This window comes from Phyllobates terribilis, unplaced genomic scaffold (assembly GCF_046119375.1).
Source record: "Phyllobates terribilis strain yellow unplaced genomic scaffold, ASM4611937v1 Scaffold_1__5_contigs__length_1240528914, whole genome shotgun sequence".
Lineage (NCBI taxonomy): Eukaryota > Metazoa > Chordata > Amphibia > Anura > Dendrobatidae > Phyllobates > Phyllobates terribilis.
The window spans coordinates 1060462967-1061039682 of record NW_027362761.1 but is presented as its reverse complement, the minus strand read 5'-3'; the positions used below and the strand labels follow the sequence as shown (position 1 = coordinate 1061039682).

Sequence of the window (576716 nt, the reverse complement as noted above, 5' to 3'; positions counted from 1 at the left end):
AAGAAGACGCGTGCACACCCCAGCACGCGTGCACCCCTTACAGAGAGTCTAAATATATAGGCCACATTAAACTCTATCAGGTGTAGGGTATTGTGGGAACGGCTTGTGGATAAATTAACAGCTGGTCATTTTAGCAGGAGATGGCTGGGTGATCAAAGACAGAGCCAGGACGCAAGTCTCTGCAGTTTAGCACCTCTAAAAATCAGATAAGGTATATAGTGGGTAAAGAACAAACATATGTGAATATTGATTGGAGTGGGACAGATGAAGCAGGGGAATTATGCAGAGCATGTACCAGAGAGACGGGTCAGCAGAGCATTAGAAGACAGCATACATAGGAGCAGGGGAATTATGCAGAGCATGTACCAGAGAGACGGGTCAGCAGAGCATTAGAAGACAGCATACATAGGAGCAGGGGAATTATGCAGAGCATGTACCAGAGAGACGGGTCAGCAGAGCATTAGAAGACAGCATACATAGGAGCAGGGGAATTATGCAGAGCATGTACCAGAGAGACGGGTCAGCAGAGCATTAGAAGACAGCATACATAGGAGCAGGGGAATTATGCAGAGCATGTACCAGAGAGACGGGTCAGCAGAGCATTAGAAGACAGCATACATAGGAGCAGGGGAATTATGCAGAGCATGTACCAGAGAGACGGGTCAGCAGAGCATTAGAAGACAGCATACATAGGAGCAGGGGAATTATGCAGAGCATGTACCAGAGAGACGGGTCAGCAGAGCATTAGAAGACAGCATACATAGGAGCAGGGGAATTATGCAGAGCATGTACCAGAGAGACGGGTCAGCAGAGCATTAGAAGACAGCATACATAGGAGCAGGGGAATTATGCAGAGCATGTACCAGAGAGATGGGTCAGCAGAGCATTAGAAGACAGCATACATAGGAGCAGGGGAATTATGCAGAGCATGTACCAGAGAGACGGGTCAGCAGAGCATTAGAAGACAGCATACATAGGAGCAGGGGAATTATGCAGAGCATGTACCTGTGGAAAGAGAAGAAGAAGACGAATGTTAGTCCATGGCCTCTGAAATAACTGCCACTTCTCTCCAAAGCCACTTTGCACAAGAAGACGCGTGCACACCCCAGCACGCGTGCACCCCTTACAGAGAGTCTAAATATATAGGCCACATTAAACTATATCAGGTGTAGGGTATTGTGGGAACGGCTTGTGGATAAATTAACAGCTGGTCATTTTAGCAGGAGATGGCTGGGTGATCAAAGACAGAGCCAGGACGCAAGTCTCTGCAGTTTAGCACCTCTAAAAATCAGATAAGGTATATAGTGGGTAAAGAACAAACATATGTGAATATTGATTGGAGTGGGACAGATGAAGCAGGGGAATTATGCAGAGCATTTACCAGAGAGACGGGTCAGCAGAGCATTAGAAGACAGCATACATAGGAGCAGGGGAATTATGCAGAGCATGTACCAGAGAGACGGGTCAGCAGAGCATTAGAAGACAGCATACATAGGAGCAGGGGAATTATGCAGAGCATGTACCAGAGAGACGGGTCAGCAGAGCATTAGAAGACAGCATACATAGGAGCAGGGGAATTATGCAGAGCATGTACCAGAGAGACGGGTCAGCAGAGCATTAGAAGACAGCATACATAGGAGCAGGGGAATTATGCAGAGCATGTACCAGAGAGACGGGTCAGCAGAGCATTAGAAGACAGCATACATAGGAGCAGGGGAATTATGCAGAGCATGTACCAGAGAGACGGGTCAGCAGAGCATTAGAAGACAGCATACATAGGAGCAGGGGAATTATGCAGAGCATGTACCAGAGAGATGGGTCAGCAGAGCATTAGAAGACAGCATACATAGGAGCAGGGGAATTATGCAGAGCATGTACCAGAGAGACGGGTCAGCAGAGCATTAGAAGACAGCATACATAGGAGCAGGGGAATTATGCAGAGCATGTACCTGTGGAAAGAGAAGAAGAAGACGAATGTTAGTCCATGGCCTCTGAAATAACTGCCACTTCTCTCCAAAGCCACTTTGCACAAGAAGACGCGTGCACACCCCAGCACGCGTGCACCCCTTACAGAGAGTCTAAATATATAGGCCACATTAAACTATATCAGGTGTAGGGTATTGTGGGAACGGCTTGTGGATAAATTAACAGCTGGTCATTTTAGCAGGAGATGGCTGGGTGATCAAAGACAGAGCCAGGACGCAAGTCTCTGCAGTTTAGCACCTCTAAAAATCAGATAAGGTATATAGTGGGTAAAGAACAAACATATGTGAATATTGATTGGAGTGGGACAGATGAAGCAGGGGAATTATGCAGAGCATTTACCAGAGAGACGGGTCAGCAGAGCATTAGAAGACAGCATACATAGGAGCAGGGGAATTATGCAGAGCATGTACCAGAGAGACGGGTCAGCAGAGCATTAGAAGACAGCATACATAGGAGCAGGGGAATTATGCAGAGCATGTACCAGAGAGACGGGTCAGCAGAGCATTAGAAGACAGCATACATAGGAGCAGGGGAATTATGCAGAGCATGTACCAGAGAGACGGGTCAGCAGAGCATTAGAAGACAGCATACATAGGAGCAGGGGAATTATGCAGAGCATGTACCAGAGAGACGGGTCAGCAGAGCATTAGAAGACAGCATACATAGGAGCAGGGGAATTTTGCAGAGCATGTACCTGTGGAAAGAGAAGAAGAAGACGAATGTTAGTCCATGGCCTCTGAAATAACTGCCACTTCTCTCCGAAGCCACTTTGCACAAGAAGACGCGTGCACACCCCAGCACGCGTGCACCCCTTACAGAGAGTTTAAATATATAGGCCACATTAAACTCTATCAGGTGTAGGGTATTGTGGGAACGGCTTGTGGATAAATTAACAGCTGGTCATTTTAGCAGGAGATGGCTGGGTGATCAAAGACAGAGCCAGGACGCAAGTCTCTGCAGTTTAGCACCTCTAAAAATCAGATAAGGTATATAGTGGGTAAAGAACAAACATATGTGAATATTGATTGGAGTGGGACAGATGAAGCAGGGGAATTATGCAGAGCATGTACCAGAGAGACGGGTCAGCAGAGCATTAGAAGACAGCATACATAGGAGCAGGGGAATTATGCAGAGCATGTACCAGAGAGACGGGTCAGCAGAGCATTAGAAGACAGCATACATAGGAGCAGGGGAATTATGCAGAGCATGTACCAGAGAGACGGGTCAGCAGAGCATTAGAAGACAGCATACATAGGAGCAGGGGAATTATGCAGAGCATGTACCAGAGAGACGGGTCAGCAGAGCATTAGAAGACAGCATACATAGGAGCAGGGGAATTATGCAGAGCATGTACCAGAGAGACGGGTCAGCAGAGCATTAGAAGACAGCATACATAGGAGCAGGGGAATTATGCAGAGCATGTACCTGTGGAAAGAGAAGAAGAAGACGAATGTTAGTCCATGGCCTCTGAAATAACTGCCACTTCTCTCCGAAGCCACTTTGCACAAGAAGACGCGTGCACACCCCAGCACGCGTGCACCCCTTACAGAGAGTCTAAATATGTAGGCCACATTAAACTATATCAGGTGTAGGGTATTGTGGGAACGGCTTGTGGATAAATTAACAGCTGGTCATTTCAGCAGGAGATGGCTGGGTGATCAAAGACAGAGCCAGGACGCAAGTCTCTGCAGTTTAGCACCTCTAAAAATCAGAAAAGGTATATAGTGGGTAAAGAACAAACATATGTGAATATTGATTGGAGTGGGACAGATGAAGCAGGGGAATTATGCAGAGCATGTACCAGAGAGACGGGTCAGCAGAGCATTAGAAGACAGCATACTTAGGAGCAGGGGAATTATGCAGAGCATGTACCAGAGAGACGGGTCAGCAGAGCATTAGAAGACAGCATACATAGGAGCAGGGGAATTATGCAGAGCATGTACCAGAGAGACGGGTCAGCAGAGCATTAGAAGACAGCATACATAGGAGCAGGGGAATTATGCAGAGCATGTACCAGAGAGACGGGTCAGCAGAGCATTAGAAGACAGCATACATAGGAGCAGGGGAATTATGCAGTGCATGTACCAGAGAGATGGGTCAGCAGAGCATTAGGAGAAAGCATACATAGGAGCAGGGGAATTATGCAGAGCATGTACCTGTGGAAAGAGAAGAAGAAGACGAATGTTAGTCCATGGCCTCTGAAATAACTGCCACTTCTCTCCGAAGCCACTTTGCACAAGAAGACGCGTGCACACCCCAGCACGCGTGCACCCCTTACAGAGAGTCTAAATATTTAGGCCACATTAAACTATATCAGGTGTAGGGTATTGTGGGAACGGCTTGTGGATAAATTAACAGCTGGTCATTTTAGCAGGAGATGGCTGGGTGATCAAAGACAGAGCCAGGACGCAAGTCTCTGCAGTTTAGCACCTCTAAAAATCAGATAAGGTATATAGTGGGTAAAGAACTAACATATGTGAATATTGATTGGAGTGGGACAGATGAAGCAGGGAAATTATGCAGAGCATGTACCAGAGAGACGGGTCAGCAGAGCATTAGAAGACAGCATACATAGGAGCAGGGGAATTATGCAGAGCATGTACCAGAGAGACGGGTCAGCAGAGCATTAGAAGACAGCATACATAGGAGCAGGGGAATTATGCAGAGCATGTACCAGAGAGACGGGTCAGCAGAGCATTAGAAGACAGCATACATAGGAGCAGGGGAATTATGCAGAGCATGTACCAGAGAGACGGGTCAGCAGAGCATTAGAAGACAGCATACATAGGAGCAGGGGAATTATGCAGAGCATGTACCAGAGAGATGGGTCAGCAGAGCATTAGAAGACAGCATACATAGGAGCAGGGGAATTATGCAGAGCATGTACCTGTGGAAAGAGAAGAAGAAGACGAATGTTAGTCCATGGCCTCTGAAATAACTGCCACTTCTCTCCGAAGCCACTTTGCACAAGAAGACGCGTGCACACCCCAGCACGCGTGCACCCCTTACAGAGAGTCTAAATATATAGGCCACATTAAACTATATCAGGTGTAGGGTATTGTGGGAACGGCTTGTGGATAAATTAACAGCTGGTCATTTCAGCAGGAGATGGCTGGGTGATCAAAGACAGAGCCAGGATGCAAGTCTCTGCAGTTTAGCACCTCTAAAAATCAGATAAGGTATATAGTGGGTAAAGAACAAACATATGTGAATATTGATTGGAGTGGGACAGATGAAGCAGGGGAATTATGCAGAGCATGTACCAGAGAGACGGGTCAGCAGAGCATTAGAAGACAGCATACATAGGAGCAGGGGAATTATGCAGAGCATGTACCAGAGAGACGGGTCAGCAGAGCATTAGAAGACAGCATACATAGGAGCAGGGGAATTATGCAGAGCATGTACCAGAGAGACGGGTCAGCAGAGCATTAGAAGACAGCATACATAGGAGCAGGGGAATTATGCAGAGCATGTACCAGAGAGACGGGTCAGCAGAGCATTAGAAGACAGCATACATAGGAGCAGGGGAATTATGCAGAGCATGTACCAGAGAGATGGGTCAGCAGAGCATTAGAAGACAGCATACATAGGAGCAGGGGAATTATGCAGAGCATGTACCTGTGGAAAGAGAAGAAGAAGACGAATGTTAGTCCATGGCCTCTGAAATAACTGCCACTTCTCTCCGAAGCCACTTTGCACAAGAAGACGCGTGCACACCCCAGCACGCGTGCACCCCTTACAGAGAGTCTAAATATATAGGCCACATTAAACTATATCAGGTGTAGGGTATTGTGGGAACGGCTTGTGGATAAATTAACAGCTGGTCATTTCAGCAGGAGATGGCTGGGTGATCAAAGACAGAGCCAGGACGCAAGTCTCTGCAGTTTAGCACCTCTAAAAATCAGATAAGGTATATAGTGGGTAAAGAACAAACATATGTGAATATTGATTGGAGTGGGACAGATGAAGCAGGGGAATTATGCAGAGCATGTACCAGAGAGACGGGTCAGCAGAGCATTAGAAGACAGCATACATAGGAGCAGGGGAATTATGCAGAGCATGTACCAGAGAGACGGGTCAGCAGAGCATTAGAAGACAGCATACATAGGAGCAGGGGAATTATGCAGAGCATGTACCAGAGAGACGGGTCAGCAGAGCATTAGAAGACAGCATACATAGGAGCAGGGGAATTATGCAGAGCATGTACCAGAGAGACGGGTCAGCAGAGCATTAGAAGACAGCATACATAGGAGCAGGGGAATTATGCAGAGCATGTACCAGAGAGATGGGTCAGCAGAGCATTAGAAGACAGCATACATAGGAGCAGGGGAATTATGCAGAGCATGTACCTGTGGAAAGAGAAGAAGAAGACGAATGTTAGTCCATGGCCTCTGAAATAACTGCCACTTCTCTCCGAAGCCACTTTGCACAAGAAGACGCGTGCACACCCCAGCACGCGTGCACCCCTTACAGAGAGTCTAAATATATAGGCCACATTAAACTATATCAGGTGTAGGGTATTGTGGGAACGGCTTGTGGATAAATTAACAGCTGGTCATTTCAGCAGGAGATGGCTGGGTGATCAAAGACAGAGCCAGGATGCAAGTCTCTGCAGTTTAGCACCTCTAAAAATCAGATAAGGTATATAGTGGGTAAAGAACAAACATATGTGAATATTGATTGGAGTGGGACAGATGAAGCAGAGGAATTATGCAGAGCATGTACCAGAGAGACGGGTCAGCAGAGCATTAGAAGACAGCATACATAGGAGCAGGGGAATTATGCAGAGCATGTACCAGAGAGACGGGTCAGCAGAGCATTAGAAGACAGCATACATAGGAGCAGGGGAATTATGCAGAGCATGTACCAGAGAGACGGGTCAGCAGAGCATTAGAAGACAGCATACATAGGAGCAGGGGAATTATGCAGAGCATGTACCAGAGAGACGGGTCAGCAGAGCATTAGAAGACAGCATACATAGGAGCAGGGGAATTATGCAGAGCATGTACCAGAGAGATGGGTCAGCAGAGCATTAGAAGACAGCATACATAGGAGCAGGGGAATTATGCAGAGCATGTACCTGTGGAAAGAGAAGAAGAAGACGAATGTTAGTCCATGGCCTCTGAAATAACTGCCACTTCTCTCCGAAGCCACTTTGCACAAGAAGACGCGTGCACACCCCAGCACGCGTGCACCCCTTACAGAGAGTCTAAATATATAGGCCACATTAAACTATATCAGGTGTAGGGTATTGTGGGAACGGCTTGTGGATAAATTAACAGCTGGTCATTTCAGCAGGAGATGGCTGGGTGATCAAAGACAGAGCCAGGACGCAAGTCTCTGCAGTTTAGCACCTCTAAAAATCAGATAAGGTATATAGTGGGTAAAGAACAAACATATGTGAATATTGATTGGAGTGGGACAGATGAAGCAGGGGAATTATGCAGAGCATGTACCAGAGAGACGGGTCAGCAGAGCATTAGAAGACAGCATACATAGGAGCAGGGGAATTATGCAGAGCATGTACCAGAGAGACGGGTCAGCAGAGCATTAGAAGACAGCATACATAGGAGCAGGGGAATTATGCAGAGCATGTACCAGAGAGACGGGTCAGCAGAGCATTAGAAGACAGCATACATAGGAGCAGGGGAATTATGCAGAGCATGTACCAGAGAGACGGGTCAGCAGAGCATTAGAAGACAGCATACATAGGAGCAGGGGAATTATGCAGAGCATGTACCAGAGAGACGGGTCAGCAGAGCATTAGAAGACAGCATACATAGGAGCAGGGGAATTATGCAGAGCATGTACCTGTGGAAAGAGAAGAAGAAGACGAATGTTAGTCCATGGCCTCTGAAATAACTGCCACTTCTCTCCAAAGCCACTTTGCACAAGAAGACGCGTGCACACCCCAGCACGCGTGCACCCCTTACAGAGAGTCTAAATATATAGGCCACATTAAACTATATCAGGTGTAGGGTATTGTGGGAACGGCTTGTGGATAAATTAACAGCTGGTCATTTTAGCAGGAGATGGCTGGGTGATCAAAGACAGAGCCAGGACGCAAGTCTCTGCAGTTTAGCACCTCTAAAAATCAGATAAGGTATATAGTGGGTAAAGAACAAACATATGTGAATATTGATTGGAGTGGGACAGATGAAGCAGGGGAATTATGCAGAGCATTTACCAGAGAGACGGGTCAGCAGAGCATTAGAAGACAGCATACATAGGAGCAGGGGAATTATGCAGAGCATGTACCAGAGAGACGGGTCAGCAGAGCATTAGAAGACAGCATACATAGGAGCAGGGGAATTATGCAGAGCATGTACCAGAGAGACGGGTCAGCAGAGCATTAGAAGACAGCATACATAGGAGCAGGGGAATTATGCAGAGCATGTACCAGAGAGACGGGTCAGCAGAGCATTAGAAGACAGCATACATAGGAGCAGGGGAATTATGCAGAGCATGTACCAGAGAGACGGGTCAGCAGAGCATTAGAAGACAGCATACATAGGAGCAGGGGAATTATGCAGAGCATGTACCTGTGGAAAGAGAAGAAGAAGACGAATGTTAGTCCATGGCCTCTGAAATAACTGCCACTTCTCTCCGAAGCCACTTTGCACAAGAAGACGCGTGCACACCCCAGCACGCGTGCACCCCTTACAGAGAGTCTAAATATATAGGCCACATTAAACTCTATCAGGTGTAGGGTATTGTGGGAACGGCTTGTGGATAAATTAACAGCTGGTCATTTTAGCAGGAGATGGCTGGGTGATCAAAGACAGAGCCAGGACGCAAGTCTCTGCAGTTTAGCACCTCTAAAAATCAGATAAGGTATATAGTGGGTAAAGAACAAACATATGTGAATATTGATTGGAGTGGGACAGATGAAGCAGGGGAATTATGCAGAGCATGTACCAGAGAGACGGGTCAGCAGAGCATTAGAAGACAGCATACATAGGAGCAGGGGAATTATGCAGAGCATGTACCAGAGAGACGGGTCAGCAGAGCATTAGAAGACAGCATACATAGGAGCAGGGGAATTATGCAGAGCATGTACCAGAGAGACGGGTCAGCAGAGCATTAGAAGACAGCATACATAGGAGCAGGGGAATTATGCAGAGCATGTACCAGAGAGACGGGTCAGCAGAGCATTAGAAGACAGCATACATAGGAGCAGGGGAATTATGCAGAGCATGTACCAGAGAGACGGGTCAGCAGAGCATTAGAAGACAGCATACATAGGAGCAGGGGAATTATGCAGAGCATGTACCAGAGAGACGGGTCAGCAGAGCATTAGAAGACAGCATACATAGGAGCAGGGGAATTATGCAGAGCATGTACCAGAGAGACGGGTCAGCAGAGCATTAGAAGACAGCATACATAGGAGCAGGGGAATTATGCAGAGCATGTACCAGAGAGACGGGTCAGCAGAGCATTAGAAGACAGCATACATAGGAGCAGGGGAATTATGCAGAGCATGTACCAGAGAGATGGGTCAGCAGAGCATTAGAAGACAGCATACATAGGAGCAGGGGAATTATGCAGAGCATGTACCAGAGAGACGGGTCAGCAGAGCATTAGAAGACAGCATACATAGGAGCAGGGGAATTATGCAGAGCATGTACCTGTGGAAAGAGAAGAAGAAGACGAATGTTAGTCCATGGCCTCTGAAATAACTGCCACTTCTCTCCAAAGCCACTTTGCACAAGAAGACGCGTGCACACCCCAGCACGCGTGCACCCCTTACAGAGAGTCTAAATATATAGGCCACATTAAACTATATCAGGTGTAGGGTATTGTGGGAACGGCTTGTGGATAAATTAACAGCTGGTCATTTTAGCAGGAGATGGCTGGGTGATCAAAGACAGAGCCAGGACGCAAGTCTCTGCAGTTTAGCACCTCTAAAAATCAGATAAGGTATATAGTGGGTAAAGAACAAACATATGTGAATATTGATTGGAGTGGGACAGATGAAGCAGGGGAATTATGCAGAGCATTTACCAGAGAGACGGGTCAGCAGAGCATTAGAAGACAGCATACATAGGAGCAGGGGAATTATGCAGAGCATGTACCAGAGAGACGGGTCAGCAGAGCATTAGAAGAGAGCATACATAGGAGCAGGGGAATTATGCAGAGCATGTACCAGAGAGACGGGTCAGCAGAGCATTAGAAGACAGCATACATAGGAGCAGGGGAATTATGCAGAGCATGTACCAGAGAGACGGGTCAGCAGAGCATTAGAAGACAGCATACATAGGAGCAGGGGAATTATGCAGAGCATGTACCTGTGGAAAGAGAAGAAGAAGACGAATGTTAGTCCATGGCCTCTGAAATAACTGCCACTTCTCTCCGAAGCCACTTTGCACAAGAAGACGCGTGCACACCCCAGCACGCGTGCACCCCTTACAGAGAGTTTAAATATATAGGCCACATTAAACTCTATCAGGTGTAGGGTATTGTGGGAACGGCTTGTGGATAAATTAACAGCTGGTCATTTTAGCAGGAGATGGCTGGGTGATCAAAGACAGAGCCAGGACGCAAGTCTCTGCAGTTTAGCACCTCTAAAAATCAGATAAGGTATATAGTGGGTAAAGAACAAACATATGTGAATATTGATTGGAGTGGGACAGATGAAGCAGGGGAATTATGCAGAGCATGTACCAGAGAGACGGGTCAGCAGAGCATTAGAAGACAGCATACATAGGAGCAGGGGAATTATGCAGAGCATGTACCAGAGAGACGGGTCAGCAGAGCATTAGAAGACAGCATACATAGGAGCAGGGGAATTATGCAGAGCATGTACCAGAGAGACGGGTCAGCAGAGCATTAGAAGACAGCATACATAGGAGCAGGGGAATTATGCAGAGCATGTACCAGAGAGACGGGTCAGCAGAGCATTAGAAGACAGCATACATAGGAGCAGGGGAATTATGCAGAGCATGTACCAGAGAGACGGGTCAGCAGAGCATTAGAAGACAGCATACATAGGAGCAGGGGAATTATGCAGAGCATGTACCTGTGGAAAGAGAAGAAGAAGACGAATGTTAGTCCATGGCCTCTGAAATAACTGCCACTTCTCTCCGAAGCCACTTTGCACAAGAAGACGCGTGCACACCCCAGCACGCGTGCACCCCTTACAGAGAGTCTAAATATGTAGGCCACATTAAACTATATCAGGTGTAGGGTATTGTGGGAACGGCTTGTGGATAAATTAACAGCTGGTCATTTCAGCAGGAGATGGCTGGGTGATCAAAGACAGAGCCAGGACGCAAGTCTCTGCAGTTTAGCACCTCTAAAAATCAGAAAAGGTATATAGTGGGTAAAGAACAAACATATGTGAATATTGATTGGAGTGGGACAGATGAAGCAGGGGAATTATGCAGAGCATGTACCAGAGAGACGGGTCAGCAGAGCATTAGAAGACAGCATACTTAGGAGCAGGGGAATTATGCAGAGCATGTACCAGAGAGACGGGTCAGCAGAGCATTAGAAGACAGCATACATAGGAGCAGGGGAATTATGCAGAGCATGTACCAGAGAGACGGGTCAGCAGAGCATTAGAAGACAGCATACATAGGAGCAGGGGAATTATGCAGAGCATGTACCAGAGAGACGGGTCAGCAGAGCATTAGAAGACAGCATACATAGGAGCAGGGGAATTATGCAGTGCATGTACCAGAGAGATGGGTCAGCAGAGCATTAGGAGAAAGCATACATAGGAGCAGGGGAATTATGCAGAGCATGTACCTGTGGAAAGAGAAGAAGAAGACGAATGTTAGTCCATGGCCTCTGAAATAACTGCCACTTCTCTCCGAAGCCACTTTGCACAAGAAGACGCGTGCACACCCCAGCACGCGTGCACCCCTTACAGAGAGTCTAAATATTTAGGCCACATTAAACTATATCAGGTGTAGGGTATTGTGGGAACGGCTTGTGGATAAATTAACAGCTGGTCATTTTAGCAGGAGATGGCTGGGTGATCAAAGACAGAGCCAGGACGCAAGTCTCTGCAGTTTAGCACCTCTAAAAATCAGATAAGGTATATAGTGGGTAAAGAACTAACATATGTGAATATTGATTGGAGTGGGACAGATGAAGCAGGGAAATTATGCAGAGCATGTACCAGAGAGACGGGTCAGCAGAGCATTAGAAGACAGCATACATAGGAGCAGGGGAATTATGCAGAGCATGTACCAGAGAGACGGGTCAGCAGAGCATTAGAAGACAGCATACATAGGAGCAGGGGAATTATGCAGAGCATGTACCAGAGAGACGGGTCAGCAGAGCATTAGAAGACAGCATACATAGGAGCAGGGGAATTATGCAGAGCATGTACCAGAGAGACGGGTCAGCAGAGCATTAGAAGACAGCATACATAGGAGCAGGGGAATTATGCAGAGCATGTACCAGAGAGATGGGTCAGCAGAGCATTAGAAGACAGCATACATAGGAGCAGGGGAATTATGCAGAGCATGTACCTGTGGAAAGAGAAGAAGAAGACGAATGTTAGTCCATGGCCTCTGAAATAACTGCCACTTCTCTCCGAAGCCACTTTGCACAAGAAGACGCGTGCACACCCCAGCACGCGTGCACCCCTTACAGAGAGTCTAAATATATAGGCCACATTAAACTATATCAGGTGTAGGGTATTGTGGGAACGGCTTGTGGATAAATTAACAGCTGGTCATTTCAGCAGGAGATGGCTGGGTGATCAAAGACAGAGCCAGGATGCAAGTCTCTGCAGTTTAGCACCTCTAAAAATCAGATAAGGTATATAGTGGGTAAAGAACAAACATATGTGAATATTGATTGGAGTGGGACAGATGAAGCAGGGGAATTATGCAGAGCATGTACCAGAGAGACGGGTCAGCAGAGCATTAGAAGACAGCATACATAGGAGCAGGGGAATTATGCAGAGCATGTACCAGAGAGACGGGTCAGCAGAGCATTAGAAGACAGCATACATAGGAGCAGGGGAATTATGCAGAGCATGTACCAGAGAGACGGGTCAGCAGAGCATTAGAAGACAGCATACATAGGAGCAGGGGAATTATGCAGAGCATGTACCAGAGAGACGGGTCAGCAGAGCATTAGAAGACAGCATACATAGGAGCAGGGGAATTATGCAGAGCATGTACCAGAGAGATGGGTCAGCAGAGCATTAGAAGACAGCATACATAGGAGCAGGGGAATTATGCAGAGCATGTACCTGTGGAAAGAGAAGAAGAAGACGAATGTTAGTCCATGGCCTCTGAAATAACTGCCACTTCTCTCCGAAGCCACTTTGCACAAGAAGACGCGTGCACACCCCAGCACGCGTGCACCCCTTACAGAGAGTCTAAATATATAGGCCACATTAAACTATATCAGGTGTAGGGTATTGTGGGAACGGCTTGTGGATAAATTAACAGCTGGTCATTTCAGCAGGAGATGGCTGGGTGATCAAAGACAGAGCCAGGACGCAAGTCTCTGCAGTTTAGCACCTCTAAAAATCAGATAAGGTATATAGTGGGTAAAGAACAAACATATGTGAATATTGATTGGAGTGGGACAGATGAAGCAGGGGAATTATGCAGAGCATGTACCAGAGAGACGGGTCAGCAGAGCATTAGAAGACAGCATACATAGGAGCAGGGGAATTATGCAGAGCATGTACCAGAGAGACGGGTCAGCAGAGCATTAGAAGACAGCATACATAGGAGCAGGGGAATTATGCAGAGCATGTACCAGAGAGACGGGTCAGCAGAGCATTAGAAGACAGCATACATAGGAGCAGGGGAATTATGCAGAGCATGTACCAGAGAGACGGGTCAGCAGAGCATTAGAAGACAGCATACATAGGAGCAGGGGAATTATGCAGAGCATGTACCAGAGAGATGGGTCAGCAGAGCATTAGAAGACAGCATACATAGGAGCAGGGGAATTATGCAGAGCATGTACCTGTGGAAAGAGAAGAAGAAGACGAATGTTAGTCCATGGCCTCTGAAATAACTGCCACTTCTCTCCGAAGCCACTTTGCACAAGAAGACGCGTGCACACCCCAGCACGCGTGCACCCCTTACAGAGAGTCTAAATATATAGGCCACATTAAACTATATCAGGTGTAGGGTATTGTGGGAACGGCTTGTGGATAAATTAACAGGTGGTCATTTCAGCAGGAGATGGCTGGGTGATCAAAGACAGAGCCAGGACGCAAGTCTCTGCAGTTTAGCACCTCTAAAAATCAGATAAGGTATATAGTGGGTAAAGAACAAACATATGTGAATATTGATTGGAGTGGGACAGATGAAGCAGAGGAATTATGCAGAGCATGTACCAGAGAGACGGGTCAGCAGAGCATTAGAAGACAGCATACATAGGAGCAGGGGAATTATGCAGAGCATGTACCAGAGAGACGGGTCAGCAGAGCATTAGAAGACAGCATACATAGGAGCAGGGGAATTATGCAGAGCATGTACCAGAGAGACGGGTCAGCAGAGCATTAGAAGACAGCATACATAGGAGCAGGGGAATTATGCAGAGCATGTACCAGAGAGACGGGTCAGCAGAGCATTAGAAGACAGCATACATAGGAGCAGGGGAATTATGCAGAGCATGTACCAGAGAGACGGGTCAGCAGAGCATTAGAAGACAGCATACATAGGAGCAGGGGAATTATGCAGAGCATGTACCTGTGGAAAGAGAAGAAGAAGACGAATGTTAGTCCATGGCCTCTGAAATAACTGCCACTTCTCTCCGAAGCCACTTTGCACAAGAAGACGCGTGCACACCCCAGCACGCGTGCACCCCTTACAGAGAGTCTAAATATATAGGCCACATTAAACTATATCAGGTGTAGGGTATTGTGGGAACGGCTTGTGGATAAATTAACAGCTGGTCATTTTAGCAGGAGATGGCTGGGTGATCAAAGACAGAGCCAGGACGCAAGTCTCTGCAGTTTAGCACCTCTAAAAATCAGATAAGGTATATAGTGGGTAAAGAACAAACATATGTGAATATTGATTGGAGTGGGACAGATGAAGCAGGGGAATTATGCAGAGCATGTACCAGAGAGACGGGTCAGCAGAGCATTAGAAGACAGCATACATAGGAGCAGGGGAATTATGCAGAGCATGTACCAGAGAGACGGGTCAGCAGAGCATTAGAAGACAGCATACATAGGAGCAGGGGAATTATGCAGAGCATGTACCAGAGAGACGGGTCAGCAGAGCATTAGAAGACAGCATACATAGGAGCAGGGGAATTATGCAGAGCATGTACCAGAGAGACGGGTCAGCAGAGCATTAGAAGACAGCATACATAGGAGCAGGGGAATTATGCAGAGCATGTACCAGAGAGACGGGTCAGCAGAGCATTAGAAGACAGCATACATAGGAGCAGGGGAATTATGCAGAGCATGTACCTGTGGAAAGAGAAGAAGAAGACGAATGTTAGTCCATGGCCTCTGAAATAACTGCCACTTCTCTCCGAAGCCACTTTGCACAAGAAGACGCGTGCACACCCCAGCACGCGTGCACCCCTTACAGAGAGTCTAAATATATAGGCCACATTAAACTATATCATGTGTAGGGTATTGTGGGAACGGCTTGTGGATAAATTAACAGCTGGTCATTTCAGCAGGAGATGGCTGGGTGATCAAAGACAGAGCCAGGACGCAAGTCTCTGCAGTTTAGCACCTCTAAAAATCAGATAAGGTATATAGTGGGTAAAGAACAAACATATGTGAATATTGATTGGAGTGGGACAGATGAAGCAGGGGAATTATGCAGAGCATGTACCAGAGAGACGGGTCAGCAGAGCATTAGAAGACAGCATACATAGGAGCAGGGGAATTATGCAGAGCATGTACCAGAGAGACGGGTCAGCAGAGCATTAGAAGACAGCATACATAGGAGCAGGGGAATTATGCAGAGCATGTACCAGAGAGACGGGTCAGCAGAGCATTAGAAGACAGCATACATAGGAGCAGGGGAATTATGCAGAGCATGTACCAGAGAGACGGGTCAGCAGAGCATTAGAAGACAGCATACATAGGAGCAGGGGAATTATGCAGAGCATGTACCAGAGAGACGGGTCAGCAGAGCATTAGAAGACAGCATACATAGGAGCAGGGGAATTATGCAGAGCATGTACCTGTGGAAAGAGAAGAAGAAGACGAATGTTAGTCCATGGCCTCTGAAATAACTGCCACTTCTCTCCGAAGCCACTTTGCACAAGAAGACGCGTGCACACCCCAGCACGCGTGCACCCCTTACAGAGAGTCTAAATATATAGGCCACATTAAACTATATCAGGTGTAGGGTATTGTGGGAACGGCTTGTGGATAAATTAACAGCTGGTCATTTTAGCAGGAGATGGCTGGGTGATCAAAGACAGAGCCAGGACGCAAGTCTCTGCAGTTTAGCACCTCTAAAAATCAGATAAGGTATATAGTGGGTAAAGAACAAACATATGTGAATATTGATTGGAGTGGGACAGATGAAGCAGGGGAATTATGCAGAGCATGTACCAGAGAGACGGGTCAGCAGAGCATTAGAAGACAGCATACATAGGAGCAGGGGAATTATGCAGAGCATGTACCAGAGAGACGGGTCAGCAGAGCATTAGAAGACAGCATACATAGGAGCAGGGGAATTATGCAGAGCATGTACCAGAGAGACGGGTCAGCAGAGCATTAGAAGACAGCATACATAGGAGCAGGGGAATTATGCAGAGCATGTACCAGAGAGACGGGTCAGCAGAGCATTAGAAGACAGCATACATAGGAGCAGGGGAATTATGCAGAGCATGTACCAGAGAGACGGGTCAGCAGAGCATTAGAAGACAGCATACATAGGAGCAGGGGAATTATGCAGAGCATGTACCTGTGGAAAGAGAAGAAGAAGATGAATGTTAGTCCATGGCCTCTGAAATAACTGCCACTTCTCTCCGAAGCCACTTTGCACAAGAAGACGCGTGCACACCCCAGCACGCGTGCACCCCTTACAGAGAGTCTAAATATATAGGCCACATTAAACTATATCAGGTGTAGGGTATTGTGGGAACGGCTTGTGGATAAATTAACAGCTGGTCATTTCAGCAGGAGATGGCTGGGTGATCAAAGACAGAGCCAGGACGCAAGTCTCTGCAGTTTAGCACCTCTAAAAATCAGATAAGGTATATAGTGGGTAAAGAACAAACATATGTGAATATTGATTGGAGTGGGACAGATGAAGCAGGGGAATTATGCAGAGCATTTACCAGAGAGACGGGTCAGCAGAGCATTAGAAGACAGCATACATAGGAGCAGGGGAATTATGCAGAGCATGTACCAGAGAGACGGGTCAGCAGAGCATTAGAAGACAGCATACATAGGAGCAGGGGAATTATGCAGAGCATGTACCAGAGAGACGGGTCAGCAGAGCATTAGAAGACAGCATACATAGGAGCAGGGGAATTATGCAGAGCATGTACCAGAGAGACGGGTCAGCAGAGCATTAGAAGACAGCATACATAGGAGCAGGGGAATTATGCAGAGCATGTACCAGAGAGACGGGTCAGCAGAGCATTAGAAGACAGCATACATAGGAGCAGGGGAATTATGCAGAGCATGTACCAGAGAGACGGGTCAGCAGAGCATTAGAAGACAGCATACATAGGAGCAGGGGAATTATGCAGAGCATGTACCTGTGGAAAGAGAAGAAGAAGACGAATGTTAGTCCATGGCCTCTGAAATAACTGCCACTTCTCTCCGAAGCCACTTTGCACAAGAAGACGCGTGCACACCCCAGCACGCGTGCACCCCTTACAGAGAGTTTAAATATATAGGCCACATTAAACTCTATCAGGTGTAGGGTATTGTGGGAACGGCTTGTGGATAAATTAACAGCTGGTCATTTTAGCAGGAGATGGCTGGGTGATCAAAGACAGAGCCAGGACGCAAGTCTCTGCAGTTTAGCACCTCTAAAAATCAGATAAGGTATATAGTGGGTAAAGAACAAACATATGTGAATATTGATTGGAGTGGGACAGATGAAGCAGGGGAATTATGCAGAGCATGTACCAGAGAGACGGGTCAGCAGAGCATTAGAAGACAGCATACATAGGAGCAGGGGAATTATGCAGAGCATGTACCAGAGAGACGGGTCAGCAGAGCATTAGAAGACAGCATACATAGGAGCAGGGGAATTATGCAGAGCATGTACCAGAGAGACGGGTCAGCAGAGCATTAGAAGACAGCATACATAGGAGCAGGGGAATTATGCAGAGCATGTACCAGAGAGACGGGTCAGCAGAGCATTAGAAGACAGCATACATAGGAGCAGGGGAATTATGCAGAGCATGTACCAGAGAGACGGGTCAGCAGAGCATTAGAAGACAGCATACATAGGAGCAGGGGAATTATGCAGAGCATGTACCTGTGGAAAGAGAAGAAGAAGACGAATGTTAGTCCATGGCCTCTGAAATAACTGCCACTTCTCTCCGAAGCCACTTTGCACAAGAAGACGCGTGCACACCCCAGCACGCGTGCACCCCTTACAGAGAGTCTAAATATGTAGGCCACATTAAACTATATCAGGTGTAGGGTATTGTGGGAACGGCTTGTGGATAAATTAACAGCTGGTCATTTCAGCAGGAGATGGCTGGGTGATCAAAGACAGAGCCAGGACGCAAGTCTCTGCAGTTTAGCACCTCTAAAAATCAGAAAAGGTATATAGTGGGTAAAGAACAAACATATGTGAATATTGATTGGAGTGGGACAGATGAAGCAGGGGAATTATGCAGAGCATGTACCAGAGAGACGGGTCAGCAGAGCATTAGAAGACAGCATACTTAGGAGCAGGGGAATTATGCAGAGCATGTACCAGAGAGACGGGTCAGCAGAGCATTAGAAGACAGCATACATAGGAGCAGGGGAATTATGCAGAGCATGTACCAGAGAGACGGGTCAGCAGAGCATTAGAAGACAGCATACATAGGAGCAGGGGAATTATGCAGAGCATGTACCAGAGAGACGGGTCAGCAGAGCATTAGAAGACAGCATACATAGGAGCAGGGGAATTATGCAGTGCATGTACCAGAGAGATGGGTCAGCAGAGCATTAGGAGAAAGCATACATAGGAGCAGGGGAATTATGCAGAGCATGTACCTGTGGAAAGAGAAGAAGAAGACGAATGTTAGTCCATGGCCTCTGAAATAACTGCCACTTCTCTCCGAAGCCACTTTGCACAAGAAGACGCGTGCACACCCCAGCACGCGTGCACCCCTTACAGAGAGTCTAAATATTTAGGCCACATTAAACTATATCAGGTGTAGGGTATTGTGGGAACGGCTTGTGGATAAATTAACAGCTGGTCATTTTAGCAGGAGATGGCTGGGTGATCAAAGACAGAGCCAGGACGCAAGTCTCTGCAGTTTAGCACCTCTAAAAATCAGATAAGGTATATAGTGGGTAAAGAACTAACATATGTGAATATTGATTGGAGTGGGACAGATGAAGCAGGGAAATTATGCAGAGCATGTACCAGAGAGACGGGTCAGCAGAGCATTAGAAGACAGCATACATAGGAGCAGGGGAATTATGCAGAGCATGTACCAGAGAGACGGGTCAGCAGAGCATTAGAAGACAGCATACATAGGAGCAGGGGAATTATGCAGAGCATGTACCAGAGAGACGGGTCAGCAGAGCATTAGAAGACAGCATACATAGGAGCAGGGGAATTATGCAGAGCATGTACCAGAGAGACGGGTCAGCAGAGCATTAGAAGACAGCATACATAGGAGCAGGGGAATTATGCAGAGCATGTACCAGAGAGATGGGTCAGCAGAGCATTAGAAGACAGCATACATAGGAGCAGGGGAATTATGCAGAGCATGTACCTGTGGAAAGAGAAGAAGAAGACGAATGTTAGTCCATGGCCTCTGAAATAACTGCCACTTCTCTCCGAAGCCACTTTGCACAAGAAGACGCGTGCACACCCCAGCACGCGTGCACCCCTTACAGAGAGTCTAAATATATAGGCCACATTAAACTATATCAGGTGTAGGGTATTGTGGGAACGGCTTGTGGATAAATTAACAGCTGGTCATTTCAGCAGGAGATGGCTGGGTGATCAAAGACAGAGCCAGGATGCAAGTCTCTGCAGTTTAGCACCTCTAAAAATCAGATAAGGTATATAGTGGGTAAAGAACAAACATATGTGAATATTGATTGGAGTGGGACAGATGAAGCAGGGGAATTATGCAGAGCATGTACCAGAGAGACGGGTCAGCAGAGCATTAGAAGACAGCATACATAGGAGCAGGGGAATTATGCAGAGCATGTACCAGAGAGACGGGTCAGCAGAGCATTAGAAGACAGCATACATAGGAGCAGGGGAATTATGCAGAGCATGTACCAGAGAGACGGGTCAGCAGAGCATTAGAAGACAGCATACATAGGAGCAGGGGAATTATGCAGAGCATGTACCAGAGAGACGGGTCAGCAGAGCATTAGAAGACAGCATACATAGGAGCAGGGGAATTATGCAGAGCATGTACCAGAGAGATGGGTCAGCAGAGCATTAGAAGACAGCATACATAGGAGCAGGGGAATTATGCAGAGCATGTACCTGTGGAAAGAGAAGAAGAAGACGAATGTTAGTCCATGGCCTCTGAAATAACTGCCACTTCTCTCCGAAGCCACTTTGCACAAGAAGACGCGTGCACACCCCAGCACGCGTGCACCCCTTACAGAGAGTCTAAATATATAGGCCACATTAAACTATATCAGGTGTAGGGTATTGTGGGAACGGCTTGTGGATAAATTAACAGCTGGTCATTTCAGCAGGAGATGGCTGGGTGATCAAAGACAGAGCCAGGACGCAAGTCTCTGCAGTTTAGCACCTCTAAAAATCAGATAAGGTATATAGTGGGTAAAGAACAAACATATGTGAATATTGATTGGAGTGGGACAGATGAAGCAGGGGAATTATGCAGAGCATGTACCAGAGAGACGGGTCAGCAGAGCATTAGAAGACAGCATACATAGGAGCAGGGGAATTATGCAGAGCATGTACCAGAGAGACGGGTCAGCAGAGCATTAGAAGACAGCATACATAGGAGCAGGGGAATTATGCAGAGCATGTACCAGAGAGACGGGTCAGCAGAGCATTAGAAGACAGCATACATAGGAGCAGGGGAATTATGCAGAGCATGTACCAGAGAGACGGGTCAGCAGAGCATTAGAAGACAGCATACATAGGAGCAGGGGAATTATGCAGAGCATGTACCAGAGAGATGGGTCAGCAGAGCATTAGAAGACAGCATACATAGGAGCAGGGGAATTATGCAGAGCATGTACCTGTGGAAAGAGAAGAAGAAGACGAATGTTAGTCCATGGCCTCTGAAATAACTGCCACTTCTCTCCGAAGCCACTTTGCACAAGAAGACGCGTGCACACCCCAGCACGCGTGCACCCCTTACAGAGAGTCTAAATATATAGGCCACATTAAACTATATCAGGTGTAGGGTATTGTGGGAACGGCTTGTGGATAAATTAACAGGTGGTCATTTCAGCAGGAGATGGCTGGGTGATCAAAGACAGAGCCAGGACGCAAGTCTCTGCAGTTTAGCACCTCTAAAAATCAGATAAGGTATATAGTGGGTAAAGAACAAACATATGTGAATATTGATTGGAGTGGGACAGATGAAGCAGGGGAATTATGCAGAGCATGTACCAGAGAGACGGGTCAGCAGAGCATTAGAAGACAGCATACATAGGAGCAGGGGAATTATGCAGAGCATGTACCAGAGAGACGGGTCAGCAGAGCATTAGAAGACAGCATACATAGGAGCAGGGGAATTATGCAGAGCATGTACCAGAGAGACGGGTCAGCAGAGCATTAGAAGACAGCATACATAGGAGCAGGGGAATTATGCAGAGCATGTACCAGAGAGACGGGTCAGCAGAGCATTAGAAGACAGCATACATAGGAGCAGGGGAATTATGCAGAGCATGTACCAGAGAGACGGGTCAGCAGAGCATTAGAAGACAGCATACATAGGAGCAGGGGAATTATGCAGAGCATGTACCTGTGGAAAGAGAAGAAGAAGACGAATGTTAGTCCATGGCCTCTGAAATAACTGCCACTTCTCTCCGAAGCCACTTTGCACAAGAAGACGCGTGCACACCCCAGCACGCGTGCACCCCTTACAGAGAGTCTAAATATATAGGCCACATTAAACTATATCAGGTGTAGGGTATTGTGGGAACGGCTTGTGGATAAATTAACAGCTGGTCATTTTAGCAGGAGATGGCTGGGTGATCAAAGACAGAGCCAGGACGCAAGTCTCTGCAGTTTAGCACCTCTAAAAATCAGATAAGGTATATAGTGGGTAAAGAACAAACATATGTGAATATTGATTGGAGTGGGACAGATGAAGCAGGGGAATTATGCAGAGCATGTACCAGAGAGACGGGTCAGCAGAGCATTAGAAGACAGCATACATAGGAGCAGGGGAATTATGCAGAGCATGTACCAGAGAGACGGGTCAGCAGAGCATTAGAAGACAGCATACATAGGAGCAGGGGAATTATGCAGAGCATGTACCAGAGAGACGGGTCAGCAGAGCATTAGAAGACAGCATACATAGGAGCAGGGGAATTATGCAGAGCATGTACCAGAGAGACGGGTCAGCAGAGCATTAGAAGACAGCATACATAGGAGCAGGGGAATTATGCAGAGCATGTACCAGAGAGACGGGTCAGCAGAGCATTAGAAGACAGCATACATAGGAGCAGGGGAATTATGCAGAGCATGTACCTGTGGAAAGAGAAGAAGAAGACGAATGTTAGTCCATGGCCTCTGAAATAACTGCCACTTCTCTCCGAAGCCACTTTGCACAAGAAGACGCGTGCACACCCCAGCACGCGTGCACCCCTTACAGAGAGTCTAAATATATAGGCCACATTAAACTATATCATGTGTAGGGTATTGTGGGAACGGCTTGTGGATAAATTAACAGCTGGTCATTTCAGCAGGAGATGGCTGGGTGATCAAAGACAGAGCCAGGACGCAAGTCTCTGCAGTTTAGCACCTCTAAAAATCAGATAAGGTATATAGTGGGTAAAGAACAAACATATGTGAATATTGATTGGAGTGGGACAGATGAAGCAGGGGAATTATGCAGAGCATGTACCAGAGAGACGGGTCAGCAGAGCATTAGAAGACAGCATACATAGGAGCAGGGGAATTATGCAGAGCATGTACCAGAGAGACGGGTCAGCAGAGCATTAGAAGACAGCATACATAGGAGCAGGGGAATTATGCAGAGCATGTACCAGAGAGACGGGTCAGCAGAGCATTAGAAGACAGCATACATAGGAGCAGGGGAATTATGCAGAGCATGTACCAGAGAGACGGGTCAGCAGAGCATTAGAAGACAGCATACATAGGAGCAGGGGAATTATGCAGAGCATGTACCAGAGAGACGGGTCAGCAGAGCATTAGAAGACAGCATACATAGGAGCAGGGGAATTATGCAGAGCATGTACCTGTGGAAAGAGAAGAAGAAGACGAATGTTAGTCCATGGCCTCTGAAATAACTGCCACTTCTCTCCGAAGCCACTTTGCACAAGAAGACGCGTGCACACCCCAGCACGCGTGCACCCCTTACAGAGAGTCTAAATATATAGGCCACATTAAACTATATCAGGTGTAGGGTATTGTGGGAACGGCTTGTGGATAAATTAACAGCTGGTCATTTTAGCAGGAGATGGCTGGGTGATCAAAGACAGAGCCAGGACGCAAGTCTCTGCAGTTTAGCACCTCTAAAAATCAGATAAGGTATATAGTGGGTAAAGAACAAACATATGTGAATATTGATTGGAGTGGGACAGATGAAGCAGGGGAATTATGCAGAGCATGTACCAGAGAGACGGGTCAGCAGAGCATTAGAAGACAGCATACATAGGAGCAGGGGAATTATGCAGAGCATGTACCAGAGAGACGGGTCAGCAGAGCATTAGAAGACAGCATACATAGGAGCAGGGGAATTATGCAGAGCATGTACCAGAGAGACGGGTCAGCAGAGCATTAGAAGACAGCATACATAGGAGCAGGGGAATTATGCAGAGCATGTACCAGAGAGACGGGTCAGCAGAGCATTAGAAGACAGCATACATAGGAGCAGGGGAATTATGCAGAGCATGTACCAGAGAGACGGGTCAGCAGAGCATTAGAAGACAGCATACATAGGAGCAGGGGAATTATGCAGAGCATGTACCTGTGGAAAGAGAAGAAGAAGATGAATGTTAGTCCATGGCCCCTGAAATAACTGCCACTTCTCTCCGAAGCCACTTTGCACAAGAAGACGCGTGCACACCCCAGCACGCGTGCACCCCTTACAGAGAGTCTAAATATATAGGCCACATTAAACTATATCAGGTGTAGGGTATTGTGGGAACGGCTTGTGGATAAATTAACAGCTGGTCATTTCAGCAGGAGATGGCTGGGTGATCAAAGACAGAGCCAGGACGCAAGTCTCTGCAGTTTAGCACCTCTAAAAATCAGATAAGGTATATAGTGGGTAAAGAACAAACATATGTGAATATTGATTGGAGTGGGACAGATGAAGCAGGGGAATTATGCAGAGCATGTACCAGAGAGACGGGTCAGCAGAGCATTAGAAGACAGCATACATAGGAGCAGGGGAATTATGCAGAGCATGTACCAGAGAGACGGGTCAGCAGAGCATTAGAAGACAGCATACATAGGAGCAGGGGAATTATGCAGAGCATGTACCAGAGAGACGGGTCAGCAGAGCATTAGAAGACAGCATACATAGGAGCAGGGGAATTATGCAGAGCATGTACCAGAGAGACGGGTCAGCAGAGCATTAGAAGACAGCATACATAGGAGCAGGGGAATTATGCAGAGCATGTACCAGAGAGACGGGTCAGCAGAGCATTAGAAGACAGCATACATAGGAGCAGGGGAATTATGCAGAGCATGTACCTGTGGAAAGAGAAGAAGAAGACGAATGTTAGTCCATGGCCTCTGAAATAACTGCCACTTCTCTCCGAAGCCACTTTGCACAAGAAGACGCGTGCACACCCCAGCACGCGTGCACCCCTTACAGAGAGTCTAAATATATAGGCCACATTAAACTATATCAGGTGTAGGGTATTGTGGGAACGGCTTGTGGATAAATTAACAGCTGGTCATTATAGTAGGAGATGGCTGGGTGATCAAAGACAGAGCCAGGACGCAAGTCTCTGCAGTTTAGCACCTCTAAAAATCAGATAAGGTATATAGTGGGTAAAGAACAAACATATGTGAATATTGATTGGAGTGGGACAGATGAAGCAGGGGAATTATGCAGAGCATGTACCAGAGAGACGGGTCAGCAGAGCATTAGAAGACAGAATACATAGGAGCAGGGGAATTATGCAGAGCATGTACCAGAGAGACGGGTCAGCAGAGCATTAGAAGACAGCATACATAGGAGCAGGGGAATTATGCAGAGCATGTACCAGAGAGACGGGTCAGCAGAGCATTAGAAGACAGCATACATAGGAGCAGGGGAATTATGCAGAGCATGTACCAGAGAGACGGGTCAGCAGAGCATTAGAAGACAGCATACATAGGAGCAGGGGAATTATGCAGAGCATGTACCAGAGAGACGGGTCAGCAGAGCATTAGAAGACAGCATACATAGGAGCAGGGGAATTATGCAGAGCATGTACCTGTGGAAAGAGAAGAAGAAGACGAATGTTAGTCCATGGCCTCTGAAATAACTGCCACTTCTCTCCGAAGCCACTTTGCACAAGAAGACGCGTGCACACCCCAGCACGCGTGCACCCCTTACAGAGAGTCTAAATATATAGGCCACATTAAACTATATCAGGTGTAGGGTATTGTGGGAACGGCTTGTGGATAAATTAACAGCTGGTCATTTTAGCAGGAGATGGCTGGGTGATCAAAGACAGAGCCAGGACGCAAGTCTCTGCAGTTTAGCACCTCTAAAAATCAGATAAGGTATATAGTGGGTAAAGAACAAACATATGTGAATATTGATTGGAGTGGGACAGATGAAGCAGGGGAATTATGCAGAGCATGTACCAGAGAGACGGGTCAGCAGAGCATTAGAAGACAGCATACATAGGAGCAGGGGAATTATGCAGAGCATGTACCAGAGAGACGGGTCAGCAGAGCATTAGAAGACAGCATACATAGGAGCAGGGGAATTATGCAGAGCATGTACCAGAGAGACGGGTCAGCAGAGCATTAGAAGACAGCATACATAGGAGCAGGGGAATTATGCAGAGCATGTACCAGAGAGACGGGTCAGCAGAGCATTAGAAGACAGCATACATAGGAGCAGGGGAATTATGCAGAGCATGTACCAGAGAGACGGGTCAGCAGAGCATTAGAAGACAGCATACATAGGAGCAGGGGAATTATGCAGAGCATGTACCAGAGAGACGGGTCAGCAGAGCATTAGAAGACAGCATACATAGGAGCAGGGGAATTATGCAGAGCATGTACCAGAGAGACGGGTCAGCAGAGCATTAGAAGACAGCATACATAGGAGCAGGGGAATTATGCAGAGCATGTACCAGAGAGACGGGTCAGCAGAGCATTAGAAGACAGCATACATAGGAGCAGGGGAATTATGCAGAGCATGTACCTGTGGAAAGAGAAGAAGAAGACGAATGTTAGTCCATGGCCTCTGAAATAACTGCCACTTCTCTCCGAAGCCACTTTGCACAAGAAGACGCGTGCACACCCCAGCACGCGTGCACCCCTTACAGAGAGTCTAAATATTTAGGCCACATTAAACTATATCAGGTGTAGGGTATTGTGGGAACGGCTTGTGGATAAATTAACAGCTGGTCATTTTAGCAGGAGATGGCTGGGTGATCAAAGACAGAGCCAGGACGCAAGTCTCTGCAGTTTAGCACCTCTAAAAATCAGATAAGGTATATAGTGGGTAAAGAACAAACATATGTGAATATTGATTGGAGTGGGACAGATGAAGCAGGGGAATTATGCAGAGCATGTACCAGAGAGACGGGTCAGCAGAGCATTAGAAGACAGCATACATAGGAGCAGGGGAATTATGCAGAGCATGTACCAGAGAGACGGGTCAGCAGAGCATTAGAAGACAGCATACATAGGAGCAGGGGAATTATGCAGAGCATGTACCAGAGAGACGGGTCAGCAGAGCATTAGAAGACAGCATACATAGGAGCAGGGGAATTATGCAGAGCATGTACCAGAGAGACGGGTCAGCAGAGCATTAGAAGACAGCATACATAGGAGCAGGGGAATTATGCAGAGCATGTACCAGAGAGACGGGTCAGCAGAGCATTAGAAGACAGCATACATAGGAGCAGGGGAATTATGCAGAGCATGTACCTGTGGAAAGAGAAGAAGAAGACGAATGTTAGTCCATGGCCTCTGAAATAACTGCCACTTCTCTCCGAAGCCACTTTGCACAAGAAGACACGTGCACACCCCAGCACGCGTGCACCCCTTACAGAGAGTCTAAATATATAGGCCACATTAAACTATATCAGGTGTAGGGTATTGTGGGAACGGCTTGTGGATAAATTAACAGCTGGTCATTTCAGCAGGAGATGGCTGGGTGATCAAAGAGAGAGCCAGGACGCAAGTCTCTGCAGTTTAGCACCTCTAAAAATCAGATAAGGTATATAGTGGGTAAAGAACAAACATATGTGAATATTGATTGGAGTGGGACAGATGAAGCAGGGGAATTATGCAGAGCATGTACCAGAGAGACGGGTCAGCAGAGCATTAGAAGACAGCATACATAGGAGCAGGGGAATTATGCAGAGCATGTACCAGAGAGACGGGTCAGCAGAGCATTAGAAGACAGCATACATAGGAGCAGGGGAATTATGCAGAGAATGTACCAGAGAGACGGGTCAGCAGAGCATTAGAAGACAGCATACATAGGAGCAGGGGAATTATGCAGAGCATGTACCAGAGAGACGGGTCAGCAGAGCATTAGAAGACAGCATACATAGGAGCAGGGGAATTATGCAGAGCATGTACCAAAGAGACGGGTCAGCAGAGCATTAGAAGACAGCATACATAGGAGCAGGGGAATTATGCAGAGCATGTACCTGTGGAAAGAGAAGAAGAAGACGAATGTTAGTCCATGGCCTCTGAAATAACTGCCACGTCTCTCCGAAGCCACTTTGCACAAGAAGACGCGTGCACACCCCAGCACGCGTGCACCCCTTACAGAGAGTCTAAATATATAGGCCACATTAAACTATATCAGGTGTAGGGTATTGTGGGAACGGCTTGTGGATAAATTAACAGCTGGTCATTTTAGCAGGAGATGGCTGGGTGATCAAAGACAGAGCCAGGACGCAAGTCTCTGCAGTTTAGCACCTCTAAAAATCAGATAAGGTATATAGTGGGTAAAGAACAAACATATGTGAATATTGATTGGAGTGGGACAGATGAAGCAGGGGAATTATGCAGAGCATGTACCAGAGAGACGGGTCAGCAGAGCATTAGAAGACAGCATACATAGGAGCAGGGGAATTATGCAGAGCATGTACCAGAGAGACGGGTCAGCAGAGCATTAGAAGACAGCATACATAGGAGCAGGGGAATTATGCAGAGCATGTACCAGAGAGACGGGTCAGCAGAGCATTAGAAGACAGCATACATAGGAGCAGGGGAATTATGCAGAGCATGTACCAGAGAGACGGGTCAGCAGAGCATTAGAAGACAGCATACATAGGAGCAGGGGAATTATGCAAAGCATGTACCAGAGAGACGGGTCAGCAGAGCATTAGAAGACAGCATACATAGGAGCAGGGGAATTATGCAGAGCATGTACCTGTGGAAAGAGAAGAAGAAGACGAATGTTAGTCCATGGCCTCTGAAATAACTGCCACTTCTCTCCGAAGCCACTTTGCACAAGAAGACGCGTGCACACCCCAGCACGCGTGCACCCCTTACAGAGAGTCTAAATATATAGGCCACATTAAACTATATCAGGTGTAGGGTATTGTGGGAACGGCTTGTGGATAAATTAACAGCTGGTCATTTCAGCAGGAGATGGCTGGGTGATCAAAGACAGAGCCAGGACGCAAGTCTCTGCAGTTTAGCACCTCTAAAAATCAGATAAGGTATATAGTGGGTAAAGAACAAACATATGTGAATATTGATTGGAGTGGGACAGATGAAGCAGGGGAATTATGCAGAGCATGTACCAGAGAGACGGGTCAGCAGAGCATTAGAAGACAGCATACATAGGAGCAGGGGAATTATGCAGAGCATGTACCAGAGAGACGGGTCAGCAGAGCATTAGAAGACAGCATACATAGGAGCAGGGGAATTATGCAGAGCATGTACCAGAGAGACGGGTCAGCAGAGCATTAGAAGACAGCATACATAGGAGCAGGGGAATTATGCAGAGCATGTACCAGAGAGACGGGTCAGCAGAGCATTAGAAGACAGCATACATAGGAGCAGGGGAATTATGCAGAGCATGTACCAGAGAGACGGGTCAGCAGAGCATTAGAAGACAGCATACATAGGAGCAGGGGAATTATGCAGAGCATGTACCTGTGGAAAGAGAAGAAGAAGACGAATGTTAGTCCATGGCCTCTGAAATAACTGCCACTTCTCTCCGAAGCCACTTTGCACAAGAAGACGCGTGCACACCCCAGCACGCGTGCACCCCTTACAGAGAGTCTAAATATATGGGCCACATTAAACTATATCAGGTGTAGGGTATTGTGGGAACGGCTTGTGGATAAATTAACAGCTGGTCATTTCAGCAGGAGATGGCTGGGTGATCAAAGACAGAGCCAGGACGCAAGTCTCTGCAGTTTAGCACCTCTAAAAATCAGATAAGGTATATAGTGGGTAAAGAACAAACATATGTGAATATTGATTGGAGTGGGACAGATGAAGCAGGGGAATTATGCAGAGCATGTACCAGAGAGACGGGTCAGCAGAGCATTAGAAGACAGCATACATAGGAGCAGGGGAATTATGCAGAGCATGTACCAGAGAGACGGGTCAGCAGAGCATTAGAAGACAGCATACATAGGAGCAGGGGAATTATGCAGAGCATGTACCAGAGAGACAGGTCAGCAGAGCATTAGAAGACAGCATACATAGGAGCAGGGGAATTATGCAGAGCATGTACCAGAGAGACGGGTCAGCAGAGCATTAGAAGACAGCATACATAGGAGCAGGGGAATTATGCAGAGCATGTACCAGAGAGACGGGTCAGCAGAGCATTAGAAGACAGCATACATAGGAGCAGGGGAATTATGCAGAGCATGTACCTGTGGAAAGAGAAGAAGAAGGCGAATGTTAGTCCATGGCCTCTGAAATAACTGCCACTTCTCTCCGAAGCCACTTTGCACAAGAAGACGCGTGCACACCCCAGCACGCGTGCACCCCTTACAGAGAGTCTAAATATATAGGCCACATTAAACTATATCAGGTGTAGGGTATTGTGGGAACGGCTTGTGGATAAATTAACAGCTGGTCATTTTAGCAGGAGATGGCTGGGTGATCAAAGACAGAGCCAGGACGCAAGTCTCTGCAGTTTAGCACCTCTAAAAATCAGATAAGGTATATAGTGGGTAAAGAACAAACATATGTGAATATTGATTGGAGTGGGACAGATGAAGCAGGGGAATTATGCAGAGCATGTACCAGAGAGACGGGTCAGCAGAGCATTAGAAGACAGCATACATAGGAGCAGGGGAATTATGCAGAGCATGTACCAGAGAGACGGGTCAGCAGAGCATTAGAAGACAGCATACATAGGAGCAGGGGAATTATGCAGAGCATGTACCTGTGGAAAGAGAAGAAGAAGACGAATGTTAGTCCATGGCCTCTGAAATAACTGCCACTTCTCTCCGAAGCCACTTTGCACAAGAAGACGTGTGCACACCCCAGCACATTCAAGAAGTTTATTAACCCTTTGGGAGCTTCACTAGAATCAAAGGAATGAGGAAGGAAAAAATGAAAATTGTACTTTTTCCCTCCAAAATTATTGATTTAGTCCCAAATTTTGCATGTTCAAAAAGGTAACAGGAGAAAATGCACCATACAATTTGTTGTGCGATTTCTCCTGAGTAAAATAACCCATACAGTTTTAGCAAAGAGCAGGACTTGGAAAAGAAATGAGTGCCCTTCAACTTTTAGATCGCAAAATTGGCTGAAATAGAAGAGGACGCCATGGTAAGCCCAAGTGACCCCATTTTGGAAATTACACCCCTAAAAAACTTACCTAGAGGTCTAGTGAGCATCTTGAACCAAGAAGTGCTTCACAGAATTTTATAATGTTGAGCCATGAAAAAAAAATTACATTATTCCCACAAAAATGTTGCTTTAGCCCCAAATTATTCATTTTCACAAGAGTAACAAGAGAAAATAGACCATATAATTTGTTGTGCAATTTCTTATAGATTAAAGGTGCTCAAGGAACTACATATTGGGTGAGACCTTTCCTTTTATCCATTTAGCTCCATCATTTGTATGGATATCCAGTCATATATAGCTGGTTCTATCTAAAAGTTGGATTTTGGGTGTTTGCTGACACCATTGCCATTATTTCCTGACTACTGTCGGCTTATGATCCCATACAGGGACACGGGCAACACTTTCAGACGCTTTTATGTTATTGTTATGTATAATGTCAATAGTCTATTTGCACGTCAGTTTTACCTTTTGATAGTAAAAGTTAAGTTTTAAATCCACTTTATGCTTGGGATTTCTATTAGTGGATCTGTTGGGCCAGGGATTACATAGATAATCTCCCCCTCTATCTCCCTTTATTTGCTGGATTTGTTCTTATATATTGAGATATGGCTGGGTTTCTATCCACGGATCTAGATACAGATCAGTGGTTTGTTGAGGCCAAGGAGGTATTTTCAGAGAAAACATATACGCAGAAAAAATATACACCTACATATACCGTAGCTTTTAAGGAGCTTACAAAAGTTTACAAAGATAGAATCTCATCCTGGTGTGAAACCCAGAGTTTGGAAAATTACATCAAAGCAGGTATAGTTCTCAGGGGTCTCAGGATCACACTAAACCCAGGGAATAGACACCGGAATCAAGGTTTTATTTCCAAGTGGGAAAAGGAAGCAACTAATAGTTCTTTACGGCTAATGACAGTTTTATTGGAAGAGGAGAAACATACATTGCCTACTCTAAATGATAAACTTAAAGAGTAAATAGATATAACTAAGAAATTTTCACAAGAGGCAGATTTTGGGATAAGAGAGAGTAAATTACAGAGGACAATAGAACAGTTTCAATACCACATAAGAGAGAGAAAACATAACCAGTATTTACATGATCTTCAAGATTTCAAAGAAAATAAAGCGTACCTTTTTTTCAACAATAAATCACTATATATAGAACCAGATACTGACATTTCATCTACTGATACTGATCTCTCCGACACAGATAGTAGAATTAAGTCAGATAGAGGCAGGAAACAAGATCCCCGTTTTTTAGATACAGTCTACCCGCTGAGAAATCGTATGAATGTGGGAAGGGCTCAGTATCTGAATTGAATTCTAAAGTCATTAATTTATCTTCTAGATCACTGAATACATCGGAGATGTCGGTACTAAGCAAGGGCCTCTCGTTTATTCCTTCCTCTGATCTCAATATTTTTGAAAATATAAAGGACTTGCACCTCTTTGCCAGGAAACTCAGGTGGCGCAAGTTCTTTGCCAAAATGGATAAATGGGCTTGTGATGTACTTAATATACCCTTGGACGTACTGCCTAGGACACGTTTACTCAATAGTATCGATAATCCAGCTCCTACTGGTATTGGTCTTTTTTCTGACCTTAAAAACAAAAGCACTAAAATGCCACGAGCACAAGGCGATGTCTCATCAATAGATGTATTTGTTAATATGGTGTCCAGAGAAATGGAAAGTCTTAATCAAAAAAAATGTTGGTCGAGATTTAATTGCAGCAGAGAGGAAATGCAAGCCATCAGAGATCTTGAGCAGGACCACCACATTGTCATTAAACCTTCAGATAAGGGTGGTAATGTGGTGGTCCTAGACTCTGAACAATATATGCTTATGTGTTATAAATTATTACAGGATGGGGAATGTTATGAGGTTCTACAGAGTAATCCTATGCCAGAATTTCATAAGGTGCTAACAAGTCCTCTTGAAGAGGGTCTAAAAATGAAAGTGATCGACAAGAATGAATATGAATTCATGTTACCACAAAATCCTGTCCTGGCCACATTTTTGCATAAAGGCACCAATCAGTTGAAAGGCAGACCTATCATATCGGGAGTGGACAGTCTATGTCAGAATCTGGGCATTTATGTCGATCAAATTCTAAGTCCGTTCGTCATATCACTCGAATCATACACGAGGGACACTACGGACCTACTCTTGAAACTTGAGGGCATAACAGTAGGCCCAGACACTATTTTGGCTAGCATAGATGTCGAGGCCCTTTATTCCTCAATTCCCCATATTATGGGCCTTACTGCTGTGAAACATTATCTCTCTACTAGGAGTATACAATGCCAGTCACATAGTGACTTTGTTTTAAAAACCCTTCGGTTTTGTCTTATAAAAATTTTTTTCACCTTTGACCACAAGTACTTCAACCAGCTCAGGGGCACGGCAATGGGGAGCCCATGTGCCCCCTCATATGCTAATCTGCTCCTGGGCTGGTGGGAGGAAGTCATGGTCTTTGGTGAGGAAGGCCCACGAAATGTTGAGATGGTAGACATGTGGGCACGTTAAATTGACGACATATTCGTTATATGGAGAGGATCCCTAGAAGAATTTATCACATTTGTGGAGGATCTTAATATCAATCCTATTGGATTAAAATTCACCAGTGAATCCAGCCCCACATGTCTGCCATTTCTGGACATTCTGATTAAAAAAACAGAGGGTTGCCACCTTGAAACCTGCACTTACAGAAAACCTACTGCAACAAATGCGCTTTTGCGCTGGAAGAGTAACCACCTAACCGCTGTTAAAAAAGGCATCCCTAGAGGGCAGTATCTGCGAATACACAGAAACTGCTCCAATGATAAAGTGTTCAAAAAACAGGTGGATGATCTGGGGAGAAGATTACTAGACAGAGGGTACCCCGAAAGGGTCCTCCATGATGCATTTAATACCAGCAAGTCTAATAATAGAACGGACCTTCTAACCCCCAAAACGCAAATTGAACCTGAGAATGTGGTGAGATTTATCACCACATTCTGTAATGGAGCAGGGGAGGTCAAACGAATCCTCCAAAAATACTGACCCACCCTGGAGATGGATGAAGATATTGCTTGTTTCTTGGGTGGCTACCCCCACATTACATATAGAAGGGATCGCTCATTACGTGATAGACTGGTACAGAGTCATTTTTTGGCACCCCAGAGCGAGTCATGGCTCAAATCAGATGTCAAAGTGTGTTTTAAGTGCGACAATTGTGTAATCTGTCCCTCAATTGAGACTGTAAAGACTTTCAGAGGCACCAATATTGACAAAGAATTCGCCATCATGGACTTCATTAACTGCCGTACGCAAGGTGTCATCTACAGGGGCGTTTGTCGTTGTGGCCTAGAGTATATTTAGGCAAAACAAACCGCAAATTAAGGATCAGGATCGGCGAGCACCTTGGTGACATAGAACATAATAGAGACACCCCCATATCTAGGCATGTCAATAGACTCCATGGTGGCGATAAAAAAGCCATTAAATTTACGGCCATTGAAAAAGTAGCCAAACCTCGCCGTGGGGTAACTGGGATCGTAAATTACTCCAAAAAGTGACCAAGTGGATCTTCATGATGAAGACTATCTCCACGGGGTCTAAATGAGCAACTGACGTATAGTTGCTTTATATGATGATTTTTCTGGCCTATCTAATTCCTAATCCAACCTTAATATCTTCTTTTTTTGTTTTTTTGAATTTCCAAGATTTAGTGAACTATCATCACTGGGCGATTAATCCTTGATGTATTCTCACTTTTCTTCCAATGATATCTATGAATGGTCAACTTCGTGGAGCATACTTAACATTGTATTATATTTTATGTGGCATCAATTTATCTAGTGACGTTTGGACATAATAATGAGGATTTGCGTGATTTGTCCCGCTATGAATGCACACATTATGTCTCAGTAAGTTCCATGTCATACTGATATAATCTGCTTGTGGGACGCATAGTGGGTTCCAATATACCAGAATTGACGCGCATGATCCTTTGGTGGCTTGTACACACTGGAGCGCATGTTGCGTTCCAGCGTGCCAGAAGTGATGTACATGCACCGGAAGTGAGGCGCTCTATCGCGCGGACTGTGGAACGCGGTCTGCGTTCCAGCACTCTATGACCAGTATGAATGCACCGGAAATGAATCGCGGAGAAACTGGCCGCATGCAGGTAATGGCCGGTCTTGCTACATGGTGTTCCCCATGTGGACAAGTGGACGTCGCCCCTAAACATGCATGTTTGGGTGCATATGTATGGATTATGACCTCAGTCTGATGACAATCATTTGACTATGTAAGGTGAGAACCTCTTTGATTTGTTCACTTGCTGTGTTTACAATTAAACAAACCAATCATGACATTTTTACATAACAAGGGGGTGGTGCACCTTGTAACAGGTGCTTCTTACCACGCCCCATGCAGCTGGACTACAAATGTTTGGAAGTCCATACTGTCTCTGCCATTGCTTATATTATACCCCAGATAGGAAGTACCAAGCACTATGTCTCTGATTATATAGCTTCATGTGCCAATCCCCTGATGACTCAAGGTTTTTAAGAAACACGTCGAGAGGCGCATAGGATTAGTCCAGGGCTGTCTAGTACCAACAGGATCAGCTGTGAACTGCCCTTGTAAGGGCAGGAGTCTTTGGGGTTTGAGGGTCAGTTCCAGCTATAGGAACTGACAGGGACAGCCGACCACCAAGACTCGACAGGATGGAGTATATTGGAGAAGGATATTAAAGGTGCTCAAGGAACTACATATTGGGTGAGACCTTTCCTTTTATCCGTTTAGCTCCATCATTTGTATGGATATCCAGTTATATATAGCTGGTTCTATCTAAAAGTTGGATTTCGGGTGTTTGCTGACACCGTTGCCATTATTTCCTGACTACTGTCGGCTTATGATCCCATACAGGGACACGGGCAACACTTTCAGTCGCTTTTATGTTAATGTTATGTATAATGTCAATAGTCCATTTGCACGTCAGTTTTGAAAGTAAAAGTTAAGTTTTAAATCCACTATATGCTTGCAATTTCTTCTGAGCACACCAATACCCCATATGTGATGGAAAACTTCCGTTTGAGCGCACAACAGTACTCAGAGGGGAATGAGAACCATTTTATTTTTACATAGTTTATAAGGCCGAAAAAAGACAAGCGTCCATCCAGTTCAGCCTATTTCTTGTGCACTGCAGCTATTCCGCAGCGTTGATCCAGGGGAAGGCAAAAAAAAAAAAAACATGCGGTATAGGCCAATTTACATCATTGAGGAAAAATTCACTTCCCAAACCAATCTGGCAGTCAGATTAAATCCCTACATCTAATTAACTATCACTAAGCATAAGATGTAATTTTATTGTTCTCAAGAAAGGCGTCCAGGCCTCTCTTGAACTCATTAAGTGAGTTGGACATCACCACTTCCTCTCCCAGAGAGTTCCAGAGTCTCACGGCTCTGACCGTAAAGAATCCCCTTCTATGCTGGTGCAGGAACCTCCTTTCCTCCAGACGCATAGTGTGCCCCCTCGTCTTTGTCACCATCCTTGGTATAAACAGGTCATGGGAGAGATCTCTGTACTGCCCCCTGATGTATTTATACATGTTTATGAGGTTTCCCCTAAGCCTTCTCTTTTCCAACGTAAATAGGCCTAATTTTGACAACCTCTCTGGGTATTCTAGTCCCTCCATTCCCTTTATTACCTTTGTCGCCCTCCTTTGTACCCTCTCTAGCTCCAATATGTCTTTCCTGAGCACCGGAGCCCAGAACTGTGCACAATATTCTAAGTGCGGCCTTACCAGCGCTTTATACAGAGGAAGTACAATGTTCTCATCATATGCCCCTATTCCTCTTCTGATGCATGCCATGACTCTATTTGCCTTCGCAGCTGCTTTCTGACACTGGGCACTCCAATTTAATTTGCTGTTAACCAAGAAGCCCAGGTCCTTCTCCATGTCAGATTTCCCCAACGGTTTCCCATTTAATATGTATGGGTGACTGCTGTTTTTCTTTCCCATGTGCATGACCTTACATTTATCGGCATTGAACCCCATTTGCCATTTTTTGGCCCAACTCCCCAATTTATCTAAATCCTCCTGTAGCTGTGCCCTATCCTCATCTGTATTAACTACTTTACAAAGTTTAGTATCATCTGCAAATATTGCTATTTTACTATGCAACCCTTCCACTAGATCATTAATAAATATATTAAATAATATAGGGCCCAAGACAGACCCTTGAGGCACCCCACTAGTAACCCTGACACACCCTGAGCTTACTCCATTGATAACCACCCTCTGCTTTCTATCACTCAGCCAGCTATTTACCCACTTGCACACATTATCCCCCAGACCAAGCATTCTCATTTTATATACCAACCTTTTGTGTGGCACGGTATCAAACGCTTTGGAGAAGTCAAGGTATACAACATCCACTGACTCTCCCTGGTCCAGCTGTGAGCTCACCTCCTCGTAGAAGGCCATCAGGTTTGTTTGGCAGGAGCGATCCCTTATAAATCCATGTTGATATGGAGTTAGACAGTTATTATCATTAAGATATTCTACAATAGCATCTCTAAGAAATCCTTCAAACAATTTACCCACAACAGACGTTAAGCTGGAGGGCAAAATTGGCTGGAATCTTTAGCGGATACCATATTGCATTTGCAGAGCCCCTGATGTGCCTAAAGAGTGGAAACCCCCCACAGATGTTTCACAGAATGTTCTAAGGGGTAACGTTTCTCCTTGTGGAGAATGACAAGTCAGGCATGGCATCTCAGAGTGAGAATGCTTAAAAGTCATGCATGCTCCCTGGGAAATTAATTATACAAATTGCATCTTCAGAGAGTAAGAGGACTGGAACTCTAGTGCCCTCTAATGGAAGTAGAAATCCTAAAAGTCAATATCAACCCTTTAATCAGCCTTGCCATATGACTTTGGATAAAAGCCAAACCCAAATCTCAATTTGCAGACACAGTGTTTTTGGGTATTGCCCCTTGACAGTGCAAAGTATGAGATCTGATTTGGCAAGGTAAGAGGCATAAGACTTGGGGCCTTGCTTGTCACTCTCCACAAGGAGAACGATACCCCGTAGATCCCCTTAAAATCTTTGACATATACCATAAATTTGTCTTCGATTTTATCTGTGTAAATTACGTCCCTTTTCAACTTAAAATTTTGATTAGGTCACATCGCTTGGAGGGAAGATAACCACGCTTACAGTATTTTTTAAAGTTGAGTCTCGTTTTTTCTTGGCATTTTTTCCTGTTTTTCTGGTTCTGCTGTTGTCAATAAATATTTAAGTTTTCTTTTGCCAAATTTGCACTCTGTTATTCCAATCCTTTTCCCTTTTTTTCTTTATTGTGTGCTGGAGTGGTGACGATATCGAAAAAATGTAGACAAAACGGTTTGAAACTTAACTGAGCCTTTGATGGTGCTACTATCTTTAAAGGTATGTTCACTGGGTTTTTAAGTGTATTTTGAGCAGATCTTCTTGAAAATCTTTATCAAACACCACTTTAAATAATCTTTGAATACTCTTCTTATTGTATGTTCATGCAAAGTTGTTTGGGGAGGTTTTGGAGCAGAAACTCTCCTAAACTGAAAGTTGTTAAAAAAGTTGAAGGTTCTGCTCTGTCTCTGCTTCAAAACGTCTACAAAGAGACTCTGTGTTTACATGCCCCTATTGATTTAAATGAAAAACCCACTTTGCTCTTTATTAGTGTTGAGCGAGCACTAAAATGCTCGGGTGCTCGAAGCTCGGGAAGTGCTCGCTGTGATACTCGGGTGCTCGACCCGAGCAACGAGCCCAATGTTAGTCTATGGGAGACCCAAGCATTTTTGCGGCGGCACCTCCGGCAGTCTGTAGAAAGCCTAAAAAATGTCCAAAACGATAGTGACAGTGCTCAAATGACATGGGGACAGCATGGGGATCGTCCCAGGAAGCATTTCTGACCCCCAGGTCACTGCTGTCCACAACGTGGTCAGAGGTATTAAGCCACTTTTACGGGCTCACAATAAAACGTTCAAAAACGAAACTGAAACGGTTTTCCTGTGAAATATGTTAAGGAATTTCCTTTCCAGGGTAAAGACTTGTGTATAAGGTAAAATAAATAACCAAAAACAAAAATACTCCTCCACACCTTGGGCTATGTTCACAAGTAGCATTTTTTATGCGTTTTTGCACTTTTGTATTGCTTTCAACTGGGAAATGTCATTTTAACATTTTACAATCTTATCTGGCCATGTGCTGTGTGACACATGCATACAGTGCTGAAAAGACATGGGAACAGCATGGGGAAGACCCCTGGAAGCATCTCTGACACCCAGGTCACAGCCTAAAAGTGTGTCCATCAGAAGTGATCCTTTCCGCATCAGAAGATGCAGACTTGCAACTATCCCCATGCAAGTCCTTGTCCCAGGGCAGTGTTCAATTGTACCTCCCCATTCCTTGCAATGCAAGTGTAAGTGTGTAACCTGCCACCCACCCACCCCCAGGCTGCAATACCATACTGCTAGCTTGCGTGCACTTGAAATGGGGCCTTTTAGCTTGGAGGAGGCCGAAGCTGGCCACTACCTCATGGCTGCTTCAGCAGCAAGGTATCCATACTCAGTTCCCAGCTGCCCGGCGGCCGGGTGTCCACACACGGTCCCCAGCCACCCCTATTTCTCCTTGGAACATCCTCACACACACTTTTCTTAGCCCGGCCTGCTTTAGGGCAGCATTGAACGAGCCCACCAGAGAACCAGACTCCTCCGGTGGGCCCTGGCTTCTCCATCAGGGGAATTGAGAGTGCCAAGGTGAGGAGCATGATGATGATGATAGAAATTAGCATCTGCTTTGTTTTCTTGGAATGCAAGCGTAAGTGTGCAACCTGCCACCCACCCACCCACAGGCTGCAATACCATACTGCTAGCCTGCTTGCACTTGAAATTGGGCTTTTTAGGCATGTGGAGGCAGACGCCGGCCATCATGTCATTGCTGCATCGGCGGCCTGGTATCCATACTCAGTCCCCAGCCGCCCGGCGGCCGGGTGTCCACACACGGTCCCCAGCCGCCTGGGAGCGGCCGGGTGTCCATAAACGGTCCCCAGCCGCCCCTATTTCTCCTTGGAGCATCCCCCCACACACTTTTCTTAGCCGGGCCTGCTTTAGGGCAGCATTGGACGAGCCCACCAGAGAACCAGACTCTTCCAGTGGGCCCTGGCTTCTCCATCAGGGGAGTTGAGAGTGCCAAGGTGAGGACCATGATGATGGTGATACAAGTTAGCATCTGCTTTGTTTTCTTGGAATGCAAGCGCATTTATGTAGTAGCGGCTAGGCCTGAGGTGGTCAGCGTTTTGGCGCATATCCTACCTCCTCCGAGGATTGCTGGATGTTTTCCTGCTATTATCCCAGTTCTATGACTCCCATTAAAACAAAGCTTCAGGTAATGAATGATGGATGAGGTGGTGGCAAAGGAGAAAGAGCAGGAGGAACAGGGACCATTCACATCAATATCAGGCCAGTCAACCACACATGTCTAGTAGGATATGTTTCTGTACCAAAAGGAGAGGTTCGGCTACACAGTTATAGGGCATGCAGTGAGTGCAATGCCTACCAAAAATTTTGAGGCACTCCAATGCCCCTTGGAAGTGACATGGAGGTCAGAGGGCCTTAACTAAACTGTTTTTTCCATTTATAGCAACTGGGTCTCCTGTGAACTGTTGGCCTAAGCAGTGAATGGAAGGCTTTCCAAAAATTATGAGGAACTGCAATGCCCCTTGAAACAGACGTGGATTACAGCATACTAAAAACCTTCTACCCATTAATGGGGAGTGGGTCTCCCTTAGTGTTCGCCTATGCATTGAAAAGCAAAAGCTGACTAAAGTTAGGAGGAAATGCAATGCTCGTTGGAAGAATGGTGGAGTTCGCAGTGATATAAAAAGACAATATCAATGCCCCTTGAAAAAGTGGTGGAGGTTACAGTAGCTTAACAAGACGGTTTTAATGCCCCTTGGAAAAGTGGTGGAGGTCTCAGTAGCTTAACAAGATGGTTTTAATGCCCCTTGGAAGAGACATGGAGGTTGCAGTAGCTTAACAAGATGGTTTTAATGCCCCTTGGAAGAGACGTGGAGGTCGCAGTAGCTTAACAAGACGGTATTAATGCTCCTTGGAAGAGACGTGGAGGTTGCAGTAGCTTAACAAGACGGTTTTATTGCCCCTTGGAAGAGACGTGGAGGTCGCAGTAGCTTAACAAGACGGTTTTAATGCGCCTTGGAAGAGAAGTGGAGGTTGCAGTAGCTTAACAAGACGGTTTTAATGCCCCTTGGAAGAGAAGTGGAGGTTGCAGTAGCTTAACACGATGGTTTAAATGCCCCTTGGAAGAATGGTGGAGGTCGCAGTAGCTTAACAAGACGATTTTAATGCCCCTTGCAAGAGCCATGCAGTACAGCATATTAAAAACATTATTGCCATTATTGGGGAGTGGGTCTCCCATAGTCTTTGCCTATGCCTTCCAAGCAAAAGCTGCCAAAAATTAGGACGGAGGAACTTGCAATGCTGGCAACATGGACCACGGTCACCCTGGTGGTATAGTGGTGGTGGAGGCTGAGGATTAGAATAGCCGAAATGAGGAAGCGTATACCCATGTGTGGGTGTGAAGCGGTGCATAGGAATACACATCCGGAAATAACACAGTGGATTTGACTTTATGTTACTCTGCTGTCATTTGGTGGTGATGAGAAGTCTGGCCCAATCCAGCCCTTTTTCATTTTGATAAGGGTCAGCATTGTCAGTTGACAGGCGAGTGCGCTTATCAGTTATAATTCCCCCAGCGGCATTAAAAACCCGCTCCGGTAACACGCTAGCGGCAGGGCACGCCAGGACCTCCAAAGCATACAGAGCGAGTTCATTCCAAGTGTCCAGCTTAGATACCAAATAATTAAAAGGCACAGAGGAATCACGGAGGATGCTGGTACTCCCTCACCATCTTTTGAAACTTTCCACTCCTTGTAAGAGTACCCTGCGCCTCAGGGCCTGTAAGCTGGACGGGTCTCAGAAAACTGTCCCAGAATGTTGACAGTGTTCCCCTGCCTCTGCTGGATTGGAGTTGCGTCTCTTTCACCTGTACGCCTTGGTTGGTCAACGAACTGTGACCTCTGCCGCTAGTGTGTTCAGATGGGAATTTTTTAAACAGTTCTGCAGCAAGGGCCTTCTGGTACAGCCACATTTTTGTAGACCTCTTCACCTCAGGAATAAGAGAGTGAAAGTTGTCCTTGTAGCAGGGGTCTAAAAGTGTCACCAACCAGTAATGACTGTCACCCAACATTTTGACAACGTGAGGGTCACGGTTAAGGCAGCGTAACATAAAGTCAGCCATATGTGCCAGACTGGTAACGGGCAAGACTTCCGTGTCCTCACCAAGATTACGACTGACCATGCTCTCCTCCTCCTCCTCCTCCCCCCTGTCCTCAGGCCACCCACGCTGAACCGACTGTATGACAGTTGTACAGGTACTACCGTCTACAGCGCATAAAACCAGCTCCGGTTCTTCCTTCTCCTCCTCCTCTCCCTCATTGTTCCCCAATGCACGTTGGGATGAGATGAGGCTGGGCTGTGTGCAATCGCCCGCTACGGCTTCTTGATCCATCTCATCATACTCTGGCTGCAATGCCTCCTCTTTAATTCTCTGCAGAGAGCGTTGCAAAAGACAGACAAGTGGGATGCTGACGCTAATGATGGTATCATCGCCACTCACCATCTTGGTGGACTCCTCAAAGTTTGTCAGGATGGTACATATGTCAGACATCCAGGTCCACTCCTGAGGTCTTATGTGTGGAGTCTGACCTGAATATCGACGGCCTTGTTGCAGCTGGTACTCCACAACTGCTCTCTTCTGCTCACAAATCCTTTGCAACATGTGGAGGGTAAAGTTCCAATGTGTGGGGACATCACACACCAGTCGGTGTGCCGGTAGCTGCAAACACTGCTGGAACACAGCAAGGTTGGCGGAAGCTGTAGCCGACTTGCGAAAATGAGCTGACAGGTGGCGTACTTTGACGAGAAGATCTTGCAACTCGGGGTACGATTTAAGAAACCGCTGAACCACAAGGTTAAGCACATGAGCCAGGCATGGTACGTGTGTGATCTCGACTCGCCTCAGAACCGCCACCAGATTACGGCCATTGTCACACATGACCATGCCTGGATGTAGGTTCAGCGGTCTCAGCCACAGATCTGCCTGCTCTTTCACAGCTGTCCACAACTCACAAGCAGTGTGAGGTTTATCACCTAAGCTTATGAGTTTCAGCACAGCCTGTTGCCGCTTAGCTTAGGCAGTACTGCAGTGCTTCCAGCTTGTAACTGATGTGGTGATATCTGAGATGGAGGCTGAACATGAGGAGGAGGATGATGCGCAGGAGCTGTACACTGTGGGGGCAACTCTGACTGACATAGGGTCCGCAATCCTCGGTGTGGGGAGGATGTGTTCCGTCCCAAGGTCCGACTGGGTCCCGGCTTCCACTGTTTACACAGTGTGCCGTCAGGGAGATGTACCATCCCTGGCCACAAGCACTTGTCCACGTGTCCGTTGTCAGGTGGACTCTCCCAGTAACTGCGTTGTTGAGGGCACGGCAGATGTTTTGGGACACGTGCTTGTGTAGTGCGGGGATGGCACACCGGGCAAAAAAGTGTCGGCTGGGGACCGAGTACCGAGGGACGGCCACCGCCATAAGGTTGCGGAAGGATTCCGTCTCCACCAGCCTAAAAGGCAGCATTTCCAACGCAAGCAGTCGTGAAATGTGCGAATTTAGGACTGTGGCCTGTGGGGCGTTGGCTGCAAATTTGCGCTTTCGTTCAAAGGTCTGGGATATGGACAATTGAACGCTGCGGTGGGACGTGGACGTTGATGCTGTTTCTTGAGAAACTGCCATAACAAGTGAAGACTGAGAGGAGGGGGCATCTTTGCATGCAGTATCGACAGGGGATTGCCTTGCACACGCAACAGGGGGTTCTATTACACGCACACTAGCGGAAGAAGCACCCGCTGACACTGGTCGTGGACCCTGGGGTTCACCCCACAAAGTCGGGTGCTTTGCTGCCATGTGCCTGATCATGCTGGTGGTGGTCAGGCTGGTAGTTTTGTCACCCCTGCTGATGCTGGCATGGCAGGTGGTACAAATGGCCTTTTTGGGGTTATCAGCAGAGTCTTTAAAAAAATTCCAGACTCTGGAAGACCTACCGGTTGTACTGGCAACGTCCCTCGTGTTGGTGTTACGGGGAACGGTTGCCCGCCTTCTGTCTGCGGCCACCATACTGCTTCTTCTTGCCTGTTGGGGTACTCTGCCTCCCTCCCCGCTCTGCGTGTCCTTCTGCCACGTTGGGTCAGTTACAAGATCATCCACCACCTCCTCCTCTTCCACTTGCGCACCACGATCCTCCTCCTCACTTCATGGCAATTGTGTCTCATCATCGTCCACCTCTTGTGACAAATTTCCAGCGTCGACTTCCTCTGGCCGTGGCTGTTCAAATATTTGGGCATTGCTACATGGGATCTCCTCTTCCACCACTTCAAGCGGAGCAGGCGAGGGGCACAAATATGGAAATGGACCAGTGAACAGCTCTTCAGAGTGTCCAAGTGTGGGATCAGTTGCAGTCTGACGACATTTGGCATGGTGGGAGGAAGGAGCATCAGGGTGAGGAGGAGTATGCGGTCGAGACTCATGGCTACTAAAACTTGACGGTGTGGAAGACAGAGCGGAGGTGGTGGTGCCCAGGTAACTGGAAGTATTATCTGCTATCCAATTAATAACCTGTTCACACTGATCAGTTCTCAATAGTGGTCTTGTTGTTGTGTGCTTCCCTAGTAATTCGGTCAAGAACTGGGAGCGAGAAGATGTGGCTGTTCGTTGTGGCACATTTTCACCTTGGCCACGGCCCCGTCCTCTACACGCACCATCACCAGAACGTCCAGTTCCACGTCCCTTGCCACGCGCCTTGCCCATTGTAAATGAAGTAAAATAGCTTACACTCGCACTATCAATGGAATAAGGGTAATAAAAAGTAGATTAGAACCGTGGAAGAGGAAAACCACAGTTATATTTTTCTGACCTACACCAGAATCTTTCAAACAGATATATTTGTGTCTGACCAGTCAGGGAGACACTATTACAGTTTTTTTTATGGCAAAGAATGCCAAAAAAAGGATAACACAGAGATTTGACCTGTGGAACTGCAAAACCAAAGTTATACTTTTCTGGCCTACACCAGAATCTTTCAAACAAATATATTTGTGTCTGAACAGTCAGGGAGACACTATTACAGTTTTTTTTTATGGCAAAAAATGCCAAAAAAAGGATAATACAGAGATTTGACCCGTGGAACTGCAAAACCACAGTTATATTTTTCTGGCCTACACCAGACTCTTTTAAACAGATATATTGGTGTCTGAAGAGTCACAGACACACTCAATTTTTTTTTGTGGGGGGGGGGGATACCAAAAGGTTAATAAGACGCGTATTTGGACAGTCTGACTGAGGAAAAAAAAATACAGGATTTAGATGAAAAAAAAAGGATTTTTCCTGGCCCCTGAGACCGGGGAATAAGTCTAGCAATTTGACCAGCAGGAGCACACAGGACTGTAATGCAGCGTTTGCTGGTATAACCACTGCGTCTCCTATACAGCCTGCCTGCCTGATATCTGGGATGGATATTAGTCCTGAGAAGGACTGTTTGATTTGGCAGGCTTTAGAGACCCTACACTACCTATTTCGCAGTATAAATCTCTCCCTAGGTCAGCAGCACTCTCCCTACACTGTCTGATCCTGAGCGACTGTGCACAAGATGGCGGCGCCCGGTTTTAAATACTCGAGGTGATGCTGTGCGGCCAGCCAATCACTGTAATGCCCACAAACAACATGGCTGCGGCATTACAGTGACTGGCTGGCAATCCCTGCATGTTCATTGGCTCTGTAAAGAGCGCCAAACGTGCAGGGCGGAGACCCGAGCTCCCGCCCGAGTAACCCGGAAATGCTTGGTGCTCGCCGAACATCCCGAGTAGTGAGATGCTCGGGCGAGTTCCGAGCAGTGTCGAGCATGCTCGCTCAACACTACTCTTTATGCAAAAACTTTTTTTCGACAAGGTCTTGAAAAATTTACTGGCAAATAAAGTTAAGTAATATGCAACTTTTTCATGCAAATTCCTCAAAGACTCAGCATCAAACTGAATACAGAAATTAAAAAGCTGCAAGAAAAAAAAGAACATGAAAAAAAGCTTAAAAAAATCATATGGATTTAGGCATGGATGTAAAATAGTAAAAGACCCACTTTGGATTATTGAGTGCAAGTCCTTGGAGAAGTCAGGCAACACTTCAAATAAAGTGTATCAAGAATTCACTTGTGTTAGCAATTGTGGTTCTGTGCTCCCACTTGGGAATGGAGCAGGTCCGGTGCAACGCTACTCCGGTCGCAGACGCTGCCATTATCCTGACCCCGGAGGCAGAGCTACTACGCATGTAGGGAAACTGTCCCAATCTTATGGAGCATCGCATTCTGGGGTAGTAGGATGTGTGAGGATGCAGGACACCATATCTCCCACTTATTTCACTGCCTGGGGAACATGAGATGCTGTTTTTTTTTTATTGCCAGGCAACGCAGGACGCTGCTGTGTCTGGTACTAGGCCATAGTGGGATTGTGTCCATTCTGCTGTGCAAGTTAGCAGGGAGTGGTTGTCTGGGGATGACTAGGAGGTATTCAACACCTGATCTTTCCTTCAGCATTAGGTGGGCTATTTAACCCTGTTCCCTGCTCAGTTCAGTGCTGTTTATTGCAGTTTATATGTGCTGTTGTGGTGAGTGGTGCTGGCATTATTGGTTGTTACCTTTCCAGGGTTTTTCTTAGGGGTCTTCTCCTTCCCTCTTCATTCTTCCTAGGGGTTCTTGCAGTGGTACTGAGGCGGCCAGCTGCGCTTGGTGCCACAGATCCTAGAGGGGTCCATTAACGGATTCCTCCACAAGAGGTCCCCACAGCACACATACACCTCCACCTTCCACCTCAGACCACCAGAGGGAGCCCGTTAGGGATATAAATAGGGAAGGTGGAGCCAGGAAGCTCAGTGATTCAGCAGTTCCTGCTCAGACACAGAAGGAGTCAGTGTTCAGTCTGCAGAGAGGCAGGATGTAGCTGCACGCAGGCTGCTGTGTGAGGCAAGCTAGGCCTCCAGCAGCCCTGAAGCCTAGTGAGGGCCCGAGCGGGGCCGAAGGCAAGTGGAAGAGAGTAACATAGGGGGCTGAGGAGCTTTACAAGCTCACCCCAGAAGCATATACCTGACACCGGGTCCGAGTCTACGTGGATCTTCATGACCAGTAGAAAACAACCGGAACCCCTGGCGAACTACATGTCCCAGGATCCACCAAAAGCTGATAATACCAGGGTCAGAAATCACGGAGACTCCAAAGAATAGGGAGAGGGATCTCCAACAGAAGGCCCTATCACCAAGTCAGCAGGTGCAGAACAGAAACCAAGTTAGGCCTAGCTCCAGGCAGGTCAGAAACTTACCACACAAAGGCAAGAAACAGGAGGCCCTACACCCGCTCACTGGGGAGAATCCGGACGTGCACCCCTCACCCTACAGTGCTCCAGGACGTGCCTGAATTTCCATCAGTAAAAGGTACTGAAGTGACTTTCGTGTGTGCTCCTATTCTTGCTCTGACCCGGCTGGGTCCCCTCTGTCCTGCATCCCCCCTCCTACGCTGCCCTGAGGCCCTGCTCCACCTGTGGGGAGCGATACCATCTAAGCTGCCACAACACCGGCTTCAGTGGACTGCTGCTGCGCTGGTGATCCTCACCAGACACCACAGGTGGCGTCACGAACTTTCATAGAGTTAATAAATAATCCCCTTTTTAAAAGCTGACCCCAGGGTACGGGCCCGGGAGCCGACCACCACGACATCACCAAGGCCAGGCAAAAGCCCGGCTACCGAGTCGTCGTCATCCCCCTGGGCGTGTCAGTACCCACCTGGTTCTTAACTAGGCACTGGCCACGTCACCAGGCGCCAGCTGACCGGCGACAGTGGTCCTGGGAAGGGATCTGCCAAAGCCCCCTTCCATTACTGGGAGCTGGATGAAAAGCATTCCTGGGCTTCAAGGGCTCGCCTAGCTGGGCAGCTTGCGTCAAGTGCATCTGTGGCTGCATCTTTGCTGGTTTGGTGCCAGTCTTGCTGTGTCTTCTTGCATTACCGCATAACAATTTGAGATGGGTCAATAACTCAATAACATACTCCTACCTTTTTGTACACTTTATGTGGAGTGCTGCCTGCTTTCTTTAGATGATAGATGATAGACAGATAGACATATAGATAGATAGATAGATAGATAGATAGATAGATAGTTAGATAGATAGATAGATAGATAGATAGATAGATAGATAGATAGATAGATAGATGGAATTTCTTTTTACTTGGTGTGGCTAAGTATCCTATGTATGTACAGTACTTGCTTAGAGAATTAAGCATAGCACAAAATCCTAGCAGAGATGAGAAGAACAAACACAGAAATATGTTTTTCCATCACTTGTGACAAGTTTTCTTTCCATAAAGGAAAAATCTGTTATAAAATCACCTCTGTATGTGACAGAGTTTGCATAGAAAACTTTTCTATAAAAGTCAGTGAGTCAGAATCTACTATATATGTCTATGGTGCATATCTCCAAGTGCTGGTAACAGCAGATCAAGTAAAATTGCTGCCTCTTAAATGAAATATAGTAAAAAAAAAAAAAAAGAAAAGAAAAAAATATGAAATACAATAAAAGTGGATTTCAAAAGAAAGTAGGGTTTTAAATCTGTTTTTTTTTTAATTATTCCTTTCCCTTTAAATACAAATATAAAAAATGAAAGCCTGGCACTTGATCAACACTTACAAAATACTGTAACAATGGCTACAAAGTATATTCTTTTTATGCCTTAATTTAAATCATGTAGATTGTAAGATAAAAGTTTGATACATTCATTAGTAAAAACATTATACTAGTCATGCATAATGCAATATATTTTGAAAAAATATGTTCTCTTCCATTCTGCTTTTGTCAGCTTATGCTGTATCATTAGGAGAATATGTTGACAGCAAATGTATTGTGCATTTGTGACATAAACCTTTTGAAAATTCCATTTTCTATCAAAGCAGTTTTTGCCATCTTAATGGCTGAAATGAATAATATTATGAGATCAAATTGAATGTCATATTTGATATCACTGTTCTATTTTTTATTTAGAAACAAAATTCAAAATCATGTTTATTAAATTCTTAGAGTTTGAATTAATCCGTAGTTTGCATCACAATGCTGGCTGGTGTCTCATGTCTTTTCCATTAAATTGCTTTTCTGGATTGTATTCTACTGTAGTTATAATTGTGTTATCAATCATCTTAGTACTGGAAAATGTGAATTAATTATTTTGGAAATTCATTGTTCTTTTTAAAGTGTGTTATTAAAAGGGCAGTAGAGGGGACTGCTCAATGCACAACATCAAAAGTAACTAAAATACAAAACTTTTCTTTTATTTAAATATTCTCCTGGTATTGCAAAGCTCTGACTTTTCGTAATATATTTCATTACCTTATTTTGTTTTCCTTTTTCCCAAACACTATGTAGCAATGTTTCTTCAATACCCAGTTCATGCTCCTTTAGAAGTTGTTTTGAATTGCTGCTAAGCAAAGATCCATGCATTACTATATTAAAAAGTTAGTTTTTGTGTATGGATTCCTGTCTGGGCATGGGAATTCCCTTGTTTGAGTACAATGGCTTGGGATCAGAGAGGCAGTGAAAGACCCATTTGAATATGGTGTGTCAATCTTTTCTAAGCAGCAGTTGAAAGCACCTACTAAACAAGCATGAACTGGGCATTGAAACAGCATCGTGTTTGGTAAAGGTGAAAGCAAAGTAAGGTAATGAAGCATATTGCAAAATTTCATAACTTTGCAATGCCTAGTGCAGGCTGACATTTAGACAAATTGGGACCAAAAGCTAATAAATAGTAAAAGTATTCCCCCTTGTAATAGGTTATAACTTAAAAGGCTTCTCCAGATCTACAAAATTGATAGTTTATGGATGGTGTAGAATAGGCACCATTGTTAACCTGATAATTGAAAGGAGCTGATGATCTAGATAGTTTACTAGGTAATGTGCTATCATTTTAGTAATAGTTTTTACTGCCATTTACTGGCAAAGAAAAGGGGGACACATAATCAATGTCTAACGTTTATTAATACATGATACAATCAAACAAACAAAAGATGCCCTGATAGGCAACCACGTATAAAGAAGAAAGAATATTTCAGATACATGAAACAGAAGTACAATATACCCCCCAAAAAACAGCATCTAAACATATGTTACGTCATGTAGATGTGGGTAGCAATTAGAAATACATGATATATATCACAGTATGACAACATATACTATCTTATGACTAACTATGTAGTGCCTAACTCAACAACATACATATATTATACATATAATGCAGTATATGTGGAGTTGTATATGTTTCAACTAATAAAAGTGTATGTTGAGCTATTTAAATACAAAAAATGATATACGGAAAACATTTAAGCAGACATATATCAAAAATCTTATATAAATATTCATATATTGTATCACCACTAAATGTAAATCATAATATTCACAAAAATATCAGACATGGTCAACATCCATATGTAATGCACACACCCGGGCTGAGTGGCGTGTGCGTGTGTATCTAGTGATTCCACTGTGCCATGAACCAGAGAGTGCCTAGAGGGGCGTAACTAAGTATCTGCCCGATCCGACCAAGGTCGCACGACGGCATACGACGCCAGTGCACCAGGGAGGAACCGGGCAGAGGGACCCGGTGCTACTCCAGGTCAGACCCCGGACACGGCTGTTGACCCACACAGGGGAATACTGGAACAGGCAGGTTAGGCTGGCACACAGACTGGTGGGTATAGGCAGACACGGCTGGAATACAGACGGGTGGATGCTGGCGAGCACGACTGGTATGCAAGCAGGGAGGTACTGGCTGGTATGACAGGTTGGAACACAGAGTGGATAGGAGCCAGTTCAGACTGGGACTCAAGAACAATCTCCACTGTAGGCATGATCTTAGAATTAGAAGTTAACCTTAGGTTAAGTTCATACCAATTCACAAGAAATGTACAGTGAATCTGCAACAAAATCAGAATGTGTTACATTTGGCTACAAAGTTATCATTAAAGAGGTTGTCCACTACTTTTACAATGATGGCCTATCCTTAGGATATGTCTTAAATGTCTGATCGGACGGGGTCCAACACCTGGCTCCCCTACCGATCAGCTGTCATCGGTGGCAGTGACGGCGGCAGCCGGCCGGAAGTACTTAATTGCAGAGCTGGCTGTCTACTTCTAGTGGCCGGGGCTTGGTACTGCCCATCCGCCTCCTATTGATTTGAATAGGAGGCGGATGTGCAGTACCAAGCCACGACCACTACAAGTAGACGGCCAGGTTGGCAAGAAACAAAGTACTTACCTCCGCTACCGATAACAGCCGATCAGCGGGGGTGCCGGACCCCGACCGATCAGACATTTACGACCTATCCTAAGGATGAGCAATCAATGTAAAAGTAGTGGACAACCTCTTTAATTTCACTCTTTATATTGCAAGGGAGGTGAAAAGCACTAGAGAAAAAATTAAGGCAAATCTGCAATAAAAATAGGCAATTTTAGTAAAATAGGATTTTATGTTTACTAACCAACGTTATCTGTCCTCAATTTGCTATAACTTCCCACCAAGGTAGGAGCCTGAGAATCCTCTTTCAACCCAATTCTTCCTTCATAGAATATTTGAAAGCAATTAGCACCTACTCTTTAGTACTGTTGAGCCACCCCCCGTAGTGTTCGGGTTCGGTTCAGTTCGTCGAACACCGGGATGTTCGAGGAACTGTTCATCGAACTGTTCGTCGAACACCTTAGAACACCGTCGAACACCGTTAAAACCAATGGCAGGCAAACAAAAACACATAGAAACACATAGAAAACACCTTCAAAGGTGTCCAAAAGCTGACAAACTGCTCAGAAGACGCTCTCTTTAAAAAAGCCGGCCGGCAATTCAGCAGCGGCATACATCGGTACCCGACAATTTAGACAAGAAGGAATAGAGCATCACACATAGATTAGATAGATAGAAACATGTCAGTCACATATATAAGAAGTACAGTGACAGTGATGGTTACTGTACTTGGCATTTAGTGTAAAGGATTTATTTAAAAAAATATTAGTGTTTTCATGCACCGTCTCTTTAAAAAAGCTGGCCGGCAATTCAGCAGCGGTACCCGACAATTTATAACAGAAAGAATAGAGCAGCACACATAGATTAGATAGATAGAAACATGTCAGTCACATATATAAGAAGTACAGTGACAGTGTTGGTTACTGTACTTGTCATTTAGTGTAAAGGATTTATTTAAAAAAATAATAGTGTTTTCATGCACCGTCTCTTTAAAAAAGCCGGCCAGCAATTCAGCAGCGGTACCCGACAATTTAGAACAGAAAGATAGAGCATCACACATAGATTAGATAGATAGAAACATGTCAGTCACATATATAAGAAGTACAGTGACAGTGTTGGTTACTGTACTTGTCATTTAGTGTTAAAATAAAGGATTTATTTAAAAAAAAATTGGCGTGGGGTTCCCTGTAATTTTAGTCTCTAGTGGAGGTTAAGCAGATGGCTGGGGCAGATGTTTGAAGCCTGGGAAGGGGGTAATACCCATGGAGCTTCCCAGGCTACTAATATCAGCCCCCAGCTGAATACCTAGCCTTTACTAGCTATTAAAATGGGGGACCCCCCAAAAAGATGATGTGGGGTCCCCCCTATTTTAATAGCTAGCAAAGGCTAGGCAGACAGCTGGGGGCTGATATTAATAGCCCAGGAAGGGTGCCATGAATATTGGCCCCCTCCCAGGCTAGAAACACCAGCCGTCAGCCGCCCCAGAAATGGCGTATCCGTAGGAGGCACTAATTCTGGCACTTAGCCTCGCTCTTCCCACTGCCCTGTAGCGGTGGCAGTGGGGTAATAGGGCTGGGGTTGATGTCAGCTTATACTGCCAGCTGACATCAAGCCCAGGTTAGTAATGGAGAGGCGTCTATAAGACACCCCCATTACTAACCCCATAGTCAAAGTTAAAAAAAAACACAACACCCAGAATAAAATCCTTTAATTGAAATAAACACACATTCCTTTAATGTTCTAAATTAAACCATATTTACCATCACGCCCATTCCAGCTGAAGCCAACGATCTCCTGCAATAAAAGAAAAATAATAAAGTAACATCATCCTTACCTTTCGATGGTTCCCAGGACAGCTCCAGCTCTGCTACATCGAGATGACAGGCTGGACCGCAGCAGAAAGCTGCCATCCAGCCTGTCATCCCGCAGACACTGAGAAGCGCAGGCATGCTTGCGCTCCTCAGTGTCAGGCTGTGACGGCATCCAGATGAGCCGAGGTCATGTCCAATGAACTCAGCTCACCTCATGCACGTCACTGACAGTGTGGGAAAATTCTCCTGCACTCAGCGCTTCAGCGTGAGAATTTTCCCACGTTGTCAGTGACGTGCATGAGGTGAGCTCATGTCCAATGAACTCAGCTCACCTCATGTACGTCACTGACAGCGTGGGAGAATTCTCACGCTTCAGCGCTGAGTGCAGGAGAATTTTCCCACGCTGTCAGTGACGTGCATGAGGTGAGCCGAGTTCATTGGACATGAACTCGGCTCATCTGGATGCCGTCACAGCCTGACACTGAGGAGCACAAGCATGCCTGCGCTTCTCAGTCTGCGGGATGACAGGCTGGATGACAGCTTTCTGCTGCGGTCCAGCCTGTCATCTCGATGTAGCAGAGCTGAAGCCGTCGTGGGAACCATGGAAAGGTAAGGATGATGTTGCTTTATTATTTACTTTTATTGCAGGAGATCGTTGGCTTCAGCTGGAATGGGCGTGATGGTAAGTATGGCTTAATTTAGAACAATAAAGAATTGTGTGTTTATTTCAATTAAAGCGAAAAGAAAAGAAAGGGCGCATGTGTAGACTCACAGGGCTATTTAAATAATTTAAAAAGTGCCAGTACACTCACCTGTGATGGTTGTGTACGTCTACACAATCAAGATTAAGCGTGTGATTATCCAGATGAGCCGAGTTCATGTCCAATGAACTCAGCTCACCTCATGCACGTCACTGACAGCGTGGGAAAATTCTCCTGCACTCAGCGCTTCAGCGTGAGTATTCTCCCACGCTGTCAGTGACGTGCGTGAGGTGAGCTCATGTCCAATAAACTCAGCTCACTTCATGCACGTCACTGACAGCGTGGGAAAATTCTCCTGTACTCAGCGCTTCAGCGTGAGTATTCTCCCACGCTGTCAGTGACGTGCATGAGGTGAGCTCATGTCCAATGAACTCAGCTCACTTCATGCACGTCACTGACAGCGTGGGAAAATTCTCCTGCACTCAGCGCTTCAGCGTGAGAATTTTCCAACGCTGTCAGTGACGTGCATGAGGTGAGTTCATGTCCAATGATCTCAGCTCACCTCATGTACGTCACTGACAGCGTGGGAGAATTCTCACGCTGAAGCACCGAGTGCAGGAGAATTTTCCCACGCTGTCAGTGACGTGCCTGAGTTGAGCCGAGTTCATCTTTATGCCATCAAAGCGAGACACTGAGGAGCGCAAGCATGCCTGCGCTTCTCAGTGTGTGCGGCATGGCAAGCTGGATGGGTTAGTAATCGGGGTGTCTTATAGACGCCTCTCCATTACTAACCTGGGCTTGATGTCAGCTGGCATTATAAGCTGACATCAACCCCAGCCCTATTACCCCACTGCCACCGCTACAGGGCAGTGGGAAGAGCGAGGCTAAGTGGGAAGAGCGAGCGAGGCTACAGGGCAGTGGGAAGAGCGAGGCTAAGTACCAGAATTGGCGCATCCTACGGATGCGCCATTTCTGGGGCAGCTGACGGCTGGTGTTTCTAGCCTGGGAGGGGGCCAATATTCATGGCACCCTTCCTGGGCTATTAATATCAGCCCCCAGCTGTCTGCCTAGCCTTTGCTAGCTATTAAAATAGGGGGGACCCCACGTCATTTTTTTGAGGGGTCCCCCATTTTAATAGCTAGTAAAGGCTAGGTATTCAGCTGGGGGCTGATATTAGTAGCCTGGGAAGCTCCGTGGGTATTACCCCCTTCCCAGGCTTCAAACATCTGCCCCAGCCGTCTGCTTAACCTCCGCTAGAGCCTAAAATTACGGGGAACCGCACGCCAATTTTTTTTAAAATAAATCCTTTATTTTAACACTTAATGACAAATACAGTAATCAACACTGTCACTGTACTTCATATATATGTGACTGACATGTTTCTATCTATCTAATCTATGTGTGATTCTCTATTCCTTCTATTCTAAATTGTCGGGTACCGCTGCTGAATTGCCGGCCGGCTTTTTTAAAGAGACGGTGCATGAAAACACTATTATTTTTTTTAATAAATCCTTTACACTAAATGACAAGTACAGTAATCAACACTGTCACTGTACTTTATATATATGTGACTGACATGTTTCTATCTATCTAATCTATGTGTGATTCTCTATTCCTTCTAAATTGTCGGGTACCGCTGCTGAAATGCCGGCCGGCTTTTTTAAAGAGACGGTGCATGAAAACACTATTATTTTTTTTAATAAATCCTTTACACTAAATGACAAGTACAGTAAGCAACACTGTCACTGTACTTCATATATATGTGACTGACATGTTTCTATCTATCTAATCTATGTGTGATTCTCTATTCTTTCTGTTCTAAATTGTCAGGTACCGGTGTATGCGGCTGCTGAATTGCCGGCTTTTCATGTTTCACTGTGAGCACTGTTCCCATCGATTTGGGCAATCACTGTAATGCCACAACCACCATGGCTGTGGCATTATAGTGAGTGGCAGACAATCCCTGCATGATTGGTGCTTTAAATAGCGCCAGACATGCAGGACACGCTTTTGGTGCACGAACAGTTATCGAACATAACCTCGAACAGCCGAATTTTTTGCAAATCGTTCGGGTTCGTCGATCAACTCGAACACCGCCCAAAACAGCTCGAATTTGAGATTGGCGAACAGTTCTAGTCGAACACCGCTCATCTCTACTCTTTAGAGGATGACTAGGTTTACTACACTCCTGCACATACCATAAACATGAACATAATACTACCAAATGGTAGGTACTTTGCATGCCCCCATATGATGCATCCACAAAAATACCTCTTACTACAGCAAGATTCAATGGGCACACTAAGGTACAGTATGAGAACACATTAAAGTGGAGGCTTTATTGCAGTATAAAAGACTATGTACACCACACACAGATTTTTTTATGGCTCAATAGCTTCCTGAATGCAATATGAAGAAAGTTTCCCAAAAAGTCTAAAATATTTCATAATTTTGCTGCTGCAGAGAGTCTGTAGGTCCTTCATCTAGCTAAGTGCTTTGAAGAACTGATTCAATTCCATTAGCGCTCCTACTCCTGGTCCTGGTGGCACTCACTGCATTGCACCCCCCATTTCTCAGTGTTAGAGATAGCAAGTGAGAGGTGGAGGAGATTTACATACATTTCCACAGTGATGAGAGAGAAGAAACATCTACTGTCCCAAGGAGGATACAAAAACTAGATATACATAATGTAGAAAGCACATAAACAAGAAATATGTGCAGGATAGAATATGTGCCAATGCCTGAAAGTGAACATGGTTTCAGAAGTTTATCAAAATATGACTGTCTGGATATTTTAACAAAAGAAAACCCTATAAATTATTAAAAGACAAAATAATTAGATGAAAGTGTACAAAATAGACTTTAATGACATGTAAATTGATGACTACCCTAACATTAGCAGCACCCTGGATGCACAGAGACTATACTTGCAGCCTATATTACTGAGTAAGACACTCCAATGAGCTAAAAATATGAAAATATAGAAGGCAGCTGTCACGCTGGGCATATAACTATAGGAAAAGGGAAGGGATCCCGACAAGTGGGGAAAGGGGGAGGGGAGACCCCTAAACAGCTCAAACAACAAACCCTGACTCCCCTATGGATCCTATATAGGTTCGGCACCTATCGCCAAGCAGGAAACCTGTAGCGCCGGCGTCCCTGCCCTCTGCTAGGCAGGGACGCTGTTCCCCTCACCTCCCTGCTCCGTGCCCGGCGTCCTCCTCCCGCTCTGCTGGCAGCGCGCGCTCCTTCCCGGCCACTGTGCTTAGGGCGCGCGCGCTCTCCCTCCCTCTTAAAGGGGCCGCGCGCGCCGTCCTAAGGAGTCCCCGGCCAATGGCCGGAGGACTTCACCATATATAAGGCACCTCCTCCAAAATGGAGGTGCCCGAGCAATGTTGTTGCACTGTTCACTACTCTGCTTCAGCCCTCAGGTCCCGTTGCCAGTTACCTGCCAGATACCTGCCAGTTTCCTGCCAGATTCCTGCCTGATTATCTACTACCTGCCTGCTAGTCTGAGGTCCGACGGTCTGCCTTACTACTCCTGTCAGTCTGTCTAAGGACCAGCCTGCCCGCTCACCTGGGAGCGCACATCAGCCACCTGCCTGCTTGCCTGAGGTCCGACGGTCTGCCTTCCAACTCCTGTCAGTCTGTCTATGGACCAGCTTGCCCGCTCACCTGGGAGCACACATCTGCTACCTGTCTGCTAGCCTACCTGGAGGCTCCGCCGTCACGTGCTGTGACCACCTGCCTGTCCAGTGATTCCTGCCCGCTCACCTGGGAGCGCTCATCTGCTGCCTGTCTGCTAGCCTACCTGGAGGCTCTGCCGTCACGTGCTGTGACCACCCGCCTGTCCAGAGACTTCTGCCCGCTCACCTGGGAGCGCTCATCTGCCGCCTGTCTGTTGGTCTTCCTGGAGGCTCCGCCGTCACATGCTGTGACCACCCGTTCATCCAGAGACTCTCGCCTGCTCACCTGGGAGCTCACGTCTATCATCAGCCGCCACAGGTCGTACCAACCCTTTACCTAGAGACTGCCCCGGTCACTTGCCGTGACCATCTGCCCGTTCATTCAGAGACTGCCACGGTCACTTGCCGTGACCATCAGCCCGTTCATCCAGAGACTGCCCCGGTCACTTGCCGTGACCTCCAGCCCGTTCACTCAGAGACTGTCCCGGTCACCTGCTGTGACTTCCTGCCCGTCTTCCCTGGTCGCCACCCGCTCCCTTACAAGGACCACCCCCTTGTATAGTAGCTCAGAGGTTCCGCCTTCCAGACCCGTTACAGTTTGCTCGGGCCATGGAACCCGGTGGCACCCAAGCTCTCTCGCTCTCGGACCTGTGTCATGAACTGTCCCGTCAAAGGTCCCAACAGGAGTCCATCCTGGGTCACCTGCGGAATGTCAATACTCGCCTGGACACTCTGACTGCTCCACCAGCAACCTCCGCCAGTGCCATGACTCGCAACCCGGCAGCTCCGCTGCCCACCAATACCATGGTATCCTACCCCGGACCCCGGCTTTCTGCACCTCCTCGCTTCGGAGGCGACTCCGCCCAGGCTCGGGGCTTCATTAATCAGTGCACCCTGCAATTTGAACTATTGTCCCACCAGTTTAACTCCGACCGGGCCAAAATTGCCTTCATCATGTCCCATCTCACCGGGGAGGCCCTGGCCTGGCAAAATCCTCTATGGGAGAGAGGAGACCCCCTGGTGTCCGACTTGCCTGCCTTCCTCACGGCTTTCCGGAAAGTCTTCGACGAACCCGGACGGAAGACCTCATCCGCATCATCTCTGCTACGCCTCCGTCAGGGAAGTCTCACCGTGGGCCAATATGCCATACGGTTCCGTACCCTTGCCTCGGAGCTGGCCTGGGATAACGACGCTCTGGTATCCGTCTTCTGGGAGGGTCTGTCCGGCCGTATTAAAGATGAACTTGCCGGTCGGGACGTTCCTACCACTCTCGATGACCTAATAACTCTTGCCACCCGGATTGACCTACGGTTCCAGGAGCGTGCCAAAGAGGTCGCCCGTGAGAGGAGGTTTCCACGTCTAGCTCCTACTTTTCAGAAACCCGTCACTCCCTCCGTCTCTCCCCAGGTACACTCTCCTGAGCCTATGCAGGTCGACCAGACCAAGATGGTCAAAACCCGTCAGGACTTACGCCGTGCCGAGGGGAGCTGCTTCTACTGTGGCAGTAAGGAGCACCGGATCCGTGCCTGCCCAGAGAGGTCGGGAAACGCCTGTGTCTAGGTTCGCTCAGAGAGGTCGACCTAGACAAGAATAAATCCTCTCCATCTCTGCTGCTGTCAGTTTCAATCGTCTGCAGGGAGAACCGTTATTTCGAACTAGCCCAACTGGACTCTGGAGCAGACGGGAATCTTATTTCACAGTCCCTGGTAGAGAAATACCGCATCCCCACCAAACCTCTGGCTGTACCCTTGTCTGTTGCTGCCGTGGATGGGGGTCTCTTACCACGCCCCATCCAACTCATCACCGAATCCATTACTCTGCAGGTGGGAATGCTGCATTCTGAGAGTATCTCCTTTCATGTTCTGCCTGGACTCTCTCACGCCCTCCTGCTAGGTCTACCTTGGCTCCAGAGACATGCACCCGTGCTTGACTGGCAGACCGGAGAAGTCCTTCGCTGGGGACAGGACTGCCATAAGACCTGTCTGGTTCCCGTCCATCCCGTCCGTCCTTCTCCTACCCCAGCTAATCTACCTGGACTTCCGATTCCTTATTGGTCTTATGCTGATGTCTTTAATAAAAAGGAAGCAGAGACACTACCCCCTCATCGACCATACGACTGTCCTATCGACTTGTTACCCGGTACTACTCCTCCCCGTGGGCGTATTTATCCATTATCCGCTGCTGAGACCCGGTCGATGTCCGAATATATTGAGGAGAATCTGGCCAGGGGATTCATCCGGAAATCTACCTCCCCGGCGGGAGCAGGCTTCTTCTTCGTAAAAAAGAAGGACGGCTCTCTCCGTCCCTGTATAGACTATAGAGGCCTTAACCAGATCACGGTGAAGAATAAGTACCCCCTTCCGCTCATTCCGGAGTTATTTGATCGTCTGAGAGGGGCTAGAATCTTCACCAAACTGGACCTCCGTGGGGCGTACAACCTGGTTCATATCCGTCAGGGGGATGAATGGAAGACGGCATTCAACACCCGGGACGGCCACTATGAATATCTGGTAATGCCCTTTGGCCTCTGTAACGCTCCTGCCGTCTTTCAAGAGTTGGTCAATGACATCTTCCGGGACCTTCTCTACTCCTGCGTAGTGGTGTACCTGGACGACATCTTGGTCTTCTCTCCGGATCTCCAGACTCACCGGAGGGACGTTCGTCAGGTCCTGCTCAGGCTCAGGCAGAATCACCTCTTCCCTAAATACGAGAAGTGCCTCTTTGAGCAGACCTCGCTTCCGTTTTTGGGCTACATTATTTCTCAGACCGGCCTACGAATGGATCCAGAGAAACTGTCTGCCATCGAGAAATGGCCTCGACCGGAGGGGTTGAAGGCCATTCAGCGGTTCCTGGGCTTCGCCAACTACTACCGCCTCTTCATACCACACTTCGCTTCCCAGACTGCTCCAATTTCCGCGCTCACCCGTAAGGGTACTAATCCCAAAGAGTGGCCACCCGAAGCAGAGGAGGCCTTCCTTTCCTTAAAACAGGCCTTCTCTTCCGCCCCGGTGCTGCATCGCCCGGACGGCAACAAGCAGTTCTTCCTGGAAGTTGACGCCTCCTCCTCTGGAGCCGGAGCAGTACTTACTCAAAAATCATCTTCCGGGAGGATGGTAACTTGCGGCTTCTTCTCTAAACTCTTCTCCTCCTCAGAGCGCAATTATTCCATAGGAGACCGAGAGTTATTGGCCATCAAACTGGCATTGGAGGAGTGGCGTTACCTGCTCGAGGGGGCTCTTCACCCGGTAATAATTTACACTGACCACAAGAACTTGGCTTACCTACAGCATGCCCAGAGACTTAACCCGCGCCAAGCCCGGTGGTCCTTGTTTTTTGCTCGCTTTGATTTTGTTCTTCATTTTCGCCCGGCTGACAAAAACGTCAAGGCGGATGCCTTGTCTCGATCCTTTCTGGTGTCTGATCTCGAGGAAGATCCGAAACACATCATCGATCCCGCCAGAGTAATGCAGGTGGCTCCCGTGAGTCTAAATCGTCTCCCTCCCGGAAAGACGTTCGTATCAGTACCTGATCGGGAGAAGATCCTTCACTGGGGTCACTCGTCTAAACTAGCTGGCCATGCCGGTCAGAAAAAGACCCTCCAGCTTATTACCCGGCACTACTGGTGGCCTACCCTGCACAAGGACGTAATAGACTTTGTTTCTGCCTGTGTGTCCTGCGCCCGCAACAAGGTTCCGAGACATCTGCCAGCCGGTCACCTCCTTCCGCTCCCAGTACCTGCTGCCCCCTGGCAGCATATAGCAATGGACTTTATAACAGACCTCCCAGTCTCTGCCGGTTGTACGGTCATTTGGGTGGTCGCTGACCGCTTCTCCAAGATGGCTCATTTCGTTCCCCTGCCAGGCCTCCCGTCTGCACCCGAGCTAGCTAAAGACTTTATTCATCACATCTTTCGTCTTCATGGCCTGCCCCTCCACATCGTGTCGGATCGTGGGGTACAGTTCACCTCACGCTTCTGGAGAGCCACTTGTAAACTGCTAGATGTCACCCTGGACTTCTCTTCCGCTTACCACCCACAGTCCAATGGTCAAGTGGAGCGGATCAATCAGAACCTGACCAGTTACCTCCGGCACTTCGTTAATGCCCATCATTCTGACTGGGTGGATCTCCTACCATGGGCCGAGTTCTCTTATAACAATCACGAGAGCGAATCCTCCTCCAAATCCCCGTTTTTTGTAGTCTTCGGTCAGCATCCTCGGATTCCTTTTCCTGTCTCTACCTCTGTGGACAACCCGGCTGCGGAATCTCTCGCTAGCAAATTTTCCTCAATTTGGGAGAGTACCCGATCCGCACTCCTTCAGTCGTCCGAACGGATGAAAAGACACGCAGACAAAAAACGCCTGGATCCTCCACAATTTCGTCCCGGAGATAAAGTCTGGCTCTCATCTAAATATGTCCGACTCAAGATACCTTCTTACAAGTTAGGGCCTCGGTTCATCGGCCCCCTGGAGGTCATCAGTTAGATCAACCCGGTGGCCTATAAATTGAAACTCCCGGCCAACTTACAGATCCCTAACTCCTTCCATGTATCTCTCCTCAAACCTGTGGTACTTAACTCTTTTTCCAAGTCTACAGGTACGCCTCCTGCTCCGGTTTCTGCTGAGGACGAGTTTGAGGTAGAGAACATTCTTGCCACTAAAAGGGTAAGAGGAAAGACCTTTTTTCTAGTAGATTGGAAGGGGTTTGGTCCTGAGGAGAGAACGTGGGAGCCCCGGGAGAACATCCATGCCCCTCTTATCCTTGCTAAATTTCTGTCTGGCCTAAAAAAGGGGGGGCCTAAAGGGGGGGGTACTGTAGCGCCGGCGTCCCTGCCCTCTGCTAGGCAGGGACGCTGTTCCCCTCACCTCCCTGCTCCGTGCCCGGCGTCCTCCTCCCGCTCTGCTGGCAGCGCGCGCTCCTTCCCGGCCACTGTGCTTAGGGCGCGCGCGCGCGCTCTCCCTCCCTCTTAAAGGGGCCGCGCGCGCCGTCCTAAGGAGTCCCCGGCCAATGGCCGGAGGACTTCACCATATATAAGGCACCTCCTCCAAACTGGAGGTGCCCGAGCAATGTTGTTGCACTGTTCACTACTCTGCTTCAGCCCTCAGGTCCCGTTGCCAGTTACCTGCCAGATACCTGCCAGATTCCTGCCTGATTATCTGCTACCTGCCTGCTAGTCTGAGGTCCGACGGTCTGCCTTACTACTCCTGTCAGTCTGTCTAAGGACCAGCCTGCCCGCTCACCTGGGAGCGCACATCAGCCACCTGCCTGCTTGCCTGAGGTCCGACGGTCTGCCTTCCAACTCCTGTCAGTCTCTCTATGGACCAGCTTGCCCGCTCACCTGGGAGCACACATCTGCTACCTGTCTGCTAGCCTACCTGGAGGCTCCGCCGTCACGTGCTGTGACCACCTGCCTGTCCAGTGATTCCTGCCCGCTCACCTGGGAGCGCTCATCTGCTGCCTGTCTGCTAGCCTACCTGGAGGCTCTGCCGTCACGTGCTGTGACCACCCGCCTGTCCAGAGACTTCTGCCCGCTCACCTGGGAGCGCTCATCTGCCGCCTGTCTGTTGGTCTTCCTGGAGGCTCCGCCGTCAAATGCTGTGACCATCCGTTCATCCAGAGACTCTCGCCTGCTCACCTGGGAGCTCACGTCTATCATCAGCCGCCACAGGTCGTACCAACCCTTTACCTAGAGACTTCCCCGGTCACTTGCCGTGACCATCTGCCCGTTCATTCAGAGACTGCCCCGGTCACTTGCCGTGACCATCAGCCCGTTCATCCAGAGACTGCCCCGGTCACTTGCCGTGACCTCCAGCCCGTTCACTCAGAGACTGTCCCGGTCACCTGCTGTGACTTCCTGCCCATCTTCCCTGGTCGCCACCCGCTCCCTTACAAGGACCGCCCCCTTGTATAGTAGCTCAGAGGTTCCGCCTCCCAGACCCGTTACAAAACCCCACTGCAAACTAAAGTACACACAAGGGAAACAAACAAGGGAATACACTTAGCTTAAAGATGACATTGGAGAAAACCAGGCAACAACTCACGAAGGAGCTCCAAGAAAATTTTAGTCGACTACTAGAATTCCAATCCTGAATAGATAAGAACACACTATTACCAGCAACTCTCTTAAGAAACTGAGTGTATTTAAGGATACAGCAAGGGTGTGGTAATTAGCAGCAGAAGGTGAGGATCACCGCTGGGTCCTAAAGGTATAATCCCCAAGCAATGTGAGGATCACTGCTGGGTCCTAGAGAGAGAGGGATCATGAAAGGATCAGGAAGATGTTTGCAAGGCCAAACGCAGCGACCTTCTACAGCCGGACCCCATATGAGTTTCTGTCAAACCTGACACACCCGTGATAGCAGCAAACTGCTTATTAAGAGGTCTGAAAATGATTTAAAGAATGAAGATTGCAGACTGACTTTTTTTGTAGATTAAAGTAACCACAAACATGTTTAAAAAAATATTTATTTTTATTTTTTTCACGCCAAAAGTGTTCATAGCTTTAAAGGATCTGTACAGCATAGATCTGTAATATATTCAGTTGTATGAGCCCTAACATGATGACTTGCATTGTCCACATATCAGGTATTAGACAATGTATTAAATAATTTCCTCCTATTTCACATATACCTTATGTTAATTTTTTTAGTAGTACTTTATAATTTACTTTCCTTCTATATTCACTTTATAATTAATTTGGCATATTTCCTTTTAGCAACACCTATGTAATAAACAAAAGAACAATTGAGATAAGATAAATGATATAGTAGAAAAATATGTCGCTTTTTATTTCCGGTAATTACTTAGAATAATGTGTGGGCTCATAAATTAAACTAAGAGAAAATTATGGACACAATTTTGAAACCAAATCATATGTTGTGTTAAAAGAATATGAAGTAGCTCTGTCTGGAGAATTTCTGCATTAGTTTGACCCATGGCCCTCAATAAATGACTCCTTATGTATGGTCATTTGTGGATCATCATTTATGTTAATCACAATGAAAAGAACATTAACAACAAAATATTTGATGAGTTCACTTTCTTTGCCCCAGGAATGCTAGGTGTCCTGCCAACTCATTAATTAGTGGCAAAGTAACAGCTGACTTCTCAGGGACAATCTCTTAATTAAAAGTCTAGCCCTGCCAGCTTGCTGTATGAGGAGCAGAGTACTATTGTGAATTGGCACATCAACTCAAACACCTGCATTAAAGCGAGCTAAAATGTGAGTAGTCAGATTAAAAGTAACTACTGTGCATCTAAGATGAGGCTTTAAAATCCAGCTGAAAATGTTACCTTTCCTTGCTTTTACATGATATAACACAATTTTAACATTTAAATAATAATTGTGCAAATAAAATCTATGTCATTTCATATGTTTTTGAAGTTCTTTAAAATATGCTCCTTACATATCCCCCCATAATATTGCCTTAAAGGGAATCTGTCAGCAAGTTTTTGCTACCTCATCTGAGAGCAGCCTTATGTATGAAAAGAGACCCTGAATCCAACAATGTATCACTTTAATAACTTGGTGCAGCTGTTCTGACACAATCAGAATTGTTAGATTTAGCAATGCAGCAGAGCTGAGAAATCTAATCCCACCCACATCAGGTTCTCAGTGTACATAGTCTATAGACAATGAGCTGCTCATCATAGGAGGAGCGGAGTCAGATGAGTGCACGTATGCCAGCTAGTCACTGCAATCATAATCACCAGATGATAAAACCTTCAGTGTAAGTAAACAACAGCACACAGCTTGACATGTGACACATGATTGAATTCTGTGTTTTAACCACTACGTCATGCTGTCCTTAGATTACATAGCCAAAACCTGCTGAGATTCCCTTTAATAAGTAAAGAAAGCATTACAAAACATAATGAGAGTGAGTGAAAGGGAAACGTATCCAGCCTTTGATCTGCAAAAACAAAGCAGAGTGTAGCCTACATTTGCCAACCAACTGATAGAAGTATTCCAGTCTCTAAAATAAAATACCACCCCACTGATCACTAAAGTCCCCTGAGCTCCTCTGTTACCCCATAAATGCATAACTATGACTAATAGGCGTTGAAGGGAATGGCTGGGCAGGTTTGAGCGCCATTGATGAAGCAGTTTCAAAAACTAAACTTCTAACTCCCATCTACTAACCTTGATAAACCTGGTTTTTCCATTTCAGTGTGTGTTAGGCACAGTCAGACGGCAGTATAAATCGGACCAAATTCGGACTGCAATGCACGGACTAGTCGGCGGCTCTCCAAACCCAAGTTTAAAAGTTTCATATATTTCTATGCAGCTGTCACATAGTCCGAGTGAGCCACATCCAGTGAAAGCATTGCAGTCCGATTTATATGGTCATCTGACTGCGCCCTTACTCCAATAACACCTAGGCAGCACACCCTCCGTCTTGGGGTCATGTTTGATTCTGTTCTTTCCTTTACTACTTATGTTGAATCACTTCCATGTTTATGTCACCTGCATCTTAAAAATATCTCCAGAATCCACTCTTTTTCATTATAGAGCTTAAAATCTTATTACTACTCAGATTAAGTTCAGAATGTTTTCATTTGGGGCCAGGCTAAGGTACAGGATATGATCATGTGGGTTAGAATTTTTTTTTTACTGTTACTTTCCTTTTTAAATGCAAAATTAAGCAATTTTCAAAATGGTAATTACACAAAAATCTACAATTTTGACTCTGCAGGGCATCTGTAAATCCTTCATCTATCTTTTTGATTTGCAAAACTGGAAAAAATATGTTATAGCTCCTGCTTCTGACAGCTCTCTGCTCTCCATTCTCTCCATGTTAGTGATGGCAGAAGGGAGGCAAAGAGAGTTGTAATACAGAGATGGAGAGAAGTATCTACAGTCTCAGGGAGGGCAGAGAAAACAGGCAATAGTCAGTTAGTAAAGACAGCAGTTCTCTGAACACACACTCATAAGAAAAACAAAAATGAAACTTGAAAATGGCATATCAGGGAGCATAAAAATGAATGGTTGGAGACTGCACTTTTTTAAACTAAAGGTAACATTCTTAATATGTTTATTTTACTAGATTGCTAGGGACAGATGTGTTTTATGGATATCATCTATCAGCCATCTTTAATCTATAGACTCTCATATTAAAAAATATATATATATATTTTATACTGCATGGTGCAAAAATATTTCATTAGCTTTACGACAACAAGTTGAAATTAATGCAATTAGAAGAACGTTATAGTAGGACACATCTGTATATAGAGTGAGGTAAATTTTTAGAAATTTGTATTCTGTATTAAATGTCCAAAATAGGAATAATTTGGATTACATACAAATCTTAAATCTCTCTGCTCACAATAAACAATGGTTTTAAGGTAGCGACCTTCTAACTTCCTTCACTGTTTGCATTTAATATGGATTATATAAAGGATGTTGTAGAATAGTGCTGAAACTTTCTGTTATTATCTGCACTATGTCCTTAGTGATTTATCACTCAATTCTGTGTAGATTTTAAGTTCAGGAACTTTTCGTCTTGCGGTAATGTACATTAATTAGAAATTATTACAGAAAATTGACAAACGCTATGTTATTCCAGTAATTATGCACTTACTTTATTCTTCTCTCCACTGATTATTGTTTCTATTTTTTTGGCAGGGTTTTAAGGCTTAGTGAGACGATTAATTATTTTTACCTCTTGAGCAATCTCTAGTGAATCCAGAACATAATTTTGTTGTCTCAGGCCAGTTTGTTGAGATAGTTCAAAGATCAAGCCAAAAATCCACACGTCCATGATTTTTTCTGATATTAAGTGCCAATTTTGCATTACGGCTAATGAACGCTTGTTTTTAAAGGAGAAAGCTGCCATATGTACATGATTACAATCCAGGTTTTTTTTTTATAAAAGAAGAATTACTATAACATTTTTATACAAAGATTAATGTATATCTAATAAAGTAAAATAGAATGTAGCTAATAATATTTTTTGTATGTAACTAGTTATGTCCATTTCCCCCTGATCAAAAGGCAAGCTGTCATGTGAAACCATTTAATAGCCTGATTGGACTGTGAGTAAAGATTTGAAGTCTCGTCTATTATGAATTGGACACTATTTAATTAAATGTCGGCACTTTTTTTTTACTTTAATAAGGCTAAACTCATTTAATATACAATTTATCAGAGTTCTTTAAAAAACAGACCTCCAAACCCATAGCAAACCGAGTTAAATGCTAAAATTGTAGACAAACTGAAATGAACTAAAACCAGTATATTGATGCTGTAATCTCCTAATCTGTTAGTAGCTGTAGGAAACTAGAACATTGTGAAATCTATATAATAGAATTTACTTTTCATTCTGTATCATATATTTCCAGCTCTAAAGATATATTATGCAATTAACACATAATTTTTTATCTAAAATCTACATGGTTCTAAAAGGTGGACACTCGCTTTGACTCCATCTCAAACTTTTCTAAAATATCAGCTTCTTTGTAATAAAAAAGCAGCGAAACATTTCCTCACCTCTTGACTATGCTTATTTTCACAATGTATCTAACAAAACCATTAAAATAATTAAATTGTGCTTAAATCAAACTTCCAGTATTAAGGGAGTGAGATATGATTCTACAAAATCACTGCGTTGTGATGTAAGATGTATATTAGTCAGTTATTAGCTCTGGATGATAAATTGAAAGTGAACCTGTTGGCAGATTCATGCAGCCTGAATCACAGGCAGCATGAATCAGACACTGGATGTGCTATTTCAGCGATGTATGTTTTGCTCTGAAATGATGAGGCATTTAAAAGAAAACATTGTTTTAAAAGTGAAACTGGGGATCATGCGCTTCAGATTACTGGCCTGGGAGGTAGATCACTGGCAGCTTCTCCTTGCCCCGATCTCATGGACTGACTGTTCTCTCCTTATACAAACACATAAGAAGAGACCTGTGATGGAGAATAGGGTGGTCAGATGCAGTGGTGGGATTCAGCCAGTTCTTACCAGTCCGGGGAAACCGATTGTTAAAATTACCATCAGTTCCCTGAACCAGCAAAAAGCAGTGTCCCTATTCGGTACTTAAGACTGGGGGCTCGCCAGTTTCAACTGAATGTGTGTCCAAGGACACTATACACTCTTTTATACACTATATACAGAGCTCCTGTGTAAAATGTCACCATTGATCAGATATATTACCTGTATACTATACACTATATACACAACTCCTGTGTATAATGTCACCAGTGATCATTGTATTACCTGCACACTATACATTATATACTTTACACAGAGCTTCTATGTATAATGTCACTGCTGATCACTGTATTACCTGTACACCAACACTATATGCTATATACAGAGCTCATGTATAATGGCACTGCTGGTAATATTAGTGTTATTAGTATTTTGTTTTTTATTAATGATGAGTATTGGAGTGTTCGGTCACTATGTGGTGGTAATAGGTGGTCTGATCATGGTGTGGCGATATTAATCCCTTGTCTGTTGTATTTTTCAATCACTATGTAGTGGTAATATGTGGACTGTTCAAGGTGTGGCAGTGTTTGCCCCTTGTATGTGGTATTATTTGGTTACTGTGCAGTGGTAATATGTGGTCTAGTCACAGTGTTTTGTATTACGTGCATATTTGGCCTGTGGCTGCTGAGGCCAGAGATTAGGTGCAGCAGACAGTTGAGGTGACAGGTGGACAACATATTAAGAAGAGACTTACAGTGTAAGAGGAAACACGAGGACTTGACAAAAGGGGATGAGACTATAAATGAAGGAATGAGTAAGGGAAGAGGGGGAAATCACTTTTACTTTTAGTTGCCACTACTTGTATTTTGTGGTTGAGCAAAGTTTGCATGAAAATGGGTGTGGCATTCAAATGCAGGGGTGAACATCCTGCTAGTGCAGCCGATGCAGCTGCACCCAGGACCCTGAAGGACGGGAGGCCCAAACAACTACCGACGATGCTTGGTACATCATAGAGACAGCGGCAGCATGAACTCTATGAGGAGAGGCAGGACTCTTTCCGCTGACATTTGCATACACAGGGCCCTCTATGCTTCACCCTGCAAAAGACAGTGTCAAGGGCTCCTGCATCTCCTGTTACTGTTGGAGCCGCCACTGACAGCAGCTGTGCAGGGAGAGTGGTCACACTGAGCAGCGCACCGTGTAAGTCCCTCTGCTCCTCCTGCACAGATCTCAGTGGAGTTGGGGCTTCTCTGCTCTCCCTGACTATCAGCCTTCATGCTCTGGGGGGAGAGGGGTTGATTTTTCGGACTCCTGTCATGATAATAATAATAATAATAATAATAATAGTTTTTATTTTTATAGCGCCAACATATTCCGCAGCACTTTACAAATTTTAGGGGGGACATATACAGACAGTACAGAATAAGCATATCTCATATCGAAAGGAGTGAGGGCCCTGCTCGCGAGCTTACAGTCTATGAGGAAGTGGGGGGAGACACAAAAGGTAAAAAGTACATATATTGTATAATGCAGCCTTGATATACTGAATAGGATAAATAATAATACATGGACTGGTCGCCAGCCAGTATGTGTGCAGTCCTGACAGAGGCTATTATGTGCATGGTTGGTATGAACCCGAAGTTGAAGAAGATTTTAATATGGGGGAAAACTGGGACAGACACAGTGTGTTTAGGCGATATGCCAGTCTAAAGAAATGTGTTTTTAGGGTCCGCTTGAAACTGTGGGTGTTGGGAATTAATCGAACTGTCCTGGGTAGTGCATTCCAAAGAATTGGCGCAGCACGCGAGAAATCTTGGAGACGGGAGTGGGAAGTTCGGATTATGGAGGATTTTAGTTTCAAGTCATTGGCAGAACGGAGGGCACGTGTAGGGTGGTAGACTGAGACAAGGGAGGAGATGTAGGGGGGTACTGAAGCATGGAGCGCTTTGTGGGTAAGCGTGATAAGTTTAAAATGAACTCTATATTGGATGGGCAACCAATGCAATGACTGGCACAGGGAAGAGGCATCGGAGTAGCGGTTGGCGAGGAATATGATCCTGGCTGCTGCGTTAAGGACGGATTGGAGAGGGGAGAGTTTAGTAAGAGGGAGACCGATTAGTTGAGCGTTGCAATAGTCAAGACGAGAATGAATAAGAGCTACGGTAAGAGTTTTTGCTGAGTCAAAGGTGAGAAAAGTCCTGATTCTTGAGATGTTTTTGAGGTGTAAATGACATGAACGAGCGAGTGATTTGATGTGAGGAGTGAAAGAAAGATCTGAATCAAAAATGACCCCAAGACAGCGGGCTTGTTGCTGGGGAGTAATGGTTGAGCCACAAACGGAAATGGCAATATCGGGCACAGGTAGGTTAGTGGAGGGAGGAAAGACGAGTAGTTCAGTTTTTGACAGATTCAGTTTTAGGCAGAGGGAGGACATGATGTTAGACACAGCAGAAAGACAATCACTGGTCTTTTGTAGTAATGCAGGGGTGATGTCCGGAGCAGAGGTGCATAATTGGGTGTCATCAGCAAAGAGATGGTACTGAAAACCGAATCTACTGATTGTTTGTCCAATAGGAGCGGTGTATAAGGAGAAAAGAAGGGGGCCTAGGACTGATCCTTGAGGAACCCCAACAGTAAGAGGAAGTAGGGAGGAGGAGGAGCCGGCAAAAGACACAGAGAAGGAGCGGTCAGAGAGATAGGAGGAGAACCAGGAGAGAACAGTGTCCTTGAGGCCAATAGTGCGGAGCATAGTGAGGAGGAGCTGGTGATCCACAGTGTCGAATGCTGCAGAGAGATCCAGGAGAATCAACAGGGAGTAGTGACCATTAGATTTAGCTGTTAGTAAATCATTAGAGACTTTAGTGAGGGCAGTTTCAGTAGAATGTAAAGAGCGGAAACCAGATTGTAAAGGGTCAAGAAGAGAGTGGTCTGAGAGATAGCGGATTAGACGGGAATGGACCAGGCGTTCCAGGAGTTTAGAGATAAAGGGAAGATTGGAAACAGGTCTGTAGTTGGCCGTGCAGTTCTGGTCGAGGGATGGTTTTTTAAGTAATGGTTGTATGCTGGCGTGTTTAAAAGAAGAGGGAAAGATACCAGATGAGAGGGAAAGGTTGAAAATTTTAGTTAGGTGAGTGGTGACAGCTGGAGCAAGGGACTGAAGGAGATGTGAGGGAATAGGGTCACTGGTGCAGGTGGTAGGGCGAGAAGATGCAAGGAGCCTGATCACTTCATCTTCCGTGACTGGTTCGAAGTCAGAAAATGAGCAAGATACAATGTGGCGGGGGAGAGCATGCATAACATTTGGGGATTGGGAGAAAATTTCCTGTCGAATATGGTCAATTTTTTCTTTGAAATAATTGGCCAGATCGTCAGCGCTGAGGTCGGGGGTCGGGGCCTGTGTTGTTTGATTGAAGAGAGAATGAAACGTGTCAAAGAGTCGTTTAGGATTATTGGAAAGTGAGATTATGAGGTTGTTAAAGTAGGTTTGTTTGGAGAGGTGAAGGGCAGAGTTATATGTTTTCAGCATAAATTTATAGTGGAGGAAATCTTCGGGCAGATTTGATTTTCTCCACAGCCGTTCAGCGCACCTGGAGTACCACTGGAGAAGACGTGTTTGAGGCGTGTGCCAGGGTTGTCGCCGTCTATGCCGAATTTTTCTTTGTGTAGGAGGTGCGGCTTCATCCAGGGCGCATAGCATTATTTTGTTTTAATGCTTCAATGCAGAGTCGGGACATGAGAGGGAGGAAATTGGGGCCAATGATGATTGCAACCTTTTTATAAATTTCTGGGTGTTAATGGCGCATAAATTTCTAGAAGTGTGGACGGTGGGAGTGTCTTGAGTAGAGTCACATTTCTTGACAGAGAATGAAAGAAGATTATGGTCAGAGAGTGGAAGAGGAGAGTTAGTAAAGTCATGTACTGAGCAAAGCCGGGAGAAGATCAGGTCCAATGTGTTCCCGTCCTCATGTGTAGGAGAATTAGCAAGCTGTGAAAGGCCGAAGGAGGAGGTTAGTGATAAAAGATGCGTGGCAGATGGGGAAAGAGGATCGCCAATTGGGATGTTAAAGTCTCCCATGATTATCGTGGGGATGTCGCAGGATAGAAAATTTGGAAGCCAGGCAGCAAAGTGATCCAGGAATTGATGGGGGGGACCTGGAGGGCGATAGACAACTGCCACTCGCAGGGAGAAGGGCCGGTAGAGTCTGACTGTGTGGGCCTCAAAAGACGGGAAGATAAGGGAGGGTACAGGGGGGATAACCTGAAAAGTACATTTTGTTAAAAGAAGTAGACCAACACCTCCCCCTGATCTGTTGTCAGGTCGCGGGGTATGAGAGAAATGTAGGCCACCATAGGAGAGAGCTGCAGCGGCGGTGGTGTCCAACTGCTGGATCCAGGTTTCAGTGAGAGCCAGAAGGTTGAGGGAATTAGAGAGGATCATCTGCAAAGTAAGTGAATAGCCAGTGGGGAGATAATTGTGCTTGGTGAAGACATTAGCCATAGCCACTATAAAAGGGGAGACTGGGAAGGGGTCACATGCCAGAAGGGCTAGTCCGGCCATGGCCATGGTGTTTGCTATGCTGTTAACAGTATCAGTGTCCTCAGGATGCCGATACTGTTAACAGTCAAGACGGAGCACGGAGCTACCGACTCCTTGCTCTATCACTTACCACGGCAGTCCACAGGCCTCCTTTCTGACTTGATGACTGTGGTCTGTTGGAGGCCGGCACCACTCAGGGGACATTGGTGGCGTAATAACGTCACTGCATCATGCCGCCAACATCCACTTTGAGACTGGATAGAAAACAAGCCAAGGCTGTGGAAGACTATGAGTCCAGATTAGGTGAGCATAAGAATTTATATTTTTATTTTTGGGGGCTGTGTGAGAAAATCATATTAGATAGGGGGTTGTAGGGTGGACTATCATACTGTATAAGGGGCTGTTGGGCAGACCATCATACTATATAGAGGGCTGTTGGGGGGACCATTATACTAGATAGGGGGCTGTGGAGTGGACCATCAAACTATATAGGTGACTGTTTGGGGACCATTATACTATATTGTTTAGTGGACCATTATATTATATAGGGGGCTCTTGGGTAGCCCATCATACTATATAGAGGGCTATTGGGGGACCATTACACTATAAAGGGGGCTGTGGGGTAGACCATCAAACAACAGTTGAAACCAGAAGTTTACATAAACTATATAAAAAGACACATATGCATGTTTTTCTCAATATCTGACATGAAATCAGAATAAACCATTCCTGTTTTAGGTCAATTAGCATTACCATAATTTTTAATATTTGCCAGAATAATGAGAGAGAGAGAGAATGTTTTAAGGCATTTTTATTACTTACTGCAAAGTCAAAAGTTTACATACATTTCATTAGTATTTGGTACCATTGCCCTTAAACTGAATGATTTGGGTCCAACATTTGGGATATCCTTCCACAAGCTTCTCAAAATAGTTGGTCAGAATTTGGGCCCATTCCTCCTGACAAAACTGGAGCAACTGATCCAGGTTTGTAGGTCGCCTTGCTCGCACCTGCCTTTGCAGTTTCGCCCATAAATTTTCAATAGGATTGAGATCAGGGCTTTGTGATAGCCACTCCAAAACAAGTCCTTCCTGCAGCAAAACAACCCCACAACATGATGCTGCCACCCCCGTGTTTCACAGTTGGGATGGTGTTCTTAGACTTCCAAGCTTCTCTCTTTTTCCTCCAAACGTAACAATGGTCATTATGCCCAAAAAGTGCAAGTTTAGTTTCATCAGACCACCGGACATGTCTCCAAAAATTAAGGTCCTTGTTTCTGTGTGCATTTGCAAACATTAATTTGTCTTTTTTAGGTTTCTTTTGGAATAATGGCTTCTTCCTGGCAGAGTGGCGTTTCAGCCCATGTTGATACTGTACTCGTTTCACTGTGGTTATTGACACAATCTTACCAGCTTCTGCCACAAAGTCTTTTGCTTTTGTCTTTGGGTTGATATGTACATGTCGGACCAAAGCACGTTCATATCTGGGACACAGAACCCGTCTCCTTCCTGAGCGGTATTGAAGGCTGGACATTCCCATCTTGTTTGTACTTGCGTATAATTGTTTGTACAGATGAACGAGGCTCCTTCAGGTATCTTGAAATTGTACCCAAGGATGAGCCAGACTTATGCAAATCCTCAATTCTCTTCCTAATATCTTGCCTGATTTCTTTAGACGTTCCCATGATGCTGCACAAAGAAGCAGTGTGTTTCAGGTGTGCATTAAAATTCATCCACAGGTGTGTCTCTAATTAACTCAGATGTTGCCAAAAAACAAGAAGCTTCCAAACAAATGACATCATCATATGGGCAGTCCAGAATCATTTAAATACATAGTAATCTTAGTGTATGTAAACTTTTGACTTAGCAGTAAGCAATAAAAATGCCTTAAAACATTCACTCTCTCTCTCTCTCTCATTATTCTTGCATATGGCAAATATTAAAAATGATGGTAATCCTAATTGACCTAAAACTGGAAATGTTTATTCTGATTTTATGTTAGATATTAAGAAAAACATCCATATGTGTCTTTTTATATAGTGTATGTAAATTTCTGGTTTCAACTGGATATCGGGGGCTGCTGTGGAGACCATCGTACTATATAAGGGGCTGTGATGTGGATGATCACATTATATGATGTGCTGTGAGGTGGACCATCATATTATATAGAGGGCTGTGGGGTGGACCATCATATTATATAAGGGGCTGTGGGGTTGATCATCATATTATATAGGGTGCTGGTGGGGGACCATCATACTATATAATGGGCTGTGGTCTTGACCATCAGACTATATAGGTGGCTGTTGGGGGGACCATCATACTATATAGAGGGCTGTTAGGTGGACCATCATACTATATTAGGTGCTGTGTGGTGGAATTGTGGTATTATCAATACTGTATACATTGGTAATATTTGGTTATGGTTTGTTGGTATTGTCTGATATATTGCTATATCATTATTGGGGTATTATTATGATTTAATCTTATATAATGGTATTATTAGAAATATTAGTGGTCTTGTACTAAATCTTGATTACCTCCAAGCAGAATAATATTAGTAATAGATAATCCTATTTAAAGAGGTTGTGCACTAATTTTACATTGATGGCGTATTCTTAGTATAGTGAACAAAAAAAGTAGCACACTGCAACACTAAGTATATAGATATGAAATATGAATAGCATAACTGCTGTAGAAAATAGAAATAAATGAAAAAAAATTTTTTGAAAAAAAAATTTTTAGCGCATGTAAATATGAAGTATGGAAAATGAATAGCATTACTGCTGTAAATAAATGAGAAATCTTAGCGCATAAATTGGCCAATTCATGTGTACCTGACAGCCGCGATAAGGCGTTTCTCGATGTCAGGACCTACCAATGTGAATACCTCTCTAAGAGACCTCCGTCTGCTTATGTGTGGGAAAGACAGATCCTGATGCATTTAAAACCACCTGCGGCATGGGGGTGGGGGTGGAGTGCTCAGTCAACGCTAAATCTAGTAACAAAGAAAATGACGGCACTTCCACTACAAAAACTAGGTGTGAACAGGTGCTTACTAAGAGCAGCTACCTCCATATATAATGAACAAAAAAAGTAGCACACTGTAACACTGAGTATATAGATATGAAATATGAAATATGAATAGCATAACTGCTGTAGAAAATAGAAATAAATGAAAAAAAAATTTTTTTTAAACATTTTTTTTAGCGCATGTAAATATGAAGTATGGAAAATGAATAGCATTACTGCTGTAAATAAATGAGAAATCTTAGCGCATAAATTCCACTTAGTTTTTGTAGTGGAAGTGCCGTCATTTTCTTTGTTACTAGATTTAGCGTTGACTGAGCACTCCACCCCCACCCCCATGCCGCAGGTGGTTTTAAATGCATCAGGATCTGTCTTTCCCACACATAAGCAGACGGAGGTCTCTTAGAGAGGTATTCACATTGGTAGGTCCTGACATCGAGAAACGCCTTACCACGGCTGTCAGGTACACATGAATTGGCCAATTTATGCGCTAAGATTTCTCATTTATTTACAGCAGTAATGCTATTAATTTTCCATACTTCATATTTACATGCGCTAAAAATTAAAAAAAAAAAAAAAATTTCATTTATTTCTATTTTCTACAGCAGTTATGCTATTCATATTTCATATTTCATATCTATATACTCAGTGTTACAGTGTGCTACTTTTTTTGTGCATTATATATGGAGGTAGCTGCTCTTAGTAAGCACCAGTTCACACCTAGTTTTTGTAGTGGAAGTGCCGTCATTTTCTTTGTATTCTTAGCATAGATCATCAATGTCTGATCGGCAGGGGTCCGACACCCGGGAACCCCGCCGACCGGCTGTTATTGGACCCCGGCCGATCAAACATTGATGGCCTATCCTAATGATAGGCCATGAATGTAAAAATAGTGGACAATGTCTTTAACCACTTCGCGCCAGAGCCTGTTTTTGCCTTCGTGACCGGGCCAATTTTTTCAATTCTGACCACTGTCACTTTATGAGGTAATTACTCTGGAACGCTTCAACGGATCCCCCTGATTCTGAGATTGTTTCTTCGAGACATAACGTACTTCATGATAGTGGTAAAATTTCTTCGATATCACTTGCGTTTATTTGTGAAAAAATCGGAAATTTGGCGAAAATTTTGAAACTTTTGCAATTTTCAAACTTTGAATTTTCATGCCCTTTAATCAGAGAGATATGTCACACAAACTAGTTAATAAATAACATTTCCCACATGTCTACTTCACATCAGCACAATTTTGGAACTAAAATTTTTTTGTTAGGAAGCTATAAGGGTTAAAAGTTGACCAGCGATTTCTCATTTTTACAACAAAATTTACAAAAACATTTTTTTAGGGACCACATCTTATTTGAAGTGACTTTGAGGAGCCTTTATGACTGAAAATACCCAAAAGTGATACCATTCTAAAAACTGCACCCCTCAAGATGCTCAAAACCACATTCAAGAAGTTTATTAACCCTTCAGGTGCTTCACAGGAATTTTTGGAATGTGGAAGAAAACAATGAACATTTAACTTTTTTTCACAAAACTGCTACTTTAACCTCAAATTTTTAATTTTCACAAGGGCAGCCAGAAAAAATGGACCCCAAAATGTGTTGTGCAATTTCTCCTGAGCACGCTGATACCCCATATGTGGTGCAAAACCACTGTTTGGGCGCACGGCATGGCTCGGAATGTAAGGAGCGCCATTTGACTTTTCGAATGGAAATTTGGAATCGATAGCGGAAGCCATGTTGCATTTGGAGAGCCCCTGAGGTGCCTAAACAGAGGAAACCCCCAACAAGTCACCCCATTTTGGAAACTAGACCCCTCAAGGAACTTATCTAGATGTGTGGTGAGCACCTTGAACCCCAAGGGGCTTCACAGAATTTTATAATGTTGAAGTGTGAAAATAAAAAAACACATTTTTAACACAAAACTGCTACTTTAGCCTCAAATTTTTAATTTTCACAAGGGCAGCCAGAAAAAATGGACCCCAAAATGTGTTGTGCAATTTCTCCTGAGCACGCTGATACCCATATGTGGTGCAAAACCACTGTTTGGGCGCACGGCATGGCTCGGAATGTAAGGAGCGCCATTTGACTTTTCGAATGGAAATTTGACTGGAATCGATAGCGGAAGCCATGTTGCATTTGGAGAGCCCCTGAGGTGCCTAAACAGAGGAAACCCCCAACAAGTCACCCCATTTTGGAAACTAGACCCCTCAAGGAACTTATCTAGATGTGTGGTGAGCACCTTTAACCCCCAGGGGGCTTCACAGAATTTTATAATGTTGAAGTGTGAAAATAAAAAAACACATTTTTAACACAAAACTGCTACTTTAGCCTCAAATTTTTAATTTTCACAAGGGCAGCCAGAAAAACTGGACCCCAAAATATGTTGTGCAATTTCTCCTGAGCACGCTGATACCCCATATGTGGTGCAAAACCACTGTTTGGGCGCACGGCATGGCTCAGAATGTAAGGAGCGCCATTTGACTTTTGGAATGGAAATTTGACTGGAATGGATAGCGGATGCCATGTTGCATTTGGAGAGCCCCTGAGGTGCCTAAACAGAGGAAACCCACAACAAGTGACCGAATTTTACAATCTACTCCTCTGTATAAATTAATCTAGTGGTGGGAAAATAAGTAGATAGGTAAATGGTCACTAAACCCATAGATGAATTCCCACAGAGGTGTCATTTCCATAATGGGGTCACTTCAGGGGGGATTATGCTGTTCTGGCACTTTTCAGAGTACCAGAGCTAAAGAATCCCCCCTGAAGTGACCCCATTTTGGAAATGACACCCCTCTGGGAATTCATCTATGGGTTTAGTGACCATTTTAACTCAATGGATGATTTCAAGAAACAAGCACGCAATGGAAGGTTTAGATTCTGGAGAACCCCCCCCCCTGGAAATTAAGTGAGTTCTACTTGAATGTGTCATTCACTAAATGAACCAAATGTTTGAATGACAAATTGGGATACATTTTTACAGTTTAAAAACGTGGTTCTGTGTGGAAGATTTTAAAGCAGTCAGTGACGCATAAGGCTGGCAATGATGGGCATTGTGGGCAATAGTAGCGGGTATCACGCTTCATTCCTCTCTTAGCACATACACGACATCTTTTCTGGGGGTTCCTTCTTGTTTCCGTTGCTGGAATAAGTGCAATAAAATGTCGCTCAATGAGTCTTTTCACATCCTCAGATTCTAATGGATGAGCGGGGCTAACACTTTGAAAGACAAGATTTTCAATTACCTTTTCTTGATAATCAAGAAAAGGATCTGAATTTCCTGCTTTTTTGTACAACACAAAAGAATTGTATGTGGCCACCTGAAACAAATAAAGAACCAACTTTTTATACCAGGTATAGGACTTTCTTGATACCTGGTATGGCTGTAGAACCTGGTCTGCAAGGTCCACACCCCCCATGTGTTTGTTGCAGTCAATGACTGACACAGGTTTTTGCTTCGGAGTGGTGGATCCTAGTTCTACAGTGGCCCTTGTGGCATCTGTGTGGATCGAGCTGAGGACAAAAATATCCCTCTTATCCCTATATTTCAGGGCAAGCAGCTCTCCATTGCGTACAGCCCCTGACTGCCCCTTTTGAAACTTTTGGTTGACCAATGGTTGTGGAAACCCCTGACGGTTTTTACGGATGGTCCCACAAGCCTCGATGTTGTGTTCAACCAGACTTTTAAATAGGGTTATGCTGGTGTAATAATTGTCCACATATAGATTATAGCCTTTTTGAAAAAATGGACTTATCAGCTCCCAAACATTTTTTCCAGATGTCCTCAGATAAGTAGGGCATCCTGGTGGGTTTAGTTGGCTATCTTTCCCCTCATATATGCGAAAAGCGGATGTGTATCCGGTTGAACTTTCGCACATTTTATAGAGCTTTATTCCAAACCTTGCCCTTTTAGATGGGATAAATTGCTTGAGGTGCAGTCTTCCTTTGAATTTTACAAGGGACTCATCTATAGAAATATTTTGTGTTGGGGTGTAGAGGCTTAAGAATTTTTCTGACAAATTTTCAATGATGGGTCTAATTTTATATAACCTGTCATGTTCTGGGGCATTTCTGGGCAGGCATTGACTATTGTCGTTAAAATGCCAAAACCGCATGAGCATTTCATAACGGGTCCTAGGCAGAACGACTGAAAACATAGGGGTGGCTTGAACAGGGTGGTTGGACCAGTAGGATCGAATGCTCGGTTTTTTAACAAGCCCCATGGCAAATGTAAGTCCTAAAAATGTTTTTATTTCCGGGACATTAGTTGGTGTCAATAAATTTGCCCTAGCATAGTAAGATCGGGGATTCTGGCTTATGAATTGGGATGCATATAAATTTGTTTGCACGACAATATGCTCTAGCAAGCTGTCTGTAAAAAACAAATTTAAAAAATGAATTGGTCCAAAATCTTCCACCTCCACATTTATACCAGGAATGGCGTTGAAATCAGGGCAGAATGGAGCAGCCGAATCCGAAGCCTCCCATCTGGGAAATGCTAGATCATGTGGCAACGCCCCTTGTACACTGGGGTGCGCCAATTCACTAGTAGCAGGGACAGCGCTTGTACTGGGCAGTGTTCCCTGATTTGGAGACGTTTCTCCAGTAGCGCTATTTGCCCCTATTGCTGTACTGGTCCTTGGGCTTGAGGATGGAACAGAATCACTGCTCATTTCTGAGCTCTGTGTCGCCGCTACTAAAGCCCTCAAAATCCATATCTCCATCTGAGATTGCACTGTCATCAGTGTCAGAACATAGCAGGGCATACACCTCTTCTGCAGTATAAATCTGACGGGCCATTTTATTTTTATATTTTTTGACTGGACTGAACGGACCGGACTGAAAGGACGGGACCGGACTGGACTGACCAGACTGGACTGACCGGACTGGACTGACCGGACTGGACTGACCGGACTGACTGACCTGACAGGACTGACTGATCTGACAGGACTGACTGACTGATCTGACAGGACTGACTGGACTGATCTGACAGGACTGACTGATCTGACATGACTGACTGATCTGACAGGACTGACTGGACTGATCTGACAGGACTGACTGACTGACAGGACTGACTGACAGGACTGACTGATCTGACAGGACTGACTGACTGACTGATCTGACAGGACTGACTGACTGACAGGACTGACTGATCTGACAGGACTGACTGACTGACAGGACTGACTGATCTGACAGGACTGACTGACTGACAGATCTGACAGGACTGACTGACTGACAGATCTGACAGGACTGACTGACTGACAGATCTGACTGACTGATCTGACAGGACTGACTGACTGATCTGACAGGACTGACTGACTGATCTGACAGGACTGACTAACCCTAGGCTGACAGCTCTTGTCACAGTGTTTCTCCTCTGCTCTCTCACTGAGATCGGAGGAGAAACAATGTATTTATCAGGCAGATCACCCGGGAAAGTTTGTTGCTAAAACAAACTTCCCTGGTGATCTCTCTGATTGGCTGGTGTGACGCTGACATCATCGAGATCTGAGCCAATCAGGTCTCGATGATGCCAGAGGTCACAGCACCGGGATCCCCGCCGCTGGCAGGTATGTGGGGGGTTCCGATCGCCGACCACCGGCTGTCACTATCTTTTAAATGTCGCGATCGCTATGGATCGCGGCATCAAGAAGATAGGAACAGGTTAACATCATGGGGACCTGATCCAATCAGGTCCCCATGATGCCACATGTCAGAGCTATCGCTCTGAACCGGTATCGCAGCGCTAGCAGGACCCTGGGGGTCCTGAGCGCTGCGGGACCACCCACCGTTTTTAAACGTCGGCGCTGCACAGAGCCCAGGCAGCGCCGATGTTTATGTAAAGTGGGCGGTCGGGAACCGGTTAAAGATCTTAAAGAAGTTGTCCAGTACTTTAGATTAATCTCCCAACTAATCCCCCCGGCACCCCTAAGTCTTTTTGTAAATACCTTGGTTGTACTTTATTGCATATGAGCGGCGCTATCACTGACCGCTCACAGACATCACGTGAACCCGCACTGACATCACGACAAGTGAGGCGTGACTCAGAGCTGGGGTTCCCGCGGTGGCTGCTGGGTTGTGGGCGGGGTTACCCCCCACGTCACACCCAGCATCCACCGCCCGATTTCCCAATGAATGGGGACAGGTAGAGCGCGCGGTGGATGCCGGGTGTGACGCGGGGGGTAACCAGCACTGCCAGCACTTGACGTGACATCAGCGGATGTCAGAGCCGGCTGCAGCAGGGGGTCACGTGATGCCTGTGAGCGGCCAGTGATACCGCTCATCACAGGCAGTATCTGCAACTGAAGGTATTTACAAAAAGGCTTAAGACCCCCGGGGTGATACATTGGGGGGGGGGTAATCTAAAGTAGTGGACAACCCCTTTAAGGACCGGATGCTGGGACAGCATGGGCCTGTGTGTTTTAAATGCGAGGCCCGTCCCTGACTGTATTACATGTGCAGTGAGTTTTGGCTTTTGTGGGAAGATGAGTCATTGTCATTCTACATCCCTATCAATGATTAAGCTACTGACCCTGTAAATGTGATGAGAACCAGCACATGTGCTCAACAACAATAACGATAATAAAATGCAATGTCTTAAATTTCAGGTCTGGTAGGTCTGCAGCAGATGAAATAGTGATTTTATCAAAATGACAAAAAGCAGTCTAGTAAGTGACACATCGCTGGAATCAGGGACTCTGACTCTACATCATGCTGCTCTTGGTATAGCAAAAAACCTTGTGGCATTTTTCCTTTAAAACCCTTTACGACCTTAGATGTACGCATACTTCCTGGTTGGGAAGGAGTTTCCCGAACTAGGATGTATGTCTACATCCTGACAATCATGCAGACACAAGAGCTGTGCCCGCGAGATCGCAGCCGGAAGCTCGGCTTACATGACAGCCGAGACCCAACTCTCACAGCCAGGAGCGGTGCCTGCACTGCCTCGGTTGTTTAACCCCTTAGATGCCGCGATTGATACTGATCGCAACATTTAGGAGGCTGGTTGATGGAGGGCCTGAACGTTGCTGTGGTAACCCGAGATCGTCATATTGACCCCAGGGTTACCCAGCTACGGAAAGCCTGTTAGACCATGCTCAGACCATTGTCTAAGAAGCTTCTGTCAGTGTTGCACTGACAGGTATAACGGATTGCAATGCTGGTGCATTGCAATGCATACCAGTAATCAGAGTGATAAAAGTTAAAGTCCCAAAAAGAGAGACTAAGTAAGAAAGCTCAAAAAAATTTAAAAAAAGAATTGTAAAAATATTTAAAAAAAAATAAAAAATCACAAGATAATGAAAAAAAGTCTATATTATACCCATAAATATTTATTTTTATGTAAAATAAAAAGTATACATATTCGGTATCACGACGTCAAGAACAATTTGATCTATATACCTGTCACACTAGTTAACCCCTTCAGTGAACACCATAAAAAAAACTAGGTAAAAAACTATGAATTTTTTATCATACTGCCGAAGTAGAATAAAACGCGATCAAAAAGACGAATGTAAATAAAAATGGTAGCTCTGAAAACGCAATCTTGTCTCACAAAAAAATAATCTTCTATACAGCTCCATCAGTGTAAAAATAAAAAGGCTAAAGCTCTGAGAAAAAAGTTATGCAAAAACAATTCTTTCTTTCTTTAAAATAGTTTTTATTGTGTAAAAGCGGCAAAACATTAAAAAAATATATAAATTTGGTTTACTGTAATTGTACTGACCCGAAGAATAAAGCACACATGAGGGATGGCATAAAAAAACTATTCCAGAATTGCTGACTTTTGTTTATTTTGCCTCCCAAAAATCAAAATATAAAGTGGTCAAAAAACGTTATGTGACCGAAAATGGTACCAAAAAAACATCAACACGTCCTGCAAAAAACAAGCCCTCACATGACTATGTCAGCAGAAATATGGAAAAATGATAGCTCTCAAATATGAGGATACAAAAACTTATTTTTGCAAAAAAAAAGCGTCCTTTAGTGACAGCAGCCAAAACATAAAAAAATATATAAATCTGGTATCGCTGTAATCGCACCGACCCGAAGAATAAAGTCGTCTAATCACTTTTACTGCAGGAACGGCATAAAAAAATAAATAAAACCAATTTTTAACCTACTACTGATTTGTTCATTCTGCCTCCCAAAAATCGCAGTAAGGCTCGGCTCACATTTATCCTGCGCTCTGCGCTGAGCGCTTACACCAGGGTTTCCATGTAAATCTCTGAAATATGTGATTCAGATGGAATCCCCAGCGGAAAATTCCCTATAATGAGGCAGGTGGAGACACCGTGTCAGGCCTATGATCTGGCAGTGTTCGTCTTTTTTAGGGTTTGTAAAAGTGCCGTCAGCCACAGTTTTGTGCATTTCTGAAAAGAAGAACAACGCTGAACAGAAGCCAGATGAAGTCCAGAGTAACTCTGCTGCCTTATTATACTGATTGGATCCGTTTGGCGTGTCAGCTGAATCTTGCAATTTGGAGATTTAGATAGAAACTCCGATGTAAGTGCTCGGCGTAGAGCGGAGGATAAATGTGATCCAAAATGTTATGTAAAATGTTCCCAATAAAAGCTTCAACTCAATCCACAAAAAAGCAAGTCCTCATTCAGGTTCGTCACCTGTTAAACGGAAAAATAGAGGGCTTCCAGGTACTGGTAGTAAAAAGGCTCTGGAAAAGCAATATAGCTCCCCCCCCAAAACAAATTCAGCAAATTCTGCACTCGTAAATCCAAATGCCCCTCTCGCTTCTGAGCCCCACAGTGTGCCTAAACCACATCTAGCGTCCACGTTTGCCATTTCTGTAGCGATGAGAGCTCACCAAATTTATTGGTGCATTTCTCCAGAAGCATGAGCTGAGCATAATATACTGGGCAATACAACAGACTGGACACTACAATATACGGGCACTACAATAGCAGATTTAAAAACTTTTACTATTAACCCTTATAAAAATTTGAAGCTAAAACAACATTTTATTGGTAAAAATTTAATTATTCTATCTTCACTGCCCAATGATATAAAATTCTGTCAGGCACATGTGGTGTCAAAATGCTCACTGCACCCCTGGATGATTTCATTGAGAGGTGTAGTTTGTAAAATGAGATAACTTATGGGGGGTTTCTGCTGTTCTGGCACCTCAGCTTTGGCTTTGCCAATGTGACATGGCACCCTAAAACTATTCCTGCAAAATATGAAATCCAATATGGTGCTTCTTCCCTTCTGAGTTTTGCTATGCGCCTCAAAAGTAGTTTTTGACCACATATGGGTATTGGTATCAAGAGTAATTGCGTAAAAATTTTTACTTTTTTCATATTATCTCTTTTGTAGACTAAAAACTTGGGGCCAAAGCAACATTTTAGTGTAAAAAGTGGTAATTTTCCATTTACTCAGCCTAATGTGCAATTCTGTGAATCGCCTGAAGGTTAAAAATGCTAAGTACAACCCTGGATGAAATCCTCAAGACAGGGTTTCAAAAATGGGGTCACTTCTTGGGATTTCTGCTATTTTGGCATGTCAGGGGCTCGTCAAATGTGACATGGCATCCACAATTTATTCCAGCTAAAAATTGAGCCTCAGAATTCAGTTAGCGCTCCTTCCCTTCCAAGCCCTGCCATGCACCCAATCAGTAGTTTTTTTACTACATATAGGTTATCCGTGTACTCAGGAGAAATTGTAAAACAAACTATATGGTCCATTTTGCTCCTGTTACCCTTGTGTAGATAAAAAATTTGGGACATAACCAATATTTTTGTGGGAAAAATAAATTTTTTCATTTTCACGGCTCAACATTATAAAATTCTGTGAAGCACCTGTGGGTTCAAGGTGCTCACCACACCTCTAAATACATTCTTTGGGGGGATGTAGTTTCCAAAATGGGGTTACTTGTAGAGGGTTTCCATTGTTTAGGCACATCAGGGGCTCTGCAAGCGCGACATGGCATCCGCTATTTATTCCAGTCAATTTTGGGCTCTAAAAGTCAAACGGTGCTCCTTCCCTTCTGAGCCCTGCCTTGCACCCAAACAGTAGTTTTCCACCATATATCGGGTATTGGTGTACTCAGGAGAAATTGTCCAGCAAACTTTCTCATCCATTTTCTCCTGTTATCCTTGTGAAAATGAAAAATTTGGGACAAAACCAACATTTTTGTGAGAAAAATTAATTTTTTCATTTACACGGCTCAAAATTCTAAAATTCTGTGAAGCACCTGTGGGTTCAAGGTGCTTACCACACCTCTAGGTAAGTTCCTTGAGGAGTGTAGATTCCAAAATAGGTTCACTTGAGGGGGGGGGGGGTTCTGTCCTTTTGAAAATGAAAAATGTGGGGCTAAATCAACATTTTTGAGGGAAAAAGTAAAGTTTTCATTTTTTTCCTTCCTCCACATTTCTTTAATTCCTGTGAAGCGCCTGAAGGGTTAATAAACTTATTGAATGTGGTTTTGAGCACTTTGAGGGGTGCAGTTTTTAAAATGATGTCACTTTTGGTTATTTTCTGTCATATAGGCTGTGAAGATCTGAGATTGTGGGTTGTAAGTAATCACCTAGGCAGGTTAACGATTCAACAATATTTTATTAATCACATCCATTGTAATGCAGCAATTCCAAGTAAATGGCCAAAATACAGTTCTCTCAGTCCTTAAGTTCTCAACCTGGGATCAGTAGTTCCATTGGCTTTGTATCAAGCCATACTCAGTCTCCAAACTTTTGGTTGGCCCACAGATTTTGTATCTCCAGCCAGTATAGTCTGTTGCCACAGTCCATGATCCTCCAGATGACAGATAAAACAATGGAAGCACAGATATCCAGTAGCAACAGTCCTTGAATAAAGTTTAAACCCAAATGACATATCCACAACTGTAGCATGTTTATCCAGCTTAGTTGATAACTCTTCTCCAACACTCCGTAAGCTATCCATCCATCAGCTCCACATCCACAGCCACAGATCCTATCCCTCCGGCGTCTTTCCATCAACTCCCCACTCAAACATGTCTCTCCTCCCTCCTGGGCTCAGCCCCCACCCTCTTAAGCACCCGTCTCACATAGCGAGATCGCTAGCGAGATCGCTGCTGTGTCATGGTTTTGGTGACGCAACAGCGACCTCACCAGCGATGTCGCTATGTGTGACACTTTGCAGCGATCAGGCCCCTGCTGTGAGGTCGCTGATCGCTGCAAAGTGTCCTGGACCATTTTTTGGTCGTTGCCCTCCCGCTGCTCAGCACACATCACAGTGTGTGACCAGCGGGAGCAGCGATCAGGCTGGTAACCATGATAAACATCGGGTTACTAGGGGCACACGCGCACTTAGTAACCCGTTGTTTATCATGGTTATGAGCCAGCTAAAGTGAGGGGTAACCTCCCACTCACCGTAGCAGAGTGGTAACCATGATAAACAACGGGTTACTAGGTGCGCGTGTGCCCCTAGTAACTCGATGTTTATCATGGTTACCAGCCTGCTCCTGCTTCAGCAGGCTGGTAACCCGGAGCAGGACATCGTGGAAAGATTCTTTCCATGATGTCGCTGCTCCCCTGATCGTTGGTGAGCCTGCCTGTTTGACAGCTCACCAGCGACCACATAGCGACGCAGCAACGATCCCTGACAGGTCGTATCGGTGTCGGGATCGTTGCAGCGTCGCTAAGTGTGACGGGGCCTTTAAACATTTGCTTTTTCCTGTGAGAATGAAAATATCTTTCACATGCCCATCACTGGTGACCCCTGTGGTGATGGCCCTCTCAGAGAACAATGGTCTAAGGATCCTGAGATAAGGTCCCTGCATCAAAGCATTGATTCCTGAAGCTGAACTGATGAGCAAACAAATCACTAATGAGATTAATGGAATGCTGGGCACTTTACAAGTGAATCTAGTGCACATACTGAAAAGCAAGCAGAACTATATAAAACATAACAAGTAATTGACTAATTAAACATAATAATATCGACGGAACCAGTGCTCCGTGATGGAAAAGTATTTTGTAAGTGGCCAGGTCCTAATATAGGCCCCTCAAAGTTACTTCAAATGTGATGTGGTCCCTACAAAAGTTGATTTTGTAAATTTTGGTGGAAAATTGAGAAATTGCTGATCAACTTTTAACCCTTCTAACTTCTTAACAATTAAAAATTATATTTCAAAAATGATGCTGATGTAAAGCATACATGTGCTAAATGTTCTTTATTAGTTATTTTGTGTGATAAAACTATCTGGTTTAAGAGCATAAAAATATCAGACTAAATTTACCACTAACATGAAGTACAATAGGTTACGAATAAACTCAGATTCACTGTGATACGATGAAGCATTCCAGAGTCATTACCACATAAAGTTACACTGGTCAGAATTGTAAAATTTGGCCAGGTCAGGAAGGTGAAAAACAGGCTGGGTGGTGAAGGGGTTAAGAACCAGATAAGTAACTTTCAATGCAGGTAATACTTATTGATAAATAGGAAAATTATGCCCAATCGTATCAATATCTAGTCATAGAATAAAAAGCATTTGAGTTACTTTTGGAGTCCAAAATACATTGGTAAAGTAGAACATCAAACAATAGTTAAAATGTCTCCAAATTCTATTTTTTCCAGTCCTGAACAATATATGCATCAATGAAACAGTCATTTCCTTTTACTTTTGCATGTCACATTTTGAACAAAATATTACTCAAAACTTACACGGAAATGTTTTATTCATCAAGCTTAGAGCTAAGGCTGCACCATGTTTAAGTATAATGCACTTTAATATTTTTCATTTATGGAATGATTTACAATTGTGGAAAAGAAAATTCTTTTGTAAAGGATACTTTACTTGTAAATCCTAGAGATCAGAAACTTTTATTCAAGCAAAAAGCAATCTTTCCTACAAGTTTTCCAGAGCTATTAATATTAGATTTTGTTACATGGTTACTTAGATGGTAATTTGATAAAGTATATATACATTGCTCAAAAAATAAAGGGAACACTTAAACAACAGAATATAACTCCAAATAAATCAAACTTCTGTGAAATCAAACTGTCCACTTATGAAGCAACACTGATTGACAATCAATTTCACATGCTGTTGTGCAAATGGAATAGACAATAGATGGAAATTATTGGCAATTATCAAGACACCCTCAATAAAGGAGTGGTTCTGCAGGTGGGGACCACAGACCACATCTCAGTACCAATGCTTTCTGGTTGATGTTTTGGTCACTTTTGAATGTTGGTTGTGCTTTCACACTCATGGTAGCATGAGACGGACTCCACAACCCACAGAAGTTGCTCAGGTAGTGCAGCTCATCCAGGATGGCACATCAATGCGAGCTGTGGCAAGAAGGTTTGCTGTGTCTGTAGGCGTAGTGTCCAAAGGCTAGAGGCGCTACCAGGAGACAGGCCAGTACACCAGGAGACGTGGAGGGGGCTGTAGGAGGGCAACAACCCAGCAGCAGGACCGCTACCTCCGCCTTTGTGCAAGGGGGAACAGGAGGAGCATTGCCAGAGCCCTGCAAAATGACCTCCAGCAGGCCCCAAATGTGCATGTGTCTGCACAAACGGTTAGAAACCGACTCCATGAGGGTGGTATGAGGGCCCGATGTCCACAGACGGGAGTTGTGCTCACAGCCCAACACCGTGCAGGACGCTTGGTATTTGCCACAGAACACCAGGATTGGCAAAGTCGCCACTGGCACCCTGTGCTCTTCACAGATGAAAGCAGGGTCACACTGAGCACATGAGACAGACGTGACAGAGTCTGGAGAAGCCGTGGAGAGCGATCTGCTGCCTGCAACATCCTTCAGCATTACCGGTTTGGCTGTGGGTCAGTAATGGTGTGGGGTGGCATTTCTTTGGAGGGCCGCACAGCCCTCCATATGCTTGCCAGAGGTAGGCTGACTGCCATTAGGTACTGAGATGAGATCCTCAGACCCCTTGTGAGACCATATGCTGGTGCGGTTGGCCCTGGGTTCCTCCTAATGCAGGACAATGCCAGACCTCATGTGGCTGGAGTGTGTCAGCAATTCCTGCAAGATGAAGGCAGTGAAGCTATGGACTGGCTCTCCCGTTCCCCAGACCTGAATCCGATAGAGCACATCTGGGACATCATGTCTCGCTCCATCCACCAACGTCACGTTGCACCACAGACTGTCCAGGAGTTGGCGGATGCTTTAGTCCAGGTCTGGGAGGAGATCGCACAGGAGACCATCCACAACCTCATCAGGAACATGCCCAGGCATTGTAGGGAGGTCACACAGGCACGTGGAGGCCACACACAATACTGAGCCTCATTTTGACTTGTTTTAAGGACATTACATCAAAGTTAGATCAACCTGAAGTGTGTTTTTCCACTTTAATTTAGGGGGTGACTTCAAATCCAGGCCTCCATTGGTTAATAAATTTGATTTCCATTGATGATTTTTGTGTGGTTTTGTTGTCAGCACATTCAACTTTGTACAGAACAAAGTATTCAATGAGAATATTTCATTCATTCAGATCTACGATGTTATTTGAGTGTTCCCTTTATTTTTTTGAGCAGTGTATATATATTTTTTATAATTGTTGGACAAAGCAACTGCCCATATAGTGAGAAAGGTACATGAGAATTCAGTAAGTACCCTCTAAATATATGAAAAGGTAAGATGGCTGTTGTGCATATTTGCCCTCATGAATTCATAAAGCATTGGTATCCCTTTATATAGGATGGCATACATACATTATAAAATCTGGTACAGATTTATGACTATCAATAGCAGAGATGAAAAATATTCTGCCCATGATGCTTCTCTGTGCAGCTCCCAGCCATCTCCTTACAGAGATGTTTGGCTGTATCTTGTGGCTGGTCATATATTTTTCCCATGCCAGAAAAAAAAGAAGTGGCATATAGCACTTGAGCAAGAATGGGTGAGTACCAATGGCACATAATGTGGTAATCTCTAGGACGTTCTTATATTAGAAGAACGGGTGTCACCAGTCCACCGTGTGACACTAGAAAGAATTGTTGCCATCTTCATTGTAGTTTATAGGAGTAGTAAACTTGCAGATTCAACAACTCACGATAACTATGTAAGACTTCTGTTGTCCTTCTGCGGATTGGCCACTAATGGCTGCTATTATTCACTTTGCTAAATTGCACTGTATTTCCCTTCTTTACCACTGGAGGCTGTTATTGTATTCTGAAATTGCCCTTTAGTAAGATGGCTGATGTTGAACCCGTGGAAGCCATTTTGTTCCCTGTTTTGGCCTAATTAAAGCCACATGGAACATTCACTCATTGCTTGAGTATTCTGTGCAGCTTTGTCTAGTTCCAGTCTCCAGCTCCTGAACTGTCTTACCCAGACTGTTCCCACTCGTAATACTTTGTTGGAAAAAGCTGCATGTATACCAAGTCCCAGCTTTTCTGAAGGGAAAATGAGAAACAAGGTGACCCTATCCAATTGTCAGAGGCCAATTCCTAATAGCTATTGTATCATGAATTTTGATCTATAAGAATCCAACAACTCAAAGCAGGATTTTATGGACAGTCTTAGGCTATGTTCACACATCATGTTTTTTTGGCGTCAATTTTCTACAGCAAAACCTGATCTTCAAGGGCATTTTGTTAAGGATTTTTCTTGCAGTTTGGTGCTTTTTGATGCGTTTTTGTGCGTTTTTTTCAGCTTTTTTTTCACTGTCCTTCTGTCTCTTTTTATGCATGTACTTAAAGTTCTGTGAAAAAAAAGAACCCCATTCTATTTTGGCATCAAAAACGCTGAAAAAAAGCTGATACAAATTTTGATGCGTTTTTTTCAGCATGTATTTCACAACCCATTACTTCCTATTTTCCAAAAAAACATGCAAGGCACAAAATCCTGAACAAAAAAAAACATGATGTGTGAACAGAGAATTCTGGTTTCTCATAGACTTTGCTGGCACTTCAAAAGGCAGCTGAAAAGTTGCATTAAAAAACTGCATCAGAAAACGCTGAAAAAAACATGGTGCGTGAACATAGCCTTAGTGTTAGCCATTCTGCTTAGCATAGTTTAGGGCTCTCAAATTTTTCAAAAGTTAAGTAAATAAATAAATAAATAGTAACACATGTATAAAAACAGAGGGCACTTAGTTTATCTTTTTAATCAAAAAAACGTAAAAGCCATCCCACTACGAAAAAGTGTACCCAATCAGGATGGTCTCTATCTGTAGTGGATGACCTTGCTTTGCGCCAACAGACCTCAAATTAGACAGGAGCAGAGCAGGACCTGTGCCTGACTGTTTCACACCTGCCTGTTGAGTAGATAATGTGCACAGCCACGGGGGAGTCCATACCCCTAAATGTACAAAGTACAAAGAACTAAAGCATAACAGAAAACATGGGCCAGCACACCTGTTAGTATAAGTGTAATGTGTAGGTGAACCCTTACACTATGGCCGTTAACAGACAAATATAACCTGGAATAAAAACAGTGCAATGAAACATTGCAGTGAAGAAATAAAGAGTAACACGTGAAAAACAGAGGGTACTTAATTGACATTTTTTTTGGGATGGCTTTTACGCTTGTTTGATCCAAAAAATGTCTACTAAGTTATGAAAAATCAGGACATAACCTGTATATGATATGGATTATGTCAATATTTTTGCAGAATATATTTCTTATCCCCCAATGATCTTATTGCATTTTGTCCTCCAATAGTCCTAGGGGTAGTTTATAGATATAGTTATTTTGTTAAGAATAACCGATTTATTGTGCGTCAGTATGAATTTATTGTTCATATAAGTCACTCCAGAATCAATATACAATTAGTATGAATTTATGCAGATTTTATCCCATTCCAGGAATATTACATGACGACAATTTGTAAATAATTCCTTCAGCAATTTCATTTCTGATACACATTAGTATTCACGGAGAGACATACCGTGTCAAAGTGAAGTGAAATGTGTGAATAATTTAATAATAAACAAAACAAATAAAAAAAGAAATATAAAAGACAAATCTCTTGTTCTGTATCACATCATGTTGTAAAGATCCACTTTAATAGGTCATTAAGTAATTGCATGAAGCAGGCAGTCGTATTGATGTATTGATGAACGGAGACTGATTCTGAACAATTTAAAGATATAGTAAACAATTTATATCCATATGAAATAAAACCGCTGTCTGAGATGTCACATAAAGACTTTTATCATATGTTCTTTCATCTTCACATAAAAAAGTTAAAAGACAGTTGAGAAAGAAAAGACAATCTATTATGCAGTTGAAATTTTAATATGAAAACTTGCACAATCATTACAGTACAACTACACGGCCAAAATTATTTTCCTAACATTATTATTGAATGACTTTGTGCATTGGTAGGTTTAGGAAAATGCTTTTAGCAGGCAAGGTACACACATTTAGAGTGTAGGACAACATAATGAATTTACTTTATAATTCATACTTCTGTGAAGTGTGGGTTTCACTTGGGTTTTTGGAGTCCTAACTACAGTGACATGTAAAAGTTTTGGCACTTCTGGCCAGAATTGCTGTTATTGTGAATAGTGTTGAGCGAATTTGTTCGGCATTTTAAATTCTTGTTCGGGGTCCTGGCTTGTTCGCGCCGAACAAATTCACTCAGCACTAAGGCTATGTGCCCACGTAGCAGATTTGATGCAGAGCATTTTTGCCTCTCTGGCAGAAAAAACGCATGCAGATTTACATGCATTTTTTCTGCCAGACAGAAGCGTTTTTTCAGCGTTTTCGCATGCGTTTTTTCAAGAACTTTTCCAAGCGATTTTGAACATCACTTGGAAAAGTGCTTGACAAGTTGATCACACAATATAAATCCATGCAACTGGCATGGATTTATAATGTGTGAACAACTGAGATGCTTTAAATGCAGCATCTATAGTAAAAAAAAAGAATTAAAACGTTAAAAATAAAAAAAAACTGTATATTCACCTCTCCGGAGGCCCCCGGTCTGCTCTCCGGTCTCCTCCCGTCTGCTCCCGGGCGCGTCTTCTCTCTTAAGCGTCCCGCAGTGTACTGTCAGGACCTGCGGTGACGTCAGTCAGCTGATGGTCACGCGACCATCACCTGACCGCCGACGTCAGTGTTCGCGTGACCATCAGGTGACTAAATGACGTCACCGCAGGTCCTGACAGTACACTGCGGGATGTTGAAGAGAGAAGACGCGGCCGGGAGCAGACCGGGGGGAGAACGGGGGCCGCCGGAGAGGTGAATACACAGGTTTTGTTTATTTTTAACTTTTTTATTTCTTTTTTTCACCGCGTGGTAGCCGGGATGAAGAGGAGTTGTAGTGTCCTCTTCATCCCAGGTACCACACGCACCGCGATTAATCGTGGTAGAAATGGTCATGCTGCGTTTTGCAAAGCAATGCGAATTCAGCGCGCAAATTAGCGCATCATGTGCACAGCACATCCGAATTCACATTGCTTTGCATGGCAGACTGTTTTACAAGCGTTTTCGCGGCCGTAAATACGCCACAAAAACTCTACGTGGGCACTTAACCTAATTGTGAACAGTTAAGCAAGTTGAAGATTAAATGATTTCTAAAAAGCCTAAAGTTAAAGATGAAACATTTCATTTGTATTTTTGGCAAAAAATATGTATATTGTCATTTTTTTTAATTTAAAAAATTACAATAAGGGCCAATGCAAAAGTTTGGGCACCCTTGGAGATTTCTGTGCTCAGATAACTTTAACCAAGGATTCAGACTTTAATTAGCCTGTTAGGGTTGACTGCAAAAGACCTTCAGAAAGATTTAGCAGACTGTGGAGATGTGGTACATTGTTCTACTGTTCAGAGACACCTGCACAAATATGGCCTTCATAGAAGAGTCATCAGAAGAAAACCTCTTCTGCGTCCTCACCATAAAATTCAGAGTCAGAAGTATGCAAAAGAACATCTAAACAAGCCTGATGCATTTTGGAAACAAGTCTTGTGGACCGATAAGGTTAAAATAGAACTCTTTGCCCACAATGATCAAAAGGTATGTGTGGAGAAAAAAGGCCACAGAATTTCAGGAAAAGAACATCTCGCCAACCATTAAGCATGGGTGTGGTTCAATCTTGCTTTGTGGTTGTATTGCAGCCAATGGCACGGGGAACATTTCACAAATAGAGGGAAGAATGGATTCAATGACATTTCAACAAATTCTTAATGCACACATAACACCATCTGTAAAAAAAAGCTGAAGTTTAAAGAGGATGGCTTCTATAACTGGATAATGATCCTAAACACGGGTAAAAATCCACAATAGACTACCTCAAAAGGCGCAAGCTGAAGGTATTACAATGGCCCTCACAGTCCCCTGATCTGAACATCACTGAAAATCTGTGGCTTGACCTCAATATAGCAGTGCATGCAAGATGACCTAGGAATCTCACAGAACTGGAAGAATGTCTCAAGGAAGAATGGAAGAAAATCCCTCAAACAAGAATTGGAAGATTCTTGTCTAGCTACAAAAAGCATTTACAAGCTGTGATACTTTCAAAACGGGGTGCTTCTAGGTCCTAACCATGCAGGGTGCCAAAACTTTTGCATCTGCCCATTTGCCTTCTTGTAATTTTTAAAATGTAAAAGATTAAAATTATTATTCTTTTGCTTAAAATACAAAGGAAATGTGTCAACTTTAATTTTAGGCCTTTTAGAGATCATTTCATCTTCAACTTGCTTAACTGTTCACAATAATAGTAATTTTGATCAGGGGTGTCCAAACTTTTACATGCCACTGTATGTATTCATAGGCAGCACATCATCATGGATATACTTTTGTTTAGCTAGAAAAATGCAATATTCCATAAATCTGTAATTTAAGATTTATTTTCTTAACCTAAGTGATGCACGTGATATGACTAAATATGTAAAAGTGGAAATTGGATAACAACTGTAGTTCAAACAATACAATTTTATTAGAGATTGGTGATTGCTAGAGATGATCTAATCTATTGATACTTTGCTTGCTTTGGCAAATTTTTCCCAAATATGTGCTGCATCAGATGACAAAGCCTCCACAATTGCCCAATCTCAACCCTATTGAGAAGATTTGGGATGAGTTTAAGACTCCTTTAACACTGTTGGAAAGCTATTCCAGGTGACCAACTAATAAAGGAGCCTGAGAGAATGCAAACAAAGTATAAATCTGTCATCAGAGTAAAAGTGGAGTACTATGAGGAATCTAAAGTTTATACATAGTCTGGTTCCTTTAAAGTTCTTGTTTCCATATGTGTCCCTTCATGGTTTTGCTGCATTCAATCTGAATCTACAATGTGCACATTGCAATAAGTACAAGGAAAACTTGTACAAGGAAAACTTTTGACCAGTAGTGTATATCACTGTGGTTAAACGGTTGGTAACTTTTCTTCACTGCTGTTTTGTCATACAGTATATTCAGAGGGTTTTTTGGCTTTTCCTCCCTATTTCTATTGCCAAGCCTTGAGATGTGACATTCTTTGCCAAACAAATTGGTTGCTGTGCTGTATTCTCTGCCTCAGCTTTCAGTTTTTAAGCTATGATAATAAAACAATGTTCCCATTATTGAGAAGTGGATCTCCCATACTGTTTGCCTATGCAGTGAATGCAACGGCTGCTAAAAATTTGGAGGAACTCCAATGCCCCTTGCAAGAGACGTACTGTATTTTTCGGACTATAAGACGCCCTGGACCATAAGACACACCTAGGTTTTAGAGGAGGTAAATAAAAAAATAAAAATTTAAGCAAAAAATGTGGTTTTGATGCACTTTTAAGGGGAAGGGGGTCTTCTGCTGACACTGGTATAGGGGTAATGTCCCCCAATTCTGACAATATCCCCCATTCTGGTATATATGCCGCCCCCCTTCCTTTTATACGTGGTCCCCATCCCTATCCTGGTATGCCTGGCATCTCTCCATCCTGGTATTCATGGCACCCCTCATCCTTATCCTGATATGCATGGCACCCCTCATACCTATCCTGATATGCATGGCACCCCTCAACCCTGTCCTGGTATGCGTGGCACCCCTAATCCCTATCCTGGTATGCATGGCACCCATCATCCCTGTCCTGGTATGCATGGCACCCCTCATCCCTGTTCTGGTATGCATGGCACCCCTCATCCCTGTCCTGGTATGCATGGCACCCCTCATCCCTGTCCTGGTATGCATGGCACCCCTCATCCCTGTCCTGGTATGCATGGCACCCCTCATCCCTATCCTGGTATGCATGGCACCCCTCATCCCTATCCTGGTATGCATGGCACCCCTCATCCCTGTCCTGGTATGCATGGCACCCCTAATCCCTGTGCTGGTATGCATGGCACCCCTAATCCCTGTCCTGGTATGCATGGCACCCCTAATCCCTGTCCTGGTATGCATGGCACCCCTAATCCCTATCCTGGTATGCATGGCACCCATCATTCCTGTCCTGGTATGCATAGCACCCCTCATCCCTGTCCTGGTATGCTTGGCACCCCTAATCCCTGTGCTGGTATGCATGGCACCCCTAATCCCTGTCCTGGTATGCACGGCACCCCTAATCCCTGTCCTGGTATGCATGGCACCCCAAATCCCTGTCCTTGTATGCATGGTCCCCCTAATCCCCATCATGCTGCACATTAAAAAAAAATAAACACTCCTACTCACCTCTCTTCTCTCCTCCAGCGCTGCATCCTGTCTGCCTGCACTGATCTCTCCATGTGAGCCGCGCATGACGTCACTGCCATGCGCGGCTCACAAGGAGAGATCAGCTGCCGGAAGTCACTGCTCTCCACGCCGGGTCTGTGTGCGCGGGGAGCAGTGACTTCACTCTCCTTCATAGCAGCCACACAGTGGAGCCGTGCTGCGGCTGCTGCTGCCGGCTATCTCCTGTGCCCGCTCATTAAAGGGCATAAATATTCACCCCTCCCCACGCCCATGGGCGTGGAGAGAGGTTGAATATTCATGCCCTTTAACAGCGGGCACAGGAGATACCCGGCAACAGCAGGAGCCACAGCATGGCTACACTGTATACCGCTATTAAGGAGCATGAATATTCATTTTCTTTAGCAGCGGGGACAGTGTAGTCTGCAGTAGGTGGCTGCTGCCTCCTGTGCCCCGCTCCTCCACCGATACCGCTCCCTCCACACCCCATATACGCACCCCCCATTTTCCTCCAAAATTTTGGAGGAAAAAAGTGCGTCTTATAGTCTGAAAAATACGATAAATATGGTGATATGGTGGTGGGGGATGAGGATGAGGAGAAGGAGGAGGACAAGAGCAAATAAGCTATGATAAACTTTGATATGCTATACCATGTGCAGCATGGTGGCTCAGTGGTTAAAAGTCTTGCTTTGCAGTTCTGAGGGTCATGTTCTCAAATTCCACCAAGGCCAACATCTGCAAGGAGTTTGTATGTTCTCCCTGTGGTAATATGGGTTTCCTCCCACACATACAATAGGGGATTTATATTGTTAGCCCCAATGGGGACAGTGAAGATAATATGCTATAAGTGAGTGTCATAAATAAATTGTATGCTGTCATGATTCTCAGTGTGAAATTTTTATGAAGATGTGAATAAAGTTACAAGAGTTCCAAAGTGCTTCACTCTCTTTAATTTTTTTTTTTTTGCTGTGGACAAGTAAGGACCATGCACTGAGCAAAACTGCCTGGACCCCTTAATAATAAGGCATGTGGTAAGCAATGCTTTTATTTTCTGATGGCTGTGCTAGACCCTGTGATGTTATAGCTGATGGCATTATTGAAAAGGCCGGTCCCATCTGGGGACATGAGCACCTTCCCTGACTGATGAAAATGATCTGCACTGCGTAAAAAAAGCAGCAGGTGAATTGTTCGAATTTGCCAGGTCCAGAGAAATTCATAATATGTGACACAAATTCGATATGAATCGATTCACTCATCTCTACTGATTACCTTGTTACGTGGTAAAATCAACGCAGGGGACTTGACCCTCTTTGGGGTCACAGCCTATTCTGTTTGTGTCTAATTAAATAGCCATATCCTGCAAATGCTTCCGTGAATCACTGTGAGGACCACCTGCCACCACAGATAAGGTAAGGGAAGAACCCACTGGCTTTGGCAGCAAGGAACCTACAGGAATTGAAGTACAACTGTCATTTCAGAACATCTGTGTTTGCCTTTATCTCTTCCCTCCTCTCTCTTCCCTCTCCATAGAACTTTATGAGCACCAACTATAATCTCCTATCTCTGTTACGGGAAAATCTGTATTCATTGAAGACAGATTTTACCCATGACGTGACAATATTGAGTATGAAAGATCAGAACAGAAGGAGAAAGAAGCAGATTTCTCTGATAAGATATATTACAAAGTGTTTTCTTTTCATGTGAACTATTTACAAATAAACAGTTAGATCTGGAAATATTAGGATAGTGACACAAGTTTTGACATTTTAGCTGTTTACCAAAACATATTCAAGATACAGTTATATAATCAATATTGGCTTAAAGTGCAGACTCTCAGCTTTAATTTGAGAGTATTCACAACCTAATATGAGTAAGGATTTAGTAATTACAGCACTTTAGTATGTAACTACCTCTTTTTAAAGGGACCAAAAGTAATTGAACAATTATTTCAAAAGCTCTTTAATGGGCTGTGTGGGCTATTCCCTCGTTAATTCATCATTAATTAAGCAGGTAAAAGGTCTGGAGCTAATTTCAGGTGTGGCATTTGTATTTGGAAGCTGTTGCTGAGAACCCACAACATGCGGTCAAAGGAGCTCTCAATGGAAGAGAAACAGACCATCATCAGGCTGAAAAATAAAAAAATCCATCAGAGAGATAGCAAAAACGTTAGGAGCGGCCAAATTAACGCAATGGTGTATTCTGCAAAAAAAAAGTGCACTGGTGAGTTTGGAAACTCAAAAAGGCATTGACATTCATGGAAGACAACAGTGGTGAATAATCGCAGAATCCTTTCAATGGTGAAGCAAAACCCCTTCAAAACATTCACCCAAGTGAAGAACACTCTCCAGGAAGTACCGTAGGTGTTTCAGTATCTAAGTATACAATAAAGAGAAGACATCATGAGAACAAATCCAGAGGCTTCACCACAAGGTGCAAACCATTAATCAGCCTTAAGAACAGAAAGGCCAGATTAGACTTTGCCAAAAAACAGTAGGTGAGTCGAAAGAGGAAACACGAGGAGTTCAGTTTTTGACAGATTCAGTTTCAGATAGAGGGAGGACATGATGTTAGAGACAGCGGAAAGACAATCACTGGTGTTTTGCAATAATGCAGGGGTAATGTCAGGAGACGAGGTATAAAATTAGGTGTCATCGGCATAGAGATGGTACTGGAAACCAAATCTACCGATTGTCCAATAGGGTTGTTTGTCCCATTAAGATTGCAAAGGTCTTGAGACAGCGCACTGGTTTTACCCATCATGTGGCACTTTGGTAATAAGACACCTTTTTATAGACCATCAGATGAACCAGCTGATATTATTTTTCACTAAGTCGCAGGATTGCTTTCTAATTACTGATAGATTTTAGCTGGGGTCATGACTTTCCATATTTTTTGTAACTCTCTTTCTTCATGTGTTCAACACTTTTTTCCTGCATCATTTCTCATTATTACACATAACTTAATTTATGGACATCTATGGTTTGATTGCTTTGCCTGTGTGGATTGAATAAGTTGTCACCGACATCTGGCTAGAATTTCATCTCAATAGCATCTTTAGAAATAAATTTACTTAGCAAATCGGTGACGTGTTCAATACTTACTTACTTACTGTAAAACACAACACCATGAGAACTGGAGTCCATGCCTTGATGGTTCAGAAGCTGAGTACTTTAAATGTCATGGGGAGGAACAATTTGGTTGATCTGTTTTTGCATTAAGCTCTCCCAAAAGGTTGCTGAAGATATTCAGAACAGCCAGTTGTGTTCAGACCAGTTTAAAAAATGAAAAATATTCTCCTATCTAGCACTATCTGTGGTTTTTCAGGGACAGAACAGCTGACAGATGTCTTTTATTCCATATTGACTACTTAAAAATGTTTTTCTATATAATTCTGTATCAATTCCTCAAGATCTCATTCAATATGAACCTTAAATGCAAATAAATTTGGCTTTTGTTAGGCTGTGTGCCCGCGATGCATTTTTAATGCGTTTCCACAGCGTTTTTGTGTAGCGCCCCGAGGGTTCGGTTGCTACAGGGGTATTGCACCTCAACCAGAGGTGTGGTATTCCACTCCCAGGTAAGGATTGAGTGTGGACCAGGGCTCAGTTAGCTGCATACACACACTCACCCCATTTCCGGGGGACAGCTCGACGATGCTCCCATTTATGCAGGCACAACTGACCATGTCCCTGGCTGGAGTGGGGAGGGGGGAGAGAACCCAGTGATGTAGGAGCAGAGGGGACGGTTTCTGGAGCACAGGAAGGAGCTCATTGGGTGCAGGTCACCTGAGCTCAGACACAGAGAAGCAGATAAAAGGTGGGGGCCATCTTAGGAGGGAGTTCAGAGAAGTCCAGTCAGTGAGTTCAGAAGGGAGAGAGAGCTGACAGGGAGCCGAGGCTCAGCCTGAGCTCAGCTCCACGAGGCAGGCTTAGAGAGGAGGCTGGGGCCAGAGAGGAGAAGAGAAGAAGAAGAAGGAAGGAAGGAGAGACAGAGGAGTAGAAAGGCTCCAGAAACAAGAAGGCAGAAGGGACCCTAAGAGAGCAGAATGGACAGCAACCGTTGCAAACCCACGTTATATCGGGTAAAGGGTCAGGCTGTGGAAGGGTACCGGATTCCCAAGTTGGTGGAGATAAATCATCCCTCAGCCAAGAACCGGAGGTCGTGATCATTTATTGGTGCGACCCCCCGCCAAACCTGCTAGGAAGGCACCATAGGATAGCGGGAAGCGGAGGCCAACGCTTGCCCGACACGGTCCGCGGTAGCTGGACAGAAGTTTGGTCACTGGTGGGGCACGAGAGGCCAGAGAAAGGACAGAAGGGGGTCCTGTGCCATACTCCTGAATTGACTGGGGGTTGACCGAGCTCCTCACCTGGTGGACGCAGCACGGCTTGGGCAGTCATTGCTGACAGAAGTGACATGGATAACAACTGTGAGTAAAAACCCTGGACTGCACCATTGGACTCAATGTGATCTTTGCTGCGCCTGCACCATCACCCCCAGCATCCACCTACACTGCCCTGAGGCTACACTCTTCCCGTAGGGAGTTATCCTACCCCTGTGCTGCACACCAACACCAGCCTCAGTGGTCTGCCTTGCAGCGGCAGTTATCTCTGATCGCAATCCACGGGTGGCGTAGTCGGACATTCAAAACACTGATAAATAGACTGCCACAATTTGGTCTGACCACCCTGAGCCACGGGATCGGGTTGCCACTACTACCCCCAGCATCGTACAGAAGCCCGGTTCCGGGTGCCCCACGGCCCAGGGGGCGAGTCAGCTTTGGCGTAGTCGGCAGGATTGCGACCAACCCGCCACAAACGGGTATTGCATGCCTGAAAAGAGACTGTTTCACTGTATTGAAAATGGCACCCGCCCCGGCAGAACGGACGCCATAATGTGCGCGCCAAAAGACAACAGGAAGCCACCTCCCATCGTGGGCCAGGTCCCAGAATGGCGCCAAAGAAGGAGCCCACCCCCAACAGCCATGAGTGCAGCTGTAGAGATGTCCATCAAGGTGGGGGGGCTGCCACTGAGAGTGATTGTCAGCAGATTGCCCCAGGACCACCCCCAACAGGGGCGGAAGGAAAGGAAAACCGAGGGGCAGGGTGTGGTTTGGATCAGTCTCGCCAGATCACACCCGGAGATGGAGAGGAGCACCAACTCCAGCACCCTGGCAAGCAGCCTGCTGCAGGCCGAGGCGACCCCGTACAGCCTCACGGAGCTGATGGCTCAGCTCCCCGCAGAAGACCCTGAGTTCCTGCGGACTGCACTGGAGGAGCTGGATCGGAGGATGGTCCAAGCGCAGAGGGAAGTCATCGCCGGATGGAGGGAGGAGATGGCCCCGCGGGTCGCGACCCGGCAGCAAGAGACGCTGCCAGCACCAGGCAGTGCGCCTGCCCCCGAGGACAGAGAGAGAAATCCGGAGGCTGAAAACAGCGCTGCCGTGGAGGTTGGTAAGGCAGACACCCCTGCCCCGAGTCCTGACGCCGTAGGCTTACCCCTGGATCCCGCCGCGGAGCCAGAAGTCCCGGGAGCCGCTGCAGCTTCCACGCTCCGGTCGCATACACCTGGGCCTCAAGCCGTGAACACCACCGCTGAACCACGCCCCACGTCATGCCCCTTGACCCCGGGTGCGGACGGAAGCGGCCCGCTCCAGGCCCGGTCGCAAGGCCTGACCTTCCCAGGCGCCTCCTAACCGCGTGCGCCCCTGGTCCCGAAGCCACCACCCCTTGGGACTGGTCTGTACAGTCAGCTCGCCGGACCCGATGGAGAGCTGGTCCCTGTAACAGAGGGATGGGTTCACCCGAGTCAGCGGAAAAACCTGTCCGCAGAGGCCGAGGCCCCGCTTGCTCCGCTCTTGCCCCTACCACAGCCAGTCACCGTTTCTCAGCTCCCAGAGGAAGAGGTCCAGGTAGGATAGGACCAAACCGGGGAGGATGTGATGGGGTTTGCCCAGGAGACGCGGACGGCCGCAGTCCGCAGGCGAGAGGTCTGTGAGCAGCTTGCAAAGGAGGAGCGGGCGCGGCGCCGGAAGAGGGAGCAGCTGCAGGCCCGGAGCGCGGAGGAAAAGACACAGACTCGTGGAAACCCCCATGCAGCACGCGGTCCTAAAGTGGCTGGGACCGTGGTGAAGTTCCACCAGGAGAAAGGGTGGGGGTTTATCTGGGACTCTGCCACAGCCACAGACCTCCATGTCGACAGGAGGGATGTGGAGGGTCACCTGCCAGCGGGTCACCCGAAGCGGGAGTTGTTCCCGGGAGATCGGATAATATATACCCAACATCGAGGCCTAAAAGGGTGGTATGCCCTCAATGTCCAGAGGGTGGAGGAGGAGCAGTACCAGGGGCGTTGCTGCTTTAATACATGTGAGGAATGTCTATTTCTTACACATGTAATAAAGCTGTCAAACAGTTGCAAATCATGCACACGGGAGTGATTCAAACATAACACCGAGCAGCTGTAACTACTCGGTGCTCGCCCGAGCATACTCGGCGAAAGGGTTAACAAAACATACTCGCTCATCACTAGTCTCTAGTATTGCCACCAAATAGATTATGATTGTAAAAAGGATTGGACTCCTTATTTGTTTCCCAATAGGTAAAGGTTTGACAAAGGACCATGTAGGTCTGAAACATGTTGCTTGGGAGCGCAGTGGACATGTCTTTTCTGTCTTTTTATTTTTTTGTGCTGTTCAACCATTTTTTTTGCCTTTTATACTACTGGATCAATAAAGCAATTATTTTAAGAAGATGTAAGAGCCGACTATCATTTGGACTGTAACTTCCTAAATTAACTTCATTAAAAATTTCCTACCTCATCGCTGTATTAGGGTCTGTGTAACTGCTTCACATAGTTGATTGTCCTGCGGCTTCTGACAGTGTTGATCTGAGAGCATAATATTCCTTTAATAAAGTAGGAAATGCACAGCCAATATGCCGAAAGGGTGATAAATCAATAAGCAATATGTACTATACTCAAAAAAGAAAAAGGGCTTAAGGAAACGATAAGCACTTCTATTTGTAATAATACAACTTTATTCAATACCAAGCCACATTAAGAGCAATTAAAACAAAACAATTGCCTATACCACCTGCATAATATCAATGAGTGTATATAGCCCACAAAAAATAGGTTCCTGAAAATTAGAGCTGGAATGATTAGAAAAATATACAACCACGGCAAAAAGACAGGTAGTTGGAAAAAGTCCAAGGTCAGTGAGTAAAAAATACAGTCAATATGTTGCCCATAGTAACAATCTAGAAGAAACAGCAGTAATTTGCCCCTAAAGTGTATTTGCAATATACACAGTAAGTGAAAACAATATAATAAAAAGATATAAGACAAAAAGGATAATATCAAACCAATATATTCGCTGACCGATACAGAAATAAACTCAAATCAGGTCTATAAAAGGGAATCCAAGTATCAAGGTATAGGAAATGCTAGTGGCCTTTATAATATGTGATTTTTTCCAACATTATTATCTTATGATAGCTGTGATATGACAGCTTGACATCATTAATACGGTTCAACTACATACCAGATACCAAACACGTATAGGTTCTTCTTTATTTAAGTAGTGGAAAAAAATTCCGAAATTCGTATGAAAATTTGTTGCCATTTTCCGAGACCCGAGGCGTTTCCATTTTTTCAAGATATGGGGCTGTGTGAGGGCTTATATTTTGTGCACCGAGCTGACATTTTTATTGATACAATTTTGCGGTAGATACGATGTTTTTATCGCCTGTTATTGCATTTTATTGGAATGTTGCGGTGACCAAAAAAACTTAACTTTTTTTCTCGTTACGCCGTTTACAGATCGGATTAATTCTTTTTATATATTGACAGATCGGGCGATTCTCTGAACAAGGCGATACCAAATATGTGTATTTTTGATTTTTTTTTATTGTTATATTTTGAATGGAGCAAAAGGGGGATTATTTGAATTTTTATATTTTTTTAATTTTTAAAATATTTTTAAAAACTTTTTTTTCACCTTACACTGGCTTTAATAGTATCCATGGCAGACTAGAAGCTGCGATCATCTGATTACCCGTGTAACAGAAATGCTCACTTGCTATGAGCGGCGACCGCTGGGCGTCCCCGCATTACACAAGCACATGTCCCAAAACATTAGCCGTGCCCTCAACAACGCAGTTACCGGTAAAGTCCACATAACCACGGACACGTGGACAAGTGCTTGTGGGCAGGGATGGTACATCTCTCTGACGGCACACTGGGTTACCATAGTGGAAGCCGGGACCCAGTCGGACCTTGGGACGGAACACATCCTCCCGACGCCAAGGATTGTGGGCCCTAGGTCAATCAGGGTTGCACCCACGGTCTACAGCTCCTGCACTTCATCCTCTTCAGCCTCCTCCTCCTCTTCAGCCTCCATCTCCGAAATGACAACATCAGTCACAAGCTGGAAGCACTGCAGCACTGCCTCGGCCAAGCGGCAACAGGCTGTGCTGAAGCTAATATGCTTAGGTGACAAACCACACAATGCTGAAGAGTTGTGGACAGCTCTGAAAGAGCAGGAAGATCTGTGGCTCACACCGCTGAACCTACAGCCAGGCATGGTCGTGTGTGACAATGGCCGAAACCTGGTGGTGGCTCTGAGGCGAGGCGAACTCGCACACGTACCATGCCTGGCCCATGTGCTTAACCTCGTGGTTCAGCGGTTTCTCAAATCCTACCCGGAGCTGCCGGATCTGCTTGTTAAAGTATGCCGCCTGTGTGCCCATTTTAGAAAGTCAGATACAGCTTCCGCCGCCCTTGCAGTGTTTCAGCAGCGTTTGCAGCTTCCGGCTCACAGACTCATGTGTGATGTCCCCACGCATTGGAACTCTACACTGCAGATGTTGGGAAGGATTTGTGAGCAGAAGAGGGCAGTTGTTGATTACCAGCATCAACAAAGCTGTCGGTATTCAGTTCAGACTCCACACATAAGACCTCAGGAGTGGACATGGATGTAAGACATATGTACCATCCTCCAAAACTTTGAGGACTCCACCAAGATGGTGAGCGGCGATGACGCCATAATTAGCGTCACCATCCCGCTTCTCTGTCTTCTGAAACGCTCTCTGCTCACAATCAAAGAGGATGCATTGCAGGCAGAGCACGATGAGATGGAGCAAGGAACCATACAGGGTGATTACACACAGCCAAGCCTCATCTCATCCCACCATGGATTGGGTGACACTGAGGAAGAGGAGGAGGAGGAGGAAGGACAGGAGCTAGTTTCATGCACTATAGATGGCACTACCTGCACAGCTGTCATACCGTCTGTTGAGCGTGGATGGACAGAGGACAGAGAGGAGGAGGAGGAGGAGAGCAGGGTCAGTCATCCTCTTGGTGAGGATACAGAATTCTTGCCTGTTAGTAGACTGGCACGCATGGCTGAGTTTATGTTACGCTGCCTTTCCCATGACCCTCGCGTTCTCAAAATTTTGGGTGTGTAGCGTCGGCGTCCCTGCCTCCTGCTAGGCAGAGACGCCGTTCCTCTCACCTCCCAGCTCCGTCCTCGGCGTCCTCTTCCCGCGCTACTGGCAGTGCTCGCCGCTTCCCGGGCACTGTGCTTAGGGCGCGCGCGCTCCCTCTCTCTTAAAGGGGCCGCGCGCGCCGTCCTAAGGAGTCCCCGGCCAATTGCCGGTGGAGCTCCCATATATAAGGCACCTCCTCCAAAATGGAGGTGCCCGAGCAAAGTTGTTGCAAAGCCTTTCACCTCTGCTTCAGCCCTCAGGTCCCGTTGCCAGTCTGTTTTCCAGCTCTGTCTACCTGCTTGCATTCCCAGCGGTCTGACAGTCTGTCTACCAGCATCCGCCAGTCTGTCTATGGACCAGTCCGCCTGTGGATCAGGAAGCACCTGCCTGATACCTGCCTGATACCTGCCTGAGACCACCTGCCTGCCAGCCGAGAGACTCTTACCCGCTCACCTGGGAGCGCTCACCTGCTACCCGCCAGCTAGCCTACCTGGAAGCTCTGCCGTCACTTGCCGTGACCACCTGCCAGCCAGCCGAGAGACTCTTACCCGCTCACCTGGGAGCGCTCACCTGCTACCCGCCTGCTAGCCTACATGGAGGCTTTGCCGTCACTTGCCGTGACCACCTGCCTGTCTAGAGACTCTTACCCTGCTGTCACTTGCCGTGACCACCCGCCTGTCAAGAGACTTTCCCCGTCACTTGCCGTGACCACCTGCCCTTCTACCCAGAGACTGTTCCTGTCACTTGCCGTGTCTACCTGCCCGCCTTCCCTGGGAGCCACCCGCTTCCTTACAAGGACTGCCCCTTTGTATAGTAGCTCAGAGGTTCCACCTCCCAGACCCGTTACAGTTTGCTCGGGCCATGGAACCTGGTGGCACCCAAGCTCCCTCGCTCTCGGACCTATGTCATGAACTTTCCCATCAGAGGTCCCAACAGGACTCCATCTTGGGCCACCTGCGTAGTGTTCACTCCCGCCTGGACACACTGACTGCCTCGTCGGGAGCTGCTTCCACTCGCACAACTACTACCCCAGCGGCGCCGCTGCCCATCAATACCATGGTATCCCTTCCCGGTCCCCGCCTTTCCGCCCCGCCTCGTTTTGGTGGAGATCCCGGTCAGGCACGGGGCTTCATTAACCAGTGCACCCTGCACTTCGAACTTTTGGCACACCAGTTTTCCACCGACCGAGCCAAAGTGGCCTTCATCATGTCCCATCTCACTGGGGAGGCGCTGGCTTGGCTAAATCCTCTATGGGAGGGAGGAGACCCCCTGGTGTCCAACCTGCCAGCCTTTCTCATGGCCTTCCGGAAAGTCTTCGACGAACTAGGACGAAAGACCTCATCCGCCTCATCTCTGCTACGCCTCCGTCAAGGGAGTCCCACCGTGGGCCAATATGCCATACGGTTCCGTACCCTTGCTTCTGAGCTTGCCTGGGATAACGACGCCCTGGTGTCCGTCTTCTGGGAAGGTCTATCCGGCCGGATTAAGGATGAACTTGCCGGTCGGGACATTCCTACCACTCTCGAAGATTTAATAACACTTGCCACCCGGATTGACATCCGGTTCCAGGAGCGTACCAAAGAGGTCACCCGTGAGAGGAGGTTTCCTTGTCTTGCTCCTACCTTCCAGAATCCCGTCAATTCCTCTGTTACTCCCCAGGCGCACTCACCCGAGCCTATGCAGGTCGACCAGACCAAGATGGTCAAAACCCGTCAAGAGTCACGCCGTGCCGAGGGGAGCTGCTTCTACTGTGGCAGTAAGGAGCACCGGATCCGTTCCTGCCCGGAGAGGCCGAGAAACGCCTGTGTCTAGGATCGCTCAGAGAGGTCATCCTAGACAAGAATAAACCCTCTCCATCTCTGATGCTGTCGGTCTCTATCATCTGCGGGGAGAACCGTTACTTTGAACTAGCTCAACTTCATTCTGGAGCTGCCGGAAATCTTATTTCTCAGTCCCTGGTAGAGAAATACCGCATTCCCACCAAACCTCTGGCCGAACCCTTATCTGTCGCCTCCGTGGACGGGGGTCTCTTACCGCATCCCATCCAACTTATCACCGAACCCATAACTCTGCAGGTGGGAATGCTGCACTCTGAGAGCATCTTCTTTCATGTTCTACCTGGACTCTCTCATGCCCTTTTGCTTGGCCTACCTTGGCTCCAGAGACATGCACCCGTGCTTGATTAGCAGACCGGAGAAGTCCTTCGCTGGGGACAGGACTGCCATAAGACTTGTTTAGTTCCCGTTCATCCTACCCGTCCTTCTCCTCCCCAAGCCAATCTACCCGGCCTGTTGGTACCCTATTGGTCTTACGCTGATGTCTTTAATAAAAAGGAAGCAGAGACATTACCTCCTCATAGACCATACGATTGCAGTATCGACTTGGTACCTGGCGCTACTCCGCCCCGAGGGCGTATCTACCCTTTGTCCGCTGCTGAGACCCGGTCCATGTCTGAATATATCGAGGAGAACCTGGCCCGGGGATTTATCCGGAAATCTACCTCCCCGGCGGGAGCAGGCTTCTTCTTCTTCGTTAAAAAGAAGGACGGCTCACTTCGTCCCTGCATAGACTATAGAGGCCTTAACCAGATCACGGTGAAGAATAAATACCCCCTTCCGCTCATTCCTGAATTATTTGACCGTCTGAGGGGTGCTAGAATCTTCACCAAGCTGGATCTCCGTGGGGCCTATAACCTGGTTCGTAACCGTCAGGGGGATGAATGGAAGACGGCATTCAACACCCGGGACGGCCACTATGAATACCTCGTAATGCTCTTCGGTCTCTGTAATGCTCCCGCCGTCTTTCAAGAGTTGGTCAATGATATCTTCCGTGACCTTCTCTACTCCTGCGTGGTGGTATACCTGGACGACATCTTGGTCTTCTCTCCGGATCTCCCCACACACCGGAGGGACGTTCGTCAGGTCTTGCTCAGGCTCAGGCAAAACCACCTCTACGCAAAATTTGAGAAGTGCCTCTTTGAGCAGCCCTCGCTTCCATTTCTGGGCTACATCATCTCTCAGACCGGTCTACGAATGGATCCTGAGAAACTTTCTGCCATCCAGAAGTGGCCCCGACCGGAGGGGTTGAAGGCTATCCAGCGGTTCCTGGGCTTCGCCAACTACTACCGCCTCTTCATTCCGCACTTCTCTTCCCGGACTGCCCCTATCTCTGCGCTCACCCGTAAGGGCGCTAATCCCAAAGAATGGCCGCCCGCGGCAGAGGAGGCCTTCCTGTCTTTGAAACAAGCTTTCTCCTCCGCTCCTGTGCTGCACCGTCTGGACAGCAACAAACAATTCTTCTTAGAAGTAGATGCTTCCTCCTCCGGAGCCGGAGCGGTGCTCACCCAAAAGTCGTCATCCGCAAGAATGGTAATCTGCGGCTTCTTCTCCAAACTCTTCTCCTCATCTGAGCGCAATTATTCTATAGGAGACCGAGAATTGTTAGCCATTAAGTTGGCACTGGAGGAGTGGCGTTACCTGCTCGAGGAAGCTCTTCACTCGGTAATAATCTACACGGATCACAAAAACTTGGCTTATCTCCAGAGTGCCCAAAGACTTAACTCACGCCAAGCCCGGTGGTCCTTGTTCTTCGCCCGCTTTGATTTCATTCTTCATTTTCGCACGGCAGACAAAAATATCAAAGCTGATGCCTTGTCCCGATCCTTTTTGTTCTCCGATCTAGAGGAGGAGCCAAAGCACATCATCGACCCCGCCAAGGTAATGCTGGTGGCTCCCGTGGATCTAAATCGTCTTCCACCCGGTAAGACGTTCGTAACAGTACCTGATCGTGAGAAAGTCCTACACTGGGGACATTCGTCTAAGCTAGCTGGCCATGCTGGCCAGAAAAAGACCCTCCTGCTTATTACCCGGCATTACTGGTGGCCTACCCTGCACAGGGAATTAATAGACTTTGTCTCAGCCTGTGCGTCCTGCGCCCGCAACAAGGTTCCTAGACATCTGCCAGCCGGCCGCCTTCTGCCTCTTCCCATACCTGCTGCCCCGTGGCAGCATATAGCCATGGACTTTATAACGGATCTCCCTGTCTCTGCTGGTTGTACGGTCATTTGGGTGGTCGCTAACCACTTCTCTAAGATGGCTCACTTCATTCCCCTGCCGGGTCTTCCGTCTGCATCTGAATTGGCTAAAGACTTTATCCATCATATTTTCCGTCTTCATGGTCTCCCTCTCCACATCGTATCCGACCGAGGAGTTCAGTTCACCTCTCGCTTCTGGAGAGCCATGTGTAAACTGCTGGGGGTCACCTTGGACTTCTCCTCTGCTTATCATCCACAGTCCAATGGTCAAGTAGAGCGGATCAACCAAATTTTAACCAGTTACCTCCGGCACTTTGTTAATGCCCACCATTCCGACTGGGTGGATCTTTTACCGTGGGCCGAATTTTCCTATAATAATCACGAGAGCGAGTCTTCCTCCAAATCCCCGTTTTTTATTGTCTACGGTCAACATCCTCGGATCTCGTTTCCCGTCTCCACCTCGGTGGATAATCCGGCCGCGGAATCTCTTGCTAGCGAATTCTCCTCCATTTGGGAGAGTACCAGATCCGCACTTCTTCAGTCCTCCGAGCGGATGAAGAAACAGGCTGACAAAAGACGTCTGGATCCGCCCCAATTCCTTCCTGGAGATAAAGTCTGGCTCTCGTCCAAGTATGTCCGGCTCAAGATTCCTTCCTACAAGTTAGGGCCTCGGTTCATTGGCCCACTGGAAGTTATCAAACAAATCAACCCGGTGGCCTATAAATGGAAACTCCCGGCCAACTTGCAGATCCCTAACTCCTTCCATGTATCTCTCCTCAAACCTGTGGTACTTAACTCTTTTTCCAAGTCTACAGGTACGTCTCCTGCTCCGGTTTCTGCTGAAGACGAGTTTGAGGTAGAGAGCATTCTGGCCACCAAAAGGGTAAGAGGAAAGACCTTTTTTCTAGTGGATTGGAAGGGGTTTGGTTCTGAGGAGAGAACGTGGGAGCCCCGGGAGAACATCCATGCCCCGCTCATCCTTGATAAATTTCTCTCCGGCCTAAAAAAGGGGGGGCCTAAAGGGGGGGGTACTGCAGCATCGGCGTCCCTGCCCAGAGACGCCGTTCCTCTCACCTCCCTGCTCCGTCCTCGGCATCCTCTTCCCGCGCTACTGGCAGCGCTCGCCGCTTCCCGGGCACTGTGCTTAGGGCGCGCGCGCGCTCCCTCTCTCTTAAAGGGGCCGTGCGACCCGTCCTAAGGAGTCCCTGGCCAATTGCCGGTGGATCTCCCATATATAAGGCACCTCCTCCAAAATGGAGGTGCCCGAGCAAAGTTGTTGCAAAGCCTTTCACCTCTGCTTCAGGACTCAGGTCCCGTTGCCAGTCTGTTTTCCAGCTCTGTCTACCTGCTTGCATTCCCTGCGGTCCGATAGTCTGTCTACCAGCATCCGCCAGTCTGTCTATGGACCAGTCCGCCTGCGGATCAGGAAGCACCTGCCTGATACCTGCCTGATACCTGCCTGATACATGCCTGAGACCACCTGCCAGCCAGCCGAGAGACTCTTACCCGCTCACCTGGGAGCGCTCACCTGCTACCCGCCAGCTAGCCTACCTGGAGGCTCTGCCGTCACTTGCCGTGACCACCTGCCAGCCAGCCGAGAGACTCTTACCTGCTCACCTGGGAGCGCTCACCTGCTACCCGCCTGCTAGCCTACCTGGAGGCTTTGCCGTCACTTGCCGTGACCACCTGCCTGTCTAGAGACTCTTACCCTGCTGTCACTTGCCGTGACCACCCGCCTGTCAAGAGACTTTCCCCGTCACTTGCCGTGACCACCTGCCCTTCTACCCAGAGACTGTTCCTGTCACTTGCCGTGTCTACCTGCCCGCCTTCCCTGGGAGCCACCCGCTTCCTTACAAGGACTGCCCCTTTGTATAGTAGCTCAGAGGTTCCACCTCCCAGACCCGTTATAGGGTGACAGTCATTACTGGTTGGTGACACTTCTAGACCCACGCTACAAGGACAAATTTATATCTCTTATTCCTGAGGCGGACAGGTTTACAAAAATGGGGCTGTACCAGAAGGCCCTTGTTGCGGAACTGTTAAAAAAATTCCCATCTGAAAACGCTGGCGGCAGAGGGCACACTTCGTTGGACAACCAAGGAGTACAGATAAGAGAGACACAACTTCAATCCAGCAAAGGCAGGGGAACACTGTCAAATTTCTGGGAGAGTTTTATCAGACCCTCCCATCGCACAGGCCCTGAGGCGTGGGGTACTCTCACAAGGAGTGCAAAGTTTGGGAAGATGCTGAGGGAGTACCTTGCCGACAGTACCAACGTCCTCCGTGATTTCGCTGTGCCTTATGATTATTGGGTATCCAAGCTGGATACGTGGAATGAACTGGCTCTCTATGCCTTGGAGGTCCTGGCCTGCCCTGCCGCCAGCGTTTTATCAGAGCGGGTTTTTAGTGCCGCTGGTGGAATTATAACTGATAAGCGCATCCACCTGTCAACTGAAAATGCTGACAGGCTGACTCTTATAAAAATGAACAAGGGCTGGATTGGACCAGACTTCGCAACACCACCGAATGATAGCAGCGTAACATAAACTGAAATCCAGTGTCTTTTTTTGGGAGGTGTATTCCCATGCACCTTTTCACACCCACACATGGGTATACGATTCCTGATTTTGGCTATTTTCTCTTGTCCTCCTCCTTCTCTTCATCCTCCACCACCATATCACCAGGGTGACCATGGTCCGTGATGCACCACCCACATAATTTTTTTAAAGGGTGTTTATGATGCCCGTAAAAAAAAAATTTTATACAGTATTTTCATGTATACCCCACAGGGGTAAATGTTTGTCAGCCCATACACTTAGTGCATGGGCATTACAAGTATAGGAGGCCCGCTCCTTTCTAATGGGAACATTTTTTTATGAGGCCCTCCTCCACGTCTCTTCCAAGGGTCATTGAAGTGCCTCCAAATTTTTGGCAGCCCTTGCATTCACTGCATAGGCCAACACTATGGGAGACTCTCTCCTTTCTAATGGGAATTTGTCATTACTGTGGCCCTGCTCTATGTGTCTTTAAATTCTTAGTGGGGTTTTTCCTAAAATTGGTCAGCCGTTGGACTCACTGCATACCCTATAACTGTATAGCAGACCCTCTCATTTCTAATGGGAACATGTCGTACTTGTTACTGTGGCCCTGCTCTGTGTGTCTTTAAATTCTTAGTGGGGTTTTTCCTAAAATTGGTCAGCTGTTGGACTCACTGCATACCCTATAACTGTATAGCAGACTCTCTCCTTTCTAATGGGAACATATCGTACTTGTTACTGTGGCCCTACTCTGTGTGTCTTTAAATTCTTAGTGGGGTTTTTCCTAAAATTGGTCAGCCGTTGGACTCACTGCATACCCTATAACTGTATAGCAGACCCTCTCCTTTCTAATGGGAACATGTCATACTTGTTACTGTGGCCCTGCTCTATGTGTCTTTAAATACTTAGTGGGGTTTCTCCTAAATTTGGTCAGCCATTAGACTCATTGCATACCCTATAACTGTATAGCAGATGCTCTCCTTTCTTATGGGAATTTGTCGTTACTGTGGCCCTGCTCTATGTGTCTTTAAATTCTTAGTGGGGTTTTTCATAAAATTGGCCAGCCGTTGGACTCAATGCACACCCTATAACTGTATAGCAGACTCTCTCCTTTCTAATGGGAACATGTCATACTCGTTACTGTGGCCCTGCTCTGCGTGTCTTTAAATTCTTAGTGGGGTTTTTCCTAAAATTGGTCAGCCTTTGGACTCACTGCATACCCTATAACTGTATAGCAGACTCTCTCTTTTCTAATGGGAATTTGTCGTTACTGTGGCCCTGCTCTATGTGTCTTTAAATTCTTAGTGGGGTTTTTCCTAAAATTGGTCAGCCTTTGGACTCACTGCATACCCTATAACTGTATAGCAGACTCTCTCCTTTCTAATGGGAATTTGTCGTTACTGTGGCCCTGCTCTATGTGTCTTTAAATTCTTAGTGGGGTTTTTCCTAAAATTGGTCAGTCGTTGGACTCACTGCATACCTTATAACTGTATAACAGACCCTCTCCTTTCTAAAGTGAACATGTTGTACTCGTTACTGTGGCCCTGCTCTGTGCGTCTTTAAATTCTTAATGGGGTTTTTCCTAAATTTGGTCAGCTGTTGGACTCACTGCATACCCTATAACTGTATAGCAGACTCTCTCCTTTCTAATGGGAATTTGTCGCTACTGTGGCCCTGCTCTATGTGTCTTTAAATTCTTAGTGGGGTTTTTCCCAAATTTTGGCAGCCCTTGCAGTCACAGCATGGGCATTACCACTATAGGAGACCAGCTCCTTTATAATGGGAAAAAATTTTTTACTGATACCCTCCTCTATGTCTCTTCAAAGGGGTATTAGGTTGCGTCCAAATTTTTGGCAGCCCTTGCAGTCACTGGATATGCAATAACAGTATAGGAGACCTACTTGTTAATAATGGGAACAACAAAGCATAGCCGGCTGATGGCTCTCTAACAATAGCGATGGCCAACTGCTGGCCTTTTAAGAATAGTAAGGGCTGTCTGATGTCCCTATAAAAATAGGCTTTATGACTTTCAGAGTCCCTCCATCATAAATAAAACAGGATGTGTCTAATGATGTGTCACACACCACATTTCCAGATAAGGTTGTAAAATGTTAAAATGACATTTCCCGGTGAAAGCATTTGTCTTAAAAAATAACGTAAAAAAAACAAAACAATAGGATCTTTCTTTAGTATAAAAAACAGCGTCACCAACTTAACCTCAATGTAATCACATTGTTCAGCTCATGCACCTCCTCCTCCATCTCTGAAATGACCACATCAGTCACAAGCTGACAGCACTGCAGCACTGCCTTGGCCAAGCGGCAATAGGCTGTGCTGAAGATAACATGCTTAATGCTTAATTGACAAACTGCCCAGCACTGCAGAGTTGTTGAAAGCTGTAACACAGCAGCCTGATCTGTGGCTCTTACCGCTGTACATACAGCCAGGCATGGTCGTGTGTGACAATGGGCGGAACCTGGTGACGGAGAAATGACAGCCGGAGTAGATACGGTTTCCCTCTATGCCAGTACTTTCACAGAGCTAAATACAACTGTCAGCAAAAAAAGTTGTGGACTGGCTCCGTACCGTCCCTGGCCAAATTCACCTGTCCACATGTTTGTGGTTAGGCGGTCCTTCCCAGTAAGTGCACTGGGGAGGGCACGAGTAATGTTGTGGGATCCATGCTTGCGGAAGGCGGAGACGATACAGGGAGAAACAGTGGCGGCTGGGGACCGAGTATGGACACCCGGCCGCTGCCGGCATGAGGCTGTGAAAAGCTTCCGCCTACACGAGCTTAAAAGGCCATATTTCAAGTGCAAGCAGCTGCCCAGAAATCTGGCAGTTTAGTGTTGTGGCCTGTGGGTGGGTGGGTGGCTGGCTGCATACTTGCACTTGCATTCCAAGTAGCAGAAAACTAAGCAGATGGTGGCCTCTATCATCATCATGGCCTCACCTCGGCACTATGAACTCTCCTGAAGGAGAAGCCAGGGCCCGCCGGAGGAGTCTCCGGTTCTCTGGTGGGCCGGTCAAACCCTGCCGAAAAGCAGCCCTGGCTAAGAAAAGTGTGGCGGAAGGTTCCCGGACACTCTGTGGCTGCTTTTTTAATGTGGATCGGCCATGCTTATGCATGTTATTTCTTAAACCGCATTACTGATCAGGCCATTGTCCAACTCTGTATTCAAGAAATTAAATGCGCAAAGAAAGATGTGTGTGTGTCAAAGCACCACCGACAAGTGCGAGTTGATGTTGGATGGGCTGCCATTGCTTCTGCAACAAGCTGCATTAGAGGACTTCCTGGGAGAAATGACATGCAGGGTAGATATGGTTTCCCTCTATGCCAGTCCTTTCACCGAGCTAAATACAACTCTCAGCAAAAAAAGTTGTGGACTGGCTCCGTACCATCCCTGGCCACATTCACCTGTCCACGTGTTTGTAATTAGGCGGTCCTTCCCAGGAGGTGCACTGGGGAGGGCACGGGTAATGTTGTGGGACCCATGCTTGTGGAAGGTGGAGGCGACACCGGGAGAAACAGTGGTGGCTGGGGACCGAGTATGGACACCCGGCCGCCACCGGCATGAGGTTATGAAAAGCTTCCGCCTCAACAAGCCTAAAAGGCCAAATTTAAAGTGCAAGCAGCTGTCAAAAATTTGGCAGTATAGTATTGCAGCCTGTGGGTGGGTGGGTGGCTGGCTGCATACTTGCGCTTGCATTCCAAGGAATGGGGTAGGGACAACTGAACGCTGCACTGGGACAAGGACGTGGACAGTGATTGTTGCAAGTCTGCAATGACAGATGCATGGCAGGAGGCATCTTCACATGCGCCAAGGATCACTTATGATGGGCACACTTTTAGGCAGTGACCTGGGAGTCAGAAATGCTTCCAGAGGTCTTCCCCATGCTGTTCCCATGTCTTTTCAGCACTGTATGCATGTGTCTGATGATGTGTCACATACCACATGGCCAGATAAGGTTGTAAAATGTTAAAATGACATTTCCCAGTGAATGCATTTGTCTTTGTTGAAAGCAATGCAAAAGTGCAAAAACGCATCAAAAACGCTACGTGTGAACATAGCCCAAGGTGTGGAGGTTATTTATTTTGCTTTATATACATTGTACATGTCATGGAAAGGATGTTCCTTAACATATTTCCCAGGAAAATCCATTTTGGTTTTGTTTTTGTATGTTTCATTGTGAGTCCGTAAAAGTGGCGTAATACTCTGACAATGTTGTTGACAGCAGTGACCTGGGAGTCAGAAATGCTTCCAGGGGTCTTCCCCATGCTGTTCCCATGTCATTTGAGCACTGTTCCCATCGATTTGGGCAATTTTTAGGCCGTCTGCAGACCGCCGGGGGAAGCCGCCTGAAAAATGCTCGAGTTTCCCATAGACTTACATTTGGCTCGTTGCTCGGGTCGAGCACCCGAGTATTCCAATTTGCTCGACCCGAGCAACAAGTACCCGAGCATTTTAGTGCTCGCTCATCACTACCTTTCTCCTATTATTCGTCCCTTTTGACTCCATTTTTTCCTCATCTGTTTCTAAAAACTGAAAGTGGTACATGGACTGAACTTTTTGTTGGCATATGCAACAGATCAGGACTTATTATAAGTGTAAGGAGGACTTTATACTAACCAGACAGCAGATGGCGATATTGTGTAAAGTTATATGTTTGCTGTAATATGGGGGAGGAAAGCTCTCAATTGTTGGTTGTCTTGACTTCCTGTATGTTTTTCTTTCTTTCCTGAATGTGACACTGAATTGTATCTCATGTTTAATCAGTATGAAGTAAATACTGTTTACTCAAGATATCTTGCTGATTGAAGCTCTCGTAAGTACAGTGGTGACTGTAAGAAGATGCACTCTGCGACAGGTTATGGGCCCAGGCCACAACCCAGACACTAAAGCCCAGACACTACAGGCCCGCACTACAAGAGGATCCTGGTTTATAACCCCAGATAATGGAGCACACAGATAAGCTGTAAACAGAAGGAAATAAAGCCAGATACAGAGTGACAGAGGAATTCATGATCCCAGGAGCTGGATATAATTACAGAGAATTCAACACAGGCAGGACATACAGGAACTATCAGCAAGAAGAAAAAACAGGAGAATATCTTCAGTACAACTCTCTAAACAAGTAAGACTATATAAAGATGATGAGTAACACAGAACTGAAATTCACAGTAGCTAAACTGAATAGTGAAAATTATCAGTTATGGAAATTCAAAGTAGAGATGTTGTTATCTCAGGATGATTTATGGGAAGTAATTATTACAGAAAGACCAGATCAATATAATCAGACATGGGATAAGAAGAATAGACAAGCGAGAGCCACCATTAGCTTATTAGTGGATGATGCTCAATTAATACATATAAGAAATGAAGAAACAGCTAAAGGAATGTGGGAAGAATTAAGAAAACTGTATGAAAGACCTAGCTTGAATCACAAGTTATTTTTATTAAGAAAGCTTTACAGTATGAGATTAAGTGCAAATGACGACATGCAGAAGCACATATTCTCAATGATGGAAGTGATATCATAGCTAAGATCTATTGGTGAAGACATTAAAGAAAGTCATGTAGCAACTATATTATTGTGCAGTTTACCAGATTCGTATACAGCCTTGATAAATGACCTTGAGACGAGACCAGAAACTGACATTACATTAGATTTTGTGAAAACAAGACTAATAGATGAATATCAGAGAAGAAAAGAACAAAGAAATGATTCTTCTACTGAAAAGGACAGTGAAAACGCTCTTAAAGCTACAGAATTTAAAAAACCCTATAATAAAGAGACAAGAGAATGCTTCAGATGTAAGAAAAAAGGTCATTTAAAGAAAGACAGTACCATATGGAAAGCAGAACAACAAAAATTACAACATAAAAAGCATACACAGAAAGTAAAAAACACAATTTCTGATTCATGTGAGAATAATTGTGTAACGGGTCTGGGAGGTGGAACCTCTGAGCAACTATACAAAGGGGCAGTCCTTGTAAGGAAGTGGGTGGCTCCCAGGGAAGGTGGGCAGGTAGTCACGGCAAGTGACAGGGACAGTCTCTGGGTAGAAGGGGCAGGAAGTCACGGCAAGTGACGGGGACAGTCTCTAGACAGGCCGATGGTCACGGCAAGTGACTGCAGGGAAAGAGTCTCTAGACTGGCAGGTGGTCACGGCAAGTGACAGCAGGGAAGAGTCTCTAGATAGGCTAGCAGGCAGGTAGCAGGTGAGCGCTCCCAGGTGAGCGGGCAAGAGTCTCTGGACAGGCAGGTGGTCACGGCAAGTGACGGCAGGGCCTCCAGGTAGGCTAGCAGGCAGGCAGCAGGTGAGCGCTCCCAGGTGAGCGGGCAAGAGTCTCTGGACAGGCAGGTGGTCACGGCAAGTGACGGCAGAGGCTCCAGGTAGGCTAGCAGGCAGGTAGCAGGTGAGCGCTCCCAGGTGAGCGGGCAAGAGTCTCTGGACAGGCAGGTGGTCACAGCGAGTGACGGCTAAGCCTCCAGGTAGGCTAGCAGGTAGGTAGCAGGTAAGCGCTCCCAGGTGAGCGAGAAGAGTCTCTGGACAGGCAGGTGGTCACAGCAAGTGATGGCTAAGCCTCCAGGTAGGCTAGCAGGCAGGTAGCAGGTGAGCGCTCCCAGGTGAGCGAGTAAGAGTCTCTGGACAGGCAGGCAGGTATCAGGCAGGTATCTGGCAGGTACTTCCTGGTCCGCAGGCGGACTGATCCATAGACAGACTGGCAGGTGCTGGTAGGCAGACTGTCGGACCACAGGTAAGCAGATAAGCAGGTAAGCAGATATCAGGCAGGTATCAGGCAGGTATCAAGCAGGAATCTGGCTGGTGACTGGCAGGTAACTGGTAATGGGACCTGAGGGCTGAAGCAGAGTTGAAAGGCTTTGCAACAACATTGCACGGGCACCTCCATTTTGGAGGAGGTGCCTTATATATGGTGAGGTCCTCCGGCCATTGGCCGGGGACTCCTTAGGACGGCACGCGCGGCCCCTTTAAGAGAGGGGGAGCGCGCGCGCGCACGCCCTAAGCACAGAGGCCGGGAAGCAGCGCGCGCTGCCAGCAGAGCGGGAGGAAGCCGCCGGGCACGGAGCGGAGAGGTGAGGGGAACGGTGTCCCTGTCTGGCAGGAGGCAGGGACGCCGACGCTACAAATTGGAATGGCACATTTAAAGTAACAGACAAGAAATCATCACTTGGTTGGTTTATTGATTCAGGAGCAACAAGTCATATGACAAGTGACAAGAATTTCTTTACTGATCTTGATTTAGATAAGAAAGAAGCCATTTATCTTGCAGATGGAAGCAAAATAACCGCAGAAGGTATCGGACATGGTATGCTAAATTGTTCAAACAAGTTCGGACAAGATTCAAAGATACTTGTACAGGATGTGTTGTATGTTCCAAAACTGGAAGGTGGATTATTATCTGTGAAACGTTTAACAGCAAAAGGACTTACAGTAAAATTCAAAGACAATGAGTGTGCAATTATTGCAGGAAACAAGGTGAACACCAAAGTCAAGGCAGATGAACAATTATATCATTTTGACACACCAAAGGAACAGATGAAGGTATGTACACATGATCATAAAAACTGTATTCACATGTGGCATAGACGTCTAGGACATAGACACCCTGACAGTATAAGGGAACTACAGAGAAAAGAATTGACAAAAGATTTAAAGATATCAGATTGCTCAATTACCATAAGATGTGAATGTTGTATAAAATCCAAAGCCACAAGGATATCTATTCCAAAAGAAAGTGAGATGAAAAGTGAAAGACCACTTGATTTGGTGCATACTGACGTATGCGGACCGATGAAAGTGACTACATCAGGAGACAATAGATACATGTTGACTTTTATAGACGACTACTCAATATACACAGTCACATACTTAATTAAGAACAAAAGTGAAGTTTTTGATAAACTTGTAGACTATGTAACAAGATCAAGTAACAAATTTCAAAGGAAGCCAATTGTCATTAGAAGTGATAATGGAGGTGAATTTACAGGTCACAGAATAGAAGATTACTTAAGACAAAATGGAATAGAACACCAGAAAACTGTTCCATACACACCTGAACAAAATGGAGTAGCAGAAAGGAAAAACAGAACTCTAACAGAAATGATAAGATGTATGCTGACGGATTCCAAACTACCAGAGAAATATTGGGGTGAGGCAGCAATGACAGCTACATATCTACAGAAAAGACTTTTTTCCAGAAAATTGACGAAAACTCCATATGAACTGTGGCAAGGTATGAAACCAAGTGTCAATCATTTAAAGGTTTTTGGATGTAAAGTTTTTATATTCATTCCAACAGAAAAATGTCCAAACTTCAAAAACAGATCCATGGAAGGAATATTCGTTGGATATAGTGCAAATTGCAAAGGATATAGAATCCTAGATCCCAAAACAGACAGAGTTACGGTGAGTAACAGTGTGACATTCATTGAAGATTTAAATGAAGACATTATGATTTCAGTTGAAACAAAAAATGAGAAAAACAATAGTGACATAACTGAAGAAATATCTGATGAGAAAGAAGTAGAAATCAATGAAGAACAAAATACTGAAAGTGAAGAATCACAACTACAAACAGACACAGAACCAAGACGTTCAATGAGAGAGAACAAAGGAAAACCACCAAAACGTCTCTCATACAAGACAAGCATATGAAAAATCTATGAGTCTACCTCTTGGGAAGACATATCTAAACTTCCTGAAGAATAAGCTAATAAATGGATAGAAGCAACAGAAACAGAAATTAAATCCATGCATGATTCAAATACATGGACACTAACAGATTTGCCAGAAGGAAGAAAAGCCATAGGATGTAAATGGATTTTTTAAAGTAAAATACCAAACAGATGGCACAGCTGAAAGATACCGAGCAAGACTCGTAGCTAAAGGGTATTCTCAAAAATATGGAGAAGACTATGATGAGACATTTGCTACAGTTGTCAAACACACTACAATAAGAATTTTACTTACAGTTGCAGCAATGAAACAGATGGAACTGAGACATCTGGATGTAAAGACAGCTTTTTTGAATGGAGATTTAACAGAAGACATTTACATGGAACAACCTCCAGGATTCAAAGATGAAAGAAATCCAAACAAAGTTTGCAAACTACAGAAAAGCATATATGGTTTAAAGCAAGCAGCTAAAGCGTGGAATAACAAAATCACGGAAGTACTTACAAATGAAAAATTTCAAAGAAGCAAAGCTGATCCATGCTTGTACACAAAAAGGCTGATTAATAGATGGATTTATGTACTCATATATGTAGACGACATTTTTGATTTGTTTTAAACAAGAAAGGGATAAAGAAAACATTCTAAAAATCCTGAAGCAACATTTCGAAATCAAAGACTTGGGAAATGTGAAACAGTACCTAGGAATACAGGTAGAAAGAGAAGAGGACGGAAGTTTCATACTGAATCAAAATCACATGATTCAAGACATAACAGAAAAATTTGGATTAAAGGATACAAAAACAGTAAAGTCTCCAATGGAAACTAATTATCTCAAATAGATGAACAGTGAAAAAAATATTCTACCAAATAATGAAGAATACAGAACAGCAATAGGAAAACTACTGTATCTAGCGACCGTTACAAGACCAGACATCGCAGCAGCAGTAGGAATCCTGAGTAGAAAGGTATCAAAACCAAATAAAGCTGATTGGAATGCTGTGAAGAGAGTAATGCATTATTTGAAAGGAACTAGCAATGTTAAGCTGAAATTACCCACAAGTGATAATTGCATTTTAACAGGATATGTTGATACAGATTGGGCTGGAGATCCAACTGACAGAAGATCTACCAGTGGACATATTTTTTTTCTCTCAGGTGGACCAATAAGTTGGACAAGTAAGAAACAGTCAATTGTGACACTGTCTTCAACAGAAGCAGAATATGTTGCCGCAGCACATGCGAGTCAAGAAGTACTGTGGTTAAGACAATTGTTGACAGAATTAGGACAACCACAGTTGGAACCAACAAAACTGAAAGAGGACAATCAAGGTTGTCTTGTTCTTGCTCAGATGGAAAGAGTCAATCCAAGAACCAAGCATATTGATGTGAAATATAATTTCTTGAGAGATCATCAGGAACAAGGAGTCTTGAAGTTAGAGTATTGTCCTACTGAAGAAATGACAGCAGACATCTTCACGAAGGCGTTGAATGCTGATAAACACCAGAGACTAATAAAAAAGTTGGGTTTGATTGAATAAGTCCTTACTGTTGAGAAAGGGTGTTGGCATATGCAACAGATCAGGACTTATTTTAAGTGTAAGGAGGACTTTATACTAACCAGACAGCAGATGGCGATAGTGTGTAAAGTTATATGCTTGCTGTAATATGGGGGAGGAAAGCTCTCAATTGTTGGTTGTTTTTACTTCCTCTATGTTTTTCTTTCTTTCCTGAATGTGTTATGTCAGCAGTACACGTACTGTGTGACACTGAATTGTATCTCATGTTTAACCAGTATGAAGTAAATACTGTTTACTCAAGATATCTTGCTGATTGAAGCTCTCGTAAGTACAGTGGTGACTGTAGGAAGATGCACTCTGCGACACTTTTCTCCATTGACACTTAACAATGAATCAGCTAAAAACAAATGAATAACGGATGTAAAACTGCTGTAAAAAGTATGTCTTCCAGTAGACGATGTACAATGTATGTCTTCTAGGCTTGAGCAGGGCTGGGATAACAGGTAGACACCTTAGGGACCTGTCTCTTGCCTCCATTGGGGGGCACAATATACAAAAAAATCACTAGCTATGCTGTGCCTGCGGTCGCCTGGCACCTACATCCAGCCGCCGGCATTCAGCACAGTGACGACCAGGTCACAGGTGAACTGTGTCAGTGAGTCACCGCTCAGTGCTCCCTCTGCTGTGTCCCGGTCAGCATTCCTCCCTGCACACAACTGTATATGCGTCATTAAGATGTGACTAAAATTAAAAATTGAAAATATGTGAGCGCCATGCAGGACAGGAACTGAGGAGCTCTAAGTGTGTGACCGGACCAATTTTTTAAAATCTGACCAGTGTCACTTTATGTAGTAATAACTCTGGAATGCTTCAACATATCCCATTGATTTTGAGATTGTTTTTTTTTTGTGACATTTGATACTTTATAGTAATGGTAAATTTAGGTTGATTTGTTTTGCGTTTATCTATAAAAATACAAGAAATTTTGCAAAAAGGTTTTAAAAATTGCAATTTTCAAACTTTGAATGACTATCCCTTTAATCCCGATTGTCATACCGCACAAAAACATTAATAAATAACATTTCCCTCATGTCTGCTTTATATCATCACCATTTGTAAAGTGTTGTTTTATTTTGTTAGCATTTTAGAAGGTTTAAACATGTAGCGGTAATTTTTCAGTTTTTCAAGAAAATGTACAAAACTTATTTTTATAGGGACGTGTTCAGTTCTGAAGTGACTTTGGGGGTCCTATATGTTGGAAACCACCCAAAAGTGACACCATTTTAAAAACCGCACGCCTCAACATATCTTAAATGGCTTTCAGGTAGTTCATTAACCCTTCTTGTTATTTTCAGGAAATAATGCAAAGTTGGATGACAAGAATGAATACGTTTATTTCTACCACCTAAATTTTGATAACTTCTGAACAGGCCGCTATAGCCGGCAGACTGTAAGGCCGTTATATGGCCGTTACCTGCCATGGCAAACATCAGGACCACACAATCAAGATCTCAGGGAGCCGATGAGGTTAAAGAGGAGGCCCCCACACTCTGTTAACTATTTAGATTCTGTAATCACTATTGACATCAGAATCTAAGGGGTTAAACGTCCATGGTCGGTGCCAACACTGATCGTGGCTGATGCAGCAATTTGTCAGGTGTAGTGTCCAGGTGACAGTTACAGCATTGTCACATGTCGGCAACAGGATTGTCACCTGTCGGGGAATGCTAGTCTCTTATATCGCAGGTCAGTAAAAAGACGTCTATTGATCACTAAGGGGTTTGTTTTTATTTGGATTTTATGTGATATACCAACACAAAATAGTAAGTATTTGTGTAAAGGAAATGATACATGGTATAATTTGTTTCTTTGTGCTGGTATAACACATAAAATCACAATAATATACATTTAAACATACGCTAAACATGAGGATCAGCAGTGCCCATCAGAGTGCTAACAACATTCCTAATGAAGGGATCAAACGTGCCACATCAGCACCACACCCTCCCCTCCCCCCCATCAGATTTAACCATAGGTGCGCACCAAGGGGTCTGACTGCAATGGACATTATATTGTATGAAATCCTAATTTAAAGGTATGTAATATATAAAGTTGGATCCAAAATGTCTGACTTCAAAATGGCCACCATGGTCACCACCCATCTGGAAAAGTTTTCCCCCTCCCATATACTAATGTGCCACAAGCAGGAAGTTGATATCACCAACCATTCCCATTTAATTTAGGTGTATCCATATAAATGGCCCACCCTGCATACATATGTATGTATATATATATATATATATATATATATATATATATATATATATATATATATACAGGGTGGTCCAAAAGTAGGTAGCCAGAAAATAAAAGCATTTATTTTGATTTATATATAAAATTATATTTACTAACACAAGCATGACATTGACAATTAAATTTTATTCTGAACAATAATACAAAAGCCCTTATATTTTATCAACGCCGGTGCTCAAACTGTTTTTCATTACTATTTGCACAGCTTTGAAGTCGCCTCTTACGCTTCGACAAACTTTTTTGCACAAGTCTCTTTGGGTATTAATTTCTTGAAATGCATCTCTTATGTAATTTTTCAAATCACTGACACTTTTTGGTTTTCGACAATAAACTTTGTCCTCGAGTACTCCCCAAAAGAAAAAATCCATTGGGGTCAAGCCTGGTGAACGTGCCGGACAATCAAGTGGGCCTCTTCGGCCAATCCATTTATTAGGAAATGTTTCATCAAGATACTCGTGGACTACTCTTGAATAATGTGGAGGGGCCCCATCTTGTTGGAAATAAAGGTCATTTGAATTAGGCTGTTGCTGTAACCGGGGAACAACTTGATTCATTAGAATTTCAAGATACTTATCTCCTGGGACTGTTCCATCAAAAAATATTTGTCCTAAAACACCAAAACTTGAAATACCACCCCAAACATTGACACCAGGCTCATTTAGTTGTTGCTCTAATGTTAAATGCATGTTCTCATTATACCAGTAAATACAATTATGTCTGTTAATATGGCCAGATAATTTGAAAGAAGCTTCATCACTCCACATAATGTTATCTGAAATTACTGGATTTTCTTCAATTTCATTAAGCATAATCTCACTAAATTGCAGCCGCCTGTCTGGAACATCCTCCAATAAACCATGAATTAGACATGGACGATTAATGAGTGGAACAGGCTGCCACGAGAGGTGGTGAGTTCCCCTTCAATGGACGTCTTCAAACAGAGGCTGGACAGACATCTGTCTGAGATGATCTAGTGAATCCTGCTTTGAGCAGAGGGTTGGACCAGATGACCCAGGAGGTCCCTTCCAACTCTACCATTCTATGACTCTATGATTCTATGATAAGCTTTCCACCCAATAGATTTCAGGATTCGCATGATAGAAGCTCGTGAAATTCTCAAATCCAAAGAGGCTCTTCTGGTGGACTTTTTTGGACACTGAACAAATGTTTCAGCAACAAGTTGTTTATTATCTTCTGTACAGACTGTTTTGGGTCGACCAGTTTTTGGAGCATTAAGGATTGAGCCAGTGGCATTGAATTTGTCACGAATGCGGTAAATGGTTTGTCTCTTTGGGGCTTGAGTATCAAATGTTTCAACCCAATTTGCTCTAATGGTTTCAGCATTTTGAGATTTCCATTACTCTGTTAAAATCCATTTTCTTTGATCTGTATTTAAATTATTTGCCATTATGTGTTATCTGAAAAGAAAACAGATTTGGGGGAGATCTATCTGTGAAAACTAGATCTGTGAAACTGGCTCAGTTGCCCTTAGCAACCAATCAAATTCCACCTTTCATTTTCCAAAGAGTCTGTGAGGAATGAAAACTGGAATCTGATTGGTTGCTAAGGGCAACTGAACCAGTTTCACTTTACATCATGTGTGATAAATCTCCCCCTTCATAACCTTATTACACTTTCTGTCCACCTACTTTTGGACCACCCTGTATATATATTACAAAATCCAGAATGACGGCAGCATTGCCTAAATTTATGCAATATAAATATATATATAAATTCCTAGCATTGCAGTGCGGGATCATCGCATACATAGCTCAGTTGTTCCATACATTGCTGTGCACACAGGTATTCCTACACACATACTGGTGCTGCGCCCCCCGGCTGGTGTCCCCTTCACTCATACACCAGTCCGGCACACAGCAGCGCACAGCACACACAGGCTGGATGACAGCCCACGTGACTGGCTACTGACAGCCCCCTGTGCTCGCCCCATTATCACACACGGGCACAGACGCCGCTGTAGTCCAGAGCGGCCCGAGCAGACTACACTACCAGTGATGCTCTGCGTCCTCCGCCGGCGCTGATTGGCTGACAGTGCAGCCAGTGAGAGCGGCTGATGGCAGCAGAGCAGGTGCTGATAGGGAGGCTGAGCTCCACAGTCATGGCGTCCAGCATGAGAGCAGCTCTCCAGCATCTGCTGATCCTGGTCCTGTGCCTGCAGATCGGGGGAGGACAGAAGAAGAAGGAGGTATTGTCACTATCGCATGTGCTGAGTGTGCACCGGTGCTGAGAGTGCTGCTGGTGTTACGGACAGCTCTGTGCATGGAGAGATGCAGCTCATGAGTAACAGTAGAGAGAGCATGGAGGTAAAGACAGGAAGGTGTCACCCTGCCCCCACAATGGCTGCTCCCACTGCCTGAGGCTGAGGGGTATGTCGCCTCCCTATCAGTAATTATACCTGTTCCTATTCCCTGTTGTTACTTTGTGTCCTGCGGATCCTCAGGGATGTAGTGGGAAGGCAGATGAGCAGCGCACCTTTACATATACAGGGAGTGGGATGGGTGTGTGGGTGACAGGCCCCCCATGTGAATGATCCCTGCTATAGACATCTGATGTCCTGGTCATGAGAAATCCAGTGAAGAGCCATATGCAGATCAAGCTGGAGGTGCACTGGGGGGTCACTGCACTTGGACTGTTTCTTTAAAGGCAGTGACACACCCCCTTCCAGCCTGATTTGCATATGACTTCACTAGATTTCTCATAACTGTCGTATCGGATCTCTACAAAAAAGATCTAATTTTTACTGGGGACAAGCTCCTACACTGCCCCACCACTACCGCCATGTGTAAAGGAGTGCACCTTACCTGCCCAGCACATTACTACCTCCATGTGTAAAGGAGTGCACCTTACCTGCCCAGCACATTACTACCTCCTTATGTAAAGGAGTGCTGCTTACCTGCCCAGCACATTACTACCTTCATGTGTAAAGGAGTGCACCTTACCTGCCCAGCACATTACTACCTCCATGTGTAAAGGAGTGCACCTTACCTGCCCAGCACATTACTACCTCCTTATGTAAAGGAGTGCTGCTTACCTGCCCAGCACATTACTACCTTCATGTGTAAAAGAGTGCACCTTACCTGTCCAGCACACTACTACCTTAATGTATAAAGGAGTGTTGCTTACCTGCCCAGCACATTAGTACCTTCATGTGTAAAAGAGTGCACCTTACCTGCCCAGCACATTACTACCTTCATGTGTAAAGGAGTGCTGCTTACCTGCCCAGCACATTACTACCTTCATGTGTAAAAGAGTGCACCTTACCTGCCCAGCACACCACTACCTTCATGTATAAAGGAGTGCTTTTTACCTGCACAGCACATTACTACCTCCTTGTGTAAAGGAGTGCTGCTTACCTGCCCATCACATTACTACCTACTTGTGTAAAGGAGTGCTGCTTACCTGCCAAGCACATTACTACCTCCTTGTGTAAAGGAGTGCACCTTACCTGCCCAGCACATTACTACTTCCATGTGTTAAGGAGTGCACCTTACCCGCCCAGCACATTACTACCTCCATGTGTAAAGGAGTGCACCTTACCTGCCCAGCACATTACTACCTCCATGTGTAAAGGAGTGCACCTTACCTGCCCAGCACATTACTACCTCCATGTGTAAAGGAGTGCACCTTACCTACCCAGCACATTACTACCTCCATGTGTAAAGGAGTGCACCTTACCTGCCCAGCACATTACTACCTCCATGTGTAAAGGAGTGCACCTTACCTGCCCAGCACATTACTACCTCCATGTGTAAAGGAGTGCACCTTACCTACCCAGCACATTACTACCTCCATGTGTAAAGGAGTGCACCTTACCTGCCCAGCACATTACTACCTCCTTATGTAAAGGAGTGCTGCTTACCTGCCCAGCACATTACTACCTTCATGTGTAAAAGAGTGCACCTTACCTGTCCAGCACACTGCTACCTTAATGTATAAAGGAGTGTTGCTTACCTGCCCAGCACATTAGTACCTTCATGTGTAAAAGAGTGCACCTTACCTGCCCAGCACATTACTACCTTCATGTGTAAAGGAGTGCTGCTTACCTGCCCAGCACATTACTACCTTCATGTGTAAAAGAGTGCACCTTACCTGCCCAGCACACCACTACCTTCATGTATAAAGGAGTGCTGCTTACCTGCCCAGCACATTACTACCTCCTTGTGTAAAGGAGTGCTGCTTACCTGCCCAGCACATTACTACCTACTTGTGTAAAGGAGTGCTGCTTACCTGCCAAGCACATTACTACCTCCTTGTGTAAAGGAGTGCACCTTACCTGCCCAGCACATTACTACTTCCATGTGTTAAGGAGTGCACCTTACCTGCCCAGCACATTACTACCTCCATGTGTAAAGGAGTGCACCTTACCTGCCCAGCACATTACTACCTCCATGTGTAAAGGAGTGCACCTTACCTGCCCAGCACATTACTACCTCCTTGTGTAAAGGAGTGCACCTTACCTGCCCAGCACATTACTACCTCCTTGTGTAAAGGAGTGCTGCTTACCTGCCCAGCACATTACTACTTCCATGTGTTAAGGAGTGCACCTTACCTGCCCAGCACATTACTACTTCCATGTGTTAAGGAGTGCACCTTACCTGCCCAGCACATTACTACCTCCATGTGTAAAGGAGTGCACCTTACCTGCCCAGCACATTACTACCTCTTTGTAAACAAACATGCTGACAGCTTCTGTTTACATGAGTGATCTTAAGTTTTGAAGTTATCCCCTTTCTATGAGATAGGGGATCTCGTCCCAGCTGCTGAGGGCCTAAACCACACATGTCAAACTCTGGGCTGTGGGCCAAATCTGGCCCGCATGATGGTTATATTTGGCCCCCGACACCAGAACTGCCACCCCTAAGTGGGGCCATTATTTTATATGGGGGACTATGTGAGGCCATTATGCTGTATGTGGGATTATGTGGGACCTATTATACTGTATAGTGGTTGGCCCGTGACTTTGTCCAAGTTTTTCATTTTGACCCTGTGTGTGTTTAAGTTTGACATCCCTGGTGTAAATGCTGAGACTGCCACGGATCCTAAGAACTGCGGCTCTGAAGAACCCTGTGTGAATGGAGCAGCGTCCGATTCATTCTTATGCTTAAACTGCTTTTTTCACCTATCCGTATCTCCGTAGGCTATTCGACCTTTCGACCCCCACCAGTCATTAGATTGAGGGTCCCAAGCTTCCCTTTGAGTGAAATGGTAGTGTACATGTGTATCCACCTTTGTATTCACACATGTGCACTGTTGCTCCTGTTACACGAGACTGATACATCTGCTCCCAAGAAGGGTGCAAAAGTGGAGGAACCCACACCAATCTTAATCCTATGTTTTTCACCTATCCTATACCCCAGACATATTGATAGGACTCAATTCACCTGGCAGAGGCCAAAAGTGTGTCCTTTTGATCTATAGGTTTAGTACACATGAAATGCCTTTTTTGCAGTACAGAAATGCATAGTTTGACTGTAATAGTCGTGCAAAAAGGTTGTATTCTTCACAATATTCTTCTTCCTATACTCTCTTTTATCTTGGGCATCTGTGTATGCCATAGAGTGCCTGTACAACGGGATACATTGCAACCTTTCGTCCTTCCAAGATAAGTCTTCATTGTAGGCTCCTAATAAGATGTGAACAGAGCCCGAGCTAACAGGAAGCTGTAGGGTGGCACCGGCATCTGACATCTCATCCTGCTCATAAAGGCTAAATCTGCACCTCCTGTGTGACCAGGGTGCAATAAACCATTTTTCTAGAAGTCATAAAGTGTCCCTGACCTATCCCCTCCCCGTCCTAGCCACTTAGTTGGAGGGTTACAACATCTAACATAAATTATGCATAAGGAAGCCACATGAATACATCACCAACTGGAAAACTCCCCAGGACCTCCCTCCCCATGAGAGGCACATTTAAGTATGGAAAAAAAAAAATATATATAGATATATATATTTAAAAATAAAAGGTACATATACATCCTTAAAATCCACTGGGCCTCATTTTGCAAGACTTTCATCAAGGTCGCCCCCTTAGTGATGGCGTCAAATCTAGTCTATTCCTTGAATTTTCAGGGTATCTGCCCCTCCATTATGACATTCCCTGATATAAAAAGATAGAGAGGTGACCCCCTATTACTTCCATAATGGTTTTGCTACATGTTATAAATGGTAGACATAGAAAATCAGATTATCCTCTCATGTTACAATTTAGACTAGAGGGTAAATAAAGTTTTAACAAACATTTTTGACATATTAGAATTTCACGGATGACATTTTGATTGATAGGGGTTTAATTTGTAAGACCCCCGTAGACACCCGAAACAAAGGTGTACAAGCACAGAGCTGATTCTTGGAATGCAAGCAGAGCATGAACTTCTAGATCGTATATAGCCCTGTATATCACTATGTTAATGCTCAGCATCATGGCTATAATATGTTAGAAGTATTTTTAAAATGTGTAGTTGCCCTTAAGTGAATAAACTCATATGTTCTGCTCTCTTTGTGGAAACCAAAGCTGTTTGTCGTAGGCCATACATTTACAATATTTATAGGTGCCCACAACTTCTTATAGCAATGTAGTTTTTCATTATTGTTGTTTAAAAGTTGTAAACAATCAAGGTTACTGTACAGAAGCAAATCCAGACCTTCTATAAGCAGACAGTAGGAAGGGAACCAACAGAGAGCATGTAAGGAATGAAAAGTTTGTGTGACCAGGGCACCCATATTGGGTGGACTTCTGGTTGTAGCGTAGATGCGCTAGAGTCATTCTCTCAAGGTATTAGACTGGTGTGATGCTAGTCACTACTCACGGACATGCTGTGAGGTAGGGAAGTCAAGGAGTCTGAGGTCAAAAGCTAGGAGGGTATGTCATAAACAGAGGGGTGAGGCAAAGGCAGAGTCAGGTCATGGGCTTGGGTCAGAATTCCAACAAGAGGATCAAGACAAAGGGGCTAGGCAAACTGAAGGCCAAAGGCAAATCCAAGGTCGGTCAATAAAAATCAAAATACTAGAACTCAAAGCGCAGAGCAAACAAACACCCCACTTTGCAGAGCTACAGCTGGCAGAGTTAAGAGGCAGAAAACGAGCGAAATAGTCTGGGAATAATTCTGAACAGGAGACACCCACCTGTAGGCAACCCAGCACATCCCGACCCTGATTGGGTGATTGGACTATCACTCACCACACTGACAGCTCACCACGCACAAGCCTCAGATTGGACGGCTGAGATGCCACAGCCCACGCTAAGAGGAGGAATTGTGACAACTGGCTGGAATGTGTAATTGCTTTTGAAAGCATATCTCTGCGGCCCGGAAAATGCAACTTAGCTAATTACAGCTATCTTCGGTTGGATCTGTTGCCGTTTGTATGAGAGGTGACTGAGAGTTTCCCAAACTTGACATGTGCGGTTATTATGGCCAAGCTGGGTTCCATCATGGAACACTGTAACTTGTGGTTTGATTATATTATTTACTACAAGACCAGGAAAAAATCACCCCCCCTGTGTACTGCCAAAAGGAGCAACAAATACTGAATTACAAAATCTTGAGATTCCCCCATTATGAATTTTTTGTTCCGCCGACTCACTCGTTGTCGTCTAATATCATCTAGTGATGGCACAGAACTGTTTACCATGAAGAACGGTAAGTTGAGGTGACCCTCTTGTGAATCAAGAGCAACAATATTGTCATGGCTCGTTTCTGGGACTCAATCCGGTGATCTCTGGCTGTGGGTCAGTTTCCCTCTCTGTTTGACCACAGCCTGTGTTGTATCTTTCCAACTGCTGATAATGCTCTTGTCTTTGCTGTGTTGCTTCTACGCAGATGTTTTCACTTCCTCATTTTGGTTTGTCCTATCACATCTTGGAAGGGACTATTTATACTCTCCTGGCACATGTAGTCTTTGCTGGCTATATTCCAAGTTAGATGAATGTTTGGAGTCCCAGCTCCCCAGTGAATGATTATCTTGCTGAGGTTTTCTCTATTGCTTCTCCTGCAGTTTGTTTGCATATTTCCCTTCTCAGCTCTTTTCCCATTTTATTACATTTAGGGTCTGGGGGTTTTCACATATACCAAAGGTCTTTTTGGGTTCCTTTCTTTTCCTTACGTCTTTCATTTATGACTGTGTGAACACGTCCTAGTCCTGTGTCTCTAACCCTCTTGTCTGTGTGCACTCCATTTTGTTGTGAATTTGAGTTACACTCTGTGTATAGTTGAGGGTGCAGTTATGGACAACCAGGGTCAGCTAACGTTGAGTGGGGGTGCCATTGTGTAATTTTAAGCTGCCAACCTCCTCTGTCAGGTAGGGACAAATCAGAATCAAGTTAGGCCTTAGTCTGCATACGAACCTGTGGTGTGCATGTTTAACATCTCCCCTGGTTTTTTCATCCCTGTGTGAGTGTTAGGGCTCATTCATACCAAATGTTCACTGTAGGGAACGTATGTAGACTAAGAAATGAGAAATGTACAAAAAGTAGTTTTATCCGCAGTACATCCAGCGCCCATAGAGCGACACAGTCCAAATGCGTCTGAGAAATCCCTTCGGTACTAATCCAAATACGATTTTTGAAGAAAACTCTTCTTCGTGAGCGGTGTCTTCAAAAATCATATAACAAATGAGAAATGGTGGCATGATTTTCTATGGAAATTGCTGAACAAAAGTCATTGATCAGATTTATGGCCCTCAGTTCACTCAGGGTGCCGCCAATTGTGACAGACATGTGTAGTCCTAGTTGTGCTCTCCTCCAAGGGCTGGATCATTGTGAGCCACCCCAACTGATGACTACAAGAGAACCGTTTGAAATGCTTGTCGTGCACTTCTTAACTGTACAAGGTTACAAGCCTGTTCTAGTATGTGTTGACCATTTCACCAAATTTGGGATCGTTTGATCAAACTACTCTCACCACTGCTAAATGATCTTTTACACACGTCACCTGTTTTCAAATGTTTTTATTGAAATTTTCCATAAAACGGAAAGAAGGGCAGGAGGGGGTATATAAATAAGAGGGAAGGGGGGAAGGAGAGCAGACATATTTAAACAGAAACATTGGTTTTCACAATTAGAATACAACAGTTTGCAATTCCTATAACACACGGGAACGTATATAAAAACTAAAAGATTCTCGTATATTAACATACTATGTTGTTGAGGTTGATAAAATAAAGACAATATTTAAAAGCATAGTAGAGTAGAAAATCCGAAATGAAATCCAAGTCAAACTGAGCATAATCTTCATCATCATCTCAAATTAAGATTGTCACAAAAGCGAAGATGAGCTAATAACAAACCTAGGCATGTCACCTAGGCCGTGTTTGATAACATGGGAGAGTATTTCGAGGTCCAAAGATCCCAACGTTCTAAGTATTTTGAGAAGGAGTTACTCCTAATGGCGGCATTATATTCAAATATGCTATGTTGTTTTACTCTTTCTATCAAGTGTATTAAAGTTGGTGGGTCATCACTTTTCCATCTGGAAGCTATGATGAGTTTTGCTGTCAAGAGTATGTGTGAAATTATGTAACGCAGCTGTTTGGGAAAGTCTTCTATGCCTATGGATAAAAGAGCAAGCTGAGGAGTAATGTCAATTCTCATTCCGGTGATATCTGTTATGAGTTGATTAATTCCTAGCCAGAAGTTTACCTTACACACGTCACCTGTCCATAAGGTTGTTTCAAATTATCTTACCAAGGTCCCAATTTTATATGCGAACTAGTGAGGAAGTTTTGTACCTTCCTTGGAATTCAAAAGTGAAGAAGACCACCATCCATAAGGCTGCGGGCCCACGATGCGGATTTCTTGTGTTTCCGCGGCGCCATTTCCGCCACGAAAACGCATTAAAAATGCATGTTAAGTTGTCTGCCATGTTTACCAATCATAATCCGCGTTTGCTGTGCCCATGCTGCGGAAATTTCCATTGCGGATTATCATTGCGGAAAAATACGCAGCACAACCATTTCTTGTGCGTAATCACGGCGAAATCGCCGCCATTGACTTGCATTGAACCGCATAACATCCACATGCATACATGCGGATGTTTTGCGGTTCAATGCGCGGATGGTACCCGGGTCTGGAGAAGAGGAGACTCTTCTCCAGACCTGGGTATCATTAGTAAAAAAAAGAATTAAAACGTAAAAAAAAAAAAAAAAACAACCATTATACTTACCTCTCCGGTGGCGTCCTCTGTCCTCGGTGTCCCGAAAGGACCTGCGGTGACGTCATTTAGTCATGTGATGGTCACGTGACCGCTGATGTCAGCGGTTGCGTGACCTGTCAGCTGACTAAATGACGTCAGTGCAGGTCCTTTCAGACCACCGCGGGATGCTGAGGACAGAGCACGCCACCGGAGAAGGAGACCGGGGGCCACCGGAGAGGCAAGTATAATGTTTTAATTATTTTTTTTTTACTTCTGATGCTGCATTTAAAGCATCTAAGTTGGTCACACTATATAAATCCATGCCTGTCGCATATTGTGTGACCAGGTTGTCAAGCACTTTTCCAAGTGATGCTCAAAATCGTTTTTTCTGCCAAGGAGATGTAGAAATGCTCAGGAAATTTCTGCTTCATTTCTGCATCGTGGGCACATAGCCTAAAGATACATTTTCTTAACATTTCTGTAATCTTCTTCTTAGTAAGATCCAGACTTTTTATGATTTGAGTACATGGTGGATGTGGCAAGAATCTATAAAACCAAGGACATAGTGCCACCAACTATACCTCATACCAACTTCTGTTTGGTTGAATGGGGCATACTTCTCTTTCTATGTTGATGGAGCAGCCAGAGAGATTGATGGAACATACATACAGCAAACATAAGAACATAGCCACCATAACCTGTTAGTTGGCCCGAAATCAGGTTTGAAGGCCCAACCCCACTCTCAGTATTTGGTCAGTATTTTTTCTTAGGAGTGGGGGATAAATGCAGAATTGGTGACTTATTTCTATTATACATTTTCTCTGATTGTTCCTTACCTGGTTTTGGCTCCCACTCCTCATGTTTTGTGTGTTATAGCTCAAGTCAAAGAAATGATAAACTCTGTTAAGTTACTTCAATAAACACCCATCATTCATATTTCACATGTTGTTGTCCTGTTCCTATAGCCGGTAACGTCTGAGTGATGATGGTACAACAGCCCGGAGTATTAAAGGGAACCTGTCACATCCGTTTTTATATTAAACTGACCCCAATGTCTAGTTAGTGATGCACATTGCAACACTAAAATGTTTTTCTAAAGCAAAAGTCCCAGTATTTTTTGCAAAAAGCACTTTTTATACTTCCCTGATTGCACCACATACCTTCTGTTTCACTCATAGGAGTGGGGATTTCTAGCTTTCCAGTCACGGTCAGTCAAGTGCCTTTTGAAATTATCGACACCCATCGCATCATAATTCATTCCTTTCACTGTTCCCTTCGTCACCGAAATCTCTCAACAGATCCCGCACTTGCGCAATGACTATCAGCTTTGCCGGCATGCGCACTGAATCTGGGTGTACGTCCCAGCCTCATTTCATATGTGCGAAGATTTCATATATGCTCCTTAGCCGCTGAGGATCACAATGATGCACGTGTCCACCAGCCACTGACTCTCAGTGGCTTTGGTAAGCCGATAGTCATTGTGCAAGTGCAGGATCTGCTGGGAGATTTCCAATCAGATAAAACAATCCAAATCCATCTTAGTCAAAACAAGATACATTCTTTGCTTACCTCACCCCGGTCCGCTCAACTCCGTGGTGCTCCATGTTGGGCTTTGCAGATGGCTTGGCATGCTCCCATGTGAGCATCAGCCTGGGCCTATATAAGGCTCACTGAGACACACCCCTGGGTCTTGGTATTGCATTGTGTCTTCTGTGATGCTGGACCTTGGTTTGCTACACACCTTCTCCGGTATGTCCACCTGCCTGCGTTTTCCCAAGGTCCTCCGACTGCCTGCGGTTTCCTGACGTACTCTGCCTTTGGTTTCCTGACTTTCGCCTGACTGCAGTTTTTTACATCCTGTTTGCCGTCTTCTGTTCTTTCGCTATCCGTGTCCCACTTACCACACCTAGCTTCTGCACTGACGCCTGTGTGCCCACTCAGACCTTGAGCTTGATGGATCCACCTCACCTAGTGAGCCTAACAATAGACCAGGCACACATAGACAGATTGAGCTGTAACTTTAAGCAACTGTTTTAGCTCACTCCAATGTTGGAGTCACAGCAACACAGCTCAGTACATCTATAGAATGTCTGCCATGCGGCTTCTGTCTGTGTGCTACAGAGAAAGAAGGACAGGGATCCATCTCTCTGTGTACTGTATTTAGGAGGACATCATGTAACCAAGTAGCTCACAAACCACCGAAAAATTAGAGAGAAAGCTTGCAATGGGGAAAATTGGTTAAAAATGCAGGCTACAAGTCATGCAATAGCCAGAAATGGTTAAAATGTGTCATGTACCTACACACATATGACAGCCTATTCTGAAAAGTTACCCAAAACAGGCTTGTTTGCAATAGCGTTCACTTGTATACATGTCTAGTTGTTATCATGTGAGGTTGTAGTAGCAGCACAAAGACTCAAAAAACAAGATAACTTTCTTTACCTGCTTTAATGCCTTTGATCTGGGAGACTCCCATTGGGTTGGGTGGCTTATTCTGACAATCTCCACCATACATATAAATATGCTTGTCTTGCGAATAAAGAAGAGTCGTAATATTTGGTCGTAAGTCTATACTAGTACTTGAGCCCAACCAACAATCAGCCTTGATTACCTAACCTGAACTTTGGAAGTGCATTGAGGTGACGGGTGCATTGCTGGAAAAGGGAAAAAAAAAAAAAAACTCTTTAAATCTCTTAGTTTGCGAGTGTGAACGAGCTGTGTGACCGGAGCGTAAGTGCGAACGAAAGCAAGTGTGTGACTTGTTTTTCAGTGACTTTGGATTCAGGGAGTTTGGAAGGGAGGACTTTGGACTGAATTGCTGTCTGTATTCCATTAATTCTTTACTTTTCTTTTTACTTAACATTCTGTCTATTGCAATCCCCATTAGGAAATGAGCTCCATTATTGACAATGCTATCCAGTGTACATCTTGCCACATGTATGCATTCCTTGAACAGTCGGGGTTGCTTACTGCTGCGCGAGATGTGTGCACGTTGTGCGTTTGGAAGCCCAGATACTGGATCTAAATGAGCAGCTGGCAACACTGAGATCCATTGACAACATGGAAAGGAGTCTGCTGCTCACTGAGCAGCAGCTCACTGGGGTAGATGTGGGGGAGGGTGGTAGTCGGGAGCTGCAGGACAGTGAGGTCGCTAGTTGGGTGACAGTTAGAAGGGGTGGTAGAGGGAAGAGTGCCAGGGAGGCTAGTCCTGATCTGGCACACCCCAATAAGTTTGCAAAGTTGGCAGATGAGGGGAGTGACGGTACAGGGGTAGCACTACTGCAGCAAGGCATGTCCCCTGAAAGCCGGAGGAGTGTCAGCTCCAGTAAAGAGGGAAATAGGAGAGTAGGGAAGGCCAGGCAGGTGCTGGTAGTGGGGGACTCAATTATTAGGGGAACAGATAGGGCAATTTGTCACAAAGACAGGGATCGTCGAACAGTGTGCTGCCTACCTGGCGCTCGAGTCCGGCACATCGCTGATCGGGTTGACAGATTACTGGGAGGGGCTGGTGAGGCCCAGCAGTCATGGTGCACATTGGCACAAATGACAAAGTTTGAGGTAGGTGGAAGGTCCTTAAAGATGATTTCAGGGAATTAGGCTGCAAGCTGAAAGCAAGGACCTCCAAGGTTGTATTCTCTGAAATCCTACCGGTACTACGTGCCACGCCAGAGAGGCAACGGGAGATTAGGGAGATAAATAAGTGGCTCAAGAACTGGTGTAGGAAGGAGGGATTTGGGTTCCTGGAGAACTGGACCGACTTCTCAGTTCTATGCTAGGGACCGGCTGCACCTTAATGCGGAGGGTGCAGCTGTGCTGGGGGAGAAAATGGCTAGAAGGTTGGAGGAGTGTTTAAACTAGGGATTGGGGGGGAGGGTATTCATTTTATAGGTGGGGAAGATAGTGCAGATAGTGACCTGGGCACAAATAAAGAAATTGGGGGTGGGGTTAGAACAGTCAATAAAGTAAGAAGGAATAGAGGTACAGAGAGATACATAAAATGCATGTACACTAATGCCAGAAGCCTCACCAACAAAATGGAGGAATTAGAATTAATTTTGTTGGAAAATAATTATGACATGGTAGGGATATCTGAGACGTGGCTGGACGAGACCCATGACTGGGCAGTTAATTTACAGGGCTATAGTCTGTTCAGAAATGACCGTACAAACGAGCGAGGGGGGGGGGGGTGTTTATATGTAAAATCATCCTTAAAATCTGTCTTGCGGGAGGATATATGTGAATCTAATGCAAATGTAGAGTCCCTGTGGGTGGAGATAAGGGGAGGGGGAAAAAATAATAAATTACTGATAGGGGTTTGTTATAAGTCTCCAAAAATAATGGAAGTATCGGAGAATATCCTCATAAAGCAAATAGATGAAGCAGCGACTCAAGAAGTCATTATTATGGGAGACTTCAACTACCCTGAAATACATTGGGGAACAGAAACATGTAGTTCAAGCAAAGGTAATAGGTTTTTGACAACTATGAGAGACAATTACCTTTCACAACTGGTTCAGGACCCAACAAGAAGGGGGGCACTGCTAGACCTAATATTAACCAATAGGCCAGACCGCATATCAAATATACGAGTTGGGGGTCACTTGGGTAATAGTGATCACAAAATAATACGTTTTCATGTAACCTTTAATAAGATGTGTAGTAGAGGGGTTACAAGGACACTAAACTTCAGGAAGGCAAATTTCCAACGGTTAAGAGATGATCTTAGTGCAATAAACTGGGACGATATCCTGAGACATAAAGCTACACAAAGCAAATGGGAGACATTTATTAACATCCTGAATAGGACCTGTGCACAATATATACCCTTTGGGAATAAACATGCTAGAAATAGGAGGAAACCACTATGGCTAAATAGAGCTGTAAGGAGCGCAATAAGTGACAAAAAGAAAGCATCTAGAGAACTAAAGCAAGTGGGTAGTGATGAGGCATTAAATAAATATAGAAAATTAAATAAATTATGTAAAAAACAAATCAAGGCAGCAAAGATTGAGACAGAGACCTCATCAAGACTCATTGCCAGAGAAAGTAAAAATAATCCCAAAATATTCTTTTACTACATAAATAGTAAAAAACTAAAAAATGATAGTGTTGGCCCCCTTAAAAATAGTCTGGGTGAAATGGTGGATGAGGATGAGGAAAAAGCCAATATGCTAAATGATTTTTTTCAACTGTATTTACACAAGAAAATCGCATGACAGAAAACATGATTAGTGATAACAAAAATTCTCCATTAAATGCCACTTGCTTAACCCAGCAGGAAGTACGGCGGCGTCTAAAAATCACTAAAGTTGACAAATCCCCAGGCGCGGATGGGATACACCCGTGGGTACTGCAGGAATTAAGTAATGTTATAGATAGACCATTATTTTTAATCTTTAAAGATTCCATAATAACAGGGTCTGTACCACAGGTCTGCCGTATAGCAAATGTGGTGCCAATATTCAAAAAGGGGACAAAAACCGAACTTGGAAATTATAGGCCAGTAAGCTTAACCTCTACTGTGGGTAAAATCCTGGAGGGTTTCCTAAGAGATGCTATACTAAAGTATCTGAAGAAGAATAACCTCATGACCCAATATCAACATGGGTTTACGAGGGACCGTTCCTGTCAAACTAATCTGATCAGTTTTTAAGAGGAGGCAAGTTCTGGACTGGACCAAGGAAATGCAGTGGATGCTGTGTATATGGACTTTTCAAAAGCTTTTGATACGGTTCCACACAAAAGGTTGATACATAAAATGAGAACAATGGGGATAGGGGAAAATATATGTATGTGGGTTAAGAATTGGCTCAGTGATAGGAAACAAAGGGTGGTTATTAATGGAAAACACTCAGACTGGGTCTCAGTGGGGTACCACAGGGGTCAGTATTGGGCCCCCTTCTTTTTAACATATTTATTAATGACCTTGTAGGGGGCATACAGTGTATTATTTCAATATTTGCAGATGACACTAAACTCTGCAGGGTAATCAATACAGAGGAGGACAATTTTATATTACAGGAGGATCTATGTAAACTAGAAGCTTGGGCTGATAAATGGCAAATGAGCTTTAATGAGGATAAATGTAAGGTAATGCACTTGGGCAGAGGAAATAAAATGTATAATTATATGCTTAATTGTAAAACACTGGGCAAAACTGTCACTGAAAAAGACCTAGGTGTATTGGTGGACGACAAGCTCACGTTTAGTGGCCAGTCTCAGGCTGCTGCTACAAAGGCAAATAAAATAATGGGATGCGTTAAAAGAGGCATAGATGCTCATGAGGAGAACATCATTTTACCTCTATACAAGTCATTAGTGCGACCACACTTAGAATACTGTGTACAGTTCTGGTCTCCGATGTATAAGAAAGACATAGCTGAACTAGAGCGGGTGCAGAGAAGAGCGACCAAGGTTGTTAGAGGACTGGGGGGTCTGCAATACCAAGACAGGTTATTACACTTGGGGTTATTTACTGTGGAAAAAAGAAGGCTTAGGGGTGATCTTATTACTATGTACAAGTATATGAGGGGACAGTACAAAGACCTTACTACTGATCTTTCTACTCTGAGGCCTGAGACGGGGGCAAGGGGACATCTTCTACGTCTGGAGGAAAGAAGGTTTAATCATAATCACAGACGGGGATTCTTTACTGTAAGAGCAGTGAGACTATGGAACTCTCTACCGCATGATGTTGTAATGATGATTCACTATTAAAATTTAAGAAGGGCATGGATGCCTTTCTTGAAAAGTATAATATTACAAGTTATAAAAACTAGATTCCATGATAGGGCGTTGATCCAAGGAACTAGTCTGATTGTCGTATGGAGTCGGGAAGGAGTTTTATTCCCCAATGTGGAGCTTAGTGTTTGCCACATGGTTTTTTTTTGCCTTCCTCTGGATCAAGATGTTAGGCTATGGGTTGAACTAGATGGACTTAGTCTTCCTTCAACCTTAAAAACTATGTTACTATGTTACTATATGTAATGTGAGGTATAGCCCTACTTACATAATAAATGACATGTCTGTTAATTAAAAAAAATAGTCTATGGTGGTTGCATCGGCACAGACCATACATTTCTGCACAACTGAAGCCATCTACAGTATATAGAATAATTTATCTCAATATGAGTAAAGGAAATGAATATTTATGCTTAATTAAATGTCCTGCTCATCTGCATAAGTATGTATCATCTGAAGGATAATTACATCACAGCCATAAAGGATTGATGGATTCATGTTATAGATGGATAAACAAATAGATAAACTTAGAGATGCCTCAATTTTCCAAACCAGTGACTGTACTAAAACCATTTTACAGTAATTTCTTCACAATTTCATGTAGAATCACACCGTACTATTCAAATGTTGCCTGTTTTTAGCCATAAAGTTGCACAAATAGGTAGAAGTCCCAGGAATCCTCCGTTACATAGGTCTGGACCAGCCAATAGTTTTAGATGGGGACAATATATTGCATTCATCCACCTTGCAATAATGGGGATTTCTGTTCTTACTGGTTCATGCTGTGAAATGAAGGAAAAGCTAAACACGCTGCTCTTGGTGCTATGGCTGGCATTATGGATGCCACTGCGGCTGGCACTTTTAGTACTGTTGCTATTCTACACTGTGTTCCAAATTATTATGCAAATAATATTTTCTCAGATTTTCCCAAATTACCTATATGAATTGCAGTCATTGTAATTTTCCAGTCAAATAACTATTAGAGTACAATTGAAAGGTTTTTGTACAAACTACCTATGATAACAGTATATTTTTTAAAAAATAAAACACTCAAACTGCACTCAAAATGCATGTTCCAAATTATTATGCACAGCAGAGTTTTCAACCTTTTTATTTTAATAAAGAACAAAAAAATGGTCATTTTAGAAATTATAAGCATTAGCAGGTTATTACAAACTGAAATCAAACAATTTTCAACTCAAAACTTTATTCTAGGTGATGTTACATTTGCACATAGGACCCCTTGTTCGAAAGGAGCTTCTGAACTCTCTCATTCATTGAATTTGTCAGGTTTTGGATGGTTTCTGCTTCAATTGATTTGCATGAGGACAGAATACCCTCCCAGAGCTGTTGCTTAGATGTGAACTGCCTCCCGCCATCATAGGCACTCCTTTTGATGATGCTCCAGAGGTTCTCAATGGGGTTGAGGTCAGGGGAGCATGGGTGCCACACAATAAGTTTGTCCCCTTTTATGCCCATAGCTGCCAGAGATGCAGATGTGTTATGTGCAGCATGAGACGGGGCATTATCATGCATGAAATGATCTCGATGCTCCAGATGGATGGAGTGGAAGATGGCTGGTTGATGGACACCCCATGCAAACACGGCTACGGCGCCAACAAGGAGGAGGTGGAGTAATGTTTTGGGCTGGAATCATGGGGAGAGAGACTGTCGGCCCTTTTGGGATCTCTGAAGGGGTTAAGATGAACTCCATAATGTATGTTGAGTTTGTCAAACTGCACTTCCTGCCATGGTTCAAGAAAAAGAACCGTGCATTCCGCAGCAAGATCATTTTCATGCATGATAATGCCCCGTCTCATGCTGCACATAACACATCTGCATCTCTGGCTGCTGTGGGCATAAAAGGGGACAAACTTATGGTGTGTCCCCCATGCTCCTGTGATCATTGCATTCTGAGTCTTCTATCCTTTGGATTACGAGCTCGGAGAGACTGAGACACAGGACAGGATGTGTGTCAAACAAGCTCTAAACTTTATTACAAAGCATGGGTTTATATCCACTCTGAAGGCAGGAAACGGATTTACCATATATGGTCCGATTATACAATTTAGCACACAAAGACTGATTTCTATTCTCGTGCTTGTGTTGAAACATGTAATCGGACACATTTGATTAGACACATTTAATCAGATACATTCTGATGACTAGCAAGGACGCATTATTGATTCAAGAAGGAACATTCACTGCTGGTGTTATTTTGACCTAAAGTAACTTTCAGACTTGTATAGCATAGATGGGGTCTTTGAATTTGAGGGGCCTCATCTTCTGCTATAACACTCCCCTGACCTCAACCCCATTGAGAACCTCTGGAGCATCATCAAAAGGAGTGTCTATGATGGCGGGAGGCAGTTCACATCTAAGCAACAGCTCTGGGAGGGTATTCTGTCCTCATGCAAAACAATTGAAGCAGAAACCATCCAAAACCTGACAAATTCAATGAATGAGAAAGTTCCGAAGCTCCTTTCGAACAAGGGGTCCTATGTGCAAATGTAACATCACCTAGAATAAAGTTTTGAGTTGAAAACTGATTTCAGTTTGTAATAACCTGCTAATGCTTAGAATTTCAAAAATGACCATTTTTTTTGTTCTTTCTTAAAATGAAAAGGTTGAAAACTCTGCTGTGCATAATAATTTGGAACATTCATTTTGAGTGTTTTATTTTTTAAAAAATATACTGTTATCATAGGCAGTTTGTACAAAAACCTTTCAATTGTACTCTAATAGTTATTTGAGTGGAAAATTACAATGACTGCAATTCGTATAGGTAATTTGGGAAAATCTGAGAAAATATTATTTGCATAATAATTTGGAACACAGTGTAGTTCTGGGCTCATGGTGGCAGGATGTATAAGACCTTGCTTGTTGTGTTGTAGGTTCTCTGGCATATGTGAGGTATTCTGACATAGTAGCTGCAATGTCTATAAGTTATTAATATTATTTACCAGTTTAAGGCTATGTGCCCACGATGCAGAAATGCTCAGGATTTTTTCCTGAGCGTTTCTGCATCTCCCTGGCAGAAAAAACGTATGCGGATTGTACATGCGTTTTTCCTGCCAGGGACATGCGGATGTGAAGCGTTGTTCACATGCATTTCTGCATGCGGATTGACAAGCGCTTTCCAAGCGATTTTAGCATCACTTGGAAAGTGCTTGTGACAACTAGGTCACACTATATAAATCCATGCAAATGGCATTGATTTATATAGTGTGACCCGAGAGAATGGTTAAAAATAAAAAATAAACCTTTTACTTACCTCCCGATGGCCCCCGAGACTTGCTGCGCTCCTGTGCTGGCTGCCGGCAGATCGCGGTACGCTGTACTGAAAGACCAGACCAGACTATTTTCCTCCACTCATGACCAAGCACTTATTTTTAATTTTTTTTTTCTATATGTGTGATTTAAAAAATAAATCTAAATTCATCCTTTAACCTAGTCATTCAAATGTTTTTTTGTCATACGTAGGGCCTAATTTTTTTGTGATTTTTATATTCATATTTTATTGTATTTTTTTTTTTACCCAATAACAGCGAAAAATATAAAGTGGAGAAAAAAAGAAATACGTGATTATCCTTCATTTTGAATCCAGAAAGAACCACTATAATGAAACTGTAACAATTTTATATCTTATACAGTTTATTTAAAATAAATTCTATATATATAATATACAGTACAGACCAAAAGTTTGGACACGCCTTCTCATTTAAAGATTTTTCTGTATTTTCATGACTTTGAAAATTGTACATTCACACTGAAAGCATCAAAACTATGAATTAACACATGTGGAATTATATACTTAACAAAAAAGTGTGAAACAACTGAAAATATGTCTTATATTCTAGGTTCTTCAAAGTAGCCACCTTTTGCTTTGATGACTGCTTTGCATACTCTTGGCATTCTCTTGATGAGCTTCAAGAGGTAGTCACCGGAAATGGTCTTCCAACAATCTTGAAGGAGTTCCCAGAGATGCTTAGCACTTGTTGGCCCTTTTGCCTTCACTTTGCGGTCCAGCTCACCCCAAACCATCTCTATTGGGTTCAGGTCTGGTGACTGTGGAGGCCAGGTAATATGGCGTAGCACCCCATCACTCTCCTTCTTGGTCAAATAGCCCTTACACAGCCTGGAAGTGTGTTTGGGGTCATTGTCCTGATGAAAAATAAATGATGGTCCAACTAAACGCAAACCCGATGGAATAGCATGCCACTGCAAGATGCTGTGGTAGCCATGCTGGTTCAGTATGCCTTCAATTTTGAAAAAATCACTAGCAGTGTCACCAGCAAAGCACACCCACACCATCACACCTCCTCCTCCATGCTTCACGGTGGGAACCAGGCATGTAGAGTCCCTCCGTTCACCTTTTCTGCGTCGCACAAAGACACGGTGGTTGGAACCAAAGATCTCAAATTTGGACTCATCAGACCAAAGCACAGATTTCCACTGGTCTAATGACCATTTCTTGTGTTCTTTAGCCCAAACAAGTCTCTTCTGCTTGTTGCCTGTCCTTAGCAGTGTTTTCCTAGCAGCTATTTTACCATGAAGGCCTGCTGCACAAAGTCTCCTATTAACAGTTGTTGAAAAGATGTGTCTGCTGCTAGAACTCTGTGTGGCATTGACCTGGTCTCTAATCTGAGCTGCTATTAACCTGCGATTTGTGAGGCTGGTGATTTGGATAAACTTATCCTCAGAAGCAGAGGTGACTCTTGGTCTTCCTTTCCTGGGGCAGTCCTCATGTGAGCCAGTTTCTTTGTAGCGCTTGATGGTTTTTGCAACTGCACTTGGGGACACTTTCAAAGTTTTCCCAATTTTTCGGACTGACTGACTTTCATTTCTTAAAGTAATGATGGCCACTTGTTTTTCTTTACTTAGCTGTTTTTTTCTTTCCATAATACAAACTCTAACAGTCTATTCAGTAGGACTATCAGCTGTGTATCCACCTGACTTCTGCACAACACAACTGATGGTCCCTACCCCATTTATAAGGCAAGAAATCCCACTTATTAAACTTGACAGGGCACACCTGTGAAGTGAAAACCATTTCCGGTGACTACCTCTTGATGCTCATCAAGAGAATGCTAAGAGTGTGCAAAGCAGTCATCAAAGCAAAATGTGGGCTACTTTGAAGAACCTAGAATATAAGACATATTTTCAGTTATTTCACACTTTTTTGTTAAGTATATAATTCCACATGTGTTAATTCATAGTTTTGATGCCTTCAGTGTGAATGTACAATTTTCATAGTCATGAAAATACAGAAAAATCTTTAAATGAGAAGGTGTGTCCAAACTTTTGGTCTGTACTGTACATTTTTTATTTTTGTTAGAAATAGGCCTAAATTGTCTTCAAGACTCTGTGTCTAGTGCTGAGTACACTGAAAGCGACTTGAACTACTGTATCTACTCATCTATAATGGGGTGGAATATTTAAAGCAGACCACTACCTCCATCAGACACACCATGTTGGACTTCATCTGTTCCTTTATCAAGCATCCGGCCTCCTGATGAATCTTTATTGGTGAAACGCATCGAGGCATGATTGATGAAAGATAAGTTACCATGTGCCATCTTTCTTTTCTTTAGAGGCGCATTGGTATTCTCCTCTGTTTTGTATCTGCTATTCTCTTATATGATCCCCAGTGGTTGACCATTATCGGTGGGTTCACCCCAGGGTCCTTTGTGTGTTAGGGATTTTTTCGGATGATTTAGGGATAGCCACCGTTGAGCGGGGGCGCCATTCCTCGTCTGTCCTTTAGGGTGCCAACTTCCATGGTTAGGCAATATCACTATACAGAATATCACTGTAGGGACAAGTAGTGTTCCGGGTGTCGCCTGGTGTCTTGGCGTACCTGTCTATAGGTCTTTATCTTCACCTATGTTGGGTATTTTTGTTGCTTGTTTTTTCAATGTTTTGATTGGTTTAAATGCAAATATAATAAATTGATGTTTTAAGGAGTTTCTTTATGATTAACTAATAACGACTACCCTGGCCCCACTATCACAGTTGTAATTTTTGGAGTTGGAAAGAGCAATTCAGACTGGATTAACTTTCTCTTTTCGTTACATTTTCTTTATTTTTCCTTGCTCTTTATTTCATATTCCTCAAAAATCATAAATACTCTGTGCCCAAAACATAACATATTTTTTTCACCTGACAGGGCAGCTGAAAAAAGTACTAGTTTTTTTCAAGACTGTCTTTAATTTCTAGACTGTTGTGCAGTGCCTCTACATATAGAGTAAAGGCAAATACTAAGAATTACACCTAGTATACAGAACAGGAGACGTAGTACTGTGTAGTATGTGTGTTCTGTGAATATGCATTCCTCAATATTCAGACTGCAACACCAAGAAGGAAAAGTTGTGGAATTAAAGAGGTTATCCTGTCTAAAACTACAAGTCTGCAGACACTCTATGTGACTGCAGGCTTGTGAATCCTCACATTGACGCAGTGCACGCTGTAAGAATTCTCTGGCGCCGGCAGCAAGCGGTCACATGTCACGTGTGGCCACATTCCGACTAGACTGTATCAGGCCTTGCTCAATAAACTTGCATTGATAGAGGCCAGACAGTCTTTATGTGACCGTATTAATGTAAATCACATACTTGCGGTCACGCCCCCTCCTCTTCCAGTGTCGGCAATGGAGAATCCTCACAGCGCGCAGTGTAGTTTTAGGCCCGACAATCCCTTTAAGGAAATCACAAGATCTATAGACATTTTACTAATATGCAAATTATGAAAAAGTGGAAAGAAAATTTTCTAAACTTTTCAATCTATTCTGTATGAAATATGAGTTCCACATGCAGAAATATACAACCCTAGGCATGCTCTCAGTGAGCTTATTAATGGAGGTGGAACCAGTGGTATGGCCATTTCTCTAACTTTTCCTAGTAGCTGTCTTTCAACACAACAACATCAGGCCACATGTTGTGTTTGCTACTGTGAGCAGCCTGTGTGGCCTAAACCTGCTATCTTGGCTTCTAGCATCTCTGGACTTGTCTTCCATTGAGCACATCTGGGGCGTTCTTGGTGAGCATCTACAAAGGGATCTGCCAGCAGCGGATCTCAATGATTTGCATGTCCAAATGCATTCAGCCTAGCAGAATATTACTCTGTCAACCATTAATAACTTCATTGATATATCTCCATGACGTGTATGTGCGTGTATTTGTGCAGATTGCGCTCATACTTGATACTGAATAAATTCTAGGTGTTTTGAAAATTTTGTCACCATTTGATCATTTGCATATCATTAACCTGTCTTATCGGTTACCCTGTAATTTCTATAATTCCACAACATTTCTTTCTTGATGTTGCAATTTCAATGTTGAGGAGTCTATATACACACTAAATGCACTTGGGCAAATCATCAAGATCCGCTGCTGGCAGCTCCCTTTGCAATTGATGACCAATGACGCCCCAGATCTGCTCGACTGGAGACAAGTAGTTCAGAGATGTTGCAGACCATGGTAACATGTTTATGTCACACAGGCTACTCACAGTAGCGCGACAACATGCAGCCTGATCTCATGTGAAAAAAACGCTCCGGGTAACTTTGGAGAAGTGGCCGTGGGTAGTACAGACTTCAGGAATTGTGAGTAAGTTTAGTCTCCTCCTGCTAGTTCTCCTTTCTCCATCCTCCTTTTTTTTGTACTATGCATTTCAACCTTTGTAGTGCATCTGTGGCACCCCAGAGGGTCTGGTTGCCACAGTGGTAGTAATACCATGTCTGGGAGCAAAACAGGGGTTTCCTGGTCAGGAACACACAACATGCAACACCTCCTGCTCCAGACCAGAAAAGGGGAGGATCCTGCCCTATATAACTGGATCTGGAGGCGGGGTTAGTCTGTTTAGTCTGAGTCTAGACCGTGTCAGGAGTCAAGCCGGACAGAGGAGTAAGAAGCCAGGGACTGGAGCTGAGATAGCTCGTCCTGGCCAGCATACAGAGGACCGGACACCGGAGTCCGAGGCTGTGGGACCCTTCAGGCCCAGCAGCAGATACCGCAGGGCAGGAGATTGCAGGTCTCCTGGCCCAACAGAAGCCCGGAGGCTCAGCCACACGAAAGGACCAGTACCGCCACAGAGGAGCGAGGAATATACAAGGTCCGAGTCGCCAGCCATACGGGTGAGCAGCACGTTACACTCAGGGACGTGGGCTACAACACGACTATAAGCAGGATAGCTAAAAGAGTACAGTCAGAACGGCAGGCCTACAACTCCACCTGGCCAGGGGAATTCTTGTATTGCTCCCAGACTGACCAGGCCCTCATCCCTAGCAAGTACTCCCGTTGAGGCCTATATAATTACCACCAGTAACGACCCTAGGACTGCACTGCAAAGACTCCGTGTCATCATTACTGATCCAGGCACTATCACCACCATCATCCATACACACTGCCCTGAAGCTACACTCTTCTTGTGGGGAGTTACACTACCTTGCTGCACACACCATCAGCTTCAGTGGACTGCTCCACAGCGGCGGTTCCCAATAACCGCATTCCACAGGTGGTGTAGTCGGACTATTTAAACCAGATACACATAGACTACCCTGCTTTGACCGCCCTGGGTAACGGACCGGGTCGCCACCACGGTGACTACTACCCCCAGCATCTACAAGGCCCGGCTCCGGGTATCCCCACAGCCCAGGGGGCGCGTCACATCCGCAATACAAGCATTGAAAAAAAAAAAAAAAAAAATCACTGACGACATTTATTTCTTTCAGACACTACTTACAGCAGAATTATTTTTTTTTTTTGCTGATTGTCGATAAAGTTTCAGATGGCCTGCAGCCTGGCCATTGACTAACCAAGGGTTACCTCGGTCTGCCTCTAAAATGTGGCATGCTTCATAGGATGCTATATGTACAGAAAAATATCGCCGTGCATCTGTCTTTTCTGGTGCATGGAAGCTGTGCTTCTCCTAAGGTGCTTTACATACCCCGGCAGAATATTTCCTTTCTTGGCCTTCTTTCAGAGAATATGAATGATAACAAAAATACTTTTTCTCCACTCATGGATATTGGTAGGGTGAAGCCATTTATTGTCAAACTACTGTGTTTTCTCTTTTTAAATCTTAATGACAACCAAAAACATCCAAATGACCCTGATCAAAAGTTCACATACCCCAGTTCTTAATACTGTGTATTGCCCCCTCTAACATCAATGACAGCTTGAAGTCTTTTGTTGTAGTTGTGGATGAGGTTCTTTATTTTATCAGATGGTAAAGCTACCCATTATTCTTGGCAAAAAGTCTCCAGTTCCTGTAAATTCCTGGGCTGTCTAGCATGAACTGCGCGCTTGAGATCTCCCCAGAGTGGCTCAATGATATTGAGGTCAGGAGACTGAGATGGCCACTCCAGAACCTTCACTTTGTTTTGCTGTAGCCAATGACAGGTCGACTTGGCCATGTGTTTTGGATCGTTGTCATGTTGGAATGTCCAATTACGTCCCACGCGCAGCTTCCGGGCTGATGAGTTCAAATTTGCCTCCAGTATTTGCTGATAACGTGCTGCATTCATCTTTCCTTCAACTTTTACAAAGTTGCCTGTGCCTTTGTAGCTCACACATCCCCAAAACATCAGCGATCCACCTCCGTGCTTTACTGTAGGAATGGTGTTCCTTTCATCATAGGCCTTGTTGACCTGTCTCCAAATGTAACATTTATGATTGTGGCCAAAAAGTTAAATTTTGGTCTCACTACTCCAAATTACCTTGTATCAGAAGTTTTGAGGCTTGTCTCTGTGCTGTTTGGTGTAACGGGTCCGGGAGGCGGAACCTCTGAGCTACTATACAAGGGGGCGGCCCTTGTAAGGGAGCGGGTGGCAGTCTCTAGGTAAGGGGTAGGTACGACCTGTGATGGCAGAGCCTCCGGGTAGGCTAGCAGGCAGATGGTAGAAGTGTGCTCCCAGGTGAGCAAGCGAGAGTCTCTGGAATAGCAGGTGGTCACGGCACGTGACGGCGGAACCTCCGGGCTGGCAGGCAGGTAGGTAACGGAGAAGCGCTCCCAGGTGAGCGGGCAAGAGTCTCTGGAATAGCTGGTGGTCACCGCACGTGACAACGGGACCTCCGGGCTGGCAAGCAGGCAGGTAACGGAGATGCGCTCCCAGGTGAGCGGGCAAGAGTCTCTGAGATAGCTGGTGGTCACAGCACGTGACAACGGAGCCTCCGGGCTGGCAAGCAGGCAGATAACGGAGAAGCGCTCCCAGGTGAGCGGGCAAGCTGGTCCATAGACAGACTGACCGGAGTAGTAAGGCAGACCGTCGGACCTCAGGCAAGCAGGCAGGTAGCAAGTATTCAGGCAGGAATCAGGCAGGTAACTAGCAGGAAACTGGCAGGAAACTGGCAGGTAACTGGCAGGTAACTGGCAACGGGACCTGAGGGCTGAAGCACAGGTGAGACACAGGTGCAAACAACATTGCTCGGGCACCTCCATTTTGGAGGAGGTGCCTTATATATGATGAAGTCCTCCGGCCATTGGCCGGGGACTCCTTAGGACGGCGCGCGCGGCCCCTTTAAGAGGAGGGAAGCGCGCGCGCGCGCGCCCTAAGCACAGGGGCCGGGAAGGAGCGCGCGCTGAGAGCAGAGCGGGAGGAGGACGCCGGGAAGGAGCGCGCGCTGACAGCAGAGCGGGGAGAGGACGCCGGGCACGGAGCAGAGCGGTGAGGGGAGCAGCGTCCCTGCCTAGCAGAGGGCAGGGACGCCAGCGCTACAGTACCCCCCCCTTTAGGCCCCCCCTTTTTTAGGCCAGACAGAAATTTAGCTAGGATGAGAGGGGCATGGATGTTCTCCCGGGGCTCCCACGTTCTCTCCTCAGGACCAAACCCCTTCCAATCTACCAGAAAAAAGGTCTTTCCTCTTACCCTTTTGGTGGCAAGAATGTTCTCTACCTCAAACTCGTCCTCAGCAGAAACCGGAGCAGGAGGCGTACCTGTAGACTTGGAAAAAGAGTTAAGCACCACAGGTTTGAGGAGAGACACATGGAAGGAGTTAGGAATCCGTAAGTTGGCCGGGAGTTTCAATTTATAGGCCACCGGGTTGATCTGACTGATGACCTCCAGTGGGCCGATGAACCGAGGCCCTAACTTATAGGAAGGGATCTTGAGCCGGACATATTTGGACGAGAGCCAGACTTTATCCCCAGGGCGGAATTGAGGAGGGTCCAGACGTTTTTTGTCAGCGTGTCTTTTCATACGCTCGGATGACAGAAGGAGTGCGGACCGGGTACTCTCCCATATGGAGGAAAATTTGTTAACAAGAGATTCCGCAGCCGGATTGTCCGCCGAGGTGGAGACGGGAAACGGGATCCGAGGATGCTGACCGTAGACTACAAAAAACGGGGATTTGGAGGAAGACTCGCTCTCGTGATTGTTGTACGAGAATTCGGCCCATGGCAGGAGATCCACCCAGTCAGAATGGTGGGCATTAACGAAGTGCCGAAGGTAACTGGTCAGGTTCTGATTGATCCGCTCCACTTGACCATTAGACTGTGGGTGGTAAGCGGAGGAGAAGTCCAGGGTGACGTCCAGCAATTTACAAGTGGCTCTCCAGAAACGGGAAGTGAACTGTACCCCACGATCCGACACGATGTGACGGGGCAGGCCATGAAGACGGAAGATGTGGCGGATAAAGTCTTTAGCCAGCTCGGGTGCAGACGGAAGACCTGGCAGTGGAATGAAGTGAGCCATCTTGGAGAAGCGGTCAGCGACCACCCAAATGACCGTACAACCGGCAGAGACGGGTAGATCAGTAATGAAGTCCATCGCTATATGCTGCCAGGGGGCAGCAGGTACTGGCAGAGGTAGGAGGCGGCCGGCCGGCAGGTGTCTCGGAACTTTGTTGCGGGCGCAGGACACACAGGCAGAAACAAAGTCTATTACATCCTTGTGCAGGTTAGGCCACCAGTAGTGCCGGGTAATAAGTTGGAGGGTCTTTTTCTGACCGGCGTGGCCAGCTAGTTTAGACGAATGACCCCAGTGTAGGATCTTCTCCCGATCTTCTTACCAGGAGGAAGACGATTTAGACTCACGGGAGCCACCTGCATTACTCTGGCGGGATCGATGATATGTTTCGGATCCTCCTCGAGATCAGACACCAGAAAGGACCGAGACAAGGCGTCCGCCTTGACGTTTTTGTCAGCCGGGCGAAAATGAAGGACAAAATCAAAACGAGCAAAAAACAAGGACCACCGGGCTTGGCGCGGGTTAAGTCTCTGGGCATGCTGGAGGTAAGCCAAGTTCTTGTGGTCAGTGTAAATTATTACCGGGTGAAGAGCCCCCTCGAGCAGGTAACGCCACTCCTCCAATGCCAGTTTGATGGCCAATAACTCTCGGTCTCCTATGGAATAGTTGCGCTCAGAGGAGGAGAAGAGTTTAGAGAAGAAGCCACAAGTTACCATCCTCCCGGAAGAAGATTTTTGAGTAAGTACCGCTCCGGCTCCAGAGGAGGAGGCGTCAACTTCCAGGAAGAACTGTTTGTTGCCATCTGGGCGATGCAGCACCGGGGCGGAAGAGAAGGCCTGTTTAAGGGAAAGAAAGGCCTCCTCTGCTTCGGGTGGCCACTCTTTGGGATTAGTACCTTTACGGGTGAGCGCAGAAATTGGGGCCGTCCGGGAAGAGAAGTGTGGTATGAAGAGGCGGTAGTAGTTGGCGAAGCCCAGGAATCGCTGAATGGCCTTCAACCCCTCCGGTCGGGGCCATTTCTCGATGGCAGACAGTTTCTCAGGATCCATTTGTAGGCCGGTCTGAGAGATAATGTAGCCCAGAAACGGAAGCGAGGTCTGCTCAAAGAGGCACTTCTCAAATTTAGCGTAGAGATGGTTCTGCCTTAGCCTGAGCAGGACCTGACGAACGTCCCTCCGGTGAGTCTGGAGATCCGGAGAGAAGACCAAGATGTCGTCCAGGTACACCACTACGCAGGAGTAGAGAAGGTCCCGGAAGATGTCATTGACCAACTCTTGAAAGACGGCAGGAGCGTTACAGAGACCAAAGGGCATTACCAGGTATTCATAGTGGCCGTCCCGGGTGTTGAATGCCGTCTTCCATTCATCCCCCTGACGAATACGAACCAGATTGTACGCCCCACGAAGGTCCAGTTTGGTGAAGATCCTAGCCCCCCTCAGGCGATCAAATAATTCTGGAATGAGCGGAAGGGGGTACTTATTCTTCACCGTGATCAGGTTTAGGCCTCTATAGTCTATACAGGGACGGAGAGAGCCGTCCTTCTTTTTGACGAAAAAGAAGCCTGCTCCCGCCGGGGAGGTAGATTTCCGGATGAATCCTCTGGCCAGATTCTCCTCAATATATTCGGACATTGACCGGGTCTCAGCAGCGGATAAAGGATAGATACGCCCACGGGGAGGAGTAGTACCGGGTAGCAGATCGATGGGACAGTCGTATGGTCTATGTGGTGGTAATGTCTCTGCCTCCTTTTTATTAAAGACATCTGCATAAGACCAATAAGGAATCGGAAGTCCAGGTAGATTAGCTGGGGTAGGAGAGGGACGGACGGGATGGACGGGAACCAGGCAGGTTTTATGACAGTCTTGTCCCCAGCGAAGGACCTCTCCGGTTTGCCAGTCTAGCACGGGTGCATGTCTCTGGAGCCAGGGCAGACCTAGCAAGAGGGCGTGAGAGAGTCCAGGCAGAACATGAAAGGAGATACTTTCAGAATGCAGCATTCCCACCTGCAGGGTAATGGATTCGGTGATGAGTTGAATGGGGCGAGGTAAGAGGCCCCCATCCACGGCAGCGACAGACAAGGGTACAGCCAGAGGTTTGGTGGGGATGCGGTATTTCTCAACCAGGGACTGTGAAATAAGGTTCCCGGCTGCTCCAGAGTTCAGTTGGGCTAGTTCGAAATAACGGTTCTCCCCGTAGATGATCGAAACTGACAACAGCAGGGATGGAGAGGATTTATTCTTGTCTAGGTGGACCTCTCTGAGCGAACCTAGACACAGGCGTTTCCCGACCTCTCCGGGCAGGCACGGATCCGGTGCTCCTTACTGCCACAGTAGAAGCAGCTCCCCTCGGCACGGCGTGAGTCCTGACGGGTTTTGACCATCTTGGTCTGGTCGACCTGCATAGGCTCAGGAGAGTGTACCTGGGGAGAGATGGAGGGAATGACGGGTTTCTGGAAAGTAGGAGCTAAACGTGGAATCCTTCTCTCACGGGTGACCTCTTTGGCACGCTCCTGGAACCGTAGGTCAATCCGGGTGGCAAGGGTTATTAGATCATCGAGAGAGGTAGGAATGTCCCGACCAGCAAGTTCATCTTTAATACGACCGGACAGACCCTCCCAGAAGACGGATACCAGAGCGTCGTTATCCCAGGCCAGCTCCGAGGCAAGGGTGCGGAACCGTATGGCATATTGGCCCACGGTGAGACCCTCCTGACGGAGGCGTAGCAGAGAGGATGCGGATGAGGTCTTCCGTCCGGGTTCGTCGAAGACTTTCCGGAAAGCCGAGAGAAAAGCAGGCAAGTTGGACACCAGGGGGTCTCCTCTCTCCCATAGAGGATTTAGCCAGGCCAGGGCCTCCCCGGTGAGATGGGACATGATAAAGGCAATTTTGGCCCGGTCGGAATTAAACTGATGGGACAAAAGTTCAAAGTGCAGGGTGCACTGATTTATGAAGCCCCGAGCCTGGACGGGGTCGCCTCCGAAGCGAGGAGGTGCAGAAAGCCGGGGTCCGGGGTAGGATACCATAGTATTAGTGGGCAGCGGAGCTGCCGGATTGCAAGATATGACACTGGCGGAGGTTGTTGGTGGATCAGACAGAGTGTTCAGGCGAGTATTAACATTCCGCAGGTGACCCAGGATGGCCTCCTGTTGGGACCTCTGACGGGACAGTTCAAGACAGAGGTCCGAGAGCGAGGGAGCTTGGGTGCCACCGGGTTCCATGGCCCGAGCAAACTGTAACGGGTCCGGGAGGCGGAACCTCTGAGCTACTATACAAGGGGGCGGCCCTTGTAAGGGAGCGGGTGGCAGTCTCTAGGTAAGGGGTAGGTACGACCTGTGATGGCAGAGCCTCCGGGTAGGCTAGCAGGCAGATGGTAGAAGTGTGCTCCCAGGTGAGCAAGCGAGAGTCTCTGGAATAGCAGGTGGTCACGGCACGTGACGGCGGAACCTCCGGGCTGGCAGGCAGGTAGGTAACGGAGAAGCGCTCCCAGGTGAGCGGGCAAGAGTCTCTGGAATAGCTGGTGGTCACCGCACGTGACAACGGGACCTCCGGGCTGGCAAGCAGGCAGGTAACGGAGATGCGCTCCCAGGTGAGCGGGCAAGAGTCTCTGAGATAGCTGGTGGTCACAGCACGTGACAACGGAGCCTCCGGGCTGGCAAGCAGGCAGATAACGGAGAAGCGCTCCCAGGTGAGCGGGCAAGCTGGTCCATAGACAGACTGACCGGAGTAGTAAGGCAGACCGTCGGACCTCAGGCAAGCAGGCAGGTAGCAAGTATTCAGGCAGGAATCAGGCAGGTAACTAGCAGGAAACTGGCAGGAAACTGGCAGGTAACTGGCAGGTAACTGGCAACGGGACCTGAGGGCTGAAGCACAGGTGAGACACAGGTGCAAACAACATTGCTCGGGCACCTCCATTTTGGAGGAGGTGCCTTATATATGATGAAGTCCTCCGGCCATTGGCCGGGGACTCCTTAGGACGGCGCGCGCGGCCCCTTTAAGAGGAGGGAAGCGCGCGCGCGCCCTAAGCACAGGGGCCGGGAAGGAGCGCGCGCTGAGAGCAGAGCGGGAGGAGGACGCCGGGAAGGAGCGCGCGCTGACAGCAGAGCGGGGAGAGGACGCCGGGCACGGAGCAGAGCGGTGAGGGGAGCAGCGTCCCTGCCTAGCAGAGGGCAGGGACGCCAGCGCTACATTTGGCATATTGTAGGCGAGATACTTTGAGTAATGGCTTTCTTCTGGCGACTCAACCATGCAGCCCATTTTTCTTCAAGTGCCTCCTTATTGTGCATCTTGACACAGCCACACCGCTAGTTTTCAGAGAGTCCTCAATTTCAGCTGATGTTATTTGTGGGTTTTTCTTTGCATTCCGAACAATTTTCCTGGCAGTTGTGGCCGAAAATTTTGTTGGTCTACCTGACCGTGGTTTGGTTTTTACAGAGCCCCTGATTTTCCTTTTGTTAATCACAGTTTGAACGCTGCTGACTGGCATTATCAATTCCTTGGATATCTTTTTGTATCCCTTTCCTGTGTTATACAGTTCAAGTACCTTTTCCCGTAGTTCTGTTGACAATTCTTTTGCTTTCCCCATGACTCACAATCCAGAAACGTCAGTGGCTGGATGAAAGATGCAAGAGTCTGTCTGGATCCCAGAAACTCACTCAGCTTTTGTGCACACACACTGATTACAAGCAAACAAGTCATAGGTGAGGATGTTACCTTTAGTAGCCATTCAAACCCATTTGTGTCCAATTCTGTGCATGTTATCAGGCCAAAATCACCGGGGTATGTGAACTTTTGATCATGGTCATTTGGATGCTTTTGGTTGTCATTAAGATTTAAAAAGAGAAAACACAGTAGTTTGACAATAAATGGCTTCACCCAACCAATAACCATGAGCGGAGAAAAAGTATTTTTGTTATTATTCATATTTTCTGAAACAAGGACAAGAAAGGAAAAATTCTGCTGGGGTATGTATACTTTTGAGCACAACTGTATTATAGTACAAAATGTTCTGCGGTTTATTCTGTAAAAAATAACTTTTATTGCATACACATCGAGAACCTACGTTCCGGATATTCCTAAATGGAAAATTCTTATACATAGACATGCTTTTAACAGCTAAATATATATTTTTCAGATGTTAGAAGAAAGCAGTGTTCTCTGAAATACCAAGCAGAGAAACACACATTACAACAGACTATGTCTAAGGAGACAAATTGCTCTTTTCCTAAGCAAACTTCATTCTATAAGAGTGTTGTTCTTTTTTGTTTTTTACAATGTCCTCTATGCATTCGATAATAAAGAAAAAATGAGAAATGGAGCAACTGAGCCAAATAAAAGGTCGACATTAAAGAGGAATGTCATTCATTTATTCACACCTAATAGAGAACATCTTAATAATACATAGCTAAAGTATATACACTACTCAAAAAAATAAAGGGAACACTTAAACAACGGAACATAACTCCAAGTGAATCAAACTTCTGTGAAATCAAACTGTCCACTTAGGAAGCAACACTGATTGACAATCAATTTCACATGCTGTTGTGCCAATGGAATAGACAATAGATGGAAATTATTGGCAATTATCAAGACACCCTCAATAAAGGAGTGGTTCTGCAGGTGGGGACCACAGACCACATCTCAGTGCTAATGCTTTCTGGATGATGTTTTGGTCACTTTTGAATGTTGGTTGTGGTAGCATGAGACGGACTCTACAACCCACAGAAGTTGCTCAGGTAGTGCAGTTCATCCAGGATGGCACATCATTTCGAGCTGTGGAAAGAAGGTTTGCTGTGTCTGTCAGTGTAGTGTCCAGAGGCTGGAGGCGCTACCAGGAGACAGGCCAGTACACCAAGAGATGTGGAGGGGGCCGTAGGAGGGCAACAACCCAGCAGCAGGACCGCTAACTCTCCTGTTCCTCCTTGCACAAAGGCAGGAGCACTGCCAGAGCCCTGCAAAATGACCTCCAGCAGACCACAAATGTGCATGTGTCTGCACAAACGGTTAGAAACCGACTCCATGAGGATGGTATGAGGGCCCGACGTCCACAGATGGGGGTTGTGCTCACAGCCCAACACCGTGCAGGATGCTTGGCATTTGACACAGAACACCAGGATTGGCAAAGTCGCCACTGGCGCCCTGTGCTCTTCACAGATGAAAGCAGGTTCACACTGAGCACATGTGACAGACGTGACAGAGTCTGGAGACGCCGTGGAGAGCGATATGCTGCCTGCAACATCCTTCAGCATTACCGGTTTGGCAGAGGGTCAGTAATGGTGTGGGGTGGCATTTCTTTGGAGGGCCGCACAGCCCTCCATGTGCTCGCCAGAGGTACCGTGACTGCGATTAGGTACCGAGATGAGATCCTCATACCCCTTGTGAGACCATATGCTGGTGCGGTTGGCCCTGGGTTCCTCCTAATGCACGACAATGCCAGACCTCATGTGGCTGGAGTGTGTCAGCAGTTCCTGCAAGATGAAGACATTGAAGCTATGGACTGGCCTGCTCGTTCCCCAGACCTGAGTCAGATTGAGCACATCTGGGACATCATGTCTCGCTCCATCCACCAATGTCACATTGCACTACAGACTGTCCAGGAGTTGGCGGATGCTTTAGTCCAGGTCTGGGAGGAGATCCCACAGGAGACCATCTGCAACCTCATCAGGAGCATGCCCAGGCGTTGTAGGGAGGTCATACAGGCACGTGGAGGCCACACGCAATACTGAGCCTCATTTTGACTTGTTTTAATGACATTACATCAAAGTTGGATCAGCCTGTAGTGTGTTTTTCCACTTTCATTTTGGGGGTGACTCCAGATCCATGCTTTCATTGGTTAATAAATTTGATTTCCATTGATGATTTTTGTGTGATTTTGTTGTCAGCACATGCAACTTTGTACAGAACAAAGTATTCAATGAGAATATTTCATTCATTCAGATCTAGGATGTGTTATTTGAGTGTTCCCTTTATTTTTTTGAGCAGTGTACATTTGGAATAGGGACTTTTCATAGAAATCCTCTCTCTGTGAGACTTTATTTGTAAGTCTGTAATTCTGATTACAAATTCAAAGCAACTTTGAGGTTAAAAATTATATGTAGGTCAGTAACTGTAGATGAAGCGTATCTTCTATTTATTTTCCTTAGTATTTGCTTTTATTTTTAGGTCAGCTGTTCTATTACAGAGCTGAGATCTGTGACTACAGCTTAGCTACAGTGTCTACAGGGAGTCTAAGGCAGTCTGAGACACGCCTCCTGTCTCCTCATTGTTTTTGTCTTTTGTTCTCTCCCTCCTCTCCCTGTAGCATTGCCTCCTCATATTATCTGACGTGCACCGGCTCTCCCGAAAGTCAGATAATTCTGTCCTCACTTTAATGTAAATTATTATAAAGTACTGATTGCTAAACCAGAAGTGAGAACAATTTCAGGTAACTTCCACACGTATACTAAGCAGTGCTGTAGAGTCGGAATCTGGGTTCGTTTTGGTGGAGTTGGAGTCAGATTCGGTATAAAATGGACCGATTCCGACTCCTAAAATACATAATAAATTGGGTACAGTAGTACAATGCAGGATGTGCTGTAAATGTTTCCATAAGAATTTGGGAAAGTTATGAAATGTCCTATAAATGTCTGTTCTATTGCTGATCTAAGGATCTTGGCTTTTAGTTGAGATGAGTAGGTGCTGCACTTTATGTACAGTAGTGAAACTCTTCCAGTGCTGTGGAGTCGAGAGTCGGAGGTTTGGTTTACCGACTTTACAGACTTGATACTAACGCAAATTGTCGAGAAAACAACAATTTCTCATTCGTATAGTATTGTGTCTCCGTTTCTCACATCCATTTTTTCCTTTAAAACCAAAAAATGGACATATATCTGCAATGGATATGTAAAAAGACGATGCAGTATGGATGGTTTGTTTTTTTACATTGTAAGGCATATGTTTATTCTTTTAGTATTTATTTAGCGCTTTTTTTTTTCAGGTGGGTTTATTGAGCTTACCCAAATGAAAGCTGTCGTTTGCAAATACCATAACATCGTTTTTTTTTTTAAACCTACATTCAATAAGTCTCCCTTTTAAATCTCTTAAAAGGAGTATTTAGATAGAGAGAAATCTGCCATTCCAGGGTTTTTGCTTATCTATTCATTAAGTATTGTAGGAAAGCTGCGTGAAAACCCCAGTGGGAGCGGTAATAGAATTCATAATGAGGGTCACCCAGGTTCCTCTGAATAGGATCTAAGGAATAAATGGCTACGGAATAAGGCTACGCAAAGGGTTTGTTTGTAGTCTGTAACCATGGAGTTATATAGGTCTTCGGAGGAGCTGTAGACATTGAACAGCAGGAGATTTTTTAATTAAGTTTATTTTTATTTTTTAAAGATAGATACCCCTGAAGCCACGATGTATCTATAGTACGTCTAAGGAATCTTCACACATTTATCTACTAAATCAGTTACAGTTTTGCCAGCCGCTGCAGTTGTATGGAACTTGTATTTTATTAATCTGTTTGGTCACTTATTGAGAAAATAAAAATATACTTTACAACTACAGTGCATTGTGACAGTATTTGGCCCCCTTGAACTTTTCTACCTTTTGCCACATTTCTGGCTTCAAACATAAAGATATAAAAATTCTAATTTTTTGGGGAAGAATCAACAACAAGTGGGACACAATCGTGAAGTGGAACGAAATTTATTGGATATTTTAAACTTTTTTAAAAAAAATAACTGAAAAGTGGGGCGTGCAATATTATTTGGCCCCTTTACTTTACTTTAAGTGCAGCAAACTCACTCCAGAAGTTCAGTGAGGATCTCTGAATGATCCAATGTTGTCCTAAATGACTGGTAATGATAAATAGAATTCACCTGTGTGTAATCAAGTCTCGGTATAAATGCACCTGCTCTGTGATAGTCTCAGGGTTCTGTTTCAAGTGCAGAGAGCATCATGAAGACCAAGGAACACAACAGGCAGGTCCGAGATACTGTTGTGGCAAAGTTTAAAGCCGGATTTGGATACAAAAAGATTTCCCAAGTTTTAAACATCTCAAGGAGCACTGTGCAAGCGATCATATTGAAATGGAAAGAGTATCAGACCACTGCAAATCTACCAAGACCCAGCCGTCCCTCTAAACTTTCATCTTGAACAAGGAGAAGACTGATCAGAGATGCAGACAAACGGCCCATGATCACTCTGGATGAACTGCAGAGATCTACAGCTGAGGTGGGAGAGTCTGTCCATAGGACAACAATCAGTCGTACACTGCACAAATCTGGCCTTTATGGAAGAGTGGCAAGAAGAAAACAATTTCTCAAAGATATCCATAAAAAGTCTCTTTTGAAGCTTGCCACAAGCCACCTGGGAGACACACCAAACATGTGGAATAAGGTGCTCTGGTCAGATGAAACCAAAATCGAACTTTTTGGCCACAATGCAAAACAATATGTTTGGCGTAAAAGCAACACAGCTCATCACCCTCAAAACACTATTCCCACTGTCAAACATGGTGGTGGCAGCAACATGGTTTGGGCCTGCTTTTCTTCAGTAGGAACAGGAACGATGGTTAAAATTGATGGGAAGATGGACTGAGCCAAATACAGGACCATTCTGGAAGAAAACCTGTTGGAGTCTGCAAAAGACCCGAGACTGGGACGAAGATTTATCTTCCAACAAGACAATGATCCCAAACATAAAGCAGAATCTACAATGGAATGGTTGAAAAATAAACGTATCCAGGTGTTAGAATGGCCAAGTCAAAGTCCAGACCTGAATCCAATCAAGAATTTGTGGAAAGAGCTGAAAACTGCTGTTCACAAACGCTCTCCATCCAACCTCAATGAGCTGTAGCTGTTTTGCAAGGAAGAATGGGCAAGAATTTCAGCCTCTCGATGTATAAAACTAATAGAGAAATACCCCAAGCGACTTGCAGCTGTAATCGCAGCAAAAGGTGGCGCTACAAAGTATTAACTCAAGGGGGCCGAATAATATTGCATGCCCCACTTTTCAGTTTCTATTTTTTTTTAAATGTTTAAAATATCCAATAAATTTCGTTCCACTTCACGATTGTGTCCCACTTGTTGATTCTTCCCCCAAAAATTTGAATTTTATATCTTTATGTTTGAAGCCAGAAATGTGGCAAAAGGTAGAAAAGTTCAAGGGGGCCAAATACTTTCACAATGCACTGTATATACAGTACAGACCAAAAGTTTGGACACACCTTCTCATTTAAAGATTTTTCTGTGTTTTCAAGACTATGAAAATTATACATTCACACTGAAGACATCAAAACTATGAATTAACACATGTGGAATTATATACTTAACAAAAAAGTGTGAAACAACTGAAAATACGTCTTATATTCTAGGTTCTTCAAAGTAGCCACCTTTTGCTTTGATGACTGCTTTGCACACTCTTGGCATTCTCTTGATGAGCTTCAAGAGGTAGTCACCGGAAATGGTCTTCCAACAATCTTGAAGGAGTTCCCAGAGATGCTTAGCACTTGTTGGCCCTTTTACCTTCACTCTGCGGTCCTGCTCACCCCAAACCATCTCGATTGGGTTTAGGTCTGGTGACTGTGGAGGCCAGGTCATCTGGCGTAGCACCCCATCACTCTCCTTCTTGGTCAAATAGCCCTTACAAAGCCTGGAGGTGTGTTTGGGGTCATTGTCCTGTTGAAAAATAAATGATGGTCCAACTAAACGCAAACCGGATGGAATAGCATGCTGCTGCAAGATGCTGGTTCAGTATGCCTTAAATTTTGAATAAATCCCCAACAGTGTCACCAGCAAAGCACCCCCACACCATCACACCTCCTCCTCCATGCTTCACGGTGGGAACCAGGCAAGTAGAGTCCATCCGTTCACCTTTTCTGCGTCGCACAAAGACGCGGTGATTGGAACCAAAGATCTCAAATTTGGACTCATCAGACCAAAGCACAGATTTCCACTGGTCTAATGTCAATTCCTTGTGTTCTTTAGCCCAAACAAGTCTCTTCTGCTTGTTGCCTGTCCTTAGCAGTGGTTTCCTATCAGCTATTTTACCATGAAGGCCTGCTGCACAAAGTCTCCTCTTAACAGTTGTTGAACTCTGTGTGGCATTGACCTGGTCTCTAATCTGAGCTGCTGTTAACCTGTGATTTCTGAGGCTGATGACTCGGACAAACTTATCCTCAGAAGCAGAGGTGACTCTTGGTCTTCCTTTCCTGGGGCGGTCCTCATGTGAGCCAGTTTCTTTGTAGCGCTTGATGGTTTTTGCAACTGCACTTGGGGACACTTTCAAAGTTTTCCCAATTTTTCGGCCTGACTGACCTTCATTTCTTAAAGTAATGATGGCCACTCGTTTTTCTTTACTTAGCTGCTTTTTTCATGCCGTAATACAAATTCCAACAGTCTATTCAGTAGGACTATCAGCTGTGTATCCACCTGACTTCTGCACAACACAACTGATGGTCCCAACCCCATTTATAAGGCAAGAAATCCCACTTATTAAACCTGACAGGACACACCTGTGAAGTGAAAACCATTTCCGGTGACTACCTCTTGAAGCTCATCAAGAGAATGCCAAGAGTGTGCAAAGCAGTCATCAAAGCAAAAGGTGGCTACTTTGAAGAGCCTAGAATATAAGACATATTTTCAGTTGTTTCACACTTTTTTGTTAAGTATATAATTCCACATGTGTTAATTCATAGTTTTGATGCCTTCAGTGTGAATGTACAATTTTCATAGTCATGAAAATACAGAAAAATCTTTAAATGAGAAGGTGTTTCCAAATTTTTGGTCTGTACTGTATATATTTTTTTATCAGTAAGTGGCGTGTTTTGCATGTGTTTTTTATCAATGGTACTTTCAGAATTGCTAATGCCAAATAACGTGTAAAAGAAATATAATTAAGGCTAGTTATTTATTATAATTCTGTCTGCAAATGATAAAAAGCACAAAAACGTATGAAAATCTGCAAATACATTTCATATCAGTTATCACAGATTTTAATGCATTTTTTTGTCATAGATTTGTCTTTTGTTGGCTTTTCTTAGTGTAATGTTTTCGCCAGCCTCTTTAAAGGGGTTGTGCCACGGCACACTTTGCTGATAAAAGCTACTGACAGGTATACATTTTCACAGGAAAATGTTTAAAGTGGATAACTTTATTAAAAAATTCCTTTTTTTTATGTTCTCTGATTCGCTTGCATGAAGCAACAGAATAGAATAGATATATAGGTAGAAGAAAAAAATGGCATGGGGTCCCCCACAAATTTTTATTAACCAGCTGAGGGAAAGCTCACAGCCTGGGGCTGATGTTTATAGCCTGGGAAGGGGGGGTAAGGGAGCTTCCCAGGCTATTAATATCAGCTCAAAGCTGTATACTCAGCCTTTACTGGTTATTTAAATAATGGACCCCCAAAAAAGTGGCGTGGGGTCCCCCCTATAATTAATAACCAGCAAAGGCTAGCCAGACAGCTCTGGGCTGATATTAATAGGCTAGAAATGGGCCATGGATATTTACCCCCTCCCAGACTAAAAATATCAGCTGTCAGCAGCCCTAGAAAGGGCGCATCCCTACGATGTGCCAATTCTGTCCCTTAGCCTCCACTCTTCCCAACTACCTTTGTGCATTGGCAAGTGGGATAATAGGGTTGAGGTTGATGTCAACTTTGTATTGGAAGCTGACATCAAGCCCAGGGATTTGTAACGGAGAGGCGTCTTTAAGACGCCCCCATTACTAACCCCATAGTCATATTATAAATAAAAAAAAAACAGAATAAAGTCCTTTATTTGAATAATGACACAGACTCCTTTATTGAAATAAACACTCCCCGTCCCTATTTTACCATTTAATCAGAAAAAAAAAATAAAAAAGTAAACTTGTACTCACCTATCCAACAAGAAGATATTCCACTGAAGCCCATGTTCCCTGTAAAAGACCAAAAATAATAAAAAACAACTATATTCTTCACTTGTCCGAAGAGAAGATAATCCATTTTTCCCGTGACGAGTCTAGCTCTGCTACATCTATGTATATACCTATTAATGGTCCAAAACGTATTGGCGCTTCCAAATATCACAATATAACCCAACAAGAATGGGAAGTTAAAGGCATATCAAATCAACAAACCTTTTATTTGTACATAAAAATACATAAACAACCTAGGAGGACCACAGCCTTTGCCAAAGAGAAAATAATTTAGTATAATAATCTATAATGGTATACAGTTAGGTCCACATATATTTGGACAGAGACAACATTTTTCTAATTTTGGTTCTAGACATTACCACAATGAATTTTAAACAAAACAATTCAGATGCAGTTGAAGTTCAGACTTTCAGCTTTCATTTGAGGGTATCCACATTAAAATTGGATGAAGGGTTTAGGAGTTTCAGCTCCTTAACATGTGCCACCCTGTTTATAAAGGGACCAAAAGTAATTGGACAATTGACTCCAAGGCTATTTCATGGACAGGTGTGGGCAATCCCTTCGTTATGTCATTCTCAATTAAGCAGATAAAAGGCCTGGAGTTGATTTGAGGTGTGGTGCTTGCATTTGGAAGGTTTTGCTGTGAAGTAAACATGCGGTCAAAAGGAGCTCCCCCATGCAGGGGTGGCTCTCATAGCTAGCGAGACATGACAGCTACAGGGGTCTGCTGCAGACCCCGGGTTGTCATGCCGACCCATCGGTGACCCGCGATCTTGTGACGGGGTCACCGATGGGCGGGGCTAAGGCCGCCCTCCCGCCACTGCGCTGTTAAATGCCACTGGTTAACAGCCGCGGGTGGATCGCGATTCCACCCGCGGCTGTTGCGGGCACATGTCAGCTGTAATAATCAGCTGATGTGCCCGCTTCAGTGCGGGCTCAGCGCCGGAGCCCGCGCTGAACCGCGGGGTAATAGCCTATAGCGTACTAATACGTCATAGGCTATTAAGGGGTTAATCATGAATTTCTATTTATTTATCGTATTAAATTACCGGTAATTGCTTTTCAAATGTACTTCAATTAAAAATTCCCTAACGTTCCCTCTCTAACTGCTTTCTATTTTTTAACCAACTTCCTGTTTGATGACATTTTGTTTGAGACGTCATCAGGGAGCAGAGACTGCGTTCAAAATGACGTTTGTATCAGGGGCTGGCTAGTAGTTGTCAGTTCCGACGTATGCTCAGTAGAATCTTGTTACTGTTCGATATTCTTTTTTTAATGCACAGTGACAGTGCTCTCTTTCAGCTCTGATGAGAAGTGACAAATCAGCAAAAGAGCACACTGTCAGTGCACATTGTAAGGCTAGTACCCCACGGCCCCAGGGGGCGAATCATAACCTTAAGGTATTCATCCTTATTTCTGACAGTGAGGGATCAAGGGTCTTCTTTCAGACATTCAGACACAGTTTAAAACATTGACAGAATTTCATTATTCTCATTATCACCATTGTGCAGCACAGCAATCATTGACCCGTGATTAGTGTTGAGCGATACCTTCCGATATCGGGAAATATCGGATCGGATTGGATCGGACCGATACCGAAAAAGTATCGGATATCGCCGATTCCGATACCGGAAACCAATGCAAGTCAATGGGACATAAATATCGGAATTAAAATAAACCCTTTCTTTCCTTGTAGGTTAATTCTACATGAAGGAAAACAACTAAGAATAATGTAGAATGTATTGGGGGAGGTGGGGGAGACAATAAAGGCATAGAGGTTTAGCCCAGTCAAATGGAATAGCAGGAATTACTATTTTTTTAAGATGTTCTGAGTTACGGAAATATTAACTATGTTAAGTATTTTTATATTTTGTCAGATATTTATGTTTCACTACTTCCATGCTCTTCACCTTCTTTTTTACTTCTCCCACACTTTCTCCTTCATCATCTTCAGCATCTTTTTCATCCACTTCATCTTCACCTTCTTCTTCTTCACCTTCTTCGTATTATTCTTTTTTTTACATTCTTCATATTCTACTTCTTCATCTTCTTCATATTCTTCTTCTTCATCATATTCTTATTTGTGACAGGCATTCCTGTAGTTGTTATCTATAAAAGGTTGGACATTACACCTTTCGTTCTGCCCGTCACAAAAGATTCACAACAGGATTTGTCCGCGTTCAGTTTGACCTGCAGCAGCAGGTCTTTTCCAGGGGCACCACGAGGAGGAATGGACTCACCCCCATACACTGCTTAGTCATATTCTGCTTATAATTTAGATATTATCTTTTGCTCTGAATTTTAATCTTATGCTTAATGTTCTTCCGCTTTTTGTTCTGCAGCTTCTTGTATTTCTGCTTCTTGGTTTTCTGTCTCTTGTTCTTCTGTATCTTGGTACTTGTCTTCTCTTCTTTGTCCTCTTGGTCAACTTCTTCAGGGTCATCTTGTTGGTCTTCTTCAGGGTGGTCTTCTTCAGGGTGGTCTTCTTCAGGGTGGTCTTCAGGGTGGTCGTCTTCCGGGTCCTCGTCTTCGGGGTCCTCGTCTTCTACGGGGTGGTCTTCAGGGTCCTCGTCTTCTTTGGGGTGGTCTTCAGGGTCCTCGTCTTCTTCGGAGTGGTCTTCAGGGTCCTCGTCTTCAGGGTCCTCGTCTTCTTCGGGGTGGTCTTCAGGGTCCTCGTCTTCAGGGTCGTCGTCTTCGGGGTCCTCGTCTTCTTCGGGTTGGTCTTCAGGGTCCTCGTCAGGGAGATCCAGAGTGATTACCAAGAACCATTTCAAAAAGCTTGAACTTGGAAATGTAGCAGAAAGTACAAGAAGGCTGAGGAACTACCGAGGACCAGCTGACGGTACTGGAACCCGGATGGGTAGCAGAAGGTACAAGAGCCAATGGAACTACCGAGGACCAGCTGATGTTACTGGAACTCGGTTACTAAGCAGGAGGTACCTGTGCCAGAAAGCACTACCAAGGACCAGCAGACGTTGGTGGAACTTGGATACCGAGAAGGAGGCACCTAATCCAAAGGCACTGCCGAGAACCAGCTGACGGTACTGGAACCCGGATGGGTAGCAGAAGGTACCCATGTAAAAAAAAGTTCAAGGCCGCGAGCCGGCCGCAGTTACCAAAACCCACAGTCCTACAGGGGGTGCTTGTCCTATTGGCACTATGGAACCAGCCTTCATTGCCAGATCCCGCAGCCCACATAGGAGTCACCTAAACTGCAGGCACCATAGAGTCGGCTAACCCGACCGCAACACGACAGGACAACGCATTGGAGGCAAAGTGACGTTGACACTACCCGGAAACAGCTGGCGTGCTGGAACCAGGCTGGGCAGGAGGGAGTACCCGTGCCAAAGACACTGCCGAGAACCAGCTGACGGTACTGGAACCCGGATGGGTAGCAGAAGATACAAGAGCAAATGGAACAACCGAGGACCAGCTGACGATACTGGAACCCGGATGGGTAGCAGAAGGTACAAGAGCCAATGGAACTACCGAGGACCAGCTGATGTTACTGGAACTCGGTTACTAAGCAGGAGGTACCTGTGCCAGAAAGCACTACCAAGGACCAGCAGACGTTGGTGGAACTTGGATACCGAGAAGGAGGCACCTAATCCAAAGGCACTGCCGAGAACCAGCTGACGGTACTGGAACCCGGATGGGTAGCGGAAGGTACCCATGTAAAAAAAAGTTCAAGGCCGCGAGCCGGCCGCAGTTACAAAAACCCACAGTCCTACAGGCGGTGCTTGTCCTATTGGCACTATGGAACCCGCCTTCATTGCCAGATCCCGCAGCCCACATAGGAGTCACCTAAACTGCAGGCACCATAGAGTCGGCTAACCCGACCGCAACACGACAGGACAACGCATTGGAGGCAAAGTGACGTTGACACTACCCGGAAACAGCTGGCGTGCTGGAACCAGGCTGGGCAGGAGGGAGTACCCGTGCCAAAGACACTGCCGAGAACCAGCTGACGGTACTGGAACCCGGATGGGTAGCAGAAGGTACAAGAGCCAATGGAACTACCGAGGACCAGCTGATGTTACTGGAACTCGGTTACTAAGCAGGAGGTACCTGTGCCAGAAAGCACTACCAAGGACCAGCAGACGTTGGTGGAACTTGGATACCGAGAAGGAGGCACCTAATCCAAAGGCACTGCCGAGAACCAGCTGACGGTACTGGAACCCGGATGGGTAGCGGAAGGTACCCATGTAAAAAAAAGTTCAAGGCCGCGAGCCGGCCGCAGTTACCAAAACCCACAGTCCTACAGGGGGTGCTTGTCCTATTGGCACTATGGAACCAGCCTTCATTGCCAGATCCCGCAGCCCACATAGGAGTCACATAAACTGCAGGCACCATAGAGTCGGCTAACCCGACCGCAACACGACAGGACAACGCATTGGAGGCAAAGTGACGTTGACACTACCCGGAAACAGCTGGCGTGCTGGAACCAGGCTGGGCAGGAGGGAGTACCCGTGCCAAAGACACTGCCGAGAACCAGCTGACGGTACTGGAACCCGGATGGGTAGCAGAAGGTACAAGAGCCAATGGAACTACCGAGGACCAGCTGATGTTACTGGAACTCGGTTACTAAGCAGGAGGTACCTGTGCCAGAAAGCACTACCAAGGACCAGCAGACGTTGGTGGAACTTGGATACCGAGAAGGAGGCACCTAATCCAAAGGCACTGCCGAGAACCAGCTGACGGTACTGGAACCCGGATGGGTAGCGGAAGGTACCCATGTAAAAAAAAGTTCAAGGCCGCGAGCCGGCCGCAGTTACCAAAACCCACAGTCCTACAGGGGGTGCTTGTCCTATTGGCACTATGGAACCAGCCTTCATTGCCAGATCCCGCAGCCCACATAGGAGTCACCTAAACTGCAGGCACCATAGAGTCGGCTAACCCGACCGCAACACGACAGGACAACGCATTGGAGGCAAAGTGACGTTGACACTACCCGGAAACAGCTGGCGTGCTGGAACCAGGCTGGGCAGGAGGGAGTACCCGTGCCAAAGTCACTGCCGAGAACCAGCTGACGGTACTGGAACCCGGATGGGTAGCAGAAGGTACAAGAGCCAATGGAACTGCCGAGAACCAGCTGGCGGTGCTGGAGCCCAGGGTAAATACTATAAACAGAGGAGCCAGAGGTGTATTTGGAGGAGGTTTTAAATCCGTAGTACAGTGGATGTGGACAAAGCAGGAGAATTTGCCGGACACACAGCTGGGGATCAGCTGACGTTACTGAACCCCAATAACACTGGAGCAAGCGTTGACTGTGCAGACGGCACTTCTGAGCAGCAACTAGCGGTATTGGAGCCCAGGGTAAATACTAAAAACGGAGGAGCCAGAGGTGTATTTGGAGGAGGTTTTAAATCCGTAGTACAGTGGATGTGGACAAAGCAGGAGAATTTGCCGGACACACAGCTGGGGATCAGCTGACGTTACTGAACCCCAATAACACCGCAGCAAGTGTTGACTGTGCAGACGGCACTTCCGAGCGCCAACTGGCGGTGTTGGAGCCCAGGGATAAGAATGAAAACAGAGAGGAGCCAGAGGTGTAATTGGAGCAAGTTTTAAATAAGTAGCACAGTGGATGTGGACAAAGCAGGAGAAATTGCCGTCCGCACAGCAGGGGAACAGCTGACGTTACCGAACCCCAATAACACGGCAGCAAGTGTTGACTGTGCAGATGGCACTTCCGAGCGCCAACTGGCGGTGTTGGAGCTCAGGGATTACAGTTCAGGTGGTAGAAACATGAACAGAACAGGAGACCTGGATACTTTTGCCAACAATTATTTATTCTGGTAGAGGACTGGCAAATTCATGAGAGATCCAGGCCTTTTTTTTTTGAGAAAAGTAAGCCGGTCAACGTTATCGGAGGATAGTCGCATGAGACGGTCTGTTAGTACACCACCTGCGGCACTAAAGACGCGTTCCGATAATACACTAGCAGCAGGGCAAGCTAGCACCTCCAATGCATACTGACTTAGCTCTGGCCATGTATCTAGCTTACCGACCCAAAACTTGAAGGGAGAAGAGCCGTCTGGGAGTACACTAAAAGGGCAAGACATGTAGTTTGTCACCATCTGACGGAAACGTTGCCTCCTGCTGACTGGAGCCGTCTGTGATGGTGTAGACATTTGTGGTGGCGGGGACACAAAACTTTGCCACACTTCGGCCATACTGGTCTTGCCTTGTGCTGAGGCACTGCTTCTGCTTCCTCTTTGTGCAGAGCTTCCTCCACTGCCTCGATGCACTGAGCTGCTTTGTAAAGCACTAGCAGCACTGCTCTCGGTTGGAATGGAGAACATGATGGAATGCACCAGTGCGTCTTGGTACTCCCACATTTTACGCTCCCGGTTCAACGGTGTTATGAGGCTTTGTAAGTTGTCCCGGTAGCGAGGATCTAGGAGGGTGGACACCCAATAATCAGCCGTGTTGAGAATGTGGGCGATGCGGCGGTCGTTTCTCAGGCACTGCAGCATGAAATCAACCATGTGCTGCAGACTGCCAACTGGCCAAGAAACGCTGTCCCCTGCTTGAGGCGTGATCTCTGCCTGCTCTGCATCACCCCACCCTCGCTCTAGATACTGACTACTAGAGCATTGTGTACCTCCCTCCTCTGGACAGATGTCTTCCTCATCCATTGACTCCTCCTCATCCTCCTCACAAAGTGTCCCCTGCCTAGGCCTTTGTGAGGAACCACGTTGCGCAGACTGTAGAGAAGCAGATGGCATTTGTGACTCCTCATCCTCCACCTCTTCCAAAACCTCGTCCCTTAGTGCTTGCAGTGTTTTTTCAAGCAGGCAGATAAGGGGGATAGTCATGCTGACTAGTGCATCATCTGCACTCGCCATCCGCGTGGAATAATCGAAGGCACGCAAAACGTGGCAAATGTCCTTCATAGAGGACCACTCAGTGGTGGTGAAGTGTGAACGGCGCGCACTGCGACTTGTTTGCGCCTGCTGCAGCTGGTACTCCATTACTGCTGCCTGCTGCTCACACAACCTCTCCAACATATGTAACGTTGAATTCCACCTGGTGGGTAGGTCACATATGATGCGATGTTCCGGAAGACGTAATCGGCGCTGCAGAGCTGCAATGGGTTATCTTGCATTGCTGGAACGCCGCAAGTGAGCGCACTCTATGCGGACCTTGTGAAGCAGTGCATCAAGATCCGGATAGTCCCTCAAAAAACTCTGCACGACCAAGTTGAGCACATGTGCCAGACATGGGATGTGAGTGAGGTTGCCTAGGCCCAGAGCTGCCACCAGATTTCGGCCATTGTCACACACTACCATGCCTGGCTGGAGATTCGCTGGCACAAACCACACGTCGCTCTGCTGCTTGATGGCATTCCAGAGCTCCTGCGCTGTGTGGCTTCGATTCCCCAAAGAAATTAATTTTAATACGGCCTGTTGACGTTTGGCCACGGCTGTGCTCATATCGGTCATCATAACAGGTAACCCGTTCACGGGTCGATGTGGAGGTAGACCGTGACGGCTCCTGCAGCGCTGATTCAGAGGAACTGGAGTATGAGGAGGAGTCAATGTGTACAGACTGGATTCCTGCAATCCTTGGAGTTGGCAGAACACGTACAGCGCCACTCTCAAGATTTGTACCCGGCTCCACAACATTTACCCAATGGGCAGTGAGGGAAAGGTATCGTCCCTGTCCATGCTTACTAGTCCACGCATCAGTGGTCAGGTGGACCTTGCTACTGACGGCGTTTTGTAGCGCATGTTTAATTTTTCCCTCCACATGATGTTGCAGGGCAGGGACGGCTTGCCTGCTGAAATAAAAGCGGCTGGGCATGTTGTATTGTGGGACTGCCAATGCCATAAAGTTACGGAATGTGTCAGTCTCCACCAGCCTGAATGATAGCATTTCAAGGGCCAGTAGTTTAGCAATGCCAGCATTCAGAGCCTGTGCTCGGGGGTGGTATGCCGAGTATGGGCGCCTTTTCTCCCATGCCTGTGCTAACGATGGCTGTAGACTGGCCTGGGAGTGTGAGGATGACTGGGAAAGTGGTGCTGTGGGTGGAATTACACTGTGTCTCTGTACAACAGTGCCAGAGATTCTTCCATGGCGATCCTGTGAGGAAGCCGAACCAGCTGTGTGTGAGCTGGAGGAAGAGGCTACAACACGAGCTGAAGAGGTGGTAGGTGGCGCTGTAGGTTGGCCTAGGTCTTCAGTGTGTTTTTGTAACTCCACCACGTGCTTGGTCCGCACATGTTTCCGCATATTTGTGGTATTGAGGTTGCTGACACTTTTTCCTCTTTTCACCTTCTGATTACACAGCTTGCATTTGACAAAGCAAATGTCATCTGCAACTGTGTCAAAAAAGGACCAGGCACTGCAAGTCTTGGGAGCGCCCGCTTTGGATTTTGGAAGAGCCATGCTCCTAATGGGTGCTGAAGTGGAGGCTACAGGCAACCAAGTCTGCCCCCTCCCTCTCCCTCCTTTTTGGGCCGTTCGGGGAATCTCTTCCTCAGAGCTGCTCCCACCACCTTCCTGTCCCTCACGCCATGATGGGTCAAGGGCCTCATCATCTACACCACCCTCTTCAAACAACTGCTTCTCCTGGGTAGTCTCGACAGCACAGTACGCACCAGAAAGTGGCACCTGAGTCTCATCATCAGATGCGTACTGAGGTGTGCTGCTGACCATAGGCACTGGCCCACCCGCCTCTTCAGATTCAGAGAGACAAAACGGTTGCGCATCACTGCATACTACCTCTTCTTCAAATTCTAGAATTCTGCTTGGCTGGCCCCCTCTTTCCAAGCCAAGAGATTCAGAGAACAGAAGTAGAGATGGCTCCTGTCCAGGGCTCTCTGACTGCCTGGGCAATTTGGCAGGTGGTGAAGAGACAGATGGGTGCTCTTCAGTGCTCAGGACCTGAGAGGATCTGGAACTAATTGAAGTCGATGCGTTAGCTGCCATCCATCCGACAACGGCTTCAATTTGGTCCTCGCGCAGCAGTGGGGTACGGCTAGCTCCTACAAAGCTGCACATAAAGGACTGTTCCCTGGTAAAACTGGGGGATGCTGAGTCACTGGTGCCCGCAGCAGGCACAGAATCCCCACGTCCTCTCCCTGCAGGCACAGAATCCTCACGTCCTCTCCCTGCAGAAACTCCACGCCCACGCCCACGCCCACGACCACATGTCTTACTCCCTGCCTTCTTCATCTTGGTAGACTGATAAAGATAGGCAGAAAAGTACTAAGGGCTTAGTGTGCTTATTCCTGAACAGCTGCTAACAGGTATAAGAAACACTAATTTTATAAAGTGTGGACTAGACTTTAATATGAGCTAATGTGGCCTACACAACTGTAAAGTGGAGTGTTTGGTGAACTTTATTTAGGTTTTTTTTGTCACAAAAAGACACTGGATGTGCCTAAAGATGTAATAACGATAGTATCACAAATTTTTTGTAGCTGTTACAATGTAGGAAGGTAACCTACAATGCAATAGATGAGGCTGCAAAAAATAGGCTAATACTAATCTGGCTGGGGCTGCAGGGCCCAATGTTGCAGAAAGGCTCCTCTATCTGCTCCTATATAGTGTGTTTGGAATCAATTTAGCTGAATACGGATGGAACCACCACACTAATAGGAGATATCAGGAAAAATTATGAATTGGCAATAAAGGACAATGTATGAGGCAGTGACACACACTGAGTGCACTACAACCAGACGGGGTTGAAGCACACACTACAGGGTGAGCTGCACTCACACACCAGACCTTGCAGACAGCGTTGAACAGTACAGATGCAGAGCACTGTGCACTAGCGCTGCAAGACCAAAAAAATTTCTCTATCTACTCCTATATAGTGTGTTTGGAACCAATTTAGCTGAATACGGATGGAACCACCACACTAATAGGAGATATCAGGAAAAATTATGAATTGGCAAAAAAGGACAATGTATGAGGCAGTGACACACACTGAGTGCACTACAACCAGACGTGGTTGAAGCACACACTACAGGGTGAGCTGCACTCACACACCAGACCTTGCAGACAGCGGTGAACAGTACAGATGCAGAGCACTGTGCACTAGCGCTGCAAGACCAAAAAAAAATCTCTATCTACTCCTATATAGTGTGTTTGGAACCAGTTTAGCTAAATACAGATGGAACCACCACACTAATAGGAGATATCAGGAAAATTTATGAATTGGCAAAAAAGGACAATGTATGAGGCAGTGACACACACTGAGTGCACTACTACCAGACGTGGCTGAAGCACACACTACAGGGTGAGCTGCACTCACACACACAGACCTTGTAGACAGCGGTGAACAGCACAGGGAACTGTGCACTAGCGCTGCAAGGCACAGTGATTTAGAAAGTAGCTTGGGTAAAGCAGTATAGAGCAAATAGGTAGCTAAAACTGTCCCTCAGAACAACAGCGTCCTATCCCTAACTGAATTCACAGCAGAGTGAGCTCAAAATGGCGGCGGCGGCTTTTATAGTGCATCATGACATCATTTCAGCAGCCAATCACAGCCATGCCATTAGTTAAGATGCCTACATGCCTAACAGGATGTGCCCACACTTCTTAGGATCCTCATTGGCTGAATAAAATGAAAATGGCTCATTGCATTATGGGAACTTCCGATTCCGTTATACGATATTGCAAAAGTATCGGAATTAAGTATCGGAATTCCGATACCGCGAATATCGGCCGATACCCGATATTTCAGTATCGGAATGCTCAACACTACCCGTGATATAATACAAGCGACACAATGAGAATCGAACTGCAGCAACGGTACAAGAAGTCCCTGCAGCAATAATAATAGATAATCATATGTGAGATCAATGCACTATGTCTGGGTACTTGACGGGAGAAGTAATGCATGCTATCGATGCAAGCGATTTTCAATCCATTGTACAAATGAATCCCCATCTGCCCATAAATAACAAATTTGATTGTGAAAAGTGATCTCTATTAATATTACAAAGAAAAGAAAAACAATACAGCTGGTATAACGCTGCACAGGACACCGTACTTTAACCACAGGGATGTTCCACAGGCAGATAGCTAATGGTTCAGAATAATGGAAGGAGCAAATGGTAATCTAGGGGTCTGTTCACAAGGGTATATAAAGTATAGGACTGCTTTAATAATGCATTATTCACTCATTTCACGTGTTCTGCATTTCCCTTGTTTTTCATTTCTGCTCTGTTATAGGAGCACAACTACAAAAATGAAGACATTGCTGGAATCATTACATGATGGACACCAACGGCGCCTGTCAAACCCCATTGACATTTGTTTTGCAGAATCTGCCAACGAATGTCTCTAACGGATCCTTTAATGCAGATGCAAACACAGCTCAAAAGCTGAGAAGCGATTCAATTATGTCATGAACTGAAAATATATAATAAATTGTGTACAGTAGCTCAGTGCAGTTTGTGGGGAATATTTTTTCATAAGAATTTGGGAAAGTTATGAAATGTCCTATAAATGTCTGTCCTATTCCTGATCTAAGGGTCTAGACTTTTAGCTGAGATGAATCTGTGCTACAGTAAATTTATCACTTAAACATGAGCCAAGTATGAGGGAGTCCGAGTCGTGGAGTCAGAGTCGGTGTCATGGAAATTGAGGAGTCGGAATCGGAGGTTTGGCTTACCGACTCCACAGCCCTGCATCAAGCTGCTCGACCTTAAACCAATCAAGTATTTTTGGTAGGAGTTGAAGAATATTAGTAAATTTAAGGCTATTGCCCTAAAGGTACCAGTTAAGATGGTGTCAGAAGCTAGCATCTGACTAAACATCACCTTTGCAGCAGGTCATAACAGCCAGCGGCTGACTTCGGTGACTAAAGTCATGTCAAATGGTTGACATTTCAACTTGTTTCCAGTTATAAAATAGGAGCATAAGAAACTAAGTCGCCTGTCTCTATGGTAATTATTACTTGTTTTTGCATTATGCTTTTTGGAACTTAAAATCTGCAACTTTCCTTTTATATATAAATCTATCTATCCCAGCGCTGAACTGAACCCAATCACTGAACATTCAGTTCAGAGGACTTGCACATTGTATTATATGCATTACAAATCTTTTTACCATGTATTATTCCGGTAAATAACACACAATAATGGGAACAACCTTTTACTTTTTTTCCTTTCATAGTCTTGAATTTACTCTTCTATCAAATATAAAATTATACAGTCTGCAGAAAGTCAGAAAATATATAACCTTAAGATGTATAAGGTACTTACCCTTTCTATGTTTCATGAGGCAAAGAAGTGATTTCTTAAAAAGAGAAGTACACTTAAACCTTATGTAATGCCCCCTTGATTGTGAGGTCAAATGCAATAAAAAGAAATAGTCTTTCGCCAGCCTTTTGAAGCTGCTCAGGCTTCATCATCAACAACAGCCTTTAATATTGCAGCTTGGAAAATATTTTATTGCCACACTTCCTGGAAGCCAAGAAAAATAGAATTTCTCTACCTTTGCAATGGATTTAATGTGTGTTTCTCTATCTTGAACATTGTTGGATAACCTTAAATGCAGTTTAAACTTTTTATTGATGCACTTTTGGTTATGGACTAAAAGGGGGTCACTATATAGAATAAACTTTATTTTTTGTGTAGCCAGATGAAAAGAAAATGTTTTTTAATTTCTAGTTGCTAAGGTTTAAGTTAAGTCACATGTCTACCTGTAAAGAACTGTCGTGTCTTATTCAGGTGATTGTGCTTTAAAAAATGCTACATCGAATGAACATAATGTACAGCAGAATGACTTGCCGTGCATATGTTCCGTCTTTTGTCATTTGTTTTAATTGTTTGAAAGTCATTAAGCGACTAAAAGAAGTAACCGGTCCATTCTTCTGGTGGCTTCTGCTTGAAAGTTGACACGATTTTCTATGAAAAATGTAGAAAAAAGTCGCTGGATGCGAAGTTGCAGCAAGAGAATTCTATAAAGAAGCTTCAGGAAATGCACCACCATCTAAAAGACGTCGTTGGCACATACCCTAAGACTTTTACAGCTTGACTCGTAGATCTCTCTTTCCATAGTGTTCTTGTTCCACTGTGTACTGATAGGGGGTACTGTAAATCCATGTGTTGAATATACCTTCAGCATTACACGTGACAAATAGATACCACTACAGGGACGAACATAATAAAAGTAGCTGAGAAAATGGAAGTATGTCTGTGTGTGGCCTGGACAACGTACTGCCTGGGAGGTTTATGGGCTTGAGGAGCCGACTTGCCCCAGGGAGCCAACCTGGTGGACTCAATGGTGCAACCATATTTCAGAAGATGTGAGCGGTGTGCAACTGCCCAGTTTGGGCTGGGGGTACACACTGTGCTGGAGCCACTAATGGAGTTCTGACAACTCCTGTTACTGGTACAGAGAGGCTTTCCAGTAGAGCGAGACAGCTAGAAAAGGAAAACATGGTGTACAGGACTGCTGAGTACAAGGAAGGTGAATAATACTAGAGCCCAAAGTTTTGCTGCGGATTATATCAAAGACTGTTCTAAAGAGTTACATTATAGCTTGGTTGAAAATACTTAAAAGGACTGACAACTAAAAACTGTTAAAGGGGTTGTCCTGTCAAAACCAATAAGTCTGCAGTCACTCTGTGTGACTGCAGACTTATGAATCCCCCAGACCATGCACTGTGCGCTGCGGGGATTTGCCGGTTTCAGACCCGGTAACAGAGGGTATGTATGAGTTATACATACTCCCGGCCAGTGGGCGCGGCCTCGCTCCATACAGTTGTATAGAGCCGAGGTCACGTCTCGTCTAGTGACACGGCTGCCTGTGGGCGTGTCTCACTAGAGGGTGTGGCCACGCTCAATACAAGTGTATGTAGAGCGAGGCCTCGCCCACTGATCGGGAGGATGTGTAATACATACATACCCTCCGTTACTAGGTCTGAAACCGGCGAATCCCCGCAGCGCACAGTGCATGGTCTGGGGGATTCATAAGTCTGCAGTCACACAGAGTGACACATAGAGTGACTGCAGACTTACCGGTTTTGAGCAGACAAACCCCTTTAAGGTATGTGCAAACAACATCTTTAGACATGTGCGAAACTGGAGAGTTTTTCAGGAGGAAAACTCTACAGGAAACATTGGCGTCTTTTTCTTACTTTTAAGTCATTTTTTACAATTTCTTTGACCGATGGCTTTTCTTTTTTTAACCAGTATTGAATAATCTAATGAGCGGCTTCCAAGTTTAAGCCACCTGAAGAATGGTCAGCTCACTTCTTTTAACCGCTTGACATCTTTGAAAACATGAAGTTAAAGAAGCTTCAAAGACTGACTTATCTGAACTGCACGTTGTTTTTACATTGCATTGCATATGTTCCTTCTTTTTAGTGTTTAGCTTTTTTTGCAGACTTGTTACAGAGCGCACCTGCCTGAAAAAGGTATCATATGCCCATAACTTTAGAAAGTTTCCAGCATAGTTCAGTTCCAGTTACCTATAAAAGCCTGAGAGCTCGTTGTTAATCACCATTACGTGCAAATCGATTAAATACCCCATGAACCACATCTCTGAAATCTTTTCAGTAAAGAAATAGTTAACTGCAGCCTTTTCATCACCAATTCCCCCCTACCTTTATATACGCTATCATGGGCTTCGCCAATTGTGCCACTCATTTTTTCAGTTCGTGACATAATTGAATTGCTTCTCAGCTTTTGAGCTGTGTTTGCATCTGCATTAAAGGATCCGTTAGAGACATTCGTTGGTAGATTCTGCAAAAAAAATGTCAATGGGGTTTGACAGGCGCCGTTGGTGTCCATCATGTAATGATTCCAGCAATGTCTTCATTATTGTAGTTGTGCTCCTATAACAGAGCAGAAATGAAAAACAAGGGAAATGCAGAACACGTGAAACGAGTGAATAATGCATTATTAAAATAGTCCTATACTTTATATACCCTTGTGAATAGACTCCTAGATTACCATTCGCTCCTTCCATTATTCTGAACCATTAGCTATCTGCCTGTGGAACATCCCTGTGGTTCGAGTACGGTTTCCTGTGCAGCGTTATACCTGCTGTATTGTTTTTCTGTTCTTTTGTAATATTAATAGAGATCACTTTTCACAATCAAATTTGTTATTTATGGGCAGATGGGGATTCATTTGTACAATGGATTGAACATCGCTTGCATCGATAGCATGCATTACTTCTCCCGTCATGTACCCAGACATAGTGCATTGATCTCACATATGATTATCTATTATCATTGCTGCACGGACTTCTTGTACCGTTGCTGCAGTTCGATTCTCATTGTGTCGCTTGTATTATATCACGGGTCAATGATTGCTGTGCCGCACAATGGTGATAATGAGAATAATGAAATTCTGTCAACGTTTTAAACTGTGTCTGAATGTCTGAAAGAAGACCCTTGATCCCTCAGTGTCAGAAATAAGGATGAATACCTTAAGGTTACACATTAAGATCTGCGCTGCAAGAGAAGACTGTCACAAAAGAAGAAGACGTGACACACAAAGAATGTAATGTTTTGTATTACTGGTACATAGAGTAATGAAAAGGAGGATGAGCGAAGGGCTTCTAGATCGTACATAGCATCCACCATCTAGGTAATGCCAATTGTTTGGCATATCTTTATTGCAGATTTCACAGGGATTTGATGGTACTTAAGTAAATGTTAGCCAGGACTTTACAAACAACCTGACTAGGAGAACTAATGATCTATGTAATCAAAGTATTTTCTTACCTTACTTACCTGCTGCTTATTCAGACCTCGTGCCAATTATCACATTTTATTTCCCCTTAACTTGAAAGGAATTTACTGTACACCCAGGAACACGCGCTTTTCTGCAAATAAAACTAAAGATCCCTCTGTTCAACTGCTACAAGCAGAGACATAAAAGACCTTATGTATAAACTAAGGCTTCCATATTTTCCATAGAAGCATCTGAGGCTGGCCTCCAGCACTAAAGGGACACCTATGGCATGTAGAGATGAGAAAGTCACTTAGTGCAACCCCGTTCCAAGTCAGTCCAACAGGAGCTGTGCGAATTTTCTGACCTTGAGTTCGGCATTTGATTCACTGGACTTGTGGTGTGATGTCATCTGTGTGGTGCAAAGGTGATGACACGCCAGCCCAGCAAATTATAAGATGAGCCCAGAAGGTCAGGAAATTTTCGCAGCTCCTGTCCATGGTCAGAGTGCACTGACGTGGACCAGAGTTGGGCAAAGCGATCCACTCCTCTCTGGATAACTCAATGCTCTATGTGTGTGCCAGAAGTCTCTTTTACAATGTAAGCCTATGGAGCCTTGTTCTGATGCTCCACAGACTTTCATTGTAAAAGCCATTTCGTTCACACAGAGTGTAGTGTGATCCGGAGAGTCTGATGAACGGTGACGTCACTGAGAAGTGGACTGGAATGGCTCTGGATGCTGGAGAAGACGGCAATAGGTGACTGTATGAGCACACTGACACCCGAGTACATACACATACACACATTTAGAGGAAAAAAGTTAATGGAAGGGGTTTAAGAGGTATGTGTCAATATTTTTGTCCATATAGTTTAACTCCACACGTATTAGGTCTTGCAAGGGGAATATACATGTATAGGAAATCGGTATAGCTCTATAAATTTTATTAAAAAGGATCATTAGGTATTTGATTAAAAAAATGATAAAAATATGTCTACATCGAAAATAGTGACATAATCTGAGTGTAGGCAAAGGGTGAGGGACCACCAAAATACCACAATATAGCATGCAATAGAAAGTTTCATCATATTGCCATCATTGATGTAAACCAATAGGAAGGGCGAGCTTCCCAGGCACCCAAATGTAATTATTATACAACTAGATGGAGGCCCGATGCTATCTCATCGGGAGGACGGGAATGTCACGATGGGGGCAGGCTTTGCAGCGTTGAGAATCCCCCCCCCCCCATGTGCTCACCCACCTATCCACTCTCTCTTTCCCCCATGTGCTGACTTCTCCCGTCTGTGCTCTTCTTTGACCTTTCTATCCCATGTGCTATCCCCTTTGTCTGCTGTCTCTCTCCTTCCTGTGCTGTGTTCTCCCCTCATGTGCTGTCCCGTTTGAGCTGTATCCCCCCTGTGCTCTCTCTCTCCCCCATCTGCTGTCTTCACCTCTCATGTGATCTCTTCTTTGACTTGTGTACCCCATGTGCTCTCCCCCTTGTCTGCTCTCTCACGTCACACATCTGGTGCTGGGATCAGCTGAATGATTCACTGTGCCTGCCCGGAATTCGCGCAGGTGTAGTAAATCACACCGCCGCCATCTTTGTGCAGGCAGATAGCGGCGGTCACATTAAAACTGCTCTCCTCCTGTACAAAGATGGCGGCGGTCAGTGAATCATTCGGCTGATCCCGGCGGCGGCGTGTGCGACGTGTTCGCAACGGTTTTCCGCTGGTGGTACCGCGCAAGAGGCTGGTACCACCAGCGGTTTCCATATTGAGACACCAAGCACTTGGGTGTACCAATATGGCGGTCGGCGAACTTCCACCGCTTGGAATTCTGGGATCTGGACGGAACAGGATGTGAAGACCTTACAAGGTAAGTATATCATAGATATAAAATATTTTGGACAAATACCCCAGTTGGAATTGTGCAGGTTGTAAGTAAAGATACAATCAATGGGAGAGTCTAGCATTATATGTACATTCAGTACATATCAGCCACCAGTATAGCACCAGCCCCAACATGCACTTTTAGCGATGTGACTAGCCTTTTGACTGTTGTACCGTACTATTAGGATTACTGCCCAATAATCACTGTGTTCATGTGCCCTTTAGGGCATATTATTGGGCAGCTCTCTTCCTATTTCAATACATAGTACGTTATTCAGTGCTGCTACCCTAGTGATGAAACCTTCTTTCGCATGGTGTATGGTAATTTGATTATCCTACCTTTTTTCGTGTTTTTATTTGCAATTAATTATTGAATAATGTGTATTGATGTTATTTCTAGCACTATGTTACTGTGTCACATTTCTTGTAGTTGTATCTTGAGATTGTTGCACATTATGTGATACTGAAGGTTTATATTCCAGCAGACTCTAATTTGCCACCATAATTCTAATCATTTACTTAAACATACAATCCTAGTTTGCTGCCATAGTTTGGGTGGATAGAGTGAGTGTCAGTGTTTAGTAAAATAAACCTCCGGTAAATATCTTTATCCCATAATGACTAGGGTTGAGCGAGTATGTTCTGTCTGAGTATGCTCGTGCCGAGCTCTGAGTATTTACAGCTGCTCGGTGATATGTTTGAATCACTCCCCGTGTGCATGATTTGCAACTGTTTGACAGCTTTATTACATGTGAGGAATGTGTAAGAAATAGACATTCCTCACATGTAATAAAACTGTCAAACAGTCGCAAATCATGCACACGGGAGCGATTCAAACATATCACCGAGCAGCTGTAAATACTCTGAGCTCGGCCCGAGCATACTCGGCGAAAGGGTTAATAGAACATACTCGCTCAACACTAATAATGACCTGTTACATACATTTTTGGCAGGCTTGGGAACTGAGAACGCATGATGCCCTGCAGGTGCCAGCTGTGTTAAGACAGCTGTCATCTGCCTGTAACTGCAGTTACTGGACCTAGCTCTGATAGCTGCTGTTGAAACAGTTAAATGCTGTTGTCCATGAATGACAGTGGGTTTTAAATAACGCAATGGTTGAATCACTCATGTACGGTCTCCAATCGCCACCTACCTGCGATATGATCTTAAGAAGCCTATGTGGTACCATGGAAGTCAGTGGACTGCTGAACTACTATCCTAGTCCTCATGAAGCCCAACAACTAAAAGATCATCAATTACACTTTATATTGCAATTCTTCAATATTGCAGTATATAGTGTAGGAAATCAAACAATCGCAGATTCAAGTCCCACAAGGAAACTAAAAAAGTAAAAATATATACAGTACAGACCAAAAGTTTGGACACACCTTCTCATTTAAAGATTTTTCTGTATTTTCATGACTATGAAAATTGTACATTCACACTGAAGGCATCAAAACTATAAATTAACACATGTGGAATTATATACTTAACAAAAAAGTGTGAAACAACTGAAAATATGTCTTATATTCTAGGTTCTTCAAAGTAGACACCTTTTGCTTTGATGACTGCTTTGCACACCCTTGGCATTTTCTTGATGAGCTTCAAGAGGTAGTCACTGGAAATGGTCTTCCAGCAATCTTGAAGGAGTTCCCAGAGATGCTTAGCACTTGTTGGCCCTTTTGCCTTCACTCTGCAGTCCAGCTCACCCAAACCATCTCGATTGGGTTCAGGTCTAGTGACTGTGGAGGCCAGGTCATCTGGCGTAGCACCCCATCACTCTCCTTCTTGGTCAAATAGCCCTTACACAGCCTGGAGGTGTGTTTGGGGTCAATGTCCTGTTGAAAAATAAATGATGGTCCAACTAAACGCAAACTGGATGGAATAGCATGCCGCTGCAAGATGCTGTGGTAGCCATGCTGGTTCAGTATGCCTTCAATTTTGAATAAATCCCCAACAGTGTCACCAGCAAAGCACCCCCACACCATCACACCTCCTCATCCATGCTTCACAGAGGGAACCAGGCATGTAGAGTCCATCCGTTCACCTTTTCTGCGTCGCACAAAGACACGGTTGGAACCAAAGATCTCAAATTTGGACTCATCAGACCAAAGCACAGATTTCCACTGGCCTAATGTCCATTCCTTGTGTTCTTTAGCCCAAACAAGTCTCTTCTGCTTGTTGCCTGTCCTTAGCAGTGGTTTCCTAGCAGCTATTTTACCATGAAGGCCTGCTGCACAAAGTCTCCTCTTAACAGTTGTTGAAGAGATGTCTGCTGCTAGAACTCTGTGTGGCATTGACCTGGTCTCTAATCCAGGCTGCTGTTAACCTGCGATTTCTGAGGCTGGTGACTCGGATAAACTTATCCTCAGAAGCAGAGGTGACTCTTGGTCTTCCTTTCCTGGGGCGGTCCTCATGTGAGCCAGTTTCTTTGTAGCGCTTGATGGTTTTTGCAACTGCACTTGGGGACACTTTCAAAGTTTTCCCAATTTTTCGCACTGACTGACCTTCATTTTTTAAAGTAATGATGGCCACTTGTTTTTCTTTACTTAGCTGCTTTTTTCTTGCCATAATGCAAATTCTAACAGTCTATTCAGTAGGACTATCAGCTGTGTATCCACCAGACTTCTGCACAACACAACTGATGGTCCCAACCCCATTTATAAGGCAAGAAATCCCACTTATTAAACCTGACAGGGCACACCTGTGAAGTGAAAACCATTTCCGGTGACTACCTCTTGAAGCTCATCAAGAGAATGCCAAGAATGTGCAAAGCAGTCATCAAAGCAAAAGGTGGCTAGTTTGAAGAACCTAGAATATAAGACATATTGTCAGTTGTTTCACACTTTTTTGTTAAGTATATAATTCCACATGTGTTTATTCATAGTTTTGATGCCTTCAGTGAGAATGTACAATTTTCATAGTCATGAAAATACAGAAAAATCTTTAAATGAGGTGTGTCCAAACTTTTGGTCTGTACTGTATATTTTTTAAATATTAATAGAATAAAAAGTTTAAATCCCCCTCTTTTTTTTCAGTTCAAAAGTGAAGAAATAAATTAACCGTATTTGGTATCGAATCTGATCTATCGAATATATGATGTTATAGTAATTTTGTAATCTGTAAATTTACAAAAAAGTTATATACTTAAAACTATATCAAATTATTTAAATTGTATTAAAAATGCCTTAAATGAAAACAGAAACTGAAATGCTAGAATTATCCTTTTTTGGTTGCTGCACGTCCCACAACAAATGCAATAAAATGCGACCCAAACTTTATAACCCATAATGGTATCAATCAGCACTGCAGCTCAGAGTGCAAAAAATGTGATAAATCATTTGAGATTTTTTGAAGTTACTTTTTTTGTTTTATGGTATTCACTGACATTTTTTTGTGCCAAATTCATCAAAACGGCACACCAGTTTTTTTGAATTTTCCCAAAATAAAAAATGCTCTATTTTTGTTTTTAACCTGTTTTGTGACTTTTAGCACAAAAAGTCACAAACATTGCATCAAATATTTAGGTGTAAATAAAATCACTCCAGGAAGGGACTGGAGTATATTTGCGCTAAATTTTTCAACTTGTTTAACAGTCACAATTGATGAATCAGCGGCAATTATCTTGAAATACAAAAGCCTTGTTCACATTGCCGAATGGGAAAAAAAAGCAAACACATATAAAATAGACTTTTAAAATTAAGGCACATATTAAAAGAATAAGGCGCAAATGAAAACAGGCGAAAACCACAAAAAATAGACAAAAAAAGTGCAAATACAATAATGAATGAGGCCCTATATGTGTTTAGTATCGGTGTAACTGAACTAATAATAGGAATCCTATTGCCAGGACATTTTTGCTACAAAATGAACCAAAAAAAGTAATGGTAGGATAACGTTTTTTTCACTTTCACCCCATTTGGATTTTTTTTCCATCTTTCAGTACATTGTATGGTAAAGTCAATGATGCCATTGAAAAATAAGAGTCATACCTCATAAAACATGTTCTCATACAGCTATGTTAATGGCAAAATAAAACAGGGATGGATTTTCAAAGAAGGGTAGGAAAAAACAAAAGCACAAATATAAAAACAGCAACAGTTCTTGAAGGGTTTTAACAGTTGCATATATTTTTAATATTTATGTGGATTACACAGAAAATCAGCATCTGGTGTAGAGCAGTGTCCTCTCACCATGACCTTTCTTGTAGCTGGCCTCCATTAGGTTTCCCTAAACAGTAGGTGGTTTTGGATTAGTCTTGTCCTTAGGGGCTACATTTCCACCTTAGGGTGTACATTGTTTATTGAGAGAGAGAGAGCTTCTAATCAGTGTTGGGGGTGTGGTTGGACTAGGATGCACAAGGCCTGTAGTCCAGTAGTGATAATCTTGTGCCGATTAAAACGCTTATAGTATTGAAACAGCAAAACACAGCCTAGTAAGTGACACATTGCTATAACCATGGTCTCTACTCTTACATTATGGTGCTCTCAGATAATATAGAAAAACATGGTGACAGATTCTCTTTAAATACCGAAAATTTGATAAAATAGCAGACCGCACTAAAAACAAATGAGTTGCAACATGCTCCATTGTTGGCGCAACTTATATAATGGATACAGTGCATGCCTCAAAGCAAACCTGATAAAATGTGACGCAATGTCCTCTTTTTTTCTGAAGAGTCTTTTTACATTTCCATTTTTAAACTGCCACAGGAGTATTGCATGATCTATAAATCTGCTGGCTCGGCAGGCTTCACAAGGAGAAGCGTTCGCCCATAGACCACTTGTAAGAGGCCTCTCACCTAGCCGAATCAGATCTCCTGCTTTGCACTGAGGAAGGGCAATCCCCCCAAAAAACGTGACTGAAAATGAAGTTTCTGATCAGGTAGAAAGACTTGTTATAAGATCGATATTGACTTTTAGGCTTGCTACCCCCAATAGATGACATTAGAGTTCAAGTCCTCCTCTCTCAAGAAGCTATGTGCATATTGTAGGTTACATACGCACACAACTTTTGTAAGATGGGAAAGTGGTGTTCCCATCTCATACATTTCTGTTATTTCCACAGGATATGTCATACTACTATAATAGACACGGATCCCACCAATGAGACCCACGTTTGTCTTGAGAACGGGATCTTGGTGTGCATCACTGTCAGTGGAGGTGAGGTCGAAAGTCCCAATCATTCATGGTGGGACCCTAATCTACGACACAGGATATGCTATAAACATATGATGGGAATGTATGACCCCTTCTAAGTTCTGAACTGTTTTATTACTAATAGTAGACTATTACTCCTTACTGAATTATAGATTTTTTATTAAAGTCCATAAACATGTGATTAGTTAATCAATCAGCAGCACTGCCCCAGTCTTAAGGGAGCTCATTTGCATATGAAATAAAAGTAGATTTTTTATAAAATATAAAGTTAAGCTATACTTATCTAGCATGATATAAATAGGGAATAGGCCCCCTATATAAATGTTGTTTAGGCAGTTTAATTATCATTTTGGGGGTGACAGACTCCTTTTATTATATTGGTTATAGTCTTGTGTGGTGAATAAAAAAAAATCACTTCGTCTCTATTTTGTAATATAATAATGCTAATAATATTTTAATCTTGATATGATTATTTTTCTTTGAGGGATGTACAAAAGGTTTCAGCTACCAATTCTCCCGGTAGAATCATTAGTAATGTTAGTAAACTATCCATATCTGTACGGAACTAATGATGTATACTTAACCCATAAGGCCTCTGTTGTTCTTCTGTGCGGGCATCACATAGAGCATGGCATTTATTAACGGGATTATTTAGCATTGTACACCAGGCTTGTACTTTGTGGAGTGTGTTTTATCACAGATTGCAGGTTCCCTCCTGTCAGAGGTGTCAGGATTACTTTCCTCTGCCCTTTGCTAGAACATTGGCTGCCTACAGTTACAAATCCGATTTTTTCTAAGCAATGAATGCCCTGTGCTCTCATGCAGAACTCATGCTTATTTGGCTGTGAGGGGATAAATTATAAGTTCATTAGCTGATGTAGCAGCTTTGTTTTGCAAAGTAATTAGGGTTTTCAAGTTTTTTTTTTTCTCTTGCAGATGAGTTAAAATTACCCTTTATTCTTTGAAATTAAATGGACTATTTTCGGCATGTCACCGTGTCACTTGCAGGGTGGCTGGATAAACAGCAGCAAATTAACTTGAGGAGATCGGTAAAAATGATAATTAAAGTTTTTTTTGTTTTTTTTGGGTCCTAGGATAAGTTCACATCTGCTTCGGAGGCTTAGATCCCCAACAATCCCAAATAATTTCAGACAATGAAGTCTAGTAAATTGCCAGGTCATGTTACAACAACTTGACCCCCATTATAGCCAATGCAGTCCTTCCAGGGGTTTGTATCCGTTGTGGTAACGCGACTTGCTCGGCACAGAGGCAGACAGAGGACACGCGTCTCGGGTTAACTCCCTTCTGGTTTATTATGTGGCATAAACTCCAGCAGCGGTCCACAAAAATAAACAAGTCCTCTCCGGGGTAAAGGGAAAACAAAAGATAAAGTATAACAGAGTCCATAAGTGAGCGAGGCTTTGCCTGCTCCGGGTAGCATAGTGAAGTCCCACCAAACACCAGTCATTCACTATACACAGCCTGGAGGCTTCACTCTCCAGACCAGACTAGATAAAAAAAAATAGTGACTGAGCATTTAACCTTGCTCAGCCACACCCTGAGGGGAGGTAGTGTAAACGACTGCCCACCCGAATTCTATGCCATTCACACAAAACCACTCCCTTCATAATGGTGATTACACCCCCAACACATAACATGCTGAAGAAAAGTTGTATGTTCAGTTCACACAGGCTAGCAGCCGTAGTGACACATACCTCCACTCACATATAACACCAGTGACTCTGTCACACCGTACTGTGAGTGACAGCTGTTGTTTAATGCGCTGCTTAGATGGCCGACCAAAATTTTTTGTGGTCACCGAACGATTACTAATACGTGTGCATAGAATATCATATCATCGGCAGTCAATATGGATAAATGTGTTGCCAATATCTTTGATTTAATGCTAGAATGAACGATCCAATCACCCACAGAACAAGCATTTTCTATTGTTGGGTGATTGGTGGCATGTCTACAAAAATCTTTAGAGAATTTAAATAATGTTTTCTTACTAGGATTTGTCTTCCCATGTGATTTAGGAAAGTAGGGGTTTAGCACTAGCTTTCTTAAAAGAAATCTGTCAGCAGATACTGAACTTAGTGATGTGTCATATGTCCGGCTGTGTGCTGGTGTTAACTTAGATTGAAGGATTAATCACCTGGGGATTAACATTGCTGTGACTATAAGGCATGCACGAAATCGTCTGACTCCGCCCCCTTCGGGATAAGCATCTCACTTCCTATAGCTATGTACATACAGAGCCTGGTGTGGGCAGGGATAACTTTCTCAGCTCTGCCTAGATTTTCAAAGTAAGTAGACCAGTCATTTCAGGTCTAAGAGATCAATTTAATTATGTATTGAGCTAATGTTGTTGAATCGACTTTAACCCCTTTCCCACATAGATTGTACTCATACGTCCTAGGTGGGATCACCGCACCCTTGCGGGCTCCGACTCTGAGCCCGCATGTTACCGGGCTTGACAGCTGATCTGTACAGCGGTCAGGTGCCCCTAACAGCCACAGGTGGAGTCGCGATCCACCCGCGGCTGGTAACTAGTTAACATGGCAGCCTCAGGGGATGTCATAAGTCCTGCCCATCGGCGCCCGTGTCACATGACCTTGGGTCGCTGATGGGTTGGCATAACAACCAGGGGTCTGCAGGAGAACCCTGCGGTTGTCATTGTCGGGATGCTATGAGCTCATAACAAGTGAGCATTTTTGCTACACAAAGGCGATCAGATAATCGCAGCTTCTAGTCCCCCATGGAGACTATTGAAGCAAGCGAAAAGTAAAAAAAAAATGTTTTATATTTTTTTACATTTTTTTTAAACATTTTTAAAAAGTTCAAATCCTCCCCTCGCCCCATCCAAAATACAACAATAAAAATGAAATCAAATATGCACATATTTGGTATCGCCACATTCAGAATCACCCGATTTATCAATGTATAAAAATTATTAATTGGATTGGTAAACAGCTTAACGAGAAAAAAAATCAAAACGCCATAATTAAGTTTTTTTAGTCGCCGCAACATTGCAATAAAATGCAATAACGGGCGATCAAAACATCTTATCTACAGCAAAATGGTACCAATAAAAACGTCAGCTCGGCAGGCAAAAAATAAGCCCTCAACCCCAGATTCCAAAAAATGGAGACACTACGGGTCTCGGAAAATGGCACCATTTTTTATTTTTTGTTTGGTATCTACGAATTTGTACTGACCTGGAGAATCATAATGGCAGGTCAGTTTTAGCATTTAGTGAACATAGTAAAAAAAAAAAAAAAAACAATTATGTAATTGCACTTTTTTTTGCAGTTTCAGCGCAGTTTTGAATTTTTTTTCCTCTTTCCAGTACATGATATGGTAAAAACCAATGATGAAAATCAAAAGTACAACTTATCCCGTAAAAAACAGGCCCTCACATGGCCTTATTGACTGAAAATAAAAAACTTATGGCTCTGGGAAGAAGGGGAGCAAAAAACGAAAAAAAATGGAAAAACCCAAGGTCGTTAAGAGGTTAATGCCTGCTTTTTTGGCGGTCTACAACAGTTTAGGGGTTAACATTTTCTAGCCTTTATACTATACATGTCAATAGTGTTAGAAAAAGGCAAAAATACTGTAATCCTAAAAAAAAAATTAATAAAATATCCTTTTTCCAAAAATTTGGAGAGACTAACACAGAACTCAGCTTGGAACTAAGGACTGAAGATTATCTCGAGCACAATTTTGCTTTTAAGCAAAAATAATTAAATAAAAGATTTGAAAGATTACGATTTAAAATTGTAGGAAAAACAATATATGGCACATTATGCATTCTTTTGCAATATTTTTTAAGCTGCTTTAGTTCTATGTTTTACTCTTCAGTAACTTAAAATGGAAGCTGAAGTTTAGCTGCGGATATTCTTATAGAACCAGTATGCCTTTCGGTACAGACAGTGCCAGTTTTCAAACGTCTGAAGTTCTTGTTCATGAAAGGCTGATTTCTGTATAGTTCTTGACTTAGTATATGAATATTTTTACTTCACCCTTGGCACTTCCCACTCTGCTCATACTTTTTTGAGATTTAAGGGGACTTTGAGACGAAGCTATGTCACATAGATAGTTCCCACAACTGAAAATGTATAGTTAATTTGAGGGGATGCAATGTCTCCTAGTAAGAAACCTGACCCGGGCTCAGTGGGAAATATTGGTTAAATTCATTTCTGTAGTGCCGGCGTCCCTGCCCTCTGCTAGGCAGGGACGCTGCTCCCCTCACCGCTCTGCTCCGTGCCCGGCATCCTCCCCCCGCTCTGCTGTCAGCGCGCGCTCCGTCCCGGCGTCCTCCTCCTGCTCTGCTCTCAGCGCGCGCTCCTTCCCGGCCCCTGTGCTTAGGGCGCGCGCGCTCCCCTCCTCTTAAAGGGGCCGCGCGCGCGCCGCCCTAAAGAGTCCCCGGCCAATGGCCGGAGGACTTCATCATATATAAGGCACCTCCTCCAAAATGGAGGTGCCCGAGCAATGTTGTTTGCACCTGTGTCTCACCTGTGCTTCAGCCCTCAGGTCCCGTTGCCAGTTTCCTGCCAGTTTCCTGCCAGTTTCCTGCCAGTTTCCTGCCAGTTTCCTGCCAGTTACCTGCCAGTTACCTGCCTGATTCCTGCCTGAATACTTGTTACCTGTCTGCCAGTCTGAGGTCCGACGGTCTGCCTTCCGACTCCTGTCAGTCTGTCTAAGGACCAGCTTGCCCGCTCACCTGGGAGCGCATATCAGCTACCTGCCTGCTTGCCTGAGGTCCGACGGTCTGCCTTACTACTCCGGTCAGTCTGTCTATGGACCAGCTTGCCCGCTCACCTGGGAGCGCTTCTCCGTTATCTGCCTGCTTGCCAGCCCGGAGGCTCCGTTGTCACGTGCTGTGACCACCAGCTATCTCTGAGACTCTTGCCCGCTCACCTGGGAGCGCATCTCCGTTACCTGCCTGCTTGCCAGCCCGGAGGTCCCGTTGTCACGTGCAGTGACCACCAGCTATTCCAGAGACTCTTGCCCGCTCACCTGGGAGCGCTTCTCCGTTACCTACCTGCCTGCCAGCCCGGAGGTTCCGCCGTCACGTGCCGTGACCACCTGCTATTCCAGAGACTCTCGCTTGCTCACCTGGGAGCACACATCTACCATCTGCCTGCTAGCCTACCCGGAGGCTCTGCCATCACAGGTCGTACCTACCCCTTACCCAGAGACTGCCCTGATCACTTGCCGTAACTCCCTGTCCGTTCACCCAGAGACTGCCACCCGCTCCCTTACAAGGGCCGCCCCCTTGTATAGTAGCTCAGAGGTTCCGCCTCCCGGACCCGTTACAGTTTGCTCGGGCCATGGAACCCGGTGGCACCCAAGCTCCCTCGCTCACGGACCTGTGTCATGAACTGTCCCGTCAAAGGTCCCAACAGGAGTCCATCCTGGGTCACCTGCGGAATGTCAATACTCGCCTGGACACTCTGACTGCACCACCTGCAGCCACTGCCAGTACCATGACTCGCAACCCGGCAGCTCCGCTACCCACTAATACCATGGTAACCTATCCCGGTCCCCGGCTGTCTGCACCTCCTCGCTTCGGAGGCGACTCCGTCCAGGCTCGGGGCTTCATAAATCAGTGCACCCTGCACTTTGAACTTTTGTCCCATCAGTTTAATTCCGACCGGGCCAAAATTGCCTTTATCATGTCCCATCTCACCGGGGAGGCCCTGGCCTGGCTAAATCCTCTATGGGAGAGAGGAGACCCCCTGGTGTCCAACTTGCCTGCTTTTCTCTCGGCTTTCCGGAAAGTCTTCGACGAACCCGGACGGAGGACCTCATCCGCATCCTCTCTGCTACGCCTCCGTCAGGAGGGTCTCACCGTGGGCCAATATGCCATACGGTTCCGCACCCTTGCCTCGGAGCTGGCCTGGGATAACGACGCTCTGGTATCCGTCTTCTGGGAGGGTCTGTCCGGTCGTATTAAAGATGAACTTGCTGGTCGGGACATTCCTACCTCTCTCGATGATCTAATAACCCTTGCCACCCGGATTGACCTACGGTTCCAGGAGCGTGCCAAAGAGGTCACCCGTGAGAAAAGGATTCCACGTTTAGCTCCTACTTTCCAGAAACCCGTCATTCCCTCCATCTCTCCCCAGGTACACTCTCCTGAGCCTATGCAGGTCGACCAGACCAAGATGGTCAAAACCCGTCAGGACTCACGCCGTGCCGAGGGGAGCTGCTTCTACTGTGGCAGTAAGGAGCACCGGATCCGTGCCTGCCCGGAGAGGTCGGGAAACGCCTGTGTCTAGGTTCGCTCAGAGAGGTCCACCTAGACAAGAATAAATCCTCTCCATCCCTGCTGTTGTCAGTTTCGATCATCTACGGGGAGAACCGTTATTTCGAACTAGCCCAACTTGACTCTGGAGCAGCCGGGAACCTTATTTCACAGTCCCTGGTTGAGAAATACCGCATCCCCACCAAACCTCTGGCTGTACCCTTGTCTGTCGCTGCCGTGGATGGGGGCCTCTTACCTCGCCCCATTCAACTCATCACCGAATCCATTACCCTGCAGGTGGGAATGCTGCATTCTGAAAGTATCTCCTTTCATGTTCTGCCTGGACTCTCTCACGCCCTCTTGCTAGGTCTGCCCTGGCTCCAGAGACATGCACCCGTGCTAGACTGGCAAACCGGAGAGGTCCTTCGCTGGGGACAAGACTGTCATAAAACCTGCCTGGTTCCCGTCCATCCCGTCCGTCCCTCTCCTACCCCAGCTAATCTACCTGGACTTCCGATTCCTTATTGGTCTTATGCAGATGTCTTTAATAAAAAGGAGGCAGAGACATTACCACCACATAGACCATACGACTGTCCCATCGATCTGCTACCCGGTACTACTCCTCCCCGTGGGCGTATCTATCCTTTATCCGCTGCTGAGACCCGGTCAATGTCCGAATATATTGAGGAGAATCTGGCCAGAGGATTCATCCGGAAATCTACCTCCCCGGCGGGAGCAGGCTTCTTTTTCGTCAAAAAGAAGGACGGCTCTCTCCGTCCCTGTATAGACTATAGAGGCCTAAACCTGATCACGGTGAAGAATAAGTACCCCCTTCCGCTCATTCCAGAATTATTTGATCGTCTGAGGGGGGCTAGGATCTTCACCAAACTGGACCTTCGTGGGGCGTACAACCTGGTTCGTATTCGTCAGGGGGATGAATGGAAGACGGCATTCAACACCCGGGACGGCCACTATGAATACCTGGTAATGCCCTTTGGTCTCTGTAACGCTCCTGCCGTCTTTCAAGAGTTGGTCAATGACATCTTCCGGGACCTTCTCTACTCCTGCGTAGTGGTGTACCTGGACGACATCTTGGTCTTCTCTCCGGATCTCCAGACTCACCGGAGGGACGTTCGTCAGGTCCTGCTCAGGCTAAGGCAGAACCATCTCTACGCTAAATTTGAGAAGTGCCTCTTTGAGCAGACCTCGCTTCCGTTTCTGGGCTACATTATCTCTCAGACCGGCCTACAAATGGATCCTGAGAAACTGTCTGCCATCGAGAAATGGCCCCGACCGGAGGGGTTGAAGGCCATTCAGCGATTCCTGGGCTTCGCCAACTACTACCGCCTCTTCATACCACACTTCTCTTCCCGGACGGCCCCAATTTCTGCGCTCACCCGTAAAGGTACTAATCCCAAAGAGTGGCCACCCGAAGCAGAGGAGGCCTTTCTTTCCCTTAAACAGGCCTTCTCTTCCGCCCCGGTGCTGCATCGCCCAGATGGCAACAAGCAGTTCTTCCTGGAAGTTGACGCCTCCTCCTCTGGAGCCGGAGCGGTACTTACTCAAAAATCATCTTCCGGGAGGATGGTAACTTGTGGCTTCTTCTCTAAACTCTTCTCCTCCTCTGAGCGCAACTATTCCATAGGAGACCGAGAGTTATTGGCCATCAAACTGGCATTGGAGGAGTGGCGTTACCTGCTCGAGGGGGCTCTTCACCCGGTAATAATTTACACTGACCACAAGAACTTGGCTTACCTCCAGCATGCCCAGAGACTTAACCCGCGCCAAGCCCGGTGGTCCTTGTTTTTTGCTCGTTTTGATTTTGTCCTTCATTTTCGCCCGGCTGACAAAAACGTCAAGGCGGACGCCTTGTCTCGATCCTTTCTGGTGTCTGATCTCGAGGAGGATCCGAAACATATCATCGATCCCGCCAGAGTAATGCAGGTGGCTCCCGTGAGTCTAAATCGTCTTCCTCCTGGTAAGACGTTCGTACCAGTACCTGATCGGGAGAAGATCCTACACTGGGGTCATTCGTCTAAACTAGCTGGCCACGCCGGTCAGAAAAAGACCCTCCAGCTTATTACCCGGCACTACTGGTGGCCTAACCTGCACAAGGATGTAATAGACTTTGTTTCTGCCTGTGTGTCCTGCGCCCGCAACAAAGTTCCGAGACACCTGCCGGCCGGCCGCCTCCTACCTCTGCCAGTACCTGCTGCCCCCTGGCAGCATATAGCGATGGACTTCATTACTGATCTGCCCATCTCTGCCGGTTGTACGGTCATTTGGGTGGTCGCTGACCGCTTCTCCAAGATGGCTCACTTCATTCCACTGCCAGGTCTTCCGTCTGCACCCGAGCTGGCTAAAGACTTTATCCGCCACATCTTCCGTCTTCATGGCCTGCCCCGTCACATCGTGTCGGATCGTGGGGTACAGTTCACTTCCCGTTTCTGGAGAGCCACTTGTAAATTGCTGGACGTCACCCTGGACTTCTCCTCCGCTTACCACCCACAGTCTAATGGTCAAGTGGAGCGGATCAATCAGAATCTGACCAGTTACCTTCGGCACTTCGTTAATGCCCACCATTCTGACTGGGTGGATCTCCTGCCATGGGCCGAATTCTCGTACAACAATCACGAGAGCGAGTCTTCCTCCAAATCCCCGTTTTTTGTAGTCTACGGTCAGCATCCTCGGATCCCGTTTCCCGTCTCCACCTCGGCGGACAATCCGGCTGCGGAATCTCTTGTTAACAAATTTTCCTCCATATGGGAGAGTACCCGGTCCGCACTCCTTCTGTCATCCGAGCGTATGAAAAGACACGCTGACAAAAAACGTCTGGACCCTCCTCAATTCCGCCCTGGGGATAAAGTCTGGCTCTCGTCCAAATATGTCCGGCTCAAGATCCCTTCCTATAAGTTAGGGCCTCGGTTCATCGGCCCACTGGAGGTCATCAGTCAGATCAACCCGGTGGCCTATAAATTGAAACTCCCGGCCAACTTACGGATCCCTAACTCCTTCCATGTGTCTCTCCTCAAACCTGTGGTGCTTAACTCTTTTTCCAAGTCTACAGGTACGCCTCCTGCTCCGGTTTCTGCTGAGGACGAGTTTGAGGTAGAGAACATTCTTGCCACCAAAAGGGTAAGAGGAAAGACCTTTTTCCTGGTAGATTGGAAGGGGTTTGGTCCTGAGGAGAGAACGTGGGAGCCCCGGGAGAACATCCATGCCCCTCTCATCCTAGCTAAATTTCTGTCTGGCCTAAAAAAGGGGGGGCCTAAAGGGGGGGGGTACTGTAGTGCCGGCGTCCCTGCCCTCTGCTAGGCAGGGACGCTGCTCCCCTCACCGCTCTGCTCCGTGCCCGGCATCCTCCCCCCGCTCTGCTGTCAGCGCGCGCTCCGTCCCGGCGTCCTCCTCCTGCTCTGCTCTCAGCGCGCGCTCCTTCCCGGCCCCTGTGCTTAGGGCGCGCGCGCGCTCCCCTCCTCTTAAAGGGGCCGCGCGCGCGCCGCCCTAAAGAGTCCCCGGCCAATGGCCGGAGGACTTCATCATATATAAGGCACCTCCTCCAAAATGGAGGTGCCCGAGCAATGTTGTTTGCACCTGTGTCTCACCTGTGCTTCAGCCCTCAGGTCCCGTTGCCAGTTTCCTGCCAGTTTCCTGCCAGTTTCCTGCCAGTTTCCTGCCAGTTACCTGCCTGATTCCTGCCTGAATACTTGTTACCTGTCTGCCAGTCTGAGGTCCGACGGTCTGCCTTCCGACTCCTGTCAGTCTGTCTAAGGACCAGCTTGCCCGCTCACCTGGGAGCGCATATCAGCTACCTGCCTGCTTGCCTGAGGTCCGACGGTCTGCCTTACTACTCCGGTCAGTCTGTCTATGGACCAGCTTGCCCGCTCACCTGGGAGCGCTTCTCCGTTATCTGCCTGCTTGCCAGCCCGGAGGCTCCGTTGTCACGTGCTGTGACCACCAGCTATCTCTGAGACTCTTGCCCGCTCACCTGGGAGCGCATCTCCGTTACCTGCCTGCTTGCCAGCCCGGAGGTCCCGTTGTCACGTGCGGTGACCACCAGCTACTCCAGAGACTCTTGCCCGCTCACCTGGGAGCGCTTCTCCGTTACCTACCTGCCTGCCAGCCCGGAGGTTCCGCCGTCACGTGCCGTGACCACCTGCTATTCCAGAGACTCTCGCTTGCTCACCTGGGAGCACACATCTACCATCTGCCTGCTAGCCTACCCGGAGGCTCTGCCATCACAGGTCGTACCTACCCCTTACCCAGAGACTGCCCTGATCACTTGCCGTAACTCCCTGTCCGTTCACCCAGAGACTGCCACCCGCTCCCTTACAAGGGCCGCCCCCTTGTATAGTAGCTCAGAGGTTCCGCCTCCCGGACCCGTTACAATTTCTCCTTCATGTCCTTTTTTTCCCTCACTTATCTTATATTTTTGGCTCCAGTGTAAGGAAAGCTTTTATTCGATGATGATTGAACACCTTCATGAAGCTGGAATGGAAAGGGTTTATGTGTTTTTGGAAAATTTTGTTAATCCATAGTCTGTTGTCATCAACAATGTACCACCAACTATAATATGACAACTACAGTCGTCCATGACAACTATTTGGCTGCACTTCTAACACTGACGTAGGTAATATATATCATGTACTAGCAGCCCGAGTTCTGAAAAAATAGGTTTCGGAAGCTATAAAAGTGTCCTCTCCATAATAAACACTAACTCAAATTACCCATGTCTGTTTACTTTTAGCCTTTTTACACGATAAACAACAAAGTTGTCATAATTAATAGATTAGTAAATGGCATTACGGAATACAAAAATGAAATTTAGAAGATTACAGAGACGTTCACCAATTCAAAAAGTGAATTGCCCAGGGCAGATCGTGTGGAAATCTCTGTATGCCTTATCACCTTCATATGATCCTGTTAAAATCTTTGCCTCAAGAACATTTCTATTCAATGATGTTACAAGTAATTGTGTACCATTGCAGAGTCCACGTTTTGTATTCAAATTTCTCAACAATATAATAATGCTGCCCACCTTAAGTCTAAGGCAATGAATCTATTTAAAAATTTTATTAGAAAATGTTCCCTTTCATCGTCATCTACAACAACAGAGTCATCGCTCCAACGTCAGCTGATGTTTTTCTCGGACTCACCTCAGCATTAAGCTTTTTATGTAGTAAGATGTGACGGGGTGTGAGACGGAGCAGGCAGAGACAGCAGGCCGATGAACAATCCCACAACCTTTATTGCGACTTGGATAATATAATACCAAACATAGCTGTAGTTCCTTAGAGTCCGTAACACAGAAAGGAACAAATCCGGGGGCGCCACCCAGTAATCCAGCGCCAAGTACAATGCAACAACAGTCTCAGACTAAGTCCTCAAATCCAGCAGGGTGGCAAAACATCACAATCCCACATGGCAACTGATCTCCAATGTCCAGTAGTCCAACAGATCTCCAATAGTCCATACACAGCACCAGGATCTGGCCTCAGCACTGGTCCTAGCCCTTCACACAGCACAGCATCAACTAACTAAAAAACATGTGTCTTATTGTTCTCCTTCTCTTGAGATCAGCACCCAGGCTGGGCAGAGATACAAACACCCCACCTACCTTAAACATGTACTTCAGGTAACTCAAAGAATGAGGAATCTTCTAGAACTCCAGTCTCCAGTCGGTCTGCCGAGTTGTGTATTTAAGGGAAGCCCCATGCAGAGAAGAACAAAGACACACAGGCCCCCACCAGATGCAGGACAGAAAATGCTAGTATAGGCCTGAGTCCAGTATGGTCCATGAAAACAGGCTGGGGGGGGAGAGCCACTCTGTTACATAAGATAGACAAAAGTATTGGGACTCACCTCTTAAAAGACCTCTATCAGCACAGAATGACTGAATAAACCAAGTACAGGCCCGCTGTGCTTCACGGCATGCCAATCATTTAAGTGCACCTTCACACCTACTTGTCTTCCATCCATCTCCGCCCTTCTCTGGATCTATGAAGCCAGAGCTGTCAATCAAAGAAGATGGGGGTGGAGATTGAGAGAAATCAAGCTGGTGGGAAGATGCATTTTAATGATCGGCCCCGCCATGAAGCACCAAATGCCTGTACTTGGTTTTAACAGTCATTCTGTGCCGACTAGAGTTGCTTTAATCATTGAATTAATGATTTTCATTCATTTGCATTATGGATTTATTACTTTAATAAGATCAATTTTTGAAATTTCTTCCTCTCTAAATATTCCACCATCAATTGTGCATGGTGTTTTTGAAAAGTGCAACTGTTTTAGAACCAGAGTAGCTCAGCCACAAAGTAGCAGAACACCTAAAACTCAGCTGGGTCACTGAGTGCTGAAGAACATAAGCCCCGATTTATCAAAGCAGTTTTGCCAGAATTATGGCTTAAATTGCTTTGAAATGTTGCTAAATTTTGCGACTTTTGGCATTTTCATGCCAGTTTCTCCCAGTTACATCAAAACGGGCGAAGGTGGGAGGAGCTGGGGTTTGACAGGTGTGCAATGAGGGCGTGACTCCATGGCTCATCTGCTTCATGATGAGCTGTGGAGTTGATTACGGCAAAAATCTTACATCAGTCATAGATTTCTGGCGTGATGCACCTCTTCATGAATCGGGAGCGTCTGACTCCACCATGTCCCATCATCGAGACCGGCGAGAAAATCGCCGGTCTTGATGAATCTGGGCCATGGTGTATAAAAGTCACCAGTGCTTTGCTGACTCGCTAACGACAGATTTCCAAACTTTCGTTGTCATTAACATTAAGTTTCCATTGCCGAGCCGCTGCATGAAAGCCATACATCACCAAGCACAATGCCAAGTCTTTGAAGCACGCCACCATAGGACTTTTGAGCAGTAGAAACATGTACTGTAGAGTCACAAATCACTCTTCTCTTATCTGACAATCTGATTGACGAGTCTTGTTTTGTCAGAAGCCAGGAGATCGTTACTTGCTAGACTGCATTGAAAGTTTGGTAGAGGAAGGATAATGCTCTGGGGCTGATTTTTCATAGCTTTTCCTAAGTCTGTTAATTCCAGTGAAGGGAATCTTAATACTTCAATATACCAAGACATTTTAGGCAAATGTGTGGAGACAGTTTGGGGAAGGCCCTTTTTATGTTGAGGAGATAGTAAAGGGTATAAATGCATGGTTGGATGAGTTTGGTATTAAAGAACATAACTGACCACACAGAGCCTTGATCTCCATCCTATCTAACATCTTTGAGATAATCTATAATGGATATTACAAACCTTGCCCTCTTTTCCATCAGTGACTGACTTCACAAATGCACCTCTTTAAGGAATGTGAAAAATACTGATAGGCACAGTCCAAAATCTCACAAAAAGTCTCGCAGAAGAGTGAAAGCTGTTTTAGCTGCAAAGGGCACACCAATTCCATACTAATACCTGTGGATTTAGAATGGGATGTCATAAAGGCTACGGTAGGTGTCATAATATTTCTGTCCTTTATGTAACGGACTGGGTGGTGGAATCACTGTGCCGAGACCCAAGGAGAGCCTGGAGGGGTGTGACTAAGTGCCACGCAAAGACTGATCCCGGATTGCAACTGATGGTGCCGCTATCCAAAGAGAGTCTGGTGAGGCGGGACCAGGTGCTACACCAGGATTGACGTCAGATGCACAGCAGCTGACCACCAAGGGACAGGAAAGTGGAATGGCCAGGAATGGGTAGACTTGGCAAGTGCAGGTAGACACGACAGGTATGGCGACTGGCACGGCAGATTCAATAACAGGCTGGTACTGGCGGACATGGCTGGTAAACAGGCAAGCAGATTCTGGCGGGCTCAGCAGAAATACAGGCAGGCAGGTGCTGGTGAATACGGCTGATAGGCAGGCAGTTGAGCTGGAAGATATAACTAACACAGGCAGGCACGGCAGGCGTGGATATACAGTACAGGAATGGTTGGACACGCGCACTTGGGACCTGAGAGCTAGCAAGCATGCAAAACAAAACTAACACGTTCCTCAGGCACTTGCCATCAGGTGGAGGTATCTTAAATAATAAGTGTCTCCCAGCCATTGGCTTGGGACACTTTTAAAGGGACTGCGTGCCCCATAATAGAGTGCGGGACCATGTGCGCGCCCTAAGCACTGTGCCCAGTGATCTGCAAGCTGTGCGCAGACACAGGGCGGCGGTAGGAGAAGGAGGAGGGAGTGCAGGACCGCGGCAGTGAGTTGGTAGGTTGGCGTCCCTGCCGGGTGAGAGATTTAGCGTGCAGGGACGCCGGTGATATACCTTTTATAGTATTTGTTTCTTTGAACCATTGGACATAATGTTATTACAGCCATATCAAAGGCTATCTACCGCTTATTTTACTTAGATAATTTCTAGATTTTATCCATCTATCTTTATATTAACTTTTCCGGCACCAATGGCAGCTAGTTTGATAACCCCTGGGATATTAAGCTTAGCTTTAGTCCATTCTTAACAGTATTTCAACTAAAGCAAATAAAGCGTATTCATTGTAAAATGAAAAGTTATGCCAGTTTCTTTTACACAGTTTTAAAGATCTTTGGAAGCATTTTTGTCTATATCCAGAGGCTGAAAAACTGTCATGATTATGTGCAAGCCTCCTTATAGATAAAGTACAACTAGTGGCATGTGGCCAGGACAAAGTTTCTTCTTTAAAAGAAACAGAACAAAATAACAGTTTTAATTCAATGGCTACAAGCAGAGATCTAAAAAACAGTAAGGTATTGATATATACTAAGTGCTAGAAGAAGTCTCCCAATCTACCCTCTCTTATGCTGCCTGGATATTCCAAAAAAATAATGAAGCGTCAGAAAAAAAAGTTCTTCTCCTACACTACTGTTTTTGCAAATGGTTGTTTTAACGTCCAAAAAGCTAGTCAGTTGGTCAACATTCTGTTAACAAATCGCCGTACTTTTACTTACCGCACAGGGTTAGAATTTCCAATGTACTCATGAGTTGTTTTATTTGCAATATCCTAACTACCTTAATATTCAGAACTTCTTATGGGGTCCATCTATCTATGGTTTTCTCTTCCTTCTGTTAAGATAAACTGAAAACCCTAAGCACCCAACAACAGTGATGTACTGCCTCCCAGGCACTCACACACATAGCACTTATTGTACTTCCATAACATCCATTGAAACATTGTATTGAATGGATACAAGGTGGATCTCTGCCCAACTTGGAATTTGCAGAGAGCGGCCTCATCCAGGTATTATCTAAGTGATAATCACTCACCATATGTGTGTGTATATATGTATGTGTATATGTATGTATATGTATATATATATATATATATATATATATATATGTATGTACAGTGAGGAAAAATAGTATTTAGTCAGCCACCAATTGTGCAAGTTCTCCCACTTAAAAAGATGAGAGGGGCCTGTAATTGACATCATAGGTAGACCTCAACTATGAGAGACAAAATGAGAAAACAAATCATGAAAATCACATTGTCTGATATTGAAATTTTTTTTTTCACATTTTGGTGGAAAATAAGTATTTAGTCAATTACAAGCAAGCAAGATTTCTGGCTCTCAGAGACCTGAAACTTCTTCTTTAAGAGGCTCCTCTGTCCTCCCTCATTACCTGTAGTACTGGCACCTGTTTGAACTTGTTATCAGTATAAAAGACAACTGTCCGCAACCTCAAACAGTCACACTCCAAACTCCACTATGGTGAAGACCAAAGAGCTGTCAAAGGACACCAGAAACAAAATGGTAGCCCTGCACCAAGCTGGAAAGACTGAATCTGCAGTAGGCGAGCAGCTTGGTGTGAAGGAATCAACTGTGGGAGCAGTAATTAGAAAATGGAAGACATACAAGACCACTGATAATCTCCCTCAATCTGGGGCTCCACACAAGATCTCACCCCATGGGGTCAAAATGATCTCAAGAACGGTGAGCAAAAATCCCAGAACCACACAGGGGAACCTAGTGAATGACCTGCTGAGAGCTGGGACCAACGTTACACAGGCTACCATCAGTAACACACTACGCCGCCAGGGACTCAGATCCTGCAGTGCCAGACGTGTTCCCCTGCTTAAGCCATTACATGTCCGGGCCCGTCTGAAGTTTGCTAGAAAGCATTTGGTTGATCCAGAAGCGAATTGGGAGAATGTCATATGGTCTTATGAAACCAAAGTTGAACTGTTTGGTAGAATCACAACTCGTCTTGTTTGTAGGAGAAAGAATGCTGAGTTGCATCCAAAGAACACCATACCTACTGTGAAGCATGGGGGTGGCAACATCATGCTTTGGGGCTGTTTCTCTGCCAAGGGACCAGGACTACTAATCCGTGTACATAAAAGAATGAATGGGGCCATGTATCGTGAGATTTTGAGTGCAAACCTCCTTCCATCAGCAAGGGTATTGAAGATGAAACATGGCTGGGTCTTTCAGCATGACAATGATCCCAAGCACACCACCAAGGCAACGAAGGAGTGGCTTCTCCATATCTAAACCCTATAGAAAACCTTTGGAGGGAGTTGAAAGTCTGTGTTGCCCAGCGACAGCCCCAAAACATTACTGCTCTAGAGGAGATCTGCATGGAGGAATGGGCCAACATACCAGCAACAGTGTGTGCCAACCTTGTGAAGACTTACAGAAAATGTTTGACCTCTGTCGTTGCCAACAAAGGATATATAACAAAGTATTGAGATGAATTTTTATAATTGACAAAATACTTATATTCCACCAAAATTTGAAAAAAAATACTTTGTCTGATTTGGAATGTGATTTTCAGGAATTGTTTTCTCATTTTGTCTCTCATAGTTGAGGTCTACCTATGATGTCAATTACAGGCCTCTCTCATATTTTTAAGTCTTTTTTCCCCCGCTGTGTGTGTGTATGTATATATATATATATATATATATATATATATATATATATATATATATATATTATATTATAGTGTGGTGGAAATAAGTATTTGATACACTGGCGATTTTTCAAGTTTTCTCACCTACAAAGAGGAAGTCTGTAATTTTTATCATAGGTACACTTTACCTATGAGAGTCAGAATCGAATAATAAAAAAGAGAAAATCACATTGTATGATTTTTAAATAATTAAATTGCATTTTATTGCATGAAATAAGTTTTTTTGTCACCAATCAGCAAGAATTCTGTCTCACAGACCTGTTAGTTTTTCCTTAAGAAGCCCTCCCATTCTGCACTCATTACTTGTATTAATTGCACCTGTTTGAACTTGTTACCTGTATAAAAGACACCTGTCCACACACTCAATCACACACCAACCGCTCCACCATGGCCAAGACTAGAGATGTCTAAGGACACCGGGGACATAATTGTAGATCTGCACAAGGCTGGGATGGGTTACAGGACAATAGGCAAGCAGCTTGGTGAGAAGACAACAACTGCTGGCACAATTATTAGAAAATGGAAGAAACACAAGATGACTCAATCTTCCTCGGTCTGGGGGTCCATGCAACATTTCGCCGCATGGGGTAAGGATGATTCTGAGAAAGGTCAGGAATCAGCCCAGAACTACACGGGAGGACCTGATCCATGACCTGAAGAGAGCTGGGATTACAGTCTCAAACATTACCGTTAGTAACACACTATGCCGTCATGGATTAAAATCCTGCAGGGCACGCAAGGTCCCCCTGCTCATGGCATCACTTGTCCAGGCCCGTTTGAAGTTCATCAATGACCATCTGGATGATGAAGAGGAGGCAGTGAAGATCATATGGTCAGATGAGACCAAAATAGAACTTTTTGGTATCAACTCCACTCGCCTTGTTTGAAGGAAGAAGGATAAGTACAACCCCAAGAACACCGTCCATCCTAACCCGTGAAGCATGGTGGGGGAAATCTCATACCTTTTGAGTTGCTTTTCTGCAAAGGGGACAGGACGACTGCACCGTATTGAAGAAAGGATTGATTGAGTCATGTATCACAATATTTTGGCCAGCAACCTCCTTCCCTCAATAAGAGCATTGAAGATGTGTCGTGGCTGGGTCTTCCAGCATGACAATGACCCAAAACACACAGTCAGGGCAACTAAAGAGTAGCTCTGTAAGAAAATAGAAATTCTTTGGAGAGAGCTGAAACTCCATGTTGCCCAGCAATAGGCCCAATACCTGAAGGATCTGGAGAAGATCTGTATGGAGGAGTGGGCCAAAATCCCTACTGCAGTGTGTGCAAACTTGGTCAAGAACTACAGGAAACGTCTGACCTCTGTAATTGCAAACAAAGGTTTCTGTACCCAATATTAAGTTAAGTATTTCATACAATAGAAAAACAGATTTCATGCAATAAAATGTATATAATTATGTAAAAATCATACAATGTGATTTTTCTGGATTTTTTTAAGATTCTGTCTCTCACAGTTAAAGTGTACCTATGATAAAAATTACAGACTGCTCCGTTCTTTGTAGGTGGGAAACTTGCAAAATCGGTAGTGTATCAAATACTTATTTCTCCACTGTATATTAGTATCAATATTTAAAATCACAATTTTAAATGACCACAGGAAAAATCTGCATGTAAAATAGAGAAAAATAAACACATAAGTGTGATGAATGCCGGCCGGTGGGTGCAGCTCTCTGGCGCCCCCGTACCTCTCAGGTGAGTCAAGGTACTGCACCTAGAGTAAGTGGTGCCAGGAAGCTGCTACCAGCGGGGGAAAACATGGTGGTGTGTTGTCCCTTACACGTCACCAATCCGTGACGCCACGATACAGGCACAACTCTCTGGCGCCCCCTTGCCGCTCAGGTCAGTCAAGGTACTGCACCTAGAGTGAGTGGTCGCCGGAGAGGCCGTCCTGTAGCCCTCTGGGTATTTGAGGCCCTCTGCAGTGAGGGCGGTATATATATTCCCCTGGCTGCGCAAGTAATATATATCCACACCTCCGACCGTCACTGCCAGCCTTCCTCAAATCCCCCAGATGGTATGCTGCCACCAGTTTTCGTTTGATACAAGCCCGGTCCGTTAATAGACTTGTATCGGTTCAGGAACCAACCCAGTAGCATTTCAGCCAAGCGTTTCCGGACCAATGGATTCGTATATGCAGAGTAAAGGATACAGCCCACGATTAATTTATGATTTAATCGATTATAGGAATACACTAGATTACAAGTCTATACAATTAACTATACAACGGTATTTGGCCAGAATAAGAGCTATAACAATTAGAAATACAAAACACAGGAATAACAACGATAAATCAGTTACCGTTCTTGTGGTGCAAGGGAGGATTTGCGATCCCACAGGTTCAAGCTTAGTTGCAGTCGTCCAAGCCTCAGTAGCACATGGCAAAGGTGCTCCTCCCACTCAGAGACCTGGACCCGACGTTAGGAGTTGTTCACATCATCTCGTGGGTCAAACTGAGGGGGTTTCTGGCTGTCGGCTATACTAAAGTCCTGTCACGCCCACTCTTGGTGATGTCAGTTTACTAAGCCCCGCCAATGCTCATTTTAGCTTCATTTTAGAAAAGTACCCATAACTTTCCCTGGGGTGATCTCATCGTATCACCAGAGGTCTCATCGTGATCCTCCTCTTGTGGGGAAGCCATTGACTCTAACATGCCTCCCCTGGGACCTTGTATATGGTTCTTCTAACTATCCAGCTTTCCAGGCCACTCATGGATTTATAAGTCCCATCATTGTGTCCGCGGGCACCTTCCTCACATGATACATTTTATTTGGGTTCCCTAACTTGTATCGTGTGGTTAGGAATTGATAGTGTATCTTGTAGCTTTGGTGGCCATTTTCCACAAAGAAAGCACATGGTTTTCAGGCTTGTAAAAATGGTTTGCAGTGACATCAAGGTGTTAATTACCCCCCTGGGGCCTAGCTGACTCTGTCCTGCTTGGACACAACAAAAACTGGCCCATCTATTTACCATATCAAAGAAGTTTCTGGACACTGATCTCCAGAGGTGGGGGCGAATTGCTCTGTTTACCAGGGGCTGCAAAAATGTGACATGGTAGAAGCTGTGTGACAATAGGGAATATCTTCAGGTATGACGTATCATACCTAAGATTGCGGCTGACTTTCATGACAATAAGCATCTCCTTTCCTGGGTATTTCAAGTCCTAAACCTGTCCCGTATCTATATTTGCTGTGTTTGGTTATTCTTCTTCTGCCAATCTCTTTGCTACCTAACTAGTTATTAAAGAATTCACACTTACAGTGAAGGAAATAATTATTTGATCCCTTGCTGTTTTTGTAAGTTTGCCCACTGACAAAGACATGAACAGTCTATAATTTTAAGGGTAGGTTAATTTTAACATTGAGATATACAAAAAAAAATCAAGAAAATCACATTGTATAAATTAGATACATTTATTTGCATTTTGCAGTGAGAAATAAGTATTTGATTCCCTACAAACCATTATAAGTTCTGGCTCCTACAGACTAGTTAAACACTCCTAATCAACTCGTTACCTGCATTAAAGACAGCTGTCTTACATAGTCACCTGTATAAAAGACTCCTGTCCACAGACTCAATTAATCAGTCAGACTCTAACCTCTACAACATGGGCAAGACCAAAAGCTTTCTAAGGATGTCAGGGACAAGATCATAGACATGCACAAAGCTGGAATGGGCTACAAAACCACAAGTAAGACGCTGGGTGAGAAGGAGACAACTGTTGGTGCAATAGTAAGAAAATGACTGTTAAGCGACATCGATCTGGGGCACCATGCAAAATCTCACCTCGTGGGGCATCCTTGATCATGAGGAAGGTGAGCGATCAGCCTAAAATTACATGGGGGGGGGACTTGTTAATGATCTCAAGGCAACTGGGACCACAGTCACCAAGAAAACCATTGGTAACACATTACGCCTTAAAGGTTTAAAATACTGCAGTGCCCGCAAGGTCCTCCTGCTCGAGAAAGCACATGTGCAGGCCCGTCTGAAGTTTTCCTATGAACACCTGGATGATTCTGTGAGTTATTGGGAGAAGGTGCTGTGGTCAGATGAGGCAAAGATTGACCTCTTTGGCATTAACTTAACTCGCCGTGTTTGGAGGAAGAGAAATGCTGCCTATGACCCAAAGAACACCGTCCCCACTGTAAAGCACAGAGGTGGAAACATTATGTTTTGGGGGTGTTTCTCTGCTAAGAGGACAGGACTAGTTCACCGCATCAATGGGAGAATGGATGGAGCCATGTACCGTACTATCCTGAGTGACAACCTCCTTCCCTCCGCCAGGACTTTAAAAATGGGTCGTGGCTGAGTCTTCCAGCAAGACAATGACCCAAAACATACAGCCAAGGCAACAAAGGGGTGGCTCAAAAAGAGGCACATTAAGGTCATGGAGTGGCCTAGCCAGTCTCCAGACCTTAATCCCATAGAAATCTTATGGAGGGAGTTGAAGCTCCTAGTTGCCAAGCGACAGCCTCAAAATCTTAATGATTTAGAGATGATCTGCAAAGAGGAGTGGACCAAAACTCCTCCTGACATGTGCGCAATCCTCATCATCAACTACAAAAAACGTTTTACTGCTGTGCTTGCCAGCAAGGGTTTTGCCACCAAGTATTAAATGTTGTTTGGAATGAAATACTTATTTCTCTCTGCAAAATGCAAATAAATTTATCTAATTTATACAGTGTGATTTTCTTGATTTCTTTTTTGGATATTCTATCTCTCAATGTTAAAATTAATCTACCCTTTAAAATTATAGACTTTTCATGTCTTTGTCAGTGGGTAAACTCACAAAAACAGCAAGGAATCAAATAATTATTTCCTTAATTGTATATTAACAATGACATAATACCATCCATTTTATAAATCTTTGTCCTATTCTGATACCTCTCCACACACAAAATCTGGTCCTCACAAAACCTCCCTCATTGCTCTCCTCTTGTTTGCTCCTCTCACAATTCTCCAGGTCTTCTCCCTAGTTTTATAATCTGGAACTTACTACCTCAACTGGTCAAATTACCCAACACCCACCTTTAAAATCTCCAAAACCAACCAGAAAATTCACTGCTTTAGAAAAGCACATAACCTACAATAATACCTGTTTGTTACTCGCTTAGCGTCCTCTCTTAATATAATATAATAATAGTCTTTATTTATATAGCGCCAACATATTCCGCAGCGCTTAACAATTCACAGGTTCATATACAACAGTCATAAGTAACATAGCTAAAGATAATACAATAATTACAGCAAAAATAATGACAACCCTGCTCGTAAGAGCTTACAATCTACAATGAGGTGGGGGTGACACAAAGTACAATGGCTTATTTACAATGATGGTCCAACCATCTTGAGGGGATGAGGGATAGATAAAGGCTGCATGAGCTCATCACCAGCCAGTATCTGTAGTCACCGGCCAGTATCTGTAGTGCTTTTGGGTTCGGTGGAGACTTATGTTTGGAGAAATAAGGGATGGGCTATAAGAATATAAAAGGACTTTGATAAGGGAAGGTGATAGGCTGCTTTAAACTGGTGTGTTTTTAGGGAGCGCCTAAAACTGTGTAAGTTGTGGTTCATCCTCACTCAGTCATTTTTATTGTAGTTGTTTCATGGTGGATACTTCAGTTTTGTGTGCTAATTGGGGACTACAGATTTTCATAAATCAATAGTACAAGTGAAGATAAGTCATTTTTTGTCTTCTTCACTGATCATTCACTTTCAAAAATTGCTTAAAGGCTAAACAGTTTTTGAGAGTGAATCAACATTTTTTGCAATGTTATATATGTTGCAATTTTATTTTTTAAGAGTTGCAACTATGTTTCATTCTGCAATCTTCACTCCATCATTCATTTTCAGAACCCCTGATTTTCTGTTTGAAGCCTGCTCCAAGTTTCAGATTTTTTTCTTGAGAGTGTCTCACCCATTAATTCATGCTGGACATGAGATCTGTATGTATCCAGAGAAATGAGGCTATCATAATCTAATAAATCTCAGCCGCCATCCTGCAATTTTCTCTTCATGGGATTTCCTTCTTTTCTTTAGGCTACATTCACACTATCAGTATTTGATCAGTATTTTACATCAGTATTTGTAAGCCAAACCCAGGATTTGGTAAAAAAAAAAAAAATTTGTGCAGATGTTTCTATACTTTTTTTCTGATTGTTCCACTCCTGGTTTTGACTTACAAATACTCATTGTGAAAAATATTCAAGATATAATACCATGTCAATCATTGTGCCCTGTTTGGCGGGGGATTTTAGAGGTTTACAATATACAGCTGTAATCGGACCCTTTTGCAGCTAATCAAGAAGGGAGGGGGCTGAGGGACATTGAGTGACAAAACCCCCAGCTTCTGCTGTGGGTCTTCCATAGGAAGACCCCCTGTGGACCACAGCCATGCGGCATGTCCTTTGTGTCAGACAAGTATATTTCAATACAGAGTTATGGGAATACTATACATCCCACCGATACACCAAGTAGATTTTTGGAATCACATGAACAGGAGAAATGTCACCCTAGCTTCCAGCACAGTCTAGCGCGTAGGGATGGGGAGATACGTCGCACAGCCTTTCGCAAACCCCTAGGGCCGCTGTGTTTGGTCTCCTGCGCTTAGCAGGGGCCCGAATGGATCCGATGACACCAGAACCAGCTCCCTAGGACCGTCCATTAAGGAAGTATAGCTCATTTTAGTTTTTGGAGTTTGTAGCTTAGAGAGAACAGGGGTGGAGATTTAGGTCCAGCCAGGGGGCAGGAGGAGGAGTGACCCAGAGCGGTTAAGCGCTCCAGCCGCCCTAGCTCAGTGTCTTTTTCCCTGGGAGGTCGCGACAACACATCGTGTGGGAGAAGTCCTGCAACAAAGGGGACCACCAGCCTTCCATGTGGCAGCCCCTCCCCCGCAAGCCAGGCCTTCCATCTGACTGTTAACTGACTCTTTATAACAGCTTATATCTTTTGTACCACTACTATTGTGTGTACATCTCAGACCATTATGTATGTATAACCCTTATGTATATAGTGTATTGTCTAGTGTGCCCTTAAGGCAATTAAATATATAATTTGACCTTGGGCTCCTCTTTTATCTCTATCCACGAACTCTCACGTCCATTGTTCGGTCCAATGAACACTCTACCGGGGCTAGTTCCTGGCCCTATATAATCCCGTAGCGGGAATTATATTGAATAGGAGCTGGTGGCAGCTTTACCAGGCCGACAAGGTTCTGCTTCACTGGGGCTAGTGAAGGGGCCTCTCAGCCTGTCAAGGGTGTGTGCGAGTATAGTGCCATGTCAGTGACTGAGTGGGCCACCTCTTCTCACTCCTGGTGCCTTCCTGTACCCGTGTGGACAGGGGGTGTCTGTGTAGAGCTGTATCAATCTGACCTTACGCGTCCCCGAGGGAGTGTAGAACATCACACGCTGGTGCACAGGGCAGATCCATATCATGTGAGCCGTCTGACATAATTGTGACGTCAGGCGAGTGGCGAGGTGTGGATTCCTCACAAGTGGTGGCAGCGACGGGATTCTGCGGGATCTCTATGGTGCCATTCTCACACTGATGTAAAATACTGACCACATACCCACTGTGTGAACGTGGCCTTAGACTAATTTCTTTTCCCTCCTTGTCCATGTTGTAATATTTTTCGTACAACCCCTCACTCCTACCTGCAGAGAGAAAGGAGGTGGAGATTAGAGAAAACCATCAGGATCTGGAGCTCTGACAGATTTGTAACATTTTTGCAAAACACTTATACAGGTAAAGGACTTGCTATGTTCACATATGCAATAGTAATTTCCGCCTTTTGATCCATTCTGGGATCATAAAAACGGTGTGCAGGACCCGTTCATTTCAATTGGCATTGAAAGTGTGATAAAACGTCTTCAGTTACCTTCTTTCCAGCTGCAATAAATTTTTTAGCTTCAAGAACGTTTTTGCCTGTCAAAAATTAAAAAGATTATGAGAATCATAATGAATGATTTCCATTTTTTTTTTTTTGTGTTTCTAAACTCGGTCCGTTGCAAAAGGATGTCAGGAGGACATGTGAACAGAGCCTTAGACATCAGAAGTGTCAAAATAGTAGAACATTAAGACTATTTAGAAAGTTGTTAAACTTTGCATTTCGAAAGCAAATGAATAATAAAAAGAAATTTGCGCAAAGGTGTAAAGAGTCTTTAACCCCTTAACAACATTTGACGTACTAATAAGATAAGATATACTTTATTTTTATCCCGGAGGAAATTGCGGTATCACAGCAGCAGAACACAGATCTCGAACATGACACATATAATAACATAACATTTGGAATGCTTTAGACATTGCTTTTCAGACATTTGTGCCCTGGGACTTAAGAGCCAGACCCGTATTTGTACGTCATGGTGATCGCACGCGCACAAAGGCTGTGCGGGCGCGATCGCCGCCGGGTGTTAGCTGATTGTCACAGCTGACACCCGGTACTATGTGCAGGGAGCGGTCCTGCACCACTCCCAGCACATTAACCCCTGCGATGCTGCGATCGAAGTCGATCGCAGCATTGCGGTGGCAAGGGGAGGTGATCGCAGATACTCACCTCCTCTTCCGGCTTCCAGCGCTGACTGCCGTGGCTTCCAGGATGTTGCCATGACGACCCGATGTCGTCATGACAACATCCGGGTCACCAGACAGCAGGAAGATTTTTTGGACATGCGCAGTGTATCTCCAAACAATCTTCTCTCTGTCCAGCGCTGACTGCCTGCATGACACAGGGATGGTGCTGCATTCCTGTGCCATGCAGGCGATCAGAGAAAAAAAAGTGAAAGTCCCACAGTGGGACAAAGTAATGCAGTATTAAAACTATCAGAAAGTGAAAAAAAAAAAAAAAAAATTGTAAAAATATAAAAAAAAAAAATAAAAAAAATAATCCACCAAAAATAAAAATATAATGTACCCATCAATAAATATTATTATAAAAAAAAAACAAAAAAAAACAATAAAAGTACACATATTTGGTATCGCCGCGTCCGGAACCTGACCTATAAAACTGTCCCACTAGTTAACCCCTTCAGTGAACACGGTAAAAAAAATAAATAAAAAACGAAGCAAAAAACAATGCTTTATCACCATACCGCCAAACAAAAAATGGAATAACACACGATCAACACATGGACTCTGCAAATGCAACATGGTGTCCGCTAACAAATTGTCGGCTCAAATTGTTAGCGGACACCATGTTGCGTTTGGAGAGCCCCTGTGTGCCCAAACATTGGAGCTCCCCCACAAGTGACCCCATTTTGGAAACTAGACCCCCCAAGGCACCTATCTAGATGCATAGTGAGCACTTGGAACCCCCAGGTGCTTCACAAATTGATTCATAAAAATGAAAAAGTGTTTTTTTTTTTTCACTTTTTCATTTTTACGAATCAATTTGTGAAGCACCTGGGGGTTCCAAGTGCTCACTATGCATCTAGATAGGTGCCTTTGGGGGTCTAGTTTCCAAAATGGGGTCACTTGTGGGGGAGCTCCAATGTTTGGGCACACAGGGGCTCTCCAAGCGCAACATGACGTCCGCTAATTATTCAAGCAAATTTTGCAATCAAAAAGTCAAATGGCGCTCCTTCCCTTCCGAGCCCTGCTGTGCACCCAAACAGTGTTTTTTTCCCCACATATGGGGTATCTGCGTGCCCAGGGGAAATTGCACAACAAATTTTGGGGTCCATTTTTTCTTGTTACCCCTGTGAAAATAAAAAAAATTGGGTCTAAAGTAACATTTTTGTGAAAAAAGTTAAATGTTCATTTTTTTCTTCCACATTCCAAAAATTCCTGTGAAGCACCTGAAGGGTTAATAAACTTATTGAATGTGGTTTTGAGCACCTTGAGGGGTGCAGTTTTTATAATGGTGTCACTTTTGGGTATTTTCTGTCATAAAGACCTCTCAAAGTGACCTCAAATGTGATGTGGTCCCTAAAAAAATGGTTTTGTAAATTTTGTTGGAAAAATTAGAAATCGCTGGTCAACTTTTAACCCTTATAGCTCCCTAACAAAAAAAAAGTTTGGTTCCAAAATTGTGCTGATATAAAGTAGACATGTGGGAAATGTTATTTATTAACTCTTTTGTGTGACATATCTCTCTGATTTAAGGGCATAAAAATTCAAATTTTGAAAATTGCAAAATTTTTAACATTTTCGCCAAATTTCCGTTTTTTTCACAAATAAACGCTAGTGATATCGAAGAAATTTTACCACAATCATGAAGTACAATATGTCACGAAAAAACAATCTCAGAATCAGGGGGATCCGTTGAAGTGTTCCAGAGTAATTACCTCATAAAGTGACAGTGGTCAGAATTGTAAAAATTGGCCTGGTCATTAACGTGCAAACCACCCTCTGGGGTTAAGGGGTTAAAGGGAATTTGTCACCCCCTGGGACGTCTAAAACCTACTAATATGGGCATACAGGTGATAGAAATATTAAACTAGTCCTACCTGTATGCCTCATATTAGTGGTCTTGTTTTTCAGAAATGTTATTTTGTATCTTTATGTTAATGATTCCTTCCAGGCCCCGGGGCATAGGGTGCCCGGAAGAAATCCCTGCCTCCTGTCTTCATTATAATAGCACCTCCCTCCCCTACACGTCACACTGCCATATGATGTGCAGTTGCGGCACCGTAATTCCGCGCCCTTCACTCACTCCACAAGCCGTACCTCTTCCCCCCCTTCTATGGGCAGTGTATGCAGGGATCTTCTGTGCCGGCGAGTCACTGCGACTTCTGCTCCAGTGACTTCTGGCATGCACAACAATAGTTTCTCTCCCCACTTTCTCCCTGCATAGTCATTGCTAGGAACCATGTGTATATGTATACGTGTGTGTGTGATGACTTTGCAGGGAGGAAGTGGGAAGAGAACCTTATTGTTGTGCACGCCAGAGGTCACTGGAGTGGAAGTCGCAGTGACTCGCCTGCGCAGAATATTCCTGCATACACCGCCCATAGAAGGGAGGAAGAGGTACGGCTTGTGGAGGGAGTGCAGGGTGCAGGCACAGGTTTACCGTACTGCAACTGCACGTTACAGGGCAGTGTGACGTGTATGAGAGGGAGGTGCTATTATAACGATGAGAAGAGGCAGGGATTTCTTGTGGGCACCCTACGCCCCGGAGCCTGGAAGGAATCATTAGCCTAAAGAAATAAAATAAAATTTCTCAACAACAAGATCTCTAATATGAGGCATACAGGTAGGACTAGTTTAACATTTCTATCACCTATGTGTCCATATTAGTAGGTTTTAGACATCCCAGGGGGTGACAAATTCCCTTTAAATTTATTAACAGATATGTCTGCAGTGCCCTTGTAACCTGTGAAGAGGAGGAGGAGCAGTTGGAATCACAAAAAGAATAAGAATGCAAGGAGAAAATGCTGAAACTTCTCATAGAAATAATAGCCAGAAATAGTATTTTTACCTTCACCCATGACAGCACACATGAGACAGGGATCCGCCCACCAAGGTCAGGAAACCTACTGCAATAAAAGGGTGGCACCTCTTCCCCTCATCAGTTTGTTTCCTGTCCTTGATGGGAACCTTGTTCTGAAACCAAGGGGTGAAGAGAGAAGGAGAAAAACTCTTACCCAGGCCTGTCCTGGTGTTCGGAAGAGCAGTCTACCTGCATGTGGCATCAGCCTTTAAGTCCCTGGAAGCACCATCCGCGGGTCCACGGTGGGCTCTGTCATACATGCAGGCGGCAGAGACAAAATGCCTTGCATGTCTCCAACCGCTGCACCCCCCCAGTCTGTGAGGGCATGCAGGAAGTGACTGCGCGCTCCGTTAACGTCACGGCGCAAGGCACGCTGGGATTGGGCGTGCCCGAGTGATGGGAAAGATAAATTGGGGACTCACCACAGAGTGCTCACGCTCCAGCTCTCCTGCCTGATGTTCCATGGAAGATCAGCAGCAGCAACAGCAGCTGGCTCACCAACAGCAGAATAGGTCAAAAATATTATTGTCAACTGTCTCGTCAGACCTTCATAGTGACACCCCCCAGGAGGTCATCAGATGAACAATCAGCCCTAGAAACTTGATAAAACTGGTCTTGTTTGAAGTTCTGGAAGAAGAGAAGGGATTTTATCCCCCCCCCTTTTTTGATAAAAAAAACAGATGGTTTGTTCAGAACCATCATCAACTGAAGAACCTAAACCAATGGATAAAATATCAAACCTTCAAAATGGAATCAATAAGCATGGCCATAAAACTACTGTTTCACAATTGTTGCTTGATGTTCGTAGACTTACCGGATGCTTATTTTCACATCCCAATTTATCTAGACCATCAAAAGTACTTGAGAGTAATCTTATACATACAGGGAGAATTAAGGCATTATCAATTCAGAGCTCTTCCATTCAGTTTGTCTGTGGCTCCTAGAATCTTCACCAAGGCAATAGCTGAGATGACTGCTTACCTTTGCGTCCGGAACACCATCATTATTCCTTACTTAGACAACTTTCTGATAGTGGGGAAATCAGAGGAGCGCTGTGCAACACAACTGGAATATGTAAAAGTCATCTTAGAAGATCTTGGCTGGATTATAAACACTCATGAGTCAAAGTTAAATCCAGTAAAACTACAGTAACTCCTGGGCCTCATTCTAAACTTCAAACTTGTCTTTTACCCGAGAAGAAAAAGGACTAGCCCTTGCCTCAGCAGCAATAAGAGTTCCTAAGATGACCCTAAAGAAGACAGTGTCCCTGTTGGGAACTCTAACATCCTGCATCCCAGAGGTGATGTGGGCCCAGCTCCACACAAGGCAGCTTCAATGGGAAATTTTGTCTGCACAAAAGTTGCTAAGAGGGCATTTAGAAGGGAAGGTACCAGAAATTCCCTCTTATGGACAAACAGGGCAAACCTAGCATCAGGGATTCAGTGGATGAAACCAGTGAGCGACATGATCACAACAGATGCAGGTAACTCAGGTTGGGGGGCACACCTGAGAGATCAGGCAATTCAGGGTTCTTGGTCACTCTTTGAGAGTGGTCAATCGTAAAACCTGAAGGAGTTGTGGGCAGTAGAAAGTGCTCTAAAAGACTTTCTTTCTTCCCTCCTTTATCACCACGTACTTGTCGTGTCATGTCAGACAACGGGGCTACGGTGGCTTATATCAACCACCAGGGGGGAACAAAGTCCCACTTGCTAATAGAAGCAGCAAAAAGGCTTTTCCATCTAGCAGAGCAACACCTTCTGTCCGTAACAGCGCTGCACATAAAGGGAACAGAGAACACCAAGGTAGACTTTCTAAGCTGCAACAGACTGAAACCAAGGGAATGGACCCTACATTCCCAAGTGTTTCAGCAGATAGTTTACTTGTGGGGATTACCAGAAAAACGTTTTTGTCGACAAACTGAACAGGAGAGTGGAAAAATTCTGTTCACTAAGCCCAAGGGAAAACCCTTATGCGGTCAATGCCCTTCAGATCACTTGGAACTTCAGAATTGCATATGCCTTTCCTCCGATAGTTATGATTCCAGAAGTCTTGAAGAAGATCAGGGAGGATAAGGCAAGGGTGATTTTGATTGCTCCATTCTAGCCAAAAATACCATGGTTTTCTCTATTGAGCATAATGTCAGTGTCAGATCCATGGATCTTGCTGGAGATCCCGGACCTTCTCATTTAAAGTCCAGTATGCCACCTCAAGTGAAGGGCTTCCATCTAACAGTGTGGATTTTGAGAGTGCAATGTTGAGCCAGAAAGGTTTTTCTCTGAGTTAGTTTCCACTTTATTGAAGAGTAGGGCACCTATAACAACAAAAATTTATGGCAGGACGTGGAAATTTTTTTTGAGTTTTCAGGGGAAGCTCAAAAAGGCTCCAATCAGTTCCATTCTAGAGTTTTTCCAGAGGGGGTTTGAGCTAGGGTTAGCTACCAGTACCTTCAAGGTTCAGGTTTCAGCCTTGGGCGCATTGTACAATTATAATATTGCGGCTAATAAATGGATATTGAAGTTTATAAAATCCTGTGACAGATTCAAACCAGTCCCAATTCCAAGGGTTCCTCCATGGAATCTAAATTTAGTACTAGAGGCATTAACCAAAGATCCATTCGAACTTTTGCAGGAATCATCAATTATATTGGTAGCACTAATCTCAGCCTCGAGTGACATCCAGGCCCTTTCAATAAACCCTTCTTATACACAGGTTTATGAGGATAGGATTATATTAAGACCTGATCCGGCCTACCTTCCCAAGGTAGCCTTTAAATTTCATAGTAGTCAAGAGATTGCCCTCCTTCTGTAATAACCTTAGAAATGCAGGAGAAGAAAGATTTCTTTGTCTCGATGTTAGAATACATGTCTATAACTAGTCAGTGGAGTAAAACCAAGTCTTTATTTGTGGCCTTTCAGGGTAGCAGAAAGTGGTATAAGGTATCAAAAAGTACCATTGCAAGGTGGATCAGGGATGCCATTAGTTTAGCCTACTCTACTAGCTGTGTTCTGTTTCCTGAGGGCATCAAGGCCCACTCTACCAGAGCCGTGGCAGCCTCTTGTGCAGAGAAAGCGGAGGTATCCTATTAATCAGATTTGTAAGGCCACAACCTGGTCCTCACCCTCTACTTTCTTTAAGCACTACAGACTAGATCTATCCTCCTCCTCTGACTTAACCTTTGGTAGAAGGGTACTGCACGTGGTGATCCCTCCCTAAGATGTTTAGTTTCTCCATAAATCTCTCAGGTGTGCTGTCATCGGTGAAGGAAAAACATAAAGGTTACTTTACCGCAGCTGGTTTTTCCAGAACCCGTGACAGCACCCGTATATTCAAACCCACCCACTTTTTTTTCTCACAATTTGAGTGTGCACTATAAATTTGGGTGAAGTGATGTTGGTGTTGGTTATGTGTGTAATATTTTTGAAGGTCCTCTCATGCTCTGTAACCCAACTGATACAGGGAGAGGTGCTGCCCTTTGATTTTAGTAGGCTTCCTGTCCTTGTTGGGCGGATCACTCTCTCAGGTGTGCTGTCATGGGTTCTGGAAAAACCGGCTATCGGTAAGTATACTTGGTGTATTCCTCAAGTAAACATACTACAGCCTATTCTAAAGAGCCGCCTAACAGTGCAGTTATACTTTAAGTACTGAAACTAAAGGAGTCTTCCACTTTAAGAATAGTGGAACCTAAATGCTATTATATGCACATAATGTAACAGAGCAGGTACTTGCCCTCCCCGGATCCAGTGCCTGGTCTGTGCTGCTGCTCCAGTCTCCAGTGTTTTGGCTGCAGTGATGATGTGACCTGTCAATGAAACGTCACCCCTGTAGCCAAAACACTAGAGGCGTCACTGGATCCGGGGAGGGTGAGTACCTGCTTTCATTGTTATGTAACGTACAGTACTGTACAAAAGTTTTAGGTAGCTGTGGAAAAAATCCTGCAAAGTAAGAATTCTTTCAATAATGGAAGTGTTTAATAGTTTCGTTTTATCAATTATCAGAATGAATGAACAAAAAGAGAAATCTAAACCAAATCAATATTTTGAGTTATTGTAAAAAAGATAAGAAATAGGCACTGCTCCTTTCTGTTATAACGCTGTTCCTATTAACTCACATGTAATTGGATCAGCAGTCTTGTCCTCAGGTGTTGCTCAATGGTAAAAATAAAGCCCTCATATATGAAATGTTTCAAAGTCCGTAATTCCACTTTATTCACCAAGACACAAAATAAAGTGGTTTATTCCATATACAAGCCTACAGATATTTCATGTGATGCAATGCCTCGTCAGACCTTGGAGTACGCGAAATAGCCGTAGACTATTTTAACTACATTCATGTGCCGCTAATGGAATAAACCACTTTATTCTGTATTTGGTGTGACCAACCTTTGCCTTTAAAAGCGCATCAAAACACTAATTCTTCCAGGATACTTGCACACAGTTGTTGAAGGAACTCTGCAGTGAAGTTGTTCCATATATCTTGGAGAACTAACCACAGATATTCTGTAGGCTTGTGCAAATACTTCTGAGAAATACAGGCAGATACTTATCCATCATGCAATACCATCAGGGAGGCATTTGATTTGGTCCCACATTTATTCTGAAGCAGGACAACTACCCCAAACATAAAGCCAATGTCATTAAGAACCATCTTCAGCATTGAGAACAAAGAGTCCTGGAAGTGATTATATGGCCCCTACAGATCCCTAAGCTAAAATCAAGTCTGTCTGGGATTACATGAAGAGACAGAAGGAGGCAGCACGGTGGCTCAGTGGTTAGCACTGCAGCCTTGCAGTGCTGGGGTCCCAGGTTGAAATACCACCAAGGACAACATCTTGAAGGAGTTTGTATGTTCTCCCTGTGTTTGCGTGGGTTTTCTCTGGGTTCTCCGGTTTCCTCCCACACTACAAATACATACTGATAGGGAATCTAGATTGTGAGCTCCAATGGGGACAGTACCGATGATGTCTGTAAATTGTCTGAGTTGTCGGCGCTAAATAAATAAAAAGAATGTTAAGGATTAGCACAATCCAACATTCACAGATCTGTGATTAGTTTTCCAAGATGTTTAGAACAATGTTTTTTTCTTCAAAAACTGTGTACTAGTGTAAGAATTAATAATTTGATGCTGTTTTGAACGCAAAAGGCATCCACACCAAATAATAGGATGCCTCTTTTGTTCATTCACTTTTATTTTTATCAAGTAAGAAATTCCAATTAAATCTTCTAATTTTGACAGCTTTTTTTTCCAACATTTTTCCATGCCTAACTAAAACTTATGCACGGTACTGTGTATAAAGGTTTTTTTGGGGTCCACTTTTCTCTTAGTGCAAAACACCTTTAAGGGCACTTTAAAATAAAAATATGAATAAGTTACTTTTGTAAGACAAGCTGTAAAATGAAGGGTGCTGTACTGAACTAATGCATGATCTATGCGGCCCCAGTAGCTGTGAGTATGATGTGTGTAGCATTGGGGATTGACTGCATTAAAACCTGAATGTTCAGATTTAACTTGTTCTGTGCTTTAAGATCTATAATCCTATTTCTTTTTCACAGTAATAGATGCGTTCACTTTCATACTCTGGAGTTACTTTCATGTCTTGACATCTTTTAGATTTTGATTTGTATGTTCTGCTGTAAGTGCTAGAAAACCTATAAATAATCAGTATTTGAAGAAGTTTATCTTACTAGGTATTTCCACTTTAAATAACAGATTTTAAGAATAAGAACCTAAGCTGAAAGTGGATAGTAGTTTCTAAAGACATCCCTTGTTAAATAAATCTTTTTTCTCTGTATAAGCTTGAGTACCGACAAGAGAACTCTGAGGATTAAATGCTTTTGCAAATTACTTCAGTATCTTTTTCCAATTATTTTTTTCATTGCGGCAGGATTATAGACTGCATTGCTTGTCACTTTATATTTGCTTAGTACTTCCATAACAAAACATAGTTCTAGCCAGCTATTGTAATACAGTAATTGAGAATTTACAGTATGATCATATCACTGATATTAGTGTTCAGATGCAATCACTGTGATATTAGTGTTCCTATTAGTAATGTTTTTAGGCTTGCGGCTTATGACAGCTGCGCCTGATTATGTTTAATGGTCATAGATGCTGGTAATTTTCAGTGCGTGGTTTCTTTTTCCCCATTATTCTTTCTGATGTAGGTTGTTATTTTCCCTATTTACACATTTAAAATGAAAGCTGACACATTTCTTTTTTGTGCCACAGATTTTGTGCTGAAACTGGGATCGCTAATGCTTTGAAGTAAAATAAATGAAATAAATTGGCACAAATACGCACGTCGCTGACTTTCTTTGACAATACAGCGAGAAACTCTGCTATCATCATTAGGCGTAAGCAACAAATGTCCTATTGTATGGACGCAAAGTTTTAGGAGTTGAAAGTCAAGTTCCATCTTACAGAGGACCTTTCACCAACCATGTAATAGGCACTGCAGAGCAGAATAAAAAGTTATTTTTTGTCTCTCTGTAGTGGAGATATTAGCCATCAAAGTATTTGGCACCCAAACAGTTATTTATTTTTAGATCCAAGTGGGTATTGCCAGAGAGATTTCATTGGGGGCGTGCACTTCTTCCGCTCTCTGACACTGACCAATCATAATCAGGCAGCAACACACTGAGGAAATAAGAGCACACCCATAATAGTCTGCCCTCCACTGCAGAGTGATGTGTGCTTGAGCACAGCAGACCTGCGAGTGATTAACTGACAACTTTTAGTTCTTGTCTCTGGCATTCAGTGTGGGGGGTTGGCTATGCTTCAGAAGTTTAGTCTCATTATTAGCAATTCTAGAAGCTCTCTTCTTAAATTCAAATGAGGTTTATTTGCAGGACCAAATAAACATTAGCATTGCCAAAGCAATTGTAGTGTTGCCAACTCTATTGTACTGCCCCCCCCCTCCCCATAGTGAGTTGTGGAGATGAAAGTTGACAGTTAATCACAATCAAGGCTGATCCAAGTGATCCAGGATGTAATCAATATGAAGTGAGCCGAGCAGACTGTGTATCTATGTCTCGCTGAATCCTTTTAAACTCTACGTAGAACAAAGAGGTTTATTTTCCCTGCATCAGTTGGCTTTAGAACTACAATTCTACATCACTGAAAAGTCCCTGTCCAGTCCAGCTCCACCTCCTCTTCAGCTCCTGATCCAGCTGTTCCCATCACCCACCCCCTTTTGCTTTTATCTTTTTTCCTTGTTTCCTTATGTCAGTGACGTAGGATTGTAATTCTAATGATGTCTCATGCAAGTAAAATTGACCTCCTATTTCTACATAGAGCTTAGAAGGATTCAGCTAGTCAGTTTTTAACCACAAGATATCATAGACCTAACAGAGAACAGAGGAATTAACTGAGTAGAAAGGTGACATGTGCAATTGTAAGTACACAGTACCATATAATATGAGGATTGCAATATATTAAGAGGATAAAAACATTGATGGGAGGAGGAGCGCTTCATTAATCACACTTAGGACTGCTGTGCTCCTGCACGGCAGCACTCTGCATTGAGGAGAGAAAACTGTCAATGCTATTGTAGTGTTTTTTTTCCGCCAGTTTGTTGCTGCCTGCTTATGATTGGTCAGTCTAAAAAAAAAAAAAAAGTCTAAGTGTCCAAATTATTTAGCCACTGAAACTTTTTTTTTTTTTTTTTTTACACTGACCAATCATAAGCAACGATAATTGCAACAAAGAGGCAGAAAAACCCAAAACTTTTTATTCTGCTCTGCAGCCATTTTTACATTGTGTCTAGTTCATCATGAAAATTTTGGTGAAAGGTGCTCTTTGAGAAATATGCCCAATTGTATATATTTAAAGAAGTGTAACTTTTTGACAGAACTTACTTAGACTACACAGTCTTAAATTGGGCCAAATTTCTTAAGTCTTAGACTTCTAGTCTAAGTTTACGCTGTTTATTAGTTGGCTTAGGTTGTGCGAGAAACTTGCATCAAAATTGGCAAAAAATTGTGCATAATGTCACATGGAAGACGACAACCCCTTTCACTTCAGCCACGCTCTTTTGGACAGGGCACAGAACGTGTCTAGAACGCGTAATATAAAGAGTTCAAGTCGTTAAAGAATCAATAAAAGAAAAGTATATTGATGGTTTAGAGTAAATCATCATTGAAAAAGCATATCCTTAGTTTATTAGATCAAATCCAGTCTCTTTGACCTTTTAAATGCGTAATTATTCTATTTTTATTAACATATATGAATGTATAAATCAGTTTATAAAATTGTTTAGCAGACTATGGATTGGTGCTACCAACCCTGCTGTCAGTGCTGATTGATGGATTTACTTTGAATGCATTCTGCAGTCTGCTATGTACAGTAATACATGGCAGCAGCAGAATCCAAGCAGCAGTTTTTAAAAAATTGTACAGAAATTTTATTTTTCAGTCAAAAATACATGCATATAAGTAAAAAATAATGCCCCCTGTGACAGGGTCACTGGTATGATATACGAGGGGAGGTATGTGTCACTCAGGTTGCTCTCCTGTGTAAATTAAAACCTACTGAATTTCTGCCAGCATGTTATATGCTGGGGGTTAACTCTCTTAAAGGGTGTGGTTTTATGGGAATGGCAAAGAGGGTGGGAGGCCATTCCCCTACCTCCCCTCAGGGTGTGGCTGAGCAGGGTTAAATACTCAGTCAGTAGTTTGCTCTGTGTAGTGTGTGGCCTGGAGCGGGAAGTCTCCAGGCTGTGTTGGGCTGAAGCCAGAGAGCAACACCGGAGGACTGGTGTTGCTGATGACTTCGCAGTGCTACCTGGAGCAGGCTGAGCCTTGCTTGCTAATAGACTCTGTTGTACTTTCTCTTTCGTTTTCCCGTTAACCCTGAGAGGGTCTGTTTATTTTTTATGGGACGCTGCTGGAGTTCATGCCGGATAATAAACCCGCAGGAAGTTTTACCCGAACCGTGTGTCCTGTGTCTGCCTCCGGAGAGCCGAGCAAGTCGCTTTACCACACTCCATACTAGATGGCCTTGGTGATCTTTTTCTGCCTTAATTTTGTTTATTTGTAGCAGAATATATTTTAATCATTATTTAACCTTCAGACTCTGTTCACACTACAATTTATAATAGAATCCATGTCACATTGTCAGATCCGTTGTGCTATATATTGGAGTTTCACCGTAATGACCATCATTTTGACAGAAAGGATCGTAATGCATGCTGACACTTGTTATGCAACTTCCAACCAAGAAAGGCACTACCACCGATGTGAACATAGTCTGAAATCTACAAAAAATGTAGACTTCAGACTGTGTTTTTTCATTACTATTTTCAAGCCTTTTAAGATTTTCACTATTTATACACTTAGCTGCTTGCTGAGCTTTCTAGAGCATGCCGAAGTGAAAGCAATCCTAAAGCATGGTAATGGCATCTCCAGGATTTTATTGTTCTAATATTGCTGTGTCCTTTGTTACCTTTTTATATGTTGTTCTTTTTTCCATACTTTATAATCTGAGGATGTAGTAAATGCATTAAAGGGGTGGTCCGGCACCTAAAATTTATTTTCTAACTACCGATCTTTACACCCTAATCACTATTGTAATTACAGTAGCTTTATTACACAATGCCCTACAATTCCCCCTATCTACCTAATCTCTAAATGTGTTTTTAGCTGTACTTCCTGTGAAGTTTTGTTTGAGAGGAGTCTCAAACGTGACGTCACAGGAGGCTGGGGCTGCACTCACTCGCCGCAGCATCTGTCGCTCCTGCTGGAACAAGATGTCACAGGGGGCAACACTGCAGTTACTATTTTCTTGCATCGTTGCCCTCTTTGAAGGCTTCATGGATCCTGGGTGATGGACACTGTGGCTGATGGCTGTCCAGCGCTGACTCCTTACTTCTGTCACCGCCACCAACTTATCTTCTGTGAATAAAGACAACAGGGGACGGAGATAGAAGCAGGGAGTGACACCAGCACTGCCCCATAGCTTCTATCACATCAATCAAATGAGCCATGATCGGGGGCGGTGATAGAATCAGGGAGTGACAGTAGCACTGCAACACAGCTTCTAGCATCTCCCTCAAATGAGTCTTCATCAGGGGACAGTGATAGTAGCAGTGACTGACACCAACCCCGCTCCGGATGATGATTTTTCTGAGGGCAGTGCTAGAAGCTGTGGGGCGGCACTGGTGTCACTCACTGCTCTCTTCACCAATAATGATGTTTGGTTTCATAGAAGCTATGACAGAGACAAAAGCAGGGAACTGGCACTGCACTGACATCAGCCACAGCGTCCATCACCCAGGATCCAGGATGTTTTCAGAGGAGGCAGTGATGTAAGAAACTTGCGAGTAACTGTAGCACTGCCCCCTGTTACATCTTTTTTTCCAGGAGGGACAATGGACTCTGTGGGTTAGTGAGTGCAGCCCTGGCTTCCTGTGACATGAAGTCATGTCTGAGACTTTTCTCAAACGAAACTTCACAGGGAGCACACTAAAAAAAACACATTTAGAGATTAGGTAGATAGGAAGTAGTATAGAGTGTTCTGTACTAAAGCAAATTACAAAAGTGGTTAGGGTGTAGAAAATTAATTTTAGGTGCTGGACCACCCCTGTAAGCTGCTGATTTATGTATTGTCCAATCAATTTTGGACCTAGTTATCTGCTTGGGGACTGCTTTACCTAGTTATCTGCTTGGGGACTGCTTTTTCAATTTTATTACTTATAGTTGGCTAAAAGTATTGTCTAATCTTCAGAAATGGGTCAAATCTCAAAACTGCTTGTAAAATCAAGCAGCTTTGTCATTTACCTCTTATTCTCAATAATTGAGCGATTTTTATTTTTATCATTTAACACTTTTTGCCTACGATAACAGCCAATTCTACAGTTTATTAATGTCGATTTCCTAGGCAAGGAGCGCAGCACTTGCAAGCTCTTAGCTACAAAGCTTCTAAGAGCTGCTTTGGAGTTGGCCATATCTTCCTGCGCCGATCAGGTGCTGCAAAAGCAAAGCTGCCTCTGCTAACCACATCAGTAAGTGCACAGTTTGGTTAAGCGACCCAACTACATCAATCAGGAGCGTTCCACCCACTGGCAAGAAAGAAGTTAGAAAGCAAGGGAGTGTTGTGCTTCGTAAGACAGAACTTGGGACAAACCTTTTAAAGATGGTTGCTGGGACTATAAAAACAAAATTGTCCGTATGGAATTGTATACAATTTCATTACAAAACAGTGAAATAAGCATTTTTTACTGCTTGAATCCCCTACAATGATACTTCACTGGTCTTGCTGTGATGTCCTGACTCCTGCATTCAGAAAATGGCCTCAGAGTCCACATGTTATACCTGCCAACATCACCACTCAGGCCAGTAAATTGCTCCAGCATTCAGGTGGCTGATGGATTGGATGCCACCACGTCTACTAATTGCCGGACAATTGAAGCAGTATAATCCTGCATAACACATTTAGAGTTTCTTTATGATGGGGGGTCATATGGCTTAGACTATGCTCACAGCACCGTCTCAGGGACATCACAAGATCTTTTTGATTTGGGTTTCTTCTATGTTGGGCATAACTACTACCATAATCGTATAAAGAAAATATAATAGATTTTTTTCGAAATGACTGATTAAAACAAAAAAACATGTTTCTAGAAATATGTTTATTACAAATGTAACCCTCAACTGGTGAGGTGGGGTTTTTGTCACGCAACTGGTGAGGTGGGGTTTCCTATACCCCAGTGTTTAGAAATCTCTTATTTTTACAGAAAATTCAAAGATCACATTTGTTTTAATCGTTTTCTTATTGGCGATTGATTACACAGGAATATAACAAATTTTTGACACCCACAAATGGATGGAAGCTAGTGAGACACGTATCCTCATACCAGCATTTTTCAAAGAATGGCAGCTGAACAAAAATTCCCTGGGGTGTGGCAACCCCCACCTCACCAGTTGAGGGTTAAATAAGGTGAAAAGTAGAAAAGGGTTGTAAGATTGGAACTAAATTGCATAAATGCTATCAGCCTGTTCCTGCTTTTCAGCGATCTCTAGAAAATGTTGTCAATTTCAGTAAAAGAATATGGAATTTGTACAGACAAATGGAGTAGTAGTATTGCAACCACTAGGGGCAGCATCGGCAGGTTGTGTAGTCAGGAAAAGCCAGGAATCGGTACACATGAAAATCAGTATAATCTTGCATGAGGCAGCAGGTGAAGGGAGAGGTTGACTAGAGGCTGGGCACTCAATAATCTTGCAAGGAAGGAGGTGCCAGGCCTGGTTTAAATAGGGTGTTCAATCAGGAACTCACAGGATGTAGCCAATCAGGAACAGCACAGGTACTAGAGTCTGGGTTAGTCAGAAACTGTCCAGCGAGCTGAATAGCTCAGAGGGAAGAGCTGGTGCACAAGAGCTGCTGGGTCCGAGTCCTTCCTGACAGTTACTTTTGTTTGTCTTTTTATCGCAGTTTTGTTCAGTATTTTTAGCATGTTTTTTTTCTGCTGTGGATTTTGCAACTTTTTGTAATGTTGACTCTACTTTGTAGAGCTTGATCAAATCGATTTGATGCAACTTGAATTTGAATAGAATTTTATGAATTTTGCAGGTTCTGGCAAATTTGAACAATTTGCGATTTGATTTGCGCAAATCGCTAAGGATATGGCCATCATTTTTTTTTTACTCTTTGCACAATATTGCATGAGTTACTAAAGGCTGACATGACTTTAGGGGTGATTGTGCGGTGTCCCCATAATGCTTTGCAGCTACCATATCACAGGTATATTGCAGCCAATCTAGAGGGACCATCATAGACTGAATACATGCTAGTCTGGATAACCATCCGTTTCTATGGTGAGGTCACTGCCATTTCTAAGGCTTGTTTGCATTAAAGAGATTGAAAGGGGTCAACTTTGGATTCTGTCCTAGGAAACCTCAGAGTTTTACAGGTCTTTTCAGAACAGTTGAAGTAGCTGTGATTCACAGTAAATTCCTTTGTCACAAATCAAATTTTGGGGGAAAAATCTGCAAATAAAACACATGATTACTATGAGGGACATTTACATGTTGCCTTTCTCTAAATAACCACAGTTTTCCGAAGCGTAAAAAAAGCAGTGTACATGAAATTTATATAGATTCCATATGCCTTACTGGACCTAAACCTTAAAGAAGCACTCCTCCTCCTCCCATTACATTTTTTATCCTCTTAATATACTGTATTGCAATCATCATTTTATATAGCACTGTGTGCTTACAATTGCTCATTTTGCCTTTCTAACCAGCTAATGCTTCTGTTTTCTCTTGTCCCTGCGTTTATCATTCCCCTATTCAACTCCTGACCCAGCTGCTCCCTCCTCCCTCTGCCTGGGTCTTTGCAGTGACTTATGACTCATGCAGGAAAAATTGACCTCCTGTTTCTACATAGAGCTTAGAAGGACTCATTTAGTCAGTTTTAATCACGTGATGTCATAGACCTAATGGAAAAGAGAATAATTAACTGGGTAGAAGGGCAAATTGAGCAATTATAAGTGCACAGTGCTGTATAATTTGATGACTGCAATATATTAAAAGGATAAAAGTGTTAATGGGCGTGCTTATTTAAAGGGGTTCTCCGAGAAATGCCATTAAATAAATAAAATACAGTTAAATATGAAACTTTTCTACATATCTTTATTTAGCTAAAAGGTATGAGTTATCAAATGCACTGTCAGGATTTTAAAGATGGCAACTTCCATCTAGCAGTGTCCAGCCCGTCTTAGGACAGACTGAGTGAAAAGCATCTATGAGACAGATATACTCCGTGCACTGCACTAAAACTGACTGAGATGGATGTTCATTCTCAGTCAGCTAAAGAAAGGTGTTTATCTTCTCCTTTATTCCACTCCACTCAGTGTCCTGTCAGGTTGACGGAACAGAGGAGTGAGCATTCATGCCGCCTGACGGGACTCCGCTCTGACGTGACCTCTGTCTCGAGCAGATGTTCTCCATGCAGCCCGTCCCACTGCATGTCCACTGAAATCTAGGACGGCTTGCACACTTAATTTATGGCAGTTATCTTTAAATTCCTAAGAGTGCACTGGATAAAGCATACATTTTTCCTAAATAAAGGTATTTAGAAAAAAAAATATTTAAATGCGTCTTATTTATTTTATAATAATTCTTGGGAGAACCTCCCCTTTAAGAAAATACTTGCATGTGGGGAATCCACAATGTATTACAGTATCAACAAAGTAGATTCGATTTTACTAATTCTTGTATGTTGTTAATAAAATATAAATGGATTTGTGATGCGGATTTTACAATGCAAAAGATAAAATCTGTGGTGAATTTCTACAATGAAATCTATAACAAATTATGGTGCAGTTTTTGCAGCTGTGGTAATACAGTGTAAATCAGTCCCATGTGGACATATCTTTATAGACAGTGCATACTTTTTTTTATTTGAAGCAAATCTAAAACTATAATGTAATTTAAAAAATCAGTGCTAACCACATTAAGACTGCGTCAGGTCATTTGCTTATGGACATTCCTACAGTGGGGACAACTTTCCGAACTTCACCATTAAACTGAAGAAAAGAGTCAGCACTGACGGTGCACTTGGGAGCTTATTTGAGCAGATGTTCTTACTGTTCTCTTGTCAAAAAAAAATAATGGAACAAATGGAAGGCAGATTTAGCAAATTCCATGTGGAGGTAACACATACTTATCTTTCTTATGTAACTTTTAGAACAAAAAAAAATGAAGCACCATGAAAACTTTCCTGAGCCATTTGCAAGGCAATGGGCTATTTGAATGGTGCATATTTTCGTCAGTGTTTTGGATCAGATTTTCATCATTGTTTGGTCGGTTACGACCATCAGTGTTTCATCAGTTTTTCTCATTAGTAAAAAAAAAAAAACAAAAAGGAGATTTTTAAACTTTCTCTTAGCAAATCAGAAAAACAGACAGCACTAGGGTGCAACTTGGAAGCCATGAATATGCTGTCTGAGTTTTTCACTATGCAATAGACTTGTATGGATGATTTTGAGGCGATAATAAATGATAACAACTTCAAAGACTATAATGGAAAAACTCGGATAGAACGCATATGAGAAAATTGGATTTGTAAAATGGGCATAAAGTCATCATAAGTTGAATTCATGAGTCCTCCTGATGAATATATTTGCCAAATTAAATTTTATTTAGGATTTATGATTATGGTTTAGGCAAAAAGTTGCACGAATACAGTGCTTTAAAAATTCAATCTGATTATTGTAATGGAGAAAAAACCTACAAAGTTACATTTTAAAGCAGAAAACCAGTAATTTATGGATGCGTTTACTATAACACATTAGTGAGAAGATTTGCTATAAATGGAACCATATGAAGTTACTAAGAAAGGTGAGCTTGCTCATGCCCTGGAGAGCCTACAGTCAAATATCAGATGGCAGAGACATACGGCATGATCTTAAATCAATTTTGAAGTTAATTTGTATTCCCCATTTTATAATTTGCAAGGGATTTTAATGAATAAAGCAATGTAATTAACCTAATTAACCCTAATATAATTATAATTTGCCGCTTACCAAGTCTATCAATCTAGCCATCATTCTTGAAGTATAAGTAAAGCTGCATCACTTATCACCTCTGGGTTTTCTATGTAATATAAAAATAGCAGCTATAGCTTTAGATGTGCTATATTTAAATGGATTTTTTTTAACCAGTGTAATAATTCCATCTGCTTTGATTGAGTTTGAAGAAATTTGCAAAGTAATATTCTCATAATTTTAAATGTTTGTGTTGCTCGTTACTTTTTCATCAAAATGCACCAGTGTTTGTAGATTAAGAGCTGCCTCACGACGGCCGTTTTTTGAATGAAAGGCAAAACATCAATTAGTTTGTCACCAGTATGGATATCCTCGCAGTAGAAATTTAGTATTCCATGGTGATCATCACATTGGCAGATCGAACTTGTTAACCCTTCCCTCCCCATGACATCCATATTCATCTGGCCATATTTAGTTCCATCACTGTAAATGCTTGGCTTGTTTTCGGTACTGTTTCTGTTTCTGTTTTTATTGACCCTACTTATATTGGTGTATCTATGGACTCAGCTTGGTTGTGGTTACCGATGTGAGAATCGATTCACAGGACTCAGATCCATCTGCCAGGTCAGTAACCTGCAACCTCTGGACAGGAGACCTGCAGATCTCCTCACCTTTCAGTTTTCGTAACTTTTCTTTTGATCAACCGCCTGGTCGTGATGTCATCAACGCAGCGCGACGCACACAAGACGTCGCAACAATCTGACTAATCAAATGAGTCTGGAATGCTAGATCACATATTACTAACCTGGCTGATGGACCGTAATACTATGAATTCTCCCATGTCTAGTTCTGGTATCCTATCTATGTTTTAAGTTTGACAGTGATACTGTAAAGTGAGGCAAAAAATGGTACAATCCCTGCCCACAATTTTACCACTTCTTGCTTTACACACCCCGATGCCAACTTTACAGATCTGACAATCACGGTCTGAGTACTTCCCACAATGTACAGACTGCCTAAGGGTCTTCTGATCTATACTCAACAGTTTTATAGGCATATATGAGGCTGAGGAATTATAATCGGAAGACCGGTCCATTAATCTAATTTTTAAATAGTACCATCCCCGAGAAGAAGGCAGTGCGCCGAAACGCACGTTGGGGCAGGCACCACCACCCACAGGAGGTAAGAAACTGTACCAGCTATATCCATGTATGAATTTGATTTCATTTTCTAGTGCTTATATTTTTGAGGTGTTAGATTCCTATGTTTGATGATTAAAATAATGCTGTACCTTGTGTTAGATACTTGCACCTTAGACTAGTTCTATGACACATTTTTGTGCTTGCAGTATGCTGGTGCGATCTCCGTTGTAGTCTGTTTAGTGAGTGTGTGGCGCCACTTTGTGGTTTCCCACTTTTTTATCCTTTTTATGTACTTCTCTTTTTTTATGAATAATAAAAATATATAATATTTCAGCTTATGGTTCTCGTGTACATTTTTTCTATATAATCATCATTGATGGATGTATGAAACAGACCTATCTGAAAGGGCTATGTCATCTTATTGTGCAGAATATTCATCTGCAGGTCTATAAGTAATGGATGTAAGTAGCATGAACCCATTTTAAAATTGTATGTTGGAAGCCAAACTAGTTTAGAATGTGTATGATATTGTTATGTGTAAAAATGTTGACTTAGAGTATTGTTCACCTATAAAGTAAATTTAGAGTATTGTTAATTGTTTTATTTGATTATTAGGAAATGAGGTTTTACTATACGCAATGCACCCATGTTTGTTAGTCAAGAAGTGAACATGGATGAGATTGGTCAAACATCATGCCCTCTTTTTTCCTATGATCACTGGTAGTGGCTAAATAGTACTCTGAAAAAAATCACCATTCTTCTTAAAGGGGTTGTCTGGTCAAAAACGACAAGTCTGCAGTCACTCTGTATAACCGTGAATCCTCACAGTGCTCACTGTAAGGATACTCCGATGTCCACGTCGGAAATGGTGGCCACGTGATCGCAAATATGCGACATGCATATTCCCAGCCAGAATCCGACTAGACTGCTTCCCGCACGCTGCATGCAAATTCATTACACAAGGCCGGAAACAGTCTAGTTGGATTGTGGTCGAGAGTATGTATATCGCATACTTGCGGTCATGTAACCACCATTCTTGGCACTGCTACCGGAGAATACTCACAGTGCACAGTGTGTGCACTATGAGGATTCACAAGTCTGCAGTCACATAGAGTGACTGCAGACTTGTCATTTTAGACCGGACAACCCTTTTAAACTAACTTATACTGCTACTTATGTTGGAGATAAAAATATATATAAAGTTGCTCATGCTGGATTGGCAAATGAATATGAAAAGTTTACTCTATCTCCCTTAAAGGAGTTGTCACGTCATCTTTAACTGATGAAAATGCAATGTGCTTGTGAAAACAAGCTATCTTGTAATGCTCTCCTATTAAAATGATTGTCTCAAGAACACAGGGATTTTTAGTTCTATAGTTTTCTGCTTGTTGCCTATGTTACCTGCTACCTCTGCATAATATCAGAGGTGGCCGTTTTCCTAGGCAAGCTTTCCTGTGTTTGCAATCTCTTTGCTATTTAGCTTGGAAGCACTGTTATGAAGCTGTCCAGATCAGTAGAATTGCTTAAGCCAGCAGTTTTGAAGAGTACCCTTTTTGGGACAATGGCCAAACATGCCACTGTTCTTAACTGTCAGTCTTCAGGAGCACACCCCCCTTCTGAAAGTAGAAAGTTTTGGGGCTGGGGAGCAGTGTGCTCCTGAACATAGAAGACGAGAACAACCCTTTAAAGCCAAAGTGACTAAAGTATTAAGAGGGTTTAAACAAGTTTGAGCCTTAACCCAAGAACAAACTAGGAGATATTGTGGCCAGTAGCTATCAAGAGCATTTTCTATACTTTGCAGAACACTTCTATTTTCTTAACGCAATAATGGATAAGAATAGATCTTAAGGATTTAGAAAGAGATATAAAACCCCTTGGCAAGTATTGCATAATATTATGCTGCTTATAAGACGTTTTAATTCATTAGACAAAAAAGAAAAGTTGACACAAATTACATCTTTTAAATGCTGATACTCCTGAAAATAATGAGTTTCTTTTTTATTTTCTCCCTAATCTAGTTTTTACTAGAAAATTCAAAGTAATCTGCTTGTCCATAATGGAAATGCTTCCAGCACTGGAAATGTGTCAGTATTAAAAAAAAATGTTAGCTTCCTATTAGGCCATATTATTGCATTTTATTTTTTTTTATTTGTAATTGGAAAGGTCTTACGCAAAACTGATTTGTTAAAGGCTAGTTATTTTTTTTTCTAATTGAAAACATCAGACATTAGAATTCTTTTTTGGGGTATTGTGTTACCATGGAAGTAAGGGACATATGTAATATACTTTTATGAACCATCGTTCTCTATCCATGATCTCTGTGTGAAATCATACCCCTAAACTCATCCATTACATTTCACACTGTTTGAGATTTTTTTTCCTTTTTGCATGATGATGAATTAGTTCTAGGAGTCCTCTCCATCTGGAGGGAACTCTTGGGGGTCCTCTCCATCTGGAGGGAACTCTTGGGGGTCCTCTCCATCTGGAGGGAACTCTTGGGGGTCCTCTCCATCTGGAGGGAACTCTTGGGGGTCCTCTCCATCTGGAGGGAACTCTTGGGGGTCCCCTCCATCTGGAGGGAACTCTTGGGGGTCCTCTCCATCTGGAGGGAACTCTTGGGGGTCCTCTCCATCTGGAGGGAACTCATGGGCAACCTCTCCATCTGGAGGGAACTCGTGGGCGTCCTCTCCATCTGGAGGGAACTCTTGGGCATCCTCTCCATCTGGTGGAAACTTTAAGGTGTCCTCTATGTGCGTCAACGTGCATAATGTATGGGCAATTTGGGGGACTACAAAAGGGGGTGGGGTAGCAGGTGACTAGACAGATAAATATGGATTCAAATCTGGAATCGTTAAACTATTTACTAATTGCCGTAGTTTACGGGGTGTTGGATGTGACAAATTTTTTTATGCAAAATAAAATTATGTTTCCACAGCTTACAATAAAATAGATAAAACTGATGTAACTCTTCCTGCTATACTTCTATTAACCCTGAATGCTACTTGTTCAGATGGCAAAATATTAAGATTTAAGGGTCCTCAGTGGTTGATACCTTTTAATGGCTAACTGAAAAGATGGTAACTAGTTGCAAGTTTTCGAGACTAGTCACGCCTCTTCATCAGGCATAGAATAACACAAAATCTGAAGAATCACATGTTTATACACAACAGAGCTCAAGAATAATGCAATAGATGAGACAAGTGACGTGAAGCAGAACTATGAGTATGGGAGGGGGGAAAGAGTTTTGGCAGTTAATATTGGAGCAGTTCATAGACAAGGAGTGTGAAAGTTTTATTGTCCTGTGATTGAGGTCTGCTCTGGGGGTGCGATGCTCCCACAGGTCTGAGGAGCACTTATCTTAGTTGAAGTGCAATGACATAAATCCATGCGACCCATTCATCCCGTCACTGGGTGTGTGAAATTTTGTCATGAGTTTGTATTCCCAAAATTTTCTGTCTCTCTGGGATTTGAAGTTGCCTTTTAATACCATTAACTTCATGTCTATGATGCTGTGATCAGGGATACAAAAATGTTTTGCCACAGGTAGATCTATTCTTTTTTCTTTTATTAGGTGGAGCTGAGAATTCATCCTTGTTTTTGTCCTGTCTCCCCAACATACAGACCCCCAGCTGAACATTTGGTACATATAATTAAGTACAGTACATTAGATGTGATGCAGCTCAAAGTACCTGGGATCTTGTAGCCCTGATGTGAATTGGGGATCTTTATCTTGTCCGTGGTTATTATAAATAAACAGGTTTTGCACTTTTTATCTTGGAGAGGACAGGGAGCTTCTGACAACGATGCTTCTTAGATTTGGGGGGCTGCCTAAAGCACAGAAGTGGGGGAGCTTGAAATATGGATTGTAATCGGGCATATTTTTGTAGTAAAGGTTGTAGTTTCCTTGCAGATCTCCTTAGCACCTCCAATTTACAGGTGTTTTAACTTACCCATTTGTTTGCCCTATCACATTTTGGGTGCGGCTTTATATACTTTCCTCCTGCTGGTATTTCCTGATGGTGATAGTCTGATTTTTATGCCCAGCCATACTGCTGCAGCTTAAACCAGTTAATGAAAGACTAGCCAGGGTTTATCTCTTTGCTGTTTGTTCTTTACCGTACACTTCTATTTTTGAAAGTGCAAAGGTTTTCTGCTGGTGTGGAAAAATAAAGTATGTCTTTTGGAGGAATAATACACCATAGTGGCAGACATATGGTTAACTTGATTCACTTAACTTCTTTAGATATGTTCAGAAAGAGTTTTATGAGATTTTTTTGACTGATCCTCTCCAAAAGCCTTCTTTAAAAAATTGTTTAAAATGCTTAGAAAACTCTAAATATTTATTTCTATAGAAAATTTACTTTGCTGTTCAAATGTTGAGGGTTTTTTTTAGCTTAATTTCCTTTAGACTTTATGAAAAATGGAAAGAAAAAAATTTATTTGAAGCAAATCTTGATCAAAACCTCACCAAACTATGCACTGTCCAATCAAAAGACTGCAAACAATATTTCTGGAAGAAAACATTTCCAAATCTCTTCATACCCTTTTCAGGAAATGACTCAGGAAAAGAAAAACTCTCCCAAAAACTCCCCAATAAAAGGTGAGTTTCCGAAAGCCGTTTCTGCTTGAGAACTCTCTTGATTTTGAACGTATCAAAAAACTGTCTGCGCGTAGCGTTAGCATTACTACACAGATATTATATAAATGTCTACCTTATAGTTCAGCAAAATGTAGTAACTTCCCAAAACTTCAAAGCTTTCATGCCCCGTTACATTCATGTGTAAAACAAGCATCTCACCATCACCAGCTTTCTGCTCTACCAAATGTGCTTCTGTCTCCAACAACCCACCTTGGCTTCGTGCCCAAAAAGGCAAATGTTCTTTCCATATTGTTGGCTACAGAAGCCCTTAGCTGCCAAATCTTTTAAGCAAATTCTCCTCAGAATGGCAGCTTCTCCTTGGTGACCTCCACTATTGCCAGTAGAAACACGTAAATAGAGAAAACAAAAAAGACAAACTGTGTACTGACTGGGTTCTGATTTAAAGAATTCTCTCCTCCTCCCCCTCGCACACATGCTTTTTTGTTTCACTCATGGGACAAACGTCATACTTTACAGCACATAGATAAATTACAGAGAATGCTAACTGGTATCACTTGCCATCAAAGGTTTCTATAGAGACTTTCTTGTTTGAGGAGATTTAGGAGCTAAGGGCTTCCATAGCCAACAAAGAGGATAGAGCTTGTGCCTTTTGGATAGGTCTCTTAGGTGGGTTGTTGGAGACTGAAGCACAGATAGGAAAACAGAGCCCCCAGTGGAGCATAAGTGTCATGGGTCTGGGTTCGAACCCTTGAGCCTGTGCTTTGTGGTCGGCTTTTCTGCCCACCGTGCCACAGCAGATGCACCGTTTCTCTAGGTGTTCAGTTTCTGTTTCCCTAAACAGACTGAAGCAAGGATAACAGATGTTTTAGCTTACTCATTTGTTTGCCCTATCACCTTTCGGGTGTGGCTTTATATACTTTTCCCCCCTGCTGGTATTTCCTACTGGTGATAGTCTGATTTTTATGTCCACCCATACTGCTGCAGTTTAAACCAGTGAATGAAAGACCAGCTAGGGTTTATCTCTTTGCTGTTTATGTTCTTTACCCTACACCTATTTCTGTTTCTTTTTAGGAAGTAAGCGGCATATTTTCTAACAGTTTGTATTTAATTCTTTATTTTGTTTTTCGTGGTTTGTACTACTCACTCTGCGATCTCTTTCTATTTCAGCATACTTTTCCTTCTGTAGGTAATTTACACCCTGCTCTGCCGCCTGGTTCTTTAGTAGGTACGTGTAGTTCTCGATCACCTTTTAGGCAGCGTGGGTCCCAGTTGCCATTGTCTAGTCTGTGGTTAGGGCTATCTCAGCTCACACAGGGGCAACTAGGGACTGTGGGATCAGGATCTCTAGTCTGTACAGGAATTGGCAGGGTCAGTTGAAGTTTTTAGTGTGTTACCTATTTCCCCTAGAGAGTTGCTGCACTATGATAACAATAAGGTCGGGAGCGGAGAGACGCTTGTTTGGCATATCAACCTTAATCTGCGTTTTAATGCAAGGGACACAGTTATTTCCTTTTTGAAAATTGTGTGTATGTTTCATTCCTGAAGGGAAGTATAGTGAATGAAAAATGCATTAATACCTGTTTTATTATGAGCTCCAGGAATGTATGATGATATTTTGCATGTTATAATTCCATTTGGACAAATGAGCATGTGATTCTTGTTGGTAATGCAAATTTAAAGGGAACCTTGTAGGATGTTTTTAACTATGGAAATAAAGTGCTTGAAAGATTTACTTAATTTTTTTAAAGGGAACCTGTCACGTCCTAGCTGCCCTCTAGACTGCCCCCATAACGTTGTTAGTGATGCAATGTGCATCATTAACAAGCTTTTTTCATGAAAATTGGTGCAGCTATAATGATTTTATAACCTTTAATATACCTAGATCCTACCTGTGTTTTCAGTCATAGGGACATGCTTGTCATATTCAATCATGGGTGGGCGCAGCATTCACTCACTGCTGGTGTCGCCCATGTCTTTGAATCCTGCTCCCCGGCAAGCGCCAATATTGTGGGGCACAGGCGCACTTGTATATGTCCGGCCGGTAATCACACAGCCTCACTGCATAGGCGGCCGGACATATACAAGTGCGCCTGCACCCCACAATATCAGCGATTGCCGGGAGCAGGATTCAAATACATGGGCGACGCCAGCAGTGAGGAACACCACAGTGTTTCAGAAAAAAACATACTTTAAATCTGATCTGGAGTGACAGCTCTCTGCCTATGTGCATGTATTCAGAGACCTGTCAATTCCGGGAAGCAGACGAGGCTATCAAAGTATGTTTTTCTCTGAAATGCTGCGGAGTTTCAGAATAAAATATGCCTGACTGTGTTAATGCAGCCATGCCACCAATTGGGCACCATGTATCAGGTGTCAGATTCACATTACGCCATAGAGTAGGTTTATATTTTCAGTCTGTGTGATGTCCATATGGGAAGCAGACAGCACACTGGCCTAATTGCTAGTGCACACGGGTTATTTTTCACGTCAAAACTGCAGCACGCACTAGTCAGATTTATGGACCAGACTAGTGCGCGTAAATAGCAGGCATCCTCTGCGCCGGCTGTGGACAGGCACACACAGCCCGTCACATCATTTACTGGGGCGGTCTGACCTTTACATACTCTTCAGGGCGTGTGTAGCACATGTCCCAGGTGCATCTGCTGAGAAGCCGCTTCCTCAGTCGCAGCAGCTTCCTGTTGCTTTCTTAGAAATAAATCAATTACCATACTTTTTTAAATGATGCAGTGAAAAGCCACGGCAACATTTAGTCCCAGTCCTCTGCACACACACATTAGATATTTGGTACATATGGACCGAGCGCTATATTGTGACCCCAGCCTTGGTTAATCATATGGTGAGTTTTGGGTGCATTCTCTTATCAGTGCAATGGAGCTTTACAGTTTTGGGTGAAATGCATGAATGCTGTGATATAGCCTATAGTACTGAGCCATCAGCAGATTGGTGGTATTCACCTTGCAGCTTTACATTTCAAAGCTGTATCAGTCTGTAATACTAGGCCGAGGTTACAGTTATATGAAAAAGTTTGGGCACCCCTATTAATCTTAAGCTTAATGTTTTATAAAAATTGGTGTTTTTGCAACAGCTATTTCAGTTTGATATATGTAATAACTGTTGGACACAGTAATGTTTCTGCCTTGAAATTAGGTTTATTGTACTAACAGAAAATGTGCAATCTGCATTCAAACAAAATTTGACAGGTGCATAAGTATGGGCACCTCACCAGAAAAGTGACATTAATATTTAGTAGATCCTCCTTTTGCAAAAATAACAGCCTCTAGTCGCTTCCTGTAGCTTTTAATGAGTTCCTGGATGAAGGTATTTTTGACCATTCCTCTTTACAAAACAATTCCAGTTCCGTTAAGTTTGATGGTGGCCGAGCATGGACAGCCCTCTTCAAATGATCCCACAGATGTTCAATGATATTCAGGTCTGGGGACTGGGATGGCCATTCCAGAACATTGTAATTGTTCCCCTGCATGAATGCCTGAGTTGATTTGGAGCGGTGTTTTGGATCATTGTCTTGCTGAAAGATCCATCCCCTGCGTAACTTCAACTTTATCACTGATTCTTGAACATTATTGTCAAGAATCTGCTGATACTGAGTGGAATCCATGCGTCCCTCAACTTTAACAAGATTCCCGGTGCCAGCATTGGCCACACAGCCCCAAAGCATGATGGAACCTCCACCAAATTTTACTGTGGGTAGCAAGTGTTTTTCTTGGAATGCTGTGTTTTTTTGCCGCCATGCATAACGCCTTTTTGTATGACCAAACAACTCAATCTTGGTTTCATCAGTCCACAGGACCTTCTTCCAAAAAGAAATTGGCTTCTCCAAATGTGCTTTTGCATACCTCAGCCGACTCTGTTTGTGGCGTGCTTGCAGAAACGGCTTCTTTCGCATCACTCTCCCATACAGCTTCTCCTTGTGCAAAGTGCGTTGTATAGTTGACCGATGCACAGTGACACCATCTGCAGCAAGTTGATGCTGCAGCTCTCTGGAGGTGGTCTGAGGATTGTCCTTGACTGATCTCACCATTCTTCTTCTCTGCCTTTCTGATGTTTTTCTTGGCCTGCCACTTCTGGCCTTAACAAGAACTGTCCCTGTGTTCTTCCATTTCCTTACTATGTTCCTCACAGTGGAAACTGACAGCTTAAATCTCTGAGACCGCTTTTTGTATCCTTCCCCTGAACAACTATGTTGAATAATCTTTGTTTTCAGATCATTTGACAGTTGTTTTGAGGAGCCCATGATGCCACTCTTCAGAGGAAATTCAAACAGGAGAACAACTTGCAAGTGGCCACTTTAAGTAGCTTTTCTCATGATTGCATACACCTGGCTATGAAGTTCAAAGCTCAATGAGGTTACAAAACCAAAAAAAAGTGCTTTAGTAAGTCAGTAAAAAGTAGATAGGAGTATTTCAAACAAGAAAATGATAAAGGTGCCCATACTTATTCACCTGTCAAATTTTGTTTGAATGCAGATTGCAAATTTTCTGTTAGTACAATAAACCTCATTTCAAGGCAGAAACATTACTGTGTCCAACAGTTATTACATATATCAAACTGAAATAGCTGTTGCAAAAGCACCAATTTTTATAAAACATTAAGCTTAAGATTAATAGGGGTGCCCAAACTGTTTCATATAACTGTATATTGTTTATTTGAAAGTATGGCGACCCTTATGTCAAAACAAGCTGCACAATAAAAATCAAAGTAACAGACCTATAGCAAACATTTTGGAACATTTCTAGGTGATCTACCATAGCCATATATATTTAGAACTTATTAGTCTCGTTCCAGATTTAGCTAATTCCAGAATTTTCACTTTTGTCGGAGTATATTTACACTTATTGTGTGGTAGAGAGCTACACCACCATAAATTGTGCTGAAATTTGTGCCTTTTTGCCAAAATTTTTTCTCGACTGTAGTTGGGTTGCAGTCTCCTTCCTGGTTACATGCTGGGTGGTAGGCACTCCTCTTGAATGACCGTTTTGATCTTCCTCCTGCTACTGCACATTAATGTTCTGTCAGTGTTCACACTAATTTTAATGTATTTACACATGGAGATAACGTCATTTGAACTAGCATATGGCTCCAGAACGTGAGAACTGTGATTAGGAGAACTGCTGTGGAAACTGTCAATGGTGTGGGTTTGGGCTTGTGATTTTACAGAACTGATAATAGTCTAGGAGCTGAGAGGGAAGGGAGATAAGCAGCTAAATGCTGTATAGAGAGGGCTGGAGAGAGCTGACTGGGATGTTAGACTTTAACTCCTATACTGTAATGTAAATAATGCGCTTACTGGGCCTGACTTTGTTGGCCGAGCTTCTTGGAAACGAGCTGTACAATATGTAAGATAAAAGCTACCACAACAGGGAATGAAAGCAGATAGTCAAATTTGTGATTGACTTGCTTTTTCTATGTTCATGCTGTCGAACTACCTATACCAATTTCATAACACGAGAAATGCCCCTTTAAAATTTCTATGTACATTTAATAAAAATCAGTCAAAAGGTGTTAAACTTTAGCTGGCTTTCTAACTTTTCCGCAACCTCATCAGGAGCATGCCCAGGCATTGTAGGGAGGTCATACAGGCACGTGGAGGCCGCACACAATGCTGAACCTCATTTTGACTTGTTTTAAGGACATTACATCAAAGTTGGATCAGCATGTAGTGTGTTTTTCCACTTGAATTTTGGGGGTGACTCCAAATCCAGGCCTCCATTGGTTAGTAAATTTGATTTCCATTGATGATTTTTGTGTGATTTTGTTGTCAGCACATTCAATTTTGTACAGAACAAAGTATTCATTGAGAATATTTCATTCATTCAGATCAAGGATGTGTTATTTGAGTGTTTCCTTTATTTTTTTGAGCAGTGTATTTATCCAGTACCATAAACTCCAAAACTAAAAAAGTATTGAAGCACCATAATTGGTATTTTTTGATTGCCGCACCCCCCCCCAAGAAAAAACAACCTATAAATCGCGATCAAAGCATCATTTGTACTCCAAAATTGTATCTATAAAAACATCACCGCAATGTGCCAAAAATCAAGCTCTCACAGAGTTCCATCAACAGAAAAGTAAAAAAGGTATGGATCCCAGAAAGTGACTACACAAGCCTAATTTTTGTTATTGCCAAAATCATACTGACCTGGAGAATTATTTTGCCAGGTGATTTTTACTGCATAATGAATGCAGTAAAAACTAAACACAAAAGAATAAAGGCAGAATTACATTTTTTTTTGTTTACCATTTCACCGCTTCATCAATATATGGAATCTTTTTCTAGTTTTTCAGTAAATTATATGGTAAAATTAGTGGAGTCCTTCATTACTGCATTTAGCAAAAGAGAAGCCCTTATGAGGTTTTGGCGACAGAAAAATAAAAAAACTTATGGCTGTTGGAAGAACAAGAGACCAAAAATTTAAACACAAAACAATTTGTTCCTTTAAAGAGGTTCATTTTTATTTTTGCCTCTATTGTGGAGATAATTGAAATCAAAGTATTTGGCACCTAATGAGTTAACTTTTTTTTTTTATTTCCAAGTGTGTGTGATCAGATAGTTTTCCTGGGAACATGTACTGCTTCTCCCTGTGTGTTAAACTGACCAATCATAAGCAGGCTACAACACACAGGAGAAAGAACACGCCCACCATACCTTAGAGCAGGTTACTCAATGTGTGAGATGTAATCACATTTATTTCTGCTGTACTCTAACAACTTGTAATCACTCTGTAGTGAGATCAGGGCTGGAATTATGTTTCATACAGGAGAAGCCTGCCTGTTCTGGGTTACTCCTGTGTGAGATTCAATGACACCCTTCTCTGATGTCACTGCAGAGCTATTACAAGTTGGCCTGAGCTGAACAAAGATAAGTGTGATTATTGACACATCTCCAGACATGCAGTGTGGCGGAAGAGCAGTACAGCGGAGGTGACATGACAGTGCTAGGAGAGGAGGACAGCTGATAGAAGGCTTTGTAATGTGACATAGCTATACTCTTACTCAGCTGTACTGTCCTTCCCCCACAGGGACCTTATCTGAAAGGTGTTAGTCATCTGTACTTTGTAATCATGTAGGAGGCTAGAGCAGGAAATTAAGGCAGCCTGATATTATGCATATGCTCTAAGCTATGGTAAGGGCGTGATTTTCTTTCCCTTTGTGTTGCTGCTTGCTTATGATTGGTCAACATGATACAGGGAGAAGAAGTACACACCCCCAGTGAAAACTCTGATAACTTATGTTACATCTACATGAGTGTTACCTCATTAAGTGCCAAATTCTTTGATTGCTATTAAGTCCACAACAATGAGGTTAATTAAAACCAAAAAAAACAAACCAAAAATACCCCTCCCCCCAAAAAAATGTTTTATTGCATTCTGTCGTCACTATTGCATCATGAGTACAATTCAACATGAAAAATTAGGAAAGGTCCCCTTTAAAGGTTTTAAGTAGCTGGGGAAACTATGGAGATTAGTTTATTGAATTCTTATGTTGTGTATGGAGTTAAGCATATCTGATTATATAAACTTGATCCTTGTTGTAGGCAGGCATGCTAGCGGAACACGCGGACAGGAACTGTTGCATCTACATTTGTGTACATTTTTCTTTTTTAGTCTTATTCATTTTCCTATTCATATTGCATTTCAGTGAAGAAACTAACATTTATTTCAGCCGTATAGGATCTTATCTTGCTGAGGCAGTCAAGGATGAGAAAACCTGTGATTTTATGGTTTCCTGTTACATATTGTGTGTATAGTATGAACGGATTTATTCTATAATTGTACGTTATTTGAAATTGTTCTGACATAACATCCAGGCTTCTGGTATTATATCCTCCTGTGCATAACACACCAATTTCATGTTTGACTTTACAGCCTGAAGCATGGTGATTGCCTTAAATTTCCTGCTCGTATTCAGCAGCTTTGTATTTTATTTGAAAAATTTGACTACATGTTCTTTTTTTTTTCTTGTTTTTTTTAGTGTTTTAAACTTTAAACCAGATAGATAAGAATTGTTATATCAAATATATATAGACATATTTACATGAGTGTATTGTATATGTTGATGAGGGGGCCTAATGGCAAAAATTACAATGGAGCCTGCTTGTAGTACTGGTTAACACTACTCAGGCACTAATGAAGAGGAGCTTTCACCAGCCCAAAAGAGGCCAGATTTTGCTCTTATACTATTTCCACTGCTCCCCTGAGTATTCAGTTTTTTTTTTTTAGCTATAGGTATTAATTGAAATAAAGGGGATTTCTTAAAAGCATGTACATTCATTCAATGCAATCAGGATACACACCACACCAGATGTCTTTGATGATGAAGTCATTTTACAACAGTACTGAGCTGTGTAGATGTGAATCAAGCTCTTTAGTGAGAAGAAAGACTTGTTAGAAAACTCGTCACAATCTTTCTGTGTCTCATTCTTCTTGTTTTCTCTTTCTGCACCTGACTCGTCCTTGTCCTTCCCTTCTCCATAGAAAATAACAGGCTGTGTAGCCTGATACCACAGTGACCCAGATTGATTAGAGCCTTTTTTTCAGAGAGGTTGATAAGTTCAGAAGGCTAGAGGAGAGGAAGAAGTGGGGAAGGAAGCGGATTTCACTGAAAATATTCCTCTGTACTATTGTTTTATGCAGAATTTGTTGAAAGTAAAGTTCTTATTTTTTAACATTTTGGACTACATGGTTTTCAAACAATGGATGTCAGGCTTCACAATGCATACGGTGAAATCTGAAGCAAATCTGTGATAGAGTATAATACATGCTGACTTATTTACACCAAAACCTGCAGACAATTTGGACGTACCCTTTAGAAAACTTTAAAAACTAATACTAACCCCTGGAAGTATTAAACATTATAAAAAGGAAGGAGACTGTTCCCCTTTAAAAAATAAAAATCCTTAAAGGGTTGTTCCCATCTCCTAGATCCTATCCCAATATGTAGTAGTAATAATAATAATAATATTAGCATATACCTCCAATTAGAAATGTAGTATAGTTCTTCTGATTCGCAATGTCTCTTTCCTCATGTTCTGGCATTGCAGCAGCTAGTAGCTAGTGGTTGTAACCATGAATACCTTAGCTACTGCAATGCCCTACACATGAGGAAAGAGACATTGCAAATCAGAAGAACTATACTACATTTTTAATTGGAGGTATTTGCCTACATTATTATTACACCTACTACATATTGAGATAGCATCTTGGAGATTGGAATACCCCTTTAAATTCCTCCTATATTAGTAGAATAAAGAATGTATTTGCAGTATAGAAGACAAAGATTAGTGATGTATAGGAGAACTTTCTCATTCTTGTAAAAAAGGCATATATAAGTTAGTAAAACTTTTAATACATTCCTTATTGGAAAGGTGAACTCACGTAAGGCATTGTGGACAGCTGAAGGCATCGCCTACCAGCGCTGAGAATTTTTAGATGTGTAGAAAAGTTCTCTCCTTTTTTCCCAGGTGTTTTTAGCTTAACATGAAATAAATCAATGCGGTTTAGTAGAGGTTTGTGATAATCATATTCTAAGGAATGCTTCTCTGCCTTTTAATGAAGAAATAAAATATACCGTATTCTCAGCTTTTTTCGATAGACCAGTTATAGAACCGAAATGTAGATGATTATAGAAAATGTCTACCTGTTAGTAAATAAGAGTTTTCAGTAGAAAACCATTAAAGTCCAGCATAGTCACATACACTGGGTGATAAAGTCCCCAGACATAAAGTTATCAAAAAAATGTAATTTTCTACGTCCATGTTTCGTGCTATGGCTAAGCTTTGAAAAGTTGCATAATTATGACACAACTCGAGGCTGCTCTAAAATTTTGCTACTTTTGACATTCCCCATATTTGTCAAACCCAAACAAAGTGGGCAGAGCCGGGACGAGATGTGACGACTGCCGCTCATCAAATTCACGACTAGCGTCTGTGTTCAGTACTCCACAGATCTTACTCCAGCAGGGAGTGGAGTAGGATTTGCGGCGAGGCACACGCCACTCATTCAATTCTTCTGATTCATGAAGAGGCATATTAAAATGTCTACAATAAAATAAATACAAATAAATACAGAATATCCATTCAATTACTTCTAATTGTTTAATATATGAACATTTTAACTTCAAATCAAACAATCATATACATTTTTTAGAGTATAAAAACATGGATATGATGCATCTGAAATATCCGGTGTGTGTGTGTGAAGGGGCGGGGGGTGGAGGAGTTTGTGACCGCTGCAGACGATCAACTACAGCCTTTACATTCCATTTGAACACTGGTCCAGAAGGTGCTAGTTGTGTTTTTTTTTTATTTTCATCCACTGCCCTGAGCCCAATAAGATAACTTGTGTAGCAGTGTAGAAACCCTTTAACAATAATCAATCAAATAATTTTTAAAGATAAATTAGAAGACACTGGTAGCTTATGAGGCCGTTCTTTTTTAATTTTTTTTGCTCATCCTGCCCCAGTGTGTTCATACAATAGCAGGGATACGCACATGACAGTGTACTCTTGTATGTGAATATAACAGCACTCATATCCATGTAATCTGCTTTGGGAAGGCATGTGTGATTCATCAGCTGTATAACCGCTTAGGGTACGTTCCCATGATGAGTATTTGGTGCATTTTTGTCTGCTAGGTGTGCAAAAAAAATCACTGTGTTACATTAAAGTGTGTGAGATTTATGTAGGTGTCATGCCCACTGTGCTGTTTGTTTTTTACACAGTGGAAATTGACCTGCATTTGTGAAATCCGCAGTTATCCTATTTCTCTTGCGGTAAATATGCATTTTATATGCTGATCTTTCCCATAGATTTCAGTGAGATGTGGAAAAACCACATATATGTTTTTTGTGCATTTTCATCTCCGAAATGCAGGAAATCGTATGTAATCCGCTCATTACTTTAGCAAGAAAGTTTTATCAAAGCTAGGTAACAGGAAGTTTCCAAAACAAAGATGTTTTATGTAAATCATGACATGCCAAAAAGAGACAAAAGCCGCCGCTGAAAAACTGCAATAAAAATGTATGTAAAAAAAAATGCAATAAAAATGCAAGTAGATTAATTTAGCTAATTGATGCTGAAGAAAATATGCACAATCAAAACACTTGTATTGAACGAGGCTGTGCCCCATCTACTGACGCGGTTGTATAGTGGGCGTGGCCTAACTCCATACAAGTTTATGGAAGCAAGGCCGCGCGCACTGGCTGGAAGCATGTATAACTCATACATACCCTCCGGTCCCGGCTCAGAAACCGGCGAATCCCCGCAGCGCACAGTGTCTGCTCTGGGGGGATTCATAAGTCTGCAGTATCAGAGTGACTGCAGACTTATCGATTACCCCTTAAAGCAACTTTCCCTTTTGAAGTCCCTCGCTATTTAAAGCTTAACTTACAAAAATATATACCGGCGACTGAACCTCTGCAAAAACTAAGAAAAAATCACCAAAAAAGAAGTTTCAGGTAAAAGTCAGCTGGCATGTTCCTCAATCATTGTCGCCTTGGAAAAATTGGTGTTTCCTGAAGATGTTTTGCAGAGTTTGAGTATGTGCATACGGTGTAGTTTCGATACCGGCGTCCCCTCATAGTGTTTGAAGCAGAAGACGCTTCAGGAAAACGCTGCTGGCGTCTCTTCTTTTGTAAATTTTACATATAACATATTGGCTGGCGGCTTCCAAGTAGTAGAATGGTCAGTTCGCTTCTTTTTAGTCGCCTCATGGTTTTTGAAGCCTGAAACAGTTAAACTTATAGTAGATGGAGCATATGCACAGCAAGTTGTTTTGACATTGTTGTACATCTGTTATTTGTTTTTTTTACATTCTTTTAGTGCTTTTTTTGGTGAGTTCCAATTGAAATCCACATGAAAAAGATGTTGCGTTCCTCAGTGTATGAATAGCCACAACCCTTTTTTCTGGCGTCGAGTTTTTCTAGGTGAAGCCGCTTTTGGAAAGGGCCGTCTGTCTTTTACTGAAGCGACTTCGCCTTGTACTTTCTTCTCTCTGCACTTTCCATTATATTAGTGAACCTTTAGGGGATTTTTCCATTTTGGGTAGAATTTATTTTTTTAATTTGGACATATTCTATGCACTTCTGAGAAATCTTCTCCAATAGCCCATGCATTGAAGAGAAGTTTTTCAACTTAAAAGTTTATACTTAAACTTTAGAGGAAGACTCCTGTGAAACATCTTACACACCGTTCTATCACAAACACATCTTGCCGAAAGCTGTTCTTTCTGTCTGTAACATCTCATTGAGTTCAGTTCTATAATTAAAGATAAATTCCTCCCAAAGCTTTAAAACAGATCTAAATTAGTCAATCAGAAATAGAGGAAAAAAAGTATGCAGTGAAAGCAGCTATCATTGTACTTAACAAATAGTGAAGTGTTTAATTCTTAAGTAGAGATGAGCGTTGTTCTACTCGAACTGTTCGCCAATCTCAAATTCGAGCTGTTTTGGGCGGTGTTCGAGCCGTTCGGCGAACACGAACGATTTGAGAAAAATTCGGCTGTTCGAGGTTATGTTCGATAACTGTTCGTGCACCAAAATCATAACTGGATTTTTTCTCAGTAATGATGAAAATTAATGTTAATACGCAGTTTGAGTGTACAGCGGGGCGGGGGGAGGGGCAGGGGATGGATCTCTGCAGGAACAATGAAGATCTCCATTTTTTTTTCTCTTTCCCGCATTTGCAGTGGGGAGGTGCAATCTGTCAGCCTATCAGCAGCGCCGCACACACGGAGCGAAGTGATTTTTTTCACACAAGCAAGGGCATGTGTCATTGGCAGTGTATGTCACATGTCCTTGCCCTATAAGACCAAGCCATTTTCCCTGTCGCCACCATTTTCTCACTGCTGCAGCTGTGTGTTAGACGGCACCGCTGTTGCTGTGTGCGCTATACCTTGTTAATTTCAGGCCAATTTTCGCACAAATCTACAGATAGCTTGGGAGTAGGGAATAGTTGTGATTGCAGTCCTTTTAAGGACTAGGTTACAGCATTTCCTACGACTTTTATCAGGCAGGTCTGTGCTCTTAAATAGATAGATTGTGGGAGTAAAGACTAATTGTAATTGCAGTCCTTTTCAGGACTAGGTTACATCAGTTCCTATCAGTTTTTGCCAGGCCGGTCTGTGCCAGTGCTGTGCAAGTTTTTTTCACAGCATTTGGCTGAATCTAGCAAAGCTAATCCTTTTTGGCCTATTGCAGAGTGTGTTAGTCAGTGGAGTAGCCTATCTGTGTTGCAAGACATACCACCTGTGTATAGAATACCAATTTTTTTACTGCACCTAGTGAAGTAAAATCTTTTGGCCTAGCATCATTCTATTAGTCCATCTATACTGACCTCCATCAGGTTGCAAATTGAATATAATTTTTTTCTGCATCTAGCTCTGAAAAAATATTTGGGCTTCTAGCAGTGTGTGGGACTTGTTCTATTAGTCCATATATACTGACCTCCATCACGTTGCAAATTCAAAATAATTTTTTGTCTGCATCTAGCTCTGAAAAAATATTTGGCCTTCTAGCAGTGTGTGGGACTTTCTCTATTAGTCCATCTATACTGACCTCCATCAGGTTGCAAATTAAAAATAATTTTTATCTGCATCTAGCTCTGAAAAAGTATTTGGGCTTCTAGCAGTGTGTGGGACTTGTTCTATTAGTCCATCTATACTGACCTCCATCAGGTTGCAAATTAAAATTAATTTTTATCTGCATCTAGCTCTGAAAAAATATTTGGGCTTCTAGCAGTGTGTGGGACTCATTGTATTAGGCCATCTATACCAAGCTCCACCAGCTTTGAAATTAATAATAATTTTTAGCTGCATCTAGCCCTGAAAATAATTTTTCCCAATAGTGGTAGCAATAGAAATATGGGGCGCGCGCCTGGCTAACAAAAATATACGCTTCATAACACAAAACACCAGCCTAGCGCACTGCATTAATAAGATGGCATCATCGTCTCTCCCAGTGCTAGGCCTACTACGCAGGCTAGCATTCCTGTGCCTAAAACACAATGTATGGGTCCGCGCTAGCCACTATGCTGAGGGGTATAAAGCTGCTGCTAACGCTTTATAACAATTCAATTGGCAGATTTTCACAGCTCTTCCACAACGCCCACCCATCGGGCAACAGTTGCCCACCCTCCCTATGGGATCTAGTGGCGAATAGTTGATGCCATTAATCAGAGCGTCAGTTGACCCGTCAATGTGGCAAGCATACGGTAAGGCATGGGAAGAGTGGACACGACTAGTAGCAGGCAGACGGGTTGACCAATGTGAACAAGCCAGATCACAAGTCACCATAGAATTTCTCCCCCAGCTAATGATGAGGGGCATATCAGAAGCGTCAGCGCAGCGGTGTCTGACCGGAGTAGCATTTCACTTCCAACTACTGAATTGGGGAGATGTGACAAAGATTCATCGTCAGACAATCCATAAAAGGGTGGAAAAGGGGTCAGCCAAGTCAGGAATGTAGACGTCCCGTCCCGTGTCACTAAAACTGATTTCTCACATCATATCCCTAACACCATTAACATGACACTCACAATTTGAAGCAACACTAATGTCTACTGCATTTGTGATCGCCTTCTTCGGGGCGCTATGTATAAGCGAATTAGTCCCTCAATCCAAAATTACCACCAGTGGAGGCTTATTACACCAGGACGTAGTCATAGCCAATAATGCAATACGTCTACGCATACACCAATCGAAAACGGTTTCAGCGGGCAGGGGTACTTGGGTACTTCTACAACCCACAAACGGTACACTGAGTCGGGTAACAATAGTAAAAACATATCATCAGATCACAAAGTAATTTCTTCCTATCACACATTGATGGAACGCCATTATCAAGATACCTGTTCCAAGCTATATTTAATAAATGCATAACATCGGCAGGGAACCACCCCAAAGATTACGGGACACACTCATTCCGCATAGGTGCGGCCACGGAAGCAGCAAGAGCAGGACTGTCAGAAACGGAAGTTCAGAGGATAGGGAGATGGCGATCCACGTGTTTGGCGAGATACATAAGACCGGACTTGTTATCCTAACGTGGTTTGTTTCTTTTACAGGTGACGCTAAGCCAACAGTGTGAGTGATAGGCCACTCGTATATATATTGGGCACAAAAAAGGGTGAAAGTCCGCCCAGGCGGGAGGAAATTAGAGTTTCATAACACATATTTCAACTGGAGAGGTATTAGAGGCCTGCTATGGCCACAGGTACTAATGGAGGTAATCAAAGTAGGGAGAGAGGCAAGAGGTCCGGTCATCTTAGTTATACAGGCCGGGGGAAACAACCTAGGTCATCACAAGAGCGCATAACTAATGGCAATAATGAAACTAGACACTGAGCGCTTCAGAGAATTTTTCACAAAATTAGCTATAGTATGGTCAGAGATTGTGCTGATAGCGGTATGGCAAGGTGCGCGAGACATCACGGCCATCGAATGGACAAGACGGGTAATAAATATTCGGATGGCAAAATTTAGAAGAGACAGAGGCGATGTAGTGATACGACACCAACAACTGGAAGGAGATAAAGCAGGCCTCATACGGCCCGACGGTGTTCACTTAATAGATATTGGACTGGACATATTCCTGTCAGGACTCCAGGACGGAGTGGAACAAGCGTTAAGAGTGATGGGTGGGGGTCAGACTCCTGCATACGAGTACGCTGGATCCTCCGTGGCCTGGAAATAGAAAGGACATGTTGGAGAGTTACACTTGTTGGCCAACTTGCCGGAGTGGGGACCCAGGGCATGCTGCAACAAGCTGAATTATTTTAGAAATAAAATGCCTTTCTAATGGAATGAGTATAAAGAGTTAATAAAGCTGTGACCGATCCTCACCCATCCAGTTGTAAGAGTTACATTATTGTATTGTCCATGAAAGGGGGGCGGTAGGGGGGCTGAGCTTCTGGGTTTGGTTGGGGGTCCCCACAGTCTGCCTAGGCTAGATTCATTTAAAAATTCTTATTAGATACACAGGCGGTGCAGCTTGCTTCGCAGCTGGGCTACTACGCCCAAAGTATTGCCTAGGCTAGATGCAGTTAAAAATTCTACGCTGACTAGCAGACACTGAAGATTTGGAGCAGACCTCTGAGTAAACAGCTCTTCAGACTCAACCATCTGTGTTACCCCAAGCCATAGTGTATGTAGTTTCTTACAGTTAAAGGGGGGGGGGGTGCGACCCAACCCACCTGGAATTGACGATGCCAACGTCACGTAAGACACAGCAAGGGGACTCCCAAAATTGTGGCACAGACACCACTTAACCCTAGAACGCATACCTGTGGCCTTGCAGGCCCGCGCAGTTAATTGTTTTCTATTTTCTGCAAGATTACTTTAGTTAGAATTTTGAAACTCTAGGTATTCTTCATGTATATAGTTGTTTGTCATTTGAGTTTGAGTTATTCCATGTTATTTGCACACGGGCCTAAAGGGCCCCAGGTATGTGAAAGTGTAGATTTTTATGGTCATGCGTTCTAGGGTTAAGTGGCATCAATTGCCCCACTGTTGCTTAAAACTGTTGGTGAGGTGATTTTACCAAATCCCCAAGCTTTTAGTCTCCCAAGGATGACACAGGAGTAGAAATGTCCTTGCGAATCCATGATTTGTTCATCTTTATGAATGTGAGTCTGTCTACATTCTCAGTGGACAGCCGCGTGCGCTTATCTGTCAGCACACCACCAGCAGCGCTGAACACACGTTCAGAGAGAACGCTGGCTGCATGGCATGACAAGATCTCCAAGGCGTGAGTGGCGAGCTCCGGCGATTATTCCAGATTGGAATACCAAAATGAGCAAGGGTCCAGTGACACAGTCATGGCTTCGATGTTCACTTGGAGATTCTCCTGTACCATCCTCTCTAGGCATTGACTATGTGTCAGACTTTTTGTCTCCTGTGGCCTTGCAAAGGATGGTCTAAAAAAGTGGTGAAACGATTCCACAAAATTGCTGTTACCAGCAGATACTGTGTTACTGTTACTGTTTGAGTGATGAAGACTCGACAGTCCCACCGTTGGCAAGTTAGAACTGTGAGATTCACTACGTGCACCACTGGTGTTTTGTGGAAAAGCACATGTAAGATTCTGCAACAGCGTCTGCAGATACTCCTGCATTCGTCAATACCTTTTTATGGCAGGAATTATTTAGGCAAATATACTTTTGTACCGGGGATCTAAGAGTGTGGCAACCCAGTAGTCGGGATTACTTCGAATTCTGACAATCCGGGGGTCATGTTGCAGGTAGTGCAGCAAGAAGGCACTCATGTGTCTTGCGCATCCAAAAGTACCAAGTCCTTGTTGTGTTGGTAGCGAGGTAAGAATCATGCTTCCTTCCTCTGCCCTCTCCCTCCAACCTCGCACAACAGAAATGTGATCAAGGTCTCCCTCATCTGATGAGTCTTCCATGCCCATCGCCAGTTCGTCCTCCACTTCTTCCTCGGCTCCTGCACCTTCCTCACCAGTTTGGCTGCTACCATGCGCCCTGGTTAATCCCTCTCCCCCACCCTCCCATGCCTGCCGCCTTGGTGCTGCCAACTGTCTGGACCTTGGAGATGTTATCCCTTCCGCATACGACTCCTCCTCTACTTCCTCCACCTCCTCTTGTCCCACTACCTGACTCTGAATTCTGTTTAATGTGTGCTCCAGCATGTAAATCACCGGAATAGTCATGCTGATAATGGCATCGTCGTCCGCACTAAACATCTTCGTCGCCATTTCAAAACTGTGCAGAAGGGTGTGTGGCGCCCCTGAGGGTTCAGTCGCCACAGAGTTACTGCATCTCACCCAAAGGTGTGGTATCTCACCCTCAGGTAAGGAAGGCGTATGGCTCGGGACCCTGACTCCTGCATCCAACACATACCCGCAGTGGGGGTAGGGCGAGATTGCTCCTAAGGGAGAGCACAGTCCCAGGTCCCTAGCTGGTTTGAGGGTCCTATGTAGTGGGTGCTTAGGGGAGCAGCTTAGGGGAGCACATGGCAAGGAGAGTATAAATAGGAAGCCATCTTAGAAAGAGCAAGCCAGACAGAGGAGGAAAAGTGACAGGAGCAGAGACTAGGCATGAGCTCTGCTCCGGAGGCGGGCCTAGCCTGGGAGGCCCAGGACTGAAGGAGAGAAGAGAGGAGTGGGAGCTGGAAGGCTCCAGGAACCGAAGGGACCCTAGGGCTACGGGCCGTGCAGAAGGCCACCCGTACTCCCGCTGCTACCAGGAGGTAGAGGGGTCAGGCCAGATAAGAGGAACCGGTCCCTCAACTAGCGGAGAAACAGCAAGGCTCAACTAGAAACCGGAGGCTGCTGCATTTCATGTACTGCAGGCAAAAGTCCACACCAGTCTCACTAAGAAGGTAGCCACATAGGACCCAGGGGACGGAACACAAGTCGCCCGCCAAGGCCCGAGGATACCGGATAGAAGTGTCACTGGGTGTGAGGTGCAGGGAGAAGGCCAGAGAAAGGACACACAGAAGGGGGTCCTGCTAAGTACTCCGGAGCTATCTGGGGGTGGACTGAGCCCCTCACTGAGTATGCACAGCACGACGGGGGAGATTGCTCTGGTACCTGTAATCTGGACTACAACAACTGTGAGTAATATCTTGAGATGGCGTCACACGGACTCTGTGTTCATTACTGACTCCCTGCACTACAACCACCATCATCCACCCACACTGCCCTGAAGCTACACTCTTCCTGTGGTGAGTAATAATACCGTTGCTGCAAAACCACCAGCTTCAGAGGACTGTTCCGCAGCGACGGCCCCTTTGGCCGCTCTCCACAGGTGGCGTAGTCAGACATTATAAAATCCATATATACAAATTACCCTTGGATTGACCGCCCTGGGTCACGGACTGGGTCACCGCCACAGTGACTACAACCCCCAGCGTCTACCGGCCTGACTCAGGGTACCCCATGGCCCAGGGGGCGCGTCAACTTCATAGGTCCCTGATCTGAGACCACTCCTGCAGCGTGATTTGCCCCACCTCTGGATCTCGTTGGCCCAGGCTATACGTCAGAACGTATTGCACCAGGGCTTGTCGGTTCTGCCACAGTCGCTGCAACATGTGCAGAGTTGAATTCCACCGTGTCGGCACATCGCATTTCAGCCGGTGAACTGGCAGGCCCAACGACTTCTGTAGAGATATAAGTCGTTGAACTGCGGGATGCGAACGGCGGAAGTGAGCACACAGCGACCGTGCCCTCTGCAGAAGGCCATCTAGTCTGGGATAGTGGGCTAAAAATTGCTGGACAACCAGGTTCAACACGTGAGCCATACAAGGCACGTGTGTGACATTGCCCCGGCGAAGTGCCGCACCCAGGTTTGCAGCATTGTCGCACATGGCCTTCCCTGGTTGCAGGTCCAGTGGAGACAACCTTTCATGAAACTGGGTCTCCAGAGCTGACCACAACTCCTCAGCTGTGTGACTCACATTTCCCAGACATTTCAAAGTAAACACTGATGCCGTTGAGCCCTGCTGCCAGCATAGTAAGGAGGTGTGCAGGATTCCTTCTGCGCAGTTAGAAAGCAGGTGGCATTACCAGACAGGCTTTGGGTGCAGGTGGAGGATCGAGAGGAGGTTGAGGAGGCAGACGCAGTGGAGGAACTTCGAGATAAAGAGGATTGACGCACAACTCGTGGGGACGGTAAGACTTGGACAGCAGCCCCTTGTCCTGCTGTCACCATAGTTACCCAGTGCCCAGTCAGCGACATGTAACGCCCCTGTCCATGCCTTCTCGTCCAAGTGTCTGTGGTGAAGTGCACCCTGTCACACACAGAGTTTCTCAAAGAAGCGGTGATGTTGTGTGCGACATGCTAGTGGAGCGCAGGCACACCTTTCTTTGAGAAGTAGTGCCGAATGGGCATCTGGTACTGGGGCACTGTGACGGACATAAGGTCTTGAAAATCCTCTGTGTCCTCCAGGTGGAAAGGCAGCATTTCTGTAGCCAACAGCTTGCAGATGGTGAAATTCAACCTCTTAGCTTTCTCATGGCTAGGAGGAAATGGTCTTTTACTTTTCCACATCTGAGGGACCGAGGGCTGGCTGTTGTGCTTAGACGGTGTTGAGTAGGGTGTCCCCGGCAAACTGCCGGTCTGTGAGGAAGATGCAGGCGGACATGTTAGGTTGCCTTGATCCAAAGGTGGTGCTCTCGATGTCGGAGAGCGCTCAACACTAGCAGGTGTTTCCACTTCCCAATGAACTGACGACCTGCCAATCACACTGGCTGTTGCGGGTAAAGAGGTGGCAGGTCTGCGTCCAAAAACATGTGTGACTGCTGCCCCCCAGTCACAGAGGATGAAGAGGCTGCGGATGCACAAGATGGGGCAGATGGTGGTTGGCCCAGCCGGCTAGGCCGCATTGTAGCACAGTGAGCTTCCCACTGCAACTTATGCTTCATATCCATGTGACGGTACATGCATGAAGTACTCAAACTATGGATTTTTTGGCCTCTACTTAGCTTTTGCTGACAAATATTACAGATAACACGAGTTGAGTCAATCTTATCGATCTGAATAAATGCCCAGGCTATGCAAGGCTTAGAGCCCATGTGACCTGAAGAGCCACTACGACTTGTGGTCAGAGGCAGAGTTGTGGTTGAGGATGCAGTTGTTGACGTGCTTCCAGTACTAGTGTGTATAGCCTAGTGAGGGCCCGAGTAGGCCGAAAGCGAGTGGCGAGTTAGTACATAAGGGGCAGAGGAGCTTAACCAGCTCACCCCGAAGCATTTACCGGACACAGGATCCGAGCTTACCGGTATCTCTATGACCCAGTAAGGCATAACCGGAATCCCTGGAGAACTACAAGTCCCAGGATCGCTAAGGTGCTGATATGTAACAGAGCCAGGAGACGCTTAGGCCCCGCATACTGGGAGCGTGAACTCCAAGAGAAGGCCCTACCACAAGGTCAGCCAGCGCAGGACAGAGACAAAGTTAGGCCTAGCTCCAGGCAGGTCAGAAACTTACTACGCAGAGGCAAGAAACAGGAGGCCCTACACCCGCTCATTGGGGAGGATCCTGATATTCACTCTTCACCCTACAGTGCTCTGGGATGTGCCTGAATTTCCACCAGTAAAAGGTACTGAAGTGACTACCGTGTCCGTTCCCGTTCTTGCTCTGACCCAGCTGGGTCTCGCCTGTCCTGCATTCCCCCTGTATACGCTGCCCTGAGACCTAGGTCCACCTGTGGGGAGCTATACCATCGAGCTGCCTTATCACCGGCCTCAGTGGACTGCTGCAGCGCTGGTGCTTGTCACCAGATACCACAGGTGGCGTCATGAACTCTTATAAAATTAACAATTATCCACCCTTTTAAAGAGAGACCCCAGGGTACGGGCCAGAGAGCCGACCACCGCGACATCCCCAAGGCCAGGCAAATGCCCGGGTACCGAGTCATCCCCATCCCCAGGGCTAGTCACATCCTCCTCCACCTCCTCTGCTGACCTCATCGACTGGCTGACTGTGGGTTGACAGTAAGTGGGATCTCCAACCTCGTCATCATCACCCTGTGTGTTATCACACCCGTCGTCCTCAGAGCCAACCTCTTCCTGCCCTGACCGAAAAGTCAAGTTGTCGCTCCAATCAGGTATTTGAGTCTCATCATCGTCTTCATCATTGTCTCCACCAACAGGAGTTACAGTTTGGGAACAAGGGTCTACATTATGCTCAGAACCTTCTTCATCTGGTCCTGGATCCGACTTATAAAGATTCTGGGCATCAGATCAGATCATTTCCTCATCTGGATTAACAGAAGCTCTGGAGCAGACCTCCGTTTCCCAGGCTATAGTATGAGTAAACAGCTGTGCAGACTCAACCATCTGTGCTACCCCATACTCAGACGGGCAGCTGGAGACTTGGGAGCTGTGAGGAAGCAAGTGCAATTGGGGTGACACCTCTGAGGACTGGAGTATTTGTGATGTTGAAATTGAGGTGATGGAGAGCCCACTTGAAGGAGCACTTGATATCCGTTGAAGCACCTGCTGTTTTTGTGCCTCATTTAGAATTTGTAGCGATGGGCGTGTCCGTAAGAATGGGATCGTATCACATTGTCCACGAAAAGAAGTCGACATCTTAGTTTGGCTGGAAGATGGTCTTTCTTCTGCAGATGTTACTCCCCCCCCACCGTGGGGGGCCTCGACCCACCGGCGGACAGGCACCAGTATTGGGAGAGGGGGGCTGGCCGTCAGGGTTCACCGCGGCTCTGGCACAAACCCGGCGACACAGAGGTGGCACAGGCAGGAACGGACTGGCCGTGTCGGCTTCTTACTTTTTGGATTTTAGAAGGGCATGACATGCCTATATCTGTGTCTCCCCCTCCTTTTACTCCTCCACCTCTTTTCTTTTCGCATGACTATATGTACTTGTCACTTTTCCATGTGTTAGTTGTGTCTTCTGAGCAGTTTGTCAGCTTTTGGACACCTTTGAAGGTATTTTCTATGTGTTTCTATGTGTTTTTGTTTGCCTGCCATTGGTTTTAACGGTGTTCGAAGGTGTTCGACGAACAGTTCGGCGAACACACGGGTGTTCGACGAACCGAACCGAACTCGAACACTACGGGGGTGGCTCAACACTGTTCTTAAGGCTTCACATTTATGCTGGTATGTCCCGAAAATCAGATAGGGTGTGTAACAAAGGTACAGTAGGACCCACATCTAACTTGAGAATGAGGGGGTCTTAAAATTGACTTGTGTCCGCTATGATTGGGCAGGTTGTGGCCACTAAATTTGCATTGATGGCATGTCCTGTAGTGCTTGAAATGAGACTACTCTTTTTCTCCATATTTACACAACATGAATTTGACCAGTATTTTGCATCAGTGTTTTTAAAGAGAACCTGTCAGCACAATTTTGTAATGTAGAGTAAAGACATGGCTGTAATGGTGTGGCAAAACTGATTGCATTGTTACATTTGGTGAAGGAATCTGCTTTGTCGTTCTTCTTTAATCACCATTTGAAGTTTTCTGCTAATTAGATTTGGGTGCTCAGGGGTCGGACTGTGCACTGGGTCTTCTCCTCCCTGTCTGTGATCTTCATCCCCTGCCTGCCTCCGGTCTGTGAGTGAACTGCCTCCTCTGAAATCACAGCAGGGACCTGTCATTCACAAACCAGAGGAAGGCAGAGGGGCCGGGGATCACAGACAGGGAGGAGAAGACCTGAGTAGTTGAAATGCAGATCACAGAGAAACCACAAAGCAGATTTCTTCACCAAAAGTATCAATGTGATCAGTATTACAGCGCCATTACAGCCATGTATTTGCTTTACATTACAAAATCGTGCTGGCAGGTTCTCTTTAAGCAAAAATGTGTACATAAAATCTAGATGTATCATTGTTTTTGTTATTACATTTTCTTTGTTGAGTTTCCAATCATTTTAAATTTAAAGATACAAATGAAAAAAATACTGAGCACGTACGTGTTGTAGGATTAAGGCTGTGAAGTCCGTAAGCCAAGTTTCCATTCCTCTTTTTTCCATATTCTGACTCTAGCTCCAACTACTGTACTTCATGAATGGCCAATTTTTAGTACTAAAAAATTACCGCCGTAAAATGGTGACATCACTTTCACAGTTTTTATTTTCTTTAAAACATATTTTCAGTTGTTTCACACTTTTTTGTTAAGTATATAATTCCACATGTGTTAATTCATAGTTTTGATGCCTTCAGTGTGAATGTACAATTTTCATAGTCTTGAAAATACAGAAAAATCTTTAAATGAGAAGGTGTGTCCAAACTTTTGGTCTGTACTGTAGATTCAGCTCTGTGTGGTTTGTATTTCTGTGCCTTGTGCTCTGCTTGTGGATCTTTTTGCTGCTTGACCATGGACTTTGTTCTGACCATCCGTTTTGCCTGCTCCCTTTGCTCTGATCTACTTTCCTCCTGGTATTCTGACCTTTAAACCATGATCTGACTACACCTTTGTCTCTTCCCTCTGTTTATGACGTACCCTCCTGGCTTTTAACCTCAGACTTCTTGACTACCCTAACTCTCGGTTTGTCTTCAAGAAGTGACATATCGTCACAGTCTCTAGGTTTTTCCTACCATATCTGCGAGCAGCATGATGTAGCGAAACATACACTGATTCCAGTGATCAACAATCATAAGTCCCAAAATGGTGTCCATGAAAAGGTTAAATGATCATACAAAACTCCAAACATGTATAACAACAACTTGCATGAGGAGGATTAGTCCAAATAGCAAAAAAATGAGTAGACTAGATCATAAAATTCAACATTTATTAGATAGATTATAAATTTTTTTTTTCTAATTTAAAAACAAATACCCGTACTTCATAAATAGGGTAGCATAACCATCAGCATTCAATAGTCATAGATAAATTACCAGGTTATAACGACAACAAATGTAAGGGAACAGTATATGTAAGAAGAGATGACTATGTCATACCCTGTAAACATTGGAGTTTGCTATGCAATCAGCAAATAATATAATTGGTATTCATAGGCATCACGTGTACAAAACATTAATACGTGATAGTCATTACCTGGGACCAGAATGAATGTGTGGAGCCGACCCTACCGCTCCGACGTGCGTTTCGTCGAGACCTTCTTCAGGGAGCGCGGTATATGGTGTATGTTGTGGGGTATATATGTGGGGATGTACTTGCGGGATTTCATGATGTACAGCTGGCTGGCCATGGGAACGAGTGCAGGTACATATGGCGCGCATGCCCGATGACCACTTCCTGTGGGGCAAACTTCCGTTCGCGGTCGGTGGCACGCAAGCTTACAGTTGCTATGCAACGTGAGTGCCAGCGGTCACATGGTCCGCGTCAGGAAGCGCCGGAAGATCAGTCCATCCTCCATGTGCGTCCCATCTGTAGTAGCGGAGGTACTGAATATATATATTATAGCTTGGTGTCCATGTTACGGCAGTGTGAATTAATCATATTTGTGCCTAGGAATACCAATGACGCAAATATCAGAAAATATAAATAGAGCAAAGAAAACAGCAGCAGGACATGTGTATATGTTATTGAATTCCTAATTGCATCTATTATAAATACATTGGGCAATCATCCAATACAAATGGATACATATATAAAAGGTATACATAAGAAGCTAGTAGGGTGCAAATATAACCCAATGTATGTAATACAGATTAAACAAAAAAGGTAAATATAAATATATACCAGATATAAATACTTATGGCATGATGAAATCTGGACGGAACTCAGTGTCCAATAAAATTAAATCATAACAAAATGAACAACATATCAATGTGAGGTAGATAAAAATGGTTGAATTGAAGTGTAAAGTGATAAGTGCATGATATGTCTACATTATTTAGACCATAACAGTGTCATATATATGGGAAGAAAAATATATAAGTACAATGTATAGTGTATATAAAATGCGTGGTGCAATGTAAGGTGAAATGTGTAAACATATACACATACATGTGTGTAAGGTATAAAAGTGATAAAGTGCGTGGTCATCGAGCATGCGCGCCATACGTACCTGCACTCGTTCCCACGGCCAGCCAGCTATACATCATGAAATCCCGCAAGTACATCCCCACATATATACCCCACAACATACACCATATACTGCGTTCCCTGAAGAAGGTCTCGACGAAACGCGCGTCGGAGCGGTAGGGTCGGCTCCACACATTCATTCTGGTCCCAGGTAATGACTATCACGTATTAATGTTTTGTACATGTGATGCCTATGAATACCAATTATATTATTTGCTGATTGCATAGCAAACTCCAATGTTTACAGGGTATGACATAGTCATCTCTTCTTACATATACTGTTCTGTTACATTTGTTGTCATTATAACCTGGTAATTTATCTATGACTATTGAATGCTGATGGTTATGCTACCCTATTTATGAAGTACGGGTATTTGTTTTTAAATTAGAAAAAAAAATTCTATAATCTATCTAATAAATGTTGAATTTTATGATCTAGTCTACTCATTTTTTTGCTATTTGGACTAATCCTCCTCATGCAAGTTGTTGTTATACATGTTTGGAGTTTTGTATGATCATTTAACCTTTTCATGGACACCATTTTGGGACTTATGATTGTTGATATCTAATATTCTGTTTTATGACCGATTTAGTTCCAGGAGCATGGACCTAAAAGCCAGGATGCAGTCCTGGCAGGATAAGGCGTCTGATTTATTTAAACCCTGTACTTCAGTTGTTTTTAATACTACACAGATTGAACATAAAGAACTCTTTAAGAAGTATAAAAATCTATTACAGAAAAAGACCAAAATATGGTGGACAAAGGCATCCTTGGAAAATAATTTTATCAAAAAATTATTCCAAGGGGGTTGAGAATCCACCTATTCCCTACATTCGGCTTAGATGATGATGAGCTTAACAAAAAATGGGAATTAACAGCTTCGTCCTGTTCATTGACCTTCATTGAAATCATTAATGAGAAAAATTCCAACATACTAGGTAAAATTGACCAGGAGCTGTACCAAATTCACAAACAGATGGTACGGGATATCCCAGCTGAAATGCTGGAAATTTTTTTCCTGGACATGAACAATGAGATGGAGAAATGGGAGGATAGTGTTAGTAAAATCAAATCTAAAAAATACTTGCGTGATATTGGCGATTATGAAAACAAGAGATTGTTTCGCTGGCAATATAAAAAGGTGGACGATAAAAACAATATGATGAGAAATTCCTCTGTCGTCCATCTCATCAACTGCTAGAAGTACCACTCCTAGTATTGAGCACAAAATTTCCACCAGTCGACATATCCGCACACGATTTGGTGGAAAAAACAAGTCTCGTGGTGATAATGGACCAACTTATAGCCATAAACGCAGTAATCAACCCAAGGTAATTAATTTATCCACCCATATTCTCACACAGCAGCAGATACAGGTGTTGGAAAAGGGCTTAATGTTTTCTCCTCCTCAATCTTTAGATACCTTTACAGCTGTAAAGGATGTGCATCTTTTTGCAAGGAAACTTATACTCAAAAGGTTCCATGAGAAAACCAACTTGGGCCTTATGCTTGATACTGAGGAGGAGAAAGCAGCTTTGGCTATCCTTGAAACATTGGCTGATGATGAAGTTGAACCAGTTAACACATTTCCCATCCAACTTATGAAAAATTTAAACAAATTTCCCAATCTTAATACTTGTCCTGCTGTTGACATTTTTGTCAAGTTGGTGACCAAGGACATAGAACACCTAAAAGCTAATGGCCCTAAGTACCATGGTAACAAACAGTTTATGGAGGTCATTCGGGAAATTGGATATTGGGATCATTGTGTGTTGAAAATTGCCGATAAGGGTGGTAATTTGATTATTTGGCCCAACCACCTTTATGAAAAACAGGCATACAAGTTGCTATCAGATCAGCAATGTTATAGGAAACTTCCTCTGAATCCACTTAATGACTTTCAACTCAAATTGGTCGCAATATTGGAACAAGCTTACAACAATGGCACTATTCCAAAAAAATTCTTGGAAAGTATACAAAAGATTGTTTAATCTGTATTACATACATTGGGTTGTATTTGCACCCTACTAGCTTCTTATGTATACCTTTTATATATGTATCCATTTGTATTGGATGATTGCCCAATGTATTTATAATAGATGCAATTAGGAATTCAATAACATATACACATGTCCTGCTGTTGTTTTCTTTGCTCTATTTATATTTTCTGATATTTGCGTGATTGGTATTCCTAGGCACAACTATGATTAATTCACACTGCCCTAACATGGACACCAAGTTATAATATATATATTCAGTACCTCTGCTACTGCAAATGGGACGCACATGCAGGGTGGACTGATCTTCCGGCGCTTCCTGACGCGGACCATGTGACCGCTGGCACTCACGTTGCATAGCAACTCTGAGCTTGCTTGCCACCGACCGCGAACGGAAGTTTGTCCCACAGGAAGTGGTCAACGGGCATGCGCGCCATACGTACCTGCACTCGTTCCCACGGCCAGCCAGCTGTACATCATGAAATCCCGCAAGTACATCCCCACATATATACCCCACAACATACACCATATACCGCGCTCCCTGAAGAAGGTCTCGACGAAACGCGCGTCGGAGCGGTAGGGTCGGCTCCACACATTCATTCTGGTCCCAGGTAATGACTATCACGTATTAATGTTTTGTACACGTGATGCCTATGAATACCAATTATATTATTTGCTGATTGCATAGCAAACTCCAATGTTTACAGGGTATGACATAGTCATCTCTTTTTACATATACAGTCATGGCCAAAAGTTTTGAGAGTGACACCAAAATTATATTTTCACATGATCTGCTGGCCTCTGGTTTTTATTAGTGTTTGTCTGATGTTTATATCACATACAGAAATATAATTGCAATCATATTATGAGTACCAATAGGTTATATTGACAGTTAGAATGAGTTAATGCAGCAAGTCAATATTTGCAGTGTTGCCCCTTCTTCTTCAAGACCTCTGTAATTCTCTCTGGCATGCTCTCAATCAACTTTTGGACCAAATCCTGACTGATAGCAGTCCATTCTTGCATAATCAATGCTTGCATTTTGCCAGAATTTGTTGGTTTTTGTTTGTCCACCAGTCTCTTGATGATTGACCACAAGTTCTCAATGGGATTAAGATCTGGGGAGTTCCCAGGCCATGGACCCAAAATCTCTATGTTTTGTTCCATGAGCCATTTAGTTATCACCTTTGCTTTATGGCAAGGTGCTCCATCATGCTGGAAAAGGCATTGTTGAGCGCCAAACTGCTCTTGGACGGTTGGGAGAAGTTGCTCTTGGAGGACATTCTGGTACCATTCTTTATTCATGGCTGTGTTTTTAGGCAAGACGGTGAGTGGCTGAGAAGCAACCCCACACATGAATAGTTTCAGGATGCTTTACAGTTGGCATGAGACAAGACTGGTGGTAGCGCTCACCTCTTCTTCTCCGAATAAGCTGTTTTCCAGATGTCCCAAACAATCGAAAAGGGGATTCATGAGAGAAAATTACTTTGCCCCAGTCCTCAGCAGTCCACTCCCTGTACCTTTTGCAGAAAATCAGTCGGTCCCTGATGTTTTTTCTGGAGAGAAGTGGCTTCTTTGCTGCCCTCCTTGAAACCAGCCCTTGCTCAAAGAGTCTCCGCCTCACAGTGCGTGCAGAAGCACTCACACCAGCCTGCTGCCATTCCTGAGCAAGCTCGGCACTGCTGGTAGTCCGATCCCGCAGCTGAAACAGTTTTAAGATACGTTCCTGGCGCTTGCTGGTCTTTCTTGGGCGCCGTGGAGCCTTTTTGACAACAATGGAAGCTCTCTCCTTGAAGTTCTTGATGATGCGATAGATTGTTGACTGAGGTGCAATCTTTGTAGCTGCGATACTCTTCCCTGTTAGGCCATTTTTGTGCAGTGCAATGATGGCTGCACGTGTTTCTTTAGAGATAACCATGGTTAACTGAAGAGAAACAATGATACCAAGAACCAGCCTCCTTTTAAAGTGTCCAGTGATGTCATTCTTACTTAATCATGACTGACTGATCGCCAGCCCTGTCCTCATCAACACCCACACCTTTGTTAATGGATCAATCACTAAAACGATGTTAGCTGCTCCTTTTAAGGCAGGACTGCAATGATGTTGAAATGTGTTTTGGGGGTTAAAGTTCATTTTATGGGCAAATATTGACTTTGCAAGTACAGTAATTGCTGTTAAGCTGATCACTCTTTGACATTCAGGAGTATATGCAAATTGCCATTACAAAAAATGAAGCAGTAAACTTTGGAAAAATTACTATTTGTCTCATTCTCAATACTTTTGGCCATGACTGTACTGTTCTATTACATTTGTTGTCGTTATAACCTGGTAATTTATCTATGACTATTGAATGCTGATGGTTATGCTATCCTATTTATGAAGTACGGGTATTTGTTTTTAAATGAGAAATTTTTTTTTTGTAATCTATCTAATAAGTGTTGAATTTTATGATCTAGTCTACTAATTTTTTTGCTATTTGGACTAATCCTCCTCATGCAAGTTGTTGTTATACTGATTCCAGTGATGTATCACTTACTGGGCTGCTTGTTATTATTTTGATAAAATCAGTTTTCTCTGCTACAGAGCTACCAGTTATCTGAGCTCTTTATAACCTCGCCCACACCCTGATTGGCTGCTTTCTACCCATGCACAGTGTACACAGAAAGTTGTCAATCAATGGTAGGGCGGGCTTATACAGAGCTTACAATCATTGTTCCTGTAATGATATCCTGCTGATAACATAGACAGTGACAGATCGCTTGAATCAGTGTTTCTGCCTCTACATAATCTTGCTGTCAGATTAGGTGGCAAAAACCTGGTGAGAAATTCCCTTTAAATGTTTCTAAATTCATATGAAACTCAATAAATTAATTAATATTAAATAACTCACACAAATCTTGCGCCGACTTTCCGACTCCACAGCAGTGTGTATGAAGCTGATCATATGTTCCTGCTTACACACCATTGCGCCATATATTATCTTGTGTATTTCGTTGTTGGCTGGGTAGCTTGTTGTATAATGGTTCAGTACCGCCCACACCCTTTATTTTACAGAGGTTCGTATATATGGGAAAGCTTGGTGCTTATGCATGATTATCACTTTTTTTTAAGAGCAGACAATATTCTGAATGAAGATGTTAAACATTGTGCTGCTAAAATGACTACTGTATAAACTTAAAGTGAATGGTGACACTTTGATTATTAATTTTATTGACTCTTCATGGAGATTTCTTACTCAATTGGAAGTGCTGGTAACCTGCCTTCTGTAACTTAATTGCTTTATGCGGAGAACAGATGCGACCTTGTCAAAGATCTGTACATATTTTCCTTCCAGAAAACTAATTTATCATTGTTCTGTCATGTCACAAATGTCAAGAATCACAGGGAACTTCTATGTTCCACTTCATCTCTGAACTTTTGTTTTTCTCAGTTTTTTATTTCCAGGGTTTGTTTGTGCATTATGAAATCTGAAAAATCGATTCAGAAGCAAGATGAAGAGATGTATTTAGCTAAATGTGCCAGAATTCTGTCTGTTTGCTCAGTAAAACTTGGGTACGTGCCTTGCACCAGATTTATTTTGGCCCATTTATACTGGCCAATAATCTGTCAGATTCTAACGGTTGCGACTAGAGATGAGCGATCCTTTAACCCTTTCACCGAGCATGCTCTGGTGCTTGCCGAGTATCTTTGGCATGCTTGTATATTATGTTAGAGTTCCTGCGTCTGCATGATTTACAGCTGTAAGACTGCCTGAACACATTCAGGGATTGCTTGTTTGGTAGGGAATCCTCATATGTATCGAGGTTGTCTTACAAGCTGTAAGTCATGCAGACTGCAGGGACTCCAACATAATATACGGGCACGCCGAAGATACTCGGCAAGCACCCGAGCATGCTCGGTGAAAGGGTTAAATGCGCACGCTTGCTCATCACTAGTTGCAACCCATCATTCCCGAAAATTTTGAAATGTGAGTCGGTTGACCGTCTGAGTGATGTGTCTAAAAGTATGCAAGCTCATTGTGCATGAAAACGTTAGGTGGGGAAAAAAAAGTTTCTTGTTAAATTTTGAAAATTGTGCAAAATAAATAGAGATTGCTCAGTTACTCAGTGATCTGATCAACAACCAGGAAAAATATTAAAGTCCTAAAGAAGGTTGACCATGTTTAGTAGCAGGTGAAGCATTGGAACAAGCACTTATTCGCACATCAAACGAGTATATATATTCAACATTAGCTGAACAAATTTTGCTTCCCTAATTCGATTATTCTTTTTACAATATCAATGGGAATATTTGTCCAATGCTTTATGAATTCATGCATTCAGAGCTATTACTATCACTTTTGGGACTTGAACGGTGAACACAGAGCACGATGTTTGATGGTACGATGTAACGATCACTGTTCAACCATTTCCTTCACTGTTCTCGCCCTGTATAACCACTCGTCTGACGTTGCTTGCTAGTTGCGTGATCACACTGTTCATTGTTTCTCTGCTTGTGTAAATGGACACTTAGACTCTTTTTATACCTCTCATGGGTATATTAAAAAGTCTTTTATATAGGGTATAGATTAAAATGCCACCAAATTTTTAAATATTGGCCTAAGTTAATCTAATGAAGAGGTGGCATTAGGAAGAGAAATGTTTCTATCAGGTAGAATGCCAAATCTATTTCATAGTATGATCTACTGTGATAAATTGGTGTGTCTTCTGTCTGGTCAAGTTTAAACTAAGAATAAAGGGACTCTGTTAAGACAGAATGACTGTTCAAACCAAGCACATGCGCTTGGTGCATCATGTAGTGACATTTAAGTGCATCTTCCTACCTGATTGTTTTTCATCCATCTCCACCTTTCTTTGGCTCTATCAAGCCATAGATGTCAATTAAAGAAGAGGGGAGACCACAGATAGGGGAAAACAAGTAGATTGGGAGGTGTAGTGAAATGTTTGGCCATGTCATGATGGAACGAGTGCCTGTGTTTGATTTGAACAGTTATTTTGTGCTGACAGAGTCCCGTTAAAAGGGATATAATAAGTCTGCCCCAATGTGATAATGTGTTTGTTATTAGTAGACACATTTATCAAAGTGTAGAATACATAGCACACATTTATCAATTTATTTTCCATGGATGACAATTTTATAGTGGTTATCAAAATTTTTTATTATATTTATTACATGTTTCTTTTTCCTCTCCAAGAGCTAATGCTAGATTGTGGCTTTCAAGTTGTACAGAGCCTTAATACTGTGCACGCCAGTCTTAATAAACAGGACAGCTGGAGTAAGGTGCGCTTACTCACTTGGATGCACCTTACAAGTGTTGTTTGTCTCCCCCAGAAATTTCACTCAAGCCAGGTATTGGAGCACATTTCTGGTGAAATTGATGCTCCAAATATAATTTGATGCTATAAATGAGGAATACTGTGGTTTAGAGTCTGCGTTGCCCAAAATTCAAAGTTACGATCATAGACACAGGTGAAGCATGAATGTGGTTTATATCAACGCGTTTCAAGGTTTTCAAACCTTTTCATCAGGACCAAACCACAATAATCACCTTTGTGTGTGATTGTACCTTTGAACCGCGACGTGGATCCTGAACCACTGTATTCCTTATTTATTGCATCGTATCTTATTGGTGGTCACAACCAACCCCAACTGTCACAACCCCATCAGGTGAGCGTACCTATAATATTTTATTCCACGTAGTCATCAGATAAGACCCTATTTGCGTTTTTTTGTCTCTCCAGTTTTACCATTTGCTTTAAATATAATTTGATGAATTAGACAGGTGGACTTCGCTCTGCCCCCTCTTGCCCCAAAACTGGTGTAAAAAAATCAAACTTTTCAACATTTTTACACCTCTGAATTGCGTAAAAATTTTGCAATATTTGAAGATTTTTATGAGCGAAAAATTGCAAAAAACACTTGCATGGTTTGGGTCTATACTGTATGATTCTCCAACTGTACCTCCTACACAGTCATTTAAAAATAAAATATGGGGTGGCCTGTGTCTCACTATTTTGTGGAGATGTTACTTTATTGATTATCATTGGAGAAAAACCATCGCCTTTTGATACTGGCTTCTCAAATTCAGCTGAGGGGGAAGTCATTTGCACTACTGCTTTTTTTTCAGCCTTTTGTCTGCATTGGGCTGTGGCTTTGAGCTTCACTACATAGTTAAACTCAACATAGATGGGACGATTATTTAGGATTGGCTACGCCAGTCTTGCTGAATTAGAAGGCTCCAAATTCATTAAAAAGCGCCCACCACTGCATTTGGCACCTTTTCTGTGGGGCTTGCGCCAAGCCAAAAATGCTTCTTTAGTCAGGTCATGGAGTAGTATTTCTGGTGTACAAAACGCCGACAATCCTGATGAATTTGTCGGACGCTCGTGGACATGTCTCTGTCTGGCCCCGACTTTTCCCCAGCTTCGCCTTTTAGGGCTGAGCTGATTCAAACAGGCGTGAAAATGCCACAAGTCACTAAATTTTCCAACTCCCTGTTGTGTAAAAATGTTGCTATTTTTGAAAGCTTTGATGAATCGGCCTCAGACTGTTGGTTTTTTGAATGCTCTTTGTCTACTAAATGGGAAACAGATCACTGCTTGTTGTCCACAATGGTTGTCAACCAGCTTCCCACAGGTCCTAAATAGCACAATAATTTACATTGTTGTGGTATGTTGGTGCTTTAAAGTGCAAATCTATAGGTCATTTATATGTAGAAATCACAACAACACCTCAACAATAGATGTGTCCCATTGGCACTCAAGACAACTTGAAAACAACTAGGAAGAGTGTGAACATGTAACAGAAGTAGTCAACTTTGCTTATGTATTTCTATATATGTTTTTGCTTGGGGGGAACAACTCCTTATTCCACTTGCCAAAATGCTTTCCTTCTTTAATAATAGTATATACTAATCTCCCCAAATGTGCCCTCTTCTTAAGGTTCTTTTACACAAGTCGCGAATAAGCCAAACAAGTGTTCTTAAGAATGCTCGCTCTCTGCTCATTGGCTTGTAGACAATCAGTTGTTGACACATCATGTTGATTTGTCAAATGATTACATCCTTATTACAACCTGATATAATTATAGGTGGGGCATCTCTCTGACTAATCATGGGATATGCTTCTGACAAATATGCCACCTGAATAGGGATTAAATGATCAATTTAGTCCACCTGTAGTCACCATCTATTGTGTCTGTGGCTATGCTATCTATTAGAGATGAATGGATCGATCTGTTGTGAATCTACTTTAGGCTGCTTGCCCACTATGCGTTTTTCAAGCGTTTTTGCCGCGAAATTTCTGCAGCGAAAATGCTTAAAAAATGCTTGGTAATACGTGCCCCATGGTCCCCAATGATAATCCGCGGAAATTTCCGCTGCGGATTATTATTGCGGAAAAATACGCAGCATGTCCATTAATTTTGCGGACACACAGCATAATGGCCGCCATTGACTTGCATTGAATCGCTTAATATCCGTATGACTACATGTGCACATGCGGATATTAAGTGATTCATTGTGCGGATGGTACCCGGGCCTGGAGAAGAGGAGACTCTCCTCCAGACCCAGGTACCATAGTACCTGTAAAAAAAAAAGAATTTAAAATAAAAAAATATACATTATACTTACCTTCCGATGTCCCCCGGTCTCCTCTATGGTGCGTCCTGACTCCCCGGTGGCTCGCGGTGGTGTAAAAGGACCTTCCATGATGTCATTTAGTCATGTGACAGGTCACGCGACCGCTGACGTCGGCGGTCACGTGACCTGTCACATGACTAAATGATGTCATGGAAGGTCCTTTTACACCACTGCGAACTGTACAAGAGACCGGACGCACCGGAGAGAAGACCGCGGGCCATCAGAAGGTGAGAATAATGTGTTTTTTTTTGTTTTTTTTTTACCATTAGTATTCTTTTTTTAACTATTAACTTTGTCACACTATATAAATCCTTGCCGGTTGCATGGTTTTATATATTGTGACCAAGTTGTCAAGCACTTTAACAAGTGATGCTAAAATCGCTTGGAAAAGCACTTGATAACCCGCATGCAGAAATGCATGCAAAAACGCTTGACAAATGCTTCTACCTGGCGGCAAAAACGCATGTAAAATCCACATGCGTTTTTCCTGTCAGGGAGAAGTGGAAAAAATATGCAGCATTTCTGCATCGTGGGCACTTAGCCTCAGTTGAATTTCCTGATATGGTCTATCGCAACCAATCCGGAGGATTATCACAGGGGCTATAAAAAAATGAAGGCATGGAAAGCAGTGGCCATTTTAGGATTTTAAAGTCTAGGGATAGGAGCTCAGAGTGCTCATCCCATTACCTATAGGGTTAGAAAAAGGTATGAATATATTGTATGTGTGTGTGTGTGTATATACACTGCTCAAAAATATAAAGGGAAGACTTAAAGCAGAATATAACTCCAAGTAAATCAAACTTCTGTGAAGTCAAACTGTCCACTTAGGAAGCAACACTGATTGACAATCAATTTCACATGCTGTTGTGCAAATGGAATAGACAATAGATGGAAATTATTGGCAATTATCAAGACACCCTCAATAAGGGAGTGGTTCTGCAGGTGGGGACCACAGACCACATCTCAGTGCTAATGCTTTCTGGCTGATGTTTTGGTCACTTTTGAATGTTGGTTGTGCTTTCACACTCGTGGTAGCATAAGACGGACTCTACAACCCACAGAAGTTGCTCAGGTAGTGCAGCTTATCCAGGATGGCACATCAATGCGAGCTGTGGCAAGAAGGTTTGCTGTGTCTGTTAGCGTAGTGCCCAGAGGCTGGAGGCCCTACCAGGAGACAGGCCAGTACACCAGGAGACGTGGAGGGGGCTGTAGGAGGGCAACAACCCAGCAGCAGGACTGCTACCTCCGCCTTTATGCAAGGAGGAGCAGGAGGAGCACTGCCAGAGCCCTGCAAAATGACCTCCAGCAGGCCACAAATGTGCATATGTCTGCACAAATGGTTAGAAACCGACTCCATGAGGGTGGTATGAGGGTCCGACGTCCACAGATGAGGGTTGTGCTCACAGCCCAACACCGTGCAGGATGCTTGGCATTTGCCACAGAACACCAAGATTGGCAAAGTCGCCACTGGCGCCCTGTGCTCTTCACAGATGAAAGCAGGTTCACACTGAGCACATGTGACAGACGTGACAGAGTCTGGAGACGCCGTGGAGAGCGATCTGCTGCCTGCACCATCCTTCAGCATGACCGGTTTGGCAATGGGTCAGTAATGGTGTGGGGTGGAGGAGATCTCACAGGAGACCATCCACAACCTCATCAGGAGCATGCCCAGGCGTTGTAGGGAGGTCATACAGGTACGTGGAGGCCACACACAATACTGAGCCTCATTTTGTCTTGTTTTAAGGACATTACATCAAAGTTGGATCAACCTGTAGTGTGTTTTTCCACTTTAATTTTGGGGGTGACTCCAAATCCAGGACTCCATTGGTTAATAAATTTGATTTCTAATGATGATTTTTGTGTGATTTTGTTATCAGCACATTCAACTTTGTACAGAACAAAGTATTCAATGAGAATATTTCATTCATTCAGATCTAGGATGTGTTATTTGAGTGTTCCCTTTTTTTTGAGCAGTGTATATATTCTGTATAATATACAGTATATATTATGTTTAAGGTCATAGATCAGTGATTTACTGCAGTACAGCACCTTAACAATAGCATTCCTTTTTAGTTCTTCATGCACTGCAAATAGGGACTGCAATTTTAAACTGCATCAGTACCAATTTTGCTATTGAAAAAACCCCTGAAACCAAGGCTTGTGTGCCAGAGAAAGCGTGCAGCCTGGCTTGTAAGACAAACAAGCCATAATCTATATATTTTTTTAAATCTTTTGCGTTTTTGGGATTTTTTTTAAAAACTCCACAAGGCAAGCATCTGCCCCAAAAAGGGATATATTTTTTTTACCTTTTTTACTACTCATGTAGGCTATAAAGTCAGGTACTGCAGTGTTTTGTTAAATAGGCTATTGGTCTTCACTGGTTACCATCCATTTTCCCATGGCCCCATAGGTTGAGGTCACTTTGACATTTACCTCTTCCTGACATGGCTATTTTCATTTTTTCCTTTTCTATTTCAAGGAGCCATAACTTTTTTTTGTTTTCTGTCGAAATATAAGGGCTTGTCCTTTGAAGGACGAGTTGTACTTTTGAGCGGCACCTATCATTTTATCATGTGATGTACTGGAAAGTGGGAAAAAAATACCAAGCGTGACGAAATTGCGAAAAAAAAGTGGAACTCCGCAATTTTTTTGTTTTTTTTAAAATTTCCCATGGTTACTTTACGGTAAAAGGGGCCTGGCAATATGATTCTGTAGGTAGATATGATTATGGAGATACCAAACGTGTATAGTTGTAGATTTCTTATTTAAGTGGCGCAAAAAAATTCAGAAATTGGTAAAAAAAATTAATAAAATTGTTTGTGTCTCCATTTTCCGAGACCCGTAACAGTGTACATTTTTGGTCGATGGGGCTGCGTAAGGACCTATTTTTGACGCCCTGAGGTGACATTTTTATTGATAACATTTTGGTGTAGATACAATGTTTTCATAGTCTCTTTTTGTATTTTTTTGCAGTGATTCAGCATCTGGAGGTTTTTTTTTCTTTATGCCGTTTACTGATTGAGCTAATTAATTTAATATTTTGATAGATTGGACTTTTACGAATGTAATGATACCACATATATACTTTTCGTTTTCATTTATTTTTAATGGGACAAAAGGGGGATTATTAGATCTTTTATATGTTTTTATTTATATTTTTAAAAGCATTTAATTTTTTTTAACTTTTCACTGTACTTGTACTTAGGTGACTTGAACCTTTGGTCATCTGATCTCTTGTGATATAGTGAGTAATACCACAGTACTGCTGTACACAGCAAAAATCATGGTCTCCTATGAACTTGCGTCAGAAGAACCATCATGATAGGCACGGTTTTCGTCTTCAGCAGATCCCCCACCCCACCCCCCGGCTGTCATGACAACTCATTGGCACCCCACAATTGTGGCACAGGGGCGCCCATGGGCATATGGAATATAGAGTAATACCACAGTACTGCTGTACATAGCAAAAATCATGGTCTCCTATGAACTTACGTGAGAAGAACCATCATGATAGGCATGGTATTCTTCTTCAGCAGACACCCGGCTGTCATTCTGTCATGACTACTCATCGGCACCCCATAATCGTGTCACGGGGGTGGCCATGGGCACATGGAATTACGCTCCTTCCCCTGCTGGTGCATCTTAAATGCCACCATCAGAGATTGACAGCAACATTTAACAAGCTAACACCCCTGGGCTGAGCTCCATGTGTGGTTGTTAGAGGCAGATGATGGCTCTTGGAGATGTGATATTTTCCTCTGGCTATCATGATAGCCTGAAAAAGAAATCAGATTGATTTTGAAACGCGTTGCTGTCTTTTACTAAATATTCGTTGCTTTTCTACACCTTCTCATCCTTGTCTTCATCATGACAGCTCCCACCATGTTTTTTATTCTCATTTTTTGCCTTGCAACAATACATAACAGGGGGCACATTTATAAGATTATCTCGGCACACAAACATTTTTTTTTAACACCTCTAATTGTGGAAATTATTTTTTTTCCAAGATCCGTTGATTAAAACGTATTTTGATTATGGGAAAACCCCTTTAACTTCAAGGACAGACCTCATAGAAGGGTCAGAAAAAGAAAATCCAGCAGCATCTCTTTAATTTTGAAGTAACTCTGTTCTTTAGAAAATACGTCAACCTTAATATTTAATTGACAAATACTTTTTCAATCGCGGTATCTAAATTATAATTATTAGTTTTGACAAAGAGGCTTTCAGGCTGCATCATGTCATGCGAGAAGAAAGTCCCGAGCACAGCCATTACAAAAGAAGCCTGGCCTCAATTCCCAGCTGTCACTCTGCACTTTAAGACACTAAGTGAACTTGTTTTTCTTTTTCCTGTGTAAGTCACCAGCATGGACATCAATGGCAAAGCCATAATTTGCGGTCTGCAGATGGATAATCCTCAATAGCTCCATGCTCTCATCATAGCTGTGCTTGACATTGTGCCATGCATTCTTTTCAGACTTGATACAAATAAGTGGATTGCTGACATCTTAGTTGCCGTGTTGTATTTTCTTCTATTCATGTCTTGTGATTGTGATCATTGTGGTGGAATGTCGTATCGAGGCATGAGTCTACTGATACCATGGTGCACAGGCCCGGCCATTGTTCGGCTAATTGGTAAAATTAGACTTCTCTTCTGCTCATGAATCCTTTCTGTGACACGAATATCTCGCTGGTTGTTCTAATTTTGCAATGTTTTTCAGATGCTGCCAGATAACGCTGTAATCAATACTTCTTCTTTTCATTCGTATGATCTTTGTAGACACGGTTATAGCTTCTGAGTATTATTAGTGCCTTAGTCACAAGGGAAGTGATACAGCAAAGTATTGGCAGGGAACACAATAGATTCTGAATAGGATTTTAGTCACAGAACATATTTGTTTCAACTGAACTAAAAGAGTGACGATGGACTGTGCACAACACTGGACGCAGAATTGATTTCTCTGCATCCAAAAATTACAGTTGTGGTAAAAACATATCTTAAAATTAACTGCGGTTCTTAAAGAGAATCTGTCAGCAGGATTTCACCCCCCAAACTATTTATATGCACATGTAGCTCTTTCATAGACAAGTCCAGCCATACCTTTATATGGCCAGTCCGTTCCTCCGTTACTGAGAAATCAGCGTTTTACTGGTTATGCAAATGAGACTGAAGAACTATTTGTAGATCTGAAGCCTCTGTCACTCCAGCTCTATTCCCCTCCCAGTGCTGCCTCCTCCTGCATGACAGACAGCTACTATGCTGTGTGACTTCAGGCAAAGGAGCCATAGATCAAGAAGGAGCAGCGCTGGGCGGGGAATAGATATGGTGTGCATTTCTACACCAGCTTTCACATTGTGCAAGTTTTCATTAATTTTCACTTATACAATGTTTACTTTCTTTGGGAAAGTTATCTTTTTTTTTTGTTGTGTAAGTGTAAACTGTCTCATTACATATTGGCTATTGGATCCTCCTTCCCTTTTGATGGTAAAAGAAAAATTATTAATCCTATGAAGGAAATTCTATTGCTCCTATATGTGTAATCCTTATAAGAAGAAAAAAAAATATTTTGATATCCAAAATTCCATCACCGTTTTATCTATAACAATGTATTAAATTAGGATTCTTTGTTCAGGTTTTTTAATTTTTCTGGCATCCCGAATGTAGAAAAAATGAATTCCCCCACCACAAGTCCAGCTCTGTCTTTTTTCCACTGCCCCGGTCTTTGACAGACTGCTGTGATGACAACATTGCTATAGCACGTGTGATGGCTGTAGCCACTCATAAGACTCATCAGTTATGCCGTTGTGGTAACATGCTATTGTACTGTAGTCCTGACGGCGTCATGGCAGCTTATAACAAAGACTGGAGACAACATCAAAAAGGCAATGATAAATATGCCAGCTCTGGAATGGGCAAGCCAGAGGAACACATGTGCTGTGTAATGGCAGTGTCAGGAACCTGATCATACCACATCTCCTGGGCAAGCGAGGAAGCAAAAGAGTATACAGACATTACAACAGGGGATCACAGCTGATTCACCTCACAGAAAGCAGCAGCTGTGATCCTGTGCTGTAATGTCTGTATACTCTCTTTTGCGTCTTCTCCTGCCCAGGAGCTGAGATGTGCCAACCATATTCCTGCACAGCCATTACACAGTACACAGCAGGGGCACATTTATAACATTAACTCAGCACAGGAACATTTTTTAAAGGACATCCCTATTGATTTGAATAGGGTCCGGATGTGCAGTACTTGGCCGTGGCAATGTACAGTAGACGGAGCTGTTCTGTACAGGTCCATAACTGGTCCGTTCCAGCCGACACAGAGGACAGCTGCTCGGCAGGGGTGCCGGGTGTCACACCCACCGATCAGACATTGATGATCTGTCCTAAGGATAGGCCATCAATGTTAAAGTAGTGGACGACCTCTTAACGTGATATTTCATGCATCACAGATCTTCCAATTGTCAAGTTAAAATTTGCTCTACCATTATAAAACTCTAAATGTGAAGTTATGGGCCTATTGTCAGTAGGGTCTATATGTTTATATGTACACACTTGACTATATATATTTTTTAAACTGGTCCGCTTCAAGCAATGCCTTAAAAAAATTGCTTCAAAAATGCTTGAAACACTCTTCCTAATCATATCTATTGTAAAACTACTTTGCTGTTCAAATTTTTAGTCTTCTCAGGATTGTTTTCTGCTTCACAGCTTGAAAAAAAAAAATTAACATGTTACTTCTGTTAATGGCATCAAAATTTTCAAACCATGAAGCAGTTTAAAAAGAGAGACATAAGACGAAATATTTGCATATGTTGTTTTGACACTGTGCATGATGGTCATTTTTTGCAGCACTTTTTCAAGAGGTATAAAACAGAAGAACCGGAGTTTAATGTCAATAAAAAAATCTCCAGTTTATTAATTCCAAATAGAATACATAGGCAATTATACATATGTTTTAAGATAATTCATGATAAGCAGCTCAGATCAGGTGTTAAATAGTACATGGTGGCCACAAATACATACAGAAGTGTGGGCTTCTTCGGGAGGCTGCTGCGGTGATGCGAAACGCGCGTTGGGGCTGCTGCACTGCTGTCCCACAATGGTATACCATAGATAAGAGCCTGCTCTGAGATTGCTGTGGTCCATATATGTAATATATGATATCTTTGTTCTGACTGAGCAGCATCTGTGAGCTAATACTTTGTACACTGGCACTTGTAAATTGTTTACTTTATTTATATATGCTCTCCCCAAACAAGACTTGTATGTATTTGTGGTCACCATATATTGTTTAACATCTGATCTGAGTTGCCTACCATGAGATATCTTAAAATATATGTATAATTGCCTATGTATTCTATTTGGATTTAATAAAATTGAGATTTTTTTATGGACTACCCTTTTGTAGGGTGGATTGCTGCTAAAAGGGAAAAAAAACAAAAACTATTTAAATCTTCTTCTTTGGTGAGTGTGAACGAGCTGAGTGTGACTGGAGCGTAAGTGCAAACGGAAGTAAGTGTGTGACTTGTTTTTCAGTGACTTGGATTCAGGGAGTTTGGAAGGGAGGAATTTAGACTGAATTGCTGTCTGTATTTTATTAATTATTTACATTTCTTTTTACTTAACATTTCTGTCTAGGGCAATTCCCATTAGGAAATGAGCTCCATTATTGACAATGCTATCCAGTGTACATCTTGCCACATGTATGCAATCCTTGATCAGCCGGTCGTGGATGCATACTGCTGTGAGAGATGTCTGCACGTTGTGCGTTTGGAAGCCCAGGTACTGGATCTAAATGAGCAGCTGGCAACACTGAGATCCATTAACAATATGGAAAGGAGTCTGCTCACTGGGGTAGATTTGGGGGAGGGTGGTAGTAGGGAGCTGCAGGACAGTGAGGCAGCTAGCTGGGTGACAGTTAGAAGGGGGGGGGAGGGTAAGAGTGCCAGGGAGGCTAGTCCTGATCTGGCACACCCCAATAAGTTTGCAAAGTTGGCAGATGAAGGGGGTGTAGGTACAGGGGTAGCACTGCTGCAGCAAGGCATGTCCTCTGAAAGCCGGAGCAGTGTCAGCTCCAGTAAGGGGGGAAATAGGAGAGCAGGGCAGGCCAGGCAGGTTCTGATAGTGGGGGACTCAATTATTAGGGGAACAGATAGGGCAGTGTGTCACAAAGACAGGGATCGTCGAACAGTGTGTTGCCTACCTGGCGCTCGAGTCTGGCACATCGCTGATCGCGTTGATAGATTACTGGGAGTGACTGGTGACGACCCAGCGGTCATGGTGCACATTGGGACAAATGACAAAGGTAGAGGTAGGTGGAAGGTCCTTAAAGATGATTTCAGGGAATTAGGCTGCGAGCTTAAAGCAAGGACCTCCAAGGTGGTATTCTCTGAAATAACTGTACCACATGCCATGCCAGAGAGGCAATGGGAGATTAGGGAGATAAATAAGTGGCTCAGGAACTGGTGTAGGAAGGAGGGATTTGGGTTCCTGGAGAACTGGGCCGACTTCTCAGTTGGCTACAGATTCTACGCTAGGGACGGGCTGCACCTCAATGGGGAGGGTGCAGCTGTGCTGGGGGAGAAAATAGCTAGAAGGTTGGAGGAGTGTTTAAACTAGGGATTGGGGGGGAGGGTATTAATTTTATAAGTGGGGAAGATAGTGCAGATAGTGACCTGGGCACAAATAAAGAAATTGGGGGTGGGGTTAGAAGAGTCAATATAGTAAGAAGGAATAAAGGTACAGAGAGATACATAAAATGCATGTACACTAATGCCAGAAGCCTCACCAACAAAATGGAGGAATTAGAATTAATTTTGTTGGAAAATAATTATGATATGGTGGGAATATCTGAGACATGGCTGGACGAGAGCCATGACTGGGCAGTTAATTTACAGGGCTATAGTCTGTTCAGAAATGACCGTACAAACAAGCGAAGGGGGGTGGTGTTTATATGTAAAATCATCCTTAAAACCCATCTTGCCTGAGAATATATGTGAATCTAATGAACATGGAGGGGGAAAAAATAATAAATTACTGATAGGGGTTTGTTATAAGTCTCCAAAAATAATGGAAGTAGCGGAGAATATCCTCATAAAGCAAATAGATGAAGCAGTGACTCAAGGAGAATGGGGGACTTCAACTACCCTGAAATATATTGGGGAACAGAAACCTGTAGTTAAAGGAAAAGTAATAGGTTTTTGACAACTTTGAGAGACAATTACCTTTCACAACTGGTTCAGGACCCAACAAGAAGGGGGGCACTGCTAGACCTAATATTAACCAACAGGCCAGACTGCATATCAAATATACGAGTTGGGGGGTCACTTGGGTAATAGTGATCACAAAATAATAAGTTTTCATTTATCTTTAATAAGATGTGTAGTAGAGGGGTTACAAGGACACTAAACTTCAGGAAGGCAAATTTCCAACGGTTGAGAGATGATCTTAGTGCAATAAACTGGGACGATATCCTGAGACATAAAGCTACATAAAGCAAATGGGAGACATTTATTAGCATCCTGAATAGGACCTGTGCACAATATATACCCTATGGGAATAAACATGCTAGAAATAGGAGGAAACCACTATAGCTAAATAGAGCTGTAAGAGGCGCAATAAGTGACAAAAAAAAAGCATTTAGAGAACTAAAGCAAGTAGGTAGTGATGAGGCATTAAATACAGAAAATTAAATCAATTATGTAAAAAACAAATCAAGGCAGCAAAGATTGAGACAGAGACCTCATCAAGACTCATTGCCAGAGAAAGTAAAAATAATCCCAAAATATTCTTTTACTACATAAATAGTAAAAAACTAAAAAATGATAGTGTTGGCCCCCTTAAAAATAGTCTGGGTGAAATGGTGGATGAGGATGAGGAAAAAGCCAATATGCTAAATGATTTTTTTTCAACTGTATTTACACAAGAAAATCGCATGACAGAAAACATGCTTAACCCAGCAGGAAGTACGGCTTCGTCTAAAAATCACTAAAGTTGACAAATCCCCGGGCCCGGATGGGATACACCCGCGAGTGCTGCAGGAATTAAGTAACGTCATAGATAGAACATTCTTTTTAATCTTTAAAGATTCCATAATAACAGGGTCTGTACCACAGGACTGGCGTATAGCAAATGTGGTGCCAATATTCAAAAGGGGACAAAAACCGAACTTGGAAATTATAGGCCAGTAAGCTTAACCTCTACTGTGGGTAAAATCCTGGAGGGTTTCCTAAGAGATGCTATACTAGAGTATCTGAAGAAGAATAACCTCATGACCCAATATCAACATGGGTTTACGAGGGACCGTTCTTGTCAAACTAATCTGATTACCTTTTATGAGGAGGCAAGTTCCGCACCGGACCAAGGAAATGCAGTGGATGTTGTGTATATGGACTTTTCAAAAGCTTTTGATATGGTTCCACACAAAAGGTTGATACATAAAATGAGAACAATAGGGATAGGGGGAAATATATGTATGTGGGTTAAGAACAGGCTCAGTGATGGGAAACAAAGGGTGGTTATTAATGGAACACTCTGACTGGGTCTCAATTAATAGTGGGGTACCACAGGGGTCAGTATTGGGCCCCCTTCTTTTTAATATATTTATTAATGACCTTGTAGGGGGCATACAGAGTAGTATTTCAATATTTGCAGATGACACTAAACTCTGCAGGGTAATCAATACAGAGGAGGACAATTTTATATTACAGGAGGATCTATGTAAGCTAGAAGCTTGGGCTAATAAATGGCAAATGAGCTTTAATGGGGATAAATGTAAGGTAATGCACTTGGGCAGAGGAAATAAAATGTATATTTAGATGCTTAATTGTAAAACACTGGGCAAAACTGTCACTGAAAAAGACCTGGGTGTATTGGTGGACGACAAGCTCACGTTTAGTGGCCAGTGTCAGGCAGCTGCTGCAAAGGCAGATAAAATAATGGGATGCATTAAAAGAGGCATAGATGCTCATGAGGAGAACATAATTTTACCTCTCTACAAGTCACTAGTGCGACCACACTTAGAATACTGTGTACAGTTCTGGTCTCCGGTGTATAAGAAAGACATAGCTGAACTAGAGAGGGTGCAGAGAAGAGTGACCAAGGTTATTAGAGGACTAAGGGGTCTGCAATACCAAGACAGGTTATTACATTTGGGGTTATTTTCTTTGGAAAAAAGAAGGCTTAGGGGTGATCTTATTACTATGTACAAGTATATGAGGGGACAGTACAAAGACCTTTCTACTGATCTTTTTACTCTGAGGCCTGAGACGGGGAGAAGGGGACATCTACTACGTCTGGAGGAAAGAAGGTTTAATCATAATCACAGACGGGGATTCTTTACTGTAAGAGCAGTGAGACTATGGAACTCTCTGCTGCATGATGTTGTAATGAGTGATTCACTACTAAAATTTAAGAAGGGCATGGATGCCTTTCTTGAAAAGTATAATATTACAGGTTATAAATACTAGATTCCTTGATAGGGCGTTGATCCAGGGAACTAGTCTGATTGTCGTATGGAGTCAGGAAGGAATTTTTTTCCCCAATGTGGAGCTTAGTGTTTGCCACAGGGTTTTTTTTTTGCCTTCCTCTGGATCAACATGTTAGGCTATGGGTTGAACTAGATGGACTTAGTCTTCCTTCAACCTTAAAAAACGATGTTACTATTATACTCCGGTTGTTCTGTTTTATAGCTTATGTATGGAGTGTCCACTAGTTTAAATAGTATTAATGCCTATAACTGACCATTATATAGTATAAACTGGGCACTCCCAACCAGAATACGTATCCAAAAAGATAGGAGGTATACAAACCCAATACATTTAAGATAATTTTTATTGATTATATTAAAATATAAAATAGGGTAAAAGATACAGAGCAGAGTGACACCTCACTCATTGTTGGTAAAATCAATAGTAAACAGCACCCTTAAATATATTATACTTATAGAGCAAAAACAGTACAAAGATAAACTCAAGCCAGTGGTTATAGCTTAGCCACGTGGGATAGTCGCAGCCACTGGGTAGGCGGAAGCCCCAATGTGCGTTTCGCACCTGTTTCTTCCGCGTACGTCTCCAGGAAGAAGCAGGTGCGAAAAGCGCGTTGGGGCTTCCGCTTACTCAGTGGCTGCGACTATTCCAGGGGGCTATGCTATAACCACTGGCTTCAGTTTATCTTTGTACTGTTTTTGCTCTATAAGTATAATATATTTAAGGCTGTCGTTTACTACTGATTTTACCAACACTGGGTGAGGTGTCACTCTGTTCTGTATCTTTTACCCTATTTTATATGCATTGTATATTTTAATGCAATCAATAAAAATTATCTTCTTAAATTTATTGGGTTTGTATACCTCCTATCTTTTTGGATACGTAGTTTAAATATTAGTGGCCCTGATACCGTTAGGCAGTGGGTCATATCTACCTAGTTATACTACTATGTATTCTGTTCAATGGATATTGTTTTTGCTTTTTCAAGGGAGTTGTATGCGGAATCTGCCTTAAAAAACACGCCGTGTGCACATACTCTTATCATATTTGTGATTTTACAGATAGGAAATAAACCCTTGTGAAAAGTATCATGAGCAGCTGTAGTTCAGGTCCTCTTCTGCTGGACCTTTCAATTGGTCATGGGCCTATCGGAGGATCATCCGGTACACTTATGGGTCAAATTCAACTGTGCTGACCTTATACCTTATACCTATAACCTGCAGTAACCCTCGCTCCACCATACCGCTGCACGACCAGCTCTACCCTCACCTACTGTATCCTCACCCATCCCTCGTAGATTGTGAGCCCTCGCCGTCAGGGTCCTCTCTCCTCCTGTACCAGTCGCCGTCACGTTTTGTTAAAGATCATTGTAATTATTTTTGTATGTATACCCCCCTTTTCACATGTAAAGTGCCATGGAATAAATGTCACTATAATAATAATACCATACTTCAACGCACATCAACTAACTTTGATATGCAAACTATGTCCTACATTAAAGGATCTGGGAATGTTGAGCTTGCAAAAAAGGCTATGAGGCGACTTAATAGCTGTCAACAAATATCTGAAGTGATGTCAGTGTAGAGGGATCATCCTTATTCTTATTTGCACATAGAAACACGAGTAGCAATGGAATGAAACTGAAAGGGAGAAGATATAGACTATACAGACTATTAGAAAAAACTTTTTGACAGGGTGATCAATGAGTGGACCATGCTGCCACGAGAGCTGGTGAGTTCTCCTTCAATGGAAGTCTTCAGAGTCTGGACAGACATCTGTCTGAGATGGTTTAGTTGCGTTGAGCAGGGGGTTGGATACGATGACCCTAGAGGTCCTTTCCAACTCTTACAACTCTTACATTCTATTGTGTATATGATATTAGTATTATAAATACATTATAATAGTAGTTTCCAAGACTTTGGCTGATCTAATTTCAGGAACTGTAATGTCTATATTCCTAGAAGTAAACTGCTAATATTAAGAAAAAAAAAAGCTGCAGAATATGGAAATGTCATCTAGATTTTATGCTGCACAGGGTTCAATGGTTTTACATTACACATTAGTTTGTGGGAAGGAAAAAAAGCATAATGTTAAGAGATTAATTAAGAAGGTTTACATTAATACATGCTAAATATATTTTCAAGGTCTGTCTATAAATTAGTGTCTGGGTGAATGTAAAATAAACAGAAGATTAATTAATTATGCTGTAATGAGCTTATCTTCGTGTCATATGTAATAGCCGATATTAGGAATAAGGTCATGCTTCGTGTTAGCGTAAATCCTCTTTAATGTTGTTGTTTTTTTTTGTCCTTTCTTTTGATTAATGTTCATATTAATAGCATGATGTTGCTTAGGGATTTTATCACAAAGAGTAAAAACACTTTTTCATGACCGGGGCAGTTTTTTGTTTTTTAATGTGTTATAATAACTGATATTTTTCCATTGATTTCTCCGTGTGAATGCTTGTTTTTTGCGGGATGAGTTCTAGCATTGATTCACTTGATCACATAACGTACTGGAAAAAAAAAAAATTCCGAGTCTTGTGAAATGGTTTTCGAGTTTCATTTTTTTTCAGCATTTCTTGTGTGGTAAAAATGACCAGTCAACATAATAATTCTTCGGATCAGTATGATTCGGGGGATATTACATTTTTATTGTTTTTATTATAGTGGTATAAAAAAAAACTTCAGAACTTTGAAACAAAAATGTTTGGTTATTTCGCTATATTCTGAGACCAGTAACTTCTCTTTATTTTTTCATGTGTGAAGGATTTTTTCTTTTTGCATGAGGTACTGATGCTTTTATTGATACCATTTTCGAGTGTAAACATCTTTTTGATCTCATTTTGTTGCATCTGTGGGTGAGGTGGGGTCACCGATAAACGCAGTTGTGGTGTTTAATTTTTTTTTTCCTTTTATCATATGAGTTAATTTATTTTATATTTTTTTAATTGTGACTTGCGTGGCAATATGAAAAATTGATTGATTTATTTTTTTTCTTTTTGAACTGCAATAACGGGGTCTTTTAAACGTTATATTTTTTATTTCTTAAATATTTTTACAAAAACAGTTTTTAATTTTTATTTTATTTTTAGCCCTTATAGGGGCCTTAAAGGGTTTCTGCAAGAAGTCCCTGATATAATTCAAACTGCAACCCTTCCAACTCGCGTGTCAGTACATGCTGCAGACTGAAGACACACAGCTCTCGAAACCTTCGCCTAAGAAGAGCTGTATCACACAAACCTCAGTCATCAGCAGGGAGCATGGCCGTGATATGTGAAGAAATATATTTTAAGCCACATTGACCTCTGCGAGGAGATTTCAGGCTTCATCTTCTGTCATTCTGACAGCTTTATAGCAATGCACAGACTGCGCCCAACTGGAAAACAAGTAAACATTGAGGAGGATGAAGCTGGAGATAACCACCTTAGTGCTCAGTGAGGAAGAGATCTATTTCTTCACAAATCACAGACCTGCTACCGGCCACCATCTGAGAAGGTATATGTGATACAGCTCTTGTCAGTTGAGACACAGATCTCAGGAGCTGTTCGTCTTCAGTCTGCTAACACATGACTAGGACAGGTTGCAGTTTGAATTCTATCATGGACTCCTTTTTATCTCCTCTTTGGAGAACCATTTTTAATGTGTTACCATTTGAACATTTGGGCTATGTAAAAGTACAAGTATGGCAGCAAAGGGGCAAGCCATCAACACCCCGCGATAGTATCATGCTGGATGAAGTGATGGATGCTGGAATTGTCTCATCACGTAATCGTGTCACTTAAATTCCACTATTATTACAGGCAGATTCTCCCTGGTGAATCGTCTCCTTATGGTGAACCCTCTTCATACACCCATATGTGATACATAAACCCAGTATGTGATGTATATGAACGTCACATGTCGGGAAGCGATTAAAAATAAAGTTGTGTTATGTGCTGAGAGACGATGGGCTAAATTATAGTAAAATAGTTATTCTCTAAATAAAGTGTACTTGTGTGCAATAATTAACTCTTCTACATATTGACATAAGCGTACCGTATCTGTGAAGTGGATATGTTCCCCAAAATAATTCTTAGTGGTTGTCAACTGGGTATATTCATTGAAGACAATCAGTGTGTACAATACTGTTAGAAATATGTTGAACAGAATTAAGGAGAATGTTTAAAAAAGATGTCTTCCCAAAACGTAAAAATGGGCTTGTATTAGTAAATCTAAAATTGGGGCAAATGCTACATTTTTTATATTGTAATCTCTAACATATATTGATAATGTTGTTTTGTGTTGTTGATTTGACCATTTTTACAAAAGTAAAATGCATCCTTATTAGGTATCGTCTTCAATTATTGAAAACAAGTTTGGCTGCATATAATATTGTCATTTTTACAAAGTGCCAAGATTTTTGTAAGTCAATTAAAAGAAAGAATTCCAAAGTTTGGCTACTGTGCTAACTTCAGATATAGTCATATACGACTGACTAATTTTATGTTTGAGTGATAAATAGACATCCTTCTCAGACTATGCTGTCTGGCTCTATAATTAGCTCAACAGCTCCAATACACAACTCTGGTAACCAGAGGTGGGGTCTAATAGGCTGCCTGTTAGGGCAGGTGCAGACGACTGTAGATTCTCTCAATCGAGAGAATTGGGTCGATCATGAAAATGACACTCATTCAGACTCTGATCACAGTTTGATCAGAGTGACAGCACAGTGTGATTGGATTGTCTTGGATGAGGAGTAGATGGAGTAAAAAATTTCTCCATCGTCTCTATTATGACTCTCCGCGGAAATTGTTACGCACTCAGATGTCATCGGAGTTCAGTCCGATGTTTTCCATGGACTGTTAGACTTGCATAGATGAGTGCGATCCGAATATTGGCTCAAACTTAGGTATGCAGCATTTTTTTTTCCTCAGAATAGACTCTGTCCAAGGAACAAAATCAGACATGTGCAAAGCGCCATAGATTAACATTGGTCCGAATATAATCCGATGTTTTGTGGGATCACACTCAGACCGAAAATACTCTCATCTGTACCTTTCCTTAGTTAAACGCTTACAGGCTTACGTAATGCACCGCACTATATAAGTAGTGTACTGTATTGCCTATGTTGCCTATTCGAAAATACCATTGCTTGTTTGATTTTCATTGAAGGACTAATACATTTTTTTTTACAATATTTAAATGTTTACAAAACACAATTGAAAAATTAAACCCAAAATCCCAGTTTTCTAAAAACAAAAAGTGTTTTCATTTAGAAAAATACAAACATTGAAAAAGCAAACACCTATTTGGACTAATAGAATGGTATTTGACAAGGAGAAATGAAAGATTCTACATCTGGGCATAAAAAAGGAAAATGACATCTACAGAATGGGAAGAATAGAACTAAGCACATGTGAAAAAGACTTGGTTATACTAATAGATCACAGACTGCACATGAGTCAACAGTGTGCTGCAGCGGCAAAAAAGGCAAATGCAGTTCTGGGATATATTAAGAGAAGCATAAAGTCTAGATCACATGAAGTAATTATCCCCCTCCACTCCTCCTTGCTCAGACCTCATCTGGAATACCGTGTCCAGTTCTGGGCACCACATTTTAAAAAAGACATGGAGAAACTGGAGCAAGTTCAGAGAAGAGCTACCAGGATGGTGAGCGGACTGCAAAGTACACTGCTCAAACAAATAAAGGGAACAACAACAGAATATAACTCCAAGTAAATCAAACTTCTGTGAAATCAAACTGACCACTTAGGAAGCAACACTGATTGTCAATCAATTTCACATGCTGTTGTGCAAATGCAATACACAGTAGATGGAAATTATTGGCAATTATCAAGACACCCTCTATAAAGGGGTGGTTCTGCAGGTGGGGACCACAGACCACATCTCAGTACCAATGCTTTCTGGCTGATGTTTTGGTCACTTTTGAATGTTGGTTGTGCTTCACACTCGTGGTAGCATGAGACGGACTCTACAACCCACAGAAGTTGCTCAGGTAGTGCAGCTCATCCAGGATGGCACATCAATGCGAGCTGTAGCAAGAAGGTTTGCTGTGTCTGTCAGAGTAGTGTCCAAAGGCTGGAGGCCCTACCAGGACACAGACCAGTACACCAGGAGATGTGGAGGGGGCTGTAGGAGGGCAACAACCCAGCAGCAGGACCGCTACCTCCGCCTTTGTGCAAGGAGGAACAGGAGGAGCACTGCCACAGCCCTGCAAAATGACCTCCAGCAGGCCACAAATGTGCATGTGTCTGCACAAACGGTTAGAAAACGACTCCATGAGGGTGGTATGAGGGCCCGACGTCCACAGATGAGGGTTGTGCTCACAGCCCAATGCCGTGCAGGACGCTTGGCATTTGACACAGATAACCAGGATGTGCAAAGTCGCCACTGGCGCCCTGTGCTCTTCACAGATGAAAGCAGGTTCACACTGAGCACATGTGACTGACGTGATAGAGTCTGGAGACGCCATGGAGAGCGATTTGCTGCCTGCAACATCCTTCAGCATGACCGGTTTGGCAGTGGGTCAGTAATGGTGTGGGGTGGCATTTCTTTGGAGGGCCGCACAGCCCTCCATGTGCTCGCCAGAGGTAGCCTGACTGCCATTAGGTACCGAGATGAGATCCTCAGACCCCTTGTGAGACCATATGCTGGTGCAGTTGGCCCTGGTTTCCTCCTAATGCAGGACAATGCCAGACCTCATGTGGTTGGAGTGTGTAAGCAGTTCCTGCAAGATGAAGGGATTGAAGCTATGGACTGGCCCGCCCGTTCCCCAGACCTGAATCCAATTGAGCACATCTGGGACATTATGTCTCGCTCCATCCACCAACGTCACGTTTCACCACAGACTATCCAGGAGTTGGCTGATGCTTTAGTCCAGGTCTGGGAGGAGATTGCACAGGAGACCATCCGCAACCTCATCAGGAGCATGCCCAGGCATTGTAGGGAGGTCATACAGGCACGTGGAGGCCACACACAATACTGAGCCTCATTTTGACTTGTTTTAAGGACATTACATCAAAGTTGGATCAGCTTGTAGTGTGTTTTTCCACTTTAATTTTGGGGGTGACTCCAAATCCAGGCCTCCATTAGTTAATAAATTTGATTTACATTGATGATTTTTGTGTGATTTTGTTGCCAGCACATTCAACTTTGTACAGAACAAAGTATTCAATAATAATATTTCATTCATTCCGATCTAGGATGTGTTATTTGAGTGTTCCCTTTATTTTTTTGAGCAGTGTATATTCTACGAGGAACAGTTAGAGGATTTGGGAATGTTTAGCTTGCAAAAAAGAAGGCTATGAGAACTTTTAACAGCGGTCTACAAATATCTGAAGGGCTGTCAGAGTGTAGAGGGATCATCCTTATTCTCATTTGCACATGGAAACATGAGAAGCAATGGAATGAAACTGAAAGGGAGAAGATACAGATTAGATATTAGAAAAAACTTTTTGACAGTTAGGGTGATCAATGAGTGGAACAGGCTGCCACGAGAGGTGGTGAGTTCTCCTCCAATGGAAGGCTTCAGACAGAGGCTGGACCGACATCTGTCTGCGATGGTTTAGTGAATCCTGCATTGAGCAGGGGGTTGGACACGATGACCCTGGAGGTCCCTTCCAACTCTACCATTCTATGATTCTATGATTTGGTATCACTGCCTCTGATACAACCAATGCTATAAAACAATCTAATGCCACATTGTGAATAGAGCTGCAGTATACTGTGTGTTCTGATACCTTTCTATCATAGAAAGTGTCATTTTTTCAGCCTGTTATGTATCGTTTTTAATGGGATTTGACCAGGCCGGTAGCTTTCTCTCTCCACATGCATAAATAAGTCTTGGAGAACCATGATCCTGTTACTAGGTCACCAGTTTCCGTCCTTAGACTGCATTTAATGGGTACTACCCGCTGTATTCCAGGAACACCCTACAAGACCTGCCATTTTGAACTTTGAATTTGAATTTTCTGACCCATTTGTCTAGTCATCATGATTTGTCGCTTGTCAAAGTCTCTAAAATCCTTACGCTGCCTCCTTTTCCTGCTTCCAGCACAACTTCATTAACTGATCACTTGCTGCCTAATATATTCTACCCCTTGACAGGTGCCATTGTCGTGAGATAATCACTGTTATTCGCTTCTCCTGTCAGTGGTTTTAATCTTATCGATGATCAGTGTGCCAGCTAAATAAAAGCTCAGACAGAGGAGAAGCAACACTAGAGTTTTAATAATTGTGGAGCAGCTCAGATCAGAATATTGATGCTTTATGTATAAGAGACATTGCACTGAGAACAAGCCGGAAATGTATTTTGCAGATCTTCTTCACTTGCAGTTTAGTGGTTTTCAATAGTAGATTAACCTTTACATCAACAGAATTTCTCTCACATAAAACGTTTCCCGATACTGCTGTGTTTGTTGTTCTGTAGGAAGAATATATGGATTACAAGGGGTGAGTATGTTTTGGGAAGCTAGTATTTAAAGAGATCCATGTTTTTGGTGACACCATCAGAGAGAGGCATGATGTAGGAGCAGAGATTCTGATTCCAGTGATGTATCACATACTAGGCTGCTTGCTGTAGTTTTAATAAAATCACAGTTTTATCTGCTGCAGATCTAGCAGTTCTCTGAATGCTGAGCTCTGTACAACCCCACCCACACCACTGATTGGCAGCTTCCATTGTACACTGTGCATAGGCAGAAAGCTGCCATCAGTAGTTGGGGGCGGGGTTATACAGAGGTCATTAATATGGAGAATTAAATTGCTGCGAGTTTACTAGTCCTCTAGTGATAATCTCCTGATAAAACAGTGGTTTGATCAAAACTAGAAGAAGCAGCCCAGTAAGTGACTCATCGTTGGGATCATGGTCTCTGTCTCTACATTAAGCTGCTCTCATATAGGTAACCTACAAAAAAACAACAATCTTGTAATATCTTGTTAGTGGATCACAAAGAAATCAAACCTATAAATAAAGTGTAACCACTACTCATGAATATAAGTATAGTTTTAAGAAATATATGTCAGAAAAAGTCATTAAAAGGAAATGGGGAGCCACACAGAAGATTATGAGAATTGCATCAGATATGGGGCCACATCTAAAGGCTGGTCAACAGCATATGATATTGTGATGAATATAGCATAAAGAATACTTAGCATACAGTGGGGCATAACCATGGTAGTTACTTAGTGTAAACAGTGTATAATAATATATCCCAAACATAACAAGTAAAGAGACCGGTACATACACCAAAAAGATATTATAATATTAGTGAGAAGATATCACAAACATAATTGGAAATACCAAGAGGAGCCCCCACATCGATGTACGTTTCGCCTGAGCTTTCTCAAGGAATGATCACTCCTTGAGAACTCTCTTGAGAAACGTGATGGTCGGAACGGGGGCTTCTCTTGGTAATTCTATGTTTGTGATGTCTTCTCACTAATATTATAATTTCTTTTTGGTGTATGTACCTCTTGTTATGTTTGAGAATTATTATTATACACTGTTTACACTAAGTAACTACCATGGTTATGCCCCACTGTATGCTAAGTATTCTTTATGCTTTATTCATCACAATATCATGTGCTGTTGACCTGCCTTTAGAAGTGGCCCGTATCTGATGCAATTCTCATAATCTTCTGTGTAGCTCCCCATTTGCTTTTATGACTTTCTGTATTTTTATGACATATATTTATATTTCATAAAACCATATTTATGCTCTCAGATTAGGTGGCTTCACATATCCACATTTCGCTGTCTGCGCATGGACTGTGATTTCTGGACTGGCCATAGGTTAAAAGGAACCTCTCACCAAGAAAAATGCTATTAACTTGCAAATATAGGGTTAATCTGCAGGTTAGTAGCATTACTGACCTGCCCGACGCCCGCACTTACCCCAACACTGTGGGGAGAAAATAAACTTGATACCCCCGGCAGCATTCCGGTTTCAGTCACGGGACGGCACCGGCCAGGTTCAGTCACCGCTCTGACTATAGAGGGCAGCGGCTGTAACCGCACCCTGGCACTGAATGACACTGGCTCTGCATTGAGGCCGGCTGTCAGTCAGAGCGGGAACTCGGTTACAGCAACCACTCTGTATTATCATAGCGGTGATTGGACCAGTGCCGGCACCCACCCCGTGACTCAAACCGCAATGCTGCGGGGAGGGGTGAATGGTGATGAAGTTAATTTTCTCCCCGCAGCGTTTGGCTACATGCAGACGCCGGGCAGGTTAATAACACTATTAACGTGCAGATTAGCGTTTTTATGATGACAGGTTCCCTTTAACAACCTATTATAAGCCCATGAGGCTGTTAGTTCCTGTTAGTAGACCCGCAGTCAGTCCTGAAATCAAGAATGTACACGGATCATGAAATGCGGACATGTGATGCCGGCCTTAATCGTTCTTTAGGTCATACTGTAAGTGTTGGCAACAAGGAAGCCGCCACTGTAATTATATTAAGATGGTAGAAACTAATATACAATGTTTGGTTGTAAAAATGTTGATAATGCGAAACAAGTAGCAAAACTTGAAAGTGCTGAGTGTAGCTGGTGTTCAGCATCTGCCGACAATTTGTCATGAAACGTTCACACACTGGAAATACATTTGTAACACTAACTATCCAGCATTTAACATACTTGCCGGAGTGCTGAGCTATTCCGCAATATGTTGCCTAATCAATGTTGACTGCTATTACCAGCATCAGCAAATGACAGCAGAGCAGTGACTAATCTAAAGTGACATTTTGCCTCCCAGAGATTTACAGTAAATTGAGAATTGTTTTTATTACTGAACGTAAAATTACCAATTGTAGGACTTCCCTTGAGTGTGTTTTCAGGAATGGAAGAATATATTTTGAATATTTGTAACACTCCGTTTCCGTCAGATAAGCTGCTCGGGCTCAGCGATGCAGACATTTTTCAGTGATGTAAAAATGCATCAGTTTATGCACAGACTCAACAGAACTCTGATGCAGCGTTTAGTGTAATTGTGTTATCTGGCTGAATGGAAAAATATGTCTGCAAATATGCATCAGCGTCCACAGTCTGCAATCTGATGATGACGAGACAACACCTTTTAATACAAAGTGCTTGTAAAAGCAAGCAGATCTGCAGTTTTCCTCTGATTGAAATTCCTCTTTTCTCAAGAACTGAAGATTTTAATTCTACAGTTTACTGCTCGTTGCCCCTGTTACCAGCCACCACTGGAGTCTATCAGAGTTGTCTTGTTTTCCAGATAAGGAAGGTGGGGTACTTAAATGCTATTTCCTATAGAGCTTGCGAGCGCTATTCTAAATCTGGCCTCATCACTGGATCCAGCCGGCTTCAGTGTCCCTGCGCTCCTCCTATGTTGCACAGCCGCAGCTGCCTCTGCTTGCAGTATAGGTGAGCGCACAGTTCGTGCAAATGGCTAATCCGTGCTCCTGGTCTAAACTGTTAATCTAGACCGCGCCACCTCCTGGCAAACAGGAAGGTGAAAGGCAGAGGAGCAATGCACAGATTTTATTTATTTATCTTGCTCACTTATATGGCACCATTAATTCTATAGCGCTTTACAGACATTATCGGCATTGTCCCCATTGGGGCTCACAATCTACATTCCCTATCAGTATGTCTTTGGAGTGTGGGAGGAAAATAGAGACCACGGAAGGTCACAAACACGGGGAGGACATACAAACTCCTTGCAGATGTTGTCCTTGGTGGGATTTGAACCAAGGACCCCAGCGCTGCAAGGCTGCAGTGTTAATCACTGAGCCACCATGCCCTTATAATTTTCATCACAAGGGCAATCATTGAAGTTTGTTTCATAAATTTGTTAGACTAAAGTGAGAACAACATCTTAGCTATCATTTTTGCAACAAATGGGAAAAAACAAAAGTTGTGTTAGTGTCAATAGCCAAAATTGTAGTACAATATTTTTTTTCTATCGTGTATGATCAGAAAAGCTATCAAATCAATTGAACTGGGTCTTTCAATAATATAAAAGTGTGCCCTGAGGCCAAGATGCTTTTATGAGTGAAAAGTCAGGGGTCTTTCTTGTATCTCACCCAGAGACTATTTTCCCATAAGTGGAAGCCTAGCTATCCCTGCATTTCATGTATATCAGAAAGTTACTCTGTGTCCATTGCATTCCAGCTACTGGGGACTATTGTATTATCAATTAGGACTAGGTAGTTAAAGAGGACCTTTCACCAAATTTTCCATGTTGAACTAAACACATAATGTAGTAATGGCTGCATAGTGGAATAAAATGTTTTGTTTGTTGTTTTTTTTTTTTAATTCTGCCTCTCTTTTATAGAGATATTTGCAATCAAAGCATTTGGCACCTGAGTTAATGAGTTAACTTTTGTTAAGTCCAAGGGGGTGTGATCAGATGGTTTTCACTGGGGGAGTGTACTTCTTCCCCCTGTGTGATGCTGACCAATACAACAGAAAATGACCCCATCCCCCCCAGTACCACCATAGCTTAGAACAGGTTTTTCAGTGTTTGAGAACTAATGACACTTATGACTGCTGTGTTCAGGCAACTTGTAATCACTCTGTAGTGAGATCAGGGCTGTCATTATGTCTCACACAGGAGCAGTCTGTTCTGGACTCATCTTGTGTGAGCTGTAATGACACCCTCCTCTGGTCTCACTGCAGAGCGATTACAAGTTGAGCACAACAGACATATACATGTTACTGACACATCTCTGAACAGTTTGTTTGAGGTAAGGGGCTGTAACTAGAGGTGACACTGCAAGAAGAAGAGAGCTGATAAAAGGGATTGTAATGTGATACAGCTAAACTCAGCTGTGCTGCCTCTCCTCCTACAGATGCATTAGCTGAAAGGTGGGAATCAGCTGTGTTTTCTAATCTTGCAGGCGATTAGACCAGATCAGGGCTCTGTCATACATTTTATCATACATCTTATTCATTGAGGAATCTGCTGTAAGCTATGGTGGGGCATGCTCTCCTTTCTCCAGTGTGTTGCTGCCTGCTTATGATTGATCAGCATCATACAGTGAGAAGTAGTATACATCCCAAGCTAAACTTATCTGACAACACCCACTTCAACTAAGTAAAAGTTAACTCATGAGGTGCCAAATACTTTGCTAATATCTCATCAAAGGAGGGCGACATAAAAAAAAAGTTTCATTCAGCTCTGCATTCACTATTACATTCTGTATCCATTTAAATATGAAAAATTTGGTGAAAGGTCCTCTTTAAAGGGAATGTGCCTAGTTGTCTGCAGCCCAACCTGAGAACAGCAATAAATAATGAAAGAGGCCCTTAACTCTAGCAATGTATTCTTTTTTTTTTTCCATCCGTTTTCATAAAATCTCTTTCCATTGATTGACCACTTTCACTCTATATACTGTGCATTGGAAGATACAGTAGCTGTCAATCACAGCCGGCGTGTGCATGGAGCCGCAGCTCATAAATATCAATGATCAGCACCGTGCTGAAATAATAGAGTACCCCATGGGTGCAGAAAGTGACCAAGGATTTTCTGAGAATGAGCGCATGAAATAAGATTTCTCTCTCTGTTTCTCTTTATCGTTCCTCTCTCACTCACACTTTGACCTTCTCTCCCACATCTCTCATCCCATTTCTCTCTCCCCCAAATTCTCATTCTCTTTCTTTCTGTATATATGTTTATTTCACTTTCTCAAACTAACATGACAACATTGATGGATATTCTTCTTCATCCCTATGTGTTTGATTTAATTATCAACGTCTGCCACCGTTGAGGGCGCTCCAGGAAATTTAATCATTCCCTGCAAGATGATCTTTCAAGTTACAATTGGTTGCTGGGCGTTCCATCTCAAGGCTCGTTCAGACACCTGGTTTTCATGTACGAGTGATATCCGTGTTTTTCACTGATTGCACACATGCCTATATTAGAGAATGAGGCCGTTCACATGTCTGATTTTTCATGCATCTTGTGGTCTGCAGAAAATCACAGAGACATGTCCGATATTAATCCAAGTGTAGGATCAAAATCACCAATGTCTAGCTGTTTATTTTTTTTACAGAGTGCTAGATAGGAAAAGATAGAGAGACTTATTTTTGTTTTTCATCCGAGAAAAACAACTGAAACTTGGATCATGTTAAAATTGACAAACTCTATTTAAAAAAAACACTGATGAAACCAGGGCTGTGGAGTCAATAAGCCAAAACGCCGACTCCTCAATTTCCATGACACGAACTCCGACTCCACGACTCCGACTCCCTCATACATGGCTCATGTTTAAGTGATAAATTTACTGTAGCACAGATTCATCTCAGCTAAAAGTCTAGACCCTTAGATCAGGAATAGGACAGACATTTATAGGACATTTCATAACGTTCCCAAATTCTTATGAAAAAATATTCCCCACAAACTGCATTGAACTACTGTACTCAATTTATTATATATTTTAGGAGTCGGAGTTGGTCCATTTTATTCCGACCCCGACTCCACCAAAATGGGCTCCGACAGCCCTGGATGAAACTCAGACAGATGTCTGAATGAGCTTTTACTGTTTTATTGGGGGCCTATTCTGTCAAACAGCCTTTTCACAGAGGTAGAGAACAGGTTCTCTAGTGCCACCTATTGGTGATGGCAATAACAAAAGTCACCATCAAGCTTTTAAAAATGTATTACCATATAGCTTTGGTAATGCATTTGCATACAACTCTTTTGGGTTCTTATCATCATTGTAAAATAGAGACTGGGTGATGGGTCTAAGAGGTAATGTTTTTCCTAAAGGAGTATGGACACCTTTTGGAATTTTCATAGCTTAAATGCACTCTTTTGAGCTACAAATATTTTTTGTAAATGGGTTTCATTAAAAAAATGACCATTTTTTTATCTGCACATGTTTAAAAGGGATGTCCAAACTTGGGTTTCAAGTCTGCAGTCACTTTGTGACTTCAGACTTGTGAATCCTCACAGTGCTCACATTTCTGGCATTGGAAAATCTTGACAATGCATTCTGGGCGTGCATTGAGGACTAACAAGTCTGCAGTCACATAAAGTGACTGCAGACTTGAAACCCAAGCCTGGACAACCCCATTAACCAGAAATCCTGTGAGCCATTCTGATAGGAGTGTTTGTAACTCTTTTATATGTTTTTTTCTGAATGCCTGATTCATGATCAAATGAATGTTCAGCTCTCCTTTTAATGTCATCTGTGAGAGGTGACAAGTAAAAAAGCTACAAACTCCTCGCCAGCAAATCTCTAAAATAAATGCATTGTAGTAAAAAAATAAAATAATACCAATAAAATTTGCCTCCAAAGGTATCCTACTGTAAATCTGCGTAGTGTGGCATAGCACATGCAATGCTTCCTGAGAAATTTGTGAATAGCCTTTTCATGGATTTATTGAATATAATTTCTTATGCTTCCTCCAAGTAGCAATCCTGTAAGTTATTATCGACCTTTTTAAGTGTAGCCACATGACTTGGAATCTCAATTTGCATGTGTGGCACCCCAGGGGTCTGGTTCCCACAGTGATAGCAATATTACGTCTGTGAGCAGGTGGGAGGTTTCCTGGTCAGACATCCTATGCATGCCACACCTCCTGGGAGGGGAAGAACTTCCCCTATATAAAGCTGGGGCTGAGGCAGGGTTAGTGAGTAGAGTGAGAGAACACAGACAGAGACACAGTCTGGTCTGTAGTGGAGCAGCTATAGGGAAAGAAAGATCAGGAGCTCTGTGGGAGCTGTACTAAAAGAGGTCAGGGGCTGGAAGCTGTAGAGCTCGCCCTGATTGAAGAGTTCTTACCGGACCCGGAGTCCGAGGCTGTGGGGACTAATCCTTACCCAGCAGCAGAAACCGCCCGGCAGGGGATTTCAGGTCCTCTGGCCAAGAAACCCGAAGGCACGGTCACACGCAAGGGACCAGCACCGCGACGTGGAGCGGAAGCTACCAAAAGGCCCCGAGTCACCGGCCATACGGGTGAGCACCACACGGTACACTCAGGGACGTGGGCTACTTTTATCAGCCTCTAGCAAGGTAGCCAGAAGAGTACGATTAGTTGGGGAGGCCTACAACTCCGCCTGGCCAGGGGAGATCCCATCAGCTCACGGACTGACCAGGCCCCGATCGCTAGCCAGTACTCCGGGAGGGTCTACTTTGTCACCAATAAAGACCCAGAACTACACCGCACCGTCTCTGAGTGGTTCCTGCTACCCCCTTCAAACACGTCGGTTGCCCTGAGGCCATATCCCTCCCGTTGGGGGTTCTACCAGCTACGCTGCACGACCTTACCACCGGCCTCAGCGGTCTGCCCTGCAGCGGCGGCTTCATAGCCGCATTCAATGGGTGGCGTAGTCGAACACCGTACCATCTTCTGCTAAAAACTGCCACTCAGCTTGACTCCCTGGGCACGGACCGGGTCACCGCCACGAGACTACTACCCCTATCAGATCCGGCTCCGGGTAGGCTCCCGCGTGCGCAACGCTGCGCGACTCAGGCCCAGTGGCGCGTCAACTTTTGGCATAGTCGGCAGGATTTCGTGCCCGCAACCACCGGGTACTGCGTGCCTGAAAAAGAGACTTTTAAACTTACCTGTGGTGAAGATTCCCGCCATCCGACGCCATCTTCTACCTTCTTCCCGCCATCCGTGGAGTTTTCCCGCCGTTGGACGCCATCTTCTGCCTTCTTCCCGCCATCCGTGGAGTTTTCCCGCCATTGGGCGCCATCTTGAGGGCGCCGCGCGGGAAGAAGAGGGGCGTGGACTCCGAAAAGCCCGCGAGAACTGAAGCCCCGCCTCACGTCCGGACGTTGCGTAAGGTCCTGGAAGGAACCCAGCAGACGCCGACGTCACAGGAGTGCGACGGAAGGTCCTCGACCCTGACGATCCACTTCGGAGCCGCGGCCTACGGAAGAGGATCATCGCAAGGTAGGCCACGGTCCACTAGGGGGGAGGAAGATGTCGGATACGGAGGAGAGCTTCACTGCCGCAGCCACCTCCAGCGCCACCGCTGCTGCGGTCATGCCTTTCACTATGCCCTATATCCCGGGGGCAGCCTGGCTACCCCAGTACTCAGGGGAGTCACATACCCTGAATGACTTTAGAGAAAAGCTGGATAGCCTCTTCCAGGTGTACCCCCTCACAGAAGAGCAAAAAGTGAGCATCCTGGTGGCCCAACTAACCGGGGCAGCCCAAAGGGAGGTAAAGTCCTGGCCACCTGGGAGGAGGACTGTCGCAGGGATATTAACCCGGCTGAAGGACACCTTTGATACCCGCACCTCAGCCGAGATTAAGCTTAGATTCTACGGGTGCAAACAGCGAGCACATGAGAGTATAAGAGACTATGCTTTAAACCTACAAGAGGCCCTGAGAGCCGTTAAGCAGACCGACCCTGACGGCGTGGGAAACGAGGACAGGCTGTTGACCGAACAATTTATAGAGGGACTATATTGCAATGCCCACCGAACCCAGTTGCGGGCAATGGCCTTACAGGATCCTCATCTGGACTTTGCACAGTTCAAGGACAGAGCCATCCGGGTGCTCCGAGAACCGGCACCGGGTGGCGTTGTGACCCACAGGCGCCCTACTACCGCTTACCACCAGGAGGCGGCGCCCTTGTCGGCAGGGCCTGTGGGGGCTGATGCGCAGGCTTTGAACAATGACCCGGCTCCAGACCTGCACCATCAGGTCCAGGAGCTAGCTAAAAGCGTTGCCGCGCTAACCCGAACTGTGCAGTCGTTACAGGTTTCTGCTCCAGGGAAGATCCAGCTGGCATCCGGACCGGAGGACATCCCGTGGCGTCGACCAAGGAGGACCCCACCGGCCAGAGGAAGACCCAGCGACCGATACAACGAGGACGGACAAACCATCTGCCGCCGCTGCAATCAACCCGGACATATGGCAAGGTACTGTCCTTTAAACTGGCACAACCTGGGGTAGAGGGCCGACCCCTAGGAATAAGATCACCAGGCCCATCGAACTGGCGTGACAAATATGTGGGAGGACGTCCAGTCTTGCCTGTAGTACTGGATGGCATTCCTATGAGTGCCCTACTTGACACCGGGTCACAGGTCACCACCATCCCGTACGTGCTCTTCAAGCAGTACTGGAATGACTCGGATATAACCCGCTACCCAGACGACGACTTGAGTATCATCGCCAGCAATGGTCAACCCGTGCCACAGATCGGATTCAAAGAGATGACCATTAAAGTCGGTAGAGTCGAACTGGCAGCACAGGGACTGATCATTGTAGACATTGACAAGCGCGAGAGTCACCCAAAGATAACGCTAGGAACTAATGTGATTGAAAATTGTCTTGCAGAGGTGATTTTCATTTTACAGCAGGTTGCCAAGAACGCCAGCTCCGGCCAGCAGCGAGTGCTCCAAAAAGAGATCCGGGCACTGATGCGACGGCAACAGGTGGAACTCTCCGGTGGTGAGATTGGAAGCGTGAGAATGTGTGACCCTTTCCCTATTGCCATGCCCCCAAAAAGTGAAATGAGGATTTGGTGCCGGGCAACTATTGGTCTAAGAGGTAGAGACTACCAAGCAATGGTAGAACCCGGCTACTCAGACAGTAGGCCCACCATTTTGACAGCACGGGGGGTGGTTGATGTACGCCATGGGAGGGTGCCCGTTCGCATAATAAACATCGGGAAGAGAGAAGTACACCTGCCCCGGTATGCCACGCTAGCTAAATTGTTCACCATAAACCAGAATTCTGTACAGGCCGTGGAACCCTTGCCTCCATCTCAACCAGAGAAAGGTAACGGCTCTAAGAAACCAATGGAGGACTGGTGTCAGCAACTACATCTGGGTACTGACTCCACTCCCTCACACCAGAAACAAGGAGTCTATCGGGTGGTTCAAGAGTACGAGAGAGTGTTTAGTAAACACCCGTTAGACTTCGGGCGAGTAAAGGGGGTAGAACACCACATCCCCACGGGAGACCATCCTCCCATAAAGGAGAGATACCGACCCGTACCCCCTGCACACTACCAACACGCCAAGGGGATGCTTAGAGACATGAAGGAGGCTGGGGTAATCAGGGATAGCTGTAGCCCCTGGGCAGCTCCACTAGTCTTGGTTAAAAAGAAAGACAACACCATGAGAATGTGTGTAGATTACCGGAAAATCAACCGTATCACACACAAAGATGCGTACCCCTTACCAAGGATAGAGGAGTCTTTGGCTGCTTTAAAATCTGCTAACTTCTTCTCCACTTTGGATCTCACTAGCGGGTACTGGCAGGTTCCTGTAGCAGAGGCGGACCGGGAGAAGACCGCATTCACCACCCCGATGGGACTTAGCGAGTTTACCTGCATGCCGTTCGGACTCTGCAACGCACCAGGATCCTTCCAACGATTGATGGAATGCTGTCTGGGACACCGAAACTTCGAGACGGTCCTGTTATACCTGGACGATGTCATCGTCTACTCCAAGACCTACGAGGACCACCTGAAACACCTGGCAGAAGTGTTCGAAGCCCTGGCAAACTACGGCCTAAAGGTGAAACCCTCCAAGTGTCACCTCCTGAAACCAAAGGTGCAGTACCTGGGACACGTGGTGAGTGCTGACGGAGTGGCTCCCGACCCTGATAAGATCACCGCAATTAAGGAATGGCCAAGCCCCTCCAGCGTAAAGGAAGTGCGGCAGTTCCTCGGGTTGGTAGGCTACTACCGAAGATTCATTCCCGGTTTCACCAAAAAGGCAGCTCCTATGCAGGACCTCCTGATAGGCCAGTCCAGGAAGGCCAAGAACCAGAAGCCGCCCTTCAGATGGGAGAAGCTGGAAGAAGAGTCCTTCCGCCAGCTGAAGATGGCCCTCACGGGGGATGAAATCCTGGCGTACCCGGATTACAGCCAGCCCTTTATCCTCTACACCGACGCAAGTAACATCGGGCTAGGAGCCGTACTGTCCCAGATCCAGCAGGGGAAAGAACGAGTAATTGCTTACGCCAGCCGAAAACTGCGACCCACCGAAAGAAACCCTGAGAATTACAGCTCATTCAAGCTAGAGTTCCTGGCAGTGGTGTGGGCAGTCACCGAACGCTTTAAGCACTACCTCGCCTCTTCCCGGTTCACCGTGTACACGGATAACAACCCGTTGACACACCTGGACACAGCAAGACTCGGTGCCCTGGAGCAGAGATGGATGGCCCGCCTGTCCAACTTTGAGTTCACAATCAAATACCGGGCAGGACGCTCCAATACCAACGCGGATGCCTTGTCCAGAATGCCAAACCTACCGGACGTGGGGGAAGATCCAGAGGAACTGGAGGAGGTTGAACTTCCCGCGTTCCACCGGCATGGGACTATCCAGTATTCCCACCGTGTAAGGAGTAAGCAATCCGCTACGTTCAACCCCTTACCTCATTACAACTGGGCGGAAACGCAAGACAGTGACCCCGCCGTCCGACTGGTGAAGGAGATGCTGACTCAGCCAGATGCCCGCCTTGACCCAGACGCTCCGGAGGAGGCCAAGCAACTGTGGATTGAGAAGAGTCGACTGTTCCTTTACAAGGGGAAGTTGTGCCGCAGAATGGTTAACTCCCGGACGCATGAACTGATCTGGCAAGTAGTGGTGCCAAGAAGAGACGTGGCTATGGTACTGGAGGCATACCACGACGGAGCTGGGCACTTCGGGTGGAAGAAGCTGGAGTTCCTGCTGCGCGGGCGGTTCCACTGGGTAGGCATGAGGGGAACCATCGAGAGGTGGTGCAGAGACTGTGGACCGTGCCACCTAAGAAGGAAGGACCGTGCCAGCCAGAAGACTCCCTTGCAGCCCATCATCACCCGACAGCCACTGGAACTGGTAGCCCTGGACCATGTGAAACTGGCTCCAAGCAGATCTGGGTATGTCTACGCCCTCACAATCGTAGATCATTACTCCCGGTTCCTGGTGGTGGTCCCGGTCAAGGATTTAACGGCTCAAACAGCAGCTAGAGCCTTCCAGCAGCACTTCTGCCGTCCACACGGATACCCAGAGCAGGTGCTGACGGACCAAGGACCTGCCTTTGAAGCGGAAGTCTTCCAGGAGTTCTGTACTCTGAATGGCTGCCGGAAGATAAGAACAACACCCTAGCATCCGCAAACCAATGGGCTCTGCGAGAAAATGAACCAGGTGGTCATAGATCTTCTGAAAACATTGCCCCTGGAGGAACGCAGTCTGTGGCCTGAGAAACTGCCTGATCTGGTGGACCTATACAACCACATCCCGGTAGGTTCTACCAACTGTACCCCGGCTTACCTAATGAGAGCAAGACCTGGTAAGCTTCCTGTTGATCTGGAGATGGGAGTCCTGACACCCGAGGACACTTCACCAGAAGCAGACTGGGACACAGAAAGGCAGCAGCAGTACCGGAAAGTACAGGAGAGCGTGGAGCGAAGTCTCTGTCAAACTAGAGAAAGACAGGAGAAGACTTACAACCAGTATGCTCCCGCTGTTCCCCTGGTACCTGGAGAGCAGGTCTTGAAGAGGAAGAGACGCCTCCACAAGTTGGACGACCAGTGGGAGAAGGACCCGTACACCGTACTGCCCTCAAGCCATGAGAACCCGAAAGTCTGCATAATCAGTAAGGATGGAGGAGAAACCACAGCCATTGTATCCCAAGATCACCTGAAGAAGTGTCCCGAACAGCTACGGGACCCTGAAGAAGAACAAGAAGACCCTCGACCCGCAGAGGAAAGGGAGGAGATGGTTAGTACTGTACTCGGAGACTTCCCTCAGTCTTGGACTCAAGTAAATGGCGCTGTTGTGGTACCCGTCCTCACCTTCCTCCAACCAGCATCCCAAGTGCCTACGGAGAAACAGGTAGAGCTGGAAGAGCAGCCGGTCCAGGAGGCAGAAGACCCCACACAAGCAGACCAGGAGGATCAACCCTCTGCTTATAGTGAGCCTGCCGTACCCCTAGTGAGCCAAAGAGCCCGTAGACAGCTGCCCAGTTTACCTTTGACAGCTCCTACACCTGGTAGCTCAGGACCAGTCAGTCAGCTCCGTAGGTCCACTAGAGCCACTAGAGGCCAGTTACCCGTACGTTGGAGGATCTAAGTGTTTAGACTGTTTATTTGTATTTACCTGTTTTCTGTTACCTGTAAATAATTGTGTATTTTTAGTTATTCTATAGGTGTCGTTTAGGGATTATCCGGAATCCTTTGTACATATGTTGGAGCGTAACCAGGAATGGACTAAAGACTGTTAAGGACTCGGGGTAGGACAGACCCCTACCTGGTTACGGCTCCCGGTCTCTTGGTGAAATGGACACCTTTGTTTTCTTCAAAGACTGCACCCGGTTGCGGACATTCCGTGACCATCCTAATGTGTTTTTCTTTATTGTACTGTTTCTGTTTTTACTTGTTATGTTTTACAAAAATATGTTTAGTCCCGGAGTACTAAATTTCACTAGGGGGGAATGTGGCACCCCAGGGGTCTGGTTCCCACAGTGATAGCAATATTACGTCTGTGAGCAGGTGGGAGGTTTCCTGGTCAGACATCCTATGCATGCCACACCTCCTGCCCAGTCCTGGGAGGGGAAGAACTTCCCCTATATAAAACTGGGGCTGAGGCAGGGTTAGTGAGTAGAGTGAGAGAACACAGTCTGGTCTGTAGTGGAGCAGCTATAGGGAAAGAAAGATCAGGAGCTCTGTGGGAGCTGTACTAAAAGAGGTCAGGGGCTGGAAGCTGTAGAGCTCGCCCTGATTGAAGAGTTCTTACCGGACCCGGAGTCCGAGGCTGTGGGGACTAATCCTTACCCAGCAGCAGAAACCGCCCGGTAGGGGATTTCAGGTCCTCTGGCCAAGAAACCCGAAGGCACGGTCACACGCAAGGGACCAGCACCGCGACGTGGAGCGGAAGCTACCAAAAGGCCCCGAGTCACCGGCCATACGGGTGAGCACCACACGGTACACTCAGGGACGTGGGCTACTTTTATCAGCCTCTAGCAAGGTAGCCAGAAGAGTACGATTAGTTGGGGAGGCCTACAACTCCGCCTGGCCAGGGGAGATCCCATCAGCTCACGGACTGACCAGGCCCCGATCGCTAGCCAGTACTCCGGGAGGGTCTACTTTGTCACCAGTAAAGACCCAGAACTACACCGCACAGTCTCTGAGTGGTTCCTGCTACCCCCTTCAAACACGTCGGTTGCCCTGAGGCCATACCTCTCCCGTTGGGGGTTCTACCAGCTACGCTGCACGACCTTACCACCGGCCTCAGCGGTCTGCCCTGCAGCGGCGGCTTCATAGCCGCATTCAACGGGTGGCGTAGTCGAACACCGTACCATCTTCTGCTAAAAACTGCCACTCAGCTTGACTCCCTGGGCACGGACCGGGTCACCGCCACGAGACTACTACCCCTATCAGATCCGGCTCCGGGTAGGCTCCCGCGTGCGCAACGCTGCGCGACTCAGGCCCAGGGGCGCGTCACATGCAACTGTTCCAAGGTTATTGCCCCTCATCAGTACAAAGTTGATGACGGGTCAGCTGGGTGAGAAGCCTCTGATGGGGGGAGTCGAAGGTTAAAGAATAACCGTTGTTTTTTTTTTCCCATGAATCAGTAGTGCACATGAAAATAATAAACATTGTAATATTTTTAATAGAAAAATCTGCTTCATTCTCTGCCAGAACTGATAATCAGTTCTTGGGTAAAAATCTGTATTCAGCGAAGACAGGCTTTTATATTACTGAGATAGGAGATGACAGCAACTACTGATGAGATTCTATGTAGATGTGTGATAGAAGGGGGAGGAGCTATGACTCTAGCTCCTCCCTGCTGTCACGGGTGTGTCAGATGTAACAGACAGCCGCTTTGGATCTGGCTGCACAAGGTCACTGCGTTTGGCATTGCAGACGCCTTTTTAATCCTTCTGACTTTTGGACCCAGCAGCAACTTCCCTCCTGCTCTGATTGACACACCCTGGTCTAGGTGTTTATAAATTCTGTCGGCTTCTGGGAGTCGCCGGTGATATTCTCATTTTCCCTTGTGAAGGCTTGGGGCAATAGCATTTGTCTAGCTTCCTCTCTGGTGTCCTTGAAGGACGTTTGGTGTTATCTCTCTGGTGTCTGCTCAAGCTTAAGTTTTCCCCCTTTGTCTCCCTTGTTGTCTTTAGTTTATAGTGGGGACTGACCAGTGCTCATCACTTCCATATCTAGGGCCTAGCTCTAGGAATACGCAGGGATTAAGTTTCCTGTTCAGAGATAGGTGCGGAACCTATGTAGGGACAGTAGGACAGGTAGGGTGATATTAGATCTGCCTAGGGGTCTCCACTCCCCTTTCCCTAGCGTTTGGGCTACCCTCCCCTCATCCCTTCATGTTTCACTTAGTCTTTCCCACACTGTGCTTGACACCTGCCCCCTCACCTTCTCCCACCGCTCACCTTCCCTTTTCATCAAATCTTATCAGTAGTAACTGCCATCCTTTATCTCAGTAATGTAAAAATCCATTTGCACTGAAAACAGATTTTACCTGTGAATTAAGAATTTTGAAAGTGATCAGTCCCGGTGGAGAAAGAAGCAGATTTCTCTAATAAGATATATTTCAAAGATGCTTTTTTTAATATGTACTTATGTATAATATAGAAATTAAAGCAACGGTTGCTCCTTAAGTTTCTACGATGAGATTATGATGGTGCGTATTTTCGTAGCTCAAAAAAAAGTGCGTGGTTCAAATTGCCAACATGTCGTTTCTCTTGCGAGTACGCTGAGTTTTTTAGTGCGTTTCCGCTGCAGACACATTAGAAGGGCCATGAAATTCACACGTCTGTACCAATAAAGTTTTGTCAAAGTCAAATAACAGGAACTACCAAAATCAAAGCAGCTTTATTTAAAACATGACACACCAAAAAGAGACAAAAACAGCATAAAAAAAGCAATATAAACTCTTGCAAAAGAAACACAATGAAAAAAGCAAGTAGCCTAATTTACCAAATAGGGGCAGAAATGCTACAAAAAATCTGCAACATCAAAAACTCCCCAAATACTCAATATGGGAACGTAGTTTCTCTATAAGGAGACCACCATGCTGGATAACGAGCATAGAATTCATGGATTTCCAGTTGGCTTCTCACGTAGTGTTAGGGGTCGCTCACATTGCCGTATGTTCTCTCATGCAGCCGATTTTATGCTAATGTCACTCGGCTCAAACTCAAACGCGTGAATCGGATCACAGGTGCAGAAAAGACGGAGAAATGAATTTTTTCATCTTCATTTTCTGCGCCTGTGTAAATCGGACTGCAGTCGGATGACATCAGAGTGCAGTTCGCACCCATAGACTTGTATGGGTTTGCATAATCCGATTATCGAATGCACTTGCAGCATGCTGTGATCGTTTTCTCATGCCGCATCGGCATGAGAAGAAAATCGCAGATCTGCACTGCCCCATAGTATAACATTAGGTTGAGTGCTATCAGATAAAACATCACATAGCACTCGGCCGTGTTATACGCTCGTTTGTGCGAGACCTGTCTCTGCCTAAAAAGTCAGAATAGCCTTTTAAAGACCCACCAGCCCGTGATCCCTAATGTTGAATGAACATTTCACTGGCATTACTTAACAAGCATCATTAAAAGTAATGTTTTTCTCCTGGTGTGAAAAGCTTAATTTTTCATTAAAGGAGCACTGGCGAAATCACTTCAGAATGTTCTAAATGCAGAGAAATTGAAATTTAAAAGAAGTGCGTAGCCGAAGCCCAAGTGATTACAGAATGACCAGCTAGTGGCTCGGAATACAAACTTTCTATTATCCTGCAAGGCTGCAGAACATAATTAACAGGTTAGCTGTACGGCTCCCTGAGAGATGAGGGCCTGATTTCTTCTTAGACAATATATTTCCTGCTTCTTTTATTTTTCTCTGGAGCCATATTACACAGCTCAGCAGTGACCTTCCATCTGTCATATGTGATTTTTTTTTTCTTCAGATTTTCCTGCTTCCATATCCTGGTATAAATCAAACAGAATCTCCTCAAAGGGTCTAAAGACCACAATGATGACTTATTAACCAGGACATTTTCTCTAATATAAGCTGCTGTATTTGTCTGTACTGTACGTGTTTTTATATTAAAAGACCTAATCCTGTTTCAAACTTTGCAATATGATTTATCTGTTTGCTCTACTGCAAAAAAAAAAAAATCCCATCATATTTCTAGATTGGCAACAGGTTGATCATGTACCAAGCTGCCAGTTGGCACCCGCCGCCTCCAAACATCACCATGTAACCAGTGAAAAATGGAAGGTACTGGCCAATCTTCAAATGTCAGGTTTCTGGACCAGGTTACACACCGAACAGAAGCTCTAAAATATCTAGGTTTATTTTTTTCATTGTTAAAAATTAAAAATTTACAATAAAAAAAAAAATATTTCCAAAAAGTATACAGTATAATAAATAGCCCTATATGACAGCACATATCAATAGAAATGGGGCCAACTGTGAGGCGGCCAAAGAAATAATGCAGAAACTTGGGAAAGAGCAAGAAAACTTTGATTAGGAAAGAAGAACATATTAAATGAATGTTGCCTATGTTGGCCTGGTAAGAGAGACCAACCCTCAAAATGGTATAGTTCATACATGGCTTTCAGAATGGAGAAACACAGATAAGGGCAGAGAGGTTCTCGAGAACTGATGGCATCATCTGGTAGATTGAACTGTTTAGTGACAGATGATTGGACGTTGGAAGAGGAACATGATTGCTTTTGGCTGTGTGCACACGTAGCGTTTTAGATGCATTTTCGCGAAAACGCTATGTAATCTGTCTGCCAGGTATTGCAATGATAATCCTAATGTGCTGTGCAGATGACGCGGAAATTTCCGCTCAGGATTACCATTGCGGAAAAAAACTCAGCATGTCCATTGGGCGTGCGTTTCCACCGCGAGTTTACGCCTTTTGACTTGAATTGAACTGCAGCAAATCCACAGGTATAATATCTATACCTGCGAATTTGCTGCATTTCAATTAAAGCCAATGGGTGCGAATTTGTGGCGGAAACACGCTGCGGGTGGTACCCAGGTCGGCAGAGGAGGACTACTACTCCTCTCATCCGACCGCCGCTGATAACAGCGAGAGCGGCACGGCTGGGGGGAGCAGTAGTCTCCTCAGCCGAGCCGGCTACCACGCAGTGTAGAAAAAAGAAAAAAAAGTAAAAAATAAAAAACACTATACTCACCTGTCCGGCACCCCTCGGTGTCTTCCTGGTCCTCGGTCCCCGGCGATGCTCTCCTCCTCGCGGCCGGCGGTACACTGCAGGGAGCTCGCTCGCTCCCAGCAGTGTACTGCGCTGCCATGACCTGTGATCAGCTGATCACTCACATGACCTCACCGTGGGAACATTCTGAAGAATGTTCCCACCAACGCTGGTGGTGAGCTCACCGGGGCTGATCAGCTGATCTTCAGCTGAAGAACCTCAGTGACCTCCTGCAGCAGCGATTTTACACTCCTGTCAGTATACATTTCTGTCTTCTACAGCAGTGACATCAGTGATCGCTGATGTCACTGCTGTAGAAGTGACCCAGATCGCAGAGGGACAGTCGTTGGCTTAATCGTGGACTGCGTCGTGACTGCGGACAGAAGAGGGATATGTTTTTTTGTTATTTTACTTTTTTTCAGAAGATCGGTGGCTTCGCGGACAGAGAACAATAACATTTATTTTTAAAACCATGTGTTTTTTATTTAATTAAAATACTTTATTTTGGCTTGTCTTTTATTAAAAAGGCGGCGATAATTTACTACGCAGTTAGTAATGGCGGCGTCTTATAGATGCCCTTTACAACTGCCAATACAAGGCTGACGTGAACCTCAACCGCATTACCCCACTCGCCACCGCTACAGGGCAGTAGAAAGAGTGGAGGCTAAGCGCCAGATTGGGCACATCTTATGGATGCGCCATTTCTGGGACTGCTGAGGGGTGATATTAATAGCCATGGAGGTGCTAGTATTCATGGCCCCTTCCCTGGCCATTAATAACCCGCAGCTGTTTGTTTACCATGTAATCTAGCCAGTAAAGGCTAAACAAACAGCTGTGGACTGATATTAATAGCCACAAAACATTGTTGGCTTATGACCCCTTCCCCGCCTACTAATATCAGCCCCCAGCGGTCGTCTTTCCCTCTTCTGGCTATAAAAATGACGCGGGAGCCCACGCCATTTTTTTTTTTTTAAATTTAGGCTCTGTGCCCACGATCCAGACGTAGCAGCGCTTTGGACGCATATTTTTTGCTGCGTCCAAAACGTTACAATCTATTGAATGCAGGTAAATCCACATGTGTTCACTGAACTATGCGTATTTACCACATTCAATACATTCTAATGGTCAAATTTCTGTTGAGGAGACTAGCGACTCTGCAAGAGGATTTGACATGCTGCGGTCCTGAAAGATGCGCTGCATGTCAGTGTCCGTGGGTGATTAGCAGCCTCTGATGCACGCATAGTGGACATGGGATTTCTAGAGATCCCATGCATAAGCACGCAGCGTCAAACCTGCAGCGGCTCCTGACCATGGCCACATACCCAAACTCACCCGCAGCATGTCAGTTATATGCGGTGGATTCACATGTACCGACAACAAAAGTGCGTCATTAGAACACAGGGTTTTGGATGCAGCAAAAATACGCTGCGTCCAAAGCGCTGTTTGTGTGGACGTAGCAGCTAACTAAACAGCTGTGAGCTGTTAATAATGGCCAGGGACCATGTTTGCCTAATGGCACCTTCCTAGGCTAAAAATAGTCGCTCACAGCTGCCCCAGAAATTAAATGAATGTAAATGCTAATGAGATTGGGTGGAAGGGATTAGCTGACACCTAGCTCTTTTGTTTGGTGATGACAAGGTGTCAATCAGACCCTTTCATCACCAAACCTAATTAATGTAAAGAGTTAAATAAACACACAGACATAGAGCAAACACTTTCATTTAAATGATTAAAGAATGTGTCTGTTGTATTTCAAATAACAAATATACTCACCCCAGTTCTGACGGTAATCCAAGGGTTTAAGCAATGTCCCTCCAAATAACTTTATTTAGCTCCAAAAATTATTCAATGATGTACCAAAACGCTTCAAAAACCCCATCAAAATCGTGGAAAAACCACACGTTTTTTCTGCAGCGTTTTTCCTGTCAATGAGATACATAAATAAATTTGAGACCATATGCCCACTAAATTTAAGTGTCACACAATGTACCCTCTCCACATATTGTGCCTACTGAATATAACAGTGCAACACATGCTGTGCTCCTAAATCCCGATATATCATTGGCGCAACCTGTGCAGTCGCACAGGGGCCCAAAAAGTAAGGGAGCCCATTTCTACCTTTAAAACTGTTGTAGTTGTGCATTATGATCTATTGGACAGAAAAGTGCCAATATATTGTTTTTGCTCAGGGGTCTCTTCTGTCTGTTTCCACCAGTGTCCTAAATATAATAATGACACATCCTGCTGCCTAAATATAATAGCTCTGCATACTTATGCATACATTTCTGAATGCTGAGCTCTGTATAACCCCGCCAACACCACTGATTGGCAGTTTTCTGCCTATACACAGTGTGCACGGAAAGCTGCCAATCAGTGGTAAGAGTACTGTTAAACAGAACTTATGAATATGGACGACTATGTGGCAGCAGGTTTTAGTTCCCTAATGATGATCTCCCACTGATACAACAGTGATCAAAACTACAGCAACTACAGCTCAATAAGTGATATATCGCTGGAATCAGGATCGCTACGTTATGCTGTTCTGAGATTAGGTGGAAATAACCTGGTGACAGATTTTCTTTACGGCTGAGTGCCCACTATGTGTTTTTCAAGCGTTTTTGCCGTGGAATTTCCGCTGCGAAAACGCTTAAAAACCGCTTGGTAATACGTGCCCCATGGTCCCCAATTATAATCCGCATGTGCTGTGCATATGCTGCGGAAATTTCCGCTGACGATTATCATTGCGGAAACATCCGCAGCATGTCCATTAATTTTGCGGACACGCAGCGTAATTGCCGCCATTGACTTGCATTGAAACGCTTGATATCCTCATCACTACATCTGCACACGCGGATATGAAGCGATTCAATGTGCGGATGGTACCCAGGTTTGGAGAAAAGGAGACTCTCCTCCGGACCCGGGTACCATAGTACCTGTAAAAAAAAGAATTTAAAATAAAAAATAAAGATTATACTTACCTTCCGATGGCCCCCGGTGTTCTCTCCGGTGCGTCCGGTGTGTTGGGTGGTTCGCAGTGGTGTAAAAGGACCTTCCATAACGTCATTTAGTCATGTGACAGGTCACGCGACCGCTGACGTCGGCGGTCGCGTGACCTGTCACATGACTAAATGACGTCATGGCAGGTCCTTTTACACAACCGCGAGACACCGGGGAGACCGGACGCACCGGAGAGAAGACCGCGGGCCATCAGAAGGTAAGTATAATCTTTATTTTTTTTTTTTTACCATTCTTATTCTTTTTTTAACTATTAATTAGTCACACTATATAAATCCATGCCGGATGCTAAAATCGCTTGGAAAAGCGCTTGATAACCCGCATGCAGAAATTCATGCAAAAACGCTTCACAAATGCTTCTACCTGGCAGGAAAAACGCATGTAAAATCTGCATGCGTTTTTCCTGCCAGGGAGAAGCGGAAAAAATCTGCAGCATTTCTGCATCGTGGGCACTTAGCCTAAGACACAAATTGAAAATTGGAATTCCTGCTTCTCACCGGTTCTGCTAACCAGCTGTTATTTAAACAACTGACTTAGGAAACCTGGGGAGACCATCTAAATCCCAGCACTACTACAGGGGCAACTAATTTAAAGAAAATCTGTCACCCCCTGGGACTTTTCAGACCGCTAATATGGGCAAACAGGTGACAGGGCCTTGTGACGTGCAGGGGAGGTGGGGTGAGTATGAAAATAAGGCTAGTAGGCTGGCATTTCTTGGCGTCCGGGGGACGCGAATCTTAGCACAAATAATTTAATAAAAAAGATATTACACAGCAGCCAGACTGCTTATATGGGCCATACAGGTAAGTATAGATTCACATTTCTATCACCTGTATGCCCATATTATCAGTCTGAAAAGTCCCAGGGAGTGACAGATTCCCTTTAAGCAGGGCTATGGAGTCGGTAAGCCAAACATCCTACTCCCTCATACATGGTTCATGTTTAAGTGATAAATTTACCGTAGTAAAATGGTAACATCAGTCTTATAATCACCAGTATGATACAATAATCAAGCTATTTAGATTGAACATAAAATATATTTATTGAAATACAACTTTATAACACAAACTTTTTAATAAATTGTAAATATGCTATACACTATGCAATAAGTGGGGGAAAAAAACATTGTTCAACAAAAACATACTGAATAACATTTGTGCTGTCTATGAATTTGTTCTGAGAAATAGATTACCTCAAATCTGATCTAATTATTTTAAGTCTAGAGAACAGATTCATCTCAACTAAAAGCCAAGATCTTAGATCAGGAACAGAACAGACATTTATAGGACATTTCATAACTTTCCCAACTTCTTATGAAAAAATATTCACCACATCCTGCATTTAACTACTGTACCCAATTTACTATATATTTTCGGAGTCGGTCCATTTTATACCGACTCCAACTCCACCAAAATGGGCACCGACTCCATGATTCCGAATTCCACTCCACAGCCCTGCTTTTAAGAACTCATCATTTTTTCATTTCAGTTTATATTTATTGTAGATCATATTTTTAAATGTCAACTTAAGCTCACAATCTAATCGACTCTGTTTTATTTTCAGCAAATTTGTAGCCTCACAAAAATTAACTTATATAAATGTTTTCTTAAAAGAGTCTTTATTGTAGAGCTCTGACTAATTAGTGTTCGGTAGCCGAAATCAGTTTGCTTCCTGCTGCTTCGCTCTATGTGATGTTGCACATTTAACGTGTTACCCTGTTGCTTTTTGTCTTGTAAACAAGCTGGAGTGATTGACTTGAATAGTTTTTAAGAATTGTGTTGAGATGAAATTACAGGAAATTCACTAGGACTCTTTGGAATATTCATTCTATCTGCTCATGCAACTAAAAGTTTAGTAAGCATGGCAAAAAGTGGAAATTAGAAATGAACATGGAGCGTCAATCCGGCTGCTCTGTTTGTCTCTAATCAAGGCAGCTTGAACAATGTAGTGTAAGAAAATACAAATACAGTTGGCTATGGATTTTTTCCATTGCTACCAATCATAAAAAGTTCTTCAGAATATTTCTAGCACTAATTTGCAAAATTAGGGAACTCTGCATTTCTATTGAAAATTCTTAAAAAAAAAAAAAAATCGGAAATGCTATTTCACTAAATTTAAAATAAATGTTATGAAATGTCATTAAAATGTATTTTAAGTGACCTTTATGGGAGTCTACAATCTTGAGATTGCACTGTTTTTTTTAAATAAATTAACAGAATCAAATATTTGAATAAATTCTGTACCTAATTAGGAATTTTCTTGACCTTTTACTTCTTAAACTGGCTTTTTCCTGTAGGGGCTGAAGAGCCGATTAATAGCTTTTTCTGCATTTTGGAAATTGACCCTGTTCCCAAAATATAAGCTTAAAAAAATTTTATCTAAATTTTCCCTTGAGCCACATGGACTGTAACAGATTCTTCTCAGTGGGTGTGTTCTTTTCACCTCTGTAACGCTGGCCAATCATAAAGCAGATGGCTTCATAAAGGAGGAACATACAGAATACACCCACATAAAAGGTCAGACTAGAGATTCTCCATGTGAGCGATCCTCACTGCCGATTATTCCTGGTACATACAGTGAAGAGATGGAAGAAGCGCGGCAGCAAGAGCTACAGCTCCCCATTGGAGCTGGTGATGGGAAGTTTGTCTCTTTTTGGTGGGTTGGATCATTTGGTTCTGTTCACCGAAAGAGCAGACTCTTGGATCCCTATTAAATAGATGTTCATCGCAGATGAGCACATATTTAACATAAAATTATGGCAACTGAACACATACAGCCAGCCAATGAAAGGGATAAAGTAAACGCCCCCAGTGAAGAAGCTCTGCTAACGCCTCCCTCAGTTTTAGTTCAAATTGGCATATAAAGTTTACAAGCCAATATCTCCACAACAGAGAAAAAAATCTATCAATTAAAAATACATTTTATTCAGATCTTAAGCCACTTCATCATGATGTGGCCAGTTTAACACATAAAATGTGGTGAATGGATCTGTTTAAAAAATAAAAAAATCCCTTTCTCTTCTGTGATTTTCATTTGGATGAAACAAATTGATGTCCAGAGTTTTTCTTAAACTCCATTCTGTTACCCATTGTGTAGGGAGAGATCTTGTCTCATGATCTGCATTAATTTGTATAAGGTTATGTTCATATTACGGTTTACCCTGTGCTCAGTAGCTCCTTCACGACTTATGTCCAATTCCCACAAAATGCGATTCTGGCATATGCGCTGATGGGTCTATTGAAAGTAATGATGCAGACGGAGTCACAATGTGCACTATCGTACACCATTTTCAGCCTTATACACCTAGTTGAGGTTGGAAGAAAGACTACGTCTAGTTTACTATGTCTTGGTGCCTGCCTCCAATACCTCACCTGAGGAAGCCATCTCCTGTGGCGACACGCATGGGGTTCCCTTTCCCATATTATGTACATGGCAATTTATTGAACACAGTTATTGCTTATTTTCTTTTTTATATTCTTTTCATACTGCATTATTTACTATCTGTACATGTGCATTACGCCTTTCTTCTTTACTGTAAACTACTTTATAACACTTTAGGGGTATTGTCCATTCATTCTTGTCTTGGATATCTACCACATTTACATGTCTCTATTGATCATGCCGATTGTGAAGACACGGGGTCTTCCGTGTGCATAATACTACTCAGACAACACAGGGTGAGGGTAAAACAGTGTGGCAATACTTTATTGAACCACCAAACAGACAATAAACATATAGAACAGTCCCAGTAAATACCCAAGATGGTGCAAAATTACACAGTCTCACCCTTCCGCTGGCCCGCCGAGAATAGAGCTGCTGCGACTTTGGTACTTTCAAGGCCAACTACCTCAACCAGTGGCCCCCCGCTTTGGGTAAACACCCACAGAGAGGAGATAGCGGCAAGCCATTGAGGTACGTGGTCAGGAGACCCAAGGGTCCCACCCTGGTTTCTCTGAACATACCCCAAACAACATATCCATGGGACCAGGTGACCTCATCGTCCCAACCTGGCTTCCCCAAATGTATCCATGGGTTCTGTTATAGTCAGTGGTGCAGATCTTTATCCCTTCAGCTGGCGCCGAGGTCCCCTAAGCTGACATCCTGTAGAGTCACATCTGTATCCCTCTTGATGAAGCCATGTGTCCTTGTTGCTGTCCTGAATAGTCTCTCTGATTCTACTTGCAGCACAATAGAAATCCCTTTCCATATTTACATATGTGGCTCAGGTTATCATTCATAGGTTGGGGGGAAGATGGCCGGGGCTCATGTCTCATTGTTTGAGCATTTAATCAATCTGCTCTGCAGATAAACAAACTAGCTGGCCTAGTACAATATGTAATTAGCATATATGCAAACATCATCATTTCCTAACACTCAGTCGCTGTCCTCCAGACCATAAGTTGCAGTAAATGTTTTTCTGTAGTTTTATTGTCTCCTGTTGTCTTAAGCTAGTTGATTGATTGCTAACGAGTTAAATCTGTGTTAGATCTAAGCCCATACTTCCCGAGACATAGTTAAGGGGCAGCATTTATGCTGGGGCATATATGCATATAACATTTATGCATAGTTTTTCGAAGTCCTGTTGGTTTTCAAAGTCCCTCCACAGTTAGACATGGCAGCTGGACAGGGCAGGAGACAGGTAAGACATGCAAGACAATTAAACAAACTTGCTGCCAGACCATCTGTTTTGCAAATAGTGTTCACCATTTGTATTTGTGCCATTTATATTCTGGCTGCTACAATTATCCACATTCACTGTTCTCCCACATAATCGGCACACTTAATCCATATTAACCCCTCTCTCCTCTCTTCTTCTATGTACAGCTGTCATGCTCGCTTCACAATGTTATACCGCACAGACCCATTCACTGCCACCATACAACACAAGAAACGCTCTTAGAAATCACTCAACCATCTGCTCACTCTATCTTACTTCTCTTAGTCGCAGGTGATATTTCTCCTAATCCAGGACCTTCTTGTAATAATAACACTAACTCTTTCCCTGCTACATTCAGAAACCCTGCCAATCTCATTAATATTCCCTGCATATCTTCTGTCTCATTCAACTGTTCCCTTTGGAACGTGTGGTCAGCATGTAATAAACTCTCCTACATCCATGATTTCTTCCTCTCAAATTCCCTCAACCTTCTGGCTCTCACTGAAACCTGGATCCAGCAGTCGGACACCGCCGCTGCTGCTGCTGCTCTCTCATATGGTGGCCTACACTTTCCTCATACCCCGAGACCTGACAACAGATCAGGTGGAGGTGTTGGTCTGCTCCTTTCAACAAAATGTACTTTTCAGGTTATCCCCACAGTTCCCTCACTTATCTTTCCTTCTTTTGAGGCCCACACAGTCAGACTCTTCCAGCCCTTCTCCCTGCAAGTTGCGGCTGTGTATCGCCCTCCGGGCCCCTCCTGTCAGTTTCTGGATCACTTTGTCACTTGGCTTCCAAACTTTCTATCCTGTGACATCCCCACTCTCATCATGGGGGACTTTAACATCCCAATTGGTGATCCCCTCTCCCCATCTGCTGCTCATCTTTTATCGCTAACTTCCTCCTTCGGCCATTCACAGCTTAGTAACTCTCCTACACATGAAGATGGAAATGCTCTTGACCTGATCTTTGCCCGGCTCTGTTCAATACATGACTTTACTAACACTCCTCTTCCTCTCTCTGACCACAACCTTCTTTCTTGCTCTGTCAAGAACTGTCTCCCTGCTCAAAACACCCCCACTTTCCGCACCTATAGAAATATACACGCCATTAACACCCAGAAATTTATGAAAACATTGTAATCATCATTGGCCCCAATCTCCTCCCTCTCATGTCCTGACTATGCACTGAAGCTTTACAACGAAACATTGCAATGTGCCCTGGATGAAGCCGCATCTCCTACACAGAGAACAACTAGGCAAAAACGGCGACATCCCTGGCACACGCTTCAAACACTTTTTCTCCGGTGGTGCCCTAGGTGTGCCGAACGGCTGTGGAGAAAATCTAATCCGGCTAAAGATTTCCTCCATTATGAATTTATGCTTAAAATCTATAACTCTGCCCTTCACCTCTCCAAACAAACCTGCTTTAACAACCTCATCATCTCACTGTCCAATTATCCTAAACGCCTCTTCGACACGTTTCACTCTCTCCTTAATCAAACAGCACAGGCCCTGACCACCGACCTCAGCGCTGACGATCTAGCCAATTATTTCAAAGAAAAAATTGACCATATTCAACAGGAAATTTTCTCCCAATCCCCAAATGTTATGCATGCTCCTCCCTCCCACAGTGCATCTTGCTCACTTTCTGACTTCGAACCAGTAACGGAAGAAGTGACAAGGCTCCTTACTTCCTCTTGCCCTACCACCTGCACCAGTGACCCTATTCCCTCACATCTCCTTAACTCCATATTGACATATTGTACTTCATGATTGTGGTAAAATTTCTTCAATATCACTTGCTTTTATTTGTGAAAAAAACGGAAATTTGGCGAAAATTTTGAAAATTTTGCAATTTTCAAACTTTGAATTTTCATGCCCTTAAATCAGATACAGTACAGACCAAAAGTTTGGACACACCCTCTCATTTAAAGATTTTTCTGTATTTTCATGACTTTGAAAATTGTACATTCACACTGAAGGCATCAAAACTAGAGATGAGCGTTGTTCTACTCGAACTGTTCGCCAATCTCAAATTCGAGCTGTTTTGGGCGGTGTTCGAGCCGGTCGGCGAACACGAACAATTTGAGAAAAATTCGGCTGTTCGAGGTTATGTTCGATAACTGTTCGTGCACCAAAATCATAACTGGATTTTTTCTCAGTAATGATGAAAATTAATGTTAATACGCAGTTTGAGTGTACAGCGGGGCGGGGGGAGGGGCAGGGGATGGATCTCTGCAGGAACAATGAAGATCTCCATTTTTTTTTCTCTTTCCCGCATTTGCAGTGGGGAGGTGCAATCTGTCAGCCTATCAGCAGCGCACACACGGAGCGAAGTGCTTTTTTTCACACAAGCAAGGGCATGTGTGATTGGCAGTGTATGTCACATGTCCTTGCCCTGTAAGACCAAGCCATTTTCCCCGTCGCCACCATTTTCTCACTGCTGCAGCTGCGTGTTAGACGGCACCGCTGTTGCTGTGTGTGCTATACCTTGTTAATTTCAAGCCAATTTTCGCACAAATATACAGATAGCTTGGGAGTAGGGAATAGTTGTGATTGCAGTCCTTTTAAGGACTAGGTTACAGCATTTCCTACGACTTTTATCAGGGAGGTCTGTGCTCTTAAATAGATAGGTTGTGGGAGTAAAGACTAATTGTAATTGGAGTCCTTTTCAGGACTAGGTTACATGAGTTCCTATCAGTTTTTGCCAGGCAGGTCTGTGCCAGTGCTGTGCAAGTTTTTTTCACAGCATTTGGCTGAATCTAGCAAAGCTAATCCTTTTTGGCCTATTGCAGAGTGTGTTAGTCAGTGGAGTAGCCTATCTGTGTTGCAAGATATAACACCTGTGTATAGAATACCAATTTTTTTACTGCACCTAGTGAAGTAAAATCTTTTGGGCATAGCATCATTCTATTAGTCCATCTATACTGACCTCCATCAGGTTGCAAATTAAAAATAATTTTTTTCTGCATCTACCTCTGAAAAAATATTTGGGCTTCTAGCAGTGTGTGGGACTTGGTCTATTAGTCCATCTATACTGACCTACATCAGGTTGCAAATTAAAAATAATTTTTTTCTGCATCTAGCTCTGAAAAAATATTTGGGCTTCTAGCGGTGTGTGGGACTTGGTCTATTAGTCCATCTATACTGACCTCCATCAGGTTGCAAATTAAAAATAATTTTTTTCTGCATCTAGCTCTGAAAAAATATTTGGGCTTCTAGCGGTGTGTGGGACTTGGTCTATTAGTCCATCTATACTGACCTCCATCAGGTTGCAAATTAAAAATAATTTTTTTCTGCATCTAGCTCTGAAAAAATATTTGGGCTTCTAGCAGTGTGTGGGACTTGGTCTATTAGTCCATCTATACTGACCTCCATCAGGTTGCAAATTAAAAATAATTTTTTTCTGCATCTAGCTCTGAAAAAATATTTGGGCTTCTAGCGGTGTGTGGGACTTGGTCTATTAGTCCATCTATACTGACCTCCATCAGGTTGCAAATTAAAAATAATTTTTTTCTGCATCTAGCTCTGAAAAAATATTTGGGCTTCTAGCGGTGTGTGGGACTTGGTCTATTAGTCCATCTATACTGACCTCCATCAGGTTGCAAATTAAAAATAATTTTTTTCTGCATCTAGCTCTGAAAAAATATTTGGGCTTCTAGCAGTGTGTGGGACTTGGTCTATTAGTCCATCTATACTGACCTACATCAGGTTGCAAATTAAAAATAATTTTTTTCTGCATCTAGCTCTGAAAAAATATTTGGGCTTCTAGCGGTGTGTGGGACTTGGTCTATTAGTCCATCTATACTGACCTCCATCAGGTTGCAAATTAAAAATAATTTTTTTCTGCATCTAGCTCTGAAAAAATATTTGGGCTTCTAGCAGTGTGTGGGACTTGGTCTATTAGTCCATCTATACTGACCTACATCAGGTTGCAAATTAAAAATAATTTTTTTCTGCATCTAGCTCTGAAAAAATATTTGGGCTTCTAGCGGTGTGTGGGACTTGGTCTATTAGTCCATCTATACTGACCTCCATCAGGTTGCAAATTAAAAATAATTTTTTTCTGCATCTAGCTCTGAAAAAATATTTGGGCTTCTAGCGGTGTGTGGGACTTGGTCTATTAGTCCATCTATACTGACCTACATCAGGTTGCAAATTAAAAATAATTTTTTTCTGCATCTAGCTCTGAAAAAATATTTGGGCTTCTAGCGGTGTGTGGGACTTGGTCTATTAGTCCATCTATACTGACCTCCATCAGGTTGCAAATTAAAAATAATTTTTTTCTGCATCTAGCTCTGAAAAAATATTTGGGCTTCTAGCGGTGTGTGGGACTTGGTCTATTAGTCCACCTATACTGACCTACATCAGGTTGCAAATTAAAAATAATTTTTTTCTGCATCTAGCTCTGAAAAAATATTTGGGCTTCTAGCGGTGTGTGGGACTTGGTCTATTAGTCCATCTATACTGACCTCCATCAGGTTGCAAATTAAAAATAATTTTTTTCTGCATCTAGCTCTGAAAAAATATTTGGGCTTCTAGCAGTGTGTGGGACTTGGTCTATTAGTCCATCTATACTGACCTCCATCAGGTTGCAAATTAAAAATAATTTTTTTCTGCATCTAGCTCTGAAAAAATATTTGGGCTTCTAGCAGTGTGTGGGACTTGGTCTATTAGTCCATCTATACTGACCTCCATCAGGTTGCAAATTAAAAATAATTTTTTTCTGCATCTAGCTCTGAAAAAATATTTGGGCTTCTAGCAGTGTGTGGGACTTGGTCTATTAGTCCATCTATACTGACCTCCATCAGGTTGCAAATTAAAAATAATTTTTTTTTGCATCTAGCTCTGAAAAAATATTTGGGCTTCTAGCAGTGTGTGGGACTTGGTCTATTAGTCCATCTATACTGACCTCCATCAGGTTGCAAATTGAATAAAAAAATTTTCTGCATCTAGCTCTGAAAAAATATTTGGGCTTCTAGCGGTGTGTGGGACTTGGTCTATTAGTCCATCTATACTGACCTCCATCAGGTTGCAAATTAAAAATAATTTTTTTCTGCATCTAGCTCTGAAAAAATATTTGGGCTTCTAGCGGTGTGTGGGACTTGGTCTATTCGTCCATCTATACTGACCTCCATCAGGTTGCAAATTAAAACTAATTTTTTTCTGCATCTAGCTCTGAAAAAATATTTGGGCTTCTAGCAGTGTGTGGGACTTGGTCTATTAGTCCATCTATACTGACCTCCATCAGGTTGCAAATTAAAAATAATTTTTTTCTTCATTTATCTCTGAAAAAATATTTGGGCTTCTAGCAGCGTGTGGGACTTGTTCTATTAGTCCATCTATACTGACCTCCATCAGGTTGCAAATTAAAAATAATTTTTTTCTGCATCTAGCTCTGAAAAAATATTTGGGCTTCTAGCAGTGTGTGGGACTTGGTCTATTAGTCCATCTATACTGACCTCCATCAGGTTGCAAATTAAAAATAATTTTTTTCTGCATCTAGCTCTGAAAAAATATTTGGGCTTCTAGCAGTGTGTGGGACTTGGTCTATTAGTCCATCTATACTGACCTCCATCAGGTTGCAAATTGAATAAAAAAATTTTCTGCATCTAGCTCTGAAAAAATATTTGGGCTTCTAGCGGTGTGTGGGACTTGGTCTATTAGTCCATCTATACTGACCTCCATCAGGTTGCAAATTAAAAATAATTTTTTTCTGCATCTAACCCAGCCAATAGTTTTGGCCTAATACCACAGTTTGGCCACTCAGCTCTGCTCGGTTACCATCCATTGTTTTTTTGTGCAAACAACTCCAGAGTTGTGAATTAGTTAACCACCAAAATGAGTGGAAAAAGGCCTGCTGCTGGTGGAAAGGGGAATAGGCGTGTTGGGAAGGGGAAAAAAGGTTGTGTCCGTGGGGTAGGTGCAGAAGAAAGACCATCTTCCAGCCAAACTAAAATGTCTACTTCTTTTAGCGGACAATGTGATAAGATCCCTTTCTTACGGCCACGCCAATCGCTACAAATTCCAGATGAGGCACAAAAACAGCAGGTGCTTCAACGGATATCAAGTGCTCCTTTAAGTGGGCTCTCCTCCACATCAACTTCAACATCACAAATACTCCAGTCCTCAAAGGTGTCACCCAAATCGCACTTGCTTCCTCACAGCTCCCAAATCTCCAGCTGCCCGTCTGAGTGTGAGGTAGAACAGATGGTTGAGTCTGCAGAGCTGTTTACTCATACTATAGCCTGGGAATCAGAGGTCGACTCCAGCGCTTCTGTGAATCCAGACGAGGAAATGATCTGCACTGATGCCCAGAATCTTTATGAGTCGGATCCAGGACCAGACGCAGAAGGTTCTGACCATAATGTAGACCCTCATTCCCAAACTGTAACTCCTGTTGGTGGAGACAATGAGGAAGACGATGATAAGACTCAAATACCTGATTGGAGCGACAACTTTAGTTTTTTGTCAGGGCAGGAACAGGTTGGCTCTGAGGACGACGGGTGTGATAACGCACAGGGTGATGATGATGAGGTCGGAGATCCCACTTACTGTCAACCCACAGTCAGCCAAGAGATGAGGTCAGCAGAGGAGGTGGAGGAAGATGCTAGTGACGACGAGGTCAGGTTGCGCCTTCCTGGACAGAGACGTAGTACTGGAAGCACGTCAACAACTGCATCCTCAAACACAACTCTGCCTCTCACCACAAGTCGTGGTGGCTCTTCAGGTCGCATGGGTGCTAAGCCTTGCATAGCCTGGGCATTTTTTCAGATCGATAAAGATGACCCAACTCGTGTTATCTGTAACATTTGTCAGCAAAAGCTAAGTAGAGGCCAAAAAATACATAGTTTGAGTACTTCATGCATGAACCGGCACATGGACATGAAGCATAAGTTGCAGTGGGAAGCTCAGTGTGCTACAATGCGGCCTAGCCGGCCGGGCCAATCACCGTCTGCCATATCTTGTGCATCCGCGGCCTCTTCATCCTCTGTGACTGGGGGGACAGCAGTCACACCTGTTTTGGGGCGCAGACCTGCCACCTCTTTACCCGCAACAGCCAGCGTGATTGGCAGGTCATCATTTTCTTTGGAGGTGGTAACACCAGCTGGTGTTGAGCGCAGTCCGACATCGATAGCACCACCTTTGGATCAAGGCAACCTAACATGTCCGCCTGCATCTTCCTCACAGACCGGCAGTTTGCCGGGGACACCCTTATCAACCCCGTCTAAGCACAATAGCCAGCCCTCGGTCCCTCAGATGTGGAAAAGTAAAAGACCATTTCCTCCTAGCCATGAGAAAGCTAAGAGGTTGAATTTCACCATCTGCAAGCTCTTGGCTACAGAAATGCTGCCTTTCCGCCTGGTGGACACAGAGGATTTTCGAGACCTTATGTCCGTCGCAGTGCCCCAGTACCAGATGCCCAGTCGGCACTACTTCTCAAAGAAAGGTGTGCCTGCGCTCCACCAGCATGTCGCACACAACATCACCGCTTCTTTGAGAAACTCTGTGTGTGACAGGGTGCATTTCACCACAGACACTTGGACGAGTAGGCATGGACAGGGGCGTTACATGTCGCTGACTGGGCACTGGGTAACTATGGTGACAGCAGGACAAGGGGCTGCTGTCCAAGTCTTGCCGTCCCCACGAGTTGTGCGTCAATCCTCTTTATGTCAAAGTTCCTCCACTGCTTCTGCCTCCTCAACCTCCTCTCGGTCTTCCACCTGCACCCAAAGCCTGTCTGGTCATGCCACAAGCTTTCTAACTGCGCAGAAGGGATCCTGCACACCTCCTTACTATGCTGGCAGTAGGGCTCAACGTCATCAGGCGGTTTTTACATTGAAATGTCTGGGAAATGTGAGTCACACAGCTGAGGAGTTGTGGTCAGCTCTGGAGAACCAATTTCATGAATGGTTGTCTCCACTGGACCTGAAACCAGGGAAGGCCGTGTGCGACAATGCTGCAAACCTGGGTGCGGCCCTTCGCCGGGGCAATGTCACACACGTGCCTTGTATGGCTCACGTGTTGAACCTGGTTGTCCAGCAATTTTTAGCCCACTATCCCAGACTAGATGGCCTTCTGCAGAGGGCACGGTCGCTGTGTGCTCACTTCCGCCGTTCGCATCCCGCAGCTCAGCGACTTACATCTCTACAGAAGTCGTTGGGCCTGCCACTTCACCGGCTAAAATGCGATGTGCCTACCCGGTGGAATTCAACTCTGCACATGTTGCAGCGACTGTGGCAGCACCGACAAGCCCTGGTGCAATACGTTCTGACGTATAGCCTGGGCCAACGAGATTCAGAGGTGGGGCAAATCACGCTGGAGGAGTGGTCTCAGATCAGGGACCTATGCACCCTTCTGCACAGTTTTGAAATGGCGACGAAGATGTTTAGTGCTGACGATGCCATTATCAGCATGACTATTCCGGTGATTTACATGCTGGAGCACATGTTAAACAGAATTCGGAGTCAGGTGGTGACACAAGAGGAGGTGGAGGAAGTAGAGGAGGAGGAGTTGTATGCGGAAGGGCTAACATCTGCAAGGTCCAGACGGTCGGCAGCACCAGGGCGGCAGGCATGTGAGGGTGGGGGAGATGATTTTACCAGGGCGCATGGTAGCAGCCAAACTAGTGAGGAAGGTGCAGGAGCCCAGGAAGAAGTGGAGGACGAACTGATGGAAGACTCATCAGATGAGGGAGACCTTGATCACATTTCTGTTGTGCGAGGTTGGGGGGAGAGGACAGAGGAAGGAAGCATGATTGTTACCTCGCCACCAACACAACAGGGACTTGGTGCTCCTGGATGCGCAACACACATGAGTGCCTTCTTGCTGCACTACCTGCAACATGACCCTCGAATTGTGAGAATTAGAAATAATCCTGACTACTGGGTTGCCACACTGTTAGATCCCCGGTACAAAAGTAAATTTGCAGAAATTATTCCTGCCATAGAAAGGGATGCACGCATGCAGGAGTATCAGCAGAGACTGTTGCAGAATCTTACATGTGCTTTTCCACAAAATACCAGTGGTGCACGTAGTGAATCTCACAGTTCCAACTTGCCAACCGTGGGACCGTCAAGTGTTCAGCACTCAAACCGTAACAGAACCACAGTATCTGCTGGTAACATCAATTTTGCGGAATCATTTCACCACTTTTTTAGCCCATCCTTTGCAAGGCCACAGGAGACAAGAAGTCTGACACATAGTCAACGCCTAGAGACGATGGTACAGGAGTATCTCCAAGTAAACATTGAAGCCACGACTGTGTCACTGGACCCTTGCTCTTTTTGGGCTTCCAATCTGGATAAATGGCCGGAGCTAGCCACTTACGCCTTGGAGATCTTGTCATGCCCCGCAGCCAGCGTTCTGTCTGAACGTGTGTTCAGCGCTGCTGGTGGTGTGCTGACAGATAAGCGCACGCGGCTCTCCACTGATAATGTAGACAGACTCACGTTCATAAAGATGAACAAATCATGGATCCGAAACGACTTTTCTACCCCTGTGTCATCCTGGGGAGAGTAAAAGCTTGATGATTGGTTAAAATCACCCTACCAACCGTTTTAAGCTTTCAAATTACTAATCATGTTTATCTGTATCTTGACTGGAAAATAATTTGGGCTTTGTAGCAGTGTGCAGCACTGATCCTATTAGGCCATCTATACTAAAGCTTCACCAGATTTAAAATTAAAAATAATTTTTAGCTGCATCTAGCCCTGAAAATAATTTTGGGGCTCCGAGATGCGCAAGGCACATAAGTGCCTTCTTGCTGCACTACCTGCAGCATGACCCTCATATTGTCAGAATTCGAAGTAATCATGACTACTGGGTTGCCACACTCTTAGATCCCCCAAACTTTTCGATCAACCTTTTCATTTTAATAAAGACCAAAAAAATGGTCATTTTTGAAATTATAAGCATTAGCAGGTTGTTAGAAACTGAAATCAAACAGTTTTCAACTCAAAACTTTATTCTAGGTGATGTTACATTTTCACATAGGACCCCTTGTTCGAAAGGAGCTTCTGAACTCTCTCGTCCATTGAATTTGTCAGGTTTTGGATGGTTTCTGCTTCAATTGTTTTGCATGAGGACAGAATACCCTCCCAGAGCTGTTGCTTAGATGTGAACTGCCTCCCGCCATCATAGACACTCCTTTTAATGATGCTCCAAAGGTTCTGAATGGGGTAGAGGTCAGGGGAGCATGGGGGTCACACCATAAGTTTGTCCCCTTTTATGCCCATATCAGCCAGAGATGCAGATGTTTTATGTGCAGCATGAGATGGTGCATTATCATGCAGAAAAATGATCTTGCTGTGAAATACACGGTTCTTCTTCTTGAACCATGGCAGGAAGTGCTGTTTGAGAAAATCCACATACATTATGGAGTTCATCTTTAGCGCCTTCAGGGATCCTAAAGGGGCCGACAATCTCTCTCCCCATTATTCCAGCCCAAAACATTACTCCACCTCCTCCTTGTTGGCGCTGTAGCCGTGTTTGCGTGGGGTGTCCATCAACCAGCCATCCTCCACTCCATCCATCTGGACCATCGAGCGCTGCACGGCACTCATCCGTGAACAAAACAGTTTTGAAATCAGTCTTCATGTAATGTTTGGCCCACTGGAGCCGTTTCTGCTTGTGTGAAGTGGATAGAGGAGGTCGACAGGATGGCGCATGCACAGCTGCAAACCTCTGAAGGACCCTGCATCTTGTTGTTCGGGGGACGTTGGAGGCACAAGCAGCTTCAAAAACTTGTCTGCTGCTATGACAAGGCTTTTTTGCCGCTGCTCTTTCAACCTGACGTAATTGCCTGTAGGAAAGAGTCCTCAATTTGCCCTTATCAGCACGCACACGTGTGTACTGTGAATCAGCTACATACTTCTTGATTGCCAAGACACTTCATCCTGATCATCGCACAATGTTGATTGTAGTCATGCCTTGACCTAAACACTCCACAATTTGTTGCTTCTCAGCAGCCGACACATCCTTTTTCTTTCCCATTTTGGCAGAAAATGTAGGCTGCTTAATAATGTGAGAGAGCCTTCTTAAGTAGTCTTGCCTTTCATTGGACACACCTGCCAAACTAATTAGCACAGGTGTCTGCAATTGCTTACAGTGATATAAAGAGCCCTGACACACATCACCATCAATGAGTTTAACTGACAAACAAACAAATTCTTCCCTTATCACTCCTAAACACTTTTTGTATAATAATTTGGAACGCAGTGTACATGTGCTTTTCCACAAAACACCAGTGGTTCACGTAGTGAATCTTACAGTTCTAACTTGCCAACCGTGGTCTGTATGGAGTTGTTCAATAAAGGGCCCAAAATTAAGATAACATAGATGGGAGAGGTCTCTATGAATAGGAATTCCTAAGTATTTGATACCCTGTGAGGGCCAGGCAAAGGGAAAGTTGGACTGGATGGAATCCTATATGGATTTGGGGAGGGAGACATCGAGGGCCTCAGACTTCGCTGCATTGATTTTAAAATTTTACCATGTAACAAAGTGATCTATTTCAGCCATAACAGCATGGATGGATATATGTGATTGAGTGATATATACTAGGACATCATCAGCAAATAGAGAGCACTTGTACTCGGTGCCTCCCACCTCAATCCACCTAATATTGGGGTTATGGCGAATTGATGAGAGCAGGTGCTCCGTCACTAGGATGTATAAGAGAGGGGACAGAGGACATCACTGCCTTGTCCCATTGGTGATTGTGAAAGGTGATGAAAATGTTCTGACGCACCCCCTGGGCCTTGGGACACCCGGAGCCGGACCCTTTTTGGTGGATGCTGGTGGTTGTAGTCTTCGTGGCGGCGACCCAGTTCCGTGGCTCAGGGCGGTCAAACCAGTGGCGGAACTATTTATGTGGTTTTCATGTTTAAATGTCCGACTACGCCACCCGTGGATTGCGGTCAGAGTGAACCGCCACTACAGGGCAGACCACTGAGGCTGGTGTTGTGGGTGCAGCAGAGCGTAGCATAACTCCCCACGGGAGGAGTATAGCCTCAGGGCAGTGTATGCGGAGGATGGGGGTGATGGTGCAGGGCAGCAGCAGTAACGACACGGAGTCAGTGATGCAGTTCAGGGCCTTTACTCACAGTTCTTATTATCCAGACCACGTCTGCAGGTAACGGCTGCCCACGTCGTACTGTGCTCACCAGGTGAGGGGCTCAGACAACTCCCAGATAACTTTGGAGCACTTCACAGGACCCCCTTTGTGTGTCCTTTGTCTGGCCTTTCTTACAAACACTTCTGTCCGGCTGCCTCGGGCCTCCTCTTGGTAAACTTGGCGCCAGTTTCCCTGACCCTATGTGGTGCCTTCCTAGCGGGTGTAGCGAGGGGCTGCGCCACATAAAATGTCAGAGCCTCCGGTTTCTAGCTGAGGGTCGTTTCCTGCCTCCACTAGTTCGGGGACCGGTCTCCCCCTTTGGCCTGACCCCTCCACGCAGGTGGATTCGGGCGTGCGGTGGCGACTCGCCCGTCCGCACCCCTGGGATCCCTTCATTCCTCGTTCCTGGAGCCTTCTCCGCTCCTCTTCCTTCCTTCTCCCTCTTCCAGGCCTGGGCCTCTGTTACTAGGCCCGCCTCCGGAGCAGAGCTCATGCAGAGCCCCTGCTCCCTGCCACTTCTGCTCAGACTTCTCTGCACTGAACTAAGATGGTGCCCACCTTTTATACTCCCTTCTCAATGCACCCAGGAACTGCTTCCTCCCTGCTCCTGCACTACAGGGTTCCCCTTCCTCAGTGTTCCCTCCCCCCACTCCAGCCAGGGACAGGGACTGTCGTGCCCATCTCAGGGGCATATTGGTCGCCTGCCCCACGGCAATGTGGTGTAATGCATGCAGGTGTCGGGTCCTGATCCACACTCCATCCTTACCTGAGAGTGAGATATCACACCTCTGGGTGAGGTGCAATACGTCTTTAGCAACCGAGCCCTCAGGGTGCTACAGTTCCATTTATCTTCAGCCTAGGTGACGTATTGCGATACAGGGCCGTGATTTTGGCTATAAAAGGGTCCCCTAGACCCCTACCCCAAGCTTTTTAAGAGAATCATATATGGCGTGCCAGGAGACTCTATGGAATGCTTTCTCAGCATCCATCGAGAGTATCTAATTACAAATTTTTAACTGCATCTAGCCCAGGAAATACTTTGTGCCTAGTAGCAGTGTCTGCTAGTAAGCGGATTATCCCGGCTGTTAAGCAAGCTGCACCACCTGTAGTTTAGACACTTAATTTTTTCAAAGGAAATGCTTCGGGACCATGGGATACTTAGTGAAGAGCATCAGGAGGCACCCCAAGGCATAGGGGCTGGGACTGGCAGTAGGATGCCTTGCGGTGGACAGCCGAGCTCGATCCTTATAAAAGCTTTTTAACTGCAGCAGCTTTAGTGGACGCTACTGGAGCTGGAATTACCGCGGCTGCTGGCATGAGACTTGCCCTCCAATAGATCCTTGTAAATGGATTTAAAGTGTATTCATTCAAATTAGAGAGACAATTTAAATTAAAAAGCTTAGAGCTGCCTCCACCACAGGGGGGCTCGCTCGACCCACCAGCGGACAGGCACCAGTATTGGGAGAGGGGGGCTGGCCGTCAGGGTTCACCGCGGCTCTGGCACAAACCCGGCGACACGGAGGTGGCACGGGCAGGAGCGGACTGGCCGTGTCGGCTTCTCACTTTTTGGATTTTAGAAGGGCATGACATGCCTATATCTGTGTCTCCCCCTCCTTTTACTCCTCCACCTCTTTTATTTTCGCATGACTATATGTACTTGTCACTTTTCCATGTGTTAGTTATGTCTTCTGAGCAGTTTGTCAGCTTTTGGACACCTTTGAAGGTGTTTTCTATGTGTTTCTATGTGTTTTTGTTTGCCTGCCATTGGTTTTAACGGTGTTCGAAGGTGTTCGACGAACAGTTCGACGAACAGTTCGGCGAACACACGGGTGTTCGACGAACTGAACCGAACTCGAACACTACGGGGGTGGCTCAACACTAATCAAAACTATGAATTAACACATGTGGAATTATATACTTAACAAAAAAGTGTGAAACAACTGAAAATATGTCTTATATTCTAGGTTCTTCAAAGTAGCCACCTTTTGCTTTGATGACTGCTTTGCACACTCTTGGCATTCTCTTCATGAGCTTCAAGAGGTAGTCACCGGAAATGGTCTTCCAACAATCTTGAAGGAGTTCCCATAGATGCTTAGCACTTGTTGGCCCTTTTGCCTTCACTCTGTGGTCCAGCTCACCCCAAACCATCTCGATTGGGTTCAGGTCTGGTGACTGTGGAGGCCAGGTCATCTGGCATAGCACCCCATCACTCTCCCTCTTGGTCAAATAGCCCTTACACAGCCTGGAAGTGTGTTTGGGGTCATTGTCCTGTTGAAAAATAAATGATGGCCCAACTAAACGCAAACCGGATGGAATAGCATGCCGCTGCAATCTGATTGCCGGAAACAGTGAGAATGCTGTGATTGGCTGTTCAGAATTGAACAGCCAATCACAGCAATCGTGGGTGCAGGGGGGCTGCGACACCCCCCGTGATGCCGGCGCCATCTACCCTGAGGTGAGATGGCACCGGAAATTTAATGCGATCACTGCGACTTTAGTCGCGGGACCGCATTAAAGACCATGACCTAATAGTACGTCATTGGTCCAGTCGGCCCAGGTCACAATGACTTACTATTAGGTCACACGTCAGAAAGGGGTTAAACACGCCAGCATACATCCATTACTTAAAAAGTTCGACCAGAACTGTGCCTGTGCCTCTTGATAAAGCCGACGCGAAACGCGTGTCGAGGCCCTTCGTGGATGGAAATTAGCTGCCTCCCTGTGCCCTTCACATTTTAGAGAGTTTACCAACCATCTGGGTGAGTGCCTTGACTCATTTATTATTATGGCCTCCCACTCGGGTATTGGAGATAATGGATATCTCACCCTGTTTGCTTGATTGATACTTTATACTCTCTCCATGGTTCCATCCCCCCCGCATATTTTGTCTTTCTTCCCCCCTCTTCCTTTTTCCCTTTTCCTTTAAACTTTTTGTGGATTCTGTTTGAACCCATTATACATTGGAATATATACTTATGAGGGGTTTAAAGATGTAGCGGGGTCTTTCTTGATCCAATGATCACCCATTGTCATTGTACTCATAATTATATCCCTTGTGTCTCTATTGTATATTTATAATTGAATAATAAAATATTGTTGTTTCATGCCATTCTTACTCTTTCTCGCTTCTTCCATCCTGTTTTCTGAGTAGGCATTTCTTACTTACGGTCATGGGTGGTGAGCAGGCTTTTTTTGTCACAACCTACCCGTGAGTCTTTAATATGTTGGCCAAAGTGTTTCTCATTGCCAAACTTGCATAGCTTTTTTTTATTTGAAAGGGTATTCTCAAGTTTTTGCTGGATAGGGGATGACGTCTTGATCGGTGGGGGTCTTTTCGCCGGGACCACCCTATCCCCCTCCCCCCCGATCCTGACAACTGGGTATGAGTTTCAAACTTGAGAATAGCCCTTGAAGTCGTGGAAGAAAAATCTAAAGTTTAAAAAAAAATTACTTTGTGTCACCATTTTTTGAGATTTGTAATAATTTTATTTTTTGTTGCCTCTGCTGTTTATTTGTTTCTTTGCATGGCGAGTTGATGATTTTATTGATACCAATTTGGGATACATGTGATGTTTTGATTTGTTTTTATAGAATCTTTTTAGGGAGCTGTAGTGAGATGTTACCAAACAGTTTAACTAATTTAAAATTTTGAAATGGCCTTTTTTCCTTTACTTAGCAGCTTTTTTCTTGCCATAATACAAATTCTAACAGTCTATTCAGTAGGACTATCAGCTGTGTATCCACCAGACTTCTGCACACACAACTGATGGTTCCAACCCCATTTATAAGGCAAGAAATCCCACTTATTAAACCTGACAGGGCACACCTGTGAAGTGAAAACCATTTCCGGTGACTACCTCTTGAAGCTCATCAAGAGAATGCCAAGAGTGTACAAAGCCGCCATCAAAGCAAAAGATGGCTACTTTGAAGAACCTAGAATATAAGACATATTTTCAGTTGTTTCACACTTTTTTGTTAAGTATATAATTCCACATGTGTTAATTCATAGTTTTGATGCCTTCAGTGTGAATGTACAATTTTCATAGTCATGAAAATACAAAAAAATCTTTAAATGAGAATGTGTGTCCAAACTTTTGTTCTGTATATATATATATATATATATATATATATATATATATATATATATATATATATATATATATATATATAATGTATGTATATATATATATATATATATATATATATATATTTTTTTTTTACTCCTATTAGGGAACTTGAAACTGCAATAATCTGATCGCTTATACTATGTACTTCAATACCGCTTGTGGCGGATGGTCATAGTGTCACGATTCCTCCTATCTGTGTGTCTGCATGCAGTGAATGACAGTTCTGCTATCCAATCTAGGACAGGGGCGTGCTGAGCTGTTAGTATGGTGATGGACAGCTCAGACGTCCAATTTGATTCTGGGGCATGCTGAGCTGTCAGTGTCTTGAGTGACAGTTTAGCCACCCAATCAGGGCCAGGGCGTGCTTCATCCATGTGTTTCCTGTTTAAAGTAATTACCTAGCTATTATGCCAGCTCTCTGTCTTAGATTACTGCTAATTATAGCTTTAGTCAAGAGGAGTGGGTGTGCTCTGTTCTCCTGGTCTTGTATTCTGATCTTTGTTTCTCAACCTTGGATTTGCCTTTGACCTTGCGTTTGCCTAGCCCTTTTGTCATAATCCTCTACCTTCTTGGAATTCTGACCCTGGACTGTGACCTCACTATGCCTTTGTCTCACCCCTCTGTCTATGACATGCATTCTTGGCTTTTGTTCCCAGACCTCTTAACTACCCAGCCTCGTGGCTTGTCCTTGTGTAGTGACTATTGTCACACATACAGTTGTGCTAAAAAGTTTACATACCCCGGCAGAATTTTTTCTTTTTTCCTTTCTTGTCCTTGTTTTAGAAAATATGAATAATAACAAAAATACTTTTTCTCCGCTCATGTTTATTGGTTGGGTGAAGCAATTTATTGTCAAACTACTGTGTTTTCTCTTTTTAAATCTTAATGACAACCAAAAGCATCCAAATGACCATAATCAAAAGTTCACATACCCTGTTGATTTGGCCTGATAACATGCACAGAATTTGACACAAATGGATTTGAATGGCTACTAAAGGTAACATCCTCACCTGTGACTTGTTTGCTTGTAATCAGTGTGTGTGCATAAAAGCTGAGTGAGTTTCTGGGATCCAGACAGACTCTTGCATGTTTTATCAAGCCACTGATGTTTCTGGATTGAGAGTGATGGGGAAAGCAAAAGAATTGTCAGCGGATCTACGGGAAAAGGTAGTTGAACTGTATAACACAGGAAAGGGATACAAAAAGATATCCAAGGAATTGATAATGCCAGTCAGCAGCGTTCAAACTGTGATTAACAAATGGAAAATCAGGGACTCTGTAAAAAACAAACCACGGTCAGGTAGACCAACAAAAATTTCGGCCACAACTACCTGGAAAATTGTTCGGGATACAAAGAAAAACCCACAAATAACATCAGCTGAAATTCAGGCTGTTTCAAGATGTACAATAAGGAGGCACTTGAAGAAAAATGGGCTGCGTGGTCGAGTCGCCAGAATGGGCGTGGGGAGCAGTGAATATTCATTTTCATTAGTAGCAGGCACAGTGTAGGCTGCAGCAGGCGGCTCCTGCCTCCTGTGCCCGCTCCTCCGACACTGCCAATCCCCCACCATACACAACCACAATATCATTTATATTTGGACTATAAGACACACCCCCCACTTTCCTCCAAAATTTTGGAGGAAAAAAGTGCGTCTTATAGTCTGAAAAATGCGGTATGTCGTCTTGTGAAAATGTAAAATCTGGGGCTAAAGCAACATTTTAGTGGTATAAATGTAATTAGTTTTTCTTCACTGCTCAATGGTATAAAATTTTGTGAAACAAATGTAATGTCAATATGCTCATTGCACCACTACATCATTTCTTTAAGAGCTGTAGTTTGTAAAATCGGGCCACTTATGGAGGGGTTCTGCTGTTCTGACACCTCAGAACAATGTGCCAATGTGACATGGCACCCACAAACCATTCCATATCAATCTGCACTCCAATATAGCGCTCCTTCCCTTCTGAACTTTGCAATGTGCATAAAAAGTAGTTTTTGACCACAAATGGAGTAATTCTGTACTGAGGAGAAAATGGACCACAAAATTTGTTACGCAATTTATCCTATTAGCCCTTTAACAATTTTAAAAACTTGAGGCTAAAACAACATTTTACAATATAATTTTTCTTTTTCACAGCCCAATGTTATACAACTCTGTGAAATATCAGTGGGTTTAAAATGCTCATCATACTCCTAGAGGAATTCTGTGTGAGGTGTATTTTCCAAAATGGGGTCAATTGTCAATGGGGTTTAGGAACCTTGACTGTCCTGCAAATGCGACATGGTGTCCACAATCTATTCCAGATAATTTTGCACTCCAAAAATCAAATAGCGCTCCTTCCCTTCTGAGCCCTGACATGTGCCCAAACGAGTTTCTGAGAACATAGAGTATCCCTGTACGCAGGAGAAATAGTACAACAAGTTGTGTGGTCCATTTTTCTTTTTTAACCCTTGTGAAAATAAAGAATTTGAGGCTAAAGCAACATTTCTATGGAAAAAAATTATTTTTCCATTTTCACTGCTGAACGTTATAACATTCTGTGAAGCACCGTGGGTTCAATGTGTTCACACCTCTAGATTCTAATTCCTTGAGGGGTGTAGTTTCTGAAATAGGTTCACTGGTGGGGGTTTCCACTGTTTCAGCACATCAAGGGCACTGCAAACGCGACAAGGCATTCTTTATTCCAGTAAATTTTGCAATCCAAAAGTCAAATGGTACTCCTTCCCTTCTGAATTCTGCCGTTTGCCCAAACGGTAGTTTTCCACCACCCATGGTGTGCGGGTGTGCTCAGGAGAAGTTGCACAACAAATTGTATGGTCAATTTTCTTTTGTTACCCTTGTGAAAATGAAAAATTTAGAGCTAAAGCACCATTTTTGTGGGAAAATTTTAATTTCTATTTTTTCCTTCCACATTGTTTTAATTCCTGTGAAGCACCTAAAGGATTAATAAACTTCTTGAATGTGGTTTTGTACACTTTGAGGGTGCAGTTTTTAAAATAGTGATGCTTTTTGCTATTTTCTTTCACATAGGCCCTCAAAGCCACTTCAAATGTACTATGGCCAATAAAAATTTCTTAGGTTATTTTCTAAAACATAGACCTCCAAATCAGTGACAATATTAATTTTAGTAGATATTAGGACTATTATTATAATCTTCTTGTTTTGTCACATTTTTATTACAATGCAACCTTTCAGTTTACCATTTTGCTACTTTTTTTTAGAATCTCTTAAGTGAAAAAGTGGAACAGATGATGGAATGGAGCTCCCGGCGATCTGTCATTCGTATGAATGGTGACAAGTTCAGAAGATTTGTTAAGGCACCACCACGAAATTATTCTGTTATCGTGATGTTCACCGCCCTTCAGCCTCAGAGACAATGTTCTGTATGTAGGTGAGTAGATTATTCTCTTAAGGAATGTCCTACATGATGACTGGTTATCGCTCAGTGTTTTCATGTCGTTATTACACATAATATAATTTCTATAAAGTCTTAGAAGTCATCATTGACTATCGTGAATTATCTACGGTAACTTCTTTCTTCTCTGCTGGGCGCAATCAAAAAACTTCTGGATTTTAAATATTGCTTTTTTTGTTACATTTTTATGATAAAGGGTCTTTCCTATTTTACGTAGGTTTAGGCACTAATAAGTTTGGAGGGAACGCTTCTTTAATCCATTGCCATTTGGCATACGCTGTGTGCAGAATTATTAAGACAGTGAGTCTTTTGGCCATTTGATCATTTTTATGCAGATTTTCCAACTCCATACTGTATAAACTTGAATGATTATTGGATGGAGCAGATCAGGTGATGTATATTTGTGTGCGACCTAAGGATACAACACCCTTTGTCAAGATGTGCAGAATTATTAGGCAGCTTGTTTTGCTCAGGAAATGGGCCGGAAAATAGATTTTACTAACTCTGAAAAATCAAAACTAACTCTGAAAATTTCAGCACTCTTGAAATTGATAAGATATTGGAATGTGATCACAGAAGACACAGTCATCAGGGTTGCAGAAAACATGTTGAGAAAAAAGACATACAATAACTGCCAAATATTTGAGAAGAATCAAACGGGAAGCTACCACAAACCTATTATTCTCCAGTACTGTTATATTTCAGAACTGTAACCTCCCTGGTTTGCCCAGAAGTACAAGGGGTTCAGTGCACAGAGACCCAGCCAACGTAAAGGCTGAAAACCAACCACCACGGAGCAGGAAACAGAAGTGGAAACATCAAGACTGAGCCAAGAAATATCTGAAGACAGTAGTTTCAAAGGTTTTATGGACAGATGAGATGAGAATGACTCTTGACAAATCACATGGATTGGCCCGTGGCTGGATCAGTAATGGGCTGTTTGTTAATAAACAGATGGGTGGTTTTATTGGTCAGGGTATTTTTGTACATTTTGAGGAGTTTGGTTTTTATTCTCACTTTAACAGACGACCATAAACAATTGAGATGGAAACATTTCTTTTTCATTTAATTAATAATTCCTCACATTAATTGTTGCCCAATAATTCTGCGCACATAGATATTCTCCTAAGAAAGACAAAACCACACTTTTACTTTCTTAAATTGTCATCAATATAAGATCGGTGGGGGTGCCACTGTTTTTTCCAATACATATACTAAAAATATACAAATATATACATGTAGTGAAATATACGTGTTGGGTTACATAAGTTAGAACGATATTTGGCCCATTTGTAGCAATTATTTTATATGAAATGTTGTTATAACTTAGTGGCCAAACATGTTAAGGTGCTATATACCTAAGATAATTGTCAGCTAAACAGCTATCTCTCCTGACTCCTCCATACACAGGAATGCTCAGCTCGGCCAAGTCATCCTGGGGTCTCTGTGATGGCTGACTTGAGAGAGTTCTCTGGTGGCAGCTCATCTCAAGGGAGAATATTCCGCAGGCCATATCTGTCTCTGTTAGGGAAGAGATGGTAGGCCCCAATACACATTAGACTGTTTGCCGATCCCATTGATATCGACAGATCTGGCCAACTTTAGTCTAATTTGTTTGGTGGGCTTCAGGTATTCCAATTCCAAGAAAGATGAGCAGCAATTCTCAATGTCAATCAGCAGCTGCAAAAGGAAATAAGATTTTTGGAGGTATAAAAAGAGAACTAAAAATCTGTGATCCAAATGTAATATTACACCTCGATAAATCACACCTCAAATATGGGATTCAGTTTAGTGTTCCATATTATAAAAGGATATCGGGAGAGCTGGAGAGTATTCAAAGGCAGGCAAGTAGGTTATTTTATAGGATGGGAAGTCTAGAAAATCTGTCTTTTGTTTGGTTTGGAAAAGAGATGTCTTTAGATGTATAAATTCATGTGTGGTCGATACAAAGAAATGACACAAATTATTCCTATTGAAGAACTTCCAAATGACTGGAAGCATTCATTACATATGGAGAAAAGACAGTTTAGACATCTGCTGAGGAATGATTTTTTTGTATTAAAAGTAATCAACCTATAAAATGCCCAAGAAACTGCAAGAGGTAGAAACGGCAGATGCTTTTCTGGCATTTAAAAATCCAAGTCTAAACATACAGGTAAACTAAGAGGACAGCAGAACATCAGGATCGAAAACTAATCGCAAACTGAAAAATGCCCAATAAAAGAAAAGGGTGGAGACAGGTGGGAATGGTCACGATAGGACTGTAAGAAACGTAAATCAGCAGAATGAAATGGGACATAGAGAAAACCTAAACCATGGTTGGGTGAATGTGATATTCAGTTATGAGCCTCAAATCTGTGTTGGGCAGATGGTGCTGTTATTTTGGTGCCCCTGTAATGAAACCTAAAGATGACTGTCTGAAGTAATCAATCAGATTTCCCTACTCATTTATGATATTGGGTTGTGTGTCAGGTAAGGGCCTAAGGGAAATGACAGCCATTACTTCAACAATCAATGCACAGAAAAGTTGGACTCTTGTGGAAAATAAGTTTGATGATGAACTCATTTTTGAGGATGCTAGTTTACCTTGACAGAGAGAAAAAGGTTAAGTTTTGTTTTTTTTTCTTCAGAAAAGACATTTCAGTGCAATGAAAAGGCGCAATTCTCAGTCAGACTGAAAACTTTTGATGAGAAAAAAAAGTTTGTGGATGACAAAGCTCCATCCTATAAAGCTGATTTATTTCATGTAGAATATTGTTACCATCAGTGAAATTCTGATAAAAGCCAGAATGGGGGCGACAATATACCAATTTAGGAGGTTTTTATTGATGACTTCACAAGTTTTCCTCAACTTTCAGTGATTCATATTTTCCCTTTATGTAATCTGACAAAACACATGTCATAAGTAAAAAAGTCCTCTCATTTGTACGAGGTTTGTTCGCTTTGTTTCATAATCTGTGTTATTGCCTGGAAGAAATTTAACATCCTACATGTGGCGGCGAGCATGCCATACATTTCTACCTATGACAATTCATGGACATGTCTCCCAGAGAAGCCCCTGCTGAGGTCCTGCAGATCTGTGCTCTGGTTTATATAGTAGGTTCCTCAGCCCCCTCTTAAATATCCATATTCCCTGTTATACGAGTGGTACCAATGTATAAGTTATTCCCTATATAGGATAAGGACATAACCTTTTGAGCACTCGTTTTTGGGAACAGGGTTCTGCAGAGTCTCATCTGAATGTAGGGGATGTCAAAAGTGCACACCTCCACTGTATCCATTCTCCATCAATGCTAGAAAAATCTGAGCACTGTACTTTGCTATCTTCGGCAGTCTCATAGAGAATGAATGGAGTCAAGCATACTTGACCTCTGCTCCATTCACATGGGGCTTTGCAGGCTCCATCTTCAAGATTCGGGGGTTGCAATGCTCAGTCCTCCTATGATTAGAAGATTATCTAGTATCTGGTGGAAAGGGGATGACTTTTATTCTTAGAGACGAGAGGAATTCCTGCAGCAGGCAGATCCTTTAAAAAAATTCCAAAAATGTTTTTCGATGATCATTAAAATCCACAAACAAATCTCACCCACCACCACTTGTAAGGTTAAAAGGTCTGATAGAAGCATTTTGGATACATGTCCTTAATCATTGCACTTGTATTCTTGGTACAACCCATTTTAAAGGGAATCTATCACCAGGTTTTTGCCACTTTGTGAGAACAGAATAATGTAGCGACAGAGACCCTAATTCCAACGATGTATCACTTACTGAGTTGCTTGCTTGAGTATTTATAAAATCACTATTTTATCAACATCACTATACTGTGTGCACGATTAGCCACTAATTATTAGGGTAATAATTATGAATTTTTAAGAAAGTAAAAGTGAGGTTTTGCCATTAGGAGAATATCTATGTGTGTATAATTATTGAACAACTATTAGTGTGCAGGATTATTATGCAACTAAATGGAAACTGTACATTTTCCAATCTCAGTTGTTTGTTTTCATCTGGTAAAGTGAGAATAATAACCTAATAACTCAAAATATATAAATATAGCCAGCCTTCTTTTCAATAACAGCCATAATCCTTCCATCCATGGAGTTCGTCAGCTTCTTAATCTGTTAAATGATCAACTTTTTGGGCAGCGCCAGCCACAGCCTCCCAGATACTGTTCATAGAGGTGACTGCCTTCACCATAATTCTCCGGTTTAAGACTAGGGTTTCGGTCAGGTGAGGAAGGGGTCATGTCCTTATTCTTTCATCTTTATTGTCTTTACTGGCAGCCGGGCAGTGGAGACTTTGATGCATAGAGCATTGTCCTGAATAAAAATCATGGTTTTCTTGAAAGATGCAGACTTTGTCCTTTACCGGTACTTGATAAAAGCTCGTCTTTAATAATTTCTGCTTATAACAGTACCCACCTCCACCTCGCTGGCATCAGAGTCGAAGTGGAGGTCTGTGCCCGTGATGGATGGGTCCATGGTTGGATCAATCTGGGCTGTCAAGAGTCACAATCATCCCATCAGTCTATAAAACCTTTGAACAATCTGTCTTGAGATATTACTTGGCCCAGTCTTGAGGGTTTCAGCCCTCCTTACCTCGGCCATGTCTCTGAGCACTGAACACCTTGTACTTCTCTCCAGGGAGGTTACATTTCTGGAATATGACAGCACTGGAAGATAATGGCTTCTTGTCTCTTCACATTTGATTCTTTTCATTTCTTTGGCAGATAATGTGCATCTTTTTTTTTTCTCAACACATTTTTTATTTGCTGTTGACTATTTGCAACAAAACCTTTGCTGGTTGTGTGATTATGCCCCAATATCGTAGCAGTTTAAGAGTGCTGAACCCCTCTGTAAGACTTGTAACAATTTTTTACTTTTCAGAGTCAGTTATCTTATTTTTGTCCCATTTTTGCCTGAGGGGAACAAGCTGCCTAATAATTCTGCACACCTTGATAAAGGTGGTAGTATCCTTAGGCCTCACCCCCTCTCATTACACAAATACACATCACCTGATCTGCTCCATCCAATAAACATTCAAGCTTATACATCTCGCAGTTGGAAAATCTGCATAAAAATGATGATCAAAATACTCAGTTGCTAATAATTTTTCACCCAGTGTAGAGGACTAGTAAACCTGCACCCATGTAGTCCTCCATATTCATAAGTTCTATATAACCACACCTCCACCACTGATTGGCAGCTTTCTGCCTATGCACACTGTACACAGAAAGCTGCCAATCAGTGATATGGGCGGGGTTATACAAAGCTCAGCATTCAGAGAACTGCTAGATCTGCAGCAGATACAACAGTGATTTTATCAAAACTGCAGTAAGCAGCCCAGTAAGTGATACATCTCTGGAATCAGGGTCCCTGCCTCTACATCATGCAGCTCTCCGATGTGGTAGCAAAAATCTGGTGACAGATTGCCTTCCAGACAAACGTATGGAGACGGGAAATATGGCTGCTTCCTTCTACTAGCAGCTTTCCACAGATTGTCAGTGGTTTTATAGCCAAGTTGCATTCACTTCTGTGGAGCTGAGCTGTACTACAGGACTCTATCCACTATAAAAAGAGTTTATTATTTTATCTTTCACCAACTCCTCTGAGTAATTAGTGTATCTGCTTAAAGTTTACGGTGTGTAACCAAGACATTCCCAACAGATAAGTGACCTCTTATAGGAGAGTTTAGATGGAATTAGCCCTTTAATTGTTATGTTCTAGTCTAGTAATGGTAATTTAATGATTCTGTAAACCTTTTGTATCCTAGAAGACTAGATTAACAGAACCAGAATTACAGTAGGTGTTTAGACAAAGCCATATTTTGCATGCAGAAAACAAAGCCTTTATTGAAATGGCATCCTTAAAAATCTTACCGCAGCATCTGTTACAATCCACTGCAGAGTGATCTAGTTAGTGAAAGGCAACAGGTTTGTGGATACATTGCCTTCCAACGTCTCCAGCTGCTGGCACTGAATCTTAGCTTGGCATCATGTGATGACGAGATGCCAATATGTATCCGTCAGAGGTAGCAGGTGTCATTTCTAAAGCTTTCACCTGCTAGAACTGTATGGCTTGTATAGAGCACAGTCACATTATTCTAGTTAGAAGAATCTCTTCCCTTTATCTCTCCGGATGTTTCCCAGTCTGTTGACAGGTTTAATCTCCGATGATAACACATGCAGAGAACAGTGCCATAAAAATCATTGAAGCTTTTTGTGCGTATGGGCTGGAGAGGCAATAAGGCAAAAACCTTCAATCGTTCCAGAGAATTGGCTTTAGAAAGAGTGAATTGATCTAGTTAGGTTGCAGATTTGAACCCTGGGTCAGGACAGAACATTAAGGAGAATAAAGTGTGTTCTATCCAATGACCATTATCCAATCAGATGCGGATAAATCAGCTTTAAAAATGTGTGTGGAATTCATTTAACCCTTTAGAGAATTCATTGCATACATACTCCAGTTCTCTGAACAGATGTAACCAGGGCTGAAATCACTTAATTCAAGATTATTTTTTTGTGCTGTAGTATACCTTGCTATAAGCGGCATTTTCAAGTTTGAACATTATCCGCTTCCCACAGGATAGAGGTTAACGTTCACTGGGCATTTGACCAACATGATCCCCAAGAACTAGAACTCTGAAGAGCCTTAACTGATTGTAGAGGAGATCAAACGTGTTCACTGCAACTCCATTCATTCTAATGGGAGTGCTGAAGACCAGTCACGTGCTGCGCTCGTCAACCCATGGCAGTAGTGCGTATGATTGACCACTGCTCCATTCAGCCAAGGGATTTAAAGAGCCACAGTTCTCAGGGATCAATGGTGGCCACGATGGTCGTACTCACAATGCAAAGTTTTCCCCTTTAGGCTGAGTTCACACGATGCGTTCTTGATGCATTTCGCGGCGGTTTTCCAGCCACGGAAACGCTGCGAAAACGCTTGTTGATAGGTCTGCCATCTATAGCAATGCAAATCCGGATGTGCTGTGCACATGATATGGAAATTTCCGCTCCGGATTCGCATTGCTTTAAAAAATGCAGCAAGACCATTTCTAGCGCGAAAATTAAAAAAGCCATAGATACCATAGAGTACATTAAACCTAAAGAAGTATTTTATTGATCATTTATATACACACAAAAAACATAACAGAAAAGCAGGATGAATACGTGCAAGATTTTCCAATATAACCCAATAATTAGTTAGACTTGAAGAATAAAAACACCTATCATATCCCATTAAACAGTCCTTGCTAGCCAAGGATAGTATAGATTCTGTCTAATTCATTCAATATATATCCACCAATGGTAAGTATAGACTATTCTATCACCTGTATGCCCATAGTAGAGGTCTGATATCGCCCAGGGGGGTGACAGATTTCCTTTAATGAGTCTTGCAACATGACCAGGGTTAAATGCCAAGGAAGAAACTGATGTACCTGTTTGAGGGTGTTTTTGCCCTCATCAGTGTAAAGCAGAGTCTGGCTGGCTGAGTGTGACGCTCTTGAGGCAACGTGGTTGAAGTACTAGTTCTCCTTAAGCAGACCAGCTGAGTGTGGATTCTTAATAGTCAATGCTCTCTTGCATTGTGAAACAAACTATCTCGCAAGTACCAGCTAGGAGATGTGGTTAGCCAATAAGTCCGTGTCCGACTCTTTAACAAGTCTGGCATGTTGTCTCAAGAAGGGCTTACTCAGCCAGCCAGACTCTGCTATACACTGATGAGGGGCAGATGGTCTGAAACAGGCTTTCTGTGGATGGGGTGTTATCCTGGCATTAATTTCTGGTCATGTTGTAAAGCTCATTAAAAACTCTGACATTGATATATAGAGTAGCCTCCTCTAGGATGTACATGCTAGATAGTTTCTTTCACTCTTCAGGTTTCATCTGTACTCTTTTTTTGCTTGTCATGCACTGTACTTTTGATTTTGTCCTCTAAAGACTCTCAATTTGTCCTTTAAGTTATTGCTTTGGAGCACTCCCCTTTAATCCAAAAGATTGAGCAGTTCTGCTATACTCATCCCATCCATACTTCGAATGATCAGCCATTCACCATGTCATACAGTACTACTCTGACCACTGCTGGACCAATGTCTACCCAGGCATGGCTTTCCTTGAAAATATCAGAACATCTTCTGGGATTAGAGAAGTTAGGAAGGGTTTCTCATATTCAAGGAGTAATCTTCAAGAGGGAACTCCAATATTATTGGCCACTCTTGTGCCAAGAGCTTTGCATTAGCCCTGGTAATAGGAAGCTGCCTTCTTTCCACTGCAGATCTCCATGAAAATTAAAGATGTTCTCCTGTGACATAAATTCTATAACTTACAAGTGGTTATCTATAATATTGATTTCTTATCTGTGTGTTGACTGCGGTCTGAAATACTGACTATTTTCTTACGTCTGATATCAGACTAATTTCACAATGCTAAGCCAATGCTAAGTAATAGTACATTGAAAACATACAATACTATATTTTTCACCATAATTCTACAAAGGCTAACGAGTAAGTCAGTAAATTGACATGGAAGAACAGAATAATCATGCATTGTTCATATGTTAATGAATACAGGTTTGCAGTCATTTAGCGATTCAGCTTAAACACAAGGTGGTGACATGTTGTTTTTAGACAGCAGCTGATGATATTGATGATACATTACTGCCCTCTACAGCTGGTTCCCATTCACTAATATTCTTTGTTACAAAATATTTAACTTTTCAAGAGTGTCACTCTCCATAAGGAGAAACGTTACCCCTTAGACCTCAGTCCAGAGCCTCTCACCTAGCCAAATCAGTTCTCATACTTTGCACTGACGAGGGCCAACAGCCCGAAACACCGTATCTGCAAATTGAGATTCTGATTTGGCTATTATCCTAAGTCATATTGCATGACTCGTTAAAGGGTTGATTGTGACTTGTAGGATTGCTGCTTCCAATAGGTGGCGCTATAGAGTACAAGTCCTCTTTTTCTCCGAAGAGACAATTTGCAGGATACTTCTCGAAATCAGAAAGTGCGTCTATTTATTCCCTCACTTAATTTACAGCGCCTCTTTATTTTTCGTATGGAAAATATTCTTTCTTTACTCAGCCCAAACCCCATCCCTTCCTGAACTGAAATTATTTACTATCAATTACCCCATTTTAAAAAAACTCTTTACCTACAATATTTGGTCACTGTCATAATTGTTCATAGTTAAAAATTTTAAAAGTAACCGTCTTATTCATTTTTAATAAATAAATCCGTACTACACATGAAAATTTGCAACTTTGTAATATATCTGATCAGAAAAATCTGCTTCTCTCTCCTCCCGGATTTATTTTTCACTCTCAATTCAGAGTAAAATCTGTATTCAGTGAAGACAGATTTTCATGTTACTGAGATAGGAGATGGCAGTTGTTGGATAGAATGTTCTATGGAGGAAGGAGGAACTGGAGCCAGACATAGACTTTCTGCTGCAAGTTCTCCTGTAACCACAGTTACAGTTCTCCATAGACCTTTGAGCACCAGCTGCCATTTCCCATCTCAGTAATGGGAAAATCTGTGTTCTCTGAAGGCAAGTTTTTACTTGTGAATTGAGAATTTTAGGAATAAATGATCAGTCCAGGTGGAGAAAAAAGTGGATTACTCTAATAAGTTGTGTATTAATGATTTATTAAATAAAATTAAAAGGAAGGTTAGTCTTTAATTGATAAATTATTGTCAATCTGTCGTTATCAGTCTAATGCTGGACATGATATTGGGTTCTCCTATCCATATTTCAAAGGTTCTGTAAATAAAGCAAAAGAATAAGTGAATTTCATGATACCAGAATTCTATTTTCCAAAGTGGGAGTGCCAAAAACTGTAAAACTAGAATTACCCTTTAAATCAAGAAAATTTTATTTAAGAAGATAAGGTTACTAATAGGGTCATTTGGGTAGTTTCTAACATGTGAGCTGCTCATACAGTATGTACCCCAAAAAATCCATGTAAAAGTATTGGCCTATTTCTTGTATCTTTCAGATGTTCATTCATGGTAATCTGGGTCCTACGAGACATTAAAATAAAAGGGGCAAACTACAAAAAATGTAATATCCTTTAAAATACTTAAAAATGTATTGTTACACTTAAAATAAAGGCTATGTATATTTGCTTGGATTCTTTTTATTGTTTAATTGCGTCCAAAATACTAAGTGAAGCAACTATAGTTATTGATTTTGCTCACTTAATAGCGCCATTAATTCCACAACGCTTTACAGAAATTATCGCTACTGTCCCCATAGGAAATCTAGATTGTGAGCCCCAATCAGTATTTCCTTGGACCTTGGAGGAAATCCACACAAACATGGGGAGAACATACAAACTCCTTGCAGGTTTTATCCTTGGTGAAATTTGAACACAGGAACCGATTACTGCAAGGCTGCAGTGCTAACCACTGAGCCACCAATAAATAGTTTTCATGGAGGAGTCTACTATTTTGCTGCAGAGTGTCTTTGAGTCCTTTATTTAGCTCAGTATTTTTTGAAAATAGTAAAAATCTGTCAGAGCTGTTCCTGATGGCTCTCTGATTTCTCTGACCCTTCTCTCAGTGTTAGTCATAGCAGGAATTATGGGGTTGGCCAGAGGATAAAGAAAAATTTTGTGGACTGGGAGGAAAGAATATGGATAGGAAAGTACAGTATTAGGGTATGGGCACACGGCGCCTTATAAATGACAGTGTACTGTAAGGGGGAAGACCGGCGTGTAAGTACTTTCAGAGCAAGGGATCCGGAACTGTCGGGGCTGTACCTCTTGTTGCAGGGGGAAGACAGACTGCAAGCAGAGGAGTCATGTGACAGGGAAGCAGGGGGTGTGTCGAGAGAGAGAGAGCTGGGAGGTCAGGTGACAGAGGGACTCCTGGTGTGACGAGAGAGAGGGAGAGACGAGGACGTGTTGCGTGGGAAAGTGGAGCTGGGTCCTGCTCAGCAGAGCAGTGTGAGAAGGTCCAGGCTCCTGGCTACAGGACTTGGAGCAAGGGATCCGAGTGCAGTGGACCGGAGGAGTCAAGCTGACTGTAGGGAGAAGAGACACAGGGTCCGTTGAGCTGAGCACGTGAGGTGCACTGTTATGGACTAGGGGCTCAGCGGGTAAAACCAGAGACCGCCCGCTGCCGCCAAAAGACAGAGCATTGTTTGGGCGGGGAAGCCTGAAGACAGCGTTACCAGCACCAGCTGGCAACTGCCTTGTAGAGGATACAAGTCAGCTAAGTGAAAAAACGGTTGTTTGTTACCAGTTTGACTCTGCTACATCTAGTTAAATTGTAAACTGTCAGTTACAGACTTATACCTGCTATTTCCCCATATTTTCCCCTGTTACTCCCTGCGTGGAGATTCATCTTGTTATCATAAACTTTCCCTGTTTATTAACCCTGTATTGGCTGCTCTGTGCTTTTGTGTCACTGCATCTAAAGTACCTGTGTTAAATTTGGCGTAGTCGGCAGGATGCAGTCGTTAGACACAGACACTGCAGAGCAGTCCATCCTGGGAGCCCCTAAATCTAGCTTGCTGCTGGGGGCCATACTCCGCAATCTCCCAAAGTTCACCGGGGACAATATGATGTTGTGGGACTGGATTGATAGAGTTAGGAGTATGTTACTTATGCACCCGATGACCCCAGATATGCAAGCCAAAATAGCCTTACTGGCCCTGGACGGCGAGGCCCGACAGTCCGTGATGTACCGCCTCCCCATGACCGGGATACTGTAGAAAAAGTGGTGCGGATACAGGAGGAAATGCATGGGGATCCCACCAATGTAGGAGAGCTGAGGATACGACTGTTTCACCAAGTGCAGCAGGAGGAGGAGACTGTTACGCAGTATGTTAATGCCTTACAGAGGGTACATGCCTATATCACTAGAAAAGACGACATGGGGAATTTGGAAATGGGCCCCCCTGACGTGATCTTAAGGGACCAGTTTGTGGCAGGCCTCAGGGATGTGCAGCTGAAGCAGGCCTTGCGGGAGCGCCTGCGCGCCAACCCACGTATGACTTTTCTAGAAGTGGGGGCGGAGGCACGTGTGAGAGAGCAGGAGATGGGGGTGACGGCCTTGGCAGGGATGGTCCGGAGTAATGAGGTACCCACCCCGCCTGCAGCTGAACCGGAATGGGCTCAAGAGATGCGGAAGGAGATACAGGAGATGCGGGATGAATGATCCAGTCTCAAGAAGACCCCTGCCCCGACACCAGAGATACCCAGATCGATTGCCCCAGTTATGGAAAGAATTGAATTCAGGACCCCCCCCTGCAGGAGAGTTCCATAGAGGAGGGAGGCAGCCCTACACAGACAGAGACACGACCTGCTGGAAGTGTGGATGCGCAGGACATTACGCCAGGGGCTGTGCTAGCCGAGGGCGGCCCCTGTCGCGACAGCTGTTAAACTAGCGGACTCCGTGTTCGGGGGACACAGCACGGAGCCTGAGGAAGGGGAAAGAAAAAGAGGAAGTACCAAGGACCTAGTTTCCAGCAGCCCGACTGTCTGGGCCGAAATACTGTAAGTGCTCGGGCTGTTCACTGCCTGGTTGACACGGGATCCCGGGTGACTACGATGACAGAAGCCTACTTTCAACAGCGATTTCCAGAGATAGCGCGGCCTGAATGGGGACCAGTAATTAGACTCAAGGCAGCTAATCAATTACCCATCCCGGTCGCAGGGGTGGTGTGGATGAAGAAACGAGTGTGTGGAAAAGATGTGGGAAAAAAAGGAGTCGTCCTGGTCGCAGGGGGAACTAGAATTGGACCCCCGGTGAACCTCGGAATGAATGTGCTGAAAGAGATCGGGCAAATCCTGCTTAGTGAGCCAAAGGAGATTCCTCTAGACCCGTGGGACCCGCAAACTCCCCAAAGGAGGGTCTTTCAACAACTAATCCGAGCTGCCCAGGCTCAGGAGACCTCGAGTGAAGGGAAGATCCTGGGGAAAATAATAGTGCCAGCAGCTATGGCGCTCACCTTACCGCCCGGACAAACTGTACTCACATTACCACACAGGCCTGCACACCTCTTGAGGGGGTCGAAGTTCAGATAGAACCAATATCCATGGACAAAGTACCCCCGGACTCTTGGTGGCTCGGACACTGGCCACCGTCCAGGGTGGCAATGTTATAGTGCGGTGTGTTAATCTGGGCGAAGATGATCTCACACTCCCTCCCAGGGCGGAAATGGCCCAGATTCTGGGAATGCCAGAGAAGTTGATGCGACCTGATGTGGTACAGCTGTCCGCTGTACGAGGAGACCCCTGGACTCTGGCGGTCACCGTGCCGCCGGAACCCCACCGGGCTACTGCGAAGGGGGGACGAAGAATCCTAGAATGAATGCGGGCTGAATTGATGGGACTTACACCTCGACAGGTGCAGCAGGTTGAGGAGGTACTGGAGCGGTACCAGGAAGTCTTTGCTCGCCATGAGGATGATTTTGGTTGCACCAAAGCCATTACCCTCGAGATTCCTACTGGGAGCGCTGCCCCAGTGCGGGAGAGATACCGGCAGATACCTCCTCAGATGTATAATGAGGTTAAGGAGATGCTAGCCCATATGTTACAAAATGGTATGATACGGGAGAGTCAGAGTCCGTGGACAGCCCCGATTGTCCTGGTCCAGATGAAAGATGGGACCCTGCGGTTCTGTGTGAACTATAGACTACTGAATGCCTGTACAGTACGGGACTCTTACCCACTACCCCGAATCGAAGAGTCCCTGTCGGCCTTAGGGAAGGCAAGATACTTCTCCTCCTTGGATCTGGCCAGTGGGTACTGGCAGGTGCCCGTGGCCGAACATGACCGTGCGAAGACGGCGTTCATATTACCCATGGGACTGTTCGAGTTCAGTCGGATGCCCTTCAGCCTGACTAAGGCCCCGGGACGTTCCAGCGTCTGATGGAGAGGTGCCTGGGCGATTTGAACTTCGAGGCAACACTGATTTACCTTGACGACATAATTGTCTATACCGCCACCTTCGAGGAGCACCTCCAACGACTGGAGCAAGTACTGAGTCGCCTACAGAGTCATGGCCTAAAGGTGAAGCCCCAGAAGTGCCACCTGTTCCGCAAACAGATCGAATATCTCGGTCATACTGTGTCCGATGAAGGATTCAGGCCCACCCAGGAAAAGGTGGCCGCCGTACAGGAGTGGCCTACCCCGAAGACAGTGAAGGACGTTCGGGCTTTCCTGGGACTTGCCGGGTACTACCGAAGATTCATGAAGAACTTCACCCGCATAGCCAACCCATTGCTGGAGCTAATTAAGGGGGTGCCGGCGGGCTCCAATAATCAGGCGATTCGGTGGGGAAGCAGCCAGAAAGAGGCCTTCTGTGCCCTAAAAATGGACCTTACCGAGGCCCCAATACTTGCCTATGCGGATTTCTCCCAACCCTTCATACTCCACACTGATGGGAGCCTACATGGTCTGGGAGCCGTGTTATCCTAAGTACAGGAGGGGAAAGAGCGCGTGATTGCGTATGCCAGCCGCTCCCTTCACGACTCCGAGAGGAACCCAGATAATTATAGCTCTTTCAAATTAGAGTTGCTGGCTCTGGTTTGGGCAATGACCGAGAAGTTTGCGGAGTATTTGTCCGGGTCCAAAGTACTGGTGAGAACCGATAACAACATGCTGGTCCACCTGGAGAATGAGAAATTGGGGGCCCTGGAGCATCGGTGTGTGGCCCGCATGCCCAGGTACCGGTATAAGATCGCCTAGCGGCCTAAGGCAGAGAATACTCATGCCGGCGCCGTCTCCAGAGTGACATATGAACGGCCTGATCATGACCGCGATGAAGATTTGGAGGTGAATGAGACCCCTAGCTTCCGAAGTTTCGTGGGACCGCTGCCTGCGGCGCAGGGACAGATCGGAGAGACGTCGGAAGACCAAGTGCTAGGACGGCCAAGAGATGGCTGGATCCGACTTCAACAGACTGACAGAGAAGTTGCTCAATTACGTCAATGGGTGGCTTTGCGGCAAGTCCCCAGTCGAGAAGAGAGGAGTACCCTGTCCTCGGGAGCACTGAAAATGCTGGGACAATGGGAGAGACTGTGTTTGCAACACGGGCTGCTGTTGTCTTGGGACAACAAGATTGAGAAGTCATAGACTACTCCTTACCACCCTCAAGGAAATGGGGCCCGTGAACGCTTTAATCGAACACTGATCCAAATGCTCCGCACGTTGGAGGAATATTGGAAGGTACGATGGCCTGAGTTTGTGGCCGAGCTGGTGTGGGTCTACAACAACCGAATGAATACACTGTGTTCCAAATTATTATGCAAATAATATTTTCTCAGATTTTCCCAAATTACCTATATGAATTGCCGTCATTGTAATTTTCCAGTCAAATAACTATTAGAGTACAATTGAAAGGTTTTTGTACAAACTGCCTATCATAACAGTATATTTTAAAAAAAATAAAAAACTCAAACTGCACTCAAAATGCATGTTCCAAATTATTATGCACAGCAGAGTTTTCAACCTTTTCATTTTAATAAAGAACAAAAAAATGGTCATTTTTGAAATTATAAGCATTAGCAGGTTATTACAAACTGAAATCAAACCGTTTTCAACTCAAAACTTTATTCTAGGTGATGTTACATTTGCACATAGGACCCCTTGTTCGAAAGGAGCTTCTGAACTCTCTCGTCCATTGAATTTGTCAGGTTTTGGATGGTTTCTGCTTCAATTGTTTTGCATGAAGACAGAATACCCTCCCAGAGCTGTTGCTTAGATGTGAACTGCCTCCCGCCATCATAGACACTCCTTTTGATGATGCTCCAGAGGTTCTCAATGGGGTTGAGGTCAGGGGAGTATGCAGGGGAGTATGGGTGCCACACCATAAGTTTGTCCCCTTTTATGCCCATAGCAGCCAGAGATGCAGATGTGTTATGTGCAGCATGAGACGGGGCATTATCATGCATGAAAATGATCTTGCTGTGGAATGCGAAAATTGAGTAGGCGGTGGGAACGGTCCCCGCACCGAGTGAAGCGCAGGATTGGCGCTGAAGGACCTGTGTATGAAGTTCAACCCGAGGGGGCTGAAGGAGCCCCTACCAGAGTGCTTCATCGTAGTATGCTGCGACCCTGTCTGTCTAAAGATGACAAGGATGGAGAAGAATCACCTGCTTCTAGAGAGTGTCCTGTCACAGTTGCCCCAAGCCACGATGTGGACGAAGAAGAGTTGTTGATTCTACCTCCGAGCCCCAACACTCGATTACCTGCAGTCCCCAGTTCAGGCGGCGAGGGAACAACATCGGTTGAAGCCACCGGGCAGGCGGAGATTGGAAATACAAATGACCCTGCACCCCCATCGGTCAAACTGAGTTACGCCGGTCAGAACGGACAACAGCAGGAGTGCCTCCTCACCGTTACGAACAAGATCAATTCATATGGTACCGTATCGTCCAGGAAGTCCAAGAATGTAAACATTTGATGAAGGAACTCTCGCCCGTGGGAGAGTGGGAGTGTAAGGGGGAAGACCGGGATGTAAGTACTTTCAGAGCAAGGGATCCGGAACTGCAGGGGCCGTACCTCTTGTTGCAGGGGGAAGACAGACTGCAAGCAGAGGAGTCATGTGACAGGGAAGCAGGGTGTGTGTCGAGAGAGAGAGCTGGGAGGTCAGGTGACAGAGCGACTTCTGGTGTGACGAGAGGGAGGGAGAGACGAGGACGTTTTGCGTGGGAAAGCGGAGCTGGGTCCTGCTCAGCAGAGCAGTGTGAGAGGGTCCAGTCTCCTGGCTATAGGACTTGGAGCAAGGGATCCGAGTGCAGTGGACCGGAGGAGTCAAGCTGACTGTAGGGAGAAGAGACGCAGGTTCCGTGGAGCTGAGCACGTGAGGTGAACTGTTATGGACTAGGGGCTCAGCGGGTAAAACCGGAGACCGCCCCATGCCGCCAAAAGACGGAGCATTGTTTGGGCGGGGATGCCTGAAGACAGCGTCACCAGCACCCGCTGGTAACTGCTTTGTAGAGCAGTGGTCCCCAACCTTTTTTGCACCAGGGACCGGCTTGAAGCAAGATCATTTTTCCATGGCCCAGCAAGGAGGGGGTGGGGTGGGCGGGGCTTTGGTCATATGGGGGCGGGGTAATGGAGGGATTTGGAGTTTAGTGCATACTTATCATATAGTGTAGACCAGGTCCCCGCCAGGAGCTATTCCAGGAGCCCCACATAATGTGCTGTGCCAGGAGCCGCATCACTGAGGCCCCATCACGCCCTGCAGCAGGACAGGGCAGCTGTCCTGACAGCTGCTGTTCAGCTGCATTTACTTCATCCCAGGGGCGGACACAGACTGTAGTGGGCCCCTGTGCAAGAAATTTTTGGGGGCCCCCCCCGCCCTTCATAAGGCAACAAAGTTATGTAAACATAACCCCCCCATGTGCATCTCTCACCCCCCCATGTGCAGCTCTCATCCCCCCCATGTGCAGCTCACCCCCGTGCATCTCTCATCCCCCTCCGTGCATCTCTCATCCCCCTCCGTGCATCTCTCATCCACCCCCCGTGCATCTCTCATCCCCTCCGTGCATCTCTCATCCCCCCCCGTGCATCTCTCACCCCCCCGTGCATCTCTCATCCACCCCCCGTGCATCTCTCACCCCCCCTTGCATCTCTCATCCACCCCCCGTGCATCTCTCATCCCCCCCGTGCATCTCTCACCCCCCCGTGCATCTCTCACCCCCCCGTGCATCTCTCATCTCTCCCCTCCCTCCCATGTGCATCTCTCATCTCTCCCCTCCCCCCATGTGCATCTCTCATCTCTCCCCTCCCCCCATGTGCATCTCTCATCTCTCCCCTCCCCCCATGTGGATCTCTCATCTCTCCCCTCCCCCATGTGCATCTCTCATCTCTCCCCTCCCCCCCATGTGGATCTCTCATCTCTCCCCTCCCCCATGTGCATCTCTCATCTCTCCCCTCCCCCCCATGTGGATCTCTCATCTCTCCCCTCCCCCATGTGCATCTCTCCCCTCCCCCCATGTGCATCTCCCATTCCCCCCACTCCTAGTTAATTGTATTTAAAAAAAAATAAAACTTGTTATACTTACCCCCATGCGATCCCTGCAGAATCCTGGCGCTCGTCCAAATCGCTGACACCAGGTTCTCCTGACTTCCGGCCATGTGACGGCGCCGTCACATGACCGGAAGTCAGGGGAATCATGAAGGTGCTGCCGCAGCAGCGCAGCGCTAAGATGTCCCGGACCCGGCGCTTAGCATGGGGCCGGGGGCCCCATGAGGAGAGAGACGCACAAGAGGGGGGCTCCGAGGGGGCTCCTACCGGCCGGGCCCCATACTGGAGTCAGGGCAGTCATGCCCTGATGGCGGCCCTGCTGGAGGCTGGAGGGGCCCCCTCTCCCCGCGGACCGGCTGAAAAACCCCAACGGCCCGGTCCTGGTCCGCGGACCGGCGGTTGGGGACCTCTGTTGTAGAGGATATAAATCAGCTAAGTGAAAAAACTGTCGTTTGTTACCGGTTTGACTCTGCTACATCTAGTTAACCTGTAAACTGTCAGTTATAGACTTATACCTGCTATTTCCCCATATTTTCCCCTGTTACTCCCTGCGTGGAGATTCATCTTGTTATCATAAACTTTCCCTGTTTATTAACCCTGTATTGGCTGCTCTGTGCTTCTGTGTCACTGCATCTAAAGTACCTGTGTTACATACTATCAAAGTTTATGCTATTGGAAGACACTTCAGGAAAACACTAGCTGTGTTTTTGCTGAAGCGTTATCTTTGGTGTCTTTTCTAATATCTTTTGTGGTGGCTTCACCAGTGGGGGCTTTATTTGTTATTCCAGAAAATATAAAATAGTGGTGGCTTCCAAGTGGAAGCCACCTGAAGAATGGTCATGTCACCTCTTTTTTCCACTTCATGGCTTTCGAGTCTAAATCGGTTAAAAGAAGTTACAAAAAACTGTACTCTTGCACACTCAATCGTTTTAACATTGCATTACATATGTTCATTATTTTTAACGTCTATTGACTGCTGGAACCCACCTGAAAAAGATGCCATGTGCACATACCCTTAAAGCTGTGCTGATGTATGAAAGCAAGTGAAGACAGCAGCACTCTGTATATACACATCCAGCCTATATTACTAGGAGAGGCACTCCAGGAAGAGAAAAGTTTGAAACTAAATAATTAAGACTTAACACAGAGGTCGAACGTGTCCATATCCTTTAATGGTGCTTAGGCAGCTGGGAATGATTGTGCCAGTTATTAAAATAGAAGTAATGATTAAATAGGTAACACATCATTTTTAAACTCTTTAGAGTAGCTTTATTTTTGCTAAGTTTACTGTTTTAGATTAAAAAAAGTCAAACTTTCCATTGTCACCACTTTTTTTTCCTTTTTTTGTTATAATTTGAGACCCTTCAATGTTTTCCATGCCTCTTTCTAGAAAGGTGGTCACATTCTGGTGTCTTTCCCAGCCTAACAAAATAGTGGTTATTCTAAGGAAAGGAGTGAATCACGACTCCCGATATCCCAGTTGGGAACCTTGTAGATTAATCCATAGATATCCCAATGCCCTTATAATAATATTATTTTAGAAAGTAGAAGATTATAACATTTTGCTCGTGGCCTTGGGGGCTGAAGAAGACATTTTTGATAAGAATGTTTCACACTCTGATACCTTCTTGTACTTTTCAGGCTTTTATAAATTTATTTAATATAGGTAATATATTTAATGCTTCTCTTTAATTAATTAACTTCGCAATTAACTTTGAAAATTCTCAAAAGTTGTAGATAATTAGTGCCAATTACTGAGGATTTTCTTCTTTTCTTTTCTGCTTTTTTCCTTTCCCATAATTATCTCTCCACATAAAGGCAGTGCATATCTTGAATTATCGTGCATAAATTACTTTAACTGCATCAGCTTGTACCTGCTGCTGGAACAGCGCTGAATATATAGACGACTTCGGCCTGTCTGGAAGCTTCCATTTTACGTGAAGTGTATGAAATGTTCTGAATTAGACGCTCAGATATCTGCATGCTAAAGTACACAATAAAATATTAAAGGGATAAGATCCAAGTTGGCAGCCATTGCATGATTTGGTGTTCATTCAATTGCAAAGCCTGTAATAGATTATGTAAACTTTGCGGCTGGATTTACACACAGTATATCAAAATGCCTTTCTTTGTAGATTTACTGTCATAATGAGTAGCAAAACTATATATATATAATTCCCAATACCCACAGTTTCAAGCGGACCCTAAAAACCCTAGAAACCGACTCCATGAGGGTGGTATGAGGGCCTGACGTCCACAGATGGGGGTTGTGCTCACAGCCCAACACCGTGCAGGACGCTTGGCATTTGCCACAGAACACCAGAATTGGCAAAGTCACCACTGGCGCCCTGTGCTCTTCACAGATGAAAGCAGGTTCACACTGAGCACATATGAAATACAAGACAGAGTCTGGAGACGCCGTGGAAAGCGATCTGCTGCCTGCAACATCCTTCAGTATGACCGGTTTGGCAGTGGGTCAGTAATGGTGTGGGGTGGCATTTCTTTGGAGGGCCGCACAGCCCTCCATGTGCTCGCCAGAGGTAGCCTGACTGCCATTAGGTACCGAGATGAGATCCTCAGACCCCTTGTGAGACCATATGCTGGTGCGGTTGGCCCTTGGTTCCTCCTAATGCAGGACAATGCCAGACCTCATGTGGCTGGAGTGTGTCAGCAGTTCCTGCAAGATGAAGGCATTGAAGCTATGGACTGGCCCACCCGTTCCCCAGACCTGAATCCAATTGCGCTCATCTGGGACATCATGTCTCGCTCCATCCACCAACGTCACGTTGCACCACAGACTGTCCAGGGGTTGGCAGATGCTTTAGTCCAAGTCTGGGAGGAAATCCCACAGGAGACCATCCGCAACCTCATCAGGAGCATGCCCAGGCGTTGTAGGGAGGTCATACAGGCACGTGGGGCCACACACAATACTGAGCCTCATTTTGACTTTTTTTAGGACATTACTAGTGATGAGCGAGCACTAAAATGCTCGGGTGCTCGAAGCTCGGGTCGAGCACATTAGAATACTCGGGTGCTCGACCCGAGCAACGAGCCCAATGTAAGTCTATGGGAACCTCGAGCATTTTTCTGGCGGTCCTCCCCAGCGGTCTGCAGAAGGTCAAAAATTGCCCAAATCGATGGGAACGGTGCTCAATTAAACGTCAGGCAGGCAGAATATATAGGCAGACAGGCAGGCAGGGTATATAGGAGGGTGCATGAAAAACATAGCAGGGCAATTGGAACACACTAGTACCCTCCGATTTTCATGCACCCGTCTCTTTAAAAATGCTGGCAATTCATCAGCGGCATACACCAGTACCCGACAATTTAGAACAGAAAGAATAGAGCATCACACATAGATTAGATAGATAGAAACATGTCAGTCACATATATAATACAGTAAGTACAGTGATAGTGTTGATTACTGTACTTGTCATTTAGTGTTAAAATAAAGGATTTATTGAAAAAAAAATTGCCGTGCGGTTCCCGTAATTTTAGTCTCTAGCGGAGGTTAAGGAGACAGCTGGGGCAGATGTTTGAAGCCTGGGACGGGGGTAATACCCACGGAGCTTCCTAGGCTACTAATATCAGCCCCCAGCTGAATACCTAGCCTTTACTAGCTATGAAAATGGGGGACCCCCCAAAAAAATGACGTGGGGTCCCCCCTATTTTAATAGCTAGCAAAGGCTAGGCCGACAGCTGGGGGCTGATATTAATAGCCCAGGAAGGGTGCCATGAATATTGGCCCCCTCCCAGGCTAGAAACACCAGCCGTCAGCCGCCCCAGAAATGGCGCATCCATAGGATGCGCCAATTCTGGCACTTAACCTTGCTCTTCCCACTGCCCTGTAGCGGTGGCAGTGGGGTCATAGGGCTGGGGTTGATGTCAGCTTATAATGCCAGCTGACATCAAGCCCAGGTTAGTAATGGAGAGGCGTCTATAAGACACCCCCATTACTAACCCCATAGTCAAAGTTAAAAGAAAACACAAACACCCAGAATAAAGTCCTTTAATTGAAATAAACACACAATTCTTTAATGTTCTAAATTAAACCATACTTACCATCACGCCCATTCCAGCTGAAGCCAACGATCTCCTGCAATAAAAATAAAATAGTAAACCAACCTCATCCTTACCTTTCCATGGTTCCCAGGACGGCTCCAGCTCTGCTACATTCACATGACAGGCTGGATCGCAGCCGAAAGCTGCCATCCAGCTTGCCATGCCGCAGACACTGAGAAGCGCAGGCATGCTTGCGCTCCTCAGTGTCTGGCTGTGATGGCATCCAGATGAGCCGAGTTCATGTCCAATGAACTCAGCTCATCTCATGCACGTCACTGACAGCGTGGGAGAATTCTCCTGCGCATGCGTTCAGCGTGAGAGAATTCTCCTGCACCCCATCTTGACTGAAAAAAAACAGAAATGTAGATTTTTTTTGCAAATTTATTATAAAAGAAAAACTGAAATATCACATGGTCATAAATATTCAGAACCTTTGCTCAGACACACATATTTAAGTCACATGCTGGAAGATGGAAGAAGTTTGGGACCACCAGAAGTCTTCCCAGATCTGGCCGTCCAGCCAAACTGAGCAATCGTGGGAGAAGAGCCTTGGTGAGAGAGGTAAAGAAGAACCCCGAGATCACTGTGGCTGAGCTCCAGAGATGCAGTAGGGAGATAGGAGAAAGTTCCACAAAGTCAACTAGCCCTGCAGCCCTCCACCAGTTGGGCCTTTATGGCAGAGTGGCCCAATGGAAGCATCTCCTCAGTGCAAGACATATGAAAGCCCGCATAGAGTTTGCTCAAAAACACATGAAGGACTCCCAGACTATGAGAAATAAGATCTCTGGTCTGATGAGATGAATATAGAACTTTTTGGTGATAATTCTAAGCAGTATGTGTGGAGAAAACCAGGCACTGCTCATCACCTGCCCAATGCAATCCCAACAGTGAAACAAGGTGGTGGCAGCATCATGCTATGGGGGTGTTTTTCAGCTGCAGGGACAGGACGACTGGTTGCAATTGAAGGAAACATGAATGCGGCCAAGTACAGAGATATCCTGGATGAAAACCTCTTCCAGAATGCTCTGGACCTCAGACTTGGCCGAAGGTTCACCTTCCAACAAGACAATGACCCTAAACACACACCTAAAAATAACAAAGGAGTGGCTTCAGAACAACTCTGTGACCATTCTTGACTGGCCCAGCCAGAGCACTGACCTAAACCCAATTGAGCATCTCTGGAGAGACATGAAAATGGCTGTCCACTAACATTCACCATCCAACCTGACGGAACTGGTAAAGGATCTGCAAGGAAGAATGGCAGAGGATCCCCAAATCCAGATGTGAAAAACTTGTTGCATCATTCCCAAGAAGACTCATGGCTGTACTAGCTCAAAAGGATGCTCCTACTCAAAACTGAGCAAAGGGTCTGAATACTTATGACCATGTGATATTTCAGTTTTTCTTTTTTAATAAATTTGCAAAACATTTCTACATTTCTGTTTTTTTTCAGTCAAGATGGGGTGCAGAGTGTATTTTAATGAGAAAAAATGAACTTTTTAGATTTTAGCAAATAGCTGCAATGAAACAAAGAGTGGAAAATTTAAAGGGGTCTGAATACTTTACGTACCCTCTGTATATTCCGCCCAATTGGAAGACGTAATGATGTAAGGTACCAAACCCCTACAGTGAAACATGGTGGTGGCAGTGTCATGGTTTGGGGCTTCTTTTATGCATCTGCCATTGGCCCTCTGCATAGAACTGATGGAAATATGAATGCTACCATGTACTAGGATTTACTGGAGAATGTAAGGCTATGTGCCCACGATGCAGAAATGCTCCGGAGCGTTTCTGCATCTCCCTGGCAGAAAAACCGCATGCGGATTTTACATGCATTTTTTCAGCCAGGGACAAGCGTTTGTCATGCGTTTTGCACATGCGATTTCTCATGCGGGTTGTCAAGCGCTTTCCAAGAGATTTTAGCATCACTTGGAAAAGTGCTTGACAACTTGCTCACACTATATAAATCCATGCATCGGCATGGATTTTATATAGTGTAACCAAGTTAGTTAAAAAAAAAGAATGAAAATGGAAAAAAAAACATTATACTTGCCTTCCGATGGCCCCCGGTCTCCTTCTCCGGTCTTCCCGTTGTCTCGCGGTGGTGTAAAAGGACCTTCCATGACGTCATTTAGTCATGTGACAGGTCACGCGACCGCCGACGTCAGCGGTCGCGTGACCTGTTACATTACTGAATGACGTCATGGAAGGTCCTTTTACTCCATCGCGAGCCTCCGGGGAGCCAAGACGTACCGGATAGAAGACCGGGGGACATCAGAATGTGAGTACAATGTGTTTTTTTTTTATTTTAAATTCTTTTTTTTTTTTTACAGGTACTATGGTACCCGGTTCTGGAGGAGAGTCTCCTCTTCTCCAGACCCGGGTACCATCCGCACATTCAATCGCTTAATATCCGCATGTGCACATGTAGTCATGCGGATAATAAGCGGTTCAATGCAAGTCTATGGCGGCCAAATCGTCGCGATTCCGCAAAATAATTGGTAATGCTGCAGATTTTTCCGCAATGATAATCCTCAGCGGAAATTTCCACAGCATGTGCACAGCACATGAGGATTATCATTGGGGAACATAACAGACCTTTAACCAAGCGTTTTTTAAGCGTTTCTGCGGAGGAATTGCCGGAAAAAAACCATAGTAGGCACACAGCCTTATGCTGCCACATGGTAAAACCAAAGTAGGCAGGGGATGGTAAATCCAGCAGGACAATGGTCCTAAGCACACATCCAATTTAGTCAGAAATTAGTTAGCAAACAAAAATGTTTGCCTGTTGCAATGGCCAAGCCAATCACCTGATTTAAACCCAATAAAGCACCTTTGGGATGAGTTAGGGCCCGTACCCATACTTATAAAGATGAATTGTTTGCAGATTTGCAAATAATAATAATATTTATTATTTATATAGCGCCAACATATTCCGCAGCACTTTACAATTAAGTAGGGACATATACAGACAATATAAACAATACAATGTATCACATTTCAACAGTTACAGGAGGGTTGAGGGCCCTGCTCTCAAGCTTACAATCTATATGGAAAAGGGGGACACAATAGGTAGAACATGGTCATCAGCCAGTATCCGTCTAAGGGCAGTTACTGTGTGGTATTTGATGCATGGAGGATGTGGAGACAGATGAATACGCAGGGGCAGATTAAGATTAACATTTAGGAGGGGACAGGGGAGAGTTAGGTTGGTGAGTTGACTTGATAGGCTTGTCTAAACAGATGTGTTTTTAAAGCACGTTTGAAGACATGGGGGCTAGATATCAGTCGGATCGTTTGGGGCAGTGCATTCCTGAAAACTGGGGCGGCACAAGAGAAGTCTTGGAGACGGAGGTATGAGGTTCGGTTTAAGGAGGATGTTAGTTTTAGATCAGTTGCAGAACGGGGGGCACAGGAGGGGCGATAGATAGAACTGAGGGATGAGATGTAGGGCGGTGCGGAACTGTGGAGAGCTTTGGGGGTGAGAGAGATGGGTTTGTATTGTATTCTGTGGTGAATGGGTAACCAGTGCAATGACTGGCATAGGGTAGAGGCATCGGTGAAGCGGCCTGATAGAAATACGACCCTGGCTGCCGCATTCAGAATGGATTGGACAGGAGAGAGTTTGTTTAGAGAGAGACTGATTAGAAGAGAGTTGCAGTAGTCCAGACAAGAGTGAATGGGAGCGACAGTGAAAGTTTTTGCAATATCAAAGGTGAGAAAAGGTCGGATTCTGGAGATGTTTTTAAGGTGCAGGTGGCATGAGCGAGTGAGTGATTGTATATGGGGAATAAAGGAAAGTTGTGTGTCAAATATGACTCCAAGACAGCAAGCTTGCTGCTTGGGAGTTATGGTGGCGCCACCCAAGGAAATTGAAAAGTCAGGTATAGGTAGGTTAGTAGAGGGAGGAAAAATAAGGAGTTCAGTTTTGGAGAGATTCAGTTTCAGATAGAGGGAGGACATGATAGAGACAGTGGACAGACAAGAACTGGTATTTTGTATTAGAGTGGGGGTGATGTCAGATGAAGAGGTGTATAATTGGGTGTCATCAGCATAGAGATGATACTGGAAACCAAATCTGCTGATGGTTTTTCCAATAGGGGCAGTATACAAGAAGAAGAGGGGACCTAGGACTCATCATTGTGGAACACCAATAGTACAGGGAAGATTAGAGGAAGAAGAGCCGGCAAAAGATACCGTGAAGAGCGGTCACAGAGATAGGAGGAGAACCAGGAGTGAGCGGTGTCCTTGAGGCCTAGAGAGCGGAGCATAGTGAGGAGGAGTTGGTGATCCACAGTGTCAAAAGCGGCAGAGAGATCCAAGAGAAACAGCTGGGAGATGTGAGGGAATAGGGTCACTGTTGCAAGTTGTAGGACGAGGAGTCTGGTTACTCCTTCTGTGACCGGCTCAAAGATGGAAAGTGAACTTGAGGTGCTGGAGGGAAAGGGATCCAGACTCTGACGGGAATTGTGCAAAATTGTCTTGCCGGATATAATTGATTTTTTGTAGGAAATAAGTGGCCAGATCGTCAGCACTTAGGTTGGTGATGGGGGTCTGTACTTTAGGGCTCAGGAGGGAGTGGAAGGTTTCAAAGAGTCGTTTAGGATTGTTGGCTAGAGATGTGATGAAAGTGGTAAAGTAGACTTGTTTAGCCAGATGGAGGGCAGAGTTATAAGTTTTGAGCATGAACTTATAGTGGATGAAGTCTTCTGCTGAAAGTGATTTTCTCCACAGACGCTCAGTATACCTTGAGCAGCGCTGGAGAAAACGTGTTTGCATCGTGTGCCAGGGCTGCCGTCTATGCCGGGTCATTCTGTGTGTAGCAGGTGTTGCTTCATCCAGGGCACTCTGCAATGTGTTGTTATAGTGTGGCAATGCTGAGTCTGGACAGGAGAGGGAGAGGATGGGGGCTAAAGATGACTGTAGATTGTTCATAAGGTGCTGAGTATTAATGGCACGTAGATTTCTGTGTATAAGGTAAGTGGGGGTGTCCCGGGTGAGGAGACAATTCTTGACAGAGAAGGAAAGAAGGTTGTGGTCAGAAAGTGGGAGAGGGAAGTTAGAAAAGTCATGCAGTGAGCAGAGTCGTGAGAATACCAAGTCCAGAGTATTCCCGTCTTCATGTGTAGGCGAGTTAGTAAGCTATGAGAGGCCGAGTGAGGCTGTTAGAGAAAGAAGATGAGAGGCAGATGAAGAAAGCGGCTTATCAATGGGTATGTTAAAATCCCCCATGATGAGACTGGGAATATCACAGGTAGGAAGTGTGGAAGCCAGGTGGCAAAGTAATCCAGAAACTGATGGAAGGGGCTTGTAGGGCGATATACAACTGCCACTCGCATGGAGAAGGGTTTGAAGAGTCTAACGGTGTGGACTTCGAAGGAATGAAACTTAAGTGAGGGAACTGGGTAGATGACCTGGAAGGCACATTGTGGTGAAAGGAGCAAGCCAACACCTCCACCTTGTCTGCTCTCTGGTCTGGGGGTATGTGAAAATTGTAGGCCGTCATACGTCTATGTAGAAACAGGAAGTCTCTTGTCCCTGTATCTATCATTCCCCTCTTCAGCTTCTGACCCAGCTGCTCTGTTCCCCTCCCTGATAGAGACTTTTGCAGTGACCTATGACTAATGCAGGAACAATTGACCTCCTGTTTCTACATAGAGCTTAAAAGGACTCAGCTAGTCAGTTTTTAATCATGTGATGTCAAAGACCTAATGGAAAAGAGAAAAATTATCTGGGTAGAAAGAGCAATTATAAGTACACGGTGCTATACAATATGATTGCAATATATTAAGAGGACAAAATTTTGATAGGAGTGTTTCTTCAAGTAAGTTTGAGATAGGATGACACTACCAGACAAAGAAGGTAATTGAGGCTTCATGCAATAGTGTGGTGGGAGTTCTTGATGTGAGAATACTCAGTCAGGGTAAGGTGGGGAACCCCTGGATGTAACTATATTGCCTCAATGTTATTTGTGTGTCAATTCTTTGGCTCTTTATATAGATAATGGGTATTCTGGGTGTCACTAATGTAGGGGAGGTGGTAGATGGATATTCAGGGAGGGGAACTCTCGATGTGAGCTCTGAGCTAAATGTGTCTCTCAAGGTAAGAAAGTTTGGGGACCACTGCTCTAAGAACTCTCCAGACCCCAAATAATAAATGAAGGACTGAAAAGGGGTTAAACGGTACTAAAACATTATACTCGCCTATGCTAGGCCCATACCTCACTTGTTCTGCCTCCGCAGGTCCCTGCTTGACTCTCCGAACTTTGCCGTGAATCTTCTTCTGGCCTCCAGCTTTTATTTTAGCCTCCTTTCTTTTGGTCTATGTTCAGCCTTGCACTGACTAGGCCTCACGTGGTCTGCGGGGTGCATGATCATGGGATGCCTTGTCAGCACAGGAAGACCCAAAGAGAAGACTGGAGACTGGAAGAAGATTTTAAGTGAAGACTGGTAAACCAGGCTGGGTGCTGCGAGGGCAGGACAGGTGAGGTGTGGGCCTCAGACAAATGAGTATTATGTATTCTTGTTTAACCCCTTTCCTGCCTTCTGGCCACTATTTTGCTACATCCATTTGAACCCAAATTTTCTGTGATATTTGCGACGAATATGATAAGTTTAGAACTGATTCGCTCATCTCTATTTATCATATTTGAATTGCTCGAGACATTCAGATTTTCCTTGTGTATAGCTGCTCTTAAATTGCATTATTTCCTGCCTGATAAAATGACTTGTGAAATTATCTTATTGTGAGAGTGAACAAAACATATTCTTTTGTAAACTGACATTCTCATGTGGTATGATAAGTTCTAAAGACAGGCAGCAATGGTAAAGCAGGGTACAATTTCCATAACCGGGCACATTTCTAATATACGTGTGAGAGATGTGTGAAATCCTTGATATACTATTTTACATTGCAAGGTGTAAATGGATCCTTTTACTGTCATTGCAGTGAAATCCTCTACTAGAACTTACATAAATAAAATATTAAAGTGAAGAAGCATAAAATGTTGAATAATGTGTCATTTTATGTATCTAGAGCTTTCAAACATTTGCATATCCACTAACCGTTCTGATTTTGCCCAGAAATTCCTTTGGTCTTAGTTTAAAAAAAATGTACAAGGGCTTGTGCAAATCTTGCCCCAATGTGGGCTTTTTGGAGTGTGTTTCGAGATGTTTAGTAGCAGACCCAAAGGGCCCACTGTAGGTCTTGTCCTGCCTCTCTACCGCTGCTTATGGCTTTTGTTGACAGATGTCATGACTACAGCACAGTGACCGCTGCAGCCAATCACTGGTCTCAGCAGTAATGCCAAAGTTGTCAGAACAAGACTACAGAGCCCAGTGATTGGCTGCAGTGATCATGTGCGCTGCTGTTGTAACATTATCATTGTAGCCTGTCAACAAAGCCCTAGGGTCAATGGTGGAGACAGAAGCATTGCTGGACCTGTGGAGGATGAGTACAGCTTAATTTATTTTTATCTGTGGAATTAAAAAGAAGATAGTATTTTTGTACACAGAATAGATAGGAGAATCCTGAGAAGGCCCAGGATTTTCAGTCATAATGCAAAGAAATCAGAAATTGAGCAGTTTTGAGAAAAGATCAGACCAAGTCCATGTTCAAGTTTAGAATTGGAAGATTCTGAGACCAACTACTAGAGAAGTGACCTGGGAAATGTAAGCCGCCATCAGAAGCTAAGGGTCAGTAAAGTAGAATAATGGCCACAAACTCTAATTCACTGCATAGCTTATTTGGCCATGAAATCATAACATTTTCTTTAGTTTGGACATATTACAATTGCCATGAACTCGTATGGTAAAACTGATAATACATAGAACGTATGATGTGACAATATGTTCTGTCTTTAGCTGTAAGAATTCTCCTTTATAGTAACTAAAGGTGTCTACATCATCTGTAGTGAGTACACGCCTCATATGGTATTCATTAAAAGGTAATTCATTTTAGACATTGATGTTAGTTAGCGATGTCCTTTATTAGCTTGTGATTAAACCAGAGATTTAATACAGGTAAATTGATTATTTTGGAAAGCAATTATCTAGATAACAAGAATAAATAAGGCAATGTGTGTATGTGTGTGTATGTATGTATATATATATATATATATTATTTATATAATGTGTATGTATATGTGTGTGTATATAGATATTTACCCTACACACAGTATTTGATACACTGCCAATTTTTGCAAGTTTTCCCACCTACATAGATTGGAGAGGTCTGTAATTTGTATCGTAGGTACACTTCACCTGTGAGAGACAGAATCTAAACTTAAAAATAAAAAAACAGAAAAATCACATTGTATGATTTTTAAATAATTAAATTGTATTTTATTGCATGAAATAAGTATTTGATCACCTACCAACCAGCAAGAAATCTGTCTCGCACAGGCCTGTTTCACTGTTATGTATTCCTTACAATGGGGGGAAAAAAGTATTTAGTCAGCCACCAATTGTGCTAGTTCTCCCAGTTAATAAGATGAGAGAGGCCTGTAATTGGCATCATAGGTAGACCTCAACTATGAGAGACAAAATGAGAAAACAAATCATGAAAATCACATTGTCTGATTTGGAAAGAAATTTTTTTTCAAATTTTGGTGGAAAATAAGTATTTGGTCAATTACAAAAGTTCATCTCAATACTTTGTTATATATCCTTTGTTGGCAATGACAGAGGTCAAACGTTTTCTGTAAGTCTTCACAAGGTTGGCACACACTGTTGCTGGTATGTTGGCCCATTCCTCCATGTAGACCACTGTATATGTGTCTACATGGGATGCAATATGCAGTGAATTAGCCCTAAATTATATAACCCCTAAGTCTAAATCTTGATCATTCACAGCATTCTGCAAAAATAATCCCAGCATCATATTACTTCTCTAAGTCCAACAGATGAATTAGATCCTGGTTAAGAACCGTATTTTCCGGAGTATAAGACGACTGGGTGTATAAGAATAGCCCCAACTTTTCCAGTTAAAATATAGAGTTTGGGATATACCAGCCGTATAAGACTACCCCTCTTCTAACGCACATACGGTAAAAATTAAAAAAAAATCAAATTCGATTTCAATATGGTAATTTTAAAGTGATGAACCTTACTGGCGATTGGCTGGTTGTTGTATACAAATCCTGCTTGGATTGGTCAGCTCTCCCTGCCTGCCCAGCTCTCCCTGTCTCCAAGACTATCAGAGCGGTAGCACATCCCTCTGGCCCGCCCTTGTATCCTATTACAGGTACCTCCTTCTCTGCCTCTCTGATCTCTCTCCTGAGGACTGCAGTGACGAGGTGAGGGGGCACCTCACTGGGAAGGTGTAAGTGAAGCAAGCTGCAGGCGTCCGGGACGCCCGGGGTATGGAAAAAAGAGAAAGAGTGGTGCTGTGCCCAGAAAAACATGCCTCTTTCACTCGTCTGGCCTGCCCTTGTATTACCTCCTTCTCTGCCTCTCAGATCTCGCACATGCGCGCCTGCGCCGCTTCACTGCAGTCCTCAGGAGCGAGATCTGAGAGGCAGAGAAGGAGGTACAAGCTGAAATTGTGCTACAACAAGCACCCACATCTTGTTGCTCGACCTTCCTTTCCCAATTACTAGGGACTGCAGTACACCACTATTGAACCCAGAGCAGTGTCAAAAGGTTGTTGGTTGGTTAGCAGATAATGCTTCGTCACTTTGCCACCACAACCCCCACCACCCTGTCTTCCACAAGGTCAAGTCTCAGTAGCTGTGAGTCTGGACCACATATTCCTCACCCTGATCCTCCTTCCCACCATGCCGAGTGCCCGGAGACAACTGATCACACACTTGGACACTCAGAAGAGCTGTTTACTTTTCCATTTGTAAATTCAGGCCTCTCGCCCGGTCAGCTTCAAGCGAGTAAAGAGGAGAATGCATGTAGCGATGCCCAAATATTGGAGCAGTCATGGTCACACAAAGGCGACTGTGGGAAAGTGCAATTACTGTCGCAATAGGTGGATGATGATGACGATGAGACACTATTGCCTGAAAGTCAGGAGGAGGACCAGGGTGCGGAAGTGGAAGACGAGGTGGTGGATGATATGGTAACTGACCTAACCTGGCAAGGGGACATACAGAGCGAGGACAGCAGCATACAGGGGGAGGGAGGCGTAGCACCACAACAGGCAGGAAGAAGCAGACAAAAGGCGGGAAAGCGTTCCTCCTAACGCCAACACGACAGAAGTTGCCAGTACAACTGTTAGGTCTTCCCAAGTCTGGTTATTTTTTAAAGACTCTGCAGATAACCCCAAAAAGGCCATTTGCACCACCTGCTCGGCCAGCATCAGCAGGGGTAGCAAAACTAGCAGCCTGACCACCACCAGCATGATCAGGCACATGGCAGCAAAGCACCCGACTAAGTTGGCCGATCCCCAGGGTCCAACAACAGTGTCTGCGGGTGACACTACTGCTTGTTCCTCTGTTGTGCGTGCATGCCAATCCCCTGTCCATGGCGCTTGCCAAGATGCCTCCCGCACTGCACCTGTCGTTGAACACTCTCAACTAGCACCATCAGCAGGCACGTCCACGTCCTTGTCCCTGCACAGCGTTCAGTTGTCCCTACCCCAGTCCGTGGAACGCAAGCGCAAATACACAGCCATCACCCCACAGGCCACACTACTAAATTTACACATTTCGCGAATGCTTGCGCTTGAAATGTTGTCTTTTAGGCTCGTGGAGATGGAAGCTTTCCGCAATCTGATGACGACGGCCATCCCTTGGTACTCGGTCCCCAGCCGCCACTATTTCTCCCGGTGTGCTGTCCGTGCATTACACGAGCATGTGTCCCACAACATTAGCTGTGCCCTCAACAACGCAGTTACTGGGAAAATCTACCTAACCACAGACACGTGGACAAGTGCTTGTGGGCAGGGACGGTACGTCTCGCTGACGGCACACTTGGTTAATATAGTGGAAGCTGGGACCCAGTCGGACCTTGGGACGGAACACATCCTCCCGATGCCGAGGTTTGTGGACCTTGGGTAAATCAGGGTTGCTCCCACATTCTACAGCTCCTGCACCTTCTCCTCCTCCTCTTCTGCCTCCATCTCCGAAATGACCACATCAGTCGCAAGCTGGAAGCACTGCACTGCCTCGGCCAAGCGGCAGCAGGCTTTGCTGAAGCTAATACGCTTAGGTGACAAACTGCACAACACTGAAAAGTTGTGGACAGCTCTGAAAGAGCAGGCCGATCTGTGGCTGACACCACTGAACCTACAGCCAGGCATGGTCGTGTGTGACAATGGCCGGAACCTGGTGGCGGCTTTGAGGCGAGATGTTGGGAAAGATATGTGAGCAGAGGAGGGCAGTTGTTGACTACCAGCATCAACAAGGCCGTCGGTATTCAGGTCAGACTCCACACATAAAACTTCAATAGTGGACATAGATGTCAGACATATGTACCATCCTCCAAAACTTTGAGAACTCCACCAAGATGGTGAGCGGCGATGACACCATAATTAGCGTCACCATCCCTCTTCTCTGTCTTCTGAAACGCTCTCTGCTCACAATTAAAGAGGATACATTGCATGATGAGATGGAGCAAGGAACCATACAGGGTGATTCCATACAGCCCAGCATTATCTCATCCCAACGTGGATTGGGTGACAATGAGGAAGAGGAGGAGGAGGAAGAACAGGAGCTAGTTTCCTGCGCTATAGACGGTACTACCTACACAACTGTCATACCGTCTGTTCAGCCTGGATAGCCTGAGGACAGGGAGGAGGAGGAGAGCATAGTCAGTCGTCCCCTTGGTGAGGACACGGAAATCTTGCCTCTTTGCAGTCTGGCACACATGGCTGAGTTTGACGCTCGTATTGTCCAAATTTTGGATGACCGTTATTATTGGTTGGTGACACTTCTAGACCCACACTACTAGGAGAACTTTCTGTCTCTTATTCCCACGCAGGACATGCCTAATAAAATGGCGCAGTACGAGAAGGCCCTTGTTGCGGAATTATTAAAAAAATTCTCATCTGAAAATGCTGGCGGCAGAGGTCACAGTTCGTTTGGGCGAGCGATACCCAAATGTAATCGAGCAGAGGCAGAAGAACACTGTCAAAGTTCTGGGACAGTTTTATCAGACCCTCCCATCACACAAGCCCTGATGCGCGGGGTTACTCTCCCAATGAGGGAAAAGTTGCTGAAGATGCTGAGGGAGTACCTTTCCGACTGTACCAGTGTCCTCCGTGATTCCTCTGTGCCTTATAATTATTGAGTATCCAAGCTGGACATGTGGCATGAACTGGCTCTCTACGCCTTGAAGGTCCTGGCCTGCCCTGCCGCTAGCGTTTTGTCAGAGCGGGTTTTTAGTGTCGCCGGTGGAATTATAACCTTTAGGCGAATTCACCTATTAACTGAAAATGCTGACAGACTGACTCTTATAAAAATGAACAAGGGCTGGATTTGGCCCAGACTTCTCAACACTTCCGAATGATATCAGCTTAACATAAATTCAAATACAGTGTCTGTTTTTGGGAGGTCTAACTCTATTCCCATGCACCTCTGTCTTCACACCCAGACATGGGTATACGCTTCCTGATTTTGTCTATTTGCTCTTATCTTCCTCTTTCTCTGCATCCTCATCCTCCACTACCATATCACCACCATATGTACCATATCAACATATCTACGTCTCTTGCAATGGACATTGGCGTTCCTCCAAATTTTTGGCAGCCGTTGCTTCACTGCATAGGCAAACAGTATGGGAGACCCTCTCCTTTCTAATGGGAATATGTTGTTACAGAGGCCCACCTCTATGTGACTCTCCTTTCTAATGTTGTACTCCTTACTGTGGCCCAGCTCTATGTGTCTTTAAATTGTTAGTGTTTTTTTTTCCAAATTTTGGCAGCCCTTGCAGTCACAGCATGGGCATTACCACTATAGGAGACCTGCTCCTTTATAATGGTAACATTTTTTTTACTGAGACCCTCCTCTATGTCTCTTCAAAGGGGTATTGGGTTGCGTCCAAATTTTTGGCAGCCCTTGCAGTCACTAACAGTATAGGAGACCCACTCGTTAATAATGGGAACAACAAAGCATAGCCGGCTGACGACTCTCTAACAATAGCGAGGGCCGACTGCTGGCCCTTTAAGAATAGTAGGCCTGTAAAAATAGTGTTTGTGACTTTAACAATCCCGCCTTCATAAATGAAACAGGATGTGTCTGATGATGTTTCACACACCACATGGCCAGATAAGGTTGTAAAATGTTAAAATTACATTTCCTGGTCAATGCATTTGTCTTGGTTGAAAGCAATGCAAAAGTGCAAAAACGCATCAAAAACGCTATGTGTGAACATAGCCCAAAGTGTGGAGGAGCATTTTTGTTTTTGGTTATTTATTTTGCCTTATATACAAATCTTTATCCTGGAAAGGATGTTCCTTAACATCTTTCCCAGGAAAATCCATTTTGTTTTAGTTTTTGTATGTTTTATTGTGAGTCCGTAAAAGTGGCGTAATACTCTGACAACGTTATTAACAGCAGTGACCTGAGAGTCAGAAACGCTTCCAGGGGTCTTCCCCATGCTGTTCTCATGTCATTTGAGCACTGTTCCCATCGATTTCGGCAATTTTTAGGCCCTCTGCAGACCGCAGGGGTGAGCCGTGGGAAAAATGCTCGAGTTTCCCATAGACTTACATTGGGCTCATTACTCGGACAGAGCACTCGAGTATTTCAATGTGCTCGACCCGAGCAATGAATACCAGAGCATTTTAGTGCTCGCTCATCACTAGTAGAGTGAGTAGTGGCTTTAATGTGGATGATGCGTTGGATATGGATTATATAGCTGGACTTTTTCCTTTAAAAGGACCTTTTATGAAAAGGAGGTTAATACAAGATCTTGTAGCTTCTATTAAACCAGTTCTTTTTGTAGCACTAATGGAAACCTGTCAGTCGATTAACGCTGCCCAAACCGTGAGTCTCATGAAGCAGAGCCTTGCTGTACAAATGCAGCCAAGTATGTTTTTCTCTGAAATGCTTCGGGACCTCGCATAGTTTCAAGATCCAGTCAGGGACCATAAGCAGAGAGGAGAGTAGTCCAGCACTGCCCCTGGCTGACTTCTTTCTGCACCTCCCTAGCTGATTGTCAGGTCTGTCATGATGTACTCCCAGGAGAAACCTGTCAATCACATGGAGCAGTGCAGGAAGAAGCCGCTGGGGCCAGAATAGTCTCGTCTCTACCTATGGTCCCTGACTGAATTTTTAAATCATGCTTTCTCTTAAACACTGGTGCATTTCAATCTATCTGGCTGCAGCTATACATCCAGACTCTGATTCATGCTGCCTGTGGATTAGGTTGCATGAATCGACTAACCGGTTCCCTTTAACACAGCAGTTACCCATCAATAACATGATTTCAGCACTTACCAATCAGCCACATTTGTTTTAATGCTGGAGAGAGAGTTTGTCTAGGCCGGTTTCATTTAACGGACTGGTCACAGATTTCTTGACTCAAACTCAAAAAGTCTAATAGGCATATGAGGCTGTTGAGTTTGGGTCAGGAGACCTGCAGCCAGTTGTCACATTGCAGTCTGTACTTTGACCATGAAACACGGATGAGTGAAACCGATCTTAGAGAAAAACGAGGGTAGTTGAGGTTTTTAACTTCTAATGAACTTTTAACTTGAGTCAATAAACTTACCGTATATGTTTTTTATCCAGTCGGTTGTGCTGGAAACTACCCCCTTTATTCTCTGTCAGCTGCTATCACCATCACTTACGTCACCCACTGGTCTCTAATCACAGCAACAGATTCATCTATGTTACCAGCTTGACCAGCTCTAACCCTCCCCCTCTCCCCAACTCCTCCTCTGCTTCTGAAACTGACCTTCCTAAAGCTGTGAAATCTCAAGGTAACTTACAAGATCTTGCTGTCCGCCACCAATCATACACAATCCACACATTCAAACCCAACTCCTGCTGGAAGGTAATGTCCTTTACATGCTTGTTGGTGGCTGTTTTACTAGTTTTTTGATAAATGACAATCAGGAAAATACTTATTCTGGAGTTTCTTGTTTTGTTTTTTTTTATTTATTTAATAAAAACCTTTTTTGATGGTAGCATTCCCATATAGTACCTCTATACATCCTGTCATTTTTCCTTGTTACCGTATTTGTTTAAATGTCAGAAATACATATATGGAGGTTATCCAGAAAAATACTATTAACAGCACTTTATTTTCTATTAGGTATTTTTTTAAACGTCTGGTTTATTACGTTATGTTCATGGTTAAGTAAACAGAGTGTCTGGAAATTGAAGTCTCTGGTACTGTGCTGTGGTTGGTATTGTGCAGAGTTAAGTCCTAATAGCATCGTCTCCGCTTGTTGTACTGTAATAACTCACGCAGGCAGACTTCTATTCTGATATAAAGTGTTCCAATGATGTTACTGCTTTCACATATTGATCTTCGTGCTCTCAGGAATTTTCTGCTATTCTAAGATTTCATGATTTCTAAGCTGATTGGAGACTGGAGCATCTCCATGCTGCAAATAACAAGCAACGTGTAAGAGTTATGCTCTTTACGTGTACACCTGCCACGGGATTCGAGGAGCATCTGTTTTCACCAAATTAAGATATTAACACTATCCAATAATCCACAAATCTATCACAATAATTGAGAAACAAAATCATTTAAACAGATTTTGTTACAAATCACCATGCGTGACCCTTGGAGTGCCGCTAATTATATGGTGTTACTACTGCAAACAACAATGATTATCAGTACAATGGACCTATACAGTATTCTAGAGGCAAGGGCTACTAGTACTAAATAGTTAATGGAAGTTGTGTGAGGGAGCTCAAGTTTAATGTTCTGTACATCTCAGTTAAAAAGTTGTTCTTATCTTCTATCTTCAGGGGTGTACTGTTCTCCAGACTCCGGACTCCCTGCTTTCCAGAAAGGGGGTGCTCCTGATGGTTGACGGCACTGACCAGTGGCATGGCCAGGTGACCTCAACTGTGAGCTCCCCGATGCTGCAAATAGAAGCAGCTTTGCCTCTTCAGTGTTGGATGTGTGCAGTTTCAGAGTAGCCTTTGCAAGTTCTTCAGCAATGATCCCGGTTTTCCTTGTATATTTACTTATTCGCCTAAACTTCCGAAAATAACCTTTCCATTTTTGACCCCACGGTTCTAGAAACCTGTTCTGCTGAACAGAAAAATACTCCAGAAGACTAGAACTAATTTTAACTTGTAGTGGTCTCACCATCTTTTTTTATCTGTGGGTTGTGGGTTTTCACATGTGGACCCATGTTTACTGCAAAGGTTTTCCATTGTCTTCGTGTTCTAAAGACAAATTCACCTAAGTCCTCATTCAGACGTCAGTGATTTTTCTCGTACAAAAAAAAGTCCCAAGTTTCATCAGTGTTTTTTATTAGATTTCAGCAGTGTTTGGTCACTGTCAGTTTTTATCATCAGAGTTTAATCGTTTTTTCACTTGTAGGGAAAAAAATTGAGTTTTCTTAAGCATTTCTTATCAGTCAGTGAAAAATAGACAGCACACGGATTGCATCCAAGTGCTTTTCTTTAATTTTTTTTTCACAGGCACATAGACTTGCATTGGCGAGTTTGATGTGTGACTTAAGGGGAACCTGTCATGTAGAATAAAACCATTAACGTGCAGATATTGGGTTAATCTGCAGGATAACAGCATTCTGAACTTGCCAGGCCGCTGTTCTGAGAGTCCCGCTGCCTGGAGGAAATGAACTTTATTCCACCGGCAGCGCTCGGCTTCCAGCCATATGGGTGGCGCCTGCACGGGTTCAGTCACTGCTCTGTGTATTGAGAGCGGTGGCTGTAACTAGGCCTCTGGCACTGATTGATAGCCGGCTCTGATAGCCCGCTGTCAGTCACTGCTGGGGGTGCCGTTACAGACACCGCTCTCCATAAATAGAGGAGTGACTGAAACCGCGCCGACGCCACCCCCATTACTGGAAGCCGAGCACTGCCGGTGGAATAAAGTTAATTTCCTCCAGGCAGCGGGGCTCTCATTGCCGGCGCCGCACTCTGTTAACCTGCAGATTAGCCCCATGTCAGCAGGTTAATATCATTATTTAACATGACCGTTTCCCTTTAAATCAATATCAGACATCTCTGTGATTTTGTGCAGACCACTCAGTCTGCAAAAACACATGGACATGTGAACAGCCCCATTGATTATAGTAAATACAAGTTCTATCCGAGAAAAACACAGATATAACTGGTGGAAGAAAAACTGACGTCTGAATGAGCCCTGACTTGTGGGAACGCCTCCATTAAATATTATTCTTAGATTTAGTTCTAGAGTCTCTGCTCTCTTCAGGTAAGTTATATATTAGGTTAGATTAAATTAGACACAATATGGATCACAGTTTCAGTCGTACTTGATTGACAGTCTAGGGAGGGATATTGTCATGGAATCTGGACAGGTAATGGTATTCACCACTCCCTGGTGATTTGACCCGCTGGCTTCTCATTGTTGTAGTGATTTGCTAATAGGATGTTGATAATGAGAATTCAATGATTACCAGCACTAGAGAGCCAGCCAAAGTGAATGATATCATCTAATATATATAATTGTCTTATCCCGTCTGTCTGTCTGTCTGTCTGTCCAGGAAATCCCACGTCGCTGATTGGTCAGGCCGCGGCCAATCAGCGACGCGGGATTTCAGAAAAAGATGGCGGCCGTTAGCGGCTCACGCTCACACGCTCACCCTTACCCGCTCACCCTCACACTCTCAGACGCTCACCCTCAGACGCTCACCCTCACGCTTTGACGCTCACGCTCGGACGCTCACGCTCGGACGCTCACGATCTGACGCTCAGGCTCTGACGCTCACGCTTTGATGCTCACCTTCGGACGCTCACCCTCACACGCTCACATTCTCACCCTCACATTCTCACGCTCCCATGCTCACCCTCACACGCTCCCATGCTCACCCTCACACGCTCACCCTCCCACGCTCCCCCTCACACTCTCACTCTCACACGCTCACCCTGTGCTAGCCGGTCATCTCCGGCTGCTCACAGCAGAAGTTCCCCGACCAGCGGCCTTGCTCCCCGGTCCTCCAAAATTCATTAGGGGCCCCGGGGGGATACATTGGGGGTTAATTTAAAGTAGTGCACAACCCATTTAAACACTGCTTCGCTGATTAGTCGCGTCCGGTCGGCCGCATACATATTCTAGAATACCCGATGTGTTACAATCGGGCCACCATCTAGTTTCTGTATAAACAGCTGGATAGATAAGTCGGATGTTAGAAAAAAAAAAAGAATTAGGCCACGTGCACACATTGAGTATTTGGTGAGTTTTTACCTCAGTATTTGTAAGCCAAAACCAGGAGTGGGTGAAAAATACAGAAGTGGTGACGTGTTTCTATTATACTTTTCCTCTGATTGTTCCACTCCTGGTTTTAGCTTACAAATGCTGTGATAATAAACGCCCCAAAAATTGTCAACGTGTGAACGAGGCCTTAGGGTATGTGCACACCACAATTTTTAGATGTGTGCGCACCCAACGAAATTTTAATAGGAAAATTCTTTAGCACACACTTTTGCCCTGAAACATCTCTCTGGGTGACTTTTCATATATATTTTTTTGCAACGTCTTTGGTCATCAGCTATTTTTTTTGCTTATATTGAATAAACTAGGGACTTCTAGGTGGAAGCCGTCTGAAGAATTGTCAGGTCACTTAACGGCTTTGTGTCTTTTAAAAGCCTGAATCTGTTAAAATAAGATCAAAAGACTGAATATAAGACCAGTAAGTCGCTTTTGCATTGCATATGTTCATCTTCTTAGTGTTTATTTATTGCTTTTTCAGGCAGGTTACAGACTGTTCACGCCTAAAAAAAAAAAAGTCGCGTGCACATGTGAAAATGTATTTATAATTTACACGAACGTTTAAAATAGAAAATGCTTCATCCATGAAATACTTGACCGTATGTACACAACGGTGCCAAGCCATTCAGAAACTAAATCTTAGGTGTTTGATTTTATCCAAGAAAAAGAGACACATTTGTGAATTAAGATGGAACATAACCAATACCTTAGCATATACCAGGACCTTCTGCCTAAATGTATTGATTTATAAATTGTCGCACTTCAGTATCGAATGTCAGAAAGCATAACCCAAGTGCTTTATCTAAATAATGTTACTTTTTCGATTTCAAAGTAAATTAACTCAAAGGGGTTGTCCCACAAATAAAGTACTTAAAATACTTAAAGTATAAAAATGCTAATACTAAAGCAATGGTGGTCAGACATCAAGGGCAAAGTAAAAAATGACAAGGTCTAGGAGAGCAGTGAGAAAGACCCCAAGTCATGTTTCGCGTAGGCTTCTTCTGGGGGCTTTGCACTTAGCTGCATTTTTGAATATTTTGTAGGCATTAAGCCTCTGACACTTTGTCTACCTGTGTCTGTTTTGAGGCATAAAAATTGGTACTGTACCTTCTATATTGTAAACAGTAACAGACCTCTATAGGTATATATTACCATAAATGTGTTTTGAGGTTATTTTGATTAACTGAATCAGGAAAGAGAGGGTAGAGCATTTTCTGTGTCATACATTCTTTTTTTTATTTTTTTTATCATGCAGTTATCCAGACCAGATTAACTAATAAAATGTATTATGTTTTTTCATGTTTGGACTTTCTTGCTTCCATTATTTTGTGGCAAATTTCATTAAAGGGGTTGTCTCTCTCATGTTTATTTAATGGTTAAAGCTGCTAGGTGCTTGAAAAAAAAGCAACTTTGCCATTTACTCTTAAAAATTCCTCTCTGCTCTCAAAAATGGAGATATTTTTAATTCTATAGATAACTGCTTGTTGCCTAGACTACTGGTCACTTCAGAGTGGCTGGCATCCTATACAAGAGGAGTACCTTACTAGCCCTGCTCTCAAGCTGGCCAAATTCCTGGATCCATCAGGCTTTAGTGTCCCAGCGCTACTGTCGGGCTGACCTTGTGAGGTGGATCCTCTAAGCCCCTGGTCCGGGTGGGCACATGTATCCCGGGCTTAGATGCAGCAGCGGGGAGGCATGTTTGAAATGAAGACTTGGATCACTGGAGGTCACAGGCAGGACACAGGATATAGGAAAATGCAAAACAACACGGGCAGAGCAGACCAGGAGCATATAGGGGTGCACAGCAAATCAAACAGGACTAAGAGCCTTAATACCAAGACACAGGTGTGTGTCTTAGTGGACCTTAAATAGGCCTAGGCAGATGATGTCATAGGAGCACATCGGGCCACTTGTAAAACCCATTGTGGAGCACAGCAAAGAGCAATGGCCATAGGGGAAAGGAGTAGAGCCCTTCTGAGCCAAAGTAGATGTGTAGCAGCTACTACCATCCTATAGAGGCAAAACTGTTTCTGCTAGCAGTCTGGAAATCACACATAGTTCAGACCATGCCACTGGTGTGAACTGTCTATCTTCAACAGTGCGCCGCGCCCAGCAAGAAGAAGTTCTGCACTCCTAAAGGCTGAAAATCAGCCCACCCCTTTAAGACAACTAAACAATAATTTTTTTTTCAAATAGTAATATAAAATTGTATGCCTGTAATAAACCATCTATTATAGAGTGTATACATTTATATAACTTTCTATTTTTATTAACTTTTAGTTCCTATGACATACTTTTATTGACCTTGCCAAGCTCCGGCTTATAGATATTCAGCACAGAAAATCCTATTAGGAAGTTGCCTTGAACAAACAGCTTAATTTCACTTCACTTTTAGAGCTCTTTATTTTTTTATTTCATAATCTCCTTCTACCTTGAAAAATGGGCCCATTATCTCTCCCAATAGACCCATTGCTGTCGGTTGCCGTATATAACCTAGCTTCAGAATGTTCAAAACTTGGATGTGGCCCTAAGGGGCTTGAATGCTTTCCTAGTTACTATTACATTTTCTTTCATGAATAAAATGCAATATCATTATTAAAATTGTTTTTTTTTTTCATTTTGTTCATTAAATAAAGACATCATTACTGTATATTTGTCTCTAAAGAATCACAAAATTGTGTTGTTTGCTTATAGAAAGTATCAGAAAGACCAGATTTTCTCAAGATATAAGGAACTGCGTGAGTCTAAATGGACTTTAGAAGTTATTCATGTATTTCTATTACACACAATTTGGACAAATTTTGTCCTAAAAGAATAAAGTGGGTTCTCTAGTGCCGCGTATTAGGGGTAGCCACTCCTGTAAGTCAGCATAAACCCTTTTTAACGTATTTTTATATGGATGAGCTAACTTTTGAACAGATTGTTAGTATAAGATCTTTGGGTGTCTAATACATGGCTCCCCCACTAATCAGTTGCAACCTCTTCAGCCGTGGCTGGATGTAAACCATGTACGGAGTTGAACGTCGCAGCTCTGTACATTGTTTAGCGACCACTGCAATTCCCGAAGTGGCCACTGATGGGTGTGTTAGGTGTAATAGACAGACACTCTTAATCTGGTTGTAGAAGGTCACTGCGCTTGGCATTTGCATTGCAGACATTTTCTTAATCCTTCTTCTTTTAAGATCCAGCGGCGACCTTTCTCCTGCCGCTGATTGACACACCCTTGCATGGGAGTTAAAAACACTCCATTTGCTCTAGGCAATCGCCGGTGATACTTCTATGTACCTTTGTGCATGCTTGGTGCACTAGCAGTTGGCTGGATTCTTCTCTGATGCCCTTGGAGGACAGTTGGCGTTACTCCTCTGGTGTCTGCTCAAGCTAAGTTTATCCCCTTTGTTTGTCTACCTTGTTGTCTTTAGTTTGTAGTGGAGCCTGACCAGTGCTCACCCCTCTCCCTCACTATCTAGAGCCAAGCTCTAGGGACATACAGGGTTTAGGGTCCTGCTCAGCGATAGGAGTGGAACCTATATAGGGACGGTAGGGTAGGCAGGGTGTTATTAGATCTGCCTAGGAGTCTCCACTCCCCCTTTCCCTAGTGTTTGGGCTTCCTCCCCCTCTTCCCTTCGTGTTGCACTTAGTCTGCACTTAGTCTTTAGTCAGTATGGAGCTGTAGTTTTGCAATCTGCACCCCTTTTATAAGGCTTTCCACAGAATTCAAGACATATAGCCTATTTATTTATTTTTCTTCGGCTTGTCAGTCTACCTAAGGAAAAACATGTCCCCTTATAACGACCAACAAAGGTCTTTAACAACCTATAAGTACCCGTCCTCTGCATAGAAGAGCATGGCCAAGAACCCTAAAACATCTGATCCAAATTGAGTGGAAACTTCTAGGTGTATGTAGGTTGGCTTTTATAGCTTCCTTTAAGTTGATCGAGAACATGAGCCAGGTGTTGAAATGTCGAGGTTTGGAAGTGTGCGAGGAGTGGTGACCATGTGCTGCTTTAACTCACTAGTTTTGAGAAACCCATTTGCGTTTGGCACATTTAATATGCATCACTATTTCACATTGTCAGCTCCCTGATTTGTCTGGCTTTCTGGCTTGGCCAGCATGATTGATTTTTTTATAAATCTGGCAAAATCTGTGGACTGTCTTCATGGAGAATATGTTTATTTAATTTAAAGTGTTATCCAGGACTATTGTTACTTTTGCCCATAGGGCTAAGAACTAATAGGTGTTAGAACCCTCTTGTTTGTTTTTTCCAACTTGTGTTTTGCGGTCACTTGACCATCTACCTTTATATTCCAGACCCGCCCTTTTGGCTGTGCTGGACTTCAGTATTTGGCTGTTTCTTGCCAGGTGCTTCGGTGCCTTTCTCTGTCAGTTCGCTTGGTTCTTCTGGGACCTCTAGTACCTTTTTGTCAGTTTGTCTTTTTGTGTTCTGCAACAACTTCTCTGTTTAGGAAGTGTCCCATTTTTGCTAGGAACAGTCAGCTCCCTACATCATAGGGATTCAGCTTAGTCTTACTGTAGGGACAGCTTTCCCCTATCTTTCCTTAGTTCATGTTGCAGATCATAACAGTAAGTCCAGCCCAAAAAACTAAAAGGAAAGAAATTCGGGGATCAGTATGGTTTCCGTCCAGGATTTGGCTCAATGCCTGCAGTTATTGTCTCTGGAGGTGGCCGAGCTTCAGCAACATGTGAGCTGCTGTTCTGGAGCGCATTTTGTCGAACCCAAGGTAGGACTGCCTGATGTTTTTTATGGTAAACAGCAAGATTTTTTTTTTCCTTTAAAAATGCTAGTTTGTTATATATTCGTTTGAGACCAAGGTCCTCTGGGAATGAATCACAGCGCATTGGTTTTATTATGTCACTTTTGCGCAATGAACCACAGGGGTGGGCCTTTTCTCTCCAACCTAATGATCCATGTTTAAGGTCTGTTGAAGAATTTTTTCTGCTATGGGGCTATTATATGACGATCCTGATCGAATCTCATCTGATGAGGCAGAACTCAGGCGTTTGAATCGGGTCAGGTGATGTTGAAAATTATTGAACACACTTCAGGAGATGGGCCTCAGAAGTTAAATGGAATGATCCTGCGCTGAAATGTTTATTTCTTGCTGGTCTGAGTGAAAGGGTTAAGGATCTGCATTCCCTGCACCTGAGACTTTGCAGTATGCTATGCAATTAGCTGTTCGTGTGGACAGGAGGCTGAGGTTCAGGCTGAATGAGGTAGAGACTCCTGTAATGTCAGTTCCTAGTCCCCAGAAAATCTGCTCTGTCGGCGGAGAACCGATGGAGGTTAGGGCGAAGTTGCTCCCCTCTCAGGAAAGAGACCGGAGGTTCGCCGAGGGATTGTGTCTTTATTGTGATAAAGCTGACCATTTGATTAAGTATTGTGAGCTTCGTTTAAGTAAAGAAAAAAAAAACGTCAGTTGCACCCGTATAGCTTGTTTACGCTCTGCAGGAGTATTTCTTTCTGGGGGGTACTACTTTGCAGGGAGATTTGATTGAATTTCAGGTATTTGTGGATTGTGGTTCAACATTTAATGTGATTGATAAAGGGTTTTTGGAAAACCTTAAATTGAAATCCAAACCTTTGTCATCACCTATTTCTGTGATTGCAATTGATAACACTCCCTTGAAATGTATTACTCACAACGTTGCTGCATTTCCCCTCACTATCAATGGAGTTCACCAAGAAATTTTGGACTTGGTTGTTTTAGATAATTTACCCTTTCCGGTTGTTCTAGGATTGCCTTGGTTAAAACTGCACAATCCTTTACTGGACTGGTCTACTAATGTGATTAAGTCTTGGAGTCCGAAGTGCTATGATAAATGTTGTAATGGTCGCATTGCGGCTGTGGAAAAAAGGGGAATTACCTGTACCTATTCAAGATTTTTGGAGGGTTTTTTCGGAGGAGGAGTCACAAGTTTTACCTCCTCATAGAGATTATGATTGCGCCATTGCGCCATTTTTTGTTCCGGGAGCTATTCTTCCCAAGAGTCGCTTGTTTAATCTGACTATCCCTGAAAGAAAGGCCTTGGAGGAGTACATGCAGACTAGCCTGGCTGCTGGTCACATTAGACCTTTTAAGTCGCCTGTGGCAGTTGAATTTTTTTTTGTTAAGAAAAAGGACAGGGGTTTATGTCCATGTCTGGATTTTCGTGAAATTAGTAAGATTACCGTACGCAATTCCTACCCATTACCGTTAATTCCTGACTTGTTTAACCAGTTAGTTGGGGCCAAGTGGTTCTCTAAAATTGATCTCCAGGGGGCATACAATTTGTTACGTGTGAAGGGGGATGATGAATGGAAAACTGCTTTTAACACTCCTGTGGGTCATTTTGAGAATCTGGTGATACTTTTTGGTCTTACCAATGCACCTACATTTTTTTCAGAACCTTATTAATGACATCCTGAGGCTAAGTGCCCACGTTGCGGAACTGAAGCATATTTTTTACGCTTCTCCCTGGCGGGAAAATCGCATGCGGATTTTACATGCGGTTTTCCTGCCAGGTAGAAGCGTTTGTGAGGCGTCTTTGCAGCGTATTTGCATGCATTTCCGCATGCGGGTTATCAAGCACTTCTCCAAGTGATTTAAGCATCACTTGGAAAAGTGCTTGACAACTTGTTCACGCTATATAAATAAATCAGAATGGTAAAAAATAAAAAAATAAAGTTTATACTCACCTTCCGATGCATTCTCTGCCCAGTCCGGAGTCTTGAGCGGCTCACGCTGTGGTGTGCAGGACCTGCGGTGACGTCATTGAGTCATGTGATGGGTCACATGACTCAATGACGTGGCAAGTCCTTCACACAACAGCGCGACGGAGGGAAAACATAAGAAGATAAGTATAAACTTTATTTTTTCTTTTTTTTACAGGTTCTTTGGTACCCAGGTCTGGATGAGAGTCTCCTCTCATCCAGACTTGGGTACCATCCGCACATTGATTCCGCATGCGGAAACGCAAAATTAATGAACATGCTGCGGATTTTTGACCGCAGCATATACATTGACATTGCGGAATGCCATTGGGGACCATGGGGTGCCGATATACATGCGTTTTACAAGCGTTTACGCTGCGGAAATTCCGCAGCATATACGCTTGTAATACGCAACGTGGGCACGCAGCCTTAGACCTTTGATTGGTAAGAATGTGGTTGTGTATTTGGATGACATTTTGATTTATTCGCCATATCTGGAGTCCCATTGGCAGAGTGTACGTGAAGTTTTGCAGTTATTGAGTGATAATTCACTCTTTGCTAAGCTGGAGAAATGTGAGTTCGCTGTGCAGAAAATTAGTTTTTTGGGCTACATTGTCTCCAGCGAGGGCTTTGAGATGGACCCTGTGAAGGTTCAGGCTGTGCAGGAATGGCCTAGGTCTATTGGTTTAAATCTATACAGAGATTTTTGGGTTTTGCCAATTATTACAGGAAATTCATTAAGAATTTTTCTGTAATTGTTAAACCTCTAACCGATCTCACCAGGAAAGATGCAAATACAGCCCAGTGGACTACTGAGGCCATTGAAGCGTTTGAGTATCTCAAAGAGAAGTTCAGTTCTGCCCCTATCCTTATGCAGCCTGATGAGACCAATCCTTTTTTGGTCGAGGTCGATGCTTCATCGGTAGGGGTTGGAGCAGTTTTGTCTCAGGAGAACAAGGATGAAGTACATCTTTGTGCCTTATTTTTGAAAAAAAATTCGGAAACCAAACTGAATTATGATGTTGGAAATCGGGAGTTGCTGGCTATGAAACCTGCGTTTGAACATTGGTGTCATTTTTTGGAAGGCGCTAGATTTCCTATTCTGGTTTTCACAGATCATAAGAATTTGATCTATCTGGATGCTGCCAAGCTCTTGAATGCCCGTCAAGCTATGTGGGCACTTTTTTTTTCTCAGTTTCATTTTTCTGTTACCTATATCCCTTGTACTAAGAATGTTAAAGCCGATGCTTTATCTCGCAGCTTCTCTCCTACAGTCAGTGCCAAGGAGGAAGAGAGCATTTTGCAGAAAGGAGTTGTAGTGGCGGCATTGGACTCCGTGTTGGAGAATGGGATTCTGAAAGCTCAAGATGATGCTCCATCTAACACTCCCCATGGGAGGTTGTTCGTGCCTAGAGCCTTTAGGAGAGATTTGTTTGTGGAGTGTCATGAGTCTCGGTTGGCAGGTCATCCAGGAATTTCGGACACTAAGAGACTTATCAGTTGCAGTTTTTGGTGGCCTGGATGGCAGAGGGAAGTCATCAAGTGGGTGCGTCAATGTACTGTGTGTGCTAGGTCAAAGACTTCACATACTCCTGCTGCGGGGTTGCTTTGCCCTCTGAAGGTTCCTAGTGCGCCTTGGACGCATCTCACAATGGATTTTATTACTGATCTTCCTGTGTCCGAGGGTTTTACTGTCATCTGGGTGGTCGTGGACCGTTTTAGTAAGATGTGTCATTTGGTTCCATTCATTAAGTTGCTCTGCGCCAAGACACTCGCTAAGGCGTTTGTTAAGGAGATTGTCAAGCTCCATGGCGTTCCCACGGATATTATTTCTGATAGAGGACCTCAGTTTGTGGCTCGCTTTTGGCGTGCTTTTTGTGACAGGTTGGGAGTCCATTTGTCATTTTCGTCTGGTTATCATCCTGAGTCTAATGGACAGACTGAAAGAAAAAACCAGGATGTTGAACAGTTTTTGCGTTGTTTTGTGGCGGACAATCAAGAGGTGAGGTCTGAGTTTCTGCCTCTCGCAGAATTTGCTCTTAACAATCATAGATCTTCCTCTGCTGGGTGTTCTTTTTTATGTTGTACTGGGAGACATCCGTCTTTTGGTTCGTTCTCCAAATTGGGGTCGGCGGTGCCGGAGGAGGAGAATTTTTCCGGTGATTTGGACAGAGTTTGGACTAATGTATGTTGCAACCTTCAAGAGCCTAACAAGAAGTCCAAGAAGTGTTTTGACAGGAAACGCAAGGAGGTTTTGTTTACTGTGGGTGACATGGTTGGTTGTCCTCGAATAACCTGCGGTTGAGGATTCCCTCTAAAAAACTGGGTCCTAAGTTTGTGGGTCCATTTAAAGTGCTTCAGGTTGTTAACCCGTCTGCTGTTAGGTTGGATGTCCCTACTTCCTGGAAGATTAATCCTGTGTTTCATGTTTCCTTGTTGAAAGAGGCTGATTTATCTGATAGGGACGCCACTGTCACAGTTCCTCCTGTGGTGGAAGACGGCGAATATGATATTTCTCATATCTTGAATTCTAGATGGCATAGAGGGAGATTACAGTATCTCGTCTCCTGGAAGGGTTTTGGTCCCGAAGACAACTCCTGGGTAAGGACAGATGATGTCTCTGCTGCTAGGCATGTTAAGGCTTTCCACAAGTGGTTTCCGGATAGGCCTGGGCCTGGAGCATCCTTGAGGATCCTCATAAAAGTGGTGGTACTGTTAGAACCCTCCTGTTTGTTTTTTTCCATCTTGTGTTTTGCGGTCACGTGACCATCTGCCTTTATATTCCAGCTCCGCCCTTTTGACTGTGCTGGACTTCAGTATTTGACTGTTTCTCTAGCCAGGTGCTTCAGTGCCTTTCTCTGTCAGTTCGCTTGGTCCTTCTGGGACCTCTAGTACTTTTTGTCAGTTTGTCTTTTTGTGTTCTTCAACTACTTTTCTGTTTAGGAGGTGTCCCATTTTTGTCCCAGTCCTTAGTTCTTTTAGGGACCCCTCCCTTAATGCTATAGGTCTACGTTCAGACTAGCCGAGGACTAAGGCGGGTCTGTTCACTAGGAACAGGCTGCCCGCTACATCGTAGGGATTCAGCTTAGTCTTACTGTAGGGAAAGCTTTCCCCTATCTTTCCTTAGTTCATGTTGCAGATCATAACAATAGGCAGTTTGTTGCTAACTACTGAACTATTCTGCTCGGTGACGATTTCTACCGGCTCAGAGCGGTCACGGACCACTCCTGACAGCAATTCTCCTGCTTTATTTCACAGCTGATTCTTTCTGTGAGTTAAAACATTTCCCTGACTGTTCTTAAACAATGTTTTACCTCAAAGAAAGAATCAACTGTGATCCCCTGCTGTGATGTCTGTATACTCTTTTGCTTCCTCCCTTACTCAGGAGCTGTGGTATGATCAGACCATGTCCCTGCACGGTCAGACACAGCCATTACACAGCACACAGCAGGGGCACATGTATAAGATTATCTCGGCACAGGAACATTTTAATTAATCACATCCAATTGTGGAACTTATTATTATTCCAAGATCTATTGGTTAAAATGGTTGGGAAAACCCCTTTAACCCTAGAACGCATACCTGGGGCCTCGCAGGCCCGCCATGTTAATTGTTTTCTATTTTCTGCAAGATTACTTTAGTTAGAATTTTGAAACTCCAGGTATTCCTCAGGTATATAGTTGTTTGTCATTTTTGTTTGAGTTATTCCATGTTATTTTCACATGGGCCTAAAAGGCCCCAGGTATGTGAAAAAGTAGATTTTTATGGTCATGCGTTCTAGGGTTAACTTGTGGGTTAGTTGTAAGAGCTAATTTGCATAATGTTTTTTGGAGAATTTTTTTTCTAAGAACTTTGTGTTGTGTTATTTGCTTGCTATTTCCTATGGGAATTCATAAATAAATAGATATCTGGGTGTTGCTATGAGTCTTCAGACACTTCTGTACATACAGTTAGTGCTAACAATTTAAGACATTGTAGGGAAATTGATATTTTTTAATAAAAAAAGCATAAAAATGTCTTGTTTTTTTAAATCAAAACATGATTTTCCAAATAATCCTAAATATACTCCTTTAAAATATATGGTATGTAGTACTGAATATAACATTTTTTTTAACAGACAAGCTAATGAAGAGTATCAAGTACTTGCAAATTCTTGGCGATATTCTTCTGCATTTTCCAACAAACTTTTCTTCACCATTGTGGATTATGATGAAGGAGCAGATGTTTTCCAACAGGTATGTTCCTTTTTTGTTCTTGTATATATAAATCATATTTAAAGTGACCTACTAACAAAAAAAGACTGAGAACCATCCTTTTTCCAGAGGAAACACACCCACCTAAAGCCGGAAGCACAAAGTGTTATTTCCTGTACAGGCTTGAGCAGCCCATGACATTTGCTGTTTGAGTCCTGAGTACGGGGCTATGGTGAAGGAACCAACTCTCTTAGAACCATGTGCCCCAATTATAACTACAGGGATACTGGTGTTTTGCATTGATAGAAAAGTTAAAAAATGGATGTTATATATAATTTTTTTTATTAATACTGTCCATCATGAAATAGATAGAATAAGAAATGTAATGCTAAAAGATGTAATCAATCTGGCATATGATACAATCTAGGAAATTCTTCCCCTTCAAAATGATCACAGAAATATTTTAATGTAAGATTCACTTTTTATTCACTATACTTATCTATTTAAAGAGTTACCATTACTTAAATTATTATTTAAGAAATTAATATTACATATGAAAACGTAAATTTTTGTATTATATCTTATCAGAGAAATCTGCTTCTGTCAGGACTGATCAGTTATTATCAAAATTCTCAATTCCAGAGTAAAATCTGTATTCAGTGAAGATTGTTGAAATAGGTGATGGCAGTTGCTACGGATAAGACTTTATGTGGAAGTGAGAGGTGTAAAGGAGGGAGGAGCTAAAGGGCAGAGCTCCTCCCATCTACATAGAATCTTATGAGCACCAACTGCCATCTCCTATCTCAGTAATGTAATATTCTGTCTTCACTGAATACAGATTTTACCCAGGAATTGAGAATATTGAAAATGAAAGATCAGTCCTGGAGAAGAAAGAAGCAAATTTCTCTGATGTGAAAATTACTAACTTTATAATGTATCTCATGTATTATTGATTTATTAAATAAAAATTCTAATGAGAGGTACTCTTTAAACACAGTTTATCATTTTATAAAATAAACCTTCATGTTAGTAAAATTAGTAAAATTTTTTAGTATACTGGTTTATTGCCAGTATAAATGCACAGAGCAAATCAAAGGGCTTAAAAATGTTAGATTAAGCAGAATCATTTTCCTGTCAATATCTGTAGTAGTTTATTTTTCTAGTCCTGAAATGTATATTTGTCAGTCTGCAAGATTTTCTACATGTTCCTGACACCAAAATTCTTGAAAAATCCCACAAAGAACACAGCGGTTAATCTCTTGCATATCTATTCTATACTCATATGGGGAACAGCTGGGAATGGGAGGGCTTTACGAAAAGTGGTTGGGCATATCAACCTTTGTATGTTACTGCAGATGGGGTAGAGATGAGGGAGGCTCCTGCTGCAGCTAGTAGTCTTATAGTCAGACACAAGAAAGCGAGGAGGAGGAGGAGAAATGACTGAGCTTCTGGGACAGGTAGACAAAATGTTTATAGTTTTCAGTTTTATTTGTAATATAAAAAAATAGGATCAAAGGACAATAGGATATTAAGAAAGGAAGTACTGAGATATTGTTATGCTGTGTGTGAACGGGATTTGTAAAAATGTAAAGCATGACTTATGATATTGCTGTAAGCAGCATTTTAGGCTGATCTAGTATATAAGGCGAAATGAACAATACTGGAGTGAAGAGTGATCTATCCCAAAAAATTCTGTATGAAAATGTGTATTGAAAAATTTGTATGAAAAAAAGTATTCTCAATTATTTTGCAAACTCAAGTTTGTCAATAAGATATATGAATAATGTGTTAAAATTCTGTATGAAAATTAAAAAAAAAATGTTAAATTCCTTACAACTTCATTGCCTCCATTCTAGTGAGTTATGTCTCACCTGGTGATGTGGATCCTCGTAGCCCTATACCTGGATCAATACTTGTGATATGGAATGGAGAAATAGCTTTAGTACTTCAGGGAGATCCAAATGGAACCACGAAAGCTGTGGTAGCGGAACAGCAGCAGCAGCCATCTGTACTCACCGGATCAGATAAGATGATGCAGCAGAGTTACATGAAGAGCAATAAGGATTACAGAAGTGTAGACCACAAGAAAGCAGTAGACACTTAGCCATGAGGAAGTTGAGTTACTCAAGCGGTTTTATGGCAGGACTGGACCAACAGTGTATCAGAGTTTAAGTTTGTGACTGTCATGCTAGATATAGGAAGGACCTAGTGAACCACAACGAAAAAAGGGGGAAACCCAGCAACTAGGGAAAGGGAGAGTGCAGAACCCTAGGCAGATCTAAGAACACCCTGACTCCCCTCTTGTCCCTAAATAGGTTCTGCGCCTATCGCCGAGCAGGATACCTTAGCCCTGGTTGTCCCTAGAGCTAGGTCCTAGGAAGGGGCAGGGGAGGGGTGAGCAATAGTCAGCCCCACTGCAAATAAAGACAAACAAGGGAAACCGACAAGGGGATTCACTTAGCTTTGACAAGACACCAGAGATATCACGACTGTAATCTACAAAGGAACTCCAAGAAGAATCTAGCTGACAGCTAGAACTCCAGACCTGAACAGAGGAATTTACTCTATCACAAGCGATTCTCTGGAGAAACTGGGGGTATTTAAAGATCCAGCAAGGGTGTGTTAATTAGCAGCAGAAGGTGGAGATCACAGCTGGGTCATAGAGAGAGAGGCATTATGAAAGGATGAAGAAGGTGTCTGCAAGGCCAAGTGCAGCGACCTTCTACAGACGGATCCAGAATGACTGTCTGTCAAACCTGATACACCCGTGACAGTGACATAGCACTAAGTCAGTGATATAGTTGTTTGTCACGGAGTCTAATGTATAGCTTACAGCGTAATAGCAGAGTAGACTCTGTGATACGTATAGCAAAGTTGTCGGTGATATGAACAGCAATATACAATTGACTTGTACAGATTACGGGTGACATTAAAGGTGGAAAAAGTTCTGAAATAATTCTTCTTGCTATGATATTTTTTTTTACAGAACAAAATCCTGGCATTTTAACAGGGGTGTATAGACTTTTTATAGCCACTGTATGTGCTTGAAAAACCAGTCAGCATATAAAAAAAGAACCAGAGCTACAAGACTATGTATTTACTTCATATTCTGATGAAATGACAGCTACACGTTAAGGATAGATCAATGGTAATTGCTAAAAAACTCATAAAAAATATGTTAAAAAAATTACCTGCTTAATATTTAGGAAAGATGATCTCATTTTGAGTTCCACTATAATAAGATTATTCAAAATTTGGCTCCAGAATGATTTAAAGTTTCCTGCTCCTTTGAGGTAAAGTCAGGCAATACTTAAGCCTGTCATGTTCTTGATTAATTACTTCTTCCTTATTTGTAAGTTCTAAGCCCAGATCTTCCTGGCCCCCTGCAGCACGAGTAGAGAGATCATAGCGGCGCGCCTGCCCCTGCTGCTGTACGGAATCTATATCCTCTGTACAGATCCTTGCTGTACCGCACCAATTAAAGCCTACAACATGTCTGTTGTTAGGACCTGCATACTGAATGTGGATTGCTAGCAGCTGGAACTGGCAGGCTGTGAAGACTTGACTCAGCGTGGCTTATATAACATTTATTTATTTATATTAACTTGACTTTTTAATTGGCCATTTCTTCTTATTGGCATCTACCTGTTCTAACATATATAATAAGTCAGGCTAAAAATTCGACAGTCTTAAAGGGGTTATTCAGGACTTCAGTTATTTCTTTCTATGGGGCTAAGAACTTACAGGCAGGTAGTTGGTAGTTACCTGCCTGATCTGCCCGGCAATGATCTCTGCCAGCTCAGGCGGTGACTCTCCTGCTTTTTTTCATGTCACGTCAACTTAGTAGCTTCTTCCCTTCCGGTCTGCTCTGTCGCCATGGCGTCACGGCCAACGTCATACTGATTCACAGCCACCTCCCCACAGTTGAATTGGAGCCGAAGAAAAGGCCACTGGAAGCAGGAGAAATGCCGAGAGAAGCGGACACAGACCGCACTGAGTCAGCAGAGATGGTCACCAGGCAAAAGAGGCAGGTAGTTGGCAACTACCTGCCTGTAAGTTCTAGGCCCCATAGGAAAAAATAGCCCAAGTCCCAGATAACCTGTTTAGTTGGATTTTCTGATTTACAGTACAGACCAAAAGTTTGGACACACCTTCTCATTTAAAGATTTTTCTGTATTTTCATGACTATAAAAATTGTACATTCACACTGAATGCATCAAAACTATGAATTAACACATGTGGAATTATATACTTAACAAAAAGTTGTGAAACAACTGAAAATATGTCTTATATTCTAGGTTCTTCAAAGTGGCCACCTTTTGCTTTGATGACTCCTTTGCACACTCATGGCATTCTTTTGATGAACTTCAAGAGGTAGTCACCGGAAATGGTCTTCCAACAATCTTGAAGGAGTTCCCAGAGATGCTTAGCACTTGTTGGCCCTTTTGCCTTCACTCTATGGTCCAGCTCACCCCAAACCATCTCGATTGGGTTCAGGTCTGGTGACTGTGGAGGCCAGGTCATCACTCTCCTTCTTGGTCAAATAGCCCTTACACAGCCTGGAGGTGTGTTTGGGGTCATTGTCCTGTTGAAAAACAAATGATGGTCCAACTAAACGCAAACCGGATGGAATAGCATGCCGCTGCAAGATGCTGTGGTAGCCATGCTGGTTCAGTATGCCTTCAATTTTGAATAAATCCCCAACAGTGTCACCAGCAAAGCACCCCCACACCATCACACCTCCTCCTCCATGCTTCACGGTGGGAACCAGGCATGTAGAGTCCATCCGTTCACCTTTTCTGTGTCGCACAAAGACCCGGTGGTTGGAAACAAAGATCTCAAATTTGGACTCATCAGACAAAAGCACAGATTTCCACTGGTCTAATGTCCATTCCTTGTGTTCTTTAGCCCAAACAAGTCTCTTCTGCTTGTTGCCTGTCCTTAGCAGTGGTTTACTAGCAGCTATTTTACCATGAAGGACTGCTGCACAAAGTCTCCTCTTAACAGTTGTTGTAGAGATGTTTCTGCTGCTAGAACTCTGTGTGGCATTGACCTGGTCTCTAATCTGAGCTGCTGTTAACCTGCGATTTCTGAGGCTGGTGACTCGGATAAACTTATCCTCAGAAGTAGAGGTGACTCTTGGTCTACCTTTCCTGGGGCGGTCCTCATGTGAGCCAGTTTCTTTGTAGTGCTTGATGGTTTTTGCAACTGCACTTGGGGACACTTTCAAAGTTTTCCCAATTTTTCGGACTGACTGACCTTCATTTCTTAAAGTAATGATGGCCACTCGTTTTTCTTTACTTAGCTGCTTTTTTCTTGCCATAATACAAATTCTAACAGTCTATTCAGTAGGACTATCAGCTGTGTATCCACCAGACTTCTGCACAACACAACTGATGGTCCCAACTCCATTTATAAGGCAAGAAATCCCACTTATTGAACCTGACAGGGCACATCTGTGAAGTGAAAACCATTTCCGGTGACTACCTCTTGAAGCTCATCAAGAGAATGCCAAGAGTGTGCAAAGCAGTCATCAAAGCAAAAGGTGGCTACTTTGAAGACCCTAGAATATAAGACAATTTTCAGTGGTTTCACACTTTTTTGTTAAGTATATAATTCCGCATGTGTTAATTCATAGTTTTGATGCCTTCAGTGTGAATGTACAATTTTCATAGTCATGAGAATACAGAAAAATCTTTAAATGAGAAGGTGTGTCCAAACTTTTGGTCTGTACTGTACATATTTGCGGTCACATGCTGACTAGTCACATTCGGCTTCTCTCAATAGAGGAGAATTGAGAGAAAGCCGGTATGTGAATGCAAGCATGCAAATAGCATACATGCAGCCATGTCATGGCCCACTTGCACAGAGATACAGGGGAGTCATGACAGTGTGTGCATCGCACACTGTCACAATTTAGTAGTCTTCAGTCACATAGTGTGACTACAGACTTTGCTTCTTACACCAGAAAAACCCTATGATCAAGAATTATTTTGAAGAACATCCTTGGCTTAGGTCAGTCAATTAAAAAGGAATTGATTTATCAAAGGATAAGAAGCAGAAGACTAAACAGAGACTGAATCACTTGTGAGATGACTGAGTGATTATCTAGCCTTACGCTACAAGTCTGCAGTCACTCTGTGACTACAGACTTGTGAATTATCACATCGCACACATTGTCCACACTGTGTAAGGATTCTCTGGCTCTGGGAGCAGGTGGCCGTGGGACCATAAGTATGTGTGACGATACACGTAAAATCTTAAATGGCTTGATGATTAGATTTCTTAATCCAAGAGAAATACCTTATTGTGTTTTATTAGAGATTGCTGGGTGTTTTATTGGTGTTCTGCTTGCTCCTCTGTTTATGTACACTAATTTAACTTGTAAAGTGTCCAGCATTCCACTAATCTCATTAGTATCTCAGAATCCTCTAACCATTGTTCAAAAATCGTCTAGGCCCATTGTGTAAGTGTTGAAAGAAGTTCCGGCGGAGCCTTCACCACAGGGAGTCTCACATGTAGACCCAGGTGATGTGGTCGACCTGAGAAAGATACCTCCACTAATGCACACCTAGCTTTGGGGGAGGAGGGTGAGAGGAGTTCTGCCATTCAGGGGGCTGATCCCAGAGAAGCAGAAGGGACTTGTGTTTTTGGAGCAGACAGATTGAATCTTGGGACAGAGATTCAGAAAGACTTCACAAGGAGAATGAGAGACATCCTTCAGGAAAGTAGATAGATTGCATGGCATCCAAAGAGACACAGATTTGTATTCTACATGATTCTAGTCTAAGGGTACCGGCCCTGACTGGGAAGATTCGGATCTGCTCCATTAACCATCAGAGAGACATGGATAAATTTTGGGGAGTCCAGGAGAGGACAAAGAAGTCAACTGGCCCCATGGATATGTGTTTTGGGGTTGCTAGGAGGGACCCACCATTCGCCTGGCCCCATGGAAACTCTCAGAGAGGCCAGGATGGGACCCTCGGGTCTCCTGGCCTTGTACCTCGATGGACTGCTAGCTTCCTAAGTTTGCCACTCCTTTCTCTCTGTGGGCCTGCCAGAAGGGGGGGGCCACTAGTTGAGGTAGTCGGCCCTGGAAGTCTGCAAAATCGGAGCTGTTCTATCCCAGGCGGACGGCGAAGGAAGGGTGAGACTGTGTAATGTTGGGTTGGGTTTTTGCTGGGACAGTTCTGTGTGTTTATTGTCCGTTTTGTGGTTCAATAAAGTATTGCCACGCTGTTTTACCCTCACCCTGTGTTGTCTGAGTAGCGTTTCGCCCACGGAAGTCCCCGGGTCTTCACAGTATGCGATTTGTATACTTCTGGCCACATTACGACTAGACTTGCAGTGAGCGAGGCCACGCCCATCTAGTCGGCACGTGATCACATGTATGCAAACCACATACTTGTGGGCAGACACCCGCCTTTCCTGTCGCCATCACCTAGAGAGTCCTCACAGTGAATGGACAATCCCTTTAATGAAAGGATTATTTTATAGCATTAGGCTGTTGTTGCCGCTCAGCTGCACAATCCAAAAATGTACACCGTATTCCTGGACTCATCACTTTCTATCAGATCCTGTTTACAATGATCTAGGGATGTTGAAATTATTTACAGTCATCCAAACATGTCTAAGATTGTCTTCTCAAAGGTATCTTGTCTTTACATTCATGATGCCTGAACCACTGGCAGCATGAATCAGAGCCTGGTTGCAGGATTTCTACCACAGAAAGCATAGTTTGAAAAGACTGATGTGTTGCATAGGAATAGACCTGTCTTGTTTGGCGCGTCACCCTACTCCACTCCAGATTACTGACCAATCTCTCCCTATGTTCAGGCAATAATCTGGCTTCCGTTGACCTGGTGACAGTTCCGATTTAAAGAGTGAATGAGCGCGTTAGTCCAAGTGTATTCAGCTACAGCTTATATTGAGCATTGTGAGATCTTAGCATCAGGAGAGACACTGAGGACCAGTCATTTAGGCTAAGTAGGCAGAAAATGAGTTTAACCTTTCAGAAAGGATTATACAGTCTTTCTGACATTTTGATTTTTAAAATAAATACACCCCACACTCATCAGGTCTAAGAGACCAATGTCACTTCTTCTGAATTGCTCAACGGTTTTAAATGTTAGGGCAGTCCGCACACTGCTCTGCAATGACATTTTCAAACATCATTGCAGAGTAAGCACCCACACAGGTTGTACAGGTGCGTGATAAGGAAGTCAGCTGTCAAACACAGCCCAACTCCTCATAGATAAGGCAAAGATGGTTTATTGCCATCTCTGCATTCTTGACCGCTGTATACACAGCACTGAACAAGCATTATGTATACATTTTAGGAAGCACTGAGAACGCTTCCTCCTCTGGTTCCAGCGATAATGTGATCACCCAGAGGGAGCAGAAGCAAATAGGTGCTACAAAACCAGATCAGCTTGGTAATGCAGACAGGAGAAAAACGCAGCATCTTAAAGTTACAGCATATTCGAAGCGATTTATAGAAATCTCCTGCCCACTGTGCTTTTTATTTACTCAGCATAAGCTGACCTGCGGTACGTGATTCAGGTAAAAAACGCACAGGTGCCTTTAGTGTGTTTCCGCAGTGAAAACACATCAAAAATGCATTTATTCTGCACATGACTTTATCAATAAAGTTTTGTCAAAGACAAATACCCAGGAGTATCGAAAACAAAGCAGCTTTGTTTAAAACCTGACAAACCAACAAGAGTCAAAATTCATAGCGTCAAAAATGTTATAAAAAGACATACAAAAAACGCATTCAGAAAGGCAAAAAAGTAACGCTAGTAACCTATTTAACTTAATATTGTAGGTGAAGAAAATCTGCAGTAGCAAAAACTCATCGTGGGAACGTAGACTTAAGCCTCACCACTACAAAACAGCTTTTCCACTTGCAGGTGTAAACCTGGTTAACACACGCCGAAAGGGGCTCGCATCATTGCACGCTTCCATTGGCATGCCCATGACGTAGTCGTGGAGTTCTGATGGGTTGCCATGATAGCCAGGAGTCTGTTTCCTATCATTACGATCCTCCTTTGAACGCTGGCCTGTGGCTGGCATCCATTGGTGATCGTGATTTTCTCCATACATAACAGTGCTGATGCTATGTATAGCACAAGCGCTCAGATGATAGCAGCTTCAAGTCCCCTAAGGGGACTCTTAAATAGAGTAAAAAGCAAAAAAAAAAGTTTTAAAAATGTAAATAAAAAATTGTTCAAATCACTCTCCTTTTGCCTCTTTGAAAATAAAACAAAAAACAATAAAACATACACATATGTGGTATCGCTGCATTCAGAAATGTCTGATCTATTAAAATATAAAAGCAATTAATCCGATCGGTAAACAGCATAGCAAGAAAAAAAATCAAAACACCAGAATTACGTTTTTTGTCTGCAGCCACATTTTATTACAATGCAAAAACAGGCAATCAAAACATCATATTACCCCTAAACGGTATCCGTAAAAACATCAGCTCAGGGCACAAAAATAAGTTCCACACAGCCCCAGATACTGAAAAATTAAAATGTTATGGGTTTTGGAAAATGGGGACAAAAACAAAAAAAATGTTCATACAAATTTCAACATTTTTTTCACCACTTAAATAAAATAAAACTATACATGTTTGGTATCTGTGTACTGGTGCTGACCTGGAGAATCCTATTTCCAGGTAAGTTTTACCATCTAGTGAACATGTTAAATAAAAAAACAAAAAAACAATTGTGTAATTGCACTTATTTTGCAATTTCACTGCACTTGAAACTTTTTTCTCGTATTCCAGTGCACTATATGGTAAAACCAATGGTGTTATTCAAAAGTACAACTCGTCCCACAAAAAACAAGCCCATATGCGGCTATATTGATGGAAAAAGAAAAACATTATGGCTCTGGGAAGAAGGGGAGGAAAAAATGAAAAGAAAGAAACCTGAAAATGGCCACGGCGTGAAGGTGTTAAAGCAGGCGTCCCCAACCTGTAGCTTGGGAGCCAGATGTTGCTTGCGGTCCCATGAGTTGTTGCTCGCGGCTGTTAGGCAGCTTGGTTAATTAGCTCTAGGGTTTATGAAGAAGTATAAAGAGCACATCTAAAAATGGTGAATTTTGTGAGTAGCCCTGCACAGAAGAGCAGATCTGGATGCACATATACTGGTCTTGGGGGTTTTGAGATAATTTTGAGTATGGTACACTGGAGACAGGATGATACTACCTGTCAGAGGAGGTGCTTGAAGCTGATGCCACAGTGTGTTGGGAGTGCTTGATGGGGGAATACTGAATGGGGTGTGACAAAGTCACTGGCAGTGTGTTAGAAGGGAAATATGTTTCACTGAGGCTGTTAGCTTCAGTGATGTGAAACATGGAAATTTCTCCTGCACATTAGGTTTAGAGAGGGTTAACGACCCAGGTTTACAGGGGCATATTTTTAGTGGTTGGCGAAGTGCAGGGCGGGACACCATCCACCATATCTCCAATCCAGGGAGTGGTCTAGGCTTTAAATAGCCAGCCTTTACGATCAGGTATGTTCAGTGTCTGGAGAAACCTGTTCCAGAGAGGAGCTTGCATGTGCTATGCTGAACCGTGTGGGCTTAATGGTGAGTGCCCGGACCCCGACCGGTTTACGGACTGTGCTGCATCTTCGTATTTTGTTTTGCCATTACGCCAAATGGGCCGTGTTTACTTTATGGACTCCAGGGTGATTTTATGACGTTTTAATAAATCAACCAGAGATTTAAAGAGACGGTGTACCTTGTCTACCTCCGCAAACATCCGAGCTTGTCGCTTTACTATAGGGGGTATTGTGGGAACACCTGGATCATGGTATTCTGCTTTGGGGTGATTTCTGTGGGAAAGATTTGGTTATCATTATCCACATATTATGGGCTTTGGTTGCCACTACTGTGAAGTGGACAGGAGCTGGATGTGGTTCGCTACCTTAACTCGGAGCTGAATGTGGCTCACGACCCTTTCTCAGAGCTGAATATGGCTCTCAGAAACGTTGGGCACCACTGTGTTCAAGGAATTTACAAGCTTGAACAGTATTGAACTGAGGTGGCAAGTACCCAACAGTAACATTGGCTGTGAGGGCCCACTGTTCAGCTACATGCGAGTATTACATTACTCTCTTTCACAAATGTACAGTGGGTATGGAAAGTATTCAGATGCCTTTAAATTTTTCACTCTTTGTTTCATTGCAGCCATTTGGTAAATTCTAAAAAGTTCATTTTTTTCTCATTAAAGTACACTCTGCCTTGACTGAAAAAAAAAACAGAAATGTAGAAACTTTTGCAAATTTATTAAAAACTAGCTATACTACCCGGCTTCGCCCGGGTTAATAACTGATGTTAGCAAAATAGAATGTGTTAACAAACATTTATTCTCCCCACAAAAAACACAAAACAAATAGATAGAAAGTTCATTGGCTCTTGAGGAAGCTGTTCTAGTTCTCTTGTCTGCAAGCCTCGCTTCCCTCTCCTCAGAAAGTTCATTGGCCCTTGAGGAAGCAGCTCTTGTTTTCATGTCTGCAAGCCTCGCTTCCCTCTCCTCAGAAAGTTCATTGGCTCTTGAGGAAGCAGCTCTTGTTTTCATGTCTGCAAGCCTCACTTCCCTTTCCTCAGAAAGTTCATTGGCCCTTGAGGAAGCAGCTCTTGTTTTCATGTCTGCAAGCCTCGATTCCCTCTCCTCAGAAAGTTCATTGGCTCTTGAGGAAGCAGCTCTTGTTTTCATGTCTGCAAGCCTCACTTCCCTCTCCTCAGAAAGTTCATTGGCCCTTGAGGAAGCAGCTCTTGTTTTCATGTCTGCAAGCCTCGCTTCCCTGTCCTCAGAAAGTTTATTAGCTCTTGAGGAAGCAGCTCTTGTTCTCTTGTCTGCAAGCCTCGCTTCCCTCTGCTCAGAAAGTTCATTGGCTATTGAGGAAGCAGCTGCTGTTCTCATGTGTGTCAGCCTTGTTTCTCGGTCTTCACATTTTTCATTGGCCCGTAATGCAGCTTTTCTTTTCGCATCAGCTGACATTCGTGCCATTAAATTCCTTTTCTTATGAGGCATTATTGTGGTAAAAATAGTCTGTAACTGGCAGTTTCTATATCCTCTCTCATCGAAATAATGTGACTGACATCAGCCTTTCCACCAACACACCCTAACTGACATCTTATTACCTTAGTCAAGCTTTGTTATACTGAGAATGTCTTTGTTGCCTATATTAACCAATCACAGCTCAGATTAATTAACTGTAGCAAAATAGAAGCTGAGCTGTGATTGGTTGCTATTGGCAGCCTGATAAATCTTTGTGAGATGAGTTTTGTGTGTGCTGAGGGTGGTATATGTGTTCAAGCACGTGGTAATGTGTGGCGCATTTTGTGTGTGTGTTCATATCCCCGTGTGTGGTGAGTATGAGTATCCCATGTCGGGGCCCCACCTTAGCAACTGTACTGTATATACTCTTTGGCGCCATCGCGCTCATTCTTTAATTCTCCCTTGTTCACATGTGGCAGCTGTCAATTTGCCTCCAACACTTTTCCTTTCACTTTTTCCCCATTATGTAGATAGGGGCAAAATTGTTTGGTGAATTGGAACGCACGGGGTTAAGATTTCGCCTCACAACATAGTCTATGACGCTCTCGGGGTCCAGACGTGTGACTGTGCAAAATTTTGTGGCTGTAGCTGCGATGGTGCAGATGCCAATCCCGGACATACACACATACATACATACATACATACACACACACACACACACACACACACACATTCAGCTTTATATATTAGATGAAAAACTGAAATATCACGGTCATAAGTATTCAGACCCTTTGCTCAGTATTGAGTAGAAGCACCCTTTTGAGCTAGTACAGCCATGAGTCTTCTTGGGAATGATGCAACAAGTTTTTCACATCTGGATTTGGGGATCCTCTGCCATTCTTCCTTGCAGATCCTCTCCATTTCCGTCAGGTTGGATGATGAATGTTGGTGGACAGCCATTTTCAGGTCTCTCCAGAGATTCTCAATTGGGTTTAGGTCAGGGCTCTGCCTGGACCAGTCAAGAATGGTCACAGAGTTGTTCTGAAGCCACTCCTTTGTTATTTTAGCTGTATGCTTAGGGTCAATGTCTTGTTGGAAGGTGAACCTTTGGCCAAGTCCTGAAGTCCAGAGCACTCTGAAAGAGGTTTTCATCCAGAATATCTCTGTACTTGGCCGCATTCATGTTTCCTTCAATTGCAACCAGTCGTCCTGTCCCTGCAGCTGAAAAACACCCCCATAGCATGATGCTGCCACCACCATGTTTCACTGTTGAGATTGAATTGGGCAGGTGATGAGCAGTGCCTGGGTTTCTCCACACATACCGCTTAGAATTATCACCAAAAAGTTCTATCTTCATCTCATCAGACCAGAGAATCTGATTTCTCATAGTCTGGGAGTCCTTCATGTGTTTTTGAGCAAACTCTATGCGAGCTTTCATATGTCTTGCACTGAGGAGAGGCTTCCGTCGGGCCACTCTGCCATAAAGGCCCGACTGGTGGAGGGCTGCAGTGATAGTTGACTTTGTGGAACTTTCTCCCATCTCCCTACTGCATCTCTGTACGTCACCCACATTGATCGTGGGGTTCTTCTTTACCTCTCACCAAGGCTCTTCTCCCACGATTGCTCAGTTTGGTTGGACGGCCAGGTCTAGGAAGACTTCTGGTGGTCCCAAACTTCTTCCACTTAAGGATTATGGAGGCCACTGTGCTCTTAGAAACCTTGAGTAATGCAGAAATTCTTTTGTAACCTTGGCCAGATCTGTGCCTTGCAACAATTCTGTCTCTGAGCTCCTTGGGCAGTTCCTTTGAGCTCATGATTCTCATTTGGTCTGACATGCACTGTGAGCTGTGAGGTCTTATATAGACAGGTGTGTGCCTTTCCAAATCAAGTCCTGTCAGTTTAATTAAACACAGCTGGACTCCAATGAAGGAGTAGAACCATCTCAAGGAGGATCACAAGGAAATGGACAGCATGTGACTTAAATATGAGTGTCTGAGCAAAGGGTCTGAATACTTATGTCCATGTGATATTTCAGTTTTTCTTTTTTAATAAATTTGCAAAAAATTCTACATTTCTGCTTTTTTTCAGTCAAGATGGGGTGCAGAGTGTACTTTAATGAGAAAAAAAAAGAACTTTTTAGAATTTACCAAATGGCTGCAATGAAACAAAGAGTGAAAAATTTAAAAGGGTCTGAATACTTTCTGTACCCACTGTACCTCTGCTTCTATATAAAAGTATACTGAGCAGTTGGTCAGATACATGATGAGATGCTGCATTTATATGTACATAGTGAATAAAATGTATTGTGCCAACTACGGCTTATGTTGGCGGGTTAGAGGCTTATTCCTGCAAAGAGGCCCCCCTGGGGATTCACCTGTTCCCCTGTGGGCCAGTCCAAGCCTTGTTTGAATGTTTGTTGAATATTTGTATTCACGCAAGTCATTTCTCACGCATGCATCACTATGCTGTTACTCTGACCCCTGTAAATAGACTTTATTAGAAACATGTAAAACCACAGGTAGCTAAATGTATTCATATACATGCTGACATTTCATAGAAAATGTTCTCTTTTTTTTTTTTTGTTTTATATTGTCATAAATCATTTTTGGACACAAAAAAAGAATAAAAAACGCCAGATTTTTCACCCTGAAGAAAATCAAATGTCATGCACTTTTCAGGATACATTAGATAGAAATGTTTTGTTTGCAGTAAGCCCTTTATTGATCTGACTTTATATATACCGGCCATATGCTTACTTCAGTTCACTCTGTTAAGATACCAAATACATTTTCTAGAGAAAGACAATTTAGGAAGAAAAGAGCAGATGCAGTTTTTATGTTACTATTGTGCATTAACATAATTCACACCTTTCTGTAAAGACGACCATCTGTTATAGGATAAATTCCTTTGCTTCTCCATAAATATTAGTTTAGCACTAGTAAAATGAAATAACTTCCTAAATGAATGTTAAATATATTACACAGAACATTATAAGTGGTGCTTTAGTTGGTTAATTAAGTGAATACTTCATCAGCAGCCCTAATCTTCATAAAGTATTCTGCAATTTAACGGTGCAGCTAAAACCATGTAATCTCAATAGATATTAGCTGCATAAACAGGCAAGGCTGCCCTTTGATTGCTATACAGGCATATTTTAGTATCCGATGATCCATGAAGGCATTCTCCAATACAGAGCTAAAATATTGTAGAATTTAAAGGGTTATTCCCAAAATAAAATGGGTTTTCATAGGATTGGGGATAACTTGATGATTGTTGGGAATCCTACCATTGACTTATAAATGCATGTGTATTTCTCTGGCTGGTCAAGAAGGACATATGATTATTTGTATAACCCTGATAGTTGTGTTCTCTTGGTTGTGAAACAATGATGTTTGTTACTATGCTAATTGCATATTAGCAGCTGAATGTTGATTTAAAGAGCCCTCTGCTATAACAAACTATGTAAATTGATTAATGAAAAAACAAACAAAGTAGCACTCTGTAACGCTGAGTATGTGAATATGAAGTATGAAATATGAATAGCATTACTGCTGTAGAAAATTGAAATAAATGAAAAATATTTGAAAAATTTTAGCGTGCTAAAATTTTTCAAATATTTTTCATTTATTTCTATTTTCTACAGCAGTAATGCCATTCATATTTCATACTTCATATTCACATACTCAGCGTTACAGAGTGCTACTTTGTTTTTTCATTGTATATGGAGGTAGCTCCTCTTAGTAAGCACCTGTTCACACCTATTTCTTATAGTGGAAGTGCCGTCATTTTCTTTGTTACTTTATGTAAATTGATTAGCTCAAACAATGAGACCTGAGTGAGCCCTGCACTTTTACCTCTGACTGATGACCTTAGCCACATATGTAAATATAAAAAAAGGGTTTTTCTTTCCTGCGGCAAAGAGAATTGAAAGAGTCTTGACAAGGAGAATCAAAGATTGGACTCTCTCAGACCATCAGCTTGGAAGCATGGCTTCAACCAAAGAGACACAGATTTGGATTCTACATAATTCCAGTCTAAGGGTATATGGCCGTGACTGGAAAGATACGGATCTACGGATCTGCTCCATTGACCGCCAGAGAACCCATGGATACATTTGGGGAGACCAGGTTGGGACGATGAAGTCACCTGGCCCAATGGATATGTTGTTTGGGGTTGCCAGGTGAGACCCTCTGGTTGCCTAGAACCCATGGAGACATTCTGAGAAGCCAGATTGGGACCAGCCGGTCATCTGGCTCCATGGAAACTCTCTTAGAGGCCAGGGTAGGACCCTCGTGTCTCCTGGCCTTGTACCTTGATGGACTGTCAGCTTTCTAAGCTTGCCGCTACCTTCTCTCTGTGGGGGCCCACCAGAAGCGGGGGGCCACTGGTTGAGGTAGTTGGCCGTTGGCCCTGGAAGTCCCAAAGTCACAGCTGTTCTATCCCAGGCGGGCCAGCGGAAGGGTGAGACTGTGTAATGTTGTACCATCTTGGGTATATGCTGAGACTGTTCTCTGTGTTTATTGTTCGCTTTATGGTTTAGTAAAGTATTGCCACACTGTTTTACCCTCGCCCTGCATTGTCTGAGTAGTATTATGCCCACGTAAGACCCTGTGTCTTCACAAAATTCATTACCCATCCTCAGAAAAAACAGAAAACCATAAATATCCAGAAATATATTCTTAAAGGGAATCTATCACCAGGTATTTGCTACCTCATCTGTGAGCAGCATAATGTAGGAAAAGAGACCATGATTTCAACAATGTATCACTTACTGTATCTTACTGGGTGCAGCGGTTCTGAAGCAATCTCAGTACTTGATGTAGAATGCAGCAGAGCTCAAAGAGCTAACTCCGCTCTCTATGTACTATTGTCTATTGACAGTGAGCTGTTTATCACAGGAGGGGGCGGAGTTGGACCAGGAGGCAGGCGGCAGCTAAACACAGCAATGATTATGTCCTAGTGATAAAATCTTCATTATATCTAAACAATAGCACACAGACTGATAAGTGACACCTCATTGAAGTCCATGTTTTAACCTATCTCACGCTGTCCTCAGATTACATAGCAAAAACCTGCTGACAGATTCCCTTTAATGACTAGCAAATTTTTGGATACAGCAACAAGAAGTTACATTTCCGTATAAGAGTGTGATTGCTGCCTCTTTAGTACTGATTGCATTCTCTGTTCATTTTCAACTTTGTTAGAAACTTTAATTAAAAAGTATTAGATTTTCATTAAGATTAGTGGTTTGAATACAGAATACATTGAAAATAAGTTGCTAATTTGGGAGCAGAACTTGTCACTATGGGATTACCAGCATTTAAACAATGCATGAACATTTTACAATGTAGATTAAACCAAATGACTTTTGCTGCAGAATCAGATTTTGCACAAGTCCAATTTTATGTCAAGAATTGAATGTCCTTGACATGTAAAGGTCATAATATAATGATTAAGCAAAATGATCAGTCTTACAGAGACAACAGAGACGGCATGAGTCTTACTGCGATGGCATAAGTCTTACTGCGACGGCATGAGTCTTACTGCGACGGCATGAGTTCATACTGCGACAGCATGAGTCTTACCGGCGACGGCATGAGTCTTACCGGCTGCGGCATAAGTGTTACCGGCTGCGGCATAAGTGTTACCGGCGGCGGCATGAGTCTTACCGGCGGCGGCATAAGTCTTACCGGCTGCGGCATGAGTCTTACCGGCGGCGGCATGAGTCTTACCGAGACAACACTTCTAGAGAAATGGTTGACAATCACAGAATCCAAATACCTCTTTGGATTCTGCAACTTTCCTGTAGAACTAGTACAAAACCTTGTTATGTGTCCAGGAGCAGAGAATGTCATCCAACACAACTACTATATTGTTGTGGGAGATAATTCCATGTCTGTCAGGTACATCGGCTGTAGATATGCCCTTGATTTCGATCAGACTGACGTACCCACTAGGTTATCTTATGGATATTCTTGTTTAATATGGCAGTGAACCATCATTTTATACAAGTTTTGGTTGCATAAACGATTGCATAAAATAATACATAATAAATTTGTAATAGCGCAATAAATCATCTGATTAATAATTAAGACAGACTGGTAAAATAAATGTCCTTAATTGGTTGAGCAGTCTTTATGATGCGTGGCTTACGCACTAGATATTATTGTAGACCATTTGTCCTTGGCAGAAATAGAAGTTTGGACATTTTACACAAAAAGGGAATTTCATTCCTTCTCGTTCTAACAAACCACTACCTTGAAGTCAGTATAGCAGAAGAAAAACATCATGAAGACAGATGAGAACCATTTGGTATTTCTGGTTGTTTTCTACTCTGCTATCCCTGAAGAAATGTTACTATTTTTTCACAATGTATAGTCATATATGTGACACTACACTGTCTATAGAGTTTACTCAGGAGATGTAATACTGAATTTGTAGTCCTGTTTATAACCACAGATACGTTACATGGCTAGAAAACTAAGTCAGATCAGCTCCAAAATAGCAGAACTTGTGAATTGTTCCCTCTTTGTAGCGGTTAGTGCTTACCAAAGACTGGTACAAGGAAATACAGCTGGTGAACGGGCAACAGGGTCATGGAAGCCTAAGGCTCCTTTACAGGAGTGGTCAGTGAAGACCAGCCTGTGTGGTTCAATCCTACAAAAAATTGCTGTTGCAAAATTTGCTGAAAAAAGTAATTCTGGCTTTGCTAGAAAGGTGACAGTACATCCTGCCTTCTACTGAAAGAACTTACAGTGGACATATCCACATCTAAATTGGACCATGGAGAAACATAGGAAAGTGGTCTGGTCTGATGAATTTTGTTTTCATTTACATCCTGCGGACAATCATGTATGAAAGCATTGCTTACCTGGGAAAGAGATGACTCCAGGATGGAGGGAAGAAGGTTTGTTGACAGAAGGAACATTCTGCTGGGAAACCTTGGGTCTTAACATTCATGTGGAAGTGACATACAGTACCACTTACCTACACATTGTTTTAGACCAAGTAACCCCTTCATGGCAACGGTATTCTCTATTTGCAACTGATTCTTTCAAGATGATGCACCCCACAACACATCGTTCTCTGTTCTCTGCCAATTTTGCGGTACATGACAAATAAATCAAGGTGTTAACTTTACCTCCAAATTTCCCAAATCTCAATCTGATTGAACATTTGTGTGATATGTTGGAAAAGCAAGACAAGTCCATCGAGGCTCCATCTCACAGCCAATAGAAACCACTGAATACTTCTAGAGAGCTTGTGGCATCTGTGCCTTGAGTGGTCCGAGCTGGTTTGATGACACAAGGGGGACCCAAACGATATTAGGTTTTATTGTTATCAATGTACAATGTAGTACCTACACTACATAATGTTCATAAAATATAAGTCAACTTTACAAATAATGTCCCCTGTCTATAATCTAATCTACAGTCATTCTCCTCCCAATTTTTCTTTACAGTGTACAAAGTATCTCTCCAACTCTACACTCTTCATTGTCCTTCCTACCTTCTCTGTCTCCCTCCCCCTACCTGTCCCTCCCCCTTTCTCCACCTGTCCCTCCCCCTTTCTCCTCCTGTCTCTCTTTGCTCCTCTTTCTCCCTCCCTCTCTCTCCCTCACTCTTTCTTCATCTCCCTACCTGTCCCTCCCCCTTTCTCCACCTGTCCCTCCCCCTTTCTCCTCCTGTCTCTCTTTGCTCCTCTTTCTCCCTCCCTCTCTCTCCCTCACTCTTTCTTCATCTCCCTACCTGTCCCTTCCCCCTTTCTCCTCCCTTTCTCTCTCCCTCTCTATTATCTCCTCTCTATTCTCTCTTCTCTTTTTTTATTTTGTGTTAGCTTCTAACATGTTATGGAGTCCTTCATCTGTCAGTTTTTCTCTGTGAAACATTTATAGGATGCTCCTTATAATGTATTTATTTAATCAGCCAACTTGAACTTTCTGGAATGAGGAAAATGAGCCCTAATGGCCTAAAAGTTTGTTTCCCCTAGAAAGCACATTTGTGTTTAATCTGTAGCTCTCGGTCTGATGTTAGGCTGCTGACATTCACCTTTTTGACTTTATTTTCATCACTTGCTCTACTCTCATTTAATGTAATACTGCACCATCCAGACATCTAAATTAATCTGTACTTTTTGATATTTTTGATACAATTTACTGTCCTACATTTCTCAACTTTCCAGACTAACCTCAAAATGTTTTACATGCATGAAGAATGAATCTGTGTCTAAATTCTTAAACAAAATAAAACTTCCTAGATCTAGCTATACTGCACACTAATCCATATAAATCAAACATTATATTTTACATGGATTTTGCTGCTTTTTTTTTTTTTTTATAAAACAATGAACATCTGTTTGAAGTCACTAATTGTGGTTGGAAGCCGTGCTATTACATTACTATCGCTGCAACTATAGGATCATTGATAATGGTATCTTTCTATAGTATAGACCAGTGATTTTCAACCTTTTTTGAGCCGCGGCACACTTTTTATACTTAGAAAATCCTGGGGCACACCACCAACCAAAATAGCACAAAATGACACTAAAACAGTCATATTATACATATAGTTAATAATATAGATTCTAAATTTATTTTACTCACTCAGTGTGAAACCTGGGCCTATTTCGATAAACACAAAAGGGATATCCTGGCAGGAATGGTGGAAAGACACACACGAAGCTCTTCCTCAACAGTTCTCAGTTTCTCCCTGTTTTTAGTTTTTATCGCAGTCAAGCTTGAGAAGCCCAGCTCACATAGATATGTGGTTGAAAATGGGAGCAATGTCAAAATAGCTTTGTTGGCCAGAATGGGGAACTCCTTGGCAACAGATAACCAAAAACTGTCCAAAGGAAGATCAGCAAACTTTAGCTTTAAACCGCGATCTTGCTTCAGTTCAACGAGTTCCTCTTGCTCCTTTAAAGTCATGTCCTTTCCAGCAACGGATAATGAGCTGTATGGGTCCCTAACCCAGTCAGGGCATTCTGTGAAGGCTGAAGAGAAATAGAATGATAACTTCTCCTCAAGAGTTTTCAAATGTCTGCCAATCGCTTCGCACATTGCAGCAGTATTGTCATCATGCAGTTTCTCGGTGAGTGGGAACATCTGAAGGTTGCCACCCTGCACATGTTGTTGCTAGAGCTGCACCTTTAAACGGAATCCGTTCATTTTATCAGTGCTTGTAAGCAGGTTTTCATTTCGACCTTGCATCCGTGTGTTTAGTTCATTCAGATATTGAAATATATCAGCCAGGTATGCCAGCTTTGCACACCACTCATCACTTGCAAGCAGCTTTGAATAATCGGACCTCTCGTTTGTAAGAAATATTTTAAGCTCCTCTCGCAACTCATACACACGGGCCAGCACTTTGCCGCGTGACAGCCAACTGACATCCGTGTGGAGCAATAAGATTTTATGTTCCGCTCCCATTTCTGTACACAAAGGCGCAAATAAGCGACATCTCAAAGGTCGCGTCTTCACAAAGTTCACTATGCGCACAACATCATCCAACACAGGAGCTAGATCTGCTGGTAAGGTCTTTGCAACGAGGGCCTCACGGTGCAAGAAACAGTGGGCAGCAAGAACATCTGGGTTTCTTTCTTTAACCCTACTTACAAAGCCTTTGATGCGCCCGACCATGGCTGCGGCTACATCAGTGCAGACACCTGTGCAGTTTTCCCATGTAAGTCCACTTTTATCAAGATATTCCGATGTGACTTGGAATATTGCCTCTCCTGTTGATTTTTCTGTCAGTGCCTTGCAAAATAGGAAGTTTTCTCTAATGGTTTCACCATCCACAAAACGCACATTGGCCAACAACTGACAATGTCCACTGATATCCGTCGACTCATCAAGTTGCAAGGCAAATTTCTTACTGATGCGCACCTTTTCCAAAACAACTGTTTCAATGTCCGCAGACAAGTCATCAATCCGTCTGGCAATTGTGTTATCAGAGAGAGGCACTTTAGCTATCTCTTTAGCTGCTTCAGGGCCAAGCATCTCATTTACAATAGCTTTACAAGCTGGTAGTATTAATGTTTCTGCCACAGTGTGGGACTTTTTTGATTTAGCTATGAGTTCAGCAACAAGGTAGCTAGCTTTGAGGGCTCTCTCATTTACCTTTGTATTTTTTCTCAAAAAAGTTGCCCCTTTCTCATTGTTTGTACGTAAGCGTACAAAATACTCCATCGGTTTATTTTGAACGGAAGGGTGTTTCGTTTGGAGATGGCGTTTAAGTTTGCTTGGCACCATAGCGCTATTGGAAAGCTTCTCACCACACACCAAGCACAGTGGTGTTGGTGCTGTCGCATCCCCAGTGGAAGTAAATCCAAGTGAAAGATAGCTTTCACTGTATTGCCTTGAGCTCACCGTCTTTTTTCTTTTGTCGAACTCTCATACTAGGGCCTTCATTTGGGTTAGAATTGTGTCCAGGGTCCTGTTCGGCATTTGCCTTTTCCATTCTCAAATACTTCTCCATCACTGCTGAGATAGTGTGCGCAGCCACACACTAAAATAGAAGAGTATTACATTATCTGCCACACTTAAAGGACCTCTGCTAGGCATATTTCATTCCTGAGGGCTTAAAAAGCAGCTCTCGTGGTGACAAGAAGCTGATTTAAACCCCCCAAGAGTGAACTTCGCGAGAGCTGTATGTGTGTGATAATAACTTATATTAGTACGGTCTGCATTTCCTGCTTGAATTGACACTAGTGACGTAGCACTCAGCTTTCTCTATAAGTAGAATAGAGCCGGCTGCCAAGTGCTACGCCACTAGAGTCAATTCAAGCAGGACATGACTGCTGAAGAACGGTACTAATATCATTTATTATTCCATACATACAACTCTCACGGAGTTCACTCTTGGGGGTTTTAAATCAGCTTCTTACCACCACAAGAGCTACTTTTTTAGCCCTCAAGAGTGAAATATGCCTGGCAGAGGTCCTTTCAATAAATTATTTATTTTAAAAAAGTGAAATAAAAAAGGATAACCCCCTCATATATTCAATCCCATGTAACCTCATAAATACAGTCCCACGTATATGAGCACATGATTATCAGCATCATATACTGTGGTGATGTGCACTGTACAGCGCCACAGTATATGGTGCTGATTATTATGTGGCTCATATACTGCAATATAAAGGGGTACAATGAGAAGTACTATGGCCATGAGGCCAGAGTACAAGTGCCAGCTCATATACTCAGCATATGAGCTGGTACTTGTAGTACTCCAGCCTCATGACTATAGTATTTCTCATTTTACATTTCTCATTGTTATATGCAGTATACTGCTGGAGTACTAAAAGTACCAGCTCATATGCTGAGTATTCTGCCAACAGTTCATATACTCAGGCAAAAGCTCATATAGTCAGCATTATTGGCGGGCATTACCTTGGCGGCGGGCAAATGCGAGAGTCTCTCCGCTCTCAGGATGACGCGCCGGCCTCTGTGACGTCATTAAGTCGCGCGAGGTTCAAAGCTTGCGCATGTGTTATTGTACACGTCTCCTACATTGTAAGAAGGCGTGACTGCGCATCGAGCGCATTGCCGGGAAACAAAACACAGGGGGCACCATAGTTTGGGGAACTTTCCCCGCGGCACACCCGACCATGTGTCGCGGCACACTAGTGTGCCGCGGAACACTGGTTGAAAATCACTGGTATAGACTATAAAGGGGTTGAGATATTTTTTGATAAAGCGTATTAATTGTAAAAGAAAACTCCCATTGCCATATTCTACTGTACGTGTATTTAACATTCTGTGTGCACATTTTTTAATGTATATTTTCCTAAGTATATGTTTTTAAATGAAAGTACGACTTCTTTATCCTGTGGGGCATATTGGGCAAAATGAAAACATCCATTTCTGTTGGTTGCATTGCAGAGAAAAAAATAAACAAAAATAAGGCCTTTTACAGACGTCTGTGATTTTTCTGGTATGCAAAAAGTTACTGATTTTCATTAGTGGTTTTGATAAAATCTTCATCAGTGTTTTGTCATTGTGTTAGTTTTTTTCATTATGTTTCATCAGTGATTTTCGAATATGAAAAAATTTAAAAAATCGCAAAGCTTCATCTATCCACTACAGGGATAAAAAGGAGCAGCACATGGTTGGCAATGGGAGCTGTCAGTGATGAACCCTTAGACTTGTATGAGGGATTCTGATCCATGACTTGGCTTAAAGGCTTAAAGTTTGTTTTCATGATCATCTAGTTAAGAAAATATGTGATTGACTTCAGCTCTCCAGAACTAACAACTAAGACTGGAAACCACTCTGATGCAGGGTGTTCAACCTTTTCTGCATTGTGATCATTGTCATTTGATCACCAATTTTGGCACTGCGATCCTTAGCCTATCAGCCTATATTCAGCAGAAGCTTATTATTTGCCTGATGATGTGCTGATTTCAATAACATGTCAGGAGAAAGAAGGATCAGGCAAGTTAGATTTCAATCCTCTGTTTCACAGCTGATAAGCTTCTACTAAAGGGTTTTTCAGCAGTCTAAAACCCTAAAACTATTAAGACTAGAAAAAAATGCTGAAAATAAAATTCATCTGGATATTTTCCCGTTTTCTCACATAAAACACCCTAAGATGTAACAAACTTTTTGCGCATCTCGAAGTTGCACAACACTATTACAACTTTTGGTGTTTATGCGGCAGTCCTGGCCAGCTGGGCCAAAATGGGTTAATTTTGGGTGAGACAGGGAGTGTCAAAGCCCAGTTGGCAAATTCATCAAAATCTACGTAAATTACATACTCCAGTAACATTTCTAGAGGAGGCACACAGCTGATGTAAGATGTGCCAAATTAATTAAGAGGTTCTGCCAGCAGTTCCTTTACTATGACTGGCTTGCAGATTAGGTTCCAAATTTCTATTTGAATAAAACAGAATAGTGACATAAAAAGGAAAACAAAATGGCCCCATACACAATAGATGGCTATTGGCCGAACGATGGTTCAGCTAACCGCGATCTTCCGACTCTTTCATACATGGTCATGGTCACTCTGCCAAGCACTCTTGTGTTCTGTCTGAGAGAGCCGCTGCCACACTCCTCTGGTGACTGCTCATCTCTCCTAGAACAAAATGATTGGCAGTCTGAAATCAGACGTGCCAGATCCTTATGTCCCCCAAGATCATCTGTTGTGGAAGAGTTGAGAGGCCCCCATACACATTAGATTGTTGGCTGAATCTGCTGGTATCAGCGAGATCAGATGACATTAGTCTACTGTGTGTAGAGTCTTAAGTGCAACTTGAGTTATTGAGCGGGATCTGCAGTTAAAAGGTGCAGTAATGTGTACAAGATATCCTACTTTAAACAATGGGTCATTGCCAATCTAATGTGCTCTGACTAGGTGTTAAGCAGATCAGGTGACTCAAGTAGCAATGTAGCAAATTTGAGCACTGGAGCAGTGGCTTAGCAGAACTGGGTATGTGAAGTGACTCATTGTAGAGTAATAGCAGAGTCCTGAGGACTAGCAGATCTGGGTATGTCAGGTGACTCACTGAAGTGAAGTTCCGCAAAGTGGAACAACAGAAATAGTTATGTGATATTGCGGCTAGCAAGCCAACTACATGACTGCTTACGTGGCATGCAGCTGCCTGAGCTATCCTATAAGACTGGTGAGCATGGCCTCAGGGGTAACCTAACACATCATTAAATAGAAAGAGACAGCTGGAGCTGGGGCAGGAGAGTAACAATGGGTGACATGCCACTATGGTGATATACACAATCATATATTTAGCAATAGTTTTTCACTAGATTTTCGTACTTCGCAACCATCACCCATTCGTGTAATAGTTATGTCATAAATAACCTCATGAGATATCTGTTTCATAGTGTATGGTTGAATTTTGCCACTGTTAAAAATCTATCACAGCCTATGTCTAACATATATTTTGGGAGCTTTTACAAGCATAAATGGAGGTGCAAAATCCAATATAAATTAAAAAAATGGGGCTGAGGTGTGACACCAGACACAGTCCATGGACATGCCAGTACTGGCTCTTTTTAATAACTGGACAGCTGCTATAAGTCTTTCTATCTGGGAAGAGCTTTGGATGTCTTCTTTGAAGTATCTATGGAAGTGGCAGGTGCATGAATTTCCCTCATATATTGTATTTATTCAGGTTAAAGTGGATTTTCTGTTTTATGAAACCAAGTGGAATTAAAGCAGAAGGCTCAAATGATCAGCATGCTTTATGCTCCCCTATTGTTTGTTATTTCCTGTAAAATAAAAAGGTGTCTCTTGTTCCTTTATGCTTTACATAAAATGACAAGGGATAATAAATGGGAAAATGCATCAGTTATACAATCAGTTTCTCGCAGAAAACTGTAGCATAGTACTAGTAAGTCCTGCATATTATCTGCTACTATCCAGTTCTGTTATCTCCGTTTCTTATTGTATATAAATGTATATATATATTTTTTTTACTTTCTTGTTCTAAACAATTGAATTCCTGGTGATCCATACAATAAATTCTCAGAAATTGGAATAGGAAGAATATGAAATGTCAGTTGTTTCTTGACAGAACACATTTTACTGAGTTTTCTATGGTGATCCTCATAAAAGGAAGAGCAGTCAGTACTGAGAAGTGAACTTTACAGAACAGTATTCATCCTTTTGTGTGGATTGTACAATAGGCAAATTATTTATTGTATGCTGCAGTAGTAAAGTCCTAGACATACACTACTGTGCAAAATTCTTATGCAGGTGTTGGAAAAATGCTGTAAAGTAAGAATGCTTTCAAAAACTGAAGAGTTAATAATAGTTTATTTTTATCAATTAACAAAGTGAATTAACAAAAGAGCAATCTAAATCAAATCAATATTTGTTGTGAACACCCTTTGCCTTCAAAACAGCAATAAACATCAGCTCTTCTAGGTACACTTGAACATAGTTTTTAAAGAAGCTCGGAAAGGAGATTGTTCCAAACATCTTGGAGAACTAACTACAGATATTCTGTGTATGTACTATTGTGAAAATACTTCTGTCTCTTCATGTAATCCCAGACAGATTTGACAATGTTGAGTTCAGGACTCTGTGTGTGTCCCATATCGTCATTTCCATGACACCTTGTACTTCTTTATACAGAAGATAGCACTAAAAGACATTGGCTGTATGTGTGGGATTGTTGTCCTACTGCAGAATAAAATTAGGGTCAGTCAGACGCCTCCATAATGGTATTGTATGATGAATAAGGATTCAGTTTCCACAGTAAAGCAAATAATAAACACTGAAGGTCACCATGCCCAAATTCCAAAATGCACACCTCTACTGGCCCCATAGAACATGAAAAGTTGGCTCCTATATGTACAAATGCTAATAAGTCACAGAGGTTTTGGGATTCTGTTCTGTGGAACAATGAAGCAAAACTGGAGCATATAGGGACTGTGGATCAGCAATATGTCTGGATAATGAAGAATGAAGCATACACTGAAAAGAACACCCTGCCTACAGTGACGTATGGTGGTGTCTCTGTAATGCCTGCAGTGAAGCCTGGCAGTGGCTCTGTAATACTCTGTGCCTGCTGTGCTTCATCTGGCACTAGAAACCTGCAGCTTGTGGATTTTTACATTAAATCAAGTATCAGGAAATCTTAGGAAAATGTGTCATGCCTTCAGTGAGGAAGCTGAACCTTGTCCTCCATTGGACCTTCCAACAGGAGAATGATTCCAAGTATGCCACAACGTTCACCAATGGCTGGTTTCAGAAAATCTATGATGAGAATTGAAGAAGACAGCACTCAAATCCAAGAATACTAGAAAACTGGAGATTATTGTAAATAAGGAGTGGGCTAAGATTCCTCAAGAAAGTTGCCAGAAGCTCGTGTCTGACTTTGCATCACATTTGCAGCAGGTTATAACAGCCAAAAGAACTTTACTAAGTACTAAAGACACTTGTCATGAAGGGGTGAACAATTCTCAGATTGCAGTAATCAATAAAAGTGTCATTTTGTGTTGAATTTGAAGAAACCACTTGTTTTATTAGTTGTGTTCAGCTATTTATAGTTTTCTTGGTTGTTTTATTGCTATGTGTTTATTTTGTGAATTCACAATAATATATATAATGCTGGCGGAATTCTAATGAATAGGATCCAGCCCCTCTGAGAGTGGATTGTAAGCTACGGAGCTTGAGAATCGGGACATTTCTGTGACAAATTAGTCACCAAAAGCTGTTTTAACTTCCTGTAGGGTAAAGGGGTAACCAGGTGACCCTTTTACCCTCCTTTTATGTGGAAAGACAGGTAAGCTTAAAGAGTAGACATCGCTTTAATTTTTATTTCATATATCAATAGTACACATGAAAATAAGCAACTTTGTATTATATCTTAGCAGAAAAATCTGCTTCTTTCTCCACTAGGATTAATTATTTGTTCTTAAAATTCTCAATTCACGGGTAAAATCTGTAGTCAGTGAATACAGATTTTGCATTACTGAGATAGGAGATGGCAGTTTCTACTGATGAGATTCTTTGTAGATGGGAGGGGAAGTAGGAGGGAGGAGCTCTGCCTTCCATCTGCATAGAATCTTATCAGCAGTAACTGCCAACTCCTATCTCATCAATGGAAAAATCTGTCTTCACTGAATACTGATTTTACCTGTAAATTGAGAATGAATGTTCGCTCCAGGAGAAGGAAGAAGCAGATTTCTCTGATAAGATATATTACAAAGTTTCTTATTTTGACGTGTACTATTGATTTATGAACTAAAAATGAAAACGACTGTTACTCTTTAAGGAATTCCAATTTTATAGAGGGGCAGTCCCTCATTTGTAAGTATCATCTATTATCCAGAGCAGAGCGCGACAACAGATTATGTCCCTTCCCCAAGAGGACCGGGCATTTCTGTACATTACACTGATAGCCCTTCATTTTCAGTGGGTACAGTATAAAGTCTCATTTCCCCCTGCAGAGAAATAGAACAATTTCTGCAAAATTTCCCTACAAATTACAGCTGATAGGTGGAAATTCGAGTATGGGGATGTGCTGTGATCAAGCTATTTTCAGGGTGCTCTTCTAATAAAAAAGCTTTATCTAAAGGGAACAATAATGTACAATCTGTATTGTCTGATTTGACACATTTTATTTTTCTCTTCTCTTGACTTTGTCATTCAATATTTCATTAATTAGTTTTTTTTTCCAGTTTTTCTGTTGCAGTTTGTTGAGAGACTTGTCTTATTGTATAACTGCTTTCATAATAGAAGTGTCAAGCTGAACAGACTTTATTCATCCCCGGCTTTTCTTCTAACAATATAGATTCCTATCTCTACTTGCTCAGACTGAATATCAACTCAATTTCTTGCCTTTCAAGGTTTCTATCATTAATGTGAAAATATATGGTACTTTTGTCCGTATACATTGTAGCTGCTTACAAGTGTAGCGGCTCTTCGGCTAATTCACGGGAATTCATTTAAGTGTGATTGCGCTAACTAATCCCATGTTGTGCTGAAGGACACAGTATACTGGGGTTTTCTGCAGCCGAGAGTGCAGTGATGTATACCCTAGTCACAAATCCAATGTGGAACATCAGAAGCCCACTTCTGCATCACTGTGCCTGTTTCTATGGATTAGCATACTGGGGAATGACTGCAGGAGGTGCAAAAGCTGGATATTGTTCATAGGAACAGAATAAATAGTGGTAAAGGCACATGTTTAAAGAGTAGCCGTCATTTTATTTCTTTTATATATAGAACAATAAATACATATGAAAATAAGTAACTTTATCTTATCAGAAATTTCCCCTTCTTTTTTCTCCTTGACTGATCCTCAATATTCTAAATTCATAGGTAAAATCGGCCTTGAATGAAGATAGATTTTCCCATTACTGAGATAGGAGGTAACAGCTGGTGCTCATAAAGTTCTATGGAGAACTGTAAATGTTGTTTCAAAAGTAATGTCTGTCTCTGCTGCTTACATCTCACCCTCCACTCACCACCTCCCTCCATAGAATTTTTAAAAGCACCATCTGCCATCTCCTATCTCATTAATGGGAAAATTATTGAATATAGATTTTCCAGTTTTAATCCTTGAATTGAGAGGGAAAGATCAATCCAAGAGGGGGGAAAACAGATTTCACTGATAAGATATATCACAAAGTTGTTTATTTCCATATGTACTAATTAATTAGGAAATAAAAATTTAATTGACGATTACTCTTTAAATGTAAATGTACTTTGCTGATATTTCATATGATTGACTGCTGGATGCAGTCTGTCATGCATAGCCAATGGTCTATTCATAAAATTACATTGAGTCACACAATCCAGTACACACACATGAATGCACATTTTAGATTTTAAAACAAATATATACAGCTGTATCCACCCTTAAAGGAAGTCTACCGGCACAAAATGACCATTCAAACCAAGCACAGGTGTGGATGAGCAGCTCAATGCTACTTCCCTTCTTAATGTTTTGCATCTTTCCCCATCTCATCATTTGGTTCCTGTAAAGCCAGAGTTTTCAATCAAGGAAGAGGAGGATAGAGATTGATTGAAAAAAGTAGACGGGAAGTGCTAGACTGCTCACCCAGTGCATCTGTGCTTGGTTTGAACAGTAATTTTGGGGTGACAGACTTTCTTTAACTATCCACCAATTTTATTAAAGGGGTTCTCCAAGAATGAGATAAAATGGAGTCCCAATTCAAACAGCACCCTGTCCTAGTCTTGTGTCGGTACAGGCTGCAGACTGAAGACACACAGCTCCGGAGACCTGCGTCTCCACTGACTGAGCTGTATCATACATACTCCGTCAGTGTCAGAGAGCATGGCTGTACTATGTGAAGAAATATGTTTTAACCCACATTGTGCTCGTCGAGGAGATCTCCAGCTTCATCCTCTTCCTCTGACAGCTTAATAGCAGCTGGAAAATAAATAAACATTGAGGAGAATGAAGCTGGAGATAACTCCTTTTGTGTCCAGCGAGGAAGAGATCTATTTCTTCACATATCAAAGCCCTGCTCCCAGGCCACGGGTATGTGTGATACACAGGTCTCGGGAGCTGTATGTTTTCAGTATTCAGCCCATCCTCCCATGTGACTCGGATGGGCTGCAGTTCAAATTATATCAAGGACGCCATTTTATCTCATTCTCGGAGAACCTCTTTAAAGACTCCAATTTGTTTTGTTAAATACATTATTGTGACCCTCAACAGTGTGTAATACACATTACAGCCTCCGGGGGTGCAACATACAGACACAGTAGCATTAACAGCTCCTGATGTAGTATGAAACAATAAAAAAAATTTCAAAATCTATGTAAGATCTTAGCGGCAGAGCTTCTATGGAAATTTTTATATCCTTAGTATCTTAGAACATACAGCATTTTACAGCATTCTTAATTAAGTTAATGAGAGCCAATCTGCAGACTTATATTATTCAATTTCCAATGTCCTAATGGATAGTGACAACTGTAAAGCTATCTAGGAATTAGGCATGACCATCTGTTTTGATATTAGTAGACGATTTCCACTGTAATAAGGGAATCCCCACAATCACACATTCTCATGGGGTCACTGAAATGCTGAACTTCTGCTTAATCTATTCACATACAGTTACATACAACACGTATAATTAATCGCTATATACCTGTGAGTGACATGAGTTTACTGATAAAAAAGGTGGCCCTAAATGTATTGTCTGTGACAGGTTGGCATATGGTTACCTGGCTACACATATAATTTACCACAATTTCTGAACATGTATTTATAGTTGCTCATACAAGACAAAGTAAGTGAACCCTTTGGAACTACCTATATTTCTTTATTTATTGAACTCATTAAAGGCTATGGAGACCTTTTGACATGAATTTTTTTTACATGTTAGTGATTACCTTTCAAAATTTAAATTGCACTAAATTTCAGTCTGCAATCTTCATTCCTGCATTGATTTTCAGACTCCCTGATGTGCAGTTTGTAGCCTGATCCAAGTTTCAGGTTTTTCTCCTCTGGGAGTGTCTCTCCCAGTAATATAGGCTGGATGTGAGATATGTGTGTATCCAGGGTGCTGCTATCTTCACTTGCTTTCATGTATCAGCACAGATCCAATACCCTGCTTAATTTTTCTCCATGTGGTTTCCACTTTGTCTAGAGCCTGTATTTTCTGCCCTTTTTCTCCCTTGTATACTGCAAATCTGCGAACAACACAACCCTCCCTCTTTTGTCTTTCCTAACACGGAATGAAGGGACGAGGAGAGCAGAGAGAGTTGTCAGGAGCAGGAGCTTTGACTGATTTGTAACATTTTTACAAAAGTACTGAGCAAGATAAAGGAGATGCAAAATGATAGAGCAATTTTAATTGAAGACTATATAAAAAGATGCTTTTTTTTGCATTTTGGAAGCAAATGCATAAAAAAAAATCTGTGCATAGGTATATCCACCTTTAAGTAAGCATGCACAATGAAAAAAAAAAATAAAAAGTGATCCCTTAAACTTTATAAAAAAATAGATCCATCCCCCTTTTAACAAATAAAACCACATTTTATTAACAATCCTTGCAGAAATAGAGGCAATTCCAAAAGGTTAACTTACTTTTTCTTGTAACTGTATCTAGAACTAAAATGTTTTACATGACCACAATAGTTAGTACACGACAAGTTTAATAACTATTATTTTCCTCCTTTCTGCAGCTGAATATGAATTCTGCCCCCACATTCATGCATTTTCCAGCGAAAGGCAAGCCCAAGAGAGCGGATACATTTGATCTTCAGCGTATCGGGTTTGCTGCAGAACAACTTGCAAAATGGATCGCCGACAGAACAGATGTTCATGTACGTGAATACACTTTGCTCCTTGGTATTATCTTAATCTTTGCTGTTATTTTTCTTCATATATTATATGCTTTGTTCTGGTATCATGCATTCTTTGTATTACTAGAAAGACCTCATCTATTTAGTAGGATAATTCCCCCGTGTGTCCACGTGACTCCTAGCTCTCGGCTCATGACATTCTGCTTTGCAGATAAATATTTCTCCCTCGACAGTATGTATGCATGCTTCCATTATATACACAATGAACTTCCAGAGGTTTTCACTGTAGTAATCACTTTTCTTTACAGTATAGTTTGTATTTTGTATAGTGGTGAGTAATAGTAATAGACTTTATTCTGACATAACAAGACATTGTATATCTTATTCCAAAGTCAGCTAATAGAGTACCAAGCAATATACTAATTATTTGCTTGTATATAAATGTGCCTGATAAAGAAAAATGCCCAAAAGGTTGTCACTAGGCCTGATCCTTCTTGATATTGGATTGGGATTGGCACCACTTATAGTGTGGTTATTGTACCAGTCGACAGCAGAAAAAATCCATCTTCTAGGATCCTCTAAAAAAAAAATAGCTTTATTGCGTAAATTTAAAAATCTGGGATAACAACATGGGTGTCACAACATTTAGGGAATATGGTCTAGCAGACGCGTTTCAGACAGTAAGATCTTTAGTCATTGCATTGTACTAGTGGTTAGAGTCATTGTGCCCTGAAAGTCTCAATTCAGATAAACCAGGGCTTGGAGTCTCTTGGTTTCACCCATACAACTCATTGGTATTGAATTACCCTCAGCATCCTGAATATTCTCTAAATCCTTTATATTAAAAAAAAAAAGAAAGTTTACAGTACAGAGGTTTATATCTCCAACTAGAGTTGGCGCGGAACGACTTGCACGTCCCATTCCATCAGCCACAGCAGTGGTTTGTGGCGGCTGGAATGGGAGAGGGAGTGTGGCCTCATACCCGATGGCATACACAGCTCTTCTTTTGATTATTATGCCTGGCGCAATATCACATGTGCAATACGCTGCAATGATGCTGTTGTGCAAGGCCAGCTAATTAATAGAAAATCCACAGATGCCTACAGGTAAGAGGTAGTACTCCATCTCCCATTCCAGCGGCCATAGACCAGTGTTGTGGCCAATAAAATTAGATGTGCAAATAAATTTACACCAACTCTATCCCCATCCTATTCAGTTGATGCTGGTGGCACCACTCCAGAGCTTGGTTCATGTGCCTTCAATCCTATGTCCATAGAGCAGATTCTTCCTTCGGTCTTATCCTCGTATTCTTGTTCTTCTGGGCACTAGGACCCTGAGCGTTCTGCCTAAGCTGTTACAGGAGATTTCTACATTATATTCTTGCAGTCAATATGTCATTGATGTTTTTCAACTGTTGTGCACCATTATTGACATCACATACTATATGAAGCTGAACATGGGGCACAAATGCTAGAAGACCATTCGCTGCATATTTTGGTTGGACTTTTAGGTCTACAGCCAATGTTTTCATGCTTGCCAACTTCAATTTTAATAATATTATTTTACAATTTTACTATTTTAAAAGGAACCTGTCAGCAGGTTTTTTGCTAAGTAATCTGAGAACAGCATGATGTAGGAGCAATGAGCCTAATTCCAGGCAGGATGCGTCACTTGCTCAGCAGCTTGCTGTATTTTCAACACAGTCAGTGTTTTATCAGCGGAAGATTATCACTGCAGGACTAGGTGTCTTGTGCCAGGAAGTCCGGATATTCTGTTTAACCCCGCCCTCACCACTGATTGATAGCTTGCTTAAAATGTTCACAGGAAGCTGCCAATCAGGGGTGTGGGAGGGGTAATACAGAGCTCCGCATTCAGAGCACTGCTACATCTACAGCAGAGAAAACAGGGATTATATCAAAACTGCAATAAGCAGCCCAGTAAGTTACACATCGCTGAAAACAGGCTCTCTTTCCCTACATTCTGCTGCTTTTCTGATACCATAGTAAAAATCTGATACATTTTAATTTAACGTACGCAAAAACTTTCTTGGTGCTAAGGTAGATGCGTAGGCATTTTTTATTAATCAGCTTGTTCATGCTTTATGCAACCAATGATCTACACTGCTCAAAAAAATAAATGGAACACTCAAATAACACATCCTAGATGTGAATGACTGAAATCTTCTCATTGAATACTTTGTTCTGTACAAAGTTGAATGTGCTGACAACAAAATCACACAAAAATCATCAATGGAAATCAAATTTATTAACCAATGGAGGCCTGGATTTGGAGTCACCCCCAAAATTAAAGTGGAAAAACACACTACAGGCTGATCCAACTTTGATGTAATGTCCATAAAACAAGTGAAAATGAGGCTCAGTATTGTGTGTGGCCTCCATGTGCCTGTATGACCTCCCTACAATGCCTGGGCATGCTCCTGATGAGGTTGCGGATGGTCTCCTGTGGGATCTCCTTCCAGACCTGGACTAAGGCATCCGCCAACTCCTGGACAGTTTGTGGTGCAACGTGACGTTGGTGGATGGAGCAAGTCATGATGTCCCAGATGTGCTCAATCGGATTAAGGTCTGGGAAACGGGCGGGCCAGTCCATAGCTTCAATGCCTTCATCCTGCGGGAACTGCTGACACACTCCAGCCACATGAGGTCTGGCATTGTCCTGCATTAGGAGGAACCCAGGGCCAACCGCACCAGCATATGGTCTCACAAGGGGTCTGAGGATCTCATCTCGGTACCTAATGGCAGTCAGGCTACCTCTGGCGAGCACATGGAGGGCTGTGCGGCCCTCCAAAGAAATGCCACCCCACACCATTACTGACCCACTGCCAAACCGGTCATGCTGAAGGATGTTGCAGGCAGCAGATCGCTCTCCATGGCGTCTCCAGACTCTGTCACGTCTGTCACATGTGCTCAGTGTGAACCTGCTTTCATCTGTGAAGAGCACAGGGCGCCAATGGTGACTTTGCCAATTCTGGTGTTCTGTGGCAAATGCCAAGCACGGTGTTGGGCTGTGAGCACAACCCCCATCTGTGGATGTCGAGCCCTCATACCACCCTCATGGAGTCGTTTTCTAACCGTTTGTGCAGACACATGCACATTTGTGGCCTGCTGGAGGTCATTTTGCAGGGCTCTGGCAGTGCTCCTCCTGTTCCTCCTTGCACAAAGGCGGAGGTAGCAGTCCTGCTGCTGGGTTGTTGCCCTCCTACGGCCCCCTCCACGTCTCCTGGTGTACTGGCCTGTCTCCTGGTAGTGCCTCTAGCCTCTGGACACTACACTGACAGACACAGCAAACCTTCTTGCCACAGCTCGCATTGATGTGCCATCCTGGATGAGCTGCACTACCTGAGAAACTTCTGTGGGTTGTAGAGTCCGTCTCATGCTGCCACAAGTGTAAAGCACAACCAACATTCAAAAGTGACCAAAACATCAGCCAGAAAGCATTGGTACTGAGATGTGGTCTGTGGTCCCCACTTGCAGAACCACTCCTTTATTGAGGGTGTCTTGATAATTGCCAATAGTTTCCATCTATTGTCTATTCCATTTGCACAACAGCATGTGAAATTGATTGTCAATCAGTGTCGTTTCCTAAGTGGACAGTTTGATCTACTTGGAGTTATATTCTGTTGTTTAAGTGTTCCCTTTATTTTTTTGAGCAGTGTATATGAAGGTCTACTGAAGTAGTATACCAATTTACACATTTTTGGTTTCTTTAATTCAGTTTTTTTATTTAAATAAAAGTAAAATATGACTTTATTGTCCCTTTTCTCAAATAAAAACGTTTTGATGTGCTTACAGTCGGAATATTACAGAAGAAATATTGGCACTAGCAGACCAGCAAATATAGAAAGTATACATCAGAATGCATCAGAAAACTGGTCTACATTGTACATGATGTTGTACATCCCAACTTAGAATACAAGTAGTGTTTTTAGAAGTAGGGATTGAATTTGTCTCATTCTTAAAAAGACTAAGAAAAGAATAAAACGATGTGAAGATGGGGAGAAGTAACTAGGAACAGAATTAAAAGAGAAGCTGAAAAGTGCTGTGAAAGATTTCATTGTCAGTCTATAAATTGCAGTTATCAAAAGTCTCAGAATAAAGCAATGAAACTGTTTTGTTTGAGTAATGGATCTTTGAAGTTGATGGTTATAAGGTAAGAAGAAAAAAAATGCATGCAAAGTAATAAAGGATATCTGTAAAAATGTATAAAATGGTATGTAACCGAAGCAAAACCGAAATTGAAGTAGTCCCTTCTAGGCATTACCTGCACTGTGAGGACTCGGAGTCTGGGGTTGCAGGTGAGGCATGATTCCTAATGGTTATTATAGTTGCAATTAACAACAAGGAGGATGAAAACGATCAGTGGTAGGATAGGCCCTCATCTTGTGGTAGAGAGTTTTAATTGCATACCTTCATATTCCAACTTATGATTTCAGGTATAGCACAATATTTCAGCCCATTTGGATCAGCATAAAACTAAAATTGTCAGATTTGAGGGGAAAATAACCCGAGCGATTATACTAAAAAGAGCTGATTGAAGTACTCTTTGTGGTGAACTTGTGATGAATCTTCAAGCAGGTACATATTAGAATAAGCTTTAAAGGGAATGTGTCATGTGAAAAAACACTATTAACCTGAAGATATGGGGTCGATCTGCAGGTTCACAGCGTTCTGAAGCTGCCTGATGCCTACACTGAAATCTCGGCTTCCGTGAGAAAATTAACTTTATTCCTCCCCGGAAGCCTCCAGCTTTCAGTCATAGGGGTGCGGCCGATGTTCCTTCAGTCACCGCTCAGTACATAGTGAATGCTGGCTGTAACCACACTCTGGCACTGACTGTCAGCCAGCCCTGTACTGATGCAATGTAGAGTCAGTGCCAGGAGCGCGGTTACAGCTGTCGCTCACTATGTACTGAGCAGTGACTGAAGCCGCACCTCTATGACTGAAAGCCAGAGACTGCCGAGAGGGACAAAGTTCATTTCCTCCCGGTAGCCAGTCCTTCAGTGCAGCAGCTGCATGGCTTCAAAACGGTATTAACCTGCAGAATAGCCCCATATCTGCAGGTTAATAGCGATTTTTCCAGATGACAGGTTCCCTTTATATTTAGACCTAAAACAAGTTTTTATATATGTGGGCCAAGTTTTGAAGAAACTCAAAAAGATTTTAATTAGCCCAGCCTTAAACATACAACCGCAATAATCAGATTGACAGATTCTAACAATCTAAGTCGAAAGAGATCATGAAGAATAGCTCTAATTGACTAATCAATCATAACTCACAAGACAAACAGTTTCAGTGGTCTCTATTGCAAAATTTGGATCTTGAGTAGCCTTGTACTTTTAAGGTGAGTTTATTGAGAAATTTTGGATAGGTAAGGACCCTTACACATCAGAACTACATTCCTTCCTAAGATTTCAAAATGTGGACCTTTCACTGCAAGTTGGACCATTGCTTTGCAACCTCTCTAGCCATTTTGTCAAGTGACTGTTAAAATGTGAGACTTCGTTATAGTCAATGGAGTCCATTGAGCTCTATTGGTGTCCGTAGTGTGATGGATCCGGCACCACTGTTGTTTTAGTTTCTTTGTTACTTTAACAGTATAGATACATTTTAATGATGGGACTGTTGTGCACCCACTCTAACCAGTGATTTTTTTAAAATGTCACCATATTCTTGTGATGTACCCAACACCAATATTTGTAAAGGCAGTGAACGCTTAATAAGAGCTCAGAAGAAATAAAAGTATGAACAAATTACAAGGTCTTTTTCAAATTCTTCCCATATTAACAACAATATGAGAAAGAAATCCTTCCAGATGCATCTGTAGTTCTAGATGATGCCACCTACTTAGTTGCGATTCAAAGACTGTTACCAGATCATAAAAGCGTTTCAAAGGCAGTATTGTGGTTAGCACTACATTGGTAGTATGAAAAACTGATCATACATGTTGTTATGGGCTCACTTGGTGAGGTAAATTCTCTAAATCACTGGTCAGAATGAACAACCATGTCCGAAGATAATGGCAAAACAGGCAGAGCTTGAAGGATAGCACATGGATCAGCGAGGAACAGGAAAAAAGTGTGTGCAGATGGCAGGCAGATAGGCAGAGGAGAAAAAAAACGAAGACCGAGCCAGGGGAGTGGATATGCACAGGAACTGTAGATAGTCACTACAGTACTATCAGTGGAAAAAAATGGTTAATGGCAAAGTTGTATGCTATCAGCAGAAAGATGGTTAATAGCAGATATGTAGGTAATTGGCAAACAAATGATTAACTGCAGGCAGAACTGATAAACAATCAAATTGGATACTCTCTGGCAGAAAAGTGTTGGACTGTAGCACCCAAGGAGGGTGGCAACCGGAGGAGAAGGGAGCAGAACACAGTACTGGTTTTGGGACAGGTGACTAGTATATATGTGGACATGATATCACTAGCAATTGTGGCATGATACTATGACTGTGAAATAGGTAAGATACATAAATTATCATTTGCTATGTCTATGGGTCAGCATGATCCACAACTAAGTAAAGCCACACATGCCCCAACTCAAACATAACATGATCTTACCTTAGACAGCATGTTCTGCTTCTGAACACTATTTTCCATTTGTTACAGCCTAAGATATAATGTGAGTTATTTTTTACATGTGCAAATTAAGAAGTGCTGTCAACTGTCATATATAAATAAATGAGATGTCTTAGAATCAGCATTGCGTTCTAGTTGACAAGGAGAAATATCCAATAAAGTTATTAAAAGTTAAGATTGAAGGATTGTTGAAAGAAACATAATTTCGTTAAGTAACACTTGATGCAGTGCCAGGTCCATCAAAATTCTACGTGAAGAGCCTGGCAGCACCTAAAACTCCTCAATCATGATAACCCTTCAACATAGGTGACACCAGGCCAATATCAAACACATGCATAGTAAGTCAAGGCTTCCCAAGTTTATCTTCAAGCCTCACCAACAATTTTTAGCTTTGTTAATTTTGTATTTGACATGCATTTCTCAGATTATCTATTGCCCCTTAAAATCCAAGGCAGTGGCCTGTCTATCAATTGCCATTAGTCAAAGGAAACAGAAAGCTCAGATCAAGTGATTAAATTAAAGATTGATATATAACAAAACATATTGTTCAGGTCTTTAGCACTTGATGTCCTGCCAGGTCCTTTATCACTATGTACAGAGTGTTTGCATCACTCTCGCGCTTTGTTCTGTTTTTACAAAATCCAAACTTAGTGAAGGAAAAGCTTTTGGAGCGTTTTAAAGAAAAAAAAGTATTTTAGGATTATCAGAGTCCATTTCAAAATTGATAGGCTATCTAACCAATAGTCAATCAAACAATGTATTATTAGCAATATTATTCAGTATGTAGGAAATTGTCACTGCTAATATTATAAAACATGCTTAAAGGGGTTGTCTAGTCACAAGATATTAAAGACCTTTCCTTAGTATAGGTCATCATTATCAGATATGGTGGAGGTCCAACACTCAGCACTTCTACCAATCAGCTGTTATATGCTCCGGCTGCAGTTGGATTTAAACTCATGGTACAAAGCTGCAATGCTTATGTGTAGTGGCTGCTGCCTGGTACTGAAGAACAACTCTTATACAAGTGAGAGAGCTGCTCTGTAGTGCCCAGCAGCGACCTCTACACATAGAATTGATCTGCACATTGCAGTTCTGTCCAATACTTCTCGCTGGAGCTAATAATAGCTGATTGGCGGAAATGCTGGATGTCGGCACTCCACTGGTCATCTTCTATAGATGATCTATCCACCCCCCTGGAAACAGGATTTAGAATCTAGTTGGTTGACCGTTTGGTTTGGCATAATCTGATTAATCTTTTTGGTCTGAGTCCTTCCTGTAGCTTCAGCCTTTGAACGTATTTAGAAAAAAGCCAACCCCTTCAGACTCATTCAGACTCATTCAATTCACAGTGAACATTACTGAAAAATGGTAAAAAGATACTCTAAGGATCCCCCTAAACTTTACAACAAGTCGTCGGAATCTGCTAAAATTGGCTGACAGTCTGAGGTGCATGGGGGCCTCCTGATTCTTCCTCGACAGATGATGTAGGGGAAAAAGGGTCGGGCAGTTTGAATTTTAATGCCTGATCCTTTTTTTATTCAGGAGATGGGCCACTGCCAGCCAGCTTACCCCCTGTATGCAAACACATGAAAGTTACGCTAAGCCAAACACTCATGTATAGGGTCGAAATAGCTGAAGCCTAATATTTCAGTCTGTAAAATATGTGGTTTTGCCTCACATATAACCCTTTGCATTACAAGAAAGTCTGCAGCATAAAGTGACAGGTTCCAAGTTTCAGAACCCCAGATTTGGATCAGCAGATTTTAACGTCTCATCCTCAGTGCTGCTACTGTTTAAAATCTGGACTGAATATCTGCTACGTCTATGCCATATGTACACATAGGGTATCCTAAAGTAAAAAGTATAATGTATCTGAATGTCCACTTGTAGACATACTTTTAGGTTAGTTTGTCCTCAAGGATTGGTGACAGTGACAGATACACTTCTTTACTAGTGAGGAGTGAACGTGCTCACCACTGCTCGGTACTCGCCCGAGCATCACTGTGCTCAACGAGTATTTCCGGGTTGCTCGGGCAGGAGCTCGGGTCTCCTCCCTGCATGTTTGCCGCTCTTTAGAGAGCCAATGAACATGCAGGGATTGTCTGCCACACAGTCTAAAGCCGTAGCCATGTCTGTTGTGGCATTACAGTGATTGTCTGGCCGCATAACGTCATCGGGTCTATATAACACCTGGTACCCCTATTCCCGTCACAGTCTAACCCGGAAACAGGCAGAGTAGGGAGAGCTGCTTCTGAGTGAGGGAGAGATTTGCTTGTTTACTAGTTAGTATAGGTATTCTACAACATATATCTATAATATCCATCTGAACGAACAGTCCTTCTGAGGACTAATCCAGCTGCATATATTCAGCGGTGAAGGTGATGGCAGGAGTTAGGCAGTCAGGGTTTGTGGCACTGTATACAGCACAAGAGAGTCCATTGCACTTTCTTTCTGCTCCTGCTGTTACAGATTTCAGCAGCAGAAGGGAAGGAAGGGAGACACAGATTCTCTACTTCGTGGGTAGGCAGAGCCCCATAGGATAGTCACCTCAGATTGGAAAATGACGACCGGCCCCTCCAGTATATAGGCTCCTCCTACTCCCATGTTCATCAGTCTTTTTATCTGAGGTCTCAGAGGATAGTCGCTGCTTCGGCAGTTCCTCAGAAGAGTTTGTTATTTTATATCCAGCGAGTCCTGGACCCCCCGTGGTCTAGAGGTCTCTGGGGGTCTCGGCGCTGCTGAGACCCCTGACCCTCCCCTGGCAGCTCTGTGTACCCCTTGAGGTTCCCACTTATGCCTGCCGGCCCCGGGGGATACAGGGCGCTCCCTGGCGGAGGCGCACACCACACATCTGAGAGGGTCCCTGCATGCTCCGCCATAGGGGGGAGCAAAGGGCCATGGCGCCACACATCCCTGAGGATCCCTGTGGCGTTCAGCCGGGTAAGTGCTCTTTGGTCTAAAGAGTATCTTTGACGGCTACGGCAAGTGTACTGCCTGTGTGTTTCTTGTCTATTTCAGACGCTGCCTTGACTGGGGAGCAGAGACGGAGGCCAGTAATTTTTATTTTTTATTTGCGCATGCTTTTTCGTTTTTGCTTCCTGCCTTCATTTAGGCAGGAAGCTCCCTGTATTTGCGCGCGTTTCCTTGCTTTTATTGACTTGCTTCCTGCCCTCATAGAGGTAGGAAGTTTTCTCCCCTCGTTTTTTGAATAAGCGCGGGCTTTGACGGGGGGCGTGGCCTAGCGGGGCGGGGCATAGCGGGGCGGGGCCTAGTGGGGGCGTGGCTTAGCGTCTCCTGGCTTCCTGCCGTCATTACTTAGACAGGAAGTGCTTGGTTGAGCACGTGCTGGCAGTCCCTGCTTCTCCCTCCGGCGTCCAGTGGCATCTCCTGCTCTCTGCTCCCCGTCCGTCCGTCCACACACTCAGTAGGAGCAGTACCGGTGAGTCCCCTCTGCCTCTGGCAGAGGTTCGTTGTCAGTGCTGTCACTCCGGCTACCTATTAGGAGTCCTCGTGAGCACTGCCGCTTTCCCTCCTAAAGCTATTTACTCCACTGACCTTTTTAGGCAGCGTAGTATTATAGTTGCTGTGATGTTAACCCCTTCTGAACAAGTGGAGCTTTAGGGGAAACACATGGTGTTTAAGGGAATTTCTCCCTTTGATTTTTTGCTCGGCATTTCTGGGGTAGCTCTTTTCTAAGAGTGAGCTTTAACCCTTCAGAGCCTGACGCATATATATATAAAAAAAAAAAAAAAAAGTGAAGCGACACACTCAGGAGGAGCGGTCGCCGCAGTACCCCCTCTGCCTCTGGCAGGGGTTCTTTGTCAGTGCTGTCACTTCGGCTACCTATTAGGAGTCCTCGTGAGCACTGCCGCTTTCTCTCCTAAAGCTATTTACTTCACTGACCTTTTAGGCAGCGTAGTATTATAGTTGCTGTGATGTTAACCCCTTCTGAAAAAGTGGAACTTTAGGGGAAACACATGGTGTTTAAGGGAGTTTCCCCCTATTGATTTTTGCTCGGCTTTCTGGGGTAGCTCTTTTCTAAGGGTGAGCTTTAACCCCTCAGAGCCTGACGCATATATAAAAAAAATTAAAAAAAAAAGTGAGTTTTGAAAACAGGCTGTGCAGCTTTTACACTTTTTTTGCCATCCTTGTTGTACATCCTGGCATCTGGTGTGGGTGGCATGTCGGATCAGGGGCCTAGGAGTGCGGATCGGTCTTCTGATCCGTTTCAGGTTCAGTCGCACGCCTCTGATACACTCAGGCCTTCTACTACATCAAGTTCAACGCTCAGTGATGTTAAAGTGGAGGCGCTCACTCGCTCCATTGATAGTCTCTCTAGTCTCCTGGGACAGTGGGTGTCAGCTAGATCACACCCAATGCCACGAGGTAAAAAGCGCCACAAGACTATGGTGGCGTTGTCTCCCTCGCAGAGCGCTTCAGAGGCTTCGGATTCACCAACAGATTCGGTTGATGAAATTTCTGAGTCCGAAGAGGAGGATCAACAGGATCGCTCTGTTTCTCTTTCGGGTCGTGTAGATGGGCTTATTAAGGACATGCGGGAAGTATTAGAGCTGTCTGAAGAGCCGACAAGACCGTCTAGGTCGGCCCGTCTGTATCAGAAGACGCGCCGTGTTCGTTCTACATTACCTGCGCATGAGGAACTTAACGAAGCGGTGGAGAAGGAGCGTCAGTGTCCGGATAAACGCTTCCGAGGAACGCGTTTTTTTGATGCCCTATATCCCTGTGCCAAGGAGATGGTTATTAATTGGGTTCCCTCTCCTGAGGTGGATATATCTCTGTCTCAGCTGACCAAGTCTTCCCTGCTTCCTGTTAAAGGGAGAGCCAATCTTCAGGATCCTTTGGACAGAAGATCGGAGTCAGCGGCGAAATCCATCTATGAAGCCGCAGGTCATGGTTTCCAAGCGGCCTTGGGGGCCATGTGGGCCGGTGAGGCCTCTCTGCGGTGGTTGGATCAGCTGCGTGCGGTGTGGCAGGATGGGACTTCGCGTTCAGAAATGGAAAAGCTTTTTCAGCGAATGGAAGAAGCTATGTGTTATGGCAGAGATGCAGTACTGGACACTGCTTCAATTCTATCCAGGGCTCAGGCTTCGGCAGTCACGATTAGAAGAGCTCTGTGGCTTAAACAGTGGACCGGAGATGCGGTATCTAAACAGGGATTGCTTAGTCTGGCATATAAGGGCGGTCAGCTCTTTGGTTCAGATCTTTCGGAACTAATTGCCAAAGCTAAAGCTAAGGATGTTACTCTGCCTGGGAAAAAGGCAGTGGCATCCACAGCCAGCAGGACAGGGCCCGGCAGAGGTCTTCGGTCCTTTCGAGCCAGGGGACGATTCAGTCAGCCTTCTTGGAGATTGGGTCGTCCCTCATCCTCCGGCAGATCCGCCCAGAAATCTCGTACTCCCTGGAAGCAACGGTCCCGTCAGGACAGACGGGAGGTTGATAAAAAGTCCGCTAAGGCTGACTGACGCCAGGGATCCCCCCGAGGGCTCTCAGGTGGGAGGTCGTCTGCTACAATTCGGGTCGATCTGGGCATCCCACATAGCAGATGCCTGGGTGACACGGGTTATGTCGGCAGGCTATTTCATAGAGTTTCATTCTCTACCTCCAGACAGGTTTCGTCTGACGGGCATTCCGTCCGTGCCAAGACTGGCTGCCGCACTGTTTCAGGAGGTCGACTCTCTCCTACAGCAGGGTGTGGTGGTTCAGGTTCCTCCGGAAGACCAGGGAAAGGGTTTTTATTCCAACCTTTTTGTGGTCCCCAAAAAGGAGGACAAGTTTCCTCCGGTGCTGGATCTCAGGGATTTGAATATTTACGTCCAGACACGGAAGTTCCGCATGGAGTCTCTCCGATCGGTGATAGCGACCCTGTCGCAGTACGATTTCTTGGTGTCGATAGACATCCGCGACGCCTATTTGCATATCCCTATCGGCAGGGCTCACCAGCGTTTCTTGCGTTTCGCTATAGGTCAAGCCCATTACCAGTTTGTGGCCCTACCCTTCGGGTTGGCCTCAGCTCCCAGGGTTTTTACAAAAATTCTGGCTCCTCTCATGGCGCTTCTTCGAAGACAGGGGGTTACGATCCTCCCCTACCTGGACGACCTGTTCATAGTGTCACCCACAGCAGAGGAGGCAATAACGGCTCGCGATCTCTCCCTTCAGTACCTGATGGACTTCGGGTGGCTGATCAATTGGAAGAAATCGTCATTGGAGCCAGCACAGTCCATTCTTTTCCTGGGGATGCAGTTCGATACAGTTCGGGCAGTTGTGTCCCTGCCTCCTGTCAAACAGACGAACCTTCGTCTTCTGGTCCAGGCTATGAGGTCGGCGCTGTCAATGTCCCTTCGGGAATGCATGCGCCTTCTGGGTCAAATGGTGGCAACTATGGAAGCAGTACCGTTTGCACAATTTCATTCCCGGGATCTCCAAAACCTTATTCTGACCCATTGGGATCGATCGCTAACTTCTCTGGATCGCTCGGTCATTATCTCCCGCAGGGTGCGAGAGTCTCTTGGATGGTGGTTACGTCCGGAGACTCTATCCGTGGGGAAATCCTTCCTTCCCCCGAGATGGTCGGTGGTGACAACCGATGCCAGCCGGACAGGCTGGGGGGGAGTTTGGAACGACCTCTGGATTCAGGGGGTCTGGTCGCCAAAGGAGTCGTCTCTCCCGATCAACATTTTGGAGTTGAGAGCAATATTTCTCTGCCTCCAACATTGGATGGTCTTATTAAGCGGCCTACCGGTCCGGATCCAGTCGGACAACGCTACGGCTGTCGCGTACATCAACCACCAAGGCGGAACGAGGAGTTCCAGTCTCATGTCGGAGGTCTCTCAGATCCTGGTCTGGGCCGAGTCCAAAGTTCCAGCAATTTCTGCAATTTACATTCCAGGGGTGTTGAATATCTCGGCGGACTTCCTCAGTCGCGAGCAAGTGGACCCTGGGGAATGGAGTCTCCATCCAGAAGTGTTTTCTCTGCTGTGTTCCCGTTGGGGGACTCCTCAGGTGGACTTGATGGCATCCAGGCTGAACGCCAGGGTTCCGACGTTCATGTCCAGGTACAGGGACCCGGAGGCGGTGGCGGTGGATGCTTTAGTAGCCCCGTGGGGTCAGTTCAAGCTGATCTATGCGTTTCCGCCGATATCCTTACTGCCTCTGGTGATCCGACGGATCAAACTCGAAGGGGTATCAATAATTCTGATAGCACCAGACTGGCCGCGGAGGACATGGTATTCGACGCTGGTGTCTCTTCAGGCGGCACCTCCGTTTCCGCTGCCCCTTCGCCCGGACTTGCTCACTCAGGGGCCCATTCGTCATCCGGACCTGAGGTCCCTTCGTTTGACGGCGTGGCTCTTGAGACCGAGATCTTGACCCGTCGCGGTTTTTCGCCCGAGGTCATTGCTACCTTGCGGGCGGCCCGGAGTCCAGCTACGTCCAGGATTTATCACAGAACTTGGGAGTCTTTCTATTCATGGTGTTCTGGATCCTCAAGAAACCCGAGGTTTTTTTCCATCCCCAACTTCTTGGCCTTTCTGCAATCTAGTCTGGCCAGGGGTTTGGCAGTAAGTACGGTGCGGGGACAGACTTCTGCTCTTTCCGCACTTTTTAGGAAGGCTATTGCCTCTCGCAGGGATGTTCGTTCTTTTTTTTGCGGAGTCGCACGTCAGTTTCCGCCACGGAGGGCAGTTGTGGCTCCATGGCGGCTTAATCTAGTCCTGGAAGCCCTTCAGCATAGGCCTTTTGAGCCTATGGATTCTGCTAAACTTTTACTACTTTCTTGGAAGGTGGCCTTCTTGGTGGCAGTCACCTCTTTGAGAAGGGTATCGGAATTGGCAGCACTTTCTTGCTTACCTCCTTTTCTGGAATTTTTTCCGGATCGCGTGGTGCTTCGTACTCGTGAAGATTTTTTGCCTAAGGTAGTGTCACAATTCGACATTAATCAGGACATTGTGTTGCCTTCGCTTTGTCCAGGACCTAAGAATCCAAGGGAGCGGGCCTTGCACTCGTTGGACTTAGTGCGGGCATTGAAGTTCTATCTTACGATCACTCAAGGTTTTCGGAAGTCGGACTCTCTTTTTGTAATTCCGGCAGGTCGTCGGCGTGGTCAACGTGCTTCCAAAGACACGATAGCTCGGTGGATCCGTTCAGCTATCCTGGAAGCGTACCGGCTCAAGGGCGAGCCTTGTCCGGTTAAAGTTAAAGCTCATTCCACGAGAGCCATTGGCTCATCGTGGGCTTTTCGTCAGGGGGCCTCTGCAGCGCAGCTCTGCCGGGCGGCCACCTGGCGCTCCGTTCACACCTTTACTAAGTTTTATAAGGTGGACGTAAGTGCTTCAGCCGATGCGGCCCTGGGACGCAGGGTCCTGCAGGCGGCGGTAATTTAAGTTATCCCTTTATTTAGTTTTCCATTATTTAGCGCGGTTTGCGCTCTTGCCTAAGTTTTGGGGTATGGAAGTTTCTGCCTCTATTTCCCACCCTTAAGTAGGTACTGCTTTAGGACGTCCCACGAAGTAGAGAATCTGTGTCTCCCTTCCTTCCCTTCTGCTGCTGAAAGACGGATTTTGGTAAGAACTTACCTGTAAAATCCTTTTCAGCGAAGGAAGGAAGGGAGACACAGCACCCTCCCAGGGCAGAAGTGTGTTGTTGTGTTTCTAGATGCAGCGCGTCTCCTTCCTGATGTCGATCTTCTGGACTGGGTTTAGCGCTCTACGGCTCTCCTTCCAGTTTCGCCAGCTCTACACAGTTGTCAGGTCCAATGGGGTATGCCTAAGACTGTGTGTTTCTATTACATAACCTGTTTTATCTCATTTCTGAAATTTCAGAAGGGGATATGTTGTTCTGCTGGTTGGTCTGCTCTTCCTTAGCTTGTGTACGGACTGATGAACATGGGAGTAGGAGGAGCCTATATACTGGAGGGGCCGGTCGTCATTTTCCAATCTGAGGTGACTATCCTATGGGGCTCCGCCTACCCACGAAGTAGAGAATCTGTGTCTCCCTTCCTTCCTTCGCTGAAAAGGATTTTACAGGTAAGTTCTTACCAAAATCCGTCTTTCTGTAGACAAAGATATCAGGGGTCAGGGCTAATTTTTTTTATCTTAATCCTGATTATTTGCTTAAAAAGCAATCCAGAGTACGCCATTTGACTGCTCCATTTGCTTGTTAGCACTGCAGAATACAGCCAGATCTTTTCCATCATCAGACAAGATCCCATATTACAGCGATAAATATCCAGAAATTTGTACTGAACGTGGAATATATTATCCTCCATTTAGAGTTTGTAACAGTGTGTCAGTGAAGCTATTCACACGTGGTCGCTGCCAAGAATAGTAAACTACAGGGCCGCTATTTAAAACCTTGGGTGTCCGTCAGGCTTATCACATATAACTGCGGTACAAATCCAGCCATTTGTAATTAACGTGGAAAATATTATCCTCCATTTAAAATGGGCAAGGCACGTGGCAAGGGACGGGGAAGTGGACGTGATTGTGATGGTGCATGCAGAGGCCGAAGCCGTGAGCAAGCTAAAATTGTGCCACAACAAACTCACATCTTGCCGCTCGACCTTCCTGTCCCAAATGCTAGGGGACCGCAGCACACCACTATTGAACCCAGAGCAGTGTCAAAAGGTTGTTGGTTGGATAGCAGATAATGCTTCCAGTCACTTTGCCACCATCACCACCACCCTGTCTTCCATACTGTCAGATCTCAGTAGCCGTGAGTCTGGACCGCATATTCCTCACCCTGAACATCCTTCCTCCCACCAGCTTCAAGTGAGTCAAGAGGAGAACGCGTGTACCGATGCTCAAATATTTGAGCACCCAAGTTCACACGAAGGCAATGGTGGGAAGGTGCAATTACTGTCACAAGAGGTGGATGATGATGAGGAACAATTGCCAGAAAGTCAGGAGGAGGACCAGGGTGCAGAAGTGGAAGATGAGGTGGAGAACGATGAAATCACTGACCCAACCTGGCAAGGTGACATGCAAAGCGATGACAGCAGCACACAGGGGGAGGGAGGCAGGCAGGACCAAGCAGTGTGGAGGCCACAGACACAAAATGGGCAACCGTCACCCGGAACAACAACACAACGGAAGTTGCCAGTACAACAGTTAGGTCTTCCCAAGTCTGGTTCTGTTTTAAAGACTCTGCAGATAACCCCAAAAAGGCCATTTACACCATCTGCCAGACCAGCATCAGCAGGGGCAGCAAAACTAGCAACCTGACCACCACCAGCATGTATCAGGCACATGGCAGCACAGCACCCGACAAAGTGGGCCGAACGCTAAAGTCCAGAAACAATGTCTTCGGGTGACACCACTGCTTGTTCCGCTGGTGTGTGTGCACGCCAATGCCCTGTCCATGGCGCATGCGAAGATGTCTCCCACCCTGCATCTATCGTTGCACACTCGCAACTACCACCATCAGCAACCACGTCCTTTTCCCAGCGCAGCGTTCAGTTGTCTCTACCCCAGTCCTTGGAATGCAAATACGTAGCCAACGCCCCACAGACCACACTACTAAACTCACACATTTCGCAAATGCTTGCGCTCGAAATGTTGCCTTTTAGGCTCATGGAGACGGAAGCTTTCTGCAACTTGATGGCGGCAGCCGTCCCTCGGTACTCGGTCCCCAGCCACCACTATTTCTCCCGGTGTTCCGTCTCCGCATTACACAAGCACATGTCCCAGAACATTAGCCATACCTCAACAACGCATTTACTGGTAAGGTCCACCTAACCATGGACACGTGGACAAGTGCTTGTGGGCAGGGACGGTGCATCTAGCTGATGGCACACTGGGCTAATATAGTGGAAGCCAGGACCCAGTCGAACCTTGGGACGGAAAATATCTTCCCGACGCTGAGGATTGCCGAGGAACCCTGGGTCAATCAGGGTTTCCCCAACATTCTACAGCTCCTGCACCTGCTCCTCTTCAGCCTCCATCTCTGAAATGACCACATCAGTCACAAGCTGGAAGCCCTGCAGCACTGCCTTGGCCAAGCGGCAATAGGTTGTGCTGAAGTTAATCTACTTAAGTGACAAATCGCACACCACTGAAGAGTTGTGGACAGCTCTGAAAGAGCAGGCAGATGTGTGGCTGATACCGCTGAACCTACAGCTAGGCATGGTGGTGTGTGACAATGGCCGGAACCTGATGGCGGCTCTGAAGCGAGGCGAGCTCACATACGTACCATGCCTGGCCCATGTGCTTAACCTCGTGGTTCAGCGGTTTCTCAAAACCTACCCAGATCTGCTTGTCAAAGTACGCCGAGTGTGTGCCCATTTTAGAAAGTCAGCTACAACTTCCGCCGCCCTTGCCATGCTTCAGCAGCGTTTGCAGCTTCCAGCTCACCGACTAATCTGCGATGTCCCAACGCGTTGGAACTCTACATTGCAGATGTTGGGAAGGATTTGTGAGCAGAAGAGGGCAGTTGTTGACTACCAGCATCAACAAGGTCATTGGTCTTCAGGTGAGACTCCACACATAAAACCTCAGGAGTGGACATATATGTCAGATATCTGTACCATCCTCCAAAACTTTGAGGACTCCACCAAGATGGTGAGCGGCAATGACGCAATAATTAGCGTCACTATCCCGCTTCTCTGTCTTCTGAAACGCTCACTGCTCACAATTAAAGACGATGCATTGCAGGCGGAACAAAATGAGATGGAGCAAGGAACCATACAGGGTGATTCCATACAGCCCAGCCTCATCTCATCCCAACTTGGATTGGGTGACAATGAGGAATAGGAGGAGGAGAAAGAACAAGAGCTAGTTTCCAGCGCTATAGATGGTACTACCTGCACAACTGTCATACTGTCTGTTCAGCTTGGATGGCCTGAGGAGAGGGAGGAGGATGAGGAGGAGAGCATGGTCAGTCGTCCTCTTGGTGACACGGAAGTCTTGCCTGTTAGCAGTCTGGCACACATGGCTGAGTTTTATGTTACGCTGCCTTTCCCGTGACCCTCGCGTTGTGCCAATTTTGGGTGATCGTCATTACTGGTTGGTGACACTTCTAGACCCACATTTCAAGAACTTTCTATCTCTTATTCCCGCGGTGGACAGGTTTACTAAAATGGGGCAGTACCAGAAGGCCCTTGTTGCAGAATTATTAAAAAAATTCACATCTGAAAACGCTGGCGGCAGAGGTCACAGTTCGTTAGACAACCAAGGAGTACAGGCGAGAGAGACACAAATCCAATCCAGCGTTGAAAGCAATGCAAATGTGCAAAAACGTATCAAAAACTCTACGTGTGAACATAGCCCAAGGTGTGGAGGAGCATTTTTGGTTTTGGTTATTTATTTTGCCTTATATATAAGTCATTACCCTGGAAAGGATGTTCCTTTACATTTTTCCCAGGAAAATCCATTTTGGTTTTGTTTTTGTATGTTTTATTGTGAGTCCATAAAAGTGGCGTAGTACTCTGACAACATTGTTCACAGAAGTAACCTGGGAATCAGAGATGCTTCCAGGGGTCTTCCCCATGCTGTTCCCATGTCATTTGAGCACTGTTCCCATCGATTTCAGCAATTTTCTGGCCTTTTGCAGACCTCCGGGAGGGCCACCGGAAAAAATGCTTTAATTTCCCATAGACTTACATTGGGCTCGTTGCTAGGGTCGAGCACCCGAGTATTCCAATTTGCTGGAATCGAACAACGAGTACCCGAGCATTTTAGTGCACGCTCATCACTATTCTTTACATCTTTGTGTTGAGGCTTTTATTACAGTAATTTAAGCCACGATGCTTTGTCAAGTGGATGGGTTTTTGACCCACAATATTTAGGATATATACAACCCCTATTTATAAAGAGGCTGAGCATCTGTAGCGCTCATGTTACTGTCGGGGAACACAGAACTCTGAGCAGAGCAGCAACGCCAATCTAAGAGGTAAGTATGCATTTAATTTTATCAGGGACATTAGGGTCATATGCAAAAGAAAAAGGAACCAAGATTACCTTCAGTAGTAGTGAGAACATTTTGTTGTTTTTTTTTTATTATACAAATAATATGCAGTGGTTATGCAACAAAATTGCTAAAAAAGGAGGCGCATATCAAATGCCAATTAAACGGTTACATTGTTTTTTGGCATAAATTGTATATATAATGCTACAAACAGCTGCTTGGAAATGATCCAATTGGGGAACACATATATAACATTAGTAAAATGTAAAAAACTTTTAATCATGACATATATAACATTATTGTGTGATTTAGCAAGATTTTACAAAGAATATATTAATGAATGAATCCTAAAAATCATGACAATCATGCAATAAGATTCAAAGGAAAATTACAAAAATCTCAAAAGGGGTCATAGACAAATTATGATGTAGCTATTGGCAGTGTGATGCAATATAAATATATTGAGGTGTTTATGATAGATGTATATACTATGTACTGTATGGACCTAAATGTAATCCATATACATTAGTAAAGTGCATGTGCAGATAGATCCATAGCCATAGTCAAAATGGCAACTAATGGTTAATCCTGCAGTTAACACCAATATTGTATATGGATATATATTTTAGTAAAGTACATATGCAAATGAATCCATAGTCATGGGTAGGTGGCAAACAAAGGTAAATCCTAAAGATGATACCTTTATTGTTCATCAAAACCCACTCAATAAATAATGAATAACCATAGAAGCATTTAAAATATTCATTTAATAGATTTTTAAAAAAATTCAAATCTAAATGAAAAAAAACATAATTTGGAAAACAGACTCAAAGATATATAATAAATACCCAAATAGATTGACTGTGGGGCACAAATCAAAAAATAGAAGCCAAATTGGAGGTTGTGGGGCCTATTTATATGGTATTTATTCCTCTCTATGTGTTTATTTGGTTACATTAATATATTTAGTCTAGCACTCTAATTTATATACCGTATATCCACTGTGATTTATTTATTTATATTTTTAGCTGCTGCTATACGTATCTATTGCACTATGCACTTCAACACATAGTCTGGATTTGCCTTCTATTATTTGATTTTTTATTTTTTATATTTGTAGCGTAATTGCATTATCAGAGGAGCGACACAGCTGTCATTAAACATGTTACATGGTCAACTATGATCAGTAAAGACAAAATAAGTACCTTGACTTGTGAAGTGTGCAGTTTTGTAGTAATATGCGCCCACCCCGACGCGCGTTTTAGTGTACCTTCGTCAGGGGGTCTTTTTTACATTAGGGTCAGAGAAAATGGATTTTCCAGTAGTGTACACCCCTTTAAAAGCATTGTATGTTTTTCCACTATGTTTCTTGCCTCCTCCATGAACAGACACATTGCTTACAATAATTAGTTTTTATCAAACAATGTACTAGATATCACATATTTGTGCTTTTTTCTTGATCTAGATCCGTGTGTTTAGGCCACCGAATTACTCTGGCACAATCGCTCTGGCTTTGCTTGTGTCTCTGGTTGGTGGTTTGCTTTACCTGAGAAGAAATAATTTGGAATTCATCTACAACAAGACAGGCTGGGCTATGGCAGCACTAGTAAGTATCTCAGCCTATCTGTTCACTCGTGCATGTTTCTCACTATTATTGGTTGTGACTTCTTATTGTTTAGTGTTTATTTTGAATCAACCTTCTAGATCCTTTATCACAGAAAATTAATTCTAGATACAAATATGTGCGTTCCACAAAAAGTTGACAATTCTGACGAGCTTGCTTTTTCTATGGTCCTAGAAAGCTAAACTTAGAATAATTTCAGAGAGGATTGCTATATTTATGTTAATGGATACATTTTGGATACAATAATCAAAGCACCAAAGCATCTTAGTAGCTACACTGCTTAGAGTATATTATGGTGTAATGTTCTGACAAGCGAGGGTAAAAATGTAAAGAAAAGGCACCTTCTTCTCAGTGGTCACCCCCAGAATGCTTTCTGTAAATTCATGTCGACATCCCTGCATTGCTCTCCCTTCTCCCGGGATAGCCTATGACTGTCATCTTTTAGGTTGAAGACCTAAAATGTCCTGCAGTCTATACTATTCAGATATATCTGTTTCCATTGGAAACAGATGCAGATGAATTCCACAGGGTACCTGAAACCGAGCCTAAAAATTCTGGCCATGCTCCCTGGATGCCGATGCTTCGTCATTGGCTCTTCCATTCCTTGTAGCAATTGGAGTGACTGGTATTTTATCAGAAAGGTATTAGAGTAAAGGATCCTAAACTTTAGCCTCTTTTCAGAAATATTTGCCTTAATTATTAAAAAAAAAACAAGAAAACATTAGATATCATCTGCACCCCATCTCCTGGTCCTCCATGGGTACAGCACATGGCAGCGTATAACACGTCAACCAGGGCTGTGGAGTCGGAGCCCATTTAGATGGAGTCGGTATAAAATGGACCAACTCCGACTCCTAAAATATATAATAAATTGGGTACAGTAGTTCAATGCAGTTTGTGGGGAATCTTTTTTCATAAGAATTTGGGAAAGTTATGAAATGTCTTATAAATGTCTGTCCTATTCCTGATCTAAGGGTCTAGACTTTTAGCGGAGATGAATCTGTGCTACAGTAAATTGATCACTTAAACATGAGCCATGTATGAGGGAGTCGGAGTCGTGGAGTCGGAGGTTTGGCTTACCGACTCCACAGCCCTGATTTCAGCACATGCTCGGATTCAAGAAACATACAAAGTACAATGTTTCCTTTGTGACCAGTTTCCAGGCTCTCAGTCCCTTGTATACATGCAGTGTGCACATTAGACATTAGTTCAGGGTCATGTGTTTCATCTCATTTCACTCAGCTCTGATGGATTTACTGAGATGCAAACATCTTTCTCAGCCAAAATCCATCTAGTACCGAAAAGCTGCAAGGTAACATCTCCATTATCTCTGCACAGTGAAGTGTCCACTGTCAAGTTCTCTGACATATTGTTTATAACACTGTCAGTTCTGGAGATCCGGCAATGCATACTCACTATCAGATGAAAGGGAGAGGACATTGAGCACATATTAGGAAAAAAGGTGCACATTTGTGTTAGGATTACCGAAAAATTGACACCATCAGTCATTGCCTCATGGAGAAAGCTTCAGCTATTCCACCTCATCCACTGTATTTTATAGAACAGGCAGCATGATGCGCCACGGTACTATGTTGTATTATGTTTACAGTTGGGGGGTTTTGTATATGAAGATTCTACATTTTGTTAAATTTATTTAACCCTTTAGCTAAGATTTCCATATTGGCATGTGATGAATATTCAACTCTTCTAATGGTCACACTCACATTTCTACATGGGTAAACATTATAAACTAATGATGAAAATAATATGTTGGAAAATAATAATTTTCTGTGCCATGAAAGCCAAAAAAAAAAAGAAATCCAAAGTTAGTCAGACAGCTTGACTTCAAGGATAAGCACTCACTCTGCAAAAAGCTATTTCTCCAGCCCTCTTTCCCTATATGCATACATGTTCAGTCGGTGGTGGTGTTTTTTTCTTCCCTGAGAAGTAAAAAAATCTTTCCCCCAGGATTGGCCTTGGTAATAGGCTGGTCCTGCCAATAAAAATGCATGATTTTACTCTAATGTACATAGGGGCCTTTACTTTTAATAACATCTTGTTCTAAGATTCTTTACGGATAGAGATTTTGAGGTAAGCCATATATATGGCACATTAGGCACTAGTACTTCTACTTGTTAGCACTTTTCACCTTGGCCTGAGTTTTCCTTTCTCCTGCTTCCTTTAAATGAGAGTCAGCATTCCAGTTGAGATTGAAATTGTACTCTGTATGCCCTCTACAAGGTCATTAATAAATGAGTGAAAAAGAAGAGGGCCCAGTACTGACCCCTATGGTACCTCACTTAACTGTTACCCAATCAGAGTGTGTCTCTTTAATACCCAACCATTGTTTCAAATCACTGAGCCAGTTGCTAACCCAATTACACACATTTTCCCCTAGTCCCATTGTTCTCATTGTACATATCAGCCTTTTATGTGGTACTGTATCAAACTCTTTTAAAAAGTCCAGATAGACATCATCGACTGCATTTCTCTGGTCCAGTCGGGAACTTGCCTCCTCATAGAAACTGATCAGATTAGTTTGATAGGACTGATTCTATAGGTTATTCTTAGTGAGATACTCCAAAATAGCATTTCTTAGAAAACCCTAAAAGATTTTGCACACAGTAGACATTAAACTTACAGGCCTATAGTGTCCTGGCTCAGAATTTGTCCCCTTTTTTAATATTGGCACATTTTCTGTGCGCCAGTCCTGTGGTATAGAAACCTGTTATTAGGGAATCCTTGAATATTAAAAATAATGGTCTGTTTATCACGGTACTTAATTTCTGCAGTACTCGGAAGTGTATGCTATCCGGGCCAATTGATTTGTCTACTATAAAGGTGTGGCCGTCCTTTTCCTTGAGCTGGAAAGTCTATTCATCTTGCTCCCCATGTCTGTGTCCACTAGCTGGGCTCGGTCTTTCTTAGCCCGTATCCACATGCATGTCACTTGACAAACAGTAAGGTTTTAAATATTAGAGTTAGGACTGTCCCTAATGGGGTCACCGTGACGAGGCAGGATGGCTTTTGCATTATTTTGATCAAAATTATATTAACTAAGTACCCTATATTAATTTCATGCACTATTGCTGTTTATTTATTTATTGCAGGGTATTTGCATATTATATTTCTGTTTTCTTTTTTTCTGTTCTTTTAGTGGCCATGTGTGAACATGCACTTACATGCTGCATGCACCCCAATTTATATTCCAGTTCATTTCTTTAGGTTATTCCAGTTCTCCAAAAGCCCAAAGCCCTCCTTACTGCACCAATTCCTGAGCATCTCCCACTGCCTTTCTGGTGTGGCACGTGGTGTAGGTAGTATTTCAGAGAATACTTTTTTTAGGTATTTGCCTAAAGCTTACAGTCTTATTCCCTGAAATCAATCTTCGGGACCTTATTCTTACCTCTAACTTTGTTATTGGTGCTAATGTGCACCATGAACACTGGGTCCTCACCAGCCCCCTCCCTATAATCTGTCAATCCAATCCTTGATGTGTTGAACTTGTGAGCCAAGAAGGCAACATACTGTTCAATGATCACAGTCTTCCCTGTCTGTTCCGCTATTGAATCTTCCACTACTAGCACCTGTCTGGGACTCCTATTCCCCTCCTTATTGGGGCAGACACTCCCATGGGTTTCAGAGGACATGTATTGCTGCAGAAATGGTGGTCCTGTACTGACACCTCCTTCATCTGCCAATTTAGCAAACTTGTTGGGGTGTGTCAGATCAGATCTAGCCTCCTTGACACTCTTCCCTGTGCACCGCCTTCTGTCACTCTGCTGCCTCATTATCCTGCACCTCCATGCTAACATCCTCCCCCACATCTACACCAATAGTCAATATGGTAAGGAGTCACAAACTGTTCATTTAGATCCAATATCTGGGCTTCCAAATGTTCAATGTGCACACATCCAACACAGCAGTGTGTAGCTGTAAGGTGCCCCAGCGAGGTAGTCGTGGGCGAGCTGTAGTCCCCACTCGCTATGGCACCCTACAGACAATACGTGTCCTCCCTCTGAAGTGTGGCTGTGTATGTGTTGCTCTTCAGTTACTTCAAGCCATCCAATTGCGGCTGTCTCCAGGCATTGCTCTTCTGGGACCAGGGCAGCAAGAACTTCAGAGGACACAAGGTTCTTAACCAGAACTTGAACTTTACTTGGGGAAGAGGGATATATACAGTATTTACAGGCAGATATAATGGATAAGGCCCGACAGGCTATCATCTCTCTCACAGGCACTGACAACATCTTCAGCCCTGGTTCCCTCTCTGTGTGAAGCATCTCTTGTGACTCTATCTCTAGTCCACGAGATTCTTCTGTAACGTTAACAGTGACCTGGATCAAATATCTCCCCCACGTCCTAGCCTGGAGTCCTATTTATCTTCTTCCTGCTTCCTGCAGACTAGAAGTGCCTCGGGTCCTCACTCGCTCTGATGAGTTTCTCCGACCAGCTAACAGGACTCTTGCTCTTGCGTGAGGAGACTAGCACATTAGTGATCCCACTGTCTGAGGGTGTAGAGCTCCCGTCTACCCTAGCAGCCACTATAGTCAGGCTGCCCGCACGATTCCCCGTACTGTCTGGTAATGGCCTCTGGACACTAAAACTGAGGCTTTTTGCCAATGTGCCCACCCCCTGTGAGCTGTCATCACACAGCATTAACTCACCACTGCCTGCAACCCTGCTAGCAAACTCAACCTGACATCTGCACTCAGAACAGTGGCATCTTGTGGCTGTTTACAGGTACTGCAGCCCACAACAAATTATGCCAGGAACAAGCTCTATATCACTCTAGGCTTGATCCGGGCACTAAGTTCCCCCTTTACTCTACTGACTGGACCTGTAAAGCTAACCCCTTAGCTTGGTCTACCAACAGTTCGGAGAGGTCTGACTTCAGGAACACTCCCTTTAACTATCTCAGTACCAAGGGAAGGTTAAGCCCTTCCCCACTATTACATAGCCTCAAATGGCTGTTCAAAGACTGCATACATGTGACAAAATGTGCATCAGATGGCATCGTAAGACAATTAGGACATTTTACTAATGGGAATTGCACAGACAGGTAACCTAATTTGCACAGTTACCATTTCGTAACAGATTAGTAAAGAATTGGCAGCGCTAGGTTACTGCGAAAAGCGAGATATCACGAGATCTTTCACTGTGAGGAGGGCTCACTCCGGATGCCGGAATCCCACAACCCTGAAGTTTGAAACCGACTTTGGCTAAAAATTCAGTTCTTTTAGGGGGACATTAGGGACACTTGGGACATCTTTAGTTAAAAAAAAAAAAAAGTTGCAAGTAATGACACATGGCAGATTTGCAGAAAAATGTATCACTTTTAACCACTGCTCAATTTCAAGTCGGTGGAGCAAAGTGGACGGAAGCATAGGCCTTATTTTTTAACTTTATTTATATTTTCATACCAGTTGTGACATCCCAGTCTCCATATATTTTTTAATCATTTTTTTTATTATAAACTTACTCAAAGTTAAGGACATATGTTGGAATTTGGACGTTGGTATTATACTCTGATATTAGCACTTCAGGCTTGTATGCTCTTTTAATTCATACTATCAGTATTCCCCCACTATATATAATAATAGTATTACCTGGTATTGGTTATCCCTTTTTATCTGAAAATTCATGGAATACTTCACTTTTTTTAGGTCATGTGATCTCATGATGACCTCCTGAGAATGTTATAGCTTTACGTTATACGAAGGGGATCAGAATCTCAGTCAGTAGATGTTTTTGTATGATGCAAGTGCATGGAATGTACTACAGAAGTTCTTTACAGGAATGGGAAACAGAAGCGCATATCAAAGATAATGATGATGACTGCACAGTGCTTTTCAAACATTTATAATTTAGAGCATCGCCTCTTTTAATGTATACTGATAATTAGTTTATTTAGGAGAATATGAAGACAAGGATATTCATGCTGTCATACCGGTAGACACATGGTTCTGGTTCTAGCTGATCATGTGATGTACTGATATAACTTGGGATTCAAAGTATAGAGAAATAACATGCATGATGACAACTAGGAATCATAAAGTTGTATGTGTATCCCCCTATAAGATGTAGCAGAGCCAGCAGCTACCTCATTATGTCTGCACAATGTTCATATTCTCTTTGCAGATAAAGTACAGAATGGTTTATATATGCAAAGAGTGATGTACTTAGCAGAACAAAATAACAGATTACCAAGAGTTAATGATTTAGCCCTGCTTTCCATACATGCCAAGGTCCTGAGCTTAGTTGAGTGTGTGCTCAGAGAGAGAAGGAGAGAGGAGGAGACATCCTGTGGTGTTTGGTTTTGCCTGGAAGCTGAAGGAGCAGGTAGGAAGCTCAGACAGAGCTCCTGTACATGAGAGACCACAGCTTCAGCTGCAATCAGCTGTGTGATAGACTGTGCATATAAGGAGAAGCTAGGACTCAGGAATTGCTGCACTATTTATGTACCTGCATTGCTGTACTGAAAGTAACTGTGTTTGCTGCATTGGAATTGAAACTCTGCTGAATCATCTGTCTGGATTTATCTGTAGCTGTTTGCAAGAAGTAAAGTTTACGAATAGCCTATCCGTCTCTCTGTTTTTCTTGATTATCGGATGCACAACATATCATCACACCATTAAACAGAAGTTAACACAGTGCACCCTGGCATCACAAACTACCTTCTCTTTTACTTTTCTTCCTGCCTTAGTGAAGTGATAAATTCCGCACACCACTTGTGTGTGACCTATGGCAGTGTAGTGCATCATTGGCATTACAGGTGGATGCTGAAGGGAAGAAAACAAGTGTTTGAAGTACTTCATGAAAGTAATTATACCATGTATTAGTGAAGTGTAGAGTGTGCCATAAATCAGGTGGGGGGTACGGTAATAGAAGAAAAATAACTAGAAGTGCTTTTTTAATCTCTTAAACTTCTAGCAAAGTTTATGAACTGTCTATTACATTTCTATCAGGTGCATTTAAAGTGCGTTTCATAGTTTTCCCTCTTTTGTTATTGTAGATTATTTTGCCAAATGATGACCACAAAAAATATATTATCCCTTATGATACCGACCTTATTGTTTCCACTGCTCCTGTTGCAGCCATTTGCTTGCTTAGGATGCGTAGAAATCATCGGTTTATTATATTCATTTCTGTTTAAAAAGCATCTGGATTTCTGCCGAAGTCTGCCATTTGCTGTGAGTTACCGAGCGTATGGTAAAGCATATTCCTGTTTGTTTATTTACTACAAATGTAATCTATACAAATGTCAACAAAATTAACAAGATCTTCAATCCCTGCATGAAATTGCATTTCATTAGAAAGGTGCGATAAACTCTCAGAGCAATGCTCTTGAAAGGTAGGAAATTGGAATTGATGTACTGTATAAAAGCAAGGAAGCGATTTATTCCAATGCAATAGGATCTACCCAAAGTGATTTAAGCTTCTATTTTATCGTTTTTTAAAACAAGTCAATTTTAAAGTTCATAAAACAAAGTAAGTTACTGAATCCCGCACAGTAATAACTTTCAGGGAATATAATGTTCTTCGGGAGAGCGAGAGATCAAAGTGGCAAAACAATAACGAAATCTACCCAAAAAGCGAATGAATCAGCTCTTGCAAAATCAATCTAACATGCTCACCTTATGTAGTAGGGTTTTAATGATAATCGAAACGTATTTTATATCTGAACATTGCTTAATTCTCAACGTTAATCTCATATGCCTCATACACACAGCAGAAATCTGTTGTTTTAACTGGAAGTAGATGAACAGGGATATCCTGACCCAGGGTCTTTTTGGGGAATTCTTCAGACCTTCCTGGTGGCGGCAGCTCTAGTTTCATCTTCCTCAGTTCGGCAATAGATGTCTGCAGCTGCTCTACGACAATATCATCATCATAAGGCTATGGCCCCACTATCAGTATTTGGTCAGTATTTTTCTCAGGAGTGGGAGCCAAAACCAGGTGAGGAACAATCAGAGAAAAGGTATAATAGAAACAAGTGCCTCAATTCTGCATTTATCACCCACTCCTGGTTTGGCTCCCACTCCTGAGAAAAAATACTGACCAAATACTGATAGTGGGACCGTGGCCTTACTCAGAGACCGTGCGATCTCTTCTTGCAGAAACTCCCGTAGATCCTCCATGGACATATTCAGCAGACACTTTTTGTGCAATTTCAGTATAGTGAACGCAATTGTAAGATATAGATATCTCATAGTCTCAAAGTGAGAGTAAAAGGTGTTGGATCCAAGAAGCATTGCAGAAACCACTTTGTTGTATAAATCCCAGTGGACATGTCTTCTTTATCCATGAGCTTTTCTGAGAATTTGCTCATGATGACTTTGAAACCTTTGAAGTTTGGGGAAGCCGGTGATAAAAAAAAAACTTGTGCATCACATGCCTTTGGTTGGTTAAGAGCTGAGCCAGAGCCCAGAAGGCGTCCTCCTCTTTCAAGTACATGAGCAGCACAGCTGCAATTTGACTCATCCCTTGACAATAACTAACTTCCGCATTGTAGACAGAGTAGGCCGATAATACATCAAACAAGGCCCTCTGTTGACTCCGCATTGCGGAGCAGTTTACTCATGAGGAGTCGGCCAAAATACCTGTCGAGAGGTGCAGAAGTCTCATTGACAGTTACAGGAATCGTTTGATTGCAGTGATTGCCTCAAAAGGTTGTTCAACAAAATATTAAGTTAAGGGTACCATCATTTCTGTCCAGGCCTATTTCATGAGTTTAATGTTTTTAAAAATTCTGTGGCAGCAGGGTTGAAAAGCAATGACTGACTTTCATTTGTTCATTTTCATAGATTTTTAATTTATTATTACTTTTGTCAGATTCAAGTTATTTCTGTGACCATTGTGGGTTTTTCTTTCATTAAACGAGGGGTACTAACAATTTTGACCACGTGTGTAGATGTTGGACGTCACATAACTAACGCTCCTGCAAACACATAAAAAGTAATTACAGTGGTCACAAGTTCAGGCTTTTAATTTCCATATTCTAGGACTTCTAGATAATTACATCCACTAATTCAGCTTTGAATGGATTTTATAAAGAAACCTTTTGCGCTCCCAATTTTTCTTATCTGATTTTACAAGTCAAATACTGAAGTCTACAAGTGTAGATTAAAGGGATCCTGTCATATTGAATGTGCAGTCCAGTCTGTGGGTAGCACGCTATAGAACAGGAGGAGCTGAGTAGATCGGTATAGAGTCCATGGGTAAAAAATATTTTAGAATAGCTTTTAATGCACTCATTTAACTCCTTACTCATGCTGGTTAGGATTCGAGTGGGTTGTCTTATTAGTGATTGCCAGCCATTCTCATAGGAGTTTGTGCTGTCAATCAGTCGGACCGCCCACTGGACTCTTAAGCTCAGAATAAACAGAAATTAGTATAAACAATATATACTATCATTCTGCTCACTGCATACTGTTGCCCTTGAAAAGGACTCTATGTTCAATGTGACACTTTCCCAGTCACCCGAGCAGTGCTGTATTATACTGATGCAGCGCCACCTGTTGGTTATGACTGGAACAACAAAGAGTATCATATAAAAACTAGTAAACAGAAAAAAAGGTGATAACTGTAGCAACCAATCAAGTTTTATCATCTTTAATTTAGATGATTGAAGGGTTATTTTTCTCTCTGTCATTCATGACCCAGATGGGAATAACTAATTCTAGGTTATGGCCACCAGATGTAGGGTCACAAAAACACCCAAGTTTCACTGTGCTACCCTGTTTGCGTAACTCCCTTAGAAATTAATGAGAGTTACAGAAACAGCTTAGCTCGGCTATTTTCTTCACCCACCTCTGTTGTCCGGGACCTAGAAATATTGATTCCCATCCGGACCATGAAAGACAGAGATGGGAATAGCACTATAATAACTGATGGACGCAGTGTTATTAGCTTGGCAGCGGCAGAATGTCTTGTGCCTTTTGGCAACATTCCGGATGATTTTTCTTCCCTAACGTCCCTGTGGTGTATTTTCTGGTAAGTCTTGTTCTTCCTACAGTCTTTTATGCACTGACACATAGTATAGTGCATCCCCTTACAAAGATATTTTGCTTGAGGCAATGAGAAAAATAAAATATATTTGTTCAGTACCTTATCAAGCCAATTCCCAAATTATTTCATGCTTTCTAATAGTCAAGTAAAATTATGAAAAGTGGCTGTTTTGCCTGCATTTGCTTTCAGAAATAATTGCATTGCGCTCATTTATGGTCAGAGTGAGATTGAATGTGACACTGGTTGGTTGTACTGTTTGAAAATGTGCTAAATTGAATTAGGGATTGGGACAGCTCCATGACCTCCTTGCTGTGAGGTGCGGCACATTACGGCACTCACAGTGCTCCTCGTATCATTTCGTAGCCTTCGAATAGCTGGTGAGCTTAGGCACCGTGCACCAAGCTGGAACATCACCACAGGAGGGTAATATAGCCAGAGAAATGCGTCCTTTGTATTGTTAGATATTCATTTGTCAGAAAATAATAACCCGTTATGGTCTATCCACTTTTAAGCACTTTTTTTTTTCTATTTCAACAGCCATTCGATTTTATTCTTCCATTGATGTGTCTGTTGAGGACTTGTGTTTTTTTGGGGTTTTTTTTTGTAGAACAAGTTGTGGTTCTTATTGGCGTCATTTCACAACATATTGTGTGCCAAATAATTTATTGCATTCGTATACAAAACACAGAAACCCCTTTAAAAAAAGAGTTGCACCAAGACACATGCCTTCTTTTTCGGGACCTTTAGAGGGAATCTGTTTTGCAGTTTATTGCTACTCCACATGAGAGTGGCATGATGTAGGAGCAGAAGTCCTGATTCCAGCGATGCATCACTTCCTACTGCAGAATTTAAATTCAGTTTTATGTGCTGCAGATCTAGCAGTGCTCTGAATGTTGAGCTCTGTATAATCCCGCCCACACCACTGATTTGGCAGCTCTCTGTACACTATGCATAGGCGGTAAGCTGTCAATCAGTGGGGAGGGTGGGATTATACAGAGCTCATGAATATGGAGGACTACATTGCTGCAGGGTAACTAGCACTCTAGTGATAATGTTTGCTCAGAAAACAGTGATTTTATCAAAACTTTAGCAAGCAGCCTAGCAAGTGACACTTGATTACAACTGCTCCATTGTAATGTGGACTTTGGGCGTAAATTTCTCTGGATCTGTCAGGGTCTATACTGATGCACTCTACAACTGATTGTCAGTCCGTGACGGGGCGTGTTTCCAGCCGCCACTCTCAATACTGTGAGTAGTGACTGTAATTGCACTCCTGCAAGACTGAAAATCTGCAGCTCCCTGAAGAAATAAAGTTAATTTTCTCCTGGGTAGCACACTTTCAGCACAGCGGCCGGGCACCTTCATAATGCTATAAACCTGCAGGTTAATAGTGTTATCAGCAATAACAGGTTCCCTATAAATAAATGACAAATAACTAAAGATGAATATAACATTTTAAAACATAATTAGAAACAAGCAATAAATGTTATTATTGACTGAAAGGGTTTGTCCCATCTTTTTGTACAGGAGCACAGCACTCCTTAGCCAGCCGACTTTCTGATTGCTGGGGAGGGAGGCAGATGCTGCTGCGTTATTGACAGTTCGAAAAAACCCAGAGAAAAAAATTGACGACATAGGAGCCTCTAAGTACGAAAAAATACAGTAAATTTATTTTATTATAAATACATGATCAGGTACACAGCAGGGATAAGTGCAGAAAAATCTGTGAGGCTAAAAGAAGAAAGATCCACCCCACATAGCGACCTCCAAAATAGATCCTACATACACATATATGAATAATATATTACAAAGGTATATATAGGGACAACAGGAACATCACCATGGAAAAGAAGGTAATAGGTAACATCTCAATATATATTCATACAGCCAATATGGCAATATCAGTTAAATTGATTCAATACTATTTTTGATTTCATTTAGAACATGGGATATCCACTACCGTGTCCTCATTACTTAGATGGTATTGCTGGGTAAGTACTCCAGCCACTTGTTACCTTAAGCCCATAGATAGTCCCCAGCACAGCCACTGTATACATACCAGGGATGTCGGGCAGGCGTCACGTGACAGTCGCTGGGCAGTTAAAGATGCAGGAGTCTAAATGGATGGTACGCACGTGGAGCGGAGGTGCCCCGACGCGCGTTTCGGTCTTCCCTTCGTCAGGGGGCGTGTGGGTAAGACTGGTGTATCGTATTTATAGGCGCCGTACGGCACCATGGACCGGAAGTGACGCATGCGTCGTCATGGGGACCAGGACGCCGGCCGGCGTCCGCGTCACTCGACATCCGGAGGCGGGGCAAATAGCTCCGACGCCGCATGTCAATCAAGACACAGAGAGCCGGCAGGCGCCGAGGAACACATAGCGTGCATGCGTGCCTGGTCACAGCCTTCCCAAAAAGATCGGTGTCAAAAAGGTATAGTATCTCATATCATGGTTACCAAAGGATACCAGGAAAGATATATAGAAAGGAGGGGAGAATGGACTACACGGACACCCAAAACAACAATGGCTGGTGGCAGCACATATCAGACACGGAATGATCGGTTATCTAGCCATCTAATTGCACATGTTAAAGCATATACCCCCTCAAAAGCCATATGCTATACATTTATCAAAAGTTATATAAACCTTAGAAGGATATAAGTGCTGGCACCAACCATCAGAAGGGGTACAAACACCAAATTAACACACTGAGGGTCACACAGAGTTAGTCGGCCCAAAGAGTTCGTATAGATAAGAATAATACAACACTACACTTGCATAGAGAGTATATAGCAAACATATTTCCTCTATAGATTCATATCTTCCGTTTTCATATTGATATATCATGCATTTATTTTTCATTAGACAACAAAATATGACAGACAAAACATCCATGCAAATGTACACATATAGACACCAAAGGGCCAAGATATATATTTATCTCTAGTCCATATTTCTTTATGGTACGTGATCCCTCGTAGTCCCTTCTACACGGGTCGAAAAATGCACATATAGCGAATCCAGAACCAAAGTCCCCAGTGGAATGCAAACAATGTGATACCAAAGAGAAATAGTAGGAATCCTAAATGACACAAAAAAGGATAAGTGAATAAAAGCAATAAAAAACATAGAGGAATAAAAACAAAGCCTCAACCATATGGTCAATGCAGGTGGACGCATGCAAGAACATATATGTATAGATACATAAATAGATGACTATATATACATCTATATTAGAACATGGTGGATAACTAAAGGAAGGGAGCATAGCTTATACTCTCGTTCAGTCCATTGGGGTGCAACGTATTGAGAGTCCAGATCCAACGGGACTCCATTTGTGCAAGTTTAATCCCTATTTTTCCACCCCGTATGTTGGGTACGATACAATAAATACCCCTTATCTTCAGTGCCGAGGCATCACAATTATGATGGGTCTTAAAATGGCGCGGTATAGTTTTTAAGGTGGATGTGTCCGTGTGATCAGCCGCAGCAATAATTCCCAGAACATGTTCGCGAACACGCACCTTAAACTGACGGGTAGTCATGCCCACATATACCAGTCCACACGGACAGGTAGCAAGGTATATAACATTTTTCGTGGTACAGGTAATAGATCTATTTATCCTATAAGACTTAGACCCATCAGATTTAAAGAACGTGTCGCATCTTTCAAAGTTCGGGCCCGAACATTGAAAGATGCGACACGTTCTTTAAATCTGATGGGTCTAAGTCTTAGGGCTTAAACTTGCACAAATGGAGTCCCGTTGGATCTGGACTCTCAATACGTTGCACCCCAATGGACTGAACGAGAGTATAAGCTATGCTCCCTTCCTTTAGTTATCCACCATGTTCTAATATAGATGTATATATAGTCATCTATTTATGTATCTATACATATATGTTCTTGCATGCGTCCACCTGCATTGACCATATGGTTGAGGCTTTGTTTTTATTCCTCTATGTTTTTTATTGCTTTTATTCACTTATCCTTTTTTGTGTCATTTAGGATTCCTACTATTTCTCTTTGGTATCACATTGTTTGCATTCCACTGGGGACTTTGGTTCTGGATTCGCTATATGTGCATTTTTCGACCCGTGTAGAAGGGACTACGAGGGATCACGTACCATAAAGAAATATGGACTAGAGATAAATATATATCTTGGCCCTTTGGTGTCTATATGTGTACATTTGCATGGATGTTTTGTCTGTCATATTTTGTTGTCTAATGAAAAATAAATGCATGATATATCAATATGAAAACGGAAGATATGAATCTATAGAGGAAATATGTTTGCTATATACTCTCTATGCAAGTGTAGTGTTGTATTATTCTTATCTATACGAACTCTTTGGGCCGACTAACTCTGTGTGACCCTCAGTGTGTTAATTTGGTGTTTGTACCCCTTCTGATGGTTGGTGCCAGCACTTATATCCTTCTAAGGTTTATATAACTTTTGATAAATGTATAGCATATGGCTTTTGAGGGGGTATATGCTTTAACATGTGCAATTAGATGGCTAGATAACCGATCATTCCGTGTCTGATATGTGCTGCCACCAGCCATTGTTGTTTTGGGTGTCCGTGTAGTCCATGCTCCCCTCTTTTCTCCCCTCCTTTCTATATATCTTTCCTGGTATCCTTTGGTAACCATGATATGAGATACTATACCTTTTTGACACCGATCTTTTTGGGAAGGCTGTGACCAGGCACGCATGCGCGCTATGTGTTCCTCGGCGCCTGCCGGCTCTCTGTGTTTTGATTGACATGCGGCGTCGGAGCTATTTGACCCGCCGCCGGATGTCGAGTGACGCGGACGCCGGCCGGCGTCCTGGTCCCCATGACGACGCATGCGTCACTTCCGGTCCATGGTGCCGTACGGCGCCTATAAATACGATACACCAGTCTTACCCACACGCCCCCTGACGAAGGGAAGACCGAAACGCGCGTCGGGGCACCTCCGCTCCACGTGCGTACCATCCATTTAGACTCCTGCATCTTTAACTGTCCAGCGACTGTCACGTGACGCCTGCCCGACATCCCTGGTATGTATACAGTGGCTGTGCTGGGGACTATCTATGGGCTTAAGGTAACAAGTGGCTGGAGTACTTACCCAGCTATACCATCTAAGTAATGAGGACACGGTAGTGGATATCCCATGTTCTAAATGAAATCAATAATGGTATTGAATCAATTTAACTGATATTGCCATATTGGCTGTATGAATATATATTGAGATGTTACCTATTACCTTCTTTTCCATGGTGATGTTCCTGTTGTCCCTATATATACACCTTTGTAATATATTATTCATATATGTGTATGTAGGATCTATTTTGGAGGTCGCTATGTGGGGTGGATCTTTCTTCTTTTAGCCTCACAGATTTTTCTGCACTTACCCCTGCTGTCTACCTGATCATGTATTTATAATAAAATAAATTTACTGTATTTTTTCGTACTTAGAGGCTCCTATGTCGTCAATTTTTTTTCTCTGGGTTTTTTTGTGTCTGTCTGACGATGAAGTATATTGAGTCCATAATATGGTAGTATTGAATATTCTATGATATGATCTAAATATATACTCGATCTATGAGGTACATACTACGCGCTTCCATGAACTGTGTATATGTTATTGACAGTTCGGCATAGTCGCTCCACTAGCCCAAACTTGCGAAGGTATTCACCCCCATGGCATTTTTCACGTTTTGCTACCTGACAACCTGGAATTTTTTTTTTTTGTGAGGGTTTGCATCACTTCATGTAAAGAACATGCCTACAAATGTGAACATTTTGGTTTTCTTTTTATTGTGAAGCAAACAACAAATAGGACAAAATAACTGAGCCTCCCTTTATCCAAAGTCACTTTTGATAAGTCTCTATGAGCTTTCCACATCTTACCACTGGGATTTTTGCTCATTGCTCAATGCAAAACTGCTCCAGCTCCTTCAAGTTAGATATTTTCCTCTGGTGAACAGCAATCTTCAAGTCTGACTACAGATTCTCAATTGGATTAAGGTCTGGGCTTTAACTAGGCAACTCCTAAACACTTATACATTTTCCCTTAAACCACTCGAGTGTTGCTTTAGCAATACACTTTGGGTCATTATCTTGTTGGAAGGTGAAATCACTGACAGACTGAAACAGGTTTTGCTCAAGAATATCCTTGAATTTCACACCATCCATTTTCCCCTCAACTCGGACCATTTTCCCCGTACCTGCTGCCGAAAAACATCCCCACAGCATGATGCTGATGGTGTTCTTGGGGTGATGAACTGTGTTGGTTTGGCGCCAGATATATCGTTTAACTTGGTAGCCAAAAAGTTAAATTTTGGTCTCATCTGACCACAGCACCTTCCTCCATACATTTGGAGAGTCTCCCACATGTCTTTTGGCAAACTCAAAACCTGTCTTACAATTTTTGTAAGTAAAGGCTTTTTTTCTGCCCACTGTTACATAAAGGCCACCTCTATGTAGTGTTCGGCTTATTGTGGTTGTATGAACAAATACTCTTGTCTCTGCTTGGGAACTCTGCAGCTCCTTTATGGTTACCTTTGGTCTCTGTGCTCGCTCTCTGATTAATGCCCTACTTGCTCGGGCTGAGCGTTTTGGTGGATGGCCCTCTCTTGGCAGGTTTGTTGTGGTGCCATGTTATTCCCATTTGATGGTGCTCCAGGGGATCATCAGAGATTGGGATATTTTTTTATAACTCAACCCTGACTTATAACTAACGAACAAAGTAGCATTCTGTAACTCAACCCAGACTTTTACTTCTCAACAACTTTGCCCCTGACTTGTTTGGAGATCTCCTTGGTCTTCATGGTGTTGTTTGGTTAGTGGTGCCTCTTGCTTAATGGTGTTGCAGCCTCTGTGGCCTTTTAGAAAAGGTGTGTATATACTGACAGGCAGGGCTGCCACTAGGAATTTCAGGGCCCCATACTGTCAAAATTTCTGGGCCCCCTTGAGACTCCGCCCAGTCTCCACCCCAGGTCTGCCTTCACCCCTTGAACCTTCCACAATCCCACCCCTCACTCTTGGAAAAACTCCATTCTGCACCACGTCTTCACCAATCACACATTAAGGCTATGTGCCCACGATGCAAAGCAGAAATATCCTGAGCGTTTTTTCCTCTCCTTGGCAGAAAAAATGCATTCAGATTTTACAAGCGTTTTTACGTGCGTTTATGCATGTGTTTTTTCAAGCGATTTTGAGCATCACTTGGAAAAGGGCTTGACAACTAGCATGGATTTATATTGTGTGACCAGAGAGTCCTGCTTGCAAATGCTGCATCCATAGTAAAAAAAAGAAATAAAAAAATAAAAAAAACCTTATACACATCTCTCCGGCAGCCACCGGTCTCCTCCTGGCGACGATCCTCTCTCCTCGGCGTCCCGCGGTGTTCTGGCAGGACCTGCGGTGACGTCATTTAATCAACTGATGGTCACGCGACCATCACCTGACTGCTGACGTCAGCGGTCGCGTGACCATCAGCTGACTAAATAACGTCACCGCAGGACGCCGAGGAGAGAGGACGCGGCTGGGAGGAGACCGGGGCCGCCGGAGAGGTGTGTATGAATTTTTTTTATTTTTTACTTTAAATTCTTTTTTAACTTGCAGGTATAATGATACCTGGGTTGGAGGAGAGTCTCCTCTTCTCCAGACCCGGGTACCATCCGCGCATTGAATCGCATAACATCCGCACGTATACAAGTATACATGCGGATGTTATGCGATTCAATGCAAGTCAATGGGCGCGATTTCACCGCAAAATCACACAAGAAATGGTTGTGCTGCGGATTTTTCCGCAATGATAATCCACAGCGGAAATTTCCGCAGCATGTCCACAGCACATGCGGATAATCATTGGTAAACATGGCAGACATTTTAACAAGCGATTTTAATGCGTTTCCGCGGCGGGAATGCCGCTGCGGAAACGCATTAAATCTGCATTGTGGATGCACAGCCTATCCATCGAACACCAGATCACATACATAGCCAGCAGCTTTTGTTTTGGCCAAAAGATTTCTTAAGCCGCTACCACAACAAGGTAGCCCTACTCTGCTCTAACCTATTAAACATTTCTTAAAAATATCCAATACTCTTTTTAGGTATATTTTATTTATTTTTCTTTAAGGGAATGTGTCACATACAGTTTTTTTAACTAATTGCAACCAGATTGTGTCAATTTTTTTTATAATCTGTATTTCTGATTGTAGATTCCATGAATCATTCTCTCCCCAACCAAAATGTATAAGCTCCTGGATGATCCTGAGCGCGGCCGCCTGATGTTGTAATTCGGCATTTGGTTTTGCAGCATCGCTCAGGGTCATCCAGTAGCTTATAAGTTTTGGTTGTGGGTTGGAAGAGGGGAGGGGAGGGAATGATTGCATCATACAATCACGTACTGAAATGGTGGACAAATATATAGACTTAAGTTACCTACTCACACAGCCAGTGGCACTGCCGCGCCCGCCGCCCAGTCAAGAAAAATCTAATGATCACCTCAGCTTGCCCACCGCCACCACCTGCCCACTGCCGCCGCCACGGCCTGCGATCACCGAATTAATAGATGTAAACAGGGTATATTATTGCATATATATTCACCGATTATACACTGCTAAAATATCTTTACTGGTATTTGTTAAAAACCTATTATTTCTAGAATATAAATGCACCTCAAAACATGATAACAAAGTGATAATATAAAAAAATGATCAAGTAGTCAAGAGTAAAGGAGGGAGGGGGGCCACTCCATTTAGCACAACTACTCGTCCCTACCTGTCTGTGGAGTTGGCACCCTCTTGAAACAAAATTGGCGCCCCCGCTCCACAGCCACTCACCAGCCTCCCCCTCACCAGCCTCCCCCTCAGCAGCCTCCCCCTCAGCAGCCTCCCCCTCAGCAGCCTCCCCCTCAGCAGCCTCCCCCTCAGCAGCCTCCCCCTCAGCAGAATCCCCCTCACCAGCATCCCTCTCACCAGCTTCCCCCTCACCAGCCTCCCCTGCACCAGCCTCCCCCTCACCAGTATTCCCCTCACCAGCCTCCCGTCACCAGCATCCCCCTCACCAGCATCCCCTCAGCAGCCTCCCTTTCATCAGCCTCCCCTCAGCAGCCTCCTTCTCATCAGCCTCCCTTCAGCAACCTCCCCCTGACCAGCATCCCCTCAGCAGCCTCCCTTTCATCAGCCTCTCTCTCCTCAGCCTCCCCTCAGCAGCCTCCCTCTCATCAGCCTCCCCTCAGCAGCATCCCCTCAGTAGCCTCCCTCTAATCAGCCTTCCCTCATCTGCCTCCCTCTCATCAGCCTCCCCTCAGCAGCATCCCCTCAGTAGCCTCCCTCTCATCAGCCTTCCCTAAGTAGCCTCCCTCTCATCAGTCTCCCCTCAGCAGCATCCCCTCAGTAGTCTCCCTCTCATCCACCTCCCCTAAGTAGCCTCCCTCTCATCAGCCTCCCTTCAGTAGCCTCCCCTCAGCAGCCTCCCACTCAGCAGCCTCCCTCTCATCCGCCTCCTTTTAGCATCCTCCCTCTCATCAGCATCCCCTCATCAGCCTCCCTCTCACCAGCCTCCCTCTCATCAGCCTCCCCTCAGCAACATCCCCTCAGCAGCCTCCCTCTCATCAGCCTCCCCTCAGCAGCATCCCTCTCATCAGCCTCCCTCTCATCAGCCTCCCCTCAGCAGCATCAGTCTCATCTGCCTCCCCTCAGCAGCCTCCCTCTCACCAGCATCCCCTCAGCAGCCTCTTTCTCATCAGCCTCCCTTCAGCAACCTCCCCCTTACCAGCATCTCCTCAGCAGCCTCCCTTTCATCAGCCTCTCTCTCCTCAGCCTCCCCTCAGCAGCCTCCCTCTCAGCAGCCTCCCCTCAGCAGCATCCCCTCAGTAGCCTCCCTCTAATCAGCCTTCCCTCATCTGCCTCCCTCTCATCAGCCTCCCCTCAGCAGCATCCCCTCAGTAGCCTCCCTCTCATCAGCCTTCCCTAAGTAGCCTCCCTCTCATCAGTCTCCCCTCAGCAGTCTCCCTCTCATCCGCCTCCCCTAAGTAGCCTCCCTCTCATCAGCCTCCCTTCAGTAGCCTCCCCTCAGCAGCCTCCCACTCAGCAGCCTCCCTCTCATCCGCCTCCTTTTAGCATCCTCCCTCTCATCAGCATCCCCTCATCAGCCTCCCTCTCACCAGCCTCCCTCTAATCAGCCTCCCCTCAGCAACATCCCCTCAGCAGCCTCCCTCTCATCAGCCTCCCCTCAGCAGCATCCCTCTCATCAGCCTCCCTCTCATCAGCCTCCCCTCAGCAGCATCAGTCTCATCTGCCTCCCCTCAGCAGCCTCCTTCTCACCAGCATCCCCTCAGCAGCCTCCCTTTCATCAGCCTCCCCTCAGTATCCTCCCTCTTATCAGCTTCCTCTCAGCAGCCTCTCCTCAGTAGCATCCTCTCAGCGGCCTCCCTTTCATCAGCCTCTTTCCTCAGCCTCCCCTCAGCAGCCTCCCTCTCATCAGCCTCCCCTCAGCAGCATCCCCTCAGTAGCCTCCCTCTCACCAGCCTCCCCTAAGTAGCCTCCCTCTCACCAGCATCCCCTCAGTAGCCTTCCTCTCATCAGCCTCCCCTCAGCAGCCTCCCTCTCAGCTGCCTCCCTCTCATTAGCCTCCCCTTAGCATCCTCTCTCATCAGCCTCCCTCTCATCTGCCTCCCCTCAGCAGACTCCCCCTCACCGGCATCCCCTCATCAGCCTCCCCTCATCAGCCTCCCCTCAGTAGCCTCCCTCAGCAGCATCCCTCTCATCAGTCTATCCTCAGTAGCCTCTCTTAGCAGCGTACCTCTCATCAGCCTCCCCTCAGTAGCCTCCCTCTCATCAGCCTCCCCTCAGTAGCCACCCTCTCATCAGCCTCCCCTCAGCAGCCTCCCCTCAGTAGCCTCCCTCAGCAGCGTCCCTCTCATCAGTCTCTCCTCGGTAGCCTCTCTTAGCAGCGTCCCTCTCATCTCTCATCAGCCTCCCCTCACTAGCCTCCCACTCAGCAGCATCCCCCTCACTATCATACACACACACACTGCCCACCGCCTCCTCACTAACAAACACACACGTGTAGCAGAAGCGAGAGAGCCTTTAAGAGAACTCTTATATGATGCTTCAAAGATGGAGACAGAATGCCATCTGCTGGCCAGACACAGTCAAGCGGAACCAAGATATACAGGAGAAGTTGAAGAGAGAGCAGATTTAGACGCTGGACCCGATCAGGTGACTTCCAGGAAGGAGTTCCTGGAGATAAGAGGCCAGCGCGCCAAGCCTGAGGAGTTTTTGGCGCCAAGCAGCAGAGAGGAGGAGACGTGTTCTCTGCGTGCTGAGAAGCCCCGCGTGGCAGGCCTAAGCCAGACGCCTGTGAGGTGCCACAGCCGGGCGCCGGTGGAAGAGCTCCAGATCCCTCACAGATGTGTCCCGAGTGCTGTGCCTGCTGAGGAGACTCGGAGCCTGCTTGCGGTGCTGAGTGAGTTCGCGGAACCCGACGTCGCCCGCCGACAGACGAGGTCTGGAACCCCCTACCCAAGGCTTGAGAGATTGCCTCCAACAGCAAAGAAGAGAGGAGTTGAGAGACGGCTGTCCCAGGAAAGTCACGCCAGTGAAAGCAGAGGAGCTGCATACGTGAACAGGGCCGTCACTTCTACTGTTCACTCACGGTACTGGGGCCAATTGGGTTTAGGTACTCAGGTTGGGAGGGGAACGGTTGGGGTTAAAGAAGCTCAACGTGATCTAATTGAATTTGTCCGGAAAAGACTTTCGGCCTAGCGGGAATAACCGGTGACCCCCGCTGGGGCCATATGCAGAGTTAAAGAACTCACGTGGTGTCCCCCTTGACTGAGGGCACCACATTAGTTTGAGAGACTTCGTATTTTGCTAATATTTCAAATTACTGTTCATTACCCTTGCTGCCAATCCCTTGTTCAGAATACCTGTTATATATACAGTACAGACCAAAAGTTTGGACACACTTTCTCATTTAAAGATTTTTCTGTATTTTCATGACTTTGAAAATTGTACATTCACACTGAAGGCAACAAAACTATGAATTAACACATGTGGAATTATATACTTAACAAAAAAGTGTGAAACAACTGAAAATATGTCTTATATTCTAGGTTCTTCAAAGTAGCCACCTTTTGCTTTGATAACTGCTTTGCACACTCTTGGCATTCTCTTGATGAGCTTCAAGAGGTAGTCACCGGAAATGGTCTTCCAGCAATCTTGAAGGAGTTCCCAGAGATGCTTAGCACTTGTTGATCCCCATCTCGATTGGGTTCAGGTCTCGTGACTGTGGAGGCCAGGCCATCTGGCATAGCACCCCATCACTCTCCTTCTTGGTCAAATAGCCCTTACACAGCCTGGAGGTGTGTTTGGGGTCATTGTCCTGTTGAAAAATAAATGATGGTCCAACTAAACGCAAACCGGATGGAATAGCATGCCGCTGCAAGATGCTGTGGTAGCCATGCTGGTTCAGTATGCCTTCAGTTTTGAATAAATCCCCAACAGTGTCACCAGCAAAGCACCCCCACACCATCATACTTCCTCCTCCATGCTTCACGGTGGGAACCAGGCATGTACAGTCCATCCGTTCACCTTTTCTGCTTCACACAAAGACACGGTGGTTGGAACTAAAGATCTCAAATTTGGACTCATCAGACCAAAGCACAGATTTCCACTGGTCTAATATCCATTCCTTGTGTTCTTTAGCCCAAACAAGTCTCTTCTGCTTGTTGCCTGTCCTTAGCAGTGGTTTCCTAGCATCTATTTTACCATGAAGGCCTGTTGCACAAAGTCTCCTCTTAGCAGTTGTTGTAGAGATGTGTCTGCTGCTAGAACTCTGTGTGGCATTGACCTGATCTCTAATCTGAGCTGCTGTTAACCTGCGATTTCTGAGGCAGGTGACTTGGATAAACTTATCCTCAGAAGCAGAGGTGACTCTTGGTCTTCCTTTCCTGGGAGCCAGTTTCTTTGTAGCGCTTGATGGTTTTTGCAACTGTACTTGGGGACACATTCAAAGTATGCCCAATTTTTCGGACTGACTGACCTTCATTTAAGTAATGATGGCCACTCGCTTTTCTTTACTTAGCTGCTTTTTTCTTGCCATAATACAAATTCTAACAATCTATTCAGTAGGACTATCAGCTGTGCATCCACCTGACTTCTGCATAACACAACTGATGGTCCCAACCCCATTTATAAGGCAAGAAATCCCACTTATTAAACCTGACAGGGCACACCTGTGAAGTGAAAACCATTTCCGGTGACTACCTCTTGAAGCTCATCAAGAGAATGCCAAGAGTGCGCAAAGCAGTCATCAAAGCAAAAGGTGGCTACTTTGAAGAACCTAGAATATAAGACATATTTTCAGTTGTTTCACACTTTTTTGTTAAGTATATAATTCCACATGTGTTAATTCATAGTTTTGTTGCCTTCAGTGTGAATGTACAATTTTCAAAGTCATGAAAATACAGAAAAATCTTTAAATGAGAAGGTGTGTCCAAACTTTTGGTCTGTACTATATATATATATATATAAACTGTTTATATTCATCTCTGACTGTTCTCGCCTTGTGTCTCTGTGCGTTGCATTCCGGCACCTGCATTACACACGCACACAATGGCTTGCCTAACACATACAGACAGGCACCCACTTGCCTGCCCGGCCGCCGCCATCCCCGCAACAGAGTGAAGATGAGCGCGCACAGCCGTTCAGCCTGTCACAGGACGATGATGCACCGGCCACGGATTAAAGGTACAGCACTCATTTCCGTCCGCCGGGTGCGTCATGCCCTGAACTGTTGTCGCTAAGAGGCCCGGTAAGCAGAAGCAAAGAGAGCTTGCCCCGAGCCGTGGGCGGGGCCTCCCCTTTTTGCTTCTGGTCACCTGGCCCCATACACTAAGAAGGTCAGTAATGCCCTGATGGCGGCCCTGCTGACACTTAGATTGCACACAGGTGGACTTCCTTTCACTAAGCATGTGACTTATGAAGGTAATTGCTTGCACCAGAAATTTTTAGGAACTTCATCGTAAAAGGGGTGAATACATATGCACATGCCAATTATTAGTTATTTCATCCCATAAATTTAATTTATGGCTATATTTTTCTCACTTCACTTTCCCAACTTAGACTGTTTAATGCTGATGCATCACACACAAATCAGATTACAAAAATATTTAAACACAGGCTGTAATGTACAAAATAGTTAAAAAGCCAAGGGGGGTGAATACTTTTGCAAGCCACTGTAAGAGGCAGCTTTGCCTTTACAGTATTAGAGGAGCGCCGTTGCACTAAATCAGGAGCAAATAGTGGACCTCGGCAGTCCCACCAGTGGACCTCGGCAGTCCCACCAGTGGACCTCGGCATTCCCACCAGCTTCACTGCACTGCTTACAAGCTATTTGAAAATTTGAAAAAAATGTCTTTCCAAATCAGACAATGTGATTTTCATGATTTGTTTTCTCATTTTGTCTCTCATAGTTGAGGTTTACCTATGATGTCAATTACAGGCCCCTCTCATCTTTTTAAGTGGGAGAACTTGCACAATTGGTGGCTGACTAAATACTTTTTTTCCCCACTGTATATATGCCTGTAGCATTTTGGTCAGAATTGCGGTCTTCCTCGCACATTGTAATTACGTTGCATTTTTGCTCTGATTTTCCCAAACCAATAAAAGAAAGACTAAATTTGCCCAAAAAAAATATCTTTTCACACATTGGAAGAAACTATTCATGTGTAATCTGACGTGATTTGGGAATTTAAATCTACAGAATGTCCATTTATGCTGGGAATGATTGTGGGTTGTTGTAAATTTACCCCATCAAGTTCAAGCGATAAGTTAAAATTTGCAACACACTCCAATTTGGCTATTCCTTAGAAGAATCCATAAGTAATATAAACAAAAAAAATAAAACTTTGTACAGTTTTTTAGGCTCCGTAGCCTGGTGTGATGCAGTTCTCTGTATGACTCCGACTGCTGTGATGACGTGTTGCCTTATGTTCCAACAGTCACTTGGGAGGAGACATCATCCAAAATGTCAGGTTGCACAGAGAACTGCGTCAGCCCAGGCGACAGAAGACAGAAGCACCAAGGGAGCGGAGTTTTGAAGTTTGTTTGAGGAATTTTTACATGCTGCTGTATTCCACATGGAAATCAGCAGTACGATCTTTTATATTTAATTAGGGTCCTGCATTGAATAAGCTGGGCTTTGTCCAATAGTGGAAAACCACATATATACTAATTGCCATTGCATTATTGTAATGTAATATACACGGAAATATTACATTAACATGTTTTGATTTTGTTTTAGTGTGTCGTGTTTGCAATGACATCCGGACAAATGTGGAACCATATACGTGGACCCCCTTATGCACATAAAAATCCACAAAATGGCCAAGTGGTGGGTATATTCTCATTAGTTTAAACTTGTTGTATTTTGTTAATTTTAATGTTTTTTGGTAGATTTTAATGGTTTTGTCTCTCTGAGTTATTATGGGTCTGTCTTTTTAACTGTATGAGGGCTTATTTTTGAGAGAGGAGTTGTATTTGTCAGTGGCACCATTTTGAGGTACATATATAGTAGGAACTATATTCTGTAGGTCAGTATGATCATGGCAATACCAAATTTATATTGTTTTTATGAATGTTTTTTATTATTTTTGTACTATAACTAGAGATGAGCAGTGTTCGACTAGAACTGTTCGCCAATCTCAAATTCGAGCTGTTTTGGGCGGTGTTCGAGTTGTTCGACGAACCCGAACGATTTGCAAAATATTCGGCTGTTCGAGGTTATGTTCGATAACTGTTCGTGCACCAAAAGCGTGTCCTGCATGTCTGGCGCTATTTAGAGCACCAATCATGCAGGGATTGTCTGCCACTCACTGTAATGCCACAGCCATGGTGGTTGTGGCATTACAGTGATTGCCCAAATCGATGGGAACAGTGCCAACAGTGAAACATGAAAAGCCGGCAATTCAGCAGCGGCATACACCGGTACCCGACAATTTAGAACCGAAAGAATAGAGCTTCACACATAGATTAGATAGATAGAAACATGTCAGTCACACATATAAGAAGCACAGTGACAGTGTTGCTTACTGTACTTGTCATTTAGTGTAAAGGATTTATCAAAAAAAAATAATAGTGTTTTCATGCACCGTCTCTTTAAAAAAGCCGGCCGGCAATTCAGCAGCGGTACCTGACAATTTATAACAGACAGAATAGAGCTTCACACATAGATTAGATAGATAGAAACATGTCAGTCACATATATATGAAGTACAGTGACAGTGTTGATTACTGTACTTGTCATTTAGAGTAAAGGATTTATTAAAAAAAATAATAGTGTTTTCATGCACCGTCTCTTTAAAAAAGCCAGCCGGCAATTCAGCATCTGTACCCAACAATTTAGAATAGAAGGAATAGAGAATCACACATAGATTAGGTAGATAGAAACATGTCAGTCACATATATATGAAGTACAGTGACAGTGTTGCTTACTGTACTTGTCATTTAGTATAAAGGATTTATTAAAAAGAATAATAGTGTTTTCATGCACTGTCTCTTTAAAAAAGCCGGCCGGCAATTCAGCATCTGTACCCGACAATTTAGAATAGAAGGAATAGAGAATCACACATAGATTAGATAGATAGAAACATGTCAGTCACATATATATGAAGTACAGTGACAGTGTTGATTACTGTACTTGTCATTTAGTGTTAAAATAAAGGATTTATTTAAAAAAAAATTGGCGTGGGGATCCCCATAATTTTAGGCTCTAGCGGAGGTTAACCAGACGGCTGGGGCAGATGTTTGAAGCCTGGGAAGGGGGTAATACCCACGGAGCTTCCCAGGCTACTAATATCAGCCCCCAGCGGAATACCTAGCCTTTACTAGCTATTAAAATGGGGGACCACCCAAAAAAATGACGTGGGGTCCCCCCTATTTTAATAGCTAGCAAAGGCTAGGCAGACAGCTGGGGGCTGATATTAATAGCCCAGGAAGGGTTCCATGAATATTGGCCCCCTCCCAGGCTAGAAACACCAGCCGTCAGCCGCCCCAGAAATGGCGCATCATTAGGATGCGCCAATTCTGGCACTTAGCCTCGCTCTTCGCACTGCCCTGTAGCGGTGGCAGTGGGGTAATAGGGTTGGGGTTGATGTCAGCTTATAATGCCAGCTGACATCAAGCCCAGGTTAGTAATGGAGAGGCGTCTATAAGACACCCCCATTACTAACCCCATAGTCAAAGTTAAAAGAAAACACAAACACCCAGAATAAAGTCCTTTAATTGAAATAAAGACACATTCCTTTATTGTTCTAAATTAAACCATACTTACCATCACGCCCATTCCAGCTGAAGCCAACGATCTCCTGCAATAAAAGAAAAATAATAAAGCAACCTCATCCTTACCTTTCCATGGTTCCCACGACAGCTTCAGCTCTGCTACATCGAGATAACAGGCTGGACCGCAGCAGAACGCTGCCATCCAGCCTGTCATCCCGCAGACACTGAGAAGCGCAGGCATGCTTGCGCTCTGCAGTGTCTGGCTGTGACGGCATAAAGATGAGACGAGTTCATGTCCAATGAACTCGGCGCACCTCATGCACGTCACTGACAGCGTGGGAGAATTCTCCTGCACTCAGCACTTCAGCGTGGGAGAATTTTCACGCTGAAGTGCTGAGTGCAGGAGAATTCTCCCACGCTGTCAGTGACGTGCATGAGGTGCGCCGAGTTCATTGGACATGAACTTGTCTCATCTTTATGCCGTCACAGCGAGACACTGAGGAGCGCAAGCATGCCTGCGCTTCTCAGTGTCCGCGGGATGACAGGCTGGATGGCAGCGTTCTGCTGCGGTCCAGCCTGTCATCTCGATGTAGCAGAGCTGAAGCTGTCGTGGGAACCATGGAAAGGTAAGGATGAGGTTGCTTTATTATTTTACTTTTATTGCAGAAGACATTGGCTTCAGCTGGAATGGGCGTGACGGTAAGTATGGTTTAATTTAGAACAATAAAGAATTGTGTGTTTATTTCAATTAAAGGACTTTATTCTGGGTGTTGTGTTTTTTTAAATACTTTACTAGAAATTCATGGTGGTCATGTCTAATATTGGCGTGACCCCATGAATTTCGGGCTTAGGGCCAGCTGATAATGCCAAGCTGGCCTTAACCCCTTTAGTACCCAGTGAGCCACCGCACCAGGGCCCTGGATGAGTTGGGTACAGCGCCAGAAGATGGCGCTTCTATGAACGCGCCATTTTCTGGGGTGGCTGCGGACTGCAATTTGCAGCGGGGGGGGCCCAGAAAGCTTGGGCCTCCCTGCGCTGCGGATTCCAGCTCCCAGCTGCCTAGTTGTACCTGGCTGGGCACAAAAATAGGGCGAAGCCCCACGCATTTTTTTTTTAAATTATTTCATGAAATTCATGGAATAATTAAGAAAAAAAGGGCTTCCCTATATTGTTGTGTCCAACCAGGTACAAATAGGCAGCTGGTGGTTGGGGGCAGCCCGTCCCTGCCTGCTGTACCTGGCTGGACACAAATATAGTGCGAAGCCCCACATCAATTTTTTTTTAATTATTTCATGAAATAATTTTTTTAAAAAAGGGCTTCCCTATATTGTTGTGTCTGGCCAGGTACAAATAGGCAGCTGGTGGTTGGGGGCAGCCCGTTCCTGCCTGCTGTACCTGACTGGACACAAATATAGGGCGAAGCCCCACGTCAATTTTTTTTAAATTATTTCAGGAAATTCATGAAATAATGAAAAAAAAATTGATGTGGGGCTTCGCCCTATATTTGTGTCCAGTCAGGTACAGCAGGCAGGAACGGGCTGCTCCCAACCACCAGCTGCCTATTTGTACCTAGCTGGACACAACAATATAGGGAAGCCCTTTTTTTCTTAATTATTCCATGAATTTCATGAATTTAAAAAAAAAATACGTGGAGCTTCGCCCTGTTTTTGTGTCCAGCCAGGTACAACTAGGCAGCTGGGGGCTGGAATCTGCAGCGCAGGGAGGCCCAAGCTTTCTGGGCCCCACCCGCTGCAAATTGCAGTCCGCAGCCGCCCCGGAAAATGGCGCGTTCATAGAAGCGCCATCTTCTGGCACTGTACCCAACTCATCCAGGGCCCTGGTGCGGTGGCTCACTGGGTAATAAAGGGGTTAAGGCCAGCTTGGCATTATCAGCTGGCCCTAAGCCCGAAATTCATGGGGTCACGCCAATATTAGACATGACCACCATGAATTTCTAGTAAAGTATTTAAAAAAAACACAAACACCCAGAAAAAAGTCCTTTAATTGAAATAAACACACAATTCTTTATTGTTCTAAATTAAACCATACTTACCGCCACGCCCATTCCAGCTGAAGCCAATGATCTCCTGCAATAAAAGTAAAATAATAAAGCAACATCATCCTTACCTTTCCATGGCTCCCACGACAGCTTCAGCTCTGCTACATCGAGATGACAGGCTGGACCGCAGCAGAAAGCTGCCATCCAGCCTGTCATCCCGCAGACACTGAGAAGCGCAGGCATGCTTGTGCTACTCAGTGTCTGGCTGTGACGGCATCCAGATGAGCCGAGGTCTTGTCCAATGAACTCGGCTCACCTCATGCACGTCACTGACAGCGTGGGAAAATTCTCACGCTGAAGCGCTGAGTGCAGGAGAATTTTCCCACGCTGTCAGTGACGTACATGAGGTGAGCCGAGTTCATTGTCGGCTCATCTGGATGCCGTTACAGTCAGACACTGAGGAGCGCAAGCATGCCTGCGCTTCTCAGTGTCTGCGGGATGGCAGGCTGGATGGCAGCGTTCTGCTGCGGTCCAGCCTGTCATCTCGATGTAGCAGAGCTGAAGCTGTCCTGGGAACCATGGAAAGGTAAGGATGAGGTTGCTTTATTATTTTTCTTTTATTGCAGGAGATCGTTGGCTTCAGCTGGAATGGGCGTGATGGTATGTATGGTTTAATTTAGAACAATAGAGAATTGTGTCTTTATTTCAATTAAAGGACTTTATTCTGGGTGTTTGTGTTTTCTTTTAACTTTGACTATGGGGTTAGTAATGGGGGTGTCTTATAGACGCCTCTCCATTACTAACCTGGGCTTGATGTCAGCTGGCATTATAAGCTGACATCAACCCCAACCCTATTACCCCCTGCCACCGCACCAGGGCAGCGTGGAAGAGCGAGGCTAAGTGCCAGAATTGGCGCATCCTATGGATGCGCCATTTCTGGGGCGGCTGACGGCTGGTGTTTCTAGCCTGGGAGGGGGCCAATATTCATGGCTCCCTTCCTGGGCTATTAATATCAGCCCCCAGCTGTCTGCCTAGCCTTTGCTAGCTATTAAATTAGGGGGGACCCCACGTCATTTTTTTTTGGGGGGGGTCCCCCATTTTAATAGCTAGTAAAGGCTAGGTATTCAGCTGGGGGCTGATATTAGTAGCCTGGGAAGCTCCGTGGGTATTACCCCCTTCCCAGGCTTCAAACATCTGCCCCAGCTGTCTGCTTAACCTCCGCTAGAGACTAAAATTACGGGGAACCCCACGCCAATTTTTTTTAATAATAAATCCTTTATTTTAATACTAAATGACAAGTACAGTAAGCAACACTGTCACTGTACTTCGTATATATGTGGCTGACATGTTTCTATCTATCTAATCTATGTGTGATTCTCTATTCCTTCTATTCTAAATTGTCGGGTACAGATGCTGAATTGCCGGCCGGCTTTTTTAAAGAGACGGTGCATGAAAACACTATTATTTTTTTTAATAAATCCTTTGCAGTAAATGACAAGTACAGTAAGCAACACTGTCACTGTACTTCATATATATGTGACTGACATGTTTCTATCTATCTAATCTATGTGTGAAGCTCTATTCTGTCTGTTATAAATTGTCGGGTACCGCTGCTGAATTGCCGGCCGGCTTTTTTAAAGAGACGGTGCACGAAAACACTATTATATTTTTTAATAAATCCTTTACACTAAATGACAAGTACAGTAAGCAACACTGTCACTGTACTTCATATATATGTGACTGACATGTTTCTATCTATCTAATCTATGTGTGATGCTCTATTCCTTCATGTCTAAATTGTCGGGTACCGGTGTATGCCGCTGCTGAATTGCCGGCCGGCTTTTTTAAAGAAAGCGTCTTCTGAGCAGTTTGTGAGCTTTTGGACACCTTTGAAGGTGTTTTCTATGTGTTCCTATGTGTTTTTGTTTGCCTGCCATTAGTTTTAACGGTGTTCGACGGTGTTCGACGAACAGTTCCTCGAACATCCCGGTGTTCGACGAACCGAACCCGAACACTACGGGGTGGCTCAACACCAACTATAACTACACATTTTGAAGCAAAATAATTAGTGTTTTGTGTGACCATACTCTGAGAGTTATAGTCTATGGTTTACTACTTTTCCATAAAAAAAATATTTTTTTTTTTCTCAAAAACATTTTTTAGGGGGTTAAGGGTGTTACCATGTTCCGAGACCCATAACTTTTTTATTTTTACATAAACCGTTCTATAGAACCTTATTTTTTGTGGAACCAGCGGTAGTTTTCAGTGCTTCTATTTTTGGGTGAGCATGACATTTTGATCACTTCTGATTTCATTTTTTGTGAAGCTGGATGAGCAGAAAACCAGCAGTATATTAACTTGATGTGTTGATAAATAAATGCACCGTACATTCAATATTTGTAGTCTAAAGTCCCATGTGAAGTCTGAATATTCCTAGCTTTTCCCTCCCAATTGGAGAAGTCAGTGGCAAAGCAGTGTTCCTTCTACTAGTTTTCCAAGCCAGGATCGTCCTGCTGCATGATGATAATACTGGTTCGCATGTTCATGTGTTCTTGAAGAGAAGATTAAGCCATGAACCTCTGGCAACTTATACAACTTAACTGCAGGAATATAAAGACAAAAGTTTACCCCCAGAGCTCCCAGCCAGGACTGTACCACATATCCAAGAATGACACAGAACTATCACATAGTCAGTACGCATTGCATTCGACAAAGGTGTGGCGTGACCAGCGATGGAAGCAGAAACAGAGAAGGCGGCCTCTATGAAAGGTGTCGCACTACCTCTTCTCTTATGAGGGGCCATCATACCATTAGGGACAGACTTATCAGGAAATGATCTATGGAATCTCCTGGTAAGATTATCGGTATAGATGTTACTGGCCGCCATCTAAGATCTTTCTTCAGGCCTGTAACCTTTCTTTCTTCAGGCCTGTAACCTTTCCAGTGAACCAGGTATTGCAAGGAGACTACCTCACCAAGCACTTAAGGATCATTTTATTCTCATACTCAGGATTGACTTCAACCAATACAAGATTGAAATTATCATCATAAACAGGCGAACAATTCATCTGGTTATGGCCAAAACTAACACAGGATATCAAACTTCCAATCTGTATTAAAAATAAACATTAGAAATATGTCTTATCAGTTTTTATGCTAATTAAAGGGACTTTTTTAGACTCCTACTCACTGTTTTGGAAATCCTCATATACTTTAGCCCAACTTCTGTATTTAAGCATGTGCATGTGCAATGAGCATGTGCAATGTGTAGCATCGGCGTCTCTGCTTCCTGCAAGGCAGAGACGCCGTTCCCCTCACCACCGCGGTCCCGGTCCTGCGTCTTCCTGCCCCCCCGCTGCTGCTGTGGAGCGCACCGCGCGCAGCTTCCCTGGCACTGTGGTTAGGGCGCATGCACGCGCTCCCTCCCTCTTAAAAGGGCCGCGAACGCCGTCCTAAAGAGTCCCCGGCAAATGGCCGGAGGACTTCTCCTATATAAGGCACCTCCTCCAAAATGGAGGTGCCTGTGCAAGGTTGTTGTTTGTGTGCTAACACTTTCCTCAGCCCTCAGGTCCCGCTGCTTGTCAGTCCTGCCCACCAGCCTGTCTGTCAGTCCTGCCCGCCAGCCTGTGTGTCAGTCCAGCCCGCCAGTCTGTCTAACAGCCGTGCCCTGCAGCCTGCTTAACTGGAGCAACTGCCAGTTACCTGCCGTGTCCGTCAGCCTGCCTACCCGGAGCACCTGCCAAGTAACCAGCCGTGTCCGCCAGCCTGCCTATCTGGAGCACCTGCCAGTTACCTGCCGTGCCCGCCAGCCTGCCAACCCGGAGCACCTGCCAAGTAACCTGCCGTGCCCGCCTGCTTGTCTACCCGGAGCACCTGTCTGGCTATCAGCCGTACCTGCCTGCTTATCTACCCGGACCATCCGCCAGCCTTCCTCCCGTGCGCATCCACTGTATCGGTCAGCTCCTGTCATCTGGCCCGTGGGAGTCGCCTGCTCTCACACCAGGTCGGTCCCAGAGTGGCACCTGGTTCACCTGCCCGGTCCCTCCCTTGTTCACGGAGTCGACTAAGCCGCCGTGTGACCTGGGTCAGGCCAAGTAGGCACTTAGTCACGCCCCTCTGGTCCCTCCTTGCACCGAAGCACAGGGGTTCCACCACCCGGACCGGTAACACAATGGTCATTATGAAGGGAGGAGAAGGGTCAGTTGCGAATCGCCGATTGTGAATGGTGGATCCATCGTTATTAGCTGTGTATAAAGGTGTTAGCTGTCATTGTAATCCTACCTCTGCTGATAAGGAGCCTGCTGAAAACTCTTCCTGAAAGAAAAGGAAGTATGAGTCTAAATAATCCCAGTAGACAGTGCGAAAATTGCAAGACAAATTTTGTCTTTCAGAACAGGTCGCAAAATGACAAAAAAAACATTGCAAAATTAAAAAAATAAATAAATGAATACATTTATATATTGTGGTAGATCGCTCACTCAGCTGCACACGGAGGTAGACACAGGTACGCTGTCTCTTTAAAACTTCTGGTTGGTTTATTAAAATGCAGCCTAAACCAACACTGAGTCCATGAAAGAAAAACACAGCCCGCTGGGCAAAACTGGAAGAACCAACACAAAATGGTAACAGTCTTTGTGGTACCAGGGATCCATCCGCCTGCTCAGCATTCAGCAACTCCATGTGGTTCAGGCTAGCTCTACACAAACATAAAATTAATTAGCAGAATTTGGATATATAGATCCATTGATTATACATAAGGAGTTACCCAAACCAATCCGAAACATCTATTGTTCCTTCCTTATTAAATTTATAAATATCACATAGAGTAGTCATATAAATTAATTGTCATATAAATGCTTTATTTAGACACAGCAAGCAAAAAAGTAATTATTTAAAATTTCATCATTCTACCCCTAAAAACACCTATTAAAAATTCCGGCCAGTGGGGTATACATATATCCTCATAGTACATGAGTTGTTATAGATGTCATTACATACAGTATCATTAAATATAGATTAATCCTATGCCATATTAGAGATTCTGGTCACTCAGATCAGGTATCAGTGAATTTCCAAGAATACAAACAATAAATACAAATAGCAGATACAAATTTCTCAGATCAAACATCAATATGACATTTCATTAGTACATATAGTATTCCAATATCTCAGGCATGCATATTAGGGTTTTTTCAATAGACATCCAAGTACCAACCATGTGCCATAATAGAGGCCCCACACCGCCCAGCACCCCTACGCGCGTTTCGCGTGTCTGCTTCCTCGGGGGGGTACTGGGACAATGTGCAGGCTGATCTTATGTAGCGGTGCAGGTGGGCTGAGCAGAGGGGCACAGCCAATCAGTAACCCGTTCTTTACCTAATTAAATAGTGCTGTTTAGTACATATGATTTTACCTCTTCTTACCCTATACCGATGGCGTGTAGCGGTGCGCCCCCGCTGCCCATCCAGCGTCGCCAGCCAATCAGAGGTTCCGATACGTGCGCATGCGCGGTCGGACTTCCGGGACGCCGACCGCGCATGCGCACGTATCGGAACCTCTGATTGGACGCTGAGCGCAGGAGGCGAGGCCGAGATGATGCAGCAGGAACGCGCTCCCACCAAGGGTTGTCGGGCACCATAATACTAATGGGCAAGTTTTGCCCTTACTTATACTACCCATACAAATAAACCGGACAGAATCGCAGTATCATTATATAGTCTTCAATCTTTTAGGCAGTCCGTTCCAGTATACCATTATTTATGCTGATTCTTGTCCTGTTGTCTGAAGAGGTTTTTTATGCATGGGTTTGTTTCCTTATGTCGCAGATATATGAAGTATTTTCAAGAGCTGCACCCTTTATTCCTCCATATGTTGCTGGTATATAGAGTATTATCCAAACTATAATTCAAATAAACAGCCAGTTTAAGTAAAATTACCAAATCTCCACATTTCATAAATATATTATTAAACGATTTTTCAATATTTGTTACATGAATTTAAATCACTAACCCATTATGTCCCCCAGCTCAGCATATACAGTCATATAGATAACCTTTCCTATTTTTTAACCTGCATTACCCCTCATATTCTTATTAATGCCACATATATCAGACTGCTAGAAAATGACTAAAACATGCATATCATACAATTATATCATATAGTCGGGTGTCCATCCCTTAGGGTAAGTGCCCATAGCAGCAGTGTTTTGAATTAAATCAGAAACGGAGCTAAACTTGTCAGATCATTCCTAGAAACGCCCAACCTTGCTTCTTGGAGTTCGGTTGCGGACAATTTCAGATAGCCTCCACCTTATTTACTTGCGGCTTTATTTCGCCCCTTTTGATGATGTAGCCCAAGTATTTTGCCTTTACTTTCCCCATGGCGTACTTCTTTGGGTTTATCGTAAACCCTACCTTCCTTAGCGCATCCAGTACCGCCTAGATTTTTGGCAGGTGACTTCCCCAATCCGGGCAGAAGATCACAATGTCATACTAGGATCCGGTCCATAACCCTCTGGAAGGGAGCTGGGGTTCCCTGCAGACCGAACGGCATCCTGGTGTACTGAAAGCACCAGTCAGGAGTAGAGAAGGCTGTCTTCTCCTTGGCACTTAGAGACAGGAGAATCTGCCTGTCCCTAGCCTCTCAATGTGCTCATGTACGCGGAGCAGCGGATATGCGTCGAACTTTGACACCTCATTCAGCTTTTTGTAGTCATTACAGAACCGTCATTCTCCATCCGGCTTCAGCACCAGGACAATGGGGCTGGACCAGCCGCTCTTTGACGCTTTGATGACACCCAGGCTCAACATTCTCCTCACCTCTTTGGAGATCACTTCGCGGCGGGCTTCAGGAATCTGATACGGCCTTTGATTGACCCTCACATGCGGCTCCGTCAAGATTTCACGCTCGACCACCTGTGTACAACCTGGCAGCTCTGAAAACAGGTTCCGGTTCCGCTGAAGCAGCTCTCGGCACTGTTGCTTCTGGGCCGGTGATATTGTCTCTGCCACTGTGACATCCTCGACTCGTGTTTCAGGTTGGGCCCCCAGGCATGTAGCTTCCACCGGCACCCTGTCTCATCAAGGTTTGAGCAGGTTAACGTGGTACACCTGATAAGGCTTGCTTCTTCCTGGCTGGTGGACCTTGTAGTTGACGTCACACAACTTTTCGACCACCTCATATGGCCCTTGCCAGTTGGCCAGGAATTTACTCTCCACCATGGGGATCAACACCAACACCCGGTCTCCAGGACTAAACTGCCTCAGTCTCGCTGACCGATTGTAGACCCTTGCCTAGGCCTCTTGTGCTTGAAGGAGGCTCTCTCTCACAATCGGCATCATCCTCGCTATCTGGTCTTGCATCTGCTTGATGACGCTCCGGTGGGGTGTTACCTCGGCTTCCCAGGTCTCCTTCACAATGTCCAACAGTCCCCGAGGGTGCCGCCGTAAAGCAACTCAAAGGGTGAGAACCCTGTAGAGGCCTGGGAAGCTTCCCTAATGGAAAATAGCAGATAGGGGAGTAGGCAATCCCAGTCTCGTCCATCCCTCTCTATGACCTTTTTAAGCTTGGACTTTAGGATCTTGTTGAACCTCTCCACCAGGCCGCCCGTCAGCGGATGGTACTCTGACATCCTGAGTTGCGCAATCTGGAGAGCCTTACACAACTCACTCATCACCTTCGACATGAAAGGAGTTCCCTGGTCTGTCAGGATCTCCTTTGGCAGGCCTGTTCGGGAGAAGATATGTACCAGCTGGCAGAGGAGTTTCGCAATGGTACAGCCTCTAGGTACCGTGTTGCATAGTCCAGCACAACCAGTATGTATTGGTGACCCCTGGCAGACTTAACTAAGGGCCCTACAAGGTCCATGGCAATTCAGTCAGACGGGACCTCTATAATGGGTAACGGAACCAGGGGACTCCGAAAGTGGGACACAGGAACAGTTAGCTGACAATTAGGGCAAGACCGGCAGAAATTAACAATGTCTCGGTGACACCCAGGTCAGTAGTACCTCTGCAAGACCCGCTCTTGGGTTTTGTCTACTCCCAGATGCCCCCCCTTAGTCTATAGGGACCCGGCACCAACAACTGCTCTATCACTTTCCCTCTTGGTTTTGTGACCTGATAAAGCAGCTCCTCATTTAAGGTGAAATATGGGAACCCGGTGTCAGCCTCCGGCTCTTGAGCAACCCATTTATCACAGTTACATTATAAATGCACCGTTCAACATAAGATCCTGAATTTGTGCCATACCAAAATTCCCACCAGAAACCCCCAGTTCAGGAATCTCATCCTCATGGGTCCATGTCTCGTCCTCGTCGCCAGCAAGGACACACAGGGGAAACTCATCCGCCTCTGGCTGTAATGGGGATTCTTCATGGACGAACTGGCCCTGGTCTGAGCTAGTGGGCACCTCCGACTTTCCCCACAAGTCCCAGAACAGCCAGAAGTCCCAACCGATTATAACCTGGTGTAACAAGTCTCTGACTACCCCAACTTAATGGGACTCCGCACCACGGTTCATTTTTATAGTCACTTGGGCGACGGGATAGCCCTTGGTGTCCCCACGGATACAGGTGACGCCCACATGTTTCCCAGGGATCAACTGGTGGGGGAGTGTGGCCCTTACCACAGCCAGAAAACTCCCCGAGTCCAAAAGTCCCAACACCAATACCCCATTTATGGTCATGGGACATGACTGTGGCCCCTCACCGGACTGATAGTCCACACTGCAGGCAGGATAGGCATAGTATGAGCACCGCCTCCCTATGCTGCAGTCCATTTCTTCAGAGGTCATCAGACAACGGGCGGCTATGTGTCCAGGACAGTGACACCTCCAGCAGATCGAGTCTTTCCCAGCGGCTTTCGGCAGACCTTCAGCGACCTCTTGGACTCCCCCCAGTGATGGCTTTAATACCCCTCTTTAGGAATTCGGGCTCACTCTGGGTTCCCCAGTATGAGGATGCAGCACCTCCCGGCTTCCTTAGGGACCTCTCAACCACCTGGTACTTTTCTACGAGGCCGACCAGGTCGTCCGCATTCTGGGGTCTTCCTTGCGCAACCCAGGTCTGCATGGGTCCAGGGAGTGAATAAATCTGTCCATCATGACCCATTCTACCATCTGGGCTGGGGTGGAGGACTCTGGCTGCAACCGCTTCTGTACAAGATGGAGGAGATGGAACATTTGGGAGCGAGGGGGTTTATGTCACGGGTGTGTCGCCACGAAGATCGTCACGATTACACAGCCTGACTTCTCGCAGCTGACTTTTTGGTGCTTTGTGTTTTTCGGCAGTGAGGGAGTTAACTCTCTCTCTGTGCTAGACGAGGTCCAGCCTCGCCCAGCTGCAATCAATGCTGCTGTAGTGAGACTCCTTCAAATGCCTGCTGGTCTGTTAGGGAAGTGTCGGTGAAAGCATTTCATGCAGACTAACAGAGCGGATCGTGGTATTTGGAGTTTCAGAGATAAGTGTATTCGGAGAGTTTTTTCCCTTCCTCGCTTTATCATTTATCTCCTTTCCCGTTGGTGTTCCCTCTGTTGTAGTTGTGTAGTTTTTGTATGCAAGGTGGTTTTGGTTTTTCCCTTGTACTGTCTCGTTCGTCTAAGTACTGTGTGTGGGCATATTATTACTTGTCCCCTTTTGTTGTGATCGGGGTCCTTCTCAGGACTAGATTACTTAGGTGCAGGGATCCTCAGGAGGTAGGGGTTACGCTGGCGGCCTGGACCTCTGTACCTTTAACAGTACCTCCAGGTTGAGGGATTAGTCAGGGCCCCAGCTTAGGGTCAGCTTAGGCCCCCTACCTCCAGTATACAGAGACAGCGTGACAGTTTATCACCGCAATATGCCGAGTGGTGGATCCTTTGAGCTCGGACAGACATAGTCACCTCTGAGCGTGCCAGTATCTCAGTTTTTAACTTTGAATACTCCTGGGCATCCTGTAAGGCCAGGTCATAATAAGCCTTTTGTGTCTCACCAGTCAAATAGGGGGCCAGCACCTTCACCCACTGCTCTGACAACCGCTTTTCTCACTCTGCTACCCCATCGAAAACAGTCAAAAATGCTTCCACATCATCCCCCAGGGTCATTTTTTGCATGGCTCGTCTTACCACTTTCCGGACGTACGAGTCATCACCTGGAGTTGTGTGAGGGGCTGCCAGCCTCCCACAAACCTCTTCTGCAAGCAACTCCATCTGCTATTGCTGCTGTCTGAGCTGGTCTTGTTGGTGTTGCTGCTGTTGGTGGATCTGTTGCAATAGCAGCTTGCTTGTCTCCTGCTGGGCTAGCACAAGATGCTTGATCAGGTCCTCCATACTGTCTGTCTTCGTTTCCTGGCTTATGGCCGACTTTACCCAAGACATACGGTTTGTCCTCCGACATTACACGTGCCTCCTGGGGATCTTGGCCGCACTTCTACCGCCACCTGTGGTAGATCGCTCACTCAGCTGCACATGGAGGTAGATAGACACAGGTACTCTGTCTCCTTAAAACTTCTGGTTGGTTTATTAAAATGCAGCATAAACCAACACTGAGTCCATAAAAGAAAAACACAGCCCGCTGGGCTAAACAGGAAACACCAAAACAAAATGGTAGCACAAAAACACAGTCTTTGTGGTAGCAGGAATCCGCCTGCTCAGCGTTCAGCAACTCCACGTGGTTCAGGCTAGCTCTACACAAACATGTCTGGAGTTCCTCTCTCCAGACCTACTGAACACGGAATGCCTCAGCAGGCTGAGAGTTTAAACCCCAGACCACACCCTAAGGTGGAGATATGGTGAATGACCTCCAACCCTTCACAATGGTCATTCACAAAAACCATTCCCTCTTAAAATGGAGGTTTAACCCTCTCAGCCAATAATATGCTGGAGCAAACTTCATGATTTCAATTCACGAAAGCTAATAGCCTCTGTGAAACATATCTTCCCTCTATCACCTTACCACAGTGACTTTGTCACAATATATATAGCTGATTTGAAGAAAAGATTTCCCTTTAAGAAAATCTGTCTATATAATAAGCTCAAAGTAATGTTCTTTCTTGGCTTTTTCCTCAACCACATTTATGATGTGCTATATAATAAAATTATACATAGTAAGAGCCGAATATGGACTATTACTTCACATGTACAGTACTTCCTATTACTTAAATATTAACTACACATGAGAAGAATCCTCCAGGTCTCTTGTCCAGAATATTAAACTACAGTTAGAAATTATGGAAAGTAAAATTAAAAGCCTTTGGACTTTATTCAGATGGTTTTGAAATATGACTTTTTGCCTTAAAAAGACTCTCAGGCGATTTATGCATAGAAAATGATATTACACTAGCGAGATAACTGTTCAGATCCTTCTTTTACAGTCTATCCACACCCTATCACTTCAGTTCCCTAGGTCCAATATGTTCTGAATTCCACTCCCTTGTTCCTTTGCTGTCAGCTTATCCTATACAGAATCTTGTGCTAGTAAACTACTTTTTTCTTCCAAGTGTCCAAAGTCAATAATTAATTTCTCTTGTCCTTAAAGGTTTCCAAATAAAGATAAGGCCTGTCATAAACATATCTTACAAACTTCCTTGATGTGGAGCATCACATTGGCTGCCAGAGTACATCACTCTCTTATAAATCAAACATTTCATTTATTTATGTCATGTTTTACAGAGAAGAAATTCTCTGAGAAATGTTCTCATTTTCAAGCATGTTCCATGTACATAATATATGTGGCTCCTTTTTCCTATTCCATTACTGAGCATTAAACATTGAATTTACTAGGTTGTATGTTCCGACTCTTCAAGCAGCTGCCTTAAAGGAGTATTAAAACTAGAAATAAATGATTACAATAAACAAGAATTACAGTTGCCCTGACTGTTGTTGGCCTGCAGCATGTCTGCATGATCCTGCAATGTTCAGTCTTGTTGGAATCCTACAGAGACCAAATGGGTTATTCTCCTGTTGATCAGTTCCATTTATAGCTAGTTATCCAAAGAATAGAGGTTTACAACCTTTTCTCCAAATGCAGATGGGGAGGCTCCTGCTGCGGCCAGTTGTCTTCCAGTGACAGGACAATGAGGAGTAGAAAGGGGGACATGGTTCAGCTCCTGAAACCAAACAGGTTTCTTTATATAGTTATTAATTTTGGCTGTAATATGAGGCAAAATAGAATTTAGGAAATTACCCCATACCCGATACTAGCACTTCTTATGTTGGGTCCCTGTATGTGGAGCTGGCTCAGGAGCTGAGCACGCACAATATCTGATAGATGCTTTCTGTGTAAAAAAGCCGGCATCTACCTCTTACAGCAGCCATTTATCAGAATTAAAGAAAACCTGATACATGCTACACACTCCGTGGGCAGCATGTATCCGACACTGGCTGTATGAACTTAGCCATGTACAGTATGTTTCATTCCAAAAAGGACTGGGGAGGAAGCAAAAGACTGTATACAGACATTACCGCTGATTCTTTCTGTGAGGTAATGCATTTTCCTGCCTGTTTTTAACCATGTTTTACTTCACATAAAGCAGCAGCTGTGATCTCATGCTTTTCTGTCTTGATACTCTCTGTAACGGGTCTGAGAGGCGGAACCTCTGAGCAACTATACAAGGGGGCGGTCCTTGTAAGGAAGCGGGTGGCGCCCAGGGAAGATGGGCAGGTAGTCACAGCAAGTGACCGGGGCAGTCTCTGGGTAAACGGGCAGGAGGTCACGGCAAGTGACCGGGACAGTCTCTGGGTAACGGGCAGGTGGTCACGGCAAGTGACCGGGACAGTCTCTGGGTAAACGGGCAGGAGGTCACGGCAAGTGACCGGGACAGTCTCTGGATAACGGGCAGGTGGTCACGGCAAGTGACCGGGACAGTCTCTGGGTAACGGGCAGGTGGTCACGGCAAGTGACCGGGACAGTCTCTGGGTAACGGGCAGGTGGTCACGGCAAGTGACGGCGGAGCCTCCAGGTAGGCTAGCAGGCGAGTAGCAGATGTGTGCTCCCAGGTGAGCAGGCGAGAGTCTCTGGACTGGCAGGTAACTGGAAACGGGACCTGAGGGCTGAAGCAGAGTAGTGAACAGTGCAACAACATTGCTCGAGCACCTCCATTTTGGAGGAGGTGCCTTATATATGGAGGGATCCTCCGGCCATTGGCCGGGGACTCCTTAGGGCGGCGCGCGCGGCCCCTTTAGGAGAGGGGGAGCGCGCGCGTGCCCTAAGCACAGTGACCGGGGGAGAGCGCGCGCTGCAAGCAGAACGGGAGGAAGCCGCCGGGCACGGAGCTGAGAGGTGAGGGGAACAGCGTCCCTGCCTAGCAGAAGGCAAGGACGCCGACGCTACAGTACCCCCCCCTTTAGGCCCCGCCTTTTTTAGGCCAGACAGAAATTTGCCAAGGATGAGTGGGGCATGGATGTTCTCCCGGGGCTCCCATGTTCTCTCCTCAGGACCAAACCCCTTCCAATCCACTAGAAAAAAGGTCTTTCCTCTTACCCTTTTGGTGGCCAGAATGTTCTCTACCTCAAACTCGTCTTCAGCAGAAACCGGAGCAGGGGGCGTACCTGTAGACTTGGAAAAGGAGTTAAGTACCACGGGTTTGAGAAGAGATACATGGAAGGAGTTAGGGATCCGTAAGCCGGGAGTTTCAATTTATAGGCCACCGGGTTGATCTGTTTGATAACCTCCAGTGGGCCGATGAACCGAGGCCCTAACTTATAGGAAGGAATCTTGAGCCGGACATATTTGGATGAGAGCCAGACTTTATCTCCGGGACGAAATTGTGGGGAATCCAGGCGTTTTTTGTCGGCGTGTCTCTTCATCCGCTCGGACGACTGAAGGAGTGCGGATCGGGTACTCTCCCAAATGGAGGAAAATTTGCTAACGAGAGATTCCGCAGCCGGGTTGTCCACAGAGGTGGAGACAGGAAAAGGAATCCGAGGATGCTGACCGAAGACTACAAAAAACGGGGATTTAGAGGAAGATTCGCTCTCGTGATTGTTGTAAGAGAACTCGGCCCATGGTAGGAGATCCACCCAGTCAGAATGGTGGGCATTAACGAAGTGCCGGAGGTAACTGGTCAGATTCTGATTGATCCGCTCCACTTGACCATTGGACTGTGGGTGGTAAGCGGAGGAGAAGTCCAGGGTGACGTCGAGCAGTTTACATGTGGCTCTCCAGAAGCGTGAGGTGAACTGAACCCCACGATCCGACACGATGTGGAGAGGCAGACCATGGAGACGGAAGATGTGGCAGATAAAGTCTTTAGCTAGCTCGGGTGCAGACGGGAGGCCTGGCAGGGGAATGAAATGAGCCATTTTGGAAAAGCGGTCAGCGACCACCCAAATGACCGTACAACCGGCAGAGACGGGGAGATCTGTTATGAAGTCCATAGCTATATGCTGCCACGGGGCAGCAGGTACTGGCAGAGGGAGAAGGCGGCCGGCAGGCAGGTGTCTCGGAAATTTGTTGCGGGCGCAGGACACACAGGCAGAAACAAAGTCTATTACGTCCTTGTACAGGGTAGGCCACCAGTAGTGCCGGGTAATAAGCTGGAGGGTCTTTTTCTGACCGGCGTGCCCAGCTAGCTTAGACGAGTGACCCCAGTGTAGAATCTTCTCCCGATCGGACACCGTTACGAACGTCTTACCAGGAGGGAGACGATTTAGACTCACGGGGGCTACCTGCATTACTCTGGCGGGATCGATGATGTGTTTAGGCTCCTCCTCAAGATCAGACACCAGAAAGGATCGGGACAGGGCGTCAGCTTTGATGTTTTTGTCAGCCGGGCGAAAATGAAGAATGAAATCAAAGCGGGCAAAAAACAAGGACCACCGGGCTTGGCGCGGGTTAAGTCTCTGGGCGCTCTGGAGATATGCCAAGTTCTTGTGGTCAGTGTAAATTATTACCGGGTGAAGAGCCCCCTCGAGCAGGTAACGCCACTCCTCCAGTGCTATCTTAATGGCCAACAATTCTCGGTCTCCTATAGAATAGTTGCGCTCAGAAGAGGAGAAAAGTTTGGAGAAAAAGCCGCAGGTTACCTTTCTTCCGGAAGATGACTTTTGGGTAAGTACCGCCCCAGCTCCGGAGGAGGAGGCGTCAACTTCTAGGAAGAATTGTTTGTTGCCGTCCGGACGATGCAGCACCGAGGCGGAGGAGAAGGACTGTTTTAAGGAAAGAAAGGCCTCCTCTGCTTCGGGCGGCCATTCTCTGGGGTTCGTACCTTTACGGGTGAGCGCAGAGATCGGGGTGGTCCGGGAAGAGAAGTGCGGTATGAACAGGCGGTAATAGTTGGCGAAGCCCAGGAACCGCTGAATAGCCTTCAACCCCTCTGGTCGGGGCCACTTCTGGATGGCAGACAGTTTCTCAGGATCCATTTGTAGACCTGTCTGAGAGATTATGTAGCCCAGAAATGGAAGAGAGGTCTGCTCAAGGATGCACTTCTCATATTTTGCGTAGAGGTGGTTCTGCCTGAGCCTAAGCAGGACCTGACGAACGTCCCTCCGGTGAGTAGGAAGATCCGGAGAGAAGACCAAGATGTCGTCCAGGTACACCACCACGCAGGAGTAGAGAAGATCACGGAAGATGTCATTGACCAACTCTTGAAAGACGGCAGGAGCGTTACAGAGACCGAAGGGCATCACAAGGTACTCATAGTGGCCGTCCCGGGTGTTGAATGCCGTCTTCCACTCATCCCCCTGACGGATACGGACCAGGTTATACGCCCCACGGAGATCCAGTTTGGTGAAGATTCTAGCCCCCCTCAGACGGTCAAATAATTCAGGAATGAGCGGAATGGGGTATTTATTCTTCACAGTAATCTGGTTTAGGCCTCTATAGTCTATACATGGACGGAGTGAGCCGTCCTTCTTTTTGACAAAGAAGAAGCCTGCTCCCGCCGGGGAGGTAGATTTCTGGATAAATCCCCGGGCCAGGTTCTCCTCAATATATTCAGACATGGACCGGGTCTCTGCAGCGGACAAAGGGTAGATTCATCCACGGGGAGGAGTAGAGCCGGGCATCAGGTCGATTGGGCAGTCGTATGGTCTATGAGGAGGTAAAGTCTCTGCCTCTTTTTTATTGAAGACATCCGCATAAGACCAATAGGGAACCGGAAGACCGGGCAGATTGGCTGGGGTAGGAGAAGGACGGGCAGGACGAACGGGAACTAGACAAGTCTTATGGCAGTCCTGTCCCCAGCGAAGGACTTCTCCGGTCTGCCAGTCAAGCACGGGTGCATGTTTCTGGAGCCAAGGCAGGCCAAGCAATAGTGCGTGAGAGAGTCCAGGCAGAACATGAAAGGAGATGCTCTCAGAATGCAGCATTCCCACCTGTAGAGTCAGAGATTCGGTGATAAGTTGGATGGGATGTGGTAAGAGGCCCCCATCCACGGCGGCGACAGATAAAGGTACGGCCAGAGGTTTGGTGGGAATGCGGTATTTTTCTACCAGGGATTGAGAGATGAGATTTCCAGCAGCTCCTGAGTCAAGTTGAGCCAGTTCAAAATAGCGGTTCTCTCCGCAGAAGATAGAGACAGACAGCATCAGGGATGGAGAGGGTTTACTTTTGTCTAGGGCGACCTCTCTGAGCGATCCTAGACACAGGCGTTTCCCAACCTCTCTGGGCAGGAACGGATCCGGTGCTCCTTACTGCCACAGTAGAAACAGCTCCCCTCGGCACGGCGTAAGTCTTGACGGGTCTTTACCATCTTGGTCAGGTCGACCTGCATAGGCTCAGGTGAGTGTGCCTGGGGAGTAACAGAGGGAGTGACGGGTCTCTGGAAGGTAGGGGCTAGACGTGGAAACCTCCTCTCACGGGTGACCTCCTTGGCGCGCTCCTGGAACAGGATGTCAATCCAGGTGGCAAGTGTAATTAAGTCGTCGAGAGTGGTAGGAATGTCCCGACCGGTGAGTTCATCTTTAATACGGCCGGACAGACCCTCCCAGAAGATGGACACCAGGGCGTCGTTATCCCATGCCAGCTCCGAAGCAAGGGTACGGAACCGTATGGCATATTGGCCCACGGTGAGACTCCCTTGGCAGAGGCGTAGCAGAGATGAGGCGGATGAGGTCTTCCGTCCGGGTTCGTCGAAGACCTTCCGGAAAGCCGTGAGAAAGGCTGGCAGGTCGGACACCAAGGGATCTCCTCTCTCCCATAGAGGATTTAGCCAAGCCAGTGCCTCCCCCGTGAGATGGGACATGATGAAGGCTACCTTGGCCCGGTCGGAATTAAACTGGTGGAACAAGAGTTCAAAGTGCAGGGTGCACTGGTTTATGAAGCCCCGAGCTTGAGCGGAGTCGCCTCCGAAGCGAGGAGGTGCAGAAAGCCGGGTTCCGGAGCAGGATACCATGGTATTGGTGGACAGTGGAGCAGCCGGGCTGCGAGTCATGACACTAGCGGTGGTTGCTGACGGAGCAGTCAAAGTGTCCAGGCGAGAATTGACATTCCAGTTGGGACCTCTGTCGGGACAGTTCATGACAAAGGTCCGAGAGCGAGGGAGCTTGGGTGCCACCGGGTTCCATGGCCCGAGCAAACTGTAGATCTCAAAGTGAGGACCACACATTTGTAACTTTTTGAGCCACACATCCTACAGAAAGTAATCCTTTGTTTTTGAAGGTAACATAAACCTACTAAATCTAGTATTTTATAAGGATGAAACTGTCCCTTGAACGTCAGTCGAGGAGCATGAGCATCCCCAGGAAGTGGACAAGTTTTGCTTTCTTGAGATAAAAGATTTTCCCATAATCCATATGTCTGATTATGTGTAAAAAAAACATCACTACTCAGCTAATAGAGAATGAGGTGTGACTCTGGCATACTTTACCTACCAAAGGAAAAAAACTTTCTATTAACATCACTTCCACCAGAACATTCAGGAGGAGTTGGTGGTATGCAACTCATTCATGTTCTAAATGAATGAGATAAAAAGGCAGAAAGTTTGGTAAATCACCTTCAGTATATTGATGCAAAAAAAATTACATAAGATGAACACTAACGGTGTCAAGTTTTGCTCTCCAGCCTAGCTGGGAGTTGTCTGCCTGGTTGTCAGATGACACTTCTTGACTTGACTGTGAGAAGTGTGAGTAAAGCTCCTCTATGGTTGAGAAGGAGAACAATTTACATTACATTTGATACCCTTTTAATGGCTAACTGTCACGTAGTCTACATGTCTTCCAGTCACTCTGTGACTGTAAACTTCTGAATCCTCCTATCGTGTGCACTGTGAGGATTTGCTGGCGCACGTGACCACATGTGTCTGATTTGCATACTTGTGATCACGTGCCGGCTAGATGGGCGCGGCCTTACTCAATGCAAGTATATTGAGACCGGCTGGACAAGTCTAGTCGGATTGTGTCCAGACGTATGCAGATCGCATACTTATGTCACATGACCTTTCTTTCCCGGCGCTGGCATTGCAGAATCCTCCTCAAAGCGCACAGTGCATGATATGTTAGGATCATAGTCTGCAGTCACATAGAGTGACTGCAGACTTGTAGACTAAGGCTAGAAATCCCCTTTAATGAGATATTTTCATCACATAATGTGAAAGCTTGTTGCTGGAATCTGTAATCAGTGGGCATTCCTCTCTGATCCTTCAAATGAAAATATCACAATGAAGTTTTAGCTCTCTGGCATTATTCTTTTAAAACTAAGGGAATATGGTGCGAAATTCATGCCACAACTACTTCAATATGAAGTACATAAATAATAGCATATCTGAAGCATATGCCACCCAATTTTGTGATGAAAATGTCCCTTTAAAAACTGTACATTTTTTTAATCCTTATTTGTCTTTATTTCTCGAAGTGGGAGCTTTACAAAAGTTGTGCAAGGTCAAGGGTCAGACAGGCTGATTCCAAAAAAAATACAAGGTGCTACAGATTCATACAATTCACACAATAGGTTCATACAATTTCAAAATAATATTTATTTTTTGCTCAGCGTGAACCTACAGTCTCAGAAGCAAGAATAGTAAGGTAGATGAAAGCAATATTCTAAGTGATCCAATATTTCAGAGCTGAAGAAGTGCTACTAGCGGCCATCACTGACCTAGAGAAGTGGCTTCAGTCTCTTGGGATGTTTCATGTGACATCAGCGGAGGAGCAGAATATTATACATTGTAGCTTTTGTGATTACATGCGACTCTTCAAGCATCTAAATTGATTCTGATCCGTTCTCGAATGTATAATAATAAGTTAAAGAGAGTCCTGCTTGGTCTTTTAATTTCTGCTCTGTATCACTGCTCTGTTTTTAACATTCCTCTGGGACAATCTGGAAATGGAGTCAAAGCAGATCACTTTATTTTAAGTAATTGATTTTGCCTCATGGTTTTGAAATTCATGATATTCTTTATCTTGCTTTCATTAACTGAGAAACACATTTCATTGCTTGTGTTTTGTTATCAGACCATATAATTAGACCTGAAAGTATGATTTTTATCATTATTAATTGCAAATTTCCCATGATATTCCCAAGTTTGCAGCAAGAAATATGTCTTCGCTTGTCTATATTCAGTTACCCCATGCTACAATATATCCTAAAACGTCCTCTAGTGAGGTTTATGTCTATGAAATTCGGTAATTATTTTTTTATTTTTTGAACTGTTCAAAGTAGCCAGTATCCAATATTTGTCTGTATACTACATTCATATACTGTATATTAGTTATTAGACATGATTGGCTATTTTGAAATTCGAATTTGCCAAATTTTTCCCAAAATATTAATTTATGGCAAATAAATTTGCGCAAATCTCAATACTTGAAATCTTGTAATTAATCAGAGATTACACGTGTCAAGGGGAGAGAATGAGGACCCCCCTGACCATAAAAGCTTACACTCTACAGGAGAGAGAGGAAACCGCTGACCATAATAGCTTACACTACAGGAGAAAGAGAACACTGCTAACCATAAGAGCTTACATTCTACTGGAGAAAGAAGACACCATTGATCATAAGGGCTTACACTACAGGAGAGAGAACGAGGACCCCACTGATCATAAAAGCTTACACTGCAGGGGAGAGAAAGAAGACCCCGGTGACCACAAGGGCTTACACTCTACAGGAGAGAGAGGACACCGCTGACCATAAGAACTTAAACCCTACAGGAGAGAAAATACTACGGACCAAAAGCCTACTACGGACCATAAAAGCTTATACTACAGGAAAGCAAAGACCCTACTGACCATAACAGCTTACACTCTACAGGAGCAAGAGGACCCTGCTGAGCATAAGAGCTTACACTCTACAGGAGTGAGAGGACGCCGCTGAGCATGTACAGGAGAGAGAGAAAACATTGCTTACCATAAGAGCTTGCAATCTACAGAACAGAAAGACTTAATCAGTGACTCTGGAGATATAAAAAGACTCTGCCCTATGAACTGGGAACCGCTGATCTGTGATCACCCAGGTACTGACCACAACTGTACAACTGTAAGATGTCATAGCTGCAGAGCAAGATGGGGAGGCCCTCTTGGCAGTCCAAAATGACATAAGCCCACTTCAGCAAAGTAGGAAATGGTGGCAGGCAAGTTTTGTTTTTGTTTTTTTGTGAACCACAAATTGAATCTCTGAATGTTAGAATTTTTGTGAAATCATGAATTTTGGCAATTTTGATTTAAGCTTAATTTTCCGTGTATCGATCCACTCATCAGTACTAGTCATATATAAAAGTTATAAGGTTATGTTTTAAATTCTAACATTGAAGATATTGAAATGTTTGGTCTTAATAACATTTGAAGATTTTATGTCTTTCAGAATTTTAACATTTTTCCATTGTGACCTTTGCAGATTCATTGTTTTCAAAATTTGAAAAATAGTTGTAGTGTGGAATTTGCTGTAACAGTCTACATTGAAATGAAATAGTCTTTTAGAGGAAAGGTTTAACAAGGGTTTTGAAAGAGCTGAACACCAGCATTTTATTGTCAGTTATCCCTGTCATTTTATATTGTATTAACTGTATGACATCTCAAAAAGAAGCCATGGATTGTTCTCCTCCACTCTGCAGAGTTTGAAAGCAGACATTTCCGATAAACTAATTTCTGTGATCATAATTACATTTGGCGCCTGACTTTCATTTGTCGTGTTTTACAGAAGTTTTATTAATTAAGGTCTTTTTATTGCAAACAGCATTATAATTGAAAATAATCAGCACTAGATGGCTTGCAGTCATTTCAGAAATTGTGTTTTTCATGGATTCGTTGCACTACCCATTTATTATAATTGTTGCTGATAAAATTAATGACTATTTTTTTCTTATTTTGTTTTATGTTAAGCTGAGTTGTGTAGTCTGCTCAATTATATGTCTCACTAATCCACTGTATTTGAGCTGCACTACCCCCCAAGCTCCACAACTGTTTTCCTTTGCACAGTATACAAGGAAAGTTGTCCATTAGCTACAAGAGGAAGGGGAAGTCCGAGGCTTGCAGTGATCAGCTCACACTGCAGCAAAGACACACTAATCTTATTGTGTCACTGCACTCAATAATGCCTGGAGTTGGCCTGATATGACGTTCCCCCATGAAGGCCTCTACATGCTTTGCCCACATGGTCTCTGGACCAGTCTGCAGGTATTATTGCATCCAAGACAAAAGTGAGAGAGGATATACTTCCATTTCTGCCTCCATTGTTGTCTTGTGCTGTACCCTGATAGCCTTTGAGAGCGATGATGTGAGGTCAATGAAATACCTGTGACTGGTGGTTTGTGTAGACACTGTTTGACGCCTTAGACTTGCCAGGTGTTGTCTAATTTCATTTTCAGTACAGAATGCATCAATTATGGAACCAGTTGTATCACCATTTTTCCAAAGTGTCCCAGGAACTGTTTTGACAACGCCAAGGCCACATGTTCATCATGCTACTTTGAGAAGTCAATATTGCCTAACATTCTACAATACCCTGTTGCTTTTCCAGACTCTCCAGATGTGTTACATACCTGTCCTGGGTATCCCAGGCTCTGCTTCCTTCCCTGATCCGGCTGCCCTCTGTTGTGCCCCACGTTGGGTTCTGCAAATTGCTAGGTGTAGATCAATGACATCATTTATGGCCCATTAATACACACACCTGTGTCTTGGGATTGAGACCTCTATGTTTGGTGTTCTCCACCTTCTGTTCATACTGTTTATTTATTTGCTTCCATCCCTGCTGAGCTCCAATTCTTCTGTCCTGTTGCTCCTGAGATTCTTGAGTGTGTCAAGTCCTCGCTGCCCACATGCCTTCCAGCTTGCTTCATCAGTGTCCAGTCTCTGTGTGCCCACCTGGACGTGAAGCTTAGAGGATCCACCTCACTTGTGAGCCTAACAGAATCACAAGGCCATAGATTCCAAAGGTGCCGCAGCCACAACACCGTTTCCTTGGGATACGGACAATCTGCCTAGACTGGTGATACAACTTGCTATTAATCAACAGGAGCTTGTCCAGGCTGTGCAGGATCTCCCTTCCCCTGTGGACTTGGACACCTACAGTTTTGCCACCAGATTCGCAACACCTGCCACAGCTAATCATTATGTGGGACATTCTGCTTGGAAAACTTCTCCACATTTGCCTACTCCTGCCCGTTTTGCTGGAGACATTAAGGCCTACTGAGGCTTTTTGGACCAATGCACACTGTACACCTTGAGTTATTACCCCAGCAATTTTTTTCTAAACAGTCCATAGTTACTGCATTTTTTCTTTGCTGTCTGGGGATGCTTTGGCATAGGCAGCACCATTGTGGAAGTGGGATGACCCTTTGATGCCATTCCCTGCCATCTTTCCTTTCTGCCTTCAGTAAAGTATTTGACAAACCGGGTCCATTCTACCGCTGATTACATGAAACGAGACTAACTCTGTGGAGCATTATGCCATCCAGTTCTGTACCCTATCTGCTGAATTGACCTGGCACAATGATGCTCTCCTGGCTGTCTTCTCTGCTGGCTTATAATTGGATCAAAGATGAACTCGCAGGCAGAGGTTTGCCTTCCAAAAAAATCCACAGGGTCCACCGTAATCCATAATATGGATGTCCCATGATGATCTTCTTCATCCAGTCTATAGAGCTCCGTTCAGAAAACACAGCTCCATAGACTGGAGCAGCAGCCACTGCCGGGTCTGACGCTGTACTATGCGAGACAAGACTGCAGTGAACTGAGGTGACCTCAGCAAGGTTATCTCAGTTCACACTGGCCGATTCTCACTAGGGCAGCCCTTACTGTTGTCACCTCAGTTCACAGTGGCCGGGTCTCTCGAGGGAAGCACGAATGCCGGATTAATGAGCGACCGCAAGTCCGGCACTCATTAGTCAGGCACTCGAGCTGCCCTCAGAGAACTGGCTGCTATGAACTGAGATAACTTTACTGATGTCACCTCACTTCACAGAAGATGGGTCTCGCATAGTACAGCATCAGACCCAGCAGTGGCTGCTGCTGCAGTCTATGGAGCTGCGTTCTATGAATGCAGCTCCATAGACTGGATAAAGTAGACTGGGATCGTCAAGGGACCTCCACATTATTGATTACGGCGGTCCTTGTGGATTTTTTTATTTATTTTCTCTTTTAATATATGGGAAATAGAGGGGAATTGTTGGGGAGTTTTTTATTTTTCAAATAAAGATTTTTTTTCAGTTTTTTTTCTCTTCTTACTTTCTGGATTAGTAATGGGGGTGTCTTATAGACGCCTCTCCATTACTAACCCGTGGGCTTGATGTCAGCAGACATTACACTGCTGACATAAACCCCATAATTCCATTACCTGATGGCCAACGCACCAGGGCATCGGGAAAACCCGAGGCTAAGCGCCAGAATTGGCGTGGCTGAGGGCTGGTTTTAGTAGGCTGGGAAGGGTCCAATATGCAGGTACCTTCCCAGCTTATTAATATCAACCTCCAGCTATCTACTTTGCCTTATCTGGTAATTAAAAATAGGGGAGCCCCTAAGTCATTTTTTAGGGCCCCCATTTTTAATAATCAGCAAAGGCAAAGCAGACAGCTGGGGGCTGATATTAATAGGTTGGGAAGGTCCATGGATATTGGCCCCCTCCCAGAATAAGACCAGCTTACAGCTGTCTGCTTTCCCTTGGCTGGTTATTAAAAATAGGAGGGACCTCGCATTGTTTTTTTCATTTATTAGTATTTTTCATTTATTTGTTAATAAATAATTTTAAAAAATGACAAGGGTGTCCCCTTAATTTTGATAACTAGCCAAGGTAAACCAGAGAGCTGGGGACTGGTATTCTCAGGCTGGGAAGGTCCATGGATATTTGGCCCTCCCCAGCCTAAAAATAGCAGCCCACAGCAGGGTAATTGTTTTTGGGATTAGTAATGGAGAAGTGTCAGTCAGACACTGCCATTACTAACGCAGTAGTAAAAATGAATAAACACACACAGAAAAAAAGCTTTATTTGAATAAAGATTCCCAATATTAGCCCTTGTGCACCCATTTATTAATAAAAAGATCCCACAAAGTAATTCACGTCCATCTTCTTTTTTGTCTCCGGCATCTGTGGATAGCAGTAAAGCTACTGCTATGCACAGGCTGATGAATACTCTAATCAGCGTCGCCTGCTCTTGCTGGAATGAGGTGTAATCTAATAGCAATTACTAGTTCTGATGCCTAATACTAAAGGTGCAACAGTGAGGTTACTAGCACCATTGGAACAGAATATTTATTTTGACCATTTTTTGTTTCACTTTAACTTTTTATTTTTCTGTAAATTCAATTTGAATCCATGGGAAATGTTACAGTAAGCATACAGATGTTTGAAAAGCTCAGTTTCTTTCGCCTGGAGTAGCTCGTCTGCAGCCATTTGTTGTGTGTTTACCAAAGGGACTAGAAGAGTAGAACTGCACCAGATGGCCACCTGTAGAAGCAACCCATATGGCCTTGTCTGTTTAAAGAAAAAATCTGTTGGAAGGAAACATTATATCAAGCTCCGTTTTGTCAGACGAGACTGTAATGTGCTTTAAATTTTAGATGTTCTGAAAACCTCTTACCTTACGTTTATGTTTAGACCTGAAAGGTTTCGTAATGAGAAGCCGTTATGCTGAGAATGCAAAGTAAACTTTGAAACTACTTTCCGACAGGCAGTAAACCGTGTGGGATTCAGAACATCTGGACTGGGACTACTGCGAGCATTAAGTAAAACTCCAAATACACAGTAGACTGCACTTAATTTTGCGTGGTATACTGTTTATTTTTCTTGTGCAACACTTTTGGATACTTAAAAGATGCTTGTTGGTCTTTTCTTATACGTAGGTAGAATTTAATGCTATGTAAAATGGCTGTTTGTTAAACTACTAAATAAGAAATTTATGGAACAAATCAAAATGCCTGTCACTATATATAAAAAGAATGTAATAATATACATATATATATATATATATATATATATATATATATATATATAAAAGCTATAACTCCTGGTTGTCTTTTCTAAATATTAGTCTTTTGATGGTAACTGACCTCGGCTAACATGTGGAAGCGGCTCACTATAAGCTAGCATGAGTTTTAAGACAAAAAAAGTTATTTTCTTGAAACAGTATGACATACATATCTTAAATTAATAGTGTAAAAATACATTCCATTACCTGAAGTGACCAAATGTCTTTGTTCAAACTACCTAACTAAATCCTGACCCTCGGCAACTACGCTATTTCCTAATTTTTGACCTAAATTCTCCATCTGCTAAGAAAAGCAGAGCCCTGAAGAAGTGTACATTTTTAGAAGGACAATGATGGTGCTTATGCTAGATTTAAAGGAATAGATATCTCTAATGAAATATGATGATTTAAAGTACACTATATGGACAAAAGTATTGGGACACCGCTTTAAATCGTAGGATTCTGATTTTTTCATTCAGTCACATTGCCACAGGTGTATACAATCCAGCCCCTATCTAAGCCGGCTGCCTTTTAGTAACTTTTGTGAAAGAATGGCTTGTTCTAAAAAAACTCACTGAATTTGAGCTAGAATCTGTAATAAGATGTCATTGGTATAACTATTCAGTTTGTGAAGCTTCTTCCCTCTTAAATATTCTACAATAACCTCTGAGTGATATTATTAAAAAGAAGAAGGATTTAGAAACCACATCACCTCAGCCATGAAGTGGCAAGCCACATAAAGTTACAGACACTGTTTTCCATGGCTGATAAGCTGCATGCCAAGCATCGGATAGAGTGGTGTAAAGCATGCCTCTACTGGATTCTGGAGCAATGGAAAAGTGTTCTGTAGAGTAACTAATCTCACTTTTGTATGCAGCAATCTCATGGATGAATGTGGGATTGGTGAATGCTTGGAGAACGTTACCTTATTGCCTGCTGTCTGACAGTTACTTATGCTATTGGGTTTGATTGTTTAAGGTTTGCCAAAGTAATTTAGTTCTAGTGAAAAGAAGCATACCAAGACATTTTGGACAAATACATTCTTCCAATTTTGAGGCAACAGTTTGGAGAAAGCCCTTTTCTGTTCCCCATGTCTGTGTCTAATGCACAAAACCAGGTACATGAAGGCTTAATTGGGTGAATTTGATGGAGAAGAATGTGACTGACCTCACAGAGCACTGACTTTAAGGCTATGTGCACGGTGCATTTTTGCAGCGTCTTTTCCGCGCAGAAATGGGCCAAAAACGCTAAGGAATCCTCGTGCCAGCTAATGCAATGACAATCTTGAAGTGCTGTGCACATGATCAGAAATTTTCCTGTCAGGATTATCATTGGCTTTAAATCTGCAGCATGTCAATTCTTTGTGCGTTTTTGCAGCGTTTTTCATCCATTGACTTCAATTGAGTCTGTCAAATCCGCCACAAAAACGCAGGTATAAAAATATTTGTGGATTTGCTGCGGATGTTTGCTGCGTATTTGACTGACTCAATTCAAGTCAATGGGCCAAAAACACGGCAAAAACGCAAACAGAATTGCTCGCGGGAGACTACTCCTCCCATCATCTTACGGCCGCTCCCGCTGATAAGCGGGAGCAGGCGTGGCTGAGGGGAGTAGTAGTCTCCTCCACCAGCATCTGTGCTCCGTGTAAAAAAAAAAAAAAAAAAAAGTTAAAATAAATTGTTATTAAAATAAAAAACACTTCATACTCACCGCTGTCATCACGAGTGTCCTCCATACACTGACAGGCGTGCGATCACTCCCAGCAGTGTATAGCGTTGAGCTTCCAGGACAGAGGTTACAAGAGTTTATCAGCTGGTGATCAGCTGAGAGCTCCAGTGACCTCACTTACGGATTTTCTCACGCTGCACTAGTGCAGTAAGTGAGGTCACCGGAACTTATCAGCTGACCACCAGCTGATGAACTCTTGTAACCTCTGTCCCGGCAGCTCAGCGCTATACACTGACACGGGGGATTACACTCCTGTGTCAGTGTATATAGCATGCTGCCCTCTAGAACAGCCACATCAGTGACTGCTGATGTGACAGCTCTAGAAGTGACTGAGATTGTTGTGGGACACTGCATTATGTCATCACGGTGGACAGGTGCAGGATATGGTTGTTTTTTATTTTTGTTTTTTTTACAGGTGACAATAGCTTCAAATGGAATGGGTGTTAGGTGAGTATAACTCTGTTTTTTATATTTTTAAATAAATGATTAAGACCAAGTGTAATTTTATGTAAAAAAAGACTTTATTCTGGCTGTGTCTTTATTTCAAAAAGTTTACTACAGAGTTAGTAATGGATGCCCACCATTACTAACCTGGGGTTCATGTAAGCTGCCAATACAAGGCTGACATGAACCCCAACCCTATTACCCCACTTGCCACCACACCAGGGCAAGTGGGAAGAGTGGAGGCTAAGCGCCAGATTTGGCGCATCTTATGGATGCGCCATTTTTGGGGAGACTGAGGACTGATGTTATTAGCCTTGAAGGGGGCCAGGATCCATGGCCCCTTCCCTGGCTATTAATATCAACCCGCAGCTGTTTCCCTAGCCTTTGCTAGTTAGACATCAATTTTTTTCTGGGGTCATCCTATAATATAGCCAGTAAAGGCTAAGCAAACAGCTGTGTGCTGTTATTAAAAGCCAGGGAACATTTTTGGCTAATGGCCCCTTCACCTGCTAGTAATATCAGCCCCCCAATGGTTGGCTTTACCTCTGCTGGATAGCAAAATGACGCGGGCGCCCACTCCATTATTTTTAATTGTAGGCTATGTGCCCACGATCCGGACATAGCCTACAAGGAGGCTCTACGAGGAGGTTAGCTCTCGAATAGATCAGGGGGAACCAGTGGATGTCGTGTATCTCGACTTGTCAAAAGCGTTCGAAAGCGTGCCACATAATAGGTTGGTATACAAAATGAGAATGATGGGGCTAGAGGAAAATGTTTGCAAGTGGGTAGCTAACTGGCTAAGGGATAGAAGGCAGCGGGTGGTTATAAATGGAATATACTCAGATTGGGTAAGCGTCACTAGTGGGGTACCACAGGGGTCTGTACTAGGCCCAATGTTATTTAATATCTTTATTAACGACATAGTCAACGGGATAAATAGTAAAATATCAATATTTGCAGATGACACAAAGTTATGTAAAACAATTAATACAAAAGAGGACAGCGCAGACCTACAGAGGGATTTGGATAAGCTAGGTAGGTGGAGCATTAAATGGCAAATGAGGTTTAATGAGGAGAAATGTAAGGTCATACATATGGGAAGGAAAAATGGAAGTCACCAGTACTCACTGAATGGGAAATCATTGGGGAATTCAGAGATGGAGAAGGACTTGGGCATCTTGATTGATAGCAAACTAAATTGGAGTGCCCAAAGTCAGGCCGCTGCTGTAAGGGCAAACAGGGTAATGGGATGTATCAGAAGAGGTATAGCTGCAAAGGATGAGAACATTGTTCTTCTACTGTACAAAGCACTGGTCAGACCACACTTGGAATACTGTGCTCAGTTATGGGCCCCAATATATAGAAAGGATATAAATGAGCTTGAAAAGGTACAAAGGAGGGCAACAAAATTAATAAAGGGAATGGAGGGACTGCAATACCCAGAGAGGTTGGCAAAACTAGGACTATTCAGCCTGGAAAAGAGAAGGTTGAGGGGGGACATAATAAAAGAGGGTATTCACTAAGACTGGAAGAGAAAAGGTTTCAGCACCAGCATAGGAAGGGGTTCTTTACGGTAAGAGCAGTGAGAATATGGAATTCACTGAGTGAGGAGACAGTAATGTCGGATTCACTACACCAGTTCAAGCGGGGACTGGATGCATTTCTAGATACCAGGCAGATTTCAGCATATACTTAAAAATAAAATAAAATAGTAGGTTGATAGAGGGATTTATTCTGACTGCTGGTTTCAAAGTCAGGAGGGAATTTTTCCTCAGGTTTTTGCCCTCCTCTGGATCAACTTTAGCAATTACAGAACTAACAGGTCGAACTTGATGGACGCAAGTCTTTATTCGGCTTTACAAGCTATGTTACTTTGTTACTATATTTTGCTGCATTCTATTGAGTACAGGTAAATCCACATGTGTTCACTGAACCATGCGGATTTACCACATGCAATACATTCTAATGGTCAAATTTCTGTTGGGGAGACTAGCGACTCCGCAAGAAAATTTTACATACTGTGGTCCTGAAAGACGCGCCACATGTCAGTGTCCGCAGATGATCCGCATCCTCAGATGCACGCATAGTCGACATGGGATTTATAGAAATACTGGCCGTTGTCAATTTCTCCGCTGCAGATTTTAACCAATTGAAATGTCATTACATGCGGTGGATCCGCATCTACTGACAAGACAAGTGCGGCATTAGGAGTAATGGGATTAGGGTTAATGGGATTACGTGTCGCTGACACCTATCCCTAGCTTTAGTAATGTAAAGAGTTAAATGAACACACACACTGAGAATAAAACACTTCATTTGAAATAAATCAGACACATTCTTTAATCATTTAAATTAACCAATATACTCACACCAGGTCCGACTGGAATCCAAGGGTTAAAGCGATCTCCCACATTTCTTTTTTCGAATATCTTTATTTAGCTCCAAAAAGCATTCATTGCTGTACAAAAACACAATCAAATACTGATTGTGCGCACATACCCTTACCCTATCAAACATCAGTTTCTGACCTCACAAATGCTGTTGTGAATGAATAGATGAAAATTCCAATAGACACACTCCAAAATCTTGTAAAAAGCCTTCCCAAAAGCATGAAAGCGGTTAACCCCTTAATAACATCTGACGTACTAATACGCGTCTGTGCCCTGGGACTTAAGAGCCCGACCCGTATTAGTACGTCATGGCGATCGCGCGCGCACACAGGCTGTGCGGGCGCGATCGCCGCCGGGTGTCAGCTGATTGTCACAGCTGACACCCGGTACTATGTGCAGGGAGCGGTCCTGCACCGCTCCCAGCACATTAACCCCCGCGATGCTGCGATCGAAGTCGATCGCGGCATTGCGGGGGCAAGGGGAGGTGATCGGCGATACTCACCTCCTCTTCCGGCTTCCAGCGCAGTCTGCAAAGGCTTCCCGGGTGTTGCCATGACGACCCGATGTCGTCATGACAACATCCGGGTCACCAGAGAGCAGGAAGATTGCTTGGGCATGCGCAGTGCATCTCCAAGCAATCTTCACACTGTGCACTTCTGACAGCCTTCATGGCATAGGGATGGTGCTTCATTCCTGTGCCATGCAGGCGATCAGAAAAAAAAAAGTGAAAGTCCCAGAGTGGGACAAAGTAATAAAGTGTATAAACTGTGTGAAAGTGGAAAAAAAAAAAAAAAAAAATGTGCAAAAATATTATAAAAAAATAATACACCAAAAATAAAAATATAATGTACCCATCAATAAATATTATTATAAAAAAAAAAAAAAACAATAAAAGTACACATATTTGGTATCGCCACTTCCGGAACAACCTGACCTATAAAACTGTCCCACTAGTTAACCCCTTCAGTGAACACGGTAAAAAAAAAAAAAACAAGCAAAAAACAATGCTTTATCACCATACCGCCAAACAAAAAGTGGAATAACACGCGATCAAAAAGACGCATATAAATAAGAATGATACCGCTGAAAACGTCATCTCGTCCCGCAAAAAACAAGCCGCCATACAGCTCCATCAGCCGAAAAATAAAAAAGTTATAGCTCTCAGAATAAAGCGATGCTAAAAAATATTTTTTTCTATAAAATAGCTTTTATTGTGTATAAGCGCTAAAACATAGAAAAATGATACAAATGTGGTACCGCTGTAAACATACTGACCCGAAGAATAAAGCTACCTCATCAATTTTACCACACGCGGAACAGAATAAAAAAAAAAAAAAAAAAACAATTCCTGAATTGTTGGTTTTTGTTTATTCTGCCTCCCAAAAATCGGAATAGAAAGCGATCAAAAAATGTCACGTGCCTGAAAATGGCACCAATAACAGCGTCAAGTCATCCCGCAAAAAACGAGCCGTCACATGACTGTCTGCCAAAATCTGGAAAAATTATAGCTCTCAAAATATGGCGATGCAAAAACTAGATTTTACAAAAAATGCGTCTTTTAGTGTGTGACAGCTGTCAGTCATAAAAACCCCATATGATTCTGGCATTGCTGTAATCACACCGACCCGAAGAATAAAGTCGTCTAATCACTTATACCGCACAAGTAACGGCGTCAAAAATAAACTCTTGGGTTAGGATTGAGCTAGGGTTAGGGCTGGGTTTGGGGCTAGGGTTGTGCTGGGGCTAGGGTTGTGCTGGGGCTAGGGTTGTGCTAGGGCTAGGGTTGTGCTAGTGCTAGGGTTGTGCTAGGGCTAGGGCTGGGGTTGGGATTTTTTTCAAAAATAAGAAAAAAAGATGATGATATGGCGACTAGTGTTGAGAGCAAGTGCTCGCTACTTGAGTTTGCATCGGGTGCTCTGGTAGGCATTGAGTATCGTGGGTGTTTGAGTGACATGCTCGAGTCTCTGCCCCATATGCTTCGCGGCCAAAAAACTTTACGGGGATTGCCTGCCATGCACGAGCGATCCCCGCATGTTTTTTTTTGGGTGTCTAATAACCGTGAAACATGCGGAGCAGGGACTCGAGCATGTCACTCGAGCACACGCTGTACATGGTGCATTCCTGAGTACCCGATGCAAACTCAAGTAGCGAGCACTTGCGCTCAAGAATAATGACAACTTATTCAATATGATGACCTAATGTAAACAAATTCTGTGCCGTACCTCTGGGTTCAAAATGTTCACTATACACCTTAATAAAATCCTTGAGGGGTATAGTTTCCAAAATGGGGACACTTGTGGGGGAGCTCCACTGTTTAGGCACATCACGGGCTCTCCAAACGCGACATGGTGTCCGCTAACAAATTGAATGGAAAAACGGCTCAAATTGTTAGCGGACGCCATGTTGCGTTTGGAGAGCCCCTGTGTGCCCAAACATTGGAGCTCCCCCACAAGTGACCCCATTTTGGAAACTAGACCCCCCAATGCACCTATCTAGATGCATAGTGAGCACTTGGAACCCCCAGGTGCTTCACAAATTGATTCGTAAAAATGAAAAAATTAAAAAAAAACACTTTTTCATTTTTATGAATCAATTTGTGAAGCACCTGGGGTTCCAAGTGCTCACTATGAATCTAGATAGGCGCCTTGGGGGGTCTAGTTTCCAAAATGGGGTCACTTGTGGGGGAGCTCCAATGTTTGGGCACACAGGGACTCTCCAAATGCAACATGATATCCGCTAACAAATTGTCGGCTCAATTTGTTAGCGGATATCATGTTGCATTTGGAGAGTCCCTGTGTGCCCAAACATTGGAGCTCCCCCACAAGTGACCCCATTTTGGAAACTAGACTCCCCAAGGCACCTATCTAGATGCATAGTGAGCACTTGGAACCCCAAGTGTTTCACAAATTGATTCATAAAAATGAAAAAGTGTTTTTTTTTTCACTTTTTCATTTTTACGAATCAATTTGTGAAGCACCTGGGGGTTCCAAGTGCTCACTATGCATCTAGAAAGGTGCCTTGGGGGGTCTAGTTTCCAAAATGGGGTCACTTGTGGGGGAGCTCCAAAGTTTGGGCACAGAGGGGCTCTCCAAACGCAATGTGGTGTCCGCTAACAATTTGAGCCGATTTTCCATTCAATTTGTTAGCTGATACCATGTTGCATTTAGAGAGTCCCTGTGTGCCCAAACATTGGAGCTCCCCCACAAGTGACCCCATTTTGGAAACTAGACCCCCCAAGGCACCTATCTAGATGCATAGTGAGCACTTGGAACCCCTAGGTGCTTCACAAATTGACCTCTCCAAGTGACTTCAAATGTGATGTGGTCCCTAAAAAAATGGTTTTGTAAATTTTGTTGGAAAAATGAGAAATCGCTGGTCAACTTTTAACCCTTATAGCTCCCTAACAAAAAAAAATTTTGGTTCCAAAATTGTGCTGATGTAAAGTAGACATGTGGGAAATGTTATTTATTAACTCTTTTGTGTGACATATCGCTCTGATTTCAGGGCTTAAAAATTCAAATTTTGAAAATTGCAAAATTTTCAAAATTTTCACCAAATTTCCGTTTTTTTCACAAATAAACGCAAGTGATATCGAAGAAATTTTTCCACAATCATGAAGTACAATATGTCACGAAAAACAGTCTCAGAATCAGGGGGATCCGTTGAATCGTTCCAGAGTAATTACCTCATAAAGTGACAGTGGTCAGAATTGTAAAAATTGGCCCGGTCATTAACGTGCAAACCACCCGCGGGGCTTAAGGGGTTAAAGCTGCAAAGTGGGGACCAACTCCATATTGATGCCTCAGGATTTAAAATGAGATGTCATAAAAACTCCTGCAGGTATAATGTATAAGTGTCCCAATACTTGTTGTCTATGTCTATATAGTATTAGAGTAATATCATGAAGAATGTTGACTGATATAAGCAGCCAATCTCAGGCATCGGCTATCAGGTGACATAAGAAAAGACTTCATTGTTTCTCTCCTGCCAGAAACCACCGTAACCTCAGAGGTTAGAGCCAGTGACTATACATTCTTATATATTTTATCAATCCCTTCCTTCATTTTTTTTAAGTGGGAGATAGCCTTATTAGTAGATCTGAGCGAACCTGAACTATAAAGTTCGGGGTTCATACTGGACACCTAGTGTCCGGTACTGAAATCCAAACACAGACTTCTCCCAGAAGTCTGTTTTAGTGTTCGGAGTTCCATGCGGAGACAGAGAGCGAGAACTATGACCGTTTTACAGCACCAAAGTTTGACTTGTATGGGGCTCAGGTAGAGTTCTGGTACCCGAACTGAACTTTGGACAAAAGTTTGGTGGATCCCGAACATCTACGGTTCCACTCATCCCTACTTATTAGGATAGATTTATCTTTGAGGCTATGTTCACGTGACTGTGTAAAAAAAAAAAATAGATTTTGATCCAGAAAAAAATTAAAAATTTTCATCTGTATTTTGTCATCCGTATGGCACCCGTATGACAGTCGTTTTTGTACATTAGCAGTTTAAAAAAAAATAAGACCAAATACAGTTTCTTATGTGAAATATTACAATATATGCATCAAAATTGGATGCATTACGGTTGATGTATATGGGATCTGATTTGTTTTTTATTCAAGCGTTCAATCCGAAATATGGAAGACTAGTGCATGCTGCATTTTTTTTACATTGACTGAACATTGTCTGAACCGTCCAATACTATAACATTGATCCTAGTGTTTTCCGTGCTAAGTCAATTTTTTCCTATGCACAGCACTCAGACTGTCATGTCAAAGTAGCCCTTGGAGGGATCTACTCATAACTTCATTTTAGGATCCTTTCAAGTAACCCAACTTTTGTCATTTTATGATACAAACATATTAAACAATCACAAGGTTTCATGTTTTGAAAATTTCAACAAATTATTTTCATGTGAATTCATGGTATCAAAATGGTGTTTACTTGTAAATATATCTCTATAAGGCTATTTTTTAAGTCAATTTCACGAGTTGCCGGATAACCACCCTTTCATCACTTGTAAATATATCTCTGTATGCTCTTCTAAAATATCCATTTTTTTTTCAGAAATAATTTGGTCAGTAAAAATTCACACTTTGTAATATTTTGCATTATATGAACCATGCTACTTTTAACTTATCTAGTTCCATTTGATGCACCATAAGTCATTGTAATGTATGGCACAGTAACATTGTTTCCAAGGCTGGAAAAAAAAAAGGCATAAGTCCATTCAGTTCAGCCTATTATCCTGCAATGTCAAACATTATGTACTGTATGTCATATATTAGGCATTCATAGTTATTGCTGCAAAGAGCCCAAGGTGACGAGAGTCACACGTGCTTCTTCTCGCATCCACTGTATGTATCAGTAAGTAGTAAGCTTATAGAGTAAGTGGAAGAGGGAAAGAAGAGGTAAAGGACATATTCTCTCACGTCCGGCCTTAATACATTGTCACTTTGTCAGCCAATCTCAATTTACTTCCTCCTAAAACCAGTTACTGCACCATATATCTGCTGAATAGAGGGCAGGCTGTCAATATGTGATTGGCATAATAAAGTGGGCATAGGAGACTAGTAGGATGGGTAAACATGTTAATACAAGAATAAAATACGCATGAACCATGTTTATTACTACTAATAATACCTTTTTTTTTCAGAGCTATATTCATGGAAGCAGCCAGGCTCAGTTTGTCGCAGAATCTCATATTATCCTGTTGCTGAATATCCTTCTGATCACGTAAAATAAGAGCTTTTGTTATTGCTCTGTCGCTTTTAGCAATGATGTAACTGTCCTTTTGTAGGAAGGTAGGTGCTTATAGTTTATAGAGTCGGGACTGTAATCTGCAGGGTTGTTACAAATAATATCCACAATAATCATTTCAGTGGCGTTCTAATGTAATGTTCTCTGGAGCTGTATTCTTTAGCTGCGCTGAGCAGTGTGCATGGCAGAGGCTCTTTACAGATAGAGAAGAATATATCATATTATATGTGGGAAAGAGTGCACAATGGCTCGGGGTACAAATAAAAGCGGGGTATGAGGAAAAAGGCATTCTTCCTTGTAGAAACCTGATCCACTCTTGTCCGTGGGCTGTGTGTTATTGCAGCTGAGCAATAGAAGAAGTTATACCACCAAAGAATAGATAAGACCCTGAGAGCAGGGTCAATGCATCCATGTGGATTGAGCCAACTCCTCCATTCTCTTTTACAGCTTTATAGGAGCAGAGGTCCCGGATACGCAGTGCCATTCACGTGTGACATAAGACCTCTGTTCTTAGGATTCATGAAGGTTCCAGTGATCAGCCACCCTCGAAAAATATATTTATCAACCAACATGTTGATGTGGACAGAGCATTTAGAGACTCATTTTAAGAATCGGTGATCTCATAAGTGAGACTTCCAACAATCTGCAAGTTATTCATGGGATTTGGAACGATGGCCATTCCATTGGGGAATTTTAGAGACCCATTTTCAGATACGGTAGTGATCTCAGCGGTGGATCCACAAGATACCTTTTACATGTTGGGAATAACCTTAAAAATAGTACTGCATACCATTCCATTATATACTGTGGTAGATCGGCTCACTCAGCTGTACACTGAGGTAGACACGGGAACACTATCTCATTAAATTTTTCCCTGGTTTATTGTACAAGCGTCATAAACCATGGTGAAGTAAAAAATAAACATGGCCCTTTGGGCAAAACAGGAAAGCGAGCAAAACAAAGTGGTCACACAAAGCACAGTCCTGTGGTAGCGGGGATCCGCCTGCTCAGAGTTTAGCAACTCCCCACAGGTCAGGTTAGCTCAACACAAATATCTCCTATCAGGAGTAGTGTTGAGCGAATTTGTTTGGCATTTCAAATTTGGGTTCGTGTTCGGGGTTCCGGGTGGTTCGCACCAAAAAATCGGCTCCGCACATGAACATCCCTGATTTGCCACGCTGTCACGCAGATAACATCTGTAACATCTGCGCAGATAACATCTGCGTGACAGCATGGAAAATCAGGGATGTTCATGGGCGGAGACAATTTTTTGGAGCGAACAAGCTGGAACCATGAACCCGAATTTGAAATGCCGAACAAATTCGCTCAACACTAATCAGGAGTTAGCCCCTCCAGATCTACTGAACACTGAATGCATCAGCTGGCCGTCTATTTAAACCCCAGACCACATCCTGGGGTGGAGATATGGTGAACAACCTCCCACCCGCTCTGTGGTCATTCACAAAAATACAGCCCTTTTAAAATGGCTGCTTAACCCCTTGCAACACTTAGTGTGCTGGAGCAAAACTTTTGGGTTTCAGATCACTGAAGCTAATAGCCTCAGTGAAACATACCTCCCCTCCAGCACTTTGACAGTGACTTCGTCACAATACATTTAGGTAAAACTAAAGTGTATGTAGGAGCTGGAGGTAATCTAAGTAAATGAAGAGAAGTGTTTTTTATTATTTTTTTCTGCATTACTGAGAAATCAGCATTTGAACTGATTAGCAAATGAGGCTGAAGAACTATGTAGATCTGATGCCTCTGTGACTCCAGCTCTGTTCCTGCGCAGCACCACCTCCTTCTGCTTCACTGACTGCCTCTATGCTGTGTGACCCCAAAACAGCACTAAAAAAATAATACAAATAGATCCTCATACATTAGTGGAAAAAAAAAGTTATGGATGCTGGAAAGTGGAGAAGAAAGAACAAATAAAATTGGACAGTAATTAAGGCCCTTTCTGGCATGGTCATTAAGGTGTTAAATTTATTCACTTTTATGATTTACTAGACAACTGCTGTTTATTAACTTTGTAACTTTGACTCTTTAGACATGTCATAAGCCAAACATATTGGCCCCAATTCAACAAAGCAACTTTGCCAGAATTTTGGCGTAAATTGCTTTAAAAAGTCAGAAAATTTTGGTGCAAGTCTGATTTAATGTTGCGACTTGTGGTGTGATCATGCCAGTTTCACAATGGACATGGGCGCAGAGAGGGCTTGACGATAATGCTTGTCTAATTCATGATGAACTGTAGTGTTCCTACTCCAGAAATCTTACTCCAATCAGAGACTGGAATAAGATTTCTGTCATGGTGCACGCCACTCGTCAGTTTCTCCAGATTCATGAAGAGCCGGTCTTGATAAATCGGGGCCATTGTATACAGCAAAATCATCATTGGCAAAGATGACTTGTCTTATTATTTAGAGACATTAGCATAATGCATGTACTATGCTTTTTTGGATAATACTGACATTTCTGCAGCTAGGAATCAAGATGTTCTTATCATTTGTGTTGCTTCTTCCTATAAAGTTTGTGATGTGCATGAAATATGAAGAAAAACAATCCACAATGCAAATGTATGAGAAACCTAAGCACTCATGTATGCAAAATTGTTATATCATTCTTCTCTCAGTGGAATTACTTACCATTCAGCACTACTGACTCAATAACTATGTTTTCCTTCTGAGCCAAGTGGTGAGAGCATTTTGTTTTGTTTTTTGTTTATTCTTTTGCGGAAGAATAATCTAAAATATATGCATACCGCCTACAGTGAAACTTATAGGAAGAAGGGAACTAACCGGGCATGGAGCTGGAAACATTCACTATAATCATAACAATAGCGAAGTTGTGTGCATGTAGTATATCACACACTGATACAGCTGCACCCGCAAGACTAGTGTTCTGTACCTTATTTTTATTAACAGTGATGACTGGGGAATACTAAGTAATCTAACCCCTTAAGGACCGGACCTCAATTTTTAAATCTGGCATGCTTCACTTTATGAGGTAACAACTCTAGATTGCTTCAACATATCCCAGTGATTCTGAGATTGTTTTTTTTGTGACACATTGTACTTCATGTTAGTGGTAAATTTTGGTCAATATAATTTGTGTTTATTTACGAAAATATCTAAAATTTTACAAAAACATTAGGAATTTACGTCCTTTTCAAACTTTGAATGTTTATGCCCTTAAATCAGATTGTTATACCTCACAAAATAGTTAATAAATAACATTTCCCACATGTCTACATCAGCATAATTTTTTAAACATTTTTCGGACTATAAGATGCACTTTTTTCCTCCAAAATTTTGAAGGAAAGTGAGGGGTGCGTCTTATAGTCCGAATGTATTGTATTATGCTGTGGCTGGTGGAGTGTGAGGGGGGAGTGGCAGCGGCGCGGCACATGAGGCAGCAGCCGCCTGCTGCAGCCAACACTGTGGCCGCTGCTAAAGAAAATGAATTTTCAGTGCTCCCCACGCCCATGGGCGTGGGGAGCACTGCATATTCATTCTTCTTAATAGCAGGCGCACACTGTAGCTGCAGCCGCAGCTCTTGCAGCGGCTCGGTGGTCACGTGTGCCCGCTATTAAAAGAGCATGACTATTCACTACACCCCTGTGACGATACAGCTTAAAATCTTAATAAGCTAGACGATTAGATTAGTTAAGCCAGTTAAGAAATACACTATTGTGTTTAAATTGACTTGTATATTTTTGTGTATTTCTAAATGGCAGACCAGTGTTTGTATAACTCTGATTGCTGTCTCCTCTTGGATACGTGAACAATAATGTTTGTTACTATGCTAATTACATATTATACGAAGTCATCTGAAAGTTTATTTACAATTGCCCCTGTGATACCAACTATGTAAATAGATTAGCTCAAACAATGAGAGCTGAGCCACTTGAGTAATGCCCTCCCTAACCCCAACCTGTGACTGATGACCTTACACAGATGTAAATATAAACAGGGATGTCTGTAGTGCTGCAGACAGAATCAAGGAGAACCAAGGAGCATCAGAATGACTTAACAAGGAGAATGAGAGACATCCTTCAAGAGAGTAGTTGGATTGCATGGCATTACTCAAAGAGACACAGATTTGAATTCTATATGATTCTAGCCTAAGGGTATTGGCCCTGACTGGAAAGATACGGATCTGCTCTATTAACCCTCAGAGAGACCATGGATAATTTTGGGGAGACCAGGTTGGGACGAAAAAGTCACCTGGCCCCATGAATATGTTGTTTGGGGTTGCCACGAGGGACCCATCGGTCGCCTGGAACCCATGGAGACATTCGGAGAAGCCAGATTGGGACCCACCGTTCATCTGGCCCCATGGACACTCTCAGAGAGGCCAGATTGGGACCCTCAGATCTCCTGGCCTTATACCTCGATGGACTGCTAGCTTTCTAAGCTTGCCTCTTCCTTCTCTCTGTGGGGGCCACCAGAATCGGGGGCCACTGGTTGAGGTAGTCAGCCCTGGAAGTCTCGAAAGTCGCAGCTGTTCTATCCCAGGCGGGCGGAGCGAAAGGGTGAGACTGTGTAATCTTGTACCATCTTGGGTATTTGCTGGAAATGTTCTATCTTTTTATTGTCCGCTTTGTGGTTCAATAAAGTATTGCCATGCTGTTTTACCCTCACCCTGTGTTGTCTGAGTAGTGTTACGCCCGGGTCTTCACAACCCCACGCCCATGGGCATGGGGAGTAGTGAATATTCATGCTCTTTAATAGCGGGCACATGCAATTGCCCAGCTGCTGCAGGAGCCATGACTATTCCGTTAGCTCATCGCACCATATGAGGGCGCATGGCGGTGAGATCAGCTGCTGGCAGCAGAACAGGATGCAGCGCTGGAGCAGAGGGGAGGTGAGTAGAATCCTTTATTTTTTTGTGTGCAGTGTGATGGGGATGGGGGTGCCATGCAGACCAGGATCAGGGATGCCATGCATACCAGGATCAAGGGTGCCATGCATACCAGGATGAGGGGTGCCATGCATACCAGGATGAGGGGTGCCATGCATACCAGGATGGGGGGTGCCATGCATACCAAGATGAGGGGTGCCATGCATAAAAGGATGAGGAGTGCCATGCATACCAGGATGAGGGGTGCCATGCATACCAGGATGGGTATTGGGGTGCCATGCATACCAGGATGGGGATAAGGGGTGCCATGCATACCAGGATGAGGATGAGGGCCACGTATAACAGGAAAGGGGGGCCATATATACCAGGATAGGGGATATTCGTTCAAAATTGTGGGACATTACTAGTGTTGAGCGAGCACTAAAATGCTCGGGTGCTCGAAGCTCGGGCCAAGCTCGCCGTGATACTCTGGTGCTCGACCCGAGCAACGAGCCCAATATTAGTCTATGGGAGACCCAAGCATTTTTGCAGCGGCACCCCCGGCAGTCTGTAGAAAGCCTAAAAAGTGCCCAAAACGATAGTGACAGTGCTCAAAAGAAGCATTTCTGACCCCCAGGTCACTGCTGTCAACAACGTGGTCAGAGGTATTAAGCCACTTTAACGGGCTCACAATTAAATGTTCAAAAACGAAACTGAAACGGTTTTCCTGTGAAATATGTTAAGGAACATCCTTTCCAGGGTAAAGACTTGTGTATAAGGTAAAATAAATAACCAAAAACAAAAATACTCCTCCACACCTTGGGCTATGTTCACAAGTAGCATTTTTTATGCGTTTTTGCACTTTTGTATTGCTTTCAACCGTGACAAATGCATTCACCGGGAATTGTCATTTTAACATTTTACAATCTTATCTGGCCATGTGCTGTGTGACACATGCATACAGTGCTGAAAAGACATGGGAACAGCATGGGGAAGACCCCTGGAAGCATCTCTGATACCCAGGTCACTGCCTAAAAGTGTGCCCATCAGAAGTGATCCTTTCCTCATCAGAAGATGCATACTTGCAACTATCCCCATGCAAGTCCTTGTGCCAGGGCAGTGTTCAATTGTACCTCCCCCATTCCTTGCAATGCAAGCGCAAATATGCAGCCTGCCACCCACCCACCCCCAGGCTGCAATACCATAGTGCTAGCTTGCTTGCACTTGAAATGGGGCCTTTTAGTTTGGAGGAGGCCGAAGCTGGCCACTACCTCATGGCTGCTTTGGCAGCGAGGTATCCATACTCAGTCCCCAGCCGCCCGGCGGCCGGGTGTCCACGCTCGGTACCCAGCCGCCTGGGGGCTGCCGGGTGTCCATAAATGGTCCCCAGCCACCCCTATTTCTCCTTGGAACATCCCCCCACACTTTTCTTAGCCCGGTCTGTTTTAGGGCAGCATTGGACGAGCCCACCAGAGAACCAGACTCCTCCAGTGGGCCCTGGCTTCTCCATCAGGGGAGTTGAGAGTGCCAAGGTGAGGAGCATAATGATGATGATAGAAATTAGCATCTGCTTTGTTTTCTTGGAATGCAAGCGTAAGTGTTCAACCTGCCACCCACCCACCCCCAGGCTGCAATACCATACTGCTAGCTTGCTTGCACTTGAAATTGGGCCTTTTAGGCATGTGGAGGCAGACGTCGGCCACCATGTCATGGCTGCGTCGGCCTGGTATCCATACTCAGTCCCCAGCCGCCCCGTGGCCTGGTGTCCACACACGGTCCCCAGCCGCCTGGGGGCGGCCAGGTGTTCATAAACTGTCCCCAGCTGCCCCTATTTCTCCTTGGAACATCCCCCCACACTTTTCTTAGCCCGGCCTGCTTTAGGGCAGCATTGGACGAGCCCACCAGAGAACCAGACTTCTCCAGTGGGCCCTCGCTTCTCCATCAGGGGAGTTGAGAGTGCCAAGGTGAGAAGCATGATGATGATGATAGAAGTTAGCATCTGCTTTGTTTTCTTGGAATGCAAGCGCATGTATGTAGTAGCGGCTAGGCCTGAGGTGGTCAGCGTTTTGGCACATATCCTACCTCCTCCAAGGATTGCTGGATGTTTTCCTGCTACTATCCCAGTTCTATGACTCCCGTTAAAACAAAGCTTCAGGTGATGAATTATGGATGAGGTGGTGGCAAAGGAGAAAGAGCAGGAGGAACAGGGACCATTCACATCAATATTAGGCCAGTCAACCACACATGTCTAGTAGGATATGTTTCTGTACCAAAAGGAGAGGTTCGGCTACACAGTTATAGGGCATGCAGTGAGTGCAATGCCTACCAAAAATTTCGAGGCACTCCTATGCCCCTTGGAAGTGACATGGAGGTCAGAGGGCCTTAACTAAACCGTTTTTTCCATTTATAGCAACTGGGTCTCCTGTGCACTGTTGGCCTAAGCAGTGAATGGAAGGCTTTCCAAAAATTATGAGGAACTGCAATGCCCCTTGAAACAGACATGGATTACAGCATACTAAAAACCTTCTACCCTTTATTGGGGAATGGGTCTCCCTTAGTGTTTGCCTATGCATTGAAAAGCAAAAGCTGGCTAAAATTAGGAGGAAATGCAATGCCCGTTGGAAAAATGGTGGAGTTCGCAGTGGAATAAAAAGACAATATCCATGCCCCTTGAAAAAGTGGTGGAGGTCGCAGTAGCTTAACAAGACGGTTTTAATGCCCCTTGGAAGAGTGGTGAAGGTCACAGTAGCTTAACAAGACAGTTTTAATGCCCCTTGGAAGAGACGTGGAGGTCGCAGTGGAATAAAAAGACAATATCAATGCCCCTGGGAAAAGTGGTGGAGGTCGCATTAGCTTACCAAGACGGTTTTAATGCCCCTTGGAAGAAACGTGGAGGTCAGAGTGGTTTAACAAGACGGTTTTAATGCCCCTTGGAAGAGCGGTGGAGGTCGCAGTAGCTTAACAAGACTGTTTTAATGCCCCTTGGAAGAGTGGTGAAGGTCACAGTAGCTTAACAAGACAGCTTTAATGCCCCTTGGAAACGTGGTGGAGGTCGCAGTAGCTTAACAAGACAGCTTTAAAGTCCCTTGGAAAAGTGGTGGAGGTCGCAGTAGCTTAACAAGATGGTTTTAATGGCCCTTGGAAAAGTGGTGGAGGTCGCATTAGCTTAGCAAGACGGTTTTAATGCTCCTTGGAAGAGACGTGGAGGTTGCAGTAGCTTAACAAGACGGTTTAAATGCCCCTTGGAAGAGACGTGGAGGTCGCAGTAGCTTAACAAGATGGTTTTAATGCCCCTTGGAAAAGTGGTGGAGGTCACATTAGCTTAACAAGACGGTTTTAATGCCCCTTGGAAGAGACGTGGAGGTTGCAGTAGCTTAACAAGACGGTTTAAATGCCCCTTGGAAGAGTGGTGGAGGTCGCAGTAGCTTAACAAGACGGTTTTAATGCCCCTTGGAAGAGTGGTGGACGTCCCAGTAGCTTAACAAGACAGCTTTAATGCCCCTTGGAAAAGTGGTGGAGGTCGCAGTAGCTTAAAAAGACGGTTTCAATGCCCCTTGGAAAAGTGGTGGAGGTCGCATTAGCTTAACAAGACGGTTTTAATGCCCCTTGGAAGAGACGTGGAGGTTGCAGTAGCTTAACAAGACGGTTTAAATGCCCCTTGAAAGAGACGTGGAGGTCGCAGTAGCTTAACAAGACGGTTTTAATGCCCCTTGGAAAAGTGGTGGAGGTCGCATTAGCTTAACAAGACTGTTTTAATGCCCCTTGGAAGAGATGAGGAGGTTGCAGTAGCTTAACAAGATGGTTTAAATGCCCCTTTGAAGAGACGTGGAAGTCAGAGTGGTTTAACAAGACTGTTTTAATGCCCCTTACAAGAGCCATGCAGTACAGCATATTAAAAACTTTATTCCCATTATTGGGGAGTCGGTCTCCCATAGTCATTGCCTATGCCTTCCAAGCAAAAGCTGCCAAAAATTAGGACGGAGGAACTGGCAATGCTGGCAACACGGACAGCCATCACCCTGGTGGTATAGTGGTGGTGGAGGCTGAGGATAAGGAGATGAGCAAAAAAAAAGCTAAATTGAGGAAGCTTATACCCATGTGTGGGAGTGAAGCGGTGCATGGGAATACACCTCCCCAAATAACACAGTGGGTTTGACTTTATGTTACTCTGCTGTCATTTGGTGGTGATGAGAAGTCTGGCCCCATCCAGCCCTTGTTCATTTTGATAAGGGTCAGCTTGTCAGCATTGTCAGTTGACAGGCGAGTGCGCTTATCAGTTATAATTCCCCCAGTGGCACGAAAAACACGCTCCGATAACACGCTAGCGGCAGGGCAGGCCGGGACCTCCAAGGCGTACAGAGCGAGTTCATTCCAAGTGTCCAGCTTGGATACCCAATAATTAAAAGGCACAGAGGAATCTCTGAGGACGCTGGTACGGTTGGCAAGGTACTCCCTCACCATCTTTTGAAACTTTCCACTCCTTGTAAGAGTACCCCGCGCCTCAGGGCTTGTAAGCTGGGCGGGTCTCAGAAAACTGTCCCAGAATGTTGACAGTGTTCCCCTGCCTCTGCTGGATTGGAGTTGCGTCTCCCTCGCCTGTACGCCTTGGTTGGTCAGCGAACTGTGACCTCTGCCGCTAGTGTGTTCAGATGGGAATTTTTTTAACAGTTCTGCAGCAAGGGCCTTCTGGTACTGCCCCATTTTTATAGACCTCTCCACCTCAGGAATAAGAGAGTGAAAGTTCTCCTTGTAGCGGGGGTCTAAAAGTGTCACCTACCATTAATGACTGTTACCCAACATTTTGGCAACGCGAGGGTCACGGTTAAGGCAGCGTAACATAAAGTCAGCCATGCGTGCCAGACTGGTAACGGGCAAGACTTCCGTGTCCTCACCAAGATGACGACTGACCATGCTCTCCTCCTCCTCCTCCTCCCCCCTGTCCTCAGGCCACCCACGCTGAACCGACTGTATGACAGTTGTACAGGTACTACCGTCTACAGCGCATGATACCAGCTCCTGTTCTTCCTCCTCCTCCTCCTCTCCCTCATTGTCCCCCAATGCACGTTGGGATGAGATGAGGCTGGGCTGTGTGTAATCGCCCATTACGGGTTTTTGATCCATCTCATCATACTTTGGCTGCAATGCCTCCTCTTTAATTCTCTGCAGAGAGCGTTGCAAAAGACAGACAAGTGGGATGCTGACACTAATGATGGCGTCATCGTCACTCACCATCTTGGTGGACTCCTCAAAGTTTGTCAGGATGGTACATATGTTAGACATCCAGGTCCACTCCTGAGGTCTTATGTGTGGTGTCTGACCTGAATATCGACGGCCTTGTTGCAGCTGGTACTCCACAACTGCTCTCTTCTGCTCACAAATCCTTTTCAACATGTGGAGGGTAGAGTTCCAACGTGTGGAGACATCACACACCAGTCGGTGTGCCGGAAGCTGCAAACGCTGCTGCAACACAGCAAGGGTGGCGGAAGCTGTAGCCGACTTGCAAAAATGAGCTGACAGGTGGCTTACTTTGACGAGCAGATCTGGCAACTCTGGGTACGATTTAAGAAACCGCTGAACCACGAGGTTAAGCACATGAGCCAGGCATGGTACGTGTGTGATCTCGCCTCAGAGCCGCCACCAGGTTACGGCCATTGTCACACATGACCTTGCCTGGATATAGGTTCAGCGGTCTCAGCCACAGAAATGCCTGCTCTTTCACAGCTGTCCACAACTCACAAGCAGTGTGAGGTTTATCACCTAAGCTTATGAGTTTCAGCACTGCCAGTTGCCGCTTGGCTGAGGCAGTACTGCAGTGCTTCCAGCTTGTAACTGATGTGGTGATATCTGAGATGGAGGCTGAACATGAGAAGGAGGAGGAGGATGATGCGCAGGAGCTGTACACTGTGGGGGCAACTCTGATTGACATAGGGCCCGCAATCCTCGGTGTGGGGAGGATGTGTTCCATCCCAAGGTCCGATTGGGTTCCGGCTTCCACTATGTTTACCCAGTGTGCCGCCAGGGAGATGTACTGTCCCTGGCCACAAGCACTTGTCCACGTGTCCGTTGTCAGGTGGACTCTCCCAGTAACTGCATTGTTGAGGGCACGTCAGATGTTTTGGGACATGTGCTTATGTAGTGCGGGGATGGCACACCGGGTAAAATAGTGTCGGCTGGGGACCGAGTACCGAGGGACGGCCACCGCCATAAGGTTGCGGAAGGATTCTGTCTCCACCAGCCTAAAAGGCAGCATTTCCAACGCAAGCAGTCGTGAAATGTGCGAATTTAGGACTGTGGCCTGTGGGGCGTTGGCTGCGAATTTGCGCTTTCGTTCAAGCTCTGGGATATGGACAATTGAATGCTGCGGTGGGACGTGGACGTTGATGCTGTTTCTTGAGAAACTGCCATAACAAGTGAAGACTGAGAGGAGGGGCCATCTTTGCATGCAGTATGGACAGGGGATTGCCTTGCACGCCCAACAGGGTGTTCTATTACACGCACAACAGCGGAAGAAGCAGTGGTGACTCCCGCTGACACTGGTCGTGGACCCTGGGGTTCGCCCCACAAAGTCGGGTGCTTTGCTGCCATGTGCCTGATCATGCTGGTGGTGGTCAGGCTGGTAGTTTTGTCACCCCTGCTGATGCTGGCATGGCAGGTGGTACAAATGGCCTTTTTTGGGGTTATCTGCAGAGTCTTTAAAAAAATTCCTGACTCTGGAAGACCTACCGGTTGTACTGGCAACGTCCCTCGTGTTGGTGTTACGGGGAACTGTTGCCCGCCTTCTGTGTGTGGCCACCACACTGCTTCTTCCTGCCTTTTGGGGTACTCTGCCTCCCTCCCCCTGTGTGCTGCTGGCCTTGCTCTGCATGTCCTCCTGCCACGTTGGGTTAGTTACTAGATCATCGACCACCTCCTCCTCTTCCACTTGCGCACCACGATCCTCCTCCTCACTTCCTGGCTATTATGTCTCCTCATCGTCCACCTCTTGTGACAAATTGCCAGCGTCGACTTCCTGTGGCCGTGGCTGTTCAAATATTTGGGCATCGCTACATGGGATCTCCTCTTCCACCACTTCAAGCGGAGCAGGCGAGGGGCACAAATATGGAAATGGACCAGTGAACAGCTCTTCAGAGTGTCCAAGTGTGGGATCAGTTGCTGTCTGATGACAATCGGCATGGTGGGAGGAAGGAGCATCAGGGTGAGGAGGAGTGTGCGGTCGAGACTCACGGCTACTAAAACTTGACCGTGTGGAAGACTGACCGGAGGTGGTGGTGCCCAGGTAACTGGAAGTATTATCTGCTATCCAATTAATAACCTGTTCACACTGATCAGTTCCCAGTACTGGTGTTGTAGTGTGCTTCCCTAGTAATTCGGTCAAGAAGTGGGAGCGAGAAGATGTGGCTGTTGGTTGTGGCACATTTTCACCTTGGCCACGGCCCCGTCCTCTACACGCACCATCACCAGAACATCCAGTTCCACGTCCCTTGCCACGCTCCTTGCCAATTGTAAATTAAGTAAAATAGCTTACACTCGCACTATCAATGGAAAAAGGGTAATAAAAAGGAGATTAGAACCGTGGAAGAGGAAAACCACAGTTCTATTTCTCTGGCCTACACCAGAATCTTTTAAACAGATATATTTGTGACTGAACAGACAGAGAGACGCTATTACTGTTGTTTTTTTACGTAAAACAGGCCAAAAGCTGGATAATACGGAGATTTGAACAGTGGAACTTCAAAACCACAGTTCTAATTTGCTGGCGTAAGCCAGACTTTTTTAAATAGATATATTTGGGGCTGAACAGTCAGCGACACACTCAAACTGTTTTTTTTATGTAAAAAAGGCCCAAAAGTGGATAATACAGAGATTTGAACTGTGGAAATGCAAAACCACAGTTATAGTTATGTGGCGTACACCAGAATCTTTCAAACAGATATATTTGTGTCTGATCAATCAGGGAGACACTATTACTGTTTTTCTTTACGGAAAAAATACCAAAAGCTAGATAATACAGAAATTTGAACCGTGGAACTGCAAAACCACAGTTCTATTTTTCTGGCCTACACCAGAATCTTTTAAACAGATATATTGGTGTCTGACCAGTCAGGGAGACACTATTACTGTTTTTTTTTACGGCAAAAAATGCCCAAAACAGTATAATACAGAGATTTGACCTGTGGAACTGCAAAACCACAGTTCTATTTTTCTGGCCTACACCAGACTCTTTTAAACAGATATATTGGTGTCTGACCAGTCAGAGAGACACTATTACAGTTTTTTTTTATGCCAAAAAATGCCCAAAACAGGATAATACAGAGATTTAACCCTTGGAACTGCAAAACCACAGTTCTATTTTTCTGGCCTACACCAGACTCTTTTAAACAGATTTATTGGTGTCTGAACAGTCACAGACACACTCAATTTTTTTTTTTGGGGGGGGGGGGAATACCAAAAGGTTAATAAGATGCGTATTTGGACAGTCTGACTGAGGAAAAAAAAAAATACAGGATTTAGATGAAAAAAATAATAATTTTTCCTGGCCCCTGAGACCGGGGTGATAAGTCTAGCAATTTGACCAACAGGAGCACACAGGACTGTAATGCAGCGTTTGCTGGTATAACCACTGCGTCTCTTATACAGCCTGCCTGCCTGATATCTGGGATGGATATTAGTCCTGAGAAGGACTGTTTGTTTGAATTGGCAGGCTTTAGAGACCCTACACTAACTATTTCGGAGTATAAATCTCTCCCTAGCTCAGCAGCACTGACCCTACACTGTCTGATCCGGAGCGACTGTGTCCAAGATGGCGGCGCCCGGTTTTAAATACTCGAGGTGACACTGTGCGGCCAGCCAATCACTGTAATGCCCACAAACAACATGGCTGTGGCATTACAGTGACTGGCTGGCAATCCCTGCATGTTCATTGGCTCTGTAAAGAGCGCCAAACGTGCAGGGCGGAGTAACCCGGAAATGCTCGGTGCTCACCGAACATCCCGAGTAGCGTGAGTAACGAGCAGTGTCAAGCATGCTCGCTCAACACTAGACATTACCCCTATAACAGTGTCAGCAGCAGACACCCTCCCCATAACAGTGCATTTTTTCCTTACATTTTTTTATTTTCTTCTTCTAAAACGCAGGTGCATCTTATGGTCCGGTGCGTCTTATAGTCCCAAAAATAGAGTAATTTTTTTTTGTTAGGAAGTTAGCAGAGTTAAATGTTTATCAGCAATTTTTCATTTTTCCAACAAAATTTACAAAACCTATTTTTTCAGGGGCCACAGCACATTTGAAGTTACTTTGGGTGCCTATATGACAGAAAATACCAAAAAATGACACCATTTTAAAAACTCCACCCCTCAAAGTGCTCAAAGACACATTCAAGAAGTTTATTAAACCTTTAGGTGCATCACAGAAATTAAAACAATGTGGACGAAAAAAATTAAAATTTTTCCAACAAAAATGTGGCTGTAGCCTCAATTTTTTTATTTTCTCAAGGGTAACAGGAGAAAATGTACCATACAATTTGTTGTGCAATTTCTCCTGAGTACAGAGTCCCCATATGTGATGGAAAGCTACTGTTTGGGCGCATGGCAGGGTTTGGAAGGGAAGGAGCATTATTTGACTTTTAGAGCGCAAAATTGGCTGGAATAGATAGCAGATGCTATGTTGAGTTTGCTGATCCCCTGATGTGCCTAAACAGTGAAAACCCCCACATATTACCCCATTTTGGAAACTGCACCCCTCAAGGAATTCATCTAGAGGTGCGGTGAGCATCTTGAACCCACAGGTGCTTCACATAATTTTAAAACATTGAGCCATGAAAATTAAAAAAAAAAAATTCTCAATGTTGTTTAAGCCCCAAATGTTTCATTTTCACAATAATAGGAGAAAGTGGACCGCATAATTTGTTGTGCTATTTCTCCTAGGCACAGGCATACCCCATATGTGGTCAGAAACTCTTGTTTGTGCACATGGCAGGGCTCAGAAGGAAGGAGCGCTGTTTGCTTTTTGGGTGCAAAATTGTCAGGAATAGATTGCAGACGCCATGTCGCATTTGGAATGCCGCCAAGGTTCCAAAACAGGAGAAACCCCCACAAGTGACCCCATTTTGGAAACTACTCTTGGAGAATTCCTCTAGGGGCATAGTGAGCATTTTAAACCCACAGGCATTCACATAATTGTATAACCTTGGGCTGTGAAAATGAAAAATTACATTTTTTCACTAAAATGTTGTTTTAGCCCCAAGTTTTTAATTTTCAAAAGGGCTAATAGGAGACATTGTGTAACAAATTTTGTGGTCCATTTTCTCCTAAGTACACCGATACCCCATTTGTGGTCAAAACTGCTTTTTAGGCACAGTGCAAAGCTCCGAAGGGAAGGAGCGCTATATCGGAGTGCAGATTTGCCTGGAATGGTTTATGGGTTCCATGTCACATTGGAAGAGCTCCTGAGGTGTGCGGTCAGCCGGACACCCCATAAGTGGCCCCATTTTACGAACTACACCTATGAATGAAATCATTAGCTGTGCAGTGAGCATATTGACAGCACATGTGTTTCACACAATTTTGTACCATTGAACAGTGAAGAAAAAATAATTACATGTTTAAAGCTAAAATGTTGTTTTAGCCCCAGATTTTCCATTTTTCACAAAGGGGAAATGGGTAAAAATGACCGCATAATTTGTTTTACAGTTTCTCGTGAATGCGGCAAACCCCATATGTGGCTGTACAGTATTGTTTGGCTACACGATGAGACTCGGTAGGGAAGGAATGCTACTTGACTTTTGGAGCGCAGATTTTCCTAGAATAGTTTGCTGGCAACTCAGTACACAGAACATTGTGGGTTATAGATAATTTAGTGACAAAATGTATAGGCCTTTTTTCAACCTATGTAACTGAAAATTACAAATGGAATATACAGATGGGAAAACTGGTGGAAAATGCAGAATACAAGTCTTTATGGCTACAAAATTGTGTATCCACATATGAGCTTATTCTGAAAAATCATCTGAAATGACAGATATCCTTAGAATACAGTTTTTCTCAGTAAAATTTTTAAATGTAAGAACATGTCCCACAAAATGGTCACATAGCACAGAACAAAAAAATTATTGGAAGCAGAGTCAAAAATAAAGAAAGTTTTCCACTTGAAGAACTTCCCTTGCTTGCAGATTTTTGCATTCAAGGGCCTGAAGGACCAGGTTTTAGTGTCTAGTACAATTAACTCCTGTAATACCCAGGGATGTTGCCTCACTTTACTATATACAGTTACGTTAAAAAATGACTGGCATTTAGAATTTGTTGACCTAAGGATAGGTTCAAATTTCCTCACGGCTGACACATCCGTGCTTGGTGGACACCATTGACTATAATGGAGTCTGTTCAAGTTTCCAACATGGTGTCTGTAACTTTACAGAAAAAAGCATTAGTAGCATTGTCAATTAGCCGGGTATTATTCTTGTCTTTTGAAAGATACTTAGCACTTGTAGTACAATTATCATTTCACATTTAATGACTTGACAAGGAGTTGGCATTCATCATGTGCAGCCCTTTTCTTCTAACACACTTGGAAGTTTTCAGCACTCTTAAGTGTTGTTGGAATGAAGGGCGTAGGAGAACTCTTTGGTTTCTCCATTGTTGTAAATGTTGCATATCCTAGAGATATGCTCTTGAAATAGTCTTTCAGATTACGATACGGCAGAACATTGTCACAGCGCAGTGTGTTTGTTATGATTCCTTTCAGATTTTTAATATCGATTTAGTGATCTATTTTTTTTTTTTTCCGGCAAGGGCATCACAAGGAGATGCAAGTCTTCCACACAGCGCCCTGGTTACTGTAACTTATTTATAGAAGCCAGAAGATTTTTCACCTTATTAATGTGCACATCATGTCATCTGCCAATAACATAATGATAACCGATATTGTAGTAAAGCATCTAGAATCAAATAATAAATCATGCGTCTTTTGGACAAGAACCATCTGTCATCAATTCAGTGAGCATTCATTTGAAGATGAACAAATTTGGGAACCGCATTAATTACATAGCATCATCCTCTCTGCGTAATTGTAATCTATTCACCAGCTATTGAAGTAACTATTTCTATTGATTAGTAGAGCACTGGGCAGTGAAGTATTAGAAGAGTTTAATATAAGAATAATAATAGTTATAAGACTAATAATAGTTTTTATAGGTAATCTGAATATCTCAAGCACTTTGCCACTCAAATACATAGTATATCATTTCCGCTCTTCCAGTCTATGGTTGAATATTTGATTTTATAACACTGAGTAAATTCTTACAACAATGTGAATGAACAGACAAAATAATGGGGTATTGGTTATTTTTTGTAAAAAATAAAATTTGATACAGTTTTGTAATATACTTTCTGTAACAATTCTTCAAGTAAATCTCTACTTGCAGTCATTTAATAGGAATGTGCAGTGTTCATTTCCAATGGGTAACACTCTGTCCTGATTACATGATGGACACACAAGTGCTCGGCTTTTTACAATACTCAGCTATGTATAGGTTACGGACATTGTGTGAAAGTAATGTATTCTATTGATTTGCTAGCATTCTCGGTAATATATGAAATAAGGTTATTTCATTCTGACCTTGTGTACTCTAGGGATTTTATAGAATGTCCAGCATTTTTTGGCAAAATATGAAATAATAGACAACAGGGGAAATCCTTTATTTATGAATTGAAAATGGTGATTCTTAGTAGAGATGTAATTAGCATTGCATCGTTTTAGGTTTTTATGTGTTAGAGTGTGGATTAAAACGTTTACAGATTATGGTTACCTTTTCCAGTAGATAATCGGCAAATGAGCTTTCAACAGAGCACTAATTCCCGATTATCTGCCCATGTAAACATGCCGGCAATCACCCGACGAATGACAAAAGCGCTCTCTTGTTGGGTGATCAGATCATTTATACCAGTAAGAAAAAAATCAATGTTATCGGCAGCAAATTGTAAACAACCCAATCGATTCCAAGGCTTCTCCTGAGAATCTCCCATTCCTCTGGAATTCTGTGCCTCAAAATGTTTGATTGTCCACCACATACAGAACTTTTAGACAAAACTTGAAAACACATCTCTTCAAAAAAGCTTACAGTCTACAATAACCCATCTCACCACCACCAGGGCTGCCGCAACCCCCAACCTACTGTCTCCTTCTCATTATCCATCCGCAAGAGCAGGGCCCTCTCCCTTCTTTATTTTGGATAATAAGTGTCGCTCAGAAGTATGACAAGAAGTCACATTAAATGAAGAATAAACTTTGGCACTCCAAGTTGCAAGTAAAATGGAAGTTTATATTAACTTGTATTTACAGACATTCAGATTAAGCCAACGTTTCTGCCCGTATGTGGCCTTTATCAAGGTAAGTCTGTAGGTGCTGTAAAACTGCGTCAGAATCAAGCCTCCCATGCTGCTCACCCTTCTGTACCAGTCTTTCATTTTTAGTTTGTTCACTGTAATTTATATTTGTGTTTTGTATGTAACCCCGTCTAACTCCGTCTCATGTACAGCACCATGGATTCAATGGTGCTCTAAAAAGAAATAATACCGTAGAATGACACAACAATCGTAATTGTCATTGTTCTGTCATCCTTTTTGCTTGCGCTTCTCCCATAATACAGAGGTAAAGCTGCCTCTGGTAGCACTTTGGGAGAGAGGACTGTTCTGACCAATGGTACAACCATGCCGCTGGTCTGAACTGTCGATCTTCAGGAACGCACTGCCACCGGCAAATCAGAATGCTTGGGGTTTGGGAACGCTTGGCTTATAAAGATACAATTTGGAGAAAACCTCTTTAAGAAATTTGGTCGATTATGTTATACATTTTTAAGTTAGACTGCAGTTTGGTCATTTTAAAAAGTGGCCTAAGACAAACTTGGTAACCTACAGAATACCTCGGAATGTGTACAACTGTTAGAAAGTGTTTTTTGAACAGAAGACACAATGACCCGGGACATTTTGACTTGTATTTATGTCCATTAAAGAATTGCAATTTATAAAATGTTTTCAGCTTCTATTATGTTCACTATTTCAACATTATCTGAGCATGAAAGTGTAACGAAGAGCTCAATCGGTCAGGTTTTGTTGACTCTTGTTTCTTTCAACCATGATGACATTTTAGGGCTCCTTAACCACAGTTATAGATGCTGCAATCACCATGGGAATGGTTCTTCTCAATGAAGCCGCAACCTCAAAAGGAGATGTTGGAAAAAGAAGAAGTGAGTTATTTTAAAGCACCATTATAAGGAATACAATATGCTTTACTTGTGTGAATATGAACTGTATATGCAGCCTAGTACACCGACTGTAAAACAACTAGAAGGGGGATTACTACACTGATACGGGGTACATTTATTAGAAAGCGTGTAACATACTATAAGAAATCATGTTGCGGTTACTCATGTCCAGACAATATTCAATAAATAGTAACTCTGGAGTTGAAGCTCCCTCAGATTGTCTTTTGAAAAGTAACCCCTTGACATCACTGCCAGTTTTGACCTTTCTGCCAGACCACTTTTTTCTTCATTTTTCTGTTGTTACGTTCCCGGAGTCATAACTTTTTTCATTTTTTTTCCTGCAACGTAAGTCATATGTGGGCTTGCTTTTTTCAGGATGAGTTGTGTTTGTTAGAGGCATCATTTTTGATTACATGTAACTCAGTCACAAACTTTTGTTAACTCTTTTGGGGAAAAATAGAAACAAAACAACCATTCTGCTACTATTTTTTTGCATTTTAAATTTAAATTTTAAATTTGTTGTGCTGCGTAAGTAAATTGTAAACTTTACTTTGTTGATTAGTACGACCATAGCAATTCCAAATTTATATTGTTTTCTTTTTTTTTATTATTTTTATACAATTAAATACACTTTTTGAAAAAAAAAGAATTATTTGCTTTTGGGTCACCATATTCTGAGAGCCGTAAGTTTCACAATTTTCCATCAGCAGAGCTGTATGATGGATTATTTTTTTGCATGACAAGCTGTTCTTATTGGTGCCATGTGACTTTTTGATCATTTTTAAAGGGAACCTGACCTCATAAAATTGCCTATTAAGCTCCTGTCATGCAATTACAGTGATGTTTGTAGCTTTGCGCAAAATTATTGTGACCTTTGGCATTTACCAGCTAGCTATGCAAATATGGGCATAGCATTGGTGTAACAGACCATGGTCACAGCCGCCTTTGAAAAGTGGCATAACTAACTCAAGAAATGTACACCAGTTCTCGACTGGCGTGCATTTCTGGTGGCGGCTCACACTAGTTAACAGATGTGCCTAAGTCATTAAGCAGCACGCAGTTTAATGAAACGGATGACCGTACTCCCGCAAGCACTTCATTAAGGCCATGGCTTCACTGTCAGTATTTGGTCAGTATTCGGTCAGTATTTTTTCTCAGGAGTGGGAGCCAAAACCAGGAGTGGGTGATAAATGCAGCATTGGTGACTTGTTTCTATTAGACCTTTTCTCTGATTGTTCCTCACCTGGTTTTGGCTCCCACTCCTGATAAAAAATACCGAGCGAATACTGACCAAATACTGATAGTGGAGCCGTGACCTTAGACTGACATCCACTATGCCAATCTTAATGAATCGCCCCCTACAAGGGGTTTAGCAAAAAGTCTCTACCAGCTTATTGTCAACGTGTTAAGAAATTGTAGTATTACAAAATTGTACTTTCTCAGCAGTAGTACATCTATATATTGTAGAGACAGTTCTGTATATGTCATATCAATAAATGATCTATTCACCAGAACTTTGAAAATCTATTTAATGTACGTTATATAAGGATAATACTAGACACTGAGACCACAACCTAAATCGGATTTTCATAGATTTATGTCCTAATATTTGCAAATTTGGATTAGGGATAACCTTAGTTTTAAGGCCACATAACGGTTTGGCTTCAGACGTCAATATGAGATGGAATTTTCAATATCTTCTACACTAACCTCATTATTATGGAGATGGAGGCACTTACTTTTAGCTAAGCATTTCAGTCAAACATAATTTTGTGAAGCATAATAAATCCGGCATATACAGTGACTTGAATTATGAAAGTAATCCCATTTTACACTATGTCACATACAGTTGTATTTCGAGCTCCTAGCATTTATGCCATGTGAAAATATAAAATTTGGTTTGATGTATGTTTCATTTTCTGCTAAATTACTTATGCTTATTGTGATGCTCTATAAATAGCAATATTGTAAGCCGAGCAATGCTCAGCCATAGCTCAAAGCCCTGACTCTAGCTGGCAGTGTGCTTCATCATATCTACCGTCTGCACCCAATACCAGCAGGATAGCAATCAGCCAGCCGGGAAACCTGCAAATAAACAAATTTACTTAAAAAAATCCGTATACTTGCTTTTATTTGTATTATTTTTTTGTAACGTCTAACACATTTATCTATGAAATGCCTTCATATGTATTGACTCTGAAATATTAACCTAAATCGTAAATACATAAATCCAACTTACATTCAGTTGATGAAAATGATTTTAGAAGACATATATTATATGGTAGATTATATATATTATATTAGTAGATATATTTTTACATTATATTATTTGACTATAATCCAAATTGTAAGAAGGACATAGTAAATCTGTTAAATATTATATGTATAATTCCAATATTATTTATAGAATTCCTAATACCAAATATTTGATATGTAGTACTGTGTACTCAAAACATGTGTACGATGTGACTGCTGTATATAATTGCGGTTTATTCTTGATTCATTCTCTTTTTAGTTATATGTCTAGTGGGACTAGGCCTTGTAGTCTTTTTCTTCAGTTTCCTTCTGTCAATTTTCCGCTCAAAGTACCACGGTTATCCATACAGGTATGTTCTAGTATTCATTTTAATTTTTGAGTGCTCTTTTAGAGTATTATAATGTTGTTGAATTATTTGTGTGAATATATCGTTGACAGTTAAGATGGTTCTTGAAAGTTTGTGAACCCTAAAGAATTTTCTATATTACCATATAAATTTGGCCTAAAATTACATCAGATTTTAACACAAGTCCTAAAAGTACGTAAATAGAGACAAATAAAAGAAGTAAGTCTAAAATATTAGACTTTGACATTTTTAAAAAAAATTATCCAATATTACATGTCTGTGAGAGGCACAACTGTGAGCCATTAGGATTATCAGATAATTTGAAGGTGTGAGTCTGAACACTTGAGGAAGTGTATCATGATATGAACAAAGGTGATTTGTGAGGACTTCAAAAGAAGAGTTCAGAAAAGTTTACAAAATCATCTCAGACCCACAGATATTTTGTGTACAAATGGAGAAAATTCAAGACCATTGTTATCCTCCCTAGGAGTGGCAAACCAGCAAAGATCAGACCAAGAGTAAGGCACATAATAATCTGTGAGGTCACAAAGGAACACAAGATAACCTCTAAGCAACTAAAGGCCTCTCTCACATTAGCAAATGTTCACCATTGGGAGGACACTGAAGAACAATGGCTTGCATGGCAGTATTTCAAGGAGAAAAACAATGCTTTCTAGAAAGAACATTGCTGGCCATCTGCAATTTGCTAAAGATCACCTGAACAAGCTATTAAGTAGAAGGTTATTGGAACAGTATTTTGTGGATGGATGAGAATAAAATAGAGCTTTTTGATTTAAATTAACAGTTTTGTTTGGAGAAGTAAAAATACTGAAATGCAGCATAAACCTCTCATATATAATATATTTTTTTAATAAAACCATAAGTTGTATAGACTGATCTAGATAAAATAAGTGAATGGCATACATAGACCAGGCATCTTCACGTGTTGGATGTGATGAGACATTGCGGCCATGTGACTCACCATTTGAATAGAGCATATCTACTAATACACCATGACACCTGGCTATGGGCAGATGACTGTACTTGGCTTACAAATAATTATGAAGTTCATACAGTGGTTTAAGGGAACCTGATTCAAGCTGATCGAACCAAAGGCAACATGAATGACACACTAGTTGGGTTATTGCAGCCAAGAATGTTATTATACTCTAAAAGTCTATGGCATTTCTGAGATAACATGGTTTGAGAAGCCGGCCGGGGACTATGTGTCTCAGATGAGTAGTCAGAGGCATGTCCCCTTGCAGTTTCTTCTCACTATGCTGCCCATGACTAACAGGTCTCTCCCTTTGTGTACATATGGGAGGAGATCTGTAAGTCTAGTGAAGTGGGCCAAGTCACAGTCCTCGGATGGCTTTGCAAAGTACAGTACAGACCAAAAGTTTGGACACAGCTTCTCATTTAAAGATTTTTCTGTATTTTCATGACTATGAAAATTGTACATTCACACTGAAGGCATCAATACTATGAATTAACACATGTGGAATTATATACTTAACAAAAAAGTGTGAAACAACTGAAAATATGTCTTATATTCTAGGTTCTTCAAAGTAGCCACTTTTTGCTTTGTTGACTGCTTTGCACACTCTTGGCATTCTCTTGATGAGCTTCAAGAGGTAGTCACCGGAAATGGTCTTCCAACAATCTTGAAGGAGTTCCCAGAGATGCTTAGCACTTGTTGGCCCTTTTGCCTTCATTCTGCGGTCCAGCTCACCCCAAACCATCTCGATTGGGTTCAGGTCTGGTGACTGTGGAGGCCAGATCATCTGGCGTAGCACCCCATCACTCTCCTTCTTGGTCAAATAGCCCTTACACAGCCTGGAGGTGTGTTTGGGGTCATTGTCCTGTTGAAAAATAAATGATGGTCCAACTAAACGCAAACCAGATGGAACAGCATGCCGCTGCAAGATGCTGTGGTAGCCATGCTGGTTCAGTATGCCTTCAATTTTGAATAAGTCCCCAACAGTGTCACCAGAAAAGCACCCCCACACTATCACACCTCCTCCTCCATGCTTCACGGTGGGAACCAGGCATGTAGAGTCCATCCGTTCACCTTTTCTGCGTCGCACAAAGACACGGTGGTTGGAACCAAAGATCTCAAATTTGGACTCATCAGACCAAAGCACAGATTTCCACTGGTCTAATGTCCATTCCTTGTGTTCTTTTGCCCAAACAAGTCTCTTCTGCTTGTTGCCTGTCCTTAGCAGTGGTTTCCTAGCAGCTATTTTACCATGAAGGCCTGCTGCACAAAGTCTTCTCTTAACAGTAGTTGAAGAGATGTGTCTGCTGCTAGAACTGTGTGGCAATGTGTGGCATTGACCTGGTCTCTAATCTGAGCTGCTGTTAACCTGCGATTTCTGAGGCTGGTGACTCGGATAAACTTATCCTCAGAAGCAGAGGTGACTCTTGGTCTTCCTTTCCTGGGGCGGTCCTCATGTGAGCCAGTTTCTTTGTAGCGCTTGATGGTTTTTGCAACTGTACTTGGGGACACTTTCAAAGTTTTCCCAATTTTTCACACTGACTGACCTTCATTTCTTAAAGTAATGATGGCCACTCGTTTTTCTTTACTTAGCTGCTTTTTTCTTGCCATAATACAAATTCGAACAGTCTATTCAGTAGGACTATCAGCTGTGTATCCACCTGACTTCTACACAACACAACTGATGGTCCCAACCCCATTTATATGGCAAGAAATCCCACTTATTAAACCTGACAGGGTACACCTGTGAAGTGAAAACCATTTCCGGTGACTACCTCTTGAAGCTCATCAAGAGAATGCCAAGAGTGTGCAAAGCAGTCAACAAAGCAAAAGGTGGCTACTTTGAAGAACCTAGAATATAAGACATATTTTCAATTGTTTCACACTTTTTTGTTAAGTATATAATTCAACATGTGTTAATTCATAGTTTTGATGCCTTCAGTGTGAATGTACAATCTTCATAGTCATGAAAATACAGAAAAATCTTTAAATGAGAAGGTATGTCCAAACTTTTGGTCTGTACTGTATGTTTTCTCTGAATCGACGCAGTGTTTCGGAGTAAAACATACACGACTGGAATAACATAGCCAATGTCTGATTTATGCTGCCTGTTGTTTTGGCAGCATGAATCAGATGAAAGGTTTTACCATGCTGAGGGTTGTACCATGATGGATATTTCATAAATTCTTACTGTATCCAAATTTGATAAATATATACTCGTGTATTTGTTGAAGGCCATTTCTCTTCTTTCTCATTAATTTGTAAAAAAACATTTTATTTTTTTAATCCCTATATTTAATTAATAATTCGATGACACTCATAGAATTTTTACACACTACGACGATTTTTCTTAGTCTCATATTATACCGCTATCGGTAGTTTTCCAATTATAATGATAAATAGTCAAAGCTCATTTTGTCTGTGGTAAGAAGACCACCGGTGTCAGATGAGCAGGAAAATTAAAGAATTCTGATTGTTTGCTATAGTGGATCAAAACAACACTTGTTATTCGTCTCAGATGAACTGTGCTCATACTGTTAAAAAGCATTAAACAAAACAGAGTTTCTAAAAATCTGAAATCTGTAAATGCGGCAAAGCCTTGGAACACTAAAGATTGCAATTTGCATTTACACGTGTCTGAGTACACAAGTGCCATGCATAATTAAACTTCATATCCAGGTTTACAGGTTTAAAAGGCCTATGGATAATTATTCTGATGGTTTTACATGTAATTTGAAAATGTGGAAATTGGTTCTTTGATGTTATGTTATCTTCAATTACTCTGCTTTTTGCTTTCACCTCTGAGGCTCATTCACAAAGGCAATAATGTCATACTGATCTTCTTGAAATACATCTTCCTGACATTTGTTCCACAATATACACATATGAAACACACTGCACAGTTCTAATATTTGTTTTATTAATCCTTTATTCAACCCTGACTTTACATATGTTCAGACTTCCAGGATCTGTAGCTCTATTGTAGTTGTCTGAGTTGTCTCATACCTTTTAGATTTAGACCCTTAGAACCTCACATGGTAATGTCCAATGGTAGAAATCATTTTTGGAACCAAATTGAATGTTTTTTGATCTGTTTAAATATTGAATATATGACTTTTTTGCTTCAGTTAGTGAGTTCAGAAGGTCGGAGTTCATGTCGGCACTTAGGACAAAAATGAAGAATTTAGAAATTATTTGTAGCTATAGATTTTCTTTTCTGTTATCGGTACTGTAACATACCTGGCGGCGTCCTTGCATGGTGGTCCATCTCCCACTGTGCAAGAGGGCGCACTTGATCTCCTGTCCAGAATGTCTCTCTGGCTTCCCTCCATGCTGTCTGTTTGTGTCTGTTTCTGCTGCTTAAGGGCGGCGCCCGATCACTTCCTGCCTTTTGTACCTGCTGTGGGTCACACCCCTTGTGTGTCCTCAGCCTATTGCTGTCTGTCACTTGGTATATAGCTCAGCAGCTCCCTTCTATCCCTGCCTGAGCATAGTGTTTCCTTCAGTGTGTGCTTGCACTCTGAAGGTGCCAGGTCCCGTCTCTTGTCTCCTGCTTTTTGTATCAGTTCCCGTGTCTGAACTGAGTCCTGTATGTCTCCTGCTTTGCGGTATCAGCTCCCGTGTCTGAACTGTGTCCTGTATGTCTCCTGCTTTGCGGTATCAGCTCCCGTGTCTGAACTTAGTCCTGTATGTCTCCTGCTTTGCGGTATCAGCTCCCGTGTCTGAACTGACTCCTTTCTGTGTTCTCTTGTCTGTCCTGTCTGAACACGCTCCTAGCCTGTTCCTCTCGCCTTCTAGTGGCCGATTTCCTAGACCCGCTCCTGTGTCTGGTCTGTCCTGTCTGAACACGCTCCTTGCCTGTTCGTTCCGCCTTCTAGTGGCCGATTTCCTAGACCCGCTCCTGCGTCTGGTCTGTCCTGTCTGAACACGCTCCTTGCCTGTTCGTTCCGCCTCTCTGGGGGCCGTATTCCCAGACCCGCTCCTGTATCCCTCTGCAGTGTCGGTCTCCTCCGTACACTCAGTTCCAGTCTGAACTCTCTCCTGTCCTTTACCTGTTTTGCCTCTATGTCCGTTCCCTTCCTTTTTCTGCAGAGTCTGAACTCGTACCTAACTCCTGCTTGTTGTCTCTGCAAGTACTGTGTGAGTATCTGGCCCTGTCTTTCCCTTCCTGTCTGTTCCGTGTGAACAGAGCCCTGTCCTCCCTGCTCAGCCTTGTCTGCACTCTAGCTGTGCTTGCCTGTAACCCTCTGCCTGTATTGTTCCTGAGTCCCGGTGTGTACTGGGTCCTATCCCGCCTGTGTTCCTACCTGCTAGTGCCTCCCTGTCTGCACTCTAGCTGTGCTTGCCTATACCCGCCTGCCTGCATACCAGTCGTGCCTGCCTATACCCTCCAGTCTGTGTGCCAGCCTACCAGCCTGTTCCTGTATTCCCCTGTGTGGGTCAACAGCCGTGTCCGGGGTCTGTCCTGGAGTAGCACCTGGTCCCTCTGCTCGGTTCCTCCTTGGTGCACTGGCGTCGTATGCCGTCGTGCGACCCTGGTCGGATCGGGTGAATACTTAGTCACGCCCCTCCAGGCATTCACTCTCCGGCACGGTCCAGTGGAATCACTACCAATCACACGCACATGCCGCTTAGCCCGGGCGTGTGCATAACAGCATGCTCAGGCCATGGTTCCCGTTGAGCCCCACGGCCTTCGCTCTTTGAGAAGTTTTTCCAGCGAATACATGCATTAAAATAAATAAATAAATTTTTTTCCCCCCTTTAGCTGAGTTCCAGGCGAATTACGCACCCGTCCAGATGGATCTATCAGCTCTCGTTCCTGCGGATCCGCCACGTTACTATGGGGATCCAAGACAGTGTCGTGCATTTGTGGAGCAATGCATGCTACACTTTAAGGCCTACCCTCTCTATTTTCCTTCCGATTGGGCTAAAGTGGCCTTTATGATTGACTACCTAGCGGGTGATGCCTTGAAATGGGTCACCCCCCTATGGGAAGCATGGGATCCTGTCATCCTTGACCTGCAGGCCTTCCTGGTGGCCTTTCGTATGGTCTTCGAGGACCCTAACTCTGAAGCCCCTGCTGAAGCTTCACTTCCCAATATCCCGGAGCAGCCCCGACGGGTAATGTGTGTGGGTAGCGCAATAGTCCTCCAGCCCAATGAGACTACTGCCCACCCAGAATCCTCACAGGGTGACTACGCTTTCCGGAATACTTCTCTCAACCTCAAGAGGCAGTCCAGACGTGCTAGACTTAGAGGCAAGCCGTCACGCCAGGGTCTGTCCTCCCTGAGACCTCCTGACCCCAACCTTGAAGTCCCTACTGAAGCTTCATCTCCCTGTATCCCGGAGAAACCCCAATGGGTAATGTGCGTGGGTAGTGCACCAGTTCTCCTGGCCGAAGAGACTTCTGCCCATCCAGACTCCACACAGGAGAACTTCCTGCACCCGGCATCAGATGCTTCTTTCTCTTTAACCGGTGTGCATGTCCAAGGATGCTCCAAAGCTGTGGTTACCTCAGAGTCTGTGCACCTCTACTACCTGGCGGAGGATCCCCTGTTGCCTCCTGAACCCTCCGGGATACCACTCGATGACAAATGGAGAGAGACTTCTCTACACCCGGTACTCAATACTTTGTCCGCTTCGTCCTGTGAGCCTGACAATGGGTACCCCAAAGTGGTAGTTACCTCCGAGTCTCTACACCCCTCCGACCAGGCGGAGGATCTCCAGTTGTCTCCTGAACCCTTCGGGGTGCTACCTGGTAGCGAAAGGACAGAGACTCTCCTATACTCTGTACCTGATACCTCGCTCGCTTCGTCCAGTGAGTCCAACTTAGTGTACTCCGAAGCAGAGGTTACTCCTGAGTCTCTACACCCCTCCGACCAGGCGGAGGACCTCCAGTTGTGTTCAGAATCCTTCGGGGTGCCACCTGGTGGTGAATGGACAGAGACTTTCCTATATCCTGGATCTGATACCTCGCTTGCTTCGTCCAGTGAGTCCGACCTAGTGTACTCTGAAGCAGAGGTTACCCGTGAGTCTCTACACCCCTCTGACCAGGCGGAGGACCGCCAGCTGTCTCCAGAACCCTTCGGGGTGCCACCTGGTGGTGAATGGACAGAGACTTTCCTATACTCGGTACCCGATACCTCGCCTGCTTCCTCCAGTGAGTCCGACCTAGTGTACTCTGAAGCAGAGGTTACCCGTGAGTCTCTACACCCCTCTGACCAGGCGGAGGACCGCCAGCAGTCTCCAGAACCCTTCGGGGTGCCACCTGGTGGTGAATGGACAGAGACTTTCCTATACTCGGTACCCGATACCTCGCCTGCTTCCTCCAGTGAGTCCGACCTAGTGTACTCTGAAGCAGTTGTTTTCTCTGAGCCTCTGCACTCTTCTGACCCGGCGGAGGACCTCCAGTTGTTTCCTGAATCCTCCGGGATACCACCAGATAACAAAGAGACAGTGACTTTTCCTCATTATGTACCTGATAACCCGTCTATTTCTTCCTGTGAGCTTGACAAGATGTACCTCGAAGCAGAGATTACGCTTAAGTCTCTGTCCCCCTCCAACCCAGTGAACGACTGGCCCTCGAATTCCCTGCGGAAGATTCTGGCAGGCCTGAAGAAGAGGGGGCGTAAGGGGGGAGGTACTGTAACATACCTGGCGGCGTCCTTGCATGGTGGTCCATCTCCCACTGTGCAAGAGGGCGCACTTGATCTCCTGTCCAGAATGTCTCTCTGGCTTCCCTCCATGCTGTCTGTTTGTGTCTGTTTCTGCTGCTTAAGGGCGGCGCCCGATCACTTCCTGCCTTTTGTACCTGCTGTGGGTCACACCCCTTGTGCGTCCTCAGCCTATTGCTGTCTGTCACTTGGTATATAGCTCAGCAGCTCCCTTCTATCCCTGCCTGAGCATAGTGTTTCCTTCAGTGTGTGCTTGCACTCTGAAGGTGCCAGGTCCCGTCTCTTGTCTCCTGCTTTTTGTATCAGTTCCCGTGTCTGAACTGAGTCCTGTATGTCTCCTGCTTTGCGGTATCAGCTCCCGTGTCTGAACTGTGTCCTGTATGTCTCCTGCTTTGCGGTATCAGCTCCCGTGTCTGAACTTAGTCCTGTATGTCTCCTGCTTTGCGGTATCAGCTCCCGTGTCTGAACTGACTCCTTTCTGTGTTCTCTTGTCTGTCCTGTCTGAACACGCTCCTAGCCTGTTCCTCTCGCCTTCTAGTGGCCGATTTCCTAGACCCGCTCCTGTGTCTGGTCTGTCCTGTCTGAACACGCTCCTTGCCTGTTCGTTCCGCCTTCTAGTGGCCGATTTCCTAGACCCGCTCCTGCGTCTGGTCTGTCCTGTCTGAACACGCTCCTTGCCTGTTCGTTCCGCCTCTCTGGGGGCCGTATTCCCAGACCCGCTCCTGTATCCCTCTGCAGTGTCGGTCTCCTCCGTACACTCAGTTCCAGTCTGAACTCTCTCCTGTCCTTTACCTGTTTTGCCTCTATGTCCATTCCCTTCCTTTTTCTGCAGAGTCTGAACTCGTACCTAACTCCTGCTTGTTGTCTCTGCAAGTACTGTGTGAGTATCTGGCCCTGTCTTTCCCTTCCTGTCTGTTCCGTGTGAACAGAGCCCTGTCCTCCCTGCTCAGCCTTGTCTGCACTCTAGCTGTGCTTGCCTGTAACCCTCTGCCTGTATTGTTCCTGAGTCCCGGTGTGTACTGGGTCCTATCCCGCCTGTGTTCCTACCTGCTAGTGCCTCCCTGTCTGCACTCTAGCTGTGCTTGCCTATACCCGCCTGCCTGCATACCAGTCGTGCCTGCCTATACCCTCCAGTCTGTGTGCCAGCCTACCAGCCTGTTCCTGTATTCCCCTGTGTGGGTCAACAGCCGTGTCCGGGGTCTGTCCTGGAGTAGCACCTGGTCCCTCTGCTCGGTTCCTCCTTGGTGCACTGGCGTCGTATGCCGTCGTGCGACCCTGGTCGGATCGGGTGAATACTTAGTCACGCCCCTCCAGGCATTCACTCTCCGGCACGGTCCAGTGGAATCACTACCAATCACACGCACACGCCGCTTAGCCCGGGCGTGTGCATAACAGGTATAGCACCAGTTAAATTGGCGTTCTGGGTACTAGGGTTACAGTATATGACAACCCTCTTTCTTTCAGTAGAGCAGTTCAGCAGCACGGTGCCATCTGGTTTACATGAGATTATTCAAAGCTTTAGCTTATACCAAACTTCTCTCCAAACTTATGGTGAGAACAAGAGGCAAAGAGATGGCATTTCAGCACTAACGAAGACCATTCACTGTAGATAACACCTCCTGACCTTCCCCTTATATGTGTATATACAGATCTAGTAGAGGCTATTCTGACTCGGCTAACACAGTACTGGGATATCGCAGCAAAAAAAACTGTCACTGGTCAATTTAGTAAGTCTCAACAGTAAGTCTATGGGTCCATACACTCATTCTCAAACAGTGGTGAAAAGACTCTTCGATTTACGATTGAGCCCGTACTCTGTCCTTTAAGTTGCGCACTTCAAATCGGTGCTTTGTGCGATCAGCGAGGGTCTCAGGATACTGACCTTGATTGATCGACAGCTTTTTACGGTGACTATTCTATGTAAAAAAAATTGGATATCAGTTGCACTTGGAGTTATCTTAATACTATTCAGGGAGATAACCTTCGGTGACAGATTATGAAGATGGCTCATTGTGAGTCATGATGACCTTTGCTATATCTGTATGGACACTAAATGGGGAGAGGAGACTAAGAGTTTAGATACACTGGCTGATTATCGGAAATGAGTGTTCCTAACAGTGCTTATTTCATGATAACTGGCCTGTCTAAACAGGCTGCCAGTAACTCGATAAACAAGCAAAACGATCGTCAGGTGAAATGACTTTGAAGCTTGCATCCTTTCCAAATCAACAAGTGTAGACTTATCCTAAACCATTACCAAAAACCTCTGGCTGTAGCTTAGAATAATAGCCCCATCCTTCATTAACTTGAGATTTGCTGTCAAAGCAAAGTTTGTACACCCTAACATTAATTCTCACTTCTTCATCAGAGCCAGCACTGAAATAATTTCTTGTAGGGACCTGATTGTGCAGTATTCACTAAGCCAACTGATAACGAGTAAACGGTTTAAGTTTTTTAAACTTTGTCACTGCCTGAAAAATAAAAGCTTAAAAACACTTTATTGATGCTTAAAAACTGGGCTAACATACAACCCTATCTGCTACAGCAAGGCATTAAACATTAGGATGGAGAAAGTAATGGGAATAGACAATTGATTAATATTCCAGCCTAACTCTCAACTCTATCCCTTAATCATGGTTTAATGTCCTATCCCCTGACAAAAGATAATATTTTTTTCATAAATAATACGTAAATAATATGATCTTTTGGCAGGGGGATGGGACATTAAATCATGATTAAGGGATAGAGTTGGGTGTATTAATCAATTGTCTATACCCATTACTTATTCCATCCTAATGCCTAATACTTTGTTTTAGCCTGATAGTAATGAGATAAGGTTGATAGCCCTGTTTTTAGTAGCTCATTAAAGTCTTTTTAAATGTTTGGTTTGTTTTTTCAGATCATGACAAAACTTTACGTAAAGTAAATACATACCAGCACTATAACAAGTATTAATAAAGCTGGTGTATAATTAATATTAACATTCAAGATGGTTATTAGCCTGAAATGCCGGTCATCTATGGCAGCCTTAGAGGGTTTTTTCCCATAGATTTTAATGTGTAAATATAGATAGTAGAGTTGGTGAAAATCAATCAACAGGACCCGATACAAAGGCCAAGTCGGTAATCTGTGCCCACTGGTGGGATTCTTGAGAACCTTATACTATCTCTTAGCATCTGTGGGATGCAGCTTCTTTTGATTAGCCAGTCTGGCTTGATGTTTCTTTGCGTGGTGATGCTCATGTGATTTCGCACCAGACTGGTTAAACAAAAGAAGAGCTGTGGATGGCATCAGGCTGGCAGCTCTCAGGGCTGTAGTCCAGCAGCCAGAGATTACTGATGTGGCTGGTGAACCGGGTTCTTAAAATCGATTCACACCAACTCTGTTAGGTAGCAATTGCAAAATTAGTTAGTTTGTATTTTTTTCATGTTTCTATATGCCTCCATTCTCCTATTTATATTTGTATTTTCCTCTTTCAATGTTTACTCCTTGTTGCCTAGGGGACCAGCCACCACTGCTGTCTATGAGAGGTAGCTAAACATGCTTGGAAGTTCTTCACTGGAGCTGGCTGGGATCGCTGTAGAGAGGGGTTAGCTACTGAGATGGGTCAGCTTCAGTGCCGTCCCACTTCTGATGCTACAGGGCAAGGGCGGGGAAACTTTTTTCTGCCAAGGGCCATATTTCTACCACCCTTCAGGGGCTGAACAAATTGCACACTAACTCCACCCACAAAGTACATCCTGACACTAACACTGGTGTCAGGGGATAATCTTTCATTGCACGCAGCTCAGCATTCAGTAGTGAACACTATGTGTATGTGCTCACAAAGCCAAAAGAAATGAATGCTCCAGCAGCTGGCAAAATACAGCTGCCAGCCCAAGCACTGCAGTTCCCAGGAATCTGCTCAGGGCCCAATAAAGGGTCATCGAGGGCCATAAATGGCCCGCAGGCCTGAATTTCCCCACCCCTGCTACAGGGGGAAGGTTGCTTCACGAAGCAGCATTGGAGCACACAGAGTTCAGACCAGTATCACACCAATGCTGCTGGCCTGAATTGCCAGTCAAGTAGTAGCGCCCGCCACCTACAATCAGGAAGACAAGAGGCTGGGGAGCGGTGCGCTCTGCTTCTGAAGATGGAATATACCTTTTAAGCAAGAGCAGTTAATTTCACACTGTTGGAAAATATTTTTATTTGTTTGGGAAAAAAAAGGTTAATTTATTGACGACAATGTTATTATATAGCAGCTTAATTAGTGCGATGTAATTAATAACATTAATAATACCAGGGCATTCACGGATAATGTATTCTGTTTTCTCTTTCAGTTTTTTAATTAAATGAAATATACCAGCATTCCCAAGATGTCACCGTTTATGCTGAAGACAAAGTATTCCTGCTGGAACACATGGCGTATATATTCATTATTCGCACTTCACTTGCTGTTTGTTTACTTTGTGTTTTAGTGTTGTGGTGTATTAATTTGCGCCTGAATTTTTATTGTTAATGAAAATATAATTAGTTTTTTTTTAGCATAGAATACACTAGTACTTATAAATTTATTGTATATTTCTAGTGGTATCATCTCCAAATGAAATGTCCTCCGTTTACAGCTTTGCTCTATGTTCTTCAGTCGGGCTCAGTGTGTAAGATAGACAGACATATACCAATATATACTTTAAATGTGATAAGGAAGAAAATATTTCTCCTTTTGATTTTCTGTATTTTTTAACTGCTAAGAACTGCAAATATAAATAGAAAAACATCTTTACTGACCCGAATACTAAAGACGGTCATAAATGCACATATAGTAGTATAGATGAGTGCATACAAAGGAAATGAGATGAGCAAATATGAAGGGTACAGCTCTATGTTCTGAAGGATATGGAAAACCTACAGTAAATAATAAAAGGTTATACTGGATACAACTCCACCTGAAAACCAACACTGAAGTATACACCATGTGCAAAACCCACATGTAGTAAAGGACACTGTTATCACTGATCTATCAGCCATATCAATGAAAAAGGAAGAATGATGAAGGAAATACTCCAGCAAACCGAAATAAAAATACGAGGTCCAATATTCTGATAATTACATTGTGCTTTAAAAGGGTTGTTGAGATTGGAGAATATGGTTGCTTTCTTCCAGAGATTGTGTCACTCTTGTCTGTGGGATATACCATATTTTGTATGACAGCTCAGCTCTATTGAAGCTACAATTGACCTTGTAGAGGAAAGTTCCAGTAAGCTGATCATGTCTGATCACTGTAGGAGAAATGTTGCATTTCATTAAGGCCATTCTGATGAAGAGTTGTCCATGTGTACATTGATCTTGTCTGCGAAAAAGGAAGCTTGTTAAAAACTTCCTCTGGTCATAGAAGAGGGTCCAAAACAGAAAATACCCTTTTGTGTCCAATCGCAGCATATGGATAGAGATTGTCCCAATGGAAGAACCCAATAAACCAGAAAGGGTCTGAAACCGTTTTCTTCTCATAACCTTTGATACTTGTTAAAAAAAAAAAATATATATATATATATATATATATATATATGTATTATGCATTTAACTTGTAAGGATAGTTTTTTCTGTAATATTAAAACCCAATAAAAAAGACTTGAATACAGGTCTTAAGTAAGTTTACCATTGAATAAGACAAGAAATGTAGCCTATAAAATATGCATGTTGGACAAATATGACAAGAAAATATTGAGGCCTTTCTTGAACTGTGTAAAATGCACTTTTTCATTGAAGGAGAAATGTAATTGAGACGCTTATCTATCCAATATAATTGCTTTTATGTTAATGGTTTACCACAATATCCTATTCGACAATTCCCACACACATTCTATAACACAAGGCAGAAAGTCATCTACAGTTCTATTTTCATTTACCTGTTTACTATGCTAGATGTATTCCTAAAATATTCTTAGTCAGTCTTTTCTCTATGTGACATTATTTGTCAATTTTAAGAATGTTCAATGTATAAATGATAAAATTAAGAACAAAAGTCTCATGTTTCCAGGTTTATGAATGGTAGAATTGTTCATATTTCATAATTTATTACATTTGGAATAGCAGATATTGTGAGTTATGTCTTATTATTTTTATGTATTAAAAAATATATGAATTGCATTTTGTGTTTACAGATGTATTTTTTTCACATTGGGGGAAAATGAGATTTATAAGTATGATTATTGTGCTTTATAGTTTTTGGGACTGCTATTTAGTCAAATAGCGATAATATGAGAAAGTAAAAAAGAGATATAAAAGGCTTCACCCAAGCGGGTGCAATACATTTACTTAGTGAATTAAAGAAACAACCTAGAAATTGAATGCTAGAAATAAAACAATGCTAAAAGTTTTCCCAAGTTTGCATAATTTGCTGCATTATCCTTTTTCAGTCTTGTAGAAATCTTTAAAGGAAATCTGTCACCAGATTTTTAGTACCTCATCTGATTGCACCATGATGTAGGGGCGGATACCCTGAATCCAACGATGTATCACTTATTGGGTTGCTTGCTATATTTTTGATAAAAAATCACTGACTTGTCTACTGCAGATCTACCAGTTCTCTGAATGCTGATCTCTCTATAATCCCGCCCACACCACTGATTGGCAGCTCTTTGTGTACACTGTGCATAGGCAGAAAGGTGCCAATTAGTGATGGGGGTGGGGTTATACAGAGCTTATGAATATGGAGGACTACATGGCAGCAGGTTTGATAGACCTTTAATGACAATCTCCTGCTGATAAAACTGTGTTTTTATCAAAACTACAGAAAGCAGCCCAGTAAGTGATACATCTTTGGAATCGGGGTCTCTTTCTCTACATTATGCTTCTCTCAGATTTGGTTACAGATTCCCTTAAAGAACAAAAATATAGGTTAATATCCTTCCAATTCCTTTTATTTTTGGCTGACTGACATTCCACAGTCTTCACCTGGAAGGGACCCAGCTCGTCCATCCACAATATATCCACAAATCACAGCAATGAAATAACACAATATTTGTTTGATGACTGCACATTCTTGGTCTGTGAAACGTACCTCAAACCAATGAAAGTAATTTTATATAATGGCAATGCCATATGTTTACCCAGGGAAGAGAGAAATAAAAATCATGGAAACTCCTCATAATTTGCATTTCTCAGCCCCTTTTGTATTGGGAAAAGGGGGTAATACAATCTTTAATTTTTTTGTAACACTTATTTTTTTTATTATTATTTACTTTTTTTTTTTAATTTCCCTATAATCACTCGTATTAGTTTGATCATTGTTTAATATTGCTGTAAATGACATTGAACAACTATTTAATTTTTTATTCTACTTAATTTGGAAAAACATATGCTATTGTAACATCCCTGGCGGCGTGCTGGCATGGCTTACCATCTCCCACCATGCAAGACCTTACCTACCTGTCCAGGCTGTGCACTATGCTCCTCTACTTGCTGTGTGCATGTCTCTTGTCTGCTGGCTTAGGGCGGCTGCGCTGGAACTTCCTGATTCTTAAAGTTACAGTGTGCGCAGTCCTAATGCGTCCCCAACCAATTAAGTGAATCACTGGATACTTAAACCTCTTCCAGTGTGTTCTGTGCAACTGTGAGTTGCTAGGTCCTGTCCTGTGTACCCAGGTCCGTTAACTGTATCTGTGACTTCTAATCTATTTACGCCACCCTGGTAGTTGAATGCCCAGGCTCATTCTTGTATCTCGTTCCCTGTGTCAGTTCCTGTCTGAACTGAGTCCTAGCCCGTTACCTGTTTGTCTCTGTGTCCGATCCTTCCATTTTCCTGCAGTGTCTGAACCAGTACCTAACTCCTACTCGTTGTCTCTGTACTTCTGTTTGTGAGTTTTGTGTCCACTTGCTACTTCATAGCAAGTACCTTGTGTGTATCTGGTTCTGCTTGTCCCGTTTCCCTGACTCCATATCTACCTCCTGTGTTCTAGCTATCTTCCTGTGTTTCCCTGTCCCTGTCTGTTCCATGTGAACAGAGCCCTGTCCTGTGTCCGCTCCTTCGGCACTGCTCTGCTCCTCTTCCCCTCCGCACCTGCGGCTCTGCTCCGCCCTGCTCAGCTTCCCCTGTGGCTCTGCTCTGCCCTGCTAGCTTCCCTTCCACACCTGTGGCTCTACTCTGCTTTGCTCCGCTTCCCCTCCGCACCTGTGGCTCTGCTCTGCTTCTCCTCCGCACCTGCGGCTCTGCTCTGCTTTGCCCTGCTACGCTTCCCCTCCGCACCTGTGGCTCTGCTCTGCCCTGCTCGCTTCCCCTCCGCACCTGCGGCTCTGTTCCTGTATCCCAGTCTGTAATGGTCCCTATCCAGCCTGTTTACCTGCCTGCCAGTACCAGTGTCTGTATACCAGCCGTGCCTGCCAGTACCCGCCTGTCTGCATACCTGCCAGTACCCGCCTGTCTGCATACCAGCCGTGCCTGCCAGTACCCACCTGTCTGCATACCAGCCAAACCTGCCCATTCCTGCATTCCCCGGTGTGGGTCAACAGCTGTGTTACCGGGGTCTGATCTGGAGTAGCACCTGGCCCACCTCCCACGTCCCTTCTTGGACCACGGAGTCGATTAAGCCGCCGTGCGTCCGTGGTTGGATCTGGCAAGGCCCCTAGTCCACGCCCCTCCAGGCACTCCTCGGTTCGTGGCCCAGTGGGACCACTAACCACGCTCACGTCAAACAGTCCGGGCATGAGCGTAACAGTTTGCTCAGACCATGGTCCCCGTTGAGTCCCACGGCCCTTTGCTCTCGGAGACATTTGAATTTTTGTCTGGCGAATACATGCACAAAGAATTTTTTTTTTCCCAAGCTGAGGTCCAGGCGATTTACGCACCAGCCCAAATGGAGCTATCAGTATTCATTCCCGCGGATCCACAACGGTACTATGGGGATCCAAAACAAAGCCGTGCATTTGTGGAGCAATGCATGCTACATTTCAAATTCTATGCCAACTATTTTCCCACCGATGGGGTTAAAGTGGCATTTCTGATGTCCTACCTAGCAGATGATGTCTTAAATTGGGTCATCCCCCTATGGGGAGCAAGGGATCCTATAGTCTCTGACCTGCAGGCCTTCCTGGTGGCCTTTCTAATCGTCTTCGATGACACTAACCCTGAATCTTCTGCTAAAGCTTCCCTTCCCAATATCCTGGAGCAGTCCAGATGGGTGATGCGTGTAGGTAGCCCACCAGTTCCCCAGCCTGAAGAGGCTACTGCCCACCAGAATCCACAGAGGATGACAATGCTCCGCAGAATACTTCCCTTCCCAACCTCAAGAGGCAGTCCAGACGAGCAAGGCGTAGAGGTAAACCGTCACGCCAGGTTCTGTCCTCCCAAAGACCTCCTGTTCCCCAGCCTGTAGAGGCAGCTATCCGCACAGAATCCATGAAGGTTGACCATGTTCGTCAGGCAAAGCAGAGGCCGTAACTCAATCATAAAATCAGATTGCGGACCTGCTGCGGTTGTTTGGAATACCCTGACGGTCTTTGTCCAGCGAAGGTTGAGGAGTCCCAAGACATTAGACCTGTAGGAGAGGCTGCCCTTGATGTTAGTGTTTCCTCTCCACAGATGACTGTGACTGTCTCCGTGGCAAGTGAAGCCCTCAGATTAACCAGAAGTTTCGGGCTGAAAGCCGTGAAGAGTCGGTGTCTGATCCTCGTCCGACAACTCCAGAATCTAGTTTGGGCATTGTCAGGGGTAGGACGAGCCCTACTCAGAAACAGTCAAAATATGTCTGTACAAATTAAGCTCCATATTGCAACATTATACATGAAGATCACATTCCTGGTGCTGCCTGGTTTACCCACAGGTTGTCCAGAGCCGAGAGCTCTAGTGCCTGCTCAGGTCTGGAGATCCTGCATGGTGTTTCCTGGGGGACTGCTGAGGTACAAAGGGTGTCCAGTCCCCATACCTTTAGGACAGTCAGCAATGTCTTCTTCACCAGATCTGCTAGTTGCTGACTCGATGTGCGCTGAAGTCTCCGAAGGAAGGGAACCGGAGGCTTTGTCCCCACACAGTCTCAACGATTCTACCAATGATCTGGCTTCAGGTACCGTCCCACCTCGTAGACGTGTCATGTCAGAGACTAGACTGAAGATGGTCCCGAAGCAAGGATCTTCCATCTCAAATAAGTCTAGCAATAAGTCCATCATGGCGGTGGCTACCCCCAAGTCTCTGCACCCCTCCTACCATTGTCTCTTGAATCCTCCGGGGTTCTACCTGATGTTAAAAAATGGAGAGAGACTTTCCTACACCCTGTTCCTGGTACTTCGCCCACTTCATCCAGTAAGCTTGGCATAGTGTACGTCAAGGCAGTGGTTACCCCTGAGTCTCTGCACCCCTCCAACTCGGTGGATGATCGCCAGTTGTCCCTTGAATCCTTTGGGGTGCTACCCGATAATTACAAATGGAGAGAGACTTTCCTATGTCCTGTTCCTGGTACTTTGTCCTCTTCATCTGATGCTGAAGATGGCTCGATGGGAGGAAGCATCCTAGTCACCAAGATGGTGAGACCTGTTTCGTTACCTCTAGTGGACAGAAGAGGTAGTTTTCTTGAAGAGAAGTCTTGGGAGTCCATTGAGCCGGATCGGCCTCCAACTTCTCTGCGGAAAATCCTTGCAGGCTTGAAGAAGAGGGGCGTAAAGGGGGGGTAATGTAACATCCCTGGCGGCATGCTGGCATGGCTTACCATCTCCCACCATGCAAGACCGCCAACTTACCTACCAGTCCAGGCTGTGCACTATGCTCCTCTACTTGCTGTGTGCTTGTCTCTTGTCTGCTGGCTTAGGGTGGCGGCGCTGGAACTTCCTGATTCTTAAAGTTACAGTGTGCGCAGTCCTAATGCATCCCCAGCCTATTGCTGTTAATCAGTGGATACTTAAACCTCCTCCACCCAGTGGGCGGTGCCTGAGCAACACTTTCTTACAGTGTGTTCTGTGCAACTGTGAGTTGCCAGGTCCAGTCCTGAATCTTGCCTGTTTCTGCCACCCTGGGGGCTGAGTACCCAGGCCTGTTACCTGTATCTGTGACTTCTAGTCTGTTTCTGCCACCCTGGGGGCTGAGTACCCAGGCCTGTTACCTGTATCTGTGACTTTGTCTATTTCTGCCACCCTGGGGGCTGAATGCCCAGGCTCATTCCTGTATCTCATTCCCTGTTTCAGTTCCTGTCTGAACTGTGTCCTAGCCCGTTACCTATTTGTCTCTGTCTTATCGTTCCCTTTTCCTGCAGTGTCTGAACCAGTACCTAACTCCTACTCGTTGTCTCTGTACTTCTGTTTGTGAGTTTTGTGTCCACTTGCTACTTCATAGCAAGTAACTTGTGTGTATCTGGTTCTGCTTGTCCCGTTTCCCTGCCTCTGTATCTACCTCCTGTGTTCTAGCTATCTTCCCTTGTTTCTCTGTCCCTGTCTGTTCCATGTGAACAGAGCCCTGTCCTGTCTCTCTACTCCTTCGGCACTGCTCTGCTCCGCTTCGCCTCTGTACCTGCGGCTCTGCTCTGCCCTGCTCCGCTTCCCCTGCGGCTCTGCTCTGTTTGCTCCGCTTCCACTCTGCACCTGCGGCTCTGCTTTGCTCTGCTCTGCCTTCTACGCTTCCCCTCCACACCTGCGGCTCTGCTCTGCCCTGCTTCGCTTCCCCTCCACACCTGCGCCTCTGCTCCGCTTCCCCTCCGCACCTGCGGCTCTGCCCTGCTCCACTTCCCCTCCGCATCTGCGGCTCTACTCTGCTCTGCCCTGCTCCGCTTCCCCTCCACACCTGCGGCTCTGCTCTGCCCCGCTTCCCCTCCGCACCTGCGGCTCTGCTCTGCCCTGCTCCTCTTCCCCTCCGCATCTGCGGCTCTGCTCTGCCCTGCTCCGCTTCCCCTCCGCACCTGCAGCTCTGCCCTGCTCTGCTTCCCCTCTGCACCTGTGGCTCTGCTCTGCCCTGCTCCGCTTCCCCTCTGCACCTGCGGCTCTGTTCCTGTATCCCAGTCTGTACTGGTCCCTATCTAGCCTGTTTACCTACCTGCCAGTACCCGCCTGTCTGTATACCAGCCATGTCTTCCAGTATCCGCCTGTCTGTATACCAGCCGTGCCTGCCAGTACCCGCCTGTCTGCATACCAGCCGTGCCTGTCAGTACCTGCCTGTCTGCATACCAGCCAAACCTGCCCGTTCCTGCATTCTCCGGTGTGGGTCAACACCTGTGTGACCGGGGTCTGACCTGGAGTAGCACCTGGGCCACCTGCCACATCCCTCCTCGGACCACGGAGTTGATTAAGCCGCCGTGCATCCGTGGTCGGATCTGGCGAGGCCCCTAGTCACGCCCCCTCCAGGCACTCCTCGGTTTGTGGCCCAGTTGGACTACTAACCACGCTCACACCAAACAGTCCGGGCGTGAGCGTAACAGTTATACTTTCAATTGTTTGAAGTTTGTTAAAATTAATAAGGAATGAAAAATATTTTTTTTTATAGTGATTACCTAATTTTTACAAGAAACTGTGCTATGATTACTTTCTTTGGCTACTATTTTGTTAAAGGAATTGTTTTATCAAAAACTTTGGCATATCTGCCCGAAATGTCAATCCATAGGCATGACTAGGGGGGCTTGCTGGTCATTTTCCCCAGGTGCAGCCATCAGGAGGGGATGATCGGGCCTCTTAATGCGACGGTCTGAGGTGTCTCTCAGGCGGCTGTTTCTTGCCGCCCTTCCGGGAGTAGGATTTGGTCATTCTCCAAGCTGGTTGCCAAACTGTGAGCCCCTCAGAGAACATGTAAAACTTTAACTCCCTGCTGTCAATTGTACTTGCATTTTTGAGGTGTGAGTACAATTGAAGTTCTGACTGCCAGCTCTTGTGTGTCAGGGCAAAGTCAGAAGCATCATCTGGTCAACTAACGCTGCTGATGGTACTGTAATGCCACAGAGAAGTTGGATGACAATAAGGTAAGTGCTCCAATGGAGCTCCAATGGAGCTAAAGAAATAGGAGTGTTATAGGCAGAGGAATTTTTTAAGAGGGTAGCATGTGGAGTGAGGGTACAGTATAAGTGGGAAAAAGAGTGAGTAGGATCATATGGGTGGAGAAAAGTATTGGGAGAAAAGGATGGCATGAGGGTGAATTGTGTGAGGTGACAATATGGGGGGAAAGTGTGAAGGGACAGGTTGAGGGATGAATGTGTGAAGGAACAGTATGGGGGAGAAATCTGTGAGGAGGCACAGTATAGAGGCTGGATAGTGTGAGGCACAGTATAGAGAGAGGGCCAATGTGGTCACAGTTTGGAGGGGACAGTATGCAGATTGGTGGGTGTTACGAGGGGACACAGTATAAAGACTGGACAGTACAGGAGGGACACTGTAAACAGGGGGACCGTATACTAAAAGAGGGACAGTGTGGGGGATATATTTTGTGCAGGGAGCATAGACAGGGGCAATCCTTTATTCAGGGGCACAGCATAGGTCAGATATTAATTTTATTCAGGAGCATTATAATGACACTTCTATTTTCAAGGGCACCATGTCAGGATGTGCTTCAGAAGACCAGAGCAGATTGAGGTTTGCAGAGAAGGACTCCAATCAGGGAACATGTCACCTATAAAGTACCTGGATGTGAATGTTTATTTGTGATACTGACTACCTCTCAGTACTGTAGTTTGTTTTGTCCATTTCTGTTTTGTCGCCATACCATTGTTAAAGGGAAAAAAATGCTATTAATCTGCAGATATTAGCATTCTGAATCTGCCCAGTCACTTAGACCCCTGTTGCCAGGAGGAAATTGACTTTATTCCCCCCAGCAGCGTTCAGCATTCAGTACTGGGTGTAGCGCCGGTGCCAGTTCAGTCACCACTTTGCGACTATAACCGCGCCTCATGCACTGGTTGACAAGCTCGCTCAGCATTAGACCCTGCTGGCGTAGTATTAATGTACTGATTTTGGTTCTGATGCTGTATTCATGTACTGTTGATGGTTCTGGTGATCAATTCGTGTGCTGCTATTGGTTCTCATCCTGTACACATGTAGCAATCCATAACTTATCAGATAACCTGATACATTTATTTGTTAACAAACTAATCTGCAGTCTGACACATTAAGGTTTTCATCATCTAGATTTATGTTAAAATCATTCATTATAAAATTAAGCATTGTAGCATTCCAAATCCTAACAGTGTAATGTACTCGCTTTCAGAATTTAGCTCTGCTTGCCATTTCCAGCGGCCATCATGTGACTTATCATATGCGATTTTCATACTAATGATCATGTACCAACTAGCTTCTCTTCCTGCTTCTCTCAGTGTAGCAAGGGTTGTAGTTTTTTTTACTGAACATTGATAGAATTAGTAAGAAACTAGTCAGAAACGTGATTGTAAGTATGAAAATCGCAAATGAGTGGTCACATGACCACGGAGCCTTTTAAACTGTGTATGGGAGTATGTGACAAGCTGACTTTTTGCCCTAGATGCAGGTAAACCTATTATTACCTTTGTGTCGATCTTTTTTCATTGGTTGCCCTATTACTGTGACTACTGGTCATTTTATAGTACTAGAAATGTATTTTCATCTGTTTTCAATGACCACGTCAGCAGTTGACTACAATGGGCTTACAATGCAGCCTCCAGAAAATGCCCCGACCACTTTGGTTTGGCGGTCAGTGAGATCAGAGTGCTTTGATACACGCTGACTGCGCATTCCTGGCATTTCCCAGTAATAAGCTGAGACAATGTCCTGTAAATGAAAAAGTTACAAATAGCAGTAGGAAAAAATATATTATACTAGTGCTCTCCTTGAGTTAGTCCGAGCCCTGCTGTGTTCTGCATCAATATAGCATCATAAATATAGAGTAATCGCCTTGCTCCCAAATGTGTCTTTTTATAGACATTTGCAGCACATTTAAATGATCATAAATGTAATAGTTGTATAAAGTTAAATATTATTCAGAATAATGACAGAACAGCAATTTTTTTACTCTTTCTTGCAAATGTCTCCTTATTCCGTGTCAGATTTAGAATCCTCTGCATTTCATTTCAGACTTCATAACAATGTGTTATTTCACTTTGATAGTATCAGAAAAGCCGACACTATTTTCTTCCCATTTTAATACACATTTTACTAAATCTATAGTAATAGCTGAACCTGACAGTTGATAAAATTGCCCAGAAAATAAAACTCTTCACAAAATTTGTGTGATTGACATAAAAGGTGAGTGAGAGATTTGGTCATTGCAGATGAAACCATCAGATCAGCAATATGTTTTAGGCTGTTATGAAATAAAATGTTTTATTATCTAAAACATTCTACTGATGGAGAAAAAGTTCTATGTTTTGAGTTGCAGCAAAATCAGAAAAGCAGTGTTTAGCATTGGCAAAAAATGGAGCAAGGTCTATATTAATAAAAGTCCTACCTACTAGTATAGAGCTGAGGTCAAACTGCATGGCCCAGCACCATGCAGACCTTGGCAAAAAACAGCCCTTTGAGCTTGGTAGAGCCATGGTTTTTGGGTAATTGCTTGTTACACTTGTACATCTATATATGGGATTGACAGGGCTCTTTGTAGTTTTGGAACTTCTCTACCTTGCTGCCATTTTCATATCCCTGCCTAGATGGAAGAACCGGAGCCTTTAGTAATTGCACATCAAATGTCTTGCAATTAACCCCTTAATGCCCCATTACTGATATATACATCATGGAGCGTGTCATGGACTTTCAAGCAAGTTCAGAAGTTGAGCCCGCTCCACAGAGGGCAGATGAAAGCTAGATTATATAGCTGAAATCTGCCTCTAACTGCATTTATCGGCATTCTCGCCGATCGCTGCTGTTAACCTCTGAAATACAGCAGTCAATTGCTGACAGAGGTATTTAAGCGCTACGGTTCGGCCCGGTCATTTCGGATGCCAATCAGCTTCCCTGTGGTGCGATGGCAGGGAACCAAAGTGTTGCCATAACAGCCCAGGCGAGCTGAATATCCCCATGCCTGTCGTGATCTCCCCTGTGACATCCAGCCTGTGGCTGGATGTGATAATCGACAGTGATTTTTCGCCCAGTGGTGTGAAAAAGTGTTTGCCCCCTTCTTGATTTCTTATTCTTTTGCATGTTTGTCACACTTAAATGTTTCAGATCACAAATTACAAACAAATTTAAATGTTAGACAAAGTAAACACAAAATGCAATTTTTAAATTAAGGTCTTTATTATTAAGTGAAAAAGAAATCCAAACCTACAGGGCCCTGTGTGAAAAAGTAATTGCCCCACCCCTTAAAACATAAATTCACTGTGGTTCAACTTCCCTAGCCACATATAGGCTTGATTACTGCCACACCTTTTCTCAATCAAGAAATAATTTAAATAGGACCTGCCTGACAAAGTGACGTAGGCCGAAAGATCCTCAAAAACTAGACGACATGCTGCGATCCAAAGAAATTCAGGAACAAATGAGAAGCAAAGTAATTCAGATCTGTCTGACTAGAAAAGGTTATAAAGCCATTTCTAAAGCTTTGAGACTCCAGTGAACCACAGTGACAGCCATTATCCACAAATGGCGAAAAAATGGAACAGTGGTGAACCTTCCCAGGAGTGGCCGGCTGACCAAAATTACCCCAAAAGCGCAGCGACGACTCATCCAAGAGGTCACAAAAGACCCCACAACAACATCCAAAGAACTGCAGGCCTCACTTGCCTCAGTTAAGGTCAGTGTTCATGACTCCACCATAAGTAAGAGACTAAACAAAAATTACATGCATGGCAGAGTTCTAAGACAAAAACCACTGCTGAGCAAAAAGAACAGGCTTGTCTCAGTTTTGCCAGAAAACATCTTGATGATCGCCAAGACTTTTGGTAGAAAACTCTGTGGACTGACGAGACAAAATTTGAACTTTTTGGAATGTGTATGTCCCATTACATCTGGTGTAGAAGTAACACAGCATTTCAGAAAAGGAACATCATACCAACAGTAAAATGTGGTGGTAGTGTGATGGTCTGGGGATGTTTCACTGCTTCAGGACCTGCAAGACTTGCTGGGGAAAATGGAAACATGAATTCTGCTGTCTACCAAAAAATCCTGAAGGAGAATGTCTGGCCATCTGTTCGTGACCTCAAGCTGAAGCCCACTTGGGTTATGCAGCAGAACAATGATCCAAAACACACCAGCAATTCCACCTCTGAATGGCTTAAGAACAACAAAATTAAGAGTTTAGAGTGGCCTAGCCAAAGACCTGACCGTAATCCAATTGAGATGCTGTGGCATGACCTTAAAAAGGCAGTTCATGCTCAGAAATCCTCCAATGTGGCTGAATTATAACAATTTTGCAAAGATGCCCCCTAAGTAAAAAGTAAATAAAGGTTTTTAAAGAATATGCAAAAATTCTAAATCACCCCAATTTTCCATGATTACAAATAAAGAAATGTAAAAAAATATATATATATGCGTGTGTGTGTGTGTGTGCATATATATATATATATATATATATATATATATATATATATATATATATATACACTGCTCAAAAAAATAAAGGGAACACTCAAATAACACATCCTAGTTCTGAATGAATGAAATATTCTCATTGAATACTTTGTTCTGTACAAAGTTGAATGTGCTGACAACAAAATCACACAAAAATCATCAATGGAAGTCAAATTTATTAACCAATGGAGGCCTGGATTTGGAGTCACCCCCAAAATTAAAGTGGAAAAACACACTACAGGCTGATCCAACTTTGATGTAATGTCCTTAAAACAAGTTAAAATGAGGCTCAGTATTGTGTGTTGCCTCCACGTGCCTGTATGACCACCCTACAATGCCTGGGCATGCTCCTGATGAGGTTGCGGATGGTCTCCTGTGGGATCTCCTCCCAGAACTGGACTAAAGCATCCGCCAACTCCTGGACAGTCTGTGGTGCAACGTGACGTTGGTGGATGGAGAGAGACATGATGTCCCAGATGTGCTCAATCTGATTCAGGTCTGGGGAACGGGCAGGCCAGTCCATAGCTTCAATGCCTTCATCTTGCAGGAACTGCTGACACACTCCAGCCACATGAGGTCTGGCATTGTCCTGCATTAGGAGGAACCCAGGGCCAACCGCACCAGCATATGGTCTCACAAGGGGTCTGAAGATCTCATCTCGGTACCTAATGGCAGTCAGGTTACCTCTGGCGAGCACATGGAGGGCTGTGCGGCCATCCAAAGAAATGCCACCCCACCCCATTACTGACCCACTGCCAAACCGGTCATGCTGAAGGATGTTGCAGGCAGCAGATCGCTCTCCACGGCATCTCCAGACTCTCACATCTGTCACATGTGCTCAGTGTGAACCTGCTTTCATCTGTGAAGAGCACAGGGCGCCAGTGGCGACTTTGCCAATCTTGGTGTTCTGTGGCAAATGCCAAGTGTCCTGCCCGGTATTGAGCTGTGAGCACAACCCCCATCTGTGGACGTCAGGCCCTCAAACCACCCTCATGGAGTCGGTTTCTAACCGTATGTGCAGACACATGCACATTTGTGGCCTGCTGGAGGTCATTTTGCAGGGCTCTGGCAGTGCTCCTCCTGTTCCTCATTGCACAAAGGTGGAGGTAGCGGTCCTGCTGCTGGGTTGTTGCCCTCCTACGCTCCCTCCACGTATCCTGGTGTACTGGCCTGTCTCCTGGTAGCGCCTCCAGCCTCTGGACGCTACGCTGACAGACACAGCAAACCTTGCCACAGCTCGCATTGATGTGCCATCCTGGATGAGCTGCACTACCTTAGCAACTTCTGTGGGTTGTGGAGTCCGTCTCATTCTTCCACGAGTGTGAAAGCACAACCAACATTCAAAAGTGACCAAAACATCAGCCAGAAAGCATTGGTACTGAGATGTGGTCTGTGGTCCCCACCTGTAGATCCACTCCTTTATTGAGGGTGTCTTGATAATTGCCAATAATTTCCATCTATTGTCTATTCCATTTGCACAACAGCATGTGAAATTGATTGTCAGTCAGTGTTGCTTCCTAAGTGGACAGTTTGATTTCACAGAAGTTTGATTCACTTGGAGTTATATTCTGTTGTTTAAGTGTTCCCTTTATTTTTTTGAGCAGTGTATATATTTGCTATCAACGTGTTCAGAAAAGTCTGAACTAGTAAAATATAAAAATTACCCTGATCTGTAAAAATTTAAATGGGAAAAAAATTCTCTGATTTCTATTAAAAAATGCAATAAGAAACAATCAGAGCTTTGTATCTACCCCAAAATGGTACCAGTAAAAACATCAGGTCACCACACAAAAAATTAGCTCTTACACTGCTCCATAGACCAAAAAATAAAAATGCCACCGGTTTTGGAAAATGGCGACTGATGCTAATTTTGTTTTTTTTTTTTGTATAAATTTCTGAATTTATTTGACCACTAAAATTTTAAAATAAATATGCCAGTTTGATATCGTCGTAAATGTACTGTCGTGGACAATCATATTTACAGATCATTTTTACTGCAGACTGACTGTCAAAAAAAGCAAAACCCAAAAAGCAGTTGTGGAATTGTGTTTTTTTCTCAATTTTACATCACTTGGAAGTTTTCCCTTATTTTCCAGTAAACTGTAAGATAAAATGGATGGTGTCAAAAAGTTAAGGCTCTTGGGAAAAGGAGAGGGAATCATGAAAATGCAAAAATTAAAAATTGCTCGATCCTTAAGAGGTTAAAGAGTTTGTTCGGTCCAAATCAATAAGTCTGCAGCCACTCTGTGTTACTGCAGACTTATGAATCCCCCCAGTGCACGCATCGTGCGCTGCGGGGATTCTCCAGTTTCTGACCTGGAAACCGAGGGTATGTATGAGTTATACATGCTCCCAGTCAGTGGGTGCGGTCTTGCTCTCCATACACTTTTATTGAGCTGAGGCCTCTCCCTCTTTTCGGTCACGCCCACTGGCCAGCCGCATTACTACATGGGGCAAAGCCTTGCTCAATATAAGTGTATGGAAACAAAACCATGGTTTCTGGCTGGGAGTATGTGTAACTCATACATATCCTTCGGTCCCGGGTTTAAAACTGGCAAATCCCTGCAGCGCACAGTACGCTGGGGGGATTCAAAAGTCTGCAGTCACTCTGCGTGATTGATTTGGACCGGACAACCCCTTTAACATACTCTCTGCCTGGCGAGGATTTTTAATATAAATACAAATGCACAGGCAACCAGCACTGCAGCGACTCAGTCCTTGTGCAGAGACTCCAGAAGCTCGACCTCATCAGCTGGAGCAATCAATCTTACCATCGGGTGCAACTCCCTCCAGAAACAAAGTAAGTCACAATTCATACATGAAAAAAGCGAGGTGGCACACCGATATAATAAAATCTTCTTTTATTCCATTTCCATTAAAAATGCAGGGAAGCGGCGCCTTTTGCGGACGACGGCCGTTTTGCGTGTCTATCACGCTTTTACGGGTCCAGACATGGTCCGCAAAAGGCGCCGCTTCCCTGCATTTTTAATGGAAATGGAATAAAAGAAGATTTTATTACATCGGTGTGCCACCTCGCTTTTTCCATGTATGAATTTTTAATATAAATTTGATTGTCTTAGATTTTTTTGTTTTGTTTTTATATTTTATTGTCCTCTGTGCAGTATTATACCTTTTTTACATATCAATATTTTAGTCAGTATTTTGTATCACTATTTTTAAGTCATAGCAGGGAGTGGATGCAAAAGAGAGAAGATATGGAAAAAAAATTTTATATTTTTTTCTGGTTTTAGTATCCACTCCTGGTTTAGGCTTAAAAGCATACCGATGAAGTCAGTATTATTTTTGCAAGCTAAGAACAAACATCTTTGTTGTTTTAATGACTAGATTTAGTTAACATTTACCTTTACATTTTATAGACTAGCAAGTTCTGGTCTAGTAATAGATCCTCATTACATCCTGCATTGCCAGTAGGGGATAATTTACAGGTATGAGCACTTAATGTATAGCAATTTTAGTTAGCAAATGTCCATGTTAGTTGTGATGCAAAAATTAGCATAATGGTTCTCACTGTCATGCTGTTCTGTGGTAGTCAGAGTTAAATCCAATATTGCTCTTGTGTATCATTAACAGAGGATAAGGAAACTTAATGATAGCTGATCAGGTTGATGCTTTATAAAGTGGATAATTTTACATTTGTAAATTTGCACATACAAAGTAAAAAATATTGTACATGGTAAAATTAGTTGTAAATGTAGACATGAAGTACGGAATAATTAAAGGAAACGCATCATCAGAAAATGACTTATAGTTAAAACCAGGCCTTACTAATAAATGTTTTTTTTAACTTTTGGCAATGTTTTTTTCATAACAATCTGTGTTAAAAATAAAAATTTGAAGTCTTGTAATTTTCACATTGGCCACTGGGGCTTTTCTAATATCTAACTTCCAATTGATTTAGGAAATTCACATGTACTTTAGGAGCAATAGACTGACATCTACAGTGGCTTGCAAAAGTATTCACCTACCTTGACTTTTTACCTATTTTGTTACATTAAAACCTGTGTTTAAATATTTTTGTAATCCGATTTGTCTGTGATGCATCAGCACTAAATAGTCTAAGTTGATGAAGTAAAGTGAGAAAAATGTAGGCATACAATAAATGTATGGTATCAAATAACTAAAAATTGGCGCGTGCATATGTATTCACCCATTTTGCTATGAAGCCCCTAAAAATTTCTGGTGCAAGCAATTACCTTCATAAGTAACATGCTTAGTGAAAGGAAGTCCACCTGTGTGCAATCTGTGTCACATGGTCTGTCAGCATATACACACTTTTTCTGAAAAGCCACAGAGGCTGCAACAACATTAAGCAAGAGGAACCACTAACCAAAAAACACCATGAAGGCCAAGGAGATCTGAAAACAAGTCAGGGACAAAGTTGTTAAGAATTACAAGTCAGAGTTGGGTTATAAAAAAAAAAAATATCCCAATCCCTGATAATCCCCCAGAACACCATCAAATCCATTATCTTCAAATGGAAAGAACATGGTACCACAACAACAAACCTGCCAAGAGGGGTCCACCCACCAAAACTCCCAGCCTGGGCAAGGAGGGCATTAATCAGAGCGGCAGTGCAGAGATCAAAGATGACCCTGAAAGAGCTGCAAAGTTCCCAAGCAGAGACTGGAGTAATTGTCCATATGACCACAATAAGCTGTATACTACATAGAGGTGGCCATTTTGGAAGAATGGGCAGAAAAAAGCCTTTACTTACAAGCAAAAATTGTAAGGCTCATTTTGAGTTTACCAAAAGACTTGTGGGAAACTCCATAAATGTATGGAGGAAGGTGCTGTGTTCAGATGAGACCAAAATTGAACTTTTTGGCCCCCAAGGTAAACGCCAAGTCTGGTGCCAAACAATGCAGCTCATCACCCCAAGAACACCATCCCCACAGTGAAACATGGTGGTTGAAGGAGCCTCATGTTGTGAGAATGTTTTTCGGCAGCAGGGACAGGAAAGGTGGATGGTGCGAAATACAGGGATGTTTTTGAGAAAATATGTTTCATTCTGTCAGTGATTTGAGCCTAGGACGGAGGTTCACCTTCCAACAAGACAATGACCCAAAGCATACTGCTAAAGCAACACTCGAGTGGTTTAAGGGGAAACTTGAAAATGTTTTGGAGTGGCCTAGTCAAAGCTCAGATCTTAATAAAACTGCGAATCTGTTGTTAAACTTGAAGATTGCTGTTCACCAAAGGAAACCATCTAACTTGAAGGAGCTGGAGTAGTTTTGCCTTTGGGAATTGGCAAAAATCCAATTGGCAAGATGTGGAAAGCTCATAGAGACTTATCAAAAGTGAATTTCAACTGAGGTTGCAAAACACAAAAAATGCCAAGGGAGGTGAATACTTTTGCAAGCCACTGTAAAGAGCATGTGCAATGGTCATTTTGAACAAAGTAGGAGATTGAGGAGCTGTGGAGTGACCTATTGTATATTATGTATTCTGTGTCATCAGCCATGTGTAACGGTGTCACTTGTAATTCTGTCTCTTATACTAATAAGCCTGCTGAAAACTTCCTGAAAGGAGAAGGAAATATGAGTGTAAAATAGCCCCATTATCCACTGTGAAAATTTCAAGATTGTCAATTTTTGTCTTTAAATACAGATGGTGATATTAAAAAAAATATTGCCAAAAATGTTTAAAAAATACACGTAACAAAAAAACTGAATTAAATAATAGGTAATTTTTTGACGACAAATTCTTTCTCTCATCTCTGTTCTGAACTCCAGATGGAACCTGCACTATTGGAAAAGAAATGCTCAGCTACTGAAAAGGTTTTAAACTTTTCAAATAAAAGAAGATTGGTTTTGTTCACTGTCCGCATGCAGAAATATTAAAATTGTGTTGAATAAGACATAAGATACATTAAAGAGTTTGAATTATGCTGTGATTGAACATCTTTGTTGCACAATGACTGATAAATTTTCAGTGTAGTGTGTTAGAAGAAATAATTTACTTTTAAAACAGTCTTTAGTAGGAAGAAGCATATTATTAGCCGTTAGTTTGTTGATAGTCACATGTTTTTGTTGAAACTTCATAGTTTATTCATTTTATTCAATTGTAGTTTCTCGATAATGCTTTTGAGATGAGGAATGCAATGTTTGGTTTGCTGTACATTGTGAAGGCGGTGGGTATGGAACCACTGCGCCACTGACCGGGCTTACTCAGGTGTGGCGTATCTAAGTGGCTACCTGGTCTTCACAAGAATCCCTGATGGTGAGGATAGGTTTACGCCATTAGGATAGCCACCAGGTACCACTCCAGGGCAGTCCCCAGACTTGAAGCAGCTGATCTACGGGTCAAGGAATATGAGTCAAGGGCAGGAATATGAGGCACAGAGAGTGAAGACTGAAACGTGGTCAGGAAGTTTGAGGTCAGAGCAGGTAGCACCTGTTCAAATACGTAGCCGTGGTCAGAGCTGGACAAATCAGACAGAACGATTAAACAATCCGGGTCAGTATCAGGAGAGGCTAAACAGGAAAACACCTCAGCAGGCAACTAGAAGTGGACTGCAAACTAGAACCTAAGCTCAAGCAAAGAGTAGAGGGAGGAACTGCCTGATATATCCCCTGCTGTCAAGAGATAGGCCAGGGAAGCAGAACTCTGCAGGACACAGCAGGGTTAAATTCCTGGAGAGTCTAGCCTCGCCTCCCTATAGCCAGGTGGAGACAGCAGGAAGATGCAGCAGTGCTATGAGAGGCAACTCAGCAAGATGGCCTGACACAAGGAGAATCAAGGCGGTGAAAGCAGTGAGTATGATGGTGCTGAGGAGGCGTGCGAGTTGCCGGCCTGCCATACATAATTTAGATTTAAAGAGCACTTATCATCCCTCCATGTCTGTCTCCAAGACCAAAATATTTCTGGAATGGCTTTCCTTAGAAGTCTTCTTTGCTCCTCCTCTACAATTCTTCCAAAAAATAAATTAGTTACTAATTATTACTACTTGATGGGGGATGTCCCTAGTTTGATACTGTCCAATTTGTGAGATATTATCAGACTACAGTATACAGAAACAAACCAGGAATGGTAATGCCCAATTGTCAATTTAAAGTAAATCTGTCATCAGGTTTTTGCTTTGTAATCTGAGGACAGCATGAGGTAGGGGTTGTGACACAGATTTCAATGATGTGTCACTTAATAGGCTGTGTGCTGTTGTATCCATACAATGAAGGTTTTATCACCAGGAGATTCACTGCTTTGACCACCAGTGCATGTGAACCCTAGTCAGACCATACTTCCCTCCTCTGATAAGCAGTTCACTGTCAATATACAATGTACACAGAAAACTGTGGCGTGGCTGGGGTTAGCTTTCTGAGCTCTGCCACATGCTACAACTAAAAAAACTGATTATGTCACAACTACTGCATCCAGCACACTAAGTGATACATCGCTGGAATCAGGGTCTCTTTTCCTACATTATGCTGCTCTCAGATGAGGTATCAAAAGCCTGGTGAAAAATTTTCATTAAGGCTGTAGCTACACTGCGATTGTGGCTTTGACACAGGTTATGCAATCAAAGATCGCTCTGTCATAACCGAAAAACTCGGCCAGCATACCTGTTACTATAAGTTCAAGGTGCACATTCACACTGTTGCCATTAACAGACAGAACCTAGAAAAAAAAAGAACAAATAGTACCCTGCAGCAAGTAAATAAATAATAGTGATACTTGTAAAAAACATTTGGGTACTTAGTTGACACTCTTTTAACCCTAGAACGCATGACCATAAAAATCTACACTTTCACATACCTGGGGCCTTTTAGGCCCGTGTGCAAATAACATGGAATAACTCAAACAAAAATGACAAACAACCATATACCTGAGGAATACCTAGAGTTTCAAAATTCTAACTAAAGTAATCTTGCAGAAAATAGAAAACAATTAACAGGGCGGGCCTGCGAGGCCCCAGGTATGCGTTCTAGGGTTAATCAAAAGAGCCTAAAATCCATCTCACCACAACAAGGTGTACCCAAATAGGATAGTCCCTAACTCTAGTAACCCTAACTCTTTTTGGCATGTGCACTCCCATCCTCATCAGCCTCAGGTGATTTTAAGTAGTTAGCTGGTTCAGTCCTGACCCATAAATTGTTGGCTTTCATTTCAGGGCAGGAGAGGTGACAGAGAAAGACAGGGACCCAACAATGAAGGACACCTTGACGCTGGCTGTTAGCGCATAGATTGGCCAATATATGTGTGCCTAAGTACCTTCCTTTACTATAATTTTTCATATTAATATTACAGAATTTTTTTTCAATATTTCATGTGTACATTTTGTAGCGCTTTCATAATTTTCTATAGTAGCAACGTAGTTTCTATGTCTCAGAACAATTACTCTTAGCAATTTTAGGATGCAAATTTGACTGTTTTTCCATAGTTTGAATTTTTTAGTTGGATCCTGTTCACACTTATTTGGATGTGCTGGTCATTTTTGCTACTTAATTCACGTCGCTCTGTGTCAGCCTGAAATAAGACAGGGGCAGAGCAGGACCTGGAACTGGCTGTGTTTTGCATCTACTTGTGGAAAACTAAATATACAAAGTACACAGCCCATAGAATAGTGCCCCCTCCCAGAAATGTACTAAGTTCAATAAACTAAGGCAAAACTGCAGCTGCTATGTCCCATCATAATGCAACTCCTAGGTTACCCTGACAAGCAAACTGCAAAAATGTCAAACCCCTTGAATTTTTCACATCTTGCTTGCCGTGGTTGGTGCTGTTTGCTCAATGTTTGCTTTGCAAGCGCATTCCCCTGTATTATGCTGCGATGTAGCAGCGGCAGAGAGCGTGTTTTGGCCTCGCCACCTGTGTGGCAGCAAAAATTATCATGTGGCACGAGGATTTATATTACCATTCAGGGAGAAGACTATAGGAATGCCACAATGCAGCGTTTGGAGAAAAGATGCTGTAGAATTGTTATGTAGAATGCCGGTATTACAGTATGTAATAAAACACGTCATTTGTGACAACAAGCTTTCCTTAGGCCAAACAGTTACATTGTGGAGGCAGGATTATAGCCTTCGCTCAAATGTCCGTGACTACAGCTTTTTCCATATACCTAGAGGGAACTTAGTTTGTACTGTTGATGTCTTTCTCTTTAGTGAGCTTAGCCAGGCATATTGAGTCTTGCAAGAAAGCACAGAGATTTGCTGTTAGTATGAGCAGTAATGGTCACTGGAGAAGCTTTGGGCTTCTGAGTATTCCCAGGGTCATCCTGCCGTTTTGTATAAGAGACCTCATTCTCGTATACAAAATAAGAAGTCTTTCCATATGTACATGATAGTAAAATGTTGCTGCTCTTGGAATAGTGGACGTTTCCGTGCAGATCCAAATGGCTAGAAAAGCTATTTTATGCTACTTGTCTCTTAATTATTTGCCAAACTGAGTTAAAGTACTGTATATAAAATGTTTATATGTCCATTGGGAATGTATATAAATTTGATTAATGTGTTCCCTTCAAGGCTAAAAACAGCAAAGGTACAGTTTATTTATTGATCTATTTTAATCACTATCGCCATCATATTCTGCAGCGCTTTCCAAACATCATTGTCACTGTCCACGTATTACTTCACATATGATAACTGTGCTCCTGCTCGCTGACTGAGGTAGGTGTGATACAGCTCTTGTCAGTTGAGACACAGGTCTCGGGAGCTGTATGTCTTCAGTCTGCAGACTGACATGTGATTAGGTTGAGTTGCAGTTCAGTTTGAATTATATCAGGGACTCCATTTTATCGCATTCTCTGAGAAAACTCCTTTAAAGTTAATAAGAAGTTTAATACATGAGTATTTGAAGTGAGTTTTTTTGTGTGGATTTTCTGCTGTAAAATGCATGAAAAAAAAACTGTGTGACTTTTAGGGGACGATTCATCGAAATGATTTTACCAGAAAACTGTCATAAAACACTTTGAAAAGTAGCAACATTTTGGTTGTTTTCACACCAGTTTCAAGATGCTCCGCCAACATGAGTGGAGCGGAGTAGGAGCGAGGTTGAGATGGGCGTGGCTAAAATTAATCAATAGTGTTGGCATTTCTTTCTCCAGAAATGTTACTTCAGTTAGTGACTGGAATAAGATTTCTGGCGAGATACATGGAGGTACACACTAGTATTAAGATGCACCAAATTAATTAAGTGGTATGTGCCTCTTTATCAATAAATCCTCCCATGATTGAGTTAGAGTTGAGTTTCCTGAAATTCGCTGTTCCAAATTTGAACAATCTTTGATTCGATTCGCAAGGATCAGCAAAAAAACAACACAAAAAATGCCTAGTACCATTTCACATAACTGCCAAAGACTCAGTGAATGTGTTAATTGTGTCAGGCGCAGCCACGTTGGCTTCCCTGTAATGCCTGCAGCAATCAGATCACATAGCCTAGCCCACACAATCGGGGGAGGGGTGCTATTATAGCCAGTATAAAAGATAGGGGCTGGCAAAAGAACACCACTTTATGCCTGTACTGTGCTCAGTGCAGATGGCAAAGGGTTAGAAAAAAGTCTAATACGATTGTGTTATACCAATTAAAAGTTTCTCTTGCTGAAAATGTGATTCCTGTATATTGAGACAAGCAAGCCAACTTTTTCTATTTTTTTTATCTGCATAATCTTGAAATTTAAACACAACTGTTTACTTACAAAAGTGTACGCGTTGATTAAAATAAGGTTGTTAACCCATTTAATTGCTATAATCTAATATTACACGCTTGCACACACAATCAAAACACAGCAGCCAGTTGTAGGTGCTTGCTTTTGGGAACGTGATTCTACCTTGATGTTTGGGTCCCATCCTATCTTGGAAAGGCATGTGGCCATGTTTTTCTCACCTTTAATATAAAAGGTCTCTTTTTATTTTTTCAATACCTGTTTTTTGTCTACTTTAGATGCAGTTCACCTTATGACCACACTGCCTACTGTTGCCACATGTTTATTTACGGTCATGAACAAACATGTAGCAATTTTTGCAGCCTAGAATTTTTGGTTTCCTTATACAGTATTGCTTTTCAGTTTGGTTGATGGGGGAGGATCATCAAGATTAAAACAAATAATAAAAAATTAAAAACAGTAAATTAAAATAGAAAAAACTGAACAAAACAATAAAAGTTTAAAGTTTTTGACAAGTTGCATTTAATACGAAAATAATGCTGGCTGTTATTTTTTATGCATGTAGTTTGGAGAATAAGGATGAGCGAACCCGAGGATGATCGGGTTAGTCAGGTTTGGTCGAATTGTAGTCCAAAGCTTGGTTCGGGCAAAAGAACTTGGCCCGAACTTGACCCCGAACCCAATATAAGTCAATGGGAACCAAAACTTTGGTGCTACAAAAAGGCTGTAAAATGGTTGTAGTAAGGACTATGAGGCTGCAAAAGCAAGGAAAATGGCAGTAAGAGCAGGATGCTATGCGCTTTGCAGAGGGACCCAGCAACACTGACACCATAACAGCAAAGGTGCAGCAATGCAGAATGGCGGCGCCACCCGTGATCTGGCAATTAAACAGGCCGGGTCACGTGGTGCATCGGCCTATCACAGCTATGCCAATACTATGCATGGCTGTGATGGCTCTGGAAGTGCCCACAGCCTAAAAGCTTGTTGATTGGATTAACGGCAGCCTTTTAACAAACTTTATTCATCATCCGTATACCAACAATACAACGGACTTCCAAGAAAGTCCATGTTCGGAATTCAGCATCGGACACTAGGTGTCCAGTACAAACCCTGAACTTTACAGTTCGTGTTCGCTCATCTCTACTCATTTCCATCAGATGATACTGACATTTGATGAGAAATATAGCAAGATGGGACAAAGCAAGAACTTGGCCTCAAAATTTTTGACTTGATGATTTTAAAAAGTTTGGAAGCATACACACGGATGGTACAGTGAAACGGCGAGTGGCCATTAAAACAGTTATATTTTCCTTCTTTTGGGAATTTGTCTACAAATGACCATAAACAGCCTGAATCTGTCACTAAATGCATGGAAAGAAGCTATCAATTCATGTTGTGGACTGTGGAAGAGATGTATGTGACCAGAAGGAACACTCATTCCATCAGATGATAGTCATGTGAGACAACATGAAACAGAACAAGATTGCAAAAAGCAAGAACTTGACTTGGCCTCTGAAAAAATTTTGAGATGATTTTAAAAAGATTGTGGGAAGATGAAGCTCTCTCCCAAGACTACTGCATGCACACAGATGGTACAGTGAAACTGTGAATTTTGATTAAATAAGTTAATTTTGCATTCTTTTGGGAAATTCTGTCTACAGATGACCCTAAACGGTCTGAATCTGTCAATGAATGCATGGAAAGAAGCTATCAATTCATGTTGTGGACTGTGTAAGAGATGTGTGTAACCAGAAGGAACACTCATTTTCATCAGATGATAGTCATATGAGGCAACAAGAAACAGAACAAGCATAAATCAAGACCCTGACTTGGCCTCTGAAAAAAATTGGGGACAATTTTAAAAAGGTTATGAAGTGGATTGGATTGGAAAAAGGCCGTTAGGGCACTGTGCACCAGGTTGTTAGGGCACGCTGCACCATGCTGTTATGACAATCTGCACCAAGCTGTTAAGGCACGCTTCACCATTCTGTAATAGCGCTATACACCAGGCTGTTATGGCAATCTGCACCAGGCTGTTATGGCACTCTACACCACACTCTAATGGCACTCTGCACCAGACTGTTATGGCAATCTGTCCCGGGCTGTTAGGATATGCTGCACCAGGGTGCTATGGCACTCTCACCAGACTGTTATGGCACTCTGTACCAGGGTGTTATGGCACTCTACACCAGGGTGTTATGGCACTCTGCACCAGGCTGTTATAGCACTCTGCACCCGGCTGTTAGGGCACTCTACACCACACTGTTAGGACACTGTGCACCAGGCTGTTAGGGCATGCTGCACCAGGCTGTTATGGCACTGTGCGTCAGGCTGTTAGGGCACTATGCACCAGTGGTGAGACTAAAATGGCAGCGCAACTCATGATCCGGCTTTTATACAGACCAAGTCACGTGTTGTCACAGCCATGTTAATACTTGGCATGACTGTTTTGTCTCCGGAAGTGCCCACAGCCTAAAAGCTTGTTTACTGTCTGTGCTGCAGCCTTTCAACAAACTTTATTCGGCACCAAAGCCGAATAATAAAACAGACTTCTGGAAAAAAAAGTCAGTGTTCAGTGCTCTGCACAAACATCAGGTGTCTGGAATGAACCCTGAGCTTTACAATTCGGGTTTGCTCATCCCTATTGGAGAATTTTAAACCAAAAATATCACACCTTTTCCCGCACCCTCCCCCCAAAAAAAGAAATACTACAAAATTTTACACATTTTACTTTTTTCCTACTTATTTCAATGTTTTATTTTGGCAACAGTACACAAAATAATCATGCTTTTGTCTATTGCAGCATTTATGGACAGTGTTTCTATCTCCTGGCATTAGTTTTTTGTAGTCCTGTTTGGCCAGTAAGAATTCATGTGAACTACCTCAAAAATAGTAAATAAATTCTTAAACTAAATTAAGATATTTTACTGTGCAGGTCTCTTTTGACACACATATAAATTGTCAAATTAGAAACACATACAAGCCACACTGATATTATGGGTAGACTGTTGTTGAATTATCCTTTTGTCCATTGCGTGAACCCTGCCAGTCCTTAGCATTTGTGATTGATGTAATAATAATTTTCTGGAGTTTGTCAACAAAGCTTAAAAACAATTAACCATTACTCCTGTGTCCAAAATGTATGCTAAATACAAACATGGCATCGGCTTTGGAAATGGTAAGGTGATCTATAAAAAAACTGATATAATAAATAAGAATGTCTTAGCCACTAACATACTGCTTCCAGCACACTTCTCACCAGTGGTAGTATCAAAGGCAGGTCAAATTTTGCCTTCTTTGCAAACATATTAGTGGAGAGGAAGCGGAGGATATTTTGAGGTATATGTTCGATCACGCATCTCAATCACAGCAGTACAATGTAGCCTCTGACAGCGACACCATCAACTGGATTCAGTGTCCTGCTCAGCCTACCTCCTCCTCTGCCATAACACTTAATGTTGTACAGAGCAAAATTTCCAATCCATTAATGATACCAGTTTCTGTTCTGCCCTATAGTACCCTAACAGGCAGCATCCTGGAGCTAAGAAACATACTACACCAGAACAATTTCTTCCAGTTGAAATATTGGAAGCAATGAATAGTCATCCTTTGTTCTTTTAATTCCAAGCTGTAGGAATTTCCTACACCAAGACACCTGTCAGTCTAATCAGGGATGATGATGATGATGATGAAGATTATGTGATGTACAAGACCTGGGAACCAGACAGATGTCATCAGAAGAGGAGGTTATTCACCTCAACGATAAACAATGTAGGCAATGTGTGGGTAAAACAGCATTTGGGGCAAAATACGCTTATTCTGCAGTCAACTCTGGAATAGGTAATGTTGTCTGTTGTTGATGTAGAAGGCTCAAAAGTGTCTGAAAGCTCTTGTGGTAGTCCTGGTGGTAGCTAGCCCTTATATTCGGGCATCTCATGTGTAGGAGTTATTTTCCCTGTTGTGGTGTGCAGGCTGTTCTGTTGGAAAATAAGCCAGGTACATCCTAGAACACATCGACTAGGAACGACGTCACTTCATCAGCAAATGAAACATCATCACCTGCTCATGTGGGAAAAGCAAACTAACCAGCAAAATAGTGATTGTGATTGTCCTTTTAGTAACCAGTCTGAAACCACAATTTCTCTAGCAGATACAGTACCCTGAGCTCCATTCCCATGGACTTCTGGGTCAACATATTGGACCAGTGACAAGGACTGGGCAAGTTTGCTATGAGCGCACTGTCATATACAGCCTCCGCTGTAAGGTTAGAAAGGATGTTCAGTGCCACCGTTGGCTTTGTCACACCCAAGCAGAGCAGGTTATCTGCCACAAGCATGGGAAACCTAACATTAGTCAAAACAAACTCTCCACACGTACTGCTCCTGCCACAGCCATGGCAGCCACATATTTAATGGCAGCCCACTGTGTTTCATAGTGCTCGACAGTACTACTGATACTGGGATATTTACTCTGTTGTTGGTACACAAACATGAAGCAGATGCCAAAATAGGGCGAATTTTTTAAACAGATTGTTGGCAACATGCCATAACTTCTTCACTTTGAAAACAGTATTCCTATTTTGTTTCTCTAAAAAAGGGCATCATTTTTGATGGGTTGAAAAAAACTTTCATTTTGTGCTCAGAAAACCAGTTGTGGTCCCCAAATAAAGGAATCAATTTTCAATCCTAGCTGAGAAACATTAAAGGGAACCTGTCACATCCTAGCTACTATCTACACTGCCCCATAGTGTTGTTAGTGATGCAATGTGCATCATTAACAAGTTTTTTCATTAAAATCGGTGGTGGTATAATTATTTTATAACCTTATATATACTTTGTCCTACCTGGTCGTATTCAGTCATAGTGTGATTCTCTCATTCAGTCATGGGCGGGCACAACATTCAGTCAGTGCTGGCACTGCCCACATATTTGAATATTGCTCCTGGCAAGCGATATTATTGTGGGGCGCATGCGCATTTGTACATGTCCGGCCGCCTGCGCAGTGAGGCTGTGTGATTACCAGCTTCACTGCGCACGCGCTATGTTCCCCACACATGCGCAGTGAAGCTGTGTAGTTTGCAGCTTCACTGCTCATGCCCTATGACACTCTATTCCCCGCATGTGCACAGTGAAGCTGGTAATCACACAGCCTCACTGCGCAGGCGGCTGAACATGTACAAATGCGCATGTGCCCCACAATAATAGAGCTTGCCGGGAGCAATATTCAAATATGTGGGTGGCGCCCGCAGTGACTGAATGAGAGAATCACACCCCTATGACTGAATATGAGCAGGTAACACAAAGTATATATAAGGGTATAAAATCATTATAATACCACCGATTTTAATGAAAAAAGCTTGCTAATGATGCACATTGCATCACTAACAACGCTATGGGGGCAGTGTAGATAGTAGATAGGACATGACAGGTTCCCTTTAACTTCTTCACATTCAAAACAGAACATCAGTTTTGTCACACTAATGAAAGGAATAATTTTTGGACTGTTTGTGTAAAAAGCCTCCTTTGTACCACTTCTTTATAAACAACATCAAGGCATACATCTACCTCCAAAAATGGATAATCTTTGGACCGTTTATAAAATATAGGCAGCCTACAAAGTCTAAAAACTGCAGTGTGTGGTTAAATAGCCTGCAGGTTACCACCGATTACCATCCATTTTCCTCTAGCCAGATAGGTTAAGGTAACTTGAACATTAAGAAGGCTGTGTTTTCATTAAAAAGCTTAAAATGGGTTTATCCATTCACATTACACAGATACAGTCATATGAAAAAGTTTGGGCACCCCTATTAATCTTAAGCTTAATGTTTTATAAAAATTGGTGTTTTTGCAACAGCTATTTCAGTTTGATATATGTAATAACTGTTGGATACAGTAATGTTTCTGCCTTGAAATGAGGTTTATTGTACTAACAGAAAATGTGCAATCTGCATTCAAACAAAATTTGACAGGTGCATAAGTATGGGCACCTCACCAGAAAAGTGACATTAATATTTAGTAGATCCTCCTTTTGCAAAAATAACAGCCTCTAGTCGCTTCCTGTAGCTTTTAATGAGTTCCTGGATCCTGGATGAAGGTATTTTTGACCATTCCTCTTTACAAAACAATTCCAGTTCAGTTAAGTTTGATGGTCGCCGAGCATGGACAGCCTCTTCAAATGATCCCACAGATGTTCAATGATATTCAGGTCTGGGGACTGGGATGGCCATTCCAGAACATTGTAATTGTTCCTCTGCATGAATGCCTGAGTAGATTTGGAGCGGTGTTTTGGATCATTATCTTGCTGAAAGATCCATCCACTGCGTAACTTCAACTTTATCACTGATTCTCGAACACTATTGCCAAGAATCTGCTGATACTGAGTGGAATCCATGCGTCCCTCAACTTTAACAAGATTCCCAGTGCCGGCATTGACCACACAGCCCCAAAGCATGATGGAACCTCCACCAAATTTTACTGTGGGTAGCAAGTGTTTTTCTTGGAATGCTGTGTTTTTTGCCACCATGCATAACGCCTTTTTGTATGACCAAACAACTCAATCTTGGTTTCATCAGTCCACAGGACCTTCTTCCAAAAAGAAATAGGCTTCTTCAAATGTGCTTTTGCATACCTCAGCCGACTCTGTTTGTGCGTACTTGCAGAAATGGCTTCTTTCGCATCACTCTCCCATACAGCTTCTCCTTGTGCAAAGTGCATTGTATAGTTGACCGATGCACAGTGACACCATCTGCAGCAAGTTGATGCTGCAGCTCTCTGGAGGTGGTCTGAGGATTGTCCTTGACTGATCTCACCATTCTTCTTCTCTGCCTTTCTGATGTTTTTCTTGTCCTGACACTTCTGGCCTTAACAAGAACTGTCCCTATGTTCTTCCATTTCCTTACTATGTTCCTCACAGTGGAAACTGACAGGTTAAATCTCTGAGACAGCTTTTTGTATCCTTCCCCTGAACAACTATGTTGAATAATCTTTGTTTTCAGATCATTTGACAGTTGTTTTGAGGAGCCCATGATGCCACTCTTCAGAGGAGATTCAAACAGGAGAACAACTTGCAAGTGGCCACTTTAAGTAGCTTTTCTCATGATTGCATACACCTGGCTATAAAGTTCAAAGCTCAATGAGGTTACAAAACCAAAAAAAGTGCTTTAGTAAGTCAGTAAAAAGTAGGCAGGAGTATTTAAAACAAGAAAATGATAAGGGTGCCCATACTTATGCACCGGTCAAATTTTGTTTGAATGCAGATTGCACATTTTCTGTTAGCACAATAAACCTCATTTCAAGGCAGAAACATTACTGTGTCCAACAGTTATTACATATATCAAACTGAAATAGCTGTTGCAAAAACACCAATTTTTATAAAACATTAAGCTTAAGATTAATAGGGGTGCCCAAACTTTTTCATATGACTGTATTTTCCGGGCAATTAGAAGCCTTTTAATTATGCGTTTAGTGGCAAATAACGCATATCAAATTTGGGGGGAAAATTCATCTAATTAAAATTTCAAAAGGTTTGCTCATCTCTAGGAGATACCTATTGTTTTATTTTTCATTTATTGCCTAGTCT

At 43.8% G+C, this 576716-nt stretch overlaps 1 protein-coding gene across 1 annotated transcript; it reads left to right on the top strand.

The window, feature by feature from the left end:
- Positions 1 to 128503: 128503 nt before the first annotated feature.
- On the top strand, positions 128504 to 545636 carry TUSC3 (tumor suppressor candidate 3). The gene is made up of 10 exons (XM_073645422.1): positions 128504 to 128763; positions 341423 to 341592; positions 392823 to 392940; positions 425538 to 425678; positions 446647 to 446787; positions 472123 to 472212; positions 511623 to 511688; positions 530738 to 530810; positions 533344 to 533434; positions 545425 to 545636. The coding sequence occupies exons 1-10, from the start codon at positions 128632 to 128634 to the stop codon at positions 545438 to 545440; spliced, it is 1038 nt and encodes a 345-aa protein (XP_073501523.1). The 5' UTR covers positions 128504 to 128631; the 3' UTR covers positions 545441 to 545636.
- Positions 545637 to 576716: the final 31080 nt, after the last annotated feature.

What these genes read in the sequence shown, in the direction of transcription:
- TUSC3 (XM_073645422.1), top strand. Translation starts at nt 128,632, where the DNA reads ATGGCAGCAGAGCAGGTGCTGATAGGGAGGCTGAGCTCCACAGTCATG. An exon ending in GAGGACAGAAGAAGAAGGAG is followed by an intron (nt 128,764 to 341,422) that starts GTATTGTCACTA and finishes ACTTTTTTTTAG; the next exon opens with AATCTCTTAAGTGAAAAAGT. An exon ending in CCGACAGAACAGATGTTCAT is followed by an intron (nt 425,679 to 446,646) that starts GTACGTGAATAC and finishes TTCTTGATCTAG; the next exon opens with ATCCGTGTGTTTAGGCCACC.